This window comes from Hypomesus nipponensis, chromosome 23 (genome assembly GCF_054491055.1).
Source record: "Hypomesus nipponensis isolate SF chromosome 23, ASM5449105v1, whole genome shotgun sequence".
Lineage (NCBI taxonomy): Eukaryota > Metazoa > Chordata > Actinopteri > Osmeriformes > Osmeridae > Hypomesus > Hypomesus nipponensis.
In genome coordinates, this window is record NC_140383.1 from 5710824 (window position 1) to 6262558 (window position 551735).

The window sequence follows — 551735 nt, forward strand, 5'->3', positions numbered from 1 at the left end:
CATAACGGGATTATGCGTAGGGCACCCAAATGGCTAGCGGCGGCACTGGGCTTAGCCCCCCCAAAAGTGGGAACCTAGATCTGCCCCTGGCCACGCATGTACACAAATAAATTACTTTACACAATGTAATTAGGCCTATGTGTGTTTATGTCATTTACGGATCCTTACCTCGAATTACTATCAAGTTTTATCAAAAACGTGCCTAATTCCTTTGCTTGCCCCTCGTCTATTAGCCTAATTATACCGGGAAGTTATTCCTTAATTCTCATCGTGAGAAATACAAGCCAAGGTGTCGCGTGAGAACGTGAGAAATTCTCTGTTGAAATGCATGAGTTTCACGGCGAATGAGTGAGACTTTAGTGTATTGTTCAATGTGTTATGAAACTAGAGCATTATGGTACAGGCTACTCGACATGTGTTCCATGTGAACTGCCTCAGTCTTAAAACAAATGCATGCAGTCTAAACATCAAAAATGTGTATCTTGTCTTTAGGTTGAGGTGGCCATCTAACTATTTGTCAAGTTAATTAATATTGCAAGCACTAAAATGAATAGACATTTATATCCTCCATCTTTTTGGAAATAAACGATTTAATCATCTGTGTCAGACAGGAAAAAGAAAAATTGTTGCCATGGAGATGACGCTTCTCCCCTTGCCGCGCGACAAGGCATTCTGGGTTGCGAAAAGCCTCGCTTGCTACTGTCATGGCGGCGCAGGTAGATGATAGCGTTAGCATCCATTAATTTCTTGGATTCTGTAACCTTTAACAGGAAAAGGATAAGAAACTCAGACATTTTGGTACATTTCTGGTTCCAAACAGGTTACTCAGGTGGACCTAATGTAAATTTTATGAAATAAGGTTTGAGATCCTCCAAAATTAGCTAGCTAGCTAAAGCTGGCCACGACGAGACTGAGACGTACCCGCACACATTTTCCAAAGAAGCTAACTCGAACGGTGAGATGCGTGTTCTGCTGTTTTTCTGAAAGCTAGTTAGCTACCGAGCGAATTTACAGTAGTGGTATGCCCAGGCTTTGTTAGCGTGCCATTACAGAGCAGGATGGTTACATGGATACATTGGATCATCCGTATTTGTCGTTCTGCAGTTGGTTTGCAAACATAGCAATGCTAACCAGACCAGACTGCTAAAACGACTGTCTTAAAAAATATCTAAGCTAGCTAGTTCGTAAGGCATCTTATATTAGCTTAGCCCGTAGCCCGCTATGTCAGCTAGCTAATTAGCTAGCTTAGCATTAACGCCAGCCTTAACAAAACCAGCACTGAGGTTCTCATGAATAGCGTTCATGAGAACGCGTTAGCTACCTACAGTGACTACAAAATAATTTAGCCTGTAAATTAATGGCCCGGTACGCTGATTAGTAATGTATTGAGTGTATTAATAGTCATGGATTGTAACCTGGACTGTAGTGGGATCACGTTATCCTACTAGCAAGCTATTATTCTATGGTGTAGCTAACTGCTGCGAACTATTTTGTAGCCAACTCACTAGCCTGAACCAAAATACTCGCCTTACTATAAAATAGTTATAGGGTCTATTGGTGCTAACATTGGCAATCTGAAAATGACAAACCTTGTTGTAAAGTGGCCTTTGGAAGCTAGCTACAATTAGATCAAAATGTATTTTGCGTATTTTCTACGTTTTGAATTAAGCCTACTTGACACAGACTTGGTGTTTAAAAAAGGTGTGATTTAAAGCCCATTATTAACCATGCAGTTCAAAAATTGACACTAACTTGGCTATATTCTTTGTACATGATTATTTTCTTTTTAAAAATTATATTTATTTTCCAGATTAACATCAGAGTGCTACTAGAGTTGTTGACAGTCACATTTCAAGCAACAAGAGCTGTTTCAGGGTGTGTAATCGGCCAGCTTTTGGCACCAAAGCAATGGAGTGTGCAGTAGACACCCAACCAGGTGAGTGACAAAAAGACCATTGAAAATCTGGAAGTCTGTTACCAGTCACCTCCTCTCCTAGTAGCTGCCATTTTCCGTGATTTGCAACAGTGGACTTACAATGAAGACGCTCATGCTCATCATGTGTTCCAACATGATATAACACAAGCTGATGTTTCAGTTCTCATTTAGTTTGCTCTCTGAAGGTTGTCTCAGCTGTGCACAGGGCCAGAGCCTCTGTTTGACGAGGTTTCTTAGAAATGTTGTTAATTGTTTCCGACACTCGGTGTTTAATTCCTGTGTGTAGGAGAGGAGGATCTACAGGAGAGAGACCATTCCACAGGAGAGAAAGTTGCCAACGAGGGCGGTGAGACGCCCCACAAGAAGAACAAGAAGCACAAAAAACACAAGAGCAAGAAGAAGAAGAAGAAGCGAAAGGGAGAACGAGAGAGCAGCTCTGAGTCTGCCCCCGAGTCGGACCCAGAGCCTCCACGGGCGATGAAAACAAGAGCCAGGTCAGAACACTCCCTGATAGAAACTGCACCTCATCAGGACACAGCAACGTCCAGTATCCGGCCAGCAATCAACTCACATATATATTTATAGGGACTGTAAATAGGGACGACATACACATGTTTAAAATAATATATATTTTCATTAAATAATTGTTGCTCTAAAACTGTTACGAATGACCAAAGGTTATGGTATTGCTAATTCATTTTTTGTTTGTCCATCCCAGAAGTTCTCTGATCTCTAGAACAATTTAACTTATTCTGTCTGTTTGTAGTGCGAGGATTGCACGACCAGCCATCTCTGCTTCAGGGGAGCCAGTTGATGCTAAGGAGGAAGGAACAAGGGACTTGATCACAGGTAGATGATTGTAGACACTTGTTGGATCATCAATTGGGTGTTTGATGTGTACTCCGATAATGGTGAAAACAGACCACATTCCTTTAAACTTTAGACATTCCAGTGGTTCAGTGTTTGCACAAACTCCTTTCCTTTTGTTTTAAGTGAGTGTACTTCAGATGTTTGTCCTCGTATATAAAACCTCCTTAAGCCTTTTATCACTGTCCTTGTAGATCCACAGGAAGTAGAGGGAGATGGCAAAACCAAAAAGCATAAAAAACATGCAGCCAAGAAGAGGAAAAAGAAGAAGAAGAAGGAAGAGAAGCAAGAGAGGAAGTCCCACTCTCCATCTGATAGCACCTCCGCTTCAGGGTCCGAGTCCGAGGGAGAAGGGAAGCCAGCAGTGTCTGAAGACAAGGCTCCCCCTGCAGCCAAGCTGTCCCCCATTCTGATCAAGACCAGGCGAGAGGACAGGCTACCCTCAGTGAACCTGACTCGGGGCCACACAGAAGAGGCTCCGGCTGTGAAGGGTGAGCCTTCGGATGAGGAGCCGCCAGAGGCCGGAGAGAAGGGGTCAGTAGAGGACTTGCCACCTTCTACAGATCAGGACAACCACCAAGCTGCCAAGGGAGAAGAGCAGCCAGGAAACGGCAGCTTCACCCACACTCAGGAGCTGCCTGATATCATCCCCAAGTTGGAAGGCTCACAGAGGGACGAAGCCAACCTGAAGGAGGCTAGTGCAAGCCAAAGGGCAAAGGTCAAGGACTGTAACCCTTCCAGATCACTGTCACGCTCCCCCATGCGCCCCGGGGCTGATATAAAAAGGTCTAGGTCCAGTGCCAGTGACTCACCGAGCCCCAAGCGATCCTCTGATCACCCTGCCTCTGACCGGGCCCGGTCCCGCTCCAGTCCCAGGAGGAGTCCTAAGACCAAACGGTCCTCGTCTCCCAAGGCAGGGCGTCGCTCTCCATCCCCTAAAAGGAAGCAGTCCAGATCCCCCAAGAGGTCCAGACGTAAATCTCAGTCTCTCTCCCCGAAGAGGGGCCGAAGCTCGCTGTCCCCCTCTCCCCGGAGGAGGCCATCCAGATCGCCCAGACGAGGTCGTAGGTCACCATCTCCGTCTCCAAGGAGATCTCGACGCTCTACCTCCAGGCCTCGCGCCGGCCGTGCCCGAAGGTCCAGAACCAGGTCTCCCCGACGGGTCAGCCGGCGCTCTCGAACCCGCTCGCCACCACGGCTCCGCCGTTCCACCTCCAGATCCAGGAGGTCTCGGCGCTCCAGGTCTCGGTCAGTGAAACGGGGACGCCGTTCCCCAACCCCATCACCCCCTCGCAGAAAAAGATCCCCGCCCATCAGAACTCGAAGGTCTCGGTCTCGGTCAGTCCGGAGGAGCAGGAGAACCCGCTCGCGCTCGGTCGTCATCCTGAGGAAGGGCCGGCGCTCTAGGACCCGAAGTCCCAAGAAACGAACCAAGTCCAGGTCCCCAGTTCGCAAACGGCGTTCCCCATCTCCCAGGCGGATCCGGGGCAAGTCCAGGTCACCGAGGACGAGAAAGAGATCCAAGTCCCGATCCACATCAGCACCACGCTATAGGTCCAAATCTCAATCACCTGCAGCTGGTGGCAGACGGTCCAAATCACCTGTGAGGAGCGGGCGATCAAAGTCCAAGTCCCTCAGCCGAGACAAATCCAAATCCAGGTCTGTGTCCAGCGACAGGCAATCAGAAAGTGTGTCTCCAGCTCATTCTCGATCTAGGACTCCTGCCAAGGACCACGAGTCCCCCGCACAGCCCGAGAGAGCTTCCACAGAAGAGCAAGTGGTCGAGAAGAGCCTCGTAGGGGCAGCAGATCAGGAGCTAGTGGGTCCAGCTGATCAGGAGCAAATGGTTGCAGCCGATCAGGAACCAGTGGTTGCAGCCGATCAGGAGCCAGTGGTTGCAGCAGATCCGGAGCCAGTGGGTGCAGCCGGACCATGGAAGCCCTTGCCTCTGGCCCCTGTCCCTGATTCAGCAGCCAAGTCTTCCTGCGAGACTGAGCTCACTGGCCAGAACAACAACCATAGCGCCTCAGCTGACACAGCCTCAGATAAAGGGCCAGCACAGCCGGCAGGGGAGAGCAGCCCAGCCAGCTCGTCTGAGGAGAGAGAGGATGCTGCCGCTGCTGTCTCCAGGTCTGGCTCTCCTGAACCCGGTGTGGAGCAGTCAGACAGCTCTGACCAGGAGACCAAGTCTTCTGGCAAGAAGACAGCCGCGGCGTCATCGAAACGTCAGACCTCCACTTCAGCGTCTCCCGCTAGGAAGAAGCTGTCCGTGTCCCGCTCACCTGCCCGCAGGAAGTTGTCACGCTCCACTTCATCTCCCAGGCGCTCCCCGTCTAAATCTGGAAAAGAGGAATCTAAAAGAAGAAATAAGTCCCGGTATGTTTCTACTTCTCTTCTAGGCTGTTTTGTTCTGAGACACTTTGTTGGATGTTTGTTTAGGTTGTTTCAACCTGGTGACTCACTGCATGTTTGAAAAGGATCTAAAAATAAATGTTTGTTGTTGTCGCTTTCGATGTTCGCAGGTCCAAGTCCCCTGTGAGAAAGAGAAGTTCCAGGTCTCCTGTGGAAAGAAAGAAGAGGCGCTCCAAGTCCAGGAGTCCAGCCCGGCGTCGCAGGTCTCGCTCGAGGTCAGCCGCACGCCGCAGGAAATCTCGCTCCAAGTCCAGACCCAGGACCAAGCGGTCCAGGTCCCGCACCCCACCTCGCAAAAGGAGGTCCAGGTCTCGTTCCCCAGGCCGCAGGAAGAGGTCCCGGTCCACAGACCGAAACAAGCGTTCAAAGTCCCGCTCTCCCGACCGCAGGCGGCGGTCTAGGTCTCGGGGGCGCCGCAGACCCGTGTTCCGGAGCCGCTCGTTCGACCGACGGGACCGCTGGAAACGAGAGCCCAGCCACTCCCCCATCCTCATCCTCCGCAAGCAGCGCCGCTCCACTTCGCGAGCGCGACGCAGCGCCAGCAAGACCCCCCCGCGTCTCACAGAGCTTGGTGAGACACCTGTCTTACACCCTCACACAGACTGTCTCACCCCCTTACACCCTCACACAGACTGTCTCACTGTCTCACTATTTTAACCCTCTTCAATACCCCTCCACAGCTACACACTGTCCACATCCACTCAACATATGTGCATCCACTTAATTTGTCTTCACTGACCGATTCTTCTTCTTCTGTCCATCCCGCTGTCTGTTTCAATCCCCTTCTGCACTCTCCCTCCAGACAAAGACCAGCTTCTGGAGATCGCCAAGGCCAATGCTGCCGCCATGTGTGCCAAGGCAGGGGTGCCCATCCCAGAGAGCCTGAGGCCCAAAGCCATCCTCCAACTGCCCCTTCCCACTCCATCTCCTACCCCCTTGTCGCTGCCCCTACCCTTGCCTCTCAACTTGCCCATGGGCATGCCCAACATGCCCAACATGCCCAACATGTCCAACATGTCCATGGGAATGCCTGGCATGCCCAACATGCCCAACATGTCCAACATGACCATGAGTGCTGCCATGGCCAGCATGACGGCAGCCACTATGACCGCGGCCCTCACCAACATGGGCGCGTTGGCTTCCATGCCCTCCATGCCCCCTCTGCCCACCATAACCAACAAGCCCCCTCCCTGCCTGGCACCGCCCACCCCCACTCTCAACCTGGGCCACATAGAGGAGGTGAAGAGGAAGGTCACACAGCAGGCCAACATCCACACCATCAAGGAACTCACCGAGGTCAGGGAACTTTTCGCATCCTAGACCTCTTTGGGTTAGGGTCTAATATTTACACGTAGATCGTACTCTCTTGGTGTGGTTGTTAGATGTCTCACCTCGGTGTGGTGCGTGTGTGTGTTTGCAGAAGTGTAAGTTGATCGCGGAGAGCAAGGAGGAGATGGCCATAGCAAAGCCCCATGTCTCAGATGACGAGTCATAGTGATGTCACCACCAAGATTTTCTCAAAGGTAAGAACCCCACACCTGTATGCACCATTAAGACTATTTACTAAACATGCAAGACTAGCCAAACAAGGCAAAGCTGTGACCAAACTTTTGAAATCTGTTAGTGTGTAGTTGTGTTTTATTAAAATATTTTAACATACCACGTTGACCATAACCTGTTGGTTGGGGGACTGTTTTTTTGACACTTTTTTTCTTTTCTTTCATGTGTTTTTTTCAGAAGCACGCTTCCTGTTTGATCGGAAATGTAGAAAGGACTGGGTCCCTGAGCTGGCTGTTGTGGCTACAAGCACCAAAGCCTCTGTGTGTGTGTGTGTGTGTGTGTGTGTGTGTGTGTGTGTGTGTGTGTGGGCACGCGCATGTTAGTATGTGTTGTTAAAGTTCACAAGAGACGGCTCCTCCTGGACAGTAATCACCTCCACCACCATTCTAACCCCACCAGTACTGTGTCTGTTGACCTTGTGTTACCTACCACTGAGGAGCCTAGAGTGGAGCTGTGTGTGCGTGTTTGAGAGAGAGAGAGGGAGAGACTGTGTATGTGTGTTTATAGCCAGTCCACTCATTCAGATTTTACAGTATTGCTACTCATACAAACAATACTGGGAGAAAATGACGGAAGAGAAATTAAAAGAAGAATCGGATGCTTTTCAAAGTTTTGTTTTGATGTTTTTTCTTTCTGCTATTTTACTTTTTATTCTAGTTATTTTGAATTGTGTTAATTGATGAATATTTCATGTCTCCTTTTGTGATATTTTACCCTGTGGTAGAGTGCTAGTGTTAGACTATTCCTGGTTACCTGATGGCAGATAGATTTACTGGAAACCTGTTTTCTGCCAGGACACCAGCTCATCAACACTTTAACAATTAATTTAGAAGGTTCTGTCACTTCTAGGGATCCTAAATGGTGTTTTCCTGTTTAAAAAAAAGGATGTGATTTTGGACAGTTTTAATGAAGATGCATTTTAGGGTTTCTTTGGTCAATAGGTAATACTTTGCTTGCTTTGTACATAATGTGTTGATGATTATTAAAGGAAACCACAAAATTACCAGTGGTCTTGTGATTCTTTTATATACCAGGCACTGAAGACTATTTTGATATGCTCAAAGTGGTGCTTAGATACATCTGTCATCCTGATCCACCCTGACCAGAGGTTAAGTGAGGGGAAAAAGGAAGAGCTGGATGCGTGGGATGAGTATCTAGCCAGGGTCTCTTAGTGCAGAGCTGGCCATTCCACATGAGCAGAGTCTCCCGTCCCAGTCATCGACCTCATCTTGCCCAGCTGCTGTTATTAGGCCTAGGGCAGACCCAGGCTTCTGCAAACTAGCACCTCCCCTGGGTCCTAGAGAATGCCTGGTGCTGGTCCTCCTCTGACATCCCTAACTACTGTAAAGGACAGGTACCCAAGTAGTCAAGAAACCTAGTAGTGAAGTGAAGACTTACTGAAATTGTCATTATTGAAGGTGCACTGGTCTGTGGGATGAACTAGCATACTTCGGGCTGGGTTTAGCAGATAGTGAGTCACGCATCAGATGAAACAAAATGTGTGAGGAGCACAGGAGGTGATGATGGACTGATGATGTAAGCTACTCTTCTATTCCAGAGACAATCTGAAGCTCCGATGTGTTTGAATGGCAGCACGCCTTACTGTCATACGGGGGATGCACTTTAGCATTACAAATCAATGCTGCAGGATCGATGATGGAATGCTTTCCAAACGCTCGATGGGTTTCTTTGGGACAGTACGGGCAGAGGGAAAAAAAGGGGTCACACACCCATTTTCCCCATACACACCCACATCAATTAGTAAATCAACCCTAGTTTGACTGTCGCATATCGGAGAACGGCGGTCAGAGAAGGAAGACAGAGGAGGACCAGAGGAGGACATGCCAGACTTTACTGATGAGGATCTGGACCAATACCTCCAGAATCAGGCAGGAGCTCTATTTGACACATTTTCTTTGTATTTACATGTTTGAGTTTGCATTTATGTATGTTTGTGGCGGCAAATGGAAAAGATGGGTTTATAATGGACGGGGTTACTATATACATTAAAATAAAACGTTTGTCTTCTGTGTGTGTGTATGTGTGTGTGTGTGAGTAGGTGGACCTGCGGCACCGCACAGTGAGTAAAAGGGTGGAGGAGGTTCTGAGTGTTGTCAAAGAACTTACTAGAGAGATTAGCGGAAGAGATGGACGCTTCCAGTCTATTGTCCAGGCTGGAGTCCACAATGAGAGCATCAAGGTACACGGTTACTTTGAGTGTATTGGAGTGCTACTCTCTTATGCTACTCTCTGTTTGATACCTTAATGCTCACATAATCACTTCCAGTGTATGTTTCTGTGTCTTTGTGTGTGTTATGTAGGACCAGCCAGCCATGTTGTCCAAATGGGCTGCTCTGATGAGAGGAAGATCTACATTCAACCCTGCCATCCAAGTAAGACAAGCTGTTTCGGTGTCTTTGTTCATGTTGATAGCATGCAGAAGAAAAATGCACTTTCACATACAGCATACTGAATATTTGTGTGTGTGCGTACAGGTCTTGACCCCTACCCTGATGTTGGTCAGTGTACCAGTCAGAGGGCTGCTTGGTTACCATGAGCATTTAACTCACCAGTGGAGGTACTACTCTCTGAGTGGATCACGTCTCCCCTCACCTGTACGTGAACCGGAGAAGCTCCACCAATGGCTGGAGTTGGAAAGCTTCACAAACTCTGCCCAGGACTGGCAGGACACAAGGGTGTGTGTAGAGGGCGACATTGTCCCGGCTAAGGTAGTCAGCCTCTTCAGAGAGATGCTAGACAACGCCATGAAGAGCTGTGGTCTGACTGGTAGGTCTGTCTGAGTAGTGTGTGTGTTAATGGTGGTCTGCATCTCCAGAGACACCAAAAAATTGAACCCCCCTCCTGCGCGTGCTTGTGTTCCCAGGTAAGGTCACCGTCTTGGAGTCAGTGGGCACGGTGGTACGTGTTGCCATAGAAACGGCAGAAGGCATCATGGAAGCAGAGCTTGTTCCCACAGTGGAGCTCGTCAATTATTGGCCGAAGAAAGCTCGTTGGCCCCGCCTACTGCAGCGGTGGCCTGTTGCAGAGAGAGCTCGCTGCATCAAGGTCGGCCTCTCGCTCGCTTCCTGGAACCTCATGTCGTGCACACATGAAACTGACCATTGAGTTGGTGTATGTTAAAACAAAGTTCACTTACAGGTTTTTAGTTGTTTGTTTGTTGTTCTCTCTGCAGTCGTTTGGGTTCAACTTAATGGCCACTTCTAATTACCACTGGCTGCTGTCCTTCTCACGAGCAGAGCAGGCAATGTTAGGGGCCATTGACGAGGATGGCGGTTGCCGTAGAAAATGTTACAGAGTCGTTCGGCAGCTGAAGGAGGATGTCTGGTGTCCCGGAAACAAGCCTGTCATCACAGCTTTCCACCTGCAGGTACTGATCAAAACATTTGTTCCTGCCCTAAGCCTTCCAAACTTAGTGAGTCTTCAACAAGTCCCTCTAACAGACTTGCTTCTTCACTAAATAGGCCACTGCCTTCTCCCAGAATAATATTTTTGCTTTATTCCTTCCACTCCATGTGCCTTACCTTTTCACCTCACACTCCTCAAAAAAACTATTATCCCTGTCTCTAGCCTCTCTCAGATCTCTAACCCTTCACCTTCTCTATCGACCATCTTGTTGTCTCTCAAATCTCTTTTCTATCTTTGCTCTGATGTTTCACATGTTCTTCCCCCTTTCCTCTCTCTCTCTCACCCCACCCCAATCCCCCATCTTCGGTCTGATCCCTCTGCTTCTTTACACTTCACCCCTCTGCTTCTTCTGGCTGAACCCTTCCCCTCCACTTTCTCACACTCCAACTCTTTCTTTCACCCCTGTGACTGACATCCCTCTCTTCCTTTTACCCCCACAGACGCTGTTGTTCTGGTGTTGTGAGAAGTTTCCCTGTGTGCGGGACTGGAGATCTATGAAGGAGTGTGTGTTGCGGATGGCTACAAAGTTGCACAAGTGTGTGAGCCAGCGTTACCTGAGGCACTACTTTGTCCGCTCCTACAACCTTCTCAAGTACAGCAACACCACCGAGCTGGATAACACTGCACAGAGGATCAACGCCTTCCTAGTAAACCCCAGTCTGTATGTCCACTAAACCCTGTGTGTCTGTGTGCCTGTGTGTGTGTGTGTGTGCGTGTGTGTGTGTGTGTGTGTGCACGTGTGTGTGTGTGTGTGTGTGTGTGTGTGTGTGTGTGTGTGTGTGTGTGTGTGCATGGGTGCACAGGTCTTTGTGTAAAGCAGGGAAGTGGCCAACTCTGTCTTGTTACCATAGTCTTGCCTTTGAAATCACAAAGATCACATTCAACAGCTTCATACACATAACTGACTTACATCAGGGTGAACAAATTAACTGTTTAGTTTTTTTATTCTTCTATGACAATGACATGGTTATGTATGTATTGATTTTGTTTGCTACTGGTTGTAATGTATTTCAATGTAATAGATTGTATTTTTTGTGCTTCACTGATATTGTTCTGCCCAGGGACTGTATATACAGTAGCTAACTCTACTGGTGTAATAATACCGTCTGTGGACCCTGACAAATAAAGTAATAAACAGCCTTAGTGTGAGTGTGTGTGTGTGTGTGTGTGTGCGCGCGCATGTGTGTGATAAAGAGAGAGAGAGAGAGAGAGAGAGAGAGAGAGAGAGAGCGTTAGAGCGTTAGAGAGGGATGAGGTGACTGGTAAAGAGAAGGATGGAAAGATAGAAGGCACGTTTAAGGAGACAGAGGACTCCTGAGAGGAGAGCGGATGGAGGGATTGTGGGGAGGAATATAAACGGCTCTGTACTGCAGCAGCCTGCTGACGTGAGGAGTGTTCCCAAACACAGTTACTGACTGCAGACAGCATTACCATACTCGCACACACACACACACACACACACATTCTCACACACACACAGTCAATGCCCCTGGGATTGAGCACAGCACAGTACTGCTTCAGGGCTCAGAGGAAACGAACCTTAGCCTTACGTTTGGAGTCCTGAGGATGAGACGTGAGGTCATTTTGTGACGAGGGTGTGTGGGGGTGTTTTTGTGTGTGGGGGTGTCTTTTATGTGTGTGTATGTGTGTGTGTTTGCCCGCTCAGGTCTGTTCCCTGCTCTCCGCTCTGACTGTGCCTCCAAATGAAGGTGCGTGTCATTGGCTGCGGGCTCCAACACTGTCCAATAGCATCTGGAGAGCAAGAGAGAGAGAGAGAGAGAGAGAGAGAGAGAGAGAGAGAGAGAGAGAGGGGGAGGAAAGAGAGAAAGAGATTGATTATTGTAACGTCCTGGGCCTTTTAATTCGTTACCGATTCTTACATCCAACCGTTTTTGCACTGATTGACGCTTTTATTCCGGAGAGTTCGCCGAAATATCCCGGGCACGTCGTTACTGCACGAGGCTCTGCGGTTAACTGGATGTAGTCTTGGGATTTCGCATTTCGTACACCGTGGTATTGTACATTTGTCATTTGAGATTTTACTGCAGAAACCAAAGCCGATACCGATGCCTTAGTCAGCGATGGTGATGTAGCTTAGGATTTCTTCTTTAGCCAGGACGCTGCTCGTGGTATAAAGAGACATTAGGTTACTATAGGTTTTATTCTGTGAAAATTATTCTTGTCAATTTTTGTTTCTTAAAAAAAATGTTTTAATATAACTGTTGATAATTAATTATAGCCAATGCATATCTGGAAAATATCCCGACAGTGTTGCTTGATATTGTTTTGGTCAGAATTCCTTGACGACTCTGGACTAGAATAATAATTAGCACCTGTTCTGGAATGTCACTGTATCTGGACAGTGACGAATTGTTACATCGACTCTATTACACTGCTTTCAGACCTGTGTGATAATTTTTTTATGGATAGGCTATGCGTTAGTTGGGGCCCCCAGGCGTATTTGAGAGACAGTGTCATGGCATGGCCATATTGTAATGGGCAGCAGCTGTAGCAGAAAGAAGGCCTACCCGTGCTTGCAGGTCACACATAACCTACCGCCTGTTCAGGTAGTAATTAGCTAAGCGTGCGTGCGTGCCGTGCTATGTCGTACCTCGTTGTCCCATGTACGGTTAAATGAAAGGCTGACATCTGCCGAGGTGACAACCAACCATAAAAACTGTGTTGTAGGATTAGCTGGAGACATGGAGCTTAAGTCAGTAATCAATGTTGTGCTGTCCTTTGAGACAGTGAGATATTGAATAGGCTGAACTATTGAGTTCATAGTAAAAAATTAATTGATAATGTTTGCCGAGTATAATATTGCACAAGTACCATCATGTACAATGTAAAAAATTAAATGATAGTATGCTTGTTTAAGACTGTCTTTATCCCTCCATTTCTTCTTCTCTCCCAGGATGAATATTGTGACTGTTGTGGAGGTGACCAGGAGAAGTGTGACAGCACACTGAGGCGAACCATCACGAGCAGACACACACACACTTTGATAGGCGCACACTCATGACTCACTTCTGACAAGCGACACACTCTGACAAAACACATTGACTCATACAATCTTACTAACACTCCTCACACACACACACACACACACACGCATAACAACAGGGTTCTGTGGTTCTAGGCTGTAGTATGGACAAAGCTGAGCAGATCTGAATGAGCGCTGGTCTCTCCTGGGTTCTAAAGGGTTAACCAGACCCCCCGTCCTGTGGTCAGCAAAGGACCATGTCGATCTCCAGGCACAGAAACCTCCTCCAACTCCCAGGGAAGCTTCCGGATCCAGCCGTGCCCTCCCCTGCCAGGCTGTGGCCTCTGCTCCTGTTGGTGTGTCTGCTACTGTGTCCAGGCGTCTTCAGTCAGAACGTACCAGTGATCACCACAGCCCAGGGTCAACTCCGGGGAGTCCTCAAACCGCTGGCGTCCGATCTCCTTGGACCAGTAGTACAGTACCTGGGGATCCCCTACGCCCGCCCCCCTACAGGGGATCGGCGTTTCCAGTCCCCGGAGCCCCCTCTGCCTTGGACCGGGGTGCGCAACGCCTCCCAGTTTGCCTCTGTGTGCCCCCAGTCTCTGGATGAGCGCAGCCTGCTGAGCGACATGATGCCCGCCTGGTTCACCGCCAACCTGGACATCGCCACCACCTACCTCACCCACCAGAGCGAAGACTGCCTCTACCTCAACATTTACGCCCCCACAGAGGAAGGTACGCACCGTGTCAACAACACACCCCCATGCACAAGAGTGGTTGCATCCTTGTTTAGAAATAAGTTGAAGATCAGCTGGCATAGCTGTTGCAGTGTTGATGTTTCGAAAGTGCAGACGCACAGGGGATCAGACAGGTGCCAGGGTCAGGGTTTAGGTTCAAACGAGGCATCCATTTGTCTTCCAGACATCCACGAGGAAGGGGGTCTGCGTCCAGTGATGGTGTACGTCCATGGAGGCTCCTACACAGAAGGAACTGGAAACATGATGGACGGTGGTGTCCTGGCCAGCTACGGAAACGTCATTGTTATCACCATTAACTATAGACTTGGAGTACTGGGTGAGATGTTGTTGTGGCTGTCATCATCGTCATCATCATCATCATCATCATCATCAACAACCACTAGATGCTTAGAGTACTGGGTGAGCCATCATCATCAACAACAACTACATGCTCAAAGTGTTGAGTGTACCTTAATTATTATCATAATCATCATTACTATCAAAGCTCTGTTCCCGTAGATATTGTCATTATGTATGGGTGTGTCCTGTTGTAATATGTTGTAAGGTAAATGGAGTGTGCTGTGTTGTTTTCATGGTCATTTGTAGGACTGTAATATGTTGTGTTTCCTCTCCAGGCTTCCTAAACGCAGTGACTATGGATATCATTTGTTATTTTAATACTGTTTGGTGTGTAGTGATATACTGTGTATTTTTCCCAGGCTTCCTAAGTACGGGTGACCAGGCAGCCAAGGGAAACTATGGTCTGCTGGACCAGATCCAGGCCCTGCGCTGGGTCAAAGAGAACATCCTGGCCTTCAGTGGAGACCCAGACAGAGTCACCGTGTTTGGCTCTGGGGCTGGAGCCTCCTGTGTGAGCCTTCTCACCTTGTCACACTACTCAGAGGGTGAGAAAGCCCTCCCTCTAACTCCTAACTTTACTTCTGTCATTTAAAAAATAAATAAAGGAACAAGGACAGACACCTTGTACTTTTTTCCACATCTCACGTGGCCATGGCTTCTGGTGTGATGCGTGAGTGATGCGTGAGCTCTTGTGTCTTATGTGACTTATGTTGACTTATGCTGTGTGTTCTTCTAGACTTATTCCACAGGGCTATCATCCAGAGTGGCAGTGCCCTAGCCAGCTGGGCGGTCAATTACCAGCCAGGGAAGTATGCGCGTGCCCTGGGGGAGAAGGTGGGCTGCCATCTGGATGACAGCATGCAGCTGGTTGCCTGCCTGCAGGAGAGGGGCTACCGTGAGCTGGTGGAGCAGAGCGTTACGCCAGCCAAGTACCACACCGCTTTTGGCCCCGTCATTGACGGCGACGTCATCCCCGACGACCCCCAGATCCTGATGGAGCAGGGCGAGTTCCTCAACTATGACGTCATGCTGGGCGTCAACCAGGGAGAGGGGCTGAAGTTTGTGGAGGGCATTGTGGACAGCGAGGACGGCGTGTCCGCGGAGGACTTTGACCTGGCCGTGTCCGACTTCGTGGACAGTCTGTACGGTTACCCGGAGGGCCGCGACACGCTGAGGGAGAGCATCCGCTTCATGTACACCGACTGGGCCGACCGGGACAACGCGGAGACGCGCAGGAAGACCCTGGTGGCGCTGTTCACCGACCACCAGTGGGTGGCACCGGCGGTGGCCACAGCAGACCTCCACGCCCAGTATGGCTCGCCCACTTACTTCTACTCTTTCTACCACCACTGTCAGAGTGAGACCACGCCTCCCTGGGCTGACTCCGCCCACGGCGATGAGGTGGCCTACGTATTTGGTGTCCCCATGGTGGAACCGACCGACCTGTTCAACTGCAACTTTTCAAAGAACGACGTAATGCTCAGCGCTGTGGTCATGACCTACTGGACCAATTTTGCCAAGACCGGGTAAGTACCGATACCCTTTAAAGTTGATTTACTTCAGCACCATTACTTCCATAACTGCGCCTTTTACTCAACCAAGACTGGAGGAGTAGAAAGATACAAACTTAGATATGTAGTATTTTTTCCTCTTCAGTCTCTGCCTCCTCTCCTGTGATTATACATGTCAGGAGATATAATGCTCACCATCATCAAGATCCCCCTTACTCCTGTCTATGGGCTTCTCATGGATGTATTCAGTTTATCTGATGTTGTTGGGCCGGTGGATGTGGCTGTTGTTGTGTTCCAGGGACCCCAACCAGCCAGTACCTCAGGACACCAAATTTATCCACACCAAACCCAACCGCTTTGAGGAGGTGGCCTGGGCCAAGTACACCCCCAAGGAGCAGCTGTATCTGCACATCGGCCTCAAACCCCGGGTCAGGGACCACTATCGCGCCACCAAGATCTCCTTCTGGCTGCAGTTGGTGCCCCACCTCCACAACATCAACGAGCTGCTGCAGTCCGTCTCCTCCTTCACCCACAGCCCCAACCCCCAGGAGGACACTCCCTACTCCTACACCAGGCGGCTGTCCAAAGGTTCCAGCTTTCCATCTTCCTCAATTGCCTTGCATTTCCCCATCTTCTTTTGAGACGTATTTTTCTTCCCGTGATACTTGTTTTGGGGTAGCTCTGTATAAACCTGTGCTGTAACAGGTTTTGTAAAGTTGGATGTTTGCCTCCACAGGTTGGCCCCCCAGCACACGGCAGGCGTCCCCCCCCAGCACCCCCCAGGCCCCAGCGCCAGCCCTCCATGCTGGAGAGCAGGCCTCCAAGAGCCCGGTGGAGGACTACTCCACAGAGCTGAGCGTCACCATTGCAGTGGGAGCCTCCCTGCTGTTCCTCAACATCCTGGCCTTCGCCGCGCTGCTCTACAAGAAGGACAAGCGCCGCCTGGAGCACCGCAGGCCACGCCTCCCACCCCGGAACGACGTCATCACCGCCACCGATGTGGCTGCCAGCCAGCTGCAGGCCGAGGGTCTTCTGTCTCTGCAGGTCAAACAGTTGGAGTGTGAGGCAGGCGTCCACACGCTGGACGAACGCAACGCTCACAACAACACGCACCACACGCTGGACACGCTCGATGCTCTGGATGGTATGGACACCCAGGACATCTACAGCACGCTGGACACAGTGCGCCTCACCTGCCCGCCAGACTACGCCCTGACCCTGCGACGCTCACCTGACGACGTGCCCCTCATGACCCACATCACCCCCGGCTCTCATCCTGGGACCCCCATGACCCCCATGACCCCTGGTTCAGTGGTAGGCCTCAGGCTGGGTCCTCCCCAGGGCTACAGCCCCTACAGCAATGCTCACCTGCCCCACACACACATCGCCGCACACACACACTCCACTACCCGTGTATAACCGCAGAACTACGGCGGGGGAGAGCAAAACAGAACAAATGTACCTCTAATACCCACCTGGATTCTTAAGGCTCAGTCTGACCCAGACCACACAGTGTTGCATGTATAGAACACTACGGAGGACAGGGGGTTCTATGCATCATATGACTAACCATTCCAACAGTTCACCCAATATGGCTGCTGATCCATGTACCACAGGCAACACTGCTTCTGACTAGAACGTCTGGTCGACCTTTTCTATAGCCACCAAGGATGACTGGACTGTTTCTCTGGCTGTGAACACAGCTCCGGAAAACACAGATAGTGTCTAAAATATTCTGGCACCATCCGGAGCGACTGCATGCTCTGGGACTTCCAGTACTCAAGTGGGACCATCAGAGTGAACTTGAGTGACCTGAACTTTAAAAACCTGCGAAATGTGAATGTAGCATTTAATTTAAGAATTTACCTTCAGAGGATCAAGTGCTTGAAAAAAGAGAGACAGAAAGACAAAAGGAAGATAAACGGAGGGACAGTGACTGAATGAGAGATAGAAAGACAAAAAATTGAATTATGAGGGCTCCTTGATGGTTCATTATTATCACTTTTACCAGCCAGCTATACTTTCAAATATGTAAATAAATGGTAGCAACATAGATACAAAAGATTTACATCATTCACAGCTCCTGCATCAGCATTAGTTACTTAACTACATTATGCTTTCATTTGAGGTATTGTATTTGTATAGATATAAAATAGAAACTCATAACAGGTTACATTAGGGTAGCGTTCAGCTTAGCTAAGCGTTTCTCGACGTTATGCAACAGAATGAAACCTCATGGTTAATTGAATACTTTTTAAGGTGGTGGGCGGGCAGTCCCATTTACCAGATGCTTTTATCTAAAGCAACTTACGGTAGAAAGAGTGCCAACATTGGTCCTAGGGGGCTTTAAACCCACAACCTTGAAGTCATGGCACCATGCTCAATAAACCAAACCACATGAGACCTAATCGCACATGTCAGACTGTCAGAGCTGGTTTCTCTCTTCGCTGTGAAGAGAGGGAGATGTGAGAACTATCGTAGCCCACCAGCCCCTCCCCCCCCCCCCATTACAACTGCCGTCTTTCAACTGCTGTAGATCCTGAGCAGCACTGTTGCACATCACCTCAGTCTGTCTCGGCTTTCAGTCACCCTGAACCCACCCATATGTTTGACTACTCAAGAAACACACCCTCCCCTGCTACTGAACCTTGTGTTTGTGCTTGAGGTGATCTGCCATCTACTCATTCGTTTCGCTACATGACTGTCGAAAAGGCACGGATGTGAAGGAGGGGTGGTTAGAGATGGAGGAGAGGTGATGGAGAATGTGTTTCCAGAGTATTGAAACAAGGCCCTGAGGTTATATTCCTGGCATTGTGTCTTGTTGTAACTTGGCAATAAGAATTCTTCTTTCCTCCTGTCAGTTAAAGCTGGAGTGTAGATAATATATTAGACTCATTAGTAGAAACATATCTAACATGTGTTGTTCATCCTATGTAATCTCATGTGTTCATGTTTTACAGTCGGAGAACTGGAACTGTGGATTGTAGCAGTGAATCTTTTAAATGATGCAGAGTGATGATCCATAATGTCCGTACTGTATACTTTTTTCCATTTATTTTGGACTCAGCCAATGGCTGGATTGTGTTAGAGCATATTAAACATTTCTGCTGCATTTTTAAGAATAAAATATCAGTATTTTACAGTTTAAACAAGTTCTTGTTTATATAACTATGCTGTTGTCAAGCAGGAAGGTCAAATGACGGTGTCCGAATAGGGAGACCCAAGAAAATAAGGTGACTTAGATCCTGTATGTCTTTTCTTTGTCTCTGTACTTCAGAATTACAGATTGAACATGGTTCTATTGGTCAAAGAAATATGCCAGTTGGAACTCATTACACACTTTGCATGACAGAACAACGGTGTCAGGGACAAAGGGAGAAGAGAAGGAAGCATTCCGAGTACACGTCAACAGGGCCCTTGTGTCACGAACCAGCCCCTGCTGATACTGGGTGTGAAACCCTGTGTGACGGATGTGTAAATGGAGCAGCTTGTTCAAACAGAGCGCACCAGGACTTAGTGTTGATTGGCTGATCAGGTCACTGTTAATCTCTCCTATATGGCTGAGTGAATCATGTTGTCAGCGGTGGTCATTTCTCATCCTGCAGCTCCCTCTCATCTCTCTCTCTCTCTCTCTTTCTCTTTCTCTGCTTGGCTCTTTGTAGCAGAGTAATGGCCGCCTCGTTATCTGATGCCCTTCAGCTGCTCTTGGAGGATCTCAGCAGCTGAGTTGGAGGTCAAGCAGCAGCAAGCTGCTCTCTGTTGAGAGAAAAACAACATCAAACTGAATCAAAGATAACAAGCTAGTTAGTCTCTCTTCTCTTTTCTCTTCTATCCACCCCCCCCCCCCCCTTTCCTTTCTGCTCCTCTCTTGACTCTACTCTGCTCTGGTCTGCTCTGTCTGGTCTGCTCTACTTCCGTAATCCTAGCTTGGTTTATCTCCCTTGTTATTCTGGCATAGCTGCATTTCTGTGTGATGTTTGTGACCCAGTATGTTTTGTTTTTTTTACATTCTGTTGTTAGGGAGTTTCTGAGTCAAAATGGCCTTCAGGGGGCAGTATGGTACCCTGGACAGGAGAGGAGATGTAGCTGTTAAAATCTTATTTCTATGTTTCTGTTAAAAGGTTTTTTGTTATCAGTTGATAATCAGTACGTTCTGACAGTATCTTATCTCACTGCACATGAGAGGAGACTGCAGGGGCCCTATAGCAGGGCAAAGGAGACTGTGTACTGTTCTCAGGCTGCAGGGACAGATGTGTCACTTCTGGCTGGACCGTGTGTGTACTCTTCACACGAGCCATATCTGTCTGAAGTTCAGTGTGTGTGTGTGTGTGTGTGTGTGTGTGTGGGTGTGTGTGTGTTTGTGTGTGTGTGTGTATCTGTGTGTGTCTGTTATGGTTGGCGTCTACTTTGGTTCAGGCAGGAAGGAAGTTTGGCTTTCCAGAGTTTACTCTCCTCACAGCAAACATGCTCTGTCTGAATATAAACACACACTCATGAATGTGCTCACACACAATGGTTAATAGTGTTATGTGACAATTGTCTTACATTGTGAAAAAAAAACGATCTACACTAAGGTAATTAGCATGTAAGCAGTGACAGATAACTGAGCGAAGTACAGTACAGTGTCATGGAAATGACGGCGTTTGACAGAAACAGAGAATAACGTGCTGTCCTGTATGTGTCCACACATTGCGATACACGACTGTAAGGTACCAGGTGTGTGTGTGTGTGTTACATAAAGTTGCCCAGGTGGGTAAGCAGGTTGTGTGATGATGTAACGCGAAGGCTCCAGGAAGGCAGCTGGGGGGAGATGAGGATGTCCAGGGACAGCGTCACTCTGGCTTTACTGATGTCAGAGGTCACCTCCGCTAGATTCCTCTTGCTGGGGTCAAACCCATAATCCTCAGCTCTTAGAAGTTCCACAGTGTCTAAGGAGAGATGGGGAAAGAAGGAGAGAGTCCTTCTAACATGCCTCAGAACAAAGGAGTGTTTTGCTCTGTCAAGCAGTCAATAAACACTCACACAGGCAGTACGCAAACACACACTCATCCTTACACACACGCAGGACTGCACACACACACACACACCTAGGATGAGAGAAGAGAATTCTGTACTGAAGGAGAGACCAACCCAGGCAGCTACATGGAATGGATGTACACCAGATGGAATATCCATGGGTCTGACTAGACTGTGCCTCGCTGACTATCTGGAAGATCCACTGTCCATCTGAGAGATACCACAAGGAGAGGTGCTTAGTCGGCTGGCAATGTCAAACTGTTACAGGGAGCCAAAGAAAGAATTTTCTGCAAACATTACTCAACAAATACAGCACCACAGAGACAGGGAACACATATGTGCAAACTTGAAACCACTTACAGGACACTCTGCCTTAAGTCATATAAGATTGGTCCCAAGAAATAGTGCAAAAATGTTTCACCCTCGCATAGTTTTCTTTGTGTGATTTCAGGGTAGATACAGAACATGTCTCACAGGGTAGGCTGGCTTTTAGCTTAGGTAGCTCTTGACATATTCACTACTGCTGCCTTCTACAACCCCATAAATCCTCAGCCAGTATTTTAGGGGGACTGGGTGTGTGTCTGTCACTGTGTTCATCTGCCAGTATGTGTGTGAGTGCATTCGCAAACTGTCTGTAACACAGTATGTGAGTGTTATGTAATGCAATATAACATATTCATCGAGCAGACTCATTCATCCAAAGTGACATGCAGGGGAAATGAACCTGTAACCTCAATAGCTGCAGTCAAATGCTTTAACACTGAGTGATGCTATTAGAGTAGATAGCACTAATAGTCTATTGAGCTTTGTCATTTGTCCTGCACATTTGTTATTCCACTTTGGCAATGAAATGAAGTATAAACTCAAAATTGTATTTTCTGTTTGTGTGTTTTTCTAATACTTGGCAGGGAGCAAACCATTTGTATTTGATGCAGTTTCTGGACCTCCTCCTTGATTGATTAGCCGTCCAAGGTCAAGGACGGTCAAGGTTTAAAGGAGAGATGTGACACCAGTGAAGAGTAGTGAGGTCGGAAACCCAGCTGAGCAAGAATCGTGTTACACTCACACACACACTTCTTCTCAAGGTCTCACCATCTTTGTGTGTGTGTGTTGGGGTGGGGGGGGGGGGGGCTGGATTTCAGAGTGGCTACAATTTCTCAGAAGCAGTAATTAAAAGTTAATTCAATTACTGTAGATCTACTGTAATTGAAGAAAGTAAATATTTGGAAGTGGAGGCCAGACTTCGGCATGAGGGTACCTGAGAATGTGCTTGGAGAGCTCTCCACAATCAATCTCCTCTGCCCATAGTGTCAGGACTGGGACTGTAAGCCTCACCAGAATAAAGCAGGCATCAAGGGAACATTAGAGGGAGGGTTTCTACTTGCCCAAGCAGGCTAAAGGTGGCTACCACTGGCCAAAAATTTGGAATCCATTAACTTACGTTTATTAGCTGGATTTGGACCTCCGCTGTTTTGAAAGTGCTTCCTTGTGTGAATGATTAGTTCTTGGTGGTCGACAGGTCAGTCCAGGGAATCGTGATCTTTTCATCATGTCAACTGTTGGTGCGTGCACACATGTATGTGTGTACGTGTGTCTGTAATACGTCAGCCCAAGGGGATGCTAGGAGTACCCGGGGATTAGGTTTAATAAAAGTTAAGCAGGGCTTCTGCACCATATTAATACCAGCAGGCTCACTCTCCAACACTCCAACACTGGCCTCATTCATACAGCACTGCCACTGGCCAAAGAGCTGTTCTTTCCTCACCTTTCTCTCCCCTCCTCTCTCCCTATTTCTCTCTTTCCCCTTGTTTCACTTTCTCTGCCTTGCCTTTTCCTCACTTTCTGTTTCCTGTCATTTCTGTTTCAGAGTGTACGATTCAGAACGTCTTTCAAGGCTCATTAGGGTTGCTGATGCGACAGAGCAGACTCTTTATCAATACTGCTTGAAATCCTACTCTCAGCATTCTCCTCCCTTCTTTCATTTGGGAGTGTGAAAAAAGGAACATCTAACCTTTTTTTCTGTACGAGTGAGGTAAAAGGGGGGAGGACATGAGGAAGTGAGGGTAAACTCTGCAAAGGGGTTTGTGGATAATCCAGGGGTATTTCCGGTCTTTGGTAGTAGTTTACCCTGCATAGATTGCAAAGCAGTCGTGTGTGTATGTGTTTGATTTTTTTTATGACAGTTTCTGGGTTTACTCTGCCTTTCATTTAGCGCTTAGCTGTTTTTCTCCCATTGTAAAAACTCTGAACGTAACTGGTTACACATGTCAATACTACACTAGTTTCTATCAAAGGAAAATAGGAAAGGGAGGGAAAGAAACCGAGGGAGAAAAGAGAGAAAGAGAGCCTACCCTCCCACAATCTTTCCTCATACTGTCCTCTCTGGCGATCTGTTTCTTCTCACCTTTCGCTTCCTGACTAAGATGAGGAGGAGGAGTGCTCTTTAAACAAGGATCAAACATATCAGAGAGACATCTCAGTCCAGGCTTTCGGAATCAAAGGCAAACAACAAACAGTCAGTAGATCACGCAGTAACAACATCCAGGACACAGTTGAATGATTATTATTGTTGTTGCTACTTCCTTTCCATGGTGTGTGGTTGTGTATGAAATAACATGTATGTGTTCATTGAGAATAAAGGTCCATAGCACTATGATGCTAAATCATCATGACCAGCTGAGTAAAGATTACAGAACATACACTTGTTTGCCCAAAGGATTGTAATGCACACACGCGCGCATGCAGCACACACACGTACGCACACACACACACACGCACAGCTCTCGCTTTGTCTCTCTCGCTCTGGTCCAGTGGTATGCATGCTAAAGTAATTCGAACGTTCCCTTGTTTGGAGATGGTGCATCCCCTAATTTAGCAGCAGGAGTGTTCTTCTCTCCCCCAGTCACTCCTCGTTAGGCCCGCATGCTCTGTTTTGCTAATAAGTTGTTAGTATGTCTCTGTGTTGAAGGTATGTTCATGTGTTGTTAGGATGTTTATGGGATTCCTGTAGCTTCTGCTGCTTCTGGTCTGCTCTCTGAAGCTGTGACCTTCAGGTTTCTCCTAGGAGGGCCTGTGCTCAACCCTCTCCTGCTCATTTACTAGACGTTCAGAATTCAAGACAGAGGATTTGACCAAGTAGGTTTACACATAAAAGGAATTTGCTATGATAGGTTGGTGCTTAACAATAAATATAATAATAAGAAAGATAGAACAAGTACTGCAGCAAAATAAATTAACAGAAAATAGAAACATTTACATTAAGGTAACAAAAGGAACTAATTGTCAATCATAATTTACTTTACTTTATGTTCATTGGTCTCCATTCTCTAGCCCATGTCACCAATTATCCCTCATCCCCTGTAACAATGCACTTCAAAGGGGACTGGATGTTTGATATGGGGTTCCAGGTTGTTCTCATATCTCAGGAGCTGACAGCTTCGATTTGTCTTGAGCAAAACTATATATGTTGAAGTGTCAGCACTGTTATCATAGTTAGAAACAGAGGCACTTCCTATTCAGCTTCGAGCTCCCTTTCTTTTATGGTGGTCAATAGTTCCAGCTGGAGGATTCCCATAGCTGACTGGAGAGAAGGATCTGAAATGTCACATCTGGAGACAAGGCTGGATGAGCCTCACTTGCTCACTCTGTAATGACTACTATTATAACAGTAACCTTCTTGTGCATTAACTGCTATTAGCATTATTGAGGAGTGGGCTGGACTGGACTGGACTGGACTGGACTGGAGTGGACTGGACTGGAGCAGGGTGGAGTAGAGTGGAATGGAGTGGAATGGACAGGAGAGGAGAGCAGAGGAGAGAGTAACATCTCCCTTTGTGCTTGAACTGTCATTGGTACCAGCAGACCCACTTTACGACCATGAATAATGCACTTCTGAGTTAGCAGGATGCATCTGACTATAATTTAACAGATGGACCCGGTCCCAGCATTCTAGTCTGTCATCTGTTACACTGTGCACTTGTTCAGTTTTCCTTGTTTACTAAAAGGAGAAAATGTCTCAATTTGCCTCTGCTCACCCTTTTTTATTTAACATTTCTGAAAAGATGTGGCAAAATGAGAAAACACTACAAGGAGCCTGACAGAGAACCAGGACATAGGAGCTGTATCGTAACCTTGTCAATTCTGTCACAATAATTACAGTGCATTTTGTTGTTTTGACCCTCTGTTCTAACAGTTGCGCTGTCTGTTTGCTGGTTTTAGCTTCAAGTGTATTCTTACACAACCACAGGATTTTTTTTATTGCCAAGATTTTGAATCTCTTTCATCATCCCAAAAAGGAAATTCTCTCTCCTGCAATAAGTCTAATTGGATCAAGACTTTAGCACAGCCAGTCCACAACAATATGTGCTTGGTCTCTTACCAGAACTATCATTGAGTGTAGATTTAAATGTGGCTCTGACCAGCTAAAAATAAAACAGTTATTAAAAGATTGTTTCTACTACTTAGTTGGCTCGTTAACTCACACCTCCAAGTTAATGACTTACGTGATTGGAAGCCAAACAATATAACTGAGATTTAATTGACTGTAATGTGTTTTAATAACAGAAGCTTTGACTCAGAGATACGTTTAACTTCTACAAGCGCAGACTGACCATGGAGGTCAGTAACGTTTAAGAGAACTTTCCAGCGTTAGCCTTTGTTCTGAACTCCTCCACAGGGTTCTCTGTGTGTGAAGGACAAACAAAGGGACTCCGAGACTGATTAAAACATCTCTCAGCCTGACAAAAGGAAGGCATTACCCCCAGGGCAGACCTCTGGCTCTGACCCCCACTGACCATGACCCCCCACCCCGAGAGCATTACCCCCAGAGCCCCATGCCTCCCACCCACAGCCCAGGGCATATGCTCTTCCAGACCCACAAGGGTCCTGAGGCATAGATCAAGTCAATATAGACTCCACCAACACTCTACCCTGGGCATCAGAGCCCCCACAACCCCCCTCCCCCCCAACCTACAGCCTGGTGGGCCAGGCTCCAGGGTAAACACTCTCACAGTTACTCTCTCCCTTCTAAAACCCCATTAGACTAACAGAGAGTCAATAAACGACTGTGCAAATGATGCCTGTCCGACTGGTGATGCGGACTGCATGGATTGACTGTGAGTGTTGGCCGTGAGGACTCAGGACCACACCTTCTGAGTGGCAGTGATCTAACAGGGCAGTGCTTCTGGCCTAACCCAATATGACCTAGTCGCTGGTCCCTGGGTAGGTCTGGCCTGGGCCACTGGCCCGCTGTCAAACATCCAGTGCTGCATGTTACCAGCCAGACAGCATTGACTGGACAGCAGACACAGACAGGACATTCCAACATTATGATGGTGATCTCATAGAGTAATAGAGATGGCGTGGGTTTGGACCTAATGCTTTCTGCAGCCTCAGTGAGTAGAACTTACAGGAACAGTTACTGCTGATGTCTCCAACAGAGAGCAGGAGAGAAAGTGAACGGAAGGAAGGGCGAGAGAAAGGACAGGGAGAGAGGACAGAAGAGAAGATGATATAAGGGGGATGAGAAAGGGCAAGAAAGAGAAATAACGAGGGAGAGAACAAGAGAGAAGGGGAAAGTGCCAAAGAGAAAATTGTTTCACAAACCAACTGACCAATTGACAGCCAGAGAGGGACAAGAGAAAGTGAGACTCCCCTACACAGCCAGGTCCTGGAGGAGGGCAGTCTGGTTGGCAGAACAACAGCTGAAGAGAGTCCAGACTATTTCTGTTGTCAGCCTTCCTCTTTTGGCATGTTCCCATTCTAGGTGTAATAATGTAGAGGTCAAAGACCTCCCTAAGCTCGGCTGAAATGCTCTCTCATCCAACCCTAATCATATTCCAGAGAAAAGACAAACAATTGAATGTCATTGGCTGGACCATCGAAGCTTCGTTCTGAACGGAGAGAGAGCGAAGAGAAGGCTAAATAGATGTAGAGATAGTACGCAGACCATGTTTCATGGCGAAGCATGTGCGTATGTGTTAAGTTTTACAGTTTTACTGTATCTGCAGAAAGCCCCTCCTCGGACCCCTGCACGGAGCGTCATTCTCCAGTCTCCTTCAGTCCCCCTCCTCCGGAGCGCTAAGACGCGTCCCCAAATAGTCTGTTACCCACTCATCTCTTTTACTGCCTCGCAGCGAAGCAAGAAGTGCCGTGTGTTGGAAATTGTTTAATTTTTTATTAGAATGAATGGCCTAAAGCCGGTTGAATCATTTGGACAATATTATTTTTTTTGTCCTTCTCCACAGGCTTCGAAAACTCTCTGAGGCGTCCGAGCATTTATAATATCTCAACTGTATTGACAATGTTTTGTGGAGTTCATCGGACATTTTATATTAACAAAGTCGAGTAATTCAATGCTTTGGTCTCTCCAACAAATTTTACAAAAATCCTGGATTTAATGCGCTGCTGTAAGAATATCACAAAGCCTGTGAATGAAATGCACAGTCCAGACTTTTTATCGAGGCATTACGAGGTAAATCAACAATTTATTATTCTCTTTGTAATTTTCAATGGCTCAGCATGGGATTGATCTGTGAACTACTAAAGAGCCGCAAACTGTTCTCACACAACGTTATGTTATTATTCGCTTAGCCTACTTTACTCTTGATCAATTATTTGAAATTTGTACCTAAAAACTTTAGGAAAAGAGTTTCATATGGCTTCGATATAGCTTTGGCATATCCCGCGGATCTCTTGAAATGTTGTACTTTCTCCTAAGAGTTCCGTTGCATGAACACCTGTTAGAATTCTGCAGTTTCTCTGTCTGAAAGGCGGCCAGCAGTCACCCCCGGGGTTCTGAAGAAATAAGAACTACTGACAGCTATTTGAATCATATTGTATCACATATCTTTCTTTCTCTCTCTTTCATTGTCTTTCTTTCTTTCTTTCTTTCTTTCTTTCTTTCTTTCTTTCTTTCTTTCTTTCTTTCTTTCTCTCTCTCTCTCTCTCTCTCTCTCTCTCTCTCTCATTATTTTTCTCTCTCTCTGTGATGTACTACAGTTGATGTGCCACAACATGCAGTGTGAGCTTGCCGTGTATCTGTGTTTGTGCAGTGAGGAGCCCAGTGTGTGTTATATTATCCTTGGAAACGATGGGACGGTGTGCGAGTATGCTCCTGGCTGTGCTGGGTCTGCTGCTGGTGTTGGTGACAACGGTGCCTGCAGGACAGCCTTGCCCCAGACCCTGCTCCTGCCACCCGCCCTCAGAGCTCCACTGTACCTTTCGCTCTCTGCTCTCCATCCCCCCAGGCTTGCCCAAACACTCCCGCCACATCAACCTGGGGTGAGGAGACACCCACACACACGCATTACAGTAACACTGTAAACACATGCTCGTACATGTAGTCTAATTGTGGTCCTGCTCCTTAATAGGTTTAATAGCATCAGCAGGATTGGGATACATTCCTTCTCTGGGCTGAAGAGGCTGGAGCTGCTAATGCTCCATGGAAACGACATTCAGGAGATTCCAGACGCAATGTTCCGAGACCTGGGGACCCTGCAGGTACAGGAACTCCATGACTTCTAACCTGCAGTTAGAACATCACACCTGGAGAAGCAGCACCGCGTACAGAATGTTTTGAGAGATTGTACATTTGAGTGTTAAAGTTCGGTATATCAGGTGAAAGTCTCAGCATCTGGTAAGGTGAAGTATGAGACCTCTTGGACCCTTCTGAACTCATTCCACTTTGTCCTCAGGTCCTAAAGTTGAGCTACAACAAGTTAAGTCAGATCACCGCCCAATCCTTCTCCGGGCTTTCCTCTGTGCTCCGCCTTCACCTGGACCACAACCGTCTGCGGTTCCTCCACCCGCGAGCCCTGCTGCAGCTCCCAGCCCTCCGCTTGCTTCGCCTGCAGGGTAACCAGTTGCACCAGCTCCACCCCCAGGCCTTCTGCACCCTCTCTCTGATGCACACCTACTGCCTCTCCACCCTCAGGTAGGAACAGAACCACAAACAAGAAGGAATAGTTAGGAAGGAGTAAGTATCATTGTAATGATAGATTTTCCTTTAATCTCCTCCATCCTCAGACATCTGGACATATCCAACAATAGCCTGAGTGGTCTCCCCCAGGACAGCCTGGCCACAGCACCCCTGCTGGAGACTCTGGGACTGCAGGCCAACCCTTGGAGCTGTGACTGTAGCGTGGCTTGGCTACAACCCTGGAGCCTCAAACACCCAGGTGACTGACTAAGCACTGTTCATTCACAACATTTTATTATTTTTGATGAAAATGAACCCTGTTCTGAAATCTTATGTGAGTTTTGATTTATCCTTCCCCATCTCATTCTCTAAAACTTTTCTCTTGCCTCCAGGTGTGCTGAAATGCCCAGGAGGACCACAGTGTCCGGTCTGTGACTCACCCAATCACCTGAAAGGGCGTGGCCTCATCCAGCAGACTGACCTGACCTGCACTCCACCTGTAATCTCCTCCCTACTTAGAGACCTTCCCCGTGAGGAAGACCACAGTGAGATCCAGCCAATTGAAGCCTGGAGAGAACAACTAGGCCACACCTCCCTGACCTTGTCTGACCAACAAGGAAACACTGTCGACCTCAGCTGCAACGTGACTGATTCTGCAGAAACTCCTGACGTCACTCCTGCTGACCTTTCCTCTATGCCCCTCTCCATGTCTCTCTCCCTTTCCATGGACTGCCCTGTGGAGAGGGGAACCTATGAAAGGGTGTGGAGGCTGCTGGCCTACTACAGTGAGACAGCTGTCAGGCTGGATAGAGAGATCATGCTGAGCAAACCCCCCAGGTTAGCCTACCGCTACAGACAGGCTGCAGAGAGGGAGGGTTACTACCACACTGGGGTCAGGGCCTCTGTCACAGCCACCCCCGCCTGGCTGATGCAGCCGGCCCTCAGCCTGCAGCTCGATAGAGCCCAGTCTGGGAGTCGCACGGTCAAACTCGTCCTCAGCACCAGCGTGTCAGCGCAACCCGACCCTGTCCCGTCTGCCTCTGTTTCATCACACAAAGCTCACCCCTGGGTCCTCATCTCCACCAACCACACGCCCACAGCCCTGGCTGCAGTGGCAGGCAGCGGGGTGGAGCTCGCCTGCCCAGTTCTCGGCTCGGCAGAACCCAAACTTCAGTGGGTGTTCCCAGATGGATCCCATCTCTCCCCCACTTCCTATAGCTCAGATGGTAGGGTCGAGGTGTTAAGCACCGGTTTGATCTTTCACAGAGTAAAACTTTCAGATGCCGGACTGTACCATTGTGTAGCCCGGGTAGGGAAGGAGGTGGATGTTCTTCCTGTACGCATGGCAGTGGAGGAATCCTCTGCCCCTGCCCCAGGAGAACAGGGAGCTCCTGCTGTGATAGGATTGACTGGGGAGTCTGTTAGTCTGCCGTGTAAGACTTCTGGATCGCCGGCAGCAGAAGTGAGTTGGGTCCTGCCTGACGGTCGAGTGGTGAAATGGGCCGGGGTTTCGGAAGGGTCCCTCTCTTCACAGGTATTTGTTTTGAGAGATGGGAGCCTGTCCCTCCCCCTCCCTGGCCGAAGCAATGTAGGTCAATATCGTTGTGTGGCAGTCAACCAGCATGGTGTTGACGCCCTCTCCACCCACCTGTCTCTAACCCAAAGCCAGGCCACACCACTGCGGGCATTTCCCAGGATGTCTCAGCTGGCAGCTAGGGTGTCAACCAGGACCTCAGCTCCTTTAGAGGGGGAAGGGTCTGGATATGGGGACAAGGAAGAGATGGAAAAGGAGGAGAGAACCCCCTCCATCAATAGGGAACGTCCCAGACCGGCTATGCCCCCTCAGACCAGATGGCACCCCGGTCCCCCACACAGGCGTGTTCCAGGTGGAGTTCACGGGCGGAGAACAGGTCCCCCCGTGGAGCAGAGGAGGAACAGGCTGGAAGGCAGGCGGAGGGTGAACATGGCCAAACATAAGATTGACCCACAGAGATGGGCTGATATTCTGGCCAAGATACGTCTCAGAACTGCCCCAAATGCCACCCTGCCAACCGTGGGACCTGATGCCACCAGGGAACCTACTGCACAGCCAATTAGTAGCCAGTCAGGAACAGGAAGGAAGGGAGAGTCACAAACGGGCTCCGCTGATACCACGGAGGGTTCCTCAATAGATGATTCCATTCTGCAGGAGGAAGGCTTACAGGCTGTTCATGCCCACAGAGACACAAATAAAAAGTCTGGCACACACAAAGAGACAGATACACAGATAGAAACAGGAAAAGAAATGACCACCTCTACAGTGACCACCAAGCCCATGTCCAGTTCTAATGACATTAGTCGATTGAATGGAGAACAGTATGTCCATACAGGTAGAACCAGACCACAGAATCCAAGGCAAGGAACATTCATCAATTCCGTTCCCACACGGCCCAGAAGGCCTTGGGATACCCGTAGAAGGCTGGGTCCAAGGAGACGCATCAACAGGCCTGGCGCACGAGCTAACCCTGACCTTGCAACCCCTGACCTCACCACCGCTGGGCCACAGGGTGGAGCCACAACAGAATCAACCACCGCTAGACCCTCTGTTCTGCTGCCTACCTTTACATACACAAAGACCCCTGCCCCCTCTCCGGTCCCCATCTCCCCCACAATCCATCCCCCTGCTCCTACCCCTTCACCCCAGACACACACAGACAGGCTGACTCACTCAGTAAACTCTGCAGATAAAATCCCAGTCATTCCTGAGAATACACACACACACACACAGGCACACTCTCCCACACATACACACATGGGTAAACAAAGTGAGCGGACAAAGGATGTTTCCCAACCCTATGTGTATTCCCCCTCTCTGACAGTCAAGCCCTTTCACAGTGAGCCCACAGCAGTGCAGGGCCCCACTTTCCTCACGCCAGACCATGAGGAGGTTACAGCCTCTGAAGAACAAACACCAGAATCATCCACAGAACCCAGAACAGAACCTACCACCAAGCCTGCTATAGAACATACAACTGAAGTGAACACAGAACACATCACAGAATCCATTTTAGAACTGACCTCAGATCAGCCAATAGAACCCAGAACACAACTCATCACAGCAACTACCACAGAACCCACCACAGAACCGACTACCTTACTAACTACAGAAACAGTTTATACTGTTACTGCTAGCACTCCTTCTACAATTAACTATGCTCCTTCCACTGGAATGACTACTACACTTTCACTTACCTCTACATTTTTGACCACCACTACAGAACTGAAACCAATACCAATCCCCAGAGAAAAGCCCAGTCCTGGATTATCAGACTCCAGAAATAAACCCAGTCCTGGATTACCAGACTATAGAGAGAATATCAGTCCTGGATTATCAGACTCTAGAGTGAAGCCCAGTCCTGGATTATCAGACTCTAGAGAGAAACCCAGTCCTGGACTACCAGACTCTAGAGAGAAACCCAGTCCTGGATTATCAGACTCTAGAGAGAAACCCAGTCCTGGACTACCAGACTCTAGAGAGAAGCCCAGTCCTGGACTACCAGACTCTAGAGAGAAGCCCAGTCCTGGATTATCAGACTCTAGAGAGAAGCCCAGTCCTGGACTACCAGACTCTAGAGAGAAACCCAGTCCTGGATTATCAGACTCCAGAGAGAAACCCAGTCCTGGACTACCAGACTATAGAGAGAAGCCCAGTCCTGGATTATCAGACTCCAGAGAGAAACCCAGTCCTGGACTACCAGACTATAGAGAGAAGCCTAGTCCTGGATTATCAGACTCTAGAGAGAAGCCCAGTCCCGGACTACCAGACTCTAGAGAGAAACCCAGTCCTGGACTATCAGACTCCAGAGAGAAACCCAGTCCTGGACTACCAGACTATAGAGAGAAGCTCAGTCCTGGGCAACCAGACTATAGAGAGAAGCTCAGTCCTGGGCAACCAGACTATAGAGAGAAGCCCAGTCCTGGATTATCAGACCCCAGAGAGAAGCCCAGTCCTGGACAACCAGACTTTAGAGAGAAGCCCAGTCCTGGATTATCAGACCCCAGAGAGAAGCCCAGTCCTGGACAACCAGACTTTAGAGAGAAGCCCAGTCCTGGATTATCAGACCCCAGAGAGAAACCCAGTCATGGTTTATCATACTCTATAGAGAATCTCAGTCCTGGACAACCAGACTCTAGAGAAAAGCCCAGTCTTGGACTACCAGACTCTGGAGAGAAACCCAGTCCTGGATTATCAGACCCCAAAGAGAAACCCAGTCCTGGATTACCAGACTCCCAGGAGAAACCCAGTCCTGGATTATCAGACTCTAGAGAGAATCCCAGTTTTGGACAACCAGACTCTAGAGAGAAGCCCAGTCCTGGATTATCAGACCCCAGAGAGAAGACCAGTCCTGGACAACCAGACTCCCAGGAGAAACCCAGTCCTGGATTATCAGACTCTAGAGAGAATCCCAGTTTTGGACAACCAGACTCTAGAGAGAAACCCAGTCCTGGATTATCAGACCCCAGACAGAAGCCTAGTCCTGGACTATCAGACTCTAGAGAGAAGCCCAGTCCTGGACAACCAGACTCTAGAGAGAAGACCAGTCCTGGATTATCAGACCCCAGAGAGAAACCCAGTCCTGGATTATCAGACTCTAGAGAGAAGCCCAGTCCTGGACTACCAGACTCTAGAGAGAAGGCCAGTCCTGGATTATCAGACTCTAGAGAGAAACCCAGTCCTGGATTATCAGAACACAGAGAGAAACCCAGTCCTGGACTATCAGACCCCAGAGAGAAGTCAAGTCCTGGATTACCAGACTTTAGAGAGAAACCCAGTCCTGGATTATCAGACCCCAGAAAGAAACCCAGTCCTGGATTATCAGACTCTAGAGAGAAACCCAGTCCTGGATTATCAGACTCTAGAGAGAAACCCAGTCCTGGATTATCAGACTCTAGAGAGAAATCCAGTCCTGTATTATCAGACCCCAGAGAGAAGCCCAGTCCTGGATTATCAGACTCTAGAGAGAAACCCAGTCCTGGATTATCAGACTCTAGAGAGAAACCCAGTCCTGGATTATCAGACTCTAGAGAGAAATCCAGTCCTGTATTATCAGACCCCAGAGAGAAACCCAGTCCTGGATTATCAGACTCTAAAGAGAAGCCCAGTCCTGGACAACCAGACTCTCTGCAGCAGCCCAGTTCTATGCTGCCAGACTCTAGAGAGAGGCCTCATTCTGAGTTAACAGACCTCATAGAGAAGCCCAGTTCAGGACTATCAGAACCAGAAGAGAAGCCCAGTCCTGGGCTTCCAAAACCTAGAGGGAAGCCCACTCCTGGACTGCCAGACTCTAGAGAGAAGCCCAGTCCTGGATTATCAGACTCCAGAGAGAGGACCAATCCTGGACTTCCACATTCTAGAGAAAAGACCAGTCCTGGGCCACCAAACCCCGTAGAAAAGCCCATTCCTGGACTACCAAACCCTACACAGAAACCCAGTCCTGGGTTAACAGGGCAGGACAGACAGCCCCCAGTCTGGACGAACCTGGGGGTGAACTCTATTCCTGACTCTCATGGCAATCGACCACTATTTCCTTTCTCCCCATCCCTGCCAGTGTCCCCAGGCTTGCAGCCAGGACCCCAGCCGCCGTTGCTGAGAGCCAGGCCCCGTATTGCTCTACCCCATGTCCGCACCATGTCTGTCCCAGCCGAAAGCACAGCTCTGTTGCCCTGTCCTTCTGCAGGAGAGCCAACCCCTGTAATCACATGGACCAAGGTTTCAACAGGTATACACACACACACACATACACACGCTAGCTATTGCTGGCTCAGAAAAAGTTAATATATTACAGTTAAAATATTTGAATCACAGTATCCATGCACTGTTGATAGCATAGTGTATAATTGCATTGGATTGACTCCAACCTCGCCCTCTGTTTTTCTCTCTCTCAGGAGCAGTGATATCCGTTGGTTCCAGGGGCCAGCGTTTCGAGGTGCTGCCAAATGGAACTTTCATCATCCGGAGCGTGCAGTTGCAGGACAGGGGGACGTACATCTGCAGCGCACAGAATACACTGGGCCGGGACAGGATGCTGTTGACCCTGGAGGTGTGGACCCGCCCCCCACGCATGCAGCTTGCCAATTATCGCGAAATAACAATACACCAAGGAAGTGAAGTGGAGTTGGAGTGTCAGGCTGATGGAGTCCCTGCCCCTCTCCTCTCCTGGGTTCTACCTAACCGCTCTGCATTGACCTTTAACCCCAGCCTTAACCCTAGCCCCTTTCCACGGGTGTACCTGCAGCTTAACGGAACTCTGCGTGTCTCAGCAGTTTTGCCGGGTGACAGGGGAGTGTACCGCTGTGTAGCATCCAATCCAGCAGGAACAGCAAGCACGTCAGTGCGTCTGCACGTGTCATCGTTGCCACCTGTGATCCAGCAGGCCTCAGAAGAGGTGACGAAGCTGCCTGCTGGTCTACCACTCTACGCCCACTGCTCCGCAAGGGGAGCCCCGCCTCCTACATTGCGTTGGCGAATCCCCGACGGTACGCTGGTGCGGCCCTCTCAGTTCCTCCGGGGGAACCTGTTCATCTTTCCCAATGGGACCCTGTTCATACGCAGCCTCATCTTTGAGGACGCTGGCAGCTATGAATGCACGGCCAGCAATGCTGTGGGAGGCGCCAAAAGAACAGTTAGGGTAGAGGTGACTGGAGGGAGAATCACACCTCTAATCCCGGGGAAGTCCTCCCCCCTCTTTCCTCCCTCTCCCAGCAACAAGACCAGAATACCCATTGTCTCTTCCTCATCCCCTCATGCACCCTCAATTTTCAACAACACTAGATTCTCCCCCTCCTTACCCCTTTACCCTGCCTCCCCTCAATCTCCTTCTTCTCCTCTCTCTCCTTCCTCACCCCTCAACAACACCCGAGTTGCTCCCTCTTCGCCTCACTCACCTTCCTCTCCTCAGTCTCCCTCATCGCCCCTTTCCCCTTACTCCCCCCGTTCTCCCTCTCACCCTCGGTCTCCTTCTCCTCCCCTGACCAATTCTAAAGTCCCCCACCCATCCCCCTTCTCCCCCTCTTCCCCCCTCAGTAAAGCAAAGATTATCTCCACCTCACCCCCTAGTGGTAGAGTCACATACGGCAGCTCTGTGATGCTTCACTGCTCCACCTCTGGCAGCCCACAGCCTACTGTCATCTGGAGAACCCCCAGCAGAAAACTAGCAGACATAAACTTCAGGTGAGTGTGTGCCAATGCCGGTGTGTTTGTTTGTTGGAAGATGATTATGTGAGTAATTACTGCTGACTAACTGAGCTGTCTGTTGCCATTTGTGTTCCAGTTTTGACCGGCGAATCCAAGTCTTCGCTAACGGCAGTCTGTCGATCCAGGCGGTGACAGAGAAGGATGGGGGGGACTATTTATGTGTAGCACGCAACAAAGTGGGCGACGACTTCAGGTTGCTCAGAGTCACCGTGGTAACCAAACCAGCCAAGATAGAGTACAAACAGCCGTCCAATCAGAAGGTCTTGTACGGCGAGGCCCTGAAGGTGGACTGTCAAGCGTCAGGTTTGCCAGACCCGGCCGTGAGGTGGAGCCTGCCAGATGGAACCATGGTGAACAGCGTGTTGCAGGGAGCAGACCGAGGTGGACGCACACGCAGGCTGGTGGTGTTTGACAACGGGACCCTGTTCCTGTCTGCGGTGGGGATGAAGGAAGAAGGGGAGTACACCTGCTACGCTGAGAACCAGGGGGGTATGGACCAGATGAGGGTGAGGGTGAGAGTCCTGCCCTCTCCACCGTCCTTTCCAGGTCAAAGCAGCTATGAGGTCATCAATGTGAGACCTGGAGGGTCAGTGACTCTGCGCTGTGGGGTCAAAGGGGAACCTTCCCCCACTGTCACATGGCTGTCCCCTGCCAATCGTGTGATCACACGAGGTTCTTGGCCAGAGCGTATTCTGGTGGTGTCAGATGGGTCTCTGGTGATCCAGGGGGCCAGGGGGGGTGACGGAGGAAACTATACCTGCAGAGCCAGCAACGCAGGTGGGGTGAACAGCAGAGTGGTGGGACTACAGGTGGAGGTCCTTTACCCAACATTCACTGGCCCTGGGAGGGGAGACCCCCAGATACTTATAAATGGACAAGGGGCAAGCCGGGGTGGTACTGGGGTTAGCGGTAGGGTTGGCAGCAGTGCAGGGTATGGTAGAGTACCTGAGAGCAGTGCAGGGTATAGCAGAGTCGGAAGTAGGGTAGTTAGTGGAGGGGTGAGTGGGGAGAGCAGTCAAGCTGGTGATCAAAGTAGTAGAGCTAATGTCAACAGGGGTGCTGGGATGTCAGCCAGACACAAAGCAGTGATTGGCCAGACTGTGCTCCTTCCCTGCCCCACCCAGGAATCCCCCTTCCCCCGCCTGACCTGGCTACTTCCTGGTAACGGGGTCATTCCAGTGCCGTTTTATGGCAGCAGGATGACAGTGCACCGGAATGGCTCACTGGAGCTGCGTGGGGTGAGGATGAGTGATGCCGGCATGCTGGTGTGTGTGGTGAGCATTGAAGGTGGGGAGGAGAAGTTGCAGGTCCACCTGGAGGTCTCAGAAGCTCAAGAGACAGCTCTCCACAGAGTCTCAGGCCTTCCAGAGAGACCTGCACCAAGGGCTCTAGTTACAGAAAAACCTGCACAAAGGGTCCCAGTCTCACCAGTGCGACCTGCATCAGTCTTACCAGAGTCAGCTCGTCCGAGAGGCCCAGTGCCAAATTCAGTGGAGAGGGACCAGCCTGTAGTGGTCAGCAGCAGGACAGCCTCTCTTGTGAGCATCATCAACGGGGAGAACCTCCACCTGCCCTGCCCCCCTGTCCCTGGTTTCTCCCTGGCTCCCCAGGTAACCCTCTCTTGGACCCTGCCCAGTGGGGTGGTCCTGTCTCGGGGGCAGTCAGGTGAGTCGGGCCGGATCTCAGTCCTGGAAGACGGGACACTGACAGTGCTGCAGGCGTCTGTGTACGACCGTGGATCCTACTCTTGCCGATCCACCAATGAGAACGCCACGTCTGTACTGACCGTGCCAGTCATCGTCATCGCCTACCCGCCCCGCATCACCTCTGGACCGTCCCCCCTGACCTACACCCGACCCGGTGTGGCCGTGCAGCTTACCTGCCTCGCCATAGCAACGCCCCGTGCAACTATCACCTGGGAGACGCCTGACCAGTCGCAGCTTCAGGTGACAGGTCAGGCTCGTGTCTATGGTAACCGGTACCTGAGCTCCCAGGGGGCCCTAATCATCCAGAACCCCAGCAGTCGGGACACTGGGTTCTACCGATGTACGGCGCGGAACGTCATAGGCACGGACACCAAGGCCACCTATCTGCATGTCATCTGATACACCAACACAAACACACCATTTTCACACATGCACAACACACACACATGCACCTGTAATCTTTGCTGTCACTTTTCCACATCTTACATAGAGACAGTGTCCTTCATGCCCACAGAAACTGCAAACTAAGTGTAGAAATACTGATCAACAACAGAAAGACTAAAATGTTGAGGTAAAATGTCTTATAAACATATACAATATATATCAAACAGGGGATGGAAAAGGCAGTCAGTGCACAGCTCGTACCATTCTGCCATTATGTCATCATTCCACTCACTGATCCTCAGGCTTCAGTCATCATCACATTGTGTGTCTGGGCTTTGTGGTAAAGTGGATAAGCGTGTAATCATATTTGTTGTGTATGACATGTATGAAATCCTTCCATTGTAATGAGCTCTCCACTTAAACATCTACGTGTCTTGTCTAGCTGTGTTGTTCTGTTTGGTTGTTCAAGCCTTCAGCATATAATCAGTCCCACTATTGTGTTATTGTGACCAGAGGGATTAAATGGGTGTCAAGCTACAAAACGAACTTAGTTCAAATGGTGCTCATGAACCTGTTCATCTCAAGTGACTTCAGGGAACCAAACTAACTGTTAACATAAACCATATAATCCCACGTAAGGAAATAACATAACTGTATATAACGATGCTTCAGCTTAGTAGTGGTGCAATCGGCTTGGTCTCCTCACAACTCAATTCTTTACCATTAACTGAAGATAGACTGACTTCTTGGGTAAATGCACATCAGCTCTTCAACACAAGGGTAAAGTGTCCCAGTGCATGTGTGGTTACATCTTAGTTCCAGATCTCTAGTTTTCTCTCTGTGGGACCAACCCAGATGTCCACCCATGCAGAATGTATATTTCTCATATGTATAATATAAACCTCATTCTAGCCAAGTCTTTTGAAGCATGATATTTGTATTAATTACAGCTTTTGATGTGCTTGTGATTTGAATGCTCGTCCAAGTCTTTTTTGTAACCAAATGAAAGCTGGTACAGATCATGTTTTCATGAATATTCCTTTTATGTTTTCATCTCTCTTAAATTATTTGTCTTGTAAAGACCCAGATGTAAAGTGGTGTTATTTTGTGCCTGTGGCTGTTCTCTTAGTAGTCGTCTATAAATGTTGGTTTATTTTCAGTAGCTTCATTTTATAAATAAAGGACAAAAGGAATTCAGTCAAGTCACTGTGGTTTGTTGACAGTTAAAATACCAAAGTCAAATACTAACCGATACTTATGTGAGTCAAAAGTGCGTGTGTGAGAGAGCTGATGACATCACAACATGTCCTTCCGTTTAGAAGAGATGTCTGGCTGCCCACTTCACTCTGTCTATCTGAAGATTTCCTGGAAACAAGCCCCTTCAATAAACGCCCGAGCAACATTCTCACATTATTGCCCAGCATATGTGCTGTAAAATATCAAGGAGAGGAGAAGCGTGAGCTCTTGGTAGGGAGGTCGAGAATACTGATGAGACATCCTGCTCACACGTGACCAGACTAGACCCGGGGGAATAAGATAAGTGCGTCATTTGTTTTGGCGTGGGCTCACACTGTATGGTCCTCAGACATGGCTGAGTATCCATGGTAATCCAGATGGTGACAAGATCATGGACCCAACAAACTCCTTGGTCCACCCTGCTGATCTGATCTCAGGATACCAACAGATGACACAGAATTTGACAGCGCATCAATATGTCAGTCAGTCAAAACACCTTCCGCAGTCAAAACACCCCTTACAGTAATGAGATTTCTGAGGATCCATCGTTCGCACACGCCCTGTCTCTCCTCCCCATCTCTCTCCTCTCAGAGCCAGCAGGTTGTTGGGAGAGCATGCCAGATAAAGATTATGGACAGCTGGAGTTGGATGCCGTCATCCAAACAGTGCACTCCAGCATCCCGGTTTCTGCTCAGGATCACTGACTAAGTTCCTGAAAAACTCCACTATTGGAGAGGAGAATGTAATCCAGGTCATATCACACACTTCAACCCTCCCCGTCCCCACCACCACCACCACCAGGGAAAACACTTTTGGACATCAAGTAATTAAGACGCTGGTTATGAAGAACACATGATTTAAGACCGCGATATCTCTTTAAGTAGTGCAGTGGTGTAGAAAGGGACTGTTACTCAGCAGTGTTGGGTGGATCCCCCTCAGGGGGAAGGCTGAGTCATATGTGCTCTGCCCTAGTTTCCACTAAGCTCACTGGAAACCAAATCAATACAGACCCACAGGAAATCTCAAACATGCTGCAATGACACTTTTAAACTTGCAAATCAACATACTGTACTTTAGAAGATCAAAGCTCTGTGGGACTGATGGCCTGAGGCATCCAGTTAGTACAAGTCTTCTGTCATCAGGAGGATGCATGTCAGACAGGCTGTGATTAGACAAGACCGCTACCCATGCTAACTGTCTAAACACACATGCACACACGCAGTACACAAGCATGGACATGCTTTGACATACAGTATAAACATACGCACGCACACACGCACACAGCAGGCATCCTCAGAGATTTCTTATAAATGTAAGTGTGAGTAAATGACTCTGCGGGGGGAGGGGAGAATTCTGGGTAAACGTGGACATAAATTGTGAACCACATTTAAGACGTCAGGTCTGACAGAAGGGCCCAAATGGAAACATATGCACCCGATTTTTCCCTTTCTATTTCTCTATTTCTGTGTCTCAGTACTAAAGACTACAGCAGCACAGGGAATGCCATAACTCAAGTCATTATTCAATGACATGAAACAAGGTTTTCTGCTGTGTGCATTTATTATGACATTGTTTACAATATAGAGATAAACTCGCTGGAATTCATTAGCGTATGTTGTTGACTTGATCAATATGTCTGTCCATCTGAATATCATGAGAGCATGAGAGGTTAGAAGGAGACAAAGGAGCCATCTGTTTCGTGTCAGTGACAGTGCAGGCAGAGATAGATCAGTGCTATTCAAAGACAGATAGCAACAAAAAGAGAGAGTGGAAAACCTTACTGAGAGAAGATAGGTCCTGATTGTGTTTGACCACTCATGTAGGAGCACTGAGAGCATGTCTGATTGTGTGCTTGTGTGTGAGTGTGTGTATGTCATAGACAATGACAAAGAGAGAGAGAGAGAGAGAGAGAGAGAGAGAGAGAGAGAGAGAGAGAGAGAGAGAGAGAGAGAGAGAGATTGTCTTGGTTATACGTGTATTTGATGGAGGCAGGCATTTCAGGACACTCTCTGGCCCCTGATTGGTGTGTGTGCGTCAGTGTGTGGCACAGATAGAGCTGCTATATATGAGTTGATGAGTCAGACTGGATGGTCTGGATCAGTGGTGGGTTGGTAAGGGGGAGACAATAGAAGTGGGCGGAGGGTTGGAGAGATATAGGGGCCAAATCTGGACATGGTCTGGGCTTTGTTTCGGAACTGGGGGGTGTGGAATGGGCATCTGGGGGATCGGTTGGGTGGGGTCCTATGGCCTAACGTACTGCTTGTGTCCCAGTTCTGGTAGCTATTACTGAGCTGTCCTCCTCTCCCGCTGGAAACATCTGGAAGGAGCAGAATCCCCCTCCTGGACCCGCCAGGCCTCAGAGAAATTCACTGTCCTGTTCGTCAGAAAGACCCAGACATGTGGGGGAGGGGTCCGTTATTCTGCTCAGGTAGAAGTTCATTCCGTCCACCGTGAGTTAGCACGAGTCGGGGGAGGGGGGGGGGGGCTGGTACTCTTGTGCAATGTTTCACTGTTACCTCCACAGTGCTGAGGCCATGTTTTCTTCCAATCCCAACTTAATATATCTAATGTTACTAAACCTTCTCTCCCTGGTGAGGACATTCAACCTCAACAATAATATTGAGACGCCAAACCGCGGAGAAATGATTCAAGAAAAAGACGCTACTGTCCTTTGGAGGGTCAGAAGTGTAGGAGATTCAAGGAGCCTTTAACTACACACACACGCACACACACGCACAGTGGGAATATCAAAATCACTGTGTAGACAGTCATGATGGCCAAGTGGCTTTCGAACCAAAGATCTTATTCTCAATCCTTGCTTTTTATTGTAGGGATGTCTATGGAAGGGAAATGTACTGTAAATCTGGCACACTACAACACCACATAGATGGAGTACTGCTACAAATGAAAGGGAGTTGTATATCCTCAACAACAACAAAAAAGTCATTTGGGGACTGTTAAATGTGAAACTTTGCCATAGCAGTAAAGAAAAGTATGCCACACTTCTCCATAGTCACATTCCTGTGTGTTCTCCCATTATCACCCAGAAACAGGTGTGCTCCCTGCCCTAAATCACCGAAGGGAGAAACGGAGGGAGGGCGAGAGGAGTGACGAGCTGAAGGGGGAGGTTGGTGTCAATCGCCACTCTGTGGGGGTGACCTACATCTGCCTCTGGGTTTCATAACTGTATGACCTCATCACCTCTCTTTTCTAAACTGTTCCTTCATCCCTCTTTTCCTGCTCTCTCATCACTGCTCCCTCACGTTTCTCCCTCTCCATCCCTCCATTTATTTCCGTTACATCCATTCCTATCTCTCCTGAGACTGTTTGACTGAGTCTCTTGTCATTCGTGCTCCTGTTTCTCATTGGACATACCTGCATTTTGACCTGACCTTCTCCTCCTCTCAACATCTCTCCTCCCCTCTGGCTTTCAAACAGACCTCTCCCTTCAGTAACTCTCTTTGACCTCTCTTACACTCACCCCCCACTTTCATGCCTTAGACCCAAAACTCGGTTAACTCAGGTTGATACGACAGCTGTGTAACTGATATCTTAATAGTGATTAATAGTGACTAATCTTAATAGGGCCACAGTTGTTCACCCTTACAGCTACCATATAGGATGCATCCCCAGACCAGCTAGCAGACAGACATTAGTTGGATCTAGGTCAGGGTTATAGTCTTGCCCAATTATGGGTCTGGTGGGGTGCAAGAACAGCCTAGGTGTTATTTTTGTCTGAGGTCTGTGGTCCTCTGGAAACTTCCGAAAGGCAACTTGTTCATTGATAACTTCCAGGATGTTTCTTACCTGATACAGCGGCTTTTAGACCATGACATCACCCTGGCTCAGCTTTGATGTCGAGAGTTATGGTGTGTGTGTGTGTGTTTGTGTGTGTGTGTGTGTGTGGAGGAGGAGGGGGTGGACGTTGAGAGGGGTATAAAGCATATTTTAGCCTAACAAACGAAATATATTTGTCCTTCACACAATCAAATAAAATTGCTTCACACAGGAGCAATTAATAGAGCCTTTTGAATTCAGAGAGGACTCTCGAGTGAAGACCTGGGTCTGCAACACAGGACCTCAGATCCTTTGTCATTGACAGAAGAGTCTCACATAGGCCCACTAACTCTTCACTGGTCAGTACACTGTCCGTACCAGCAGTAGAGACCTCTGTGTAAAACTCAGACATGGTCCAAGCTGCAACAAGTCTCAAAACAACCCAGGGGTTTATAGACCATGGCTGACATGTATGTAAACAACACATAATTGCAGCTGGAAAGAAATTAAGGCAAGTCATTGCATGGTTTAAACATGTGTGTGTGCAACCCTTGAAGATCTTTTTAAGTAAAACTGTGGGTCCTAGATGTGGTGACTTAATGATCTTTAATCTAGACACATTACAGCCAACTCTGATGTGTTTCCGGAGGCCTTCAGAGGGGTGTGCGTTTGTATGTGTGAGGGAGTAAGGGACTAGGATTCCATGCACCATGTGAGTAGGTGCGAGCTCCAGCCAGGCTAACATTAGCCTAGTTATCTGCCCCTCATCACACCCCACCTCTGTAAACACTTCCTGTGCCAGAGGGTGTGAGTACTTATAATGGGCTTACTGCCAGCAGGGGGGCATGAGGGGTGGGGGGGTGGGGGTGGGGGGAGGAGGGGGTCCAAAGAGAAAGAAGTGTGTATTTGTGTGTGTATGTCTGTGTGTGTGTGTCTGTCTGTGACACTGTCAGTGCCACATGCCCTGCCTGGAGCCATATCCCCTGTAAGGAGCATGGTAATGTTGACCAGATGGATCGCTCGTCAAACACACAAACAACTCTTTTCGACAACCACCACAGTTCACAGCAAAACGCGATTGTGTCCTCTCAAAAATGCTTCATGACATACTCCAACCACAAAATACTACAAAATCCACAAATCATTCTCTTCTTCATAACTGAATTGACAACTCGCTGTAAAAGTACTGTAAATCTGTGTAAGCTGTGTGTGTGTGAGCAAGTGAAAGCTCTCCAGCAGAGACAATGATATTCCCCTTGAGCTTTCTCAAAAGGGAACAATTCAACCAGTGTAACCCCTGCAAACGCACAGACACACACAAAAACACATTCTCTTTAAAAGCTTTACTGCCAACAAACCCCTCCACAACGACCAAAAAATAACTCTACTCATGAACATCTTAGAGTACAGTGGGGTACTGTTAGCTGAGTTAACGTTCAGTGCTAATCACACATCACTGAAAGAGCCAACCTGTTCACATGCCTGACTTTACAGTGGTTACACATTATAATGCTATCTAAGGTCTGACAAAAACAGGATTCAGTTGCTCACCACACTGGTTTAATTGTGGTTTGTAATGAGTTTAAAACAAGAAAGTTGTGGTTCATAATGATGTTTATAAATTGTGGTTTTAAAATGGGCCTGGCTACTGGCTGACCACAACTGTGGTTTCTGAAAGTAAAGTGCCCCCACCCTCTCTGTCTTTCTCTCTCTCTTTCACTTTAATTCTATCCTTTGTCTTTCGTGCAATACAGTGCCCATGCATACAAAGACTATGTGCTATGCATGTGTGTGTGTGTGTGTGTGTGTGTGTGTGTGTGTGTGTGTGTGTGTGTGTGTAGGAAAAGGGGGAGGTGACTGTGTCCACATGGCAACAGCTCTCAATGGAAATCACAACCATGAACTACTTATAGGTTCCATTATCCCAAATACACCGTACTGATTACAAGCAAACCATACCGAACGACCAACAAAGGCCATACGTACCATACATAAAGGCCAAGCATGGACAGTATATGGTCAATTGAGATATCTCGTACTAAAACTAAATGGTTTCCAATGAAATGACCTCAATCACGTTACTGAAAGCTCTGACCATAAAAGTAGCAAGGTAGTCAAAAAGTCTGATAGGATGCATCCAGCCTATCTGTACTTCTCAGTCACTTGTTGATGATCAATCACAGTCCCCACTCTGCTGCCACAGTGACTCCCAGAGTCAGACCTGACAGAAACCATCATGGAGATAGGATTCTACCTAAGCTTCCCTTTCCCTCTAAAGCTCTTCTGCATATCCAGCATATATGGAAGCAATGTTGCTTCTCTGGGTTGTCATGCCAGGTTTATGTATGGAACAGACCGGGAAAACAAGTCCATAAAGATGCTTTATGGCTTAAAGAGCCAGTGACCTTTACCATAGCTTTTTTGAGCACCACAAACAGATGAATCAGTATTTCAGTCATTGGTGCAGTCAAAGCCAGAGACTCTGAGGAGGAGGTACATTTTCAGACACACTGATCTGGGATCCACCATAACAGAAGAAAAAGACAAAACTGACCTGAGACCTACTAACCTGCTAACATAACAGATTTTGAAACCATTTTGCCTAAAATTGTTGTAAAAGGTATAATTATAGACAGTGATCTACGGAGGATCAAGAGGATCAGCTTCCCCCAGTACTGAAGGCTTAGCATGCATCTGAAGGTTGACTGTATACCGTCTGTCTGAGTCTCTTCCAGAATGTTCCTGCAAGGAGGATGGCTCCATACAGATCAGACAAGCTGTCCATTGTCCAACAAAACACACTGACTACACTACCTTCATGAACCATGAGACACACATTTGACCCAAGAAACACTTAATACCAGGTGAGTGTTGGAGACAATAAATGCCCAGTACTCATATTTGTGTTGATAACTGTCTTCTCATCATGGAGTGCATGGCTGCCCTGCCCCCTGCTGGTGACTAAGCCACAGCACAGTCATCAATACTCCAGCCCTGACACAGCAGAAAGCAGAAAGGCTGCACACTGTAACATTCCAGAGATGCCAAGCTTTCATTATTAAAGGTCGAACTGGATGTACAAGTAAAAACAATGAGGTGGATAATGCTGTGCTTAAGCCACCATGTCCATATGTGAAAGGGAAGGAGCGGAGGGAACACCGAAGAGAACAGCAAAAAGTACATTTTAAAAATGACAGTGCAGACACAATTTGTTTTTTCCTTTATCAAATGGTCCTGTCACAAATTACATTTTAGGTGTGGTTGATATCAAGACTTCTCACCCCAAAAATCTTATTGTACAAAAAACCCCACTAGAAAAAGGTTCAACTTGAAACCCTTTTTCTGGGTATATATGCAACTTCTCTAGTTAAAACACAACAACAATTAAATAGTTTCATCTTTCACTTCACAGCTGAGGAATGTTGAACTGTTCCCTGCAACAGAGGCACACCCTGGCTTGGCGGAGACAGAAATGTATGTATGCGTGTGTGTGTTATGTCAGTGAAAGTGAATGTGTTAGGTCAACCTTGTGTAGAGTTCTCTGTACAGCCACAAAAGGGAAAGGATCCACAGCAGGGCTGAAGCCAAGGTCTCCACAGGATCTTCTCCCAGGACAGCTGGCTAGGGGCTGGGTCAGATGTATGTGTGTGTGCCGGTGGAGGAGAGTGTGTGATGGTTCTGCTGTGATGCTCCACTGCTTTGGCGGTTTGTTCCAAGACCTCAGCGTAGCGAGGCTCGCTGGCTGGAGTCAAGGGACGTGTCTCTGAGGGATCGGTGTGGAGGTCAAACAAGAGAGGGGGGTCATGGTGGGTCACTTGATCTCCGTGACAGAGACACACCTTGGTGTTATAGCAGCCACCGGCACCAGAGGGGGAGAAGTTGGGGGTGAAGAAATGTGCCTTGAAGATGGAGTCACCTGCAGGCACACAGGAGACGTGCGCATGTTTTAACCAAGGCCATAATCATAATATATATATTGGGGGGGACACATCCCCCCCAATATTCAAATCTGGTCAAAATGTCCCCCCCCCCCCCCCAATGTATTGAAATAAAAATATAAATGTGCTACGCTACAACAGGCAACCACGCACGCTGTCCGAAACTATAATTACAAAAATATTTTGTCCCCCCCAATGTTGACTCCATGGCTACGGCCTTGGTTTTAACACCAACAACAGGACTACAACAATCTACCTGTGTATGGTGTGTGCGTCAGTACTCACTTCCAGGCGGGTGCCAGCGCACAGCGTTGAGGTAGACCCCACAGTAATGGAACATGAACTCGTGTTCTGAACGCCTCGTCCTCCCCTCCAGCAAAGGCATCAGATCATAACCGTCCAGCAGCCTGGGAAAGACAACTCATGTCAACAAACAAACAAAAACGTGTTCGATGCCATTTCCTTGTTTGTTTTGTCATCTGGAGGACAGTGGGACCACTCGGCCACATGTGCCTACCTGTCTGAGGGCGTTGCCTCGGCAAGATTGATCAGGGTGGGATACAGATCCATGAGGCTGGTGGGCTCGTCTACTGCCTTCCCCGCCGGCAGCCTGCCAGGCCAGCGAAATATGCCTGGTACTCGGATGCCACCTTCCCAGCCCGCCATTGCCTTACCCCCTGGGAAGGGGAGTTGCTGTAATGGCTTATTAGAGTATTTTAATTTAGAACACGTGTGTGTGTGTGTGTGTGTGTGTATGCATGTGTGAGGCGTTTACCTTTGTATATTCCGTTCCAGCCTCCATGTTCATCCTCTATGTGTCCTCCATGGTCGGAGGTGAAGTACATAAGAGTGTTGCTGGCCAGCCCCAAACTATCCACCATCTCAGTTACCTGACCTGGGAATCCGATATGTTAAGTGTAATGTAATTGCTGAATAAAAGAAAAAATAGAGATGATCTATTATATTACTTCTGCATTTCACTATTATGTCACTGAATCCTCTATTCTCTCACCAATGATCCAGTCCATCTCCTCAACATTGTCTCCATAGCTACCGTGGCGGCTGTGTCCTTTGAAGGCAGGAGTAGAGAACATGGGGGTGTGCACATGGGCTAGTGACAGGAACAACAGGAAGGGGCGGTCTGCGTTTCTGGGGTCAAAACGTCACACAACAGGAAGTGACATGACAATCTGCATAGAATGCGCAAATTAAATGGTGCTTGTAGTTTTAGACTAAATGTTTTGACTGATTGTAGATGTGGCATGTTTAGAGAAGGCATCTTACCTCTCTATGAATCCCTGGGCCTCTCCCAGCAGCTTCTGGGGCAGGGTGTCCAAGTTCATGGGCTGCTCCACCACTTCCTGGTTTCTCATGATGATGCAGTTCCAAGTGGGCAGGAGTTTAAAGGGCACGAACCACACCATGAACGCCATCATACTGAGAGAGCTTAAGGCTAGGATCACCCACATACTGACATCCAGCAGGCCACTGGCGTGCACACACACCTGGAATGGGACACGGAGGGGTAAGACACACAAACAAACACACGCACACACACTTTCTCTCTCTCTCCCTGCCACCCACCAGAGTGAGAAGGGCCAGCCCCCCCAGCAGTGACAGCTGCCAGAGTGTGTCCTGCAGGTCAGCCAGGACGTCATGCCCGGCACCAGGTAGACAGTCGTTAAATAGTGTGAAGGGCAAACCATAGAAGAAGTCAAAGCCATGGTTGTTGGGGTGGTGGCAGTTGTCCCCTCTATACTTGCAGTTTACTCCCAGGTGCCACTTACCTACACACACAGATACATGTTGTTGTTTTTTTAACAAAACAAACCAAAAAAACACTTCCTTATCCTTAACTGCTAACAACCCATCAACAAAAAAAATGTCCTTACTAAAACAAAACAACCTATTAACATGATCCCTTTTCACAAACATGTCCATCTCCAGAGTTTCTTACCCACGAGGCCAGTGGTGTATCCTTGCTCCTGCAGTCTCTTGGCAAAGGTGGTTTCAGTAGGCGGCAGCCCCCCCGAACCCGCCAAGAACAGCAACACCTGTACACGACCTGTGCTGCCCAGGCCTGGTACACACGTACAACAACAACAACAACAGCAGCAGCACAGAGTAACAGCAAGGTAACAACAGTCAGGTAACAGTAGGTTACAACAACAGAGAATAGAGTGTATGTGTGTGTGTGTTACCTGAGCGTAGAGCATAGCGTCCAGTCATGAAGGCAGCCCTGCTAGGGGTGCAGAGAGGAGCAGCAGAAATGTGCTGAGTCAGCTTCACCCCCTCCTCTGCCAAACGATCTATGTGAGGGGTCCTGGGAAGCAGAGGGAGAGACGCAGAAACAGAAAGAGGGGAGAGAGAGAAAGAAAGAGAGATTGCCCAAGTTCTACTCGTTTTTGATGGAGACTGGGTTTCTGGACTATCCCTGGTGTGTGACACCTGAAGTATAGGATTATTGTAAAGGGGGTACAAGAGAGCAGTACAAAGTGAGTAGTAAAGAGTAGTTAAGTCAGGAATACAAAGAGACACACAGGAGAAGAGAAGGAGAAACTAAGAGGAGAGGAATGATAAGGAGGAGAAGATATTCAAGTAGAACGTCTTTAGTTGGTTCTGTCAGTGACAGCAAGGATCCAAATTTCCAGGTATACCTGATAGTGTCATTGCCATAGCAACCCACATCCCCAATCCCCAGATCATCGACCATCATCAGGACGAAGTTGGGTTTTCTGACAACATCTGCCTGAGTGAAATCGCTAAATGTGACAAGGAGCAGTAGCAGGGACATCTGTGGGCGGATCCTGTGGAAGGATAACGGTTAGGAAGAAGAGTGGTTAAAGTACAATCCACACTGGTGATCATTCATAAACTAGCAGTGAGAGTTATGTTACAACAGACTTAGAATACGGTATTTTCTTAGTATTTCTACCTCGGAAGGCCTTTGAGCTCCATTACGTCCTGATGTCGTCCAGATCTCTGGCTTAGTAAAGTAGTCGGGTTGTATAACTCCCTCGAAACTCAATTCATGGCAGTCAGGACCTGACGAAGAATTGCTTCACAAATATTTCACATTGCACATTTCGCTGCACTGGTCAACTAATTTACAGACAGTAAATTAAACATTAGCCTTGTTGATGTGAGTGTCCAGAGTTCAAGCAAGACGTCTTCCTGAATCGAGGTTGACTAAGTAAATTGGAGCGAACTAGTTAAGTATCGGATTGCATCATTATGTGCAAGTTAACATATCCCAAGTTTAATAGGGAAGACCCTCTAAATGTTCACTTTTTCACAACGTGGTTTCAGTCTGTAAATGTCCACATCTTATCATAACGTACCTCCTTCTGCCACAATGACGAGAATCAAAGTTGATAAATGCCACACTGCTTGGGCACTGACGTCGGCCTTTTTTTTTTTTACCGTAATGGTGGTAATGCTAGTCAAAGGGAGGAATCTGGTAAAGCTGAGTTACCCAATCTGAAAAGGGGGTTAGTTATGGTTTAGTCTACAGTGTAGGCTGAATAAAGAAGACCACATGGGAAAGATTATATGCATTTGACCCCGTTTATTTCATCCTGTAAGTGTGAGTCATGCAAGCATGACAGTAGAGTCATTGTTTGTCATTTGAGCTTCAATCAAATATTCCCATGAATTTTATCAGCGTGAGATTGCAGGTGTGGCTGATAGTTGAGATTTGGAAAATTTCCCATCGATACCTGTTGATTTAGTCATTTATCCCTCTGGCTCTAAATGTGTCATCATCAATTACTACGAATCACTCCAAGTGGGTTTTCCGCACATTATTTTGTGTTTGTGAATGCATGTGTGTGTTAAAGTGTGTTTGTGTCAGAGAGAGTGAGAGAGGGTGTGAATGTATGCAATTAATGTGTGCGAATCCCAGCACTAATCAAATCTGGATTAACCTGACAGCTCAGGTTTCTGTTTCTGTGCATAACACAGTTTGACGAAGACATCAAGCTATAGCAACACTAGAACTCAGATCAGACACACAGGTTCCCCCCTCTCATATCTTCTTTATTCACCTTTTCAATGTTATTTACACAATTCAAAAAGAAATTAAACAGATGAAACAATAAGTGCCAAGAGATATAAATCACACACACATAAATTCAAAATGCACAATAACAATTTTTTGTCAATTACTCTTCTTTGTCTGCCACCACCCCCTGCTACTGGACTAGAGAAAGATAAAGTGAACAGACCTCCCTGGTATCATGCTCATAGCCACGGAAAATAAATGATAAAGAAGAGCTGATCTGCTTTGACACCTACGACCTACAGGTCATTTCCAGTGGCCTTGTTGAATCACTTCCTGCCACCTCTCAATTCACATCCTTCTCCCTGAACTGAGCTTATGTGCGTTGCCTTCATGGATCAAAAAGCGAGAGCTGGTGAAGGCCCAATAGCCCTACTACACCTTCCAGGGAGAGGACATGTACATAACACATCCCTAGCAAACAATCTTGGTGTACCATATAAACTTGTTTATTTGTAATCTCTATGGTGATGCAGCATTGCGGTCACATAAATGTATGAGGTGACACATTTGACAATTCTAGGCACACATTGTCAGAACTGTTTTCTGACCCGTGTGACAGTCAGACAGACATGGTAAAGCATAAGTACACTAGCCTGCATGGGCAGACTGTGTCCAGGATAAGGCACTAGAGGAGGAACAGCATTACAATGTGACACAGACTAGATCACCACTACTACAGGTTCAGTACATTCTATATTTCCAGACAAACACCCCGGTGAAGATACCTAAGCCCCGCCCACACCCAACACAAACACAGCTAAACTGACATCATCAGTCTGCTAAACAGAGATTCGAACGAATGCAAACTTTAAGTTTTTAAGTTAGAAGTGACGTGTGCATCACTGTCTCATCATTTCATGTAGGCTGACATCGAAACTTTGCACTATTCCCTTTGAATTAAGAGCATAGCAGGTGAGAGGGGTATTTAAAACTGAAGGTCCAAATAATCTTAAGTAATTATTTTGTTTTGATCTCTCAGGCTAATCATTGTATGTAAATCAGACACTAAAGGAAAAGTTCACTAGACAAGTGTGATTGTAGTTATCACAGGTACCTTGATTACGCTACAAAACAGAAGAAAAGAACCTTGCGGAATTAGTGGAAAAAAAAATGTTTTGGTAACAGTTCAGCTCTGTTTAGGGGACAGACAATGTAACCCAACACTTAACAGAATCAGACTGATCTCAGACAGATATCCTATTGATACCTCTCTCTCACACACACACACACCTACAGCTTGTTAGGAGTGGGGGTGGTCAGCCCCCCTCCTCCAGCCTCACTAACTCACAGTATTCTAACTATCCAGATTCAGGCTGAGGTGGAGCTTCAGCCTGGTTCAGCGGAGGAACTCCCGTTGGTCCTGCTGGTCTGGACCGCCACAGGGTCTAGGAGGAGCTCAGGAGGTTGCTGAGGACTGTGAACAGGGAACAACATGTACTGTTATGGGTTGGCAATCCCATGTATGCATGCACATCAATTTACATGAGTAAATGGTTCTAAGAGTAAATTAGCTACATGGCTGGGCTTGACCTTAGTGTGTGTGTGGGTGCGTGTGTGTGTGTGGGGGGGTGTATGTGTGTGTATGTGTGTGTGGGTGTGTGTGGGTGTGTGTGTATGATTGTGTGTGCTAGCAGGGTGTGGTTCGTTCCCTACCCTGGGGATCAGACTGTGCTTCAGCCTCCTGCTTCCTGGCACTTTCTGGGTCTGCTGCTGAAGACAAAGGACATTTAACACAAAAGCACTTGGTAGGCACACTGTGGGTACCATGCTCGTGTAAAGCCACAACTCACCACCTCTGTTCTTGAAACAGAGCTTCTTCTTCTGATAGGCAAAGTATCCACTGATCGCGCCCACCAGAGCTACACCGACTGCACTCAGAATACCCGCCACCGCCGAACCAGAGCTAGCCTCTGTGGAAAAAACACATAGGTTGAACATTAACATCAAATCAAATGTTATTGTATAGCCCTTTTTACAAGCAATGTCACAGAGGGCTTCACATACGCCCATAGATCTGCCCCTCAACCAACCTCAGCCATCAAGGGGTAAGGGGTAATAGCAGTGCATGAAATCTCAAGTACATAGCCTGAATATGTTTGGTTTTTTATTATCTGCAACAGTGTAGCGTACAGGTGTTGAAAATCTAGCATCTTGTGACATGTTTATTCATGTTTCTCTTGTCTCCTTGCACATGCTGCATTCAGCACATACTGCCCATAACCTTTCAGTTAGAGACTGACATCTAGTCAGCACAGTTTTGTCAGTGTAATGTCTCTGTTACTGCAAACATACCAGGAAAGAGACCAGAGGAACTCCAGGAACTGGGACATAATATCAATAATAATATAGACCTAAATCTCACTAATGTACTTTATATAAAGACCTCAAACAAAGTTAAACAACTATGTGTGTTGTGATGTGTGTGTACAATGCTGTGCTCTGCACTGCTAAGATGAATTGTTTGCTAATTACAGCCCTCAGGTTATCCTAGTGGCAGATCACTCATCATGCAGTGATTATGAAACGCTATAGACTAGAGAGCGCTGAGAGACCAAGAGAGAGGAGGGGGTAGCAAGGTGCTTAGGCAATACTCCACACCCACCGATACCCACACCCACACACTCTCAGATGCATGTATAAACAAACACACAGAACATATACATACTCATGGCACACACATTACATATATGACTCAGAGTACATTGTGTCCCTACAGGTAGAGATGATTCATACACACACACACACACACAACACATACATGTGAAAAACTGGAATTTGAGGTAGAGAGGGCTGACATGAAGAGACAGGTAAGACATTGAGCCCCTATCTGAGGCCTGCATGTGATCATGGAAACATTGACAGCAGAGGAAGTATATAGAGCCCCTATAGAAGCACTCTGGGGCAAAGGTAGGCAGTTAACGGCTTCTTTAAGTATGACAAAATAAACACATAAACATAAAGACAGTGAAGAGCTCACCTTGAGCCTCGGCTGATCCATCTGGGGCACAAACCACACACAGACACACATTGTTAGTCACAGGAACAATTTATGTTGACAACTTGTGCGTGTGAGATGTAATTTAGATGCAAATGTATAATGACAAAAACATTCATTGATAATGAAACATACCTGAAGCGGCTCCTGCTGTGTGGGCTGGAAAAGGAGAGAGAGGACAGGGAGGGGGAAAGAAAAGGGAAGAGAATTCAGACGAGAAAAAGAAATAGAGAGAGACGGAAGAGGACGGAGATTGAAAACAGATATAGAGTGAGAGAGAAACAGAGAGGGGGGGGATTAAGAGAGAACGAAGGGGAGGGGGGAAAGAAGTTGGATAGAATGAGAGAGAAAAAGCGACGGAAGAAAGAAAGAGAGGAAAGATAGTGAGATAGAATGAGAGAGAGAAAGAGAGAGAGAAAGAAAGAAAGAAAGAAAGATAGTGGGGGTGAGAGGGTTGGGACAGAGACACAGTAGGAGTTATTCAACCTAGTATTCTATTGATGCCCTGGGGCTCATTGCTATAGAGTTTCTGTCCTGACTGGTATGCCTGAGAAACTTTCTACCGCTTTTGCATGCAAACATCACCCACCCTCCCTACTCCCACTTTCTTTGATCCACATGCAAACACAGCCCATGATAACGACTGTCTGACTCACTTTGCTCATGTTTCAACATGAAAAACTGACAGATTTTATGCCATTGCTGACGAATGCTAATCAGTATTGTATAATCTCCTCGTTAGGATTGTTCTGAATAGTCTTTAAAGATAATTCCAGTTTTCTTTCTTTGGGATCCAGGTCAGACATACTGTACATAGCCTGAGGAAATTGACGTGTCATACTCTGACTGGAGTTTCTGGCCTAGATTACCTCTATTTTACTTTTGAAACCAGTGAAGGTATAACTGGTGATATGGTAAATGCTGGCATTGATACTGGATTAAGCCTTATTCTACAACTGGTATTAGATGACAATGACCCTGCCCCACCTTGAAGGCAGCATGGAAACATGCCTACTCAACTGGGGAAAAAGTGCCCCATTGCCTTGTATGTAAATAGAACATGTATGTCTACAAGATCCAAACAGCTAGTGTTTGGCTGCATTTTGGACTCAGGGATTCCTGTATGATTGTGCCTAGTAGCAAATTAATTTAGTAAAAGACAATGTGTTTTCCAAAGATGCTGCATTTAAATAATGTGTTTGAATCCAACTGGAATCTATTGTTTAACTACTCTAGTATTGTATACAGGTTCTGTAACTGCCAATGGTCTACAGACCTAGATGTATATTACTAACAGTGGTTGATACTGACCCACAGAACCACCGCTGCGGCTTCGGCCTGGTTTCACATCTTCTTCCTCGGCCCCAAGAGCATCTGCCAGATTCAGATCTCCATCACCTGAACACAAATCGACCAAGCATATTTACATTAGTGCATGTGGTTGGATTTGTATTAGTGCCTTTCCTATAGCACAATATGCTTCCCATTCTGAGTAACCTTAATCACTCCTACGACCATCTCACCTGCTTCAGCTTCGGGATCAGCAGGAACTACAGATGGAGGAACAACAGAAAGAGACAGATCAAACACAATGAAGTGTTTGATTAAGGAGGCAGCTTGTTGTTCTATCCTGGCCCACAAGCCAATCACAGACTTTGTCGGGTAGGAAGTTGCGGGGACATTCTAGCAGAAGTCTATCATCTGATGTTCTTTGCTATAATGAGAGCATGTTCGTTGTCAGTCGGCACCTTGAGGCCCCTTTTCCAAGCAACTGTATCCTGAACGGGGGACTGAGACACTCCCTCTTAGCAACTATGTTACTAAGGAATGAGGTCATTGCTAGTAATGGCATGAATTAAGAATTGGTCTTCATGATGAAAAAAACATGAGAAAAGACTCCTGCTAGGCATAAATGAACTGAATCCATAGAGAGGAGTACTTGATTGAAGATGATTGCTAAAACTAAAAAGTGGATATTCTTTCTCTCATGAAGATTCCTCTGGACTGGTTGGTCCCTCTGACAGAGGTAGCCCATTTTATTATGAAACTTTAAAACAGTGCTGCACATAATGCAGGTCTGTGTGACTGAGTTTGAACACTATGTCAGGAAAAAAAAACCTGTTGGGGCACTTTTCCACTGTGTACCGAATCAATCATTCCCTACACACACACACACACACACACACACACACACACACACACACACACACACACACACACACACACACACACACACACACACACACACACACACACACACACACACACACACACACACACACACACACACACACACACACACTGAGGATTGTGAGTATTGACATGCATGTTAGACCCATTGGGGTGGTGAGGGGGAGGGGAAAGGTTGTGTGGAAGTTGCACACAGGTTATTTGATGGTTGTTGACAAAGAGGCCTACAGTACCTGCGGCAGGCTCCTCTGGGGCTGGTTCCCCTTCTAATAAAAACAAATTTAAAAAACCTTCGTAAGATCCTGCTCAGGTATTATCCATTCATGTTAATAGTATAATATTTGCAAGTATGTTTATATCATTCAAACACAAACCATGTTAAAAACATGTGTATGTGGAAGAGTGTCTCTCTCACCTGTCTTTTCCCCCTCTGCAGGGACAATCTCTTCTTCCCCCACAGTTTCTACAGAATCCCCCTCCGTTTCACCATCCTCTGGCTCTGCTGTAGCATCTGGTTCTGCCGCCTCTGGCTCTCCAGCCTCCGGTTCTACAGCCTCGGTCTCCTCTGGCCCTGCAGGTTCCTCTTCTGGTGCGGCTTCTGGTTCTACAGCCTCTGTCTCCTCTGCCTCTGCAGGTTCCGCTTCTGGTGTGGCTTCTGGTTCCGCAGGCTCCGTCTCCTCTGCAGGTTCCTCTTCTGGTGCAGCTTCTGGTCCTGCAGGCTCCGTCTCCTCTGCCTCTGCAGGTTCCTCTTCTGGCGCAGCTTCTGGTTCTACAGCCTCTGTCTCCTCAGCAGCTGCAGGTACCTCCTCCGATGCAGGCTCAGGTTCTGTAGCTTCTAGGTCCCCAGCAGGTTCTTCAGGTGTTTCTGGGGTACAGTTTTTTGTTGTTGTTGTAAATGAATCATTTTCTCGTATCACATGAGTATCTATTCCCAAAGAGCCCATACTGCTCTGACTGGTTTAAAGCTTCAGTTGAGATTAGATCACATGATATATCAATATTCAGTCATGCCCTTATTAACCTGGGACCCTGGGCTTTGCCACTAAGGTGGAAACTCAGCTCTAATGCAATAGTCGAAGTCATAAGTGTGTGTAAGTGTGTGCGTGTGTTCCACATAGAGCTGCAAAATTCCTCTGTTGTATGCCAGAAACAGAAACAGTAACCATGCTCACACTCCTCTCTCTTAACAATTCTTCTAATGGGCCACTGAGTCTGAGTGAAATGAGTGCACACACACACACACTACGAGACAAGCAGCGACACTGCCAAAACATTAGATGTACAACATTTTCTTATGCCAATAAATCTATTCTAGTGTTAATACATCCCCCCTAACTTCTCTTCCCCTTAGTCACTTCATTTTTAATCTATAGACAAGGATATAAAAATTATGAGAAATTAACAGTAGGTTGAAAAAAGGCCTTGGGATTTATGAGATAACTAATTACACATTATTACTACCCAATATAACAATAAAGTCCCAGGCAAATGGGGAAGATTCCTAATCCAAGACTCGAAAAGGAGGATGGAGACTATGCTTGGTCTGTTCTCGTCTGGGTCTGTTCCAATGTCCAATAGGCTGGTTTGGCCTGAGCGTGTGGGTGTGTGTGGGTGTGTGGGTGTGTGGGTGGGTGGGTGGGAGGGTGGGAGGGAGGGAGGGAGGGAGGGAGGGAGGGAGGGAGGGAGGGAGGGAGGGAGGGAGGGAGGGAGGGAGGGAGGGAGGGAGGGAGGGAGGGAGGGAGGGAGGTTTTTTTTGTTGCGTGTGTGTTTTGTGCCACAGTATATCCCCTATGCTTCACGTGTGTGTTAGAAGAAGGAAGTGGCAAACAGAGGGAACAGAATGTTCTTGTGAGTGGCAGAGTTGGGGGTGGGGCAAGCAGATCTATAGGAGACCTGGACGAGAGGGAAGAGAGAGGGTCGGTAGATAACTGGCAGAATCCCTTACACAACTGCTAAAATTCCATGAACTGCACAAGCTTACTGTAGAAATATTGTATGTAGTCACATAACCCATGTAGGGATGGTTACTGTCTATTTATATACTGTATATACATAAATGGGCCTTGCCCTGTAACAGTAGGCCCCTAAAATAATGTGAACTGCCTGTCAGTTGATATAGCAGGTAGTTGAGGAACACCTTGTTCCCTCAGGTACTACCATTGTTTGGAAGGCTGGAGTGAAAACTGTATTTCCTCTCTCTGTGGAGCTATTTAGCCCCAATCATACAATCTATACACAGGCTTGGTAGCACACCTCCCAATAGACTGTCCGAACTGTTGTGCTGCGTGTGTGTGTGTGTGTGCGAATGGTGACTTCACCAAGCAATACACTTTCATGTGTCTTCACTGTTGAGTGTTACACACAACGCACAAAGCACATGGCACACATCCCATAGCTCTTTGGTCTTTACCACTAAACACAGACACACACTCACATCTGTTTACACACACACACACACAGACACACAATAAATTGAGCTTTTCCCACCCTCATATACACATAGCCTTAGGAAAATCAAGGCGCTGAAACTGGTTCTATGTGGTGGGTGTTGTCAGCAGCTGGGCTGGATTGGGTTACAGAGACCTGCCCTCCAGTTCTGCTAAAAAGACACACACAAACGGAGAGAGAGAGAGGAGAGAGAGAGACCCAAACTCACCCATTTTGAATACTAAATATACTTTGTAAACTGTTATACCCCACAGAAACGCACCCACTGCTTTATTTCAACAACAAAAAAGTGGGTTTTCATTTGAAACACCTTTCTGACCCATACGACCAGGCTGGGTGAGACTAGACAAGAGACAGCTTTGTTTCAAGGGAAATAAAGTGCATGGTTTAATTAGGATTACATAGCATACAGAATAGTTTTTTGGGGGCAGGGTCTACATAATAGTAGTCTATGTATTGTCACATAGACGGCATAATACAGGCCTACTGGTGAGAGAAAGACTTTAGATATAGATGGGCTGTAGACTACAGGCCCACGCCCATGTAGGTCAGTAAAACCATTAGAGGACACACCTATACCAAAATGGGAGTTGGCACAAATTGAACAGTAAGTACATTTCAGAGGAAGAAAATCCTAGTGGATGTTAATTAAAAAACGGTTGAAAACATAAGCAGCTCCACATGGCACGAAACAGACAAAGAAACCCAGCAATAAATGCATTAAAGCTTACCTTGCGACTGAGCACCGATGAGCAGGCTCCCTAACAGCAGAATCCACAGGTATGACATCATGAGAACACAGTGTTCTGGTTCTGTTCGGCTGAGATTACCTTTTCTCTGATCACTGATAATAATTTTTTGAGCAGCAACGGGGATCTACAGCGGGTTGTTAAGATGAGCTATATTATCATGTTTGCAGATGCTCGGTGATGCTCCCTTGGTTGCGTCTCGCCGACTGCCTTTGTTTGAGGCAACTTTAAGGGGCGTGCCTGACGTGCTTGAGTCCATTCACTTGACTGACAGGTAGGTAACCCAATCATATGTTTGCCACTTTTATTGGTGTCCGCCTCCGGTGTTGAGAAAGTTAAAAGTTTACATATCTGTTCTGAAGTGGTGCGTGCATGCATGCAATAATGTACAAGGAAAGGACACCATGACCAAATGTTTATAACACGGAGGTAAGAGCGGTGAAAGTACGACATGTACATGACACTGTATTCCACTATCATGGAATTACAAATACATTGTGTTGACCTGCATATTAATTAACATACAGACTCATAAATAGAATGGAAGCTCATTCACAAATAGGTGCTGTCTGTGTACGTCCACTGTGCACAAGCGTGACAGTCTGGACCAACGAGTATTTTATTCTTCTGTGTCAACATGAGCTGCAGCCGGTCACTTTCTGCCGCGCGTTTTTATGGTCAATCCCATTTTTCAAGCGATAAGGGATTCCGGATTTCCGGTATTTGCCAACAGGTGGCAGCATGGCGTCAACTGTGGACATTTACAGCCGCCTAGTGGTGGGAAATAAACTTTCAACTCCACGGTTGCTATCGAACTTTAGAGGGTCACGCAAACTACGTTGTTCGATATTAGGTAATGGCTCAAACAGCAATACATATATTTTTTTAAGGTTATAGTAAATACACATGGATCATTTTATTAGTGTCTTGGCATAATTATTACAAATGTATTAAACAGTACAGTCCCATAACTGTTCACACATCTTCGTAAAAACGTAGTTGTTGAGTATGATGGCACGTGACACCTGTCACTCCCTCAGAGCCGGTCAGGTAGCCTAGTAGTAACCCTAAGCCTTGGTCACAATAGAACATCAAGGGTCAGATTTGTCTTTTAGGCTGTTTCCAGGTGGATAAGCTTAACCTTGATCAACACAGGCCCTTACTGCAACTTGGAGCTAGAAAACGTGACATTGGCAAATTACACCCAGTGTCTTTCCTGTGTAACCTTCCTGTTTGGTCAACTATTTGACTGTCCGTGGCCTATGGGCATTTGCCTTGACTTTGCAGAAAAGCAGGGACACATGGGTGATAAAGTTCAATCCACAAAAACATTGAGTCCGTGAACTAGGCCACTCAAATGACGAGCAAAGGCCAAAACACCCATTCTAAAACCTTAGAAAAACTCACCAGCAAATGCAACAGGATTTACAAAAACTGTCCGAACACATTCAGAGATGCCCTTTCTCAAATGATCTGACAGAATGAAAGAGTTTCTAATATGATGGACCTAATGCGTCTTCAAAAAATGCCATTCATGTCAGACAACAGTACTTTAAAACATAGCACCTGACCAAGTACATTTGTAAAATATAACTGAAAACCTTATGAGTGTTGTTACAGTCTGAGTTGCAACTGTGGTTACAAGCAGGAAGATCTAGGCAGCAATTGGCATGATAAGACAGCAAATAATATTAACAATAATTCTTAGTTGGACAATTCCATTTACAAAAACAGTTCATTTACGAAATAAAATCCCCCCCTTTCCAAAGAATATCAGCTCACCCAATCTCAACTAAAGTGTGGTCTGGTGCATCCCTGTAGGAGGGGCTGTTTGGGTGGGTAATGGTGGTATAGTTGGTTTAAAGACTGGGTTGAATCAGCAAGAGTTTAGTAGTTGCTTGAATGACGGGTCTGAATGGACATTGTGGGCAGACTCGATTGATCAAAAACTCGGTCACAACTTGGTCACATCTTGTTGAAACACTCCTTGGCATTGGTCCACACCTGTATGCCCTAATAAAAGAGAGTTTGGGTACAGTAAAACCTCTAGAAAAAGAGGATGACGAGCACAGAATTCAGGATCGTATTATGTAGGTGTGTATTATGCAGTGTACTATGTAGGAGGACCGGGTGTGTCATCATCACATTAAATGTGGCCTACCTTCTTGCACATGCTGATCTGCATGATGGCGTAGCTAATGAGCGCCTCTTTCAGGTCACTGTCCTTCTGCTGCTTGAACTGCTCAATGTCCACCCACGCCGCCTTCACAAAGTCACTACGGGGCAGACACAGCATTTTCACATCCTCATCGCAATTGGCCAAGCCAGGAGAGGGAGATATGGATAAAGAGATAGGAGGAGAGGAGTGGGGGGGGAAGGAGGCCTTACTCGCACTCTGCATTCTTTTCTTTAACAGTCTCCTCCCCCTCGTCTATCTGCTGTTCCAGAAGTTGCAGTCTGGCCTCCCTCTGCTCCGCTGTCTCTTGACCAAACAGCTTACTGGTTATCCCCTTCAGGGAGAACGTACGCACGGTCTGCGCTTACCGAGGACAGATGCAAGGACAGCATTATCCAACATGAAACATGGATGTCATTAGTGTATTGGGGTTTGCAAGGTTTCGTTATACATTTTTGGCAAATGTATAATGACAGTGATCCTTTCTTTATTGAACTGGTGGTTAAATAAGGAAAATGTGTGTGTGTATGTGTTGAGGATCAGGGGCTTCAGGGCTTACACCAGTGACAAGCTCCTCTTTCTGCTGCTTCTTGCTGGTGAGATCCAGGGCTGCCATCTCCAACTCGTACTGATTCAGTTCGTGTTTTCTGCACACTGCCCTACACAGATACAGAATGTTCTTAAAACAGACCCCCGAACAAATAATGAGTTTGCATAGGCAAAATCACAGCATATTGTCTGGTCTGAAGTTGATGGGAGATAATACCAAGCTACGTAGACAAATGCAAAGTAGCTCACTCAGAAACAACAGAGTAACTGACACCAAGATTACAATCTAGCGGCCTACTTTAGTGCTTCTGTGTAGAAGAGATACTCCTTCAACTGGTCAGCATAGTGCTCCTCTTCCTCCAGAATGTCATCCACGGATGCAGCAAACCTACACCACACAGGTAACACAACAAATCAACAACACACCTAAAAGACTTGGGATAATCAGTGGTAGAGCTCTTTCATATACAGTACAGCAGCTCAAGGGGGGTGGGGGAGTACTGGTGACAGCTGACTGAACACTAGCATCTCTTGTTTCATGCTAACAATACATAACTGGTGTGTGGGTAAGTGACTGGTGTGTGGGTAATGTGACTGGTGTGTGGGTAAGTGACTGGTGTGTGGGTAAGTGACTGGTGTGTGGGTAAGTGACTGGTGTGTGGGTAATGTGACTGGTGTGTGGGTAATGTGACTGGTGTGTGGGTAAGTGACTGGTGTGTGGGTAAGTGACTGGTGTGTGGGTAAGTGACTGGTGTGTGGGTAATGTGATCTGTATAGCATGTCCACTGTGGGCTGCAGCTGGTGGCTGCTAGAGGAGTCCTGTCCCCAGCTGCTGAATATCCGACATGGGACCTGCTGTCTGTATGGACCCTAACCCGCTGAGACCGACCAAACTCTAACCCCCAGTGTTGAGCTCGACCATCTGGAAGCAATTCAACACTGGGCGAAGGGGAGTCCTGTTACCTTGGATACTACTCCAGGGAAACGGGCCAATCCACTCAAGTCACTCAAACTGCTCTCGTTGGCAGGTCAGGCTGTCAGTCGTAGTAGTCTGGCAGCTTGTCTACGTGTGTCAGCTTGAGTGTGTTACTTACGCGTCCATGTGGTGGCCAGCACTCTGTAGCCCATCTCCCATCTCCTTCTCTATGGCGCTCCACTCACTGTGGAAAAAAAATACACTCACATTTACAGCCAGACTGCCACCTCATAATCTATATCACATAACACCTAGGTGTATAAATAATAGACATTTCAGACTGTATACTTAGTACAGCTACGCAAACCTGTCCCAATTCCAGCTTTCTTCCTACCTAAAAACTCTTCCATAGTTTCCATGGACCTTGTAGACCCCATACAGTCGGTCTGCCACCCTCTGAAAGCGGACAAGCTAAGGTGAATTACTGCTATCTAACGGAGTTGTAGTGTAGAGTGGGTTCAAACAACTGTATATTCAGGTATGGGTGGGCTCTAAAAGAGCGCTTAGGTGTACTAACCGCTCGCACTCGGAGCAGCTGAGAAACCACGGCCTGGAGTTCATCGCTGTAGTGCTTCAACTCTGTGAATCTCCTGCAGGACACAAGACAACTTTGTTTTCATATAGTCCTCCCGCTAAGTTACTTTCACGTCACACGACAGTACTCTGAAGAGAAACGGTAGAATGTTACTATGTGATACGAATAACACAGCAGAACAGTGGAGCAAAAATGAAGTACTAGGACAATCATAAACATCAAGTCTATATCAACCATAGCCCAAAACAAATACAGCCTCTTTTTCCAATACATCAATCACAAAGGTTGTAGTGACCACAAGGGTTTGGGCCAATGTTAACCTACTTGTCTGGGTTCTTAACTCTGAACATGGCACTTAGAGCTTTCAGCCTGGAGTCAGCCTGTAACAAAGACAGACAGATAAGTCAGGTAAATGTCATCCTTACAACAGTTCAATTGTTTCAGAAGGTTAGAACATTTTCAGATGTGCACACCTTAGCTTGAAACCCTGTCTCAAACACCATGTCCCTCCATCCTTTCTCCTGTTGACATTCAAAAACATCTCAGTCATGAGAGGAACATCCCAAACACAAGAATACCATCAAGGAAGTGACATCACCGAGGAGGAAGGCTTACTTCTGTGAGGAAGAGAAAGAAGATTTTGTCGTTTGAGAGGCCAGCATGTGAGGCCACACGCAACAGGAAGTTCTCAAGACCAACTCTCCGTCGTTCTACAAAGTCAGGGTCCAGGTTATCAGCTGACAGCTTGTGCCACACAAACTCTGCCTGCACCAAACAGGAAATGGAAAGCGATGCATCAGCATGTGGCTGGATGTGACAGTACATGGGAGCTATGTATAAGGGTTTTCTTATGTTTTCTCTATTCTCAGGATAAAATATAAAGATGTATTTTAGATAACAACATTCTTCATCTTAAGGTGAATTGCATTCCATTCTAGAGTGTTCCTTCCACTACACTCATCTACTCACTACAACGGATGTAGTGGCAAATTTCCTACACAGTGTCTGTAAAACTGTGGAAATAAGCCATTGCATCCACTCACCCTCTTCTCTGGTAACGGTGGGACAACGATGAAGGGATAAGCCACCAGAAGATAATTCCTCAGGAGTTCAAACTCGCTGTATCTCCTCCACACAGAGTCAGGTGCAGGGCTTGTGCCTTCAGTCACAGTATCCACTGGCCTTTCACACAGGGTGGAGAAACAGATTTGTTATTGTTAATGTTTAACAGATATTAACTAGGTCTATGAGACCTAAAAATGTGTTAGTCTAATATGTTTGGCACCGAGCCTAGCACCAGGAGCAGTTGTTGTTTCTTTTTAGACCCGTTCTTCTGCTTTTTTACTGTACGATAAGTCTATGACATACTTAGGGAAGTCCTGGCAAGGAATGGCATACTATGTTTCAGAGAAGTGTACCTTGTTTCAATGAGGTAAACTGTGTACGTCTCCTGAATGTTGACAGCGTTCTTCCCAGTTCTTTTGTCTGCCTCTGCAACCGATATCTCCATCTTCCTGAGAAGAGCGGTCCCTTTCTCGACCATCTGCAAGTAGACAACACAAACTGCTCACTGCTGATGCATGTATACTTTCGGGTGCAGTAGCAAACATGCAAAATATGTGCTAGCTAGCGTATCGAGCTGCATGATGTAGCTTGAAGTAGGTTGACTGTTAGCAATCTAGATAGCTAGTTCTAGTACACCACTAGTAAGCGTCGTTGTCGGCAGTAACTTATGCTGACTTAGCTAGAGTCCAACCACTCACTATGATTGCAGTTAGTTGTGAAAGTGACTTTGGGATGGAAGAATAAACAACCGAATTTAACAAATCCAAAATAATGTTTTTGTACAGTGTTTACTAAGCTAGCCAGGGCGCTGGGTAGCTGAGGCTACATTTCTCCACAACCAGCTGTTGATTGTTTGAAGTCACTCTCGCGAAAGTCCGTGGACAAGCTGGGCCTGGCCAACTAAACTAAAAGAATAGTTATGAAAAATACAATGTCCAGGAATAATATCGTAGCCAATACTTGAATTTCAAACTTCGATCGGAATCCTGTACCGTATTTCTTATGTTGTTTTCTAATTCAGAAGAGGTGATGTCGATGTTCCCGATCACCGCTATATCCTCGGTTCCAGAATCAGCCATCATTTTGCCGAGTGCTGACTGTCAGCTGCTGGCCACGGAGCCTCTGCTGTAGGTCGCATGCGCGCAAACTCAAGTTTGCAAACTCACCTGAATGTCATGCGACTGACGGAAATAATAAATGCTTTAAAACCATTTAACAATTGTGTTTCTGTTACTAGCAATTGTCAGGTTTTTTTCCAAAGTTGTTCAACATGAAAATAAATAAAAAATATATAGCCTACTTTTGAATCGGGCTAACTAAGCAACCTGTTGATAATCAAAGTGCATATCAGATTGGGTTGTAACTTGTCAGATTATACTGTATGTTGCTGACTGTCTGCCATATTCAAAATAATATTTCCCTTGGTGGAAACATATTCAATAATAGCCCACATATTTCCAAATAAATGCACCAAAAAGAGCACTACCATGTTTTGATAGTTTATTGCTTAGAAAATGTTTGCAAAATGTGCATGTTATCATTGTATGAGATGAATTATTAGCGAGGCAATCAACATCCTATGTCCTATCAATAGCGGCGGACAGTTCTGGGGCGGGTCTCTCAACACAGCTGGATGAAAAACATCTGGATCCGCCTACACGGAACTTCAGCCAGCAGCCCCCGAGCCCGAGCCAGTTGTTCCAGTAAATACGACTTCAATAAACGAGCGTCTATTTTACCCGTATGCCTGACTAACGGTGCAGCGCGACACGGTCGTTTAGATCGACTTATTTTATGTCAAGATTATGGGGTACTGGCGTTATTCGGCAGTGTATGTTGTTTTTCTATCACTTTGTAAGTACTCTCCTTCTCTCTTCGTATGCGCTGTTAAGTGGTGCTCACTGTCTATTGTTTCTAAAAGTTTGTAATGTTGTCAAGGGGGAGGGGGTTTATGCATTCGACACGAGAGATACGTAGGGTATTTATGCTTGGATCAAACCTTTTTGTTTGTTACGTGGAGAAACTTGAGATATATGCTTGATGATTTTAGTAGTGTGATATGAAAGACTGCCACTCCTGTTAAAGAAATGTCTACTTTCTCGTTATCCATCTAATTCTTTCAGTGCCGTTTATACAACTTGACATAAAGAGTTGGTTCAATAACAGCATTGTATATCCAACATAAATAGATCAGGATGTAATAGCCACTGACGACCATAAAAAGTAAAATCACCGTTTTGATATGTAAAAGATGCAACAATAGACTGCCATATCAAAATGTGATTGCCATCTGCAATAGAAATCTTCAACAGGAAATCAATTTTGAGACTCAATTATCCTTGCTGCCTAACTGGGCATCCCAGGGGAATAGGACGAGATTAAAAAAAGAGATACTGTAGGTGGAGAAATACCGAGTTCATTTAAATGCTCTTCTGACATGCTGCATTTTAGGAAGAGTAAGAGTAGCTGTTTGTTTAGATTACATAAAACTCGATCTTGGGAACATAAAGTCACCACAAAATCCCAAATGAGTTAGCATGGATTAGTAACAAAACAGTGCATTATTCTCAAAAGTCCCCAGAGTTTTCCTGTTCTTTTTTTAAGGTCCAGGATCTTAAACTCTGTGCTATTTAGACTGAATTCAGAATTATGGAGAGAAAAAAAAGTTAAAAAGAGGGGAAGACAGAAGTTAAAAAATAAAGAGCAAAGACAAATAAAGGAAAAAGGAGAGTGAATATAAAAAAAGGCTTATCAGAAGAGAGGATATAATGAGCTATTTAGAAGAAAGTGATGGAAGAAAGGTTGTCTTTATATCTTCTGACTTTTCGTCACCAAGTCTTACAATGTGATGATTCAATATGACCAACACCCCCCAACTCCTCTCCTACAATGACAATACTGTTATGATGATTTAAAAGGGAATAGGAGCCCCCCCCCCCCCCCCCTCTTTTCTCTTGGCGCTCTGCCAGTGTGCGATGTGACCGTGTCCGATGTGCCAGGCTGCTAGTTTGCCTCTTTGCTGCCTGGAGATGCCTCCACATCGGCTGGGCCAGGATGATGCTATTCAGAGAAAGGAACAATTTCTAGACAAAGACACTGGACTTTTATTGTTGGCCATGAGATTATAGTTCTAGCAACCATAACTAAAACCTACAACCCACCCATCCTCCAACCCAGCACCCCACAATCCGGTTCTCCTCTTGCCAAAATAGGGGCCTGCTTATACAACTCTTGGCATTGTTTTATTTCCTCTTGTCTGCTATGTAATGTAAAACATTTTTTTTCTTGTATCGTATGTTTATGGGAGAGTTTGTTCTTGTCCATGTGCTACCTGTGTTTCTGTGTGTGGATACTTTATGTGCACATGCGTGTGTGTGCATGAGTATGCATTGCCATATGTGAGTATGTTTGAGTGTAGCGTGTAAACTGATAGGGAGGGGAGAGGGAGAGAGGCTAGCTAAAGTTGTAAAGTAAATAAAAGCTGCCTTCATCCCCAGACCTCTTTGCCTCCAGTCAGCATGCAGCATTTGGATTTCCCATGAGCACCAAGGGGGCGGAGTTTCATACTTGGCTTCAACTCACCCTTCTGGCTTCAATTTATTCCTGGAGCAGTCACTGCTGATTTTAATTACTTGGAAGTTTGCGGAGGGGGCTTTTTTGCTTACCCAAGCCTTTTTAGTTTTCTTCCCTTCTTTGTCTTTGTGTGCGTGTGTATTTGGATTGTTGGCATCCGCCAACATCTGGAGGTCCCATGTGAAATATGTGTACAGCTTCTTTTAATGTTTGCCTAGTTTAGTTAGCTCATCCCTATCATCTGGCTCTGATCAGGGCCTGATATTGTTGTGATGTGGCAGTGCAGGGCTGTGCAAGATGCCTGGGAAGAAAGGAAAACACCCGCTCAAACAAACACGCACACGCGCATTTTTATCTGTTCCTTTTAACCACATCTGCTATTATTTTCTTTCAGTCAAACTCTTGATTGAAAAAGTGATATACACACATTAGCACATGTAATACATTCAAAAATTGGTCGCGTATTTAGATCAAATATACAAATTTCCCTACTTAACTGAATTATAATGGTTTTTTTTAAACAACAATAACTAATGTAGCTTCTTATGTAAGACCAGATGTAAGAGTTCTCCCTTTTCTATAATAGCAGTCTTGTTAGTTTGACCTGTTTCCTTAGATGTTATTCTGTTGTAAAAAAAAATCTTCCGTGATGTTACTTATTCATATGTGTATGTATGTTTGTATGTGCCAGGTGTCTCAATCCTCCCTTTCACACACATCAACACCAACCTGTGTAAGTGGTGTGAGTACTCCAGCCCTGAGTGTAAGGACAATGTGTGTAACAGCAACTGTAACCTCTCCTCCTTCTGTAACCTCAGTGAAGAGATCTGTGTGGCTATATGGTAAGTCCAGTCTAACTTCTTCGTCTTGGTGCAATGTCTGTAAAATTAGACTTACAGATAATTGGGAAAGACACCATCATAATCTTTCTGCTTGGTGTTTATGTGTGGCTATGTGAACCCCAGGAGGAAGACCAACGCAAGTTTGAGTGTGCAGACTTTGTGCCATCATCCCCAGCAACCACTAGAAAGCATGGATGTGACTCTGCTGGCCAACTCTTCATCCAGGCAGTGTGTGATGATGCCTCAGCCTTCTGACGATGGAGTTCTCTTCTTTTGTGGCTGTGTGGGAGACCATGAGTGCAACGACAAGCTTATATTTGACAAAGGCTCCGACGGTAACAACTAACACTGCTTTTATTCCAGATACAATATATACTATACATATACATACATAATAGATTAAATATACCGTCAGATTGATCCTGGCCTATGTAAGCCCTCTCTTTATGAGACCTCTGTTGTGGAATGACTGTGATTAGTCTCCAAATGATTAGTGATTAATATAAATGTGTTTATTGTGCCACCTCAGGTTTCTCTAAACTGAAGAGTAAAGATGTGATCCCTGTGGTGGTGATCAGCCTGGTGCCCCCCTTGCTGGTCGCTTTCATTGCCACCGTGGCCTTCTACCTCTACCGCACACGTCAGTCAGGCAAGCCTGGCAAGCAATCAAAAGACTGGGGACACAGGTGCAACCCTGGTCCTTACCAGGCTCTGGAGCTTCCTGAAGGTCTGTCACCGGGCCAGGAGGGTGTTAGAGGGAGGGATGCCTGTCTGGGTAAGCTCTCCACCATGAGAGATGAGGTCACCTCTCACATGTTGCCGGTGCACGGCAATAGCCTGAACCACAATACAGAATTACTGCCCCTCCAGCTGGAGGCGCTGGTGGGCAAAGGCCGCTTCGCTGAGGTTTGGCGAGCAAGGCTTCTCCACCGCACCGGTGCAGGCAACCGGTACGAGACTGTGGCTGTCAAAGTGTTCCCGTCAGAGGAGTACGTCTCGTGGCGAAACGAACGCTCCATCTTCTCTGACGTCCACCTGGAACATGAGAATGTGGTGCAGTTCTTGACTTCAGAGGAGCGTGGGCCTCTGGGATCCGCCCATCGGCAGTATTGGCTAGTTATGGCCTATCACGGCTTAGGAAACCTTCAGGACTTCCTGTCTGGCGAGGTGCTTAGTTGGGCAGAGCTGTGTGCCATGGCTAGCTCTGTGGCGCGGGGACTAGCACACCTGCACAGTGACACCACTCCCCATGGCGTGCCTAAGGTGCCAGTGGCTCACCGTGACCTGAAGAGCAGCAACATCGTGGTGAAAAGCAGGAGCGAGTGTGCCCTATGTGACTTTGGCCTGGCACTACGGCTCGACCTCTCTCTCACAGTGGACGACTTTGCCAACAGTGGACAGGTACTGGGAGATGAGGAACCATAGAAACACAGAAGCTGGTAAATATAAACAGTGATAGAAAATGACGTTTGTGTGTGATCCCGGTCAGGTCGGCACGGCTCGTTACATGGCCCCAGAAGTGTTAGAGTCCAGGGTGAACCTGGAGGACTTGGAGGCATTTAAACAGATAGATGTCTACTCCATGGCCCTGGTCCTCTGGGAGATGTCCTCTCGCTGCCTAGCTATTGGAGGTGAGTTGACACATTTTAGAGTGTCAGATGGTTACCATAAATGTGACCTGATGTTTGTTGTACTTTTGCTATAATCATGCAGAAGTGAAAAGCTATGAGCCTGCATTCGGGTCCAAGGTGTGTGACCAGCCATGTGTGGACAGCATGAGAGACCTGGTTCTCAGGGACAGAGGCCGACCTGATATTCCCTCCAGCTGGACACAACACCAGGTCTGCAGATGTATTGTGATCCAGTTTAGAAAATATATTTATTGGTAAACATTTATCAACGTACATGACTGACGTTAACATACATAATAAAATAATTCTGGATCTTCAGAACATTAAGTCACCATAAGTCCCAAATGAGTTAGCATGGATTAGCAACCGAACAGTGCATTATTCTCAATAATCCGATTTATTTTTTAAGATCCAAGACACTTCACATGAATAAAATGTATAGTGACTAAAAATATATATTTCCCGCGGAATGTACAGGGGATGGACCTGCTGTGCGCCACGATCACGGAGTGTTGGGACCACGACCCAGAGGCCCGGTTGACTGCCCACTGTGTGGTTGAACGTTTTAACACCCTGGACCTGGAAGAGGTCGAACAGGTGGAAGCAGAACCAGACAACAGCTGCCAGCAGGAACCTCCAGCCCCTGACCCAACCCCTCCCTCAGCCCCCTGCTCCACACATACCCCTACCACCACCTCTACCCCTACCGCCACCCCTACCGCCACCCCTGGCCCTGACACAGACTCTGGTATTATTGAACACTGTCCTCTCCAGACAAACTCAGAGGGAAGTACAGACCCCGAAATGCCTTCACAAATCTGAAGCCAGATCAAAGCATCTAAACTAACATACAGACAGGTTCTTGTATGATAAACACTGATAGTGGATTTGCTGGAAAGGAGCAGGTCTCCAATCTATTTCTCTAAATAATGGATTCTTAAGTAATTGTTGCTAAATTCTGAAAGATGTGGCTATGTACTGGAACACACACTGTGACTCTCTAACCCAGACTGTGTACCATGAGAACTTGAGAATCAGACCAATCCAATCATCTGCTGACTGTCTGTCTGACAAGGGATGCCTTTCTTTACAACAAATCAGACTGATTTAGGATGTCAGACAAAATAAGATGAAGTCATTAGGATCAACTGATCTCCCTTTAGAACTTAATCAAGCAATGTTAAGTTTCTAATGTCCCTAATGTCAAGCCATCTTATTACTCTCAAAAAGAGGAGCAATTCCTCAAATGGGAATAACTAGACCAAATTAAACCAAACTGGAGCACCAATATCCCGTCTGTTTCACTGATTTTATGTCACATGATGATAAAGTGCCGTAGATAATCCTAAGTGATTCTAAACTGGTGCCATAAATGTAGTATAAATCAGCTTTATATATAAGGTCTGATAGTATATGTATCTTTACTGCAATTTTGTCAACTTTGTGTATCCCTTTGTGTTCTTAGATGGTACATTAGTAAGCTCAACATTCAAAAACACTTATCTGTCAGAAGAGAACAGTCAGAAGAGAACAGGAAAAAAACAAAGACACTCAAGTCTCAGATATGGTTTATTTTGATGCACCAGTATTTCTTTCTTATTTTTTTGTCTTAAAAAGCAGCCCTTTTTTTTTTGGGAAAATGAACATACTTGAGATATAAAACAAATACATATGTAGTGTATCAATTAAACTTGTTTTCCTGGACTATGAGCAAAATAAGAAATGATGTATTTCTGCATAGAAACATCTTTGGTCTCTGTACATTAATGAAATGTTTGCTTTGTTAGTTCTGATTTACCATGTATTTTAATCACATACCAATCAAATATTTCAAAATTATTTGTTATTAATCTGTAGCATCATGATCAATGGATGACTAAAATGAACTTTTGATTTGTTAGCGCCCTCTACAGGCTGTATAAACCAATGACAATTTAGTGCAGTATGCTTGTGTACTACATTATATTTTAGAAGGATCTTTTGACAGTACACCATGATAATCCATCCAAAACTTACAAAATAATTAAACCCTTGAATGTTTCCAGAAATAAACAAAAAACATCACCACAGGGAAGGATAATCAACCATCTTTCATATCATTAAGGCCAATTGTACTTATTTAGTGCAAACACTATAGAAAATAATTTGTAGATAATTGGGATATCTTTAGCTGCACTTAGATAATAAATACCTTAGTCTTTACATGTTACAATATCTAACAGATCTCTGTGTACTTAAAGGGACATTATACCCTAAAATTGTCAAAAGCTGTCACTTGCAGTGCATGTCAGAGACTAAAAGATCTAAAATAAAATAACCATATGGAATAAGAACACACAATGTCTACATGGGTTAATATCAGGTCCTGTTACAGATCAATACTAAATAAATACAGACAGTAAAACATCAAACACCAAGTATTAAAGTTAAAGTTACACTGTGTACAAACGTAGTGCCCAAACTTACACTATGGTGAGCAAACACCAGGTTATGCTGATGGTTTTTGTCGTTGCCTTCAGTGAGCCTGTACACGCAACTGACCCCCCCCTGAGAGTACACCAGAGACACTAGTATGTACTCAGCTTTAGATACTTCAAAGCCAACGTTACCATGGAATAATGCCCCTGTAACAGCATGAACACACTAACAAGGAAAGGGGTATCAATGGCAAATAAAAATACATTATTTGATCCCAGTTTACACTCTCACCAGATGTAAATCATTGTAGTTACTCTGGTACGTACACACACACACACTCACCGGAAGTACTACTGTTGTCAAGCTTATTTGATCATATTCTCTGGCTGACTGCATGTGACTTGAAGGCTTCAAACTTCACAGTCCATTTTTACATATTAGCACAGAGCTGTATTAGCCAACATGAACAACAAAAACAAATTAAATAACTATACATTAACATTTTAGCATCATCAGAAAGATTCTTTTCTTCAATAATATATTAATTTGTACTATAAACACATTTTTCTCAACTCAAATCCCTTAAAAAAACATCTCAGTATTACAGGGTTTACCATCAACATCAAGCACCGTCTGTTAGATTGTAATGTTGCTGTTAGGGTTGTTTTTGTATCCCCTGTCCACCAAAGAGCCCTAAGGGCTGTTATAGTCTGCACGGGTTGGCTAGGCTACATGTTCACACAGTGATCTGTAAGGAAGGTGAATACTGCATCATGATGCATACTGCATGGAGCACAGGGACGGTCTAGACTACACCATATTAAAACACACAAATTTTAATTTCTTAAAACCGGGGTAGGAAGGGAGGAGTCTCCTTTATCATTATCATCATCATCTTCATCAGGGTCTTCTGTTTAGGGAGTATGGCTTCTGATTTAAATGTCCAGACGGGCACATTGTTGGTTCATTAAATAAACATCAATGGCTTGTATTTCTCTGATAGAGGCAAGGATGGGAAACCTTCTGTTCCATCTCTCTGGGAAGGCCAGTTTCAGCCATGGCAAGTTTAGATTAGTTGCTTCATCCTCTCAAGTCCCTACACCTCTGTGCAATTGCAAAAATCTGAGGCTTGGGTGAATCTCATGAATCTCCACATTAAAATGGTGCCTTCACACACATTCAAAGCCACCAACACAAGATAAAGTCAAAAATAATTTACAAAGATGTTTGTACTAGTTTGCAATTGAACAGGAGTGCAGAATTTTCCAACTTAGTTTTAACACTTTAGAAAGAATGCTACAGTATGTTAATGTCCAAAATAAGGACATATATGGTCTGGGGTTTGGATTATTACTGATCCGCTACACTGCACTCTGATGACAAAGTATTACAAATTTCCCTGACTTGTACAAGTGATGCGATTCTCAAGAAATGGGGACCAAAGTAAGTCAAAAGATAAAAGGAAACAAAAGTTTCAAAAGTGTACGTGACCACCTGATCCTGTTGCACTCCTCTTGTTCCATGTCCTCCACCTGCAGTTAGTTGCCTGATGTTGAGAGGCCAGTAGCCAGGGTGGTGATATTCCCCCAAGCACAGAACAGTTGTGGGGGCCAACTGAGGTAGTCGTGAGCCTTTTGTGGAACCTTCCTGAACTAATCCTCTTCTTGAAAACTACCAGGATGCACAGCATGTTCCCCACACATGCAGCTGGCATTTAAGTTCCACTCATACTCTGTTGGGTCAGTTCCACACACAGAGGATGAAGCCAGCCAGGAGAGGGACCAGGTTCAACAATAGCAGCCAGAGAGTCACCACCAGGCTGGAAGAACTGGAGCAAGGGTCTGGAAGAAAGGATGACACCATTTTACTACACAGCTCACCATCATCTGCAGTTCATTCAGTCTGTATGCGTGTAGGTGTGTATGAGATAGACTGCAGCATGGATGACAAAGAGGAGGGGTGGACTGACCAATAGGAAGTGTCCTGGTGGTGGTATTGAGAGGCGGGAACTGGTGTGGGAGTAAACAATTAGGGCAGAAATCTGAGCAGGCCGGACAGATTAGCTCGCCGTTGTAGACCCAATCGTTGATGAGCACGCTAACACTGAGCACCTGACCTTTACGGACACACTGGAAGGGCATGTCTTGAACCCACAAAATCAGCCCCAGGCTTGAACACGACATCTGAAACACAAAACAGACACACGTGTTGTTAGACGTCCAGGTTTACATGGTCGGCAGATGGGGTTAGGAGATGCAAAGTCTTTGTTAAGGTTGGACCTTGTAACAACCGCTGCCCCAGTCAGGATGGGTCATGGTGCGAGTGCACTGCTCCATGATGAAGGCTCTTCTCTGGTACACACACACAGAATCAGGCCCGTATTGCTCCGCACCGTAGTTCCTCCACCAGTCTAAAAACAAACAAACAAGGCAGGAGCAGCTCAACAACAGGAAAAAGGGCAAAGCAGTAAGTTTATAGATAACCACAGAAAAAAAAAAAAAAAGAAAAAAAACAGAATAAGAGCCACAAAAAAAAATCCCCAGGTAGACAGACAGACAAGGGTTACAAGAGACAGGTGGACCAGATGGTTACTGACCGGGTTGGTTCTCCTGGATGCGGCAGTGGGAGTTGCGCTGGTATTCCCCACTGAGGTGCCACCTGAACTCCTGGCTGAAGGGACAGTAGTCAGCGATCTCCACAGCACCTCCGTAAGAGGACTGTTCCCCAGCTGGGACATCTGGGATCTGGTCAAAGTACTAACCAGACAGACCAGAGGCAGCAACGGATAAGAAAGAATACAGAAAATATGGATAAGTAAAACAAAATTACATATACACATACATACACATATATATATATATATATATATATTTATTTTTTACCTTTCACAACACTTTGGTTAACAGTAGTATGTGTCTTTGTGCACTGTGTGGTTTTACCTGGTAGTCCATGGGAAGATCCTGGGAGTATTTCTGGAGGTTGCAGACAGCCACAGCCAGCTGGTCCTGTCGACAGGTGAGCTTGAGGGGCGTGGCTCGCACCGTGTCACAGTAGGGCGTCACAGGATGTCGACTGGCGTACACACAGAAAAAAACAGTTTAAACTTGTTTCAGACGCAAACTTATCAAAGACAGTATGCGTGCTCCCATGTGTGTTTGAGGAGGTAGTCAACTTGCCTCTGGCGCTGTTTATCCATCCAGAACTTGCAGCTCTTCATGACGAAATCACAGCCCAGCCCCCTGCCCCAGTCCAGCCTCTCAGCCATGCTGTAGTTGGCTCTGTACCAGCTTAGCACGCACACACAATAAAACACATGAGCAACAGTAAAAAAGCATTTAGCATTCCAGCATTTTCTCTTCTAGGGAGACAGCAGACCTACCCAGTGTCCTCCATGATGGCCAAGGTAATTCTAGAGAAGACCCGGTTCTGAGTGTGAGATCCAGTCATTGCTTCGTTCTAGTGAAAACACGGGCAGTTGAAAACAGCAGCATTCGCAACAATCCATCCCTCAGACTAATACATTCTTCCAGTACATCTCCACTCAGTCCTCCTCACTCACAATGGCGGAGAGGTCTCACCTCCAGCAATCTCTTTTCCCAGTGATTGAGTTCTGTCCCCATACCCCCCTGGTTCTCAAGCTCCATTCCTTCTAGAATGGGACACCCAAAATGGCTCCGTGCCTCCTCCTTAGAACAACACTCAGAATCAGGATACACACAAAGTACACATCGTACACAACAAACCGAAACACTGTGTACATAAAACGTACAACAACAAAAATCGAATGTTACAAACACACACTTACCACAACGCGTGGGGTCACCAACACATGCACTTCATGACGAACCATCTCCCCATTTCGGATGTCCCAAAGACGAGTCACCCTCCGTATGACTGCATTGCTCCACTGGTATAACCCCAATCTAACACACAGTGGAGGGAAAAAGTTTTACAATTCTCTCTAGGGGAACAAAAATAATTCCTGAAAAATGGAATGTCCTGGGAGCAGCAACGGCGACTGACATTTCCCATTAAATCCTGCGAGGCTGTGAGACTAACCGACACACACACAGTCCAACATATCAACACATCATCCACCATTGTCATTCATTAAATGGTCCATTTAGCTACAGCATATTTAGTCATTTTTAAGAGGGTTGATATCTGACACAAATGCAGTGTGACAAAACGAGTTACCTACAAATTTGGTGAAAAACTGTGCAACTGAAACGACAAACAAGCAGTCAATAAGTCATGATCAAATTTCTCACGTCTCGTTGAAGGCTGGCAGTCCACTGGCAAACCTTGGGGTCAAGGGTTTCCCATTGTCATCATGATAGAAGGCAAACAGTCCCGCTGAAAAGCCCTGTGGAATCGACAAGGGGCACATCCACCAGTGAACCGCAGCACACAGCATTCTCAATTACATTTAACTTCCCATTTAGCCCCAGTTGACCCATGGTGTAGACTGAATTAATTAAACTAGTTTCGATATGTAACGTGGGTACTGTTCAAATACCTTAATTTAGAAAGAGTACTTACCAGGGCATGTATGATCTCATGTTTAACGGTGGACAACATGCCCTCAAACTCCTGAGGCTGGGGGGAGATCATGTTAGGACACAGGTTGGCGTACCCAGCAATTGGCCTGAGAAACACAGAGAGAGAGAGATACAGGGACATTTAGATTTTCACTTAATCATTAGGGTCACAAATCCAGATCCAGTAACCAAATGTTATTCACTAATAAAAATAAAAAGGACATTTACTTTTGTACGTTTATGTTGACATAAAACCTTAAATAAAATATGGATATTGTAAGAAATTGGGCTAAAGGTTGGAGGTGTGTGCCACTTATGGCACTCCCAATCCCAGGCCTGATGGCTCTTACCTGTCCAGCTCAGCCTCCAGCTGACAGTAGGCAGCGTAGGCTACAATGTTCTCCTGACCACATCTCTCAGTGGTCACCCCGCTCACATAAAGGACAAAGTCAGACCCCGTCACTCCAGGTCCGTCTGCTGGGCCTGTGGGACCACAGGACTTGCCTGTTGCACTGCACACCTTGCATTGCTGGGATTTACAGACTAGTATTAGACAACACGGGAGTACAACGGCACTTAGGAATGCTTGGCTGGACTTGATGCAAGTTTCCTCCAGGATCACAATGACTCTTATTGAGAGACTTGTTGCTCTTGTTGGTTAGTTGTAACGGGCACTTATATATGCACTGATGTGGGAAAGCAAATTGCAGTGCATCATATCTGGAACTCACTTGTAAATGATCCTCAGGTACGATGACAGGTCCGCACTTTGTGACCTCAGCACACGACCCCTGGCAGTAGCGATGAGGGTCATCTCTCTTCCGCAGATACTGATTGGTTGCACATTGTCTGTACAGGAACATGAAGACAGACATCACTACCCACAATCAGCTAAACAGTGTTGGTGGTAGGCTTAATTTATTGATTATCATCTTGAGAAGAGCAAAATATGAATCTTTAACCTCTCAATCATGTATTATTTTTATGCTTGTATAATGCATTTTATACTTATTGTTAATGTATGAAGGACTGACAGAAGAAGTGAATGACTACCTGCTCAATAACACTGGACCCACTTGCCGGCGCACTTGAAAAGCTCTCTGGAGGTAATCAATAGCTTGAGGAAAAAGTTTATCCTAAAAGTGACAAGAAAACCAGTTTGACATCTGCCAAGTTAACTGTAGGCTAATGCAGAAAACGAATAAACCATTTGTAGTGTGTTATATGGGTGCAACTGATGTCCTTCTGCCATAGTTCAGCCACAGTACGCACACAAAACATACCTTCACAAGGCTTCTTTTATCTGCATCTAAACTGAGAGACACATACATACATAATAAGAGGTTTAGATAAGGAGCATGAATACGCACATTTAACTGAGCTGATAAGATTTATTATGTTAACATATCATTACTAAGACAAAACAGTTGTCATTATCTAACTGACACTTACTTGTCTACGCTGAAATCATAAATTATTTGAATTTTCAACTGTGGATCAGACGAGCTTCTCTTAGTCAACCTCTCAGATCTCAGATGCACTTTATGGACAACCTGCAAGAGGATACCGTGTTACACCTTAGAATAAGTAGCTAGCTAGCTGTAATGGACGAGAAGGTTGAACGGTTAGTTTATTAAATCTTGTCGCACGAGCGTGGGTCATGGCGTCAACATAAGCACTTTGCAAGACAGTCTGTCGACCTCAGAGCACCTAGAAGATAAAGCTAGCAGCACTTGTATCTAACTAAACAATACCTCGTCTAGGTTGTGAGAGTGTGAAACTGAGAGAACCTTGTGAGCGCATGTTAGGTAGCTTGACAGCTATTGTTAAAATTAACAAATATTTTAACTGGAGAAACAGTTAAGCGTTTTAAATACAGACGAGACCAATGATGTAACCTAGTTAGCTACATACAACTTGTCTGCATTAATTATCTAACTACGGTAGCTTAATTAGCCGCTGATCCAGTGATTCGGAAAAGTCGGCAGCTGGCTAGTTGGATTTAAAAGGTAGCTAGTGCTAGCTAGGCTAGCTGGATAGAGAGCCACGGTAATGAAAACACTTGAAACTTACCTCAGCCGGAGATGGGACTTGATGCTTGCATGTGCTGTGACTATGCACAAACAGGAACAACAGAGACAATATGCCGATTCGACTGAGTGGCCCAAAAAGAATCCAAAAGTAGCTCAACCTCGTCCCCATCGTATGTCAGCCACAGTTGCTGAGCGCGCGACGCTGCCACCAATCGTGATTCGACACTTGGTTCTTTCATTGCTAGCTAACTAGCTACATGCTTAATAAATTGGGGAATGAGTCAGCCTTCTGTGCATCATTTACTGATTGCAAATATTGATGACAATGTGAATTTTGATCATTGCGTCAACTGCACAAATCAAAGCTACTTGACAGCCTAGCTACCTATGACCAGAGTCTGATCAGACTGAAGCTAAAGCCAGGCAACTGGAACTCCAGGATGTCGACCCAGAGTTGCCAGATTTTTAGTAACCCCCGTGTTGCTGCCTCCCTTCTACTTACGGTGTTGAAAATACCTATATATCAGAAACCTCTTTTCAGTCACTGATTGCAACAGTCAATGTTTTTTGGGGGGGCAACATGTTCACTTTATTGTATGCCAGACAAGCAAGGCAATCGTATTATAGTTTAAGACTCAGAGGCAGTTTAGGGAAAGGAATAATATTGCTGAAATCGTCAGTTTTAGATGAGCTACTTGAAAAACATCGGAGAGGCAGAAGAGCAGGAGTCACTGATCCACCGCCTGTATAATGAAATCCAATATAATAATGTAAGACAACTGTATTTAGATAAAATGCCAATTGGAGGTTTTATTTTCTAGCAAAGAGTGGGCACTGTACAAGAGTTTGTGACAGTATTTTAATAGCAATGTTTACCTGAGCCAAAACATTGATCCACTCTGGTGCTGAGTAGAAAAACAGCATGCCTGTGTCCTTCCTCAGGACCATAACATTCTCATTTTCAAACTCCAACATCTCATGTTCACTACTCACAACGTATATCTGTGGGTAAATTAGTAAAGTAAACACAATTTTCTAATGATGGTTCCTGTTGGGAAATGTATTGTGACATATTACTCTCATACTTACAAGTGAGATCTTTTTATATTCACGTTTGGGTAGTTGTTTAGGCAATGAACAATTACAATGGCCTTCAGGACCACTTTCACCCCTCACTCCTCTGATTCCTGGAATTGCATACACTAAAGGAAGACAGAAACAACCAATCGCCTATATTGCCTCGATTATCATGATTATTTTACATAAAAATAAATGTTTCAGCAACAAACAGCGACATAATACAGCACAATAAGCATTATGGTCCAAGAAAGCACCTAACCTTGTCCTGGTGCACCTGGTGACCCAGTGGTGCCTGGCAGTCCCATCGTCCCCATGAATCCTTGAGGCCCTGGTGGACCGCGATAACCCTTTGTTCCCTGAGAACACGTTTGAAATCGTATAAGTAAAAGTTTCGATAGTTTGGTGGATGTACTGTTTTGTTACACTTTTACAAAGAGCAGCTAAGTGGTCTATAGAACAGAGGTCCAAGTAGCAAAGCATCAGTCTATCATAAACCAAAGGTCAAAAACCTAATCTGATGAAAATGGTTTTCCTGCGAGAAAATTCAACATTTCTTTTAGAGCTGCATGGCATGGTGGCCAAGTGGCAAGGCATCGGTCTCGTAAACCGAAGATCATGGGTTCAACCCCCATCCGTGCCTTTCTTTCGTAGTTGTCAATTGCTGAAAACACGTGTTGGTTTTGTGAGTGGCTCTGCATTGTTTGTCGAAAAGGGTTTTCCTGGGAGTAATATAAACATGTCTGATGGAAAAGTCAACATTTCTGAGAGAGCTGTAGGGCATGGTGGCCAAGTGGCAAGGCGTTGGTCTCGTAAACCAAAGATCATGGGTTCAACCCCCATCCGTGCCTTTAATTCTAAGTTGTCAATTACTGAAATAACTGGTTGGTTTTGTGAGTAGCTTTGTCATTTGTTGAAAAGGGTTTCCAGCAAAAAAAAACTAAATTCCTATTAGAGCTGCAGGGCATGGTGGCCAAGTGGCAAGGCGTCAGTCTCGCAAACCGAAGATCATGGGTTCAACCTGTAGTCGAAAAAATAGTCTAAGTTTTTAACCAATATCAAAAAGTAAAACCGCACGGAAACGGCAGCAAAGTTTGATGCAAAGTGTTTATTTGAATCTAACACAAAGGATTGATTCCAACAAACGCGAGTAGACCCCGGAGTCTGACTCCAACTTTTCTCTGGACATTTGCTTATATATTTTTCCTCCATTATTTTATGCTATTTTATCATTGGTACATTATATGTGGTCACAGATTCATGTATGCATTTTCATACTCGGTTGGTCCATTTTCACAGAATTTGCATAGTATGGACTTTCCCTAACTTTCTCCCATCCAGTGCCCACGTGGGGCTTTGCAGCCCAGCTGCACGGTCATAAAGAGTTTAAGGACATAAATATGTCCCCTGATGTCTGGCGCTTGTATCTGGGCCTTGTAGTCTTTCATGGGAGAGGCCTACACACACTTCTCTCTGTTGCTCTCAAACTCTATCTATCTGGTCTTCCACATTTGGCCTCTATGTCTTCTATGTTTTAGTGGTAATACTAATCAGTCAACAGCTTTGCATCTGGTTTTCAATAATATAGCATGTAAAAGTAAAAAGGTGATTAAGAGGTTCATTCTCAATCTTATAATCTATAATCATTTCAACTTCATAATTACAGCAGTGTGATGTTTTTTCCACTACAAACCCCCATCCGTGCCTTTCTTTCGTAGTTGTCAATTGCTGAAAACACATGTTGGTTTTGTGAGTGGCTCTGCATTGTTTGTCGAAAAGGGTTTTCCTGGGAGTAATATAAACATGTCTGATGGAGCTGCGGGGCATGGTGGCCAAGTGGCAAGGCGTCGGTCTCGTAAACCGAAGATCATGGGTTCAATCCCCATCCGTGCCTTAAATTCTTAGTTGTCAATTACTGAAACAACCGATTGGTTTTGTGAATACCTCTTCCTCATTTGTCGAAAAGGGTTTTCCTGGGAGAAAAGTCAACATTTCTGATAGAGCTGCAGGGCATGGTGGCCAAGTGGCAAGGCGTAGGTCTCGTAAACCGAAGATCATGGGTTCAACCCCCATCCGTGCCTTCCTTTCGTAGTTGTCAATTGCTGAACCCAGGTTTTGTGAGTAGCTCAGTCATCTGTTGAAAAGGGTTTTCCAGCAAGAACACTCCAAGTTTCTGACAGCTGCAAGGCAAGGTTTTTTACATCTTAGTTGTCAGTTACTGAAACAACCGACTGGTTTAGTGAGTAGTTGTGTCATTTGTTGAAAATGGTTTCCTGCAAGAAAAATCTAAATTCCTATTAGAGCTGCAGGGCATGGTGGCCAAGTGGGAAGGTGTCGGTCTCGTAAACTGAAGATCATGGGTTCAATCCCCATCCGTGCCTTTAATTCTTAGTTGTCAATTACTGAAACAACCGATTGGTTTTGTGAATACCTCTTCCTCATTTGTCGAAAAGGGTTTTCCTGGGAGAAAAGTCAACATTTCTGATAGAGCTGCAGGGCATGGTGGCCAAGAGGCAAGGCGTCGGTCTCGTAAACAGAAGATCATGGGTTCAACCCCCATCCGTGCCTTCCTTTCGTAGTTGTCAATTGCTGAACCCAGGTTTTGTGAGTAGCTCAGTCGTCTGTTGAAAAGGGTTTTCCAGCAAGAACACTCCAAGTTTCTGACAGCTGCAAGGCATGGTGGCCAAGTGGCAAGGCGTCGGTCTCGTAAACCGAAGATCATGGGTTCAATCCCCATCCGTGCCTTAAATTCTTAGTTGTCAATTACTGAAACAACCGATTGGTTTTGTGAATACCTCTTCCTCATTTGTCGAAAAGGGTTTTCCTGGGAGAAAAGTCAACATTTCTGATAGAGCTGCAGGGCATGGTGGCCAAGTGGCAAGGCGTCGGTCTCGTAAACCGAAGATCATGGGTTCAACCCCCATCCGTGCCTTCCTTTTGCAGTTGTCAATTGCTGAACCCAGGTTTTGTGAGTAGCTCAGTCATCTGTTGAAAAGGGTTTTCCAGCAAGAACACTCCAAGTTTCTGACAGCTGCAAGGCATGGTGGCCAAGTGGCAAGGTGTCGGTCTCGTAAACCGAAGATCATGGGTTCAATCCCCATCCGTGCCTTTAATTCTTAGTTGTCAATTACTGAAACAACCGATTGGTTTTGTGAATACCTCTTCCTCATTTGTCGAAAAGGGTTTTCCTGGGAGAAAAGTCAACATTTCTGATAGAGCTGCAGGGCATGGTGGCCAAGAGGCAAGGCGTCGGTCTCGTAAACCGAAGATCATGGGTTCAACCCCCATCCGTGCCTTCCTTTCGTAGTTGTCAATTGCTGAACCCAGGTTTTGTGAGAAGCTGAGTCATCTGTTGAAAAGGGTTTTTTCCAGCAAGAACACTCCAAGTTTCTGACAGCTGCAAGGGCATGGTGGCCAAGTGGCAAGGCGTCGGTCTCGTAAACCGAAGATCATGGGTTCAACCCCCATCCGTGCCTTTACATCTTAGTTGTCAGTTACTGAAACAACCGACTGGTTTAGTGAGTAGTTGTGTCATTTGTTGAAAATGGTTTCCTGCAAGAAAAATCTAAATTCCTATTAGAGCTGCAGGGCATGGTGGCCAAGTGGGAAGGTGTCGGTCTCGTAAACTGAAGATCATGGGTTCAATCCCCATCCGTGCCTTTAATTCTTAGTTGTCAATTACTGAAACAACCGATTGGTTTTGTGAATACCTCTTCCTCATTTGTCGAAAAGGGTTTTCCTGGGAGAAAAGTCAACATTTCTGATAGAGCTGCAGGGCATGGTGGCCAAGAGGCAAGGCGTCGGTCTCGTAAACAGAAGATCATGGGTTCAACCCCCATCCGTGCCTTCCTTTCGTAGTTGTCAATTGCTGAACCCAGGTTTTGTGAGTAGCTCAGTCGTCTGTTGAAAAGGGTTTTCCAGCAAGAACACTCCAAGTTTCTGACAGCTGCAAGGCATGGTGGCCAAGTGGCAAGGCGTCGGTCTCGTAAACCGAAGATCATGGGTTCAATCCCCATCCGTGCCTTAAATTCTTAGTTGTCAATTACTGAAACAACCGATTGGTTTTGTGAATACCTCTTCCTCATTTGTCGAAAAGGGTTTTCCTGGGAGAAAAGTCAACATTTCTGATAGAGCTGCAGGGCATGGTGGCCAAGTGGCAAGGCGTCGGTCTCGTAAACCGAAGATCATGGGTTCAACCCCCATCCGTGCCTTCCTTTTGCAGTTGTCAATTGCTGAACCCAGGTTTTGTGAGTAGCTCAGTCATCTGTTGAAAAGGGTTTTCCAGCAAGAACACTCCAAGTTTCTGACAGCTGCAAGGCATGGTGGCCAAGTGGCAAGGTGTCGGTCTCGTAAACCGAAGATCATGGGTTCAATCCCCATCCGTGCCTTTAATTCTTAGTTGTCAATTACTGAAACAACCGATTGGTTTTGTGAATACCTCTTCCTCATTTGTCGAAAAGGGTTTTCCTGGGAGAAAAGTCAACATTTCTGATAGAGCTGCAGGGCATGGTGGCCAAGAGGCAAGGCGTAGGTCTCGTAAACCGAAGATCATGGGTTCAACCCCCATCCGTGCCTTCCTTTCGTAGTTGTCAATTGCTGAACCCAGGTTTTGTGAGTAGCTGAGTCATCTGTTGAAAAGGGTTTTTTCCAGCAAGAACACTCCAAGTTTCTGACAGCTGCAAGGGCATGGTGGCCAAGTGGCAAGGCGTCGGTCTCGTAAACCGAAGATCATGGGTTCAACCCCCATCCGTGCCTTTACATCTTAGTTGTCAGTTACTGAAACAACCGACTGGTTTAGTGAGTAGTTGTGTCATTTGTTGAAAATGGTTTCCTGCAAGAAAAATCTAAATTCCTATTAGAGCTGCAGGGCATGGTGGCCAAGTGGCAAGGTGTCGGTCTCGTAAACTGAAGATCATGGGTTCAATCCCCATCCGTGCCTTTAATTCTTAGTTGTCAATTACTGAAACAACCGATTGGTTTTGTGAATACCTCTTCCTCATTTGTCGAAAAGGGTTTTCCTGGGAGAAAAGTCAACATTTCTGATAGAGCTGCAGGGCATGGTGGCCAAGAGGCAAGGCGTCGGTCTCGTAAACAGAAGATCATGGGTTCAACCCCCATCCGTGCCTTCCTTTCGTAGTTGTCAATTGCTGAACCCAGGTTTTGTGAGCAGCTCAGTCATCTGTTGAAAAGGGTTTTCCAGCAAGAACACTCCAAGTTTCTGACAGCTGCAAGGCATGGTGGCCAAGTGGCAAGGTGTCGGTCTCGTAAACCGAAGATCATGGGTTCAATCCCCATCCGTGCCTTTAATTCTTAGTTGTCAATTACTGAAACAACCGATTGGTTTTGTGAATACCTCTTCCTCATTTGTCGAAAAGGGTTTTCCTGGGAGAAAAGTCAACATTTCTGATAGAGCTGCAGGGCATGGTGGCCAAGAGGCAAGGCGTCGGTCTCGTAAACCGAAGATCATGGGTTCAACCCCCATCCGTGCCTTCCTTTCGTAGTTGTCAATTGCTGAACCCAGGTTTTGTGAGAAGCTGAGTCATCTGTTGAAAAGGGTTTTTTCCAGCAAGAACACTCCAAGTTTCTGACAGCTGCAAGGGCATGGTGGCCAAGTGGCAAGGCGTCGGTCTCGTAAACCAAAGATCATGGGTTCAACCCCCATCCGTGCCTTTACATCTTAGTTGTCAGTTACTGAAACAACCGACTGGTTTAGTGAGTAGTTGTGTCATTTGTTGAAAATGGTTTCCTGCAAGAAAAATCTAAATTCCTATTAGAGCTGCAGGGCATGGTGGCCAAGTGGGAAGGTGTCGGTCTCGTAAACTGAAGATCATGGGTTCAATCCCCATCCGTGCCTTTAATTCTTAGTTGTCAATTACTGAAACAACCGATTGGTTTTGTGAATACCTCTTCCTCATTTGTCGAAAAGGGTTTTCCTGGGAGAAAAGTCAACATTTCTGATAGAGCTGCAGGGCATGGTGGCCAAGAGGCAAGGCGTCGGTCTCGTAAACAGAAGATCATGGGTTCAACCCCCATCCGTGCCTTCCTTTCGTAGTTGTCAATTGCTGAACCCAGGTTTTGTGAGTAGCTCAGTCGTCTGTTGAAAAGGGTTTTCCAGCAAGAACACTCCAAGTTTCTGACAGCTGCAAGGCATGGTGGCCAAGTGGCAAGGCGTCGGTCTCGTAAACCGAAGATCATGGGTTCAATCCCCATCCGTGCCTTAAATTCTTAGTTGTCAATTACTGAAATAACCGATTGGTTTTGTGAATACCTCTTCCTCATTTGTCGAAAAGGGTTTTCCTGGGAGAAAAGTCAACATTTCTGATAGAGCTGCAGGGCATGGTGGCCAAGTGGCAAGGCGTCGGTCTCGTAAACCGAAGATCATGGGTTCAACCCCCATCCGTGCCTTCCTTTTGCAGTTGTCAATTGCTGAACCCAGGTTTTGTGAGTAGCTCAGTCATCTGTTGAAAAGGGTTTTCCAGCAAGAACACTCCAAGTTTCTGACAGCTGCAAGGCATGGTGGCCAAGTGGCAAGGTGTCGGTCTCGTAAACCGAAGATCATGGGTTCAATCCCCATCCGTGCCTTTAATTCTTAGTTGTCAATTACTGAAACAACCGATTGGTTTTGTGAATACCTCTTCCTCATTTGTCGAAAAGGGTTTTCCTGGGAGAAAAGTCAACATTTCTGATAGAGCTGCAGGGCATGGTGGCCAAGAGGCAAGGCGTAGGTCTCGTAAACCGAAGATCATGGGTTCAACCCCCATCCGTGCCTTCCTTTCGTAGTTGTCAATTTCTGAACCCAGGTTTTGTGAGTAGCTGAGTCATCTGTTGAAAAGGGTTTTTTCCAGCAAGAACACTCCAAGTTTCTGACAGCTGCAAGGGCATGGTGGCCAAGTGGCAAGGCGTCGGTCTCGTAAACCGAAGATCATGGGTTCAACCCCCATCCGTGCCTTTACATCTTAGTTGTCAGTTACTGAAACAACCGACTGGTTTAGTGAGTAGTTGTGTCATTTGTTGAAAATGGTTTCCTGCAAGAAAAATCTAAATTCCTATTAGAGCTGCAGGGCATGGTGGCCAAGTGGGAAGGTGTCGGTCTCGTAAACTGAAGATCATGGGTTCAATCCCCATCCGTGCCTTTAATTCTTAGTTGTCAATTACTGAAACAACCGATTGGTTTTGTGAATACCTCTTCCTCATTTGTCGAAAAGGGTTTTCCTGGGAGAAAAGTCAACATTTCTGATAGAGCTGCAGGGCATGGTGGCCAAGAGGCAAGGCGTCGGTCTCGTAAACAGAAGATCATGGGTTCAACCCCCATCCGTGCCTTCCTTTCGTAGTTGTCAATTGCTGAACCCAGGTTTTGTGAGTAGCTCAGTCGTCTGTTGAAAAGGGTTTTCCAGCAAGAACACTCCAAGTTTCTGACAGCTGCAAGGCATGGTGGCCAAGTGGCAAGGCGTCGGTCTCGTAAACCGAAGATCATGGGTTCAATCCCCATCCGTGCCTTAAATTCTTAGTTGTCAATTACTGAAACAACCGATTGGTTTTGTGAATACCTCTTCCTCATTTGTCGAAAAGGGTTTTCCTGGGAGAAAAGTCAACATTTCTGATAGAGCTGCAGGGCATGGTGGCCAAGTGGCAAGGCGTCGGTCTCGTAAACCGAAGATCATGGGTTCAACCCCCATCCGTGCCTTCCTTTTGCAGTTGTCAATTGCTGAACCCAGGTTTTGTGAGTAGCTCAGTCATCTGTTGAAAAGGGTTTTCCAGCAAGAACACTCCAAGTTTCTGACAGCTGCAAGGCATGGTGGCCAAGTGGCAAGGTGTCGGTCTCGTAAACCGAAGATCATGGGTTCAATCCCCATCCGTGCCTTTAATTCTTAGTTGTCAATTACTGAAACAACCGATTGGTTTTGTGAATACCTCTTCCTCATTTGTCGAAAAGGGTTTTCCTGGGAGAAAAGTCAACATTTCTGATAGAGCTGCAGGGCATGGTGGCCAAGAGGCAAGGCGTAGGTCTCGTAAACCGAAGATCATGGGTTCAACCCCCATCCGTGCCTTCCTTTCGTAGTTGTCAATTGCTGAACCCAGGTTTTGTGAGTAGCTGAGTCATCTGTTGAAAAGGGTTTTTTCCAGCAAGAACACTCCAAGTTTCTGACAGCTGCAAGGGCATGGTGGCCAAGTGGCAAGGCGTCGGTCTCGTAAACCGAAGATCATGGGTTCAACCCCCATCCGTGCCTTTACATCTTAGTTGTCAGTTACTGAAACAACCGACTGGTTTAGTGAGTAGTTGTGTCATTTGTTGAAAATGGTTTCCTGCAAGAAAAATCTAAATTCCTATTAGAGCTGCAGGGCATGGTGGCCAAGTGGCAAGGTGTCGGTCTCGTAAACTGAAGATCATGGGTTCAATCCCCATCCGTGCCTTTAATTCTTAGTTGTCAATTACTGAAACAACCGATTGGTTTTGTGAATACCTCTTCCTCATTTGTCGAAAAGGGTTTTCCTGGGAGAAAAGTCAACATTTCTGATAGAGCTGCAGGGCATGGTGGCCAAGAGGCAAGGCGTCGGTCTCGTAAACAGAAGATCATGGGTTCAACCCCCATCCGTGCCTTCCTTTCGTAGTTGTCAATTGCTGACCCCAGGTTTTGTGAGCAGCTCAGTCATCTGTTGAAAAGGGTTTTCCAGCAAGAACACTCCAAGTTTCTGACAGCTGCAAGGCATGGTGGCCAAGTGGCAAGGTGTCGGTCTCGTAAACCGAAGATCATGGGTTCAATCCCCATCCGTGCCTTTAATTCTTAGTTGTCAATTACTGAAACAACCGATTGGTTTTGTGAATACCTCTTCCTCATTTGTCGAAAAGGGTTTTCCTGGGAGAAAAGTCAACATTTCTGATAGAGCTGCAGGGCATGGTGGCCAAGAGGCAAGGCGTCGGTCTCGTAAACCGAAGATCATGGGTTCAACCCCCATCCGTGCCTTCCTTTCGTAGTTGTCAATTGCTGACCCCAGGTTTTGTGAGCAGCTCAGTCATCTGTTGAAAAGGGTTTTCCAGCAAGAACACTCCAAGTTTCTGACAGCTGCAAGGCATGGTGGCCAAGTGGCAAGGTGTCGGTCTCGTAAACCGAAGATCATGGGTTCAATCCCCATCCGTGCCTTTAATTCTTAGTTGTCAATTACTGAAACAACCGATTGGTTTTGTGAATACCTCTTCCTCATTTGTCGAAAAGGGTTTTCCTGGGAGAAAAGTCAACATTTCTGATAGAGCTGCAGGGCATGGTGGCCAAGAGGCAAGGCGTCGGTCTCGTAAACCGAAGATCATGGGTTCAACCCCCATCCGTGCCTTCCTTTCGTAGTTGTCAATTGCTGAACCCAGGTTTTGTGAGAAGCTGAGTCATCTGTTGAAAAGGGTTTTTTCCAGCAAGAACACTCCAAGTTTCTGACAGCTGCAAGGGCATGGTGGCCAAGTGGCAAGGCGTCGGTCTCGTAAACCAAAGATCATGGGTTCAACCCCCATCCGTGCCTTTACATCTTAGTTGTCAGTTACTGAAACAACCGACTGGTTTAGTGAGTAGTTGTGTCATTTGTTGAAAATGGTTTCCTGCAAGAAAAATCTAAATTCCTATTAGAGCTGCAGGGCATGGTGGCCAAGTGGGAAGGTGTCGGTCTCGTAAACTGAAGATCATGGGTTCAATCCCCATCCGTGCCTTTAATTCTTAGTTGTCAATTACTGAAACAACCGATTGGTTTTGTGAATACCTCTTCCTCATTTGTCGAAAAGGGTTTTCCTGGGAGAAAAGTCAACATTTCTGATAGAGCTGCAGGGCATGGTGGCCAAGAGGCAAGGCGTCGGTCTCGTAAACAGAAGATCATGGGTTCAACCCCCATCCGTGCCTTCCTTTCGTAGTTGTCAATTGCTGAACCCAGGTTTTGTGAGTAGCTCAGTCGTCTGTTGAAAAGGGTTTTCCAGCAAGAACACTCCAAGTTTCTGACAGCTGCAAGGCATGGTGGCCAAGTGGCAAGGCGTCGGTCTCGTAAACCGAAGATCATGGGTTCAATCCCCATCCGTGCCTTAAATTCTTAGTTGTCAATTACTGAAATAACCGATTGGTTTTGTGAATACCTCTTCCTCATTTGTCGAAAAGGGTTTTCCTGGGAGAAAAGTCAACATTTCTGATAGAGCTGCAGGGCATGGTGGCCAAGTGGCAAGGCGTCGGTCTCGTAAACCGAAGATCATGGGTTCAACCCCCATCCGTGCCTTCCTTTTGCAGTTGTCAATTGCTGAACCCAGGTTTTGTGAGTAGCTCAGTCATCTGTTGAAAAGGGTTTTCCAGCAAGAACACTCCAAGTTTCTGACAGCTGCAAGGCATGGTGGCCAAGTGGCAAGGTGTCGGTCTCGTAAACCGAAGATCATGGGTTCAATCCCCATCCGTGCCTTTAATTCTTAGTTGTCAATTACTGAAACAACCGATTGGTTTTGTGAATACCTCTTCCTCATTTGTCGAAAAGGGTTTTCCTGGGAGAAAAGTCAACATTTCTGATAGAGCTGCAGGGCATGGTGGCCAAGAGGCAAGGCGTCGGTCTCGTAAACCGAAGATCATGGGTTCAACCCCCATCCGTGCCTTCCTTTCGTAGTTGTCAATTGCTGAACCCAGGTTTTGTGAGAAGCTGAGTCATCTGTTGAAAAGGGTTTTTTCCAGCAAGAACACTCCAAGTTTCTGACAGCTGCAAGGGCATGGTGGCCAAGTGGCAAGGCGTCGGTCTCGTAAACCGAAGATCATGGGTTCAACCCCCATCCGTGCCTTTACATCTTAGTTGTCAGTTACTGAAACAACCGACTGGTTTAGTGAGTAGTTGTGTCATTTGTTGAAAATGGTTTCCTGCAAGAAAAATCTAAATTCCTATTAGAGCTGCAGGGCATGGTGGCCAAGTGGGAAGGTGTCGGTCTCGTAAACTGAAGATCATGGGTTCAATCCCCATCCGTGCCTTTAATTCTTAGTTGTCAATTACTGAAACAACCGATTGGTTTTGTGAATACCTCTTCCTCATTTGTCGAAAAGGGTTTTCCTGGGAGAAAAGTCAACATTTCTGATAGAGCTGCAGGGCATGGTGGCCAAGAGGCAAGGCGTCGGTCTCGTAAACAGAAGATCATGGGTTCAACCCCCATCCGTGCCTTCCTTTCGTAGTTGTCAATTGCTGACCCCAGGTTTTGTGAGCAGCTCAGTCATCTGTTGAAAAGGGTTTTCCAGCAAGAACACTCCAAGTTTCTGACAGCTGCAAGGCATGGTGGCCAAGTGGCAAGGTGTCGGTCTCGTAAACCGAAGATCATGGGTTCAATCCCCATCCGTGCCTTTAATTCTTAGTTGTCAATTACTGAAACAACCGATTGGTTTTGTGAATACCTCTTCCTCATTTGTCGAAAAGGGTTTTCCTGGGAGAAAAGTCAACATTTCTGATAGAGCTGCAGGGCATGGTGGCCAAGAGGCAAGGCGTCGGTCTCGTAAACCGAAGATCATGGGTTCAACCCCCATCCGTGCCTTCCTTTCGTAGTTGTCAATTGCTGACCCCAGGTTTTGTGAGCAGCTCAGTCATCTGTTGAAAAGGGTTTTCCAGCAAGAACACTCCAAGTTTCTGACAGCTGCAAGGCATGGTGGCCAAGTGGCAAGGTGTCGGTCTCGTAAACCGAAGATCATGGGTTCAATCCCCATCCGTGCCTTTAATTCTTAGTTGTCAATTACTGAAACAACCGATTGGTTTTGTGAATACCTCTTCCTCATTTGTCGAAAAGGGTTTTCCTGGGAGAAAAGTCAACATTTCTGATAGAGCTGCAGGGCATGGTGGCCAAGAGGCAAGGCGTCGGTCTCGTAAACCGAAGATCATGGGTTCAACCCCCATCCGTGCCTTCCTTTCGTAGTTGTCAATTGCTGAACCCAGGTTTTGTGAGAAGCTGAGTCATCTGTTGAAAAGGGTTTTTTCCAGCAAGAACACTCCAAGTTTCTGACAGCTGCAAGGGCATGGTGGCCAAGTGGCAAGGCGTCGGTCTCGTAAACCAAAGATCATGGGTTCAACCCCCATCCGTGCCTTTACATCTTAGTTGTCAGTTACTGAAACAACCGACTGGTTTAGTGAGTAGTTGTGTCATTTGTTGAAAATGGTTTCCTGCAAGAAAAATCTAAATTCCTATTAGAGCTGCAGGGCATGGTGGCCAAGTGGGAAGGTGTCGGTCTCGTAAACTGAAGATCATGGGTTCAATCCCCATCCGTGCCTTTAATTCTTAGTTGTCAATTACTGAAACAACCGATTGGTTTTGTGAATACCTCTTCCTCATTTGTCGAAAAGGGTTTTCCTGGGAGAAAAGTCAACATTTCTGATAGAGCTGCAGGGCATGGTGGCCAAGAGGCAAGGCGTCGGTCTCGTAAACAGAAGATCATGGGTTCAACCCCCATCCGTGCCTTCCTTTCGTAGTTGTCAATTGCTGAACCCAGGTTTTGTGAGTAGCTCAGTCGTCTGTTGAAAAGGGTTTTCCAGCAAGAACACTCCAAGTTTCTGACAGCTGCAAGGCATGGTGGCCAAGTGGCAAGGCGTCGGTCTCGTAAACCGAAGATCATGGGTTCAATCCCCATCCGTGCCTTAAATTCTTAGTTGTCAATTACTGAAATAACCGATTGGTTTTGTGAATACCTCTTCCTCATTTGTCGAAAAGGGTTTTCCTGGGAGAAAAGTCAACATTTCTGATAGAGCTGCAGGGCATGGTGGCCAAGTGGCAAGGCGTCGGTCTCGTAAACCGAAGATCATGGGTTCAACCCCCATCCGTGCCTTCCTTTTGCAGTTGTCAATTGCTGAACCCAGGTTTTGTGAGTAGCTCAGTCATCTGTTGAAAAGGGTTTTCCAGCAAGAACACTCCAAGTTTCTGACAGCTGCAAGGCATGGTGGCCAAGTGGCAAGGTGTCGGTCTCGTAAACCGAAGATCATGGGTTCAATCCCCATCCGTGCCTTTAATTCTTAGTTGTCAATTACTGAAACAACCGATTGGTTTTGTGAATACCTCTTCCTCATTTGTCGAAAAGGGTTTTCCTGGGAGAAAAGTCAACATTTCTGATAGAGCTGCAGGGCATGGTGGCCAAGAGGCAAGGCGTCGGTCTCGTAAACCGAAGATCATGGGTTCAACCCCCATCCGTGCCTTCCTTTCGTAGTTGTCAATTGCTGAACCCAGGTTTTGTGAGAAGCTGAGTCATCTGTTGAAAAGGGTTTTTTCCAGCAAGAACACTCCAAGTTTCTGACAGCTGCAAGGGCATGGTGGCCAAGTGGCAAGGCGTCGGTCTCGTAAACCGAAGATCATGGGTTCAACCCCCATCCGTGCCTTTACATCTTAGTTGTCAGTTACTGAAACAACCGACTGGTTTAGTGAGTAGTTGTGTCATTTGTTGAAAATGGTTTCCTGCAAGAAAAATCTAAATTCCTATTAGAGCTGCAGGGCATGGTGGCCAAGTGGGAAGGTGTCGGTCTCGTAAACTGAAGATCATGGGTTCAATCCCCATCCGTGCCTTTAATTCTTAGTTGTCAATTACTGAAACAACCGATTGGTTTTGTGAATACCTCTTCCTCATTTGTCGAAAAGGGTTTTCCTGGGAGAAAAGTCAACATTTCTGATAGAGCTGCAGGGCATGGTGGCCAAGAGGCAAGGCGTCGGTCTCGTAAACAGAAGATCATGGGTTCAACCCCCATCCGTGCCTTCCTTTCGTAGTTGTCAATTGCTGAACCCAGGTTTTGTGAGTAGCTCAGTCGTCTGTTGAAAAGGGTTTTCCAGCAAGAACACTCCAAGTTTCTGACAGCTGCAAGGCATGGTGGCCAAGTGGCAAGGCGTCGGTCTCGTAAACCGAAGATCATGGGTTCAATCCCCATCCGTGCCTTAAATTCTTAGTTGTCAATTACTGAAACAACCGATTGGTTTTGTGAATACCTCTTCCTCATTTGTCGAAAAGGGTTTTCCTGGGAGAAAAGTCAACATTTCTGATAGAGCTGCAGGGCATGGTGGCCAAGTGGCAAGGCGTCGGTCTCGTAAACCGAAGATCATGGGTTCAACCCCCATCCGTGCCTTCCTTTTGCAGTTGTCAATTGCTGAACCCAGGTTTTGTGAGTAGCTCAGTCATCTGTTGAAAAGGGTTTTCCAGCAAGAACACTCCAAGTTTCTGACAGCTGCAAGGCATGGTGGCCAAGTGGCAAGGTGTCGGTCTCGTAAACCGAAGATCATGGGTTCAATCCCCATCCGTGCCTTTAATTCTTAGTTGTCAATTACTGAAACAACCGATTGGTTTTGTGAATACCTCTTCCTCATTTGTCGAAAAGGGTTTTCCTGGGAGAAAAGTCAACATTTCTGATAGAGCTGCAGGGCATGGTGGCCAAGAGGCAAGGCGTAGGTCTCGTAAACCGAAGATCATGGGTTCAACCCCCATCCGTGCCTTCCTTTCGTAGTTGTCAATTGCTGAACCCAGGTTTTGTGAGTAGCTGAGTCATCTGTTGAAAAGGGTTTTTTCCAGCAAGAACACTCCAAGTTTCTGACAGCTGCAAGGGCATGGTGGCCAAGTGGCAAGGCGTCGGTCTCGTAAACCGAAGATCATGGGTTCAACCCCCATCCGTGCCTTTACATCTTAGTTGTCAGTTACTGAAACAACCGACTGGTTTAGTGAGTAGTTGTGTCATTTGTTGAAAATGGTTTCCTGCAAGAAAAATCTAAATTCCTATTAGAGCTGCAGGGCATGGTGGCCAAGTGGCAAGGTGTCGGTCTCGTAAACTGAAGATCATGGGTTCAATCCCCATCCGTGCCTTTAATTCTTAGTTGTCAATTACTGAAACAACCGATTGGTTTTGTGAATACCTCTTCCTCATTTGTCGAAAAGGGTTTTCCTGGGAGAAAAGTCAACATTTCTGATAGAGCTGCAGGGCATGGTGGCCAAGAGGCAAGGCGTCGGTCTCGTAAACAGAAGATCATGGGTTCAACCCCCATCCGTGCCTTCCTTTCGTAGTTGTCAATTGCTGAACCCAGGTTTTGTGAGCAGCTGAGTCATCTGTTGAAAAGGGTTTTCCAGCAAGAACACTCCAAGTTTCTGACAACTGCAAGGCATGGTGGCCAAGTGGCAAGGCGTCGGTCTCGTAAACCGAAGATCATGGGTTCAACCCCCATCCGTGCCTTCCTTTCGTAGTTGTCAATTGCTGAACCCAGGTTTTGTGAGAAGCTGAGTCATCTGTTGAAAAGGGTTTTTTCCAGCAAGAACACTCCAAGTTTCTGACAGCTGCAAGGGCATGGTGGCCAAGTGGCAAGGCGTCGGTCTCGTAAACCGAAGATCATGGGTTCAACCCCCATCCGTGCCTTTACATCTTAGTTGTCAGTTACTGAAACAACCGACTGGTTTAGTGAGTAGTTGTGTCATTTGTTGAAAATGGTTTCCTGCAAGAAAAATCTAAATTCCTATTAGAGCTGCAGGGCATGGTGGCCAAGTGGGAAGGTGTCGGTCTCGTAAACTGAAGATCATGGGTTCAATCCCCATCCGTGCCTTTAATTCTTAGTTGTCAATTACTGAAACAACCGATTGGTTTTGTGAATACCTCTTCCTCATTTGTCGAAAAGGGTTTTCCTGGGAGAAAAGTCAACATTTCTGATAGAGCTGCAGGGCATGGTGGCCAAGAGGCAAGGCGTCGGTCTCGTAAACAGAAGATCATGGGTTCAACCCCCATCCGTGCCTTCCTTTCGTAGTTGTCAATTGCTGAACCCAGGTTTTGTGAGTAGCTCAGTCGTCTGTTGAAAAGGGTTTTCCAGCAAGAACACTCCAAGTTTCTGACAGCTGCAAGGCATGGTGGCCAAGTGGCAAGGCGTCGGTCTCGTAAACCGAAGATCATGGGTTCAATCCCCATCCGTGCCTTAAATTCTTAGTTGTCAATTACTGAAACAACCGATTGGTTTTGTGAATACCTCTTCCTCATTTGTCGAAAAGGGTTTTCCTGGGAGAAAAGTCAACATTTCTGATAGAGCTGCAGGGCATGGTGGCCAAGTGGCAAGGCGTCGGTCTCGTAAACCGAAGATCATGGGTTCAACCCCCATCCGTGCCTTCCTTTTGCAGTTGTCAATTGCTGAACCCAGGTTTTGTGAGTAGCTCAGTCATCTGTTGAAAAGGGTTTTCCAGCAAGAACACTCCAAGTTTCTGACAGCTGCAAGGCATGGTGGCCAAGTGGCAAGGTGTCGGTCTCGTAAACCGAAGATCATGGGTTCAATCCCCATCCGTGCCTTTAATTCTTAGTTGTCAATTACTGAAACAACCGATTGGTTTTGTGAATACCTCTTCCTCATTTGTCGAAAAGGGTTTTCCTGGGAGAAAAGTCAACATTTCTGATAGAGCTGCAGGGCATGGTGGCCAAGAGGCAAGGCGTAGGTCTCGTAAACCGAAGATCATGGGTTCAACCCCCATCCGTGCCTTCCTTTCGTAGTTGTCAATTGCTGAACCCAGGTTTTGTGAGTAGCTGAGTCATCTGTTGAAAAGGGTTTTTTCCAGCAAGAACACTCCAAGTTTCTGACAGCTGCAAGGGCATGGTGGCCAAGTGGCAAGGCGTCGGTCTCGTAAACCGAAGATCATGGGTTCAACCCCCATCCGTGCCTTTACATCTTAGTTGTCAGTTACTGAAACAACCGACTGGTTTAGTGAGTAGTTGTGTCATTTGTTGAAAATGGTTTCCTGCAAGAAAAATCTAAATTCCTATTAGAGCTGCAGGGCATGGTGGCCAAGTGGCAAGGTGTCGGTCTCGTAAACTGAAGATCATGGGTTCAATCCCCATCCGTGCCTTTAATTCTTAGTTGTCAATTACTGAAACAACCGATTGGTTTTGTGAATACCTCTTCCTCATTTGTCGAAAAGGGTTTTCCTGGGAGAAAAGTCAACATTTCTGATAGAGCTGCAGGGCATGGTGGCCAAGAGGCAAGGCGTCGGTCTCGTAAACAGAAGATCATGGGTTCAACCCCCATCCGTGCCTTCCTTTCGTAGTTGTCAATTGCTGAACCCAGGTTTTGTGAGCAGCTGAGTCATCTGTTGAAAAGGGTTTTCCAGCAAGAACACTCCAAGTTTCTGACAACTGCAAGGCATGGTGGCCAAGTGGCAAGGCGTCGGTCTCGTAAACCGAAGATCATGGGTTCAACCCCCATCCGTGCCTTCCTTTCGTAGTTGTCAATTGCTGAACCCAGGTTTTGTGAGTAGCTGAGTCATCTGTTGAAAAAGGTTTTCCAGCAAGAACACTCCAAGTTTCTGACAGCTGCAAGGCATGGTGGCCAAGTGGCAAGGCGTCGGTCTCGTAAACCGAAGATCATGGGTTCAACCGCCATCCGTGCCTTCCTTTCGTAGTTGTCAATTGCTGAACCCAGGTTTTGTGAGTAGCTGAGTCATCTGTTGAAAAGGGTTTTCCAGCAAGAACACTCCAAGTTTCTGACAGCTGCAAGGCATGGTGGCCAAGTGGCAAGGCGTCGGTCTCGTAAACCGAAGATCATGGGTTCAACCCCCATCCGTGCCTTCCTTTCGTAGTTGTCAATTGCTGAACCCAGGTTTTGTGAGTAGCTGAGTCATCTGTTGAAAAGGGTTTTCCAGCAAGAACACTCCAAGTTTCTGACAGCTGCAAGGCATGGTGGCCAAGTGGCAAGGCGTCGGTCTCGTAAACCGAAGATCATGGGTTCAACCCCCATCCGTGCCTTCCTTTCGTAGTTGTCAATTGCTGAACCCAGGTTTTGTGAGTAGCTGAGTCATCTGTTGAAAAGGGTTTTTTCCAGCAAGAACACTCCAAGTTTCTGACAGCTGCAAGGGCATGGTGGCCAAGTGGCAAGGCGTCGGTCTCGTAAACCGAAGATCATGGGTTCAACCCCCATCCGTGCCTTTACATCTTAGTTGTCAGTTACTGAAACAACCGACTGGTTTAGTGAGTAGTTGTGTCATTTGTTGAAAATGGTTTCCTGCAAGAAAAATCTAAATTCCTATTAGAGCTGCAGGGCATGGTGGCCAAGTGGCAAGGTGTCGGTCTCGTAAACTGAAGATCATGGGTTCAATCCCCATCCGTGCCTTTAATTCTTAGTTGTCAATTACTGAAACAACCGATTGGTTTTGTGAATACCTCTTCCTCATTTGTCGAAAAGGGTTTTCCTGGGAGAAAAGTCAACATTTCTGATAGAGCTGCAGGGCATGGTGGCCAAGAGGCAAGGCGTCGGTCTCGTAAACAGAAGATCATGGGTTCAACCCCCATCCGTGCCTTCCTTTCGTAGTTGTCAATTGCTGAACCCAGGTTTTGTGAGCAGCTGAGTCATCTGTTGAAAAGGGTTTTCCAGCAAGAACACTCCAAGTTTCTGACAACTGCAAGGCATGGTGGCCAAGTGGCAAGGCGTCGGTCTCGTAAACCGAAGATCATGGGTTCAACCCCCATCCGTGCCTTCCTTTCGTAGTTGTCAATTGCTGAACCCAGGTTTTGTGAGTAGCTGAGTCATCTGTTGAAAAAGGTTTTCCAGCAAGAACACTCCAAGTTTCTGACAGCTGCAAGGCATGGTGGCCAAGTGGCAAGGCGTCGGTCTCGTAAACCGAAGATCATGGGTTCAACCGCCATCCGTGCCTTCCTTTCGTAGTTGTCAATTGCTGAACCCAGGTTTTGTGAGTAGCTGAGTCATCTGTTGAAAAGGGTTTTCCAGCAAGAACACTCCAAGTTTCTGACAGCTGCAAGGCATGGTGGCCAAGTGGCAAGGCGTCGGTCTCGTAAACCGAAGATCATGGGTTCAACCCCCATCCGTGCCTTTAAATCTTAGTTGTCAGTTAATGAAACAACCGACTGGTTTAGTGAGTAGTTGTGTCATTTGTTGAAAATGGTTTCCTGCAAGAAAAATCTAAATTCCTATTAGAGCTGCAGGGCATGGTGGCCAAGTGGCAAGGTGTCGGTCTCGTAAACCGAAGATCATGGGTTCAATCCCCATCCGTGCCTTTAATTCTTAGTTGTCAATTACTGAAACAACCGATTGGTTTTGTGAATACCTCTTCCTCATTTGTCGAAAAGGGTTTTCCTGGGAGAAAAGTCAACATTTCTGATAGAGCTGCAGGGCATGGTGGCCAAGTGGCAAGGCGTCGGTCTCGTAAACAGAAGATCATGGGTTCAACCCCCATCCGTGCCTTCCTTTCGTAGTTGTCAATTGCTGAACCCAGGTTTTGTGAGTAGCTGAGTCATCTGTTGAAAAGGGTTTTCCAGCAAGAACACTCCAAGTTTCTGACAGCTGCAAGGCATGGTGGCCAAGTGGCAAGGCGTCGGTCTCGTAAACCGAAGATCATGGGTTCAACCCCCATCCGTGCCTTCCTTTCGTAGTTGTCAATTGCTGAACCCAGGTTTTGTGAGTAGCTGAGTCATCTGTTGAAAAGGGTTTTCCAGCAAGAACACTCCAAGTTTCTGACAGCTGCAAGGCATGGTGGCCAAGTGGCAAGGCGTCGGTCTCGTAAACCGAAGATCATGGGTTCAACCCCCATCCGTGCCTTCCTTTCGTAGTTGTCAATTGCTGAACCCAGGTTTTGTGAGTAGCTGAGTCATCTGTTGAAAAGGGTTTTCCAGCAAGAACACTCCAAGTTTCTGACAGCTGCAAGGCATGGTGGCCAAGTGGCAAGGCGTCGGTCTCGTAAACCGAAGATCATGGGTTCAACCCCCATCCGTGCCTTTAAATCTTAGTTGTCAGTTACTGAAACAACCGACTGGTTTAGTGAGTAGTTGTGTCATTTGTTGAAAATGGTTTCCTGCAAGAAAAATCTAAATTCCTATTAGAGCTGCAGGGCATGGTGGCCAAGTGGCAAGGTGTCGGTCTCGTAAACCGAAGATCATGGGTTCAATCCCCATCCGTGCCTTTAATTCTTAGTTGTCAATTACTGAAACAACCCATTGGTTTTGTGAATACCTCTTCCTCATTTGTCGAAAAGGGTTTTCCTGGGAGAAAAGTCAACATTTCTGATAGAGCTGCAGGGCATGGTGGCCAAGTGGCAAGGCGTCGGTCTCGTAAACCGAAGATCATGGGTTCAACCCCCATCCGTGCCTTCCTTTCGTAGTTGTCAATTGCTGAACCCAGGTTTTGTGAGTAGCTGAGTCATCTGTTGAAAAGGGTTTTCCAGCAAGAACACTCCAAGTTTCTGACAGCTGCAAGGCATGGTGGCCAAGTGGCAAGGCGTCGGTCTCGTAAACCGAAGATCATGGGTTCAACTCCCATCCGTGCCTTTAAATCTTAGTTGTCAATTACTGAAACAACCGACTGGTTTAGTGAGTAGTTGTGTCATTTGTTGAAAATGGTTTCCTGCAAGAAAAATCTAAATTCCTATTAGAGCTGCAGGGCATGGTGGCCAAGTGGCAAGGTGTCGGTCTCGTAAACCGAAGATCATGGGTTCAATCCCCATCCGTGCCTTTAATTCTTAGTTGTCAATTACTGAAACAACCGATTGGTTTTGTGAATACCTCTTCCTCATTTGTCGAAAAGGGTTTTCCTGGGAGAAAAGTCAACATTTCTGATAGAGCTGCAGGGCATGGTGGCCAAGTGGCAAGGCGTCGGTCTCGTAAACCGAAGATCATGGGTTCAACCCCCATCCGTGCCTTCCTTTCGTAGTTGTCAATTGCTGAACCCAGGTTTTGTGAGTAGCTGAGTCATCTGTTGAAAAGGGTTTTCCAGCAAGAACACTCCAAGTTTCTGACAGCTGCAAGGCATGGTGGCCAAGTGGCAAGGCGTCGGTCTCGTAAACCGAAGATCATGGGTTCAACCCCCATCCGTGCCTTTAAATCTTAGTTGTCAGTTACTGAAACAACCGACTGGTTTAGTGAGTAGTTGTGTCATTTGTTGAAAATGGTTTCCTGCAAGAAAAATCTAAATTCCTATTAGAGCTGCAGGGCATGGTGGCCAAGTGGCAAGGTGTCGGTCTCGTAAACCGAAGATCATGGGTTCAATCCCCATCCGTGCCTTTAATTCTTAGTTGTCAATTACTGAAACAACCCATTGGTTTTGTGAATACCTCTTCCTCATTTGTCGAAAAGGGTTTTCCTGGGAGAAAAGTCAACATTTCTGATAGAGCTGCAGGGCATGGTGGCCAAGTGGCAAGGCGTCGGTCTCGTAAACAGAAGATCATGGGTTCAACCCCCATCCGTGCCTTCCTTTCGTAGTTGTCAATTGCTGAACCCAGGGTTTGTGAGTAGCTGAGTCATCTGTTGAAAAGAGTTTTCCAGCAAGAACACTCCAAGTTTCTGACAGCTGCAAGGCATGGTGGCCAAGTGGCAAGGCGTCAGTCTCGTAAACCGAAGATTATGGGTTCAACCCCCATCCGTGCCTTTACATCTTAGTTGTCAATTAGTGAAACAACCGACTGGTTTTGTGAGTAGCTGTGTCATTTGTTGAAAATGGTTTCCTGCAAGAAAAATCTAAATTCCTATTAGAGCTGCAGGGCATGGTGGCCAAGTGGCAAGGTGTCGGTCTCGTTAACCGAAGATCATGGGTTCAATCCCCATCCGTGCCTTTAATTCTTAGTTGTCAATTACTGAAACAACCGATTGGTTTTGTGAATACCTCTTCCTCATTTGTCGAAAAGGGTTTTCCTGGGAGAAAAGTCAACATTTCTGATAGAGCTGCAGGGCATGGTGGCCAAGAGGCAAGGCGTCGGTCTCGTAAACAGAAGATCATGGGTTCAACCCCCATCCGTGCCTTCCTTTCGTAGTTGTCAATTGCTGAACCCAGGTTTTGTGAGTAGCTCAGTCGTCTGTTGAAAAGGGTTTTCCAGCAAGAACACTCCAAGTTTCTGACAGCTGCAAGGCATGGTGGCCAAGTGGCAAGGCGTCGGTCTCGTAAACAGAAGATCATGGGTTCAATCCCCATCCGTGCCTTAAATTCTTAGTTGTCAATTACTGAAACAACCGATTGGTTTTGTGAATACCTCTTCCTCATTTGTCGAAAAGGGTTTTCCTGGGAGAAAAGTCAACATTTCTGATAGAGCTGCAGGACATGGTGGCCAAGTGGCAAGGCGTCGGTCTCGTAAACCGAAGATCATGGGTTCAACCCCCATCCGTGCCTTCCTTTTGCAGTTGTCAATTGCTGAACCCAGGTTTTGTGAGTAGCTGAGTCATCTGTTGAAAAGGGTTTTCCAGCAAGAACACTCCAAGTTTCTGACAGCTGCAAGGCATGGTGGCCAAGTGGCAAGGTGTCGGTCTCGTAAACCGAAGATCATGGGTTCAATCCCCATCCGTGCCTTTAAATCTTAGTTGTCAGTTACTGAAACAACCGACTGGTTTTGTGAGTAGTTGTGTCATTTGTTGAAAATGGTTTCCTGCAAGAAAAATCTAAATTCCTATTAGAGCTGCAGGGCATGGTGGCCAAGTGGCAAGGTGTCGGTCTCGTAAACCGAAGATCATGGGTTCAATCCCCATCCGTGCCTTTAATACTTAGTTGTCAATTACTGAAACAACCGTTTGGTTTTGTGAAAACCTCTTCTTCATTTGTCGAAAAGGGTTTTCCTGGGAGAAAAGTCAACATTTCTGATAGAGCTGCAGGGCATGGTGGTCAAGTGGCAAGGCGTCGGTCTCGTAAACCGAAGATCATGGGTTCAACCCCCATCCGTGCCTTCCTTTCGTAGTTTTCAATTGCTGAACCCAGGTTTTGTGAGTAGCTGAGTCATCTGTTGAAAAGAGTTTTCCAGCAAGAACACTCCAAGTTTCTGACAGCTGCAAGGCATGGTGGCCAAGTGGCAAGGCGTCGGTCTCGTAAACCGAAGATCATGGGCTCAACCCCCATCCGTGCCTTTAAATCTTAGTTGTCAGTTACTGAAACAACCGACTGGTTTTGTGAGTAGTTGTGTCATTTGTTGAAAATGGTTTCCTGCAAGAAAAATCTAAATTCCTATTAGAGCTGCAGGGCATGGTGGCCAAGTGGCAAGGTGTCGGTCTCGTAAACCGAAGATCATGGGTTCAATCCCCATCCGTGCCTTTAATTCTTAGTTGTCAATTACTGAAACAACCGTTTGGTTTTGTGAAAACCTCTTCTTCATTTGTCGAAAAGGGTTTTCCTGGTAGAAAAGTCAACATTTCTGATAGAGCTGCAGGGCATGGTGGCCAAGTGGCAAGGCGTCGGTCTCGTAAACCGAAGATCATGGGTTCAACCCCCATCCGTGCCTTCCTTTCGTAGTTGTCAATTGCTGAACCCAGGTTTTGTGAGTAGCTGAGTCATCTGTTGAAAAGAGTTTTCCAGCAAGAACACTCCAAGTTTCTGACAGCTGCAAGGCATGGTGGCCAAGTGGCAAGGCGTCGGTCTCGTAAACCGAAGATCATGGGTTCAACCCCCATCCGTGCCTTTAAATCTTAGTTGTCAGTTACTGAAACAACCGACTGGTTTAGTGAGTAGTTGTGTCATTTGTTGAAAATGGTTTCCTGCAAGAAAAATCTAAATTCCTATTAGAGCTGCAGGGCATGGTGGCCAAGTGGCAAGGTGTCGGTCTCGTAAACCGAAGATCATGGGTTCAATCCCCATCCGTGCCTTTAATTCTTAGTTGTCAATTACTGAAACAACCCATTGGTTTTGTGAATACCTCTTCCTCATTTGTCGAAAAGGGTTTTCCTGGGAGAAAAGTCAACATTTCTGATAGAGCTGCAGGGCATGGTGGCCAAGTGGCAAGGCGTCGGTCTCGTAAACCGAAGATCATGGGTTCAACCCCCATCCGTGCCTTCCTTTCGTAGTTGTCAATTGCTGAACCCAGGTTTTGTGAGTAGCTGAGTCATCTGTTGAAAAGGGTTTTCCAGCAAGAACACTCCAAGTTTCTGACAGCTGCAAGGCATGGTGGCCAAGTGGCAAGGCGTCGGTCTCGTAAACCGAAGATCATGGGTTCAACTCCCATCCGTGCCTTTAAATCTTAGTTGTCAATTACTGAAACAACCGACTGGTTTAGTGAGTAGTTGTGTCATTTGTTGAAAATGGTTTCCTGCAAGAAAAATCTAAATTCCTATTAGAGCTGGAGGGCATGGTGGCCAAGTGGCAAGGTGTCGGTCTCGTAAACCGAAGATCATGGGTTCAATCCCCATCCGTGCCTTTAATTCTTAGTTGTCAATTACTGAAACAACCGATTGGTTTTGTGAATACCTCTTCCTCATTTGTCGAAAAGGGTTTTCCTGGGAGAAAAGTCAACATTTCTGATAGAGCTGCAGGGCATGGTGGCCAAGTGGCAAGGCGTCGGTCTCGTAAACCGAAGATCATGGGTTCAACCCCCATCCGTGCCTTCCTTTCGTAGTTGTCAATTGCTGAACCCAGGTTTTGTGAGTAGCTGAGTCATCTGTTGAAAAGGGTTTTCCAGCAAGAACACTCCAAGTTTCTGACAGCTGCAAGGCATGGTGGCCAAGTGGCAAGGCGTCGGTCTCGTAAACCGAAGATCATGGGTTCAACCCCCATCCGTGCCTTTAAATCTTAGTTGTCAGTTACTGAAACAACCGACTGGTTTAGTGAGTAGTTGTGTCATTTGTTGAAAATGGTTTCCTGCAAGAAAAATCTAAATTCCTATTAGAGCTGCAGGGCATGGTGGCCAAGTGGCAAGGTGTCGGTCTCGTAAACCGAAGATCATGGGTTCAATCCCCATCCGTGCCTTTAATTCTTAGTTGTCAATTACTGAAACAACCCATTGGTTTTGTGAATACCTCTTCCTCATTTGTCGAAAAGGGTTTTCCTGGGAGAAAAGTCAACATTTCTGATAGAGCTGCAGGGCATGGTGGCCAAGTGGCAAGGCGTCGGTCTCGTAAACCGAAGATCATGGGTTCAACCCCCATCCGTGCCTTCCTTTCGTAGTTGTCAATTGCTGAACCCAGGTTTTGTGAGTAGCTGAGTCATCTGTTGAAAAGGGTTTTCCAGCAAGAACACTCCAAGTTTCTGACAGCTGCAAGGCATGGTGGCCAAGTGGCAAGGCGTCGGTCTCGTAAACCGAAGATCATGGGTTCAACTCCCATCCGTGCCTTTAAATCTTAGTTGTCAATTACTGAAACAACCGACTGGTTTAGTGAGTAGTTGTGTCATTTGTTGAAAATGGTTTCCTGCAAGAAAAATCTAAATTCCTATTAGAGCTGCAGGGCATGGTGGCCAAGTGGCAAGGTGTCGGTCTCGTAAACCGAAGATCATGGGTTCAATCCCCATCCGTGCCTTTAATTCTTAGTTGTCAATTACTGAAACAACCGATTGGTTTTGTGAATACCTCTTCCTCATTTGTCGAAAAGGGTTTTCCTGGGAGAAAAGTCAACATTTCTGATAGAGCTGCAGGGCATGGTGGCCAAGTGGCAAGGCGTCGGTCTCGTAAACCGAAGATCATGGGTTCAACCCCCATCCGTGCCTTCCTTTCGTAGTTGTCAATTGCTGAACCCAGGTTTTGTGAGTAGCTGAGTCATCTGTTGAAAAGGGTTTTCCAGCAAGAACACTCCAAGTTTCTGACAGCTGCAAGGCATGGTGGCCAAGTGGCAAGGCGTCGGTCTCGTAAACCGAAGATCATGGGTTCAACCCCCATCCGTGCCTTTAAATCTTAGTTGTCAGTTACTGAAACAACCGACTGGTTTAGTGAGTAGTTGTGTCATTTGTTGAAAATGGTTTCCTGCAAGAAAAATCTAAATTCCTATTAGAGCTGCAGGGCATGGTGGCCAAGTGGCAAGGTGTCGGTCTCGTAAACCGAAGATCATGGGTTCAATCCCCATCCGTGCCTTTAATTCTTAGTTGTCAATTACTGAAACAACCCATTGGTTTTGTGAATACCTCTTCCTCATTTGTCGAAAAGGGTTTTCCTGGGAGAAAAGTCAACATTTCTGATAGAGCTGCAGGGCATGGTGGCCAAGTGGCAAGGCGTCGGTCTCGTAAACAGAAGATCATGGGTTCAACCCCCATCCGTGCCTTCCTTTCGTAGTTGTCAATTGCTGAACCCAGGGTTTGTGAGTAGCTGAGTCATCTGTTGAAAAGAGTTTTCCAGCAAGAACACTCCAAGTTTCTGACAGCTGCAAGGCATGGTGGCCAAGTGGCAAGGCGTCAGTCTCGTAAACCGAAGATTATGGGTTCAACCCCCATCCGTGCCTTTACATCTTAGTTGTCAATTAGTGAAACAACCGACTGGTTTTGTGAGTAGCTGTGTCATTTGTTGAAAATGGTTTCCTGCAAGAAAAATCTAAATTCCTATTAGAGCTGCAGGGCATGGTGGCCAAGTGGCAAGGTGTCGGTCTCGTTAACCGAAGATCATGGGTTCAATCCCCATCCGTGCCTTTAATTCTTAGTTGTCAATTACTGAAACAACCGATTGGTTTTGTGAATACCTCTTCCTCATTTGTCGAAAAGGGTTTTCCTGGGAGAAAAGTCAACATTTCTGATAGAGCTGCAGGGCATGGTGGCCAAGAGGCAAGGCGTCGGTCTCGTAAACAGAAGATCATGGGTTCAACCCCCATCCGTGCCTTCCTTTCGTAGTTGTCAATTGCTGAACCCAGGTTTTGTGAGTAGCTCAGTCGTCTGTTGAAAAGGGTTTTCCAGCAAGAACACTCCAAGTTTCTGACAGCTGCAAGGCATGGTGGCCAAGTGGCAAGGCGTCGGTCTCGTAAACAGAAGATCATGGGTTCAATCCCCATCCGTGCCTTAAATTCTTAGTTGTCAATTACTGAAACAACCGATTGGTTTTGTGAATACCTCTTCCTCATTTGTCGAAAAGGGTTTTCCTGGGAGAAAAGTCAACATTTCTGATAGAGCTGCAGGACATGGTGGCCAAGTGGCAAGGCGTCGGTCTCGTAAACCGAAGATCATGGGTTCAACCCCCATCCGTGCCTTCCTTTTGCAGTTGTCAATTGCTGAACCCAGGTTTTGTGAGTAGCTGAGTCATCTGTTGAAAAGGGTTTTCCAGCAAGAACACTCCAAGTTTCTGACAGCTGCAAGGCATGGTGGCCAAGTGGCAAGGTGTCGGTCTCGTAAACCGAAGATCATGGGTTCAATCCCCATCCGTGCCTTTAAATCTTAGTTGTCAGTTACTGAAACAACCGACTGGTTTTGTGAGTAGTTGTGTCATTTGTTGAAAATGGTTTCCTGCAAGAAAAATCTAAATTCCTATTAGAGCTGCAGGGCATGGTGGCCAAGTGGCAAGGTGTCGGTCTCGTAAACCGAAGATCATGGGTTCAATCCCCATCCGTGCCTTTAATACTTAGTTGTCAATTACTGAAACAACCGTTTGGTTTTGTGAAAACCTCTTCTTCATTTGTCGAAAAGGGTTTTCCTGGGAGAAAAGTCAACATTTCTGATAGAGCTGCAGGGCATGGTGGTCAAGTGGCAAGGCGTCGGTCTCGTAAACCGAAGATCATGGGTTCAACCCCCATCCGTGCCTTCCTTTCGTAGTTTTCAATTGCTGAACCCAGGTTTTGTGAGTAGCTGAGTCATCTGTTGAAAAGAGTTTTCCAGCAAGAACACTCCAAGTTTCTGACAGCTGCAAGGCATGGTGGCCAAGTGGCAAGGCGTCGGTCTCGTAAACCGAAGATCATGGGCTCAACCCCCATCCGTGCCTTTAAATCTTAGTTGTCAGTTACTGAAACAACCGACTGGTTTTGTGAGTAGTTGTGTCATTTGTTGAAAATGGTTTCCTGCAAGAAAAATCTAAATTCCTATTAGAGCTGCAGGGCATGGTGGCCAAGTGGCAAGGTGTCGGTCTCGTAAACCGAAGATCATGGGTTCAATCCCCATCCGTGCCTTTAATTCTTAGTTGTCAATTACTGAAACAACCGTTTGGTTTTGTGAAAACCTCTTCTTCATTTGTCGAAAAGGGTTTTCCTGGTAGAAAAGTCAACATTTCTGATAGAGCTGCAGGGCATGGTGGCCAAGTGGCAAGGCGTCGGTCTCGTAAACCGAAGATCATGGGTTCAACCCCCATCCGTGCCTTCCTTTCGTAGTTGTCAATTGCTGAACCCAGGTTTTGTGAGTAGCTGAGTCATCTGTTGAAAAGAGTTTTCCAGCAAGAACACTCCAAGTTTCTGACAGCTGCAAGGCATGGTGGCCAAGTGGCAAGGCGTCGGTCTCGTAAACCGAAGATCATGGGTTCAACCCCCATCCGTGCCTTTAAATCTTAGTTGTCAGTTACTGAAACAACCGACTGGTTTAGTGAGTAGTTGTGTCATTTGTTGAAAATGGTTTCCTGCAAGAAAAATCTAAATTCCTATTAGAGCTGCAGGGCATGGTGGCCAAGTGGCAAGGTGTCGGTCTCGTAAACCGAAGATCATGGGTTCAATCCCCATCCGTGCCTTTAATTCTTAGTTGTCAATTACTGAAACAACCCATTGGTTTTGTGAATACCTCTTCCTCATTTGTCGAAAAGGGTTTTCCTGGGAGAAAAGTCAACATTTCTGATAGAGCTGCAGGGCATGGTGGCCAAGTGGCAAGGCGTCGGTCTCGTAAACCGAAGATCATGGGTTCAACCCCCATCCGTGCCTTCCTTTCGTAGTTGTCAATTGCTGAACCCAGGTTTTGTGAGTAGCTGAGTCATCTGTTGAAAAGGGTTTTCCAGCAAGAACACTCCAAGTTTCTGACAGCTGCAAGGCATGGTGGCCAAGTGGCAAGGCGTCGGTCTCGTAAACCGAAGATCATGGGTTCAACTCCCATCCGTGCCTTTAAATCTTAGTTGTCAATTACTGAAACAACCGACTGGTTTAGTGAGTAGTTGTGTCATTTGTTGAAAATGGTTTCCTGCAAGAAAAATCTAAATTCCTATTAGAGCTGGAGGGCATGGTGGCCAAGTGGCAAGGTGTCGGTCTCGTAAACCGAAGATCATGGGTTCAATCCCCATCCGTGCCTTTAATTCTTAGTTGTCAATTACTGAAACAACCGATTGGTTTTGTGAATACCTCTTCCTCATTTGTCGAAAAGGGTTTTCCTGGGAGAAAAGTCAACATTTCTGATAGAGCTGCAGGGCATGGTGGCCAAGTGGCAAGGCGTCGGTCTCGTAAACCGAAGATCATGGGTTCAACCCCCATCCGTGCCTTCCTTTCGTAGTTGTCAATTGCTGAACCCAGGTTTTGTGAGTAGCTGAGTCATCTGTTGAAAAGGGTTTTCCAGCAAGAACACTCCAAGTTTCTGACAGCTGCAAGGCATGGTGGCCAAGTGGCAAGGCGTCGGTCTCGTAAACCGAAGATCATGGGTTCAACCCCCATCCGTGCCTTTAAATCTTAGTTGTCAGTTACTGAAACAACCGACTGGTTTAGTGAGTAGTTGTGTCATTTGTTGAAAATGGTTTCCTGCAAGAAAAATCTAAATTCCTATTAGAGCTGCAGGGCATGGTGGCCAAGTGGCAAGTTGTCGGTCTCGTAAACCGAAGATCATGGGTTCAATCCCCATCCGTGCCTTTAATTCTTAGTTGTCAATTACTGAAACAACCCATTGGTTTTGTGAATACCTCTTCCTCATTTGTCGAAAAGGGTTTTCCTGGGAGAAAAGTCAACATTTCTGATAGAGCTGCAGGGCATGGTGGCCAAGTGGCAAGGCGTCGGTCTCGTAAACAGAAGATCATGGGTTCAACCCCCATCCGTGCCTTCCTTTCGTAGTTGTCAATTGCTGAACCCAGGGTTTGTGAGTAGCTGAGTCATCTGTTGAAAAGAGTTTTCCAGCAAGAACACTCCAAGTTTCTGACAGCTGCAAGGCATGGTGGCCAAGTGGCAAGGCGTCAGTCTCGTAAACCGAAGATTATGGGTTCAACCCCCATCCGTGCCTTTACATCTTAGTTGTCAATTAGTGAAACAACCGACTGGTTTTGTGAGTAGCTGTGTCATTTGTTGAAAATGGTTTCCTGCAAGAAAAATCTAAATTCCTATTAGAGCTGCAGGGCATGGTGGCCAAGTGGCAAGGTGTCGGTCTCGTTAACCGAAGATCATGGGTTCAATCCCCATCCGTGCCTTTAATTCTTAGTTGTCAATTACTGAAACAACCGATTGGTTTTGTGAATACCTCTTCCTCATTTGTCGAAAAGGGTTTTCCTGGGAGAAAAGTCAACATTTCTGATAGAGCTGCAGGGCATGGTGGCCAAGAGGCAAGGCGTCGGTCTCGTAAACAGAAGATCATGGGTTCAACCCCCATCCGTGCCTTCCTTTCGTAGTTGTCAATTGCTGAACCCAGGTTTTGTGAGTAGCTCAGTCGTCTGTTGAAAAGGGTTTTCCAGCAAGAACACTCCAAGTTTCTGACAGCTGCAAGGCATGGTGGCCAAGTGGCAAGGCGTCGGTCTCGTAAACAGAAGATCATGGGTTCAATCCCCATCCGTGCCTTAAATTCTTAGTTGTCAATTACTGAAACAACCGATTGGTTTTGTGAATACCTCTTCCTCATTTGTCGAAAAGGGTTTTCCTGGGAGAAAAGTCAACATTTCTGATAGAGCTGCAGGACATGGTGGCCAAGTGGCAAGGCGTCGGTCTCGTAAACCGAAGATCATGGGTTCAACCCCCATCCGTGCCTTCCTTTTGCAGTTGTCAATTGCTGAACCCAGGTTTTGTGAGTAGCTGAGTCATCTGTTGAAAAGGGTTTTCCAGCAAGAACACTCCAAGTTTCTGACAGCTGCAAGGCATGGTGGCCAAGTGGCAAGGTGTCGGTCTCGTAAACCGAAGATCATGGGTTCAATCCCCATCCGTGCCTTTAAATCTTAGTTGTCAGTTACTGAAACAACCGACTGGTTTTGTGAGTAGTTGTGTCATTTGTTGAAAATGGTTTCCTGCAAGAAAAATCTAAATTCCTATTAGAGCTGCAGGGCATGGTGGCCAAGTGGCAAGGTGTCGGTCTCGTAAACCGAAGATCATGGGTTCAATCCCCATCCGTGCCTTTAATACTTAGTTGTCAATTACTGAAACAACCGTTTGGTTTTGTGAAAACCTCTTCTTCATTTGTCGAAAAGGGTTTTCCTGGGAGAAAAGTCAACATTTCTGATAGAGCTGCAGGGCATGGTGGTCAAGTGGCAAGGCGTCGGTCTCGTAAACCGAAGATCATGGGTTCAACCCCCATCCGTGCCTTCCTTTCGTAGTTTTCAATTGCTGAACCCAGGTTTTGTGAGTAGCTGAGTCATCTGTTGAAAAGAGTTTTCCAGCAAGAACACTCCAAGTTTCTGACAGCTGCAAGGCATGGTGGCCAAGTGGCAAGGCGTCGGTCTCGTAAACCGAAGATCATGGGCTCAACCCCCATCCGTGCCTTTAAATCTTAGTTGTCAGTTACTGAAACAACCGACTGGTTTTGTGAGTAGTTGTGTCATTTGTTGAAAATGGTTTCCTGCAAGAAAAATCTAAATTCCTATTAGAGCTGCAGGGCATGGTGGCCAAGTGGCAAGGTGTCGGTCTCGTAAACCGAAGATCATGGGTTCAATCCCCATCCGTGCCTTTAATTCTTAGTTGTCAATTACTGAAACAACCGTTTGGTTTTGTGAAAACCTCTTCTTCATTTGTCGAAAAGGGTTTTCCTGGTAGAAAAGTCAACATTTCTGATAGAGCTGCAGGGCATGGTGGCCAAGTGGCAAGGCGTCGGTCTCGTAAACCGAAGATCATGGGTTCAACCCCCATCCGTGCCTTCCTTTCGTAGTTGTCAATTGCTGAACCCAGGTTTTGTGAGTAGCTGAGTCATCTGTTGAAAAGAGTTTTCCAGCAAGAACACTCCAAGTTTCTGACAGCTGCAAGGCATGGTGGCCAAGTGGCAAGGCGTCGGTCTCGTAAACCGAAGATCATGGGTTCAACCCCCATCCGTGCCTTTAAATCTTAGTTGTCAGTTACTGAAACAACCGACTGGTTTAGTGAGTAGTTGTGTCATTTGTTGAAAATGGTTTCCTGCAAGAAAAATCTAAATTCCTATTAGAGCTGCAGGGCATGGTGGCCAAGTGGCAAGGTGTCGGTCTCGTAAACCGAAGATCATGGGTTCAATCCCCATCCGTGCCTTTAATTCTTAGTTGTCAATTACTGAAACAACCCATTGGTTTTGTGAATACCTCTTCCTCATTTGTCGAAAAGGGTTTTCCTGGGAGAAAAGTCAACATTTCTGATAGAGCTGCAGGGCATGGTGGCCAAGTGGCAAGGCGTCGGTCTCGTAAACCGAAGATCATGGGTTCAACCCCCATCCGTGCCTTCCTTTCGTAGTTGTCAATTGCTGAACCCAGGTTTTGTGAGTAGCTGAGTCATCTGTTGAAAAGGGTTTTCCAGCAAGAACACTCCAAGTTTCTGACAGCTGCAAGGCATGGTGGCCAAGTGGCAAGGCGTCGGTCTCGTAAACCGAAGATCATGGGTTCAACTCCCATCCGTGCCTTTAAATCTTAGTTGTCAATTACTGAAACAACCGACTGGTTTAGTGAGTAGTTGTGTCATTTGTTGAAAATGGTTTCCTGCAAGAAAAATCTAAATTCCTATTAGAGCTGGAGGGCATGGTGGCCAAGTGGCAAGGTGTCGGTCTCGTAAACCGAAGATCATGGGTTCAATCCCCATCCGTGCCTTTAATTCTTAGTTGTCAATTACTGAAACAACCGATTGGTTTTGTGAATACCTCTTCCTCATTTGTCGAAAAGGGTTTTCCTGGGAGAAAAGTCAACATTTCTGATAGAGCTGCAGGGCATGGTGGCCAAGTGGCAAGGCGTCGGTCTCGTAAACCGAAGATCATGGGTTCAACCCCCATCCGTGCCTTCCTTTCGTAGTTGTCAATTGCTGAACCCAGGTTTTGTGAGTAGCTGAGTCATCTGTTGAAAAGGGTTTTCCAGCAAGAACACTCCAAGTTTCTGACAGCTGCAAGGCATGGTGGCCAAGTGGCAAGGCGTCGGTCTCGTAAACCGAAGATCATGGGTTCAACCCCCATCCGTGCCTTTAAATCTTAGTTGTCAGTTACTGAAACAACCGACTGGTTTAGTGAGTAGTTGTGTCATTTGTTGAAAATGGTTTCCTGCAAGAAAAATCTAAATTCCTATTAGAGCTGCAGGGCATGGTGGCCAAGTGGCAAGGTGTCGGTCTCGTAAACCGAAGATCATGGGTTCAATCCCCATCCGTGCCTTTAATTCTTAGTTGTCAATTACTGAAACAACCCATTGGTTTTGTGAATACCTCTTCCTCATTTGTCGAAAAGGGTTTTCCTGGGAGAAAAGTCAACATTTCTGATAGAGCTGCAGGGCATGGTGGCCAAGTGGCAAGGCGTCGGTCTCGTAAACAGAAGATCATGGGTTCAACCCCCATCCGTGCCTTCCTTTCGTAGTTGTCAATTGCTGAACCCAGGGTTTGTGAGTAGCTGAGTCATCTGTTGAAAAGAGTTTTCCAGCAAGAACACTCCAAGTTTCTGACAGCTGCAAGGCATGGTGGCCAAGTGGCAAGGCGTCAGTCTCGTAAACCGAAGATTATGGGTTCAACCCCCATCCGTGCCTTTACATCTTAGTTGTCAATTAGTGAAACAACCGACTGGTTTTGTGAGTAGCTGTGTCATTTGTTGAAAATGGTTTCCTGCAAGAAAAATCTAAATTCCTATTAGAGCTGCAGGGCATGGTGGCCAAGTGGCAAGGTGTCGGTCTCGTTAACCGAAGATCATGGGTTCAATCCCCATCCGTGCCTTTAATTCTTAGTTGTCAATTACTGAAACAACCGATTGGTTTTGTGAATACCTCTTCCTCATTTGTCGAAAAGGGTTTTCCTGGGAGAAAAGTCAACATTTCTGATAGAGCTGCAGGGCATGGTGGCCAAGAGGCAAGGCGTCGGTCTCGTAAACAGAAGATCATGGGTTCAACCCCCATCCGTGCCTTCCTTTCGTAGTTGTCAATTGCTGAACCCAGGTTTTGTGAGTAGCTCAGTCGTCTGTTGAAAAGGGTTTTCCAGCAAGAACACTCCAAGTTTCTGACAGCTGCAAGGCATGGTGGCCAAGTGGCAAGGCGTCGGTCTCGTAAACAGAAGATCATGGGTTCAATCCCCATCCGTGCCTTAAATTCTTAGTTGTCAATTACTGAAACAACCGATTGGTTTTGTGAATACCTCTTCCTCATTTGTCGAAAAGGGTTTTCCTGGGAGAAAAGTCAACATTTCTGATAGAGCTGCAGGACATGGTGGCCAAGTGGCAAGGCGTCGGTCTCGTAAACCGAAGATCATGGGTTCATCCCCCATCCGTGCCTTCCTTTTGCAGTTGTCAATTGCTGAACCCAGGTTTTGTGAGTAGCTGAGTCATCTGTTGAAAAGGGTTTTCCAGCAAGAACACTCCAAGTTTCTGACAGCTGCAAGGCATGGTGGCCAAGTGGCAAGGTGTCGGTCTCGTAAACCGAAGATCATGGGTTCAATCCCCATCCGTGCCTTTAAATCTTAGTTGTCAGTTACTGAAACAACCGACTGGTTTTGTGAGTAGTTGTGTCATTTGTTGAAAATGGTTTCCTGCAAGAAAAATCTAAATTCCTATTAGAGCTGCAGGGCATGGTGGCCAAGTGGCAAGGTGTCGGTCTCGTAAACCGAAGATCATGGGTTCAATCCCCATCCGTGCCTTTAATACTTAGTTGTCAATTACTGAAACAACCGTTTGGTTTTGTGAAAACCTCTTCTTCATTTGTCGAAAAGGGTTTTCCTGGGAGAAAAGTCAACATTTCTGATAGAGCTGCAGGGCATGGTGGTCAAGTGGCAAGGCGTCGGTCTCGTAAACCGAAGATCATGGGTTCAACCCCCATCCGTGCCTTCCTTTCGTAGTTGTCAATTGCTGAACCCAGGTTTTGTGAGTAGCTGAGTCATCTGTTGAAAAGAGTTTTCCAGCAAGAACACTCCAAGTTTCTGACAGCTGCAAGGCATGGTGGCCAAGTGGCAAGGCGTCGGTCTCGTAAACCGAAGATCATGGGCTCAACCCCCATCCGTGCCTTTAAATCTTAGTTGTCAGTTACTGAAACAACCGACTGGTTTTGTGAGTAGTTGTGTCATTTGTTGAAAATGGTTTCCTGCAAGAAAAATCTAAATTCCTATTAGAGCTGCAGGGCATGGTGGCCAAGTGGCAAGGTGTCGGTCTCGTAAACCGAAGATCATGGGTTCAATCCCCATCCGTGCCTTTAATTCTTTGTTGTCAATTACTGAAACAACCGTTTGGTTTTGTGAAAACCTCTTCTTCATTTGTCGAAAAGGGTTTTCCTGGTAGAAAAGTCAACATTTCTGATAGAGCTGCAGGGCATGGTGGCCAAGTGGCAAGGCGTCGGTCTCGTAAACCGAAGATCATGGGTTCAACCCCCATCCGTGCCTTCCTTTCGTAGTTGTCAATTGCTGAACCCAGGTTTTGTGAGTAGCTGAGTCATCTTTTGAAAAGGGTTTTCCAGCAAGAACACTCCAAGTTTCTGACAGCTGCAAGGCATGGTGGCCAAGTGGCAAGGCGTCGGTCTCGTAAACCGAAGATCATGGGTTCAACCCCCATCCGTGCCTTTAAATCTTAGTTGTCAGTTACTGAAACAACCGACTGGTTTTGTGAGTAGTTGTGTCATTTGTTGAAAATGGTTTCCTGCAAGAAAAATCTAAATTCCTATTAGAGCTGCAGGGCATGGTGGCTAGGTGGCAAGGTGTCGGTCTCGTAAACCGAAGATCATGGGTTAACCCCCATCCGTGCCTTCCTTTCGTAGTTGTCAATTTCTGAACCCAGGTTTTGTGAGTAGCTGAGTCATCTGTTGAAAAGGGGTTTCCTGCAAGAACACTTCAAGTTTCAGATAGCTGCATGGCATGGTAGCCAAGTGGCAAGGCGTCAGTTCTGTAAACAGAAGATCATGGGTTCAACCCCCGTCCGTGCATTTGTAGTTGTCAATTGTCAAAACCTTTAGTTGGTTTTGTGATTAGCCCTGCCTCGTCTGTCGAAAAGGGTTTTCCTGTGAGGAAACTCCAAATTTGTATCCTAAAATTATCCATTGTTATGGGTGTCCATGCGAGAAACATCTCAATTTCACAATATACTGCAGGGCATGGTGGCCAAGTTTCAAGGTGTTGGTCTTGAAAACCGAAGATCATGTGTTCAGTTGCCGTTGTGTCATAGTTACTAGTGTTAATATAATTGCATAAACACATTTTTGGATGATGCCAGGTAATGGCGGGCTCATAAACTGAAAATAATGGTTTCAATACCCATCTGTGCCTGAGCTTCACAAGTTTCTATTGCAATATCCACAAGTTTAATTATGTGTTATGTTAACAATTCTGCCCTCCCTCTGTAAAACAGAGGAGGGCAAATTTTTCATGTTGAATTTAGAGATGTATATATATATTTTTAAATATACAGAATACATTCATACACTTGACGCTTAGTTTACCATAATCCCTCTCTGTCCAGGAGCTCCCCTTTGTCCATCCGGTCCCCGCAAGCCTTTTATTATTTTCAGCCCTGGATCCCCCTTTAATGCATATGAATAGAAATAAACATTACAGGAAACATTACAGAAGTTGGGCAAAACTTTCCCTTAAATCTATCGTTTCAGCCAATTACCTTCAGCCCAGGGATACCACCGCGTCCAGGGTATCCCTATGAACACACATTGGGTATGTTGATGGAACAAGGAATTACTTAATGTCATCATCATCAAAAATAAGTTGGAAAACAAAGAAATTGCTCACATTCTCTCCAGAAAATCCTTGGACTCCTTTCAATCCATTTTCACCCTTTTGGCATCACAATTGAAAAATTAAGAACGGTTTTCGTCAATATTACAGATCATTTGGATGGATACAGGTAAAGCTTACTTTGGATCCACTGCGTCCGGGATGACCCTGAAACCCAAGTATTCACTGTTAAAGAAGAATACATCTGAGATCAACCTGTTTTTTGTTATATATGTAGTTGACATTTGTAGTCATGTAGTAATTCACCCCATGTACTCCTGGTGTTCCCATCTCACCAAACAAGCCTCGCCAGCCTCTGTCCCCCTTTTCTCCCTGGAAAAATTAAGATTATCAAAGTACAATGTTCATTTCATCAATGCACATGGAGAATAATATTCAGGTAGGTCATATTATGTTGACCTCATGGTCCTTGGACCAACCTGTTCGCCTAAGGGACCCATTATTCCTGACATCCCTGGTTTCCCCTCTTGACCAATGGAACCTGGCTGTCCCTGGGGTACAGAACCATATGACATACACAACTTGAAGCTGATGCCTCGTTTACATACAGATACTTTTTGACAAGTCATATGAATCACTCGGTGACAATGAGTACATATTTGTAGTTCCATCTAAACAGAATATAAGTCCTTTACTTCAATCTCATATACTTTTTCTTACCTTACGTCCTTTGGGTCCTCTGCATCCCTTTAAATACAACCAGTAATAAACTGTAATATATGGCTTTCATAACTATAAAACTGATAATAAAACCTCCCGTAAAATAAATGCATACCTTTTCACCTTTTTTCCCTATAATGTGTTCAGTTATGTCAACCTGAAATATGTATACATGAAGTTAAACACATTTCTAAATAAAATTAGGGACAACATGTACTTTTATGTATGTTTTTGTTAACAATTGGAATTAGCACATTAACGCTTTACCATGAGCATAGATTTTTGCGTTGATGGAGGAAAAGGAGGAGGTGGAGGAGGAGGTAAGAAAGTCCTGCATGGAACTGACCAGATAGGTCTCATACCTGAAAGGCATGTTTGAGTTACTGTGTGGTTCATCATGTCCTGACTGACGCTCCAGTCATTGATTAAAGTAATTTTAAATATGAAATATGATGTGAAATATGTGAATACTATAATATTATATTAGAAAAACATACCCGATGTCACAGTGATTTTGTGTGCATTTATGACAATCCAACCCAGGATATGAATTATAATGACACATTTGTTTGACATGTCGTCTCCAAATCTGTGGAGAAGAAGAAAAATATATAAACTTTGTAGCTTTTCGGGCACAGCTGTATTTAGAACTTCATTCCATTCAATGATGCATTTGTGTTACTCATTCGCAACAAGCGTTTGCAAGCAGGACATTTAAAATAGCCAAAACAGATTAATAGTGTGTATCTTTTCAGAGAGGAATAATTTTCTATAACTCTGTTTGAAACTTAATTGAAAATGTAAATTGTGTGGAAGTAAAACAGACTTTATTAGAATAATCTGGTGTAGCCTATATTTGAGATTTTTTGACACAATTTGAAAAAGTTATTAAGATTTGCGAGGATTAAACTATTTTCATAGATTAGTGATTTTCTATAATTTAGTTTGAAACGTAATTGAAAAAGAAAAGGCTGTGAACATATACCAGATATTGTTAGAATACTCTGGTGTCCGTTTGAGGTTTTATATTCATAAAAATATTGTAAATGTCATAATCTTTTGACATTGTATGGGTAGTTTAAACACGGTCCCTGATGCGGCCCTGCAAAGTAGCGTTTCTCGAATGTAAGACGAATGTTGAATCTCGAATATGAAACTTTACCTCGCTATAGCATATGTATTTAACATCGTCACCTATATAGGCAAACAACAAATTCAACTATACATTTTGATCTCATCGTTGTTCGTCAGCATCCCCACTCTATTGACTCGTAAAGTCTGGTTGATTTAACAATTAATTTGATTAATCGCGGTTATATTGGCTTTTAAACGTTTCCCAATCAGACACGCGTTGTATTGTTATTTGCATGCAGTGAACATAGCATTGCTAGACACGTGAATGACTGCTTGTAGTAGTTTTGTCAGAAGAAGGCAAATCAACAGCAAAGCAATTTAGCTACGGGTAAAGTGAAGACTTGGTGAAAGACGTCAAGTAGGATAGATAGCCTACTTCAGTAATGTATTATTATTCATATTCAATTGGAAACATTCTCACGGCAGATCTTACCTATTGCGGTCTCCTGCGTGCTGTGGATTTTTTTCTGGTGATCTTTCAGGAGACAAGTGGGTCGCAAAATGCAAGCTTGCACACAGATTCCACTTACTGTAATAAGGATTTGACTGCAGCTTTGGCACTCGCTAACTAATTAAATAATTTGGCCTTGCACAGTGTATTTAGAGAGCTTGGCTGTTGTGCTAGATGAATAAAATGCTGTATCATGAATAGCACAAGGTACAAAAAGAATTTTGTTTCACACGATCAAAAGAATATTTTAAAATATCTATCCTAATTTAACTCCATAGATACCCACATACCATGACCACTGTTTGCTATGTATTTTGCTATGGAGTTGTGTTAATAATATACCTATCTGAATAGTTATTAATTTAGTACGTGTATTGTGTACATTTAATAGCGACTGCATATTATGTTAATATCATTAATTAATTCCAATGATGTGCTTTAAATTTCCACACTACCATTCTATATGAGATTATATGAAATAGATTTTGATAAATTGTTAACCCTGCCAAACCCCGTTAATTAATATCAGTTTTCATATAATTGTTTGCATGAGTTGTAGGCTAAATATTAGCTGGAGGTAAATAAAAAGGCAACGTTTTGTTGTGCTGAAATCATGCTTTATTAAATAAGTAATGCATACAACTCAAGGAGGATGAATACACTGGTAATTCTACATAATAGATCAATTAAATCAAAGTGCAGGGTATAACATTAATGCATTTGCTTCTTTTTCACAGGAGGTGGTGTCACTGTGGTACATTCACTTGATGGTTACCCTGACTACTGACAAGGTGAAATTCTAAAACTAAAACACACTCAAACACACAAAATATTACCTAGCAATCCTCCAAGAGATGGCACTGCTTCTGCAAAGAAGAACTTGAATTGACTTTTATTTTAATGGCCAGGAGATGTTAAATTTGAAAAAAACAATTCAACTATCCGTTGCCAGAAACAGTGCACATAAAATTATATAGAGCTCAAAGTGCAGGCCGCTCGCACAGTGAGCATGTCATTAAAATGGTGGTATGACATAGTCAGTCAGATCACAAGACCAGTTTATGCTGCTTCCATGAGGGTAATATGCAAACAGCACTCAGGGTCTTATGGTCATGTTACAATTCATAGGAGTATTGTAATATTGCACGCACAGATGTACGGTGCATAATAACATTGTCTCTCTGATTTTGTAAACTTCAACAGGGAGCCTCTCTACCTGTTGAGGCAATCTTAAGACTTCAACTTATTGTTGAGGCACAGAGTTTAGTTTCAGGTTTTTCAGGGTATTCGTTTCATGTGAAACTTTCTCCTGTTAAACATTTAGTTCCATTTGTTTCAGTTAATATTGTCATAAATAACAATTCATACATTTTCCATAACCGTTAAATTCGGCTATATACATTATGTACATGTCACAGAAAAGTGGTTCAAAAATCCTAAGTCATAATTATCCAATATGGCACATTTTATAACAACTTTAGACTTTAGTCTAGTTTGGCATAAATTAATGTCAAGTTTGGTATAAAAATAGTTGATATTTACAAGAACAGAAATCCAGGTCTTTATCAAGTAAAGATGATTTTTTGCTAATTCAATAAATAAAAAGGTACTGGATGAGGGAAATAGGGATATAAATTTATATTAGTTGTTTCTTTTTTCTTTTTTACATGGATCGAATGTGAACATTAACAGTTGCAGTGTCAGATCCAAGCTCATTGGACAGTTTGAGGGTGTACGCTCCAGCATCATCCTCTTTCACGCCAGTGATCATGAGTGTGGTGAGGTCCCCAGTAGTCTCGATGAGGAACCTATTGCTCTCCTCCTCACAGGGAAGGGTCTTGCCAGAATGAACCCACTCAATGGCCGTTGGGTCGCCAGAGAAGGCACAGGCCACAGTCAGGAACTTGCCTGCTTCAACACTGATATCCTCTGGAAGGGCCTCGATCTTTGGTGGAGTAGCTGTTAGGAAACCAAAGAATATAATGTATTTTCAAAGACACGCAAAAACATTGAGCTGAACAATAAGGATAACACACTTGTATCTAGTCAGACTTGTAACAGAGGTAGCAGTTGAATCTCACCTGTAGACCCCTGTGAGATGGCTCTCACTGAGGAGGCCTCTATATTTGAGTGACTGGACATTTCCATTACACTGCTGGAGCTCATTTTTACGATTGACTCAGCTGCCATGGTGGACATGCTAGCAAAGGACATGCTCTCAAGTGTAACCTCAGCAGAACTGGAGCTGCTGGAGAAGGCAGTCTGCATGGATGCCATGTGAACTGAAGAGGCTGAGAAAGCAGTATGCAAGCTGGTAGCAGCAGCACTTTGTTCCATAACAAGCATTTGTGCTGGTTCTTCAACAAGAGCTGTGAGAATATCAAATAAAAGTCACATGACGAACTTGGGACAACATTCTGTGTATGCTTTTATACATACACACATATTAGTTTAAACATATGTTCAAAGCAGCTATTAGTAACAACACATAATTTACTGTGAGACTGCAGAAAGCTTTGCATTCATGTAAGCCTGTTGTGTATTAGATGGAAAAATCAACTAAAGCTTACCAATGATGTTTAAAGATGCTGTAGCAGAGCATTGTCCATATTGATTCTTGGCTTTTATTGTGTATTTGCCACTGTCTGCAACTGTGGTCTCAGATATCTCCAGTACGTACACATTTTTAGAGCGGCTTATTTGCATGTTTGGTGCCATAGATATCTGTAAAGAGAGAGAAGACTTCTCTTAGTTTTGAATTTCCACAATGGGTACTGTAGCTTATTCTTTACATAAATGTTTGTGTGCTTACTATGATGTTGTCCTTAAGCCACTCCACTTCAGGGGCAGGTTCTCCGGCAATCTCACATGTGAATTTTACACTTTGCCCCTCATTGATGTTCTGGGATCTGGGTTGCACCAGGAATGAGGGGGCATCTGAGATGGTGGCACTAACGGTGGTGTCAAACTGGCATTTGACCAGGCCGTGCTCTGTCTTAGCCTCACATGTAATGACCCCTTCTTCCTGTTGACTGACCTCCTTGATAGCCAAAGTGTGGTCATTTCCAGACACACCATATCTGTACTGGTCTGAGTTTGCCAGTTCAACTCCATTCAGGATCCATCTGATGTCTGACGCTGCAGGGATATTAGCTCTTAGTGTGAGAGACTGGCCCACTGTCATTGACATCTGGGTGTGGGAAGCCTTTACTTCGGTGTAAGACTGGATTTCCTCATATACAATTTCCTTTTCCATAATTTCCTCACAGATTTCTGTTTTTGCGTGATAGGTGGAGCTGGATATTTCTTGAGATTTCTCTGCAAGTGCTGTGATTTTAGCAGAGGCTAAAATTGAAACAAATGCATGGTTAAGATATAAGGTCCTGTGTACAGTGTTAGAGTAAATTATTATATGATACATTTATAATAGAAGGATAAAGGAACTTTATATAAAAAGATGATTGACTTAAAATATAAGAGATTTATTATACATAAATGAAAAACATTTGAACAAATGATTTATAGTAAAACACTCTTACCTTGAACAGTGACGGTGCAGGATGTGGATACAGATCCAACACTGTTGGTGACCGTGCAATTATAAACACCACTGTCAGAGACCTCAGATTCATATATCTCAAGATATGCTGACCCTTGCTCCTCAAAGATTTCATATTTCCCACCCTCTGAGAGAGTCTACAAATAAGGAAGGAACAAAGGACATTTAGTTAGATCATTTGTTATCAGCAAATATGCTGGCCATGCAATTATACTATTGTATAGTGAATTTAAATGTGGACTTTAAAGCTACCTTTCCGTCCTTCATCCAAGAAAATGTTGGTTTTGGATGTCCTGCTACTTTCACTGTCAGCTTGATGATAGAGTCAGAAGCTGCTGTGATGTCATGCAGGTCCACTGAAATGGAAGGCTTGGTTTTCTGCACCCCCATCTGGGTGGGTGACTTCACTGTGGGTGGCGACTTGACTCTTGGGGGCGAACTGATTGGAGACGAACTGATTGGAGACTTGATTCTTCTGGGGGACTTGACCCCTTGAGGAGATTTAACTCTGGGTTCTGGAGAGGTCACTCTGGGAGGAGAGGCCACCACCTTCTCTTTAGACTCTCTGCGACGAATGGTGAGGGTGAAGTGGGCCACCTCTCTGCCCTCTGAGTTCTCAAACACTACCAAGTAGTTGCCTTCATCTGAAAGCTCCACTGAACTGATCTCGAAAGTAGACTCAAGATTAACATTTTGTGCTGAGGTTACATGGTGGCGCTGTGTGGAGGTCACAACCTGTCCTTCATGCAGCCAGGTAACGCTGGGCATTGGTTCTCCATTAGCCTCAGTCACAAATCTAGCAGTCTCACCTTCAGACACAGTCAGGGACTGGGGTCTCGAAACGATAGTAGGTGAAAATTTCTTAATTTCAATTTTCTTCTCCACAGTTGCTTTCTTCTCCACAGTTACTTTCTTCTCCTCAGTTTTCATTTGTAAAGCCTCCACTTTCTCATGTTTCTCAGTGGAGGATGTTGTTTTGGAGGACACGTGGTAAACTTCTGTCTTGGTCATCTCCGGGACATATGCGGATGGGGGCTCCTCATCTTGTCGACGTGAGGCATAGGTAGAGAACCCTCCTCCAGCCACATCCAGAGTTGCATAGTCAGAAGCTTCGCCCTTTGCGTTGGTGCACACAACACGGTAAGTACCACTATCCTCTGTCTGGCAGTCCATTATCTGAAGAGACAGGACTCCGCTCAAATTAGAAATTTGGTACTTCTTGCTGTCGTGGATCTGTATTCCATTATGGTACCACTTGATATCAGCCACAGGTTTTGATTGGACATTTAGAGTAAATTTGGTGTTCTGGCCAAATGGCACACGGTGAGAACGCATTCTGACTGTTACACGTGGCACATGATCAAGGCTGAAAGGCTGCTGAGTGACAACCTCGAATTTACTCTCTGTTGACTTTCTCTCAGATCTCAGAACTGCCTTTCTCGCCTCATATCTGGACATGAAATCAACTTTAGATAAGGTGACATCATGTGAGGCAGTGGAACCTGGAGATTTATGACGGGGCTTTTCAGGGGTTGGGGATCTCTTTCTCTCAGGTTTAGCCTCTGCAGCTGTGGTCTTTTTGACTGCCGGGCGTGCCATGGGAACATATGAAGAAGTAAATGAGACAGGAAGATGCTCAGATGTCTCCATTGAAGAACCTTCAGTCACAGTTGACACGTGAACAGTTGTTTTCTCTTTTCTTGTAACTCTTGTTTTTTCCTCAAACTCCATCTGTTTCAACTGACTTTTATAAGAGGTGATTCTCTGTGTTGTTTTGACAGGTCTCAGCATCTCCTGGTCTTCTCTCTCATCATACACTTTTTGCTTCTGTCTTGGAGGTCTGTGTGTGGCCTTGTCATGGCGCTGGCGAAGGTCGAGGAAACTTGGCCCCGCCTCATACTTGGATGGAACACGATAGGAGTCGTACCTCTGAACCTCTTCACCTTCCTCTTCTTCAGTATATGTTGCGCGCCTTGGAGATGTATGGCGAAGTGAAGACAGCTCAAAGCGCACAGGGCTAAGGCTGGGTGGGGAGGCAGAGAAGCCAAGCTCCAGTTCTTCCTCCAGACGGAGTCTCTGCTCCTCTGTTTGCTTCATGGAGAGATACTCATCAACAGGCAGGAGGAGCTCCTCATCTGAGAGATCCCCAAGAGACCTCCTCCTTATTCTTTGGTAGGCCTCCAGGTCAGGGGAAGGAGTGCGGTGCCTTGCAGGCCTCACTGTCTCCAGGTCATCCTGTGTCACTGCTGGAAGGCGCCATCTAGGTTTGTACTGGGTTTTAATCCTTGGCAGAGGCACCTCATAGAATTGTTCCCACCTGGACAGACGGATACGTTTCATCCTCTTCTGTTTGATCTTGTCCATAGGCTCAGGGAACTCATACTGGTCCCGGAGCTTCTTGTACCATTTCATATCAGAGAAGGGAACAAAGTGTTTGATTTCCATATCCTCCTCGAGCGCTGTGGGCCCGACAACACGAGGCGGGGGAACGTCGTATGGCATGCGCAGCCTCTTCTCATCCGCCCTCTTCTTCCTTTCCTCTTTTTCTTTTTGTACTTCAGCCTCCGTCTTCTCACCCTTCTTTGTTGTCACAGCAGGTTTAAACATTGTGGCTGCCTCTCTTATAGCTTGCTGTGCCAGTGGGGGAAGAGGCATGACCTCGGTACCAGAAAGGATCTGTGATAGCCTTACTTTTTTGTCCATTTGTTCTTTTTCAGCTTGTTTCTTTTTGTCCCTCTCACTCACATACTCTTTCTTAACATGGGTGGACCGCTCTACCTTGAGGGTGGCTTGGCAACTGGCAGATCCAGCAGAGTTGGTTGCTGTGACTCTATATACGCCTGAATCTTCAAGTAGAGTGTCTTTCACATGAAGGACAAAGTAGTCCAGGCCTTCATGAACAATTTCAATTGATGGACCAAATGCCAATGGCATGCCATCCTTCTCCCACTTCAGTGTCGGTAGTCCTGACACTCTGATCTCAAATCGGCAATTCTGGCCTTCTCTGCACTCGACATTAGCAAGCAGGCGTTTGAACATGGGCCTCAAGGTATTGTCTGCTGGTGCGGGACGGGGAGTCAAAGTGAGACGAGCCTTACAGCTGTCATCGCCATACCTGTTACGAGCCACAACGCTGTACTCTGCCTCGTCATCAGGCTCCAGGTTGTGAATCACTAACTGATAAAGACCCTTGTCGGTGAGGAAAGTGTACTTTTTGTCATCATCACCAGGAATGAGCTTCTGGCCAGATTTGAGCCACATTACACGTGGCTCAGGGTGCACAGTGATGGTGACACCGAAGCGGATATCTTCTCCAATGTAAGCTGTGCGGTTAAACAGAGGCAGGGTGAACTCAGGTGGTTTCTGGAGCAGTCTTGCTGTGTCCACTCTGCGTTTCACCTTCTTCACCACACGTGTTGTGAAGTGGTCACGATATGACCTAACTCCATTGACAAAGAGCTCAGCGTAGCCACTGTCCTCACCATACTCGTTGACAATCTTGCATCTGTAGGTGCCATCATCAGCTCTGGTGACGCCATTTATAGTTATAGTTGCCAGCCCATCTTCATATTCAATTTCGTACTTGGCACCTGCCTCTAGCTGTCTAACACCACAGTACCATGTGACTTCTGTGGTGCTGTCATAGTTCTCAATGTTGCAAATAAACTTGATATTTTCTTTCTCATCCACAACAACATGACCAATCTGCCCAGCCACTGGGCCATGTTCAAATGGTGCGATCTTCACTTTGGCAACAGAGACACCTCTTTGGGGTCTGATAGCTCCACCGCAGGCAATGCGAGCACCTGAGACAACAGTGCTCCATTCTTTCTTTACCATGGCCTGGTAATATCTCTTGTGCCTAGTGGAGGGAATGATTCTTCCGCTAAGTTGTTCAGGCTGCATTGTCAGCCAAGGATGGCCTAAAGCTTCAGCAGCTGTCATACGATGTTTACGTTCCTTTGTGAGAAGGCGGTCGGTGAAATCTAATGATTCAACACTGACCTGTTTAAAGGCTTCATCTTCGTAATTGTACTCGGCATTTGAAATGCTGTCAATCATTTGCTGGTTAGTTTCAGCAGTAAAGGGGTTGAGACCACTAAGAAGGATGTATGCAAGGACACCAACTGACCACATGTCAGTGACGGTGCTGACCATATCAGCCTGGTGGATTTCAGGAGCTGCATACTCGGCCGTTGTGTACTGCACCTTGATCTGTTCTCCTGGTGTCAAGCGTCTGGCCTGTCCCAATTCAATGATCTTAATGTTAGTGCTTGTTCTTGTAGTGTACACTATGTTCTCTGGTTTGATGTCAAAGTGACCATAACTTGCACTGTGCAAGAACTCGAGAGCTTCACATATTTGTCTGATGTAGTTGACAATTTCACGCTCCGTAAGCTCAAAGTCGGCTGTTCCAAGGCGTTCGAATATGTCAACACCTGAGATGAAGTCATAGATCATGACTAATTCTTCAGGGCTATCAAATGATTCATGAAGGCACAGGAAACTCTTGTGCTTTGCCACATTCAGTGTAGCAATTTCTTTTTTGATAATTGCTTGATCTGCTCCCTTCACCTTAACATATTTGGCCATGTATGTCTTCTGAGAGCTAGTCTCAACACAGCGGTGAACGATACCAAACTGTCCTCTTCCCAGCTCCTCAGCAATCATGTATTTTTCATGCACATCCTTAGCATTTGAATGAGGAGCTTTGCGACTTGAAACATATCCAGAATCATCAACCTCCTTGTCATAGCTGAGGACTCTTGATTTGTCTTCCTTTGTCATAATCGGGCCGCTTGGCTCTGATGGGGAACTCTGGCCAAACTTATTCTCGGCAATGACTCTGAACTGATAGCTAGTTCCTCCAAACAGGTTGACAACAGTGTAGTGAGTATCGCGGGCCTGGGCAACACGTTCCCATCTGTCAGCTGTTGTAGGGCACTTCTCTATGATGTAGCTAGTTACTCTACTGCCACCATCACTTGCTGGGTCAACCCAACTCAGAGACACTGAGTCTCTTGAGACATCACTGGCTTTGAGACCACGTGGAGGATCTGGCACATCTGCAACATCCAGTTCAACTGTCTGTTGGTCAATGCCAAATCTGTTTTTGGCACAAACAATGTAGAACCCAGCATCCTTCCTATCCACACCGTTCGGGAACACCAGTGATGTGAATGATCTAGTGACAATAACTTGATAGTATCCATTGTTGTCAATGAGGTCTTGTCCCTTCTGCCATGTGATGACCGGATCTGGTTTGCCACTGAAAGGAATCTTGATGTTTACCAACTCTCCACGCAGGGCAGGGATGGCCTCCTTATCCTTCAGGTTTTTGGGCAGGTTAATCTTGGCAGGAACTAGAAAAAAATGTTTCATTTATTTAGTGTCAAGAGAAAGTAGTATTATGACCAAATAGAAATGCTGCTTACAAAATTAGTGTCCTGTATTATTGTAAGCCTAAATACGTAAAGATGTTTTAATGCCACATTAAATTGTTTGCTCACCTTCAACATCAAGAGAGACAGTGGATGAGATAGATCCTCCCTGGTTTGTTGCTCTGATCTGGTATACAGTGGAGTCATCTTCTTCAGTATCAGCAATCACCAGCTGGTGATAGCCTCCCTTGAATTCTTGTATTTTGAGTTTCTTTCCATCAGACTGGATCTCTTTACCACGTTTGAACCATTTGATCACAGGCTTAGGTTGTCCTATAATCTTACAAACAAAGGTAGCATTGCTCTTATATTTGACACTCATGCTTCTCAGCTCCTCTTTGAAGGCGGGAGCACGGACGTCAACAGCTGTCTTTGGAATGATGGGTGCAGACTCTTCACTCCAGTCACTCTCACCGCCGAGATTCTCACACTTAATGCGGAAGATGTACTCTGAGCCCTCCACAAGGCGTTTGACGGAGAAGACGGTTTGGTGGATTTCATCAGTGGTAACAGGAGTCCATTCACCCTTCTTCTCCTTTTTCTCAATGTAATAACTCTTGATTTTAGAGCCACCATCAGAGAGAGGAGGTTTCCAAGCGAGAACACATGAGACTTTGGTCACTCCGGAGACAACCGGCAGGAGTGGTGGACTAGGTTTAGCTGTGGAGAAGAGCAATTCAGTTAGAAATCACATCCTTTTCTTTTAGTTGTGTTTCTAAATGTTATTTTGGTGTAACGGTCAACATACCCAGCTGGCTCTTGATGAGGATAGGAGCAGATAGTTCTAATGGCTCACTATTTCCATAACGATTCTGAGCATAGACGCGGAAGAAGTAGCCAGCGCTATCAACCAGGTTGGGTACACGGCAGTTGGTGGCAGTGATAGATGATGACACCAGTTCCCACTGTGCCTCTTCCTTGTCCTCACGCTTCTCAACAAGGTAGTTGGTGATCATTGATCCACCGTCATCCTTTGGTGGCTTCCAGCTGATGATTACTGAGTTCTTCAGCAGAGCATCAAGCACAATAGGACCTTCAGGCATTGACGGTTTATCTGAAATGTGCAGAAGAATAAGGTCAGTTCTTACACTGGACTGGACCAAGATCTTTTCTTATACGTATTGCATAAACATTGTCTATGAATGCTTGTTGAAGTGTTTTTTAAATCCTCAAATAAACATACCTTGGATTTCAACATTGATTGCAGTGTCAGTTCTGCCAAAGTGGTTGTGCAGTCTGACTCTGTATTTTCCTCCATGTACCCTCCGTTCAACATTCTTGATCACCAGGTGAGTGTAGTGCTCTGTGTTCTCAATGCTTATGTTCTCAGATGGTTCTACAGTAGAAGCTCCATGGAGCCACATGATCTTTGGCTCAGGGCGTCCGATGTAGACAACATGCAGGCGCAAAGTAGTGCCACGACCTGCATGGTATGTGTTCTTCAATGGGAAGTCAGGGTGGAACTGAGGAGCGGCCTCCAACACCAGAGTACCAGTGGTCTCCGCCTCACCTGCGTCATTGACAGCCTTGCATGTGTATTCACCCTCATCCTCTTGCTGGTCTGTCATTATACTCAGGGAGTGGTTGCGACCATCAGAGCTCATCTCATATTTACGAGACTCTATGATCTCCTTACCGGCCTTGTACCATTTGATCTCAGGAACGGGCCTACCAATAATCTGGCATTTCATAACTCCTGGTTGTCCAAGTTTTGTTGTTACTTCATCCATTTCTTTCCTAAGGCTTGGTTGAGTTCCAACTGTTGACAGAGAGTGGTACATAAGTGTTAGTGGAATTCAATACAATGCAAATGATCCCTTCATTCAATATAATTAATATTCAGCAATACATTAACAGTTACACAAATTGCTGTGCACATTATCACGTTTTACGTACCACTGAGTTTAGTTTTGATGCATGTAGCTGTTCTGCGTGGTCGGCTGATTCCGGTTTCATTTTCAGCAAACACTCTGAACTCATACTCAGTGGCCTCGGCAAGACCAGCCATTGTGAACTCTTTCTCCTTCAGACGCTGTTTGTTGCACTTCTTCCATGTGCTCTCTGTAGACTTCCTGTACTCCACCCAGTAACCCAGGATCTCTTTTCCACCATCACATTCTGGCACCTTCCAGCGGATGGCAATGTTGTTGTTTGCAACACTGACTGTGTCGATCTCACCGGGTTGACTTGGTTTGTCTAGAACAACACGCAGAGGAAAGTGTAAAGACACTGTAGCGCAATGTCTATTTGAACACAAAAATGATCACACTTAAAGTTTGCACGCGGTAACTCACCAAATGGATCTTTGCATGTGACTGAGTCTGATGCAGGTCCGGCTTCACTTTGTCCAATGAGATTGACAGCAATGACGCGGAACTGGTACTCAGCGTCAGGGGTAAGACGAGGCACGGTGAACATGGTCGAGACCACTTTGGTCTCGTGACGAACCCAGGTCTCAGAGGACACTTCTTTGTACTCAACAATGTACCCAGTGATGCCAGAACCACCATCATCCTTTGGCCTGGACCAGGAGAGAGCAACTGAGCTCTTTGTGACATCCATGATCTCTGGTGGAGTGCTTGGGGATTCAGGAGGACCTGTTTATAGTAGAAAATAGCACAGTTAGCATTAAGGTAGCCTTTATTCCTTGCTACACATTCTTACTCCCCATTGTTTAGAAGGTGGGCTATACATTTGACAGTGTGTATTGCCAATACTGAATAAAGAACTGATAAATGCTGTGAAAGATATACTCACACAATGGAGTCTTTGGTATGATTGGTTCGTCTGACTTCAAAGATTCGCTGATGCCATATTGGTTCTCTGCTGTCACCTTGAAGTGATACTTAACACCTTCCTGCAGTCCCTTGACCAACAGCTGTGTGTCGACCACCCTGGTATCCACGGTGTACCATGCCGCTCTGGAAGACTCACGTCTCTCAACAATGTATCCTAAGAGTTCTGTTCCACCGTTGTCTTTGGGGGTTGTCCAGCTAACTCTGACAGAGTTGGCTTGAATGTCATCAAATTTGAGCGGGCCTTCAGGAGCGCTTGGGCGTCCGATGACGTTCACCTTGATGTGAGCAACCTTCTTCCCAACCCTGTTCTCCAACTTAAGGTCATAGACACCTGAGTCGCTCCTCTCTGCATCCTTGATCACAAGCTCAGTGACGTCTTCAGATGAAACAAACATGGCCTTCTCAGCAACATCCGAGCCATCCTTGGTCCACTTGCATGTAGGAGCTGGTTTACCCTTGACAGGCACAGAGAGTCTGACAACTCCTCCTTGCCTGACCACATATACAGCCTTGTATTTAAGCTCCAGGTCATAATCAGGAGATTCTGCAAAATAAAAAAAGGGTGAGAAGAGCAACTTTCCCAAATTACATAAAGAAAATAAATGTCTAAAGCCAAGCTGTATTTTCTGCATATGTTCTCACCAAGCATCTCTGTGATTTTGATGGTTCCTGGTACTTCAGCGGGCTCTCCAGATCCGCCTGCATTGCAGGCCAATACACGGAACTTGAATTCTTCTCCTTGGGGCATTTTTGTCAGTGTATATTCACAGATCAGAGAAGGAGTTGTATTGCATTTAATCCAGCTCAGCTGGCCGACCTTCTGCATCTCAATCAGGTAGCCTGAAACCTTGGCATCTCCCTCATCATCAGGTGGACTCCAGGCCAGAGACACAGAGGACTTTGTGGTATCTGTTATTCTGGGGTTCTGGGGTGAGCCAGGTGGATCTGTGATAGTAAAACATTATTAATTTATTTGATTATATTATTAGTAGTTTAGTTAATTGTTTGTTTTTAGAAGCTGTAAAATTGTTCATTCTTTGTATCTTCTTACCAATGGGGTCAGTTGCCACTGCTGGTTTTGAGACAAGGCTGGGTTTGCCAACTCCTCTGGCATTTATGGCTGTGACTCTGTGTTCATACTCCAGGCCTTCGATCAGATCTGTAGATCTGTATCGGGTCATTGTTACTGGGTTCTTGTTGGCACGCACCCATCTGTCAGACCTGACCTCCTTGCGTTCAATGATATATCCGGACACTTCTGATCCACCATCTTCTTCTGGTGGGAGCCATGCTACGGTCATGCCATCCCGAGACACATCAAACACTGTTGGTCTGCCAGGAGGTCCAGGAATGTCTGGAGATAAGAAAGTAAAACATTTTGTCACTCTCCAGTTTGAATAACACAATATAAATAAAATAAATAAAATGAGTTGATATCACGGTTCTTACTCGTTGAACTCTTGCATACAGCAATCTCGGATTGCAAGAATGATCCAGTGCCAAAGCGATTGATTGCGGCTGCACGGAACACATATTCATCGCCCTCTGTGAGTTTTTCGAACTTATACTGGGCCCGGCTAACAGAATCACAGACTGGCACCCATCCAGGACGATGAGCATCACGCTGCTCAACAGCGTAGCCACTGATTGGAGCGCCTCCATCTCTCTCCGGAGGATCCCAACTGCATGTCACTGACGTTGCATCAATCTCATCAAACCTGATTGGTCCCTTAGGTTCATCAGGTTTGTCTAGAAAATAGAAGCACAATGAAGAACATTGCAGCATTACGTTATAGTTTTATAAAGTTATTCTATAACGCTCCTTCCCTCTCCACCTGCTATGCAAATGTATTTCATTATTGCTATTATGTAAAGGTACTTACCAAGAATAATGACTTTGATAGTTTCTGTGATGACTCCAGTGATGTTCTTTACTTCCAGATTATATTTGCCAGTGTCATCAATGGTTGTATTAAGCACAGTTAACTTAGAGAACTTTCCTGTGCTTTGAATCTTAACACGGTCAGTGACTTTCAACTTTTTGTCTGCAAAGTACCATGAGCAAACGGGTGGGGGTCTTCCAATGATTGGCAAGTCCAGCTCAAGTGGTTTTCCAGCAGGAACATTAACAACCTTCTGAGGAATGCTCGAGAAATCAACCTTGGGTAGAACTGTGAAAGAGAAAACATGTTATGTAGACACGTGGCTTTAAAATGCATTCATATTCTTTATCAGGATTTGTTTGTATTCATTTGTATGCATATGTTTGTATTGAAACTATACCCCGTTGTTCTTGGACTGTAACAGCTGTTACAATCTCCTTCGGCTCACTAGCTCCCCTGCTGTTAACAGCTCTGATTCTGAACAGATACTGTTCATTCTCATTTAGAGAGGTAATAGTGTACTCCAAGTCAGTTATCTTCATGGTTGCCACCTTCATCCATTTGTCAGTGCCAAATTTGCAGGCTTCGATGACATAGGCTGTGAGTCTGCTGCCACCATCATGCTCTGGTTTCTCCCATCCAAGTGTTACTGAGGACTTGGTGACATCCACCATCTCTAATTTGCTTGGAGGCAGGGGTACTTCACATGCCAACACAACATCAGGTGTTTCACATGGCTCTCCCACTCCATAAAGATTCTCTGGTAAGACTCTAAAGTAATACATCAGTCCCTCCATGAGTCCAGTGATCTTATAGGATGTCTTGCTGCACTTGGATGTCACTGTTTTGTAGGCTCTCATTGATGCTTCACGCCTCTCAATGATGTAGTTGTTCACTGGGGCCCCACCATCCACAGTTGGGGGATCCCATGCAATGAGGGCAGACTCATTTGTGAGCTCCTTGATCTGAATTGGTCCTGTTGGACCAGGAGTATCTGAATAGGAGAGCAGATTTACAGTTAATAATCTGTCCACTACTGATCCCTATGTACAAAAATATAAGACGTTTAATGCACAGAATATATAAAGCATGACAAGTCTCACCATAAATTTTGACAACAATAGTAGCAGATGTCTTGCCGGACTGATTCTCTGCATCAATGGTGTATTTGCCAGCATCATAGCGATGCACTTTGTCAATAATGAGAGTTGTAGAGGAATTTGTGACTTCAATGAAACCACGGTTATGGAGGTCAACATCTGGCTTGCTCCAGGTGATGGAAGGAATAGGTCTTCCAGTTACATTGACAACTAATTTGAGGATGCCTCCTGCTCTCAGGCAGATGGTCTTTTTGAGATCATCATGCATCTCCAAGTCAGGTGTTTCTATAAGACAAAACATACAGTTAACCATCCCACATCAACACTGTTTGATTCTTTAAATTTACATGAATTTTAATCTTAACAAGTAAACTCACCAATTTTCTCAGTTGCCTCTGTCTCTGCACAGGGTTCACTGAAGTCTCCAGTTCCATTGACATTGACTCCAGCAACTCTGAAACAGTATTTCTTTCCAGTTGTGAGACCAGTAGCAACATGTTCTGTTCCTCGCAGAGTCTTCTCATGGACCTTGGTCCATTCCTCAGCTCCCTCTTCCTGCTTCTCCAAAAGATAGCCTAGGACATCGGCGCCTCCGTCCTCAACTGGTCGGGACCAAGCTAAGCTGATGCTGTCCTTGGTGGTGTCTGTGATGCGGGGGATTGATGGAGGAGCAGGGGTACCTGATGGATGCAAGCACAAAGTAAATACTTTGTATTGCAAAAATTCAATACTCATTCTGCTCAAGGGAACAAGGACTACAGTTAAGACTCATTTCAGCAACAATGCTCTGTACATTAGAAATGGAAACTTACATGTGGGCACCCTGCAGACAACATAGAGAGACAACTCGCTAGGTTCACTCTCGCCAGCCTTGTTTATGGCTGTCACACGGAACTGGTAGGTGTTTCCCTCTACGAGGCCTGAGACCTTCAGGCATGTGTCCAGAAACGCTGAATCTCTGTTCACTTTGATCCACCTGGCACTCTTTTTCTCATGCTTCTCGACGAGGTAATGGGTGATCTCACTACCACCATCGTTCTCTGATTTCAGCCACTCAATGGTAACAAAGTCCTTCCCAACAGCTAGAATCTCGGGTACTCCCGGTGGAGATGGCACAGCTACAATATGACAAAATACATTTTAGTCAACTATTTTAGCAGCAGTAAACTAAAATTAGGTGGCTCTTGATGCCTCAAATGTTCAAGTAGATTAACAATTAGACTTACTGAATGTGTTTCTGGCAATGACAAGCTCAGACTGGAGAAGAACACCACTGCCATACTTGTTGACTCCTCTCACACGGAAGAGGTACTCTGTGTTCTTAAACAGTCTGGTGATGTCACAGGTCAATGCCTTGCACTCAGCATCCATAACCACCCAATTGAGCCTGTTGGTGTCGCGTCTCTCAACAATGTAGTGGGACACGGCATCTCCACCATCCTCAAGAGGAGGCTTCCAGGACAGCGTACATGACTCTTGTGTAATTTTGCTGATGGCAATCGCACCCTCGCAAACTCCAGGTGTATCTAGAAGCAGGACGGACCAGGTTAATCATGATAATTCAAGTTGTATGTCATGTATCTTTTTATGTTAACTCTTTATGTTTTTTGTGTGCTTTTTTAAAACTCCATTTTGATACTTACCAAGTACTTTCACATTAACCTCTGCTGTCTTGACCCCACTGGCATTCTTGACAGTGAGAATGTACTTTCCAGTGTCATCTCTATCACAGAACTTGATGATGGCCATTGCTCTAGTGCTTGTGTACTGCAGAGAGTACTTCTCACACAGCTCCAGATCCTTATCTCCCTTGGCCCATGCGGCTTTGGGATTAGGTCTGCCACCAACAGCAGCATCCAAAACTAGGTCTGACCCAGCTCTGACAGTAACAGTGTCTGCCAGAAGTTTGCTGTCCAAGTCTGCTTTTGGTGGAGCTGTGAGTGAAAAAAAAAGGCATTTAGGAAAATTATTATTGACTTCATTTGGCATTTATCCCCCCCCCCAAATGTTTGGGATCACAAATTGAGTTGTATCTAACCATATTCAGATTTGCATGTCACAGGGCCGGTGGACGCTGACGGAATGCTGAAAACTTGACCAGCATTCTTAGCGATGACACGGAATTCATAGACTTCTCCCTCTCCCAGGGCTGTGATGGTGAAGTTATTTTCTGTCACGTTGGTGTAGTTACACTTCAGCCAGCGGCCTTCTCCAGTGATGGAGTACGGCTTACGCTCAACAATGTAACCAACAATAGGACAACCACCATCATTCAGAGGGGTAGACCATTTGATGGACACTGTAGATCCTGACACATTTGTAACTTCTGGTTTACCAGGAGGGTCTGGGGACAATAGAAATATTATTTAGAAATAGAACAGACGTTCTTTCAGATACATTTATTTTCTGCACTGTTTGCACTGGGTGTTCAAATCACAAATGACTTTTGAGCTATAATAATAACTGAATACATAATTTGAGACAATAATGACGTAATCCTAAACGTAAATGCAATTTATGTATATCTGATTGGACTCACCAACTGGGTTCTGAGCCACTGTTCTCTTCGATGCCTCACTGGCTTTGCTCAGGCCAGCACTATTCATTGCATAGATTCTGAACTGGTACTCCAAGCCCTCCACCAGCCCCTCTACTTTGTAGTAGCACTCGAAGCATGGGATCTTGTTCTCCCTCACCCACAGGATAATATTGCTCTCCTTCTTCTCTATCCAGTAGCCTGTCACTTTGCTGCCACCATCTTGGTAGGGCTCCTCCCACTTGATGCTCATGCTGTTAGATGTCACACCAAACACCTCAGGTCTGGTTGGTGGACCAGGAGGTACTGTAAAGAAAAAGCAATAACTTGTTTTAGGTCAAAACCATTTTTTAATCATAACTATTTATACAGTATAGAAGATAATAAAGTTACACTCACCAAATGGATGCTCAGCAACAATCGTCTCAGACTCGGTAGACTTGCTCACACCAAATCTGTTTTCAGCGCAGATACGGAAAGTGTACTGCATGTATTTGGTCAAGTGTGAGACAAGCAGCGATGTGCGTTTCACACTGGAATTGATCAGCTGCCAGGCAGTGGAGCCAGATTCACGCTTTTCAACAATGTAGTTTGTGATATCGGTTCCACCGTCATCCTCTGGCTCTTCCCAGTTCAGCACACAGGACACAGAAGTGATGTTTGTGATCTCAATGGGCCCGGTGGGGGGACTGGGTCTTCCAATGACATTAACATTCACAGTGAAAGTCTTTGTACCGGCTACATTCTCTAGGGTGAGGAAGTATTTACCACCATCACCCCTCATGGCTTCTTTGACTGATATTGTTGTCCTGTCCTTTGTTGTAGTGATGGATACCCTGTCTGAATTCTTCAGCCTCATCTCCTCAAGCTTCCAGATGACCTTAGGAGCTGGTCTGCCACTGATGGGAACATCAATGGTGAAGGTGCCACTGTTCTTACATGTGATCAGCTGGTTAGTGATTTCACTGAGATCGGCGGTAGGCTCAATTCGTGGCTCTTTGATAAGAACAGAAGCCATGGCTTCTTTTGGCTCACTAAATCCTGCTTCATTCTTTGCTTTCACACGGAAATCATATTCTGCACCCATACCTAAATTCTCAATCACCATGCTCAGATTCTTGGTTTTGTTACAGACCATCCAGTTGTCTGTGCCCTTAGCTTTGGCCTCAACAACATAGCACTGGATACGACTACCACCATCATGCTCAGGCTTCAACCAAGCCAGGGTTGCAGAACTATCAGTGGTGTCCAGAATGTCCAGTCTCTTCGGTGATGCAGGTTCTGCAGTGGCAACAATTGGATCTGGCTTTTCATAAGCCTCACCAATACCATTCTGGTTTTCTGCCGCCACTCTGAAAAAGTATGGGACGCCCTCTAGCAGATCACTTATTCTGAGTATCAGCTGAGTGCACTTGCCTCCAGACTGTTGCCAGGTACGGCGGCTTGCCTCACGTCTCTCAACAATGTAATGATGAATGCGGGCTCCGCCATCGTTAGTGGGAGGTTCCCAGGCCAGTGTGAGAGCTCCTCTGGAGACTTCCTTGAAGATCAGAGATACTGGAGGTCCAGGGGTGTCCATCACCTTCACAGTGAATGTAATATCCTTAGTGCCACCACTGTTTTCAAGGGTTATGGTGTATTTACCAGAGTCATATCTAGTGCAGTTCTCAATCGTCAAAGTACTGGTGTTCTCTGTTGTAATGATTTCTGTCATGACTCCCAGCTCTCCATCCTCCTTAACCCATTGTGCTGTGGGAGTTGGTTTTCCCCTGAAGGCTACTTGGAGACAGACAGTCTCTCCATTCTTCACAATGTGTGTCTGTTTGAAGCTGGCATCAATATCAACAATAGGTGCTGTTTGTCTGTCCACTGCCTGTGCTGGTTCAGGGATTTCTTGTTCCTCTCCTCTACCAATATAGTTGACAGCAGCAACACGGAACTTGTATTCTGCGCCAGTCTCCAAACCGCTTGTGACATACATAGTTTCAACGCAGAGCTCTTCATTTACTCTGTGCCATTCCTCCTCGTCTCCTTTGCACATTTCAATAATGTAGCCCAGAATTTCCATGCCACCGTCATCCGCAGGCCTTGTCCATTCCAGACTGATGGACGTATTTGTAGAATCGCTTACATTTACTATAGATGGAGCGCATGGAATATCCCTGGGCTCGCTGGCTTTAATGGCCATGGATATGTTGCTAGGAGCTCCAATACCAGCGTCATTTACTGCCATCACTCGGAACTCGTACTCCATATCTTCAGTCAAATGGACTACTTTGTGACCAGTCTCAACGATAGGCTTTTTGGTCTTGACCTTTGACCAGCGAACTGTCTTCTTCTCACGTTTCTCCACAATATAGCTTTGGATTGGATTTCCTCCATCTGAGGTGGGTGGTGTCCATGCCAGTGTGATACTTTCACCTGTGACTTCAGTTGAGTCAGGAGTGCCAGGGGCATCTGGAACAGCTATAGGTAACACAATTACAAATTTGTCAGCCAACACTATGAGGTACAAAATAACTTGAATATTGTTGCTTTAAAGTCAGAATAATATTTTAGTTCAAACTTACTGTATTGCATCTGGGCTATGATGGGGCTGGACTCTATAGGTCTGCCTACTCCAACGTTGTTGACTGCAGAAACCCTGAACTGGTACTCATTAGTCTTGATCAGCTTGGATGCATTGTACGTGCTGCTCTCACAACGATCTGTGACAAGCGCCCATGAAATCTTTGAAGTCTCGCGCTTCTCGACGATGTAATGAGTAATGTCAGAGCAGCCATCATTCTCAGGTGGGTTCCAGGAGAGTGTTACTTTTCCTTCAGAGATATTGGAGAATGTGATGGGTCCCACTGGCTCTCCAGGTGTATCTAAATCACGGGGAGAACAGAATAGAAGATTTAATGTAAGGAAGCTACCCTGTGTGAAATAAGACAATAACACATCATAGTCCAGTTTGTGTGCTTAGAAAAATTTTACAAAAACGTACCAAGGACTTGGACATTAATGTCCTCTTTCTTCTCCCCGGAGCTGTTGGTGGCTTCCACAGTGTACACACCACGGTGACTGCGGTCAGCGTCACGTACAAACAGTGTGCTTGATCCAGCGATTGTAATGATGTCCATCATCTTTTTGGTAATCTCAACACCATCTCTGTACCACACAATCTTGGGAGATGGGCGTCCAGTAATGCTAACCTTAAGTCTGATGTTATCTCCTGCCTTGACAGTGAGACCCTCAAAGTACTCAGGTCCAAACTCAAGTTGTGGTGCAACTGAAAAAGCAACAAGGGATACATGTAAGGCAATAGTGGTAGAAGTTGTTTAATTGAAAAATATTTTTTTATAGAGTAAACCATGCAAATAACTTTGCATAGTTTAAAACCAAAATACTGTATTAACTTACCACTTTCATCTCTGACGACAATGTAGCCAGATGACTGAGAAGGTGGACTCACAGTGCCGATTGCATTTCTTGCAATCACTCTGAATTCATAGCGTTCGTTACATGCTAAACCAGCCACTGTGAAGTTGCATTCGTGAACATTTGTGAAGTTGCTCTTCAGCCAGCGTCCCTTTCCTTGACGTTTCTCAACATTGTAGGAAGTGATTTTGCTTCCGCCATCATGCTTGGGTGCATCCCATTTGAGTGACACTGAATTACTAGTAACATCAGTGTAGTCAGGCTGGCCAGGGGCATCTGAAACAGAAACAGAAGCAGTCTTCATATACTGACAAATACACATACATAATGATAAAATGAATATGCATATGTTACACTATTTTTTGTCTAAATTAGGACTTACCAACAGGAGAGACAGCCATGGTGTAGTTGCTTTCATCACTAAAACGACTGAGTCCAGAATCATTCTTTGCATAGACTCTGAACTGATACTCGAGACCCTCAATAAGGCCAAGGATCCTGTAGTCCCTTTCAGTAATCAGAACTGTGTTGACCTTCTGCCACATAATGCTGTTCCTCTCCTTCTTGTCAACGTTGTAGCCTTGGATGGGTGTGCCACCATCATAGATGGGGGTCTCCCACTGAATAGTCATGCCATCATTGGTCACATTGTATACCACTGGTTTTCCAGGTGGGCCCGGTGGTCTGAACTGATGTTTGGCAATGACAGTCTGAGATATGAGTGGTTCACTGACTCCAAACCTGTTCTCAGCACGCACTCTGAACTGATATTGTGTTCCTTTGATCAGATTGGGTATGTTGAAGGACGTATCAGTCACACTGGAGCAAGCCATCTTCCATACTGTCTGAGCGGTGTCGAGTTTTTCCACACTGTAGCATGTAATTTCTCCACCGCCATCATCATTTGGCTCCTCCCAGGAGATCCTGATGCTCTCTGCTCTAACCTCATCCAGGTTAATAGGTCCAATAGGTTTGGATGGTGGTCCAAGAGTGATGACATGAATGTGGAAGGACTTCCTGTTAATCTTGTTATCCAGGGTTAATGTGTATTTACCTTCATTGTCTTTCTTCACATTCTTGATCATGAGAATAGCTTTATTTTCTGTCTTCTTGAAACGCACCTGCTCACTCTCCTTTAGAGGCAGATTATCCTTTAGCCAGTAAATACCTGGTTTGGGTTTGCCCTTATATGGCAATTCAATATGGACGTTGTGACCCAAGCGAACGTTAACACGACTACCTGGATAGTCATCAAGACAGGCCTCTGGTGTAATGATAAAGTCTTTGACCTGGATCGATTTAATTTCCACAAAGTCACTCTGACCTTTCTCATTTTTGGAACACACTCTGAAGTCCATATGTGCAAACTCTTTCAGTTTCTTGACCTCATATTCACATTGTTTGCTGGTGCCAGCTGCTGCCCATTCCTCTTCGTCCTTGAGTTTCTTCTCAATGACATAGTCACTGATGATGCTACCACCATCGTAGTCAGGCTTCACCCACTGTAGTGTGACCGATGACTTTGAAGAGTCCTTCATGGACAGCTCTTTGATTGGACCAGGAGATTCTGTCGCTTTCACTGGTTCAGCTGTAGCGCAAGAATCGCCCACACCGTTTTCATTCTCGGCTAACACACGGAAGAAGAAGGATGTCTTCTCTGACAGATCTTCAATGGTGTATGTTGTATCTGTGCATTTGTTAGTCACACTGGAGTAAGATCTTTTTGATGAGTCTCTCTTCTCTACAATGTAGTTGGTAATTTCTGCACCACCATCAAGTAGAGGGGCTTCCCAACAAAGACTGACTTTGCCACGAGTAACTTCCTTCAACACTAGGTTCCTGCAGGCAGATGGTGAGTCTTGAACCTTCACAGACAAGGTCAGTGTTTTGGGCTCTCCTACGCCATTCTCAATCTTTACTGTATATTTTCCAGTGTCATTCCTGGTAACTTCAGACATAGTTAGTACTGATGTTGTGTCAGTGTTGTGAATTATATATTTGGGATTACTGTCAAGGCACTCTTCTCCCTTTGACCATGAAGCCGTAGGTGCAGGTCTGCCTTTAAGAGGAACAATGATTTCCACATCTTTTCCTGCTTTAACAATGTAATGAGTTCTCATGGCAACATCTGGATCAACTTGAGCCTCCTCTGTAAAGAACAAGATAAGGATGTCAGATTTCAAATAAGCATAAGAGACATGAAACACATGTTTATAATGAAGTTCTCAGAAGTGCATTAACTGACCCAGGATATCCTTAGCTTGCACAGGCTCAGTCATCTCAAGGGGTTCTCCACGGCCTGCAGAGTTGATTGCTGATACGCGGAAGAAATAGTTGACATCAGGTTTGAGGTCGTGGGCTACATACTCTGCAGTCCTCACTTCTCCTTTGGCACTGATGACTGTCCATTCCTCTTCACCCTCCACCAGTTTCTCAACTACATAGCTGATGATTTCACTGCCTCCGTCCCACTCTGGTTTTGACCACCCAAGGGTGATGGACGTCTTGGTAGAGTCAACCACTTTGAGCTTGCAAGGCTCATCTGGTGGATCTAATGTACAAAATGCATTTAGATACAGGTAGGTCTGCATAAATCTCTTGTTGTAGTTCAACATATTGATCTAGGAAATGCTGCTTACCAACTGGATCAGCTGCCTTGTAGTAATCAGACACATCGGAGAAGGGGCCCTCTCCAGCCTTGTTAATGGCACACACTCTGTACTGATACTCATTCCCTTCTGTCAGGTGGAACACCTTCTGAGTAATGTCGGTGATTGGATCTTTGAAGACCTTAATCCAGCGAAGACTTTTCTTGTCACGTCTCTCCAGGTAGTAACCTGTCACTGGACTTCCACCATCCACACCTGGTTTGTTCCACACGACTACCATAGATGACTTTGTGGTAGTATTCACCTCAGGAGTGGCAGGCTGTCCAGGTGTTACTGTGAAAAAAACATTGAGAGAACATTGCACAATAAATAATACATTCCTTTGAAGACGTTTTATAAACTGTAGGAACACAAATTTCATCAGGTTATGTAAATGATCCCAACGAAAATTATGTTTCCAATGTAAATACACATTACTTTTAGTTCCACTTACCAAAGGCATTCTTGGCAAAGACTGTCTCAGACTCGAGAGGCTCTCCAATTCCAAACTTGTTGACCCCCATCACACGGAACACATATTCACTCCCTCTCACTAGCTTCTGGACAGTGGCACAACATTCAGTCATCTCATCGGAGACAGTGGACCACACCACTCTGCTGGTCTCACGTCTTTCCACAACATAATGGGTGACTTTAGCACCACCCTCATCTATGACTGGCGCCCAACTGAAAATAATCTTGTCTGCCGTAACTGTGTTAAACTGAATGACTCCTGGAGGTGGTCCTGGTTTGTCTGTTGATAAGAAGAAATTTCACATCAAAACAAAATCTCAAATAAAAGATTCTCAGTCCATTTAGAACAAATATAAGTAGAAACTGTAAACAATTATAATTGAGTTTAATTTATCATATGTAGAAATACCTAGAATTTGTATCCTGATGGAGGCTGATGCTGAGCCTAGAAGATTCCTGATCCTGATTTCATATGTGCCAGTGTTAAAGCGAGTGGCATCCTTGATAAGAATACTAGATGTGTCTGTTGTATTCTCAATAGACAGCTCAGAGCTTGACACCAGTTCCTTTCCATCCTTGCACCATTCAATTGCAGGCAAAGGTTTTGCAAGAAGTCCAACTCTGATCTTCACAGAGGCTCCAGCTTTGTATTGCACAACATCTAAATATTCTGGTGGGAGGTCAATTGCTGGGGCACCTGAACAATAAAAAAGTAGCTTATTAACAAAAAATATTATTTGGACAGAGCAGAGTAATATATAACGACAGCACACCTGAAAAACAATCAACTAGCTCTTACCACTTGAATCAATACAGGTTACTGGGCCAGCAACAAGAGATGGATTACTGATGGATCCAACTGCATTCTTTGCAAACACTCTGAACTCGTAGGCTTCATCTTGTGTAAGTCCTGATGCAATGAAGCCCATTTCAATTATGTTGGTAAAGTTGGCCTTTGTCCATCTGCCATTGGGGGCATCTCTCCTTTCTACGCTGTAACCTGTAATCTTGCTTCCGCCATCATAGGGAGGTCTCTGCCAGGCCAGGCTGACAGAGTTCTTAGTGACTTCAGAGATATGAACATTTGCAGGGGGCTCTGGGAAAAAAATATGTTCATTAGGCATGGCACATGTTACAGAGAGGTCATACAAAATTAAGTAACAAAAGATTATTTGTGATCTTCAAAATATTTACCACAAGCATCAATTGCAAGCACTTCCTCAGATGTCTTGCTCATCTTTCCAATACCAGCTGCATTTTCTGCTGCAACCTTAAACTCATAGATGAGACCAGGGCAAATATTTGTAACTCTCCACTGTGTGCCAGCTATCGCAGTTTTGTTAACCTTCTGCCACAAAATGCTGCTTCTCTCTTTCATCTGTAAGTGGTAACCAATGACAGCGTTTCCTCCATCCATAACAGGCTCATTCCAGTTGATGGTGAGACTCTCTCTGGACACCATGGTCAACCATGGGGTGGAAGGAGGTCCAGGGATGGCTGTAAAAGACAAAACAAAAGTTAGAAAGACTGTAGCTTAGAGGCAAACATTAAACTATCAGATGGCAATTGCATAGTAAAAAACAAAAAGTCACTTACTGTATGGAAGCTTGATTGTGATTGGTGGGGTGTCAATGTGGTCGCTGATACCTAAACGGTTCTCAGCCTTAATCCTGAACTGATACTCTTCTCCTTTAGTGAGCTTGGTGACTTTAATTAGGTTTCTTGCCACTGAAGATGACACTTCTGTCCATGCAGGAGTGCTTGTTTCACGTCGAAGTACAATGTAATTGGTGACGGGGCTGCCACCACTGTAAACAGGAGGAGCCCATTTGAGACAGACTGTCGTCTCCCCTATTTCTCCAACCTCAACTGGGCCAACTGGAGGTCCAGGTCTGTCTAGTACAACAATGTTAGTAAATATCTTGGTGGTGCCACTTGTGTTGGAGGCAGTGATGTCATATTTGCCTGCATCACTTGCAGTGCTTTCATTGAGAGTGATGATGAGGCTTTCGGCAGTCACATCCGCGATGAGCCTCTTGCTTGCTTTAATAACAACATTGTTCTTTGATAGAACGACTTTGGGCATAGGTTTGCCAGTGAGAGGGAGCTCGAAAGTCAAGTTTGATCCAGCCCTTACATATACTGTATTCCTGGGATAGTTCTTCAGATCAAATTCTGGGGCCTCTGTTGAAGGACATTTTTGTTATCAGTAGTTATAAGATACTGGTAAGATTTATTAGTATATATAAAAATGGGATACAGAATTATGTCTTATACAAATAAAAAACTTACCCAGTTGATCTTTTACGACAACAGGGACAATCATCTCTTTGGGTTCACTGAGTCCAGCATGATTCTCAGCGCGAACTCTGAAGAAGTATTCACCATGTTCCCGCAGACTTTTGATTGTGTGGGTATTTGTCTTCACCACGGCACACTTCACCCACTTCGTCTGTCCTTTTTCCAGAGCATCAATGAGGTAGCTTGTTACTCTGCTTCCACCATCATGCTCTGGTTTGGACCATGCAATTGTGATGCTATCCTTGGTCACCTCCGTGGCCCCAAGTCTAGTAGGTGCACTTGGCTTTTCTGTAAATGATAACAACACAGGTTAACAAAATCATGTCACCCAGGAGTTCAAGGCAGATTTCAAGGCAGTGTTCAAGTTTTTTTACATTCAAACATTATGTACATAATCAGTTAATAGTAACACAAGAACAAACAAATCAGAAAATGAACACAAACCTGTAACCTTTGTTCCATCTCTGGTCTCAGCAGGGACACCCACTCCAAATTCATTTTCTCCAATGACTCTGAAGTAATACATTGCTCCCTCTTGAAGATCTTCAACTTTGTAGGTCAGTTGGTGGCAATTGCTGGTCACAGATACCCATGCCTTCTTGCTGGCCTCACGTTTCTCCACATGATATGCTTTCACAGCATCACCACCATCATTTGCTGGAGCCTCCCATGCAACTGTCACAGAGTCTATTGTAACCTCCTTGATTTTGACATTAAGCGGTGGTCCTGGAGAATCAAGAACCTTAACAACCATTGGTAGTGTCGCTGTCCCCAAGCCATTCTCCAGTGTGACTGTGTATTCTCCAGAGTCATTTCTTGTGGCGTTCTCAAATGTTAATGAAGTAGAGGTGTCACTTGTTTCGACGGTTGCTCTTGCCTTTAGATCTACTTCCTCCTTAGCCCAAGTTGCAGAGGGGACAGGTGTACCTCGGAATGGTGCAGTCAGTGTGAATGAGTTGCCATGCTTGACAATCAATGTCTTGCGCATCTCTAAGTCAACATCAAAAACTGGCTCCTCTGTCTTATCCTTTGCCAGCTTAGGCTCAGAGATTTTACTGAGTCTGCTCTGGCCAATCTTGTTAATTGCCCTAACAGCAAACTCATAAACGTTATCAGTTGTAAGTCCAGAGATAGTGAACTCTGTGTTTTTGATAAGTGGAATGGCCACAGTCCAGTTATCCTCCTCCACGACTGGTGCCTCCTCAATTTCCTCCTCTTCTTCCTCCTCGTCTTCATATTCTTCCTCATCACTTTCCTCTTCCTCTTTAGGTCTTTCCACATACTCTCTATACTCAACACTATATCCAAGAATATGAGCCCCACCATCAAATGTTGGTGGTTTCCATACAACACTGATGGAGTTATTTGTTGAATGCACAATCTTTGGTTTTGTTGGTGGTGAAGGCACAATCAGTGCATCCATAGCAAGGAATGGGGCGGATGTATCACTAGGAGGACTCAAACCAGCAGCATTTTCAGCATAGACACGGAACTCATATTCACAGCCCTTGCGAAGTTTAGTTGCTTTAGTAGTACACTCAACAACAGGCTCTCTGTTTACACGAACCCAGCGCATTCCTGATTTGTCCCGGCGCTCAATCACATATCCTGTGATCTCACTGCCTCCATCACCAGCAGGCTTTACCCAGGTGAGTGTCATCTTGTCTCTGGTTACAGCTGTAACCTCAACATTGGTTGGAGCTAATGGGATGGTGAATGGATCCACCATTTTGACAACATCACTGTCCAAGGCCTCGCCAAGTCCAAACTTGTTCACAGCCAGAACCCTGAAGATGTACTCATTCCCTTTAAGAAGTTTTGTGACTTTGTATATTGTCTTTTTCAGGTCTCCGTGCACCAGCGTCCAAGCAAGGCGGCTTGTCTCACGCTTTTGAACAACGTAGTGTGTAATTTCAGCACCGCCTTTCTCTTGAGGTGGACCCCATGCCAAAGTACATTCTTCTGCTGTGAGGTTGCTGATCTCTAGAGGTCCAGCTGAAGGACCTGGTTTGTCAAGAATCACACAGTTCACAGGCATGTTAACTGTTCCAGCAATGTTCTGCAGTGTTAGGGTGTACTGTCCAGAATCAGTTCTCACAGTATCCTTTACAATTACTGAAGTGCTGGTTTCTGTTGAAACAATTTGAATCCTGGCCCTCAGCTCAATCTCTTTGCCATCCTTTGTCCAGGAGATAACTGGGGCTGGGCGTCCAGCAATATCTGCATTGATCTTCAGGACTTCTCCAGATTTTACAACGACAGCAGCTCTGAACTTGACATCCATCATTATGCGTGGAGGATCCACGTCTGCTTTGACAGTGATAGGGCCTGTGCAGTCAGATGGTTCACTGAACAATCCTGCAGCATTCTTTGCAATGATGCGGAAGTCATACTGGCTGTCCTCTGTTAGACCTGTCACATCAAAGTAGGTTTCTGGAACATTGGTAAAGTTGCACCTCATCCATCGACCCTCGGGTAGATCCCTGCGTTCAATAGTATAGCCAGTCACCTTAGCTCCACCATCATACTCAGGCTTTTCCCAAGAGAGGGAGACAGATGTTCTTGTAACACTGGTGACTGTTGGCAGACCTGGAGGGTCACATGGGTCTCTTGCAGCAACAGCCTCACAGGCCTTGCTGCATTTTCCAATTCCAGCAATGTTTTCAGCATAAACACGATATTCATACATCATTCCTTCTTCAATGCTACTAACTTTATACTCTGTGTCTTTGATCATAACTCTGTTCATCTTATTCCAAAGGATACTGCTTCTCTCCTTACGCTCAAGGTGATAACCAATAACTGTGCTACCACCATCATTGACTGGCTCATTCCATGTGACCAACATAAAGGATTTGGTTGCATGTTTCACCAGAGGGGTAGAAGGAGGTCCTGGTTGCTTGAAGTTATACTGAGCTGTGATTCCAGGGGAGTCCAAATATGTACTCTTTCCATAACGATTAACAGCGTATACACGGAACTGATACTCTGCACCATGTGTTAGTCGACTGGCCTTGATTGCGGTTCTAGCAATTTGTGATGAGACCAACTGCCAAACTGTTGAGTTTGTATCCCTCTTCTCAACAATGTAGTTGTTGATTGAACAGCCACCATCATACTCTGGTGGGGACCATGAAATAGTTATGCTATCAGCAGTCACAGCGTCCACCTTAATAGCAGTGGGTGGACCAGACTTGTCAAGTACAATGATTCCGAGATCCACAGTTATCGTACCACCTGTGTTGGCAAGAGTGATTTCGTATTTTCCAACATGTTCTTTAGCGGCCTCCTTAATAACAAGTTTGGTTGAGACCTTTGAATTTAGAATGGTCACTGAGGTTGTTTGCTTCAGAGGAAGACCATCTTTCTTCCATGAAATAACAGGCTTGGGACGGCCTCTCATTGGAATTTCAACCGTGAGATCATCTCCAGCTTTCACACTGTAGGTGTTGAACAGCATACTGACTGAGGGCTCTATATCCTGGTCCTTTGCAACTACAGGTAATCCTAGTTCCTTTGGCTCACTCTTTCCCTTCTCATTAATTGCAACAACCCTAAAGGAATATGTTTCTCCAGATGTTAGGTTTGGGATTGTAGCTTCCAGTACTTTGACTGTGCAAGCTGTACCCCACTTATCACCACCTTTAGCTTTCATCTCCACATTATAACACATGATTTTGCTTCCGCCATCATGAGCAGGCTTCTCCCATGAAAGTGACACACTGGTTTTGGTCATATCAGTGAGCATGACTTTGCCTGGGGGTAGAGGTACCTCAGAAACCTTAATTGGATTTTTCGTCTCAGACATCAACCCAATGCCATACTCATTGACAGCACTCACACGGAAGTAGAATATGCATCCTTCTGGCAGCTCATCAATTTTAAAGGAGTTCTGTAGGCAGTTGCTTGTCACAGTGGTGTAAGCCTTCCTGGTCGATTCTCTTTTTTCTACAATGTAATTGGTTATCTTTGATCCCCCATCTGTAAGTGGTGGATCCCAGAAGAGTGTGACTGAATCCTTCTTGATTTCTTTGACTTCAAAGTTCTGTGGGGCACTTGGTGAGTCTAACACTCTGACATTTATAAGGGCAGATTTTGTTCCACTGCTGTTTTCTATGGTCAGTGAGTACTTGCCACTGTCAAAGCGGTTGACATTGTCTATGACAAGCATTGTGTATGAACTGGTGGCTTCAATCTGGGCCCGTTCTGTCAAAACACCCTCAACCTTCTCCCACTTAACTGCAGGTTCAGGTTTTCCTCTGATTGTGACAAAAAGCCGCAGTGTTCCACTTGCACGTACAGAGACGACCTTCCTGAGGTCCGCATCCAGCTCAATTTCTGGTGCCTCCACCTTCTGTTCTGCAACCACAGTGCCATGGACATCTGCATGTTCTCCTACTCCCTCTGAGTTGATGGCACAGACACGGAAGTTGTATTCTGAACCTGCCTTCAGATCTCCCACGGTGTGATGTGTCACCTGAAGGCCAGCGGGAGGAGTACATGTGGTCCATTCCTCAGCTGTGGCCTCTTTCATTTCAACAATGTATCCCTTAATATATGCCCCACCATCAGTGGCAGGCTTACCCCAGGCCAGGGACACCGTTGATTCTGTGTGGTCTGTCACCTTAGGATGGTGTGGTGGTCCAGGTGGTGTTGTTACATCACATGCTCTGTAGAACAGTGAAAGGTCACTCAAGTCTCCCACTCCAGCCTCATTTTCTGCAGTAACACGGTATTCATAAAAGTGACCTTCCATAAGTCCTGTGACTTTGAAAAACAAGTCAGTCAACTTCTGTCTGTTGCATTTGGTCCATCTCACACTATCTTTGTCACGCTTTTCAAGATGATAGCAGTCAATTTCTGCCCCACCATTTTGCTCAGGTGCTGCCCATGACAAAATCATATAGTCTTTTGTTATTTCAATAGCTTCAGGTGCTGTGGGTGCACTTGGTGGTTTATATGGATTACGAGCAGTAATTGGCTCAGTCTCCAGAGCCTCTCCTATGCCATATTTGTTGACAGCTCTGATCCTGAAGAGGTATTCATTACCAGAGAGCATGTTAGTCACTTTGTAATTCAGAGCTTGAATGTTTGGTGCAATAACAGTCCAGGAGAGTTTGCTGGTCTCTCTCTTTTCTAAAATGTAATGAGAGATATCAGCACCACCATCCAATTGAGGCTCTGTCCAGGATAGGAAACACCTCTCAGCAGTGACTCCAGTGACTTTGATAGGTCCAGTGGGTGGGCCTGGTTTATCCAAAACCTTTACAGTGATGGGTATTGTCTTTGTGCCACCAATATTGGTGAGAGTGAGGTCATAGTGACCACTGTCTAACCTTGTGACATCTTTAATTGTCATTGATGCAGTTTTATTTGTGGTTTTCACTTCAATGCGGAGAGCCTTTTCCATTTCTTTACCTTCCTTCAACCACAAGACATCAGGAAGAGGTTTGCCATGAATGTCAGCATCAAGAAGTAAGTTTTCTCCTGCATTGACAATAATGGCTTCTTTGTATTTAGGATCCATGGATACACTTGGTGGTTCAACTTCATCTGTAGCTGTGATTGGTCCAGTGCTATCAGACGGTTCACTGAACATGCCTGCGGCATTTCTGGCAATAACTCTGAATTCATATTGTTCATTTTCTGTCAGGCCAGTGATAGTGAATTCGGTCTCAATGACATTTGTGAAGTTGGCTCTCAACCAGCGTCCCTCAACTGAAGCCAGATCTCTCTTCTCCACAACATATCCAGTCACTTTACTGCCTCCATCATATTGGGGCTTTGTCCAATGTATCACAATATGGTTCTTGGAGATAACTCTTGCCTCAGGAGTACCAGGTGGATCACATGGATCGCGTGCAACAATTGAGTCTGATATTTTGCTGCATCTACCAACACCAACAATATTTTCAGCTGAGACACGGAATTCATAACCAATGCCCTCCTCAAGATTACATATTTTGAATAAAGTATCAGTAATTAGAATCTTGTTCAATTTAGTCCACAGGATGCTGCTTCTTTCTTTGCTTTCCAGATGATAACCAATGACTGAGCTACCACCATCATTAACTGGCTCATTCCATTCAATGATCATTTGTTCCTTAGTTGCAGACTTGGCAAATGGTGTTCCAGGTGGGCCAGGAGGTTTGTATGGATACTGCACAACAATTGACTTAGAGTCCAAAGATGAGCCCTTGCCATATCTGTTCTCAGCAGATACTCTGAATTGGTACTCAGCACCAGTCTTCAGCTTAGTGATTCTGAGTGCAGTTCTAGCGAGCTGTGCAGTCACAACTTGCCAGATGTTGCCAGTTGTATCACGTTTTTCCACAATGTAGTTTTTAACTTGACATCCACCTGTATACTCTGGGGGGTCCCATGCGAGAGACACAAAAGTGTTGCTCACTTCACAAATTTTAAATGGTCCTGTGGGTGGACCAGGTTTGTCAAGGATGATGATGCCTACTTCTTCAGTTGTTGATCCAGCACTGTTAGTGGCTGTGACTGTATATTTTCCAAAGTCGTCCTTACATGCTTCTGTAAATTGAATGGTAGTGGTTGTCAGTGTGTTCAACACATTCACTCGACTTGTCACTTTCAAAGATTGGCCATCTTTGGCCCAAGTGACCTTTGGTTTTGGCCTACCAAATACGGGGATCTCAACCTTCAGATCTTTACCAGCTTTGACGCTGTATGTGTTAAACATGGGCTTCAAGCTTGGTTCAATAGTCAGGTCACTAGCGATTACTGGTGCAGCAAGTGGCTTGGGCTCACTCTTTCCCTTCTCGTTGTGAGCAATGATACGGAAGAGGTACTCCTGCCCTGAGGTCAGACCTTTGACAGTTCCATCACATGTCTTTGTGTTTGTGACAACACCCCACTTATCCGTTCCCTTGGGCAGCATCTCAATTAAATACCCAGCAATCCTGCTTCCCCCATCATGCTCTGGTTTCTCCCATGCTAGAGTTGCACTCTCTTTGGTGACATCTGTCAGGAAAACCTTTCCAACAGGAAGAGGCACCTCAGAGGCTTTGGATGCTGTTTTTGTTTCAATAGACTGTCCAACTCCATATTCATTCTCAGCCATAACTCTGAAGTAATACATGGCTCCCTCAGCAAGGTTTTCAACTTTGAATGATGTTTTAGAGCACTTGGTTGATACATTTGCATAAGCTTTCCTTGTGGATTCCCGTTTATCAATGACATAATTCTTGATTTTGGAACCTCCATCAATTAGTGGTGCATCCCAGACAAGAGTAACAGAGTCTTTCTTGATTTCTGTAACAACAAGGTTCAGAGGTGCTCCTGGAGTATCCAGCACTTTAACTGTGACAAATTCGGACGCCGAACCACTGCTGTTTTCCAGAGTAAGAGTGTATTTTCCAGAATCATTTCTGTCACAGGGATCAATAGACAGCTGTGTGTAGTTGACCGCTTTCTCAATTACTGCTTTCTCTGACAGCTCAGCCTCATCTTTTGTCCACGTAATTTCTGGAGTAGGTCTTCCCTTGAATGGCACATTGATACTCACAGATCCTCCAGCTCTTATAACTATTCCCTTCCTAAGCTCTGAGTCCAGTTGAATTTCTGGAGTTTCCACTTTCTCTTCAGGTTTGGCTGTTCCTGGTATAGCAGCTGGTTCACCAACTCCAAGTTTATTTAGAGCACAAACCTGGATTTTATATTCTTGTCCCTCAGTGAGTTTGGTGACTTCATATTTGTGTACCCGCAGGCCAGTAGGAGGGGTTACCATGGTCCATTCTTCTTCCTCAGCCTTACATACCTCTACAATGTAGCCCTGAATTGCAGTGCCACCATCGCTAAGTGGCTTTCCCCATGACAGTGTGATTGATGTCTTGGTTGTATCAATCACATGAGCATGTGTGGGTGGTCCAGGTTTATACTTGGGATCACAAGCCTTGTAATATGACGTTTGTAAGCTTGGCTCACCCACTCCAGCTGCATTCTCAGCAGCAACTCTGAACTCGTACTCATGATCAACTGTCAAGCCTGTTACTCTGAAGGACAGATCAGTGACCTTTTGCCTGTTGCATTTGGTCCATTTTACTCCAGCCCGGTCTTTTTTCTCAATTGCATAACTAATGATGTCACTTCCACCATCGGTGTCTGGTGCAGACCAGGTTAGAGTCATTGAATCATGAGCAATATTGGACACTTCCTGGACATGTGGTGCCCCAGGAGGAACAAATTGATTTTTCATTATCACAGAGGCCGACAGTAGAGGTTCACTCACACCGTAGCTGTTGACAGCCATGACACGGAAGATGTATTCATTTCCCTCCAGTAGTTTTGTTACTTTGAAAATTGTGGTGTCACATTTGTTAGACACAACAGTCCAAGCCAAACGGCTAGTCTCTCGCCTCTCAATGAAGTAGTGTGAAATGTTGCTGCCTCCATCGTGTACTGGGGCCTGCCATGACAGAGTGCATCTATCACAATGAACTCCAGTGACATGAAGAGGCCCTTCACATGGCGCTGGTTTGTCTAGAACCTTCACCTGGAATGGAACTGTCTGTGTGCCAGCAACATTTGTTAGCAGAAGATTGTAAAGTCCGCCATCAACTCTGATGGAGTCCTTTACAATGATAATTGCTCTTGTCTCAGTATTTTTTATCTCACACCTCAATGTATTTTCAATTTCCTTATCATCCTTGAACCACTGGATGGTGGGAATTGGCTTTCCATGTACATCAGCATCAAGTTTGAATGTGTCCCCAGCATTGATGATGATCGTTTTTGTGAACTGTGGATCGATAGAGAACTTTGGTGCTTCTACTTCATCACTTGCTATGATTGGTCCACTGTTATAAGATGGCTTGCTTATAGTGCCAACAGCATTCTTAGCAATGACACGGAAGTCATACTGAGCCATCTCAGTGAGTCCAGTGACAGTGAATTGTGTCTCAATTACATTGGTGAAATTAGCCTTCATCCAGCGCCCTTCTGGCAGGTCCCGTTTCTCCACAATATATCCAGTCACCTTGCTGCCTCCATCATACTCTGGCTTAGTCCATTCAATGACAATGGTGTCTTTACTTATGTGGATGGCTTCAGGGGTACCAGGAGGATCACATGGGTCACGGGCAAAACAGCCCTCTGAGATCTTACTGTATCGGCCAGTACCAACAATATTCTCAGCAGAAACTCTGAATTCATACTCAATACCCTCTTCCAAAGGACTGGTCTTGAAACTTGTATCTTGGATGAGTGTTTTATTTATCTTAACCCAAAGGATGCTGTTTCTCTCTTTTCTTTCAAGGTGATAGCCGAGAACAGCACTGCCTCCGTCTACAATGGGTTCGTTCCATTCCACAATCATGTGATCCTTGGAAAGAGATGAGATAAAGGGTGTACCTGGTGGGCCAGGTTCTTTGTATGGGTATTGTGCAACTACAGGGGATGAGTCCAGAGCATAACTTTTTCCATAGCGATTCTGAGCAATTATTCTAAATTGATATTCAGCTCCAGTCTTAAGCCTTGGCACCTTCAACGAAGTTCTTGCAACCGAGAGGGACACATTCTCCCATGTTGTGGAGGTTGTATCTCTCTTTTGTACAATGTAATTTGAAATCTGGCAGCCACCAGTATGCTTTGGTGGAGCCCAAGAAATAGTCACACTTTGTACTGTAACTTCATCAAACTTAACAGGTCCAGTAGGTGGGCCAGGCTTATCAAGAGCAATTATTTCAACGGTTGCATCCTTATGTCCAACATCATTAGCGACATTAATACCATACATCCCACCATCATCACCTGTTGCCTCTTTAATGTTCAGAGTAGTGTGAGTGAGTGTGTTGGCAATGTTCACTCTTGAAGTTAGTTTTAGAGATTCCCCATCCTTTGTCCATGTGATTTTTGGCTTGGGACGTCCTGATATGGGTACTTCAACTTTGAGGTCTTTGCCAACACGAACACTGTAGTTGCTGAACACAGGTCTTACATCTGGTTCAATGACAAGGTCCTTGGCTTGTACAGCATATGCAAGGGTATTGGGGTCGCTCTTTCCCTTTTCATTGATAGCTGTCACTCTGAACATATATTCCTCACCCGGGTTCAGATTACTGACACTAGCATCCATAGTTTTGAAAGTGTTGATGCCAGACCATTTGTCTTGGCCCTTGACTTGCATTTCTAACAGGTAATGAATAACTTTGCTTCCACCATCATGCTCAGGCTTCTCCCATGCCAAGGAGACACTGGTCTTGGTTTGGTCAACAACAGTGAACTTTCTTGGAGTCTGAGGCACCTCTGAGACTTTGAGAGGATCAACTGTTGCTGCTGGGAGACCAACACCATGTTCATTTTCAGCAAGAACACGGAAATAATAATTGCAACCCTCCTGAAGATTATCAACCTTAAATGACAGTTTGTGGCAATTTGTCACCACAGCTGAGAACGTTTTACGTGTGCTCTCTCTCTTCTCAACTATGTAGTTTTTGATCTTGGCTCCTCCATCTAACAACGGGGCTTCCCATGCAAGTGTCACTGACTCTTTTGTGATTTCTTTCACTTTGAAGTTGGCTGGGGCACTAGGTGAGTCCAGTACTCTGACAGTAATCACAGCAGATATTGTTCCACTTGCATTCTCAAGAGTCACTGTGTATTTTCCAGTATCAAATCGGCTAACTTTGTCAATTACAAGAGATGTATAGCTACTTGTCACTTCCACCTGAGCACTCTCCTTGACTGCAGCTTCATCTTTCTCCCACTTGATGGCAGGAGTGGGTCGTCCTTTAATTGGAATAAACAGTCTGAGGGAACCTCCGGCTTTGATGCTCACAATCTTCCTGAGTTCAGGGTCAATGTCAAGATCCGGTTCCTCTGCCTTCTCCTGAACAACAATCTCTCCCAAGACATCTGCATGCTCTCCAACACCAAGCTTGTTAATGGCACATATTCTGAACTTGTATGCATTATTTTCCTTCAGATTTACAACCTCAAAGCGTGTTTGTTTTACACCAGTCGGTGGAGTACACATAGTCCATTCCTCAGCTGGTGCTTCAGAAGTTGTTGTGGCTGCTGGCTCGGCTGCTGGCTCAACTACTGGTGCTGGCTCAGCTGCGGCTGCTGGTTCTGCTGCGGCTGCTGGTTCGGCTGCGGCTGCTGGTTCGGCTGCGGCTGCTGGTTCTGCTGCTGGCTCGGCTGCTGGCTCGGCTGCTGGCTCTGCGGGAGTCACTATGGGTGCTGCTGCTTTAGTAAGACAGGCCTCCACAATATATCCTTGAATTTCACAGCCTCCATCATAGATTGGTTTGCCCCATGACAGGGACACAGTTGTTTTGGTTGTGTCAGTTACTTTAGGATTGTGTGGTGGACCAGGTTTAAAGATAGGATCTAAAGCTTTGTAGAAGACAGATGGGGAGCTTGGCACTCCCACTCCAGCAACATTCTCAGCTACTACTCTAAATTCATAGTTGTGGTTTTCAAGAAGTCCAGTAACCTTGAAGGTTAAGTCAGTCACTGTCTTTCTGTTGCATCTAGTCCATCTCACTCCCTCTTTGTCATGTTTCTCAATAATGTATCCAATAACTGGACTGCCACCATCACTGGCGGGTGCTTCCCAGCTGATTACCATTGATTCTTTCTTGACATTAGAAATTTCCACTCCCTTTGGCGAATCAGGTGGCACAAATGGAGTTTTGATTGTCACGGGACTAGACTCAAGTGGTGCACCCACTCCAAACTTGTTGACAGGCACAACTTTGAAAATATACTCATTTCCCTCTAGAAGTTTTGTAATTTTCAGAATAGTTGTTTGAACTTTAGAATCAACAACCGTCCAAACCAATCGACTTGTTTCCCTTCTCTCTACAATGTAATGAGAGATTTGACTGCCTCCATCTTGTAGTGGTGGTTTCCAAGAGATTGTGCACTGTTCGTTAGTGACGCTAGTGATAGACATGGGACCTTGTGGTGCCCCAGGTTTATCCAGAACAACCACATTGACATTCACTGACTTCTCACCTCCAGGGTTCCTCAGCAGCAGAGTGTACTCGCCTCCATCAGTGAGTTTAGCTTCTTTGACAGAAATACAAGCTATGGTGTTTGTATTCTTAATCTCTCTGTGTATGGTGTTTCCAAGTTCCTGGTCTCCCCTCATCCATTGGATTGAGGGTAGGGGCTTGCCATGAACATCAGCATCAATCTTGAAGTTGTCCCCAGCATTAACAACCAAAGTTTGAGTGTACTCTGGGTCAATACTTATACGTGGGGGGTCAATTTCATCTTTAGCAGTGATGGGTCCAGTGCTGTATGAAGGAAGACTGAATACACCTGCAGCATTCCTAGCGATGACACGGAACTCATATTTCTGGTCTTCGACGAGGCCAGTTGCAGCATACTCTGTCTCGATAACATTTGTGAAATTGGCCTTCATCCAGCGGCCCTCTGGCAGGTCCTTCTTCTCCACTACATAACCAGTGACTTTGGCTCCACCGTCATACTCTGGTTTTGTCCATACAATGGTCACAGAGTCCTTTGTTATCTTAGAGGCTTCGGGGGTACCGGGGGGGTCGCAGGGGTCTCTAGCAACATTACCCTCGGAGATCTTGCTGACTCTTCCTATTCCCACAATGTTTTCAGCATAAACTCTGTATTCATATTCAAGTCCAGACTCCAGGCCAGTGGTTTTATACGTTTGATCAACAATCAGAGACTTATTCAGCTTCACCCAAAGAATACTGTTTCTCTCTTTCCGTTCAAGATGATAGCCCAGGATGGTGCTTCCACCGTCCATCACAGGCTCATTCCACACCACGACCATGCTGTCTTTAGTGGCAGATTGTATATTTGGTGTTCCAGGAGGACCGGGTAGTTTGAATGGATACTGAGCAATAACAGATTCTGAGACCAAAACTGGACTCTTTCCATATCTGTTCTCTGCTGTGATTCTGAATTGATATTCTGAGCCTGTCTTCAGTCTTCCAACTTTGATTGTTGTTCTGGCCAAATTTGGAGATACAATCAACCAGTTCTGTGAAGATGTTTCTCTCTTTTCTACAATGTAATTGTTGATAGTGCAGCCTCCGTCATACTCTGGTGGTTTCCAGGAGATGGTTACACTGTCAGAAGTGACTTTTTCCACTTTGACAGGGCCGCTTGGCGGGCCTGGTTTGTCAAGAACAACTATTCCAATGCTTGCTGTTGTTTCTCCGGTGGTGTTTAACAGAGTAATGTGGTACTTACCAACATCCTCTCTGCTGGCCTCTTTGATAGTGAGAGTGAGGAGTTTGTCTGTGGCTTCAAAGTTAACTCTAGTGGTTCTCTTAAGAGGCAGACTGTCCTTAACCCATGAAACCACTGCTTTGGGACGAGCGACATATGGAATTTCAACTGTCAAATCTTCTCCTGAGAGCACACTAAATGTGGAGAACATTAGTTTTGCTACTGGAGCAATGACAAGATCTTTAGCAATCACTGGCACACCAATCTGGCGTGGATCACTTGTTCCCTTCTCATTTCTTGCAGCTACGCGGAACATGTATTCTTCACCTAGTGTCAGTCCAGGCACAACTGCCTCTGTTTCTTTCACAATCAAAGCCTGGGTCCATTTCTCATCCCCCTTGCTCTGCATCTCTACAACATAACAACCCACTCTGCTGCCTCCATCATGTTCTGGCCTCTCCCAGGATAGTGTAGCGCTGGTCTTTGTTACATCCTTCAGAGTGATTTTGCCTGGTGGCTGTGGCTTTTCAGACACTTTAACAGATTCTCCTGTCTCAATTGGTAAACCAATTCCATATTCATTCTCAGCTAAAACTCGGAAGTAATAGTTACATCCCTCCTGCAGGGGTTCTATTGTCCAGACTGTCTTATGACAGTTAGCATTTACTGTGGCATATGCTTTTCTTGTTGATTCACGTTTTTCTACAATGTAGTTCTTAATCTTAGTTCCACCATCATTTGCTGGAGGATCCCAGATGAGCGTGACAGACTCCTTGGTGACTGCGTTAATCTTGAGATTTTGTGGTGCTCCTGGTGTATCTAAGACACTGACAGCCACTGTGGCTGTATGTTCTCCAGAGCTATTTTCAACTGTGAGTAGGTACTTGCCACTGTCAAATCGGTTGACATTTTCAATCACTAGTGATGTGTAAGATGTTGTACTCTCAATTGTTGCCCTCTCAATCGGGTCACCATTTTCTTTTGTCCATTTCACCTCTGGTGCTGGTCTTCCTCTTATTGGCACAAAGAGTCTGAGTGTGTTGCAGGCTCTGATATTGACAACCTTGCGGAGGTCTGCATCCAGATCAACTTCTGGAGGAAGCAGCCTGTCTTCAGCTTTAGGTGAGCCTGGGACAGATGCTTCTTCACCAATTCCTTCACTGTTTGTAGCAGAGACATTGATCAAGTATTCCTGGTCCTCTTTCAAGTTTGTAATGGTAAATGATGTGGCAAGGATTCCTTCTGCGGGGGTGACAATTGTCCATTCCTCCTCACCAGGGAGGCAGGTCTCCACAATGTATCCAGTGATGTCAGAACCACCGTCATATACTGGCTTGTTCCATGCAAGTGTGATGGAGGACTTTGTTGTATCCAAGATCCTTGGATTACCTGGAGGTCCAGGCTGGTAGAGGGTGTCAGTAGCCTTATAGAATGGACTGGAAGCACTTGGTGCACTGAATCCTGCTGCATTTTCAGCAATAATTCGGTATTCATATTCATGCCCACGTACAAGGCCTGTTACTTTGCATTGTAAATCTGTCACTTTTTTCTTGTTGCATTTCACCCAGCGGAGGCCAATCTTGTCTTTCCTCTCCACATTATAGTTGGTGACTTCACTACCACCATTGTTCTTGGGTGCCCCCCAACAAACAATCATTGAATCTTTAGTGATGACCCTCACCTCAGGAGTCTCTGGAGGATCTGATGGCACATATGGGTTGTCTGCAATTGTTGGATCGGACTCCAGTGGCTCTCCAATGCCGTATTTGTTGACTGCCATAACTCTGAATATGTATTCATTTCCTTTGAGTAATTTGGTGACCTTATATTGGTTGCCCACTAGGCCTGATACCACATTAGTCCAAACCAGTCTGCTTGATTCACGCTTTTCAATCACAAAATGCTCAATCTGGGCACCACCATCATCTGCTGGTGGGGTCCAAGACAGGATGCAGTTGTCAGCGGTCACATCAGACACTCCAAGGGGTCCCCCTGGTGGGCCTGGTCTGTCAAGAACCTTGACATTAAAGACATGCTTGGCAAATCCACCAACATTGGTGGCAGTCAAAATAAATTCACCTCCATCTGCTCGTATAGAGTCTTTGTTAACCAGAGTGGTAGTTAAATCAGTCATCTTGACATTCAGTTTCAATGTGTTTTCAACTTCCTTTCCGTTCTTGGTCCAGACCATGGATGGAATTGGCTGGCCTGCAATATCTGCATCAAGCTTGAAATTTTCACCTGCTTTCAGTAGAACTACGTCTTTGAACTTGGCATCAACCATAATTCGTGGTTCTACAATGTCATCTTTGCAAGTAATGGGGTCTGAGGGGTCAGATGGATTACTAACAGCACCAGCAGAATTTCGGGCAAGCACCCGGAATTCATATGATTCATCTTGAGTTAACCCACTGAGAGTAAATGAGGTCTCAATAATGTTGGTGAAGTTAGCCCTTGTCCAGCGACCAGCTGGCAAGTCTCTCTTCTCCACCGTGTAGCCAGTGATCTTAAACCCACCATCGTATTCAGGCTTTGCCCACTGAATTGTTACAACATTTTTGCTGACATAAATAGGCTCTGGCTGACCCGGTGGATCTACTGGATCCAGTGCCAACATTGCTTCTGAGGCCTTACTTGGCTTACCGATTCCAGCCATGTTCTCAGCAGCTACACGGAATTCATAAGCAATTCCATCTTCAAGACCAGCTGACTTGAAAATGTTTCCTTTGACCATGGCTTTACTGATCTTATGCCAGACGATGCTACTTCTCTCTTTCCTCTCAACGTGGTAACCAATAACCTCGTTTCCACCATCAGAGACTGGCTCATTCCAGCCAATTGTCATTGTGTCTTTTGTAAACGCCACAACTTTAGGAGTGCCAGGGGGCCCAGGGGCCTTGAATGGATATGCAGCCACCACTGCCCCAGAGGTGATAGGTGGCCCAGTGCCGTATCTGTTCTTAGCTTTGACCCTGAATTGGTATTCTGCTCCTGTTTTAAGACGAGTAGCTTTGAACATGGTCCGAATCACTGTTGAAGACAACTCTACCCATGATTGCCCAGTAGTATCCCTCAACTCAACAACATAATTGTTGATTGGGACTCCACCGTCATTCTCTGGGGTATCCCATGAAATTACTGCATAGGTTCGAGAGATCTCATCAATTTTGATTGGTCCCTTTGGAGGTCCAGGAATATCATGGACTTTTACAATAATATTATCTGTGACTGAGCCAAGTATGTTTTTCCCTGTCATGGAATAACGTCCACTGTCAGCCCTTGTGCATTCCATTATGGACAGAAGAGTGGTTGCTGGAGTGTTTTCCACGCTGATTCTTTGGGTCAGCTTGAAGGTAGCGTCATCTTTCTTCCATGAGACAGTAGGTGCTGGACGTCCCATTACAGGAATCTCAACCTTTATGTCAGATCCTGCCTTGGCAATAACAATCTTCTGGCATACACCACGCAGATCAAACTCTGGCAATGAAGTTTGCTCCTTGATAACAACAGGTTTGCTTTCACGAGGAAGACTTCGGCCAGAATGGTTGACTGCCATTACACGGAAGATATATTCCTCATTTTCATTAAGATTCTTAGAAATGAAGTCCATTGTCTTGACTGTTGTTACATGGGACCACTGATCTCCTCCCTTCTTTTGAGCTTCAAGAACATATCCAGTTACTCTGCTACCACCATCATGTGTTGGCTTCGTCCATGCAAGACTGACAGAGTTCTTAGTGATATCTGTAGCATAGATGATTTCTGGGGGAGTTGGTGCCTGGGATGCACGGATTGGATCTGGAGTCTCAACGGAATCTCCAATACCATACTCATTCTCTGCAAACACTCTGAAATAGTATTCACACCCCTCTCCCAGGTCCGGCACTTTAACCGAGCAAGTTGTACAATTTCTTATTATGGCTGCGTATGCTTTACGTGTTGCCTCTCTCTTCTCAATTACATAGTTTGTAACCTTGGAGCCGCCATCAAGAAGTGGCATCTCCCACTGGAGGGTGATGCTCTCTTTGTCAATTGCTTTGGGCTTCAGGTTGATTGGAGGTCCAGGAGTGTCTAACACTCTCACATTCACGTGAGCAGTTTTCTGGCCTGCAGCATTCTCGAGGGTCAAGTCATACTTTCCTGCATCTATTCTTGAGCAGTCAGGAATCACAAGGAGAGTGTATGACTCGGTAGTATCAATGATAGCACGGGTGATCGGTGCTTCTTCCTTGCTCCATGTCACCTGAGGAGTTGGGCGTCCCTTAATAGGCACAAAGAGACGTATGGATCCACCTGCCCTGACAACAAGGGTTCTTCTTAGCTCAACGTCAAGTTCAAAGTCTGGAATCTCCTCATGGTCCACAAGCTCAATGAGTTCCTCAGTCTGGGCAGGTTCACCTACTCCCACTACATTCATTGCACTGATTCTAAAGTGATATTTTCCTCCAGCTTCCAGGTTGGGAACAACAAACTCTGTGATTGTCAAAGGGGCTCCAGCATTATCCTTTGCCCACTCTTCTTCCCCATCCTTTTTATGTTCAATCAGGTATCCTGTTACTGGAAGTCCACCATCTTCAAGGGGTTTTCCCCAGTTCAGTGTAGCAGTAGTCTTTGTTGTATCTGTTACTCTTGGGTTGACTGGGGGTCCAGGCACATCTAGAAAATATGTGTATAATGCAACAGATTTGTTTAGATGTTTAGTATACAGCATTATGTCGTTTAAGTACATGTTGACCCACATTTTTGGGGGGAATTACAATTGGAGATATGAACAATTGCTATATGTGTAATTAACATTTAATCATTCATTTTATAGATAGACAATAGATGGAATTTTTACTCACAGGCAACCACTTTGGTTGTAACTGATTGCGATGGTTCACTTGGTTCTCCAAAGCCAGCTTTGTTCTCTGCTGTCACCCGGAATTCATACTCCACACCTTCTGTGAGACCCTTCACTTCATATTGAAGCTCAGAAATTGATTTCTTAGATGCCCTGAACCATCTCATGGCCTTCTTCTCTTTCCTCTCAACACAGTAGCCTGTGATGTCACTTCCTCCATCCTCCACTGGACGTTTCCATGTGACGGTGACAGAGTGTCCACCAACATTCTCAACCTCTGGCTTGGATGGAGGGCCTGGGGGACCTACAATCAAAATCCCAATATTCACTGTATGTTAACTAAACAACATAATTTGACTATATAATAAAATATTATGCTATTATATATATAAAGATATTACATTTATTTTACTTACCAAATCCATCCACCATTTTGACTGCCACAGAGTGGGATGCTTCACCTGCACCGTAGTGGTTCACCGCAGAAACACGGAAAATATATTCATTTCCCTGGATCAGCTTGTTTGCCACATGGTGGCAGTCAATCACCTTCTCTTGAAGGATAGTCCAAAGGAGACGGCTGGTCTCCCTCTTCTCAATAGTGTAGTATTTAATGGGAGATCCACCATCTTCATTAGGTGGTGTCCATGATAGAGTGACCTTTTCAGATGAAACTCCAGTCGATTCAATAGGACCAGGACAACCTGGAACATCCAGCACCTTTACTTTAACATTCTCCTCCTTAATGCCAAATGGATTACTGGCTGAAATTGTGTATTCTCCAGAATCATTCCTGCTGGCGTATTTGACGGAGAGAGTAGATGATGATGCCGTGGTCTCAATCTGGCAGATGTCTGAGGGCTTGAAGAACTTGCCACCCTTGGACCACGCTGATGTTGGTTGGGGTTTGCCTACAATGCTGGTTGCAGTGATGACAATGGTTTCACCTGCCCTGACGGTCAGGCCCTCCTTCACATGCGAATCGATAGTAATAATTGGTGCCTCTGTTGAAAACCAAAATTATTAATTACTTTATTCAAATGTAATCAAATATGATTTCAAATGAGTACAATTATAATACAATCTATTACCCGAACAACAGTTTTATATACAACAGATCATTATAACTGATTTAATATAAATGTTACCGTATTCATCTTTGCACACAAGAGTGTCTGTTTGTTCAGATGGAGGGCTCAAGGCTCCAGCTGCATTCTTTGCCCTGATTCTGAACTCAAACTTGCAGCCTTCTTGTAGCTCTTTCACCGTGTATGCACAGTCCACAATATTGACGTTATTAGCCTTCATCCAGATCTTTGATGGCAAATCGCGTTTCTCAACAATATAGCCAGTCAGTCTGTGTCCACCATCATACTCGGGCTCAGTCCATTGGAGCGTTACTGTGCTCCTTGTGATGCTGACAACATCAGGTTTACCTGGAGCATCTGCAAGATAGGATTTCAAGTTATGTAGTATGGCAACCTGTCACATTTATGTCTCATATTTGTACGGTGTTTTTTTTTTTTTTTTTTTAAACCCTTGCTATATTGAGAGAAAAGTTTACCAATTGGATCCAGGGCAACGTGAGGCTCAGTCGCTGGGCTTGGTCTCCCAACTCCAGCCAGATTGATTGCCATGACTCTGAATTCATACTCCAAACCTTCAGTCAAGCCTGTGACCTTATAATCCCTCATCATAATAGCACTCTTGCTGGCTCTCTTCCACAGCATACTGTTTCTCTCCTTGAACTCAACATGGTATCCTGCAATTACAAACAATAGACATATTAATAGGATGGTTGTAAACCCTACCTGATATGATTAAAAAATCAAAACAAATACAAAATCTCACAAAGAGATTATCATCAACATACATTGTTTAGCTTCATAAACAAACATGTTGCAACTATGTTCAATTGTAATGTACCAGTAATTGGAGATCCTCCAGTCTTCCTTGGGTCAGACCACATCAGGGTTGCAGAGTCATGTCGCATGCTCATCATCTTAGGTGGTGGAGGTGCATCAGGCACATCTATGGAAAAGCAATTACATCACTGTTACACATTTCCAAATTGCATAACCAGCCACATTTAAAAGCCACACTACTCTCCAAAACAGACTTACTGAAAGGATGCTTGGCAACAATGGGGTCCGATTTGAGTCCTTCACCAAACCCATATTTGTTTTCTGCACACACTCTGAAGATGTACTCTGTGCCTTCGTGGAGTCCAGTCACCCTCATGGTGTTGGTCTCCACTGAAGAAGATACGGTGACCCACATGTTGGTGACAGAGTCCCTCTTTTCTAAAATGTAGTTGGTGATCTCTGATCCACCATCATCCTTAGGTGTACCCCATTTCAAGGTAGCCCCATCAGCAGTGATATCTTTAAATTTGATTGGTTGTATAGGTATTCCTGGCTTGCCAACCACCCTAACAAAGATGGTAGATTCTCTTGATCCAGCACTGTTTCTCAGAGTAATAGTGTATTTAGAGGCATCACTCCTCTGGCAGTCACGGATCAACAGCATTGTGTTTACTGCTGAGGACTCGGCACATACTCTGCCTGTGTCGGTCAGATCTACGTCTTCACCCTTCTTCCAGGATACTTTAGGAGCTGGTTTGCCAATTACGGGAATCTTCAGACGGACTGTACTTCCTTCCTTGGCAATGTAGCATAGATTTGGCAGGCCCTTCAAGTCACATGCAGGTAGAACTACAGAACAGAGACAAGGGGGTACGTGTTATATACAAGATGAAAGCTATTTTTTCAAACCTTTTATTTTTGGGTATGAATTATATATAAATAACTTACTGATGATGTCTTTAGCAAGCACATCAAGCTCTTTCTCTGAACCATCTCCAGATTCATTTACTGCTTTTACTCTGTATTTGTACTCTTTCCCTTCTACAAGGTCCTTGGCACTGTATTGCATGTTTTTAGACCTCATCAGCTCCTTCCAATTGTCATCTCCATTCAACACTTCCAGCACATAGCTGATGATACGGCTGCCGCCATCAGTTAAAGGTTTCTTCCAGCCAATTGTGCAAGAGTCCTTTGTGACCAACAAGGTCTTAAAGTCCATAACTGGCCCTGGTTGTTCTGAAAGAGGATATATTTATTATATGATGAATTCTAACTTCATGTACATCCTTGCCAACATAGACACGGTCAGAAGTATTATAGAAGTTGCAAGTAATAATGTAAATAATTACACCTATGTAGATTTACTCACCAGAAGCTCTAACTGAATCTGCAGTTTCACATGCCTCTCCAGTACCAAGTTCATTTACTCCTGATACCCTGAAGCAATAAGATCTTCCAGGTTCCAAATCAGAAATTTTGAAGGATGTCTTGGTGCAGTTTGAGGAAACTATGGACCATGCTTTTCTTTCTGCATCACGTTTCTCCACAATGTAACTAGTTACTTCACTTCCTCCATTAATCAGGGGAGCATCCCAAAGGATGGATGCACTGTCCTTGGTGGTGTCTTTAATCATCAGGTTGACTGGTGGTCCAGGGGTATCTTAAGGGTTCAAAACCAGTTTGTTTAGTGATATTAAGCAAATACAATTGTCCCTTGCTACACAATAAAAAATAGCAATATTCTTTATGAATGTAATCTATACTTACCAATAACTTTGACAGTAATTGTGTACATCTTCATTCCACTGCTGCTTTCTAAACTCAGAATGTATTTGCCTGCATCATATCTATTAACGCTCTCGACAGAGACAAGGGTGTCGTGCTCTGTGGACTTGATAATGATGCCTTGTCTGTCCTTAATGTTGGTGTTCATCTTGGCCCAGATCACCCTTGGGACTGGTCGGCCCTTTATAGTGGCTCTGAGTTTCATGCTGTCTCCGGCGCGTAGCTCCAACACCTCCTTCAACTCTGCACTAAGCTCTGCCTCAGGTGCAACTGCAAGCAAAATACAGATCTTTTAGAAACTACACAGGGTGAAAATGCAGGTCTGATGTGAAAATTACAAATGTTTTTATGCACATTAAGATTAGATAGGAAGAATGTAATAGTTCACATACCGAAAATATCCTTAGCAATGTGCTTGTCTGGAACTTCGCATGTCTCACTGAAGCCAGCTTTGTTCACGGCAGACACACGCAATTGATATTCTGATTTATCAATGAGGGACTGAACCACATAGTTTGTGTCCTGCAGATTCTTTGGCACGTTGCATCTTATCCAGTCTGTGGCATCAGTCCTCTTGCACTCCACCAGGTAGCCCAGGATGGGACTGCCGCCATCATTGGCTGGCTTTGTCCAGGTCAGACTGATTGTGCTTTGAGTGGTGTCTTTGACCACGGGGGAAACTGGTGGGCCAGGAGGATCTAGGACAACAGAATTTATGTCAGAAAATCAGGATCTGATATTTTTGTAAATAGTTAACTAGTACATAGTTTGGAAACCTTATGGATATTGCTCATAGGCATCTTAAGAGATATTGTTTTTTTTAATAGACTTACGGATAGGGTCATGGGCTGAAGTACCACTGGATGGTTCACTGGGTTTCCCAAGGCCAGCGATGTTGAGGGCAATGACACGGAACTCATACTCTACTCCCTCTATGAGACCACCAACCTCCAGGGATCTCTCTAGCATAGCCTTCCTGTTAATTTTTGTCCAATTAACATCTTTAATTTCTTTCTTCTCCACCATGTATCCCAGGATGGTGGACTGTCCATCGTTATCAGGTTCCTTCCAGCTTACAGTCATGTGATCTTTAGTGACATTGGTTATGACTGGAGCTTCACATGGACCGGGCACAGCTGGAAAAAAAGGCATTCATTTTGTGAGGTAAACTCATTTGTACGATGTTGTACGCACTGCATAGAAATACACACACTGTAAACATAAATTAAAGCGTTCTTACTGAATGGATTCTTAGTAGTCACAGGTTTGGTCAAGATAGGCTCGCCAACTCCGAATGTGTTCTCTGCACGAATGCGGAACTGATACTCGTGGGCTTCAATGAGCCTCTCTACAGTAATTTCCAGAACTTCACCCATGATCTTGGAGGAAACCTGAGCCCAGTTGGCTCTGCTTGTCTCACGCTTGTCAACAATGTAGTTTGTTATGGCAGAACCACCATTATTCAGAGGGGCCACCCATGTAACTTTGAGACCAGTTGCAAACACATCACTGAATGTGGCCGATGCTGGTGGACCAGGAACATCTAAAGAAGACAATACATTTAAGTTCATCATATTGCATGAAATTGCCAAGAATGTTAGCTTAGTTGTTAAAAATGAAGATCATACTTTGTCTTTGATCTTACCCAAAACTTTGATCTCTATATCTCCAGTCTTAGATCCACTAGCATTTTCAGCCAGAATAGTATATATTCCGGTTTGTTCTTTAGTGACTTCAGTGAGTTCCATCTGGAAGAGATGTCTCTTCTGGGTTATCTTCCTTTTTTCAGAAGATTTCAGGGAATCATCATTCTTTTTCCAGGTCACTTTGGGCATGGGCTTTCCAAACACCTCAGCCGCAAGTGTAACATTAGCGCCAGCCCTTAAAGTCAGTGGTTTTTGCATGTTCACTGCAAGTTCTATCCTTGGTGGCACTGGAATGATCAGAATCAAAATTGTGATTTAAGACTTTGAAAGTACACTCCTGTGACCAAATTCAGTAATTATACTTTTTCCGAAGCTTTCTTACCGTTCTCTGCAGAGACCAGGACAGGGTCTGTGGGGTCTGATGCTTTGCTCATGTTGACCGCTGTCTTTGCAGTAACTCTGAACTGATACTGCATGTCCTCCTCCAGTCCAGTTACAGTGTACTCTTCTCTGGGGACATTCTGACTGCTGGTGTTACAGCGAACCCACTTGTCACCAGGTAGCTTTAAGGCCTCAACATAATATCCAAGGATCTTGCTACCGCCGTCGTTCTTCGGTCTGGTCCAGACCAAAGTCACAGTGTTTTTGGTGACATCAAGAATGTCTGGTTTGCCTGGTGTATCTGATGAGAAATTAAACACATGCATATTGTAATAAACATCAGTAGAACAACATGAAAAGTAGTAAAGTATTATGAGTATACCTACCAACTGGTGTTCTTGCTGTGACAAAGTCAGTCTTCTTGCTAGGCTTGCCTTGTCCGGCACGATTTATAGCGGATACTCGGAAAGTGTACTCCAAGCCCTCAATAAGGCCAGCACAGGGATACTCAGTTGTTCTAACGACTGTGTCATTAGCTTTGACCCACAGGAGACTGTTCCTCTCCTTCCGCTCAATGTAGAAGCCAGTGATGGGACTGCCTCCATCCGACTCTGGTCTGTCCCAGGCAACAAACATGCAATCCTTGTTTGTTTTGTTGATGCGGCAATTTAGGGGCTCTCCTGGAACCTCTGTTGACAAGAAATTTGGATTGAAAGTTTTATCACTTTGATTAGGTAATTCTGTTTCTGCCTTGTATACTTTAATGTGTTGTGGATATTCAACCACAACGTCTTATTTTTTTTATAACTTAAAGACGAGGTAAATGCTAAGGCATAAAATGGCAACTTCGGAACATTCAGGTGGACGGCTTGCATGTTTACGTTTCTGTGATTGTATTGTACCAGAGCAATCGTGAGTAATATGCACACCAGGTAAAAATGCAAAATAATGTAGTTTCACCATGTCTGTAAACCTACCGAAGGGGAATTTGGCAACCATCCTGTCCGATGTGATAGGGTCAGAGATTCCAAAGCGGTTCTCGGCACGGGCACGGAATAAGTACTCCTTTCCAGGAATGAGCTTGCCCAGCCTGCAGCTGGTTTTTCCACAAGAGGAAACAGCATTGACCCAGTCACCGCGACTCAAATCACACTTCTCAACTACATAGTTGGTGATGTTGCTGCCACCGTCCTCCAAAGGTTTGTTCCAAGAAAGTGAGCAGGCATCAGAATCAATGTCGCTGATCTCAAATGGTGGCTCAGGTGGGCCAGGGATATCTGAAACAAACATTATTATCATAATCACCTCTTTTACAATAAAAGTTTGGATATTTTTTTAAAGTTCAATTATACAAACCTCTGATGATGATTTTCAGGACCTGGTCAACTTTGGCCGAGGTGTTCTCAGCAACAAGGCTGTATTCACCACTGTCAGTTCTGGATACATCTTTGATGATGAGCACACAGAGATTCTTAGATTTATGCACGGCGAGACGACTAGATGAAATAACAGGATTGCCTCCCTTCATCCATTTGCAGACTGGTGCAGGTTTGCCAGATACTAGAGCTTCCACTCTGAGTTTAGCGCCTGCTCTTGCACTTACAACATCAGGCATGATAATCTTGGGTTCAACTGAAAACAAAAAAATATTATTACTATCACAAATTTCCAGACTCCAGACATATAGTGTAGGACAGATTTTTTTAAGGCAATTATAACTTACGAATCTGCTCCTTGACCTCAATTGCGTCGCGGGTTTCGGTAGGTAAACTGCATCCCATGGCGTTTCTCGCTGCCACTCTGAATCTATATTTTTTGCCCTCTTTTAGTCCACTAATTGAAATGCTAAGGCCTTTAACAACAGTGTATGGTGTCCATACATCTTCTGGCTCCTCCTCCTCCTCCTCTTCTTCAAAACGAGGTGCCGGAGCAGGAGGAGCAGGCTGCTCTCCTCCCTCTCCCTCAACCTCTACTGGCTGTGGTGGCTCCTTGGGGGGAATCACCTCCAGATAGTCAATCACATAACCATCTATCTTGGCACCTCCATCCCTCATCGGTGTCACCCATCCCACAACAGCGCTGTTCTTAGTAATTTCAAGAACATCAATCTTCTGAGGGGGGTCAGGTTTACCTGAGAAGAAATAGATACAATTTTGATAAAGATTCAATATATCAAAAGAATGTAAAACCAGTGGATTCTGAAGGTCAAATGTAAATATACTTACTGACTGGATCTGAGGCCAGATATGAAGTTGGTGAGACTCTGGCTACTCCAGGTCCATATTCATTTACTGCTGTGACCCTGAAGTAATACTCTGTGCCAGAGACCAAATTGCTGATCTTCAAGGTCGTCGCTTCCACATTGCTATTGACTGTTGCCCATGTCTTGCGGTCCATTTCACGCTTTTCAACAATGTAGTGAGTGACCTCACTGCCACCGTTTACTTCAGGTGGAGACCAGGAAAGTTTGCAAGACACCATTGTGATGTCTGTGGCTTCAATACCTATTACAGGCCCTGGGGTGTCTGTTGAAAAGGATCAGGCATACATTTGTCATCTCTATGAACATGCTTGAACAGTAAAAAAGGAAAACTGCTTAAACAGTATGGTTAGCAGTCATTGTATTGCAGTGAGGTTCGACTTACCTAGCACTTTCACATTTACAAACACTGCCTTCTCTCCTGCAGTACTCCGTAGTGTCAGAGAGTATTTGCCTGAATCATCACGGGTACTGTCTGGGATCACTAGGAAGGTCATGGTATCAATGATATCCACATGTCCCTTCCTGACAACATTGTCAATGCCCATCCTCCTCCAAGTCACTTTGGGTGGAGGTCTGCCTCTGATGGTGGCGCACAGCCTAATGGGGCATCCAGCCCTGACAGTCAGTCCGTCCTTCAGACTGGCATCCATGTCGATCTCAGGGGCCTCTGTTAGCGAGAATAGGAAGAGTTGTTAAAGGTCAGCAAATATTTGGATTCATGTGATTTTGTGATGACTATGTAGCAGCATTATATAGAAATGTAGCATAATGGTTTGGCAACACATAATTGGATGAATTCATGCATTTTAGAATGTAACTCTCACCGAGAATATCCCTAGGTACTACAGCTCCCTCTAGATCTGCAGGAAGGCTTAGGCCAACCTGGTTTTGTGCAGAGACACGGAACTCATACTCCAGTTTTTCATCAAGACTGGTGACAGTGAATTCGGTCACAATCAGCTGGGCTGCAACGTTGCACCTCCTCCAGCCTTCATCTCCTTTGGCTCCCTTGACTCTTATCTCAACCACATATCCGATAAGTGGAACTCCACCATCAGACACAGGCTTGGTCCAGCTCAGACTGATGGAGGAGCTGGTGCTGTCAACAACCTTCAGATTGCTTGGAGGGCTTGGAGGTTCTGTAACATAAAGCAACTGAGTATAAGCATTCAACTAATGTCAACTATTGAAATTAAATATGCAAAATAAAATGTACCGTGTTTTTATAATGTGTTGAATTGGTCATATCCTTACCAACAGTATCCTTGGCAGTAATGGCTCTGGAGGGTTTGCTTGGGTCTCCAACACCGATCTCATTTTCAGCCGTAACTCTATACTGATACTCGTGGTTGAACAACAGATTGGTGACTGTCATCCTTGTTCCAGGTATAAGGTCTTTGCTGACAGGGGTCCATCGAATGGCGTGCTCCTCCTTCTTTTCCAGAAGGTAGCCAATGATTGGCTTTCCTCCATCATTTTCAGGTGCAGCCCACTCAACGGTCATCTGGTCCCTGGATATCTTGGTGACTTCCGGTGCTTCAGGAATCCCAGGCCTACTGAACTGGGTTTTGGCCACAATCGATTCACTTTCCACAGCAGGACCTGCCCCCATCTTATTTTCTGCTCTGACTCTGAATATGTACTCATTTCCTTCAGTAAGACGAGTGACTTTAGCTGAATTAGTGATTATAGCATTAGAATGAACAGACCAAACCATTCTCTTTGTTTCACACTTTTCTAAGATGTAGTTATAGATCTCACAGCCACCATCATCTTCTGGGACATCCCAGGCCAAGTGGCATCTATCTATACTGACCCCAGACACTTTCAAGTCTTTAATAGGACCAGGTCTGTCTAGCACGTTGACTTTGGCATGAGCACTGCAAGTGCCAGCAGCGTTGGTAGCAGTGATCACATATGTTCCACTATCAGGACGCTTAGAGTTGGTTAACAGGAATTTGGAGAATTCCACACCAGATTCAATCTGAAGCCTTGTGCTTTTGCTGATATCTCCAATGTCTCCATCTCTAGTCCACTTGACATCAGGCTGTGGTTTTCCTTTAACTGTGGCTTCTATAGGGATGGAGTCACCAGCCTTAACAACTAGGGTGCCAATCAGTTTAATTTTTATCTCTGGCTCAACTAGCTGTTCTTTAACTAGAATTTCAGCTGTTGTCACCCAGTTGCTTTCACCTCCCTCATTCTTGGTTTGCACTCTGAACTGGTAAACTTCGTTTTCAATGCATCTATCTGCCATGAAGTAAGTCTCCTTAATGGCACCCTTATGAAGTCTCTCCCAATCATCTGCCTCCTTTGGCTTCTTCTCAACATGGTAACCAATGTTGCGGCTACCACCATCATAGTCTGGCTTCTTCCATTTGAGGAAGACAAATGTCTTGCCAATTTCACTGATGTGCAAGTTCTCTGGATCACCTGGTTTCTCAATGGGATCTACAGCCACTACGGCTGTCTTTGTCTCTATGGGAGGTCCAGTACCAATCTTGTTCTCTGCACTCACACGGAAGAAGTATTCACATCCCTCTGTAAGAGGTGCTTTCATGAGACGCTTGGTGCAGTCATTTGAGACCAAAGTCCAACCTCTTTGGCTAGCCTGCCGAGACTCAATGGTGTACTGTGTAATCTCAGTGCCTCCATTATCCTCTGGGTTCTCCCATGACACCATGCCAGAGTCTTTTGTCACATAAGAGACCTTAATATTTTGGCAAGGTCCTGGTGTGTCAAGCACATTCACAATGATTGTGGCCTGGGCTTGGCCGCTGCTGTTCTTAGCCAGGATAGCATACTTTCCGTAGTCCTCTCTGACTGCTTCTGAGATCACAAGCTCAACCAGAGGGAAGTTGTTGTTCATCTCTGTGCGCTTGTCCCTGCCCAGAGCCCTGGCATCCTTGGTCCATGTGATCTCAGGGTCGGGTCTACCCTTAACTCTGGTAGTCAAATTAATACTCTGGCCTGCTCTTACTGTCAGTAGGTCACGGCAAGCGACATCAACAACGACCACTGGAGGCACCAAAATGTCCTTTGCAATGACAGACTCCTGCAGATCTCTAGGCTCACTGTCTCCTATTATGTTAGAGGCTCTGATGCGGAACCTGTATTCCATACCTTCAATCAGACCAGGGGCTCTGTAGGCACCGCCCAGTATGAGGAAATCCTTGTTCATTCTATCCCACTGAGCACTAGTTGATTTCTGACACTCAACAATGTAACCCAGGATGGGACTTCCTCCATCTCTGGTAGGCTTTGTCCACACCAAGTCAACATAGGACTTGCTCCAGTCCTTCACCTTGGGGTTGACTGGTGGTCCTGGCTTTGTGATTGGACGAGTGAGCTTCACTGGGTCTGACACAGGAGAGGCCACACTGACCCCAGCAACGTTCTCAGCAAAGATTCTGAACTCGTAGCTGTTGCCTTCAAACAAACCAGATGCTCTGTATCTGAGATCCAGCACGGGCGTTTTGTTTACACGAATCCACTTCCCTGTCATTTCCCTACGCTCAATGACATAGCCACTGACAGGGCTGCCACCATCAACTTCAGGCAGAGTCCATTCCACTGTCACAGCATTTTCTGTGATGTCTGAGCATGTTGGCTGGCCTGGAGGACCAGGAGGGTCAAACATATGTTTGGCAATAGTGGGAGGACTCTCAAGTTCTGCACCAATACCAATTTTGTTTTCTGCACGGACGCGCACAACATATTCACGCCCTTTTTCCAATCTGGGAATCTTGGATTTGGTGCTTGTACTTCCAGAGCTTACAACTGACCATGGCTCCCATGGCTTCTTGATATCCTTCTTCTCAACAATGTAGTTCGATAGTGGTGTGCCACCATCATCTTTAGGTGGCCTCCAGTTAATGGCCATATGGTCTGGAGTAACCTCTGTGATGTTTACAGGACCAACAGGGGCACCTGGGACGTCCAGCACAGTGACATGAAGAGCAACAGTCTTGCTTCCTGCTGGGTTGGTCACAGTGAGAATATATTCTCCAGTGTCACCTCTTATGCACTCAGGAATACTGAGGCTTGTTGAGGTATCCACTGTGTCAATCTTAAACCTGCCCTCTGATACAATTTCGTTTCCATCACTCAGCCACTTAGCAGTGGGAGTTGGAATTCCTTTCATTATTGCTGGCAGAATGACTTTGCTTCCAGCCTTGACAATGAGGCCCTCAATAAGCTTCACATCAACTTCAATTGTTGGTGCCACTGAAAATAAAACAAGGAATCTAATGTTAGGATTTGAGAATTGCATGTATATTCTATAGACAAATTGTTGTTGAGGAATCTGTCTTACATAGTTTCTCCTGACAGGTGACAGGGACAGTAGTGTCTGGACGGCTCACACCAATGGCATTCTGGGACTTCACACGGAACCTGTATGTCTTGCCCTCCACCAGTCCAGTTACATGACAGTGAATGTTGCTGACAGTCTTGAAGTTAACCCAGTCAGTTGTTCCTTCCTCTTGGTGCTCAACAATGAACCCAGTTACCTCACTTCCTCCTGTGCGATCTGGCCACTCCCATGCAAGCCACACTTCAGTCTTATCAGCATCAGTGTGATGCAGATTTTTTGGTGGGCCAGGTGGATCTTAAAGCAAAAGAAAATACATGCAATTACAGCAACAGCTACTGCATTTAGGTTAAGGGCTACCACTGTGCCTTTAATATATGAAACTTTCAAATTAATAAGAGAGGCTTACATAAAGGATCGACGGCCTTGATAGGAAGTTTGGTCTCAATGTAAGCACTTCTGCCAAACTGGTTCTCTGCTGCAACACGGAACATGTACTGAACACCCTCCATCAGATAGAGAGCCATCAGGCTCAACTTCTTTGATGAGGCACAGACCGGCACCCATTTCTCAGCTGCAACATCCTTTTTCTCCACCAGGTAGTGGGAGATGACAGCACCTCCATCGTCCTCAGGAGCCTTCCAGGACAGGTAGGCTGACTCGCTGGTTATCTCAGAGATAGTTAGATCCCTTGGAGGGCCAGGTTTATCTGTATCACAGAGGATTTGGTTAATGAAATATGTTCATTTGTTTGCTGAAATGAATTACATATCTGTTCATGTTTCAACTTGAATTGAGCCTTTTACAGAAAAATGTGACCAACCTAAAACGAGCACGACGCAAGTTGCTGTCTTGGATCCAGCTGCATTTTCAACAGTTATGGTGTAGTTTCCAGAGTCAGGACGCACACACTTGGGTATAAACATCTTACTGCCTGAGGCAGTAACTGCAATAGTGGCATGTGCTGGTGCCTCTCCATCATTCTTCTTCCATGAGACAGTAGGGGGCGGCATGCCCTTGATAACAGCACTGAGAGTGATGTCTGTTCCAAGCATGGCAAGGTGGTCACGGGACATGTTGGCGTCAAGAAGCAGCTCTGGAGCCTCTGTTGTAATATAATACCACATTATATAGTCTTTGTTAACATGATATCGAATGTTTACATTATAAAATGGCTTTGTTTGCATTGAAGGAAATCAAGCTATAAAATGTGTCAACAAATTACCCAATCTGTCGTGCACTTTCACTGGTTGACGAACAAAGGCAGGCTCTGAGTTTCCTGCAGCATTGACAGTGAAGATTCTGAAATTGTATTCTTGACCGTCAGCCAGGCCTGTCACTACATAGTTGATGTCCGGGCAGGTCTCGGGAGTCTCGTTGGCCTTGGCCCATTCTTTTTCACCAACCTTCTGGTACTCCACAAGATAACCAAAGATTTTGCCTTTGCCGTCATGACGAGGCAACTGCCATTTCAGACTGACAGTGTCCTTGGTCTTGTCTATTGCCTCTGGCAGAACAGGTGGGCTAGGAGGAACTGTAATGAGAGGCAATTCAACAATTAACTTCATGCTAAATAGTGAAAACTGTCCTCTATAGTTATGGATAATGACAACTATTGTTATATTGTTATACTATAATGACAACATTATCCTTTTTTTCCATTACTAAACACTTACCAATTGGATCTTTGGCAAGGATGGGCTTTGACGGTACACTTGGGTCACCGGTGCCAATCTCATTCTCTGCCATAACTCTAAACTCATATTCACAGCCTTCAATCAGATCCAGCACCCTGAACTGAGTGGCTGGATAGAGAGGATCTCTGGTAGCACGGGACCACCTCTTAGCAGAGGGTTCCTTCTTCTCCAAGATGTAGTTGGTGATGGGTTTGCCACCATCACGAGGCCTGCTCCACAGCACTAAAGCATTATCCTTGTAGACTTCTCTGACATTGGGCTGCTCCGGAGCCTCAGGTACTCCTATAGTAAGTAAAGTTAACATCTCAAATTAGAATTGGTTGGGAGAAAAGTTACAATCATAAGGTGATCAATTACGTACTGAAGAGATCTTTGGCTCTCATCTCCTCTGAATCCAGTGGATCGCTGATGCCGTACATGTTCTCAGCACAAATTCTCATGATGTACTCTTTGCCCTCCACTAGCTTTGGCACTTTGCAAGTGGTCTTGCTGGAGGCGGATGTTACAGTCATCCACATGTCTCTGTTGACGTCTCTCTTTTCTATGATGTAGTTGGAGATTTCAGTTCCGCCACTATCCAGAGGAGGTTTCCAGGAGATCACCATGTATTCTCTGTGAACTTCGTCAAAGATCACTGGACCCACTGGAGGTGTTGGGCGATCTTGAAATGAATGTATAGTAGAATGTTAATTGAGAATTTAAATAATAATTTAGAATAGATGGTTGATATAATTGATTGGATATCTGATTCCATGTTCAAGAATAATACTTACCGACAACAGTCACATTGCAAACGCCTTTTCTTGAGCCAGTGCTGTTCTCAACAAGTACACAGTATCTGCCACTGTGCTCTCTCTTAGCCTTCATGAGGCCCAAACACATGGTGTTCAAGGTGTTCTTGAACATGATGTGTTTGTCTGCCTTGAGCTCTTCATCATCTCTGAACCAGATGATAGATGGAGATGGCTTTCCTGTGTAGCGTCCCTGGAGGGCAAAACTCTCGCCAACACGAACAACGATCTTATCACGGAAGTCCAGCTCAATGGTTGGGGGCTCTGAAAAGTGAAATACAGAATCAGTGTAAGATCGTTTTTTTTTTTTTTTTTACAATCGAACAAGGTTCAGGTTTATACAGAAAATATGATAATACTCCTACCTAATTCATCCCTGCAGGTGATGGGTTTGGTGCAGAAGGATGGCTTGCTGGGACCGATCTCATTCACAGCCAGGACCCTAAACTCATAAGTGTCACCCTCCCTCAGTCCATCATATGTGTATCTTCTCTCCATCAGCTTCTCCTTGGTCAGCCTGGTGTACTTGTCCTTGCCGATCATGCGTGCCTCCAGGATGTACATGGTCACCTCAGCGCCGCCATCAAACTTGGGAGGTTTCCAGGTGACACTGATGTAGTCCTTGTGGACAGATGTGACCTCTATTTCCTCTGGGCGTTCCGGGACAGCTGGGGAACACAACCAGGCAATGTTATTTGAATGGTTAAAAGTTTAAATAAACAGGTGACAAGTATTGGTGAAGACAGTGATCTAGAGGAATTAATTGGTACTTACTGATAGGATCCTTGATTACGATTTCGCACGTCGTCTCAACAAATGGACCAAGTCCAATTGCATTTTCAGCTGCAACCCTGAAGAAATAGGTCTTTCCGACCATGAGATTGTGGGCTACAGCAGTGTGCCTGGTGACTGTGTAGGAGAGAGCTGTCCACGCCTTGCGTTCAGCCTCGCGTTTCTCTATGATGTAATTGGTGATGGCGGAGCCACCATCATCCTCAGGGAAGAACCAGTTCAACTTGCAAGAGTCACTGGTAAGATTCTCAGCAGTGAACGGAACACCCACGGGTCCAGGAACGTCTATGGAGGATCATCATCGGATACAGTATATTAAAAGATGACATTGGATGATGAAGATGGATTAGAAAAATATAACAAATATATTTCAATTTTGAAATGCTCACCAAGGACATCAACAATGATGGCTTTCTTCTTTTCACCTCCGTCATTCTTAGCCGTCAGAGTGTAAACTCCCTGGTGTCTCCTTGTACATGGCTTGATGACCAGAGAGGAGCTGATGCCAGTGGTCTCAATGACAGCATCTGGTGGCAGAGCACCATCATCTCTGTTCCATGTGATTGTGGGTGCAGGCTGTCCTGACACATAGGCTATGATGCGAATCACCCCGCCAGCATGAACAACCATCCTCTCCTTTACTGAGGCATCCAGGTCAACCTCAGGAGCAACTGCAGGTAAGACAACCAGGATCGTGTTAAACAAAGAATTGTTTCTATGGATTTTGTTATGATTGTTTGAATGTACTGTTTTGGTTTTGAGAGTTGTCTTACTTGTCCTGTCCTTGACCTCAATAACTTCTGGAACTTCACCGGGTTCACTCAGACCTGCAGCATTGAAAGCTACCACTCTGAACTTGTATTGTCCATTTGTCTTTAGTCCAGAAACAACAAACTTGGTGCCTCTGACTTCCTTCTCTTTGGCCTAAAATAATAACATGCAACAGAGTGTAAGTTTTCAAGTTCAAGAAACAGAGGATTCCATGACGTTGAACAAAGCAAAATGTCACTCACTTTAACCCATGCTTCTGTTCCCTCCTCTTTGTACTCAATGTAGTATCCCATGATTTTGGATCCACCGTCCTTCAGAGGTGGAATCCAAACCAGATCCACGGTAGACTTGGTCCAGTCTGTCACCTTGGGTGTTGGAGGTCCAGGGGGAGCTATATTGCAAGACACAAAATATATACAGCGTATAAAATGATCAAATTGCAAATTATTAATTACAAATACATTTGACTGTAAACTTAGAAATGTGACAGGGAAAAACACAGCTATGTGCCTTACAGTAAATGACAACACAAATGATTGCAATTTGTTTGAAAGTAAATTCTTACAGATGGGGTCTCTAGCAAATATGGGATCCGTTGGTGGACTGGCAAGCCCACATCCGGCTGCATTGATGGCTGACACACGGAATAGGTATTGGGAGCCCTCTATAAGGCCGGTCACGTGGTGGGAGATGCCAAGTGGCATGGGGCGGATGGGGTCACGTGTCACTCTGTTCCAGCGCTTAGAGGTTGTCTCCTTACGCTCCAGCCAATATCCAGTAATGGGACTACCACCGTCCACTTCAGGCTCTTCCCAGTTGAGTGTCATAGAGTCCATAGTGACACTGGAGAGGGTAGGCTTCTCACATTGGCCTGGAACAGCTGTAGGCAGGGTACATACATGAGTCATTAACCTCAACACAACTTTTATATCCTTAGATGATTCCTCAAATTGTATTAGAACATGGCGACTATGAGCTGCACTTACTGTATAGATTCCTGGCTATCTCTGGTTCACTGTCCAGAGGATCTCCAACTCCGTATTTGTTCTGAGCCATGATGCGGAACACATACTCGTGTCCCTCCATTAGACCTTCCACCGTAAACACACGTTCTTTGGGCTCATTGGTAACTGAAATCCAGGTCTTTCTGTTGGCCACGCGTCGTTCAATGACATAATTTGTCACCTTGGAGCCACCGTCATCCTTTGGTGGAAGCCATGACAGGGTAATCTTTTCAGCACCAATCTCCTCGAACTTGATGGGAGCAGAGGGAGGTCCAGGTCGTCCTGAAATAAGGAAACAATCAATAAGTTATACAATTGAGACTGGAACCAAAGGCATAGTCATGTGATCATGGTAATAATTGAGACATTTACCTAAGACATTGAGCCTCATCTCCTTGGAGGCCTTTCCTAGACTGTTGCTGGCAGTGATGGTGTACAGACCAGTGTCTGAGCGTTTGCCCTGCTGGATCAGCAGAGTGCAGCTGTCGTCACACACAATCTTGTTGATGTGCTCATCATACTGCACCTCCACTTTGTCATCAGCCTTGTGGGGAGGAGCCTTGAACCAGGTGAGAGTGGGGAACGGACCACCGCGGATCTTAGCCACAATGGCAATGTCCGCTCCCTGTTCAACCTCCATGAACTCACTCAGTTCAATAGAAGGTGCACCTGTGTGAGAAAACAGTTCAGTTTAGGGAATGTCGTCAACTTACCCTAAATTGACCTAACCTTGAATGTGGCTGGTTTTTTGATGTGATCTTACGTGTTTGGTCTTGGATTAGGACTGGCCCAGCAGTAGAGGAAGGTCTGCTAGAACCGGCTTCGTTTACAGCCTTGACACGGAACTCATACTCATCGCCTTCATTCAGGTCATCCATCTTGAAAGTGGTGGAGTCAATGTCACGCCTGTTGCATTGTCTCCAGGATTCCTTTTGGGCTCCACTGGCATCCCAGCAAAGACGTTCAACAGTGTAGTGAGTGACAGGAGCACCACCATCATTCTTGGGTGCCTTCCATGTAAGGGTAGCTGTGCCCTTGGCAACATCGTTAATCTTAACACGAGTTGGAGGTTCTGGGGGATCTGAAAAAAAAAGAAAATGTTTTACAGGTTTAAATAACAGACCATGATCTTAGGCAACATGGTATGAAATTGACATATCTGATTTATCACTTACGTATAGGGTCTGTGGCTTTGGTTCTTTGGATGGTGTCAATGTAAGGTCCCATTCCAAAGCGGTTTTCAGCCCTGACACGGAACAAGTACTCTTGTCCCTCAATAAGGTCTGGCACCACAAAGGATTGGCTGCCACATGCAGGGTTAACCTTTGTCCATGCCTTTCCTGACACAGTCTTCTTCTCAATGAAGTAGCTCTTTATCCTTTGACCACCATCACTATCTGGAGCTTTCCATGTTAGTCTACATGTGCCTCTTGTGACATCAGTGATCTTCAGATCTTTAGGTTGACCTGGCAAGTCTGTGAAAAAGAGTAGTACAACAAATTACAGAATGCACTTTAAATATATGTCTTTGCTAACTTGTGCTTTATTTAGTTTATACTTACCAAGGACATTGACCCTGACTTTCATGATCTTATGTCCAGCTACGCTTTCTGCATTGATGATATAGCGTCCAGCATGGTTGAGTTTGCTCTCAGGAATGGTTATGACTGAGGTTGTATCAGTAGACTGGATCTAAATTCAGACATTCACAACATAATTCAGTTATTCCACCAGATTTTTGGCCATTAAAAAATGATGTATCTTAGATATGTGAATGCTCCTTACATCTGAATCTATAGGAAGGGTGTGGAGTTCATTCTTCTTCTCTGTCTCTGCTGTTCCATCAAACGTCCATGTCACTTTAGGAGTAGGACGTCCTGTGATGACTGTGGGTATCTTAATCATAGAGCCAGCCCTACAGGACAGCAGGTCATGGGCGCTGACCTCAAGAGAGATGGTTGGCTCCACTGTGAACACACAAGAATGCCATTAATCACACTGTCCAACTGGCATTTTCTTCAGACTTTTTTCAGTCTAACAAGACATATCTTCATAAATTGATAGTTGATATAATAATAATAATAATGTTTTTTTTTTTTATTACACATCAAGTTGTCTGTTGTTCTTTGTTGTTTTTAAAGTTTAGTCATAGTCTCAATTGACTGATGTCTTACATAGGATATCTTCAACGATGATATCATTGGTACGTGAACTGGGATCAGACTCTCCAGCTGCATTGACAGCAATGATTCTGAACTTGCACTTCTTCTTCTCTTTGAGGTCTGGAACAGTGAACTCAGTGCTAGGATGCAGCTTGTCGGCGGCGTTAACTCTTCTCCAATCAGGAGCACCTTCCTCGTGGACCTCGATTATGTAGCCCTTGATAGGACTTCCTCCATTCCTCTCTGGTGGGTTCCAAGTCAGTGTGACACTGGTCTTGGTTTTGTCCTTTACTTCTGGGCAAGATGGTGGGCTTGGAGGGTCTAAAGTAGAACATTCACACTTGTGTCAATCGGAAGTAATAGAGTTGTGAAAATTTGCTCTCGCTTTCTTTGCAAGGAGTACTTACTGTGTGGATCAACTGCAAAGGCACACCCAGATGATTCGCTAGGTGGTCCAAGTCCTGCAGCATTGCAGGCCATCACCCTAAACTGGTATTCAGCCCCTTCATTCAGGCGGAGCACATTATACTCCAGACCCTTTACTGCAGGCTTGGTGACAGGAGCTCTGTTGACACGACCCCAGTACACAGCTCCTCTCTCTCTCTTTTCTAGCCAGTAGCCTGTGATGGTGGATCCACCGTTGTCTAGGGGGGGTTCCCACGTCACCAGCATGGAGGTGGAGGTGTGTCCGATAATTTTGGGGTTGCGAGGTGGACCAGGAAGACCAAATGGATCCTTAAGGACGACTTTTTCAGAATCACAACCGTCACTAATTCCAAACTTGTTCTCGGCTTTGATTCTGAACTGGTATGATCCGTAAGTGTCCAGTTTGTAGACCTTGAGGATAGAAAGTCATTGTAAAATGTGTATTTTAAATACTAAATACTAGATTTATTTTATGATGACGAAAAACAACTGACAAAACTGTATTGTTATTTGAACCAAAAATTATAAAAAGCCTTGAAATTAAAGAGAAAAAAACTATATGAAAGACTGAACATTTAACTAACCCCATATCTTCTGTCAATAACGTTGCAAGTGATCTGTTCAAAGTCAGACTTTTTCTTGCTTGCATCCCTCCTCTCAATGATGTAGTTTGTGATATCACTGCCTCCATTGTCTTCAGGGGCATCCCAAGTGAGATAGCATGATTCGGACTTGATATCAGAAACCACAATAGTATGTGGTGGAAGAGGACGATCTGTAAAAGCATACAAAAAAAACGTGTTACCATAAAAAATAAAAATAAACGTCAGCCTTTCAAGTAAATGTTATATTTTAACATTTAATATGCATGATTGTTAGACCACCCACCTAGGATCTCCACTCTGATAGTGTGATGGGCGGTGCCATGACAGTTTGTGGCAGTCAACTTGTAGTTTCCTTTGTCTTGTCTGATAGTCTCAGGGATGCTGATCTTGGTTGTGGCTTTAGCTCTGTTCACCTCTTCTGACTCCATCAGTAGAGTCTCGGTGGGCTTCTCAATGACCACCCCATCCTTGGACCACTGAAACACTGGCATGGGAAGGCCACTAACCTCAGCAGGGATATCAATGGCCACTCCCTTCTTGACAATGATGGCATCTCTCTTGATGTATTTCAGGATTGTAATTGTTGGGGCGACTGAAATAAAAAGAGTTTAGATCAACATCCTGCAATGTTAATTTAAAAGGCATTACCGGTATTATGAATCTGAGCTTATAAGGATATTCAAAAGAATGTCCCTCAAACCTACAAACCTGTACAGTAGCTTTAGTGCAACCCATAAGGATGTTATTTACCTTCATCATCCTGCATGTTAGCGCTGATTGGCTTTGAAGGGTCCCCTTCTCCAACCTCGTTCATAGCCTTCACACGGAACTGATACATGTTGTTCTCAGTGAGGTTTTCAATGGTTGCAGTTGTGTCTGTGATGATCTGCCGGTTGGCCACGTCAAATTCAGTTCCATCATGTCTCATCTTCTCAATGTAGTAACCCCTAATAGGACTCCCTCCGTCAGTACGGGGAGGTTCCCAAGAGAGAGTGATGGTGGTCTTGGTCCTCTCTGTGTAATGCAGCTTCTCTGGGGCAGACGGTGTGCCTGAAATTATATATTAGAATGACATGATATATTAGAATGATATATTATTACTATTATTTTGAATACATTTAAATTTCAAATCAGACTTCCTGATGATTTAAATCCCTTTTTCATTTGTATTTTCATACTTTACTCCCTTCATACCTTTGGGATCCACAGCAAGGATAGGTCCAATGTCACATGGGGCTCCAAGACCATACTTGTTCCTTGCTATAACACGGAGCATATACTCCTCTCCATCAAGCAGACCCTGAATGTCACACTTGCATGCAGCAACTTCAATAGGTTGTCTGAAGAGTTGCATCTTAGCATCCTTCTTCTCAACCACATAGCCGATGACATCACTGCCACCATTGTCTGCAGGGTCAGCCCAGCTTATGCCAATGTTCTTCTTAGTAACCACTGTAGTCTTCAGGTCAACCACAGGCCCGGGAACATCTAGTCAAAAAGTAATTTATTTTGATTTATGTTATTTTCTTAGAATATAAGCAGAATAACAAATATTCCTCTTATTTCATCCTGAACATTGTGTGTAGACTCACCCATGACATCAACTTTAGTGACAGCTGCCTTGGTTCCACTGCTGTTGGTTCCAGTGACTTGGTACATTCCATGGTCAGTTCTCAAAGCATGCTTGATAAAGAGAACGCTGTTCTTTCCCTGTGTCTCAATGACAACTCTTTCCTTGTCAGTTTCTGATTCGTTCTTGGTCCATTTCACCTCTGGTTGAGGTCTGCCAATCACGATGGCTGGAAGACGCAGGTTGTCTCCGGCGCGAATTATGACTCCATTCTTTACCGAGTCATCAAAGTCCACAATGGGAGGTTCTGAAGGAAGAAATACATTATAAGTACATTACTATGTCTGTTGTGTTATACTTAAAAGATATATTCAAAAGTTATACTTTTGTTGTGATATATGTAGATATTAAATAAAGGGGAGTGTGAATTGATACCTTGAGGTTCTTTTACTGTTACAGGCTCAGTTACTCCTGGCACTCCAGGTCCGAAATCGTTAACAGCAATGATACGGACTATATAGTCAGCACCTTCAGTGAGACCGGTCACAGTATACTTGAGCTCCTTGCATCTAAACTCTGTGCTACGTGTCCATTCCTTCTCTCCAGCTAGAAGTTTCTCAACATGGTACCCAAGGATGTCTCCTCCTCCATTGTACAATGGAGGTTTCCAAGCCACATCAATGGAAGTTGCACCAGTGTCAACAATCCAAGGAGTGGGTGGACCAGGCGGCACTGTAGAACAGTGAACAGGGACATGATACATCTTAGTGCTCCTCATAAGGCTACAGTATGTTCTCAAGGTAATCATTGGGATGTGGATTTAGACTTACAGATGGGATCCATGGCAATCTGAGGGTCTGTTGGGACACTGAAGGGCCCAGGGCCAGCCATATTTTCAGCACAAACTCTGAAAATGTAAGTCAAGCCCTCCATAAGACCCAGAACCTTGACCTCCAGAGAGTTGAACAGGCTACGATTGACCCTTGTCCAGTGCTTGCTGTTGATCTCCTTCCTCTCGATCCAGTAGCCCAGGATGGGACTGCCATTGTCTTTGGGTTCATGCCAGGAGATGTGGATACTGTTAGCGTTGACCTCTCCAATCCTAGGTGTGTTTGGTGCATCAGGTGGATCTGAGGAAAAGAGTAGAGGAAGACACATTTGACATTGTTAGATTAGTAGAAATACTAATAGTGTTAAAAAGAAAACAACCAGCTTTTTAAATTGAATACATAATTACCGAATTGATTCTTGGCAACAAGTGGCTCAGAGACACATGAAGGTCCACAGCCAGATTTGTTTTCAGCGGTGATGCGGAAGATGTACTCCTTTCCTTCAATCAGTTTGGTCACAGGGTAAGTGCAACCCCTAAGGGTTGAGGTTACTGTTATCCAGCCGATCTCATCATTCTTGTTGTCTTTCTTCTCCAGAATGTAGTTCAAGATCTCGCTGCCACCATCATCCAGAGGAGGTTCCCAATTGCAGATTACAGAGGTGTTTCTGATGTCCTCGAATGTGAAGTTCACTGGAGGTCCAGGTTTATCTAGACATCAAACAGATGCCAGTGTCAAAGCAGGCACATACACAAACAGCTTGATAGTGGCAGTGTTTAAAATAGGTGTCTTACCAAGAACATTGACCTCACAAGAGGCAGTTGCAACTCCATGAGAGTTCTCCACCCTGATGGTAAAGCATCCATGATCCACTCTCACAGATTCACGCACCATGATAGCGGTTTGGCCCTTCTTGGTCTGGTCAAAAGAGACACGCTGCAGGATTGGAGTTACAAACACCTCCTCAGGTTCAGGCACCTTTGACTTGGTCTTCTTAACCACTAGTGGTTGCTTTTTCTTGACAGGCTCCTTCGTGACATCCTCATTATTTCTCAGCCAGGTCACCGTGGGATAAGGAGAACCAGAGATAAAGGCATCCAGGCGGATTTCCTCTCCTTTTCGGATGCACAGGCCAGACTGCAGGCGTGCGTGGAGGGTAACCTTGGGAGCGTCTGAAACACGTTAAGTTAGATGTTATTAATATAATTTTTTTCAGAACGTTTTAATGTATCACAAAAGGGCCTTCAGAATGGTTGATAAAGCCTAATCCTTACCAACAGCATCACAAGCCTTGATCAGTGGAGTGCTGCGAGATGGTTCACTAACGCCAGCAGCATTCTCAGCCCTGACACGGAACTGGTACTCCATTCCTTCAGTTAGGTCAGGTACAACATAGGAGAAACCAGGCACCAAGGAGGGGTTGACCCTCTGGAATCGTTCTCCCTCTTTTTCAATTTTCTCCAGAATGTAGCCAGTGATAACACATCCGCCATCATATTCTGGTGCTTTCCATGTCACAGTGATGGATTTTGAGGTTGGGTTAAGAGCCTGAACCTCAATCGGTGGATCTGGCTTCTCTGTAAATTAGTAAGGAAAATTGACAATTATAGCAAATTTACATAACAGCAAGTAAGAAGGTAAGGACAGGGGAACACATTTGCAATCATGTTCTGAATATGTGATATTGAAACAGCCAAAATTAAAATCTTTCATTTTGATTATACAGAGGAGTGTACAAATGTACAAATCGTACGTTTTATTTCTTCAGTGATGACAGGGTTGCGAAGATCTAGGAACACTCCCGGTCCAACTTTGTTGACAGCCTTCACCCTGAAGTGATACTCGCAGTTGAGGAAGAGATCCTTAACCTGTCGTGTCAGGATATTCTCTCCTGACATCACAGGCATGTAGGTCTTCTTAGAAGCCTCTCTGCGCTCCAGTACATAGCTGAGAATGGGGCTCCCTCCATCATCCTCTGGAGCCTCCCATGACATTTTGCAGGAGGTACTGGTTATGTCACTGGCACTAATGTCCTTGCATTGGCCAGGAAGACCTGAGGAAATTACATTGTAAAACAGTCAAATTCATTATCTACTATAGCATATAACTTGCAGGTTGAATACCAGTAAAGGGATCTTACCAATAACTTTAACATTGATGATTCCAGTTGCTGTTCCAAGAGAGTTCTCCAAAGTGATGCTGTATGCACCGGCATCACCACGAACACACTTCAGCAGCTCCAAGTGAACACTGTTCAGCTCACAGGTCATGGTGAGTCTATCATCAGCCTTACACTCCACTGTGTCCTTCTGCCACACCATCTTTGGTTTGGGAATGGCTCTATATGGGATGTTGAGGTGGAGTTTCTCACCCTCAACAACAACAATGTCTTGGGCCTGTACATCCATCGTAGGTGTACCTGAGAATGAAGACAGTAATTGCAATTTTTCCATATTTTCAAAATTGCAATTGTTTTTTTCACTCATATTGACCGAAGTACACTTACAGTCAGGGTCCTTGGCAAACACCTTTTCAGAGATTGCTGAGGGGTCACTGACACCAATGGAGTTGATGGCACGCACCCTGAGGACGTACTGTTTCTCTGGAATAATGCCCTCCTCTACCTTGTACTTAAGCTCCTTAATTGGACGAGAGTTGACCCTCATCCACTTTTCTGTGCCAGCTTCAGAAATTTCAACATGGTATCCAGTAATGTGGCTGCCTCCGTTCTTTGCTGGGACCTTCCAGGTGATGGAAATATGCTCCCTGCTAGCGTCGGGAATAACCAGATCAAGAGGAGGAGATGGTGGACCTTTGAGAAAAACAAAGTACAACATATATATTTAGTTTGGCTTTTATTTGAATAACGAACAAAGTAAAAGGCTATGACCACTAACTTACTTGTTGGATCTTCAATTGTGAGGATCTCAGTAGGTTCACTGGGATGTCCAACACCAGCCTCATTCTCAGCACGGACTTGGAACTGAACCTCGGTTCCTTCATCCACGTCAGTTACCTTGTACTTGCATTCAGCGCCTGGGGTCTTGCCAGACTTCATCCAGCGGGTTGCAAGCTTCTCTTTCTTCTCAATGACATACCTATAAAATGCATGATATATGCGTTAAAATGTGAATAATAGAAGTACGATTCAGAAAAGGCAGTCCTAAAGTCGTCTTCCATACTTTGTAATGGGTCTTCCGCCATTGCTTTTTGGAGCCTCCCATTTCAGTTCAACGTGTCTCTTAGAGACTTCCAACACAGTCAAGGCATATGGTGGCCCAGGAGTGGCTAGAAGAAAAAGACACAAGTTGAACATAAAAGTACACCATTTCCCATGGTAACATACTGTATGTCATATCCCAATACAATTTTAACTTACTGAAGGTGTCTTTAGCCAGTACGGCGTCTTCTAGTTCACAGTAATCACTTTGTCCAACAGCATTCTCAGCGGCCACACGGAATACATACAGGGAGCCCTCGTTTAGAGGAGTCACAGTGTACTTGACCTCCTTTACAGTGGTGTCTACTGCCTGCCAGGTTTTGCGTCTGACATCCCTCTTCTCAACTAAGTAGTTGGTTATTGGTGAACCACCATCGTTGTCTGGAACAGCCCACTTCAAGTCAGCATTGATCTTAGTAATGTTGGTCACCTCAAGCCAGCGAGGAGCTGATGGAGGGTCTGGAACAGCAGATCAAACAGTCATTATATGTCAGATGTATAATACACTCTGAATACATGGAACATTGAGGACAATTCTACTGAATACCCCTTCAATACATGTTGTCACTTACAGAGTCTCTCCTTGCAGACCACAGGATCGCTTGGATCACTGGGCTCACTCTCTCCAGCCACATTGACAGCCTTGACTCTGAAGGAGTACTCCTGCTTCTCCATAAGCCCCTTCAGGAAGTGTTCTGTCGTTGGGATATCGTCTGCTACACGAACCCACTCTTCAGTTCCTGTCTTCTGAAGTTCAATAATGTAGGACTCAATCTTGGCCCCACCATCATGCTCGGGCCTAGTCCATTGTAGGAAAGCTGAGGTCTTGGCAATGTCTTTGATGTATGGTTTACCAGGGGCCCATGGAGGATCTAGAACACAACACAGGTTTTATAAGAACATGTTTTCTTGACTTTCACCCACAATATATATTTAAATAATACTTGAATGCTACAAATCATACCAATTGGATCCTTAACCAAGATTGGATCAGTTTCAGTGCTTGGCTTTCCTGGTCCGGCGAGATTTTCTGCCAATACACGGAATCTGTACTTCTTCTTGGTAGGCAGTCCCTTCACCCTGAAATGAGAGTAGAAACAAACTTAGTCAGACTGTAAAAAAAGGTATGTGCTAGTAACCATTTCCCTTCACCAGACCTACCTGAAGGTGGTGTCCTTAATAGGCAACTTGTTGCATCTGATCCATTTGTCGTGTTCTTGGTCAAACTTCTCCACCCAGTAGCCAGTGATGGGACTACCGCCATCCTCATCAGGCTCATACCAAGTAAGAGTCAAAGAGTCCTTGGCAATGTCAGAGTGCTGTACTCTTGTTGGAGCACCAGGAGGATCTAAAACAACAGCATATCATCGATGAAGTACAACTACTGAGGACTACATTGTATTATGCATGTATTCTATAGAGAAATTGAATCTTTACAACAAAAAATATGTACCAAAGGAGTATTTGGCAATAATTGGCACATGCTCGGTAGGGGCTCCAATGCCATACTGGTTTTCTGCCTGAACTCTAAAGACGTATTCTTTCAGAGGAGTGAGCTTCAGGGCATGGAAGGTTGTTTGCTTCACAGTAGAAGACAATTTCTGCCACTCTTCTTTGTCAATAGGACGTTTCTCCACAATGTAGTTAGTGACCACTGAACCGCCGTCATCTCTGGGAGGGTTCCAGGCTAGGAAGCAGGACTCATTGGTGATGTCAGAGATGTCAAAGGCCGCTGGAGGACCTGGCTTGTCTGTTGGGTAAGACAAAAAAATAATAATATATTAATATGTTCAAAGTTGTGTATTCTTAGCACAGTACGTAGTTTTAATGTACACAAGACATCATAGTACCAAGAATGTTGACATCAATAGTTGCGGTTGCACGACCACTGCTGTTGACAGCTTCAATGATGTACGTGGAAGTGTCTTCTCTTATTGTTTTGGCAATAGATAGTGTGGAATGACCAGGCTTGGTGTCAATGGCAACATGATCATCTCCCTTCAAGACCAGGTCAGCTTTGGTCCATTTCACTTTGGGTTCTGGCTTTCCAAGCACATCAGCCGGGAGCTCAATCTTTGTTCCAGCCCTGGCAGTCAGTCCAGCAATCAGTTTCACATCCAGCTGAATCTCTGGAGGTTCTGTTTGGATAAAATGTTTAATTAGAGAGCTATTTCATAAATGATCAAGTCCTTTGCACTGGGACATTATGAAATAATGTTGTACCTTTTGGATCCACAGCCAGGATTTCATCTGTAGCCCTGCATGGATTGCTGGCTCCCAGTCTGTTGACTGCTCTAACACGATAGGCATACCACTGTCCTTCAGTCAAACCAGTCACCTGGAACCTGAAGAAGACACAATTTTTTTTTTTTTTTCGAACAATCTGTGTAGTCTATCATCAGTAATAAGGTCTGATATAGTATGAATAGAGACACAGTAATGTAGAGGTTAGCTTACTTCAGCTCAGGCAGGGGTTCACCACATGGCTCCCATTTGTCTGTGCCTCGTTGACACTTATCAACAACGTAGCCTTTGATGTTTGCACCACCATCATACTTAGGTGGCTCCCAGAACAGGAAGATACCTTTGGCTGACTTGTCTCTCCATTTCAGATTCTCAGGTGGGTCTGGCACAGCTGTTAACCAGAATGTTTTATGTTGTTTTAAATGATCCATTAAGATACAGTTGGAAGAAGAACATGTGGTATTGAGTAATACTTACTGGCCGGAGAGGACACATTGACTGGCTCATCAATGTAGGCAGGCTCTCCTGGGCCACATTTGTTGCAAGCAGTAACACTGAAAAGATACTCCTTGCCTTCAATGACGTCTGAGACAGTGTGCTCCAGATCCATGACATTGGTGGCAACCTAAAAAAGTCACCACAAGATGAAATTCAATAGATGATTTTGTCAGCAACAATGGAAGCTATGATTGTTCAAAATGGCTAAGATGGTGTATAACATTAATCGCATTATAATATTACATACCTTGACCCAGGTCTTGCGAGATACCTCACGTTTTTCAATTTGGTATCCAGAGACTGGGCTTCCCCCGTCATGTTCTGGTGCCTCCCACATCAAATGCACATGATGTCTGGTAACCTCTGATACTTTGAAGTCTTTAGGTGCACTTGGAGATGCTAAAAATAGCAATATATCATAACACAGTGTTCAAAAAAGAAATACTTTAAAGGTTTGTTTCTATTGTGCTTCAGTTATTGAAGGTAAATTCCTATATTTGTTGCAGTTCTTACCAATGACATTAACTTCAATCTCTCCTGAGACAGAGGACACATCATTTTCCAGTTGCAGGGTGTATGTTCCCTTGTCTGGACGCACACTTGGGGTGATGACAAGCTCTGTGAAGCCACTCTTCGTAACCATGGATACACGGTCACCAGTGGTCAACTCCTTGTCTCCAAAACTCCACTTAGCTTTGGGTGTTGGGTATCCAGAAATAGGGACACGAATTGTGAGAGCTTGAGGAACAATGACCTCTAGACCATTCTTTAATGCACCGAGGTCCATTGAAGGTGAAACTAAAGTGAAAAGAAAGATGTACATGTTACCACACTGTTCTAGATATTCTACAATATATAGCCTGTATGTTGATTCAGAAGATACGTGTACTTAGGACTAATATGGGATAGTGTACCATGTATATCGTCAGCCAAGACAGGTCCAATCTTATCAGCTGGATCAGACATTCCAGCTGCATTCTCAGCCATAACTCTGTAGTGGTACTTTTGACTCTGCTTCAGACCAGTCACCTGCACCATAGACATTGGTTATGAATAATTTCAAAATTTAGGATTAGTACTACATATAAATGTACTGTATATAGAAAGTAGAGAGTGTCAGTGGTACCTTATAGTACAGGTCCTGGCAGAGCCTAGCGTTGCATCTCAGCCACTTGTCTGTTCCATCCTCACACTTCTCGATGATGTAGCCTGTGATCATGCTGCCTCCATTGCTCATGGGAGTCTCCCAGGTCAGTTGAACAGAGTTCTTTGTCGGATCACTAAAGTTGAAGTTGAGGGGTGGACTGGGTTTCTCTGTAAATAGAGAGTATTTTAAAATGGTCACTGCTATGCAATTGCTTTTGTATTAAATTAAAAGAAAACCTTCATGTAACTCACCAATGGGGTCCATGATCTTCACTGGATCTGTGGCAGCACTTGGTTTGCCAATTCCTGCTTTGTTTTCAGCTTTGACTCGGAAGATATATTCCTTATTCTCAACCACATCACTTAGAGTGGCAGAGCGGTCCTCGGGCTTGCAGACCATAGCAGCCTCCCATTTCACAGACGTCCTATCACGGAGCTCAATGATGTAGGAGGTAACCTCAGATCCACCATCGGAAAGTGGAGGTTTCCAGGTAACGGTGGCACCAAACCTGTTCACAATTCCAACCATAACGTTCTCAGGAGCTTCAGGCACATCTGTGAGAGAAACAAAATACATCACATCCCCTTATAATCAAAATATCATATTCACTGTATTATTTGGCCAGATTCTTTTACTTTTGTATTGTGTTGTAAAATATGTTACGGCTGTTGTCCAGTGCTTACCAAACTTGTTCTTAGCTTGGACAGCTGTGTCTGTCTTAACTGTCTGGCCACTGCCCACTCTGTTGCGAGCACAGACACGGAACAGGTACATGGAATCCCTCTGGAGTGAGCTGACGCAGTATTCTGGAGTGTCAGCGCGATCAGTGGACATGGTCCATGTCTTGCGCTTGATATCACGCCTCTCTACCACGTAGGCAATGATCTTGCTGCCACCATCACTCTCTGGTTCATCCCAGGCCAAGCTCACCTCACCATCGGCAGTGTCAACCACCTTCAGGTTCTTCACAGGTCCAGGGACATCTGCCAGCCACACATGTTTGATTAAGTACTGTTCTTTGGAATGATTTATCCAAGTTAAAATGTATAACTTAATTCATATTTGTACAGTTTTATCAGAAGATCTTCATGTTTCCTTAAGAGCAGGTTCTGACATTCAGACTTAGAAACCTTTATTTGACTTACCAATGACATCTAGGTTGATGAACGCCTCTCCCTGTCCGTGTTTGTTCTTGATGACAATCTTATACCTTCCCTGATCATTTTTATTGGGGCTCTTTAGTCTATATTCAGTCTTGTCTGTAGAGGTGTCAATGTTCTGCACTGGTAAGCTGACATCCTTGTAGAACCACTCAGCCTCTGCACGAGGATAGGCATCATAGGGAATTGTCATGACAAAGGGTTTCCCAGCATCAGTTACCAGGTTCTGGTCAGTGGTCTTGATCTTTGGCACAGCTGGAATTGAGAAAAAGGAATCAGATCAAATATCAATACTGTAAAAACTCAAAGCGCATGCAGAGAAAATAATGTGGATGTTTGTGTGTAATGAGCTGTGACAGCTGATGTAAAGGCACTACAATGATAGCATGTTCATCATGTTCATCATGTTCTGACATACCTGCCAGCTCCAACTTGGCTCTGGCATCCTTTTCCTTTGCAACTATTCTGTACTCTCCCTGGTCACGGGGCCTAATCTCACACACTTGCAGTCTGTGGACCTTTCCTTCACTTATCATCTGGTACTTGTCACCCTGGACAATGATCATGTTGTTCCTCATCCATTTCACTTCAACTCTGTCTTTGTTGAGCTCCACCTCAAACAGAATGTCTGAACCCGGAGGCTCAAACACATCCGCTGGGGGTCTGATGATCTCCACAGGGGTTTCTGCCAAGAGGCATAATACATGTTAGACACACAGTATAGAACATCTGGATGAAGATTTTAAACCAATCATTCTGTTAGGTAGGCACAGAACTTGCCTTCAACAAAGAGTTTGGCCCGGGATCGCCTGTCATCAACTCCACAGGCATATTCGCACTCATCATCTGGTCTGCACTCCTTGATGCGCAATTTGCAGATCTTTCCATCTTTCTCAAACTTGTATCTGTTGAACACATGAGCATGAAAACTCTGACAACTTTCTAAAACAAAATCCACTTGATTCAAAATTCAATTACAAATCACAAGCAAAATATTGTTCACAAACAGCTAGTTGGGCAGGAGGTTATTTATGAAGTACCTGGGACCCTCTCTGATCTCGCGTCCGTTCCTGTACCATCTGACTGTAGCCTTCTCTTTAGACAGTTTGCAAGTGAACTCTGCCTCCTCAAACTCAGTGATGGTCTGGTCTTTCAGTTGTGTGGAAAAGTCTGTGGGTGCCTCACTGATGATAAGCTCAGCGGTGCATTTGTCATCACCGACAACTGCGGTGTATTCACCCTCATCGGCCAGAATACAGTCTTTGATGGTCAGTGTGTGCTTGTCTTTGTCTACCCTGTACAGGATGCGCTTGCTGAGAGTAACCTCCTGGCCGGCCTTCATCCATTTAACCGTGACATCAGGTCGGTTCACCTTGCATGTAAAGACAATGGTCTTTTTCTCTTGAGTATCAATGTCTTCAAGAGGCTCCAAAAACTTGAGTTTCTCCTCTGTATTTTCAAAAGACAACAAATTAATTAGACATTCAAGTAAAAGCAGGACGTTGTCCATTCACATCAATGAAATGATGGCACTCACCTTTCACAGTAGCATTGGCTGAGACCTTTGCATGTTCACCGCGCTGGTTGGTTAGTGTAATGGTGTAGGTACATTCATCTGTCCTTTGGGCATCCTTAATCCTCAGAGAAAATACATTGTCTTTCTGGATCATGATGTACTTGCTGCTCTCAAACATAGTCTCTTCCTTCTTCAGCCACTTTGCTTTGGCTCCCTCAGTGTTCACCTCACAGTTAAAGACAATCTCTTGTCCTTCCTTCACTTGCGTATCTTTGATGGGTGTAATTATCCTGAGTTTCTCTGTTTTAAGAAAGAAGTGTCCACATTATACTCCTTCATACGTGTCTCTTTTGTACAGAGGGTTGAGGAAAGCAACACAGATGTTGTATAATACTTACCAATGACATACAACTCAGCTGAAGCTTTGGTGGAGCCAATGAAAGCAACATAGCTTCCTTCATCCTTTGGTTCACATTGTTTTACGATGAGTGCTCTCCTCTTTCCATCACAGACAATGTCAAATTTGTCCCCAGCCGTTATCTCCTTATCATTCTTAAACCATTTGACATCATAGGTGTCTTTGGAGACCGAGCAGACAAACTCAGCCTTTTCTCCTTCAACCACCTCCTGACTCTGAGGCCTGGCAATGAACTCGGCAGCAAGTTCTGGAGGAAACAAACATACTGTCACACTCAAACGTGGTTTTTGGACTTTCTGAATTATATTATACATTACACGTCATTTCAAGTTGGAATGACATTTCACACTGTCATAGGGTGTTAAAAGTAGAGTTTTTGTCCTTGCCATTCAGCTTCAGAGTAGCAGATGTCTTGGCGTTAGAGAGTCTGCAGTTGTACTCTCCAGCATCGTCCATTTTGAGATCCTGGATGATAAGAATTCTCTTCTTTCCATCTGCAATGTGTTCATATCTTCCTCCCTCAGGCAGCTCCTTGTCACCCTTGTACCAGGTGACTTCAGCACTGGGCTTTGATACTTCACAGATCATTTTCACGCTGTCTGTCTCTGTTCCTTCCACATTAGATAGGTTCTTTGAGAACCTAGCCTCCTCCTCTGCAAGGGTAATAAATTGTAGTCATCAATCCATGGAACTACAATATGTCACTTGTAGAATGTTAAAATAATAACACTTACCAATGACAGTCAGCATGCCAGAGGATTTTGAGGTTTTTGCATCACATTCATATTCAGCTTCATCATCAAAAACTGTCTTTGTGATGATGAGAATGCGCTGGAGACCCTTGGAAATAATTTCATACTTCTTTCCTTTTCTGATCTCATTACCATCCTTGAACCAGCGCACCTTTTTCGGCAGAACAAAACTATGTTATTACATCTGAATGCCACATAGTCAAGGCACATGGCCACAACTCATGGCGTTAGCATTTTTTGGTGGTTGATCACACAATTCTCACCTTTGCAGACTCACGAGACACCTCACACTCAAATCTTGCAGAGTCCTTCTCTTTGACTTCAACGTCATGAAGTGGTTTGGAGAACTCAACATAAGGAGCTGTAAGCATATGACCGTATTGTTCCCTGAAATCATTTTGGAAATCCATCAGAAAACCACATTTTATTAGCGATTAAAGTGTTACTTACGCTCAACATTCAGGAAAGCAGACGTTTTGAATTCCTTTGCGTCACAGGTATATGTCTTAGAATCATCAAGTGTACACTCTTGAATTATAAGTTTTCTCTTGCGGCCATCAGCAACCATTTCATATTTCTTAGTTTTGCGGATCTCCTGTCCATCTCTGAACCATTTAACTTCAGCCTTTTCTCTGGAAACTTCACATTCCAGGATAGCAGTGGCCTCCTCTTCCACAGTCTGGTCCTCCAAAGGTTTGGTGAACTCAACTGGTGGCTCTGTTTAGAAAAGTATCAAATAATTAGAAGTAAAAAATGAATCAAACTACATTACTGTTCTTATTCAACTGAGAAGATCAACATACCAGGTAGGGACTGGACAAAAATGTTAATTAAAATGCCCTTTCCATTTCAGTGAGGCCCCTAAACGTGTAATTCTCAATACACATAAATGAAGCAAGACTTACCATTAACAGTAAGTTTGGCCGTAGCGTTGAAGTCCTTAGCAGTGAGTTTGACCTCGCCAGCTTCTGTTAGTTTGACATCTCTAAGAGTCAGAGTGTGAGCTTTACCCTCAGCACGGGTTACAACCTATAAAAGAAAAACACATTGAATCAAACTAATCTATACACATATAGATATATGCATGCTTTACACATGTTATACCCATTATACACTATACATGTCTCTCAGAGCTGCACTTGACAGTAAAAATAGCTTTGAGAAATGCAGGCATGATAGGACAGCCTACTGTTATCACAAACAGATAGAGGTTCCTATGTGTCCAGGCCCTTATATGTACAATATAAAAACATGTTAAACTATTTCAACAGTGTATTTATTTTACATAAAAACTGTAAGAATGTCCATTTTAGTAATACTATCACAAGGTTTGTGTGACCAATTTGCTTACTAATAAAACCAGCCTTTTTGTAACCAGATTTTGTCTTATGTACTCACCCTGTCGCTTTCTACCATCTTTGTGCTTCCAAGGAACCATTCTACAACAATGCCCTCATATGACAGCTCACAGTCAAAGGTTGCAGTCTCTCCAGCTGTTACAGTGACATCCTTCAGCGAACGCAGCAGACCAATTGATCGAGCTTTGGATCCAGGAGAAGCCATTGTTAGGTCACCCAGTTGTGAAATGTAATTTTTCCACAAAAATCTTCTCTTTGTTAACCTACTTAAGTTGCATGTTGAGTGTATTCTCGTGTGTTTGATTTGCAGCAAACTCTGGACAGAGGAATGAAGTAGCTCTGCAAAACTCTAATCACCCACTCTAGATAGATAAGGTATGTGGCTTCTAAAATAGCCACAACACCCGATTGGCCATTAGCTGACCACTGCCCAAGCCTTACTTATTATTGGTCAGCTAGAAAGGTGATGGGCACATGATGTCAAAATCCTAATCATGTTAGCATTGCACATAATGAAAGATAAACCATTTAAATATTATAACATGTTGTACTGTAAGTCCATATCAAAACAAATGCCCAGCAACATTTTTCACAAGGTTTTTCCTCTGAACTCACCCTTCACTCTAAGCTGGGCATTGGATTTGGCATTTGCAGCCTGGAAGTCAACTCCTCCAACTTGATCCATGCGAACATTGTACAGTATCAGCATGTGCTTTGTGCCTTCCTCTTTTATTTCACAGTCCTGGACAAGGTTGAACAAAAAGCCATTAGAGATCTTTATGTATGTCTCTTGTCTCTCTTCAAGTATAAATGAACGAATTTAACTCCCAATGATCACGCTCATCCTGTGATGGATAATACTCTTACAGGAGACTGGTGAAGAGCTTCTCCTTTGAGCTTCCAGTGACCATGCACATCCTCCTCAGAGATTTCTGTCTCAAAGCGAGCAGTCTCAGTCTCTGTCACTTCCACACTGTACAGGGGACGGACTATCTTGATGTCACGCTCTGCAGAAGAGAAGCGCATATTTGTTTGCATTAAGTTTGCACACTGAATTTTCGAGAATTATACGTCCCAAAGTTATCATTGTTTTACCACACCTTCAATATCCAGCCTGGCTATGGTTTTGTCGGAACCACAGTCACAGGTATATTCTCCAATGTTGCCTTTTTCTGCCTTCTTGACAGTCAGAATACGCCTTTTTCCATCAGCTTTAATAAGAACATTCTTGGATGGAATAATATCTTGTCCATCTTTAAACCATTTCACCTGAGCAGAGGCCTTGCTCAGTTCACAGGCCATCATTACTTCATCCTTCTCGACTGCAGTGTAGTCTTGCAACTTGGTGACAAAGTATGGCTCTCCCTCTGCGCAAAACAAATAAAACATTTTATCAAAAAAATTATTGCAGCTAGTACAGGAAGCTTTTGGTCAGTGCATACTAATACATCTTTTAACACATTTACATACCAAGAACAGTCAGCATGGCCTTGGAGCTCTTTCCCAATGCCTCCACTTTGATCATAGATGTGTCATCAATGGACACTTCCTTGAAGGCCAGGGTGTGGAACTTGCCATTCTCTGACATGTGCACCACCTTGCTGGGATGCAAACGCACATCGTTCTTGTACCAAGTGACCTGGATCTTGTCATGTGAAAGTTCAATACTGAACTCGGCTGTCTCACGCTCCTTCACTGTGACATCCTTAATGGGCTTGACAAACTCAAGGCGAATACCTATAAGGAAATTATAAGTTAGTTTAGCCTATTATAACTGGCACTGTGGATACAGTTAAACACTGTAGATTGCAAATGTATTAAATACATGTTAATTACCCTGGATAACTAGTTTGCCAGTTGTTCTCTTGTCCTCAGCCTCAAACATGTACTTGGCTTCATCATCAAATGCAGCGGATTTGACCACCAAAGTGTGAATATTTCCCAGTTGTGTCATCTCAAACTTGTCATCGGACTTCAACTCCTGAGATCCCTTAAGCCAACGGAAGCTCTTGGCTTTTCTTGACACTTCACACTCGAACCTTGCCTCATCCTTCTCATAGACTTGCACATCAGTCAAAGGTGTGATGAAGGTCAGTGGAAGTTCTGAAATCATAAAAATCACAAGATAAACAATTTAATAAAAACTTCTCTTGCAGGAATATCAGATGAGAACATAATGCATTCAAGAAACAACAATCATACCTTTCACTTTCAGATTAGCTGCGCATTTAGCATTGGCAGCCTGGTATCCCACTTCACCTGACTGGTTGACTTTGCAGTTGTACAAAGTCAATGTGTGCTTGCCACCTTCTTCAACAATTTCCACATCCTGTGAATAATTTTGTAAGATCAGTAAAGAAATGATACATCCCAAAAAATTATATTCACAGATTGTCTTTGCACTCTGAATATATATGATATGTTATATGAATATGTAAATGAAACATACAGGGGAAGGATTTAGCACATCTCCCTTCAACTTCCACTGGCCATGGACATCATCTTCAGAAATCTCAACCTCAAAACGAGCCGTTTCGCCATCAAAGAGTTCAACTCCATACATGGGTCGAACCACCTTGATATCACGAGCTACAATAGAATATACAGAACAAGGTGTTCAAAAAAACAAAAAAGCCTGATTTGATTTAAAAGTGCATTTACAATATTTAATCTATCATGTTTACCTTCAATATTGATGTTTGCCATGGTCTTGTCAGTTCCACAGTCACATACATATTGCCCTCTATCTTTTTCCTCCACTTTCTTAATGGACAGGACTCTGCGTTTCCCTTCAGACTTCAGGGTCACCATCTTGGAGGCTTTGATCTCCGTCTCTTTGTGGAACCACCTCACAGGGACGTCTTTGCTGAGTTCACAGTCCAGAGTGACCTCGTCTTTCTCCACAGCGGTATAGTCTTGCAACTTCACTATGAAGACTGCGTCACCCTCTGAGAAGAGTGTTAAATCGCAATTAAAAAGCTTAATTGCAGTTTGTACCACAATCTCATATGATGCATTACATCAATCTGGTGTACTACATGCAACAGTGCATACATTAAACAGCTGGTAAAAAATACGAAAAAAAGAGAGAAGAAAGACACAGTTGTGGTTACCTATCACCGTCAGGTTTGCAGTTGATGATATTCCTTTAGCCTCTGCCTTAATTTGGCATGTATCATCTAGTGTCAACTCCCTCATTTCTAATACATGTTTCTTTCCTTCAACATGGGTGATCAGGGTTCTGCTTGGATGGAGTTTTATTTCGTTTCTGTACCACGTCACTGTTACATTTTCATGAGTTAGCTCAAACTCAAATTGAACCATTTTACCTTCCTTCACAATTTGGTCCTTTAGTTGTGAGATGAATTTGAGCCTCATACCTACAATGCATTAGGTAAGTGCATAACAGGTTTGCTGTTATCAGCGAGTAAGGCTAGTGATCCATCAATAATCCAGACATAGAAGATTATTAACCACAAAAATAAATTATCATAAAATAATTGGATTAACCAATACTTACCCTCAACTGTAAGTTGGGCTGTTGACTTTTTACCCAAAACTTCAATAGTATATTGTGCCTCATCATCAAAGTCACAGTTGTTAATGACCAACATGTGTTTCTTTCCATCATCAATAATGTCATATTTAGAGCTTGCTGTTACAATGTCAGAGCCCCTTAACCACATGACTTTGGGCACATCTTTTGTGATGGTACACTCAAATTTAGCCTGTTTCTTTTCAGGTACAGACACATCCTTCAAGGGGACTGTGAAGTCCATTTCCATTTCTGGGAGGCACGGATAATGATTAAACATGATATAAACATACCTGCACAATTTCAACTTTCCTTTTCTGTTTTCTGAGGAGAAATATTAAAAGTACAGGTACTATTGTCTTCCTTTTTACAACGGCTTACCTTTAACTGTCAGCACAGCACTGGTGATAGCATTCAGAGCTTGGTAAGACACTTCACCAGACTGGTCAAGTTGGATGTGTTTCAGAGTGAGGAAACGTTTCTTGCCCTCAGCTTTGATGTCACATGTCTTAAGAAAAAGTTAATACATTTAAATTAGATTATTTATTTTATTTTTTGATTTATTTTATTTTTAATGTATTGTAAGTATAAGGTACAGAGCTGATGACAATTTCTCATTTCAAACTCGGTCTTACCGGTGATCTTGTAAGAACTTCTCCCTTCAGTTTCCATTCTCCAGCTACATCTTCCTCAGATATTTCAGTCTCAAATGAGGCCTGTTCCTTCTCAACCACCTCCACACTGGAAAGGGGCTTCAAGATCTCGGCTTCCCGCTCTTTATTTAGAAAAAACAAATTGTAATCATATACTTCATTTTTGTACCTTCGTACTGACAACATTATAAAAAGAGTTGGTTCAACAAACCTCCAAGTGTTAGTTTAGCTGCATATCTGCGTCCTTCAACTTCCATGGCATATTCTCCTACATCTTCAGGTTGTGCATTCTTGATTGTAAGAGTTATTTCTTTTCCTTCCTTCGTCACCTCAGTCTTGCTCGTTGGATCATTAGGAATTTCATTGTCTCCCTTGAACCACTTCCAATTGGGTGTTTCTTTGAAGAGTTCACACTTGAATGTGGCTGTGGCCTTAGGTTTCACATGCTGGTCTCTCAGTGGTTTCACTAACCAGTCTCTGATGATTTCTGTAGGAATGAACAAATAAATGTAGCATTGTATCAATCATACAACCATTTAAGTTACTCGACTGACACATTTAAAATGTATTTTAAAGAAGATAATTGTATAATTTGATACATACCTATTACTTTGACAGTAGTTTCAGTCTTAATGTCCTCACATTCACATGTATAGACACCAGCATCTTCTTCCCCTGAGTTCTGGAGTGTAATGGCATGTTGCATTCCAATGACATTGATGGCCAACTTCCCTGCAATTTTCTTCAAGGGCTGACCGTTCCTCTTCCATACAACATCTCTCTCTTTGTTCAGCTCACAGGTCAGGTACATAGACTGTCCCTTGATGACTGAAGTCTCTTCTTCCAAAGTCTTAATGAACTTCACAGGCAGCTCTAAGGAAATATAATAAAAAAAACTATAAGGACATTACTGTTACAAACAATTGAATACACACAATTGCCTATGCAGCAACTAAGTCATCACTGTGTGGTTTAAATTGATGAAATGTGTTCATTTGTCATAACAATACATTAAAAAATGAAATATTGAAACTCATAAAATACCTTCAACAATGAGTTTGGCTGTGCATGTCACTTCTTTGCCTGCATTCTTGGCAACACATGTGTATTCGCCAGTGTCAGAAAGTTGGACATCAATGATATTCAGTTTGCGATCTTTGCCATCAGAGGTGAATTTGTGCTTTGGGCTCTCTCTTAGGTTGCTTCCATCTTTCATCCATGTAGTTATTGCAGTTGAGGGTGAAACCTCACACTCGAACGAAGCAGCAGAGCCAATAGATTCAGCTTCCTTCAACACTATGTCCTGGAGTTTTTTAATGAACTTAAGGGGAACAGCTTTGAGCTTGAATCCTCCAAAGGGTTCCTCTGGTGGTTTGTCTCCACCAGGTCTCATTCCTCTACCCCTGCCACCATCACCAGGGGATGGTGTTTGCCTCGCTGTAATGAAAAAAAGTTAAATACATTAAGCTATATGTTAATTACTTGTTTCTCACCAATACTTCACCTCTGGCAAGTCTGGAAATGTAGTTTTTGAGTATGTTCTTTTCTGTTTTTTTAGACAGTATTTTGTCTACTTGGAGGACTCACCTTGACTCAAGGTCACTGCTTAAAGAGCAAATTCTTACACCAGACAATTTAGATATACAGACATGAAGTTTGGTGCAAGAGTGATATAAGATTTTAAAGATTAAGCATTATGTTACAAGAGTTAAGCTTGTATATTCTCACCCCCAAGACCTCGGCCTCTGCCTTTTGGTGGCTCCTCCTTTGGTTTCCCATCTGGACAGAGAACAACAGTGTGACAACAGAGCCTATTGTGGTAAACACAATTACATACAAAACAGACTCACAATAGATAAAAATGGACAACCAAATATAGTATGGACAAACAACGCAAGATAATGAAAATGAAGAAATTCTTACACAATGTAATACTGTATACAACATGACAGGCACATGAAACATCACATGATGGAAAATGAAGAAAAATGTGGTATAAACTAGTACCAAATGCATTTAGAATTAGTACAGATGATTTGATGACCTGAATGAAGAACAAGATGAATTAGACACACACACACACACACGGAACATAGAATAAATGAGAACAGATGTTAAGATGGAAAACACAGAAACTTTAAGATGGATGGATGGATGTAGATGGATAGATGGAAAGATGAATGAATAAATTGGTGGAGGTTGATGAAGATTAAATGATGTGAGTCATCCTCTGAGTCGTCACTTGGAAAGTTCAGCAGTCGCCACCTCACCTCGTCTGTCACCTGGCATCCCGGGGGTCTCAACTGCCCCATCTTCCAATGATTCATCTTCCCAGTCCTCTGTGGAACCATAACTGTCACGCGGGACAAGCTCCCATCCCCACGCTTCATCCTCCTCTTCTTCCACCTCTGGCTCATCCTCATACACCTCCTCCTCCAGTTGAGTAGCAATTTTTCTCAACTGCACCGCTTGAGGTGAAAGCTCTTTCATCATAGGAATCTTTCCTGGTGCTTCTTGGGTCTGTTGCGGTGGTGATGTTTTAGTTGCCACTTTTTTTAGGGAAATGACTTCAACTGAATCTTTAGGGGAATCTTTTTTAGGTAAATATTTGCTTCTTTCTGAACTGGGCTTCCTTTCCATAGATATGGATTCAAGTGCTTTTGGCTTCAGTTTATCAACTCTTGGTGAAGGAGTCTTCTTAAGCTCTACACCTCTCTTGATGGCCTCTACGTGCTTTGGAACTACTTCTTTCTTTTTAATCTCTCCTTCTTTTGACAGGCTATCTATGTTCTTTAACTGAATTGGCATATCTTCCTTGAGACTTTCTTCCTTCTTGGGAGGGTCCACGTTCCCTGAAGGGCTTGGTTTTTGTACCACGCCTGGCTCTTTGTTTTTGGTTCTCTCAAGTTCCTTATCTGGAGACTTTCTCTCAGCAGTATCTCTTGGTTCTCGACTTTGTACTTTACTTTCTGGCTTCTTCTGTATTTCCTCAGGGGACTTTATAACTTTTATCTCAGCTTTAGGAGACTTTGCAAATGGCTTCAATTCAACATTTTCCTTCTCTTTTTCTGGACTAGAAGTCATTTTAGCCTTTGAAAGGGGTTTGTTAGAATCTTTAGGTTGATGAGCTACAGGTTCTATCACCAGTTCCTCTCTATTGGGTCCTTCATCTCTTTTTGAAACTCCAGAGGGACTGTCTTTCTTAACAACTGATTTCTGTATGTCTTTGGGTGTAGCAGTTTTTTCAAATGGTTTTAATTTCACAGTTTCTTGTTCCTTCTTATCTGGTGTCTGCTTTGCTACTTTTTTAAGAGCTAAACCTGTTTGTTCCTGGGGTTCTTCTTTACGGAACTTGGGTGTTTTCTTGGAAATTGTCTTCACATCTACCTTCTCATCTTCAGGTAGATTTTTCAAATGTTCAGCTGATTCCTGAGCGGAATCCGTAGGTTTCTTTTGGTTACTATTGTCAACTGGACTGCCTATCTGCATGTGATCTTCTCTATCATGGTCAAAACGTGGAGCTTTGGTATGAGCCTCAAAAAGCAGTTTTCCATCAGATGTCCGAGATGTGACTTCCTTTGCCTTCTCTTCTGAAGGAATCTTGGGCACGTTTTTGAGTTTGATGATATCTTTGTCTTCCTCCTTATCTCTTGAAGGTATTTTCATCTTCTTCAAAGTTGGCACAACTGGTTTCTCATCCTCCTGAACATGAATTCTACCCTTTTTGGGTGTTGTAGTGTATTTTTCTAAGACAGCAAAAATGTTGCATAACATAAAATGTATAAAGCACATACAACACAGAACTCACTCAGAACACTGAACAACTTGAAGACTTTTGTTCTGCATAACAACCAAACCAAAATACTAGACAAGGATAGGAAGGTTTGACATAAAAACAGATAAAGGTAAAATGGCAGGTAAAATGTCCTCCACATAAAATACAATTAGACATTACATTTACATAAATATTATACATAGAAAGTTAAGATATATAATCTAAAAATGTCAAGATATTGTTTGTATAAGAATGGATGTTTACCTTTGCTTGGTCCAGGCGCTGTAACAGGGCCTTTGTCTGTGGGAGATTTGTGACAAAGATGTAAGTCAGTTTAGACTGAATACATACAAGACATCTTAAGGGATATGGGAAATTGCCCATTCATTGAAGCATAAATATCTACCCACTATGGAATTGAGTAGATATTTTTTGTTAGAGAAGAGAGCGTGACATGCAACACATCAAGAACATTTGTACATATTTCATGTACACAGGGCATATTTTAAGTGAGTTAAAGAGCATGCTTCTCCAAAGTCTCACAAGTGCCATCCTGCTTCTGGTTAAGTATGTAGTTAATGTTATTCATGGATTGCTTGATGATACATTTTCGTTAGTCATATGATGACAGTAGATGCCATCATCTTCTTAAATGAAAGAAAGACCCAATAAACTGGACTTTTTTTTCTATAAGCGCAAGCATACAGAAGTAGTGTAGCCATCAGCTCCTTCAACAGTATCTGACACTATTGGAAAAGCGGTTAGTCAAGCAATCACTTCATGATATCAGAACAAAGATACAGTATACCTCCAACAAGATTGTTCAGATAAGACAAGCTACTTAAAATACACATGAAGCAAAAATATTTTCTATCCAGTAGCACAACATGTCGACTGAAACTCATTGTCTTGAATGTGAAGCACACATTAATAAGAGAGATATTGAAGAAGAGACATTTAAAAACAAAAATGACTAAAAGACAAAGCAAGAGACTACCTTCAGGTGGTGAAAACTTCTCTGCTAGGGGAGCTCCCAAGGAAATTGAAGTTGGCGGGGAGATAGTCTTCTCCACAGGTAACCCTTTAGCTACAGAAGCATGTCAAGAAATGACCATTTTGGCCAATATTTGAACCAACATACAATATGAAAGAGTTATAAAAGAGTACAAAAAAGACAAGGACATACATGACAAAATGGAAGACAGTGTACCTTCAGAGGGAGGTACTCTCTCTGCATGAGGAGCAGACGAAGCCTTTGGAGCTGATGGGGAAGGCTTTGTTTCCACTGTGGGCACTTAGGAAATAGGTATGCCATTGTCACAATCACATATATATCCGTTGGGCTAAGAGTAATATCAAGATTGACAAAACAATAATACATAAACACAAACAGTAAACACAAACACAAAAGAATATGAGTGGTGGGTACACCACATAAGATGGAAGAGGATTGTGTACTCTGTACCCTGAAGAGGAGTGGCATCCTCAGCTATAGGAACAGGGGCCATGTCATGGGAAACCTTATAGTCTGGTTTACAATAAACTACATTTTTACAGATTCTAGACACACTACACTGACAACATGCAACCTGTCAAGATGTGAAGGAAGAATATCCAACCAATCACGGTTGTTAATCATGGTCAAGACATGAGATACCTAAAGAAGGTTACATAAAGAAGAAGAGTTGTCAATCTTATGATGATTGCGTGAATATGATTTCTCAGATTCAAATGGATACCTTTACGAGTTGTTTGCTGTTGATCCTTCTGTGAATGGCCTTCCTCTGCTGTTTTTCTGATGTTCTCGCTTGGTGTCTCCTGGGGTGTTTGAGAAGTCCTGTACTGAATAGCTTCCTCCTTCATGACAGAATCAGCTTTCTGATCAGGAATGGCTACATCCTCAGTGGGAACTTTCTTCATCAGTGAAGTAAGATCCTCCTTAGGGATGACTCTTTTCTCAGGTGTGGATTGTTTAGATAAAGAGACTTCCTGAGGCAAAGTGAGTATCTCAGAAGAAGACAGAGAACCTTTTTTCTCTGAAAGAGCCTCTTTCTGAGATGGAGAAACAACTATTTGAGATGGAATAACTCTCTCCTTTTTAACTACAGCTATTTCATAGGTAGCTTCTTCCTTCAAGTGTATTTGTCTCTGAATTGATCTCCCTTCATCTTCTGGACACATAGATTTCTTGAGCGGTATGTTTTTGTCTTCTGGAGACATAGGTTTTGGGGATTTACTACCTTGATTCTTGGTTAAAGCAGGTTTCTCATATGGAATTCCTTTCTCAGGTAAAACAACTGATTTCACAGCTTCCATTTTTGGAGAAATGTTTTTTGGGTGAGGAACTGCCTCATCTGTTCCCCTTTCTGAGCCATTTTCAGTTGTCCAGTCATCCTTGTACTTCGTGTAAACATCTTCTGGCTTTGACTGAATAATATCCCCTCTTCTCTCATCTGTACTCGCTTCTTCTTGTCGGTCACCGGTTTCTTCTGTCAATAAAATCCTCTCCATAAACTTCAGCGATGTTTCTTGAGTCACCTCTACCATGGTTGTGGCAGTTACCTCTGTCCTCAATGGAACTGGGGCAACTTAAAGATATAATAAAAGATTCAAGAAAAGCACCATGAAGCGGTGGCAAAGATGACAGAACAACACCAAAACAAAGACAGTTAATTAAGCTGAAGGGGATGTGGGTTGTTTTTAGGTCTACAATGTTCTAATGTTCTAGCTCAAAATATATTTATTGTAATTCTTATACTGATATAATGTGTTGAACTGTTACTTTTGCAGTGCAAGTAACGTAATTATCTCTGTGGGTGATTATTGTTAACAAATCTGGCTAAACATAAGCTATAACTATCTAGATAATATGAATGTTGACTATTATCAGTCATATCAGTGTCTTTCATGAAAAGTCTTCTAGCATACCTTTGTTGAGGGTAACGTCTTCCTCCATTTTAGGTTTATCTATTGCTGTTTTCTCAGGATACACATCCTTTGGCATTACTGGTTAGATGCATATGAAATAATCAAACACAACACAGACATAGGGATATGACTACATACAACAAAGAAACAACCAAAGATTGTATATACAAAAGTTTCAAAAGTTTGAAATTTGCGTTTGAAGAAGTTAATTGAGTAAAAGATTGACACAAAAGAATGTCACTTTCAAACGGCTAACTTTTCAAACTGTCATCTCTTCAGAATTTACCTTGCTGCTGTACAGTTTGCCTTTTTGCCTCTGACTGGCCAGCTGTTTGTTGGGGTTTTCTAGTTTCGTCTGTCATGGGTGCCTCTGACTTAACATCCATAATAACTTCAAAGAATATGTGAAGTATTATTATTAAAACCATTGGTCAATAAGTTAAACCATTAAGTGCATAGCACACTCTATCGAGTGATTATCTTTTTTCCACTTTGATTAGACAAACATGAGTATAACTGATTCATATGACATACATGATGATCCACAATAACATAACAGAAAACATTCAGGAAGAAATAGTACAAAAAATGACAGTTGACACACAAGGCATTAACATTTATCCACACAAGATAGAAGATTAAATTGCAGCATTAGGATAAATAAGACAGCTGCAACAAGAGGAGTTTACTTTCTGTTTTCTATTCAAGTACCTTTTTTCAGTGTGGTATCTGTTGTTTGATGAACTTGGGCTTCATGTGGTTGAGTAACAGGTTCTTTTAAGCCTTGGACTTTTAAAATGTAAAAAAAGGGGATGTTCACCTATACAATCTTTACAGTTTGAGTTTCACTCAGTTACCTGACATATGTTAAAATGTTCTACTCTACAGCATTGCTGTGGTCTATAACTCAAGCAAAAATAAGCTCTTGATAGATGATATATCAAAAGGGAAATTGAAGTTAACATTAAAATTGTATTCCTATGTTATAGAGTCAGTGTAGAGCAATAGTCTTCAGAAACTGTAGGATACCTTTCTGTGAAATGACATCCTTTGAAGGTTGGGCTAGTTTTCTGACCGGTTCTGATTTAGGGTACTCTTCATATACCAAAAAAAGAATTGTTTGGGTTTAAAAACCAAACTATAAGAATCCCTAAGTAGGTACTCACATACTACACATCATTTGACAGTACAGCATATGACAAACATTCACATATATTGACACACATGTAGGTATTGGACATAGTTAAAGAGAAGAGTGATAGAAGAAAACATGGAACTGTACCTTTAGCTTGAAGAGTCTCAGGTGACTTTTTGGGTGTGGGTGCTGTCATTAGTTCTGGTTCAAACAGAGTTGAAGGTGACATTTTTGGTCCTGGTGCAATCTTTGAGTCAGATGGAATTTTTGGCTCTGTTTTTGGACCAGGAGCCACTTTTGGCTCAGGAGGCATATAAGTTGCAGGGCTAGGCACATCTTTCAGGTAATACAGAAACATAACTATCAATCAGTACCAAGACATCAAAAAGAAGTAAGACTAAGAAAATCAAGAACACACTGAAAGAACATACAACAATCATAACAAACACCCAGGCATTACAGTTACAGTGAATCACCACAAACCATTGAACAGATACACACTGATTTGTAGAAATCAAGTATATATGAAACCATTAAGCAATACCACAATATATTCACACAAAAACATACACACATAAAACACACAAAACGCAAAAGGTTTGATGGGCAAATAAAAACCTAATGAGATGCAAAGCCTTTGCATCAATCTAAATGGAAAATGTTTGAACAAAATGTTCAAACTAATAGATTCTCTATAAAACAAAGTAGTAGAAAATGAAGACTTTCCATAAAACAATAGACTTAAACAAACATATGTTATCACAAGCACAATTACCTTTAGGGGTGGCATGATCTTTTTGCTGTACTACTGGGGTGATCTTTTGTTCTTCTGGCTTCCTTGCTTCAGACACTTTTAAAACATTGTGATTCAATTTTTAAAAATCATCTCCAAATATACTGTAGGTTGTAAAGATGTTTAACGCTTGACAACATTCTTGCACAAATACCACATCAAGAAAGAATACATCACAAACACATTTAAATTAGACTCACAAAAACATATAAAAAAACCACAGAAAAACTTTTTAAGAATCACATTAAAGAATGACCATGAAGGGTCAACATTTTGAGAATACCTTTGCTAGGAGCTGGTGAGACCTTCGTCGCTGGTTTCTCTTCTTGTTTCTTGTAAGCTTCAGGAACTTTAAAGATATGTATTTTGTTAGATCGCTTTTACAAAGTTGTAAAATTAGCGGTTACTATCAACCAAATGCATCAGCAACTGTTAATACAAGAATCCAAAACATGAAGATGAAACAAACAGTAGCTACACAATAGCAGAGAAAGAGTAGCTGCAACAGTACAATACGGAGCAAGAATTGCTGTATTCAACCATTCCAAGCAAGCCACCAAACAAGAAGTTATGGCATGAAGATGTTGGTAGGACAGATACAGATGGTAATTATTTGACATGACAACATAATGTTAAGAAATCCAGACATAAACGCTGGTGTCGAGTATGTTTCGACTGAATGAGCATCATTGGCATGATGATCATCTTGCTTGTTAATTTATAGCAGTAAGCTTTTGCTTGCATTATTTTGGTTTGTTATACCTTTGATAGGTATTTCTTCACTCATTCCCACAGTTTGTTTATGAACACTTTCATCAACGGGTGTTCTTTCTGCTGATGAAAGACAAGAGTAATCTTACAAACTCATGACTTATATGACATTATATGACAAAGATTGTTCAGCATTATTTAACTAACAACAATACAACACGTCAACATGTTATCATTTATGACTTGGTTGGTAACTTGAACAAACAGGTGAGAGAACATGTACAGGTACTTGGGAACTCACATTCAAGGGACATTAAGACAACAAACATAGCATTCTGACACACATGGAACATACAAAAGGGAGTGTACACACACATGAACAATTACAGTAAACAAACTGACAGTAAGATGCCCAATTGCCATAGGCAGACAAATTGTTTTGCTTCACACAATAAAGTTTTCACTGATGTTCTCATTATACCTGAGATTGTTGAGTACTGAAGAGTTACTTTCTCTTCTTGCATGGTCCAACTTTCAAATGCTATTAAGAGTAACAACCGGTGGTAGAAATAAGAGCACAAATCTCATTTTGATAACGGTAGTTACTCTCTATGACGACAGTTCACACATTACATGATATTTGCAAGAAGTATCAGCCATTATAATATGGATGATGAATGGAAAAGTAGATGAATAAATTATGATGGTTCATTAGATTTTTAGTAATGAGTTAAAGTGCCCAAGATTGATGATAATGGTATTTATTAGGGCAGTAATGATTGTTAAAGATGAACACAAAGTAGAGATGCAATGCTTTGCATTTCTGATTTCAGCCGACAGATTTAAAGTGTTTCAGTGTGAACTATTTTATAATATTATTAGTATGTTAAGATGGTACCAATCATGAAGTTGATGTACCTCTCACTTCTGTCTTCTTGTAAGAGTATTCAGACGACTCATCTTTTGATTAAAAATCAAGACATATTTATTTAATCAATTATCTCCAATTGAGGTGACATTTTATGTAAATATTATCTTATTTAGTTATTTGATTCTTACCTTGGTAAGAAACTAACGATGGAACATCTGGAACTTGTATGGATGAATCTGGGACATCTAAGGATTTTATTATAAATAAGGTTTTAGTACCAGAATGGACCCTAAGTATGTATTGTGTTGCTATTTTATAAGTTGGATGTGTCTATAACTGAAAATCTCTCAGGCCTTATAAGTAAAACTCTCTGCCCTACATGAAACCATGAAGGATCATACATCATCTGTCTTGAGTCAAAATAAAATAAAGACATAATCAATAAGGTATGTGTAAGTTCCTACTGGTTCTGATAAAGAGGCATTTGCAGTTTTGCTAATCTTGAAAAACAAATTTCTTATTATTTAGATTTGACAATGACATGATACTCACCATAAGGTACCCTTCCTAACCCAATCTCTGTAAGAGGAGGAGGTCACACATTATAACCCAAGCATAAGTACTGATGTATGGGGGGAAAAGCTAGTAAATGTACAGACCTTTGCCTGAAAGGTAAAGCTCAGCTGTGCTTTTAGCCTCCCCCATGGGTTCCAACCGCGCAATCACCGAGTAAACGCCTAAAGGATTAGTAATGAAGATTGCTGAGTTTATATCAATGTAACTGACATGGAGGTGGGAATAAATGAGCCTATTTTGAGTAACGCTACACACCTTCATCCTCAGAGGTTACATTTCGGATTATCATAAAGTGTCGTCGCCCTTCACTTCTGAAGTTATATTTTGGGCACTCTTTAAGCTCCCAGGTGTCTTTATACCATGTAACAATAGCATTGTCGAAGGACACTTCACATTCAAAGGTGGCGGACTGGCGCTCATTCACCTCAATGTTCCGGATGCGTTTGGTGAATTGAATTTGGTCAGCTAAAGGCAAATAATGGGGATCAGAGTATATATACGTTTGTCATTACAAAGATCCTAAAATATTTATATTTAGATAGTTTGGTTCTAAAACCTGTTTTCAAATAAATATCTGCATCATTTCAACAGTATAGGGATTTAACTTTGTTTGTAATAAAAAATTAAGGCATTGCAATATGAGAACAAAACGTAAAGTTTAAAATAACACTTTGACATAAACTTGACATTAACAGTACATGTAAGCTATGAGAAGAAAAGAGGTTAGTAAGTGACACCCTGAGATCTATTTGCTCAAGTGAGGTGTCAGTATGACCCCTTACCTGGGTGGGAGACATCTTCATATGACAAGAAAAGCAAGGGAAGACTTGATCCTTTACTATTCAGTACATGTATGGACATGGAAACAAGACATTAATAAATCCTACCTGTCACTGTCAGCTTGGCACTGGAGATGTGTGGGCCACAAACCACACGGTAGTTGCCCTGGTCCTTGGACTGACACTTCTTGATCTTCAAAATGTGGCGGTCACCAACAATGCTGATTTCATATTTGTCATCGTTATCAAGCTTCTGTGTTGCCTTGTACCAGGACAAGGAAATCTCAGGGTAGTTGATCTTGACCTCACACTCAAACACCGCTGTCTTGTTTTCAGGAGTACTCTGGTCTTTGATGTCTTTCACTAGAGTGACAGGCTACACAAACAAACAATGTTTAACACCATGGGACAATTCTATATTCCGATAGTTGACATTAAACAATTGGAAGTGTCACTGATTACATAAATTGTTAAGAACATTCAGTACCTCTGCCTGCATTTTTGATTGCAGACCACTCATAAATCTGGCCAAATCATCATCAGTTTTTCCCCCATGTTCTGACTCCTGGTGTGGAAAAACAACACTTGGTAATATTTGGTGCAGATGTATCAGGTTTGCATGTTAAAGTAGAGTCTATACTTCATTTTGTTTCTCACCTGTGTTCCACTTTCTGCAGCTTTCTCCCTCTTCAGCTGCTCAATGGCCTGAAGGAGGCCACGGTAGTCAGTGATTCCATACATTTGGGCATATTTCTCATACTCCTTAGGATCCACATTTCTGAGCAACTCTACTATGTCAATATCCTGGTCCTTCTTGGGACTTTTCTGTTTAGATGGAGTCCTTTGAGGAAACAGACATGCTGATGTTAAACAAGTTTGGATTTAAACATAATGCGATTGAAAGCATTATTTGCAATCACACCTACTTTTTTAGTTTGGCTCGGAAGTCTCCATCAAGTCCAGATTCCTTCTTTTCATCAACAGTCAAGTCAGTGCTGCTTTCTATTTCCCCCTCCTTGTTAGATGCAACACATCTGTACTGTCCAGAGTCAGATTTGGTCACTTCTCTGATCTCCAGTTTGGCCTCCTGGCCCTTCTGCTCAATAGTGATGCGACCTCCATGTGTGATCTGCCTCCACTTGCCCTTCATCCATTTCACATTCGGAATGGGATCACCTCCGACTTTGGCAATGAATGTTGCAGTGCCCTCTAGAAAAGGGATGAAAGATAACACATTTATGACATTGAAACATTAATAATTTATGCGTGCAGATATCTCATTATAAATCTGACACACTTACTTTCACAAACATGGGCAGTCTTTGGCTCCTCAATGAAAAACAGATTGTCCAGTCTTTTTGCTGGGGCACTTGGCGCAGGGGCAGTTTGCGCTGGTACACTGGGCGCTGCATCTGCTATGAAAAAAACAACCTGGATGCTCAGCAAATAGAATGTAATTGTCATTCACATAGGTAGTAACTTTATTGTTCCCAACGAGAAATTACAGAATATATACTGTAAATGAATAATAAATATAATAACACATGGCAAGTTAGTTTATAATGTACTATGAATAAAACATTCAGTTATCTGATTGAAAATAACTATGAAACTTTATAAGAACTTTGGGAAATAAAATTATTACTATAATCAGCAATACATGTATTACCTCTCAATGTCACTTTGGACTTGCAGAATTCACTTCCAGCCTGATTGGAAGCCTTGCATAGGTAGTCCCCTGCATCGCTTTTCGACACTTGGCTGACTTCCAAACATGCAGTGCTGTCAGCAAAGGTGATCTTAGTGTTGCCAGTGGATTTCAGTTCTCTCCTGTCCTTCATCCACTGAATCTTAATGGGAGGCGATCCAAAAACGTGGCATCTAAGAGTCAGCTTCTCTCCCTCATTCACAGTCACTGGTTTCAGAGGGATGTCGAAAACTGGAGGCTTCTTTTGCTCTGTGAAGATCAGAGGGTCGCAAATTGGAAAGATTTAGGGACTTCATTTAGGGAACATTAACGTAACGTAATGCAATAAATATCTAACCTAATTATAATGTCAAGTGTGCTTTAAAATGAAACAAACCTGTTATGGTGAGAGCCACTTGGTAGGACGCAGAGCCAGCTTCATTGGTGGCTTTGCAGGAGTACATGCCACTGTCTGAAATCTGAGAGTTCTTGATACACAACACGGGTGCATTACTCTTGAAGGTAATATCATACTTATCGGAGCTGTGAATTTCACTGTTGTTTTTGCACCAAGTGATGGTCATGGGTTGAGATCCAGATAAGAGGCTCTCAATATTCACCACCTGGCCTTCTGAGTTTTCCATGGTGTCAAAAGGCTTTTTGGTGAAGTTGGGAGGAATTTTACGCTCTGGTGACAAAATAGACAGGGCGCAATATTATTATAGGTATTATCACTGAAGTTTAAATGTTAGTCTGAGTTTAACATAGTCGCTAAAAGCACCTGTACAAAGACAAATAGAAAATTATTCATTAGTAATAAGAATATATATCAGTAAAATCCCTGTTGTTGCCTTTCATAAATATAAACAGAATCAGGGCCATTATGAGTAATAAGGGTATGTTAGTGATTTACCTATTGCCACCTGAGCATGGCATATATCAGTTCCTGCTCCATTGGAAATTTCGCAAGAGTATCTTCCAGCAGCCTCATATCTGTCACTGTTGAGGACTTCCAGGATGCAGGAAGTGTCAGTGGTTCTGACATTATACTGATAAGAAGCCCAGATTATTTTGCCATCCTTTAGCCAATTTATATAAATCCTAGGAGTTCCAGTGAATGTGCACTCAAGTTTCAAAGGTTGTGCCAGTTCAATTCTCATATCCTTCAGCTTCTTCACAAAGTGCACAGGTTCTGAGTGGAGTAACATTGACAAAGGTTACAAAATTGTTGATGTGTTCACATGCTTATGAATAAGACTCACATAGGTATAATAGCATTTATGTAAACTGCAGTTTTGGTTTGTTCTTGGTGGCTTAAAAAATTTAACCACAAATTGATTATCCGTCAATATCTAAACAAACCTTGGACCGTCAGTGTAGCTGAACAAGACGCAGTTCCAACATTATTTGTAGTTATGCAAGTGTATTCCCCAGAGTGTCTGAGTTCACTGCGGGTTATCTTTAGGACAGCAGTGTTATCATCATAAGAAAGTATATATTTCCCATCATTTGTCAAAGATCCGCCATCTTTAAGCCAGGAAACCTCAAGAGGAGAGGATCCTAAAACCCGACACTCAAATCTAGCTGGCTGTCCTACAGCCTTTTGGAGGCTAACAAGTTTCTTGGGAAAGGTGGGTGGCGTTTTGATATCTAGAATAGAGCAATTAGACAGACATTTTTGAATCTGTTTACATGAGTAACGTCACAGTTTCAGAAAAAAAGAAAAGCGAGCATCACCTTTCACAACCAGTCTGCATCTACTGGAGGAAGTTCCAATGCGGTTCTCGGCCTTGCAGGTGTATTCCCCATCCTCAAACTTGGTTGCTTTACTTATTTTCAAAGTGGCTATGCCATTGGAGTAATCCATTTTACAATTACTAGTTTCTCGCTGTTTTCCATCAGACTTGAACCACGACACTGTAATGTCAGGGGTTCCTCCAATATGGCATCTTAAGCAGACCGCATCACCCATATTTATCTCCTTTGATTCCAAAGTTTCAATAAAGTATGGTCGTTCTGAAGAAACATACAATTCAATGAGTAATAAAACAAATATTCTTGATGAACTGAAGTATGATGGTGAATTTATATTAGAAAGAAGCATTTGTTATATTTACCTAATATGGACACTTGCGCGTGACACGTGTCACTTCCAACTCCATTAGAAACTTCACAAGAGTATCTCCCAGATGCCTGAAGCCTATCACTGTTCAGTACCTCCAGGATACAGGAGGTGTCTGTGGTCATCACATTATACTTATAAGAGGCCCAGATCGGCTTGCCATCTTTCATCCAGGTCACAAATATTCTTTGGCTTCCAGTAAATGTGCACTCAAGTTTCAAAGGTTTTCCCTTTTCAGAGGAAATGTCCTTTAGCTTCTTCACAAAGTGGACGGGTTCTGAGAGAAGCAATGTTGACATTAGTTGCAGTGCTTATAATAACGTGGATGAATTAAGACTACTTGAATGTACTGTCATAACGAACCTTTTACAAACAAGTGCACCGGACAGCTCTCCTTCCCAGCATCATTAATGATCTGACATGTATACTCTCCAGAGTGGGATTTATCGATTTTGAACAACTCCAGAGTGGCTTTATTGTCCCGTAAAGCAATCATAAAGTCCCTTCCAGGCACAATTTCTCTTGTGCCCCTAAACCATTTGACTTTCAAAGGGGAGCTTCCTTTAACAATTGCTGAGAAAGTAACATTTGAGCTCAGCAGAGCATCCTTTTGCGCTGGTTTTTCCACAAAAGATGGAGGCTCTGAACAGAAAAGAAATGTAGCAGGGTAAGTATGTGGTTTCTAAAATAAGTCACCATATTCTTCTTGCTGAAAAATATATAATTACACTGTGTGCTTGACAACTATTGATACTGACCTTTTACTACCATTGAAGCGCTTGTTTCACCGGTTCCTGCTGTGTTAACAGCCTTACATGTGTACTTTCCAGAGTCGGACAACTTAAGAGATGGCACTCTCATTTTGCAAGAGTTGTCACTGCATGTAATATCATAATTTGGCCCACTCTTGATCTCTCGGCCGTCGTGGTACCAAGAGGTAGTGAAAGGAGGAGAGCCTGAGACTTTGCATTCCATTTCACCAGGTTTACCCACAATAGTGTGAGTGTCCCTGAGTTTCCTGATGAATGTGGGTGGGATCATCTTATCTGTTTCGAAGAATAATTGATTAGATTGATTGTTGAGCTACTTATTAGATAATGTAGTGAAATGTGAATATGATGGTAAATATCCAATGTCAGAAAAAGCAGATATGGCACCAACCTAGGACAGTGAGATTGGTTTTGCAAGACATACTGCCAGCTTCATTTTGGACCTCAAATGAGTATTCTCCTGTGTCACCTTTCCCTGCTGACAAAACCTTCAGGCTGGAGACCATCTTTGAGAAGGTGATTTTATACTTGCTGCCAGAGGAGAGCTCAACACCATCCTTAAACCATTTGGTTTTCAGTTCAGGTGTCCCTGACACAGTGACCTCTAGAGTTGCTGTCTCCCCTGCCTTGGCATTTAAAGACTCAAGGCTCTCCACAATTGTGGCAGGCTCTGGAAATTTAAATAGCATATTTAGATTATGAACATTTACCAATTCTGATTACTGGCAAGAATCAAATAAAAGTTTTACAAACCGAGGACAATCACGTTGGAAACACACTCCACAACTCCAGCATCATTTTTGAGTTGGCAAGTATATTTTCCAGGAGTGGTTGAGTCTGCTTTTAACACCTTCAAGGTAACTATATTGTTTTCAAAAGTTATTTTCCGGTTATCTCCATCTCTGAGAATGTGGTCCTTGTCCTGAACCCAGGACACAGTTATTGGCTGAGCGCCTTTGACAGAGGCAGTTAGAGTCATTTCCTGACCACATTTAACTGACTGGTTGGTGAGTTTCTTCACAAACACTGGTGGTTCTGAGAGGAAAAAAAGATAGTGGTGAGGAGCTGGGATCATCTTGTTATACAGTGATCCCATATTCACACAATTCAAAATGTACTAACCTCTGAGAGTAATGGAAGTTTGACAGGTTTCACTCCCTACATTGTTTGTTGCCCTGCACTCGTATTGGCCTCCATCTGAGCCATCCAATCCAAGGACAAGCAGACTGGCAGAGCTACCCTCATTCACCATCTTATACTTTCTGCTTTCCTTAACAACCCTTTTGTCCTTGAACCAGATAATCTCAAAAGGTGCTGTGCCATACAGCTCACAGGAGAAGCTGACATCTTTGCCCTTAATTCCCTCCACAGGCTTCGGCACTTTAAGGAAGGATGGTGGATCTAGAAACAATATAACCAATTTTGTTAACATTTTGTTGTATCGTTTCATAGCAGTCCGTTCGCATACTTTCAAGCAAGTGGCAAGTCCAAAGAACAAAGATCTTCCAAGGGACATGCTATACAGTCCATGCTAGAAATACCGAAAGTGCAAAAGCTTAATTAATAGTGCAACCAGGCACATATAGGACAATCTCTTATTCTTACAATAAGAAATAACTAAACAACCAAACATGTCAGAAATGTTATCAATAAAAGGAGAACTCATTCCTGTGATGTTCATGCTACAGAAAGTAATTTTGTATCTGTAATATTTTTACTGCAAACAAGTCAATCAGTGGAAGTAAGAATTCTTCTTTGAGGTTCATGCTGCAAACGATTTAAAGAATCAATTCAGAACTATGAATTATGAAACGAAAATGCCGAAAAACAGGGAGGTCCATGCTTAAGTAAATTCACAAAGGACATCCAAATTTAAGTCGAGGAAAGTTGAAGTGCATAAAAACATTTCACCATCCAGTAGCTAACCTTGGACAGCGAGAATGGTGCTGCAGCTTATGCTTCCAGCATCATTTTGGGCCTCGCAGGTGTAGACGCCCTTGTCATCAAATCTTGCAGTAAGCATCTGAAGGATGGCCGTTGTGTCGGCAAACGATGTTCTATAGTTGTCACCGTCTATTATCTTTTTGTCATTTTTGTACCAGCACATTTTCAGAGAGCGTCCACTGGTAACTTTGCACTCAAGACGAACTGGGTCACACTGCTTCACGAAAGTGTGGAGCGGTAGTTTCAGGACAAATTCAGGGGATTCTGCAAAGTCAAAAAGTGATAAGTTATTTAAACTAAAATGCTGAAAAGATTAAGCAATACGAATATGGTTATGCAGATGAGGCAAATGAATGTTGAATGGATTTTTTTCTGTTTAAGATAACAGACAATGCTGAAAAAAGAAACAGTGAGCATACTGTAAAACATGCATATGAAGAAGCAATGAAAATTAAGAAAAAAGATGGACTTGATTTAGTGACAGAGGCATAAAAAAAGAGTGTAGTCCAACCTTTCACCAGTAAAGTGGCTGCACACTTCACTGTGCCAGCATCATTCCTAACTTGACAAAAGTAAACTCCACTTTGCAAAGGTCCAACTGAGTAAAGATCTAAGAAGGAAGTGTGGCTCTCCACTCCAATCAAACATGATGGTCCAGTCATAAGCTCCACGTCATTCTTGAACCATTTCACAGTGAAAGGAGGTGTTCCCTCATATACACTCTTGAAGTGTATAGTGGACTTTGGAACAACAGCCTGAGACTTGGGTTCACATACAAATCTTGGAGGCACTAGAAATCCATTTAAAGAAAGATCTAATAAGATACACGTCTAGAGCTGGGAACCTAAACCTATGCACACCTGATTAAATGTCTAATAACATTAAACTCTTCAGTTCTAATATTAAGGATAAGTATATAAATACATTATAAGCTGTTGCTGTGGTGACCTGCTAAGGTGCAAGTATGCACGCAAAACATTTTTCACAGTGTATGTTCAAGATATTCAAAGATTATATTAAACAAATCAATACTATTAATTTCATCCCAACCTTTTGCTTTTAGAGCACCACTGCATTCACAACTTCCCGCTTTGTTTGTTATGTTGCATGAATATTCTCCAGTATCGTCCTCATTAAAATCATTGATCTCCAGTGATACTGTATTGTCAATGTGTGCTAACTTATACTTGGCTTCACTGGAGATTACATGTCCATCTTTACTCCACTGTACTTCCATTGGCAAAGAACCAAAGAACTTGCATTCCAAATTAACCACAGAGTACAATATCTCTTGAACATCCATCAATTTCTTGGTGAACTTCGGAGGAATTACTTGTTCTGTTACAATAATAATAAGCGCAGGTCATTTTAGGTTTTCAATTCTGCCATAATTTCTAAGACAAAAGGCAATTGAATATTGTTTACTGACCTACAACATTCAGTTTTATTAAGCAACTGCATTTGCCAACTGAGTTTTCTGCCTCAAACAGATAGTTTCCTCCATCTTCTTGCAGCGTTGACAGAATTTTACAACTGCTGAGATTTTTCTCAAAATGTAATTTGTTTTTCCTGCTAGGAAGGATTTCTCTGCCATCTTTACTCCACTTGACTTTGATATGAGGAGTTCCACCTACTCTACATTCCACACTGACTGGATCACCTTGAGTTACAGTGACTACTTCTGGTTTCTCTATTATCCTGGGAGGCTCTACATTACAAGGAGGGCGATATGAAGACTGTTAACAGACATGAAGATTGTTAACCTAAAAAACAATCTGAATGACAATGTAAGGTAATCAAAGACAAACCTTGCACCATGAGGGTTGCAAAGCACTTGTCTTGTCCAGCTTCATTATTGACAAGGCAGGTGTACTGCCCACTGTGACAGGCTTCACAGACCGGAATTGTTAGGGTTGCCACATTATCCCGTAAAGTACTTTCAATTGTTGGATCATCCAAGATCCATTTATCATTGAGTTGCCATTGTACAGACAGAGGGGGTGATCCTTTCACCACACACTGAAATGTGGCCACATTTCCCAAAATTGAGGAAACATTTTCAATTTTCCTTACAAATGATGGTGGGGCTAATGAAGAAAAGCATGTCATTAGAATTACACCTTTTTATAGGCAAGACATTGCTAGTGGTAGTTTGAAATTACAAGACAAACCTCTCATAGAAACTGTCGTGAAGCCTGAACAACTGCCCACCTCGTTGGCGACTATTAACTGATAATCCCCCATGTCTGACACATCACAGTCTTGGATTTTAAGAGTGACAGTAAAATCGCACTGTTTGATGATGTGTCTTTGACTGGGTCTAATCAGCTTGTTATCCTTGTGCCAGGTCACCTCAAATGGTGCAGTTCCTGCCACTTGGCAGTCCAATTCTGCCACAGAGCCTTTTACAACCTCTTGAGGTGTTAGATCCTCTACAAAGGATGGTGGCTCTGAAACAAGAAGGCATGTTTTCATGAACTAGCCAAGTAGTGTCCACTTGTTTGTGAAAATGCTATAAGTCTTCCTTAGCAAACAGTTAGACCCACCTTTCACTGATAGTTCCATACTGCAACTTTCACTGCCTGCTTCATTGCAGGCTTCACAATAGTATACCCCACTGTCTTGGAAGCCAGTGTCACAAATCTCCAAGCTTGCCATGGAGTTGGAAAATGTCATTCCATGTTTTCTACTTTGATTTATCTCAATCCCATCTCTGAACCAGTGTATGGATATAGCTGGTGTGCCAATCACCTTGCATTCAAATAGTTTCTTGTCCCCATGTTTAACCACTGATACTTTCTCAGGTATTTCAAGGAAAGTGGGGGGTTCTGAAAGAATGTATTAATATGTAAGTTTGTTAACAGCCTGGCACCACATTAACACAAAGTGTGAGTAAAGATATATATCAAAGATACCTTTGACAACGAGTGTTGCTTGACACACAGCTGATCCTACAGTGTTATTAATTTCACAGACATAGTCTCCAGAGTCTGAGCGCTGTGCAGAGAAGAGTTCCAGTGAACTTGAGGAATTATCCTTACTCACAGAGGAGGTAGACCCTGACAATATCTCTTTTTTGTCCTTAAACCATTTTATGGTCAACGGTGGAGTGCCAGACACAAGGACATTAAACTGGACCTTGGAGCCAAGCAAAGCATCCATTGATGCAGGCTTTTCTATGACACATGGTGGTTCTGTAGAGGAAAGGTAAATACTTTCTTTAGTATTCAAACTCTATATGCAAAGTAGGCCACTTAATTTAAGAAATGTGAAATGTAGGCCAACCTTTTACAGTTAAGGTAGCAGAGCACTGGTCAGTCCCAGCTTTGTTTTTAGCAATGCAGGTATAGCAACCAGTGTCCAAACTATCAAGACGACAGATTTCCAAAAGTGCTAAGTTATCAAAGAATGTGAATTTGTGCTTCTCATCACTCGTGATCTCATTTCCATCTTTGTACCAGGAAACAGTTAGAGGCAGAGAGCCAGACACAAGACATTCCAAATGGTCAAAGGATCCTTTGATATTCTCGGTTTCCTTCAGCCTTCTTGTAAAAGAAGGTTTGATTATCTGATCTACAATGGACAAGGAGTAAATAGTACAGTGAGCGTGGATCTTGCTTCAGAACTATAAAAGTGTGCTTCCAAACATTTAAGAAAGAAAATCCTTTCATGAACTGACCGATAACAGTTACTGTAGCCTCACAAGAGCTTTGTCCAACGTCATTTGAAACCTCAAAAATGTAGTCACCGCTATCGTTTTTTGCTGTAGCAAGAATAATCAGTGTGGAAATTGTCTCAGTGCATTGCACTTTATATCTTTGGCCTGAAGTCAGCTCCCTTCCATCCTTCAGCCATTTGGTACTGAGGACTTTACTTCCTGAAAACCTGCATTCAAGAGTAGCCGGATCTCCTGTGGTAACGCTGACAGACTTGACTTGCTCTATGATTTTTGCTGGTTCTGTGGTACAACAACAAATAATCAAATAATAAATAATGTCCTGTTCTGTGTTAATGAAACAAGTACAGCACCGTAACAGACAAACAAACATTAAATGGATTAGCGTATTAGATGGAGATTGCCAAAGTTCAACCAACCTCTGACTGTAAGCATTGCAATGCATTTCTGACTTCCAGCATCGTTCTGTGCCTGACAGATATATTTTCCTCCATGTGTTATCTGGGTGTTTTTCAAACTCAGCACAGCAGAAGTGGTTTCATAGGACATCCTAATATGTTCATCATCTGTAAGCTCATGATCATCTTTGATCCAAGACACAGTCATGGGCAGTGATCCAGACAGCATACACTGCATAAAGATCTCAGAACCCACTATGGAACTGATGTTTTCTATTCTCTGAACAAACGATGGAGGTTCTATTGAAGGAAACCCATACATAAAATCAGACAAAAATGCATTATACAGTTAGAATAGCTGTACAATTATCTTTCAAATAGGACAATGCCTTTAAACTAACCTTTTAATGTTATTTGGTAATAACATGAAGACTCTCCGACGTCATTAACTATCGTGCACTGGTACTTTCCAACATCTCCAGGCTCACATTTCAGAATCTGGAGAGTGACTTTCTCATTATGCACATGTATCTTATGCCTTTTGTCGTTTCTGATTAGTTTGGTGTCACGATAGCAATGTATTTCAAATGGCAGAGAGCCAGACACTGTGCCTTCTAAGACTAGGTCAGATCCTTTTACAACTTCTGTGGTCTCAAAAGCCCTCACAAACATCGGAGGCTCTACAATAAAGAGATAATAATGTTGTTATACACAATTTTGTTAAATGTTTAGATCCACTAAATAGTTTGCAATGCTGTGCTTTTACAAACCTTTGACTGTCACTGTGCTGCTGCAGCGATTACTACCAGCATCACTTGATGCCACACAAACATAATCTCCACTATCATCAACAGTGGAGTTGACTATCTCCAATGTGGCTACTGAGTCAATGAAGGATATTTGGTACTTTTGATTGGGATATATCTCATTCTCATTTTTCAGCCATTTTATACTGATCACAGGGCTGCCCTGTACTTTGCTGGACAACTGAACAGTCTGCCCATTTTTCACAAGCTTTGAAGTCTCAAGCTCCATAGAAAATGTGGGTGGTTCTGTAAATTGACAATTATATTAGACATAACACAATACATTATGAACAGTATTAACAGTTCCAGTTGATTAATAAAAGAAAATGCACCTTTAACGAACAGTACTGCGGTGCATGATACTTTCCCAGCATCGTTGGTTACGTGACAACTGTAGATTGCAGAGTCAGATGCTTTCACAGAGTGAAGCTCCAAGAAGCTTGAAGAGGCATCTTTCTTGATAAAACATGAGCCTCCAGATGATACCCCTTTGTCTTCTTTGAACCATTTAACAGTAAAAGGAGCTGTTCCAGAGAAAGCTGCTTTCAAGATGACAGTAGATCCAGGTATGACATCTTGAGAATCAGGTTTAATTGTGAAGCTTGGCGGTTCTAAATTCATTTGAAAAAGAAAGACATTGTGATGGGTTTACATGGCTTTTTATAAGAGTAAGTTATAAGAATAAGGGCTCAAAACCAAAGCTTAAATTTGGCTTTAACTTAAAAAGTCTTCATTGATGGCAGAGGCAAAGAGAGGAGTCATTCTAACCTCTGACGCACAAAATTCCACTGCTCTCTTCAAATCCGGCAGCGTTTGTTGCCCTGCACATGTACACTCCACCATCACTCTTTTCCAAAGTGGTAATGCTCAATGTTGAAGCATTGTCCTTGATTTGAATCTCATTTCTGTCTCCACACATTATTTCTTTATCATCTTTGTACCAGGCCATTGCAATGGGCTGTGATCCAGATACTTTGCATTCAAATGTTATTTTGTTTCCTACATTTCCATCAACCTTTTTAAGATGTTTTGTGAAGGATGGTTGAGTAGTACGATCTGTCAAAAGATCACAATCTATATTCAATATTCTTGTTTTATAAAGGGTCAATATAGGGTTTAAGATAAAAAGAGAGGTTTTAAACAAACCTATAACAGTAATAGAACAAGAGCACTGGTCTTTTCCAACCCGATTGGACACTTCCATCTTGTATTCAGAAGTGTCTCCCTTTTCTGCTGAAATAATCTTTAAAACAGCAACATGATCCTTAAAAGTCATCTTATATTTTCGACCTCCTGAAATCTCCTTTTCGTCTTTAAACCACTTCACTTTGAGGTCTGGACTTCCTGCAACAGTGCATTCCAAGAGTGCAGAATCCCCAGCTGTCACATTGATAGATACGGCTTTCTCTAGGATTCTGGCAGGTTCTAAAACACAAATTGATTACAATGTTTTAGACTTCAAACATCAATTTGCTGCTATTCATTGATAATGTTCTTGAAAGATTTGCTATGTCAAACCTTGAATTGCTAATGACGCTTCACATTTTTGTTGACCAGCCTCATTCTCTGCTAGGCAAATATACTTGCCACCGTGACAAATGTCAACAGCTGAGATTAAAACAGCAGCAATATTATTCTGAAATGTAATTTTGACATTACAGTCATCCTCTCTCAGCAATTCTGCATCCTTCATCCATTTAACTGTGATGGGCGCCGAGCCTTTAATGGTACCCCACAGTTTCACAGCATTGCCCAGCACTGCTGTAGCACTCTCAATTTTCTTTGAGAATACAGGTGGTTCTATAATACAATTGTGAAAAACAAATGATTATGAAAACAATCAAAGTTATAATTAAAGAGGAATACTATTCAATCATATGTGTGCGTTTTAGATGCACAAACCTTTCTGTTTGGCAACTGACTTTGACGATACTGATCCAACAGCATTGGATACAACACACTGATATTCCCCAATGTCTGCACTTTCAAATGAGTAGATCTCTAAACAGGCCATGGATTCCTGAGAAACTATTTTGTATTTCTTATCTGTGGCGAGTCGTTTCTTATTCTTAAACCAATCCACTTCAAAAGGACCAGTGCCGGCTATCTCACATTTAAATGTGCCAATACTTCCCCTCACAGCCTCAACAATTTGCAGTTCTGTTTTGAAAGAGGGTGATTCTGAGAAGAAATGTACAGAATGATTAGATAATGTATTCTAAAAGCACAGTTAAAGTCTGGAATTAGGTTAAAAAGCTGAGTCCACAAACCTTTAACAGTTATCTTAGTGCTGCAGCTCTCACAGCCTGCTTCATTCAACACTTCACATGTGTAGTTTCCACTGTCTAGTAAAGCCACATCAATTATCTCCAGAGATGCAAGACCTTCCTTAAAAGTGATTTTATATTTCTTATTTGTAGACAGCTCTTTGTCATTTAAGAACCAGGTAACGTGAAGTTCCGGTGATCCCTTGACTGTGCACTGCAGCCTGGCAGAAGAGCCTTTCTTCCAGACCATGGTTGGTTCCAGCCTCTTAACAAAGATTGGTGGCTCTGGAGAGTGTAGGCAATGCACAATCCCAAAATAATTTCATAATGTCATTGTCATAAAAAAGAAATCAATGTTGAAGAAGAGAAGTAGGAACAAGCAAAAGCGTTTTGTGAAGAGGCAGCCAAAGACAGCATATATCAATAAGAAGAATACAATGGAGAGGATACGATCTAACCACATGCCAAAGATGTTAATTTTCAAGCCTGTAGATTTGTTGTGCTTCAAATACTACAGGGGGTGAAGATTAACTGTCTGGTCTTACCTTGCACAATTACAGAAGAAGAGCAAGTTGTGCTTCCAGCATCATTTTCAGCTGTGCAGTCATATTTTCCTGAATCTTTCAACTTTGTCTTTGGAATATCAAGAGAGACTATTTTATCCTCAAACGAGAGTTTACAATCTGTTGACTGGTGAATTTTTTTGCCATCCCTTGTCCAGGTGATGGTCACTCCAGTGTCCTCGTCCACTTGGCACTCAAGATGCAGTGGGGTTCCCACAGCTGTGGCAACTGCCTCAAAGGGTTTGACAAAGCTGGGCTTTTTAATGACCTTTATCTCTGTAGTGCACATTGCTGTCCCAACATTGTTGGAAGCTTTACAGAGATAGATGCCCTGGTCAGACAGTTCAAGTTTTACTACCTCAAGAATGTACTTATTCTTGTCGGAAGAGGTTCTGTAGCTTGCTCCTGAAGAAACAACTTTGTTGTCTTTGTGCCAAAGAACATTTAGAGGAGACGAGCCTGTTATCACACACTGAATCGTAGCTTTCTTTCCAGCATACAAGGTCATTGGATCAGGCTTAGTTATAAAGGTGGGCGGATGGGCACGTTCTACAGAGTTTCAGAATAAGAAAGAGAAGTTAGTAGTGAGAACCTAAAACCCATCAAGCATTAACTTTCAAAACCTGACTGGGAAACTAAAAGAAATCAAGATATGTATATATAACTGTTGTGCTTAGATTGTGTTTAAATGACCATATTGTTAGCTTTGCAATGAAAAATAAAAGATCCTTTGACACTCTTTTTGAGACCCATTCCCCGACTTTAAGTTAGTTAAACAGCTTGTCCACTTACCTGTTACTGTCAGAGAAGCGGAGCAGCTATCACTGCCGTGCTGGTTGGAGGCCTTGCAGGTGTATTCACCACTGTCTGGTTTTGTTGGGTTCTCAAGCTCCAGAGAAGATTTCTGTTGGAGACTGATGATCCTGTACATCTCGTTCTGTTTAATCTCAGCATCAGCTTTGAACCACTTGAAGGTCACATTGGGTGCGTCCTCAGTCTCACATTCAAATTTGGCTTTGCTGCCAATATTGATCTCCACAGGCAGAATTTTGTACCTAAAGACAGGTCGCACTGAGATGTGCAGAAAAAGGACATGAAAGAAACAAAAGTCACCACACTGCATATTATAGACAGTTGATAGTAGTTTACAGGTGAATGAGGAACCTAGGGTGGATGATTGCAAACAGTAGTTATCCAGGAGTGACTGTGGAGGAAAATGGTGTTAAGTTTTGATCAAGCCATGTAAATGAAGAAAGACCGTGATGAAGACAAAAGCATGCAAAGAGTAGAGACAGTCTTCACTCGGTGGAATGGTCCAGATGTAAGAGGTGATTTTTAAGATGTGAAGTGAAAACAGGTTTTCTTGGAACGACGTTGCGGGGTGGATATGGGGGTGATGTCAAAAGACACCATACGGTTAAGGATGATTTTTAGAGAGAAGTGAACACATGCTAAAATATTCACTGAAAATACAAAACGTGTATGTTGCATTAGTTATTACTTTAATTGTGAAATCAAAATATCCCCTTCATCCAACCTCTTGAGACTACTGTGAGTCGTCCAGATGTGGTGGTCTTGCCGGCTTCATTCTCAGCCTCACAGACATATTCTCCTTGATGTTTCTCCTTGATAACTTTGTTGATTTCTAACGTGTATGTGTCATGGTCTTTGGAACACTTGAACTCTTTGCCAGATTTCACCAATTGTCCATTGAAAAGCCAGTTCACATGTTGGACATACTTTATGGTCACACTGAAAGTAACCTTACTGTTCTCCTCTATGACAGTGTCCTCCAGGGAATTCAAAATTATAGGGTAATCATTGGTCAAAGTGTCTGAAGACTCACTAATTATGATTGCCTCTGATATATATTCCTCCCTAGTTTCTTTTTCTATGGACATATCTACGAATTGTTCCACAGGTACAGGGCCCAGGGGTACTCTTTTAGTTATATCGGTAGAACCCACATCTCTATCCTTGCTTTTTAATGTTACAGCTCTCGCTCCCAGCTTAATACTTTGCCTGGATTCAAGAACCTCAAAGTGTTCCTGGACTGTTATACTTTCAAAAGATCCTTTTACTTCCGTTTGGACAGCAGCTGTTTGAGACTTTGGAGGTGCAAAATCCACAGCACTCTCTGCAATTCTCACTGTCTCCACCACAGAAGACAACATTTCTTTAGAGCGTGTACTGCTGACCTGAACTCTTTGAGGCTTGTCCATATGTTGAATTCCAGGCTGTTCAGAAGACAGGCTTTGCTGCTCTCGATAAATTATAGCATGGAAAGCTGCCTTGAGTTCAGTCCTCAGATCAGCAGTCTGAGGGTATTCACCTTCAAAAGCCAGGGTGATTTCAATAGGAGTGCCTGTTGTCGTAATAAGGTATGTGAATTTAGTAAAATTGGGTTCTTTCTGGACATTCACCTCCTGTATCCCAACAGCCTCTAAACTCTCCACAATGTCCGCAAGTAACAGTGGCTGGTCACGAGCCACAGCAGACTGAAGTGCATCTTTTAACTGATGTCTGATGTTCAGACTGAGTGGTTTTGGCATTGGGATCACAAAGGTCATCTCCTTTGGGAGCTCCTGGCTCTCCTGGGATTCATGAACAAACATTACACCTTTAGGTTGAGTCCTCACACTCACTACAGATTCCTCAGACCTCTCTATTTCACTTGATTGTTCACCAAAGATGATTTGTTTCTCCTCCGATACTATTGATTTCCTTACTGATTGCCCTTCATGAATTAGGACTGCAAAGTCTTGCGCTGCTGAATCTAAAACAGTACAGTTTTCAGTTGAAATTGCCTGCTCCTCAATAAACACAGGTTTTTTAGGGATCTTCGGTTCTATTTTCAGTTCAGGTTTGAATTTGTCATTGGCTTTCAGCGTGTTGGTGTGTCCCTCTTCTAAACTTTGATTGTCCCGCACAGTTACTGCATGCATGACATCCCAGCGTTCCTCCTTCTGGACTAGTGCACGCTGCTGTTTCATATCACTGGTGAATGGTGTTTCTTTAGGTAGTTGCATGGGCTTGTAAGAGACCTGAAGAATGTTCTGAGGTTTGGGCTCTGCTTTAAGCTCTGACTGAAGGCCTGTCACTGAAATGTCAAGATCTTTGTGATAATCAGCAGTAAGTGCTCTTCTATCTTCAGATGTCGCTGCATGTTTTCTGTCTGTTTCCTGTTTCTGTGCTGCCATCTGCTGGTCTGGCTTTTCTATGATGAGTACACCCTCTTTGGGTAATGCAGTGATTGGCCAAACAGATTGAAGATGCAATGCAGCAGGAACTTCTTTTGTAGGTTGAATGGAGAATGTGTCACGTTTTGATAAGAACTCTGTTGTATCTTCACAAATTACAGTTTTCTGTTCGTCCTGAGACACTGTGTGTAAAAGAGTCGGGCTTTTCCTTGCAATTACATTCTCTGGCAAAGGCCTTTCACAAGTGAATCGCCCTTCAGATTGAAATGTGCCTTGATCCGCAATCATCTGTAGATGCATGAGCCTATCCCCTTCTTTTTGAGAGTTCAAAGACATGGCACTCTCCAAACCAGGAACCATGCTCAAGTGTTCCGCTTGGAGTTGGTGTCTTTCCTCAGCATGCATTGCTGATAGAATGAGAGAATCCTTATGTGCCAAAGCTCTCTCTGGTGCAGGCCTATGCATTTCAAATCTCTGCTCTTTAGACAACTCTGTTTTAGTCTCACTCACTGGTGCCAACGTTGGCTGAGAATGTTCTATTTCAATCAAGGACTGAACAGTTGGATCCCTAGCAGATAGTGGTTCAGAGTGGCTCTCTGTTATAGGAAGTTGCCCTGACGATTGAGCAGAGTATAAAATCTTTACACCTTCAGTAACTCTGAAGCCTCTCTCCCCCTCAGGCCTTGTTGTCAAGCCTGTTTTTTCTTTGAGTATTGGTAAACTAGTTTCTACCTGATGACTAGTGACAACTTGTCTAGGCTCTGTAGAAGGCTTGATCCTTTCTGGTATTCTATCACCTAAGGCCTCTGTTCTCACTGTGGTTAGAGGAAGGACCTCCTCAGCAATGGCTGACCTTAACTTTGAGGATTTCTCTTTTGCCAACTCCAGTTCTATGACCTCTGGGCTTTGGATTCGGTCAGAGTGCTGCTCGATTATATGGTGACTTTCCTGGACAGAAGATGTAAATGTAGCCATGTGCAATTGTTTCATAGGAACAGCTGCAACTTGGAGTGGATGTGTGGGAGCTACAGACACTCTTTCTTCTATTTCATGAGACTGCAGCACAGCAGCTTGGTGGGTGACCTGCTCTCTATGAAGAGAAGCAGCAGAGATGTCCACCTCTCCAAGGGTGCCCACTTGCTCACTTGAAACAACCTGTCTGTCCTCAGTACCAATGGTATACACCATCTGATGCCCTGCCTGAAGACTTGCCCCGGCATCTCCTGGAAGGTTGACCATGTACAAGCGGGATTCTGTAGCATGTTCAGTCATGGATACTTTATAACCTTTTTGTTTCTGAACTACCATGTGTTGTTCCTGTCGAGTTACAGAGACAGGCTCTTTGAATACAACTAACTCAGCACTACAAGAGGCTTCCCCAAATGGGTTGGAAGCCTTGCATGTATAGACCCCACTGTCCTCCTGTGTAACGCTCTTCATGTTGATGAAGCCAGACCCATCTGGATTATTAACCGTGTTACAATTCTTAGTGGGTTGAATATGGAAACTGCCTCTGAGCCATTGCACCTCAGGGAGAGGGTCTCCTGTGACAACATACTTGAAAAGAGCTTTGCCGCCCTCTATACACTGGAAAGGTACAATAGTAGTTGTGAATTCTGGAGATTTGCCGACAATTTTGAAGATTTCTTCAACCTTCTTCTTTGTTTTTTGGGGATCCCTCAATTCAACATGCAGGAACGAAGTGCAGCTTGACTGCCCAAATCTGTTGCTTACAGTACAGGTGTATTCTCCTGCATACTCTTTCTGCACCTTGTTTATGACCAAACTGTATTCATCTACCTCTTGGACAAATGTGTAAATAGAGGAACTAGTAATGACATGGCCATTGTGAAACCACTGAACATTAGGCCTTGGGAAGCCAGAAACTGTGACAGTGAATCTGGCCATCTCCCCAACAGTGACAGCTGCTGGTGACAGTTGGGTAATGAAAACTGGCTTTTCTTTTTTCTTTTCTAAAGTACTAGAGAAACGATTAGATTCTGGCATGAGTTCAAGTGTTTTGCTTTTGTCTGGTAACTGTAGGCTAGTGTAGTAAGAAGATGCCTGTTTTTCCTCTTCAGTTGAGACAGTCAAGCTAGAAAAAGCTGAGTTGAACAAGTACATTACTCAGTCATTTATATATTTAATTGAAGGTCATCTAGATTTGAATATTCAAAAAAAGACATACATTGCGAGCACATTTTTTCCCCAAACATTGTCACATAAGACACAAAAAAAAGTATCATGCTTTTAAAAAGATTTTTAAAAACTATCTGCAGAAGGTAGTGCAAAAACCTTTGGATACATGTATATACTTGTAATTAATTTAAATATTGAAGAATATATATTGACGAGAAGGAAATGTTACCTATAACTCCATCCTGAGTTCCATAGTCCTCCTCTGTGGTTGTTACTGTGAAGAGACAAACATATAAATTAGAGATGATACCCTCCATCCATGGTGCAAAGCTGTTAGATCCAGGTGACACATTGTGCATCCATATTGTAATTTTCGCTCTCAAGTGACACTGGCATGCTTGGGTTTTGACATATACGAATATAGTTCTCTTAATTTGGAAAGTTATTTGGAACGTGCTCAGTGATATGAGTACACTCATCTTCGACATCCGTCATTGTGCTTGAAAACCTGGTCTAACCTAATTATTATTTAATCGAATTTTGATTGTCACCAAGTTTCTTTGTCTGTGTGGTAAAAGACAGTGTGGGTGGGAGAAGAGAGAGGAGAATCGACATGATTGGCCGAGATATCAGAAAGGACTAAAGCATGCAGATGCCAACCTGTCATCACTGGGCTGCACTCAGCATCTCCAGCTGAGTTGACAAGTTTGCAAGTATAAGTGCGCCCTTGCCAAGGACCAACATTCTTAACATTTAAACAGCACAGGGGCCCATCATGTTTCAGAGAGTAAAAGACAGACTCTTCAACAATCAACTGATTGTGTAGCCAAATGACAAATGGAGTCGGGATTCCCTTCATTATGCAAAACAGAGAGATTGTGTCTCTGTGTTTGACAAGCAGTTGAGGGGGCAGTTTGATGAGGAACTCTGGGATGGTGACGCCACCTCTCCCACGCTCTTCATGAGGCACAACATCAGGGAAACAAAGATGGTTGATGAGGCTGTAAGCCCTCTTGGAGGTGGGTGGTGGAGATCCCAGTGTCTCCATGGACTCTTGGTTGTCTTCTTGGTCAGAGGTCTTTCTAGAGGACTCTCTGTCTGGCTGCGAGGCTTTATAGACAGAATCGGTAGGGATGGGAGTTTCTGCTTTGACATTTGCTTCTTTTGCTGAGTGAGAACAAAGTTAGGGAGATTTATTAGGGATTAAGTTCATCAGTGAAAGGGTATCTAGGCTTCAAATAGGCGGAAGGGGTTAGTGAAATGGAAAGATGGATATTACGGGCAAGCTTGCAATGGGAGAATAACTAGTTTTAACAAAGATGGTTATTCCATTACATTTCACTTGGTTAACAATCTATAGGATATATTAAAGGTTTAAAAGCAGCAGGAAGCAGATGGTGTGGGGTGGACAAGAGAGTGGTGATATTCAAAAAGAGAGATTAACCACCTTCCACAGTGAGCTGAGCAGAAGTGCTGTTCTTGCCATGTTTATTGAGAGTGGTACAGCGGTAAGTCCCCTGGTCACCCAGCTCTACCCCCTGTATGATTAGGGACTGAAGCCCTCTGCTATGGGAGCATGTCACCCTCTCTGTGTCTGGCAGCCTCCGTCCGTTATGGTCCCACACTATTCCTGTAAACGGCTGGCCATCAAAAGAGCAGTTGAATTGGGCCATCTCACCACTTTTAACCCTCACGTCGGTCATTTTTAAGAGCAAGGTGGGGCTTGAGGAAATGCTCATGTCAGATTCTTCATTAGTGGTGACTTCCACCTTCCTCACAGATGAGGATGTCATTCTCACGGTGGATGTCTCAGAGACAGACTGAAAGGTCTGTACACTGTGTACGCTCGTATCCACTGATTGGTAGCCCTCTGAGTGTACCTCCTTTTTGTGACTTATCTCCCCAATTTTCGACACAGTTTGCCTATCTATAGTTTTCATATTTTCATCTGGGCAATAAAAAGAGTAGAATTAGGTCAAGAATCAATAGTGACTTCTTCAGGTTATTGTTGAAGGGAATGCAGTGCGAAGTTGGTGCAGCGTTTTGGATGGGTGGCATTTCAAGATGAGAAGTGACAATAGCTGGTTTCTTGTCCAGTCATGCAAGCTTGTCTTGAGCAAAATACTACAGTTTACTCTGTGTTCCAACAACAAAGAATGCAAAAAAAAATATTCCTGAAGGGGATTGGTTAGGTAATATTACCTTTAAAGTAAGAGACAAAATATAGCATGCCACAAACAGCAAAGCGGTTGTAAGATTACCCCGTGATAACTGTTAGGATTTACATACACATGTTGGTAGTACTATCGGTTGCTTTAAATATATTATACAGCATGCTCAGAGAAAGCTTAAATTAAGAATATCCTGGTGACCATAGTATTCTAATAAATTCAAAGACAATGTTTGTTGAGGGCCAAATTGGTGACTTATTGTACAAACAACATCTCTGACTATAGAATGCTGGGCACAAGCATGAAACCTTGCCACTTCTCCATGATGCACTAGCCTATTCAACGTGCTTTTAACTGACTAAAAGAAGACAACTGACAATATCTGCTGTTGGATATGCTGCAAGTTAGGAGTGCCACTGAGATTTGAAAACAATGTATTTGGCTTTAAAGAAAAAAATGGTAGCATATAGCATTGCATTCAATACAGGATACAAATGTATGTTTTCTAAATCGAGTTAATTCTGTTAACAGTGTAAAATCAACTGCATGGGAAATCTCAGTTTTCCTAAACTAGCATGCATGGTATATATACCTACCACTGTAATTCCGAATACAAAGAATTAAATAAATTGGAAATATGTCTAATTATTTTTATTATGTTAATTAAACTCACCATCAAGTGTTAAAGTTGCAGAGCAAGACACCATTCCTGATGAGTTTCTAGCAACACAAGTGTATTCCCCTTCTTTGTCAGGGACAACTCTGGCTATCTCCAGCTGGCAGTTGTCATCAAACTGAGACATCTTAAAGATGTCAGACTGTTTGAGCTCCTTATCCTTGCAGTACCAAGTGATTCTCAAATCTACAGAGAGAAATAACATTTTATTTGGTTTGTGTATTACATTACAGTTCAGAGAAAGCTGTTATTTTTAAGATAATAAAGCATAGATACCTTCACCAGAGACACAACACTGGAACTTGGCTGACTCTCCCTCTCTGAGTAAGAGATCTTTAAGGGGAGAGATGATCATAGGTGCAGACCGAGGAGATCCAGAATCGGGGGAGACTAATTCAGAAACTGAAATACAAAAAGGTTCAACGGAATTATTGATCAGATATGTAAACTTCTTATTTAAACAATTAAATTGTATACACAGTGTCTCAACCTACCTTCCACATTAAGGACACCTGAGCTTGTGGCCATGCCAAAGTCATTCTTCGCCTCACAGTTGTAGACAGCTGCATCTTCAGGGAATACCTCAATCAGTAGCAGTGTGTGCTCATTTCCTTCACGCAGGAACTTGCACTTGAACCCAGCGGAGAGAGCCTGGGAGTTCTTGTACCAAGACACTTGAGGCTGTGGGATGCCAAACACTTCTACAGAGAAGCGAGCAGGTTTCCCAGCCTCCACAGACAGGGGCTGCATGTGGCGAATGATCTTTGGTGGATCAGGGACTAAATGAAATAAACAGTTACAGAAGAGCTGTTGTGAGAAATTGATGACTGATTTTGAGTTTATGCTTTCAATTTAAATGAAATTCAATGAATGGAATTGTGCAAACTTACCATTGACATGTAGAGTCACAACTGTCCTGTTTTTTCCAGCAATGAACGTGTACTCCCCTGCATCACTTCTATAGGTTTCTGAGATAGTCAAACGGTGAATCTTCCGGATGATAACATAGTTAAACCGGTCCTCAACTGAAAAGATGATCTCAACACCGTTTCGGAGCCAACGGCCTTCAATTTCATCCTCATTGACTTCAAATTCAAACATCGTTCTTTGTTTTTCAACCACCTAGAAAAATATTTTTTTAACATTAGTATTCTACATACACATACTGACATACAAGACAACGCGTTGCATTTGTAAACCTTCAGGTGATACTAACTGTGATTTCTTTCTCGGCTGGCTCTGAGATCCTGACATCCCGTCCTTCTACAGTCAGGTGACCCTTTGACACACTTGCACCAGCGACCACAGAATACTCCCCAGCATCAGTCATGCGGACAGTCTGGATCATCAAGCGGTGCAGAAACTTCTCAGTGGAGACTTTGTATCTGCAATGATGACCAATGGAAGGGATATTGACAAATTGTTATTAGTAGCATTTTTCTATATTCTATAAAAATACTTTATTAAAACCGATGACACTGACCTTTCAGACATTTCAAGCTCCTGTCCATCTTTCATCCACATCACTTGGATGTTGGGCTCAGAAATTTCACATTCAAATATGGCCTTCTTCTTCTCTGTTATCTTGATATCTTTGATGTGCTTGGTGAATTCAATCACGCGAGCTTCAGGTGCAAAGACAAGAGTACAGGAATACATTTAATACTACTGCCAAATACTTAGTACCAAGTTTTGCCAAGCCTTTTATCAAGCTTTATCAACAGTACTTACCATCAATGTAAAGGTTTGCGGATGAAGATGCTGAGCCAGCCACAAATTTATAATCTCCACTATCCCCAAAATGAGTATTCCGGATTGTGAGGGAGTGCGTCAGCTGCTTTGAGCGACTCTGGCATCTGTCTGTTGACCGAATCTCAATACCATTCTTGAGCCACTTGTAGGTGATGCTCTCATAATTGACATTCACTTCAAATGTGATGGTGTCTTTCTCCTTTGCGTTTATGTCTTGCATCATGGATGTGATTAAGATTGCTGTCAAAAACACATGTCATTGTTAGATTTTCATCGTACACGGTTTCTTTAAATAAACATAATTTGTTTTAAAAAACTTACGATTAACGGTCAGTGTCGCAGAGACCCTGTCATTTCCACAGACAAAGGTATACTCTGCAGAGTCTTGTCTGCTGGTATTCATGATCTTGAGTTGGTGAAGTTTTCCCTGGACCACAATCCTGAACTTTTCACTCATTTCAATTTGCACTCCGTTTTTCAGCCAAGTGGATGGGACATTGAAATGTGAAACTTCACACTCAAAAGTGGCATCATGTGTCTCTGGGACATCAATGCTCTTCAAAGGTTTGGTGACACGCAAGGCTGGAAACGTAAAACATAAATGTAATATGTTGCAAATAGTTCATTTACAAATCTTTAAAACGATTGATTTCAAAGTTAAAACTTACATTCAACATAGAGAGATGCGACACACTGCACATGGCCAACCATAGCAGTGTACTCTCCAGCTTTGTGAGTGTCCACATGTTTGATGATCAACTTGTGAGTTTTTCTATCGCACAGCATGTTGACTTGCTCACTTGGTTTCAGCTCCACATTGTTGAACATCCATTTTACAGGGATGTTATCGTGGGACAGACCCAGCTCAAAAGTGGCAGTGGCATCCAACAAGGAAGTCACATCTTTTGGCTTCTTCAAAATCTTAATTGCTGGAGAAAATAAATATTGATATCCATGAAGTTTGTAAAACATTTTCAACACGCAATATTACAAGATCTACAAATCAAATAAAATGTATTTGTATAGCCCTTTTTACACACAAGCATGTCACAGAGGGCTTTACATACGCCCATAGAACTGCCCCTCAACCAACCTAAACCCTCAAGGAAGATATGGAAAAACTCCCAGAAAAACTCCCAACAGGAGAAAAAATGGAAGAAACCTTGAGAGGAGCAATTCAGAGGGGGATCCCCTCCGCCAGAGACGGCTACAGTTGTACTTACTCTCAATGTTTAACCTGGCATTAGCGGACAGCTTTCCAAGTTTGAATCCATAAACAGACTCATCTTGAGTGGTGCAGTTCTTAATCTTCAAGGTGTGGACCATGCCATCAACAGAGATTTCATATCTATCACTGGGACGAATATCAACGCCATTCTTGATCCACTGTGAGCCCTTCACATTCTCATGGGTCAGCTCCAGACTGAACACTGCCTCCTGTGTCTCAGTGACAGTCTGGTTCTTCAGGGTCTTCTTGATTTTCACAGCTGTAGCATTAAATATAGGAATGTATTAAGAGCAAATACTGTAGCACGAGGGAAGGTGGTGCTTTTAATGGTCTTAATTAAAATCTTTAAGCTTAGTAAGCCACTTTGCAAAAGCCTATACAACTAAATCATGATTACAAGTAATAAGAGTTTCTGTATAAATATGTCATAGCAAAGTATTTGTAAACTCTTTTTTCAAGAACAGATCAATGTCTCCATTCACAAGATGGTACTTACCCTCTACTCTCAGGTTGGCAATTGTCTTTGAATTTGCAACCTGGTAGGTATATTCCCCAACGTCAGTGGCTTTGGTTATAACAATAACAAGACGCCTGACAGCACCAAGTTTTTCACTCCTGACATTTTCACTGAAGTCCACAGGCTGTCCATCCTTCAGCCACTTTCCTTCAGCGCTTGGGTTGGCGACCTCACACTCCAGCTCAGCAGTCTGAGAGTCAGCCACAATCAAATCACGCAGGGGTCTGTTGATGGCGCCACCTAGGTATCAAAAAGTAACAAGTGATATCAACTTGGTGCCCTATATCCAATTGTTTTGTTACAATGTTTTTTGGTGGTATTGGTATAGTGAAATATGCTTGTTTAGCATACCTGACACAATAAGCTTTGCACTGGATGTCTTTTCACCAGCTGCAAAACCGTATTCTCCCTCCTCATCCTTCATGGCATTAATGACAGTCAAGGCATACCGCTTGCCCTTTGCCTCCATCTTGTATTTTGCACCAGCTTTAAGGGGCTGCTTCTTGAAGGTCCAGACAGCATCAATGCCAGGATGAGAAACTTCAACCTCAAATGTGACATTCTGAGTCTCGGTGCACACTCTATCCTCCATGTGCTTCACGATTTGAATTTCTGTTGGAACAAGTTATATTAGAACAAAAACTAAAATTTTATTTCCTATGTTTTTATTAAAAAATGCATCACTTGTTCAACATTCTTACTTTGGACAGTTAATTTGCAGCTTGTGTCAGCTCTGCCAACAACCAGCTTGTAGTTTCCTTCATCTGAGGCAAAGGACCTGTTAAACACCAGGCGCTGTTTGGTTCCCTTTGCAACCATCTGGATCCTCTCGCTGGGCATAATGAGCTTGTCATTTTGATACCACTTCACAGAGCTGACATCTGCAGCAGAGATCTTAGCCTCCATAACAGCCTTGGTTCCCTCAACTGATGTGATGTCCTTGAGTGGTGCCAAAATGCCAATAACTGTAACACAAAAAAATCAACAATTTGGTTAACTTGGAAAGAGTAACTGTGAAACTGAAAGTTTATGTAAAATATGAACTCACCTTGAATTGTCAGTTTTCCGTTAGTGGAGATTTCTTGGGCAGGCACCACAAAGGAGTACATTCCGTTGTCATCCTTCTTGGTATCCTCAATCAGTAGTTTGTGCGTGAGTTTGTCAATTACAATGTGAATACGATCTGAGGCAGTAATAAGATTACCATTCTTCATCCAAGACCCCTCAACATTTTCTTGAGAGAATTTGACTTCCAGCTGAGCAATGTCACCCTCACAAACCGTCACATCAGACAGGGGTTGCATCAGAGTCACAGGACGCACTAAAAGGGACACGTGATAAGATTCAGATTTCCATGATCAAATCAGCAATGTATGTTCAAAATTCAGTGACCTCAAATACATTGTATTTATAGAAAATAAACAGACACTGTCTTATTAATTGTAAAACTCACATTTCATCTTCAGGGAAGCACTTGTCTTAAATTCACCAACAACAAATGTGTATTTGCCTTGATCTTCTTTCTTCACGTCTTTCACAGATAGTGAATGTCTTCCGCGACGGGAGGAGATAACATATTTGCTGCTGGGAGTGATCTCCTTTTTCTCAAAGTACCAGGTACCTTCAGCATCCTCACGTGACACAACACACTCAAACTCTCCAGAGTAGGTCTCAGGCACCTCTGTGTTGTCCAATGTCTTCACTAATTCCAGTGCAGAACCTATAAGTGTACAAAGAATGAAAGAAGATTAGAACAATTTAATTGGTGGCCTAATATAAAACAAATCAAACTTCTTGAAATGCATACATTCATTCATTTCAACCCACATTTATAAATGCATCTTAAAGGATTTTAATGTTGCAGGAAAATGTTTATATGCTGTATTTAAATGCCAAAAAATACATTTGTGAATGTGGCTAATTGTGTCATAATTGTTACGTGTTTCTTCTGTCTACTTATTTGATTAAAAAGTAAGAGGCATAAAGGAAAACGTGTGCCTGGGAAATTCATTAAAAAGCAAAGCTTTCAATCTTTATCAAAGGCAATGTTACAGATGTGGTTTGGAAATTAGACTAAATACTTATTGCTACACTGACATACCTTCCACATGAAGTCTGGCCGTGGTTCTGATGTTGGGGTCCTCAACAACGACACAACTGTATTCTGAATCATCTTTCATGCTGATGATTAGCACAGACAGGAAGTGGACCTTTCTGTCTGAGTGCATCCTGTATTTGTCTCCAGAGAAAATCTCCACATTGTTTTTCAGCCATTTGACTTTGACAAAAGGCTCATTGGTTTCACATTCAAAGGTAGCCATGGTGTCCTTCTCCTTAGCATCGGTATCCTCCAGCTCTTGAGTGAAGCTAATGACTGGCTTTCCTGCAGAGTAAATAATGAAGCAGGGATGCAGTGATTTACAGTATTTCAAACTACTTAGCACACATTGTTTGTTATGAAATACTGTGCGATGACTATGGTTGACAGGATTCAATTTATTGATCAAATCAAAACAGGAATACTATCCATAAGCACAATCAGACAATAATTATTAAATAATATGTTTCTCATATAATTACCTTGCACTAACAGGAAGGCATGGCCTGAAGTTTCCCCTGCAATGTTGACGGCTTTAACCATGACACTGGCAGAATCTTCAGCCGTGACATTGCGTATCACTAATTCACATACATGTTCTTCAGGCCAGTACCAATTGACGCGATCTGTTTTCTCAAGCAAAACACCATTCTTAAACCATTGGCATTCAGGCTCCGGTTTACCAATCACCCTGACTCTGAAACGAACCTCATCCATCAGGGAAACTGTCTGGCTTACAATACGCTCAATTATCTTAGGAGCTTCCATGCTGGGAGAGAGCTTGAATTTTTCTGGTTTGATTGAGGGAGCAGTGACCTTGCGTTCTTCCTCCTTCTTCTTTTCAGCCTCAGACTTCTTTTTCATATGATGAAGAAGTTCCTCCTTCCTCTTCCTAAGCATGCCCTCATAAGACTCATCCTTCCTGCGAGACTTGAGCTCCACAGCAGTGATGGCCTCATAGTAACCCTCCTCTGTTCTGCGCTTGAATTTATTTTTTAACTCATCTGTCTCCTCTGTGGATTTTTCATGGATCACTCTCTCTGTCTTCTTCAGCTTCACAACCTCTTTGGGCCGAGTGTCTTCATCGGGTTTTTCAACCTTCACAACTTCAAAAGAAACTTTTCCAGCTTCTGGTGCAATGCCAACTTCTCCAACCTTAGCCTCAGGGGCACGACGAAGGACAGATCTGAAGTCCTCTTTCTGTGTAATTTCCAGCTTAACTGTATGCTCAGCTGTACCGATGGGGTTCTCTGCCAACACTCTCACTTCCCCTGAATCGTATGACTTGATATCTACAATCTCTAGGTAGTAAATACCGTCATAGTGAAGTCTCATTCTCTTGCTCTTGCGAATTAGCTGACCGTTAAGGTACCAGTTAACCTTTGGTGTAGGATAACCAGTCACTCTGCAACGGAATTTTGCAGCTTCACCTTCCAGTACTCTGGCAGGCTCAGGAACAAGAACAATCTCTGGCTTTGTCTTCTCTGATCCTTCATCTGCACCAACTCCAGAAGGACCTCCTTCATGAGCCATACGCTCCATCTCATCAATTCTTTGTATTCCCTTCCTACCCTCAGGCAGTTGAGTTTCCTCCACAAGGCTCTTCTCATCCTTGACAATCAAGGTAGCTGAGGTCTGGTCAACTCCAAACTTGTTAGTTGCTCTGCAAGTGATGACACCACTGTCTCTGGCATAAGCAGCTTCAAAGTCAAGACTGCAGTAGCCAAATTCATTAACCATGCGCAACCTGTTTGCAGCTGCCAGGGGTTTGCCATCATGCAACCATTCAACCATCATGGTGGGGTCTCCAATAGGGGTAAGTCTGCATTCAAAATGGACGGGACCGAAACGCTTAAGTCTGACAGAAGTCAGCTTCTTCTTAAACTGTGGCTTCTGTTGTTTCTCTTTGTCATAAAGGTCACCCTCCTCCCACTGATCTTGACCATAACGGAGATGCAAGGGTTCCAACTCTGGAGGAGCAATATCCTTGGCTTTGTAGGTTCCCTTGGGAATAATAAGCTTCCTTTCAGGTTCAGGTTCAACAAAGTCCACCTCAATATTGACTCTGCAGCGAGTGGTATCTCTTCCAGCTTTGTTGATGGCGGTGGCTGTGTACCAGGCACTATCAGAGCTGACTGGAGCAGGGATCTGGAATTTGGCCTCTCCTTTGGTGCCTTCAATCCTAAAATAACATTTGTATCAATTAATCTGATCAAACGAGCATTAAGTTAATGTATGAGTTTAAATCAAGATTAGAATCAAACATACTTGATATTTGGGTGTTTATGTGGGGAGATGATGTCACTGTTTTTCAGCCAAACAATGTCAGGCAGGGGGTTTCCGATGGCTTTCACCGCCAACTCAACCAGAGTGCCTTGTCTTACACTGATGTTCTTCAGTTTGTCAATAAACTGAGGTCGGACTAAGTTTTCTTTAGCTGTAAATGACGAAGAAAAGAAAGTCTGCAGTCAAGCATGAGTCAGCAATATCTCACTTTATACTATCAGTCAATTATACATTACATTTACTATTATAGTTAACCCATATATCTAATTAAAACTAAGTATGTAAATGAGATGACATTGTATTACCATCAACGGTTAAAGTCATGGAAACAGAGGTTCTTCCAGCTCTGTTCTGTGCAACAACATTCCACTCTCCAGAGTCAAGGGGCATTGCTGGAACCACAATCAACGACTGAGTACCATCCTCCTTAACAACTATCTTGTGGGTGTAGTCATTGACCACTCGTTGTCCTGAAATGAAAAAAAACAATAGAGGGGTATAAAGTTGTCATATTTCATAAAAAGTCCTATAGCAACATGTCAAATCCAGACTCTAAAGTCACTTACCATTGTGGAACCAATATGTGTCAGGCATTGGTCTACCAACAACTTTCAGGTCAAATCTTGCAGTTTGCCCCTCAGCACACTTGAATGAGGAAGGTTTCAGGACAAAGACAGGCTTATACAGCCTTTCCAACTGACTCTCATCTGTTTCATCAAGCCTGCGAGCAGGAGAGCGACCAGGAGAGCGACTAGGAGAGCGGCTTGCAGATCGTGGGGATGTAGATCTGAAAATATATAAAGTTAGTGATGCTTTTCAGTCTTAAGTCTCTGATGATAGAAGGTACATTGACCAGTACAAATTGTTTGAAATCTAACCTAATTCTCTGCATTGCTGGCTGGGGTGTATATCTCTGAGGTCCCCCTACTGCAGACGACACTACGAAAAGCTTCCCAGAGCTCACAGAATTGCCCTTCATGTTGCTGGCAAATGCTGTGTAAACACCCTCATCTTCAGGCAGTACCACAGGGAGACGGAGACTGGCTCGGCCATCCTGGAGAACCTCCATCTGGTAACGGCCGCCATGATGGATACGCTTTCCATCTTTGTACCATGCAATCTTTCAAACAAGAAAGCAGAGAAATAGGATTGATTAATGTCTAAAATAGATATATTTTTTATTTTTATTTTGTATAAGTACTATGCTTATGATAAGTTTAGATATACTTAGCACCTTAGGAAGTGGATTTCCTGTCATTTTGCAATGGTAAGTGACCCCCATTCCTTCCATGATCCTGTAGTGTTTGACTGGAGTAGCAAAGGCTGGCTGTACAGCCTCTTCTTCTGCAGCAGTCACCATCTCCTCTCCATCCTCCATAACTAGTTCCTGGTAGGTGATCCTCATGAGGGTCAACTGAATCTCATAGATAATCCTCTCTTCAATGTTTGTTATTTGGAATTCCTATGGAAAACATAATATTTTAAAAAACACAAATGTTAGCTTTTGCTAATCATCAAGACTTTGGCTTTTTTTTAAATAATGACAAATAGACTGTTTTAATCTGATTACCTGCTCTGAGACAAATGTTTGCATCATCTGGGTCTGCATGCCCCTCTGCTCCATCCCATATTCGCTCACAACAACGGGGGGCACATCTCCCACTTTGGGCTCCTGTACCATTGTAGTCACTTCAGTCTTGTATGTCACTTCCTGTTTCTTCATGTAGGCTTCATATTCCTCTGTAAACAAACATTTTGTATGATCATCAATTTACTGATCCCCTTTTAGATAGAAGTTGCTGCATTCTACTTTTTTCAAATTTGACTAACCTTCCTCAAGCAGACTGGCTGAGGCTGAGGCTTCTCCAAGCTGGTTCTTGACAAAGATGGCGTACTCTCCGGCATCATCAGCAAATGTCATAGAGATCTCCAGCCTGCACTCTCCAGTCTCCTTTTTGTAGGCAACTTTATATCTAATCAATTGATACAGAGTACATGGTGAATAACAAAATCCCCACATTCTCATAGGTAGAAAACTCTGTTTTCACAGAGCAAAAAAAAAAGTGAAAATGTGTACCAAGTACCTGTATCCAGTTGTAAGAGGTACCCCACTCTTCTTCCAGACAATGTTAGGCTTTGGACTACCTCCAATCTGGCACTCAAAGACAACACATCCTCCTTCCTCCAACTTTTGTACAGTAAGTTTCTTGATGAAGAAGGGAGCAACAGCAGCTGCAGTTTCCACAGACTCTGCAACGCCGCTCACCTCCGACATGGTCTCCTCCTTTGCTTCAACTGTCATCCTGAAAGATGAACAAGTTTGCCATAAAAGTTAAAACACTGTGGAAATGAATGAATCCAAAACAGTTCAAATTAAGAGAATAATTTCTTCTCACTGTTTCTCGTGAACAATTGTCTGTTCAGTGACAGCAGCCAATTCAATTTCTTCTGACACTGTAATGGAAAAAGAACCAATTAATTGTATTTTTATGCTTTGCATACAACATTGGTTTGATTTTGTTGTTGTATAAAATCTATGTTCACTTACCTTGAACAAGTAGGTAGCAGGATGTGCTGATTGTTCCAGCCTCGCTGGTGGCAGTGCAGGTAAAGCGACCGCTGTCCTCAGCAAAAGCCTCACGGATTACCAGACGAGCAAATCCACCCTCATAGGTTATCTGGAAGTCAATGGAGCTCTCGATTCTGTAGTCCTCTCTAAACCACATGATGACAGGGGCAGGGTGACCGCTGATGTGGCACTCCAGAGTCACAGATTCACCCTCTGTCACAGTCAAGTCCATCAAAGCCTGAAAAAAAATCCAGCAAAAAAAAAAGAAACAAGTTTTAATCTTAACTAAAGTAACTGTAAAAAGGTAAGAATAATTAAATACTTACAGCCAAAAGAGTAGGTGGGACCACACTTTCCTCCAGGGTTGAAGGCACAGCGGCTGCCTCCACAACCTATGGAAGTACAAGATCTATTTGTTAGTTTGTTGGTACTGAAAGAAAAGTGTCTCCAACTTCTCTTGCTGTGGACTCAAATGAAAACATGAACATGCACAAAAGAGGGGAGGCTGGGAGAAAATGACCTAAAGGAACAGAGAGAGAGAGATTGTGAGTAGCTAGAGAGGAAACACCATTAGAGAATGAACAGGGGGAAAGAATCTGACGTTACAAACCTGTGTTTCCCAATCCTCATATATTTGCTCCATGCCCCCTATATATGCTGTCCCTGTCTGTAATTGAGTGTCGAAATATGTCTGATATCTGTCAGTAATATCTTTAAATGGAGGAGGGGTAGCCTCAGGCATCATTCTTGTCTCCACAGTCTTATGAGATGGAGGCTTGACTGGCTTGATGATCTTTTGTGCAGAGGTAGAGGATAGCTCTTTCTGCAGTGTGGCAATAGCAGAACCTGTTCTTGAAACCTGACCAACCATGGGAGAATATCATTATGATCACAACCAGAACAGTACAAAATTGGGTTTGTTTAATCAAATTAAAAAAAAATGTTGCCACAGGAAAGGGGATCTATGTTAGTTGTATTAATCTAATATGAATTAATTTAAAGACTACGTTCAACTAAGTTCTAAGGATCAAGACAGGATTTTATGTTTTTAGTATACAGTACCTATTCATTAATGAAGGTATAAGTTGATTCATAACTTAGGTGTTATACTGTGTAAATATTTATTAGAAGCACTGTTACTTCTGAAAGATATACATTTGCATTTACATCTCAGGCAAGCAGTTTTATTTATCACTATAGTTGTAGTTAAGTTATCTTTTATAAAAATTGAATTACACATTTTGACACACCATATACTATATACTAAAAGTATATAGTTAGGATTTAGGATTGATTTCCCATACTTATTACAAACAGCTGGTTATGCTACACTGCTTGCCTGGAGTGGTTTGAGCTTACCTCATAACTATAGTCAGGTTTAGGAACAGTGACTTTTGAAACTGTAAAATGTGGAATTGGGGATGGGGCAAGGGCAGTATCCACATGGGTGGTAGTTTCTGTACTTCTTTGCATCTAAAGTAACCAACAGAACAAATGATCACATATCTAAAAACTACGTATTAAAATAAGTATTAGGAATACAAAGACGGAAACACTGTTATTATTTATTTTATATACTTATATATATATATATATATATTATATACTTCCAAAGCCCTCTAACCTGGGAGACCTGCAGGCTTTGCTCAGGGGTATAGGTGTGGATAGCAGTTGGCATTTGGGTTGTCACTGTCCGGGTTGTTACATGTTGCTCTGTGGCCAGCATTTGCTGCTGTTTCAAATCTGTTTCTATAGTTTCCTCTTCAGCATGACCACCCTCTGCATGCACAGGCTTCCGAACACGTGCTTGGTCGACAGCAGCCAGTACTGTAGCCACCGCCTCAGCCTTTTTCCCCCCCTCACCCTGGAGACAACAAGCAGCGGGTGTCAGACAGCACATAGATCTCAAACCATCCATGGCAGTTGAAACTTGACCAACAAGATATTGAGTACATGAAAGCAGAAAACCAAATGTCACAGGAACATCACACTGTGTTGTGTTAGTACCTTGTTTAGTACCTTGTCGTGTGGACAATGTCACACAGTAGCACTGTGGCGAATGAAAAGTATGAGTCACAGGACTGTGTCCTTAGGTGCTCGACTTTATCTTCGTTAGCTTCTATCTATCTATCATGTTGTTGAAAAATATTTTAAAGTGACAAGATGGATGATGAGGCAAAGAAAATCAGTTAATGCCCATGCTTATTGGTGGACTGGACCAATGCTGCTACCCCCTGGGCCCTGTGGTTACAGAAATGATCCACTGCTCCATAACTGCGGCCAAGCAGTTATCACCCTGGTTGTGTTGACCCAGATGTATGTTAGTAAGATTAAAAGCTTCATCACTCACAATTACAACACAAATTAACAGACATCACCATGATGGTGATACACAGAAATCTGCTGAATCATAATGTGTTGCTCATTCAAACATTATGTCATTTGTCACAACACTGGTCAAGGACAGTATAACGGCCTCACAGTCCACCACTAGGGGGCTCTGGTTCTACAAAGTTGATGTGGTCCCCAGTGGGACTTGACTCACCTCTTTGACAGATACGGCAGTCACCTGCTGCTGCTGCTGCTGCTGCTGAACTTCATATGAGCCCTCCCAGTGCTGCTCCATGTGAACAGAGGAGGAAGAGGTCTGGACGCGGGTGGCTCCAGCAGTCATGGTGTAGCTGGACTCTCCCACGAAGCCTCCCTGCTTCCAGGGGGGCGGGACATCTGCTCCCAGGGCCATCTGCTTACGTGTGGTCAATGGTGACTTCACAGGTCTGATGGGGGAGACAGACAGTCTGGAGGTGGGGGAGGCAGACCTGGAAATGGAGAACAGATTGAATCAGAGACAAACATTTACAGAATATGGATGAATCCTTGCCTGGTAAAACACTATTCACAATTTGTACCTGACAGGGGTTGGAGTAGGTGCCTTCACATGTCTCACAGGTGATGGAGACTGGTGACGAGCACCTGCAACCTTGGACACCAGAGATGGTGGAGTTGGTGACTTTGAAGTTGGTTTTGGTGGCACACGAGGGGGGGTTTTGTGTGCCAACTGCTGGGTCATAACACCCCCCTCGACCTGCATCGACATCATGGAGGAGGACGCAAAATGAGACTCCGTTCTCTGCAATGAAATTGACAAGCGTAAGAGAGGAATACGATAGAGAGAGACAAGAGAGAGAGACAGAGAAAGTTCCTTGATGTTTGTCACTGTACCTTCTCAACTCTAGTCTGGCGAGTCTGAGAGATCTGAGAAGTAGACACAACTGTTTTGGTCTTCTTAGCAGGCACTGCTACCTCTTCACCTGGGGAACAGACAATTCAATTATACATTTGTTAGTATCAAGTTAGCAAAGTCTTTGCCTGGGGTTAATTTTCTGATTCATACTCAAGACTGTACTCTCTCAACCTCTCACTTTTAAAAATCTTACCCTGAACTAGTAGTTCACAAGTGGAGGTAGCCCGTCCACTGCTGTTTGAAGCATTTACGGAGTAGGTTCCAGAATCCTCTGGGAAAGCTTCAGCAATTAACAAACTGTAAAGGTCTCCTTCTTGAACAATCTGAAAGTCAGCGGAGCTTTGTATCTCAGCTCCTTCTCTGTAGAACTTAATCACAGGTGTAGGGATTCCTGCCACACGAACATCCAATCTGACTTGGCTTCCTTGTCTCACGGTCATACTCTGAAGTCTCTGAATGAAATTGGGTGGCGCAGTCTCCGCTGTAGAAAGAGGAGACAGTGTGTGGTTGTTTCCTTAAACCAATTCCTGCATCCATCTTGCAGTTATAAGAAAGGTTAGTATTTACCTGTAACAAGGAGTTCAGCGGTGCTAGTGGCTTGTCCAGCTCCATTGGTAGCTCTCACAGAAAATCTTCCACTGTGTGCGGCTGTCACAGCAGGGATCGTCAGAACAGCGCGGCCATCGCTGAACGAGATCTGAACGCCGGGCAGAGCCGCAGCAGTAAGAACCTGGCCATCACGGAACCAGCTCACCTCAGGAACTGGAGAACCTACAGATAGATATGGGAATTCATTATATATATCTATTATCTGGTAGGTGTTAAGGACTACTGCATCCAAGCAAAAGTATTGGTTTCAAATGCTTAACTGTTAATGGACAACGTTTTAATAGAACTATCAAAGTATTTGGGCTGGACAGTGTCACAAACATTTTATTTGTATGCTATGAAACAAAATAGTTTTCCTTACCACTAACTTGAGCCTTAAACGTTGCAGCACTACCCTCAAGTGCCACAACGCTTTGTAACGGCTGTGTAAATGTTGGCGCCTGTGTCGACATTTTGATAGACACCCTGGAATGAGAGATACATGCAGAAACAGAATTACCCCCTTTTCAAAACACTTCAGAAAGTTAATCATACATTATTTTTAAATTCGAAAGGTATGGCTTTGATTATGTCCAGCACTGAAGTTCCATAACTCTCTGGGAGCAAGAGCGTATTTATAGTCTCTGAGAGAGTCAAAGAAACTAAGTCATCAGTTTTGGCTGTCCCTGCGCCCCTGCACCTGGCCGAAAGCAGCATGTCGGTCCTGACTGCCTGTGGCTCAACAGGCACCAGGGACTCTTTGCGGGGTTGGGTGTCAAGCCAAACACTAGGACACTACAACCAGCAGTCAGTGACAAGCCTCAGACAACTTAAACATCAGCAATCCTCACATTCTCTGATGGTGGAATACATTAATAATGCGTGGCGCCACTCTAAACCATATTTGCGTGCCTTTGTATCTTAAACGCAGCTGTAGTGCACAAAATGATAGCCACTAAATCTAAATAACGATGGACAGATGGCAAAATTGACTAACACACATTTCACCTCGATTTAACACCTTGAAGGAAATGTAAGTTACACAAATCTACTGTACATTTGCATAGCAGAAGGGTCATAACAGCATTACAAATGTATTCAATCCCATTCCAAGATTGCAAACAGTGATCACAAGCGGGTTTAATAATAATTGAAATATAATTTTCTTTAAATATCACAGATATCACAAATCCTGTGACATTCAGTACAGATACAGAACCCTGAATGCCGCTAAAGTCCAAGATTGGAACTAAAAATAGCTGTTGGCTTCAAATTTCATCTTCAAGTACTCTCTCTCTGTCCACAACAGGCTTTTTACTGTTATTAAAATGCACATTCTACTTTCATACATTTACGTATGTTTTATTGGATTGATTATAATGACAGAAAACATTAAAGAATAATTCTACAACTGTCAAATTTTATTTAGGCTATTATACCATTGGACCATGTCATGGTTTCTTAGAAACACCCATGCCCCTTTGAAAGCACACAAAGAACTTCAGAAATAGTCTGCAATTCATATTTGAGACTAAAACAGATTGAGTATTATTCAATCATTCGTATCCTACCTTTCATTTTACCTAAATGTTACCAAAAATATATTTATATTTCATAAAATAATCAAATATACTCATGGCATTCAGCCCTCCAGATTGAAACTCTGTATTAAAGCATTTTCAATACCAGCTCTGATAGTGATGAAAGGAAAGGAAACACAAACAATGTTGTCTTGTTTTATACAGTTGTAAAGGGGAGCTGTCCTCAACAACCAAGGAAACCCATCTGTCACTGTCCTTTGCCATTTGCTACCTGCCATGACCAGCCAGTAACCCCTGATTCTATATACCACAGTCAAACCAGATTCAATCACACATATTTATAGAACTCCATAATCAAAGCTTATTCATAACCAATGACAGGAGACTACATCTTAACTAGATGTAAAATGGCAGTATCTGTACAGTGATACCAAAGGCCTACGTGACTAGCAGTGTCAGCCTAGGCCTAGTTATAGGCCTGTCACTGTGCAGCTCTTCCACCAGACTGCTCCTGTCTATCAAATCCCAAACCACAACTTTCACATGAAAAGGGAAATATCAGAGCATGCTTCAAACAAACATGACTACATATCCCAAACTCCCACATGTAGCTGGTCAAGCATCATAAATAAAAAATAATAATCTGAGCAGTAGATTAGAATGACACCAATTGACCTACACGTCAAGGTATACAATTAGACTGATCTGCTCATTTGAACTATCAAAAACAACACACATGATTGCTGGGCAGTCAACACTGAAAAAAAAAAAAAAAACATCATATAAGACCTTCATAAAAACTGTGTAGGGAACTGATTTAACTTCCGATGTTTAAAAACTGGAATCTGAGGGACAGATATGGCAGTGGCCAAAAATACCTTGTCCCCCTTGCTTGATTGACAGCCACCATGTGGCACATAGCTGGAGGTGCAACTGATAGCCCTGCTGCTGATTCCCTTAAAAAGACATAGAGACCCAGCTGGGACACCACGCTAATGCTATCATGGGCTATTCTTGGATTTTCTGAAATCATTCCACAAACTTCATACGTTTATTAACCTTGAAAAGCTCAGAAAACAGCAGCTCAAAAGCAACAATAATTGAACTAAATGTCAAAATGGAAGTAACACAGTATGATATTTTTATATTGAACTATGAGACAAGCTTTTTACTAAATCCTCACTGGCAAGAAAATGTATCTTTTACCAGTAAATAAGCTAAACAAGAAATAAGTAAACAAATGTTAGAGGTATGTGTGGATACAGGGTGTAAACTACTCACTTGTATCCACAAGGGTGCCTTGAACAGATGGGACTGTGCCCAGGTGACTAATGCAACAATCTCCTTATCCAGAATGTTTCCAAAATATCCAAGGTGAGAACGGTTGAGCCTCGAAATATCCCCTAAAAACAAAACTACACAGTGTAGCGTGTAGTTTTGCTTTTTCCTTGCAATCCCTACACCTGAGGCAAGGCTGGGAATGCTCCAACTGCTCAGAAGTGACAATATGGTTCTTTAACTTTATATACTTGGGGACAAATCAGCATCATCACTGCTCTGTCACTCCCCATTGGTCACTCTCTTGGGGGCATCATGGGAGAAGAGTCCATTTATGCAACTTCCCACCTGTCACTCAACTCCCTCCCGCTAGTCTGTGGTTGATTTCTCTGTTATGGTCAGGCGATTTGTCTGTTTTCATTGACGTTCATTAAGTATTAGAGAATTGTCCACTCACTATTTGTACTCTTAGTAATATTTGTTTTTTCTTACATTACTGGTTAGATACCCTGAGTCATTAAATAGCTGGTGACCATAAGGAGTAAGTGGCTGTCCCTGTCACTCAAACTGAAAACCCCCGTTACAAGACAGCAGAAAACACTGTACAGACACCATGGCCACCATGCTTGTTTCTCTCTACATTATGTTCATAAAACACAATGAGACCGACCCATCCTTACAGTCAAAATATCTGTATCAATATGTATACACTATTACAGTAAGACCAAAGAATCTTAAATATTTTTTGTGGAATCATATTTGAATGAAATCTGAAGGTTTCGTAATCAGGTTTGGTAACAACATTCTGCTTAAGTAACTCAGTAATTCATTCTGAAAATGGCCCATACTATTTCACATGCCTTTCCCTAAAAGGGAAATTGATCAAACCATTGATTAAATATTCTCCTTTTTGGATATAGCAGTTTGATTTGATGGAATGATGGACCACTTTAGTTTTCAACTGCATTAATAAACATAATTATATATTTATATATGTATAAATATATATATATATATATATATATATATATATATATATATATATATATATATATATATATATAAAAAGTAGTTAGCTATAGTTATGAATAGTTATGAACCATCAAAGTATTCATTTCAATTTGCTGAATGGGGAACTGTCTTTCAAATGTCTAAGAGGAAATGATTATACAAATAGCAACCTTTCAAACCTGAAAAGGTTGTTTGCTCTGTGAGTGTCTGGGCTTAGTTTAGGCTGTATTAAAGAGATCTCCGGATCAGAGGCAGACAAAGCCTGCTACAATAGACCACCTAATGACAAAAGTGTGTCCTGATGCTCCATATCACCAGGTACCTAAAGTAACAAATTGCTGAAGGCCGCACTGCGACCAGCCCTGTCTTACACAACTGAATCATTCGTAAGGTTAGGTTCTTGTCACAGGAAGCTAATGTAACAAAACTGTGTTTCTATTACTTTATATCTGCTTTGAACTTCCAAGTTATCAATTAATTGATACATTTGTCAGTCATAGTTAATTGTGCCTAATTATCTTTTTTCTTTAGCAAATGTATACTACAGCATGCTATTAACATTGTCATTGTCACACTTAGTTTTTTTTTTTTTTTAGTTTCTTCAGTTTTTGTAACCCTGGGTAATTTTCTTATTGACTAAGGTTTGGCTTGTTTTACAAAACATTTTTGCAGGAACTTGATCCACAACACGCATTGTTGGAAGTATTTAATCTCAATTAAGTAAATCCTCCTCCTTCAATAGTTTGAAAACATTCAGAAGCTGTTGTTAGCAAACTGCCTGATCAGATTGGGGGACATTTGCAATGAAGGGCCCGGGTTGAAGTGTGAGTCGGCACTGTGTGATGGTTCCATTTGCAAAGTGCAGGCATGGGTTTTCAAGACCAGGCCCCTCCCAGACTGACCCCCAGTCTTTGGTACACTGACAGGTTATTTCTGCTAGCCAGTCCTGGGGATGGGAATTTGATTTATACAGCCAAGCCATTTCTGTCTCGCAGGCCAGGGTTTTGCAATGGCTTCAGGTCTCAGCCTGGTGGGCTCATATTTCACACTGGGACAGCTGCAGAGCCCTAAATCCAAGTTTGGGAGCTCTAACTCCTCTCGCCAGTGTGATACATAAGGGGCAAGTCTCTCTGACTAGAGGTGCTGGGACACAGGGTTAACAGGAGAGGAGAAGTCTAGTACAGACACTAAGTGGCCCCGAATAATGTTTATGAAAGTCCATTATTTGCAGGAATTATTGGGCTTAAAATTCCAGGGCATTACATTTGTCCCTTGATCTTACTCCCACAGCTGTACTAGATTATAGTTCATCATTAGTTATTCTGCTTGAGTAGAACTCTTTGGCAGCTAACTATGTCTGATTTTCAGAGTAGCTTATTTGCTGGGATAGAACTCTGCAGCAGCTGTGACAAGGTCTATCATACCATCACCACAGATAAAGTGTGTGAGTTTGTGTGTGTGTTCGGGGTATTAACACTGTATTAACACTTACACAGTGGCACATTAGCCTCTTCAGTGGATTCAGTTTGATGATTGTTTATAAAACCAGAAAGTAGCATTTTGACTACTGCTTTTAAGTCATTGTGTTTGCATAAAGGTGTGTAATACTATTCATAAACATAGGTGTCTACATAAAGTCAAAGAATCTTTGCCAGTAATTACTTGTTTAGACAGGAGCTTTTTCAGGTCGCTGGACACCATGATATCTTCCTGTGGTCCTCGAGGAACACTGTGTGCAATGGCGCCATCTTCTGTACCATTCGACGTAAATCTTTAAACTATATTCCGATTCCATGGTGCTGAAATGTATTTAATTAACGTTGGCAAGGTCTTGAGAAACGCAAGAAGCTTTATAATCCAGAAGAATGTTGATTGCAAGGAAGAAGCAAACAAAATGCAAACTTTTCGAACAATAGAACCGGCGCGTGCCTGTGACGACCAAGCTAGTAGCCTATTAGTACTACTACTAGCAGAAGGCTAACGTAAACTCGCTGTCCCTAGCAGGACCAGTTTGGACAATTACAACTTTCTAGCACTATAGCAGAGAATGTCTAATATAGGACTATATTCAGGTACTAGTTTAGTGGAAATGAATGCATGGAAATGGGTGAAAGTCACTAGGTGTGTTCGACTTCATGCAGCGCCGGCGTCGCCTGCAGCCGCCTGCAGCCCGGCTGACTTGAAGCAGCCAATGGCATTCTCAGCTTCAAGACTGTCGGCGCCGCCGGCGCTGCATGAAGTCGAACGCACCTATTGACAATCTGAACACGTGACATACTGCATTTTCAGTGCAGGTAATTTTATCTGTTGAACTCAATTAAGTTAGATGAAATTCTGAAACCTTCCCAAATTGTAAAAAAAAAAAAAAAAAAAAAGACCCAACCATAGACTAGGTGCATTCGACTTGCAGCACCGGCGTCGTCTGCAGCCGCCTGCAGCCCGGCTGACTTGAAGCCATAGTCATCGTGACGTCACCCATTGGTTTGTGAAAGCCCGTTTTGAAGCCTCGATTATTGACCTCCTGGTCGCCATCTTTGGTTTTTGGAACCAGAAGTTATCAAATTTGAACGAGAAGGCGGAGTTGGGAGGGCGCGAAGGGCGGGAGAAGCCGAAGACGCGATGCACGCCCACCTCGGGCTTTCGCCTCTATGCCGCTGGCTAGTAGACTTGTCAATCAATCCACTCCCCCAAATATACCGATCTTTAAGGCCTACTATCTACATAATTATCTAATTATTTTCAGATGGACAGCCAGGAAACTAATAAGAAGAAGGGAATCTAGTTAATGACACCATAATGAATTGTAAACACTTTGTTTTGACTTAGTATTTCATGAGATAATTTGGCGATTTTTGAATGGGAGTCAATTGGAGCCAGAGTTTTTTGGAGCCTGCCCCTGGCGTCGACCCTCGGCGGTATTGCACTTTAAGCCACTTCTGCATTGGCATTCTGCATTTTTCATCCCCGGAGGCTGCCCCCTGGACCCACCCAACGCTTAAATGTTTTGAATGATTCATGAATTAATAAGGTAGGGCCTAGTGCAAGTTCAGCGTCAAATCATGTGATTTTCACATCTCTCTTACCCAGTTTGAGTCTCTTCCAAACTTTCTCGACGATTGTTATGAATAGCAAGAAATAAGTCAGACAAATCATTAAAAACACAGACATTTTGTGGTGCTGATATCATGCTTTATTAAATCAATAATGAATAAAACTCAAGGAGGTTGCGTAAATAGATATAGCTAAAATTCTAATTTCAATCAAACCAAAGTGCAGGGCAAACAATAATTTTTCTTCACTTAACACAGTGGATGGTGTCACTGCGGTACGCTTGCTTGATGTTTGCCCATGCAACTGACGGTGAAATTCTAAAGCTATCACACAAACACACTGCAGTCCTCCAAGAGATGGCTCTACCTCTGCAAACAAGTGCAGAATGGACTTTCTTTCCTAATGGCCAGGTGATGTTACTTCTGAAAGTGTATTCAAACAGTCATTAGCCAGAAATAGAGCACAAAAAAAAAACATTTTAGCTCACTGAGTGCAGGCCGCTCGCACTGTGAGCATGTCATTAAAATGGTGGTATGACATAGTCAGTCAGATCACAAGACCAGTTTATGCTGCTTCCATGAGGGTAATATGCAAACAGCACTCAGGGTCTTAGGATCATGTTACAATTCATAGGAGTACTGTAATATCACTGCACATAGAAACATACAGTGTATAATATTGTCTCTCTGATTTTGTAAACTTCAACAGGGAGCCTCTCTACCTGTTGAGGCAATCTTAAGACTTCAACTTATTGTTGAGGCACAGAGTTTAGTTTCAGGTTTAACAGGGTATTCGTTTCATGTGAAACTTTCTCCTTTTAAACATCAGTTTCATTTGTTTCAGTTAATATTGTCATAAATAACAATTCATACATTTCCCATAACCGTTAAATTCGGCTATATACATTATGTACATGTCACAGAAAAATGGATCAAAAATCCTAAGTCATAATTATCCAATATGGCACATTTTATAACAACTTTAGACTTTAGTCTAGTTTGGCATAAATTAATGTCAAGTTTGGTATAAAAATAGTTCATATTTACAAGAACAGGAATCCAGGTCTTTATCTAGTAAGATTATTTTGTTCAATTAATAAATAAAAAGGCATTGAAGGAGGGAAAGGGGAGGATAGAAATTAAATTGGCTGTTTTTACATTGATCGAATGCTAATGTTAACTGTTGCTGTGTCAGATCCAAGCTCATTTGACAGTTTAAGGGTGTATGCCCCAGCATCGTCCTGTCTTACACCAGTGATGATGAGTGTGGTGAGGTCATCCATTGTCTCAATATGGAACCTGCCACTCTCTTGCTCGCCTGGCAGGGTTCTTCCTGAGCGGGACCACTCTATGTGAGGTGTTGGGTCTCCAGAGAAGGCGCAGGCAACAGTCAGGACCTTTCCTGCCTCAATGCTTATGTCTTCTGGGAGAGCCTCAATTCTTGGTGCAGAACCTACATAAAACATTACATGTTTAGACAAACCATGAAATACACAAAATTGACAGCACAGCATATGGACTGACGACATGTATTCAGTGTAGCCTTAAAAAAACCCTTACCTTGACTGCTGTGGCGAATGGCTGTCATTGAGGATCCCTCAACATGGCTGGACATCTCGGTCAGGCTGCTGGAGCTCATAGCGTATGTCTCTGAGGTTAAGGAGGACATACTGGACATTGACATTGTTTCAAACTTGACCTCAGCTAAGCTGGAGCTACTGAAGGAGGTCTCCTGCATAGAGGAAGACATTTGGACAGCCTGGGAGGAGAAGCTCTCATGTTCCATCATGCTTTGCTCCATCATAACCATTTTGGACTCTCCGTGGATTTCTTTCTTCATCATCTGTTCTGATTTCATAAGGGAGGCCATCGCTGTTGCCTCCTTTTGACTTGTCATTTGTAGTTCTTGTGTTTTCATTGATCCTGAAATAAATAGGAAAGCAACATTTTGACCATGAGACAAAACCTTTAACGTATATGATTTGTTTTAATCTATGAAAAACAAAATTCTCCTTACCTCTGATGGCCATTTGCTGCTCCACATAAGATGTTATTTTGGTGCGGATGGACTGAAACACTTGGCCAACAAAAGAGAAGGAAGACTTGGAGACCCCTCCTTCAGTGGTGACTTCACAGGTGTATTCACCCTGGTCACTATCAGAGAGGTCATTGATGTAGAGATAGCAGGTTCCATCAGCAGAACTACAGAACTCATAGTGGCTGCTCTGTGTCAGTTTCTTTCCATTCATATACCAGACGACTTCTAGCACACTGCTTTCAGCAACACAATATATTTTCACTTTGCTCTCATAAGCCTCTGCAGTGACTTGTTTTACGATCTTGGGTGCCTTTGAAGGAGTTGGAGATTTGACAGTTGGTGGAGACCTCACTCTTTTTGGAGAAAGGATTGGTGGAGGGGATTTCATTCTGGGAGGTGAGGTGATTGGCTCTGGGGACTTGACAGGTGGGGGAGATTTCACCCTGGGAGGTGAAGCAATTGGCTCTGGGGACTTGACAGTAGGCGGGGACTTTACCCTGAGAGGTGAAGTGATTGGCTCTGGGGACTTGACAGTGGGGGGGGATTTCACTCGTTGAGGCGAGGTGATCGGTTCAGGAGACTTGATTGGGGGAGGGGACTTCATCCTCTGTGGAGAGGTGATTGGCTCCGGGGACTTAACTGTGAGAGGAGATTTCATTCTTTGAGGAGAGGTGATTGGCTCAGGAGATTTTACCCGTGGGGGTGAAGTTATTGGTTCAGGTGACTTGACACTCCTTGGAGATTTGATTCCTTCTGGCTCTGGGGATTTGATCCTTGGCTCAGGAGATTTCACTGATGGTACAGGTGATTTCACTGATGGTTCAGGTGATTTCACTGATGGTACAGGTGATTTCACTGATGGTTCAGGTGATTTCACTGATGGTACAGGTGATTTCACTGATGGTACAGGTGATTTTACTGATGGTACAGGTGATTTCACTGACGGTTCAGGTGATTTCACTGACGGTTCAGGTGATTTCACTGACGGTTCAGGTGATTTCACTGACGGTACAGGTGATTTCACTGACGGTTCAGGTGATTTCACTGACGGTTCAGGTGATTTTACTGACGGTTCAGGTGATTTTACTGACGGTTCGGGGGATTTTACTGATGGTTCAGGGGATTTAATGGATGGCTCTGGGGACTTCACAGTAACCTCCTCTTTAGGAGCAGGCCTGTGAATGGTAACAGTGAATCGAGCTTCCTGTCTGCCTTCAGAGTTCTCGACCAACAGAATGTAGTTGCCCTCATCAGAAAACTGAACAGAGGAAATCTCAAAGGTGGACTTGTATTGAGTTGTGGTCACTAGGTGACGGGAAGAGGAGACAATAGTTTGCCCCTCGTGCATCCATGTCACACTTGGTGCTGGTTCACCATCAATGTCACAAGTGAACCTAGCAGACTCTCCCTCTGCGACAGTAACAGACTGCGGTTTAGTGAGTATTCTTGCAGGCAGAGTAGCCTTCACTTTGCGAACAGCCACCTCATCGGCAGCAGTGGACTTCAGAGTCTTGGCTTTGGCCTCAGCTGTTTTTCTCTCAGAAAACCTCTCAGACGATGCTGATGAATAAGATGATGACAAGTATTCTGTTGAAGCGTATTTGATAGAGGAGGCATATCTTTCAGCTGATGAGTATCTGTCAGACGTAGCCGAGTATCTGTCATGTGAAACAACCTCACGTGTCTCAGTCAGCTTAGATTTGGTTTCTTGCACCTCCAAGTGCGTTTTCGAGGAGGAAGCTACCTTGAAAGATGATGTGTGATAATGATCTGTCTTAGTGATATCAGGGACAAATGGTTTGGGAACCTCTTCATCTTTACGTCGCGATGAGTAAGTTGTGAATTCCCCTCCGGACACATCCAGGGTGCCATAGTCTGAAGCCTCACCCTTAGCATTAGCACACACAACACGATATGTGCCACTATCCTCAGCCTGACATTCAAAGATTTGGATGGACAGCACTCCACTCATGTTGGTGAACTGGTATTTGCTGCTTTCCAGAATCTGTTGTCCATTGTGGAACCATGTAATTTCAGCTTGAGGTTTAGCTTGGACATTCAGAGTAAACTTGGTGTCCTGACCACATGGCACACGGTGAGAACGCATCCTAACAGTTATGCGAGGGGTATGGTCCAGACTGAAAGGTGTCTGGCTCACAACTTGATACTTCTTCTCTGACTTCAGGGCAGCTTTTCTGGACTCATATCTAGACATAATGTCAAATCTGGCTGACCTCTCAAACCTGGAAGATGACCGAGAGGATCTCTCATCAGAGACAGGACTGGGAGAGCGTGGGCGTGTCCTTTCAGGAGTTGGGGACCTTCTTTCCACAACTTCACCCTCAAACTCCACTGGAGGACGTGCACGGGGAGGTCTTATTAGTTCAGACACAGGACGCATCAGCTCAATGTATGTGGGAGAGAGGGATCTCCTCCTTCTCATGTAGTGGGAGAGAGAGCGGACTTCTGTTGTCTTGGCTCCCTCAACTACTTTTATTTCTCTCTCTTTTCTGGAAACATGCTCCACATGTCGTGGTGATGGGCGTCGCAAGGAAGATAACTCAAAGCGAACAGGGCTGCCGCTAGGTGGGGAGGCAGAGTATCCAAGCTCCAGCTCATCATCCAGTGTCATCTTCTCCTCCTCAGCTCTTTTCAGGGACATGTAGTCATCAATGGGCATTAGAAGCGCCTCATCGCTCATGTCACCCAGAGAACGTCTTCTTGATCTGAATGAAGCCTCAGACTCAGGGGAAGGTGAGCGCCTGGCTGGTCTGACAGTTTCCAAGTCATCCTGTGTGAGCTTTGGAATACGCCATCTTGGCCTGTACTGGTCAGTAATTCTAGGTAGGGGCATTACATAGAACTGCTCCCATCTGGAGAGACGGATGCGTTTTTGTCTCTTCTGGACAATCTTGTCCATTTTCTCAGGCATCTCATACTGGTCTCTGAGTTTCCTGTACCACTTCATATCAGAGAGAGGCACAAAGTGTTTGATCAACATATCCTCATCCAAAGCTGTAGCATCATGGACACGAGGTTCAGGGATCTCATAGGGCATTCGGATTGTCCTCTCCTCCACAGTTGTCTTTTTGACCTGTGTTTCTTTCGCAATGTCAAACTCACCCTGGATATGTTTGGTGCTCACTGCAGGCTTGTAGATATCTGCAGCATGTTTCAAGGCCTCTTGGGCCGCAGGATTGAGTCCTAGGTGTTCTTCGGTAGTTGCGATGTGCTGGGCCATCTTCATTGTCTTTTCAATCTGTTTCTGCACATACCTCTGTTTCTCCTCTTCACTCTTATATTCTCTCCTTGTGTATGTGAGGCGCTCCACCTTTAGTGTGGCTTGGCAGCTCGCAGATCCAGCAGCATTTGTTGCAGTAACCTTGTAGACTCCAGAGTCTTCAATAAGAGTTTCTCTGATGTGCAGAACATGATAGTCTACATCCTCTTGAACAACTGCAATCTGTGGTCCAAACTGCAGAGGCTGACCATCCTTCTCCCACTTGAGAGTGGGTGCTGGTATAGCTGAAACTCTGAGGTCAAAGCGGACACTGTTTCCTTCACCACACTCCACGTTAGCCAACAGACGTTTGAACATAGGCCTCATGGTCTCCTCCGTCACTGGGTGATGAGTTACTGTGAGACGAGCTGTGCAGCTGTCCTCACCAAACTTGTTGTTAGCCATGACAGTGTACTCTGCGTCATCCTCAAGATCCAGGTTGTGGATCATCAGCTGATAGAGACCCTTGTCGCTAGTGAAGGTGTACTTCCTGTCATTGTCACCTGGTTTGATTCTCTGGCCTGCCTTCAGCCATGTGACATGGGGTTCTGGATGCACAGTGATGGTGACACCAAAACGCACATCCTCACCAATGTAAGCTGCACGGTTGTAGAGAGGCAGAGTGAACTCAGGAGGTCTCTGCAACAGTTTTGTCTTGTCAAGCTTGCCCCTCAGTTTCTTGACAGTGCGTCCCAAGAAGTATTCGCGGTATGACCTGACAGTTTCAACAAAGAGTTCTCCACAGGCACTAGCCTCACTGTCCTCATTAACAACTTTGCACCTGTAGACACCATCATCAGATGCTTCGATGTCCTTCACATAAATGCTGGCAAATCCATTGCTGTAAGAAATTTCATATTTGGTACTTGGATGCAGTTGTCGTGAACCAAAGTACCAGCTCACCTGTGTGGTCTTGTCATAGTTATCAATGCTGCAAGTGAATCGGACATGTCCGCCTTCCTCAGCAGTTCCATGCATGACTGAGCCTGCACGAACACCCTGGGTGGGGTATGCAATCTTCACCCTGGCAAAAGACACTCCTCTCTGGCTTCTGAAAGCCCCACCGTAGGCTACACGTGCAGCTGATACAATGGTGTTCCACTCCTTCTTTACCACTGTCTGGTAATACCTTCTGTGTCTCAGTGTTTTAATGATCTTTGTGCTAACGTTTTCCAGCTTCATCTTCAACCAGGGATGCTCCAAAGCTTCAGAAGCTGTCATACGCACCTTTCTATCCTTGATCAGAAGCCTGTCTACAAAGTCCATTGCTTCCTGACTGGTGTCCTTGAAAGCCTCTGCGTCGAAAATATACTCAACATTTGAGATATTTTCAATCATTTTGGTAGTGGACTCTGCAGCAAATGGATTGAGGCCACTGAGGAGTACATAGGCCAGTACGCCAACTGACCACATGTCGGTTCGTGAGCTCACCAGATCGTGGCGGTGGACTTCAGGAGCGCAGTACTCTGGAGAAGTGAACTGGATTCTGATGTTGTCTCCTGGGGTCAGTAGTCTTGCTTGGCCCATTTCAATAATCTTAACATTTGTGCTTCTTCTTGTGGAGTAGACAATGTTTTCAGGTCTGATATCAAAATGGCCATAGTGCTGACTGTGCAGGAACTTGATGCCTTGACACACTTGCCTCAAGTACCTAACAATCTCCTGTTCTGTAAGCTCAAAGTTGGCTGTGCCAAGACGTTCAAAGATATCAACTCCTGAGATGAACTCGTAGATCAAGACCATCTCATCCAAGCTCTCAAAGTACTCATGTAGATACATCAGGTTCTTGTGTCTACTTAGGTTAAGGGTCTCAATTTCCCTGTATACCAGCTCCTGATCTGTGCCCTTTACTTTGATTAACTTGGCCATGTATGTCTTTTTGGTACTGATTTCAACACAGCGGTGGACAATACCAAACTGCCCTCGAGCCAGCTCTTCAGAGATTGTGTACATGGATGCCAAGGTCTTGATCTTATGTTGTGGAGCCTCCCCCTTAGTGATTTCTCTTTCTTCATCAACTTCCTCATCATAGTTTCTGATAACAGACTTATCTTCCTTTGTGGTAACTGCCTCAGTTGGTGCAGTCGGCCCACTGACCCCAAACTGGTTCTCTGCAATCACACGGAACTGGTACTTTGTCTTGCCAAAGACATTAATCATGGTATACTGAGTCTCAGTGGTTTGGGCTGCACGGATCCAGCGGTCAGCTGTAGTGGGGCATTTCTCCACAATGTAGTTGATGATAGGGCTACCACCGTCATTGGCTGGAGTGTCCCAGGTTAAAGTGATTGAATCACGGGAGATGTCACTGATTTTGATACCCTTGGGAGGGTCTGGCACATCTGCCACATCAACCTCAATAGTTTGCTTGTCAGTGCCAAATCTGTTCTTTGCCGTTATAATGTAATAACCAGTATCCTTTCTTTGGACTCCCTTCTGGAAAACAAGTGAAGTGAAGGATCGGGTGGTGATGACTTGATAGTAGGGAGAGTTGGAGAGGATTTCTTGCCCCTTCTGCCAGATGATTGCTGGTTCAGGTTTGCCAGTGATAGGGATCTTTACAGTAATCACATCACCACGGACTGCATGGACTGCACCCATGCCCTGGAGATATTCGGGCAAGTGAATCTTTGCAGGAACTGTTGAAACATAAAAGGGATATACATATAAATGAGATTGGGCAACCAATACAAAAATGCCAAGTCAAATGCCAATGAACACACTGTAAAGTGAAAAAGCATACCCTCCACATCCAAGTTAACAGTTGTAGAGATGGATCCTTCTTGGTTTGTTGCTCTAATTTGATACACTGTTGCATCGTCTTCATCAGCAGCAGTTATGACAAGTTGGTAATAGCCTCCCTTGAATTCTTGTGCTTTGATCTTCTGTCCATCAGGCTGAATTTCTTTGCCACGCCTGTACCATTTGATCAGAGGTTTTGGATGTCCAACAACCTTGCATACAAATGTAGCATTGGCCTTGTACTTCACGGTCATGTCTCTAAGCTCGTCTCTGAACACAGGGGGTCGTGGAGCGTGCTCTGATTTGGGAATGATGGCTTCGGATATTTCACTCCAATCACTCTCACCACCAATATTCTCACACTTGACACGGAACTCATACTCAAAGCCCTCAATTAGGCCAGTGACCTTGTAGGTGGTCTCGTGGATCTCTTCAGTGCAGACTGAAATCCATTTGTTTTGCTTCTTCTCACGTTTGTCCAGGAAGTAGTTCTTAATCTTGGCACCTCCATCACTACTTGGTGGTTTCCAAGACACAACGCAGGAATCCTTTGTGACACCAGTAACAACGGGCTGCTGTGGGATTCCGGGTTTTTCTGAAAATACAGACAGTAGTGTTAATGAAATGCACTTTTCGTCCCTTTCCTGATTATTTTAGTGAACTTGTTCTTTTCCTGTAACTGTACATGTCATCCTACTCACCAAATGGACTCTTAATGATGAGAACGGATGGAATCTCCAGAGAAGCACTGACACCATATTGGTTCTGAGCTGAAACACGGAAGTAATATCCAGCACTCTCAGTCAGGTTGGGAACGCGGCAAGTTGTTCCTGAGACAGAGGATGACACAAGGTGCCACTCCTCGCCCTCCTTTGCTTCACGTTTCTCTACAATGTAGTTGGTGATCATTGAGCCACCATCATCCTTTGGAGGCTTCCAGCTGATGATTATAGAGCTCTTCAACAGTGCATCCACAACAATGGGCCCCTCTGGGATAGTAGGTTTATCTGTAAATAAAGTAAAATAAAATAAAAAGGGGAATTAATTTAAGATATAAAAAACTTTAATATTCTTGCAAGGATTGTAGGAAAATTATTTACCTTGAATTTCAACACGAAGGAAGGTGTCAACAGTGCCGAATTTGTTGCTCATTTGCACCTTGTACCGGCCAGCATTGGTCTTGCGTTGAACATTCCGAACAACCAGATGAGAGTAGCTCTCTGTATTCTCAATGATGACATTCTCAGATGGATTTAAAGGCTTCTTGTCATAGAACCACATAATCTGTGGAATAGGACGGCCGATGTAGACTACATGGAGACGGAGGCTGGTTCCACAGCCAGCATAGTACTTATCTTTCAGAGGGAAGCCGGGGTGGAACTGAGGAGCGGCATGTAGGAAAAGCTTTCCGCTGGTCTCAACCTCCCCGGCCTCATTTACAGCTCTGCAAGTGTACAGACCCTCATCTTCCTGTTCATCTGTGGCCACGGTCAAAGAATGGTTGCGACCATCAGAACTCATCTTGTATTTGCGGCTCTGGATCAGCTCCTTGCCATACCGGTACCATTTGATCTCTGGCAGAGGTCTGCCAATGATCTGGCACACCAAAGTTCCAGATTCACCTAGTTTTGTAGTTACGTCTTTAATTTCCTCCTTCAGACATGGAGCCTCTCCAACTATAAAAACACAATCATATTATGAGCATGATTATTAGAGATTTGGAGATATACATTTGTTTATGTTATATGTTATAATTTGAACAAAATGTGTTAACATACCGCTCAGTTTTGTCTTAATGCCCATGGCAGTTCTGCGGGGCCTGCTCAATCCAGTCTCATTCTCAGCAATAATACGGAACTCGTACTCTGTAGCCTCCATAAGACCACCCATGGTAAACTGTCTGTCCTTGGAACGTTCTTTGTTGCATTTCTTCCAGGCACTTTCCCCTGCCTCTCTGAACTCTATCCAGTAGCCCAGGATCTCCTTTCCACCATCACACTCTGGACGCAACCAGTGGATAGTGATGCAGTCCTTGGCAACTGAGATTATGTCAATCTCGCCAGGTTGACTTGGTTTGTCTGTGAAACAATAGGCGTAATTATTATAGACACTGCAATGTAATTTTGTCATCTTTTATTACATACATTCTGTATAATTTTAGTTATGCTGAGTTTTAGTAAAGGTCATGATAACTCACCGAATGGATCTTTGCAGACAACTGAATCGGATTCGGGTCCAGCCTCACTCTTACCAACGTCATTCTGAGCGACTACCCTGAACTTGTATTCAGCATCAGGGATGAGTCCAGTTACAGTGTACATGGTGGTGGTGATGTGTGTCTTGTTGTGACGCACCCACTTCTCAGTGGACACTTCTCTTCTCTCAACAAAGTAGCCTGTGACACGGGTGCCACCATCATCCTTGGGCCTGGACCAGGACAGAGAGATTGTGCTCTTGGTGACATCCATAATTTCTGGTGGGTTGCTTGGTGGTTCTGGAGGACCTGTACATATAAACACACATAGTTAGAGGAGGAATTGTTCAACACAAGAACTATGTATTTGTTTGTGTGAACCATGACCAATACTCACATAGAGGGGTCTTTGGTATGACAGACTCATCAGATTTTAGGGATCTGCTGACGCCAAACTGGTTCTCTGCTGATATCTTGAAGTGGTACTCAACATTCTCCTTTAGTCCTTTGACCACCAGAGATGTCTCAAGGACCCTGGAGTCCACAGTGCACCAAGCTGCCTTAGGAACCTCGCGTCTCTCAACAATGTATCCCAAGACATCTGAGCCACCATCGTCTGAGGGAGGTCTCCAACTAACTCTGACAGAACGAGCCTGGATATCATCAAACTCTAGAGGACCTTCTGGGACATCAGGGCGTCCAATTACCTTCACCTTGATGTAGACAACCTTCTTGCCGCATTTGTTTTCCAGAATTAGGTCATAGGTGCCGGTATCCTCTTTGTACGCCTCCTTGATCACCAGCTCAGTGATGTCATCAGTGGAGACAATCATGGCTCTGTGAGAAATATCTCGGCCTTCCTTGGTCCACTTACAGGTAGGAACTGGTTTACCCTTGATTGGCACAGACAGTCTGATAACTCCACCCTGTCGGACCACATAGCCTTCCTCATACTTGCTATCCAGCTCATAGTCAGGATAGTCTGAAAGAAAATATTAAAAGTTAGAAACCACAATTATCAATACATTGAATAATACAATCCTACACATGTATTCATTGTTATGTTTTGACTAGATATTTCCTTACCAAGCATCTCTGTAACCTTAACCACCCCTGGTATTTCAGCTGGTTCTCCTGATCCTCCAGCATTGCAGGCCATGACACGGAATTTATACTCTGCTCCCTGGGGCATATGTGTCAGTGTGTATTCACAGATCTTTGTAGGTGTTGTGTTACACTTAGTCCATTCCACCTGGTCCACTTTCTGCATCTCAATCAGGTAGCCAGTGACAATGGATCCACCCTCATCTTCAGGTGGACTCCAGGCCAGAGACACTGAGGTCCTGGTGCTGTCTGTCACTCGAGGATGCATAGGTGCAGTTGGGGGCTCTGCTCACACAGGAAAAAAGTATTTAATTAGAAATAGGGCGGAATAGAAAGTGACAGTGGTCTGTACATTCAATTCTAAAACGTGTAAAATGAAAATCTTTCTCATTTGCTTACCAACGGGATCCATGGCGATAGCAGGTTTGGAGCCCAAGCTTGGTTTTCCTTCACCCCTGGAGTTAATGGCTGTGACTCTGTATTCATACTCCAAGCCTTCGATCAGACCTGTAGATCTGTATCGGGTCATTGTTACTGGGTTCTTGTTGATGCGCATCCATCTGTCAGACCTGACCTCCTTTCGCTCAATGATGTATCCGGCCAGAGTGGAGCCACCATTATCCTCTGGTGGCTGCCATGTTACGGTCATGCCTTCATGAGTTACATCAACAATGTCTGGTGTGCTGGGTGGTCCGGGTATGGCTGTAAAGAGAAGGAAGAGGGAAAAAAAGGGGTAGAGAAAAAAAAGATAGAAATGTTAAACAATTATATCCAAATAAAATGCAATACTCAAATTATTCTGGGATAGTTTTATGCTGAATGTCAACGTACTCTTCAAACTCTTGCACTCTACAACTTCTGACTGCATGAATCCACCAATGCCGAAGCGGTTTGTAGCAGCAACACGGAACACGTATTCAGTTCCTTCTGACAGTCTTGTGAATTTGAAAGTGGGCCTCGTTACAGACTCGGACACAGACAACCAGCCAGGACGGTGTGCATCACGCTGCTCAACCACATAGCCGCTAACGTTAGCACCGCCATCCTTCTCTGGTGGTTCCCAGCTAACAGTCACAGAGCTGCCATCAACCTCTTCAATTTTCATCGGTCCTATGGGTATTCCAGGTTTGTCTAGAGAGAGAAATTTGAATGGTTGAAAATGTTATATTGTAATACAGTATTATAAAGTATCTTCAAACTTTTTACACAAACACAAGCAAAGAAACAAAAACACTTACCAAGGATAATGATTTTGATAACCTCTCTGGCAATTCCTGTTGCATTCTTAACTTCCAGAGTGTAATCACCAGTGTCATCAATTGTGGTCTCACGGACAATTAGTTTTGTGTATTTTGCTGTGCTTTCAATCTTGACACGGTCAAGACTGTCCTTCATCTTAACACCAGCAAAGAACCATGAGCAGACAGGCAAAGGTTTACCCTTAATGGGCAGGTTGAGGTCAATTGGTTTGCCTGCTGGGACATTGACAATCTTCTGTGGAATTCCAGCCAGATCAATCTTGGGTGCCACTGTGTGGGGGGGGGGGGGTAAAAAACGTTTTTATACTTTGTGGAAACATTCATGCTTTACAAAAACATAGTTATTATGGGCATTTAGGCAGGAATTCATATTTAGTTTATTGTACTTGTAATCATAATTCTGACATGGCATACCTTTCTGTTCCTGAACAGTGATAGGACTCATGATCTCTCTAGCCTCGCTGACTCCCCTGCTGTTGGTGGCTCTGATTCTGAATAGATACTGCTCATTCTCTGTCAGGGAAGTGACAGTATGCTGGGACACTGATGACTTCACAGTTGACACAGCACTCCATCTGTCTGATCCAACCTTGCAGGCCTCAATGACGTAGCCTGTCACTCGGCTGCCACCATCAGAAAGAGGCTTCTCCCACTTCAGAATGACTGAGGTCTTTGTCACATCCACAATTTCCATATCTTGAGGAATTGATGGAACTTCACAGAGCAGGACAGACTCAGGAATCTCACAACCTTCTCCGATACCATAGATGTTCTCTGGTAATACTCGGAAGAAGTAGTGAACTCCCTCTTCCAGACCAGTGATTCTGTACAATGTTTTCCTACATTCCGTTGTAACTGTCTTGTACGATTTCATTGAAGCTTCTCGTTTCTCAATGATGTAGTTGTTGATAGGAGCTCCGCCATCAACACTAGGTACATCCCATGTAATTACCACAGATTCCTTAGTATAATCTTTCACTTTAACGGCCCCAGGTGGTCCAGGAGTGTCTGAAAAACACACACCATGTTAACTGACCCTAATTCCATATTAAATTATACAATTATTTTATCACATAATTACAGTGTATTGTATTTAGCCTCCACACAATTTACCATAAATCTTGACGAGAACAGTTGCTGTCCTCTTGCCAGATGGGTTCTCTGCCTCAACAATGTATTTTCCAGCATCATAACGATGGACCTTCTCAACTACCAGAGATGTGTAGCTGTCAGTGGTGTCAATGAAGCCTCTGCTCTGAAGGTCCACTCCCTTCTTCCTCCAGGTGATGATTGGCGTGGGTCTCCCAGTCACTGTCATAAACAGCCTCAGAGTGCCACCAGCCCGCAGACACACAGTCTTCTTCAGGTCATCACCAAGTTCAAGATCTGGGATTTCTGTTGGACAAAGGTTCATCGTCATTATGATGTGCCTATCAAGATATAAACCTGCTACTGAGTATCTGGAACTGTCTATGGTCAATGGCTTAACAATAAGCAATGTTTCCTCACTGTCACAGTACTGTCCCAAAGTGCAAAATGAATCGTCCCAAACTGAACTTGACCTGTCCCATAATGTTAGGTGTGTATCTACATATTCAAGTACAATGTTGTGTACAACCTTTTTTATTTGTTAAGTTCTAAATCCAAATTTTCGTGAAATTCCTGACGAGTGTCACTGTCAAAAGCTAGCCGGTCGATATGGGTTCCCATTTGGTTATTTATATCGGTTATATATTTGGTCATTTTATATCAATACAGTTAACCATGCAAACTTACCAACTTTCTCCACAGGCTCGGTTTCCACACTTGCTTCACTGAATTCACCAGTGCCCTTGTCGTTAACAGCTGCCACACGGAAGCAGTACTTCTTGTTGCTGGCCAGACCAGTGGCAACATAGTTGTTAGTCTTCAGAACCTTTTGGTGAGCTCTATACCACTGCTCTGTTCCCTCCTCCAGAATCTCAACTACATAACCAGTCACATCAGAACCACCATCATACATAGGCCTGGTCCAGGCAAGGCTGATGCTATGTTTAGTGCTGTCTGTCACCCGTGGTATGGAAGGTGGAGCAGGAGTGTCTAGAAAAAAAGAGCAAATTCACATTTTTGTTTAAAAAAATTGTTAGGTTTCGTCTTTATGAATGATCCATGAATATCCTAATATGATGCTTACAGGTTGGATCTTTGCAAAGAACATATTGGGAGGCTTCGCTGGGCTGACTGTTTCCAGCAGCATTCACGGCTGTGACACGGAACTGGTAGTCGCTGCCCTCCAGCAATCCGGAGATCTTTAGACGTGTGTCATAAATGGTGAAGGTCTTGTTCACTCTGGTCCACCTGAGACTGCTCGTCTCACGTTTGTCAACAAGGTAGTTCTTGATCTCACTCCCACCATCACTCTCTGGCTTCATCCATTCAATAATGACATGTTCCTTTCCAACAGCCGTGATCTCTGGTGCTCCAGGAGGTGAAGTGATAGCTGAAATATATTTTATGATATGCAGTGGTCAATAAAGTATACACATTTTAAGCACATGTAAGTAGACACATGATAGTATTTGGACAGGAACAACCCTTACTGTATGCGTTTCTTGCAATAACAGGGTCAGACTCCAGAGGTACTCCAGGTCCATACTTGTTGACTCCTCTGACACGGAAGACGTACTCATTATTCTTGATGAGTTTACTGCTGACACATGCCAAGGTTTTACATTCTGTTTCCATAATGACCCAGTTGAGGCGGCTGGTCTCGCGTCTCTCTACAATGTAGTGAGAGACTAAGTCTCCACCATCCTCTAACGGAATCTTCCAGGATACACTACACTTCTCCTCTGTGACTCTGCTGATGATAACCTTGTCAGCAGGAGGCCCAGGCGTATCTGGAATAGAAAGCAGACACATAGTTATTAGTAATTGGTTTGATTCTTCTGCAAACAGGACAAACAATAATTAATTATTATGTGTGGAATTATTATGGAAGCATGTGTTGGGAGGTCAGGTATTTTCTGACATGGAAATTGAAAGAAAAAATTGTATATTTTATATTATGTGTGAAGAAAGCCTGAGCGTATTTTGTAAGTGTGTACTTTCATGTACTTTGTTTTGCTTACCGAGTACTTTAACATTGACTGCTGCTGTCTTGGTGCCGCTGGCATTTTTCACAGTGAGGATGTACCTGCCAGTGTCATTCCTGTCACAGTTTTTGATGATGGCCATGGCTCTGGAGCTGGTATAGGTCAGAGAATATTTCTCTCCCAGTTCTAGAATCTTTTCACCCTTGGACCAGAACACTTTAGGCTCTGGTTTACCTCCCACTGCCCCATCCAAAACCAGGTCTGACCCAGCACGAATAGTGACTGTCTCTCCAACCAGCGTTCTGTCAAGTTCAGCTTTTGGAGGGGCTGTAACACAAAATTAAGAGAATGTCAGAGTGTTTTATTTTCATAATTCTTCATGTTGAAATGCATTGAATAGTGAAGTATTGTTGTGACTTACTGTACTCATCCTTGCAGGTAATGGGTCCTGTGGACTCTGATGGAGCACTGTGTACACCAGCTCCATTTCTGGCAATTACACGGAACTCATACACTTCATCTTCTCCCAGATTAGCCACGGTGAAATTTGTGTCTGTGATTGTGGTGTAGTTGCATTTCAACCAGCGTGTGTCATCATATTCATCTGTGCTGTAAGGCTTGCGCTCAACAACGTAGCCAACAATCTTGCTGCCACCATCATTTTCAGGTACAGACCAGGCGATTGTGACTGAGGATCTAGTGATATCTGTCACCTCAGGTTTGCCAGGAGGATCTGAACATGATAGACAAAAGGACAAGACAGTTAAGGGACGACATGGACCAGTGGAGGTAAAAAGTATTAAACCATTACACTTAACCCATTAAAGTCTCTGACAGGTGTTGTACTCACCCACAGGATTCAGTGCCACCACTGGCCTGGAGGCTTCACTGGCTTTGCTCAGACCAGCAATATTCATTGCGTAAACTCTGAACTGGTACTCCAAGCCCTCAATAAGACTGGATACTTTGTATTGGGTGTCAACACATGGGATCTTGTTCTCCCTCACCCAGAGGATGGTGTTTCTCTCTTTTTTCTCTATCCAGTAGCCTGTTATTCCACTGCCTCCATCATGGTATGGCAGGTCCCACTTGATGCCAATGGCAGAAGCAGAGACAAACAGCACATCTGGGCGTGTTGGAGGACTTGGGGGAACTATTAAGACAAACAATGGAAACAATTGTTAATGTTGTGTTCTTAACATTTTCATCATCTGTAAATTGATTTAACACATAATACAACTTACCAAATGGATGTTCAATAATCACAGGTGTAGTCTCAATGGACTTGCTCACGCCAAACTTGTTCTCAGCACACACACGGAAGGTGTACTCCATGTATTTGGTCAGACGGGTGACTTTTATTGTGGTGCGCTTGACACTGGAGTTCACAACCTGCCAGGATGTCGATCCAGACTCGCGCTTCTCAACAATGTAGTTAGTTATTTCAGTGCCGCCATCATCTGAGGGGTCTGCCCATGACAGTGTGCAGGACTCAGATGAGACAGAGGATATTTCCACAGGGCCAGTTGGTGCACTGGGTCTACCAAACACCACAACTGTCACAGTGAAGGTTTTCACTCCAGCCGCATTCTCCAGAATTAGGTAATACTTTCCACTATCTCCTCTCTTGCTGTCTTTTACAACCAGGGTCGTCTTTTCATGGTTGGACTTGATAGACACCCTGTCAGTCTCCTTCAATTTCATCTCTTCCAGTTTCCATGTTACCTTTGGAGCTGGTCTGCCACTTATAGGAATATCAATGATGAACTTGTCACTGGTCTTGCATGTGATGAGTTGGTTGTTGATGCTGCTGAGGTCAGCAGTAGGCTCAATGCGGGGCTCCTTGATGACAACAGAACCAAAGGCATCTCTTGCCTCACTGATGCCAGCATCGTTCTTGGCTTTGACACGGAAATTGTACTCTGTGTTTTCAATCAAGCCTTCCAGAACCATTTTCAGAGACTTTGTCTCACCACCCATTAACCAGCGGTCAGACCCCTTGGCCCTAAGCTCCACAATGTAGCCTCTGACTCGGCTGCCACCATCATGTTCAGGCTTTAGCCAGGCCAGAGAAGCTGTGGAGTTGCTTGTGTCGATGACATCCAGCCTCTTGGGTGGAGCAGGTTCCTCCGTGGCAATGACAGGCTCAGTCATCTCCAGTGGCTCACCCTGACCATACTGGTTAACTGCAATAACTCTGAAGACATAAGGAAGACCTATCTCCATGTTGGTTGCTCTAATTATTTGACGTGTGCACTTGGTGCTAACTTCTTGCCAGCTGAGACGGCTGGCCTCACGCATATCCACAATGTAGTGATGAATGCGAGCTCCACCGTCATTGCTGGGAGCGTCCCACATGAGGGTCAGTGCTCCTCTGGTCACGTCCTTGAAGGAGATTTTACCTGGTGGTCCAGGAGTATCCAAAACCTTCACAGTGAAGGTAATAGACTTCCGCCCACTGTTGTTTTCTAGAGTCAAGGTGTATTTTCCAGCCTCGTATCTGGTGCAGCCTTCAATAGTCAAGGTGCTAAATGAGTCAGTAGTGTTGATATCTGCCATTACTGGCACCTCACCATCAGCCTTGGTCCAGGTAGCCAGAGGAATAGGTTTGCCACGGAAAGGAATATGGAGAGTAACAGTGCCTCCATTCCTTACAATGTGGTTCTGTTTGAAGCTTGCATCAATGTCAATTTCTGGAGACGTCAGTCTGTCCACAGCTTGCACTGGATTGGGAATTGTACAGGCTTCTCCCTGTCCTGTTCCATTCACTGCACAAACACGGAACTTGTACATCTCACCAGCAACCAGACCTTTAGCTGTGTAGACGTTATTGATGCATAACTCTGTGTTGACTTTGTGCCATTCCTCCAGACTAGCCTTGCACATCTCAATATTGTAACCAATAACCTCCATGCCACCATCAAACACAGGTTTGATCCAATCCAGGGTGACAGAGGACTTGGTGGAGTCAGTAACTTTGACCACAGAGGGGGCACTTGGTGTGCTGGTTGGCTCTCTGCACTTGAAAAGCCTGGATGTGCTGCTGGCAGGTCCTATTCCAGCTCCATTCTCAGCCATCACACGGAACTCATACTCATATCCCTCGGTCAGGTGGGTGACTCTGTGTCGTAGCTCAGTGATGGGTCTCTTGGAGGAAACCTTCACCCACATCAGACTCTTCTTCTCACGTCGCTCCAGGATGTAGTGTTTGATCTCGTTACCTCCATCTGACCTGGGCCTAGTCCAGCACATTGTGATGCTATTTCCTGTAATATGTGTGGCGTCTGGTGTACCTGGGGCTTCTGGCACAGCTGAGGAACAAAAACAAAAATGCATGTTTAATATCTTCCATTTATTGTTCAATAAATTAAATATACTGATAACTGCAGAGAGCATTTTGAAATGGTAAAATATCAAAGCTATGTAAACAATTTGTCTTCAGAACTTACTGAATTGCATCTGTGCAACGACTGGTTCAGAGTCCAGAGGTCTGCCATCACCAAACTTGTTGACGGCAGAGACACGGAACTGATACTCATTGCCCTTGATCAGTTTAGTGACGTTGAAGGAGCAGGCTTCACACTTGCTGGTCACCATTGCCCAGGAGATCCTGGAGGTCTCTCTCTTCTCTACTATGTAGTGAGTGATGGCAGAGCAGCCATCGTTCTCTGGAGGGTTCCACCAAACTGTACACTTCTCTGCAGTGATGCCTGTGAAACGGATGGGACCCTCAGGAGGCCCAGGGGTGTCTAAAAAAAACAGAAAATGTGTATGGTTAACATAACTATCTTAGTGAATAAATATACTTCAAGTTCTATAATTGGTATGGATGCAACTCTTGAATATTTTACTGTGTGACCAACCTTGTACTCTGATATTAACTTCTGCTCTCTTAGTTCCTGAGCTGTTCCTGGCCTCCACTGCGTAGATGCCACGGTAACTACGGTCTACGTCGCGGGCAAAGAGTGAGCTGCTTCCGATGGTTGTTGTAATGTCAATCATCATCTTCTTATCAATCTCTGTACCGTCCTTGTACCATGTGACCTGAGGTACGGGGCGCCCGGTGATGCTGCACTTTAGTTTGATGTTCTCACCAGCCTTGAGGGTAACGGCCTGGTTAGCATCAAACTCAATGTCAGGAGTAACTATAAATAGAAAAATATACAGAGTCAGAAATGCATATCACAATTACATAAAATAACATAACATTTTCATGGCAGAGTAATACTCTATAGTAATAATAAGTATTTTTTTCTCCATTGGTTTCTCACCACTCTCGTCCTTGGTCATGATGTAGCCTGAGGACTGGGAAGGTGGACTGACAGTTCCAACAGCATTCCTGGCAATCACCCTAAACTCATAGCGGTCACCAGCAGAGAGTCCAGTGACGGTGAACTGTAATTCACAGATGTCAGTGAAGTTGCACCTCAGCCAACGGCCTCTGCCCTGGCGTCTCTCCACGCTGTAACCCACAATCTTACTGCCTCCATCTCTCTTGGGTAAGCCCCACTTGAGAGTCACAGAGTCTCTTGTGCAATCAATACAGTTGGGAGTGCCAGGGGGGTCTGTAGAGGGAAGGAAACGTCAACTTTCCAATGCAGTGAATGTATTTTATAGTAAGTATGTTCATAATTAAATATTTACACATTGTAAATATTGGTGTACTCACCAACTGGAGAGATGGCAAGCGCATGCTTGCTCTGCTCACTGACAGGACTCAGGCCAGCATTATTCTCAGCATATACTCTAAATGAGTACTCCAAACCCTCAATCAAACCAATGATTCTGTAGTCTCTTGCAGAAATGATGCTGGAATTCACTTTGGTCCACAACAAGCTATTTCTGTCCTTCTTCTCCACGTGATAGCCAGAGATTGGTGAGCCACCATCAAAACCAGGTGCTTCCCACTGAATGGTCATGCCATCACTGGTGACATTGTATGCCACAGGCTTTCCTGGGGAACCTGGGGGCTTGTACTGGTGCTGGGCTATAACTTCTGTTGAATTCAATGCCTCGCTTACTCCGTATTTGTTCTCAGCACGCACTCTGAACTGGTACTCTGTTCCTTTGACAAGGTTGGGGATTTTGAATGTGGTCCTTACAACACTGGAGCAGACCATCTTCCAGTTAGCTTGGGAAGTCTCTCTTTTCTCCACGCTGTAGCAGGTAATCTCTCCACCTCCGTCATCCTGTGGTTCATCCCATGATATGATAATGCCCTGTGCTTTGATCTCATCAAATCGAATAGGTCCAACAGGTACAGAGGGTGGTGCAAGAATGAGCACTTTAATATCAAAGAAGTTCTTGATCTGTCTATTGTCCAGCACCAGTGTGTACATGCCAGCATTTTCCTTCTTGGAGCTTCTGATTGTCATTGCAGTTTTGTTATCAGTTGTGCGGAAGCGAATCTTCTCACTTTCCTTCAATGGTACATTGTCCTTCATCCAGCTAATGACAGGTTTGGGCTTGCCCTTGAATGGAAGCTCAATGTGGATATTTTGGCCAAGGCGAACACTGAGATCCCCATTTGGATAATCAATCATGTTGGCCTCAGGTGGGATAATAAAGTCCTTCACTGTGATAGGTCCAATCAAGGAGAAGTCGCTGTTTCCTTTCTCATTTTTGGCGAATACTCTGAAGTCCATCACAGTATTCTCCTTAAGGTTTGAAACTTCATATGTGCAACGCTTGCTTGTTCCACCCAGGGTCCATGTGGTCTCTTCCTTTAGCTTCTTCTCAATGATATAGTCTGAGATGTGGCTGCCACCATCATGATCAGGCTTAGTCCACTTCAGCATCACAGATGTCTTGGTAGAGTCTGTCATGACCAACTCCTTTACTGGACCGGGGGTCTCGGTTGCTCTGACAGGCTCTGTAGTCTCACATGTGTCACCAACTCCATACTCATTCTCAGCAGACACACGGAAGAAGTAAGCAATCTCCTCAGACAGACCATCAATTTTGTATGTTGTATTGGTGCACTCTGTTGTCACAACAGTGTATGCCTTCATGGTGGAATCTTTCTTCTCAACAATGTATTTGGTAACAGGGGAACCACCATCTATCAGAGGAGCTTCCCAGCTGAGAGTGAGTTTGTTTCTGGTGACATTCTTGATAATCAGCTTTTGGCAGGTGGATGGTGTGTCAAGCACCTTCACAGACACAGTGATGATCTTGGGTTCACCAACACCATTCTCAATTTCCAGGAGATATTTGCCGCAGTCATCGCGTGTAATCTTTGGAATGATGAGAAGGGTTGAATACTCTGTGTTGTTGATAGTGAACCTGGCATCACTGGCAAGGTTCTTGTCTCCCTTCCTCCAGGTGACGTTAGGAGCAGGTCTTCCCTTCAGAGGGATCCTAATCTCCACATCTCTTCCTGCTTTAGCTGTGTACTGGGTGGTCATGGAAACATCCAAGTCAAGGTCTGCTTCCTCTGTTGGAGAGAATGTTCCAATATTTGTTAAATATACAGAAAGATGGATGTTTCACCAATGTTTTGATTTAAAATGTCCATGTACTGTAAGTGTAAATCTACAAATACAAACCGAGAATATCTTTGGGTTGTACAGGCTGGTACGTCTGAATGTTTTCTCCTGCCCCAACACAATTGACAGCAGAGACACGGAAGAAGTAGTAGGTTCCTGGTTTCAGATGTGACGCAACATACTCTGTTGTCCGTACTTCACCGTTAGAGCTGATCACAACCCATTCCCTGTCCTCTGTGTTCATCTGCTCTACGATATAGCTGGTGATCTCACTGCCTCCGTCATACACAGGCTTCACCCAGCCCAGGGTGATGGAGGTTTTAGTGGAGTCAACCACTCTTAGTTTAGTTGGCTCACTTGGTGGATCTGCAATGAAGAAGAGGATAATGAATTAAGGAAATGTTATGTGATCAACACCAATTAGAACAAATGTGAATGACTGCTACTATACAATACGACTATTTAGAGTTTACATACCAATGGGATCATAGGCCTTGTAGAGTTCAGAACACAGTGAGTATTTTCCAGCTCCAGCCTTGTTTATGGCACAGACACGATATTGATATTCATTTCCTTCTGTAAGATTGGTGACTTTTTGCCTGGTGTCACGGATGGTGCCTTTGACCACCTTAAACCACTGCAGGCTCTTCTTTTCACGCTTCTCCAGGTAGTAGCCATCAAGGTCACTTCCTCCATCAAGAGCAGGCCTCTCCCAGATTACTGTCATTGTGGATTTGGTAATCATACTGACCGTGGGCTTGGATGGCTCGCTGGGAGGAACTGTGGAGAAGCATATTCAGCAGTGAATTTATTGATATATTATAACAGGCAACCATTTTTCAGGGTTGTATATTTCTGTTGTTTTCCTTACCAAATGCATTCTTGGCAACCACTGGCTCAGACTCCAGTGGATCACCAACTCCATATTTGTTGATGCCTCTGACTCTGAAGATGTACTCGTTGCCTTGGATCAATCTCTGGACATTGACAATACATTCTTCCAATTTCTCAGATATGATGGACCACATAATCCTACTGGTCTCACGCTTCTCTACAATGTAGTGAGTAACCAAGGCTCCACCCTCGTCATCAGGTGGGGCCCACATGATGGTGACATTATCAGCTGTGATCTTCTTAAACTGAATCTCTCCAGCAGGAGGTCCAGGCTTATCTGATAATGTCAAAACAAATTGAGATCTCTGTCTTAGTTTAATCAGAATAAATCCAAATGTATTGTCTCATGATACTGTATGTGCACATTAATATACAAATAATATGTAGATTTAGACACAGAAACATCCGTTTTAGTGTATAAAAATTAAAAAGTAAGACATACCAAGAATTTGCAATCTGACAGAGGCAAAGGCTGAGCCCAGAGAGTTCTTGACCTTGATCTCATATGCTCCTGTGTTGTGACGGGTGGTGTCCCTGATGATGATACTTGTAGAGTCAGCAGTGTGCTTGATTGTCTGCTGAGCCCCTGACTTAAGCTCCTTTCCATCCTTAAACCACTCAATGGTAGGTGCCGGCTTAGCTATGATACCAAATGTAAGTTCAACAATAGATCCAGCCTTGTGTTTCACTACTTCCAGATACTCCTGGGGAATTTCAATCTCGGGTGCACCTGCGAGAAATCAACAACATAATTAATTCAAATGTAGTTACATTAGCAACAGAATGCAATACAATGCAATACAATACAATACAACCTACCGAATGTGTCCACACAAGTAACTGGACCTGCAACGATGGATGGGTTGCTGACTGATCCAACAGCGTTCTTTGCCATTACTCTAAACTCATAAGATTCATCTTGAGTTAAGCCTGTCACAGTGTAATGTTTGTTTGTGATGTTGGTCAGATGAGCCTTTGTCCATCTTCCTTTTGGATCGTCTCTCTTCTCAATGAAGTAGCCTGTGATCTTGCTGCCACCATCAGAAGGCTTCTGCCATGCCAGGGTGATGGTATTCTTGGTGATATCAGTAATGCGGACATTGTTTGGAGGCTCTAAAAAACATAAAAAACAAACACATTTAAGTAATTGGGAAGGTGTGTCAAATAAGGATTAGAAAAAAATATGTAAATAAACCATGGTTAACAAAGTTTCAACACTCACCGCAGGCATCAATGGCCAGTACTGCGTCCGATATCTTGCTAATGGCACTCAATCCAGCTGCATTTTCAGCAGCTATTTTGAATTCATAGATGAGACCCGGGTTGATGTTTATCACTTTGTAGTGACAGGCACGGATAACAGTCTTGTTGACTTTCTGCCACATAATGCTGTTTCTGTCCTTCATCTGCAGGTGGTAGCCAAAGACGTGGCTGCCTCCATTAGAGGCAGGCTCCTTCCAGGTCACTGTGATACTCTCCTTGGTAACCGCTGTCACCACTGGTGCAGATGGAGCCTCGGGGACGGCTTAAAAAATCACAGGAAAGGCCATTAAAAACATAATTCACTCAAGCATGGTTAGCTGCAGTCTTAAAATGTGCTTGATAACATAGGAAACTTACTGTAAGGTAGGCTCACAGTGACAGTTGGAGAGTCAATGTGCTCGCTAATTCCATAGCGATTTTCAGCCTTTATTCTGAACTGGTACTCCTTTCCGGTAGTGAGCTTCATGATCTTCATGGTACATCTTGCTACAGCAGAGGAGACCTCGGTCCAATTTGCTGTGGTTGTCTGTCGTTTGAGGATGATGTAGTTGGTGATGGGGCTGCCGCCGTCGTATGAGGGAGGTAGCCACTTCAGGCTCACGCTGTCTTCTGTTACATCATACATCTCAACTGGTCCAACTGGGACACTGGGTCTATCCAGGACCACAATGTTGACAAAAGATTTGGTGGTACCACTGGCATTAGAGGCAGTAATGTCATATCTTCCAGAGTCTCCAGCAATACTGTCACGGAGTGTGATTTTAATACTATCAGGGGTGATCTCAGAGTTGAACCTCATTGTGGACTTCAGAACCACATTGTCCTTAGACAGAGACACCTTGGGAAGAGGTTTGCCAGTCATGGGGACGTCAACCTTCAAGTTGGATCCAGCTCTAACGTAAACAGTATTATGAGGGATGTTCTTCATGATTAATTCAGGTGATTCTGTGGAAAAAAAACAAGAAATTGCAATTAGAGCATGGTTTATAAATGTTTAGTACATTTATAGTCATTTGTACAAATAAAAACATTTGAAATTGTACTTAAACTTACCAAACTGATCTTTAACCATCACAGGCAGAGTCATGTCCTTAGATTCACTGAAACCAGCATGGTTTTCAGCACGGACTCTGAAAAAGTATTCAGCATTCTCCCTCAGGCCAGAGACAACAAGGTGGGTAGTCTTGGTCACGCCACATGTCACCCATTTTGTCTCCCCCTTTTCCAGAGCCTCCACCTGGTAACTGGTGATTCTGCTGCCACCATCTTGCTCTGGCTTGCCCCACAATAGTGACACACTGTCCTTAGTGACATCAGTGACACCCATACTAGGTGGTGGACTTGGTTTTTCTGAAAAAAAGGATGAAAGGTTGAACATAATAAATATTGTGACTTTAATCTCAATTAATTTTGCATCTGAATAATCCAATAGACATTTCAGTCAATTGATCATTAAATCCATTTAGGATAACTTTACTATACCTGTAATCTTGGTTCCCTCTTTAGTCTCAGCAGGTACACCAATTCCATATTCATTTTCACCAATGATTCTGAAGTAGTAGACGCCTCCCTCCACAAGATCTGACAGCTTGTAAGTCAGTCGGTGGCATGTATCTGTGATTCTGGTCCATCCCTTTTTGCTTGCCTCACGCAGGTCGACAAGGTAGTTCTTGACAGCTCCACCACCCTCATTCTCGGGGGTGTCCCAGGTGACTGTTGCAGACGTCTTGGTAACCTCCTTAATCTCAACACGAGATGGTGGGCCAGGGGAGTCCAGTACCCTAACATTCAGTGTCAGCGTGGCTGTTCCAGCGGTGTTCTGCAATGTCACTGTGTATTTTCCAGAGTCATCACGAGTTGCTTTTTCCACTGTAATAGATGTGAATGTATCTGTAGTATCGATGCTTGCCCTCACTCTTAGGTCCACATCTACCTTGTTCCACATGACATTAGGAACCGGCTTCCCCTTGAATGGTACCTTCATGGTGAATGAACTGCCATCCTTGACCATAAGTGTCTTCCGCATCTCATTGCTGATGTCGAATACTGGCTCGTCCTCTCTTTCTTTTGCTACCTGAGGATCTGTGGGAGGGCTGGGTTCACTGACGCCAATCTTGTTTATGGATTTAACAACAAACACATACTCAGCTCCAGGTGTAAGCTTCACAACTGTGAATTCCGTGTTCTTTGTGTTCTGAACACCAACATTCCAGTCCTCTTCCATGGTATTCCTGTATTCAACACGGTAACCTTTCACAGCAGCACCACCATCAAACAGGGGCTTGTTCCATGTCAGAGTGACAGTAGACTTGGTTGAGTCGATCACCTTGGGTTTAGCTGGTGGGGATGGCAGGAACAGTGGGTCCTCTGCTTTGGTCAGTGGGCACGGTATGCTTGGGGCACTTAGTCCTGCTGCGTTTTCAGCATAGACTCTGTACTCATATTCACTCCCCTCACGCAGGTTGGATGCTTTGACCCTAAGGTCATAAACAGGCTTTTTGTTCACACGCACCCAGCGAAGTCCAGTCTTCTCTCGTTTTTCAATCACATAGCCATAGATGCTGCTTCCTCCATCAGAGACGGGCCTCTCCCAGCAGATGGTCATCGCTTCGCCTGTCACACTGGTCACCTGGACATCTGTTGGTGCAACAGGGACGGTGAAGGGATCCCTAGCTGTAACGGGATCACTCTCCAGGGCCTCACCATCACCATACTTATTTATTCCCCTCACTCTGAAAATGTACTCATTTCCTCTCAGCAGTTTAGTGACCTTGCATGTGGTGGCCTTCATGTCAGCATATACTAGAGTCCAGGCCAGGCGACTAGTTTCACGTTTCTCAACAATGTAGTGCATGATTTCAGCCCCACCGTTTTCTTGGGGTGGTCCCCAGGTAATGGTACATTTTTCAGCTGTGAGGCCGGACACTGCCAAAGGACCAGATGAAGGCCCAGGACGGTCCAAAACTTTGCAATTCACAGCTATGGACCTGGTTCCAGCAACATTCTGTAGAGTCAAAACGTACTGGCCAGAGTCTCTTCTGATGCTATCTCTGACAAGTAATGTGGTGTGGGTGTTTGTGGATGTAATTTCCACTCTTGCTTTGGCATCAATCTCTTTTCCATCCTTTGTCCATGACACAACAGGATGTGGACGGCCAGTGAGATCTGCGTCAATACTCAAAATTTCTCCAGCTTTGACGACCACCAATTGTCTATATTTGTCGTCAAGGATGACAGTGGGGGGATCCACATCATCTTTGACAGTGACTGCCCCTGTGCCCTCTGATGGTACACTAAAGAGCTCAGCTGCATTCTTGGCAATGACATGGAAGTCATATTGTACATCCTCCGTCAAGCCAGTAACATCAAAGTATGTCTCTTGGAGATTAGCAAAATTGCACTTCAGCCAACGACCATCAGGAAGCTCTTTGCGCTCAACAATGTAACCTGTAATTTTCGCTCCACCATCAAACTCTGGCCTTTCCCATGAAAGCGATACTGATGTTCTGGTAATGTCAGTTACTGTGAGGTTGCATGGAGGATTACATGGGTCTCTTGCCGCTACAGGCTCCGATGGTTTTGTGCTGGGTCCGATTCCGGCAATATTCTCAGCATATACACGGTACTGATAAAACAGGCCTTCCTCAATGCCTGTCGCTTTGAACTGATTTTCCGCAATGAGACCTCGGTTGATCTTGGTCCACAGAATGCTGCTTTGGTCTTTGCACTCGAGGTGATAACCAATTATGGGACTTCCACCATCACTGGCTGGTTTATTCCACTCAACCAGCATGCCAGACTTTGTGGCATGGGAAACATGAATGTTCACTGGAGGGCCAGGTGGCTCAAATGGATACTGGGCCACTATAGGTGCAGAATCAATGGCATGGCTCTTACCAAAGCGATTCTCTGCTGCAATACGGAACTGATATTCAGTGCCCTGTGTCAAGCGGCAGACCTTAATTGATGTTCTGGCAACTGTAGCGGAGACAATCTGCCATGTTGTGGAGGTTGTGTCTCTCTTCTCCACAACATAGTTATTAATTTGACATCCACCATCGTAGGTTGGAGGCTCCCATGAAAGTAAAATAAAGTCAGCGCTAACTTCGTCTACCTTTATTCCACTTGGTGGGCCAGGTTTGTCCAAGATTATAACAGCTATTCTGGCAGATTTTTTGCCAATTGAGTTGGTTAAAGTGATCTCATATTTTCCTAAATCTTCCCGGGTTGCATCTTTGATAGTAATCTTGGATGACGTTTTAGATGTCAAAACATTCACCCTGGTGGTCTGCTTCAAAGAATGACCATCTTTTTTCCATGAAACTTCAGGATCAGGTCTGGCTCTAAATGGAACCTCAATCTTTAGGTCATCTCCTGCCTTAACACTGTATGTGTTGAATAACAGGTTAATCACTGGTTCGATTGTAATGTCCTTCACCACAACAGGTGTTGCTAGGGGTTTGGGATCACTCCTTCCCTTGTCATTTACAGCAATGACCCTAAATGAGTATTCGTCTCCTGAGGTGAGGCCTTCGACAGTTGTCTCCAGTGCTTTAATCTCAGTGCACACAGTCCATTTATCTTCACCTTTAAGTTGCATCTCTACGATGTAGCATTGGATCTTGCTGCCACCATCATGGTCAGGTTTATCCCATGAAAGAGTCACAGTGTGGCGAGTTACATCTACTAGATTAATTTTGCCAGGAGGCAAAGGGGCCTGAGAAACCTTAATAGGCTCTGTTGTTTCAACAGGCAGTCCTACACCCAGCTCATTGACGGCCAGAACACGGAAGAAGTAGACACCACCCTCTACAAGGTCATCAATCTTATATGAATTTCTTACGCAGTTGTTAGAAACACTTGTAAATGCCAATCTAGCAGTTTCCCTCTTTTCCACAATGTAATGTGTGATCTTGGCTCCACCATCAATGAGTGGGGGTTCCCAGGAGAGGGCAACAGAGTCTCTCTTCACATCCTTGACCACAAAGTTGGTAGGTGCACTCGGTGAATCCAACACTCTGACATTAATGAACGCTGACTTTGAACCTTTAATGTTTTCCAGGGTCAACACATACTTGCCTGTGTGGGATCTGTTGACATTATCAATGACAAGCATTGTGTAAGAGCTGGTCACCTCTATTTGGGCTCGCTCACTGAGAGATCCCTCAGCCTTTGACCATTTGACCTCAGGCTCAGGTTTTCCTTTGATTGGGACAAACAGACGGAGGGTTGCACTGGCACGAACTGAAACCATTTTCCTTAGGTCAGCATCCAATTCAATCTCAGGGGGATCAAGTTTTTCAGCTGCAACCACAGTTCCTGGCAAGTCCACATGCTCTCCAACTCCCTCAATGTTAACAGCACAGATGCGGAAATTATATTCAGCATTTTCCTTTAGTTTTTTCACTGTGAAATGTGTGGCTTGAACACCAGTGTGTGGTGTGCTCACAAGCCATTCATCTTCTTCCGATGCCTCTTTAACCTCCACTACGTATCCGGTGATGGCTGCTCCACCATCATAGATGGGCCTAGACCATGAGAGCGAAACACTGGTGCTAGAGGTGTCTGTCACTTTGGGGTTGTTTGGAGGACCAGGCGGATATGTGGCATCACAGGCAGTGATGTACTCTGTTGTTTTACTAGGTACCCCCACACCACCTGCATTCTCAGCTGATACTCTAAACTCATAAGAGTGGCCTTCTGTGAGTCCGGTGACTCTGAACCGAAGGTCATTTAGTCTCTTCTTGTTGCATTTAGTCCATCTAACTCCCTGTTTGTCACGTTTCTCCAAGACATAGCCATCAATCTCTGAACCACCATTATCCTCTGGGCGTTCCCAAACAAGCACAATTGAGTCACGTGTTATATAGCTTGGCTCTGGTGTGGAGGGAGCACTGGGTGCCTTGAAAGGATTGCGTGCGATTACAGGGTCAGATTCCAGAGGCTCTCCAATGCCATACTTATTCACTGCAGTGACTCTGAAAATGTATTCATTGCCAGGCAGGAGTTTGGTTACTTTGTAGCTGACAGCTTGGATTTGGGGTTCAACTACTGTCCATGAAAGTCGACTGGTTTCTCTCTTCTCAATGATGTAATGAGAAACACTTGCACCACCATCATGTAAGGGGTGACTCCAATGTAGATAGCATTTCTCTGCAGTGACACCAGTTACCTTCAGGGGGCCATCGGGAGGACCAGGCCTATCCAGTACTTTAACAGTAACTGGTATCAACTTTTTTCCACCAACATTGGTGAGGCTCAAGACAAAGTGTCCACCATCTACCCTGATGCAGTCCTTAACTGTCAGCACTGTACGTGTGAGGCTTGTTTTGACTTCCATTCTTGGGGTAGCATTGTCTATCTCTTTTCCATCCTTCAGCCACATTATATCAGGCAGAGGTTTTCCAGAGTAATCAGCATCAATAATGAATGTCTCACTCGCATGAACAACAGTTACATCCTTGAATTTAGGATCCATTGTTGCATCTGGGGCTTCAATCTCATCTTTAGCATTTATCTCTCCGGTGCTCTCAGAAGGCGCGCTGAAAATACCAGCTGCATTCCTAGCAATGACTCTGAACTCATACACCGCGTCCTCGGTCATGCCAGAGTAAGTGTACTGTGTTTCAATTATGTTTGTGAAGCTAGCCTTCATCCAACGGTTGTCAGGATGCTTTTTCCTCTCAACAATATAGCCTGTAATGGCGCTTCCACCGTCATACTGGGGCCTTGTCCACTGCAAGGTGACATAGTTCCTGGTGATGACAATAGCCTCAGGGGCGCCAGGTGGGTCACAGGGATCTCTAGCCACACAGCATTGTGAAACCTTGCTAGATGGACTCAAGCCAGCAATATTTTCAGCATATACTCTAAATTCATATTCAATGCCCTCCTCAAGTTCAGATGTTTTGAATCGAGCATCAGGGATAAGAAGTGTGTTCAACTTTGTCCAGAGGAGACTATTTTTCTCTTTGCGTTCAAGGTGGTAGCCCAAGACAGGACTACCTCCGTTGTTGGCTGGTGGTTTCCACTCCACAACCATGTAGTCTTTTGTAGCTGATGAGACAAATGGAGTACCAGGTGCAGCCGGCTCACTGAAAGGATACTGAGCAACGACAGTAGCAGAATCCAAGCATGGACTCTTTCCATATCTGTTCTCTGCAGACACTCTGAACTGATATTCAACACCAGTCTTCAGTCTACAAACTTTTATGGTTGTTCTTGCCACAGTGGCAGACACTATCTGCCATGCTGTGGTTGTGGTGTCACGCTTCTCAACAACGTAATTGTTGATCTGACAACCTCCGGTGTACTCAGGTGGTTCCCAGGACAATGTTACAAAGTTAGAGCTAACTTCATCAATATTCACAGGCCCTTTGGGTGGACCTGGTTTATCAAGGATAACAATAGAAATTTCCGCTGTGGCTGTACCAGCACTGCTGGTTGCTGTGATGGAGTACTTGCCGGAATCCTCTTTGTTAGACTCTTTGATACGAAGAGATGTTGCTGATGCTGTGCTTAAGACATTCAGTCTGGTTGTCTCTTTAATTGCTTGTCCATCCTTAGCCCATGCTATCTTCGGTGCAGGGCGACCTATTACGGGTATTTCTATCTTCAAATCTTCCCCACATTGCACACTGTATGTGTTGGCGGCCATTTTGAACTGGGGCTCAATAGTAACATCTTTGGCTGTGACATGGGCTGCTAGTGGCCTGGGATCACTCTTTCCCTTGTCGTTGAAGGCAGACACTCTAAAGAGGTATTCCTGCCCTGAACTGAGGCCTGTGACGGTTCCTTCACAAGTCTTTGTGGTTGTCGCTACCACCCATTCTTCTGATCCTTTGGGCTGCATCTCAATGTAGTATCCTATGATTCGGCTGCCACCATCATGGTCTGGTTTCTCCCATAAGAAGGAAGCAGTGGTCTTGGTTACATCAGTTAGAGTGATCTTTCCCACAGGCAGAGGTGCCTCTGATGTCTTGACTGCATCCAGTGTTTCAGCTGGCAGACCAACTCCAAACTCATTCTCAGCCATGACTCTAAAGTAGTATATAGCTCCCTCAGTGAGACCTCCCACACGGAAACTGGTCTTTGTGCACTTGTTATTGACATTGGAGTAGGCTTTCCTGGTTGATTCACGCTTATCCACAATATAGTTCTTAATCCTTGCTCCACCATCAATCAGTGGGGCCTCCCAAGTGAGAATTACAGATTCCCTCTTTATTTCTTTTACTGTAAAGTTCAGTGGCGCTCCTGGTGTGTCAAGTACTCTAACAGAGACAAAAGCGGATTTTGAACCAGCGCTGTTTTCCAGGGCCAGAGTGTATTTTCCTGCATCATTTCTGTCACAGATATCAATTGACAATTGTGTGTAATCTGCACCCCTCTCTATTTGAGTTTTACTAGGTAGGTCGCCCTCATCCTTAGACCAATTAATTTCTGGCACAGGGCGTCCTCTGAATGGAATATTTATTCTCATCGATCCTCCTGCACGTACAACGACTCCTTTCCTCAACTCTGAATCCAGCTCAATCTCTGGGGGAACAATTGTATCAGCTGGTTTTACTGTTCCTTGAACCTCTGCCGGCTCACCCACACCTAACTTATTCATGGCACATACTCGTATCTTATACTCCTGATGTTCAATAAGTTTGGTAATTTCAAATTTAGTTGCATTCAATCCAGTTGGTGGGGTGCATATAGTCCATTCCTCCTCATCAGCTTTGCATATCTCCACAGCATAACCCTGAATATCACAGCCACCATCATAGATGGGCCTGCCCCAGGCAAGTGATATGGAGTTCTTTGTAGTGTCAACTGCATGGGCGTTAGTGGGGGGGCCGGGTTCAAATGTTGGATCGCAGGCCTTTGTATAAGGAGTGGCTGGACTTGGTTGGCCAACTCCTGCAGCATTTTCTGCTGAGAGTCTGAATTCATACTCATGATCCTCTGTCAGACCAGTTACTCTGAAACGGAGATCTGTAACTCTGCGTTTGTTGCATTTAGTCCATCTGACCCCTGCTCTGTCTCTCTTCTCTACAATGTAGCCAGCAATTTCGCTTCCTCCATCCGCCTCTGGACGGGTCCAGCATACAGTCATGGAATCTCGAGCAACATTGGTGATCTCCAGCTCTTGAGGAGCACCAGGAGGAACAAATTGATTTCTCATTATGACTGGGGCTGACTCCAAAGGTTCACCATCACCAAATTTGTTGACTGCCATGACACGGAAGATGTATTCATTTCCTTTAAGAAGCTTGGTGACTTTAAACATTGTTGCTCCACAATCACCAGAAACCAAAGTCCAAGCCAAACGACTGGTCTCTCTCTTTTGAATGATATAATGGGAAATACTAGCACCACCATCGTGTCTGGGTGGAAGCCAAGAAAGAGAACATTTCTCACATGTGACATTGCCAATGGTGAGGGGTCCTTCAGAGGGTCCTGGTCTGTCCAGCACTTTCACGTTGAATGATACTGATTTTGTACCTGCGACATTTGTCAGAAGCAATGTGTATTGGCCACCATCTACTCTAATAGCATCCTTAACAACAACCACTGCCTTGAAATCAGTGTTCTTGATCTCCAATCTTGCAGAGTTTTCAACTTCAGCATCACTCTTGAACCACTGAGCAGTGGGTATGGGCTTTCCTTCGACACTTGCCTCAAGTGTAAATGTTTCCCCAGCATTGACAACAATGACTTGGTTGTACATGGAATCAACTTCACATTTTGGTGTCTCAACCTCATCCTTTGCTGTGATGGAACCAGTGCTCTCAGAGGGCTTACTGATAGCTCCAGCTCCATTCCTAGCAATGACTCTGAAATCATACATACAGTCTTCAGTCAAGCCAAGAACTGTAAATTCTGTCTCAAGGATATTTGTGAAACTAGCCTTCATCCACCTTCCTTCAGGCAGATCGCGTTTCTCAACAACATATCCAGTGATCAGACTGCCACCATCATACTGTGGCCTCGTCCATCTCAGTTTGACGGAGTGCCTGGTTACAATGATAGCTTCTGGTGTGCCCGGAGGATCACAGGGGTCACGTGCCACCCACCCCTCAGAGAGTTTGCTACATTTGCCAATACCAACAATATTTTCTGCAGCCACTCTGTACTCATACTCAATTCCCTCCTCCAAAGGTGTAGATTTGTATCTTGTATCTTGAATCAGAGATTTATTGATCTTTGTCCAAAGGATGCTGTTCTTTTCTTTTCTCTCAAGGTGGTAGCCGAGAATAACACTGCCTCCGTCAGACAGGGGTTTGTGCCATTCCACAACCATGTAATCCTTAGTGTAGGAGGATATGAAGGGTGTACCTGGTGGACCTGGCTCTTTGAAGGGATACTGGGCAAGGACCGGCTCTGAGTCAATGGCATAGCTCTTGCCATATCTGTTTTCAGCACAGATCCTGAATTGGTATTCAGCACCAGTTTTCAAATTTGAAACTTTCAATGTAGTTCTGGCTACAGTGGCAGAAACGACAACCCAGTTTGTAGTGGTTGTATCCCTCTTCTCAACAACATAATTTGAAATTGGACAGCCACCTGTGTATGTTGGAGGTTCCCAGACAAGTGTGATGCTTTCCGCACTGACTTCTTCCAACTTGATTGGGCCGGTAGGTGGCCCAGGTTTATCAAGGGTGATAACTTCAATGGTTGCATCTTTCTGTCCAAGAGCATTAGCCACATTAATTCCATACATACCACCATCCTCTCGTGTTGCCTCTTTAATGGAGATTGTTGTGTGGTGTGCACTGTCGATGACATTAACTCTTGTGGTTTGTTTCAAGGCAGCACCATCTTTTGTCCATGTAATAACGGGTTTAGGGTGACCAGCAATAGGCACTTCAATCTTCAGGTCATACCCAACCTGTACACTATAGTTGCTTATTTTAGGTCTAATAGCAGGTTCAATAGCAAGGTCCTTAGCCACCACTGGATTGGCCAAAAGTCTTGGGTCACTCTTGCCATTGGAATTGACAGCACTGACCCTAAATGTGTACTCCTCCCCTTGAGCCAGATTAGTGACAACAGTTTCAAGTGATTTTACCTGAGTACAAACAGTCCATGTCTCACTGCCCTTGGCCTGCATTTCAACCTCGTAAAAGCTGATTCTGCTGCCTCCATCGTGATTGGGTTTCTCCCAGCATAGGGCGACACTGTTGCGTGTGACATCAACAACACTGACTTTACCAGGGGGTTGAGGCACTTCTGATATTTTCAATGGCTCAGGGGTCTCTGCAGGCAACCCAAGGCCCCATTCGTTCTCTGCCAGGACTCGGAAGAAATAGATACCACCCTCTGGAAGTGGTTCAATCCTGCATGACATCCTGTTACAAGTGGTGACAGGGGAATACACTTTCCTTGTGCTCTCTCGTTTTTCTACAATGTAGTGCTTGATCTTTGAGCCACCATCCAGTGTTGGGGGTTCCCAGGTTAGAGTTACAGAGCTTTTAGTGATCTCCTTCACAGTGAAGTTGGCAGGTGCACTAGGTGAATCCAAAACTCTGACACTAATAAAGACAGACTTTACTCCACTGCCATTCTCTGCAGTAAGAGTGTACTTGCCGCTATCAAACCTATCAACATTTTCAATCATGAGTGAGGCATAGCTGCTTGTATTGTCAATCTGGGCTGTTTCCTTTATGTCCCCATCAGTCTTGCCCCACTTGAGTTCAGGCGCTGGGCGTCCCTTTACTGGAACAAAAAGTCTGAGAGTGCTTGCAGCTCTGATGTTGATCATCTTTCGATATTCAGCGTCAAGATCTAGATCTGGTGCATCCAGTTTTTCCTCCAGAAGGAATTTTCCTGGGATATCTGCCTGCTCCCCAACACCAACTTTGTTGATTGCACATACTCTGAACTGGTACTCATGCTTCTCCAGAAGTCCGGTTACTTTAAATGAGGTCTCCTTGATGCCTGGTGTGGGAGTACACATTACCCAGTCATCAGCTGCTCCATTGCAGGCCTCAACGATGTATCCTTGAACCTCACAACCACCATCATAAATAGGTTTGCCCCAGGACAGACAAACAGATGTCCTGTATTTGTCTGTTACCTTGGGATTATTTGGAGGCCCTGGTTTAAAGACGGGATCCAGAGCTTTATAGTATATTGTTGGTGCACTCGGTGTTCCAATTCCAGCAGCATTTTCAGCAGAAACTTTGTATTCATAACTGTGATTTTCAAGGAGACCAGTTACTCTGAAGCGCAACTCACACACTGTGCGCTTGTTGCATCTTGTCCATCTAACACCTTCCTTGTCTCGTTTTTCAACAACAAATCCACTGATGGGATTGCCACCATCCTCTGTGGGCCTTTCCCAGGTTATTACCATTGAATCTTTAGTTATGGTAGAGACGTCAACCTCAGTTGGAGGGCCTGGTGCTACAAATTGATTTCTGGAAATCACTGCCTCAGACTCGAGAGGTTCACCAATTCCATATTTGTTCACAGGAATGACTCTAAAGATGTATTCATTACCAGGAACAAGTTTGGTGATCTTCAAATTTAGGGTTTGTACTTTGAGTTCAACTACAGTCCAGACCAATCTGCTTGTCTCTCTCCTCTCAACAATGTAATGAGAAACATCACTGCCTCCATCTTGTTGGGGTGGTTTCCAGGAAATGCAGCACTTTTCACTTGTGACACCGTAGATAGAGATAGGGCCCTCAGGGGGACCAGGTCTGTCTAGAACTTTGACATTGATGTTGACAGATTTCTCTCCACCAACATTTCTCAGTAAAAGTACATACTGACCTCCATCAACACGGATTGCTTCTTTAACACTCAAATGAGCTGTAAATTCAGTATTCTTTATCTCAAGACGTGCTGCATTTGTTATTTCCTCGCCACCCTTCATCCAGTGGACTGAAGGAACTGGTTTGCCATAAATATTTGCATTGAGCTGGAAGGCTTCTCCTGCATTGACAACAACTGTCTGTGAAAATTTAGCATCAATGTCTATTTTGGGAGGATCCACCTCATCCTTTGCAGTTATGGCTCCTGTGCTCTCAGAGGGTTTGCTAGAGACCCCAGCAGCATTTCTGGCAATGACACGGAACTCATACTCTTGCTCCTCAACTAAACCAGTAACAACAAATTTAGTTTCCATAACATTGGCGAAACTGGCTTTCATCCAGCGACCCTCAGGAAGCTCTTTCTTTTCAACAAGATATCCAGTCACTTTGCTTCCACCATCAGATTCAGGTTTTGTCCATTTGAGAGTGACTTGATTTCTTGTGACAATGACAGCCTCAGGTCTTCCTGGACTGTCACATGGATCTCTTGCCACTTGAATCTCTGACAGCTTGCTGGGTTTTCCAATTCCAACAATATTCTCAGCATAAACTCTAAACTCATATTCAATTCCCTCTTCAAGACCAACAGCTTTGAATCGTGTCTCTGGGATCAGTTGCTTATTTTGTTTCATCCAAAGGATACTGTTCCTTTCTTTGCTCTCAAGGTGATATCCCAAGATCTTGCTTCCACCATCACTACCAGGCTTAGTCCATTCAATGACCATGCTCTCTTTAGTAGAAGCCACTACAATTGGGGTGCCGGGGGTGCTTGGAAGGTCAAATGGATACTGAGCAATAATAGTCTCTGAGACAAGCAGAGAACTCTTTCCATATCTGTTCTCAGCAGCAATCCTGAACTGATATTCACATCCAGTCTTAAGGCGGGCAGCCTTGATGGTGGTTCTTGCAACTGTTGCTGACACAATCTGCCAGTTTGTGGTGGATGTGTCTCTCTTTTCTACAACATAGTTATTAATTGTACATCCACCTTCATACTCTGGTGGCTGCCAGGTTAGAATAACACTGTCAGCTGTGACCTCATCTAACTTAATGGGGCCTGTTGGTGGCCCAGGCTTATCAAGAACAACTACTCCAATGTCTGTTGTTGCCTCGCCAGCTGTGTTTGAGAGTTTGATGGTATAATTTCCCACATCTTCTCTGCTGGCCTCCTTGATAACTAAATAGAGGTGACTATCAGTGGTTTCTGCATTTACTCTAGTTGTTTCTTTGAGTGCAACACCTTCTTTGAGCCATGCCACAGTTGCTTTTGGACGAGCCGAATAAGGCACATCAATCTTAAGGTCATCACCTGCCAACACACTATAAGTGGAGAACAACAGCTTGAATGTGGGAACAATAATAAGGTCTTTGGCTACTACAGGCATGCTGAGCAGACGAGGATCACTAACTCCCTTCTCATTAGTTGCAGAGACACGGAACAAGTATTCTTCACCCTGTGTCAGTCCAGCAACAGTGGCAGCGGTGACTTTAACAACCATGCACTGTGTCCATTTCTCACTTCCTTTGCCCTGCATCTCAACAATGTATCCTGAAATTCTGCTTCCTCCATCATGGTCTGGTTTTTCCCAAGACAGAGTAACACTGTGGCTTGTGACATCACCGAGAGAAACTTTGCCTGGTGGAAGTGGCTTCTCTGACACTTTGATTGACTCAATTGTCTCTGCTGGGAGGCCTACACCATATTCATTCTCAGCCAGAATTCTGAAGAAGTAGTTCTTTCCCTCTTCCAGATCACCAATTTTCCAGCTGGATTTGTGGCAGCTAGCGCAAACTGTAGAGTATGCTTTCCTGGCAGACTCGCGTTTCTCCACAATGTAATTACGGATTCTGGAGCCTCCATCAATTAGCGGTGCATCCCACAAAAGAGACACAGAGTCTCTGGTAATCTCTTTGATGATGAGGTTCTGTGGTGCTCCAGGTGTATCCAGAACTCGGACATTCACGTATGCTGTTTTGCTGCCTGAGCTGTTTTCAACTGTCAACAAATACTTTCCACCATCAAATCTGTCCACATTCTCAATGACAACACAGGTAAATGATGAGGTGGTATCAATGGTTGCCTTTGTCAGAGGCTCTCCATTATCTCTGGACCACTTCACATCAGGTGCTGGTCGTCCCTTGAGAGGCACAAACAACCTCAATGTGCTGCAGGCCCTGATGCAGACCACTTTGCGGAGTTCAGCACCAAGATCAATCTCAGGTGCAACTAGCCTGTCTTCTGATTTGGGTGATCCAGGCACTGTTGCTGGCTCTCCAATACCCTCACAATTAACAGCTGCAATGTTTATTTTGTATTCTTGATTCTCTTTCAAGTTAGTGATTGTAAATGAGGTCCCTGTAAGGCCCTTCTTAGGAGTGACAATGGTCCACTCATCCTCTTCTGGGAGGCAGGTCTCCACAACATATCCGGTTATGTCAGAGCCACCATCATATACGGGCTTGTTCCATGCAAGTGTAATGGAGGATTTTGTTGTATCCAATACTCTTGGATTTCCAGGGGGTCCAGGCTGGAAGATTGTGTCGATAGCTTTGTAGAATGGACTTGAGGCACTTGGCGCACCAAGTCCTGCAGACGTTTCTGCAATAACTCTAAATTCATACTCATGTCCTGGTGTGAGGCCAGACACTTTGAATCTCAGGTCAGTCACAGTTCTCTTGTTGCATTTTACCCAGCGCAGACCTGTTTTGTCTCTTCTCTCAATTACATAATTGGAGATATTGCTTCCACCATTGTTCTCTGGGTGTCCCCAACAGACAACCATAGAGTCCTTGGTGATTGTTGTCACTTCTGGAGTTTGTGGCGCATCAGCTGGAACATATGGATTTGTGGAGACAACTGGTTCAGACTCAAGAGGCTCTCCAACTCCATATTTATTGACAGCCATCACTCTGAAGATGTACTCATTACCCTTAAGCAGCTTTAAGACCTTGAATCTGTTAACTTGTAAGTCTGATGCAACGTTGGTCCATGCCAGCCTGCTAGTCTCACGTTTTTCAATAATGTAGTGCTCAATCTTACCACCACCATCATGAGAAGGAGGCAGCCATGAAAGGATGCACTTTTCTGAAGTGACATCTGTAACAGCAAGAGGGCCATCGGGGGGTCCAGGTCTGTCGAGAACTTTAACGTTGAACACAAACTTTGCAAATCCACCTGGATTACTGGCAGTTAATGTGAAAGCTCCTCCATCTCTTCTTAGAGAATCCTTGTTGACCAGGGTTGTAGCAAAGTCGGATGATTTAATCTCTAACTTTCCAGTGTCTTCAAGTTCCTTGCCCTCTTTGGTCCATACCAACAATGGCAGTGGTCTTCCTGTGACACTGGCATCAAGTTTAAAGACATCTCCTGCTTTGACTACTACTCCACTGCTGAAGGAAGAATCAACTTCAATCTTTGGCTCTTCAATATCATCTCTGCATATGACAGGCTCTGAAGGTATAGATGGGTTACTGACAGCTCCTGCTGAATTTCGTGCAAAAATGCGGAATTCATAGGAAGAATCCTCTGTGAGACCACTGACAGTGAATATTGTCTCAAGGATATTGCTGAAATTGGCCTTGAGCCAACGTCCATCGGGTAGTTCTCTTCTCTCCACTGTGTACCCAGTGATGGAGAATCCACCATCCCCTTCGGGCTTTGTCCATTGAACAGTCACCTCATGTCTTGTTACATTTAATGCCACTGGTTGGCCTGGTGGGTCAACAGGATCCAAAGCAAATGTTGTTTCAGATGATTTGCTGGCTTTGCTCATGCCAGCTATGTTTTCAGCGATAACGCGGTATTCATATGCGATTCCATCCACTAGCCCAGTGGATTTGAAAATGTTTCCTACTACAAGAGCTTTGTTAACCTTCTGCCACAGGATACTATTCTTCTCTTTTCGTTCAATGTGATATCCCAAAATTGGGCTGCCTCCATCAGAAGATGGCTCATTCCAGCTGAGGGTCATGGCATCCTTGGTGAATGCAGTGATTTGAGGAATACCTGGTTGTCCTGGTACATCGAATGGATATGCTGCCACCACTGCCTCTGAGGTTATACAGGGGCCGGTGCCATACCTGTTCTGGGCCTTGACACGGAACTGGTACTGAATTCCAGTTGTGAGGCGAGCTGCCTTGAATGTTGTACGGATGACTGTAGCTGCCAACTCCATCCAAGATGTGCCAGTTGTCTCCCGCATCTCAACAATGTAATTGTTAATGGGTACGCCTCCATCGTTTTCAGGGCCCTCCCAGGATATCAGAATGTAGTCACAAGAAACTTCCTCAATCTTGACTGGCCCAGTGGGGGGGCCTGGAATATCATGCACTTGGATGGTAATGGTCTCTGTCACTGTTCCAATGATATTCTTCCCAGTCATAGAGTACTGACCTCCATCCTTCCTCTTGATTTCACCAATGTTGATGATAGTTGAGGTTGATGTTGTTTCAGTGTTTATTCTCTGTGTCTGTTTGAGGTCATGGTCCTGATCTGCCTTCTTCCATGTAACCGCAGGCCTTGGGCGACCAAGAACAGGAATCTCCACTTTAACATTATCACCAGCCTTGGCAATGACTATCTGTTGGTAGACTCCACGCAGGTCAAATGAAGGTGCAGCAGTTTGTTCTTTGATAATAGCAGGTCTACTCTCACGTGGGTCACTTCTGCCAGAGCTATTCACTGCCATGATGCGGAATACGTACTCAGCGTTTTCAGTCAGCTCTGTTACTACATAGTCAAGAGCCTTGATAGTTGTCACATGCACCCACTGATCTGTATCCTTTTTCTGTGCTTCAATAACGTATCCTGTTATCCTGCTGCCACCGTCATGGTTTGGCTTTGTCCATGCAAGGCTGGCCGTGTCCTGGCCTACATCTGTGACATAAAGATTTTCAGGGGCAGTCGGGGCTTGGGAAGCTCTGATTGGCTCTGGGGTTTCTGCAGGCTCACCAACTCCAAGTTCATTCTCAGCAGAGATGCGGAAGTAATATTCAGCACCTTCTACCAGGTCTGGAATTTTGTAGGAGCATTTCTGCCAAGTTGTGGTGAGTGCTGTGTAAGCCTTCTTTGTGGCATCTCTCTTCTCAATGATGTAGTTAAGGATCTTAGATCCACCATCTATAATGGGGATTTCCCACTGAAGTGTGATGCTACTTTTAGTAATCTCTCTTGGTTTCAGGTTTACTGGAGGTCCTGGAGAATCCAGTACTCGTACATTAACAAATCCAGTCTTCTTCCCAGCAACATTCTCCAACGTCAAGTTATATTTTCCAGCATCATATCTGGTACAATCAGGAATTACCACAAGAGTATATGACTCTGTGGTATCAATATGAGCACGGCCCTTGAGAGGAGTGTCGTCCTTTGACCAGGTCACCTCAGGAGTTGGACGGCCCTTAATTGGTACAAATATGCGAATGGACCCACGGCATCTGACAACAAGGGTTCTTCTCAGCTCAGCATCAAGCTCAAAGTCTGGAATTGTCTCACGGTCTATCAGTTCAACGACTTCCTCTACCTCAGCTGGCTCCCCAACTCCTTCTGAGTTCACTGCTCTGACTCTGAAGTGGTATTTGCCACCCTTCTGAAGGTTTGGTATCACATATTCTGTGATTCTCAACAGAGAGGTTGTATCTGTTTCCCAGTCATCATGTCCAGCTTTCTTGTGCTCAACAATGTATCCATCCACAGCCAGGCCTCCATCATAGTGAGGTTTACCCCAGTTAAAGGTGGCTGTTGTCCTAGTTGTATCAGAAATTCTGGGATTGGAGGGAGGTCCAGGTGGATCTAAAATCACAGAGCACAGTATTTAGAAATCCATGATCACAAATGTGATGTAATAATCACTTGCCAACATGTTATAAAATAAACAAATACTTGTTATGTAAAAATGATATAATAGAATAGACTGCTTTTTACTTACAGACAATGTCCTTGGTCATTACATGCTGAGATGGCTCACTGGGCACTCCAAAGCCAGCTTTGTTCTCTGCTGTCACTCTGAACTCATACTCAACTCCCTCAGTTAGGCCTTGGACCTTGTAGCGGAGATCAGAGACGGTCTTCTTACAAGCTCTCACCCATCTCATACCCTTTCTCTCTTTCCTTTCTACACTGTAACCTCTAATGTCACTTCCGCCATCCACTACTGGTCTCTTCCATGAAATTGTAACAGCATTCCTGCTCACATTGTCGACTTCTGGTGTTGAGGGTGGGCCTGGTGGGCCTAGAGGAACAGACAAGCACATCTCAGTAAGAAACATTGATTATATATATTTGTGTGAATAATGTTAAATGATGGTGGCAAGTAACATGTCAGGCTTTAACTTGAAGTCGAGAGTTATAACAAAAACCTTTTAGGCAACATATTCCAACTTACCAAAGCTATCAACCATTTTGACTGGGCCGGACAGAGAACTATCACCAGTGCCATACTGATTCACAGCTGACACACGGAAGATGTACTCATTGCCCTTAATCAGCTTGCTTGCAACATATCTGCAGTCCATTATGTTTTCAGCCAGTTTTGTCCAAAGTAGACGACTTGTCTCTCTCTTCTCAAGACTGTAAGACTTGATGGTGCAACCGCCATCCTCCTCTGGTGGCAACCAGGTCAATGTACACTTCTCAGAAGAAACGCTGCTGGCTTCAATGGGGCCTGGAGGTCCAGGAATATCCAAAACCTTGACCTTAATATGTTCCTCCTTAATACCGAAGGGGTTGCTGGCTGTGATGGTGTACTCTCCAGTGTTCTTCCTGCTGGCATACTTAATAGCCAGTGTGGAAGATGTAGGAGTACTGGTGATCTGGACTATATCTGAATTCTTAAACTCTCTTCCAGCCTTAGACCACACAGTGGTGGGTGGAGGTTTTCCGAGGATGCTGGCAGCACATACCACGATGGTGCCACCGGCTCTGACAGACACGCCTTCCTTCATCTCAGCGTCAATGGTGATAGTTGGTGGCTCTGTGAGTTGTGAATACAGAAAATAATTGAGTTCCCATGTCCTTAAGATTTAATTTAATCAATCCATGCAGAATGTGTGCTGTTGAAATGTAATTACATGTTCTTCTTGTAGCAATGTTTTTATTTTACAACCATTATAAGAAGGGATCTAATTCAGCTCTGTTAATCACCAAGCCCTTGCGTTTTATATATAGGCCAAACTTCAAACAATTGGTTCATGGGCAATAATTCTATGTATGTAAGGTAAAATACTTTTTCAATTTACCATATTCGTCCTTGCACACCAAGGTGTCAGTCTGCTCAGAGGGAGCACTGATAGCACCAGCTGCATTCTTTGCTCTTATTCTGAATTCCAAGCTTGAGCCCTCTATGAGATCTGTTGCAGTGAAAGCACAGCCCTGAATGTTGACATGGTTGGCCTTCATCCAGGCCTTCTCTCCCGCCTCCAGTTTCTCCACAATGTAACCAGTCAGCTTATGTCCTCCATCATACTTGGGGGGAGTCCACATTAGTGTTACACTGCTTCTCGTCACGTTAATCACATCAGGTTTGCCAGGAGGATCTACAAGTGGAAATCAGATTGGTGATAGATAATATATCAAGACACTTGTGACAATATATTGTTATTGATGTGATCAGTAAATTGGGACTTACCAATAGGATCCAGAGCAACCACGGGTTCAGTGGTCCTGCTTGCCTTTCCTAGCCCAGCCATATTCATGGCCATCACTCTAAATTCATACTCTAGTCCCTCAATCAAGCCAGTCACTCTGCAATCCTTCACCCTCAGTGGGGTCTTCGAGGCTCTCTTCCACATCAAACTGTTCCTTTCCTTGAATTCAACATGATATCCTGCAGATGACACAGAGCAATTTAAGTGTGTCTTACAGTACTATGGTAAATACTGCTAGGAGATACACAACAACAATAACATGTTTTCTACTGTATGTGTTTACCAGTAATAGGGGAGCCTCCAGTGTCTTTCGGATCCTCCCAGGTCAGAATGGCTGACTCGTGACGAATGCTTACAATCTCAGGAGGAGCTGGAGCTTCAGGGACATCTAGTATAAAGGGAAGTTATTCAAATGAGTGATCAGTATCTGTATATTTTATCATCATTAATACATTTTTATCATAGTTTATGAGGGGTAATTTGTTTCTAAATATATCTAAAAGCTTACTGAATGGATGCTGAGCGATCACTGGGTCAGATCTGAGACACTCTCCAATCCCATATTTGTTCTCTGCAAATATTCTGAAGATGTACTCAATGCCATCATGAAGTCTGGTCACTCTCATGGCGTTTTTCTGGATAGCTGAGGCAACAGTAGCCCACTTGCTATCTGTGGTCCTCCTCTTTTCCACGATGTAGTTGGATACCTCCGAACCGCCATCATCCTTTGGTGGACCCCACTCCAGATTGATGCCATCAGCAGTGATCTCATCAAATTTGACTGGTCCTGTTGGTATTCCTGGTTTTCCCACCACCTTGAGTTTAATCTTACAATCTTTGACTCCTCCACTGTTCCTCGCATTGATGGTGTACTGTTCAGCATCTCCTTTCTGGCAATCACGGATGAGCAGTGTGGTTACGCCACCAGATGTCTCCACAGACATCCTGCCACTATCACCTAAGGTGAGGTCACCCTTCTTCCACAGGACGGAGGGAGTTGGCTTGCCAATGACAGGGATATGGATACGGATGGTGCTCCCCTCCTTTGCCACATAGCACAGGTCAGGCAAGCCGCTCAAGTCACAGTCCGGCAGAACTAAAAATAGGGTAGTGCAGGTTAATCAATGCTATCCTCAATGCTATTAAAGCAAATATATATGTCCAATGTTTAAATTGATACAAAGCATACTTCAACATTCCTATTTCGTACTAGACAGGAGACAATTCAATTATGATGAAAAAATGAAATATCCCTGTCTTATAGCACTCACCTATCTGGTCTTTAGCCAGCACCACAATGTCGGTGGGTGGGCCCTCTCCAGATTCATTGACTGCCTTGACTCTATAGGTGTACTCCTTCCCTTCCTCCAAATCAGTCACACTATGTGTGGGGGTCTTGGACTTAATGAGCTGCTTCCACTTGTCTTCTCCCTCATTCACCTCCAATACGTAGGCAGTGACATGACTTCCTCCGTCACTGACAGGTCTCTTCCAACCCAGGGTGCAGGAGTCTTTAGTGATGAGGTGTGGCTTGAAGTCCATCACTGGCCCAGGTTGTTCTGTAGCACGGATATCATATACAATTATTATTGATCAATGATGTCCACTTAAACGGTATGTCATCAAGCAGGTCTTTGATATACCACACAAACTTATACTGCAAAAAAAACTCTTACCTGAGGCCCTGACCATGCCTGCAGTCTCACAACCCTCTCCAATGCCATAAGCATTCTCAGCCAGAACTCTGAAACAGTAGGCTTGACCTGCCTCAAGATTGGTGATCCTGAAGGAGGACTTGGGGCTTTCTGCAGCAACACAAGTCCATGCCTTCCTCTCTGCTAAACGTTTCTCAACAACATAGCTCTTTACTGGGCTTCCTCCGTCAATCTGAGGGGCATCCCAGGTGATGCAGGCATGACTCCTGGAGGTCTCCTTTACAATCAGATTAAGGGGTGGTCCAGGTGAATCTGTAAAATAGACATTAGGTGAGATTCTGGATTATAGTAGCTTGATCTAGCTGTGGGTTAATCTCATAAATTCTGAAGCCACCAGAAAATCATACCTAGAACCTTCACAACAATAGTGTAAGACTTGGATCCACTGCTGTTCTCCAGTGCCAGAACATATTTTCCAGCATCATATCTGTTTATATCTTCAATGTACAGGAAAGTATCCCATTCAGAGGTCTTGATCATATGTCCCTGTCTTTCCTTCAGGTTGGCATCCACCTTGGACCAGGTGACCTTGGGAGCAGGACGTCCCCTCAGAGGAACGTAAAGTCTCATGGTGACACCAGCACGGAGGACCAGTGCTTTGCGAAGATCTGCATCAAGCTCTGCCTCAGGAGCAACTAAGAAGTACAATACAAAATTGAAATCTCTCAACATGATGGATGACAAGGAGCACTTCTCAGGCCATTTTCTGGCCTTGCAGAGAAAAACAATGTACAATATTAGTGAATTATATTCAAATGATATGTTTAGCATTCATAACATACTTAAGATATCCTTAGGCGTGTGGTTGCCGGGGACGTCACTGGGCTCACTGTAACCAATCTTGTTCACGGCTGTAACACGGAACTGGTACTCATAACTATCCATGAGACCCGTAACCAGTAACTTGGTTTCCTTGAGTTTCTGGGGAACATTACACTTGTTCCAGTCTTCAGCCTCAACTCTCTTACACTCCACCAGGTAGCCAATGATTTCACAGCCCCCATCATAGGCGGGCTTTGTCCAGCTCAGGCTGATAGAGCTGTGGGTTGAGTCAACCACCTTGGGGAAGGCAGGGGGTCCAGGAGGGTCTGCATAGTTTCAGGACAAGAGTAACATTAAAATGTTGAATTATCTGAGGTAGATGATTAACTCTATTGACTTTACGTTTCTGAATGAGAGCCAAAGTCATTATTCACTGGATTTTACTTACATACAGGATCCACTGCAAGGGCAGCGTTGGATGCATCACTGGGTTTTCCCAGACCGGCTTTGTTTATGGCAATGACTCTGAATTCGTACTCTGAACCCTCTGTCAGACCACCAGCTTTGATAGTCCTGTCAATCGCTGGTTTGCGGTTAACCTTAGCCCAGGCAAGTTCAGTAGACTCACGCTTCTCCAGCATGTAACCCAATATAGTAGCACGACCATCATCAGCAGGAGCCTTCCAACTCACAGTCATGTGGTCCCTAGTGATATTGGTGATGACTGGAGGATCGCAAGGTCCAGGAACATCTACATTTAAACACACATACAGGAAGGTTGTTTTATTTTTAATGACTTATTTAATTGTTATAACATTATTATATTGTATAATATATACAATATTATATAATTATAACATTGTTTTAACTTTACGAATACGGATCAGTTGGAACCTACCATATGGGTTCTTGGACATGACAGGGTCAGTCATGATTGGGTCTCCAATGCCATACTGGTTCTCAGCACTCACACGGAACTGATACTCATGACCTTCTATAAGTTTCTCTACGGTGCAGTCTGTGAGCTGGCCGTGGATGTTGGAGGTTACCAGGGCCCAGTTTGCCCTGCTAGTCTCTCGTTTCTCAACAATATAGTTGGTGATCTCCGACCCACCATCTGCCACTGGGGGTTCCCACCTCAGTTTGACACGGTCAGCAAACACCTTGCCGATCTTAATTGAGGCAGGAGGGCCTGGTTTGTCTGAGGAAAATACATTGATTTGTTGTTACTAATTATAATAAATAACACAATAGTCAGAAATAGCAAGATTTTTTGTTCATTTAAATATAATCTTTCATCTAAATATGGCATATGTTTACTAGTTTTACCTACCGAGAACTTTTAGCTTAATGCTTGCAAACTTGGATCCGTTAATATTTTCAGCATGGATAGTGTAGTCTCCAGACTCTTTTCGGCTGACACAGAAAAGCTCCAGGAGATGCACATGTCTCTTCTGGGTCCTCTTCATGCCCTCTACTATGGCCAGGGGGGCACCATCCCTATGCCAGCTGACCTTGGGCAGAGGCTTACCAAACACCTCAGCATCCATACAGACGTTGGCTCCAGCTTTCACCACAATTAAGTTCTTCATGTTGATGCCAGTATCAACTCTAGGTGGAACTGAACAAACAAAAACAATAACATGATGTCACACTGTCCCTTCACCACAAACATTGTAGTTTCATATTTGAATGTCAAAGTAAAAGGAGCATTCACAGTTCTAGAGAAAAAATATATATAATAAAGCCCAAGATCATTTGGGAGTTTGTATGCCTTACCATTTTCAGCAAACACAGGGATGAGGTCTGAGAGTTCAGAGGGTGAACTGATGTTGATGGCAGTCCTGGCAAATATTCTAAACTGGTACTGCATTCCTTCCTCCAGCCCTGTCACCACATAGTCCTCCTTCTGGACATTCTGGCAGTTGGCATTGCAGCGAGTCCATGTTTCCCCTGGGATTTTCATGAACTCAACGTAGTAGCCAATCAGCTTGCTGCCTCCATCATGTCTGGGACGACTCCAGACCAATGAGACTGAGTTATTGGTAACATCCATGGCCTCGGGCTTGCCAGGTGGATCTAAACGATAGCAAAATATGGTTCTCAGTCCCCGTCTGATAACTGCAACTTGTAGCATTTTTCATTAGTATTATTTTTTTTTTTTACTAGTGTGGACTTACCAATTGCAGTTCTTGCGGTGATAAACTCTGACTGTTTGCAAGGTTTGCCCTGGCCAGCTTGGTTCAGAGCTGACACTCTGAAGGTGTACTCCAGACCCTCGATCAAGCCGAAGCAGGTGTACTCCAAAGAACGGATTAATGACTCGTTAGCCTTCACCCACAACAGGCTGTTCCTTTCCTTGCGCTCGATGCAGTAGCCGGTCAAGGGGCTGCCACCATCACTCGATGGCTTCTCCCAGTTCAAGATCACAAAGTCTTTGTTGATCTTTTTGATGTTGAGGTTCCTTGGCTCACTTGGAGGGTCTGGAATAGGAAAATGTAGTCAAATTAGCACCATAATCTAAATGTAACGTGCATGCGCTTCCAGTTTTATGTCTTTGTGACATAATTTATTATAATATATTTTATTTCATAAGACTCACCAAAGGAATATCTGGCGATCCACTTCTCTGAGTAGATAGGCTCAGAGATGCCAAACCTGTTCTCAGCACGGACTCTGAAGCCGTACTCCTTTCCAGGGGTGAGCTTGGTCACCCTGAAACTGGTCTTAGTGCAGGAAGCAGAAACAGTCAACCAGTCTCCTCTGGATACATCACACTTCTCTATAATGTAGTTGGTAATGTTGGTGCCACCATCCTCTGCAGGGGCGTTCCACAGGAGGGTGCAGGCATCGATGTCGCACTCACTAATCTCAATAGGACCCTCAGGTGGCCCAGGAATGTCTGGTAGAGGGAATAGTACAACACAGGTCCTTAATAGGTATCATTTTAACAGTGATGAAGGATAAGTACAATTCAGTAATTCTCTGTTATCTGGAAATGTGCTTATTTGATCAGAACACCCTTAATTGTGATATGAGTGACAGCTTTTTGTTTAAACATACCCATGACGACCACTCTAAGGATCTGGTTGATCCTGGCTGTGCTGTTTTCAGCAGACAGACTGTAGTAACCACTGTCCCGCCTGGTTATATTCTTGATTGTCAGCATACAAGTGGTTGTGGTTTTTTGCACAGATAGGCGGTCAGATGTCAGCACATCCTCACTTCCTTGTTTCCATTTGCAGAATGGTGGGGGCTTTCCAGACACAATGGCTTCGATCACCATTTTTGTTCCTGCACGTGCTGTGACTATATCTGGCATGATGATCTTCGGGGGCACTAAAAACAATAAGAAAAAAAGTTTTAATTCAATCGACAGTTATGACATTTCTTATTTTCATTGTTATTCAGTGAACATTTTTTTAAGGAAACAAGTTACTTACTCAGCTGTTCCTTGATCTCAAAGATTCCCTCAGCTTCTCTGGCAAGACTGACCCCAACTGAGTTTCTGGCTGCGACCCTGAATTTGTATTTGGTGCTTTCCTTCAGTCCAACCACCACAATTGTCATATCTTTGACCACAGAGTATGGTGTCCATTTATCTTCAGGCTGGCCGTCCTCTTGGTAATCTACAACGTATCCATTAATCTTGGCTCCTCCATCTCTTAGAGGCTTCAGCCAGCCCAGAGTGGCACTGTTCTTGGTAATTTCCAACACATCCATCTTCTTGGGTGGGTCAGGCTCACCTGTAACAATCATAGGTGTGTGAAGCAAGAGAAAAAACAAAGAAAACTCAATGAAACTACAGGCTATTACTATGTGTTTAGTATTATTTGTTTGAGGGACAGAAGGTGACAACACCTCCTACATTTGAGGGAATACAAGATATGCTATAACACTTACTGATAGGATCAACTGCCAGATAAGACTTGGGAGAGTCTTGTGGAACGCCAATGCCATACTTATTCACAGCCATAACTCGGAAGTAGTATTCAATGCCTGGTGTGAGATTGGTGATTTTGAAACTTGTTTTCCTCAGGTCATTGATGATATTCGTCCATGTCTTCCTGTCAACTTCACGTTTCTCAACCATGTAATTCAGAATGGGGCTGCCACCATCATTATCAGGGGGTAACCAAGCCAGTTGACAAGATGTCTTGGTGACATCAGTACCCTCCAGGTCTCCAACAGGACCAGGGGTATCTGTGTATTAGATTAGGTTTTGTCAATAAAGAATCCAACTAACGGCAAAAGAAAAGGAACACCTCCTCCATAGCTGAACAAATAAAATGTGCATTATTCCCTGTATATTTTATTACACTGTAAGGAGTAAAACAAGTATTTCATTCACATAATTTATTGAAAAGCCTATTGCTTTTAGGAAACCAATTGATCAGTTACTTACCAAGTACTTTCACACGGACAAATACGGCCTTCTCCCCAGCAGAGTTAGACAGAGTCAGAGAGTATCTGCCAGAGTCCTCCCGTGTGCTCTCAGGGATGACAAGGAAGGACATGGTATCAATCTGGTCCACATGACCTCTTCTCACGACGTTGTCGACCCCAATCTTTTTCCAGGTCACCTTGGGGGAAGGTCTGCCTCTGATTGTGGCAAACAGTCTGATTGGACACCCTGCCCTAACAGAGAAGCCCTTCCTCAGACTGGCATCAAGGTCAATTTCAGGGGCCTCTGCAGGTAAGAAACAGGAGGCGCAGGAATCAGATTAGTTTAAAATGATATACAATCATTCAAACCTAACAATGGAGATTCTGTAAGATCAAATACAATCAACTGAAACAGTGTCTTACCCAGAACCTCCTTGGGAGAAGCAGCTTCTTTTAGCGTAGCAGGACGGCCCATACCGACCTGGTTTTGAGCGGAAACTCTGAACTCGTATTCCTGCTTTTCATCCAGACTCTGAATGGAAAACTCGGTAAGCACCAGCTGCCCACCAGTATTGCACTTCTTCCATCCTTCATCTGGCTTTTCAGGGTCAATTTCACTCTTGATTCTCATCTCAACCATGTAGCCAATGATGGGAGCTCCACCGTCGTACATAGGCTTGACCCAGCCCAAGGTAAGGGATGTCCTGGTGCTGTCCGCAACCTTCAGACTGCCAGGAGGACCAGGGGGTTCTGGATTGAAAAAAGGGGAAACGTTTTTGTAAGTACTATATGTATACCTATGAATAATGAATACAACATATACAGTGTTTCGAAAAACATACCAATTGGATCTTTGGCTGCCACTGGTCTGCATGGTTTGCTTGGATCTCCCAGTCCAACCTCATTTTCTGCTTTGACACGGAACTGGTACTCATGATTAGGGATCAATTTGGTCACTTTCAAGCGTCTCTCAGAGATGGGACTCTTGGTAACTGGGACCCATTTAACTGCTCTCTTCTCCTTCCTCTCCAGGATGTAGCCTGTGATGGACTTGCCACCGTCACTCTCAGGAGGAGCCCAAACCACAGTCATCTCCTCCTTGCCAATCTTGGTGACCTCAGGTGCCTCGGGGGGACCAGGCCTGTTGAACTGAGTCCTGGCAGTGACGTTTTTGCTCTCAATAGCTGGACCGGTTCCCATCTTGTTCTCTGCTCTCACTCTGAAGATGTACTCGTTTCCTTCCACCAGGCGAGTGACATTGCAGTAGTTGGTGACGACTGAGGCAGAGTAGGTGGACCAGACCATTCTCCTGGTCTCACATTTCTCCAGAATGTAGCTGTCGACCTCACATCCGCCATCATCCTCTGGGGGATCCCAGACCACTCTGCACTTGTCTACAGAGATACCTGAAATCTTCAGATCCCTCACGGCTCCGGGGATGTCAAGAACATTGACAGAAGCATATGCGGTGAATGATCCTGCAGAGTTGGTAGCAGTGGCCACATACTTCCCAGTATCTGAGCGCTTCGCTTTGATCATAAGGAACTTAGAGTAGTCTGCGCCAGTTTCTACGGTGATCCTGGGGTTGTCTCCTGTGGACCTGTCTTTCGCCCATTTCACTTCAGGCTGAGGCTTTCCTCTCAGGCCTGCTTCAAACCTGATGGAATCACCTGCCTTCACCACAAGAGTGCCAACCATCTTCATGTCAAGCACGGGTTTCTGAATATCCTCCTTTACGAGAACGTCTCCAGTCTTTACCCAGGCACTCTCTCCACCCTCATTGCAAGTCTGCACTCTGAATTGATAAATCTGTTTTTCTGTGCATTTGTCAGCCATGAAAAATGTGCTAGTGAGAAGATCGGGGTTCAATTCTTCCCATTGTTCAGCATCTTTAGTCTTAAATTCCAGGTTGTATGAAATGTTGGGACTACCTCCATCATAGTCGGGTTTTCTCCATTTCAGGAAAACATGGTTCTTTCCGATGTCAGTAATGTGGAAGTTCTCTGGCTCGCCAGGCTTCTCAATGGGGTCAATAGCGAGGATTGGTACTTTTGTCTCAGTGGTTGGTCCAAGGCCACATTTGTTCACAGCACAAACACGGAACAAATACTCGTGACCCTCCATAAGTTTGGCTTTAACCATGCGGTTTGAGCAATCTGAGGAGATCATGGACCACAACCTCAGGCTGGGTTCACGACATTCAACAATGTAATTGGTGATCTCTGAGCCTCCATTGTCCTCAGGGTTATCCCAGTTTACCATGCAAGATGATTTGGTCACATATGTTAACTTTAGGTTCTGACAGTGTCCAGGCCTGTCCAGAACATTCACAGTGATTATAGCTTCGGCCTCACCACTATAGTTGTTGGCCCTCAGAATGTATTTGCCGTGGTCTCCCCTAGTTGCCTCTTTGATTCTTAGTTGAACAACAGGTAAATTGAGAATAACGGTTGTGCGCTTCTCCGTCTCCAGCACAGTCTCGCCCTTCTTCCAGGTGATCTCAGGGTCAGGTCTGGCTTTCACATAGCCAATAATGTTAATGTTGTGTCCGACACGGACAGTCAGACGGTCACGGCATGTAGCATCCATTTCAATCTCTGGAGGGATGAGAATATCCTGTGCAACAACGGATTGGGGGATGTCTCTTGACTCTCCATCTCCTATCATGTTGCAGGCCCTGACACGGAATCTATATTCTAAGCCCTCTTCCAGACCTTTCACTGTGTAGGCACACAGTTTAATGTTATTATCCTTGTTTACTTTCTCCCACTCAGGTGCACCAGCTTTCTGTATTTCAACAATGTAGCCCAGGATAGGACTGCCCCCGTCTTTGTTTGGCTTAATCCAAACCAGGTCTGCATTTGACTTGCTGTAGTCTTTGATTCTAGGGTTAACTGGAGGTCCAGGGACTGTGATTGGACGACATGGTTTGCATGGGTCTGAGGTAGGAGACGGTCCACTGTAACCAGTAATGTTTTCAGCGAAAACTCTGAACTCATATTCATTTCCCTCAAAGAGCCCCAGTACTCTGTATCTAAGATCCTTGCATGGAGTCTTGTTGACACGGATCCATTTTCCACCCTTGTGTCGACGCTCGATGATGTATCCACTGATGGGACTACCACCATCAAATAGTGGCATGGTCCAACCCACAGTCACAGCATCCTCTGCTATGTCTGATGTGTTTGGTTTGCCTGGATGTGACGGTGCCTCAAATGAGTGTTGTGCAACAGTTGGTGCACTCTCTAGAGGTGCACCAATCCCTATCTTGTTTTCTGCACGGATACGCACCACATACTCAACCCCCTTCTGCAGACGGGTTATCTTAAGCTGGGTGGCTGTGCTGCCAGAGCTCACACCTCCCCATGTCTCCTTCTTAGACTCTCTCTTCTCAACTATGTAATTTATGACAGGACTTCCACCATCATCCTTAGGTGGACGCCAGTCTATCACCATGGAATCAGGGGTTACCTCCAGGATGTTAACTGGTCCAATGGGAGCAGCAGGCACATCCAAAACAGTCACATTCGGAGCCATGGTCTTGGTACCAGCTGGGTTGGACACAGTCAGGAGATAGATGCCAGTGTGGTTTCTAGTGCATTCATTGACACTCAGGACAGTGGAGAAGTTGTCAGTGTCAACTTTGATGTTGCCTTCTGTGGTGATCTCGGTTCCATCAATTGACCATTTGGCAGTGGGCACCGGAATACCTCTCATTATGGCTGGGAGTCTGATAGTGGTTCCTGCCTTCACAATAATGCCCTCAATAAGCTTTGCATCCATCTCAACAATAGGAGCCACTGAAAAAAATAGATATACACATTTTAGACACACAAGACAGTTATATGACATTATAAAGTCCTGTTATATGACTGTAAAAGCATATAACAGGACTAATTCATGAAAAATGACATGTGCTTTGAACAGTATGTCTTACCCAGTTTCTCCTGGCAGAGGACGGGTAGAGTGGTGTCAGGCCTGCTCAAGCCGACGGCATTCTCTGCTCTAACACGGAACCTGTAGGTCTTTCCTTCCTCTAAACCAGTCACATGACTCTCAGGGATGCTGACATTCTTGAAGACAATCCAGTCTCTCTCTCCTTCCTCTTGGTACTCAACCAGGAATCCTGAGATGTCGCTTCCACCATTGCGATCTGGCCAGTTCCAAACCAACCACACCTCTGTCTTGTCCACATCAACATGATGCAAGTCCTTTGGTGGTCCAGGTGGGACTGAGAAGACACAAACACAACATTGTTCAAGTTGGTTATGAAAATACAGAAGGGATATTACACTGGACATTTACCGTACAAGCCATTTTGGCCTGTATGCTCCGATACTCACAGAGAGGGTTCATGGCCTTGACAGCTTTGGTGGTTTCAATGTATTCACTCCTGCCAAACTGATTCTCAGCGGCCACACGGAAGAAATAGGAGGTGCCCTCCATCAGATGTTTGGCCATCATGCTGCGCTTCTTGGAGGAGGAGCACACAGGCACCCACTGTGGGGCTGCAGCATCCTTCTTCTCCACCACAAAGTTGGTGATTCGAGCTCCACCATTGTCTTCCGGATCCTTCCAGGAGATGTAGGCAGAGTCGCTCCTCACCTCAGAGATCCTCAGGTGCTGGATAGGGCCAGGTTTGTCTAAAGGAGTGCAAATACATTTTTGTATTACATAATATAATTGTCATGCTTGTTGAAATTGTAGGTCCAGATCTCCCTGGAATCTCTTTCTCATCAAGTCAGTCGGAGGCTTACCGAGGACAAGCACGGTGCAGGTGGCAGTCTTGGAGCCAGCTGCGTTTTCAACAGTTAGGGTGTAGTCACCACAGTCATCACGGTTGCAGTAACGCATCTGAAGCTTGGTTCCTGTCTGGTTGACCTCAATTTCAGCCCTGGTAGGCACATCTGCCTCGTTCTTCTTCCAGGTGACCTTGGGGAAGGGGATACCCTTGATGCCAGCAATCAAGCTGATGTGGGTTCCTGCCATGGCTTTGATCTCACGGGCCATACCAGCTTCAAGCAGGAGCTCCGGGGGTTCTGCAAATGATGAGAATTTTCACACATATACTCCACAAGTGAATACCAAATACTATTATTACAGATACCATAAAAGAACCTATGTAATGATATAAAAAAAAAAAAACTAAATTACTTACCAAGCCTGTCCAGTGCTCTGACTGGCTCCTTGACGTATGCTGCTTCAGACTCTCCGGCTGCATTCACAGCCGTCACTCTGAAGCGGTACAGGGACCCATCTTCCAGGTTGATCACCTTGAACTTGGTCTCCTGGCAGGAATCTGGAGTTTGGTTAACTTTTTGCCAATCCTCATCTCCAGCTTTCTGGAACTCCACCAAGTAACCGAAGATCTTTCCCCTGCCGCAGTCCTTAGGAGGTTTCCAGGACAGAGTGACAGACTCCTTGGTATTGTCTATGGCCTCAAGGTGCTCTGGTGGGCTTGGAATCACTGTGGAGTGATGAAATAATAGACTGTTTAGAATTGTCCAAACAGGAAAATTCCATGTGAAATTAAGGTGTCTACAATGTCACTTACCAATTGGATCTTTAGCGAAGATAGGTTTAGTTGAAGGGCTAGGATCGCCAACTCCAACAACGTTTTCTGCCATGACACGGAACTCATATTCACATCCCGGGAGGAGGTCTGGCACCCAGTACTCTGGTGTGGGGAATATACGGTCCTTGCCAGCACGTATCCACCTATTGGACATTGTCTCCTTCCTCTCAACGACATAGTTGGTGATGGGCTTGCCACCATCAACTGCAGGGGGGATCCAGGTCAGCAAGACAGTGTCCTTGAAAATCTCCTTCACTACAGGCTGTGTAGGAGCATCCGGAACCTCTGAGATGGGGAAAATTTAAAGAAAACAAATGGGTATTTTGGTGGTTATAATAAAAAACTAAAATCAAATATCTCCCCATGTCCAGGAAATCTGCTAACTTACTGAAGACATCCTTAGCCTTCGTCTCAGCAGACAGCAGTGGGTTGCTGATGCCGTAAATGTTTTGAGCACAGATCCTGATGATGTAATCTCGTCCCTCAATCAGCTTGGGAACCTTACAAGAGGTCCTGGTACATGATGATGTAACAGGCATCCACAGCTCTCTGTTGGTGTCTCTCTTCTCCACAATGTAGGTGGAGATAGGACAGCCGCCGTCATCCAGAGGAGGGTTCCAGGAAATCACCATGTAGTTCCTGTACACCTCGTCAAACACTACCGGGCCCTCCGGAGGCTGGGGCCGATCTGAGGAACCAAGGAAGGACTAATCAACCACCCATATCTCAAATGTGATGTTCATTCTCGAGTAATCAAGATGAAGGAAAGTAGAGACCCAAATAGGCATATAAAATACCTGAACCCTGCCAGCTTTAGTGACTTACCAACAACTGTGACGTTGCAGAATCCCTTGCGTGTTCCAGTGATGTTCTCCACAGCTACAGTGTACTTGCCACTGTGTTCACGCTTTGCCTTGCTGATGGTCAGGCTCAAGGTCCTTGTGGTGTTGGTGAGGGAGACGTCATCCTCAGCCTTTAGCTCCTCATCGTTCTTGGTCCAGGTGATGGTGGGTGCTGGCTTGCCTGTGTAACGACCCTGAAGAGTGCAAGCATCTCCAACACGCACTATAGTTTTGTCTCTGAAGTCAAGGTCCAGAGTTGGAGGTTCTGGTGAGGGACAAAGACATGGTCAATTGTTGTTGTGGATTTTCAATTTCCAAAATATTTTACATTTACAATTGTAAGGATGCTTCAGTATAGTATAAGGGTAACACAGTTGTCCATTGCAACTTACCAATTTCGTCCTTGCAAGTGATGGGCTTGGTGCAGAAGGAGGGCTTGCCCTGACCAATCTGGTTCACTGCGCTAACGCGGAACTCATAGGTGGAGGCTTCCTTCAACCCCACGTGGGTGAACTTTCTGTCCATCAGTGGGTCCTCTGAAATGCGTGAAAAGTTGTCCTTTCCGATCAGACGAGCCTCCAGCACATAGCTGGTGACCTCAGAACCACCGTCGTACTTGGGCGGTCTCCAGGCAACGCTGATGGAGTCCTTGTTGATAGATGTGACTTCCAGATCCTCGGGACGCTCAGGGATGGCTGGTGAACAAACACAACATTGACACCGTTGAACAAATGATCCATATCAAATTTCACAGGATATACACCTATTGTATAATGGTTGAGGAACTCACAGATGGGATCTTTTATGAGGACCATTTTGTCTGTTTCGATGAAAGGACCCATTCCAATGATATTCTCAGCAGCAATTCTGAAGAAGTAGCCTTTTTGATCCAGCAGACCCTGGACCACAGCATTGTGGCGGGTGACAGTGTAGGAGACAGAGGTATAGCCCATACGGTCTGACTCTCTCTTCTCAATGATGTAGTTGGTGATGGCAGAGCCACCGTCGTCCGCGGGGGAAGACCACGTCAGCTTGCAAGAGTCATTGGTGAGATTTTCTCCACAGAAGGGCAGACCCACTGGGCCAGGGACATCTAGGAGACAAATAGTAACATGAGTTAAGTATAATTCAGCCAATTATTTATTTATTATTTTCAACATACTTTAATTTTGTCTCATGGTATTAAACATAAATCTAAAATGATAGTTAAACTCTTCTTTCACACCTAACATTATCCTCATATGATACATCAAACATGAACTGTTTACATACTACACTATTTAAAAAAAAATAATAATAATAATTAAAAAAAAAAAATATATATATATATATATATACTGTGTCCACTTACCCAAAACTTCCACAATAACAGCCTTTTTTCTTTCGCCTCCTTCATTCTTTGCAGTCAGTGTGTAGATGCCCTGGTGGTGTCTCCTGCAGTTCTTAATGACCAACGCAGAGCTGATGGATGTGGTCTCCACAGCAGCCTCTTTAGGCAGATCCGTGTCATCACGGTTCCAAGAGATCTCTGGAACCGGCTTGCCAGACACATAGGCAATGATACGAATCGTTCCACCAGCATGGACCACAATCTTCTCCTTTACTGTGGCGTCCAGGTCTACCTCTGGGGGAACTAAATTAAAAGGAGATGGTAAGGAGGTTAGACTGTATATCTATACTATAGGTGACTAATGGAACATGTAATACTGTAAAGGTGTTTGTGTGATCTACACTTCTAAAATGTAGCAAAATGGACGATTACCGTTTTTTTTTTTCTTAACTGTCACTTACTTGTTCTGTCTTTGACCTCAATGACTTCAGAAACATCTCCAGGATCACCAACTCCTGCAGCATTCACTGCTCTCACTCGGAACCGGTACAGCCCCAGCTCCTTCAGCCCACTCACCACAAACTTGGTTCCTCTGATCTCCTTATCTTTGGCCTAGAGTAGGAAAGACAGTCGGTCAGTTCAATGCGCTTTTCAGTATTTCTGTGGACTACTTCCTGAGATTTGCATGAGTAATCAGATTACTGAAGAGAGAGATAGTTTAATAGGGTGTGTTTACCTTTTCCCACTCTTCTACTTCCACTTCTTTCTCCTCTCCATCATCCAACATTGCCTTAATCTCTTTTTCTTTCTCTCCCTCTTTCTTTTCTTCTTTGAACTCAACAAAGTAACCAGTGATCTTAGATCCACCATCGATCAGAGGTGGAATCCATTCCAGATCTACAGTGGACTTGGTCCAGTCTGTCACTTTGGGCGTGGGAGGACCAGGGGGAGCTATAACCAGAATCAAAATGACAGAATGTCATGTCAGAGGGCCAAAAATAATGTTGTACACAATGACGGGAGAAAAATAGTTTTTGTTAAGATATATATCCTATGCTATTCTCCCATTCATCAATCCATAAATGCCTAGATAATGCATCATGTACCAAGACAGCACACTGTATAAAGTAGCCTATATACACTGCATTTGACCTACCAATGGGGTCTCTGCAGAGGATGGGGTCAGAGGGCACACTGGGCACGCCACATCCTGCTGCATTGATGGCAATGACTCTGAACTGGTAGAGTGATCCTTCCAGAAGACCAGTCACTTCGTAGTTCACACCGAGAGGCGAGCTCCTGATTGGGTCACGGTTCACTCGGCTCCAGCGCTTGCCTGTGGTCTCTTTCTTTTCCAGCCAGAAGCCTATCACCGACGATCCCCCGTCATACTCTGGCTCCTCCCAGTTGACGATCATGGACTCCAGGCATACGTCTGTGACTGTGGGTTTCTCACACTGGCCAGGGACAGCTGCACAGAGGGGAAGATTGGCAAATAAATAACTTGGTTTGATAAATTAATTTATGTAAGACAAGTTGTACACTCTGTGAACACATTTAACTTACTGAAAAGATTCCTGGCTTTCTCAGGCTCGCTCATCAGTGGAGGTCCAACTCCAAATTTGTTCTGAGCCATAATGCGGAACTCATATTCGTGTCCCTCTGTTAGCCTCTGGACGATGTAGGCACACTCTTTAGGGTCGTTGGAGACATGAACCCATGACTTCCTGCTCTCCTCACGCTTCTCAACAACATAGTTTGTCACTTTGGATCCGCCGTCATCCCTGGGTGGGTTCCATGACAACCCAATCCTCTCTGCAAACACCTCAGTGAACTTGATAGGTCCAACAGGTGGTCCAGGCCGCCCTGCAAAAAACAAACAAAATACAGACAATAGTTATAATGTAATCTTCATCAAAATAAATATATTAATATGTCATAAACTTACACTGTTTAGTCACCAGACACAGTAATATCATTTTAATATCATAAACATGAGCTTAATTCTGAAGGCACCATACTTACCAAGTACAGTGAGTTTAATATCCTTGCTGGCTGTGCCCAGGCTGTTGCTGGCAGTGATGGTGTAGAGGGAACTGTCATCTCTCCTTGACTGCTGTATCAGCAGTGTACACTTGTCGTTAGACACCAGCTTGTTGACGTGCTGATCATAGTGAACAGCAGCCTTCACATCTGGCTTATCCAGGGCGGCCTTCTGCCAGGTTAGAGTTGGGAAGGGACAGCCCTGGATTTTGGCTACAAGGCTAACATCACAACCCTCCTCTCCGTCCAGGGCCTCTCTTAACTCGATGGATGGAGCGCCTAGAAAAAGGGAGAACGAAAAAGGTGAAATGCCTGACACTGAAATGTATGAGCTTCCAATGTCAGATTCAAAAACTGTCACTTACATGTCTGGTCCTTGATGGCGAGTGGTCCAGCTGTGGCAGAGGGCCTGCTAAGGCCTGCCTCGTTCACAGCCTTGACTCTGAACTCATACTCGCCACCTTCCTTCAGGTCCTCTACAATGAAGGTCAGTTCCTCCACATTACGTTTGTTGCATTGTTTCCATGTTTCCTTCTCCTTGCCACTGGTGTCCCAGCTCAGACGCTCAATGATGTAATGTTTGACAGGAGCACCTCCATTGTTCTTGGGAGGAACCCAGGTCAGTGTCACAGTGTTCTTGGTCACAAGGTTGACCTTGACATGGGTTGGAGGGTCAGGGGGGTCTGAAATGAAAGACACATGGTTTCTTGTTACTGATAAGCACTTAAGGCCAGATGTTGTTTGAAACAAGGCTGAGTGTTTATCTGAATGATTCACATCTGTGCTACTTACAGATGGGGTCTCTGGCCCTGGCAGGCTCAGTGGTCACAGTGTAGGGTCCGAAGCCCAGGCGGTTCTCAGCCCGCACGCGGAACAGGTAATCCTGTCCCTCCAGCAAGTCTGGCACCACAAAGGCCTGGCTGGCACACGCAGGGTTAACCGTGGTCCAGGCTTTGCTCGTCAAGGTCTTCTTCTCAATGAAGTAGCTCTTTATTCTCTCCCCACCATCGTTATCTGGCAGCTTCCAGATCAGCCTCATGGTTGCCCTGGCAATGTCTGTCACCCTCAGCGCCTTAGGAGGTCCAGGTACGTCTATACACAGGATGAAGAGACGTTTACATTTCTGTAACTGACTGACTGAAAAGAAGTGAAGAATCCTAATACAATAAATCGTAGAAGGACGTACCAAGGACGTTGACAAAGACATTGACGTGTTTCTGTCCGGCTTTGTTTTTGGCTGTAATGGTGAACCTGCCAGAGTGGTTCCTCTTGCTCTCTGGGACAGTGATGACCGAGGTGGTGTCAGTAGACTCAACCTGAAAGACAGGGAAGAAACTCATTTGTTGTGGAAATTAAACTATTAGAATAAGATCCATTTTGGATATGCTACAGTGGCTTAAGATGTTTATCCCTGATCTCACCTCTGAGTCCACAGGGAGTGTGTGGAGGCGGTTCTTCTTGTGGGTCTTGGCTGGTCCATTAAACTCCCATGTCACCTTAGGAACAGGTCGTCCCTTGATGACAGCTGGTATTTTGAAGGGAGCACCAGCCCGGATACATAGCAGGTCATGAGCGCTCACTTCCACAAAGATCTTAGGCTCCACTGAAAAAAAAGAAAAAAAAAGTCAGAATAAAACAATACCACAGTTCCATCTGGTCAGATATCCTCCTTACAGAAGATAAAAATGTAAATGAACATGGTTCTATGTCATTCTTAGTGGGCTGATGGTGTGTTAATTTCCTAATCACTATTGCCAACATTTCCAAAACAGTTTTAAAGTAAGCCAGTGTGGCTTACCGTGAACCTCCTCCACCAGGATCTCAGTGGTCTTGGGGCTTGGATCTGACTCTCCGATGTCATTGACAGCAATGATTCTGAAGCGGTAGAGTTTCAGCTCCTTCAGGCCTGGCACAGTGAATTCTGTGGTGGGGTGTGGGTTTTCTGGGTCAGTGAGTCTGGACCACTCTGATGTCCCCTCATCTTGAGCTTCAATAATGTAGCCCTTGATAGGGTTGCCTCCGTCCTTCTCAGGTGGAGTCCAGGACAGGGTCACACTGTGCTTATTCTTGTCTGCCACCACTGGAGCAGCCGGCATACCAGGAGGAGCTGGGGGACACAATATATTACATTTACATTTAGTCATTTAGCTCTTATCCGCTCTTATCCAGAGCGACTTACAGTAAGTACATTCCCCCTGAGGCAAGTAGGGTGAAGTGCCTTTCCCAAGGACACAACGTAATTTTGCACAGCCGGGAATCGAACCAGCAACCTTCTGATTACTAGCACGATTCCCTAACCGCTCAGCCACCTGACTCCCTAATATATGCCTGGTAAATACAAACAAAATCCCTTAAAGGCACAATATAAGTCCTGTTCTTCGATCAGAGGATTTTCAGTAGGCCTTTTATAGAGATGTCCCCACTTACTTATAGGATCTACCGCGAAGGCCGAGTTCGAGGGTCCACTTGGGGGTCCAACACCGGAAGAGTTGCAGGCCATGACACGGAACTCATACTCCAGGCCCTCATTTAGACGGGTCACCTGGAACTCCCAGCCCTTCAGGCCTCTCTTGGTCACAGGTGACTTATTGACACGAGCCCAGTAAGAGGAGCCCTTTTCCCTCTTCTCCAGCCAGTAGCCACTGATAAGAGAGCCTCCGTTGTCCAGAGGCGGTTCCCAGGTCACCACCATAGAGGTCTTGGAGTACTCTGCAATGGTGGGCTTTTCTGGGGGACCTGGCAGACCGAAGGGATCCTTGATCAGGACTTCCTCTGATTCACAGGCATCACTCTTCCCATAACGGTTCTCTGCTCTGACGCGGAACTGGTAGGAATTGCCTGTTATAAGGTTCCACACCTGTATGAAGAACATGATGACAGTTAATATTTATTGAAGATCCAGAGATTCGGGTCACATTTATAGACAAGTGAATCCAGAATTAGAGACAATTATGAAAGATAACAAACCCCAAATCTTTTCTCTATGATGCTGTTTGTGACCTCCACCCAGTCAGAGCTCTCTTCTGGGTTCTCTGTGTTGATGTCCTTCTTCTCCACAATGTAGTTTGTCAGCTCACTGCCACCATTGTCCAATGGCGCCTCCCAGTGGAGGTAACAAGACTCAGCCCTGATGTTGGAGACTTCTAAGTTCCTCGGTGGCAGAGGGCGATCTGCAAACAACAGAGAACAAACATCATTAGCCTCCTGATAACCATACAGCTGTGGCCTAAGCAAGGGTCGTTTTAACAATAAATATTTTAAAAATGAAAACTTGAGTTACTCAACTCAAGTTTCACTAAATGCCAAAATAACAAATATAGTACTCACCAAGCACCATGACGGTGATGGTATGACTAGCATTTCCCAAGCGATTGGAAGCTGTTATGGTATAGGTGCCCTTGTCCTTCCTGGCAGCAACAGGAATGCTGAGTTTGGTGTCAACCTTCATCCTGTTCACTTCCTTTGTCTCCATCAGAAGTGTCTCAGTGGGCTCCGCAATGAGGACCTCATCCTTGAACCATTCCACCTTGGGCGGAGGGAGACCAGTGGCCTCAGCTGGGATCTCAATAGGCTCTCCCTTCTTAACTGTGATGTTGTCACCCTTGAAGACCTTCAACATTGTCACAACGGGGGCCACTAAAATGAGAAGAGAAACTCGGTGAGAAATCACAGTGCATGAAATTTAAGACTTAAACATGTCTTTGCCAGGTCCAAGACTTCATCAAATCCATCAAGATGTAAAGGAGCTTGGAAACATGTGGCTGTCAATTACCAATTTCACTGCTATATGACCTGTTTCCCAATAAACATATTTGAAACAAGATGTAAAGGGGTTTGACTTGACTGATACTTCTTGTGATACTCCTGTTTGTCCAAAGAGGACAGTCAAAAACAGATCAAGGTGTGTAGAGGACATACCTTCATCATCCTGAATCACAACCGTCATTGTGATGGAGGGCTCACTCTCTCCGATCAGGTTGACAGCCTTGGCTCGGAACTCATACAAAAGCAGCTCTTCGAGACCGTCTACTTCCATGGTGAGAGCAGTGCACATCTCTTTGTTACAAAGCTCGAATGCCGCAGCATCCTGCCTCTTCTTCTCAACCCAGTAGCCAATGATTGGACTGCCACCGTCATTACGGGGAGGTCTCCAGGCCAGACTGAGGGAGGACTTGGTTCTCTCGGTGTAGTGGAACCTCTCAGGGGCGGTTGGTGGACCTGTGGAAACAGGGTAACACCATTGCATCCACCTGTCCAGTCTTCCCATACAATAACATGTAAAGATAATCGGGTCTGTAATAAATGGGCTGACATTGGCCTTACCTTGAGGATCAATTGCTTTAATTGGGCCCAGGTCCACAGGTGGTCCACAGCCAAACTTGTTCTTAGCAACAACACGGAACATGTAATCCTGTCCCTCAACAATGCCCACGATCTCACACTTAGATGAGCCGGTTTCAATTGGCTGCCTCCATGTGTGCATCTTTGCGTCCTTCCTCTCAATAATGAAACCAGTCACATCACTGCCACCATCGTCATCAGGGTCGGACCAATTCAATATCATCAATTTACGAGTCACAACAACTGGCTTCAGGTCCAGTACAGGCCCAGGCACATCTACGAAGAGAGGGGACAATGTTTTAGAACATGAAAGATTAATTAACGTTTAATAAGAAATGGAGGTACGTTTCCCAAGATACTCACCCATCACATCAACCCTGGTCCAGGCAGACTTTGTTCCACTGGGATTGGAGGCAATGATCTGGTATTTGCCGACGTCCTTCCTCTGGACGTTCTTGATGCGGAGAATGCTCTCCTTTCCAACGTTCTCCACCTCAACGCGCTCTTTCTCTGGAGCTCCGTCATCTTTGGTCCATTTGATGTCTGGAGGAGGTCTGCCAGTCACATGGGCAGGCACACACAGTGTCTCTCCAGCTCTGATCACAACACCATTCTTCACTGTAAGGTCTAACTCCACCACTGGGATTTCTGCAAGACAAAACAATGTGTCAACCATCTGTCTTTGTTAAGACTGCATCCATATTCAGAACTGGACATCCAATCTGTTTTATCTGAGGTCGGCTGAGCCGATTAGCCTACCTTGAGGGTCCCTGACGAAGACAGCCTCTGTCACCCCAGGTGTGCCCTCTCCAGCAGCATTACAGGCAATCACCCTGACAATGTACTTGGCGCCCTCTCGGACCCCAAAGACTGTAAAGGTTCGGTTCTTCCAGGGCCTCTCAGTGGAGCGGGACCAGTCCTTGGTCCCAGCCATCGTCTTGTCAACGTGGTAGCCCAGGATCTCCCCTCCACCATTGTAAGTAGGAGGATCCCATTCCACATCAATAGAAGACTCTGTGGTGTCAACCACTCTGGGGAAGGGTGGCCCAGGAGGCACTGTTGGGAAAAACAGAATTAGGATTCACACATTGGAATGCTACCAGAATCTCTTTCAAGTTTCAGCCCAACTGACATTCAAAGACTATATTGAGGTGTATGGGGTTAGGTTTGAATGCTAGAAGTTTGTCTGACTTACAGATTGGCTCCTGTGCCGTCTTGGGTTCCGAGGGGACGCTGAACTTCCCGGGGCCAGCCTGGTTCTCAGCAGCAACTCTAAAGATGTAGGTGAGACCCTCCAGCAGACCTTCCACGTTGAGCTCCATGTCGTCTACGATGTTGCGGTTCACCCTGGTCCAGTGGCTGCTGTTGATTTCCCTCCTTTCCACCCAGTAGCCCAGGATGGGGCTGCCGTTGTCTTTAGGTGCGGTCCAGGTCACCAGCATGGAGGTAGCAGTGATGTCCTCTATTTCAGGCTTCTCAGGAGCCTCGGGGGGATCTGAGGTAGATATTGTTCATTCACAATATTAAGCAGATGATTTCAAAAAATGACAAACCACAAACACATTCTGGAATTGTATTCATTATGACTAGTAGAACGCATATCGAAATCACATTACCGAATGGATTCTTTGCGATGAGTGGAGCAGAGACGCAGGGTGGTCCGGCACCAAACTTGTTCTCGGCTGTGACGCGGAAGATGTACTCCTTCTTTTCAATCAGCTTTGTCACAAGGTACTTACACCCCCTAAGTGTTGAGGTCACAGTAACCCAGCCAATCTCCATCTTGGAGTTGTCTTTTTTCTCCAGGGTGTAGTTTAAGATCTCACTACCACCATCATCAAGAGGGGGATTCCACTTGCAGATAACTGTGTTCTTTCTCACTTCCTCAAACCTGAAGTTGACAGCAGGTCCAGGTGTATCTAATAATGGATGGATGGCATTTTTTTACGATTGACAACTCTTTATAACAATAATAATTTAAAGTAAAGAAATTGTAAATGTGTATACCCCAATAACACACAGCAGTATACAATAGTGGGTATCTCACCTAGTACGTTGACTTCACAGGTGGCGGAGGCCACACCATGATCATTCTCCACCTTGATGGTGTAGACACCATGGTCACCTCTTATTGTCTCCCTGACGATAGCACATGACTCTCCCCTTTTACGGTCATCAATGGTCAAACGCTCATTGAGGGTGGGGTAATCTGGCTCCTCGATTTCAAGAGCAGGCTGCTCTTCTTTTTTCTCCTCTTTTTTCTCCTCCTTCTTATCCTCCGCCTTCTCCTCTGCCTTCTCCTCTGCCTTCTCCTCTGCCTTCTCCTCTGCCTTCTCCTCTTTTTTCTCTTCTTTCTTCTCCTCTTTACCCTCCTCTTTCTTTGCCTCCTTTTCCTTGTCCTCCTTTTCTTTCTTTTCTTTCTCTGTATCTACCTTCTTGACAATGGGTTTCTCTAGTCTCTTCCTGAGGGCTTCAGGTCTGATGATTTTATCGTTCCACAGCCAGGTGACGGAGGGGGCGGGGGAGCCAGAGATACAGGCATCCAGGCGGATCTCACAACCTCTCTTGATATTCAGGCCAGACTGCAGATTACCACTCAGGAACACCTTGGGTGGTTCTGGGAGGATAAAACAACCACATCTTAGGATATAATGCATGCGTGCCATAGCACTTCAAGGTACAATAACTTTATAATGTTACCTATTGCAGCTTTCAATTTCTAAATGGTGCTTTGTTTTGATTGAGGTAGATATATTTCAGATGTGTTGTAAATTGTACCATCTGTATATTTGTTGGTAAAATGTATTCTTACCAACGGCGTCAGAGGCCTTCACCATGGGAGTGCTACGAGATGGGTCACTGACTCCAGCTGCGTTCTCTGCTATCACACGGAACTGGTACTGCTTTCCATCACGCAGACCCCTGACTGTGTACGACAGCACTGGGACCAGGAAGTCATTACACCTCTCAAATTTATCTTCTCCCTTCATCATCTTCTCCAGGATGTAACCCATGATCTTACAGCCACCGTCATACATTGGAGGCTTCCAGGTCAAAGTGATGGTCTTGGCAGTGGGGTTGTGTGTTTCAACGTCAACAGGTGGGTCAGGGCGTTCTGAGAAATCACAAAAAATGCGATCACAAAAAAATACTAAAAACTTGCACAATTAGAGAATGATAACAAAGAGAGTATCAAAGCGATAGATCGAGCAATAGGGACAAAGAAATATCTACTTTACTCACGTTTCTGATCCTCTGCGATAACAGGGTTTTTGAGCTCAATATACTCTCCTCCACCAATCTTGTTGACAGCTTTCACCCGGAAGTAGTACTCTCCGTTGGGGATGAGGTCTTTCACGGGCCAGCTGACCTTGTTTTCTCCGGACATCATGTTGACATAGGTCCTCCTGCCAGCTTCCCTACGCTGTAGCACATAGTGGAGGATGGGGCTTCCTCCATCATAGTCTGGAGGGTCCCAGGACACCTTGCAGGAGTTCTTAGTGATGTCAGTGGCAATAATCTCTTTGCATGGAGCAGGAAGACCTGTGAAACAGAAGTTCATTTATTTAAAGTTTAGCATTGCGGTGAGGAAAGAGTTATTATAAGACATATATACGATGGACCTGATGTAACTTTGTCAGTCACTTACCAATGACTTTAACATTCATGGTCCCACTGCAGGCTCCAAGATTGTTCTCCAAGGTGACCTTGTACTGGCCAGCATCAGCGTGCAGACAGCTATCAATCTCCATGTGGCAGGATGTGTACTCTGACCTGAACGTCAGTCTCTCATCAGCCTTCATCTCCTTGCCATCTTTGTGCCAAGTGATCTTGGGCTGGGGCACAGCTCTGAAGGGAACTGGCAGATGCATCTTCTCACCTTCCACAACCACCAGATCCAGGGTCTGGAACTCCAGAGTTGGGTTGCCTGAGAGGATAAAACACCCACGTCAGTATGCCACGTGTCAATTACATGACAAGATTCATATTAACATGAACGTAACAGATGATCATGAAATATTTCAGGTTTACTCACAGTCAGAGTCCTTGGCAAAGACATTCTCCGATATGTCAGAGGGCTCACTGATGCCAACAGAGTTGATGGCCCGGACCCTTATGACGTACTGTTTCTCTGGAACGATACCCTCTTCTACCCTGAACTTCATTTCTTTGACGGGTCTAGAGTTGACCCTCATCCACTTTTCGGTGCCAGCCTCGCACATCTCAATATGATAGCCAGAGATAGAGGCTCCGCCTGTCCTTTCAGGGGCCTTCCAGGCAATGGAAATGTAGTCTCGGCTGGCTCCAGTCACATGAAGCTCAATGGGAGGAGAGGGAGGACCTGAGGTTTGAAAAGAGTGATACCGTTAATATCGACAAACGTGGCCAAGTGGGCTGCTTCACTGTGAATAGAATGGAATTTCAATGGTAGTTTTATAAACTTCATTCATAAAAAAGCAATTTCTCAAAAACACACCTGTAGGATCTTCCACTGTAAGGATCTCAGTAGGTTCACTGGGATGTCCAGCACCAGCCTCATTCTCAGCCCGGATTTGGAATTGAACCTCAGTTCCCTCAATGACGTCAGTTACCCTGTACTTGCAGTCAGGTCCGGAGGTCTTGCCACACTTCACCCAGCGGGTTCCCAGCTTCTCTTTCTTCTCAATGGAATACCTGATGGAGACATTATGCATCCCAAGCTTGTGTAAAGCAATGTTTTTATTTGTGGCAATTATTGCTTGTCTCCTTATCATTTGAATCCATCATACCTCAGTATGGGTCTTCCACCGTCATTCTGTGGAGCCTCCCACTGAAGATCAACGTGTCTCTTAGACACACTCAGCACTGCCACATTATAGGGTGGCCCAGGAGTAGCTAGGGGAGAAGAATCGGAGCCATGCCTTTAAAACAGCTGCATCTCCTGAATGCATATCTCTAAAGGCATTATCCTAAGTATGGTGCCATGTAGAGATTATGAACTTACTGAAAGTGTCCTTAGCCAAAATGGAGTCCTCCATTTCACAGAATCCACTTTGTCCAACAGCATTCTCAGCGGCCACACGGAATACATACAGGGAGCCCTCGTTTAGAGGAGTCACAGTGTACTTGGTCTCCTTTACAGTGGTGTCTACTGCCTGCCAGCCTTTACGTCTGACATCCCTCTTTTCAATGACGTAGTTGGTGACAGGAGACCCTCCATCTCTTTCTGGGGCAGTCCACTTCAGCTCAGCGCTATTCCTGGTGATTGTTATCACCTCCAACCAGCGAGGAGGAGTTGGTGGGTCTAGAAGGGTTATAAACAGGGTCATGTCAAGTCAACTAAAACAGGCATTGGGACCGCACTGGACAGAATAATCTGATATGATATGATAATCGTGGATGCTGTGCGAGACTCAGTGTTTTATAAACTACCAAAGTGACAGAGTAAAAGTAGGTGACTTACTGAGCCTCTCTTTGCAAAGTACGGGGTCACTAGGCTCGCTAGGTTCACTTTCTCCAGCCGCATTGACAGCCCTGACCCGGAAGGAGTACTCCTGCTTCTCCATCAGGCTTTTCAGGAAGTGCTCCAGAATATTGATGTCTTCAGCAACACGGATCCAGTCCACCGTTCCACTCTTCAGCATTTCAATAATGTAGGACTCAATCTTAGCCCCTCCGTCATGCTCGGGCTTGGTCCACATCAAAAAGGCAGAGGTTTTGGCCACATCCTTGACCGTTGGCTTACCAGGAGCCCATGGAGGGTCTGGAAGACAGCAGAAGGTGGAAATAATTTAACATGTCATAATGTTATGTTTGTATTTATTGTTACATGCAAGTAAATATTAGTCTAATGAAGATGTTTGGATGTTTTACCAATTGGATCTTTGACTAGGATCAGATCTGTTTCCTTGCTAGGCTTTCCAGGTCCGGCCAGATTCTCAGCCAAGACTCTGAACTTGTACTTCTTCCTTGTAGGCAAGCCTTTCACTCTGCAAAGTACGGGGGAAAAATATAAACAAAATGTCAAGATTGATCTGCTTCTACAGCCCAATCGAACTTTAAAATGTACAAGTGTAGCTCGAAAAATATTGGCATTATTTCACAAACTACCATATATGTGCTCTTGTCAAACCTACCTGTAGGTAGTGTCCCTAATGGGAAGTTTGTTGCATCTCATCCATCTGTCAGTGTCAGGTTCTAACCTCTCCACCCAGTAGCCAGTGATGGGACTACCACCGTCCTCCTCTGGCTCATACCAGGTGAGAGTCAGGGAGTCCTTGGCAATGTCTGAGGGCTCGAGCTTAGTGGGGGCCCCAGGAGTGTCTGGAACAATATAGGTCACACACAGGTTAACACCAACAAAAAAAATTCATAAACAAACTTATGATTTCTTATCATTGATGATTTATGTCATTTTATTTCTTATGTTCGGCAGAATACCTACCAAAGGCATATCTAGCGATGATTGGAGCATGTTCAGCTGCTGCACCGATTCCAAACTGATTCTCTGCAAACACCCTGAAAACATACTCCTTAAAGGCCACCAGGTTGATGGCCTTGTAGGTGGTCTGTTTGACAGTGGAAGAAAGCTTGTGCCAGATCTGGCTGTCAGCAGCTCGCCTCTCCACAATGTAGTTGGTGACCTTTGAGCCCCCGTCATCTCTGGGAGGGTTCCATGCAAGGAAGCAGGACTCATTGGTGATCTCAGAGATGTCAAAGGCAGCTGGAGGACCTGGCTTATCTGTTGAATGATGAACAACATTCGCTGATGACATATTTGCATTCTGCATTGGTGAAAAGATCACATAGAACATATGATTTTGATAGTGAAGTCGTTTTTAAAGTATCCTTTACCAAGAATATTGACTTCCACAGTTGCAGCTGCACGGCCACTGCTGTTGACCGCTTCAATGATGTAGGTGGCTGTGTCCTCTCTCACTGTCTTTGCAATAGTCACCATAGAGTGACCAGGCTTGTCAACAATAGACACTCTGTCATCTGTCTTCAGGGCCAGGTCAGCCTTGGTCCATTTCACTTTAGGTACTGGCTTTCCAAGCACATCAGCTGGAAGCTCAATTTTAGCTCCAGCTTTCACAGTCAGTCCAGCAAGTAGCTTCACATCGAGCAGAATCTCTGGAGCCTCTGTAAAGCACAGTGAACCACAGTCAGATAGCTGTACAGATAGCTCTACACATTGGTCCATTTAAAAATAATGGTTTTTCAGTAGTCAGCCTACCTTTGGGGTCAACAGCCAGGATTTCATCTGTGGCCTTGCAGGGTCTGCTGGCTCCTAGTCTGTTCAAAGCTCTAACACGATAGGAATACCACTGTCCCTCAGTCAGACCAGTTACCTCCAACCTAGAGGATCAGTGGAAATAGAAAACATATGTTTTAACACTTGGAGTAAAAAACAAACAAAAAAACATACAAATTCTTCCATTGTTATAAAATAAAGTTTACTTGTGTGACTTAAAAACGTCTAAAAGTCTGTACGTACTTGAGTTCTGGTACAAGATCGCCACAGGGCTCCCACTTGTCTGTGCCACGCTGGCATCTGTCTACGTTGTAGCCTCTGATACCCGTTCCACCATCATATTTAGGGGGCTCCCAGGTCAGGAAGATGCCATGAGCAGACTTGTCCCTCCATCTCAGGTTCTCAGGGGGGTCCGGCACAGCTAGTAATAAACAAGGAAAAGATGTATGAGCAAGATGCACACAAATCAACAAAAGCTGTCCGGAACTGATTAATAGTGTTGATATAATGGACAGGGTGTGTACTTTAAAGTGCTACGGTACATGAATACTTACTGGCGGGAGAGGAGACATTGACTGGCTCGTCAATGTAAGCAGGCTCTCCTGGGCCACATTTATTGCAGGCAGTAACCCTGAAAAGATACTCCTTCCCCTCAACGACATCAGTCACAGTGAACTCCTGGTCCTGAACGCCAGTGATAACCTGGGAGACACGTAAAAGGACTTTATTGAAAGTCAGTGTGTTACAGGATTCAAGTCTGTTTAAATACATATCTTTATATAGAACTCTGAAGACCCTTTTTTCCCCTCCATACCTTCACCCAGGTTTTGCGGGACACATCACGCTTTTCTATCTGGTAGCCAGTCAGAGGGCTTCCTCCGTCATGCTCTGGTGCCTCCCACATCAGGTGCACGTGTTGCCTGGTAACTTCTGCAACTTTAAAGTCCTTGGGCGCACTTGGAGATGCTGAGTGGATAAATACATTAGTTTATGAGGGAACAGAGGCATTGCTGTTGGTCGAGGGGGAATTATTTGGGCACGCATCACTTACCGATAACAGTGACCTCGATATCTCCTGAAACGGAAGACACGTCGTTCTCCAGGTGCAGGGTGTATGTGCCCTTGTCTGGGCGCACACTGGGGGTGACTAGCAGTTCTGTGAAGGTACTCTTTGTAACCATGGATACACGATCCCCGGCAGTCATCTGCTTATCTCCAAAGGTCCACTTAGCAGTGGGTATGGGATATCCAGAGATAGGGACACGGATAGTGAGAGGGTGAGGAACGATGACCTCCAGGCCATCCTTGAAGGCACCGAGATCAAAAGTGGGGGCAACTGGAATGAAGATGGGAAATAATTAGGTAAACACTTACCAATATTATGTGACTGGATTCATATAAAACCATTCATAAATCAATAGTAAAGTATGTAGTGGATCTCACAGTGGGGATCATCAGCCAGTAGAGGTCCAACAATGTTAGAGGAATCCGACATTCCAGCTGCGTTCTCAGCAAATACTCTGTAGTTATACTTCAGACCATACTTCAGACCAGAGATCTATGCATAGAAAGAATATAATGGATTTTAATGACACAATATGTAGGTTAAACAGATCTCTAAGGCAAAAACGGGAGATCTACTGAATCCCTACCTTATAGCAAAGGTCCTGGCAGAGCCGAGCGTTGCATCTGAGCCACTTGTTTGTTCCATCCTCACACCTCTCAATGATATAGCCTGTGATCATGCTGCCTCCATTTTTCAGGGGAGTCTCCCAGGTCAGCTGGACTGAGTTCTTGTTCTGTTCTGAATGGACCAGGTTCATAGGGGGGCTGGGCCTCTCTGTACACAAACACCAAAACACAAATTGATTGTCATATATTGCATTTTGGTTATATTCAAAGTAACAAATAGATCTACAGTACAAAACACATTGAGATTTAGAATTGGAGACATACCGATGGGGTCCATGATTTTGACTGGGTTGGTGGCAGCGCTTGGCTTGCCAATTCCAGCTTTGTTCTCAGCTTTGACCCTGAAGATGTATTCTTTGTTCTCAATGACATCATTAAGGATGGCGCTGCGGTCCTCGGGTTTGGTGACCAGCGCGGCAGACCAGTTCACAGACGTTCTATCACGAAGCTCGATGATGTAAGAGGTGATCTCTGATCCTCCATTAGACCGAGGAGGTTCCCAGGACACAGTTGCTCCAAATTTGCTAACATTTCCTACCTTTACATTCTGAGGTGCATCAGGAACGTCTATAATACAAGAAAAGGTAATGACCTCTCTGGTTAATTGATGTTTTGAATGTTAAGCAGCTTACATTACATTATTATTTCATATTTTACTCACCAAACTTATTCTTCGGTTGTACAGGTTTGTCTGTCTCTACATTGGGTCCACTGCCAACTCTGTTGCGAGCGCAGACACGGAACAGATACATGGAGTCCTTCTGGAGCCCAGTTACACAGTACTCTGGGGCTTCAGAGCGGTCTGTGGCCAGTGTCCAGGTCTTGCGCTTTACATCACGCCTTTCCACCACGTAAGCAATGATCTTGCTGCCACCATCGCTCTCCGGCTCATCCCAGGCCAGGCTGACCTCACCGTCTGCAGTGTCAACCACTTGCAGGTTTTTGACAGGGCCAGGGATGTCTGAGGAACACAATAGAGGAAGTTACTACACATAAAGCTGATGCAACTTTTACGAGACCCACATTTTGACACCCTCCCAGTTAGGGTGTTTCATAATCACCTGAGAGGTGTGTTCACTAAGAACTTACCAATGACACTGAGGTTGATGAACGCTTCTCCCTCTCCATGTTTGTTCTTGATGACCACCTTGTAGCGTCCCTCATCAGATTTCTTGGGGTCCTTCAGTCTGTACTCAGTTTTGTCTGTGGCTGTGTGAATGTTGTCCTTGGGCATGCTTAGAGTGTTGTACTGCCAGTCTGCCTCAGCTTTGGGATAGGCACTGTAAGGAACAGCCATCACAATGGGCTTTCCAGCGTCTGTCACAAAGCTCTGGTCGGTGGTCTTAATCTTTGGAACGGCTGTGGGATAACAGCACAACAGACATGAGGAACATGATTAAAAACGTATAATCTGTTAGGATTTACTTGAATGTCGTTATTGTGTAGAAAACAGTTAAATGTTCCTCAACCCAGTACTTCAACACTTCAAGCCATTTCAGCAGGAAACATGGCAGTTAATCATATCATAGTAAATGTGAAGGGTTCAACATCATACCTGCCAGTTCCAGCTTGGCTTTGGCATCCTTGTCCTTGACGATGATTCTGTACTCTCCCTGGTCACGGGGTCTAATCTCACACACCTGCAGTCTGTGGACTTTTCCTTCACTCATCATCTGGTACTTGTCTCCCTGGACAATAGTCATGTTGTTCCTCAACCATTTGACCTCAACTTTGTCTTTGTTCAACTCAACTTCATAAACAACATCTGAACCTGGAGGCTCAAACACATCCTTGGGTGGTCTAACAATCTCAACGGTCGTCTCTGGAATAAAGAATATCAAATTTAGCAAGAACTGGATTTGTGCAAAGAAATTCCCACAAAACGTCAAGAATGTCATGGATTAAACAGGCTTGCCTTCAACGAAAAGCCTGGCCCTGGATCGTTTCTCATCAACTCCACAAGCATATTCACACTCATCATCTGGTCTGCACTCCTTGATTTGCAGTTTGCAGATCTTTCCCTCCTTACTGAACTTATATCTAGGTAGAAAATTTGAGATTTCAGTACATCCTCTCGGATTGAGTTAAAACTTTGGATCCAATTGATGTAACCTTTAATTCTTTACTTACCTCGGTCCTTCTCTAATTTCACGTCCATTTCTGTACCATTTGACATCTGCTTTCTCCTTGGTGATCTTGCAGGTGAACTCAGCATCCTCAAACTCTGTGATGGTCTGGTCTTTGAGTTGTGTGGAAAAGTCTGTGGGTGCCTCACTGATGATAAGCTCAGCGGTGCATTTGTCATCACCGGCAACTGCGGTGTATTCACCCTCATCGGCCAGAGTACAGTCCTTGATGGTCAGGGTGTGCTTGTCTTTGTCTACCCTGTACAGGATACGCTTGCTCATGGTAATCTCCTGGCCAGCCTTCATCCACTTGACAGTGACATTTGGTCTGTTCACCTTGCAGGAGAAGGTAATTGTTTTCTTCTCTTGTGTGTCAACATCTTCCAGAGGAGCAATAATTTTCAGACTCTCCTCTGTGGACAAACAGTAGATATGTTTCACAAAGGGATTAGTCATGAATTGACATAAAGACCATTTCCTAAATTAATTTACTTATTCATCCATGAACAAAAAAAACTGTCAATGTAATTACAAATAGATTATGCTTACCTTTGACAGTGAGTTTTGCAGAACTCTTAGCATGTTCATTACGCTGGTTTGTTAGTGTGATAGTGTAGTTAGCTTCATCTGTCTTCTGACCATCCTTGATCCTCAGAGAAAAGACATTGTCTTTCTGCACCATGACAAACTTGCTGCTCTCAAACATAGTCTCGTCATTTTTCAACCACTTGGCTTTGGCACCTTCTGTGTTCACTTCACAATTCAAGACAACCTCTTGTCCTTCTTTTGCTTCTGTGTCTTTGAGGGGTGTAATGATCCTAAGTTTCTCTGTAAGAATGCATGTCAAAGAAAAGTTACAAGTTAGTATATCCTTTTCAAGGTTACACTAAAACAAACAAGATAGAAAATGTTTTATAAAAACTCAAAAGGACAATAGTATGAATCACAAACCGAGAACAAACAGGTCAGCTGTAGCTCTGGTGGTGCCAATCATCACAGCGTAGCCTCCCTCATCCTTCGGTTCACAGTTCTTCACAACCAGAGTTCTTCTCTTTCCATCAGAGATCATCTGGTACTTATCACCAGCTTCTAGCTGCGTGTTATCCTTCAGCCATTTGACTTCAAAGGTGTCCTTTGAGACCGAGCAGACAAACTCAGCCTTTTCTCCCTCAACCACCTCCTGATTCTGAGGTTTGGCAATGAACTCGGCAGCGAGTTCTAAAGGAGTTGAAACAAGAAGCATGGATTTAGTTCAAGTTTTGGTGTCTACTCTCACTTGCCTCTTAGCAGGAGCACATACATTTAGGTGTTATGCTATTTAATAGTGTTTCATAGGTTTTGCAATGCTTTTAGCAAATTGAAGTACAGCAGTACATGTCCTGAATTATAACTGTCTTACCATTGATTTTCAGTGTAGCTGACGTTTTAGCGTTGCTAAGTCTGCAGTTGTACTCTCCAGCATCATCCATTTTGAGGTCCTGGATGATAAGAATTCTCTTCTTTCCATCCACAATCTGGTCATATCTTCCTCCCTCAGGCAGCTCCTTGTCACCCTTGTACCAGGTGACTTCAGCACTGGGCTTTGATACTTCACAGATCATTTTCACGCTGTCTGTCTCTGTTCCTTCCACGTTAGACAGGTTCTTTGAGAACCTAGCCTCCTCCTCTGCAAGGAGAATAGGTTATAGTCAATGGAGGGTTCCGAGGTAGCAATATGAGTATTTTACCAATGACTGTCAGCTAGTCTTACCGACAACTGTCAGCATGCCAGAGGATTTGGAGGTCTTTGCATCGCATTCATACTCAGCTTCATCATCAAAGACTGACTTGTTGATGATGAGGATATGTTGGCGACCTGTTGCAATTATTTCATACTTTTTCCCTTTTCTGATTTCACTGCCATCCTTAAACCAGCGAACCTGTTTCAAAACAAAAGGCCAGACAAAAATTCCACAAATGTACATACCGTAAATTGATGTTGTATTACCTCTGTGTACTCTAAATCATGTGCACATATCAATTTACCTTGGCATTTTCACGTGAAACTTCACATTCAAATCTTGCAGATTCCTTCTCTTTGACCTCAACATCGTGGAGCGGCTTACTGAACTCAACATTTGGAGCTGTGAAGACAATGTCACAGTTTTGATACATCATCCATGTTGCTTTTATTTAATCAGTGCTTAAAATATTATATAGTATATTTATACTTTAGCTTATTGTACTCACGTTCAACATTCAGGAAAGCAGATGTTTTGAATTCCCCTGCGTCACAGGAATATGTCTTAGAATCATCAAGTGTGCAGCCTTGAATGATCAGTTTTCTCTTGCGGCCATCAGCAAGCATTTCATGTTTCTTAGTTTTGCGGATCTCCTGTCCATCTCTGAACCATTTAACTTCAGCCTTTTCTCTGGAAACTTCACATTCCAGGGTAGCAGTGGCCTCCTCTTCCACAGTCTGGTCCTCCAGAGGTTTGGTGAACTCAACTGGTGGCTCTGTTTAACAACACAGGTATCAATGACTCGTACACAACTAAAACGCCCAAAGGTGTTTAGTCGCAAGGCATGCTGTAATCACAAGGAAGCATGAGTAACATCATTGCGTTTAACATATCTGTATCTTTCCATCATGATTGTCAGTTAATTAAGCTGAAACCTTAAAACTATTTGACACAACATTTAATAATAGTAATCAATTAGCAGTTATTAGAAAGCCATCATTTGAACCATTGACTTGAGCACTTAGTTTCACAGTTTTGTATAAACAGCAGCAGTACAGCACCCAGAACCTACCGTTTACAATCAGTTTGCCATGTGTCTGGAAATCTTTAGCAGTGAGTTGTACCTCACCAGCCTCTGTCATCTTCACATCTCTGAGAGTCAGAGTGTGAGTTCTGCCCTCAGACCTGAAGACCACCTGTGCAGATCAAGCAGATTGATAAATCAGGAAGCCATGACAGCAAGAGTGGTGTCAGGGCTATATACTCCATCTAATGAACACAGGCAGCTGGTGACAAGAGACCAATTTAACTCCCTGCCACCCGACTCCTCTCTCCTCAAAGAGTAGGAGGTGTAGCCGTCCACAAGATGTTTTCTTTAAATTGTTAAAAACTCTACGAGGCCTTCATGTGACTAATGCTATTTAAACTGAAATAAACATTGACATGTATACCCATTGGGACCAGTCGTTGATCCTGTGGATGGATACTGTTGCTAAAAAGCTAGAAGGCTACAAGATTACATAACCAATGGGTACATACTGTATGTTATTGGACAGGCAGTGTTTTTAGCTTTTGTTGAGTATGTTTTGTCCATCTATATAAATTGCCACTTGTAGAAAGAACACATCAGTGTCCTATACATTTAATCTCCTATTGTATTAAATCATTTTTAATAATATTAAAATGATCAAAAACCTTCCCAGGTAATGGAACTGATGCTAACACGATTACTTATCATGGATTTGTATTTAATAATAATTAAACTGGAAATTATGTCACAGTATTCCTTATGCAAGACCATGTAGCTGCAGGTAATAAAACACCTTGCGCAACACCATAAACCAAGCACTTACTCTGACAGCCATTTCAGATGACTAGGAAATAAATAATCAAACTTTATGGAGGGCCTAGCATCATTATTACGATTTCAACGGGAAAAATGTATTACATACAACATGTTCTTATGTCAAATTAAAACTGTCAAATAGCAATAGCCCCTCTTGCCACCTGCCATAGGACTCACACACTTGAAGCAGTTAAAAATAACCAGAAGAACGCTTGCAGGGCAGAAAAGCCTTCAGCGTTATCTCAAAACCCAGATCAAATGCTCTACTGGAATTCTGATCTCTACAGGCCCTTATATGAAGAAAACGTGTACTGGAGTTGTCTAATACATCTAAAAAGTGTCAATATGCACAACATTCACAATAGAAATATTAATAAGCAATGACAGTCTGGCCATAATGCATTAGAATCAAACAAAAATCCCAGTGTAAATAAATTATTAATAAAATATAGAACTATGTTAAAGTTTGTATTTCAGGTACGGGTATATGCCATGAAATCCAGGAAGTAAAATATTTGATCAGTTTTGTTGACAGTTGCATTATAATTCATTTGAATAATATTGGGAAGATGGCATGAAGCACTTGTCATAAGAGAGCATCAGTGTTGTGATGTAAATAACCAAGGTAGTGTTTTAAACTTACTCTGTCACTTGGTTCCAACTTTGTACCCCCTAGGAACCATTCCACGGCAATGCCTTCATATGACAGTTCACAGTCGAATGTTGCAGTCTCCCCAGCAGTAACAGTAACATCCTTGAGAGGCCTCAATAGGCCGATCACCCGTGCTTTAGATTGAGGAGAAGACATGATTAGTCACCCCCAAATCCCAATGGAAGGTAAATCCTCAATGGCTAATCCTCATTTTTGGCTGAGCTGACGGCAGGCCACTGAAGCCTATGAGCCCTCAGGACAACTGTGGACTAGAGCTCTGGGACTTGCTGTTGGGGGGGCTAACTCATTTGCATACCAAGTTTCCTTGAGATGTATATGGTCTGCAGAAAACCTTTGGGGGGAGGTATGTTGTAGCTCCGCCAATCACTAGCCGTTCACTCTAGATAAGGTATGTGGCTTCTAAAATAGCCACAACACCTGATTGGCCATGAGCCCACCCCTGCCAAACCAACCAGGCTGAGCAATATGTCCCTGTCAATCAACACCATGGAATTCCAGGAAAAGGAGAATGTCAAACTGCATGTTACCCAACAAAAAAAAATGCTTGTATCATTGCAGCTGGTTGCATGTCGTAACAGCAGCGATGGTTTTGTTTCACATACAGTTGTTGGAACACAGAAAGTGTGACTGGATTAACAAGATTCAACGATTTTGACACATGTCTTTAGATATCCCTGACAATTTTTTTTATGGGCTGTTAAATGAGGCAACTGTCGCAATTAACTAGCTGATTTATTAATCAGCCAACAGTTCATATATCAAAACAGACATTAACAAATGTACTGCTCATAACCCCTCATAAATGTACTGTGGTTTATCTACACTGATAATTTACAGCATCCATAAAATATGTTACGTGTGACTGTGTGTTACATTTAATCTCACCTTTAACTCTGAGCTGAGCACTGGATTTAGCATTGGCTGCCTGAAAATCAACTTCTCCTGCCTGATCCTTACGAACGTTGTACAGGATCAGAATGTGCTTTGTTCCCTCCTCCTTTTTCTCACAGTCCTGGAGAAAGATGCACACAATTGAACTTTGCTTTGTGTTTCTTTTGATGTTTTAAATATATTTATTTGGCACTGTAATAATCTTACAGGAGACTGGTGAAGAGTTTCTCCTTTGAGCTTCCAGTGACCATGCACATCCTCCTCAGAGATCTCTGTCTCAAAGCGAGCAGTCTCAGTCTCTGTCACTTCCACACTGTACAGGGGACGGACTATCTTGATGTCACGCTCTGCAGAGAAAAAAACATCTACAGTTAGCGTAAATCTAAGAATTTACATTATTATTCTAAAAGTGTGTGTGTCAAGTTATTTTACCCTCAATGTTCAGCCTGGCAGTAGTTTTGTCAGTTCCACAGTCACATGAGTATTCTCCAATGTTGCCTTTCTCTGCCTTCTTAACGGTAAGACAACGCCCCTTTCCATCAGCTTTGATTAACACATTTTTGGAAGGAACAATCTCCTGTCCATCTTTGAACCATCTCACTTGAGCGGAAGCCTTGCTCAGTTCACAAACCAGTGTCACTTCATCCTTCTCTACTGCAGTGTAGTCTTGCAACTTGGTTGTGAAATAGGCCTCTCCCTCTGTTAAAGAACATACATACATACATCATAATGACCTTTGTGTAATTTCATAATCAAAGAATTCCAGCCATTGTATTTCTTGGGATCCACAGTAGTAAACTGTTCACCAACCTAGAACAGTCAGCATGGCCTCTGATGTCTTTCCCATGGCCTCCACTTTTATCAGAGATGTATCATCAATGGACACTTCCTTGAAGGCCAGGGTGTGGAACTTGCCATCATCTGACATGTGCACCACTTTGCTGGGATGCAAACGCACATCGTTCTTGTACCAAGTGACCTGGATCTTGTCATGTGAAAGTTCAATACTGAACTCGGCTGTCTCACGCTCCTTCACTGTGACATCCTTAATGGGTTTGACAAACTCAAGGCGAATACCTAGAAAAAAAGGTTTCACATGTAATACAATCTTCACTGGCATAGTCAACCTTTAAAAAGGTTTATATAGCTTGTTTAAATATACAGTATATGTATTTATACAATACATATCAATTGTGGGATACCTTGGATAATTAGTTTTCCAGTTGTTCTCTTGTCCTCTGCCTCAAACACATACTTGGCTTCATCATCATAGGCAGAAGATTTCACCACCATCGTGAACCTTTTTCCATCTTTTGTAATCTCATACTTGTCATCAGACTGTAGTTCCTGAGATCCCTTGAGCCAACGGAAGGTCTTGGGTTCCCTTGACACCTCACACTCAAACCTTGCCTCGTCCTTCTCATACACGTTAACGTCGCTCAGCGGGATAACAAAGGTAATTGGAAGCTCTGTAATTTACAAGCGAATACATTTGCATAACACCTTGCCCAAAAATAGAATGCTGTAGATGTTTTTACTAAATACGGGAGAAACTCACCTTTAACTTTTAGGTTAGCAGAACACTTAGCATTAGCCCCCTGGTATCCCACTTCACCTGTCTGGGATACCTTGCAGTTGTACAAAGTCAAAGTGTGCTTTGCACCATCCTCAATAATTTCGACATCCTGTAAAAAGTTATACAAAACGATCAAGGTTAACTATGTTGTTAACCATGCCCTCTATTTACAAATTGTTAAATGGTTGACATTTTTGGAACCGAAACGTACAGGAGAGGTAGTAAGGGGTTCTCCATTTAACTTCCACTGGCCGTGGATATCATCTTCAGAAATCTCCACTTCAAAACGAGCCGTCTCACCGTCAAAGAGCTCAACACCATACATGGGGCGAACCACCTTAATATCGCGAGCTAAAATTTGCATAGACAATATTTTAAAATAGACAGGGTCAGACAGATAGAATTCACCCAAAGTATATGTTGATATTGGCAGCTTTTAAATGAAGAACTCAAAGCTAACAATGAATTTATCAAGGATAAACTTCTTCAGTGATTAAAGCTAATCAATTCGTAATTGGTTGTTATGGTATCATGTTCAAGTTTATAATCTACGATTCTGAATTTAAGTAGCAAGCAATGTGAAGTTTCCAGCTCAGACCCACTTACTAGAGCTAAATACATACTCTTGGGAATGTAGCTGGCTAGTAATCTGTTGTGTGCATATGTTGGAGTAGTGTGCATGCACATTAATACTTGTTGACTGTACCTTCAATATTGACATTGGCCATGGTCTTGTCAGTTCCACAGTCACATACATATTGCCCTTTATCTTTGTCCTCCACTTTCTTAATGGACAGGACTCTGCGTTTCCCTTCAGCCTTTAAGGTCACCATCTTGGAGGCTTTGATCTCCGTCTCTTTGTGGTACCACATCACAGGGACGTCTTTGCTGAGTTCACAGTCCAGAGTGACCTCGTCTTTCTCCACAGCGGTATAGTCCTGCAACTTCACTATGAAGTATGCATCACCCTCTGAAAAATATTACATTGGTTTTATTGACTAGATGTAAGTACACTTACACACAATACGGGACCTAAACTACTGTATGGATGCTCCCTATGTGGCAATGTACAGAAGAACAATGCATACAAATATGCTGTTCAAACCCAATATAGAATAATGTTGTAGAACATTAAAAAAAAAGAAATTGTAGTTGTTACCTATCACCGTCAAGTTTGCCATTGAGGGAAATCCTTTAGCCTCTGCCTTAATCTGGCATGTATCATCTAGTGTCAACTCCCTCATTATTAATATATGTTTCTTTCCATCAACTTGGGTGACAATGGTTCTGCTTGGATGCAGTTTTATTTCATTTCGGTACCATGTCACTGGTACATTCTCATGAGAAAGCTCAACATCAAACTGAGCAGTTTGACCTTCCTTCACAGTTTGGTCCTTTAGTGGTGAGACAAATTTAAGCCTCATACCTATATATTAGTAGGGCATGTAGACTTCCAGTTAGGAAATTGAAAAAACAACCAACCATGGCATCCCACGTCGGAGAGATAATCAAGCAGTTCATTACTTGTAATGATCAAATAATTTTGAAAGCCACAAACTTACCCTCGACAGTGAGCTTAGCTGTTGAACTTTTGCCCAAAACTTCAATAGTATATTGTGCCTCATCGTCAAATTCACAGTTGTTAATGACCAACATATGTTTTTTCCCATCATTAATTATCTCATATTTTTGATCTTGTGAAATGATGTCAGAACCCCTTAGCCACATGACCTTTGGCACATCCCTTGTGATGGCACACTGAAATTTAGCCTGTTTCTTTTCAGGCACAGACACGTCCTCCAAGGGGACTGTGAAGTCCATTTCGATTTCTGGGAGGTACGAATAATTATTAAATATCTATAGACATTTTTTTCTTGATTTGAGGATGATACCAAACATTAATATCCTTAGCAGTTTCCAAACAAAAATGTATGTGATATAGTTTGTATTGTATGTAGATCACTGCAGCAAAGAAGCTCAGAACATAGCAATGTGGTAATCTCTTCTTAAATTGCTTACCTTTTACTGTGAGCATAGCGCTGGTGATGGCATTCAGAGCCTGATAAGATACTTCACCGGACTGATCAACTTCCACATTTTTCAGAGTGAGGAAACGTTTCATGCCCTCAGCTTTAATGTCACAAGTCTGAAAAATTATAGATTTGTTTTTAAACCAGAGTGATACTTCTGTCCATGTCAATAACATTCTGCACTTATATTCCTTTTTTAATTATTATTAACAAGACAAAATTGTGCATCTGACTTTGAGATTATATGCAGGAACATAAAAAGGTTAAATTGCATTTTAAATGTCTTACTGGTGATCTGGTCAGGATTTGCCCTTTAAGTTTCCATTCTCCGGCTACATCCTCTTCAGATATCTCAGTTTCAAAGGACGCGGTTTCTTTCTCAACCACCTCAACGCTGGAGAGAGGCTTCAAGATCTCAGCCTCACGTTCTGGAAAAGTTGGTTTATTACTCATAGTCCGAAATATGTATTTCAATATTTTTGTGTCAGAAATAATTACCAGGTTTTGCTATTCTGGAAATGTGTGCAAGTGCAACATACCTCCAAGTGTTAGTTTAGCAGCATATCTACGTCCTTCAACTTCCATGGCATATTCTCCTACATCATCAGGCTGTGCGTTCTTGATGGTAAGAGTCACTTCTTTTCCGTCTTTCTTGACCTCTGTTTTGTCAGTGGGATCATTGGAAATCTCTTGATCCCCTTTGAACCACTTCCAGTTGGGTGTGTCTTTGAAGAGTTCACACTTGAATGTGGCTGTGGCCTTAGGTTTCACATGCTGGTCTCTCAGTGGTTTCACCAACCAGTCTCTGATGATTTCTGTACACAAAATCATTATATTATGCAACACAAATTAAGTGGTGTGTTTATAAAGCATGTGAATACCTATTTAGGTTTACGTATATATATTAGACCTCCACTTACCAATTACTTTGACTTCTGTTTCTGTCTTGATGTCCTCGCACTCACATGTGTAGTTACCAGCATCTTCTTCCCCTGAGTCCTGGAGTGTAATTGCATGTTGCATTCCAATGACATTGATGGCCAACTTCCCTGCGATTTTCTTGAGGGGCTGACCGTTCTTCTTCCATACAACATCTCTCTCTTTGTTCAACTCACAGGTCAGGTATAAAGGCTGTCCCTTAAGGACAGAAGTCTCTTCTTCCAAGGTCTTAATGAACTTCACAGGCAGCTCTACCCAAGGGCAAATACAATAAGGATGTCATCAGATTAACAAAGGCAAAAGTATGATATTTTCTTATGGATATTCATACATATATACCAAATGTCACTTAAGTAATTTAATGCTTACCCTCAACAATGAGTTTGGCTGTACATGTAATTTCTTTGCCGGCATTCTTGGCGATACAAGTATATTCGCCAGTGTCAGAGAGTTGGACATCAATGATGTTCAGTTTGCGATCTTTGCCATCAGAGGTGAATTTGTGCTTTGGGCTCTCTCTTAGGTTGCTTCCATCTTTCATCCATGTTGTTATTGCAGTTGAGGGTGAAACCTCACACTCAAACACAGCTGCTGAGCCAATAGATTCAGCTTCCTTCAACACTATGTCCTGGAGTTTTTTAATGAACTTAAGGGGAACAGCTTTGAGCTTGAATCCTCCAAAGGGTTCCTCTGGTGGTTTGTCTCCACCAGGTCTCATTCCTCTTCCCCTGCCTCCTTCACCAGGGGATGGAGTCTGCTTGGCTAAAGTTCAGATAAAATAGCATACACTTACTCCACTCGGTTAGTTTTTTAGATGTAATGTATTGTGGACAAATCTTTACAGCACAAATATGGCACAATGTCTTCTGTTACAGATATTGCAACAAACTTATATTACCGGAAATATTTTTAATAAAATATAAAAAATACCTCAGTATTAGTGTGGTGAATGAATTTAGGACTTTATTTTATTTGAAAGCATGTTTTAAATTAAAACCATGCTTTCATTAAAATGTTCATTTGAAAGTTTGAACCATTCCTTAGAAATTGGAACACATTGTTTCACGTTTAGAGTTTCCAAGAAATTGCATGTCTGTCATAGAGATATGCAAAGAGAAAAACCTATAATAAAACTTGAAAATCTCTCTCCTTCAACATATTTTCAAAGACTGTGAAAAAAGACAAGTTCCACCAGCATCTTAACAAGATGCCAGTCTTACCTTTTAGGCCTCTACCTCTACCCCTCCCTGCTGCTTCTTCAGCGGGTTTTCCATCTGAATGAAACATTGTGAATTAGTATCTGGTATGTTCATATGACAGAGTTCTGCGAGTTGAAAGATAAAAAATATTAAGGAAGGTGTTCAGAACATGACATGACATGGAGAACATATACAAAACAGACTAGTGAAGAATTACAGCATGGAGTAAAATGTTGCACTTTTTATGGTTTGACAAACAGAAAACAAAGACGTCAAAATGAGAGACGACAATAAGATGACAAACAAAAGATGACAATCAACAAAAAGACAACAAACGTTACTAACACAAAACTGAATGAAAGGGACATTAAAGACAAATTCTGGTAACATGAACACTCCAAACATGAAGACGTTAAGATGAAAATGAATGGAGATTATTCAGGGATGGAGGTTTTGGACGCATCAATGGTCAATCTCTGCAGCCATCCTCTCACCTCTTCTGGTCATACCCGGGGTCTCTACTGCGCCCTCCTCATACTCCTCTCCTTCCCAGTCTTCAGAACCATAACTGTCACTTGGAACAAGCTCCCATCCCCACGCTTCATCCTCCTCTTCTTCCTCCACCTCAGGCTCTTCCTCATCCACCTCCTCCTCCAGTTGAGTAGATATTTTTCTCAACTGCACTGCTTGAGGTGAAAGCTCTTTCATCATCGGAATTTTAGCTTTACCAGTCTTCTCTGGTTCTACTAGTGCAGTCGTCTCCTCTTGTGGTGATGGTTTCTTTGGGACCTTTTTAAGAGCGACTGCTTCAAATGAGTCTTTTGGTGAAACCTGTTTAGGTATTCTTTTGCTGATATCTCCACTTGGCCTCTTTTCTGCCGGAATCGACTCAACTGCTTTAGTCTTTGGTTTCTCAACCTTGGGTGAGGGAGTCTTTTTCAACTCCAGGCCTTTTTTGAGGTGCTCCACAGGCTTTAAGGCTTTACCTTCTTTTTCCTCTGAAGCAATGCTGGGAGGTCCAGCCTTTTTCAGTTGCATGGGTTTTCCCTCTTCAGGACTTTTGTCTACCTTCTTGACAGGCAAGGGCTTTGTAGGGCTTGGTTTCTCATCAGGGGTTGTTTCAACCTTTTTCACCTTCTTAGGTTCCTTGTCTTGTGCTTCCTGAGAGTCATATTTCTTAACACTTGACTCTGTTGGAGTTTCATCTTTTGGGGTTCTACTGAGCACCTTGCCAGGTGTTGTTGGCTTCTGCTCTTCTGGCTTTGATGGGGTTTTCTCATCCTTGTCATCACATTTAGAGGTCTTTGAAAACGGCTTCAATTTAATGCTCTCCATATCGTCTTCAGGGGTGGGAATTCTGTTCCCTTTTAGCTGCAATTTGTCAGAACTCAAATCTTTTTCTGGACTTTTTCTGGCTTTATCCACAGGCTTTTTTGCCATTGACTGTTCCTCTTTATCTGTTGGAACAATCTTAACTTTCTCATGATCGCCAGGTTCTTTAGTCTCCCTTTCTCTTGGGGTCTTATCCCACTGAGTATCAGTAAATTCCTTGTCCTTTTTGTCCTTTACCATTTCAGCAACTCCAGGCTTTGTAGGTGTTTTGAATGGTTTTAATTTCACAGTTTCTTCTTCTTTCTCATCTGAAGGCAATTTTGACACTTTCTTTAGAGCTTGGCTAGGTTGTGGAACAGCCTCTTCCTTCCTATCTTTAGGGGTTTTCTTTAGAACCATTTTATCTTCTACTTTCTCATCTTCGTGTGTGCCCTTCTGAGGAGTGTATGTGTCGTGTTTAGAATCTTTCAATTCAACCGTTTTGTCCTTACTAGGTACCACATCAGGTTTCTTGATGGTTTTCTCTTTCCGAGTGGGTTGTTCAATTTCATAATGTGTAGCTGTTAACATCTCAGCTTCTTCATACACTCTTTCTTCTATGTCATAAACAGTTGTCATGGTCAGTTTCTGAGGAGGCTTGGTTTCTTGTGGTAAATCTTCAGAGGGGAAACCAGGTACTTTCTTCAGTGACACAGTTTCCTGTTCTTCCTCCATCTCTCTTGACATTCTGGATGTTTTCTTCAGCGTTGGAATCTTAAATACTTCTTCCTCAACAGGAATTTTACCTTTTTGTCGGAAAACTGATGTTGCAGGCAAGTAAGGTTTCACATTACTCATAACATGTAAAAAGATTGTGCAATGTAAACCTTTCTATCTATACCTATTTAATATGACAATTTAAAATTAAATCAAAGAACAAGACAAACAAATAACAAAACAATCCAGAACATAGACAAACACAATTTACATGAAGTACATTGGGTAAATAAGGATTGAAGGAAAATATTAGTATTCATCCTACCTTTCTTGGCTCCTCCAGGTGCTGTAACAGGTCCCTTGGTTTCATCTATTACAGAAATTAAAGTATAAAATTTAGTAGAAGCACTCACATACTCTCACAGATTGGAATAGGAGATCCAGACACATACTTCACTATTACAAACCTCTCTATCCCACACCACATCCATAGAGAAAAGTTTAAATGTACTGATTGAGCATCACTTTGCCAAGATATAAAAATCGATAAAAAAGATTTTGAAAAGCCCAATAATTGTTAACTGTATTTTTATCACTATGATATGAAGATCAAATTATGTACCCAACATGTAATAAGCTACAGTTTTCTATAACATTGTTATTTTTCAATGGTTTTGAACTGGTATTAATAAATATTCTTAAGAATAGACGAAGCTCAAGAGGAGATATACTCTCTATGATTTTCTACGGATGTTTAAGTAAGGCTCAGAAAATACCACAGCATGCTAATGCAGTGAAGAAGGTCAAAGATCACACCTACCTGATTCAAACAATATAACATGCATAAAGAATACAGTATCATGTGGATTACTGACAAGAAGAGATTGGTTAAGAGAAACAAAACAGTTTACAGGTGAAACGACTGGTTTTACTCCAGTCTGATGTCTGGTTTTATCTACCTTTATGGAGTGATTTTTCCCTTTATAATTGTTAAATTGTCTTGATATTCATGCCTGTTTGTGTTGGTTTTATCTACCTTTATGGAGTGATTTTTCCCTTTATAATTGTTAAATTGTCTTGATATTCATGCCTGTTTGTGTTTCCTGAAACAGTGGCTTTCTCACATCACTTATTAAACTTTCAATGCAATGGTTACCATAAACAAAGACAATTAAGCAAACAAATGAAGCAAAGAGTTTGAACAAAGCAAAACGTGTTTGATATGTAATTAGAATTTTCACAAGAGGTTAGGTTGTCCTTTTATATTCAGATTTTTGACAGAAAACATAGACAACACAATACCTGTTTTAGTATCTCCTTGTGAATCGATCATTTCCTCTTCAGACCTAGATTGCTCTTGTTCAGCATGCTTCCTAATGTCTTCTTGAACTTTCAAGACTGGCTTGCTCACTTTAAGTGCAAAGATGAAATAGAACTTAATGATAAATGCATGATGATGCTTAACAAATATGTCTAATGGCAGATAACATAAAAGTTATATATGATGGATGAATTGATGAATGGCCCTTTTAAAAGACGTTAGTAATTAATTGTTCAGAATACTCTGAATTTTGCCAACCGAATACCTTTCTTTGTTTCTTCCAACTCTTGCACTTGGATGTCTGTCCTGTGCTCTTCTGTATCATATTGTTCAGTATATGGTGCTTCAAGATCAAAGAGCAAGATTAGGATTTACTTAAGAAACACTTTTAGACTAATTTACAAGACAAGACAATGAACATATGACACACACAATGAATGGTACAAAACAATACCTTCAAGTGGACTAGCTGTCTTTGCCTTTGGCTGTATGGGCTGTGAAGGTGACTCCTGCTCCTTTATAGGTACTTGAAACACAATTACACCATAGTGAAAATCAAACAACACCACAGATTGGGACAACCCCCGAGCAATGTAAACAATACACCAACAGAAAACATATAAACATATATAATGTGGACAGACAAAACAGACAAGCGCAAGATTTGGATGACTGATGTTTGAAGATCTTGTCCTTCATCTACCTTTTTGGGGGATAATATCTTCTTTAATTGCAAGAGATTGCTCCTCAGCAGTTGTTTTCTTTTCCGGTTTAGACACTTTCAAGAATATCACATGTTATAAATTTATAAGAAGAAATATTCTGAACTTTGAAATTAGAATATTGTGTGAAGAACTTGTGAAGTGAACGTGATAAACACACAATAGTAAGAAAGATAATTAGAAATACACAATGGTTTTGGATGGCTCCCATGTGCAAGACGTGACATTGTGAACAACCTGTAACTAACATAGAATGAAGCAGACATAATGGGCAATGAGGATACTTCTGGTTGAGAAAGAGTGATGTTTTATCCAAACAATGCGTGAGGTGAAATGGAGGCACTCTTAAAATAAAAATTTGAAGAAATATGCAAGATTGTTTTTATACCTCTGGAAGATGGCTTTAGGGAGTGCTGTTCCATGTCTTTCTTTTCATCTGTAAGTTTTGAAGGCTGTGTTTTGGTTGATCGAATGTGTTTCGGTTGAAGACTCACTTTTTCTTGTCTATTTTCACCATCATCTTTCTGTAGAGGCATATCCATGGAGTCTTCTTCAGGGGTATTTTGAGATGTTTCAGTGACAAGTAAAGATTTCCTGATAGTGGGCTCTACAAGTTTGTTCTGCATTTTGAGAATGTCTGATTCAGAATCCATCTTTTTCTCTTCAACTGTATCAATTATCTTTTGGGATTTAAATGATTTATGTGCTAAAATTGTTGGGGTTTCCACTTTCTTTTGAGAAATGTTATCTATTGTTAAGGTTTCGCCGATTTCTTCAGACGTTGAACAGACTTTTTTAATGCCTGACAATTGGTCTACATCTTTGTTTATGAATAATTCTGCATATTGGATCACTCTTCCAGGATCAACTGAATCCTCTCTTGTTAAAAGTTCTTGTTGCTGTTCATTTTTGGAAGGATTCCCCCTGCTACGTTTGTATTTGACTTCAACCTTTGAGGACTGAATACCCTTCACTGTCTGAATCGTGTCTTCAGTTTTAGCTAATGCCTGTCCCCTCTCTACAGGAAAAATTACTTTAATTTTAGAAACGTCTTCTGGAAATGTAGATTCTGCACTTTCCTCAAATGTTTCAAAGCTTTTGGGAACATGTGATCCTTTATCTAGATGTTTGTCGGTTACGGATTCTTTATACAGGACATCTATTTGTGGCAATGTTGACTTCTGTCTTTCAACACTCTCCTGTTCTAGTTTTCCATGTAATGTTTTCTCATGATAGGAAATTGCCTTCTCAGCATCTTTCTTTGATTGACTATCTTTAACTGTATCAATTATCTCTTCAGATGTGGATATTTCGAGTCTTTTCATTTTGGGAGATTCTACTTTCTTTGACACAATTCTTTCTGACGCACAAGTTTCATCTTGACTAGCTGTCTTTTCCCTGACAATTTCATCAGATATCTTTAATTGTTTCGGAGACTGTGATTCACCTTTCTTTCCTTTAGAAGGATGCACTTTGCTAGGTTTGTCTTTAACTGCAACCGTTGAGGACTGAATACCCTTCACTGTCTGAATCATGTCTTCAGTTTTAGCCAATGCCTGTCCCCTCTCTACAGGAGAAATTGCTTTAATTTTACAATCTTCTTCTGTAAATGGTAACTCTGCACTGTTTTCAGATGTTGTATATGTTTTAGAAACATCAGCTACTTTATTTAGGTATTTGTCTGTTACTGGTTCTTGATACATGACATCTATTTCAGGCAATGTTTTCTTTCTTGTAACACTTTCCTGTTCTTGTTTTCTGTGTAATGTTTTCTCAATTGCCTTCTCAGCATCTTTCTTTGATTGACTATCTTTAACTGTATCAATTATCTCTTCAGATGTGGATCTTTCAAGTCTTTTCATTTTGGGAGATTCTACTTTCTTTGACACAATTCTTTCTGTTGCACAAGTTTCATCTTGACTAGCTGTCTTTTCCCTGACAATTTCATCAGATATCTTTAATTGTTTCGGAGACTGTGATTCACCTTTCTTTCCTTTAGAAGGATGGACTTTGCTAGGTTTGTCTTTAATTGCAACCGTTGTGGACTGAATACCCTTCACTGTCTGAATCGTGTCTTCAGTTTTAGCAAATGCCTGTCCTCTCTCTACAGGAGAAATTACTTTAATTTTAGAAACGTCTTCTGGAAATGTAGATTCTGCACTTTCCTCAAATGTTTCAAATCTTTTGGCAACATATGATACTTTATCTCGATGTTTGTCGGTTACTGATTCTTCATACAGGACATCTATTTGTGGCAATGTTGACTTCTGTCTTTCAACACTCTCCTGTTGTAGTTTTCCATGTAATGTCTTCTCATGATAGGAAATTGCCTTCTCAGCATCTTTCTTTGATTGACTATCTTTCCCTTTATCAATTATCTCTTCAGATGTGGATATTTCAGGTCTTTTCATTTTGGGAGATTCTACTTTCTTTGACACAATTCCCTCTGACACACAAGTTTCATCTTGACTTGCTGTCTTTTCCTTGACCATTTCATCAGATATTTTTAATTCTTTAGAAGACTCTGATTCATCTTTCTTTCCTTTGGAAGGACGTACTCTGCTAGGTTTGTCTTTAACTGCAACCGTTGTGGACTGAATACCCTTCACTGTCTGAATCATGTCTTCAGTTTTAGCCAATGCCTGTCCCCTCTCAACAAGAGAAATTACTTCAAAATTAGAAACTTCCTCTGTAATTAGAGATTCTGCACTTTTATCAGATGTTTCATATATTTTGGTAATGTGTGATACTTTATCTAGATCTTTGTCTGTTACTGATTCTTCATACAGGACATTTATTTGTGGATATGTTGACTCCTTTCTTGCAATACTTTCCTCTTGTTTCACTTCTAATGTTTTGTCATGATAAGGAATTGCCTTATGAGTATCTTTCTTTGATTGACTATCTGTAACTTTATAATTGAGCTCTTCTGGTGTGGATATTTCCAGTCCTTTCCTTATGGAAGATTTTACTTTCTTTGACGCAATTCCCTTGGACTCACAAGTTTCATCTTTTCTTGCTGTGTCTTCCCTGACCATTTCATCAGATACTTTTAATTCTTTAGAAGACTCTGATTCATCTTTCTTTCCTTTGGAAGGACGTACTCTGCTAGGTTTGTCTTTAACTGCAACCTTTGTGAACTGAATGCCCTTCACTGTCTGAATCATGTCTTCAGTTTTAGCTAATGCCTGTTCAGTCTCTACAGGTGAAATCACTCGAATTACAGACAATTCTTCAGTCAATGGGAATGCTGATTGTTTTGGTTCAAGTTCCAGAACTTCATTAGATTTTGTCAATTGTTTACTCTTTTCTCTTTGTGATTGCTTGTTTGTTTTTCCTTTTTGAATAGCTTCTTTGTTTGCATGTGTTTCTTCAGTTTTCAATGACTGCTGTCCTTTAGCTTTATGTGTTTGCACTTTCTTTGAAACAAAGCCCTCTGATGACTGAGAGACTTCTTTTGTTGCAGCTTTTAGGTTTGACATGTCTAGTCTCTGTGATTCGTCTATAAGATCTGCTTCCATTGTCTCTTGTTTCCCCGTAGTTATGATTACTTTTCCCTTTTCCTCTATTTTCATTTTTGCATGTTGAGAAATATCTTTCTCAAGTGTTGTCTTTGCCAGTTGGGACATAGTTGGGTAGTATGTGTCAAGCAATCCCTCTACACTTTCAAGTGCATGTTCTTTCACAATGTCCTCTTGTTGAAAGACTTTATCAGAAGGAATGATTTGCTCTGTAATATATGAAATCTCTTGAATCTTCTGAGTGTCAGAAGACACTGTTTCCTCAATGGTGTGAAGACGAGCAGCGACTTCAAGATTTAAGATGGTTTCAAGAGTTTGCATCATACAACGATGCCAAGAATTATGACGAAACAAAGACAAACATGGATTTTTGACAAGACATAAGAAAGTAGTTTGTGAGTAAATAATTCACTTGTTGTGAATTATAGTAACAGTATGATGTTTGATTTAGCAATGTATAAATATAATGGTTATATTGATTTTTTAAAGAAATGTGCAGTGATACCTCTGTCTTTTGGACTTCTTTCTCTGTGTAGCTTGTCTTCTGTTTCAGTGGATGGAAGGACAGGAGTTATCTTTGGAGTCTTCAAAACATCTGGTTCTTTAAAGAATAATTGACATATAATCTAAGACTGATTTTAGTTTTACTAAGAGCTCTGACATACAACAGTGACATATACACATTGAAAATACAAACACAAGTTGACAAACTCCTAAAAGCACTATAACAATATATACTCAAATGCTTGTGTAGTAACATTTGTGGACGAAGTGTTATGCCTGGACCACTGATATGTATGCGTTATTGTACATATACACCCAACTGGCACACAGCAGTTGGGTGCTGTGTGCAAGAAAAGTTAAGAAAGAGCATGTTTGTTTGAGTTTGTTTCAAGCATACCTTTGCCAAGAGTTTCCTCAATCTCTTTTTTAGGTTTAGCCTCAGCAAACCTCTGCTGCACCTTTGGTTGTGCGTCAGGTAGTTTCTCTTCCATTTTTTTATGTGTCTTCTCCAATGACTTGTCACTTTTTTGTGCCGTTTTTGTCTTTTCTGATGACTTTTCGTGTATCTGATCTGTCACTTTCTGAACGGCTTTATCGGGTACTTTCTCAGCAATCTTCTCAGGTGTCTTTTCAGTCACCGTTTTCAGGACCATCTCACGTATTTCCTCTGTTTCCCTCTGAAGCAGTTTTTCAGGTATTTTCTCGGGAACCTTTTCAGGTAACCTATCAGGTACCTTCTCGGCTCCTTTCTCAGGCAACCTATCAGGCACCTTCTCGGCTACTTTTTCAGGCAACCTACCAGGCACCTTCTCGGCTACCTTTTCAGGGAGCCTTTCAAGCACCCTGTCAGCTACCTTTTCAGGTAGACTTACAGGCACTCTCTCAGCTACCTTTTCAGGCAACCTTACATCAATTTTCTGGGATATTTCCTCAAACACCCTCGCAGGTGCTGTTTCAGGCATCCTCTCAGTGTTGGTCTGAGGCACCTTCTCTGCAGGTATATGTTTGGAATCATGCTCCATCACTTTAAGTAAGTATAAGAGACACTATAAGACATAATGAGACGTAATACGGAATGCCACAAGTGCTTTCAGACAGCTCCTATCATGGCAATTAAGCCCCTACTGCAGATAAGATGGTAACTTCCAGAACAGAAGGAATTGAATAGAGAGCAAAGTATCATGTCTCTGTGCTAACAATATTAAACTATTTTCTGACTTAGTAGTTAAACTGCAAGATGAAAACACTATCACTCATCCCCAATACTCTACTGTACCTTTTTGTGTAGATGCCTCTTTAGGAGTAACCATTCCAGATTCAGTTTTCCTTGCAGCTTTTGTTGGCTCCAGTGTTATTTTCTCTACTTAAAAGATCATTTGAGTTTGTTAAAAGATTTAAAGGTAAGGTATATAAAGATGTTCAAGTGAGTTCAAGTAAGACCAAGACATCATACAAATCACACTCTATCGAGTGCCAAGAGAGTACGACAACAACAAACACATTCAAGACACCACATCAAAGAGAGTGACCTGTGCCACAAAGAACAATACTTTGACAAACATATCAAACGTGAACACAGACAACAACCAGTTATTTTGAAAGTTTCAAAGGGAATCTTGGAAGTGATTTTAACCTGAGTCTAAAGAGTACCAATGACATTTTATACAAAACATGGCTTTAAAGAAAACATTTGTACCTTTAGCTGCTGTAAGTTTCTTCTGTGGTGCTAAATCTTCTTCATGCATTTCGGGGTGGATGGTATCTGAAGGGAGTGCAGGTTGCCCCTGCTTTATTGGTGCTTCTGGCACTTTAAAAGAACATGCATGTTATCAGTGTATGTGTTGTATCATAGGGACAAAAACAGACAGAATAAACACAAAGAAAAAAATTACGAATCTAAACCCCCCCCCCCCACGCCATCCAGTAACAAGACAGTTTTAGAGACATGTTTACAACAATAATGTATTCATTTATGGATACGCTGATTTGGTAACGAAAAGCTTTTAGAGCAAGAATCCCACTCACAGACAAACATGAGTAAAAAGTTAAGCAAACTTAGGTTAGCATATATTGCGATGGGTATGCTAAAAAAGGTATAGGATGATCAAGAAAGTTAAAGATGGTACTAAAGCAAGGATGAGACGTGACTGATCAAGTGTTCTGCACTGAACACAACAAGCACATTTAGTGACACAAGTGTTAATGACACAAGTGTAAGAGACGCAAGACTCTCAAGACTTTGGATAATCAAGTGTGGTAAAAAGCACTGCACAAAGATTTTAAAAGCCTGAAGAAGCCTCTCTTATGAGAGTCTGTTGTACTGTACCTTTCTGAGAGATAGCCTCCTTTTTTTTTCTTTCTTCTGGTTCTGGTTTGGAGATTTCTGGTTTAGGCTTGGACTTTGCTGGCTCTGCTGGTTTTGAATCTACTACTTCAGGTTTTAAGACTTCTGGTACTGGCTTTCTAACTGCCAGCTCAGGTGTCTTGACTTTAGGTTCTGGTTTCTTGATTTCAGGCTCTGGTTTTGAGACTTTGGATTCTGGTTTTGAGACTTCTTGCACTGGCTTGCTAACTGGGATCTCGGGTTTCTTGATTTCTGGTTCTGGTTTCTTGGTGGCTGGTTCTGGTTTCTTGATTGCTGATTCTGGTTTTGAGATGACTGGTTCTGGTTTCTTGATAACTGATTCTGGTTTCTTGATTGCTGGTTCTGAGATGACTGGTTCTGGTTTTTTGATGGTTGGTTCTGGTTTTAAGATGACTGGCTCTCGTTTCTTAATTGCTGGTTCTGGTTTTGAGACAGATGGTTCTGGCTTTGTAAATGCTGGTTCAATTGTGGCTGGTTCTGGTTTTGTGAACGCTGATTCTGCTTTTGGAGTCTCAGGTTTTTTGAACCCCTCAGGGACTTAAAGTAACATGCAAGTTGGTTTAATATTTGGCAAACTAAGAAAATACCATATTGAAAGTACATAAAATAACGCACATTAAAGATTCGCTTCCACAATAGAAGCTAAGCTGAACATAAATCAACACATGGTGGACAATCACACAGACACAAAGAGAGGTCAAGTGAAAGCAAATTGAAGTAGTAAACACTGTACACAAAGCACAGACTAGAAAGAAAGTACCTTTGGCTGAGGGAGACCCTGGTTTCTTTACAGGAGCAGGCTTGGGTTCAGGCTCAGTTTTGATCCCTGGTTTATGCATGGGTTCAGGTTCAGCCTTAATTCCAGGTGCCATTTTAGCCTCTGGTTTGGGCTCAGGTTGAGGTACATCTTCAGATAATAAAGACATTGAAGTTAGCAATGACAATAGCTGGAAAGCATTTGGGCCATTAAGAAAGTACAACCTCTTACATGGGCAGGATTGAGACAACAATAAAAGTAAAAACAAAACAACACAAAGACAATTGAAGCAGCAAAATCAAACAACAACTTAAACAGACATGCACAGAAATATTATTTAGATGTCCCTGGGACATTGCCATGTTTAAAAGAGTGTAATGGTCATATAGACAGTGTATTAAGATCTTGTAATCCTCAAGACAGAACGATAAATTGTTTTAAGAAACAACACAAAAACATTTAAGAAATCACCAGGATTTCAGTATGATGTGGAAAACAATATACCTTTCTTTACTGGGACCTTTTCTAGTTTGTCTCCTGGGGCAGGTGGAACGGCACCAGGTTTTGGAACCAGTTTCTTAGCTTGCTCTGATTCTTTATAAGGTTTTGAAAGTGAATTTAGAAATCACATATACCAAGACACAAAGATGAGACCTTTTGTAAAGTTGACACTCATGAAGTACATACAGGAATACATAAAAGACCTACCATAAAAGAATAACAAGATCAAATCAGGGTTAATACAAAACAATCACACAAAGTTAGGACCCAAGCTGACCAAACACTTTAAAGACAACCAGTACACAACACACACAATAAGGTTATTTGATGGGCACATTGCTGTACAACTGTACCTTTAGGAGAGGGGTGTTCCTTTTTCTCAGGAGCCAATACCGTAGAGATCTTCTCCTCTACTGTTTTTTTGGCTTAAAATAGTTAAAATATAAGTAAAGTATGTGAATTGATGGATTCAGAAAGGGCAAATAGACACAAATAAGAACAATACTCAAGATAACAATGAGACAGAAGAAGGCTTATAATTCATCTTCATAATTTCAACAAGACAAAACACAATAATTATCAGTTCAGATACCTGTGCTTGGTTTTGGTGCATCCTGTATAGATGGCTTAGTATGTTTGTCCTCTGGTTTCTTGGGTGCTTCAGGATCTTGAAAGACACTTATTGTGTTAACCTCATATAGCCATAGAAAAGTTTAGACTACAACCAACACAATTTGTAAGCAGGTGTTAAACACATGTCATTAAGAGACAGGAAGATCAAAAAGCCACTACGACATGTAAGAGCCAAGAATAAAGGTGCATGTGTGACAGACAAATCAAAGTTATATACCCACATGGAAAGAATTTGGACATTACAATTACAGCAAATCATACAAGTTAGACTTGTATGACACGGGGAAAGAGTTTAGTAAATTACAGATAAGCAAGATTATGGTTTCACACAATATATGCTATGCTATAAGGCAGAACAGGCAAAGACGTTTGATACCTTTGGGTGGGACTTGCTCCCTCTTCCCTATTGTGGTTTTCTGGACAGATTCGTCCACAGGGACTCTAGGGACTATAGAGAGAAAATCTTTATTAGACACAAGGCTTGGTTAGGGACAATACTGTTGTTATGGAGAGAAGTAACAATCAGAAATCAAACAAAGAAAACAAATACTATTAGAAAAAATGAAGGGAAAATATAAAGCATATATGTCATAATGGCACTCACAAATAACAAACTCAGAGTTTACACTCAAGATCAAGTCAATAAGTACATTTTCAAAGAATAGTGTCAATGCAGGTGGTAACAAATCTGGACATTCAAGGTTACAATGACAAGAAACATGAAATACTTAATTAAAGATATTTTCCTGTTTTAATTTTTCTTCATTGAATCAAAAGGAAACACATTAGACTATTAATTGTTAATGATAAGAGGTTGAAGATTTTAGAGTGTGACAAAACACAAAACAATGTGAACACACAAAACTGCAACACAGGTGGAAATGGTGTTAAACTGTGTAGTGGGTTATGCTGCTGGTGGTGACACATATGAATATGATGTTTCAGCACAAAATGGCCATTAGTAAATAATATTGTGAAGATGATCAAAGAAAAAATTGTGTTGGAAACACTTGATGGATTAATAGACTGAAAAACGCAATGCAGTATACCTCTTTTTTCCATCTTTTCTTCATAATAGTATTCAGAGGATTCTTAAAACAGACACAAAGGTATTCAATTCTACTGGGGCATCAATGAGTTGTTTAGACAGAATGGAGTATGTCCATTTCTTATTTATGATACAAAGAATTGTCAAAACTTACGTTTTAGACAAAGATTTAAACAATTAATTTAGACGACATGTACAAACACATACAGACATAAACAACAATATTTAGACGTAAACAAACATAAAGCTTGTTAATTTGTTGTAGAATGTTATTTGGATAGTCCCTTGTACATTATTTATAGATGCTGTTTGTAGATGCAGTATCCTATAAAGAGAAGAGGCCAATGCGGCCTTACTGTAATTTAATGTGTTCTTATTCCCTTGAGTGTCTACATATAGATGTTGCTATATATAGCATGTACAGATTGACTTTCCAAATAAAATCTATCTTAATTGTCAAAAACCTGCTACAGTATAACCATGATGTGAATCCGCAAATGGCTGTTGGACATTAGTGAGTTTTGTAATGTGGGTTACCAGGAGGTGATGGTGATGGAAAGCAATCATAAAAGAGAGAAAATATCACAAAAGCCTACCTCTCATCTCCACCTCCTCTTCATAATGATAATATTCAGAGGATTCTTTAAAAAGACATTAAAGCATTGAGTGTTCTTGAAGGAGGGCTACATAGTATTGTTCATTGAATTCAATGCCTAGCTTTTGCCCCACTCTTACCTTCATATGTAACAGAGGAAGGCACTTCAGGGCCTTGTACTGATGAATCTGGGACATCTAAAGAATGTTGAATTTATGTATTTATATCGGGGATATAAGTATCTACACATTAGTAGGTTGTGTGAATGTCAGTTTACTACAAATGTGTCTGCTAATTGGGTTTAGGAAATTGAGTCTTTAATCATATACTAAATGATGTACTTACCGTAAGGTACCCTTCCTAATTCAATTTCTGTGAAAAGGGAAGGCTGAGTATTAAGCACTGAATAAGGCAAAGTTGCACACAGCTAGAAAACTTGCCAGTTTGATGTTAACTGTACAGACCTTTGCCTGAAAGGTAAAGCTCAGCTGTGCTTTTAGCTTCCCCTCTGGGCTCCAATCTCACAATCACAGAGTAAACTCCTAAAGGATTAGTAATGAAGATTGTTTAATGTCCATTCATTTTGTTTTGATCTGCGGGATGATTAAGTTCGGAACAGTTTTGCTTGACGCAATGCTACACACCTTCATCCTCAGAGGTTACATTGCAGATGATCATAAAGTGTCGTCGCCCTTCACTTCTGAAGTTATATTTTGGGCACTCTTTAAGCTCCCAAGTCTCTTTATACCACGTAACGATAGCATTGTCGAAGGACACCTCACATTCAAAGGTGGCAGACTGACGTTCATTCACTTCAACGTTGTGAATACGTTTGGTGAAATGAATTTGTTCAGCTAAAACAAATAACAAGCGAATGATAAGCGTCATGTTCCTGACAATATAAATGTTGGATAAAAGTTGAATAATAATTATATATAATGTATGATACATTAAACGAGTTTATTATATGTACTAGATTAGTTAAAATGTGTTTGTCAATTCATGATGAATTCAAAGGATGGATGAAAGAAAAAGAAAAAAAGAGTTTGAGGTTAAAACCTCACTTTCAAAGTCATGAACATTATGGTTATAAGAAAAATGAAAAAGATATAGAGGACAAAAAAGATCTGTTTAAAGGAAATGGTTTTGTGATGAAGTTCAAAGAGGTTAGTAATGACCAGTTCTATCTTATTTAATATATACAAACCTTCCACCCATAGATCTGTTGTTGACTCTAGGTTGTCATATTTGCAGGTATAACGTCCTTGGTCCTCTGGTCTCACGTCTTTGATGCACAGTCTCTGAATTTTATCTTTCACTTCAAACGAGAACCTGCCCTTTGGTTCTAAACGCTTCCCATTCTTAAACCATTGTGTTTTAACATTGGGGATAGAGAACTGGCAAGTCAGTGTGCATGTTTGTCCTTCCTTACCCGCAACTTCCTGAAGGTGCTTTTCAACCTCAGCTTCTGAAAGATATAAAGAATAAATGTGAATGCCTTTTAACAACAATCCATGTTATCCATCTATACTTCTGATACATATTATTTGTCCAATGTATCAACAAATAAGTCCATAGATACCCACCCATCACTGTCAGCTTGGCACTGGAGATGTGTGGGCCACAAACCACACGGTAGTTGCCCTGGTCCTTGGACTGACACTTCTTGATCTTCAGAATGTGGCGGTCACCAACAATGCTAATGTCATATTGGTCATTACTGTCAAGCTTCTGTGTTGCCTTGTACCAGGACAAGGAAATCTCAGGATAGTTGATCTTGACCTCACACTCAAACACTGCTTCCTTATTTGTGACCACGGTCTGATCTGCTATGTCCTTTATCACAGTGACAGGCTATAGGCAAAGAAAAAGTTGGCTTTAACATGAAATTCAATTACAAGGTATTTTGGTGCAGGGTTCCAAAACAGTGCCATAAGAACATATCAGTGTGGTCTGATCGTTATACAATAGTTGCTATTAGGCCTACCTCAGTACGCTCCATTCTTTTCTGTAAATCAGCCACTAGTTTGGCCATGTCTTCATCAGAATCTCTATCTCCTCGATCTGCTTCCTAAATTACACATAATCACAGACCTCTTAACCTGACGTACATGTATATATGTATGTGTACATACAACACAACATTTACTCCACAGCAGTTGTCCACAATTTGTTATTTGATGTTTTCTGTTCATACAGTCGTACAGTTATTTGTCATTGGTTTGATATGCTATAAAGCCATCTTTAACAGATTTACCGGTCTCCCACTTTCTTCAGCTTTCTCCCTCTTCAGTTGCTCAATGGCCTGAAGGAGGCCACGGTAGTCAGTGATGCCATACATGCGGGCATATTTCTCGTACTCTTTAGGGTCGACATTTCTGAGCAACTCTACGATGTCTATGTCTTTACTCTCCTGTGGACTCTTCTGTTTGGAAGGAGTCCTAAAGAAAACATTTTAACAGGAGAATATCACTTGTGGTTTTCATTTGCAATTTAAAATAAATCTATGACTTCCTAACATAAATAACATTCACTTACTTCTTCAGTTTTGCTCTGAAATCTCCTTCCATGCCAGCAGAGTCTTTCCTTTCGTCAACATTCAAGTCAGTGTTGCATTCTATTTCTCCGTGTTTGTTGGTGGCAACACATCTGTACTGCCCAGAGTCAGATTTGGTCACTTCTCTTATTTCAAACTTGGCCTCCTGGCCCTTTTGCTCAATAGTGATGCGACCTCCATGAGTGATCTGCCTCCACTTGCCCTTCATCCATTTCACATTTGGAATGGGATCACCTCCGACTTTGGCAATAAACGTTGCAGTGCCCTCTAGAAAAGACCGCAACAAATTATGGAGTTACCACTACATAATTAAAGATGGACTTAAAGTTGGCCTCCATTTTTTCCCCACTTACTCTCAGAAACATGGGCAGTTCTTGGCTCCTCGATGAAGAACAGATTGTCCAGTTTCTTAGTAGGTGTGGTAGCTGCAGGGGTTGTCTCAGAAGGTGGAGATGTTCCTCCAGCTCTCTCTGCAAAAACACAAACAGTAAGTCTATAGACATAAAAAAAGGACAAAAAGAAAGAATGGCCTCTTATGAACATATTACCTTTCACTGTCACTTTAGACTTGCAGAATTCACTGCCAGCATCATTGGTAGCCTTGCAGAGATAGTCCCCTGCATCAGTTCTAGATGTTTGATTGATATCCAAACAGGCAGTGCCATCAGTGAATGTGATTTTAGTGTTAGTGGAGGACTGCAGTTCCTTCCTGTCCCTCATCCACTGAATCTTAATGGGAGGAGATCCACGAACATGGCATCTAAGGCACAACTTCTCTCCCTCATTCACAGTCACTGGCTTTAGAGGGACATCAAATACTGGAGGTTTCTTGTGCTCTGAATGAGGAGAGATGACACATGGAGAATACATAAAGTATAGCTTTCATCAGATGAAGGAGCCCCATTTAAGGCATTATGTAAGTAGAAATGTGTTTGTGGCAACTATATCATTTTAGTGCAACAGTTATATGGCAAGAGATACTCAGTCTCGATACTCACCTATTACGTGAACGTAGAACAATTCACACAAATTCACATAAATTATTTCAGCAACCTACCAGAAATGGCAACTGAGGCTGGACAGGAGGCAGTTCCAGCTTCATTGGTAGCTTTGCAGCTGTATCTGCCATTGTCAGAGACCTGGGAGTTCTTGATACACAGCACAGCCACATTGCTCTTGAAGGAAATGTCGTATTTATCAGAGCTGTGGATTTCACTGTTATCTTTATACCAGGTGATAGTCATGGGCTGAGATCCAGATAAACGACCCTCTATCTTAACCACTTTGCCCTCTGTTTCTTCAATGATTTCTGCCGGCAATTTGGTGAAGGTGGGAGGGATTTTACGCTCTGAAAATGTAAAGGTACAATTTTAGTAAATAGAAGGATATGTTAAAAAGTACATCACAAAATAAACTAAAGTAGGCATATTGCTGTCTTAAATAAAAGAGACGGCCATGATGGAAAAAATGCTGGCCACATGCCTAGTACCTTTCACAGAAATGTCTGCGGAACAAGAGTCCTTCCCAATATCATTAGAGGCCTGGCAAAAGTAGCGTCCAGTGTCAGATTTATCAGCTTTCAGAATAGTAAGATGGGGGGTATTATTCTCGCAGGACATCTTATAATTTCCCCCAGATCGAATATCTTTATGATCCTTTGACCAAGTGACTTTAATTGGCATAGACCCCGTCATGTGGCATTCCAGCTCAACACTGCCCCCTACTAATACATCCTGGGGTGAGAGCTTTCTGTCAAACACAGGGGGGTATCTTGGTTCTAAAAGGTCAACAAAAGAAGCAGGACAACACAACAGAAATTCAAGTTAAAACATGAACTAGCTCATTCATATAGCGCATTCTCTACAAGCAAAATGTCACTTATTGAAAACCCAGACAGACCTTGAAGAGTGAGTTTGGCTCTACAGGATGCTGTTCCAACACTGTTGGTAGCAACACAAGTGTACTCTCCAGAGTGCCTCATCTCTCCCTTGTGGATTTGCAGGGCAGCTGTGTTATCATCGTAAGACATGGAGAATTCATTTTGGTTTCTCAGAGGTTCACCGTCTTTGAGCCAAGAGACTTCGATGGGAGAAGACCCAGCCACACGGCATTCAAACCTGACTGCCTGACCCTCAGTCTGCTGAAGACTCGTGATTTTCTTTGGGAAGGAAGGTGGTGTTTTGGCCTCTGGAATAAGATGGTTTAACATTTCAATATAGTTTAGGTAGTGCGCTGCAAAACATTTGTCATATTATGGGTCATGGCATAAGCTCAGTGATAAGAATCCTACATAAAAGAGGAGCATCACCTTGAACATTGAGTCTGCAGCTTGAAGAGGCAGAGCCTATGGTGTTCTCTGCCTTGCAGGTGTATTCGCCAATATCCGACTTAGTTGCTTTGCTTAGCTTCAAACAGGCAGTGCCTTTGGAATATTCAATTTTGCAGGTTGCAGTGGATCTCACTTTTCCATCAGCTTTAAACCAAGACACTTTGATTTCAGGTGTTCCTCCAACCTGGCATTTCAAACAGACTGCATCACCTGCAGTCACTTCCATGGGCTCCAACTTTTCAATAAAATAGGGTGGTTCTGAAGTGACAGACATGTACGTATGAGTCAGTCAAGGTTTGTTGAAAGTTACAGCATATGACAGCCCAGTGATTTTACCACATATTTGAACGTAAACTAACCCAGAATTGACACTTGTGCATGGCAGGTATCATTTCCAGCATCATTGGATACTTCACAAGAGTATCGGCCTCCTGCCTCTTTGTCATCCGTGTTCAAACATTCCAGGATACAGGAGCTCTCTGTAGTGGTGATGTTGAACTTATAAGATGCAAATATCTGTTGACCATCCTTAGACCAGTTAACTGAAATCTTTGGGCTTCCAGTATAAGTGCATTCAAGAACCAGAGGTTTCCCTTTCTCAACAGAGAGGTCCTTCAGCTTTTTAACGAAGCGTGCCGATTCTAAGCAAAACAATACAGCAATTAGTTAGATCACACTCTGGTTGGTTAATGGGAATAGGAAATGGGAAACATCTACTGTTTTCTACAACACTGTCTATTGACGAACCTTTAACAGACAAGTGAACCGGACAGCTCTCCTTTCCAGCATCATTGATGATCTGACATGTATACTCTCCAGCGTGGGATTTGTCGATTTTGAACAACTCCAGAGTGGCTTTATTGTCCCGTAAAGCAATCATAAAGTCCCTTCCAGACACCTTTTCTTTGGTGCCCCTAAACCATTTGAGTTTCAGGGGGGCACTTCCTTTAACAATGGCTGAGAAAGTAACATTTGTTCCGGGCATTGCTTCCATTGGTTGAGGTTGCACCACAAAAGAGGGAGGCTCTAAACATAAAAATACATTTCTTAAAGGTCGCACACTATCAACAGTTCACCAGGTAAAGGTCATGATAAAGCCCAGGTGAGAACATGCAGACTGCATTCTTACTGACCTTTCACAATGAAAGACGCAGAGGTCTCATTTGCTCCTGCTTTGTTCACAGCTTTGCACTTATACACTCCAGAGTCGGACAACTTAAGAGTGGGCACTTTGAGTGTGCAATTGTTGTCAGTGAATGCAATCTCATAGTTTGGTCCACTCCTGACTTCCTCCCCGTCATGGTACCAGGTAATGGTGAAAGGTTGAGAACCTGACACTTTGCATTCCATCTCACCAGGTTTCCCAACAATTGTATTAGAATCCTTCAGTTTCCGTGTGAATGTGGGAGGTATGGTCTTATCTGTTTGAAAGAATATGATTAGTAACCAGAGAATCAGACAAAAAAACACTGATGTTAAACCATACCACATATATAGAGAAGCTACCAACCTAGAACAGTGAGGTTGATTTTGCTCAGGTCTCTGCCAACCTCGTTTTCAACTTCAAACGTGTATTCTCCTGTGTCAATTCTCTCCGCTGACAGAACCTGCAGGCTGGAGATCATCTTGGAGAAGGAGATTTTGTACTTCTTGCCAGATGAGAGCTCAACACCGTTCTTGAACCATTTTGGTTTTAGCTCTGGGGTCCCACATACTGTGACCTCTAGGGCAGCAATATCACCTGCGGTGACACTAAGAGACTCTGGTCTGTCCACTACCTTTGCAGGCTCTGAAAATACAGAGATGAGCACGGTCTTACAACCTGAGCGACTGACAAACTAAAGACTGCAAAGAAAAATTTGAATGTTACAAACCTAGGACAGTCAAGTTAGCAAAACATTCCACAATGCCAGCATCATTTTTGAGTTGGCAGGTGTATTTCCCAGCTGTGGTAGAGTCTGCTTGGAAAACTGTAAGAGTGGCCTGGTTATTCTCAAAGGTTATTTTCCGGTTGTCACCATCTCTGAGTATGTGATCCTTGTCTTGAACCCAAGACACAGTCATTGGCTGAGAGCCTTTGACTGTGGCCACCAGAGTCAATTCCTTGCCAGATATGACTGTCATGTTAGATAACTTCTTCACAAATGCAGGTGGCTCTGAAGAAAGGACAAACATTTACAGAGGTAAAGGAAATATAAATGGAACAAAGTCAATAATGCTGGTAATCAGATCATTAAGGAAATTGTCCAAGGATCTCCAATCTCACTGACCTCTGAGTCTAACTGTAGTTCGGCAGGTTTCACTTCCTACACTGTTTGCTGCCTTGCACTCGTATTCACCAGCATCTGAGTCCTCTAATCCAATGACATGAAGAGTAGCAGAGCTATCCTCATTCACCATCTTGTACTTTCTGCTCTCTTTTAGAGGCTTTTTGTCCTTGTACCAGTTAATCTCAAAGGGTGCAGTGCCATTAATTTCACATGACATACTGACATCCTTGCCCTTCATTCCTTCAATAGGTTGTGGGACTTTGAGGAAAGATGGGGGATCTAAAAAAAGATGTGAGAATCACTTAGGGGTTGCACTGTTGGTTACATTCAGCAAACTATTTCCTTTTGAGGAAAAACACACTTTTTGAGATACTCAGGTCCAAAACAACATGGTAAATTTTAAGATGCAGGAAGTTGTTCCATGGCTGACCTTTGACAGTAAGAGTGGTGCTGCAACTAACACTTCCAGCATCATTCTGAGCTTCGCAGGTGTAGACTCCATTATCATCAAATCGTGTTGTAAGGAGCTGAAGGACCGCCATTGACTCGACAAATGATGTTCTGTAGTTACCACCATCTGTTATCTTATTGTCGTTTTTGAACCAGGTCATTTGGAGGGGTGGGGAACCAGTGACCTTGCACTCGAGTCGGAGGGGGTCGGACTGCTTCATGAACTTAGTGGGTGGGAGTTTCAGGACAAACTCAGGGGGTTCTGCAAGGTCAAAATATAAGCATGTTAACTGATTGCACATGAGCAGTTAGTGAATGATTACAGGGTAGTGATGAGCTGTATAAATGGATGATCTGTTAGAAATGGAAGGCAAGACGTGGGTTAGAAAGCAATTGGAAGACACATCAGCAATTCTTGACAAGGGAGCAATGTAAATATCGATGCCGTCAAAATGAAGAAGCTGTGTTTTTTTTTCCAAACCTTTCACTGTTAAATCAGCACTACATCTTGCCGAGCCAGCATCATTGCTAATTTGACAAGAGTAAACTCCACTTTGTAAAACTCCCACTGAGTAAAGATCTAGGAAGCATGACAAGCCTTCCAGTCCAGTAAAACATGACGGTCCAGTCATGAGTTCAGTGTCATCCTTGAACCATTTCACTATGAAGGGAGGTGTTCCTTTAAATGTGCTCTTAAAGCGTACGTTGGTGTTCGGGAGAGCAGCCTGAGATTCAGGCGACAGCACAAAGCTGGGAGGCTCTGAAGAAAACAACAGGGTTACCAGGTTAATGAGCTGTCATCTGGAACCGCTAGAGAAATATTAAGAGACCAATGGCATGGGAGTTCTCCTAACCTTTGACCCTTAAAGCTCCACTGCATTCACAACTCCCTGCTTTGTTAGTTAGTTTGCAAGAGTAGGTGCCTGCATCAGCTCTGTCTAGCTGCTCCATCTCCAGAGACACTGAATTGTCCTCCTGAAGAAGCTTGTGTCGTCCACCACTAGAAATTCGGTTCCCATCTTTCTGCCATTCCACAGATATAGGAAGTGATCCTGATATTTTGCATTCAACTTGAACAAACGAACCCAGTATTTCCTGCATGTCCTTCAAAGGCTTGATGAAGCTTGGGGGGATCACTTGTTCTGTTTAACAAAACAACATTATAAATAATCATAATTATATTCATTCATCTCCACTGCACCACCAAAACTATTGTGATTGGTCAATATTTGTACTAACCTAGTACAACCAGTTTGACTTTGCAGTGGCAGGTGTCAATGTGGTTAGCCACCTCAAAGACATAATCCCCTCCATTTTCCATCTGTGCAGATTGAATTTTAAGGCAACTGACATTGTTCTCAAAGCTAAGCTTCTGTTGTGGTTTGGATTGAAGTTCTTTGCCATCTTTCATCCATTTAACCCTGAGCTCGGGGGAGCCGGTCACTTTACACTCTAAACTGACTGGATCACCGATGGTCACCTTTATCATCTCTGGCTTCTCTGTTATCTGTGGGGGCTCTAAAAAGCACGAATGAGATACGTTATCTAACAGGATATTCTATTACAATTCACACAATCCTACATCCTTTAACAATCCTAATTATTCTACATCCTATAAAGACAAACCTTGCACAGTCAGGCTTGCAAAGCACTTGTCTTGTCCAGCTTCATTTAGGACCTGGCAGGTATATTTCCCACTGTGACAGGCTTCGCAAACAGGAATCTTTAAAGTTGCCACATTATTTTCAAACATCCTTTCAATCTTGGGATCTTCCAAGATCCAATTGGCATCCTTTTGCCATTGCACAGACAAGGTTGGTGAGCCAGCCACAACACACTGGAATTGAGCTAGTTGGCCCAACACAGTGGCAACACTCTGGATCTTCTCCACAAATGATGGTGGTTCTATCATCAAATCAATCAGACAATTAATTCAGTTATCAACTATCACAGCAAACAAAATAGTCTGTGATGGTTAATTATGTTCTTTTTGTAAGCAGGTTCAAAACACAAACCTTTAATGTTCAGTGTAGTCTTACAAGAACAGCTTCCCACCTCATTAGCAACAGTGCACTGGTATTCACCTACATCTATTACATCACATCTTTGCACCTCAAGTCTCAGTATGTCATCAACTTGTGAACAACTGTACTTTGTGCTGGATTTGATTTCCTTCAGATCCTTGTGCCATGTAATTTTTAATGGAGCGGTCCCAATGATTTGGCACTCAAAAAATGCATTTGAGCCCTTCACAACATCCGAAGGTACTAACATTTTTACAAAGGATGGTGGCTCTGAGATGGAAAGAGCAGAGAATTAATTAAATTATATTCAGGAAATCCATGTTTTCAAAAGTGTTTTAAAACACCAATTGAATTCAGAACATATACGGATCACACTAACCTTTGACTCTCAATTCCATATTACAGCTTTCACTACCAGCCTCATTGCGTGCCTCACAGTAGTACATTCCACTGTCTTTCATATCGGCATTGCATATGTCTAGAGTTACCAAGGAGTTGACATAAGACATCTTGTATTTGTCACTAGGGTTGATTTCATTCCCATCTCTAAACCAGTAGATGTCTATCTCTGGTGTTCCAGTCACCTGGCACTCAAACATCTTACTCTGCCCTGGCCTCACCACAGACAGTCTATCTGGAGTGCGAGTGAATTTTGGAGGCTCTATAGAATAAAGGAAAGGAATAATAATGAATGACAGCTGTCAAATTTGTATGAACAGTACCAAGATAAAGCCAAAGAATAATAAATACCTTTGACAAAGAGAGTTGCCTGGCAAACAGCAGAGCCAACATCATTCTTAATTTCACAGAGATAGTCTCCAGAGTCTGATGTTTTGGCAAAGAACAGTTCCAGTGAACTTGAGGTGTGGTCTTTAATTACAGAACAGTCAGAGCTTGACATAATCTCTTTTTTATTCTTAAACCATTGTATGGTCATGGGTGGAGTACCAGACACAAGGACATTAAACTGGACCTTTGATCCAGGTACAACGTCCGTTGATTCAGGTTTTTCAAGTACAGATGGTGGTTCTGTTGATGAAAGGGAAGAAATCTATATGATTGAACTTCCACTATCCTGCAGACTGTGTAATGATGAACTTGATTTCCTCAGTAGAACTACATTATACTCAATGTGTATTTCTAAATAGAAAATATCGAAAGTACCTTTCACAATCAAGGCACCAGAACACTGGTCACTTCCTGCTTTGTTTTTAGCAATGCAGGTATAACTGCCACTGTCCTCACTATCGAGACGAGTAATTTCGAGAAAAGCGTTATTTTCAAAGAAGGTACATTTGTGTTTGTCATCAATCTTGATCTCTTTCTCATCTTTGAACCAATGTACAGTTATGGGCAAAGACCCTGACACAAGGCATTCCAAGTGGGCAAATGATCCTTTGATGCTTTCTGTTTTCTTCAGTTTTCTTGTGAACGAGGGCTTAAGTATTTGATCTAGCATGAATAAAAATAACAATCAATATATTGTTAAAGACAACATGGTGAAACATAATAACATTTTAAAGATTTTTGATAAACTGACCGAGAACTGTGACTGTAGCCTCACAAGAACTATGTCCAACGTCATTTGAAACATCAAATATGTAGTCCCCACTATCACTTTTCTCTGTGGCTAGAATCTTCAGAATGGAGCTTGTATCTGTGTTTTGGACTTTGTATCTTTGACCTGATGTTAGCTCTTTACCATCCTTCAGCCATTTGGCTTTGATGACTTTGGTTCCAGAGAACCTGCATTCTAGAGTAGCTGGATCTCCCAATGTAACACTGATGGACTTGGCTTCCTCAGTGATTGTAGCTGGTTCTGTGATCAACAAAACATTCAAAAATGTTGATATCTGATCAAGTTCAGGCATATAACAACTACAATTGGATTATATTGCCTCTATCATGACAACCAACCTTTGACTGTCAAGACAGCTGAGCATTTCTGACAACCAGCTAGATTCTGTGCCTGACATGTATATTTTCCACCATATTTGGCCTGTACGTTTGAGATGTGCAGCAGTGCAGTCCTGTCTTTATAGGATATCAGCATGTGTTCAGCCTCTCTGACCTCGTGGTCATCCTTATGCCATGACACCGTCATTGGTTCAGATCCCTTCAGTACACACTGAAGAGAAATCTCACTGCCTACTTGAGAAATTGTGTTCTCTACCTTTTGCACAAATGACGGAGGTTCTAGAAGAGAAGCACAAAACTGTGTGAATAATTTTAAATAAAGATCCAACAGTACAATACATTTAACTTAAGTTTAAATACCAACCTTTTAGGGTTACATCATAATCACAAGACGTTTTCCCAACTTCATTTTCCACAGTGCATTGATACGTTCCAGTATCCAAAGCATCAACTGTAACTATCTGGAGGGCAACTATGTCACCTGTTACACTGATCTTGTGCCTTTTATCATTTCTGATTAACTTGGAACTTTTGTAAAAAGATACACTGAAAGGAGCAGAGCCCGACACCTGTCCTTCCATCATCACATCTGACCCTTTGATCACATCTTTGTGTTCAAAAGTCCTCAAAAACACAGGAGGTTCTACAAGAAAAAATTATGTCAACATGAAAGTTCACCAAGCTAAGTACATGTGCACGATAAGAAGAAAGAAAACTTTCAGGAAAACACAAGGAGCTGAAAGATATAACAAACCTTTGACTGTCACTGTGCTGCTGCAGCGGTCACTACCAGCATCACTTGACGCCACACAAACATAATCTCCACTATCATCAACAGTGCAGTTGACTATCTCCAATGAGGCAACTAAGTTCTTCATACTCGTTTTATATTTCTCATTAGAACTGATCTCAATTTCGTTCTTAAACCACTTAAAAGTGATTTCAGGGCTGCCAGTAGCTTTGCACTCCACCATTAAAGCACTGCCACTGGTTACAAGTTTTGAAGACTCAAGCTTCATGACAAACATTGGTGGCTCTAAAGGAAAGAATTGAACAATGGTTATAAGACAACACATGAAACAAACACTGCTGCTGTACAAAAAACAACACTACATATGAAAAGATAGGGCACCTTTGACAAACAGGACTGCGGTGCATGACACCTTTCCAGCATCATTCATTACTTGGCAAGTGTATGTAGCAGAGTCAGTAGGTTTTACTGAGTGAAGCTCCAAGATGCTTGACAAGGCGTCTTTCTTGATAAAACATGAGCCTCCAGATGATACCTCTTTGTCCTCTCTGAACCATTTAACAGTAAAAGGAGCTGTTCCAGAGAAAGCTGCCTTCAAGATTACAGCAGATCCTGGTATGACATCTTGAGAATTAGGTTTCAATGTGAAGACCGGAGGCTCTAGAAGTTGGTAAGAATAAAAGATTTGTATGAGCATGTTATCACTTGTAAAGAAAGTAAATTGAGGAGGGATAGAGCTCTAAAAGGCAGAAATGTTGGAACCTTTGACGTATAAAGTTCCACTGCTGTCTTTAAAACCAGCAGCATTTGTTGCCAGGCATTTGTACACTCCAGCATCATCTTTCTCCAGCTGAATGACTTTCAGTACAGCTGAACTGTCTTTAAACTCAGGTTGATATTTTTGTCCGCTCTTAATTTCCTTGTCATCTTTAAACCAAGATATGGTCATGGGCTGAGACCCAGAGACCTTACAGTCCATTGAGACATTGTTACCAATGCTTCCATCAACTCTTTTGAGAGACTTAGTGAAAGACGGAGGCATGATCCGATCTGTTGTTGAGGGGAAAGTGTTGTTACATTAGTCGCAAGTTATTCAGTTTCGCGGAGACAACAACAACAAAAACAGAAGTGATAAATATCGAACCTAGAACAGTGATAGAACAAGAGCACTCGTCTTTTCCAACTCGATTGGACACTTCCATTTTGTATTCAGAACTGTCTCCTTTGTCTGCTGCAAGAATCTTTAAAACAGCAACATTGTCCTTAAGAGTCATCTTATATTTTCGACCCCCTGTGACTTCCTTTCCATCTTTGAACCATTTGACTTTGAGGTCTGGACTTCCTGCAATAGTGCACTCCAAGGTTGCTGAATCCCCCACTGTCACACTAATGGGCTCAGCTTTCTCTAAGATTCTAGCTGGTTCTGAGATATAGAAAGAAGAAATAGAGATTCAGGATTGAGGAGACAAATAAATCAGAATGAATAATTCTGTATATCTACACAAACTTCCATAATAATTATCTAACCTTGAACGGTTAAAGTAGCTTCACATTTCTGTAGTCCTGCTTCATTCTCTGCTTGGCAGGTATATTTGCCACTATGACTTATTACAACAGTTGCTATTGATAAACTAGCAACGTTGTTCTCAAAAAAGATTTTTAAATTAGGATCATCATCTCTCAGTATTTCAGAGTCCTTCATCCATTTGACTGTGATGGGGGTCGAGCCTTTTATGGTGCCCTGCAGTTTTACAGCAGTGCCCAAAATTGCTGTAGTACTGTCAATCCTCTTTGAGAATGTTGGAGGTTCTGATTAAAACATAACAACAAAACAATTAAAGTTGTCTGTAAATTCTTTGCTGAAACTGTTAAGATTCTTCCTGTGCTATAACCAAAATACTAACCTTTCAGTTTTGCTAGGGCCTTGGAGGATATTTTACCAACATCATTAGATACAACACATTGGTAATCCCCAACATCTGCACTTTCAAAGGAGCAGATTTCCAAACGGGCCATAGATTCCTGAGAGACTACCCTGTACTTTTTATCTGTGGCTATTTGCTTCTTGTTTTTGAACCAGGTGATTTCAAAAGGAGCTGTTCCAACAACTTCACATTCCATTAGGGCTGCAGTCCCCTTCACTGCCTCAACCATTTGTAGTTCTTTACGGATGGAAGGGGGCTCTGAGAATAACAGTGTAAATTAGATTGCATACTTGTCCGTCACTGGAGATTCACACAATAAACTGTTAAAGCAAAATGTAAGAGTGGCAAACCTTTAACAGATATTTGCGTGCTGCAGCTTTCACTACCCGAGTCATTAAACACCTCAAAGGTGTAGTTTCCACTGTCTGACACAAGAAGATTCATTATTTCTAAAATAGCAAGACCATTCTTGAAAGAGATTTTATATTTCTCTCCATCGCTGAGTTCCTTGTCATTTAAAAACCAGCTTGAGTGAAGTTCAGGGGATCCTTTGACTGTGCACTGTAATCGTGCAGCAATGCCCTGCTTCCATGTAATCTTAGACTCCATTTTCTTCACAAAAGTAGGAGGCTCTGAAAATAGTATTTCATAATAAGATAGTAGTATTTTCAAAATAACCATCAGAGGAGACAAGACTACAAGAAGAAAGGACAAGAAGATTACTGCTGCACACAGAATATGCATATGCCATATTTTTCATTCATTCACTATATAACACATTACACTGGCTACTCAGGTCCTTGGTCCCTGAAATACAGTAAACAGTTAAGAGTTCCATGATGCAAGAGGAATGGTGTTATGCAAGGAAACCATGATCAAAGATCTTACCTTGCACTGTCAACACAGCAGAGCAATCTGAAGTCCCAGCATCATTTGAAGCTGTGCAGACATATATCCCTGAATCTTTCAGTTTTGCCTTAGAAATTTCAAGAACGATGACCTTTTCTTCAAAAGAAAGTTTACTTTCCATTGTCTGATGTATTTTTTTGCCATCCTTTGTCCAGGTGATGGTCACTCCAGTGTCCTCATCCACTTGGCACTCAAGACGTAATAGATTGTCAACAGCTGCAGACACTGACTCAAAGGTCTTTATAAAGCTGGGCTTCTTGATAACAATCAGCTCTGTGCTGCATGTAGCAGTGCCAACACTGTTTGATGCTTTACACAGGTAAACACCCTGGTCTTCTAACTGAAGACTTTTGATTTGAAGAGAATGTTTGTTCTTGTCACTTGTTACATTATAGTTTGCTCCAGAAGTGATGGCAATGTTGTCTTTGTGCCAGACAATATCCATAGGTGTGGAGCCAGTGACTGTACATTGGAAAGCAGCTTGCTTGCCCACATATAAAGTCATTGGATCAGGTTTTTTAATAAATACTGGTGGGTACATTTCTATAGAAAGTAGGCAAAACATAAGAAAGATGTGATAGTAAAAGAATGCCTGATACAGAAGATGTGCAGCATATATTCAATTTGACGCAGTACATGCTATTCTAACCTAAATAGTCTTTCAACTCATAAGAACACAGGTTATATTCATAAAACAGTACTGTTCATTAAACTGTAACTTACCCGTTACAGTTAGAGAGGAGGAACAGCTGTCACTGCCATGCTGGTTGGACGCCTTGCAGGTGTATTCACTACTATCTGCTTTGGTTGGGTTCAAGATCTCCAGTGAAGACGAATGATGCCGACTAAGGATCCTGTACTTCTCACTCTGCTTGATCTCAGTGCCAGACTTGAACCACTTGAAGCTCACGTTGGGTGCATCTTCAGTTTCACATTCAAACTTGGCACTGTTGCCAACATTGATATCCATGGGCAGGATTTTGTACCTGAAAACAGGTGGCACTGGGGAAAGAAAAAAAATGTCAGTGAACAAGCAGAGAGTAATGTAAAATGTGGGTGAATGATTCAATGGATCAGGAACAGTGAGAGTGAAATTCAGCACAATTGTGGGAAACATTCCAGGAGTGACTGTGAAGAAATGGTGTGAATGTTAGACGAAGGAGAAAATAATGAAAGAATGAGCCCATGACAAGTGGCCCCAGAAAGCATGCAAAGATGCACAACATGGACCAAAGAGTGAAATGTGACATTTCTTTTGTGACAACATTTTTCATGGACATGCAAGTGACTGGTGGACACACCCTGGAATGTTGATGATACATGTGGATATGATATAGGGATGATACTGAGAAAGGTGACGTTTATTTAGTTGTTTTTTGAAGTGAAAATGTGAGGAAAAAAAATATTTTTACAATATGTGACCAGAAAAACCTTTTTTAGGGGGTGGGGGTCAATATGAGAAGTGAATTATTAGTTCGGTTCCATAAGGTGAATATTCATATTTTAGATTGAAGTTAGTTAATTGTGTGAAGTAATGGATAATGACAGTATAGTACTCCCAATATCCAACCTCTTGAGACTACTGTGAGTCTTCCAGATGTGGTGGTCTTGCCGGCTTCATTCTCAGCCTCACAGACATATTCTCCTTGATGTTTCTCTTTGATAACTTTGTTGATTACCAACGTGTATGTGTCATGGTCTTTGGAACACTTGAACTCTTTGCCAGATTTTACCAATTGTCCATTGAAAAGCCAGTTCACCTTTTTAACACACTTTATGGTCACACTGAAAGTAACCTTACTGCTCTCCTCTGTGCAAATATCCTCAAGTGTAGTTTCAATAATTGGATAGCCTTCAATATGTTGTTGTCTGGAGACAGTGACTTCCTCTGAGTAAAACTCCTCCCTGTGTTCTCTCTGGATGTGCATTTCTACATATTGTTCAGTTGGAATGGATGTGACAGGCAGATCAGTGGTAATGTCAGCAGCACCTACATCTCTCTCCCGGCCTTTTACCATCACAGAACTGGCCTCCCTTTTGGCCACCTGAACTGACTGCTGAAACTCAGAGCGGGATTCAGTGGACATCTTCCCCACTTGAGCACTCTCAGATTGTTTGATTTGCACTGCCTTTGACTCCTGTAATATTATTTGTTGCTCGGCTGTTTGGATTTCAACTGCGGATTTCGACTCAGTCTTGAGTGCGGCAGACTGAGACTTGGGAGTTGCAAAATCGACCGTACTCTCTGCAACTCTGACCGTCTCCACCACAGATGACATCATCTCTTTGGAGCGAGCGCTACTGACCTGAACTCTCTGGGGCCTATCAATTTGCATGGTGCCTGGCTGCTCGGAAGTAAGAACATGCTGCTCATGATAAACAATGGAGTGGAAAGCTGCCTTGAGTTCAGTCCTCAGATCAGCAGTCTGAGGGTATTCCCCTTCAAAAGCCAGAGTGATCTCCATGGGAGCACCTGGTGTTGTAATGAGGTATGTGAACATGGCACGTTTGGGTTCTTTCTGAACTTTTACTTCTTGTACTTCAACAGCCTCTAAACTCTGCACAACGTCTGCCAGTAACAGTGGCTGGTCACGAGCCACAGCAGACTGCAGGGCATCTTTCAACTGACGTCTGATGTTCAAACTTGATGCTTTGGGAATCTGAATAACAAATGTCATCTCCTTTGGAAGGGGTCTACTCTCTCCAGACTCGGACACCATTAGAGACAGTTTGGGCTGGTTTGTCACACGGACACTGGTTGACTCTGATTTGGTTATTTCTTGAGAAAGTTCACCTGTCATGATACGTTTCTCATCCATTACTATTGACTGTCTAACTGACTGGCCTTCCTGAATTTGGACTGCAAAGTCCTGCTCTGCAGCCTCCAGAGGGGCACTACTCTCAGTTGAGATCTCCTTTTCCTCCACCTGCACTGGTTCTGTTGGCACTTTAGGCTCTACACCAGTTTGACATGTAAATTTGTCCACAGCCTTTAGACTCTCAGTATGTCCCTCCTGTAATGCTTGATTAGCTGCCACACTAGTGACATGCATGACATTCCAGCGTTCCTCCTTCTGGACTAGTGCACGCTGCTGTTTCATATCACTGGTAAATGGTGTTTCTTTAGGTAGTTGCATGGGCTTGGAAGAGACCTGAAGAATGTTCTGAGGTTTGGGCTCTGCTTTAAGCTCTGACTGAAGGCCTGTCACTGAAACGTCAAGATCTTTGTGATAATCAGCAGTAAGTGCTCTTCTATCTTCAGATGTCGCTGCATGTTTTCTGGCCTTTTCCTGTTTCTGTGCTGCCATCTGCTGGTCTGGCTTTTCTATGACGATTACACCCTCTTTGGGTAATGTAGACACTGGCTCGACTGACTGGAGATGTAACGGGGTGTGGGGCTCTTTATGAGGCTGAATAGACATTGTGTCTTCCTTTGCTGAAAACTCAGATGTATCCTCACAAATGACAGAAATCTGTTCATCTTGGGTCACTGTGTGTAAAAATGTAGGGCTTTTCCTAGCACCAGCTTGCTCAGCTGCGGGTCTCTCACTAGTAAACCTCTCCTCTGTTGGAAGTGCATCCTGGTCGGTGATCACCTGCAGATGTAACACCTGCTCACCCTCCACCTGTGATGGAATTGAGATTGCACTGTCCAGACTTTGCAGCTGCTCTGTGTGCTCAGCACGTAGTGCCTGCTTTTCCTCTGCTGTAAGAGCAGATTTAACAACAACATCCTTGCAAAGACGCGCAGTCTCTTTATCTGGCCGCTGCATGGAAAATCGATCTTCTTTAGATAGTGTATGTTTAGTCTCACTAACTGAGGCAATTACAGGTTTGGATAATTCTTTGGTCATTGCAGACTGTATAGCGGAGTCAGAGGAGGAAAGATTAGTGGTGTGACCTTCAGGAATTAAACGTTTTTCGGATGATGTGGCAGAATACAGTATCTTAATCCCTTCTTTGACTTTGTAACTTGTTTCTTCCTGTGGCTTTGGGATGTCTTGTGACTCCTCTTTGGAGATTGATAGCTGGGATTCAACCTGATAACCACTGACTAAATGCTTGGGCTCAGACATTGGCTGCACCTGAGCTGGCTTCCTGTCACTCAAGGGTTCAGTGCTAACCGTAGACAAAGTGGTCACCTCCTCTGCTATGGCAGACATTACCTTTGACTTTCTCTCCCTGGCAGACTGGAGCTCTACAACCTCAGGACTTTTAATACGATCGCAGTGCTGCTCTGTCAGATCTTGTCTCTCTTGAACTGCAGATGAAAAAGCTGCCATTTTAATTTGTTTTGTGGGAACAGCTGCAACTTGGAGTGGATGTGTGGGAGCTACAGACACTCTTTCTTCTACTTCATGAGACTGCAGCACAGCAGCTTGGTGGGTGACCTGCTCTCTATGAAGAGAAGCAGCAGAGATGTCCACCTCTCCAAATGTGCCCACCTGCTCACTTGAAACAACTTGTCTGTCCTCAGTACCAATGGTATACACCATCTGATGCCCTGCCTGAAGACTTGCCCCGGCATCTCCTGGAAGGTTGACCATGTACAAGCGGGATTCTGTAGCTTGTTCAGTCATGGATACTTTATAACCTTTTTGTTTCTGAACTACCATATGTTGTTCATGTCGAGTTACAGAGACAGGCTCTTTGAATACAACTAACTCAGCACTACAAGAGGCTTCCCCAAATGGGTTGGAAGCCTTGCATGTATAGACCCCACTGTCCTCCTGTTTAACACTCTTCATGTTGATGAAGCCTGACCCATCACGGTTGTTCACCATGATGCAATATTTGCTAGGCTGAATACGAAAAGCACCTCTTAACCAATGCACATCTGGAATTGGATCCCCTGTGACATTGTACTTAAACAAAGCCTCACCTCCTTCAGTGCACCTCACAGGTTGAATCTGAACAGTGAATGCAGGAGGCTGTCCTGTTACTTTGAACATCTTTTCAATCCATTTCTCTGCTGTGCTAATATCACTCTTTTTCACCTCTAGGTAAGTGGTACAAGTAGTCTGTCCAAATCTATTACTGGCTGTACAAGAGTACTCCCCTTCATACTCGGTTTTTACCTCAGTAATTATTAAAGTGTACTCCTCTTTTTCTTGAATCATTTTGTAGACTGATGAATTAGTTATGACACGGCCATTGTGAAACCACTGAACATTAGGCCTTGGGAAGCCAGAGACTGTGACAGTAAATTTAGCCGTCTCTCCATCAGTGACAGCTGCTGCTGAGAGTTGGGTGATGAAAACTGGCTTTTCTGTTTTCTTTTCTAAAGTACTAGAGAAACGTTTAGATTCTGGTTTGAGTTCAAGTGTTTTAGTTTTTTCAGGTAACTGGACGCCAGTGTGGTAAGTCTCTTGTTCCTCTTCCATGGTGGTGACAGTCAAGCTAGAACGTTCTGTGTACAAAAAATAATTCAGTTTATAAGAATGTCAGTAACAAAATTATCGGAGTTGATCAGAGCTGTTGTTATTCTCAAAATCCGCTGTAAGAAAGTAATATTAAACATGTAAATGCATGTGCATTATAAAATATACAAAGTATGCATAAGTTTAATTTACATTTTTATTCAGTTATATAAACACTGTTTGAGACAAACTGAAGTGAAATCTGTACATATAAATCATGAATTGCTTTCTCATTCCAATATTGGCATTTTCTTATCTGCTTTGTGAATATGGAGTGTTGACAATTGTGTGCAATAATCAAACTACTCCAATCATTTTTTATGCAACTTCCTCCTAACAGTGACACATATATTTACAACACATCATTTATATATAGCATTTTCAAAAAGGTAATTTCGCAGATTAATTTTAGATTTATATTCTAATTTTAAGTTAAATTCACCATACTCTTATCTGGGTTACCTTATTCAAAATACAGAACAAAATAAATAAACTATGTCAAACTCTTTAACAAAGACAAGCATGATAAGCTAATTACTGAGTAATACTGAATTATTTTAAAGACATTTTCATGCTAAAACATTCCAACAAATATAATTTAGTGTGACTCTCCCATTACATTTATTAACTAAACACCTCTACCTAGCCACTATAGCAGTATCAATTTGAAAGATAGACCAAAATCCTAAACTAATGTGAATGTCCTTTATGGTACAATGAGATGAGAGAAGGACTGAGACTAAAGTTTGCATATACAGTGAACTGATATTAAAGCATCTGTAAACAGTTTTAAGAAATATGAAGATGGCTGTGTCAGATCAATTAATCTAGTAGTGTTATAGACTACACCCCCATCTGTTGGTCAGATTAAGGCTAGATTAAGGCTATTAATATAATGTAATTTATGTTAAGGCTGCGATCAGTTTCAAATGGATCAGGCCACATTATTTTTACGGTACACCCTATGTAGAATTCATATTAATACAATCTGTTGTGGACGTTGTTATACAGTGCTTTTTATAGTCAGTGCATTCTACAGTGCAAATGGTATAACATTTAAACTTCTCTGTAAAGCACACATTTAATAGAAACCAGACTGCAGTCATTTACCAAACGAGAAACCCATTTCTACAATGACCCTTCCGTGTGTGAAGAATTAACAACATACAATAAATAAACCAGTAAATATGTCTGCATGAAATATCACACAATGTTCACATTTATCAAGAATATTAGCACAAATAGTACAGATCTTCTAAAAAGTTACTTTCCTAGTTTTGGGGGGGCTAAACATCCATGCTTCCATGATCTTTTCCCCATTAGAACACTTTCAATAAAGCAGTTGTTTCAGTACACCCAGCAAGATTCTGGATAAGGCACTTGTATTCCCCAGCATCACTCTGGTTCACGTTAGTTATAATCAGATTGAAATGTCCAGATGCCTTTTCTTGAATCATGTACCTTGTGTCTTTCACTGGGTCACCATCTTTGTACCATTCAGCTGTTGGGTGGGGTTTCCCACTAACCAAACACTGGAGAATCACAGGGGTCCCTAATGCTGCTGTCACATTAGTCAGGGGGATTATGCATTTTGGAGGTGTTTCAGTAATTTGAAATTGAAAACTACAAATGTCTGATGATTTGCCTTTAAATTCAATCTTATCGTCTTTAGCGGGTTCTGCAAACACATCAAAGTTTATGCTGACATACTTTTCTCCTTGCTCACTCATCTCATTGTCTGTCATGGCAACAAGCCTTACTGCCTTCTGAGACTCATCAGCCTCTTGTTCAAACTCAAACTCCAGTTCTATCTCTGAAGCCTGCTCACCATCGAACAATGAATTCCCGACAACAAGGTCAAACTTCTGCGGCTGAACTTTGGCACTGCCTAAAGACACTGCAGTCAACTCCCTGCCTCTGGCCTTCCCTGAGAAGGCTTTAGGGTTCAACACCAGCAGAGAAGCCCTGCAGAGAGTCTCCCCAACTATGTTGATGGCTCTGCAGGTGTACACCCCACTGTCGTGAGTGGTGACTTTCCGGATCTTCAGGAAATGATTATCCCCATCAGATGAGTGGAAGTATTTCTTATCATCGTGAGGTATTTTTTTATTACCTCTGAACCATGAGACTATGGGAGATGGAATCCCCATCAAAGAGCACTCGAACATGACAGTTGTACTCTCAGGAGTCTCCATGTCACAGATGGGGTTTATGAAGCGCGGGGGCATTTCAGTCACCTCAAAAGCTATTTTCAAATCATCGCTCTCCTGCGTGACAAAGTCAACGCCGCTCTCCTCATACATACTGGGAAGAACGTCCAGAGATATAATCATGCTTTTATTGTCAGCTGCGTATTCAGGGATGGTGATTATTTTCACCTGCCTTTCAAATTCTTTCACTTCGTTTTCATCAAGCTCCACCTCTAGCAGGATCTCTTGTGGGGATGGAGACCTGGAAGAATCATCCTCCTCCACATCAAACTCTATCACATGCTGGTGGGTGACGGCTGGGGGTGCCGGCATATACCTGGCCTCCTGAGAAATAACTACAACTAGTGCAACGCTTCTAGCCTCTCCAACATAGTTTATAGCTTCACAGATATACTCTCCTTGATCAGCCTTGGTTACACTGAGAATTTCAAGTGTGATGTTGTCTCCATCTCTTTCAATTTTAATCCTTTCATCTGCGACAAGCTGATTTTTATTCCGGAACCATTTAACCTCAGGAGAGGGCAACCCAAACACCTCTGCAAAAAAGAATAAGGAGTCGTTTTCAAATACTTTCTTTTTGATGAGAGGTTTCAGAAAAGCAGGGGGGATTCCTTGCACCTTCTCTTGAAGGGTTCCTATGCCGAGAGAGCCATGGCCTTCTGTCAAGAAGCTACCCTCATCCAAAGTAAACGCAGGCGGGGTCGTCTCTATTCCCTCATCATCTGGAGACCCGAGGAATTTAGCCGGTGAGAAGAACATCTCACTGGAGTCTAAGGAATCGATGGAGGGCCTTTTAGGTTCAACAGGATAGAAGGGATACTCTGCGGGGGTCGTATAGCCACCAGGACTGTCCATGTTGGGTGTGTGGAAAGATTCTGGTGATTTGTGAATCTGTGAAATCTCAGTGGATGACGCTGGGGTATAGAACCGCTCAGCCTCTGTTATTTCATCACTGAACGTGCTACCCATCTCAATGGACATCTCAGACTCTGGCGACAGAGGTCTGCCCCACTCGGCTGGGGGGTTGTAATAGTCGTAAACAGCACTGAAAGTCACCTCCTCCACTTCCAGTAAGCTCACACCGGCAGCACCCTGACTGGCTGTTGCTGTCACCTCTACACCCTGTCTGGCTGTTGCTAAGACCTTGGCATCCCGATTGGCTGCTGCTACAACCGAATCCTGACTGGTTACTTTAGTCGCTCCAGCATCCTGACTGGCTGCAGCTGCCACAGCATCCTGACTGGCTGCTTCAATCACTCCAGCATCCTGAATGGCTGCTTCAATCACTCCAGCATTCTGAATGGCTGCTTCAATCACTGCAACATCCTGAATGGCTGCTTCAATCACTCCAGAATCCTGAATGGTTGCTTCCATCACTCCAACATCCTGCCTGGCTGTTACACTTGCCTCTTGGGGAACTTGCTCTGTGACAGAATCAGTAAGAGCAAACTTCGGAGGACCATCTACTGTCCGGTTGACACAAACTGGCTTTGACTCCAAAGGCACCTCATCACCCTTAGAATGTGATTCTATGTCCTCTGTGGCTTCTGTGATTTCACTCTGCAGCCCACACACACTTACTCCAACACCACTCTGTGAAGGTGCTGAAGTGGATTTGTCACCAATTATCTCTGTCACATCACATGTTACAGTAGAAGACATGGTTTCTAAATCCTGATTGTCTTGAGCTTTTAATGAATCTGAAATTCTCTTTGGTTTAACAACTTCATTGGATGAAGACTTAGCCATTGGTACTCTCTCAAAAGGAATAAAGCTGCTGGTTCTGTCAAATGTCCTTACGGTCTTGTCTTTAATACTTTGATCCACTGAAACAGTTTCCACACTTTCAGATGAGTGACTAGATTGACCAGGCCGTACTGGCTCTGGTCTAACCAACTGTGGGGATTGCTTTCCCTCGCCCACCTCTGAGAGAGACACAAATTGTTTCATATCACCATGGGTCAAAGGACTCCCACCTTCATATTTGTCTGAAAACACACTCCTTTCAGTATCTTTCTCCAGTGTACATATAGTCTGAAAGGGTTCTTGAGGAACCTTGGGGGAAACTGGCTTTGCTTTTGTCTGAATCCGTGTGTCACCGCTCTCTACAGAAATAGTTACTTTATTGGGTAAGAGTGTAATGTCCTCCACAAAATCTTTAGCCACTAGCTCTTCATATTGATCAGGATCTATTGCTACCTCAGGAATTTCCTCCTCAGGGAAATATGACTCAGTCTTTCTCGACTCCTCAGGAGAGGCGGTGACTGATGAAGATGAAGCTTCAAACGCCTGCTTGATCTGAGATACTTTTACTACTGCAGCTGATGCTTGAAGGCCACAACCAGTTATAATTGGGGCTTCTTTTGAAAAGCTTGGCTTTGGTCTTGATACTTTGGACTCATTCTCTGGGGAAATAGTGGGACCAGCAGCCTTAGGGATGTTCTGTGAGGCTGTGGGATCAGTGAGATCACCACTATGACTGAGAAGAGGCTGCTTCAAATCAACAGGTTTGCTGGGTGGTGTGACATGTACACCCTCAACTGCCATTTCATCTGTTAACTTAGTCACAGGCACCTCAGCCTGGCAGGACACTTCCAAAATGCTCTCAACTTCACCCATCTGGTTAGTAGCAGTACATGTATACGTTCCAGCATCAGCATAAGAGAAGTTGTCAATGTATAATCTGTAACCTTTGTCATGCTCCTCGAATCTGTACTTGCCAGGGATCTGGTTCAAGCATGAATCATTATGATACCAAGTGATCTGTGGGGAAGGTTCTCCTCGCAAAGAGCATTCTAGCACAGCTGAATGGCCTTCTGGGAAGCTGATATTCTTCATCTCACTGGCCATCTGAGGAACCTCACCTACTGTATCATAAGAGAAGGTAAATTTGTGTTTCACAGCCTGAGAGCTCCCATCATCAGTAGAAGTCTCTAAAGCTTGGTCAATAGGCTCAAATTGTTCTCCGGTGTCAGCCAATGCCTCTGGGATGGGTGTGGGAGCAGTGATTGTGATCTCCACCGGTGAGGAGTACAAGGATGAGTCTGAGGTTTGAGGCTTGTGCACTACTGCTCGCGGGACCTGCAAGGTGGACTTGCCTCCCATATTAACATCCATGAAGGATTCTAGCTCCTCATCAATCATCCTCTCCATGTGTTTCTCAGTCATATCCTCTGTGACTATCACTTCCTGTGAGGCCACTGGCAATTGTCTCAGCTGATCCCCATCAATTATCGCCAGTGTGGCAGAGCACAGTGATTTTCCAAATGTGTTTGTTATGATGCAGTCAAATTTCCCTTCCTGTTCTTTAGTTGGATAGTATATGGTCAGCTTGGACTCATTGGATTTAGTTAGAATATCATAATCTGGGTTATGAGCTATTGGTTGGTTATCTTTAAACCAGGTGACTGTTGGATGTGGGTCCCCCTGGAAATAACATATGAATTCAGACATCTCACCTATTTTGACTCTCAGAGAGGACATTTCTCTAACAATAACAGGTGCAGACCCTCCCAGAGACTTTTCAGTTTCTTTTACCCTGACATCTTTCTGTACAGTTCGTTCATGTACCCCCTCAGCTGCCCTCACACCCATCACATCCTCAGGAACTCTCCCATCAGGTCCGCCAATGGCCCCTCTCTCTGTGATCTCGGATTGCTGCCATTTGCTACTGCTTTGATCTGCTGACACAGAACATTCCTCCAAAGTCCTGTTCCTTTCAGTAAGGTCCTGGAAGGCACGATGACTTGGTGACCGTTTTCTGACAGGTGAGGACTCACGGGGAGATGGAAGATCATAAGAGGAGTCTTCATGGGGTAAACTAACACCATAAGGTCCACTGGTAGGTGAACGTTTCCTCACATGTGAAGATTCACTGGACGATTCATGAGCACTCTCTTTCTGAGGTGAGGGCAGTTCATAGGAGGGAACTTTCTGGTTTCTAGAGGTTAGACCGGTAGGTGAATGATGAATGGGTGAATGAAGTGTGGGTGAAGGTTTTCTTCCAGGTGAAGACTTTCCATCCTTGAACTGAGGAGGGGGAAGGGCAAAGGAGGGATTGTTTGACATGCTGACATCAGCGGGTTTGCATTGCTGTTGTTCTTGTAGTTGTTGTAATTGTTCAGAATTTTCAGCCACAGCCCAATTCGACTCTAGTTCCACTACCTCCTCTTGCTCAGTGAGAACATCCTGTTGCCACTTTAAGATACGCTGAGCCATAGCTTCCTCCTCACTCACAAAGTACTCACTGTCAGTCTGTAGCCTGGTTTCTCGTCCCTCTGTGGGTATATGCTGATGAGGGTCCCACTCGAGGCTCTCAGAAGGTACATCCTGAGTCAAGAACTTTTCCTTTGCCGTCTTCTCTGGGGACGTTTTTCTTTGTCTCACTGACTCAGGCTGTGCAGTAGATTCTGTGGCAACCCCTTCTGCACCACTCTTTGAATCAATCCTTTTCTGTCCATGATAGCATGAATATTCTTCCTCCACCCACTCAGATTCAGGATTAACCACCTGTTCAGTCAGGACGTCTTGTTGCCATTTCATGATTCGTTGAGTCAGGGCCTCCTCCTCACTTGCAAACTGCTCACCCTCTGTCTTGAGCTCACAAATATTCTCCCGGGACAAATGAAGCTCATGTTCCTCCCGAGTTCTCCTGTCACCAACATGTTTCTCTTTGGCCTTTAATCGGGGTGATTTATGGAATGACGGAGCTTCTGTTTCTTGTGTAGTTTTCTTATCTACCTCTTTGATATAAGTATGACCCTCAGGTTGCATGAACTGTGAATCCTTTGACTCGGGCAAATCCACTTCCGGCTGAAACTCCTCTTCTTGCTCCATCTGCATTCCCTTCTGCCATTTTCTAATGCGCAGCGCCAGGAGTTTATCCTCAACCTCCATCCGTTCTTCATCCAAAGTCTTCTCAAAGGGAGGCTCTGCTGAACAATCGTGTTCTAATTGTTCATCCAATTGATCACCTCTCACTTCTTCCTTTTGTGCAATTGCCTCACCAAGGAATCTTTCCTTTACTGTCCTCTTTGGCTTGGATCTTGGAGATGCACCTAATGATGATTCCAGTTCTGCGGTGATGCTTACACTTTCAGTAGATGCCATTTCAGAGGACACGCCCATCTTAGTTTTCAGATCTCCATGTTGCCGATTGAGGTTTTCTAACTCCTCGTCTCTCTTTTTAAACTCGGCCTCATTCTGGTTTTCCCTGTAAGCCACGGTACCTTCTTCCCCAAGTGTTTCAGGGAACCTTTCACCTTTTTCTTTCTCTGTCACCTCACCTTTTAATATCTGAATGGCCCTGGCTCTAGACTGAGGTTCAAATGAATGCCTCCCATGACGAGGCCTTGAAAGTTCTCCTCTTTGTCCAGCCAATCCAGACATTCTGTCCAAACGACCTTGAAATTCTGCTCTATCGTTCCTTCTATCTCCCTGTTCAAAGGCTCTGATACGCTGCAGGTCAGTTAAGGTAGACTTGACCTTCTGTCTATCAGCATAGTCAGTATAGCTGGATGCAGATTCGCTGGCCACAGACTCCAGATCAAATTCAGAAGATGACATGGTGGAGATAGAGAGCCTCTTCTTTTTTTTTACAGCTTTTTGTAGCATGCTGAGCTTGGCCTTGACCTCGCCATGCAGACTCTCTGTGTCACTAAACCTCTCACTATATCTGTCACTGCACCTGTCACTAAATTTGTCACTGAACCTGGCCCCAGTGCGCCTGTCACAGTATATGTCACTGAGTCGGTCATTAAATCTCTCTGGCCTCTCAAACATGGGAGGAGGAGACCGGGCACGCTCAGAAGCTGTTTCCAGAGTTTGACGCTCTGGCGCTTTGGAGGGTGAGGCTGTCCTGAAGTAGACAGTTCTTACCAGGGAATCTTTAGATTTGGATCTACCTTGATGGACTTTAGACATCTTATCAAATGGAGAACCAACACATCTTAGATCTACCCTAAATTTTCTCTCTTTTCTTTGCTCTACCATTGTGTCAATACTCTCGTGAGTTTGAGCTGATCTTCGCACAAAACTCAAATAATTAGCAGACTGTTCCTCCCTCAGTGAAACCAAAAGGGATGCTGTGGATTCAGCGGACCCCTCCGAGTTAATTGCCATTACTTTGTAACTGCCAGAGTCTTTATCATTTATACCATCAATGATCAAACTTGTTGTGTGCATGTGCATTCTACTGTCAGTGCATATTCTACGACGGCGCTCTTTCTGGATCTGCCTATTGTTATGAAACCACAAGATTGTTGGGGGTGGGCATGCTACCAGTTTGCATTTGAAAGCTGCTGGGTCCCCCTCAAGAACAGACTGGAACTTGAGTTTCTTGGTAAAAGAAGGTTTGATGTTTTCAGTCCAGGAGCTGATGGAGGACGTTCGACTGGAGCAGCGGTTGGCAGAGACCAGACCGTGATCCAGGCAGTCCTCAGTGTCGGAGAAGGCTCCCCTCAGTTGTCTCTTGTTGTCCATATATTGAGATTTCTCATTAAAAAATAACTCTGAAAGAGAGAGGAGATAGCTTTTTTAAAATAAAATGCCCTTTTGTTTAAAACAAAATAAAATATTTGAAATGAATATTAATGGTAATATTAAATACATGCAGCAAGTCACAAAGCCATAAAAAACAATTTCACTCACCATATTTGTTCGAATAAACGCAAGACTTGATTCTTTTTTAAAGATTCTGACACGACAAATGCTGGATGTTTTGTTCCTTCTTCTGTGGACACTTCTTCAAAACATAAATTTCTTAAAGACCATAAATGTGGTATCCAAAATAAACTGATCTGCTTTTGATTTAACCTTTTGGTTTTGGTTGACTTACTGTATATGTATGCTAAAATATTTCTTACCTGACTTGCAGACAGATGAATAAACGCCCTTTCTAATCCTTGTATTTGGGGTAAATGATGCAAACATTGATGAGAAACATGGCTCTCCAATGATACAAATACGTCAATGTGGTAAAAGAGGCTCTAGAATTGTATGAGAAGGCGTTTATTCGAACTAATATAGTTTACATGTATAATCATGTTATTTTGAAAGCAAACAACATTAATCACATACCACTATCTGCAAGCCAGTCTAAGAACTATTTGCAGGAGGAAGGACTTCCAGATGCAAGAAATTTAAAAAGCAATTAAAAGATGTGGCTATTTCCATATCTTTTAAAGATCAATTTCCTGTTGGCTGGAAACTTTAAAAGATATACATCCTGCACCTCTCTTGGAGACAGTCCAGTGATAACCTTCATGCGGACAAATACAATTGATAGATGCAAACCCCATTTTCCCAAAACATCTGAGAACAAGCATTTTTTATCTGTGCTTATTGTAAGCACCTCAATATATTGGACATTATAGTCAATAACTGAAAATGACGAAGATGACACATTTCTATCAGATATTATCAGTTTACATGCGGTGTCGACATTCTGAAACCATTTAACAAACAATATGCTGGGATACATTCATCTGAGGGGAGGGAGAACATGGCATTTAAATAAGTATGAAGCTATCTTACCTTTGACTTCTTCCTCAATCTTGGCTTCAATCGCTTCCCTTGATACTGATAAGGAGAAAAAAAACATTTACTGTCAGTTGTCAGGTACAATGTTCATGACATATTGTTTAGCCTTTTGATGGTATATTACAACAAACAAATACTAACTTCCCTCCCATCAACTAGTATTTATATTGTACAAGACATAATGACTACACAGACCTAGAACAAAAACTTAGGTTACACAATGATGTTTCAACTGTGATGACACATATGACAAAAATGACATTAAAAGCAGTGATGCATTATAAACACAACAAAGGGGTTGACAAGGAGCAGGAGAGTGGAGACAGTATACAGCATGCAGAAAGTCCAGAAAGTTGCCTGTGGGGGGAACAACCAGGATGTACAGAGAGTGGGTTCAGAAACTGATGGACAAGTAACACGAAAAATAAAGTGAAAGGGGAGAAAGTCCCCTGCAGCAGTTTAAGAGACATCAGATTAATAGTGCTCCTTTTCTCTGAAGTTGTGGTTAGTTCAAGAAAAAGGCTGTACATATGTTGGTGTCATGTAAGACTTGGGTTGAGGAAAGAGAAAGTATTTGTGAATATTAATAGATTATTTACAGAGTGATTTTCCACCACAAACTATTTTCAGCTGAATATCAAGTTACCTTCGTTTACTTCAAGGGTAGCTGTGCACACAGCTGCTCCAGCACTATTGGTTGCTTTGCAAGTGTATTGTCCGGCATGCTCAGAGAAAGTGTCAACTATAATTAGGGTGGCAGTGTTTGTCAATTCATCAAAATGAAAGACAGTGTTTGTTGTGGGTCTGATTGGCTTCTGGTTGTGAAACCAGCTTATCTCTGTCTTAGGCACGCCAGATACACAAGCATGAAACCTAGCCACTTCCCCATGTGGCACAGAACAGCTCTCTATTGGATGAATGAAAGTAGGTTTTTGACCAATAGGGGGTTTCTTAAGACTGGTCAGGCTTGTTGAGACATGCTGCTGAGATGCAGATGTGCTATCCACAGTGTGTCTTTTCCCTGAAAGGAAGCATGTTCATTGGCTTTTTAGCATTGTATGTCCTTGTGTTCACATTGTAAAAACAAGAAAATAAACCTGGAAATTATACACCTAATACCTTATAATTGATTACTATTTTTTCTTCCCATGAAAACACATTAAATAGTTCCATCAAAAACAGAAAGTACATAAAACTCACCATCAAGTTTCAAAGTTGCGGAGCAAGACACCATTCCTGCGGAGTTTCTGGCAACACAACTGTATTGCCCCTCATCCTCTGGATAGACCTTGGCTATCTCTAGTTGGCAGGTGTCACCAAACTGAGACATCCTGAAGAAGTCAGACTGTTTGACCTCCTTCTCACCACAGAACCAGCTGATCTTCACATCTGGAAATGGTGCCATTTTAGTACATGTTCAAACCAATTACTTTGTGAGTTTGTAAACACATCATCATCATTGTGTTTTTGACATAATATGTTAATCCAAGGTCATGTACCTTCTCCAGAGACACAGCATTGGAACCTGGCGGACTCTCCTTCCTTGGTAGAGGCATTGCTGATAGGTGACACCACCACAGGAGGGGTCATGGGTGCTCCAGTGTCAGGGGAAACCACCTCTGAAACTATACACAAACAATACATGTTTTGGATCTTGACATTTCTGCAAGGATTCCTATATTTCACATGAGCAAAACTGACGCAGTTTACCTTCCACGTTAAGAGCAGCTGAGCTTGTGACCATGCCAGCATCATTCTTCACCTCACAGTTGTAGACAGCTGCATCTTCTGGGAACACCTCAATCAGTAGCAGTGTGTGCTCATTTCCTTCACGCAGGAACTTGCACTTGAACCCAGCGGAGAGAGCTTGGGAGTTCTTGTACCAAGACACTTGAGGCTGTGGGATGCCAGTCACCTCTACAGAAAAGCGAGCAGGTTTGCCTGACCCCACAGACAGTGGCTGCATGTGTCGGATGATCTTTGGTGGCTCAGGGACTAAATTAAACAAAGGAAGGTTTGATTACAATGAGAATGAACTTAAGGTAGACAATTCACCTACTGAATAGTTTTTTATTGAATATTTGAGCTCTACTTACTGTTTACATGGAGGGTGACTACACTCCTGTTCTTCCCAGCGATGAAGGTGTACTCCCCTGCATCCGTTCGGAAGGTTTCAGTGATGGTCATGCGGTGGACCTTTCTGATGGAAACGTAACTGAACCTCTCTTCAACTTCAAACTTGATCTCAACACCGTTCCTAAGCCAACGGCCTTCTACATCATCCTCATTGACTTCAAACTCAAACGTTGTTCGTTGTTTCTCAACAACCTGCAAAAGGAAGTCATATTTTAATAAGTCAAAATTGGAATGTCTTGAGGTATTCAGAAACGTTTTTAAATAATTGCTTACAGTGATTTCTTTCTCGGCTGGCTCTGAGATCCTGACATCCCGTCCCTCTACAGTCAGGTGACCCTTTGACACACTTGAACCAGCGACCACAGAATACTCCCCAGCATCAGTCATGCGGACAGTCTGGATCATCAAGCGGTGCAGAAACTTCTCAGTGGAGACTTTATATCTGCAATATTAGAAGTCACAGAAGACATTAAGAATTTGTGTACTGCTGAACAAAATGTCTTTCTTATATGATTTCATGGAGAATATATTAGATGAACTGTATGCACCTCTCAGATACTTCCAGCTCCTGTCCGTCTTTCATCCACATCACTTGGATGTTGGGCTCAGAAACTTCACATTCAAAGATGGCCTTCTTCTTCTCTGTTATCTTGATATCTTTAATATGCTTGGTGAATTCAATCACGCGAGCTGGAATACAAATGCAAAGGTGTTTTGCGATTATGTAATCCACAGGATAATCTAGATACTGGGGGAAAAAAAAATATTAAAAACATTATTTACCTTCAACATAAAGGTTTGCGGATGTAGCTGCAGAGCCAGCAACAAATTTATACTCTCCAGTATCGCCAAAATGAACATTCCGGACTGTGAGGGAGTGCGTAAGCTGTTTTGAACGGGTCTGGCACTTGTCTGTTGACCGAATCTCAATACCATTCTTGAGCCACTTGTAAGTGATGTCCTCATAATTTACATTTACTTCAAAGGTGATGGTGTCTCTCTCTTGGGCATTGAGGTCTTTCAGCATGGAGGTGATCAAAATAGCTATGGACAAAGAACTAAGTTATTGTACATGTACCGGTACACTAAATGATTTGAAATGTATTGAATAAAGACAAATGTTTTGCTCACCACTAACGGTCAGTGTCGCAGAGACCCTGTCATTTCCACAGACAAAGGTATACTCTGCAGAGTCTTGTCTGCTGGTATTCATGATCTTGAGTTGGTGAAGTTTTCCCTGGACCACAATCCTGAATTTATCACTCATTTCAATCTCAACTCCGTTTTTCAGCCAGGTGGATGGGACATTGAAATGTGAAACTTCACACTCAAAAGTGGCCACATGGGTCTCTGGGACTTCAACACTCTTCAGTGGTTTGGTGACACGCAGAGCTGAAAAAAGCACAATAAATCAATTTCTCAACATGGTAATGGAGTAAAGATTACCCACACATATGATGTTGTATGGTCTAGTTATTTGCTGAATTAAGTCTTGTAAATGTGTAATTCAAACTGAATAATATAAATAAGAATCATATTTTGTCTTTCATACGTACCCTCAACATGGAGATGTGCGCTGCACTGGAGATGGCCAAACACTGCAGTGTATTCTCCAGCGTTGTGAGTGCTCACATTCTGGATGAGCAGCTTGTGAGCCTTCCTCTCAGACAATATCTTGCACTTTTCACTTGATTTCAGCTCCACGTTGTTGAACATCCATTTCACGGGAATGTTATCGTGGGACAGACTCAGTTCAAAAGAGGCTGTGTCATCTAGCAGTGAAGTCACATCCTTGGGCTTCTTCACAATCTTAATGGCTGAGTAGTTAGGAGAGCAATGGGTCAGAGAATGCATGAAAATACATGTGGTGGCTTGTGGAAACCCTACATATGGTGAAAATTTGACTTTTGGGTATTATACATATTTGAAAACTACAAATTATCCTGAATACAAATCGGTTTAAATCACTCAGATATCTTTATCACAACTGAAGTTACACCATTTAAAAGTTGACCTGTGTCAAAACGTGATAAGGGAGAAAACTGCATTCAAAGATTCCATTCTAATTCTGTTTCGGAATGTGGAAAGGAAATCATTTTGTTTGTAATCACGTTGAGAATGTAAATGTCAGTTTAAGTATAGGCTACATTAATAACTTCTCAGCAAGTTATTTTTAACAGCCTGACTTAATTGATCCGTTGTTTCGGGCTGCTGCAGCACTCTAAAGAGCAGGCAAACTGAGCATTTGATTTGACATGGCTTGGAATTCTTGCTAGCTGACATGTCCAAAAACCGTTGAAATTAACAGTTTTTCATAAGTAATCATATACTTTTAGTACATTACAATGAAGTTTAGGGTGTTAACTATACAAAACATAAAAAAATCTCAATTTTGACAGAAAACGATTTTCGATCTTTTATGGCTCATAGCCAACAATGAGCGGCCGCGACATTCGACGGTTTTCCGCAGGCAGCCACACATATTTCTTCCATGATTGAATCATCATACAATAATAGCATTTGTGTACTTACTTTCAACATTCAATCTGGCACTAGCAGACAGCTTTCCAAGTTTGAATCCATAAACCGACTCATCGTGAGTTGTGCAGTTCTTGATTTTTAAGGTGTGGACCATGCCTTCAGCAGTAACCTCATATTTGTCACTGGTGCGGAGTTCAACGCCATTCTTGATCCACTGTGAGCCCTTCACATTCTCATGGGTCAGCTCCAGACTGAACACTGCCTCCTGTGTCTCAGTGACAGTCTGGTTCTTCAGGGTCTTCTTGATTTTCACAGCTATTAAATAAATTGACATTAGCTTACAAAAATCTATTTAAATTAATAACCTCAAACCAAGTTCAGATCCAGCCTCAGAAGGTGGTACATACCTTCAACTCTGAGGTTGGCGGTTGTCTTTGAATTGGCAACCTGGTAGGTGTATTCACCGATATCCTGGGGTCTGGTTATGACAATAACAAGACGCCTGACAGCACCAAGTGTTTCACTCCTGATATTGTCGCCAAAGTCCACAGGCTGTCCATCCTTCAGCCACTTGCCCTCGGTGCTCGCATTGGCCACCTCACACTCCAGCTCAGCTGTCTGTGATTCGGCTACTGTCACATCCTGAAGTGGCCTGTTAATTGCTCCACCTAGTCAAAGGATAAGAGCATAATTTAAATCATATGGAGATATTAAAGTAAACAATACATGTAAGGGCGTGAAACAATTGTGTGTTTCACAAAAGTGACACATACCTGACACGGTAAGCTTTGCGCTGGATGTCTTTTCACCAGCTGCGAAAGTATATTCTCCCTCCTCATCCTTCATGACATTAATGACAGTCAAGGCATACCGCTTGCCCTTTGCCTCCATCTTGTATTTTGCACCAGCTTTGAGGGGCTGCTTCTTGAAGGTCCAGACAGCATCAATGCCAGGATGAGAAACTTCAACCTCAAAGGTGACATTCTGAGTCTCGGTGCACACTCTATCCTCCATGTGCTTCACAATTTGAATTTCTGTTGGAACAAGTTATATTAGAACACAAACTAAAATGTTATTTCCTTTGCCAGTGAATTAGTTAAAGAAGGTTTCGGTAAACATTGGCAACTGATCACTTCTTACTTTGGACAGTGAATTTGCAGCTTGTGTCAGCTCTGCCAACAACCAGCTTGTAGTTTCCTTCATCTGAGGCAAAGGACCTGTTAAACACCAGGCGCTGTTTGGTTCCCTTTGCAACCATCTGGATCCTCTCACTGGGCATAATGAGCTTGTCATTTTGGTACCACTTCACAGAGCTGACATCTGCAGCGGAGATCTTAGCCTCCATAACAGCCTTGGTTCCCTCAACTGATGTGACATCACTGAGTGGTACCAAAATATCAATGGCTGGGAGATACAGAGAGTGGGTATAAAGTTAAACAACATATCATTTACAGTAAGACAATTTAATAATATTACAGTGATATTGTGAAATATACAATGTTGTTTACTTTGAACAGTCAGTTTTCCTGAGGTGGAGATATCCTGGGCAGGGACAACGAAGGAGTAGACTCCAGTGTCCTCTCTGCTTACATTCTCAACCAGAAGCTTGTGGACCAGTTTGTCAATGACAATATGGATGCGATCTGAGGCAGAAATGGCTTGACCATTCTTCATCCATGTCCCCTCAACGTTTTCTTGAGAGAACCTCACTTCTAACTGAGCAATGTCACCCTCACAGATGGTAAGGTCAGTAAGTGGCTGCATCAGTGTCACAGGACGCACTAAAAGAGACAAATATGAGAAGGGGACATAAAAGTTATTTTAATGTCCTTGTTTCAGTGCCCCCCCACCCCCCTCCTCATTCACTAAAGACTATGATTTAGGTTGAACAGGAACAAGGGAATTTAACAAATAGGCAGATCATCAAAGAAGGTACTCACATTTCATCTTCAGGGAAGCACTTGTCTTAAATTCACCAACAACAAATGTGTATTTGCCCTGATCTTCTTTCTTCACGTCTTTCACAGATAGTGAATGTCTTCCACGACGGGAGGAGATAACATATTTGCTGCTGGGAGTGATCTCCTTTTTCTCAAAGTACCAGGTACCTTCAGCATCTTCTCTTGACAGCTCACATTCAAACTCCCCAGAGTAGGTCTCTGGTACCTCAATGTTATCCAATGTTTTCACCATGTCCAAAGCAGCCCCTGTGTATTGAAATAGTTGGTTATCATTCAAAAAATGACAGGTGCCTATTAAATCAAATATGTTTTTCAAATACTACAGTTTAATAAATCTTGAAACCTTCAACATAGAGTCTGGCCGTGGTTCTGATGCTGGGATCCTCAACAACAGCACAACTGTATTCTGAATCATCCTTCACTTCAATGATGAGCACAGAAAGGAAGTGGACCTTTCTGTCTGAGTGCATCCTGTATTTATCTCCAGAGAAAATCTCCACGTTGTTTTTCAGCCATTTGACTTTGACAAACGGCTCATTGGTTTCACATTCAAATGTAACCATGGTGTCCTTCTCTTTGGCACTGACATCTTCCAATTCTTGAGTAAAGTTAACAACTTGCTTGCCTGAAATTAAATGCAGATGTATTCAACTAAAATATCATGTTTAATAAAGATGCTTTTATCTTGACTTTATGACCCTGGGCATTCAATACATGAAATATTTAGAAATCCTTCAAATACCTTGCACCAAAAGGAATGCGTGGCTTGAAGTTTCCCCTGCAATGTTGACGGCTTTGACCATGATGCTAGCAGAATCGTCAGCGGAAACATTGCGTATCACCAATTCACATACATGATCCTCAGGCCAGTACCAGTAGATGCGATCAGTTTTCTCAAGCAAAATACCATTCTTGAACCACTGGCACTCGGGTTCTGGTTTACCAACCACCCTGGTTCTGAAACGAACCTCCTCCATCAGGGAAACTGTCTGGCTTGCAATGCGCTCCAAGATCTTAGGAGCTTCCATGCTGGGAGAGAGCTGAATCCTCTCTGGTTTGATTATGGGGATGGTGAGTTTTGCCTCTTCCTCCATCTTCTTTTTCTCAGCCTCAGACTTCTCTTTCATATGATGAAGAAGTTCCTCCTTCCTCTTCCTAAGCATGTCCTCGTAAGACTCATCCTTCCTTCGAGACTTGAGCTCCACAGCAGTGATGGCCTCATAGTAACCCTCCTCTGTTCTGCGCTTGAATTTGCTTTTCAACTCATCTGTCTCCTCTGTGGATTTTTCATGGATCACTCTCTCTGTCTTCCTCAGTTTTACAACCTCCTTGGACTGTGTGCTATCACTGGGTCTGTCGACCTTCACAACGTCAAAGGAAACTCTGCCTTGTTCAGAGCTGGGGACCTCTGGAGCTTTATGTTCTGGGACACGACGAAGGACAGATCTGAAGTCCTCTTTCTGTGTAATTTCCAGCTTAACGGTGTGTTCAGCTGTACCAATGGGGTTCTCTGCTACCACTCTCACTTCTCCTGAATCGTATGACTTGATATCTACAATCTCTAGGTAGTAAATGCCATCATAGCGTAGTCTCATTCTCTTGCTCTTGCGTATGAGCTGACCATTGAGGTACCAGTTAACCTTTGGCATTGGATAACCTGTCACTCTGCAGCGGAATCTTGCAATGTCACCTTCCTGCACTCTGGCAGGCTCAGGAAGAAGAACAATGTCTGGCTTTGTCTTCTCTGATCCTTCATCTAAACTAACTCCAGAAGGACCTCCTTCATGAGCCATACGTTCCATGTCCTCGATTCTTTGTCCTCCCTTCCTACCCTCAGGTAGCTGACTTTCCTCAACAAGGCCTTTCTCATCCTTGACAATCAGGGTAGCTGAGGTCTGGTCAACTCCAAACTTGTTAGTTGCTCTGCAAGTGATGACACCACTGTCTCTGGCATAAGCAGCTTCATAATCAAGACTGCAGTAGCCAAATTCATTAACCATGCGCAACCTGTTTGCAGCTGCCAGGGGTTTGCCATCATGCAACCATTCAACCACCATTGTGGGGTCTCCAATAGGGGTAAGTCTGCATTCAAAATGGACAGGACCGAAACGCTTGAGCCTGACCGAAGTCAGCTTCTTCTTAAAGTGGGGCTTCTGTTGTTTTTCTTTGTCATAAAGGTCACCCTCCTCCCACTGATCTTGACCATAACGGAGATGCAAAGGTTCCAACTCTGGAGCGGCAATATCCTTGGCCTTGTAGGTTCCCTTGGGAATAATAAGCCTTCTCTCTGGTTGGGGTTCAGCAAAGTCCACCTCAACATTGACCCTGCAGCGAGTGGTATCTCTTCCAGCTTTGTTGATGGCTGTGGCTGTGTACCAGGCACTATCAGAACCTGATGTTGAAGGGATATGAACTTTAGCTTCTCCTTTTGACCCTTCAATCCTGAAACAGACATTTGTGTCAATCCTTCTGATAAATAATAAACCACAACATCAATGATAGGAACATATTTCTGGAAATAGATTAAATACATACTTGATATGTGGGTGCTTCTGTGGGGAAATTATGTCACTGTTTTTCAGCCAAACAATGTCAGGCAGGGGGTTTCCGATGGCTTTGACAGCCAACTCAACCAGAGTGCCTTGTCTTACACTGATGTTCTTCAGCTTCTCAATAAACTGGGGTCGGACCAAGTTTTCTTTCGCTGTGAATGGCAAAGTCAGTGGAATAAATAAAAACATTTAAAGCAAACCAAGCTTGTTATATTGTGTGCACATGTAGAGGAATAAGAAGTTGGGATGTAAATGTTCAGGTTTTTGTGCTCATCTGCTAACTCATTTAACTGTCTTAAATCAGGCGACTGAAGTATTACTTTACAGTAACCCACTGTCTAAAAGAACACCTTAAATTCTAAATGTACTATTATTTTTTTATACACACAATACCTTCAACAGTAAGAGTCATGGAAACAGTGGTCTTTCCAGCTCTGTTCTGTGCAACAACTGTCCACTCTCCAGAGTCATGGGGCATTGCTGGAACCACAATCAACGACTGAGTTCCATCCTCCTTCACAACAATCTTGTGGGTGTAGTCATTGACCACTTGTTGTCCTGAAAACAAAAGGTTTGATAAATTATTAGAATATGAAGAATATATCTTGCAAACAGCAAATGTTATTGGTTAAATAAATTCATTTACCATTGTGGAACCAATATGTGTCAGGCATTGGTCTACCAACAACTTTCAGGTCAAATCTTGCAGTTTGCCCCTCAGCACACTTGAATGAGGAAGGCTTCAGGACAAAGACAGGCTTGTACAGCCTTTCCAACTGACTCTCATCTGTTTCATCAAGCCTGCGAGCAGGAGAGCGACTCGGAGAGCGACCAGGAGATCGGCTCAAAGACCTTGGGGATGTGGACCTAAGAGAAGAAATAATGAAGATCAGTGGCGGTTCTAAATGATTCGTTGTGTGAAATTTAAACATTTTACATTTGGTCATACCTAATTCTCTGCACTGCTGGCTGGGGTGTATATCTCTGAGGCCCCCCTACTGAAGAGGACTCCACATACAGTTTCCCAGAGCTCACAGAATTGCCCTTCATGTTGCTGGCAAATGCTGTGTAAACACCCTCATCTTCAGGCAGTACCACAGGGAGACGTAGACTGGCTCGGCCATCCTGGAGAACCTCCATCTGGTAACGGCCGCCATGATGGATACGCTTTCCATCTTTGTACCATGCAATCTGTTTAGGGAAAAAGCAGACAGGCATGATGAGGTTCAACATACACTATATCCAAGTCAGTGTTATTGAGTTCATATGGATACATAAAACAAATCAGAGATGTTTCAAAACTCCTGCCTCCACTTTATGCCTGGGAACAAAGTACCTTGGGCAATGGCTTTCCTGCCATTTTGCAGTGGAAAGTGACTCCCATTCCTTCCATAATCCTGTAGCTTTTGACGGGAGTGTCAAAGGATGACTGTACAGCCTCCTGTTCTGACACATTCATAACCATTTGCTCGCCATCCTCAATCACAATTTCCTGGTATGTAATCTTCAGGATACGGATTTCAATCTCATGGATTATCCTCTCCTCAAAAGAAGATATTTGTAATTCCTGAAAAACACATTTACAAAATATAACTATAAGAACAGTGTGGTATTTTGATAGCCACCACCAACAAGCCAACATAACTGACTGCACATCACAGTGACACAGTGTTACTTTTGATCTGAATACCTGCTCGGAGACATATGTTCGCATCATCTGGGTCTGCATGCCCCTCTGCTCCATCCCATATTCGCTCACAACAACGGGGGGCACATCTCCCACTTTGGGCTCCTGTACCATTGTAGTCACTTCAGTCTTGTATGTCACTTCCTGTTTCTTCATGTAGGTTTCATATTCCTCTGTAAACAAACATTTTGTATGATCATCAATTTACTGATCCCCTTTTAGATAGAAGTTGCTGCATTCTACTTTTTTCAAATTTTACTAACCTTCCTCAAGCAGACTGGCTGAGGCTGAGGCTTCTCCAAGCTGGTTCTTGACAAAGATGGCGTACTCTCCCGCATCATCAGCAAATGTCATAGAGATCTCCAGCCTGCACTCTCCAGTCTCCTTTTTGTAGGCAACTTTATATCTAATCAATTGATACAAAGTACATGGTGAATGACAAAATCCCCACATTCTCATAGGTAGAAAACTCAGTTTTCACAGCAAAAAAAAAAGTGAAAATGTGTACCAAGTACCTGTATCCAGTTGTAAGAGGTACCCCACTCTTCTTCCAGAAAATGTGGGGCTTTGGACTACCTCCAATCTGGCACTCAAAGACAACACATCCTCCTTCCTCCAACTTTTGTACAGTAGGTTTCTTGATGAAGAAGGGAGCAACAGCAGCTGCAGTTTCCACAGACTCTGCAACGCCACTCACCTCCGACATGGTCTCCTCCTTTGTTTCAACCATAAAGCTAAAGAGATATTTGAGATATTAAGGGACACATAAATCACTTCATGTTTTTCTATCAATATCATAGCAAAATTCCAGATAAAAAAATTCAGTTATTATATCTTTCAACTCACTGTTTATCTTGTGTAGTTCCAAATTCAGTGACTGTTGTCTCTTCTCTGCTCTCAATTTCTTCTGACACTATAAAAGAGACAATTATTGGTTTAGGACTGATGCCTTTTTCATGAAGATGTCAACAAACTATAAAACAAGGCTCTAGATCCATATTCACAGTTAGTGTTCACCTTGAACAAGTAGGTAGCAGGATGTGCTGATTGTTCCAGCCTCGCTGGTGGCAGTGCAGGTAAAGCGACCGCTGTCCTCAGCAAAGGCCTCACGGATTACCAGACGAGCAAATCCACCCTCATAGGTTATCTGGAAGTCAATGGAGCTCTCGATTCTGTAGTCCTCTCTAAACCACATGATGACAGGGGCAGGGTGACCGCTGATCTGGCACTCCAGGGTCACAGATTCACCCTCTGTCACTGTCAAGTTCTTCAAAGCCTGAAAATTAAACCAGAATTCACTTACTGGTGTTTCGAAAGATGGAAAAAGGATTTCATCTGTAAACACAGACAGCACAGTTATGAGAGTCTGTAAGCCACCACACTGTACTCACAGCAACAAGAGTAGGTGGTACAACTGGCTCCGGAGCAGGTGACGTGATCATGGTGGCCTCAACAGCCTGTAGAAAAACAACGTAGATGAAGACAAAAATCACAAACAGATTCATATATATTCTAATCGCGAATTGATATAAGACGGGGATGGTGAAAGCAAGTTGCATTCTAGAAGGAAAAAGATCATCAGTTCAACAGGCCGAGAGGACAGAAATGGCAAGAGATGAAAGATAGAATATAGATGGGTTTTCTTTATGAGGCAAGTGGTGTCTGGAAGGAAAAGAAGATGGTGGAGTTACGGTGAAGAGCCAGTTTTAACCAACAGCACGCCGTGAAACTCCGCACACTGTTATTGTTGTGACGAGATTGCGACAGACCACAAACCTGCTGTTCCCAATCCTCATGCTTTTGTTCAATGCCTTCTGCAAATGCAGGCCCTATCTGCTTCTGTAACTGAGTGTCGAAATGTGCCTCGTATCTTTCAGGGGTGTCTTTGAACGGAGACGGGGTTGGCGCTGGTGTCATTCTCGTCTCCACAGTCTTACGAGACGGAGATGGAGCCTTGACTGGCTTGATGATCTTTTGTGCAGAGGTAGAGGATAGCTCTTTCTGCAGTGTGGCAATAGCAGAACCTGTTCTTGAAACCTGACCAACCATGGGAGAATATCATTATGATCACAAACCAGTGCAAAGTATCATTAAAAAAACACTGTTTTCTTTTGAAATATCAAGGATGTCTCCGGGATAAGTGACAAGATGGCTGTACATGGTGATTGTTACGGAAGAAGAAGAAGAATTAGTCTATTAAGAATAACGTTGAATTATACTGACAGCAAAAGACGCTGAGATTTTCCAAAGACAGGGTTGATGGATTGGTCTGACATGACGAGGAATGCATCATCGTCACGAATATGTTACCAAAGTGCAGACTGTATGTTAAGATGGTTACATTTACATTTAGTCATTTAGCAGACGCTCTTATCCAGAGCGACTTACAGTAAGTACAGGGACATTCCCCCGAGGCAAGTAGGGTGAAGTGCCTTGCCCAAGGACACAACGTCATTTGGCATGGCCGGAAATCGAACCAGCAACCTTCTGATTACCAGCCCGATTCCCTGCTCAGCCACCTGACTCCCTGGTTGTGTGTTAAGATTGCATAACGAATGATGGGGGAACAGTTACAAATAACCATCTACCTATTTGTCTATTCTTACCTCAGCGCTATGGTCAGGTTTAGGAACAGTAACTTTTGAAACTGTGAAATGTGGAATTGGTGATGGTGCAAGGGCAGTATCCATATGAGTTGTAATAGTTGTTTCTGCACTTCTTTGCATCTAAAGTAATCAACAAAGTTTAGATTGGATGAGAACAACAGATTCAAACAATAGAAAAAGTTCTCAACATTCGGTCAAAGATTGCAAACCTGAGAGACATGAATGCTCTGTTCTCCAGAGGTTTGTAAGGCAGTGGGCATTACATCAGCTTGGCTTTTTGTGGTCACATATTGCTCTGTGGCCAGCATTTGCTGCTGTTTCAAATCTGTTTCTATAGTTTCCTCTTCAGCATGACCACCCTCTGCATGCACAGGCTTCCGAACACGTGCTTGGTCGACAGCAGCCAGTACTGTAGCCACCGCCTCAGCCTTTTTCCCCCCCTCACCCTGGAGACAACAAGCAGCGGATGTCAGACAGCACATAGATCTCAAACCATCCATGGCAGTGTACTGATACTGCACTCAGCAAGGCAAGATTCACAACCTGTGTGGTGACTGAAACACTGCAAGACAGCAAGTAAAGAATAACAGATCTTTGGTGATCAAACCACAATCAACAAACCATAAAGAAAGGTTAATTGTGCCCGGGTGCACTGGTTTATAATGGGAACATGCAGCTGATGATATAATAGTCCCCACATAGAACCATTCTTGACGGTAAAAAGTCAGAGGTAAAAAGTTGGGATTTGTGAGGGAATTTCAGTCTGATGAAGGTGCAGGGGAAGAGTGGGTTGAGAGATGGATCATGGTCATTCTGGAGTTAACATATAGATCTGCCCTCTGCAGCTACCTGCTCCTCAGTCATCACACACACGACTGTAGAGACCTCCACATCTGTGTGTTGCACCACCATGTCAGGTGTGTCTCTGACATCTTGTTCACAAGGCAAGCCTGCTTCGATCTATATGACAGGACCAGGGTCAAGAGTATGTATGGTTAGCTAGGAGACGTAGACACCAAGTGAACATGAAGGAAAGACAAACCGTAGGCAACTAAGAAGTGAAAGATGGTGGCTGAGTCAGACAGAATGGTCAACTGGATGGATACAGACATAATCCTGATGAAGATACATTGATCTTAATCTGTATCTGGGAAGTATAATTGTTACTCTGAAATAACGCCGGTTATTCTTCTACGATGGTCTGCGATGATGAACAAGGGGGGGCGTGTGGGGTCATTGGATAACAGATGGAGGTTAAGAGGTGACATTGTTTCTTCTCTACCTGCTCCCCTGTGGGTAGTAAGAGGACAGGAGCGCTGGCTGTCGAGGTGTGTGTAGCAGTCGAGACATGTTTCTCTGTACTGGCCGGCTCTTCTGGGCCAGGTGGCTGTGTGCGGCCACGCGCCTGGTCCACGGCTGCAACCACTGTTGCTACCGCCATGCTCTTATCATCCTGGACATGCACCTCCTAGCATACATTAGTGAGATTATGGTTCCGGAGGTCACTTAGCTCATTGACTGAACAGTGATCGTATTAACGGTAAACTATCCCACGAGGCATGTTAGAATCAACAACCCATCCACATTTTGGATGGATCTCTAATTCAAGCAAACTTTTCTCAACAATGCAGGTACTTCCTGTTCACTCATCATGCACAGTACACAGACCGACCACTAGATGTCTCTGTCCCCCACGGGTGATCATTGTAGTCAACGTGTGACTTTTCTTACCTCTCTAACTTGGCCAGACACCTGCTGCTGAACTCCATATGAGCCCTCCCAGTGCTGCTCCATGTGAACAGAGGAGGAAGAGGTCTGGACGCGGGTGGCTCCAGCAGTCATGGTGTAGCTGGACTCTCCCACGAAGCCTCCCTGCTTCCAGGGGGGCGGGACATCTGCTCCCAGGGCCATCTGCTTACGTGTGGTCAATGGTGACTTCACAGGTCTGATGGGGGAGACAAATAGTCTGGAGGATGGGGATACGGACCTGGGGAAACACACACAGATGTTTAGTTTCATGTGAAGACTTGGTCTATAAAAGGACTACAGAATCTATGCCATAACTGGTCATTTATGATTATGATGTGTTACCTGACAGGGGTGGGAGTGGGTCCCTTCACGTGTCTGACAGGTGATGGAGACTGGTGACGACCTCCTGCGACCTTGGCCACCTGGGATGATTGAGGTGGGGACTTTGAAGTTGGTTTTGGTGGCACCCGAGGGGGGGTCTTGTGTGCCAACTGCTGGGTCATAACACCCCCCTCGACCTGCATCGACATCATGGAGGAGGACGCAAAACGAGTCTCCATTTTCTTTGGAAAAAGTAGGAAAAACAGAATTAACGTTTTGTGTCATGTGAGGGTTTTGTGCCAAAGTAGATGGAGTATTCCCTTACCTTCTCAACCCTGGTCTGGCGAGTCTGAGAGACCTGGGTGGATGACACAACTGTTTTTGTCTTCTTGGCAGGTACGGCTTCTTCACCTGGGCAGGTAAAATACATCCGCTTAGCATCAAATGATCAGACTCCTTTTATGCACTTAGAACTGAATAGCTTAGGATCTGAAGAAGAGGAACTGCATGGAACATGTCTTCTGTGTGCACAGGATTATAGAATCACGATCACAAAGCTACAGGACCATCAGGGAACATTTGTTTGTAGTCAAAGCACTTTTTACTGCACAATAATACTTTAATTACATTTGAAATTCAACGATTGATTCAGAATTTAATCTATCCAATCCTGGTAGACATCGCCTTTACAAAACAGACAACAACGGTAGCTGCCCAAATACAAATACTCACCAGCATATAGTCTCCAAGCACATGTAAAACAACAATGTTTTCACTCAAGTGAACTAAAACACCTATCTATCTGCCTCTGTCAATTCAGAATTGGCATACACATTGACAGTAGGGTATGCATGGCCACATACACTCACTTCAAGGCCTGATTTAGGCTAAACACACACAAACACAGGCTTGTCAACCCCTTACCTTGGACTAGTAGTTCAGCAGTGGAGGTAGCCCGTCCACTGCTGTTTGAAGCATTTACGGAGTAGGTTCCAGAATCCTCTGGGAAAGCTTCAGCAATTAACAAACTGTAAAGGTCTCCTTCTTGAACAATCTGAAAGTCAGCGGAGCTTTGTATCTCAGCTCCTTCTCTGTAGAACTTAATCACAGGTGTAGGGATTCCTGTCACACGAACATCCAATCTCACTTGGCTTCCTTGTCTCACGGTCATACTCTGAAGTCTCTGAATAAAGTTGGGTGGCGCAGTCTCCGCTGTGTGAAGGAGATCACATTTAGAATCACATTTAGAAGACAATTCTTAGATATGAATACCACAATGTTCCAAGATAATTCCCAGTGTCTAAAGGGCTGCTGGAGAAAACTGTGTAAATCAAAAAATCTTTTAAAATAATTTGTATGGTTTTGTCTTCAGTTAATACTGATCTCTTACCTGTAACAAGGAGTTCAGCGGTGCTAGTGGCTTGTCCAGCTCCATTGGTAGCTCTCACAGAAAATCTTCCACTGTGTGCGGCTGTCACAGCAGGGATCGTCAGAACAGCGCGGCCATCGCTGAACGAGATCTGAACGCCGGGCAGAGCCGCAGCAGTAAGAACCTGGCCATCACGGAACCAGCTCACCTCAGGAACTGGAGAACCTACAGATAGGGTCAGCAGCATCATCAGCACAGCATACTAGTACAGCTAACATGATGGCAGCAAAACAGTGGTCTGTTCTACACCAAAAGGTTTTTGTTCACTTGAGTGAAATCTCTGTTCATATTAATCAATATGAGTGCATGTTCTTCTACAGGCTAAGTATGGATTGTAGCTTAATCTATCTAACTTTAGATGTAATTATAGGTGTGCATTTGATTTAGTTTGGCTCACAAGGTAATGGGAGATTGCACTTTTGAGATGTTTGTATTTGTTTAATTACACCAATAAATAGATACAGCAAGATCACATTTTACAGAGTTAGGAAAGAGTTAGATTAAGTGCAAAGGCCGAATGCAGGGATACTGGATATTTACATACAATAAGTGTGCAATGCAGGACATGTGAGTTTTCCTTACCACTAACTTGAGCCTCAAACGTTGCGGCACTACCCTCAAGTGCCACAACGCTTTGTAACGGCTGTGTAAATGTTGGCGCCTGTGTCGACATTTTGGTAGACACCCTAGAGACACAACAGAACACAAAATCACCACACTGACCAACACACATATACATCACCAATCACAAACAAATATTAATTTACCTGAATCCATTGTCATGAGTTCATTAATCATCATGCTATTCTATGGCTATGCACGAGCATCCTACTATGGCATACATTCTTAAATCATTCACCAAGCAACACAAGCACAAGATCCCTATGAAAACATAAATTTCATCGTTTCAACAGTCCATAGAGAGCATCCTCTATGGAGCTCACCACTTTATTTATAGCCAGTGGGGGATCTAATCAGAGCTTTGCTTGTAGCAGCTCCTGGTTTACAGCAACCTGTTACTTGAGCTATGGGAGGCTCCATGCGGTCTGGGTGTTAGGCCAAGCACAGGGTCTCAGCCCCAACTGACAGCTCACAGACAGGCCAGAGACAACTGGACGTCCACCTATGAGGTCTGCCTGGCTGTAGTATCAGCCAGGATTCACACTCACTCACACCCACCCACCAGTTGTCCCTGTGGCAGTAACACCTTACAAACCCGCTTACTCATGATCTAATTCAATTGTGATTTATTATCACTTAATATATTATTACTTGATAATAAATGGTAATAATAATGATACAGTCTTGTAAATTAGCTGTCAACCCACTTTAATATTTAGGACCGGCTGCCATACTGTATTATGCAACCAACAGCATTATCTCTGACCCTAGTAAGAAGCAATATGTATGCTCTTCTAATACATTCATTTATAATCATTTTAAAAAGTCAAACGTATATTAAATGACTAATCAGTCATCCAATTTTCTAATATCCAGATTACTATGATGTTATAACATCAATAAACACATGCGTAAGCTCCATGGATCAGCCTTTGTTCAAGACCCTAGCCACAGTAGGCCCTCTTCCTCTCTGGTCAACCAGTCATCAATATCAACAACAACCAGCTGCATCAACCCGCTTGATCATCATCATCACATACTACACAACATTACTGGTAGAAAATGTGATTGGTCCCTCCTTGAGCACATTAAATGGATCTGATGCATTGATAGAGTGGATAGACAAAACAGCAATCATTTGAATACATGATATATCCATAACATAACCATAACATAACCAAAATCACCTCCTCTTCTCAACCAACTTTAACTGTTTAACAGCTTTGGAGAACTTGACCTCAGTGGAAAAAAAAACAGTTTGTCTTCCTTCCACACAGTAACAACTACTACTGTAACTGTGACCAAGACTGATGCGGACACATTGACAGATGACAATGAATATTCAACTTGCAGATAGTATAAATCATAACACTCGATGAAACATATCCATAACCGTAAACTTCCGATAAAACTGTTTGCTATGTAACTCAAATGGCAGCTTCTAAAAATACTCTGCCCCCCCCAACTTGACTGACAGCCACCATGTGGCACATAGCTGAAGGTGCAACTGATAGCCCTGCTGCTGATTCCCTTAAAAAGACATGGCGACCCAGCTGGGACACCACTCTAATGCTATCACAGGCTATTCTTGGATGGTCTGCTCCATGCCACCATATAATAACCTTGAAAATGGAAAACATTGGGTCTCAATTAACTTTTTCTTAAAAAAGCCTTAAGTTAGATGTTTCTTTATAGAATTATTGTGATAATGGTTCCCAGTTAGGTATGAAACACTAGGTGTCTTATATAAGGACTGTGATCCAGATCTAATCAAATAAATATTTTGATTAAGGATGATTTCCATAAAAGAACACAGCATAGGTAAAGGGTCACAGTGTTATAAAGTAGAGTCACTTACTTGTATCCACAAGGGTGCCTAAGATTGATGGGACTAAGCCCAGAAGTTTGATGTCTTCAGTAACAATTCCTTATCCTGAAATGTTGACAGAAATCCAAAGTGAGAACAGTTGAGCCTCAAAGTAACTCAAAAAAACAAAACTACACTCTGAATGTGTAGTTTTGCTTTTCCGAAACAATCCCTACACCCGAGGCAAGGCTGGGAATGCTCCAACTGCTCAGAAGTGACAATATGGTCGTGTTACTTTTTATACCCCTGGACCCCAGCATCACCAGGTCATCTGCCCCCCCCCCATTGGTCTACCACCCCAGAGGCATTCTGGGAGTTCGGAGCCATTTTATGCAAGCTCACACCTGCCACTCACTTTACATTGTCCAGACACATGGGAGCTGCTGCAGTGTGATGTAAACAGCAAACAGTTTCACCTGAAATTCTTACTGGAGAATAACTATGGTCTTGTAACCATTTGAGTTATTGCCACTGTTTAAGAATGTGTCTTGGACACTGGATGAGCCAGTCGTTTCAAGACAGACCAAGAAGGATAAGGCTGCTGCTGTCACTCAAGCCTGTGTCTACCCCCCATCGCCTCAGCAGCCAGTCTGGGACAGATGATGTCAATGGAGGAATGGTGGAGAAGATGTGTTGTTATGTATGTTTTTATACAGCTCTGGAAAGAACTGAGAGACCACTGTGGTGTCTAATTTTGTGCATTTTCCAACATGTATTCCTCTACTGTAGGCCCAGCACCTGCTCTCACATTGACTTTTGCATTTATTGATTTGTAATAATAAAAACTATCAAGAACATTTAACTTCAGAAGTATTCATTTATTTGCACATCATAAGTACAATTTTCACAAAGACAAAACGTGAAAATAAGCAAACAAAAGCAAATAGGCAGTGCAATGTGCTTGGATCTTAGCTAATTGTCCTTTGCTGTTGGAGACAAGAGCATTGTCTGTGCTATGTAATACGAACTCTGCTGCTTCGGCCCACATATATAAGGTATTCACTTAGCAGACACTTCTATCCAAAGCAATTTAGCCCCAGCTTCAGTTTGCTGCTGGTAGATCTCCATCTTCAAGTGTTGATTCTGCCTCAATAGCTCCAGGACTGTCTTTAGCTGTTTTAAGCGTAGGAGAGAAGCTTATAATTAGTACCAGACAGCATGTTAAGATATGGTTGTTAGCTCCTATTTCTGTGGGCAGTTAAAACTTAATGTGTAGTTCTCATATACACAAGTTCACTGTGACTAGGGACCAAAGATGTAAAATGTAAATGTTATTTTCAACTGCTTTGCAATGCTGTAAGGGAATAGCTATAAATATAAACACCGACATGCATCACTGAGGCTATTTAAAATCCCTCCATCAACGACACTCCCCGCCTTCTGCCATGTCCTCCAGTCCTTTCTTGATTAACATTTTCCTTCAGGATGCAGCTAGATTTAGCCTAATTCTAGGCATATTTAATCATTAGGAATGTTGGATGCTATCACACAGAATCTCTCTGTGTCAATCTGTTTATTGTCACTTCTCTGGTCATGGCCCTTCAGACTACCCCTGGAGGAAGCCATTTTATCATCGCAGAGGGGGGTCTCTTTGGAAGAACCATTGACTCATTCTAGAGGGGGGGTTTAGATTGGACCACCCATTTACGTAGCCCAGCGGGGGGTTAGGTTAGCAACAGAGTGTAAGATGATATTGCAGACAGCCCCTCCTTAACCTCCCCATTGCCCAACACATCACAGCTACCTAATCATCACCAGACTGATGTGAGCTCATTCGCATTCAAATGGCCTTGAAAGAAAACACAAACACCTAAGTCAGTAAACAGTTCATTAAATGATAACTCAGTGAAATGCATTGTTTTTGGGTCTTATACTGCTTGTATTAAGAAGGTCTCAAAAGGCTGTACAATGAAAGCAAGCAAGAAAACCATACATTCTGAGACTCAGCAATGTAACTTTATTTGACATCATGATTCAATAAGAAGACCTGACCAGTATTATAATGCAAGCCTATGTATCTCAGAGTTAAAACAACTTTCAGGAGGGGAACTATAACAAGCAGTGCACTGAGTTACAAGACTTCATGACTGTATCCTGCAGCTCCCTATAACCTTGACTCTTGGTTGACAGCTGATCACGTTGTCTTGTATGCAATGCACTTTCCATCCATCACATATTGCATGAAGCATAGTTGATGGGGATATAATTATGTATAATAAAGTTCCATATACTAAAATACCAACTGTGTTTAAAAGATATTGTCTATAATTTAATAATAAATAAGTAATGTGAGGGTTAATACATATGTACTATGACATCATCAGAGATTACATTTATCTAGACTATGGTTTTAACTGGGGACACTTCCTATTAAAAAGGCGTGTTCAGGAAATAAACATCAACAATTGACTGTGATCAAGTACTGAAATGTTTATCATATAAAGCGATTTATTGTCCAATAGGCTTTGGGCATTTATTTGGGCGTTATTTCATGAAGCACTTTAATAGAAAGTGTTTCTCTCTCAGTGCTATATTCACAACCATGGCCTGTGTTTTTAACCTACCATTGACCCAGGACTTTATATTTACCAAACAGGAAATTAGCAGCCTCACAGCCTCACAGCCCCACAGCCTCACAGCCTCACAGCCTCACAGGTGGTGTTAATCAGGAAAGTGTCCTCATTCCGATGCATGGGTGATCTCGCAGGTGAGGTTGTCAAAGTGACTCAGTGTTCAGTGTCCCAACACTGCTGTCCATCAGAGTGAGTCAGAGTGGAAAGAGGTGGAGTTGAGTGTGGTTGGGTGGAGATAAGTGTTCTGGCAGGGGTGGGTGGTGTTACCCCCTCACAGCACCAACAGGTAGAGCAGCCACAGGAGGATGCACAGCGTGCCGAAACAGGTCTGCCAGTCCAGCTGGAGGGAGGTGAAGAGGTCGGGGCAACTGTTACCTGTCACCTGCAGAGCGGCAGTAGAAGACACTGAGCCGCTGGAGCTTGAGGCCTGGATCTCATACACCCCAGCGTCCCCCTCCTTCACCCTCTCAATGAACAGGGCGTGCTTGCCCTCCTTGTGGGACAGCTGTATGTGGTCGCCACTGGCCAGGCTCTCGCCGTTCTTCAACCTGAGGCAAGAGGGTCATCCATCACATCACACTATCACAGGAGATACAGTTTACTCTAAATCAGCGCCACTGCATCAGAGGCTGGGGTTAAGCAACATCAAAACAACTTCTGGGTACTGGACTATTCAATACTCTTATCGATTATGGGACAAAACGTGTTAACATGATGATAAGTAAAAAAATAACTCAAAATGTTTAGTTAGTCACACCAAAAACAGCAAGTTATTAAGTAAAATGGCACAGAATACATGTTATGAAAAGGAGAGGTTTCGGAACACTGCATGCATTTTGTAAATGTGTCTTATCATCTGTCTACGACTCCTCTCCTCCCCACCTGACAGATCCATTTGGTCTAGATCTACAGAACTGTCCCAAGTCATCCACTGTCAGATGACTTACAGAACAAACAATAATCATTAAGAATTATTCATAATGGTGCAAATCGGTTCTAAATCTTACACTGGTAAATTCCACTTATGAAGCTATTGTAAAGATTGTGTTGGAAGCCGATCGATTTTTGGGGCTACAGACTAATGTGCTTATGGCAGTAGTTTACTATGGGCTACCCACCATGTGAGTGTAGGCTCAGGGTATCCAGTGACCTCCACCTCCAGAGTCACAGGCGACCCCTCCACTACGGTGGCACTAGCCAGGGGTCTGGTGAGGTAGGGCCCCTGTGCTGCCAGGCTGCCCATGGCTCTGCTGGCGGAGGGCAGTCTGATCTCCTCTCTGATGGCCATGGGCCGGCACACGTCTGGGTCCTGCTCTGTGGTTAGTGAAGAAGGGGGGGCATGCGTGTAACAAGGCCGGGCTGAGGCCGCGGCTCCGCAGGGCACGCAGGGGTCATGCACACACTCCTGGATCTCAGTGACACTTTCATGCAGCGAGTAGATGGTCTGGTGAAACTGGCTGGATGTGCCCAAGGGTAGGCTGGCTGGGTCTGGAGGGAGGCTGACACTGGGCAGGCCACATTTGGGTTGGAGACCCTGGTTGTGACTGGAGCTCCCTGTGGGGATACTACTGGAGTTGGCAGTGCCCTGGGGTAGGCTGGGTCCTGGGCTGGGATGACTGGTCTTGGTCTTGAGGATGCTGGAAAGAGTGGTGGAGACCAAGCTGGGAGCAGGGACAGTCAGTGGGCTCTGGACGAAGGATGAAGACTCAGCTCTGAACCTGCTTCCCAGGCCTGCTGTGGGGGAGGGATTGCTCTCTGCCAGACCGGCCTGGGCCTGGCAACTGGGTTCAGGCTGGGTCTGGCTCTGCTGGCTGTACTGGTTACACTGGTTGATGTGGATGCTATGGGAGGAGCTTACACAGCAGCCGTCATCCAGGTCATTCTCTAACTGGACAATATTGGACTCTGGGGTTTCTGATAGAGGGGGCAGGGAAATGTCGTCAGGTGACGTGCATTCATACTCGTCATTAGACAGTGACTCTTCTGTGAGAGCTTCTGCCTCTGCCGGTCCTCCAGCTGCATCCTGGGATTGAGGGGGTTAAAGAAATGACAGCAAGAAAGAATAGATAGTAAAGAGAGGAGGAGAGGGACGAATGTGAGATGCCATCATGGATTGATTGTATATTGATCTGGGCATTGCTATGTTAAATCTTAATACTGACCTGAGGATCAGAGGATGAGTGGTAACCAGTAAAGTTATGGGTTAGCTCCTGAGCGTTCTTCAGCCCTAGTCCCTGTCTCTCCTTCTTCTGGAACTCTTTCTGGATGTCGGAGAAGCTGTGGCCAGAGGAAGGGGCCAGGGGAGGGGAAGTGGCCCTAACTTGAGCACCAAGCCCTGACTGGTGTAGAGGGTGGGCCTTCCTGTCCCTCTCCGTCAGTGTGTGTGGAGAACAAGACAGGTTGAAGGTGTGAGTGCAGGAGAAGGAGGAGTGGCGCTCCTCTTTCCTCTCCACCTTGGACCTGCTGGTGAAGGTTTCCACTCGGCTGGTCTGTGAGTACTCCTCCTGGGTGAACGAGCTGCTCTCTGACACCACAGTCTGTCTCTCTGGGACTGTGTGTCTGGCGCCTTCTGTCTGCTTGTCTGGGAGGTCCTGGCTTTCTGTCTTCTTCAGAGGAGGATTCTTACTGGTCAGTATCTTGATTGGGATCTCTTTTCCATCAGCCCCTGTGGTGAGTTCCGGAGTGTGTCCAGTTTCTTTCTGCTCCGACTGTTCCAAATGTAGGAGATTAGAAATGGATATTATCCAGGGGATATTATTTAAAAGATTCATGGTTTCGATCATTGAGAAGTTTACTTTCAAACACAGTACATAATGTTGAGATCTTACCACATCCAGACAGTCAAGGAGTTGGTTTTCGGTCTTCTCTGCTAGCTGGTTGGAGGTTCTGTCCTGCAGTTCTGTCACATCCTGCTTGTCCTCTGACAGCTGCTTTACAGCTTCCGTCTGCCAACACAACACAGGTCACACTGTAACCAGGGTGCGAATTACAGGGGGGTTCGGGGGAGGGGTCTGACCCCCCTAATTAACCCCCCAAAAGAGGTAAAAACAACAGGTCGGGGGCGGGGGGGGGGGTCGATACACGCCCTGGAGAAGAAGTTGACCCCCTCGATTGTAATTGTATAATTCGCACTCTGACTGTAACTGGTGTGTGTGTCTAATGGGGGACGCTCCAACCTGTAGTTTGGCCTCCAGGTCCATCAGTCCATTACACAGCTCTTTGATAGACTCCACTATCTCATTGTGTTTGGTGACAGTTTTCTCAATGTACCTCTTGCCCTCCTCAGCACCTACAACAAACACAAGAGACATGTACTGACTAGGTCTCAGGCAGACTTCAGCTGTTATATACTCAAGCACAACTTGGTCTCATTTTGGCCAAATCTTGATCTGTTCTGGTTTCTAGCGGTCTGTTCTGTTTTGATCTCGACAGTCTAGTGCCTCACCATGCAGCTTGATAGCCAGTTCGGTGATCTGGCTGATCCTCTCCTCTTGCTGAGGGACAGTTGGCCAGACGAACTTCTCAAACTGTTTGTAGAGGGTGGCCACAGCCTCCCTAGTTTGGCACTGGGATGAGTATTTTCCCACCCGCACAATGGTTGCACTGGCTTCATCACACCAGAACTGGTACTGCAGCAAATAGAGTAAGAATAGTGATAATGAACCGTTCGCAGTGGCAACACAGCATCCTGTGTATGTGTGTGTGTGTTAGTGTGTGTGTGTGAGTGTGAGTGGCTGTGCATGTCCATGTGTACCGACCTCTTCCATGGCTTGCTGCAGCTTCACACTCATCTCCAGGTTCTGTCTGTACTCCTCCACACTGCGATCAAAGTCTCCCAGCTGCCTCTGGAGCTCGTTGACGGCATCCTCCACCTCCCTGGGGCTGCTGCCCACTAGGTGGCGCTCTGAGCTGGACGACACCTTTGCCGTGAACACCTGAATACGACGCTTCAACACCTTCATGTGAAACAAGAGAGATACACCTAAGCTAGGAGGAAACATTCAGCTCTAGTGTTGGGGTAGTGTATGAAATAGTTGAGTGAGTTTTGAGGGAGTTTTAGAGGAGGTCTTATTAGGAAGCTAATTTTGGGGTTAGAGTGCACGACATGAATCTCACCTGTAGCTTCTCAACATAAACGTCAATTTGCTGAATTTGGTTCTTCACTGCTTTCAGGTTCCTGGACTTTTCATTTTTCTTCATGTAGTTGAATTTCAGGTTGTTTAACTTCTTCTTCAGGTCTTTAAATGATTCTCTTAACTAAAAGGATGTTAAAATAATGGTAAACATTAAGACAACTCAGAGGACTGGTTCAGTCGGTGTAATTGTGAAGCATCTGCACTCTGGTTAATCCCAGGACTCTAGAAATAGCCCACTCCACACCCCAGTGGCCTGAGATTAGACTATGGAGGTTGTATAAGAACCACCTCCCCCTTCTTGCAAACATCTTACTTCTGAATGAAATGAAACATACAAAAGTGGTATACATACATTTTGCTTGGACTAAATACTTTCCCTATCTATAACTTGTGCAGCAGCACAGATATATGTGTAGCTGGGGTAGCAGAAGGCTGGGTCTATGTTCCCCCTGGCTTGGTGCTGAAGGGATTATATCAGTGAGCTTAATGGCTGATGCTGGAGACGTGATTTATACTGCAGGGCCATTTCTGTCCCGCCTGGCAGGCCTCAGCAATGGTGTCTGATGTCCAAATGGCTGGCTCATGTGTCAGCCAAGGACAGCTGCATCTCAAAGCTCCTGGTCTGAGGTCTGGAGCAGGGAGCCTGTGGCCCTGGATAGAGAGCCTAGGGCCCGGGGCAGGACCCCTTGGGTCAGTAATGTCACATGGTACATGGTAAGATCTGTTTATGTTCCTGACTCAGGTAGAGAGAGAGAGAGAGAGAGAGAGAGAGAGAGAGAGAGAGAGAGAGAGAGAGAGAGAAAGGGGAGCAAAAGAGAGATAGAGAGAAGGGGGACAGAGAGTGACAGCGGACAGAGAGTGAAAAGCCAAAGCTTTATAACGCTTCAGATTTCAGACCCTCGACAGTTTGTCTCAGAGGAAGGAACAAGCCACAGATTGATGGTTGTTTTTCAGGCCTGAACATTTCCACCACTTCCAGAAGTTCTCTCCAGAAGCTCACACCAAACAAAAACTCTTGGTCCATTCTTTGTAAACATAATTAGCTCAAAACATCTCACAGCAGGTGGAGAAGGCTGTGATTGGTTTGTCAAAGAGAGCACGACCGTTTATATAGTGATGACAGGTGACTGTGTCACCATGATTAATACACTATGCAATCTGTGATGAACCTCAGAGTCCAATAGTCTACATGTTTACAGTTGTTGTGTCCGCCCTTACTAAATTAAACCATTTTTTGGAGTAGTATTCAATTGAAAGGAATAGAAACAGCTCACTCCTGACTGAAGACAGACCTAAAAGATGGATCCTGCAGGCAACATCCACCACCAGGAACCCCACACTGTACTGGGGAGCTGCTGGTTTTCTCACTCGCTGATGAGCGGCAGCAACTGGCCTGCCCCGGCTCACAGCATTCCAGCCTGTTTACTCATACATATTTATGAAAGGGTGGCGGTCACTGATACAATATTCCAAATTTGTTGGGAGCTGTGACACAGCAAAGTGGGGAAAATGTCTCCTAAGAAAAGTATTGTTTAGCATCTTACTACAAACAAACCTTCATATTCAAGTATGCAATGTAGTAGATTATAGTTGTATAGTCTGATTATGGTGCATTAGCATTTAATCTTCATAAAGTAGATTTTTATGACTATAGGTTTATTCATAAACTTTGCACTAGGTCTAATATATGAGTATATTTACTTCTGGACTGTCCAATATGTTTTAATAGAGATGAGAGATTAGTGGTGTAGTGTCCTTCTTAATGGAAACAATGTCAACCCGAATCAGCTTTATAAGAGCAGATGAAATACAGTCATGTACATTCCTGGTTGTGTCCAAGACGACGTTTGTACCGTGACATGTTTAGGGGAACTCCCTCCCTCAAAGAGGCAGTGGGAAAAAGCAGTGGGAGATAGTGATTCCCTCTAGTGGCCATATGGAAGTACAACACTCCCCACCCCAAGCTTCTCAGATAATGTCATTCCTTGACAGCATCCTCTTCCTAACACGTCTTCTAGGATAAAAAAAAGTGTATCTTATATGCCATCCTTAGTCCAATATATGATTAACTATTAGGAAATACAATTCTGACCTAGGTCAATGGAAAGTGTGACAAGTCAAGAGTGAACTGTGGATGAACTACACTGAACTGTCACCATCCAGTAGAAGGCAGTGCAGATCACGACAGATCAGTAGTAATATTGAGTATTCTGATCTAAAATTCTGCAGAAATTTCCCATGCATTAATAAAGAGTGCCTAGTGCAGAATCAGAGTTGAGTTCAGTTAATTATTTGTATGAAAGTTTATTATTTGTATCAAATGTATTTGTATCGACTTTGCTCAACAACTCTACGAAAGGAACACTGCGTGTATTGTTTTTAAGGTGGACCTGCTAATTCCTGTCCTCCGGCGGATAGCTAACATGTTTGGAATGTGGGTCTTCCTTAAAACAGCTGATAAATCTGCCCCCTCTGGAGTGACATTAGCCACATGGCAGATAGGGAAGGAGAGAAGGATGGTGGAAGTGGGGGGAGGAAGGGAGGAAGAGAATGTTACTATCAATAGATTTTCTCTGGAGACAAAGCTCAGTGTCCCTAAGTTTAATATAGTCCAGAGACAGCCATGGTATGCTGAGGGGTGAGGTGGGAGTTGGACAGTGAGATCTCCTGCTTCCTTCTCCTATCTCTTCTTACTAGCCTAAACTACACTGATAGGAAACAGAACAGGAAAGAAGGACACTTTAGAGACTATTGAGAACCCCGCCTAGGAGATTTAAACTCTGGAAGTCCCCTGTCCTTACCCCCAGCTTTCGCACTGGCACAGTTGATTCCACTACTAATGCGATAATTGAGGAGCTGGTTAGTTGAAACAGGTGTCCCTTTGTGATCTGTAATAGCCTTATCCTACTGTTATTGTAACAGAACTGCTTTTCATTCATCTTTAATTAGAGACCATAATGTTGGGATGGTAGTCGAACTGCTAGTTGCTGGTGTCACACAACAGAAGGAGAACTTATATAGCGAGTCACAACAGCCAGAGTCCAAAGACCTCACCTCTGTGATCTCCTCCTTGAAGACGCAGTAGTGGACATTGCTGGTGAGACTCTCCTCGCAGCGGTGGGCCTGGGCAACCCAGGAGGCACAGCCTCTCTCCAGACGCTCCAGACGTTCCGCCAGGCGACGCACACAGAACCCCGTGGCCTGCTGTGGAACCCCGGAGGAAGTCATGTGACTGCGACGCACGCTACAGTTTCATCGACAGCCTTGTCGGAGTCACGGTGTTGAAACAGGCAGAAACATGGTGTCTGAGAGGCAGGCAGGCAGACGGGCAGACAGGGGCTAACTTACCGACTGCTGTACGGAGGTGGTGATGTCCGTTCCCAGGGAGAGGGCCAGCTTGTGGAGGTGTCGGACGTGGCTCTGCCTCTCCTGGTGCTGGCTCAGCTGTGTCCGGGCCTGACTCGTCTCACTGAAGGCTCGCACCGGCTCACACGACAGCAACTTCTCCAGCTAGACCGCATACACAAACCATTACCCTTCCTGTCGTTAAACGTCTATTACGCTAGCTCGGTCACAAGTTTGGCATGGGCCAGGAGAATGTCTTGCTTCCATCCTTTATCTGTTAAAAAACACATTCGGACAAGCTCCCTGGAGGAAGACATGAATCAAAGAGAGGCTTTGTAGGATGTGGATAAACACCAGGCCGGGGCTAGATAACATCTGTGGTCTGATACCTCATTGTGGAGCTGGTGGAACTTGAAGGCCATGTTGAGGAGCGCCTCATATTCTCTGATCTTCTCTTTGATTCTGTGGTGCAGCTGGAGAAGCTCTGTGACTCTCTCACTTTTCTCCCTGACAGGAACTCCCTTGAGGGCCAGCAGCTCCGACGTCTTCACCATGTACTCTACCTCAGCATTCAGTTGCTATGGCGGCAAAGTAGAGTGTGGAACAGATATTTTTGGTTGCTACCACAACAGATATCTTGGACTGTATAAGGAGTCCACCACAAGGGATCAGTCCTATTAATATGCTGCTTTGTCAAGTGGGAGGATGGAGTCACTTTGGCCACAAGATGGAGTCAATCTCTGCTTACCATGAACTGAGGCTTGGCCAGGTTGAAGTTCTCCAGTAGTTTGGAGACTGTCTGTAGGTCTAAGCCCAGGTCTATCTTGGTGGTTGGAACCAGAACCTCTTCCACTGACCTCAGGTCATTAAGCGTCTGGAATAAATGACCGTGATAAAAATGAACACATTTTGTTATATTCCTAACACAAACATTTGGTCATTTAGCAGATGCTCTTATCCAATGCGAGTTACAGTAAGTACAGTACATTCTCCCGAGACAAGTAGGGTGAAGTGCCTTGCCCAAGGACACAACGTCATTTGGCATGGCCGGGAATCGAACTAACAACCTTCTGATTAATAGCCCGACTCCCTAACTGCTAAGCCATCTGACCCCCACAAAGCAAACTGACACAGAGAAGTTTAGATGCGACCCAACTCCAGAGCACCTTTTTCAACTGTTCTTTAAACCTCTTCCACTGCTTCTTGACAGACTTGATGTGACTGACATGCAGCTGCCAAGAGGTCCACAGGTCTGACAGGTCCCCTTTCCTCTTGGTCAGGTCCTCCATGGTCTTCTCCACCACCACAATGGCAGCTCGTACGTTCAGGTTCAGCTTCTCACTCACCTAAAACCGGGCAAAAGCAGAAAAGCAAAGAAAGAAACTATCACTTTGTATTTGAAATCTCTCTTACCGAGCTGGATGAGCTGTATTTGGATTTTCTTTTACTAACCATGTTGGAAGAGTTGATAAAGTTGTTGCCCTGGTCCTGCATGGTGAGGAACCTCTGTAGCATGCTCTGCCAGCGGGCATCAGCCTGCTCTTTCACCCCCACACCACCTCCACCTCCTCCACTCTCTTCATTCTCTTCTTCTTCTGGCTTCCTGTTGTAGGATTCTCTCAGGCCTTGCATCTGCTCCTCCACCTGCACACAAAAACAACAATGAGGTGACTTCCCCATAAAGAAAAAAAAGCTTTGACAAAACTTTTGTTATCACACAAACTGACCTCCTCGGCAATCCTGAGGAAGCCCACGTATGGTCGTATGCTCTCGATGCGCTGGCTAATGTTCCTTGTGACGGTCTTCAGCTCCTCCTCCAGCAGACTGGCTTTGTTGGAGAGCTCGGTTGCCTCGGGACACTCGAGGTCCCTCAGCTCCAGCAGGAGCTCAGACATGGCCTCTGCATCAGCCGCCGTCTCCTGAGGGAGAGCACATCACTGAGCAGGGCAGGAAGTGGAGCTGGATGAGCCACTCGTCCTTCAGTCCATGCCAATAGATAGTTACCCGTGTCTGCTCCGAGAGCTCCAGGTGTTTGTTGAGGAGGTCCTCAGACTGAGACAGCTGCTCTCCAGGTTCGGTGTTGCTTGATAGAACATGGCTGCAGCCCTTTATCCACACAGAGATCTGAACAGGACACAAAAACACCATGTTACCGACACGCGAAGCACTGTAACTGGTCCTCAGCCAACGAACGACACATTCAAACAAATACACACACATTCTTTCTTGTCAACAGTACCTTGTCTATCAGGTCCTCACACGAGGACACTAACTGCTGCCTTTTATCAGCGAGGGCTCTGTGGGCATGGCACTCCCGACTCAAACTCTCGATTCGTTCGCGGACGTATCCCAGCATCCTCTGCATCCCTGCCATCTGGTCACTATGAAAAAGAAGCATGGAGGATTAAAACGAGGTCTGGTCATCAATGGTACACATTCCACCTCTGGAATGAACCATCTTTGAGATATATTATAAACAAAAAACATTTTATGCGGCGAGTTATAACTTTGAACGAAAGCAAATTCAAATGACCACCACAACCCAAACTGACCTAACTAACTAAGGCTCAAACAACACACTGACCTGTGTAGGTGGCTCTTTAGCAGCATGAGCTGTCCTCTCTGGATTGGCTCCATGGAAGAATCCTTGATGGTCCTCAGCAGCTCCTCATGTTTCTTCGCCAGCTCTGGTAAACTCATCGTCTGGGTCTTCAGATTCTTGACCTGACTCTCAATGCCTCCAAGGACCTCAAACGCCTGAGGAGGCATGTGGAGGTAAGTGTGCTGAATCGGCAAGGTCAGATAGTATGTGTGTATCTATCAAACAAATGCTAAGATTAATAAAATACATTGTGCTGTGTGCTTTTTCTGAAGTAAAGTTAAACTTCAACTAAAAACAGGCAGAATGACAACTCTCACCACCAGAGGGCAGTGCTGACTGGCATCCAGCTGAGCTCTACCTTATTGGCGCTGTCAAAGAAGGCGTTGCTTTCCTGTAGCTGTGCCTGACGGCCCATCATCAGGCTCCAGAGCTTGTCTTGGAGGCTCTTCAGAGTCCTGCTCCTCTCACACACCTGCCCTGCCTCAGGACATTCCTCAGGGTGCAGCTGCAACTCCTCTGTCTGCAGCTCTGAGGCCTGAGCCAGCAACCTCTCCACCAGGAGGCTCCACTCCTGCATCGCAGAGGAAAGATGGACAGAGATACCATAGGGAGTAATGTGTGAGGCAGCAGGACGAGGCAGTAAATCACATATTTTTTATCACCGAACTGAAGTTGCAAGTGATGCCACCACACTTCTATAGTCATCTAAGATGACATCCAAAACATTGAAGGATGGTGATAAATTGTGCTGGGACAGTTAACAGACACATATCTGAACATCGTATATGATGTTATCTTGCACAGACGACAGGAGACGTTCTGCTCCATCAAAGGAATTCTTCATGAGGAGCCATCATGACACATGATGACATACAATATCTGAGCCATGGTACCTTGGCTTTGGCCTCAAAGTCTCTGTACTCCTGAAGCAGCCCTTGGCTCTCGGACAGACTGGAGCCCAGTGCATCTCTCTCCAGGTACACTTCTGCCTGGCTTCTGAACCACTCTGTCACCTGGGGCCAGGAAACATCAACATCAAGATTCATGCAAACCCATGATGATGATTTAGAAACATAATAGATTTGAACAGATCTTGGGACAAAAAGGACACGGCACATGATGTGAGGTGATTGTCTGAGATGCTTTTAACGTCAGCGTTACACAGCATCTAGAGGCACGCACAGAAATAGAAGGCAACTCCAGAACCGGTGGATAGAGTATCAAACACTTGGCATGGCTAAAGAGCAAAGCCATAGGCATATGTATTTTATTTCAACACATGATGCCATATGATCAGCTAGATAGAAGAAATGTTTGACATTCATCTAAGAGGACCTCCTCAGGACATCTTTATCATGAGGCCTGTACACATGAGCCATTTCAGAATATTCCAGCCCATAGCTCAGCTTGAAAAGCCTTGTTTTTCAGTCATGTGTAGCCATAGTAATAGACCTGAATGCATTCCTTTCATGATTTACATTTGTGTTGTTACAACATCAAGCCTAGCAAAACCAGATCCCATTTCATAAGAGTAGCACTTCCTGTTCCAACGGCTCACTTCCTGTTCCTGTCGTTCCCACTGGAAGAGGCGCAGGATGAGCTGCAGGTGGAGCTGCTGCTGGTTCATGCTGAGGTCCACCTGCCTGCGCCTGTCCTGCAGGATCTCCACCAAGCTCTCCACCCTGCTGCAGCTGCTGCTCCACCCCTGCAGCCCTGCAGCACCGCAGCCTCGCAGCTCCTCCAACTGCTGCAGCTCCCGCAGACACGACATCAGCTCCTCACGTTTGGTCATAACCAGCAGGGACCTCTCCAACAAACCTGTCGTAGACACGAAGAAGGGGTTTAGGTTGAAGGTTTAGGTTGGTTGAGGGGCAGTTCTATGGGTGTATTTGAAGCTCTCCGTAACATTGCTTGTAAAAAAGGCTATACGAATATATTTAGATTTGATTTGAAGGGGTTGTGTCTGATAAATATGTTTTACAACTTTGGTGTGGTTGCAACATATTTATCTCATTACCAGATAGATTTTGTGTCATCCAAAGCATATCCTCTGAGTGTTACATTTGTAAGGTTAAAACGTATAGGGTGCAGTCTTTCCCACACCATGAAGTCATATTTATGAACGCTGATACAGGGAAGGGGAAGGGTTTGTTGATTCAATGTTTGACATCATTACACATGAAGCTCCCCATGTCCCTGAGCAACACAACCTCCGATGAAGGAAAGCTTTTGTTGAACTGACGTATCCCTCTCCACCCACTCCTATGATGGGACACTCATCCTGTCCACACACACGCTGTAATGTGGAACTCAAAGCCCTGGGGACATTAAATCCACAATCCAGCTTAAACTGACAGCCACAGTGACTTTGTTTTGATAATAAAAAAGGTCATAAAGAGAAAGAGGGAGGATGAGTAACTGCTCCATCCTGACTGATGTTTGTAAGTGCAGTGATTAGGCCTCACAGCTAACTTTTTTTCCCCACTGTCCCAGTGCTGACCCAAACTAAACTTTGTCAAATTTAAAAAAATGTAAATTCTTGTGTTTTGCGGACTGAGTCTCTGGAGGCGGAAGGCCAGAGGTGACCAGACTGAGCACAGTCAGCCATGAATCACGTGACAGACATCTGGAGCTGGTACTATGCCGTCACTACTCCTCACTATCCCAGGATGCCTTGGGGCTCTGAGAGGTCCTCTGAGAGGTCCTACTCACCTCTCTTCATGACTCTGTGTGTCTGCAGCAGTTCCCTCAGACTCTCTGTGTCCTCCAGCTCCTGACCTCGGCTCTGGAACTCCTCCGCCTCGTCGATCCTGATGGCAAACTGGGAGACAGGTTGCCTGCTTAGCCTTTGTGTTTTACTGACAAAGTGGGATTTGAAATGGTTGTTGGTTGTTCTTTGAGTTACTAGCGAACACTTTGTGGAAGGGATCGAAAGAAAGAAATATAGGCAGGCATCATCAATGGATCACAGAGAAATAGACATCAGCTTTAGATCTCAGGCAGACCAGCATCAGCCATGGATACAATTTAGAGAACCATTGTTTATCTGTTAGCATACAGAGCATGTATTTACTGTTCTGTCATGTTTATTGTTAAATGGAATGAAAATGTTTTTCCAGCTTGAATACACTATTGCTAACGATACGGAAGAATCATGCTGTGTTCCCTTTGAATGGTTTTGTGTTGTTTTGAATTGGTTTACAGGGGAAACAGATGTAGCTTTCAAAACAGGAAGATATTGTAACACTGTGCCTTGCTGCTTTCATGAAATCAAAACTTCCCAAAACCAATACTGCCATGACAAATCACTTTCCGTGTGGGAATGTATCAATTTTTTAAATACTGTACAGTAGCCTGATAAACCTGTTTGGTGGGATTGTGTCAGGATGGTGTTACCTGTACATTGAAGTAAAACAGGGTACTAAAACAGACAGTGAAGCAGACCAGTCCAGACGACGGTGAACGTCTCACCTCCAGCGCGCGGTCAAAAAACTCGGAGGACAACTGCAGCAGTGTCTTGCGCCTCTCCAGCAGGGAGATGAGGCTGCTCCATGCCTGGCTCAGCGTGTCAGCCATGGCCTCATACACCTCCCCCTCATCCCTCCTCTTCTCCTCCGCGGTTTTGTCTGCTTCCTCCAGCAGAGCCCACACTCCTCCCTCGTATTTCTAACAGGACAGACACACACACAATGTGTTTCTTACGGGACAGACACACAAACACACAATGTGTTTCTTACGGGACAGACACACACACACACAATGTGTTTCTTACGGGACAGACACACACAAACGTTTCTGACAGGATAAGCACACTTAAGTTCTGAGAGAAAGACACACTCTTCAGGTTTTATGGGAACAGACACACTCTTAGTTTGGCATAGCTACTTTCCTTCTATTTCTGACCGACACAAGCATCACCTCACTCTGGTTCTATCTCTGACAGAAGCCATGAGTCCAGTTTCCTTCACTCTCTGTCAAGAGGGAAGTGTTGATTTACAAAACATCATTACTCATCCTGACATGGTTATTTCATTTGAGCGGGGGCTTTTTACTGCATTGCTTTAGACAACGTTCAGCCATGCCCAAGTTTACTTACGCAGGCTTTTATATGTGCCACAATCTGTTTAGGATTCGTCAGTAGTAGAACTCTGTAATTAGAGTGTTCTAGGGCCTAAATCTGACTTTCTTAAGATGGTTACAGATTCCACGCCTATTGGTTGGATAATCTAATCCTTATTTTAATTGTGTTTAAGAGGAAAAAGAACCGCACAACCATCACTCACACCAATAGAGTGCTGTCTCGCCTTGGCGTAAACTCAAGGGATAACAGGCTGGACGTTATATGTTCTGTACTGTATGTGCTCATCACCAGCCGGAAACAATCTGACTACAGGAGAGCCATTCAAGGAACTGTACTTGGCAACAGGGTGAACAGTTGGATCTGAAATAGCTATTGTACTGCCGGGGCTAAAATGGGCCCTGGAAAGACTGTCTGTTCAGTGGAAATGATATAAATCAAGGTGATAGCTGCTGCTGACAAAGCTCAGATGAAAAGCCATGGAACAGCAGTCAACATCTTAACTCAGAGCACAGCAGTCCTAATGATGTCCTAGTGACAGGTTATGTTCTACCTCGGGGTGAGGAATGTCAAGATTATTCATTGAAACATTAGTGCTTTGACAGTGAGTGGTAGTCATGGAGTGGTATGAGTCATGAGTGGTATGAATGGTAGTCATGGATGTCTAGTCAGTCAGTCAGTCAGTCAGCATGGGGGTCCGTTGCACAGCCGGTACCTTGAGTTTGGTCAGGAGCTGGTCGTGCTCCTCCATGAGTTTCTTGGTTTCTTCTTGGTTGCTGCCCATCTCCAGCAGGTCTGGCTGGGCCTCGGTTAACTGAAGCTGCAGTAGCGGCCCACTCTACACAAACAAGCGCACACACATATGCCAAGGCCATGTTTATGTACAGACTTGGAGCTAAGCAGGCTGTAACAGTATACCTGTGAACAGCCACATGGCTGTTTGGATTTCACGGTGTGTAAACAGAGCATGTATCTAGGTACCGTAGGATTCCTGTTCCGTGTTGGTCTGCTGGCTGTGTGGAAGACACCTTGGGGACAATGTCACGCTCTCTAACTGGGGAAGCACATACATGAAGCATACTCTGACTTCCTGCTTGCTGTGTACATGCCTGTGTGTGTATGTAGCTGATTCACCAGGCACATTGTGCCCTTTAATGACAGCATACCTCAGATTACTGCACTGACACTCACTTTACAGGGCCTTGGAATGCACCGCCCCCTGACCACCACACAGCCTAAACTGGTCAACATACTTGCATCCCCGCCATTCCTCTACCACTGTTCCGTAATCCCCTTTCCCCCTAAACAACCCACCTGCTGAGTGGAAATCAATAACCCAGAACCTCAGCAAACACCTTTTCATGTGTATTTGTACTTCCTCAATGTATCAATATCATTAAAATGCCTAAATAAATAAAAAATAACGCCCTCGTGTGTCACCGTCCTACAGTTTGAGTGGTGCATTGTCCCAAAGAATATAGCTATTATGATGGAATGTGAGAACTGATCTCGCGCTGTGAGAGATAAGCCTGTATTTGTGAGGGACGTGGGAGTTATGTCCAAGAGAGCCTGCTGGACAAACACAGGGCAGCATTGACATCTCAGCAGCACAGCTGAACAGCAGAGTACTGCAGCTCCCCATATCTGTGACATCATGGACACACCGGTCTGTCTCTCTCTCTCTCCCGACAGAGCAAAGCACTTTGGGAGCAATCGATCTGATACAGAGAGGTCACAGCTAAACAAAAACAGACGGATCGATATCACCTAATGCAAACATGCTGTGGTGGTTTATTGTTGTTGTGGAGACTGTTGTCGCTATGGTGATTTGTGTCAAGCCGCCTGTTTAATCTTGAATGGAAAAAGACACGCTCTGAACTATCTCTGTGGAAAACATGATTCAAAAATTGTCCAATAAGCTAAAATGGACATTTGGACCGTTGTGGAGCCCCAGAATTAACAACAATGCATGTACAAACTCACAGACCAAGTTATGTTACCTCAAACTACTGTGAAAGTTAGAACAAGCATTGTACCTTGAGGAGAGTGATGATGATCTGGGAATCCCCAGCCTGGACTGCAATGGTGCTGATAGTGGTCGAGCAAGGCTGACCTCCACTGTCACCTTCGCTGGACATGGTCTACTCTGTCAGTTCCACACCTCATACAGTTTAACACAGAGTTATAACTGCTCCTCTCTTCCTTAATGCCTCCGAAGCACTCTCCCCTCACTGCCTCAGCTCTCTCTCTCTTCGTTTCCCGCTCTCCCTTTGTTGTCCCTCTTTTTCTTCTGTTCCTGGGTACTCAGTCTTTTACTTGTGCTCCAAACCGTCCAGTATTCCTCTAAAGATGTCCCAGAGCGAACCGCAGCTCTCTGGTCCAACAGGTTGAGTATATAATCCCGACAGCACCTGTGTTTGTATGTGTGTGTGTGTGTGTGTGTGGAGGTGTCCTCTCTCCTCTCTCCAGCCCTCACACTTGCCTGGGCTCTGGAGGACACAGAGCAGCAGTCGACATGGCAGAACACAGCGGTAAAAATAGACCCGTCCACCAGGATTATCACACGCTGCTCCCGCTGTCGGCAAAGAGAGACATCTGACACACCCCGAGTTTGGTGGCTCTCTCTGGTCTCTCTTAGTGCCCTCCCTCGATCCCTCCCATCATCCCACTGCCTGCCCTCCACCCTCTCGCTCTTTCCCAGTTTGTTCTTTTGTCTTCCAGTCTGGTCTCTGTTTGAGTCACTCCGTTCCTCTTGTTTTCCTACCTCCCACTCTTGTCACAAACTCAACCAGCCACAGAGCCATCCAAGGGTTCCCTTTGGTCCCAGAGAATGGTTGAGAAAACCAAGTTGTTTCCCCTTCAAAGGGATGAATAGATTTCTATCTGTCTGGAAGACTCCAAGCAGTCAGAGATAAACCTCTCTTTATCTCTCCCTCCCTCTCTTCGCGCTGAAGTTTCACACCGTCAGCTCAGCAGTGTCCCCAGGCCCAGCGTATGAAGACGTTTGTTCTTCCGCCATCCCCTCTCTTCTCCTCCACAGTCAAGCACCCGTCACCATGGTATGCTGTTCTTCTGTTTAGATACTAAGTGTAGATCAGACTGGCTCTCTGGCCGGCCGGCTGGCTGGCGGCCGTCTGGCCAAATGGTTGGCGGACCGGTTGACTGCTAGCAAGCTGGCTGTTAACAGTCAATATACTGAGCCTGGAAAATCTACTTATCCTGCAAGCAATACTCCAACAGTTGAGTCATCCATAAATACATTTTGAGCAACTAAAACTCAGCATGTGTAGCTATTCATTTGTGCAGCATGTGATTCCACAGATCAGTTGTGGTTATCCTTGGTGGTGGTTGTGGTTGTTCTAATCTATCAAGGAAAGGGCTCCAGAGCCTGGAGCGCTGAGGGGTGGATGTCAGTGCTGATTCCCTGAGCGCAGCACAATGGAAGGAAGAGATAGGGAATGTTCTGATGCATCAGAACTCAGGGAAACGCTCACAGACCTCTTCTTCCTGCCGCCTCTACCACACACTGCGTGATGCTTCAGGAAGATTATGCTATAATACACAAGCCAGAAAATCATCAGATGATGTCACTGAACACAGAGTGGGGTATGTCTATGGGTATAAGGAATGGAAAGTAGAGTTGGTAAGACCAGAGCAGTGTGCCTTGAGTGTGTCTTGGTTTTCAGTCTCAGCATACCGGTTCACCTAGGTCACTTCCTGCATACGCTGGTATAGAGTGGATATCCCCCAATTCTACTCAGCACAGCTTTAGACCTCACAGTGCTGCAGTGTTGCACATTTGGTATCTACTCTTTCTAGTCAAAAGTTTGATATTACACAAATGACCCCTGTGGATGCCTGTAATGTGTTGTATAAGTGAATTACTTTACATAAAGGATGTGTTGCTTGCTTGAATTCAGTGTTGAAGACTGTGTTATGGTGGAATTTCTTAAAGGTCAGTCCAAGGTTGAAGCAATGTGGGCTCTCTATGCTGATGTAGAGGGAGGGGAAGAACTGAGGGGGAACGGCTTTGTCAAGGGTTGAAAAGAACCACTGTTCACACTGTTGAATGTCTTTACGTTTGTGTCTGCCAAACCTCATCACCAAAAACATGAAAACCGAGTTGGCCTCTGGACATAGTGACAGTCATGACACACTGCCTGCTCTCTAATCATACAGTACCATGACGACAAGGCATGTAAATACCTCCTCTCTCTACCCCCCACCCCCACCCCCAGTCCTGGTCTGAGGAGGGTCGAGACAGCTGCAGGTTGACTGAACAGCTGAGAGAGTAGAAAGCTCTGTGAAGTATAGCAAACATGCCTCTGGGAGATTCCCTGGGAGGCCCTTACAACACTGGGCCATCTGCTGGGCTCTCTTGATAAAGAGACAGGCTAAGGCACCCTGACGACATCCGACTCATCCAGACTTGAGCTGATCTCACATGTAACGTGTTCTGGGTTGCCCTGGTGGCTGGCAGGGTAGGGCGCGTACCATATGAACTGCTGCATTACAGCTGAAGCCGTAATGCAGTGGCCAGTGTATTTTGGCTGGTTTTGTTTTGGGGTCATGTACAGTTCTCTCTTTCCCCTACATTACCGGTCTCTCTGTCCAATAAAGTGGGGAAAAAGGCCAAAAATACATCTTCAAAACCGAGAGTTTTCACCTCTTGATCTGCAGTCAAATGCACTACCACTGAGCTTCATCCACTCCAAGGTACTCTATGCAGTAAGCAAGACTATTCATTTATTTGAGAATTGCTGGTTGTTCAGGAACTACAAAAGGCGTGCAACATTGTCACTGTTTGCTCTCTGGATAAACCAGCAACTGTCTTTCTGCGTGCCCCCAGCCAATCACAGAAAGCTATATTTATCTCTTACACTTACGACCAATCAAACAAGGCTATATTTAGCTTCTCCATCAGTCTGCTGTCACCCAAACATCAACAGCAGCTATGGTGTGTAACTTGCGTTCAGTCAGCATACAATGTAAACAGAATATTTGTAAATCGGAGCTGCTAAATGAACTTTGAAATCTATAAACACAACATCGGAAAAGTTTCTATTCTTGCAAAACATTTGTCTCCAATTATAATAACGCACATTATATCCAGTCAACTTCGAATGAGTGTTTAGTTACATGCACAGGGCAGACAACTGTTTTGTGCATATGACCTTTAAAAAAAACAAAATCAATGTTAAAGTAACGTGTACCTTCCCAGAAAGCACTGACAGTGTTCTAGTCTGGTCATCCAGAGAAGCTGCCAATAATGATCCCAGTCACACTGGTTATCTAACTGGCCAATTCCACCAGACAGAGTGCTGAATGTCCTCTCGTGGAGCGAACAAGCCTAAAAGGGTCACCTCAATGACGATAAATATTGTGTGTGGACATCAAAATCTCCTCAAATGAGCTATCGGATTACTCTGTAAAGATGTGAAGTTCATTGTCAGCACATTGATGATGGGTGTATATACTATGTATATTAATTACACTTTGCACATTCAGTAAAAATCTCCATACCAAAGACAATCCACTGGGAAGGAAGCCCTGTTATAGATAGGGCTATAGCTTCGTGGAAGATCACCTGACTGCAGATTTAGAGGTTGCAGGTTCAAATCCCATCCTAATACATTGCTTAAATGAAAAGTTTCTGAAAACTAAGCACATTATTATAATGTTAATCAGATACACATAACCTTGATTACATAGCGTATGCCTGTTAAAGGACAATGGGAGGTTGGTGCCCCCTAGTGGTTGAATAATGCTTCTGCGTATTGCAAACCATGCTGAAAACAAACAGCTTCCATTACTGCTCTATTAAGCAATGACACACAACCACTTCAAAGACACCAAGACGATGTTCAAAAGTTTGCTTGTTTATTTCGTATGACACAGTTGTCAATGACTTTCTGTACACGTTCAGATTAGCAAACCTAATATGGCAGAAGCATGATAAAACTCCACTGGTATGTAGAATACCAACATACAAAACAAAATAAATATAGAATTAATATTTCAATAGCATGCCTTGAGCCTCAAAAGCCATATGCATCTTAAACGCGGATACTAAGAATGACAATTATGAAATGAGTTTGTAATGAAAAACAGCGTACTTCCGTTTCACATGTGAATATCTGGAACCAGGTCGAAATCCACTAGTGCCCTCCTGGCTTGAACACAGTTCTGTCTGTACATTGGACCTGTAAAAGCAGTCTAGGAAGGTAGGAACAGTTGGTTGACTGGACACACATCTGGCACACACCCAGTCCCTCAAGAAACAGTCAGCTAGACAATCTGGGCCAAGCGCAAGAAAAAAATGGTTCATATCGGCACGTGTTTCTTTGTTAACTTTTTTTTTTGTCAACCTTTTTTCCAGACACTTCTGATGTTGGAAATAAAAACAAAGCAACTCAGGATAAATATAAAATACAAAAAAAAAAGTCTTATAGTCAACCCAAGACTCTACAAGAGCATGTATATATACCGAAGAAAGATGGCCGACGTCTGCTGTACATTCTGGAGGTTTAGTTAGTAGCACCATCGATGCTTGGTTCACCTGTCAAGACAGAGACAGGGTCGAACCTCTGAAGCAAAGCACTCCAATCCTCCTCCTGGAGAGCTTCCGTCTGGTGGGGTTTTGCATTGAAAACCTACAGGATGGTAGCTCCCCAAAAAGACGGTTGTAAAGCTGCTCTGAAGTCTCTTCTTGATACCTTGTTCTCTCTCCTACCCATCCTCAGTAGGCTAGAGGGGACCATCTGAAAGAAGGTACTCTGGGTCATCTCATCCCACTTCCATCTCGGGAGTGGGAGAGAGGAGAGGGTAGAAGGAAACAAGGAGAGGCTGAGATGGAACCACGGTAAAGCTTTAAGGGAAGAGGTGCTGCCAGTCCAGCCTGACTGCGGGTGAGGTTGGCTGGAGGTTCTATCTTTAACTGTAAGGTTATCTGGCTTGGCAAGGCAGAAGAACACTGAGGCGGAAAGAATGTAGCAGCAAACACACTGATAGGCACACAGGAGCACGTAAGGGGGGGGCGGTTGAATTTGTGTGTGTGGCAGGATCTGAGTCATCAGGGGTTTTCCCAGCATGACCAGAAGCAATTAAATGTATGATTACTAACTGTCCTGGGATGATTATAGGAGGTGCTCTACTCGCTGTCTTAGGAAGGATCTTATAGGTGCTCTACTAGCTGTCCTGGGGAGAGGGTGTGGGTGCTCTACTAGCTATCCAGCAGAGGATGTTATAGGTGCTCTACTAGCTGTCTTGGGAAGGATGTTATAGGTGCTTTACTAGCTGTCCTGGAGGGATTTTATAGGTGCTCTTCCAGTTGCCTTGTAGATGTTATACCGTTGTTGCTTCACTTTCTGTTCCGGGAGAATATTGTAGGTGATCTTCTAGTTGTCCTGGAGGATCATATAACTGCTCCATTAGCTGTCCTGGGGAAGTATTTCCAGGTCCTCTTCCTGCAACGGCTCACTCTCCTGCAGCTCCTCCTCCTCATGGTCTAGCTCCTCCCCCTCATGGTCTAGCTCCTCCCCCTCACGGTCTAGCTCCTCCCCATGCTGCAGCTGCAGCCTCCTCTCCTCCACCAGCTTCATCTTGTCACGGACGGTGTCTGCGGATGAGGCCATGTCTCCAGGACTGCCAAAGTACTGCTCACTCCTACAGCACAACAGGGACAACACTACGCGATCAGCACCTCATCAACTTAGTCTGAGTGACTGCATGACTGGGCGTGCATGTGTATGTGAGTGTCCAGTCATACCCGTCTGGGAAGATGACCGGTACAGTCAGTCTGTCCAGTAGACCTTTCCCCACGGACTCCACCTCCTCATAGACCTCCAGCTCTACCTCCACCTGGGGCTCTGTCTCCACCTGCTCCTCGCTGTCCTCCCTCAGGACCTGTTACACACACACACACACACACACAGATTACCAACCCACGATCACAACACGCTGAAACAGGAACATAACACCCCTTTACTAGACCCCCCACGCTTTTTTTTTGCTGTGCGTGCGCGTGAGTTTGGGCGGTGCGTGCCTTTTCTGCGGCTGTGTAGAAGTTGGCAGCCATCTCCAGGCGGAGCAGCCTCTCCTCGGAGGTGACGGTGAACTGCTTCCACACCCGGTTGAGGCGTGGCAGCGTGTCTCCGGAGGAGCGCGTGGTGCAGCGCAGGGACTGGCACAGCACCACCGTGGCCTGGAGGAGCTGCCGGCCGTAGTCGTACGTACTCTGGAAACACACAAACGTGCTCACACACACACAAAACAGACACACAAACAGAGGGAGAAAAAAAGATTGTTGAGAGAAAGTGAGAGTGAAATGGAAAACTGGGTATCGAGGTCAAACCCTTCTGACCCCTGACCCACCTGAGCCACGTCCACAAACTTCTTGTGCTTCTCCAGCAGGACCCTGGTGTCCTGGGCGTCCTCCCCCAGCCTGATGTGGGTCTTCAGGAGGGCGTCCAGCAGCTCCCCGAGCCACTCCACCGCCTGGAGGATGAGGAGACAGGCTTCACGCAACAACCGAGACCAAACAGAACACAACAGCGTAGGGAGACAGAGAAAGAGCGAGGGGGGGGGGGGGGGGGACAGTACTGACCTGAGCGGCGTCCTCCTCACACTTGAACAGCTGGACCATCTGAAGCATCTTCAGTCTCCTGACATCGACCATGTCCTCACACCTGAAGAGCAAGAGTCACACGGGTGAAACTGACACAGAGGACGTTTGAGAATTCCCAACACATCCATCCATCCCTTCCTGGAGACACTGGCTGCGATCTCCCGACTCCCACCTCTGCTTGCGCAGCTGCATGTCCTCCACGACACTCTGGATGTGGTCGATGTTCTCCTTGTTCTCCACGGGGACGTCCTCCTTGCCGTACGACCAGGAAGTCTGGGTAGACATCTGCTCCATCAGCGCCTGGCCCTTCTCTCTCAGCACCTGCAGGGCGCCCTCTGGGGGAGGGGGAAAATGAAGCGTCCTCAGCATGGAGCAGTGAGGGGATGGGTATGTGGGTGTGACTGGGATGATGTCACGGCTGTGTGCGTGTCTGTCTGTCTGTGTGTGTGTGCAGCACAGCTCACCGACGCTCTTCAGCTTCTCCTCCAGGTGTTTGAGCGTCTGCTGGATGGCCGCACCGTCCGCCGGCGCCACGTCTGCACAGAGCATGCCCAGCAGGCCGTCCAGCTGCTGGGACAGCTATCGGGGGAGGACAGGAGAGAGGAAACAAACATCAGTACACCGACAACAACAACACCGAACCCTCCTAAATAACAGAAACCCCTATTCGGAAGTCCAATCCCAAACGCTCCGTTGACACAAACACGCAACGAGACGACAGACGGAGGGTAACACATGGAGGTGGCCGTACGTCCTGCGCGGTGCCGTGGAAGTCGTGGGCCGACTGCAGGACGTTCTGCCGGGCCTCCAGCTGGCTGGCCTGCCTGTAGCACACGTCGCTGAGCTGCTGCTGCAGGCCCTTCAGCTCCGCCAGGTCCTCCTCGTCACCCGCGCTCAGCAGGGCGGCAATCTGCTGGTTTAGCTCCACGTACACGGCGAACCACTCCTGCGACACACGGGGGGGGGGGGGGGGGGGGGGTGAGACAGCCTGTTAACCGCCCAGCAATCCTCAGATCTGCACCAGAAGTGGCATTCTTTCTTTTGGTCCACCACTGTTATCAGACTCACATTCGTTGACCTCATTACCAAGCTCTGCAGAGCTCTGTACTCTACAGCAGACACGACACAGAGGTAAAAAGACAAGGGAAACCTGTTTCTATATTAGTGTCGGTGTGTGTGTGTCTATAATATTATTGTGTGTGTGTGTGTGTGTGTGGGCGCCCGTCCTTACGCTGTGCTGGCTCTCGATCTCCTCGTGTTTCTGCTGGAGAGCCTGAGAGGCTCTGATGGAGTCTCCTATGGCCCAGTGAGTCCTCAGCTGCTCCAGGCCGGGGCCCTCCAGCCAGTTCACCACCTGCACAGACACACACAGACACACACAGACACACACGCATGCACGCACAGACACAAATGTGTACACACATTCACAGACACACAGACACACAGACAATGAATACAGTGGCCCACTAACACCAATCAGTGACCTGGTGGGGAGATGGGAGGATGGTGGTCTGCCAGCAGTATACTTCCTGGGGATACAGGGCCTGATTGGACAGGATACTGGTTTGAAAATACTGTCATTGGAACACATTCTTGGAATGTGGAGCAAGTCCTCTTTGTACTTTATGTTTGGTAAACATTGTTAAATGTGTGTGTGTGAGAAGTGACCCACTGTCAGGTCCTCAGGCTGACAGACCCTCTGACACGATAAGAGCTCCAACCAGCCAGCGACATGAGAAGGCTGACTGGGTCACCCACCCCGTCCAAACCAGAGCTGAGGCTGCCTGGCTACCCCACTGGCTGGAGCAGCATCCACACCGGCACAGAGGGGAGCAGTAACCCTGGACTGGGCTGAGAGGACTGACAAGGTGAGGAAAAGTCTCTGTGTTGATCAACAGAGACGCTTCCTCAGCATTGTCCTCCTTCAGCTGGCCCTCCCCCTCCCCCACCCTCCCAACACATAGCCTACAACCCCCATTGCTTGCAGCTTTCAAGCTAACAATCACCCCTTTCCTCGCAGCGAGCTAGCCCCCCCCCCCCTCCCACCCTATAGATGAGAACTAGGCCAACCACACACACCCCGCCAAGACAACTTAATCCTTCAGGCTGCCGTTCAACATCTCCGTTGTCATGGCAACTTGCTCCTTAGCACCCCCCCTACATCTCAGTAATCATGAGAGCTCTAGACTATCTGTCCTAATCTGAACTCCTCAACTCTGTCAGATCCCCTTCTCAGTCTCAATCTCCCTCCATCTACACAGCTGGCAGCGCTCTCCCATCTTCAGTGTGAATGAGAAAGTTGTGTGCCCTCTGCTGTGTCTGTTCTGTTTTCAATGTGTTTGTGGCTGTGTTTGGACATGTATGGCCTTGGCGTTTGCTTGTGCGACAACAGAACTGTACATAGCAGTGTTCTATTTGTGTGGGTTAGTGGTGAGGTGTGTGTGTGTGTGTATGTATAAACATGACCTTGGTGTGTGTGCCTGTGTGTATGCATGGAACAGTACCTACTGTATTTACTGAAGTGTGTGCACATACCTTCATGACCATGGTGTGTGTGTGTAAGGTACTGTATATATTGAAAGTGTTAATATACTGTGTGTGCGTGTGTGTAGGGTACTGTACTTATTGAAAGTGTTAATATACTGTGTGTGTGTGTGTGTATACCTGCATGACCTTGGTCTGGATCTCCTCTAGCTGGTTGCGTTTGCTGCGCTGGCGGCAGACCTCCTGGTAGCGAGTATACTGCTCCCTCAGGGAGTCGAGCAGCTTCATGACCTGGGGCTGGGCCAGCAGCTCCTCATCCATGGGAGACCAGGCCGGGCCTCCTCCTCCTCCTCCGCCTCCTCCTCCGCCCTCCGACCCGTTGAAGCGGCGCTGCTGCAGCTCCGACAGCAGCTCATGACCTGGGAGGAGGAAATGATCATAATGAGGAAATGATTCAATAGGGTCTCTGTCCTTTGATAAAGGACAGGGACCAGAGTGGAAGTGTGCACTTCTCTCTGTGTGGCAGAAAAGGTTCCTCATAGTATGAAATGAATCCCAAACACAATCCTGAGTTATCCGAGTCGGGCTGTGGTTTTAACTTTATCCTCCTTGTACCTGCTACATCTCTTCAGGCTCTTTACACAACAAAAGACGGTTTTACAAAACCTTCATGTTTGCTTCCTGAGAGCAGATAACAAACACCCTTCCTCTCCCTCCCTCCCTCCCCCTCTCACTCTCTCTGTTTTTTTAAAGAGTGAAAGAGACAAACACTAACGTAGCTAGAAAACAAAGCCTTGTGAGTATTCATTATGCAAGGCGCAGAGTCCACGAGAGGAGAGGGTGAAAGGAAAGGAGGGAGAGGAGAGCAAGGCAGAGAGAGAGAGAGACTCCTACAGTGGGTTACTTTTTACCAGAGACTGAGAGAGAGCCAGCAGCCTCTGACACAAAGGTCCTTTTATTGCCCCTGCTGCTCTGGCCTGTCTAACCAGAGACTGGCTAAATATTTTCCCTGTCGTAAAACAGCTGTAGTGACAATCTCCTTTAATCTTGACTAGGCTGAAGTAAACAATGATGTTGTCCAACCAATCCACCTATGGTTAACCCGTTTGTCTCTAACTGCTAACCCGCCAGTAAGGATATTGCTAGCTTGTAAAGCCGCACAGACCTTTCTCACTGAAGAGGTTAGCAGCTGAAAACAGGGCCTTACTGCAGGTACTGCTAATCACAGAGTTTGATATTATACCACTGTGCATCTTGGGTAAAACAATCAAACTGCTCAGAACTGTGTAGGAAAAAGCATCTGCATTTGGAAGGATATATTAAGCATGAAGGATATATTACCAGTCTGCAGAACTGTTTCAGGATCAAATGATGGTAGGAAGTTACAATCTGGAGGTCTGTGGGAACAAATGTTCAGTTAATCACATATAAAGCACGTTAACGACCAAAATCTTGATACACAACTTTTCTTATGATAAAAATGTATGGATGATGTAGAGAAGGTTCAAACGTATGTCTCACCTGTCTTTGTCAACCTGGCAGGCTTTCTCACTCTCGTTGATGACAGAAAGTTCATCCAGAAGTGAGGTGGACTCCTTGGTAAACTTCTCAAACACCTGAGACAGAAACACATGCTAGTGAGTCATTGAGAAAGTGATGTGAGGGAGACCGAGGTCAGCCTGCCATGTACGTTCATTATTAATGTCCTGGTCAGGGGGGGGGGGGATCTCACCAGTCTCTTGTTGACCCAGTCCACATGGTCGTACACCAGACTGCCTCCAAACTCATCAGTCAACTGACACGGCTCAATGTAGCGTGTTAGCTTATTGGCCGACACCAGGATCACCTGGAACATAGAGGGGGAAGAGTTCAAAGGGGTTATCCTGAGCGGCTAGTCCCCTCTGCAAGCTGTTCATTTTCCACCCTCATCCTTCCTGAGGCCTTGCACAGCCTAGTTGGAGTTCTGTTCATTCTGCACCATGGGGTATGGAGCCAACAGCTGCACACACACACACACACCCTAGAACAGCTGCCACTTGGGTTCTAGGGTCGTGCACGCACACACACACACACACCACATTCCGCAAACATCCTAAGAGACAGACAGGGGAGGGACCAGGGACGAGGAGGAAAAGAGTGTCAGCTGAAAGAGACATCCCCTCTCATCAATGCCAGGTCTTTTCCCTAAAGCCGTGAAGATTTCTGCCTTCCTAGTGTTCAAATCTAGTTGTGTAATATACGTGTGCATATGTGTGTGTGATCATTTATTGACCATCCGTACAACATTCTGGGCCCAGATTAAAGAGAGAGCTGTTGTGAGATTGCCAGCATAAAGCGATCAAATGAGAGATTAAACCAAAACAAGTGAATCTTTTCTGTCCCCAAATCCAACCGTCAGCAGAGTGACCTAATCTGGAAATCTTGTCTTTAATCAATGTCAAGCTCACATAATGACATACTCTTATAGCTCAGCATAAAACACACTGATCCTGAACACACCCGACTATCTGCAACACATCACTGGCTGACAGCAGAGCTGTTGAACGCCTGCCAAGTGTTCTCTGAACGCTGCAAGGTTAGCTGTAGGACGCCAGCAAGCCTCAAACTAAACCAGCAGCTTTGCTGGAGAGTATGGGCAGCAGGGTCACAGGAGGAGGCCAAGAAAAGCAGGTACTCAAAGAGTATCAAAACACAGCCCTTCAGTCGATCTGCAAACTGCAAGAAGCTACTCTCGAGTATTGAGCTGCGGCCCCAGTGTCAGAACCACAGAGCCATTGTTGACCATCCCTGCGGTGATTCTGCTCTCTCTCTACTAGAAGAGTTTCTTTGTCCTCTACGAGATCAGGCCATCACTGGGAGTGTGTGTGTGTGTGTGTGCGTGTCCTCCGACTGGAGACAAGAGGTGACTGGTAGCCAGGCAGGCAGAGAGGCTATACCTATCTGGCAGGCGTTCATGTCCATATGCTGCAGCAGTCATGCCCGGGCAGCCTGGAGGGTGAGCTGGTGCTGCTGCAGCCGAGCTCAGGCATCAGTACAGAGATACTGAAGATGCCTTCGGAAGGGTCTGATGACTAGCAGCTCCTCACAGGCATGAAACTAGGTCAAACACAATGAGCCAGTATCTCTCCTAATCTCGTTCATCGCCAGTCGATATTTAGCCTCTCTCCTCTGCTCTCATCCCGTCTCCTACTCCCCTCCTCTCCTCTGTTCTCATTTCCTACGCCTCTGCCCAGATTACTTCTCTTGTCTCTGCCTTCTCCTCTCCTACACCTTTGCTATCTCCTCTCCTACTCTGCTCTCCTCTACCTGGCTCTCTCTCCTTTCTCCCCTCCTACTCCATTGGTCTGCACTCCTCTGCCTTCTCCAACTCACGCTCCTCATCCTTCCTTTCTCCAACTCATTAAGTTCCTCCTCCTCTTCTTCAGTGGAGCCATCTGTTTCAGTGCTGGAGATCAGGGGAGGCTGGAGGGGACTCTTGGCCCAAATCAACACTCATTCTGTTGAACTGCAACTAGTATAGACCTCTCCTGAACTACATAGGACTCCCTCAAGCATGCGTAAACACACACCGTTGTGGATGACGCTGTTGAAGGAGACTGTCCTTACAGTGACATGAACTGCTGACTGCTGTTGCCAAGTAACGTGACCATATTAGTCCATGCCAAAAGACAACATGTTGCAGACACAAGGTCAGAAACAGGGTCAGAAACAACTCTGCACTTTTCATTCCAATCCTCATTCTCTGTCCTGCTTCACCTATCTCATCCTTCTCTCACTATCTCTGCTCCTCTTCTTTTTCCCTCTCTCCACTCCCTCTTTCATTTGAAGAGAAGGCTGAAAGAAACCTGAGAAAATCCTCCAGCAGGACCCCACAGGCCATATGGAGCAGCACCTATGAATATTTAATAACTACTCTAAATCTATCCCAAAGACAATACCATCCATCAGCCCCTCGTGATACAGCCTATACCACCACACACAAGGACTAGGGGTATACTAATACCACGCTGGCCTGGGGCCAACTTCAGGGTATGCCTTGGTTGCAGGTGACAGACAGCTTCATTAACTGTCAGATCAATACGAGCAGCTCCTCTGGGCTATACACACTGGCAGGCAATGGCTGATGAATAGGCTGCTGATAGTGCTATGACCTTCGACATTGAGACACAAACACAAACACACACACAAACACGAACACACACACACAGGTACTCACCTCGAAGCCCAGTCTGTCCTTCTCCTTCCAGAAACAGAAGTGGGTGACCTTCTTGTCCCAGAATTCATCCGGCTTCACCACACATACCAGCGACACCTCAGCTGGGATCACGTTCTGCAACAAGGCAACATGGAGCTGTTGTTTACAAGGGACCACTATGCTTTCAAACTTCCGCACACCTTACAAGGACAGGAATGACCCATCTCCCCTTGTCAAACACACCCCTCTAATGATCGCTCTGAATATTCATGGATAATGATTCATTAGTGAGGGGTGGAACAGATGCTTGAACACCAGCAGCCCCATGGGACCAATCCACCTGCAGCACATTAACAGCTCTCTGCCAATCAGAACGCGAGGGCTGACCACACGGCACATAGGTGGTTTTGTGGCTGCGTCTCTCTCAGTCTATCGACTGTCTGGCCACGGCCACTGCACAGAATAACAGGTCGTACGACATCTCACGGGCAGCCATCAACATGACACAGCATCATGTCTGATGAGGCTCATTTACTTGCGGAGGAACCACCCGGTAGAAGAAGACAAACGCTTCGGGGAAAAGGGTAGCAGATTGGTAGTGTTAGTGATTCTGGTCATACCTGCAGCATGAGCACAACTGTCTTGACAATATTCCACTGTGACTTGCGCCCATCCACAATGACCGTGAAGCCTCTGGCCTTGCATTTGTCACTAAAGAGACGGAGAGGAGGGGGGAGAGGGAGGAAGAGACGGACACAGGCGGGCATAGGAGATGATTAGACTGAGAAGCTGGCAAAGTAACTGCTTCTAATGTATCTTGCAACGGTTAAGGTGGGTGTTGGAAGTCATTGACGGAGGCCGACCGCAGGCTTATAATGGTAATAGTCTACTTTGAAGGTCTGCGGGCGTATTGTGTGAGTGAGTTTGTGTGTGTGTGTGTGTTAACCTGGGGATGCTGAGAAGATAGTCCAGTGTAGAGCTGAGCTCCTCCATGCTGGTCTGTTCTGTACATAGTGGGATGGTGAGAATCAGCCCACTCCTCCTGTCCTTGCCCCCTGCACACAAGCACACGCAACATAACCTTCAACAAACAGGAAGACACGCACGCGATAATTAAACAGTTGTGTTCAGTGTCAAGAAGTTGTGTTGAGTAAATGTGCTGAGAAAAGGTCAGCAGAGAATAACGAAAAGGGTGTGAGTGTGGGGCTGACTGGAGAGGAAAATACCAGTCAGCTTGGCCCGGCAGAGAGAGAGAGTCATCAGAAACTTGGCATGCTAGGCTCTTCACTGGCCAAAATCACAGAAACCTTTAGTTGCTGAGGTCTATGGATAGTCAAACTCAATAGTGCCAGGATGGCTAGCATTTATGATGACTCTAATTCTTGTATATCTTTCATTGGCAGCTGACTACGCATGAGAGTGCCATCTTTATATGATTTGGACTGGCAGGCTAAAAGCTTCAGCCACGGCTCAGCTTTAACCCCAGCCCCAGCTCTACTGCCCCAGGCCCCTTTCTCCTATCCCAACCCAGCCAAGCTTCCCCTAGTTAACAGACAGAGAAACTAGGGCCAGATCTAGTAAACAACAGTAATGATGGCCTCTCTCAGTTGCTCTCGCTCTCTTAGTTTCTCTCTCTCTACCCTCTTGTAAAACACACCCACAAAAACAGCTCTGAGGAGGAGCACTAAAGAAGAATGCGGGTAAAGAAGAAAATGTCTACTTCAAAACCAAGTATTGGAGTAACTTTATTGAAGGGTTATCTTTACTGAAAGTTCAGAGTACACTAAACAAGGGTTCTGAGCTCTTCCCCTCTTATAGTGGGCTATACTCTTGTGTGGCTAATCTGTAGCCTACAACTCTGCTTTTGGATTGAAGCAGCAGTCATTAGTAACCAGTTAATACTCATGTGACACTGTAAAGCCCTTGCAGTATTAGGTCTTACCTGACAGAAAGGCCAGTCTCTTCTTCAGAATGGGCAGGATGTTTGTGGCCTCCATGGTGGCTCCTTCCACCCTGCAAACTGAAACAATCATTACATTATAAGGGCTCAAATTAAGCCAAACAGTCTCTTCAACACACAATAAACAAATGGTCATTGTCAATTAAACACCATGGCGTTTTACCTTTTTGTAGACGCAAAAGATCTGCACACTTAACCAATCGACTGCCTAGAATGGGTATGCACAGTGATGAGTGTAGCCTATGTTTAGCCAAACTGAAACTTGGGGATCCTCATAACCCACTGAACACCCATCCTGATTGAAGGCTAAGGTGTTCCTTGGGGCAAAATATGGTGTAACTTGCCAGGAGTGGGAGGAACCATTTCAAAACCATTAGCTGATTACATTGCTGCAGCCATAAATCCCAAGTCCCAACTCTAATGTCCATAATGTCCACTCCCGTGATTCCTGGGTTCTAAAACAATCTGATACACATTTTCATTGACATGTTGTCCCGGAATCTCACGGTTTGGTAAGAAGGCATTCTGGACAACACACAATTACACACATTTTGGCTTCCTCTATGTCCTTCATCAAGAGCCAAACTGGACCACTTTACTGAGTGGATCCGTTTGAATCATCCGATTGCATATGACACGAGACAAAAGCCTACAGAGGAGCACCCAAATCGGGCCCGGAAAAAGCAGCGTGCCGATGTCTTTTAAATGACCCGTATTGAACAACCTCATATGTTATACTTCATATCCCATCACAAATATGAACAGTGAATCCTAAAGTCACACATTATTAACGTCCCCCATGTAAATGGAGAGGTACGGTGTGGCAGAGTAGCCTACCATGAGGTTTTCTGTAAAACTGGCAACAGCCAGTAGAGAGGGAGGGGGAGACTCGCTATACTGTTGCAGCAAGCAGACACAATGACCTATATTTGTGTTATTAAATGACATCTCTCCGTTATTTCATTAGGATAGTATACTCGAGTAAATACTATATATGAAAGCTACCTCAGACAGAAGAGAACAATTTCTGTGTCATTATCCGATCGGGAAAGATGTAGAACTGGAGTTGAAACGCAGCTGTCCTCGCGGCAATCCCGATTGTTTATCAGTCTGAACGAGTTTCACCGATTTCCTGTAGAAAGCAGTCCATCACATCTGTACCATCAGCTATGCGAAACGGGAAATCACGTATCTGTTATCATAGCAAGTTTCCAAAGGAGCATGTCGCTTTTGAATCAACCAGCTTGCTTCAGTAGAAGGCTACTTAGTAGTATCAAAATGGTTTGATTCTGGGGGCTGGACCACAGTAACAGAGGCCACTCCCGGTTGCCAGGTTGGGTGGCTGCAGTAGCCTATGGTTTCTCGAATGCCAGGCACTCAAATGAATAAAAGCCTATTATACAGTGATGTAGCCTAAGCTTTAATGGGATACCTGTGTGTTTCGGAGATACAGTAATGCTTTGAATGTATGTGACTAATGTTGTGACATTAAAAGGGAATACGCAATCTTTATTGAGTGATTAATAGTACACATAAATGCTGCATTTGTGTCATGCAGTCATAGCGCATACTATATAGAAAGGTGTTAGGTAGGCCTTTTAATATGATGAGTGTAAAGTTCAACTTTATAACGCTTTTTAGTGGCTCCTAGTGATCAAGGTTCTAAGACAGATCAAATTAATCACGTATACTAAATATTATTATTATTACTTGTAGTATTACATTGAGTTTTATTGTAATATTTTCTGTGCTCTTTTATCAGCAACAATAAGTAAAATAGTACTGTCTGTAGGCTAGTTGTAGCATTCTTCATTCGTTTGGCGTCGTTGCTATGGAGACAGAAACAATTCTATCCTGCTATGAAAACTGGAGCATGGATGACTAGCGTAGCTATCTAGTTGGTTAGCTAGATACAGCAAAACCACTGAATGGATTCGACTTTCATGAATATTAAAGTGTGTGTTATTATAGCGTTTTTCAATTGAATGAGGTAAGTATGTGGTTTGTAAGATTACATAAGGATGGGTCAAACCTTTAGATAGATAGAGCTAACTACAGTAGAGGTACTAAGATAAGGTAAACTAGTACTGGTACAAGTTGATCCCACTGCGAGCTACTGTACTGTAGAACTATACTGTAGGGTACATTTGCTGTAGCCTGAGCTACTGTAGTACAGCCTGGCATCCTTCTCGTTTCTAGGTAGCTACTACTAACAACTTAGATTCTACCTGGATAAATACTTCAACGAAAGTGACGTGACGTGTTAAATGTTAGGCTTTATTCAGTCTATTCCATTCTCACCTGACATTGTTTTGGGTTCTTCTCTCGTCTGACTCTTTCCTGTCCCCTGTCGACTGCATTTCTGTCTGGCTCTATTACACTGTGTCCCTACTAGACATGATAGCTAATGTTCCAGGGAACACCCTGGATTCGGGTACTCACTGGACAACCACTTGTGGTAAAAATGCTCAGGTAATGTGTCAATGATACAGTTCTAAAGTTGAGTCATCAGCAGTTTTCTTTGTGCATGTTGCATTATTTGTTATGATATCTAGATACAGTATAATACCTAGTTAATTGGTACACAGTGAGGATAACACAGTTAACCAGGGTTAAAATAGGGCCATAAATTGCTGTGCATCTGTGTCTGTTCCAAAGGTGGGTCCAGTGCTCCAGCGGTCAGGACAGCTCCAGAGGAAGGCACCCTCCCATAGAAGCTGTTTCCTGGGGGTGGAGACTTTGGAAGAGCTCACATGGGAGAACTGGGATCTGGGTGGGGAGTTCACCAAAACCCTTTTCCTGAAGAACGTCCACAGCAAATTGCAGAAGCTACGCTTTAGGTGAGTCTAGTGGTGGAAGGCAACAATTATGAGGCAGAGTGCACAGTTCTACTGAACAAACCCTTTATAATGTCAATGTCAGTACATTTATATTTAGTCATTTAGCAGACGCTCTTATCCAGAGCGACTTACAGTAAGTACAGGGACATTCCCCCGAGGCAAGTAGGGTGAAGTGCCTTGCCCAAGGTCACAACGTCATTTGGCACCTCATTTGGCACGTCACGTCAATTGACCACCATTAAAACACAAAGCTTAAATGAATGTACTTGTTTTCCTCAGGCCTCCGGTGTCCAAGTTCTTTACCACCCTGTTCCCTCAGCTAATCGTCCTCAGTCCAGGAATGTCCTACTCCCTGCCTGTCACATTCCACCCGCTCGACAGGGTACGCATCTTCTCCCCCTGGGCAGAGTGGGGGAATGCATGGGGAGCGCGTTGTGTCACTAAGATCCCCATAGTGAAATCTACCATCCACAATGAAATCCATGGAACTATTTATCAACTAAATCATTCATTTCTGCTCATTCTTGATCTTGTCCTCTCATTGGTGGCAGTGTGAGTACCAGGACAGTATTGAGTTCCAGAGTAAGAATGGGTTATTCCAGGTGTGTCTGCGTGCCACTATCCCCAGCCACACCCTGGAGATACCTGAGTCTGTCCTGTTGCCACCCTGCGCTGTGCACCACTCCTCTCAGTCAACCTTCCTGTTCCGCAATGCCAGGTAACACACAACCCCACCAGTGACTGCTTGGGCTGTCTTAAGATAGGAAACGAATCATGTTAAAAATATGGGTTCTTGTGTATGAGTACATTTTATGTGTACCTTACTGTGCCCCTCTCTACCATGGTCCCTGGTTTGTGTGTGTGTGTCCCTGTCAGTAAGCTGCAGACAGGATTCCAGTGGGAGGTGACCACTCCATTCCAGCTGTCCCCAGACAAAGGAGTACTGGGGCCTGGACAGGAGTGCCGTGTTACTGTGGTCTTCCGACCACAGGAGGCGCTGGTGTACCAGAGAGAGGCCAGCTGTGCGTTCGGGGATGACGGGGAGACCACCTGCACTGTGCTCCTACAGGGCATATGTGAGTGGCAGCTTTGTGGTGTCCTTCTGTCCATTATTCATTGTATAAGGAACAGGAACATGTACAAAAATATAATCACGCCACATGCCACCCATGCTCTGACATCCTCTGCCTATCTAGTGGACAGCAGAGATATACATGGACTGGTGAACATCTGTTAAAGCATTGCCTTGACGGTTTTTTGTGCTTGTGTTTTCATCAGCTAAATACCCATTCCTGGAGATCAGTGCCCCTGGCCAGGAGGAGGGCTGTAAAGTGCTGGACTTTGGCAGTGTGGCCGTCAAAGCCTCTGTGGAGAAGCACTTTGAGATCGTCAACAAGTCTTCTGTGAGCCAACACAGTCTCTTGCCTGTGATATATATAGATATCTTTCTTGACCTATTTCTCACTTTGATCATTGTGTCTGTGTCTTCCCTCCTCCCCTCCCAGATGAGGACGTCCTTCAGTCTGTCCAGGATCAAGCAGCCTCCTCTCTGTCAGCCAGTGTTCCAGTGTTTGGTGGAGAAGGGCGAGGTGGCTGCGCGCTCTGCCGTCAGAGTACCTGTGTCCTTCTGCCCCGTGGCTGTGGACAGCAGCAGTGTGGACTACCTCTCCCTCACCTGCCCAGGGGGTCTCAACAAGACCCTCCTCAAACTCACTGGCAGCTGCATAGGTAGGCACCTTATATCACTCCTGCATAGGATAGGCACCCCCTCCCCTGATTCACCTTGTCTTCTTGCTCCCCTGCAGGCCCACAGGTGTCTCTGTCCTCATCTGTACTGGACTTTGGCTGCGTGGAGGAAGGGGAGGAGTCTCTGCGGTCAGTGGACCTGGTGAACACCTCCTCCGTTGAAGCACACTATCAGTTCGACCTGGACAGGGAGGGCCACAGCGTGTTCTCTCTCCAGCCAGCAGGGGGTGCCCTGCCCCCCTACAAGCGTGTGAGCCTGAAGCTGCTGTACCGCCCGAGCCACCCCATCGCCCACCACAGGAGGGTGGCCTGCCTGCTGCTGCACAGGGTCAGCGTTCGCCCTCTCGCCCTCGTTCTCTGGGTCACCCTCTCCACATTCTGCTTCAGCCATGATAAGAACTGTTCCGATATCGTCTGTGCTAGTTCTGAGGATGGCCATTGATGCTGTCATCCTGTGGATCTCTCTCTTGGGACAGGAACCTCTGTTTCTGGACCTGATTGGCACCTGCCACTCTGAGCAACTCAAGCCTGCCATCTTCAAACCCAAACACCTGGTTGTGTACCAGCATCACCTGGCTCGTGGGCTCACCCAGTACCCCCCAGACATGCTCAGTGCCATGCTGGCAGAAGGCAAGCTCCAAGTGGACCAACAAGGAGCGCTTGTCCTACCTGAGGTACATGTGTGGGGCGGGGTAACTTGATTCTGCCCAATGCCTAAACCCTAAAGTCCTATGCCAGGAATAACTTAACCCATTGCTTCTTCTGCAGGACCTAGCCATGGAGCCTGCTGGTCCGGAGACAGGCAGTGTGGCAGTGCCAGCCAGGGCTTTGACAGAGAAAAGTCCCATGGAGGAGTACTGCCAAAGCTGCTCAGGGGGTAAACGTCATGAAGGAGGACGTGGGGAGGGGCCCGGAAGCCATGTGACCTTAGAGCCTCCTAAACTGATGTTCCACCCAGGCTCCACCTCCCTGCCCGTTGCCATCACCAACCACACCAAGGGCAAGCTCAGGTACCACACCCTGCCAGGGTGCCCCACGGGCAAGACTCAGTCACAACCACACCAAGCTCAGGTACCACACCCTGCCAGGGTGCCCCACGGGCAAGGCCCAGTCACAACCACACCGAGGTCAAAAAAGGAATGAAGTTGTGTTCTGTTCTGTTTTCCAGCGTGTTGTGGACCCCTGCTGTAGACTCACCCTTCTCTGTTACGCCGTCATCATGTGACCTGGGACCCTTGAAGTCGACGTCTTTCAGGGTCACCTACACACCCAAGCAACACAACACCTTCCATGGTGGCCAGCTGGAGTGCTTTTCTCTGTACAAGGTAAGATTTGTAGAGTCATTCCAACGGGCCTGTTTCTAATGGTCAGACAGTGGGAAGTTCAAGGCCTTGGGATTAGTCCTCTACCACAAAACCGATCCGGATTGAAACATCTCTGTGTTGGTTAAAGGCAGAGTCTACTTTCTTCCCAGGTGTTGAGTGACCATCGCCATGTGGAGGACAGCACCATCTGCCCCTCCTGGTGTCTGACTGTCAGGGTCATAGGTCACTCCTTCCAGCCTGGCAGAGAGCACTTTGTTCCCCGGCTCTCCCTGCAGCCCCCCCAAATGGTCAGGAAAAGCATAACACACACGTCTGAAACCCACCATCACTCTCCACAACTGCCTGGGTACATATTGCAGTGTGTTTCTCTGTGTGTGTTGCTACCCTCCTATTCTAGGTGTTCCCCGGCCTGAGCATGGAATTCTACCGCACTGTCCTGCTCCAGAACACCGGTGCCCTTCCCCTGATCTACACCCTGGACCCGGAGCAGAGCCCGTCTGTGTGTGTGTTTCCCTCCTGCGGACTGGTCCACCCTGGACAGCACCACATCCTGGCACTCAGGGCCACCCCTTCTGAGGACAACCCCCCAGAGCTGCCCCTAACCCTGCAGCTGAATGCAGACCCCAAACACAGTCAGGTACACACACATCCACGCACACACACACTTTTGTTATTCATGGTACAACTGACCCATTTATGCATTCATGTAAATGTGTGTGTGTGTGTGTGTGTAGGAGCTGAGTGTGGTGAGCCTGGTGGAGAAGCCGCGTGTGTGTTTGGAGGGAGACGGGAGTCTGTTCTTCAAGCCCACCGCAGTGGACTCCTGTTCCCAGCGCCTCTACCGGATCAGGAACTTCAGCAGGCTGCCTCTGCAGTTCAAGTGGATGATCTCCGGATCGGACCGGCAGGTCATCTCTGTCAACCCAGACTCAGGGGTCCTGCAGCCCAACGAGAGCTCGGTGAGACACGGAGACAGGTCGTGGTTGATCTGCTAACTGTTTGGATGAGTTCACTGTAGCCTGGCTCTTGTAGGTGCAGATGTGGTCCTTCACTCCCATGGAGGAGATGGGGTACAACCTCAAACCCAGCCTCACCTTCTGGCCAGCCCAGATGCCTGATTGCAGGAAGTGCCGCCTCCCTCTTAAGATTGTAGGGACGGCCTCCGAGGGCTCGATTCAGGTGAGGCTCTTTTATGGCTTTGGTGCGTGTGGGTGCGTGTGTATGTTCTCATTTGTATTTTTTTTCTGCCCAGGTTGAAAATCGAGTGCTGGAACTGGGGGAGGTGTTGGTGGGGGGCTACAGGTCCTTTGAGATTTCCCTGGTCAACAACGGAACCTGTGCTGTCAGCTTCTCTCTGAGTGTAAAACAGAACCAGCTGGACCCTGGTCCAGCCCACAACACTTCTCCTGAACACAACGGTACCACCACAGCTAGAAGGCTGCATGTTTCACATCAGCTGTTACTTCACTGTCAGTAAACTAGATGTCAGACCTAATGTCAATACTCTCCAATACTACAGCATATCCACATACCAGATAGATGGGTTTTATTTACAGGTCCTCAGTTTTTTCCTTGACCTTTGGTGTATAATTTTCCAGCCCTGGAGCTGGACTCAGAGAAGGGAACCATAGCAGCCCGGTCCAGACTGCTGGTGCGGGCCACAGTGAGGCCTTCCAGGCGGGCCCAGTACTCCTGGACTATCAGCTACCAGATCCTCAGCTCCAAAGGTGAAGCTTGACCCCATCACCTGTGTCTGTCTGTGTTACATTCTCCCCTCGGTCCAAACCCTCTTTATCCCCCCTCTCTCCCCCCTCACCCCCCCTTCACCCCCCTCACCCCAGGGCGTGTGCTAGCGGAGCCCCAGGCGGTGTGTGAGGTTCGAGGGGAGGCTGTGTTCCCCATCCTGGAGGTGAGTGACATGCGCAGCAGCGGCAGTGCGGAGCGGCTCAGCAAGCTGCAGCTGTGGCGCCTCTTCTCCCTGGACGCCCTCAACGCCCACCTGAGCCGAGACCCCGCGCCCTCCGAGCTCACCTATCGCCTGCCCACCAGACACAGGTCAGCACTCAGGACCAGCGACCCTCCACCCATGTAACTGTATGGGGGTCAGATGGCTGAGCGGTTGGGGAATCGGGCTATTAATCAGAAGGTTGACGGTTTGATTCCCGGCCGTGCAAAATGACGTTGTGTCCTTGGGCAAGGCACTTCACCCTACTTGCCTCGGGGGAATGTCCCTGTACTTACTGTAAGTCGCTGTGGATAAGAGAGTCTGCTAAATGACTAAATGTAAAATGTAACTACACGCGTCGGGCGGTATCGCCATCAGGTTTCTTAAAGAAAAACAGGGGCTTCAATAAATGTGACAAATGTATGACGAAGTTGTTCTGAACTTGCAGCCTGCAACGCTGTCCATCCGTCTTCACGACGGCCATGTTGGATTTTAACTTTGGCGCAGCACCGCTGGGCTCTGACCCCTCCTGCATGCTGCTCATGTTTGAAAACACAGGCAGTATCCCTGTAGACTGGTGAGACCTACCGCCTAACTCATACTCCTGGAAACCCCACCTGGATGGAATATTATTAAGACACTCTCTTCTTCTCCCCCCGCAGGTCATTCCTGTTCCCAGAGGACCAGCAGATAGAGCTGGAGTACTGGGCTGACACTGTGGAGTTCAGCCCTTCAGAGCTCCACCAAATGAAGGTCCAGGACAACAGGCTGTTCAGTGTCAGCCCTCGCAATGGCAGACTGCTGCCTGGCCAGCAGAAGGCAGTGCAGTTCAGCTACCGGTCAGTTTGGGCGTTTAAGCGAGTGACCGTTAGATGCCAACGTGCAGAAGATGCTGTGGAAGACATATTTGATCTGTTCTCAGGCATGACTTTGCTGGGACCGACCGCCTTCCTGTTCTCTTCAAGCTGTCCCACGGCAGGGAGATCCTGGTGAGCCCTCAGCCCACATTAGGAACAACCGTTGATCATGTCAAGTGGACACGGTTCACAGCTGTTGTTTTCTTTGTGTGCGTCGGCTGTAGTTGAACTTCCTGGGAGTGACGGTGGAGAGAGACAGACACTATCTCCACTTCACCTCCAGCAAACACGTCTTCTCCCCTGTGGCCATCGGAAGCTTTAGCCCCCCCATACAGGTCAGACACCCAAGGATGGATGGATGGATGGATGGGCCTACCCATGTATTTTGACCCGTGCCTTTGGGGATGTCCATTCTCTCACCCTGGTCCCTGGGTCTTCCCCCCCAGGTGTACGAGCTGTATAACGGAGGGGCCGTCTCTGCCAGGTACCAGCTGGACACAAAGCCCCTGGAGAAGCTGACTGCTGAGAACTTTGACCACCTGGTCCTGCAGTGTCTCAACCCCCAGGGAGAGGTGCTGCCTGGGAGCTCCGCCCAGATAGAGTGGGTCTTCTCCCCTCTGGAGGCCAAGGCATACAGCGTGAGTTCTAAGTAACCTCCCCCCAGCCCACATCCAGCCACTCCTCACCCTCCTACCCTCCTCTACCTTGCTGGTCGAGCTGAAGCAGAAGTGATTCGGTTTTTAGATGTAATGTATAGTCTGTGTACAGTATCAGTAATGTGACATAGAGAATCAGGTGTGGACAGTCCATGCAGGTGCAGTTCATCCAGCTTAACCAGGCAGCATCTTCTCTCTGTGTGTGTGTGTGTGTATTCAGGTGGATATTCCTATCCATGTCCTGAATGGAGACTCTGTGCTGATGACTTTTGAAGGTTGTGGGGTTGATAAACAACTCCTGGGAGACTCGGTTCCTCTACAACTCCACGAAACCTACCCGTCAGTGCCAAGTACTCAGAGAGTGCCCTTACCTGGCCAGGTGGGCGACACATAGCCTTCTGGGAAATGTCGTGTTTGGATTTTGATGTTGTCTCATGGATCTGTTTTTTCATGACGATTCACCAAGTGGTTGGTGTGTGTGTGTATGGGTACACGTGCACATGAGAGTGTGTGTGTTGATGTGTGGGTGTGTGTGTCTGCACACAGGTGGTGTTCCTGTCAGAGGAGCGGGTGTCTCTAGGGGATGTCCCGGTGTGTACTAGATCCACCCGGATCCTCTTCCTCACCAACGTCTCCCGCACTGACACGGTCTATTACAGCTGGAACCTGGCCGACCAGCAGGTACAGCTCTCTGGGCCTTTGGCTGTCTCTTCCCTGGGGGTTAGATGGCTGAGCGGTTAGGGAATCGGGCTATTAATTAGAAGGTTGCCGGTTCGATTGCCAGTCGTGCAAATGACGTTGTGTCCTTGGGCAAGGCACTTCACCCTACTTGCCTCGGGGGATTGCCCCTGTACTTACTGTAAGTCGCTCTGGATGAGAGCGTCTGCTAAATGACTAAATGTAAATGTTTGTTGAGGTGTGTTTCTCCAGGTGACTGACTGTGTGGACGTGTGTGTAGGAGGTGCAGATCCAGCCAGACTGTGGCACTCTGGCTCCAGAGGAGAGCGTGCTGTGCATCCTTACACTGCAGACCTCCTGCAGCCCCAAATTCTACCAGATAGACCTCAACTGTGAGGTCGGCACACCCACACACACACACACAAAACGTTTGTGTGGGTATCCTTGCGAGGACTGAAAATTCTGTTTAATTCAATATCCTGTTTTTCCTAACCTTAACCTAAAAAACCTATCCTGAACCCTAAACTTTACCCTAACTGTTAACCCTAAAACTATCCCTAACCCCTGCCCCACTCTTACGAATTAGAACCCTAACCTGAAACCCATGAAAACCCTAGATATAGCACTTGAACTTATGAGGACCAAGCAAATGTCCCCCACAAGTTCAAACTAAACTTGTCGTCCTCATCCTCACCAGGTTACTCTGGAGGAAGAAGTGCTCCGGTACCAGCATGCTTTGCAGCAGTGGGAGGAGGAGACAGAGAGGCAGAAGAATGAGTTTACCCTCACAGATAAGGATCTGCAACATCAATCCCAGAGACACACACACAGCAACCTTCAGGTCAGACACTTATTCACAATTATATGATGATCATTCCATGAATCCTTATTTCTTCCACTACTAACACCAATGACTTGTCATGGCGCAGGAAGGTGAACAAGCTCCCCTTAGATCTGGCCCGGCAGTCAGGAAATACAAGGTAAGGTCAAACATGTAGACAAAGTAGATATTGTTGCATTCAGTTTCACATAAGGTCACATGACATTAGCACGCTCAGTTTCTCCTTCCTCTGTCTTCCTCTCCATCTCCCTCTCCAGACCCTGCCCCCTATCCGTGCCAGCACCAGCAGTTACCTCGTAGGAGGGCCCTGTGCCAGGCCCACCCGGGCGGAGAGGCGGGCCCAGAGAGAGGCTGCAAGCGCGTGGAGGCGGCCGGAGCCCCCCCAGGCGGCCCTGCTTCATCTGGGGGTGACGGCCCGCTCTCACTCCCTGCTGGAGTTCCAGACCTTCTTCCCCTCACTGCTCCACACTCATTATGTGTACAGGTACATTGGAACATGTCATCAGCTCTGTTTAAGTTCCTTAGCTTAGAAAGTACAATCAGAGTTAAACATTCAGTCAGTCTTAACTACCTTTCTACTAATTAGACATGAGTGGAAAAAGATGTTGGAAAACCCTGAAATACTTGATGGGTGCGCTTGATTTAGTTCACCAGAAGCAATTGTACAGACTGTCTCATGCTCCTAGTCAAGTGTAACCCTGGATACAGTTGGGTGAACTTTGACTTTCGGTCCCCTCCAGGTCGTTCCAGCCCAGCGCCCATCTCGCAGTGCCAAGTCCCAGTAGCGCCCCCTCTGTAGACCTGCCCCCAGTCATCCACGGTCCAGAGAGAGAGATCCTCACCTTTATCCTCCCCGCCATTCTGAGGTAATCAGACCCGCACCTCCACCCTAACTAAAGCCATCACCCAGCTTACCACTTCTTTTAGGGGACGTTTCTTGACTTCTAGGGATGCAATGCATGGCACGTCTGTTTTTCTGGGTACCTGACCTTTACTGGCTAACCCTCCCCCACCTCGTTCTCTATCTCTCTCTTCATCTCTCCAGGAGTTTACAAGACGACCCGTCCTTCCACCAGTCTCTGGTCAACATCGTGTCTGAACCTGTCCCCTACTTTATCCAGATCAAAAAGAGCTCCAACCCCACAGCCTCTCCCTCCACGACCTCCACCCTGGACCCCACTGCTGCTGGGGGCACCGCCCCCCCAAACCCTCCCTCCAGCCCTCCCTCCAGCCCTCCCTCCAGCCCTCCCTCCAGCCCTCCTCCTCCTCCTCCTCCTCCTCAGCGGTTGGAAGGGGGGGCAGAGCAGCTCCAGGAGCTTCCAGATCCCCCTCCACACCACCAGCTGGATGTCCAAAAGGCCCTACGCAGGTTAGCTGGGACTCAAACCTTCTTGGTTTTACTGGTGTTACATGTTTCCAGAAAGATGATAGCACGTCGGTCAAGCTTTTGTTCATTGTGCTCCATCTCCCTGCCGTCCAGGTTTCCCCAGTTCAGTGACCTTGTGGAGGAGGTTCTGTTGAACACCATCCAGAACCTGATGACTGAGGCCTTCCGGGGTGAGCTGGTGCTCACCGCATGCCCTCGCATCATTGCCCTGCCACCGGTCTCTGCCAGGTCAGCACTCAGCACCAGTAATGTCTTAGGCGCCCCGGATTTTAAAACATGTGAACTTGGTAGCAGATGCCTTATGGCTGAATGCTAGTCATTAGCTTTCTTCACATATGGATTGTTGTTGTTTTCTAGGAGAAACGGCTGTGGATTTAGGAGGGTTTTTTCCCAAGGCGTGGCTGATGCTGAGCAGAACAGGGAACCCAAAAAAACCCAGGCCATCAGTCCTGTGGACCATCCGCCCCCCTCCTTGAGCCTGCTGAACAACCTGTTACCTCCCCCCACCCCGCAGTCCCCCCACACAGACTGATCTGCTACACCACGGAAACACACTGCATCACCAGTCCGGATGACATTTTCACATGAATCATTTGATATGTAGTAAAATAGACATGTTTCTAAGAATTCAGTCAATTCATCCTTTCTCTTTAAACTGACAGATTCACTTCTAAGCATAGCCTACTGTATGTTTGTACAGCTTACAGCTGTTACTGGGCTAAAATCAATAAAGGATGTTCATGGGATTCAATTCATAACTACTGTTTACAGTGCTCTTTTAGGATGTCATAATAGATGAAGACAAACTCAGATGACAACGGAAGGTTTTATGTTTTTTTGTAAAAGTTTATTAAAAAGGAATTTAGTCCACAGTAGTTAAGACTTTAGCGCCTACAATATAAAAAAAAATTAAAGTGTACACCCCAAAAAGCATTCAAACAAAATGCCTGGATAAAAGGGATAAATAAAACTAGTTTTTTTTTAACATAAAAAAACAACAACTCTGAATAGCATGAATGAATGCATCGCACTGTCGGGCCATCGTAACTAAATACAGTGTTTCTGTGTGTTTCCCTAAAGGAGAAGCAACAGATGAAAATGATAAGGACAAATTAGGTCATAGAATCAACACCAGCTAACATGGGGTGGTGAGCCTGGGGCCATGTCTGTATTTAGCCTCACAGACAGGTCAATTTGGCTGCAGCACTTACAGGGGGAGGGAGCCAGGAAACCGCAGGGTGTTGTGGGAATATAATGCAAATACTTGCATGGCAGACAGTGCTTGGTTTTAAAAGGGAAGTTTACTAGAATAGTCCCATCCGAGCTGGCAAGAGTTTTTACAGTCTCACCTGACTGTGGAGTAACATCTCCGCTCAGAGGAGGAACTCACCTCACCCTCAGAGTGAGGACAGCTTACTGGAAGGCACTGGGGCATGCTAACCTGCACTTTCACTGCAATGTCTCCAGGGGTGTTCATAAAAACATGACATAAAATCAGCGATCTGAACAGTCAAATAAACAAACTCATGGAATGCTTGTGAGGACCAGGGAGAGGGATATGGGGGGTGGGGGGCTGACACTGTGGTGGGTGTGGGGACCCCAGGCCCAGGCCGTTTTGTGAGGAGGCAGGAAGGTGTGGAGGTGATGAAAAAGCAGCAGGATAAGGGTCCTAAAGAAAGGATGTGTTTGAATTCATTCAACTAGCTTCCTTCCCTGGTCTCCTCGCCTCCTCCCTCAGCAGAGACATGGTGGCCTAAAGCAGCACTGTGGAGACTTATTAAACGTCTTATACACCAGCACTGTTACTGATTTCAAAGGAGACATGGACAGGAGGCTAGCTGAGACTATGGAGGGTAAGCCATAGTTGGAGCACTAATAAGTGTATGCACAGGATGTGGCAGGGTAGGGGGGGCTGACAAGTGGTAAGTCATATCCCCAGGAGGAGTCTTCTCCCCTGGCCATGTCGCCTCTCCTCTCCCCTCTACTCTGTGGGGCTCTGGGCATCTGCTAGCAGCTCTGGTCTCAGACACTCGATGGGGCACTGGATGTTCTGGCGGAGAGAATAGGAACGGAATCAGACGGTGTTTTCACTCTGGTAAAAGAGAGACGTACAAGTCACTGGTCCAGCCAACCCACCAGTTTGCGCAGGGCGTTCTCCCTGTAGCGGTTGAAGGCGTCGGAGTGGACGGGCTGGAGGAGGTCTACGTCCACCTCCGTCTGGCCTCCTGGCCTCCGGCAGTTCTCACAGCGCCAGCCCTGAGAGGGGGAGGAGACATGAGTACAAACACACACCCAGCACACTCACACACAGTACAAACAGACACAGCCCACACACACACACACACACAGGTTCCTGGCCCACCTGTTGGCCTCCATAGCAGGTGCAGGTACAGATGGCTCCCAGGTATTCCTTCTGCCACTGGTTGCCCACCTGGTACATCTTCCCATTGTCGTAACAAGTTGATTCATCTACAGCACCAGACAGGAGAACATGGGGTTATACACCTCAAATCATTAACATGTACCGTAATGACTGATGAGATAGGTGAGACACTTACAGTAAGATAAGACGGATAGATATAGCATGTGTGTGCGCGCGCGTGCTTTGTTAGACTCACGTGGTTCACACTTGAACTCTCCCTTGCCATTGCCCAGGCAGGTGCAGCTCATCATGTGACCGTTCTCAGCATGGCGGTCCCACTTCTCCCCGATGCGGTAGTTGTTTCCGTTGTCATGGCACCATTCTGTCCGGGAGGGGTGGAAGGAGGTGAATTGTGGAGAGGGGCGATGGCCAGGGTAAGGTAGAGTTGGGAGAATACTAGTCAGAAGGCATCAGATGTACTGGCAGGTCAATTCACAATGTCGCTGAAACACCATCTACACTTCTGCTATCTGGACATTCTGTGTTGTTGCATCCTCTTGAAGAGACCACAGTTATCCCACTCCTTGGGACTGAAGGCTCTGATTGGACCAAATTCATCACGTACTCATACACACACACAAGTCATGTGAGGCTGTTGACTTATGACCTCAGCAGTCATTCATGATGGCAGTCTCAGAGTTCTGTATCATCTGGTTACAGACTGACAATACAAACCTGAGACTCAAGCTAAGCTGGCAGCGAGCCAAACCCCTCTACTGCCATGTGACCCTTTCTCACATATGGCGCAGAGAATGGGAGCTAGCATGGGCAGACCTAAGCTCTATCTAACTCTAATAGAGGTATCCATCAAAAAGGTATCAACGATTACCATGGATTTTATATAATTGGACCTGAAAAATTGGTCTAATAGCAGTCAAGTTAACACAAGGTCAGCCCATGCTAGGATTGATTACATGTAGTGTTGCAAAGCATGCTGGGATGGGTTTAGTCACTCACTGGATGAATCACACCTGAAATGGCCGCTGCCCAGCCCCAGACACCTGCACCAGAGTTTAAAGCCTGTCTCAGACATGCGCTCCCACTCAGAGCCCACCTCGTGGTAGGTGGCAGTGAAGGTGTCGTAGCACACGTCCCTGTTGGAGAGCACATCACCGGGAACTGACCCGACAAAGGGAGGAAAAGAAAGAGATCAATTATTATCTGCACATTAACATGAGTTACTTCATGTAAGCCCTGAGACCGAACATTCAACTGCAGTTCAGAGAGAACGAGGCAACAATGGTCAACTGGAGAGCAACTGGGCGATCAGTTTACAAAACCGCCTCTTGTAATGCAGGATGCTTCAATGTGTTTTTTTTACCAGCGTTGCCGACGGTGACCACCTCCTCCAGGATCTTCTCCTTGTGCGAGCCCCTGGCGGCCTCCACGATCACGTTGTAGGACGCTCCGGAGGTCAGGCCCACCAGGGTGGCGCTGGTGGACGTGCCGGGAAGATGCATCTGAGGGTGGGGGGGAAACGGCCAGTAAGGATTATGTGTGTCTGAGTGGGTGTGTGTTTGTGTTGAACTATTCTTTTATGGATAAGAAATCCCATAAAAAAAATAACCGTGCAAAAATGTAACTTTTTATTTCAAATGTCTTGGTCCTCACAAGTTCAATTGTTATTTTTAAGTGGGTTAGTATTAGAATTAGTGTTAGGGTTACAATTACATTATGGGTTGGGGTAAGGAGTTTCAGCTAGTTTTCAGATTAAGGCATGCACCAACCTGGAAGCTCTTCTCCTCCAGGTGGGTGATGGGATTACATGACACCAAGTACTCAGTGCTGTGTGGAACAGGTTGCCAGGCGATGGTGGTGTGGGTCTGTGCCTCCTGCGTCATGCCAGTCTCGTTGTCAGGGAAACCGAACGGCAGGCCGGGCAGGGGTCCCTCACTGACGCGGACCAGGGGCACTCTCTGACCGTCCGGGCCTGGCACAGGCACGTAGATCAAGGGCTCACGGAGGTGGGGGCGCTGGGAGTCTCTGCCCCCATTGGGGCCCAGATTCTGGTACTCTGTGTAGATGTGTTGGCCCTGCTGGCCCAGACCGTCCTGACCGCCTGTACCGACCAGCTGCACGTGGTTGTTGTCGCGGAAGTTGCTACCGGAGCAGGAAGCAGGTGCAAGGGAGCAGGTGTTATAAAAAATAATTTAATCATGCATTTGTGCTCAATATGCAGGTCCGAGTGGAGTCTTACTTCTTGTCGTTGAAGGCGTCCTCGGGTACATCCAGGATTTCAGAGGTGGGTTTGTTTGGCATGGGCAGCTGTGGCATCAGCAGCTGAGATTCAGGCTCTGCCAGAGAAAGGCGGGCGTCAGGGGCAAGGCAGCCGGTTAGGGAGCAGCTGCATTAGCAGCACTGAGTCAGCAGAGGGCAGCAGAGTCCTGATCAAGCCAAATACAGTTCTCCAACTATGTTGACGAGAACTCTCGCCTCCTCAACCCCTCAGCTGGTTAGGTCTTACAAAAAGCACAGAAGCTGAGCTGACCTTACAACTGGGTATTAATGGATAGCCCGCATAAGCCATGGTTACAACAGACAAGGGACTCAACACCACACAGTTCCACTGAGATTGACCTACAAACGGTCCTTTCCAAACAGGGGGTTATTGTCAATAGCAAGTATGGGCTGTTGACTGTGCTTACGAGTTCTAGCCTTGCCCACTAGAGATGTGCTCCTCAGGGCATTCTGCAGGGCCACGATCTTGATGATGTACTCAGTTCCTGGTTTCAGACCTATGAAAAGAGAACAACAGATGACACGGACACACAGAGTATTCTACAGGGGCTGTGAAGCGCCCAATCAAGTGGCTGGCATACCCGTGATGGTGGCGTAGCTGCGAGAGGAGTGGGGGCGGGGGATGAGCTCCCGGGGAACGCCCCCAGCCTCCTCGTAGGTGACGTAGTAGCCGCTGACCCCGGGGCTCCTGGACGGCTCCCAGGTGAACGACACGCTGCTGGGCGTCAGCGAGGTGAAGCGGATGTTGGTGGGAGGAACCACCACCGGCTTGGCTGGAGGGACACACACCCACAGACAAGGGGAGTCTGAGTTAGTGACAGCTTACAGGCAGAGGACTGGATTAGAGAGCAAGGGTATATACGGGTGGCAAAGGGAGCTTGGCCGTGGTAGACTCAGGTGGTACCTGTGGTGGCAGTGAGGGTGAAGGGGGAACTGCGCCCGTTGCCATTCAGAGTGTAGATGTTGATCTTGTAGGTAGTGCCAGGCTGCAAACCTGTAGGATACACACAGATGTTACATAGATACCTAGGATAGCATGGGAACAGCCTGCTGTGTGTGTGTGAGGAGAGAGAGAGTCATACCTGTGAAGCTGTAAGATCGTGAATCTGGGGCGATGGTCCTATGGATGGGGGTCATGCTGCCGGTGGTGGGCGTGGCCTCAACCAGGAAGCCAGAAATGGTCTCAGTCTTGGAGCGCCAGGTTAGAGTGATGGAGGAGTCCTTCACGTCTGAGATACGCACACGACGAGGAGGGCTGATGGCTGACATGTGCAGGTGAAGATGGGAGGGAGAGAGATGGATGCAGACGGTGAAAATATTCCCACAGCATCACTACTGACTGGCTGACTTAGCCATCGTTCAGTCAACAATGGAAAGGTGAACTTGGCCCAATAGCGGATCTGGCTCCAGTGGGAGAGAGAGTTGGAATGGGAACTCACTGTCCAGTGTGGTGACTTCCCCTTGGACAGGTCGGCTGGTCAGAGAGTTCTTCAAAGCATAGACCTGCACCTCATAGGTAGTTGCAACCTAGAGAGAAAGAACAAAAAGATGGAGAGAGCGAGAGCAAGGTCGATTAATAGAGAGGAACCAAATAGCCTGAGCTAGCCATATAAGCACCTTATTCGCTGAAGTTTTGGTGATCTCTCCTCTGCACTGTCCTCAGCTGCAGGTCCAGTCTTTGATCTTCCCCCTCACTGTAAATGACTAGGCTGGAAGACAGCGCGTGGCTTCAAGTCGACTACTGGTTTCAAACCACTACAGAGAACACCCAGGGCTGCGCTTCAATCCAGACCCCCAGTCTCTCCAGTCCACCCTTACTCACTCATCGTCTTTTGTTGTTGTGCATAGTCTGAGAAGACTGGGCACATGTAAACCATACCCTCACTTACGACAGCCTACAGTGAGCAGCTTTGGCATGACCAAGTCTAACATATGTGTAGAGAAGTGGACAAGGCCAAGTCAGAGGACGTTTGGTTTTGGAATGAAGCACAGCCCTGGTTAGAAACCACAATAGAGAGGGGACTGCTCGGTGGAAGGCCCAGCCACAGCAGAAACCAAGGCTATGGCTGGACAGCTGCAGTGAAAGCAGGGCTCTCATTAGGGGCGGCCTGGGTCATAAAGCACCGGCCTGGAAACAGACAGCCCTGTTGCAACAGCTGCTGGAAAGGCTTTCGCATCCAAAATACTTTTCCTTTTAGCAAATGGTAAAAGTCTATGGTTCAGCCTCAGGACTTAAACAGGCCATAGTCATTTGTAAAACAAAATCTGACATCAACTATGAATGACATTAAGGCTATTCTAAAAACACTGGTTCACCTTCACTCTCTCTCACTCAGACACACACACACACACGTCAGTGTTTACCATGAGTCCGGGGATGTAGACCTGGGCAGTGTCGGGTGCCACATTGATCTCCTTGGTGGGCCCGGTCTTGCTCTTGGGGTTGACGACCACACGGTATCCCGTCAGCCTGGCGGTGGGCGTGGTCCAGGTGATACTGAAGGAGGTGGGGCCAACCTGGGAGAACTGCAGGTTTGTGGGAGCAGGGATCGCTGCAGAGGAAGGGAACACAAGGTTGGAGGAGGTGGGCTGCATCCTCAGTATGATGGGTCTGTAGTATGGTGAAAGGTTCCAGAAATAGAGGCAGTATGTAGAGAGGATAGAAACCTATCTGGACAAACCAGCTGAAAACTTCCATCTACCTGTGGCCTGTGTCCCCACCAAGGCGGGGCTGGCTGTGCGGTCATGAAGGGCGATGACCTTCACCGTGTATTCGCTTCCGGGGCGCAGGCCGTGGATCTCTGCTGACTCGGCATCTCCGCGGGGAGCGGGGCGCAGCTCTCTCTCGCCCTCCTCGGAGCTTGAGTAGAGGACACGGTAGGAGGTCACCGCGCCGTCAGGGCTGTCCCACACGATGCGCATGGAGGTGGAGTCAACATCGGAGAAGGTCAGGTCCTTGGGACGGTCCACCACTGGAAACAGGAGGGGGGAGGGGGAAGGTGGGAGGGGGGGGTCTCTGTTTAATTTCCCTCCAGCTTCTAGCAGTTGAAAGCATGGGTCTACATGGATTCCATGTTCAGTTCCAAGATGAACTACTCACTGGTGACTACGGTCTCAACCAGGGGTGGGCTCTCTCCGTCCTGTCCCAGAGCGTACACACTCAGGATGTACTCCACCGTTGGCATCAGCCCTGAGAACGTCATCTCTGTCTGGTCTGGAGAAAAGAGTAGCACCAATGAACTACAACTGTAAACTACAAGTACCAGCCCGACGCTAACAGGTTTGTCAAGTTTCTCACGCCGCAGGTTATATAACCAGTAAAGATGAATAATTGTTGACCGAAGAGTTGCCCTTACCTGGGGCGACCACCTCAGTGAAGGAGGGGCCCTGTCCGTTGCGGGGGACGCCGGTCACCCTGTAGCCCTGGATGGGCCCCTGGGCTGGGCTCCAGCGCACTGTGATGGAGCTATCCTTCACATCGGTCACCTCCATCTCAGACGGAGATTCAATGTCTGCAGAGACAAACAAGTGGGACAGATAGCAGAGAGACCATGATGACCAGTAATGAAGTCACAGTGTGTATAGTTACAGTGGGTGTGTTTTAAAGTGTGTCTGTGTGTACAGTACCTGTCTTGTGTGTGACGTAGATGGGGGTGCTGGAGGCGGGACTGTCTCCTCTGCCGGTGACAGCGTACACAGTGACGGTATACTCAGTCCCAGGACGGAGGTTCTGTATGGTCGCGGTGGACTGGGAGCCAGGGATTGTGAACTCCTTTGTGGGGCTGTTGCCTCCTGGGGGGGCGGATGACAACATGAATACTGTGTGTCTGGGAGTACTTTCACATACGCGATGCAGTGGGTTCTCGATAATAGATAACAGGCTCGGCACGCGAGATCTCTCCAAGTTTATCTTCAGGTGGGAACTGAGAGTTGTGTTCAAGGTAAGGGCTCACCAGACTCTCCATGGGTGATCCTGTAATACCGGACGGTGACAGAGGGGGCGTCCCAGCGGATGGTGATGGAGGTGGGGGACGAGGAGACCACCTCCAGGTCTGTAGGGGCATCGGAAACTGGGGAGAACACACACACAGATGGAAAAAGCTTTGGATCACGGTTGCCAATCAACAAAAACACATGTTAACAACAGCACAAACACGAGAGGATAGTAAGAAAGGAGTTTGGGAAAACCACAAGGGTGAGAGAAAGTAAGTCAATTCTTACTGGTTTTCTGCTCTCCGGTGAGGGGCTTGCTCTCCAGGCGTGCGCTGACAGCATAGATGCTGACCTGGTACTCTGTCTCGGGGGTCAGGCCGGTCAGGGTGAAGTGGTTCCTGGAAGGGGGCAGCCTCTCGTCCTTGGCCCGGCCACCGCTGGACATCTGATAGCGCAGGCGGTAGCCCGTGATGGCGCCCTCTGGAGGGTGCCAGTGCACAGTGAAGGAGGTGGTCAGGATCTCGGAGAAGCGCAGGCCAGAGGGAGAGTCCAGAGCTGGTGGAGTAGAGGGAGACATCAGGTCATACCTCGACACTGTGCGCCGACAGATGAAATACGGCAACAATAAATGACATGCTGCGCTTATGACGTTTGTACGACAGTTTGCGCAACCTACCGGTTTTCTGATTTCCCACGAGCGGGGAGCTCTCGCGCTGCTCGTACACACACACCACGCTCACCAGGTACTCTGTGTTGGGTATCAGGTCTACGGGGGTAACACACAACAGAGATCAGAGGACAGGACAGCCGTCCAGAAGGATAGGTTTGCGTGTGTGTGTGAGAGAAAGAGAGAGAGAGAAATCTCTTACTCCTCAGGACCACGCTGTTGGCATTGCCTCCCACACTGCTCTCAGTGGTGTCATCGTCCTCGTCGATGGGGTGGTACCTGACCAGGTAGGCATCGATATGGGCGGGGTTAGGGACAGCGGGCTTGGACCAGCTAATCTGCAGGGTGTTTGGACCCACCTCTCCAAACTGCAGGTCTGTTGGGGCTGGGACAGCTGTGAGAGGGGAGAGAGAGAGGCAGAGGATAAGGAGAAAGAGGATTTGGGAAGGAATAGAAGGATGGACACTATATCAGTATATCCTGAGAGGGAAAACCAAGACCGTGTGAGCTCAGGAGATTTAAAAAAGGTAAAAAGGAACAGCCCGCGCACCGTCTCGTGGGACCATAGTTTTATGATACCTTGAAATTGCTGGGAACAAACACGGTTTGGAAAGGGAGATCAAACAAACCACAGCTTGTGATGCTAAGATGAAGAAACAGATGAGCTGGGGCCCACGAACACACCCCTAACCACGACCATCTGGCCCAGACGCATCACTCACTCACACACACACACAGGCTCATGTGGTTCGCTTATTCACCAGTCTGCTGAGTGAGGGTGGTGGGCTCGCTCTCGCCACTCTCTGTCAAGGTGATGACGCTGATGTCATAGCCGATGCCGGGCTCTAGGCCGTAGATGGTGTAGTAGCCCGACGTGGGCTCCACTCTGTCCTCGAACATGGGCACACTATCGCCCGCCGCCACCACTGTGATCCTGTAGCCGGTGACGGCGGTGTAGTTGAGCGGGCTCCAGCGCAGGCCGATGGTGGTGTCGGTGACGTCCACGAAGCTGAGGTCTGTTAGCTGAGGCACGTCTAGTCGGGTTAGAGAAGCAGGGAGAGGAGGAGGAGGAGAGGAGATGTCGTCAAATGTGATACTCTTACGTATCACATCTTGAACATCGAGACGGTTAGTTGGCGCAGCGACCATTCCAAAAGACACTGAGTGACAGAGAGAGTCGGCAGTAGCATGATTGCCATGACACTGACAGAGGACAGCTCCACTATCATCACAGGCTTTTGATCATCACTGTTCACATCAGCCGTGCTCCATGAGGAGAGCAAACGACAGGAGGACTGGGGGGGTTCAGCTTTCAGCTTCACCTCCACAGGTTAAGGTTAAAAATTACTGGAAGGGAAGCTGATTTCAGACCAGCACCTACAGACCCCTTTACCCTGGAAACTACTTAAACCCAAACTCCACCCACCCTACCCCCCTTCGTCCGGTCTGACTGTGGTGTCACAGTGATGTCGTAGGGGTGAGAGGTTACTGGCGCCGGCCCCTGGCCACGCCTACCTTGGGTGATGGTGGTGGAGACTGGCACACTCTCCATGCTGTCTTTGACGGTGAACACGCTGACGTTGTACTCCACGCCCGGACTCAGGTTCTCAAGGGTACACGAGTTCTGGTCCGCCTTCACAAACTCCTCCAGTGAGTTCCCGCGCTGCCCATTGGTTGGGTTGCATGTCACTCTGTAGCCAGTGATGTCTGGTTGGTTGATTGGATGGCCACATTAGAGAGGGAGAGAGAATGTGAGGACAGTGGAGCGGCAGTTGGAAGAAAGATCTCAAACTAGAGGATGACAGATGAGGATTGAGGTTACGTGTTCGCTCAGAGAGCAGAACAGCGATCAGGGGTGTGTACCTGGCGTTGACGCTCCGTTCCATTGGACGTGGAGCTCTCCTGTGTCCGGGTGGGACTCCAGGTTCAGGTCAGTGGGTGGTGACAAAGCTGGAGGGCAGGCAAGATGATTGGTTTAAATCATTATTGTATTTTCCTCCAATGCGGTTTCTTTATGTATTGAAAGGTGTCGTGTCTAATGCATGTAAATCATCCTGCTTCGCTTTTCCCTGCGTCTGACACTTACATGTGACGACTCGGCGTGTCACAGGGTTGCCCTGCTCCTCGCCGTTGAACATTGGCTGGACGCTGTAGGTGTACTCCACGCCGGGCGTCAGGCCAGAGATGTAAATACTTCCCGAGCTGGAGGTCACGTCCCTGGGCGCCTCTCCACCCTGACTGGGCCTCACTGTCAACTGGGGTTGAGACACACACACACACACACACACACACACACACACACACAGAGGGCAGAGTTGAGAGGTTAAGTCTTGCCAAACAGAACATTTGCCATAGAAAAATCTCAACTGTTGTGTGACATACCTGAACAATTTAGAGACGGGAACTAGAGGCTGCATTCACTGTTCTGGGTCAGGCTAGACCTTAAGGTGTTACTCTAAATCTAGCTTAATCTCTAAATAGACATACCCTGGAATGGTCTACGGGAGATGAGTCTCTAAACCGAACTCTGGACTGATCAGATATCAAGTTTATAGTTTGCACTTCCTGTGTGTGTGTGTGTGTGAGTGTTCCGAAGACTTGTACCTTGTATCCAATGCGTGGTACGGGGCTCCAGGTGATGATGATGGAGCTGTCCGTCACGTCCGTGTTGAACCGAGGGGCGTTGCCCATGGGTGGGGCTAGGGTGGAGGGTTGGAGACAGAGAGGGTCAAAGGTCAGGATTGGTATCTTAACAAAGAAAAGCCCAGGAGTCTCCAAGGGCTTAAGAGAAGACGTGATAAATCACCAGCAGACATTTATGGCCATGTTTATGTTGAGAAAGTGCTGGAAGAGCAGCATTGGGTCATGTCTCTGCTTTAGGCACCAAGACCTGTCTGGGATGGGATTGTCCAACAATAAGAGACGTGATGAGAAGGACCAGTGAATGACAGCAAATAGATACAAATATATATATATATATATATAACTGTTTTATATCATAAAAATAAACCTATTGAAACATCTTGCGAGCTTTCAAGACCCACCTCTCGCTCCCATTGACACTCACCGGTGGAGAAGGTGGCGAAGGCGCCCTCGCTGAGGCTGTTGTCCTGCTCGGTGTGCAGGGTGGCGGTGTACAGGCTGTCGGGGCGCAGGTTGAGCAGGGTGTACTGGGTCAGCCTGAAGGGCAGGCGGAGCTGCTTGGGGTTGGAGCCCTCCACAGTCAGGAAGAGACGGTAACCCGTCACCCTGGCCCTGGGAGCGGACCACACCATCACAGCACTGTCTTCGGTCACGTTACTGAAGTGGACGTTGCCAGGGGAGTCCGGCTCTGGAGAGACATGAGAAACACACTGGTTAGCGACTGTGCTACAGTGTGGGTGTGTGTGTATCCATCCACATCCAAGATGACATCATAGTGCTAATCATGATCTGGCTAATTAGGTTCCAACACCCTAGTTGTTTATTATTAGTATAGCTGGATTGAGTTTTGCTCTGTGTACTCACTGGTAGCCTGCTCCCCCACCAGTGGCGGGCTGGCCTGCGAACCCTTCAGGGTGTAGATGGCGAACCGGTAGACCGTCCCAGGCTGCAGGTGGTTCACCTCAGCGTAGCCGTTGTGAGTGGTAGGCAGGTCCATCTCTCTCTGGGGTTTCCCATCCTCACCCACAGGGGCCACAGTGACGCGGTAGCCGGACACCTCAGCAGCGGGTTCAGTCCAGGTCAAAGTGATCTTGTCATCGGTCACCTCGAAGAACTGCAGGTCTGTTGGGGAATTCACCTCCTCTGAGGATAGAAGAACCAGGGAAGATGTCAAACACGTTTTGAAATCACTGGCTTATGGAAAGCTGTGTTTTTTAACCATATGTGTGTTCGAGACAACCCCCACCCCCCCTCTTATTTTCCCAAGGTTCCTCCCAGCTGCTTTCTGAAACCCAGTTTCATATGGCTGACACCAATTTAAAAAAAAAAATGTTTAGTTAGACAGGGAGAACCCTCATAACATAGACTGGCAAACCACCCTGCCATGGAGAATAACACACGAGAAAGGACCGAGAGTGTGTTTTCCCTCTGCTATGCTGTTTGAGCAGCTTTCAAACAGATAACAGTGATCACACAGGCAGAGGGAGGAGCGATGGCAGAACCATCTGAGCAAACTGAGACATCAAACCCAGGAGACGGCACCCTGGATCAAATGGACAACCTAAGGTCATAGAGTCATCACATTCCTGGGCAGCATGAGAGAGACAGAGCAGGGCCAGAGCAACACAACATCCTCCTAGCCTCCACCACAGGAAGGGAAGGGGTGAGGGAGACACAAAGACAGGGTGAGAGCGAAAAAAGAAGAGGGGAGGGTAGGGGGGGAAGATAAAAGACGACAGAACAGAGTGAAAGAGAGTGAAAGAGAGTGAGAGAGTGAGTGAGAGAGCAGGGGTCCCTCTCGTCTGTCCAAAGAAGCTACACGCAAATCTATCATCATCCTGTTTGGCCATACACACACACACACACACTGATGAAACACCCATATGCCTTTAGCTTCCAGCATCTGCTCAGTTGGCCCTGACTCTGGCCTGAAAGACAAACCTAGCATAACTCTTTCCAGTCTACACATAATAGGAGCATTTTAGCTGTGAACTCATCAGATTACTTTCCATTGCAGAACTGAGTCCAGATTGTGGATTTCTAGCTCCATTCAGGCAAACGAAATGGAAGGATTTAGACATGACATGTCTGTAGACTTAGATATGAGACTCTTTATATGACTGGGCTGTAGTTACCTGGAAGTGGGTCTCCAGCTGTGTTGACCTGTACGAAGATAGGCTCGCTCTCGAGACTGTCCTCTACAGCAAAGATGCTGATGTTGTAGAGCAGCCCTGGTCGAAGGTCACTCAGGGTCACAGAGGTTGCGGTGTCGGGCAAGGTCAGCTCTGTACTACTGCCCTCTACTGATGGGGTGTATACCACACGATAGCCTAGGGACACACACACACACACACAGGTTAAGCCACTTACTTTAGCTTAAGTTCATTGGCCTTGGTTAAGTTCATTGGCCTAGGTACTCATCAGTGATGGTAGACAGAGGTTAGGCCGTATGTGTTGGTCTGGGATTGGGAGGGGAGTCTGGGTTTGGGAGGGGAGTGCTTACCAGTGATGGGGGCCAGGGGCTTGTCCCAGCTGATTATGATGGAGCTCTCTCCCACATCCTCCACCTCGTGGTCAGAGGGGGCATCAGGAGCTGGGAGAGAGGGAAGACGTGGAGGTACTGTGTGTACTGTGTGTTTACAAGTGTGTGTGTGTGTGTGTGTGGATGTTTTGTGTGTGTGTGTGTGTGTGTGTACTCACCAGTGGTCTGCGAGGTCGTGAGGATGAGGTTGGGCTCTCCGGCAGGTGTGACCTCGTAAACGTTGACAGTGTACTTCCTCCCTGGCAGCAGCTCGTTGATGTTGACAGACGTTGCCGTGTGGGGCAGATCTGGAAGCACACACACACACACACATCTCCTTGAGCATGTCGGACAACAACAACGCAGGATGACATCCGACGGGAGGGGAGGGACATGGTGTGCAGGTGCGGGTGTTTACGTACCAAGGACAGTGGGCTGGCCGCCCTCCTCGCTGAGCTCATACTCCACCCTGAAGCCAGACACTGTGTCGGATGCCGACACCCAGGAAATGACAAAGCTGCTGGAGGTGATCTCTGTCACAGACTCAGAGGTGTCCACCATCGGAGGGAGCTGGGTGGTCTCTCCTTCTGATGTTGCCACTGGGTGTAAGGGAGGAGAGTTCGATTCAAATACACATCCCAATGAGGTTTAGCAGAGCTCACATTTCAGAACCAAAAAGCCGAGCCAAGCGGTCCAGTTAGGAGTAAAAGCCCTTGCACACTGAGTGCGAAATTTTCGTATGTGTGTTTTCAGATTCGTCAGCCGTGGCTCTGTAATATAAAAAAAACTCTAAAAATGCTGGCTATAGATGCAAAAAAATGCAGAAAATCGACCCGATCCAAACTTTTTTTTATGGACAAAAGTTTCGGAGACAGTGTGTAAGCACAATTGTCATAACATGAGGTTGTATTTAGTTTTTAACATGCAAACATTTCGTACACAAATTTCAGACTCAGTGTGCAAAGGCCTTAAGGCTCCAGTCTGCATACTCACAGGAGCCGTAGTTGGTGGTGAAGTCGAAGCGTGTGACCTCACGGCGCCCGAAACGCAGCACGCTTATCAGCTGACCCTCGTAGGTGATGCCAGGCCTCAGGCCAGAGATGGTGTGGGAGTTGAGATGCCCGGGGATGTTCACCTCACGCCACGGACTACTGGTGCCCTTTTGTCGCCATTTGAGGACGTACTGGGTGATGTGGGCGGACTGAGGGGCATTCCATTGGATGGGGTGGGAGTTGGGCTGGTTGCCAGACTCTGTGATGATCACCTGGACAGGGCGGTTACCACCTGGAAGACAGTTCAGGGTTGTGACAAGATATTCATTTGTGAAAAGCATTGTACAAGAAGTCTTGACATTGTATTTTTATGGACAAGGATCTTCCTCCTATAAAAGGGCCTTCTGAACACAAAGGGGAAACTACCTAATGAGTAGAGCACGGTTGTTTTATAAAGTTATTCAAATGTGACATATTACAAAATGTCAGCAGAACCTACTCAATGTCGATTATTTATTCATCCAGGTTTATGTTTTCATGATTATCTTCAATGTCACAGACACAGTTCAACAGAACATAAGTGAGAGCCTTGCAGTTTTGGTGGACAGGGTCTGAGTAGGAAAACTAACACATCCATGTTAGATTCCTAGCTGAGCTTCAACACGCAACGAGAAAAGCCCCACAGTCTCTAACTCCCTGCTAGTCAACTCTGACAGCAGACTACACACAGCAGCAGCCAAATACAGAACACTCTATAATAGAGTAATCCGACGATTTTAAGAGGCAAACAATGTCGTATTACAAAAGGGACCAGGACAAAATCCCTGCTATTGAAACTGTAGCTCGGTTAACCCGAAACACCCTTTTCAAAATCTGGTCCCAATTTTTCTCAATTACAGTTGCAGATCTCCCAGACTGGGAGGGGGCTTACACTGAGTTTAGTCCCTAGAAAGTGTGCTCTACTCTCCTCTACCTTCCTCCTCCTCCACCATACGCGGATTTCCCTGTAAACTCCAACTTTCCTTAGTCTCCCTCAGCCTAATCCAGCTCTGATACTCAGCACCCCCCCCCTCTCCCAGCCTGGCCTTTTCTCCCCCCCAGTTAGTTCACAGCTGGATGCTATTAAGGCAGGTTATTGCACTGGGACAGGGGTGCCCTGCACTTAAACATAATGTGAAGTTCACTCCTAACCTGCAAACAAAGCAAGCCTGGAAGCCTGCAGTGGTTCACCCATTCTTTCAATCTTTTTCTAACTTTGATAACTCACAGGTTTATCTGAGAACACAGGTACATCTGTGTATAGCACAGACAGCTGTCATCTTAATAAAGGAAGCTGGTGAAATCAAATGGCCCCAGATATAATTCATTTCAAATGAGGTCAGCAATCGAAGGAGAAAAAAAAAAGTCCCACCTCCGTCAAAGTTAGCAGTACTTTGACGATAACACAAGTTTATAAAACAGGTCATTGAAAGTGCCACAGAAACAAGTAGATAAACATGCTTGCTTGCAAGCTGGTCTAAGCATTAGACATGGAGTCTGGGAGGTTCTTCCAATGCCCAGGTAGGAGTGGATTCTAACATTGCAGCAGAACGTCAGTCGTCACCTCTCAAAGCAGCACCACAGGCTGGCTGCAGGAACGCCACACGCATTATTAAGTCTCAACCATTCTGGATGAAGCTCTGGAGGCTGGCTGAGAACAAAGGCCTGGGAAGGAGGTGAGGAGGAAATACTCCCCCCACCGCCACCCAGCCCTTCCTGCTACACTTCAAAGCCGGGTTGAGAACCCAGCTCAAACAGATGGAAGCCTGACCGGAGGAGCAGCTTTAACAGCTCTGAGTCGTGGCAGCTTCATCTGATTGGTATAGTCCATCAAAAACATACACAAGCCGTAGTTGGCCCGAGATAGCACAGACGAACATGGGGTTTGTTTGTTGAGCAGACAGCTGAGAATGGCAGTTACACTTTGACAGCACCAAAAACCAGCTCCTAAATCATTGCTTTTCAAACCATGAATGGAACACATATCATTTAGATAGAATTACTAGACAGGAAGTAAACCCGTCAGGATAGTAATCAGGCCACTCGTTATGGGCTAACTGAAGATGGGCATGTCCTCACCTGGGTAAGACTGCTGAGGCTCACAACTCAGCTCTCCGATCCCGTTGCCGTAGCAATAGCACTTGTAGAGGATGCCATGGATAAGCTTGTCCCAGGATTGGCCGATCTGGTAGAAGGTTCTAGTCTCCGGCTCCTGGCACTGATCTAGGTTCAAGGAAAAAAAATCACAACATTACAGGATCTATAATGCCAGCCAGTGTTGTATAGTGATTAATCCAATTTAGCTCTTCGTTTTGGAGCCTACCAATGGCGTCGCACTTCCAACGCCCACGACCCTGTCCAAAGCAGGTGCAGTTCATCAGGTATCCCTCCTCGTGGAGCTTGGTGAAGGTCTGGTTCACCTCGTAGGTCAAGCTGTCTACAATACACTGGTCTAGGAGGGAGGGCCACAATCAGCACAGTGTACAACCCTAAACAGACACACATTGCGTACAACCGCACTGCTAACAGAACTTGGAGAGTTAACAAAGACTGAAACTGTATCAAAATAAAACACTGTAATCCTGATTCTGCACTGACACACACAACAATCACAAGTACAATGCAGAGAAGCATTGTGAGCCATTCAGTGACCTCCTGCTATGTCAGATGTGTGGTCTAGACAGGTGTGGCCCTTCACCTTTGAGCTGAGAGTAGGCCAGGCAGCTCCATTCTCCTCGACCATTCCCGACACAGGTGCATCGCATCATGTGACCAAGGATGTCATGGCGTTTGTCCCACTGGTCGCCCACGCGGTACATCACCCCTTCGCTGGTCGTGCACACCTCTTCATGTGCTGGAATAATGGAACATGGGTGCCACATGTAAACAAGCATTTCCTTTGATTATCATTTATACAACCCAACTGCTAAACTACTGAGAAATTCAGTATTGTGAAGCAGTCAACATTTGACGAGATTCCTTTTCACTGCTCACGGTTCAGAGACACAAACACATGTGCTCGTGTGTTTGAGTGTGTGTGTGTGTATTCCTGTTACTACATCTGAGCAACATATGTTTACATTATTGTCATGGCCCACTGAGCATTGGTGGATTAATTAAAAAGTAGATGAGAGGTTTACGTGTTACTTACATGTGTGTGTGTGTGTGTGTGTGTGTGTGCATGCGCTTGCAGGCATGAATCTGACAGGATAGGCCTGTAAAGAAGGGGAGTATCCATGCCTGTGGAGGAGTTGAGGAGGCTGACTGCAGCTGTTCTGGAGCTCAGCCATACCTTACTCTGCCAGGCAGACATTGGCCAGCAGCCACCCTATGTTTGCAGCTTTCTCTGGCTCTGGACATGGTCCTGGGTCTGGGTCAGTGTTAAGGCAGGATCTGGAGGACTGAGTCTAAGCCAAGCGGGGTTAAGAGCCCACCGTCTGGGCAATACGTCCAGGTTCTGGCCTATAGGGTCAGAATCAAGGTATAGGTCCAGGACTTAAATCTGGGTCTGGGGGTCTAGTATCTGGGTCTGTCCATCTGAGACCAGTTCTATTAGATCTGGCTGCTGGCCCAGGCCAGTCCAGCTGTGAGACCAGTCATCACCATTACCTCTTTATGACCAATCAGAGGCCTTTCCCATGGTAATTTACTCATTCACCAAATCACTGTTAAACACTGTACTTAGGCCATGTAACTGGTCAGTATTGTGAACAGCTGTGCTTTCCCTGTGACCTCTGCCAGACAGACTTAGTGTTGACAAATGGAGAGACAAAAAGAGAAGGTGCCATGATAATCTGATTAGCCGAGGAGAAGGAGGGAAAAGGGGAGATCATCTCACACCCTTCTCTCCTTTCAGTCCTTACAATTTAAATTATTCCTCCCTAAGCAGCTAATGAAAAACAAAAGGATCCCCTGGAGATGCTATTCTCATTGTCACTCGGGTGTTAAAACGACACACACCCACCACCCTGATCCTCATGCATACAGGCTTTGATAAGAAGTGTGAGGTCCTATCTCGAGCCCCCAGAAGTTATCAGTGGTGCCAAGCTGACCCACCATTGCAGCATTGAAGTCTCAGCTCGTTAGAATCATGAAAGCACTTGGTTTTAAAGTGCAGGTTATTTGTCGGTATATTATTTCAGGGCTAACTGTCCAGCAATTAAACCTGTAATATATTTCTACATTTCGGCCTCTCAGGGTTTTCTCTTCCTACTCACCAGCCATGGGGCAGAAGCCAAAACGCTGCTCCCCATCATAGTTGTAGGTGGTTCCACACCACATCATGCCATCGCGGCGTCCATCGGCGGTACAGTCTGTGTAGTTGTGACCGTTATACAGGAAGGGGAACTGGCACAGCGCACCATTGGAGTTCCCACCTCTGGTTGTCACCATGACTGTGAATACATGCAGAGAGGCCACAGAGGTTTTTACACCGGACCAACCTTTCAACTCTCTCTTATTAAACAACAATACCCTGTAGCAACAGTGTTTCAAAAGCTGATGAGCTAAGCTGAAGGCCAGGTTGGCAGTGATCCTCTACTTAACATGATGTTTAGTCAGTTAACTTGATGCAGCTGGTCCTTGCCAAAACAATGGACATTGATCACAGTACAGAATATTATACATGAAATCCTATAAGGATAGAATACAAGAGCAACTAGTCATGTACTAGTTCCACTGATTATGATTAACATGAGCGCATAGAAAATCAAATTTCTTTCACATAAGCCTGGAGGTCTCAGAGGAGAGGGAGTGCACTTCATGGAGCCACCCCGGAACACTGAGCCACCCCGGAACACTGAGCCACCCCGGAACACTGAGCCACCCCGGAACACTGAGCCACCCCGGAACACTGAGCCACCCCGGAACACTGAGCCACCCACCGTTCTTCTCTGTACAGAAGGAGTACTTCTCGTCAGCGTCGTAGTTGGAGGAGGTGGAGCACCACAGCTGCCCATCAGGCCCGTCGGGCGCGCAGGAGTAGTGGGTCTTTCCCTTGTGCACGAAGGGGAACACGCAGGGCTGGCCGTCAGAGTTCCCTCCGTACACTGGGGATGGGCCCTCTGAAAACAGCCGCACACACACACACGTGTAAGACCTCATTCAGAATTGTCAGGAAAAAACGACAACACAGTCAAACATATAGGGACACTTGGTTGTGGCAGTTTTTGGCCCCAACAGGTGAGACAGTATAGAAGTGTCCAGAAGCATTCCTCACCCCACTCTTCACAGCTGACCCCGTTGCCCAGGCAAGTACACAGCATCTGCTTGCTGCCTTGGCTCCTGATCCAGCGCATGCCCAGGGAGTAGGCTGCCCCTGTGTCCGTCGGACAGGCTCCCTCCTGGGCCAGCTCTGGGAGACCCTCTGGCCGGAACACCGCTGGTTGGATGTTGGTGATCACACGTGAGCCGGTGCCTAGAACATTCACCGTGGCACAAACTTGGTTCACACAACAAAACTCGCAAAGGCACCGGTCTGATTTGACTTTGGGTTAACGTCCCCCCAAAAATCCCTCAACAGATTCCAAAGATAGAACCTGTCAGCAGAGACTTGTAATTAGATTAAAGAGGAACCACCAGCCCTCTCTCAATGTGTCATCCTTTTCAGACTGGCGATGCTGATAGTAATGTGTGTGTGTGTGTGTGTGTGTGTGTGGTGTGTGTGTTTGCCTCACCCAGACCCGTGGTGTGGAGCGAGGCATGTCTCTCACACTTCCACTCCCCTCGTCCGTTCCCAGTACAAAGACACTGTAGCATATGCCCCCGGTCATCAGTTTTGGTCCAGCTGTCTCCAATACGGTAGGACGCCAACATGTCCTGGTCATTACAGCGGTCTGGGCAGGGGCACAGAAAAAGGGGGGGGAACACTCAAATTCACAAGCTAAAAGCTGTTTGACACATGCCGGTTTCATGGACCTAGCTATGATTTCCTGGATCTAAAAATGATTTCCTGGAGTCTGCCCGTTACTCTGGAGATTTTTGTTCTGAAGTCCAAAGTGAGGAACATGAGATATTCTTCCCCTGTGTGTTAAGAGAAGACCTGAATAATTTAATCTAGATTCAAACCTAGATTAGATCTACCCCTGGTCTAAAAGGGATCTGCAGTGGTTGAAAGTGGTGATTTAATCTGGAAGCTTTCAGTCTCAAATGTCTCATAATAAGCTTTCATTAAGGAAGTGCATAATGACTCCAGATTGGAATGACTGGTCTGTTTTTCCACCACAGACCAGTTAAATCCTTAACAGACACCAGCGACAGTTTTCCTTTGGTTTGGGCTGCATAACCACTGTGAGACGGTCCTAGTGCCAGTCGAGTTATGCTGCTGCCCTCTCTGGGGAGTGACAACACTGGGAGGCAGCTGGAGCTTGGAGGCAGCGTAGAAGAAGAATGCAGAGAGAAAATAACTCATCTAAATGGAAAATTACTAGGTCTACAGTATGGCTAATCACAGTGACCACACTCTCACAACAGCTGTGAAACAGGTTTTGTCTACAAGGCTGCCAGACAGAATGGGGTCAGAGAGGGTGAGTCCTGCCCTGAGGTCAGGGGTGAAAGGTCACAGGTGGTTCGTACTTCTGGAGGTGCAGGTGATGCGCCCACTGCCTTCGCCTAAGCAGGTGCAGTCCACCATCATCCAGCCCTGGTACGGCTTCTCCCATGTCTCTCCAACAACATAGGAGGTCCCCGCCGTGTTGTCATAGCAACGCTCCGCTAAAGAAAAGGGGGAAGAAAAGAGGAAGAGGAGATAGAAGAGGAAAGCGGTTGATTTTAATGAGCCCAGTTCAGGAACGAGTAACAACTTCCGGCGACATCGTTTCCAGACGAGTGATAAACTCACCGACAGGTTTGCAGGTCCACTCCCCCTTGCCGTTTCCCAGACAGACACACTCCAGCATATAGTTGCCTGTCTCATGAGGCCTCCTCCAGGTGTCTCCTATCTTATAAGACTGGCCTCCCTCATGACAGCGGTCTGACAGGCAGACAGATACAGGCATTAACACACACACAATCACCCATTGCTCAACCAGACCACAAGCTAGCCACAGCTGCATGACAGAGGTTTGTAAAAAGTTGTGGTTGTTTGCGGGTGGCCCACTCACTAGCAATGGTGCAGCTGATCTTCCCTCTGCCAGAGCCGATGCACGTACAGTCCCAGATCATCCCATCCTTGGGTCTCTCGTAGGTCTCACCCACCATGTATGACTGGCCATTGATCTTGTCATAGCAGGTTTCCACAGCTGTGGTTTCATATAGGGAATAAAGAAACACAGTTTACACACACACACAGATGCAAAGAAACACTCATAGACATACTTTTATAATAAAACATTTCAAACTAAAAAGCTGGAGGACAACTGGAGGAGGTTTTAGTAAGTCGATGTGAGATGTATTCTTGATTAATTGTTATCTCTTTACACAATGATAACATTTGTAAGAAGTGGTGAGGACACATATTACTTGCATTGACCATGTATAGGACAATACAGAGACGAAAATACAAGCTCACCTTCGGGTTTCGATTTACACTTGATTCCTGCCACACCGTGACAAGTGCAGATCAACATATTGCCCAGATAGGACCGCTCCCACTGGTCATTAAGCTCATAGAACTGCCCGTTCTCTATGCATCCGTCTGGGGAGGGAGAGCAGACTAGATGTGACATTGCATCACGCAGAAATATGTTCTGTGACTATATATTTCACAGTCCATAGTATGCCAAAATATATTTAGAAACTATGTTGAAACAAAATTGCTTCGATATTATTCGATATTCTGCTATTTTTGTTGACACGGAAAAACCTTTGAAATCATAAGGTGTTATTTCTGTCATTGTAAAGGAAAGGGGTGACTCACCTTGAGACACTGACGATGCAGAAGGTATATTGGCAACCTGCCGCCTGGTTTTCCCTGTCCCCTTCGGCATACAGTTCACTGCGCTGCCGATACAAAGCACCACCAGCACCCGCGTAAAGGGGATACTGAACATTTTTAAATATTACAAGTAAACAAATTAGGACACAAAATCCACTGTGGGTTGACGTTCCCTTGAAATTCTGAAAGTGCACACGTCTGCGGCTTCCCGTTTTCCCCCTTTTCCAAACTTCTCCCAAGCAGCCAAGTCACAAGCCCCCGACTGCCTCCCAGCCGCTATGAGAGTAGATCTCAAAGCGCAGGAGCGGTTTTATTTGGGCATGCATTCCGCAGGAGGAGGGCTCAACAAGCGCGACCCACGCTCAACATTATTCAAGATATCCAAAAAGAGACAAAGGAAAACTAGTGTAGGTCTAACTAGGCTTCAGATCTGCTCAATTTGATTGATCGTCATTCCAATTAATTGGTCATATATATATTTTCGAAAGTTTGTTTGCAACATAAAACAAACCGGTTATATATAAACTATGTTTCAAATGGGAAAGTGTATTTGCTGGAAGCACATAAAGCCAATAAAAAACGAAGTCATCGAAGTCATCTCCTTTTTATTGCCTAATTGCAGTTAATATTGATAGAGGCATTAAGTGATTGAGAGCTTCAATCCACAAGCTTTATAGTTTCTAATAAACTATGCTTCATCATGAGATTCAAAACTACATAATTGAAGGTGGTATAAATATCATTTCTTGACCTCTGAGTTTGCACTGCCTAAGACACCTGGAGACACTTGTTTTTTTAAGGTTAGAAGCTCTGGGCTTGATAAAGGAGAATTGAGGGTTGGATTCCTACTGCTTACACACACACACACACACACACACACTCACACATGCACGCACGCACACACGCACACACAAGGCGCTTCGGCTGGCGTCAGGACTCACATATGCTCCCAATTAGGCCAACTCAGAGTAGAAACTTTATCTGTCTGTCCTGAGATAAAACTAATGGGACTTAGTAGTCCTCCCTGAAGAACAGCTCCTCGACCTCCACTCCTCTACAGATCAGGTAGCGATGGGCCTTTCAGTCTCCTCCACATGAAGTCCCACTGACACACATACTATTTATGGGCATTTCATAGGGTTCATTGACCAGGGGTGGTTTTCATGAAGCAGTGCAACCTTGCAAAAAGGATATGCACAGAGCTCAGCTCTACTGGAACAACTAGACTGAGATAGAAGCTTCTAGAAAAACAGACTTTGTAGCTCTGACCTGTCTTCATGGATGATCTACACCTGCCTCCTCCAGTCAGAAAAGTACAACCTATTTTTATTCTATAAACCTTATTGGGTCTTTTTCCTACCTTTCCTAACACTCCAGATGTTTCTGTACGATAGAGAAACTGCTGACAGATAGTTCCCTCTCCATGATATGTTACAGAGGAGAGACTTCAACTGTTGACCTTTGGGTGATTTCTCTGTGGCAATGCTAACATGCTGTACCTATGGTAAATGCAAATGTATACAACCGTGAATTATATGTTATGGAATAACGAAATGTCAGATGACTCACACGTGCATTCAACATATCCTGCAGACATCCAGTGGTCAGAGTGAGACAAGAGTTTCTGTGGCTGGGATTTTTTTTACTCATGAGGTCCCCCATTGCCCCACCCCTCCCCCTCTGCCCTAAGTGTTTATGTGCTAATCTGCATTATGTGCAAATCTCTTCCTGTGTTCTGTTGTGGTTAGGTCCAGGAGTCGACACTCCAAGCACTGGGGAATTAAGTCAACCTTTCCCTCTCAATCATTACATAATAGACCTCCACTGTCAGTTATCACGTCAGTTATTTACTGAATGTAATGTATACCTCAGGTTTACATAGGAACCCTGGGGAACCCCAAGTTTGAACCCACACAAGGTTGTGGACAAAGCATTTTGTGTGGTTTGTTTTTGGTTGGAGTTTGCCAACATTCTAGAGGCTTCCAGAATTGCCTAAACCAACAAGGTTCTTCCATTAAAAGTGAATCAGAGGACTCTGTGGGCAATGACACACTGATCAGCTCCAGACTTGAGCATTGCTGGCAGACCTGAGAGCTGAGGACCAGTGGTGGGAGCTGAGTCAGGGGGTACATGGTTCAACAACACGGAGCTTACTGGAAGTGAGCTGTGGAAGAGGCTACGGGCTGTGAGGGTGTTACTGTACCGCAGGTTGTCTTGAGGCTGTGATGTCAGAGAGCCTGGGGAATGGAGAGTTGCTGGTTTATTCTACTGGGATGGGTCTTCTGCAAAAAAAATCCTGGTCTAAGGTGCAATGTTGGTTTGTGTGGGAGGTTTATTAACTATCATCCTTTGTCTTTTTCTTACTGGCAAGATCATACCCACAGTCTGGAGACTGCCGTTTGACAATTGTGTGGTTGGACGAAGAAGTCTGAGTCATTTCTGAGCAATCTCTCCATCTTTCTCCAGACCATGACCTCGTTCCTCATTTCCCTTGAGGAGAGGAAAGTAGAAAGAGAGAGGGGGTGAGGACAAGGCAAAAAGGAAGGGAAAAACTGAGAGGTTACGGAGAGAAAAGTTTAGAGAAGGAAGGGGTGAGGATCCGAGAGAAGAGCAGGCTTGGCGCAGTAGGACGAGGAAGCGGACGAGGACAGAAGAGAGCGAGGCAGAGTCGTCGAGGGGCCGCAGCTGGATGACCCCGCCCACCCGGTTTCCCCGGTTACCCCAGACTGCTGTGAAGTGAACTCCTGCAACCTGAAACTATATCTCCATATCAGCCCTGGGTTTGAGTCTGGGAGCATTCCCAGAGATCCACACTGTATGTTGTAACACCAGATGGGGGAAGTTGCCAGAAACCTTCTGTGTGTTTCAGTAGGCTCCTGAACAGGCGAAAATGCTGACTCGGCATGACTATGTGTGCAATACTCGTCCAAAATGAGAGAACGGCGGTGATCTCAAGGTGGTTTAGATTGATTTTGCCTGTGTTGCCGGCGCGTTGACAAACTTCACGTTATCAGTCATCCTTAGTGTGCTGGAGTCCAATTTGTCATCCTCTCTGGTAACTCGTCTGTCTCTACAGCCACACCATCTCTACTTCTCCAGTCCAGACAGAGGGGCTCTTTTGAACAGCTAAACACACCACGGAATCTGCAAAGAAAGGCAAGCAAAGCCATAAAGACAAACAATAAAGTTTACATTTTCGAGGCTGTGTGATGTAGTTTTGTGTCTCGATTCTAATCTCTATGTAGTCTGATTTTAATTTCCCACTCAATAGATACAGAGAGGTTGAATAATAACAATGTTTGAGCCAGTGGCCTGGAGACTAAACAGCTGCTTTCTGAAAGCAAACTGCGGGCGGAGTACACATTTCTGATTTCACCTCCGACTGAACGGTTATTGGGTACCCTTATTTGTTCAGTCAGGATGTTCAGATCCATTTGATTCCTCCCTCGATCCCCCTGTAAACAAACAGACAGTTGATGTCAACACTGCAACATGTGGTTTATCTCCACTGATGGACCATAATGCACTGGGGCATCACTCTCCTGGGACCTGGGCTGGAAGGAAGGAAGGAAGGAAGGCAGTTGGGGGGGGTGTATGAAGTGAGTGTTAGTGGAGTGTACAGGGTGGGGGTCACACAGATAACAGAGGTACCCAGGGAATTCTCACTGTGAGTTAACTTAGATAAGGACTGGGTATGTTAACTATCATTCCTTACAGCCCATCTGAACTTCTGAGGCATACTGTAGGACACACACAGACACAGTTTGAGCACAAACCTTTCAATTTTCAACACATTTTCTCAATTTTGAAGACTGATGCCCTGATGAATGCAGTTAGCAACTGAAAAGGCTACTCTCTGTCCAAGCATTATAGCTGTCTCCAGGATAGAGGCAGGGGACTGTGAAGATTCATGGAGACATGACAGTGGCCATTGTGGAGATGGTCAAAAAAGGGACATGGACCCAACAATGATGAAGACAGCCTTTCTGTCCCTCATTTGACCTGCAGCCGGTTTACGGCCTCATTTAAATAAAAGTGTCATGCAACAAGGATTGATGTTACCAGTGAGATTTCTTCACTACCTACTGCAGAGCAAAACACAACTAAAAAAGCAACATGTCCTTTCCGCTGTCTTTTAATGAAAATGAACGGTGAAGCGCCCTTCTGGGATTTAAGGTTTTCCAATGACTTAAAAAGGCCCAAATTCTCAGAAGCCGGTAATCAAAGTCTCGTTTTTATACAACGCAGTAATTCATTTTAGGGATTGGGGGGGGATGGTGTCCATGGCTACACCATAACACAGGGGGAGAATTCCAGAGTGGTGACTGCTGTGGAGCAGACAGCGGCTCTCCTCTCTGGGATGAGTCACACAGTGAGGAGCCGAGCACAACTGCAGCTTTGGTGAGCCGCTGAGCCGACCTCCTCAGTCGAGGTTGGAGATGGAGTAGCTGGGGGACCCGGGGACGGAGAAACTCCTCACCTCCCTGATTGGAGAACATAGGACCTTCGCTCTGTTGGACTAAATATTTACAAGATGTATGTATGCTCATGCATGAAGAGATCTGCAATGAAGGAGGGTTTTTATGGCACCTCCACAGGCAGTACCGCAAAACCCCTGCCAAACTGATAGGGAGACCCCTAATCCCTGGTGATAAAAGGCAACTGGGAGATTGTATCTCTGGAGATCATATCTACACACATACACACACACGCCAACACACACACATGCACAGTAGAGGCATATGTCATCTTTGGCAGTTGTCTTAGACTGGGATGATGGGTTTCCTTATCACTGCAGTATTTATGGAGCAATCTCCTGATCTTCAGCCCTGCAGACAGGAGTGGAATGATTACACCCATTGGCTTGTGTTTTCCATTCACTTCCTGTCTGTGTCTGATGTTGTCTCTAGGGCAGAGAGGTCTGATAAACTCAAACCAGGAACCTCAGACAGTTTAAGCCTTTTTGGACAATTAGAACCAGCTACTGCAAGACACGTAGGTGAATAAAACAGTGTTTCAACTTTTACCATTATACCTGGATGAAATCTTTGAGTTCCCATGTTAACATTTTAGCTTGCAAATTCCAGACCCCTCAGCACCAAAGCGTAGACTTGAACCACCTCTGCAACATGAGTTAATGACATGAGTCCACTCTGCACTTACATCTTCTGTTTCTCTTGCTCTCTCAAGACAACATGTTTTTGTTCTTTTAGTGCTTTCTCAGAGGAACTAACAAATACTGCTGTTGTGTTGTCCAAGGTTTGGGTTTTGTTAGTCCCCATTAAAAAGAGGTAAATTGCCAATTCAAGCAGGTTGGCTGTGAATTCTCAACAGAAACCCACAAATTGGCATAAAACGATGTGACAAAATCTAAAATATTCACATCATTCACAGTTCTCCACCCACACACACCCACCAATTGATCCAGCCACATAAACACACAAGCATTTCCACATCCAAGTGAAAGCTCATGCAAACACTCACAAACACACACACACAAACACACACTGCCACAGACTGTTTCACAATACCGACATTTCACATAACATGCACATGATGCATTATACAAGCAGACGAACGTGACCTTGTGAGTTCTGGTATAGGGAGAGAGAATGAAAAAGTGTGTATGGGCATTTTCCAGATGGTTCCATACAACTGGACTAAAGGACAGGCCAAAGAGCTGCAGGTAAAGTCATCATCATCATCTGTGTTGTGACACGGCCATCTTGGAACTCCATGGAGACTTGGTTACGTAACAACCACCACAGAGCTGGCACGATTGTGTAACTACCCAGGAGAGGCCATTCAACTGTGGGTATTCTACTCTGTTGAGGTCTGCCATGGACAGCTGGATGTTCATCTGGCTACAAAATCATGTGTCAGAGCCACACAATCTCTGGGGTTCTACAGTCAACCGATGAGCCATGTTCAGGTTAGCAGTAATGATGATCTCAATCAGCCCTCACAATGCACAGTTCTGTGCGTATATGTATGCATTTTTGTGTATATGTGTGTAAGTGTGTGTGTGTACATACCGAATGTGTATGTGTGTCATCCTCCACAGCTGTGCGCTTCTGACAGTCTTTGCAACTAACCAAGTAAAGTCATCCCAGCAGACAGAGCCTTGATCAGTCAGCTGCTGCAGGGTCTTTAGACACTGGCTCTTCTGTCTCAGAGGAGATGAGATCCGAGCAGGGCAGGACAGGACAGGAACAGGTCTGAGGGCACACACGCTACACTACATGAAAGAGCCGTGGTGATTGATCTGACACGACCCACCGGGCTGCTGGGTGCATGCCTCCTGGTACATCCCTCCTGGCCTCGTAAAGGGGAGATGTCAGAGTATGGGTGGTGACTATACCTCTACCCTCCTCTCCTCTCTTCTCTCCCTCTTTCCCCTCTTTCCCCTCCTCCCTCTCTCCTTCCTTCCCTCCACCTATTCGTCCACCAAATAGTGTGTAACTTAAGCTGTAAACCCAGGATATTGAAAGCCCTGTGGTTTTCGAAAGGAAATGTGATCAGACATGCTGAGGTGTGTTTGTTTTGCTTCTCTGTACCCCTCCGAGGAGCATTCCTGCTCTCCATCAGAGAGACACCCCATGGTAACGCTTGTGTAGAAACACATCAGATTTAAGCTGCACACAAACATTCAGAAATTGAACAAAAAATATGGTACAAATAAGTTGGTCTACGGATTTAAACTCAACACGTACATCCAAACTGTTTGCTCATCACGGCCTTATACCAACACCTATTAGAATAACAATTTTCCTAGTAACAGATCTGAGTTCAGTGTATACAGTACACTATATGATTTCTGCCATAAGGCCCAAGGGTACAGTTGCCTGAGGAACAATCTGGGAGTAGCTCATCCCCTTCCACAACTGCAACCTTGCAGACAGCCGTGAAACACTAAAGCAGCCCGGGATCAATTTCAAAGTGATTAAGTTGGATGTGACAGTCTTCATGGGTGGATGACAGCGGCTGCACTGGTTCCCACAGCTTATCAGGCCTGGGAATGCAGGGCTATGGTGCCAGCAGGGTGCCAGGACGGAGGGGCGCAGCATATACACACCACTGACATCTATTCATTAAAGCACATTACTTCAAGTCTAACTTTCTCAAACACATTACTCTCTGTCACCTTCTCTCTTTCAATTTCCTTCTAGCTCTCTGTCTCTCTGTCTCTGTCTCTCTCTCTCTCTCTCTCTCTCTCTCTCTCTCTCTCTCTCTCTCTCTCTCTCTCTCTCTCTCTCTCTCTCTCTCTCTCTCTCTCTCTCTCTCTCTCTCTCTCTCCCCTCCCCTCTCCTCTCCTCTCCTCTCTTCTCACCCCCCTCCTCTTGAGTGTCCTGGTTTGATCTGGGAAATGTAATTCAGATCCGTCGTCTGCTGTCTGAAGTCACTCCCTCTCTCTCACAACACATAAACTGCAGCATAGAGACCTACAGGGCCAAGAGGCAGCTATCCAGTCCAGACAAGCCCACACAATACACCCTACTGGAGGATAAGAGGAGGGAGGGACTTCTGAAGACAGGTCCTCAGGGGAGAGAGAACTTTTCTGTCATACTCAAAATATAACATCATCAAATATCAAAATTTCAAGAGGCAGCATTTTGGCAATCCAGATTTTTAAAAAAAACCCTCCATTTGGGTTTCTAGGCAGCAAAGAACAGACCTGGTCAGTGTCAAAGGCAAAACCAGGCCCTGATTTGTCCCTCTGACTCTGACTCTCTCCCTTTCTCACTTTCTTTCTTTCTTTCTTTTTTCTTTTTTCTCTCTGGGACTTTCTCCCTGGCCCCTTCATCTTCAAAATAAACATTTTGGGATGGTTTGCTTCCTTCACCAGGACAGCATTGGTGACACATATTAGTCCGTAGACCACCAACTGTACTTGACTCTCCATCCAGGGGTCATCCCAGCTGTCCTGCTGCCCCAGGCTCTGGGCCATTCTCTGAGCCAGTTTCAGTCTGACACAAAAGTTGTTGATGACCAGATAGTAGAGGTGCCAGACAAAATGTCCCTCTGTGGATTTGTTTATTTACTGTGTGTCTTTCCCATGCTCCAAATAAACCACTGAAAAGGAAAGAGGACATCGAAGTATTTCCGAATGTTTCCATTCCTGGGTTTTCTCCAACAAAAACAACCTTTCTCTATCAGAACCACTTGACATCATGTCACCTTCTCATCATGACAGAAGAATATATATTAAGGATGTTAGTGGATTAGAACACAGAAGACCCAGCAATGTTGCCATTGAGAAGACACCTCCACCTAGTATGTAATTCTCTCCCTGCTCTGTTCATCCTACCCAGTCTGCCATCCCCCGGGATGAACAATGAGGTGCTAAGATAGTTTAGGGAAACTCCTTAATGCACGGTCAGCTGTGAGGCTATTGTTGGAGAGTAACTACAACAGGAAACTGTCACACACAAATACAGACACACACATGCACACACACGCACACACACATAAAGTATTACCCGACCCCCCCCGGGACCACAACAAGAACCGCTACAGCCCCTAATGAACATGATTACTCTGCCCCCAAATCACACTCCACTCAGGAGTTGAGTCATCACTTGAGATAACACAGACAAACGTGCAAAGAACATGGAGCGCTCGTGGAGGAGGACTCTGTTCTTCTTTCTTTCACAGAAACCTTTCCTCTCGTGGTTTCGCTGGTGGGGGAGCAAGGAGAGTAGTATAAGACCGTGGCTGAGGTCCAATCGTCCACTAACCCTTGTATCCTCTCTCCTTGTCTGAGGGGCCAGACTCTAAGCGGCCCGAATGCACTGAAATCAGGACAAATGGAGAGAGGAGTCCAGGACAGACTATTGAGATCCAGCCGCTGCGTGTCCGTCAATCAGTGTGATGATGAGCAGGGAGCAGAGGTCACTCGCAGTGACATAAGAGGTCGCCAGCTCTCCCGCATAGTGATTTTACCTGTCAGCACTGCAGCAATGAGACTCCCACGTGGTCTGGCTCCCTCAATGCAGGCATTGTCAGCAGTCATAACATTTGTGTTTAATGTTGTGGAAGCCATATCAAATGGAACCTCATCACTGGGCTCTGGGCCGTTATGGTGTTCATATACTGTACACATCAAGTCTGTTTTAGTTCTAAGCTGGGGTTGAGTGTGTGTCCGTGTGTGTCCTTGTGTGCATTCGAGTTTAGATATATTTGTGTGTGTGTGTGAACATCCATGAACAATCATCACATGATATTACCCCATTTGTAATTTTGCGTTCTACAAGTAAAATCACAAACATAATTCTAATTTCTAGAACTTGCTAGACCCGACTGAAAGCCTCTTTTCTTCTAGACTGTTGTTCTTAGTTTTTGGCCCTGCCCACCCTTTAGAACCTTCCCTCTGGAGACTATCAAAGGAAGTCTGACAGACTCTCCTATCTCCCCATCAGCCTCTACAACCCAGATATGAAGGACCATGAAGGACAAATCCTAGCTGCTAAACCAAAGTCCTCTCTCATTGCCACTTCATATTGAGCTCTGACAGTAACTACAGTATGCAATTTCCCATTATTATTTAACAAAACATTGTTTCATAGCACGGTATTAACAGTCTTATTTTGTGTCTTTTCTGGTTAGAAAAGTAAATATCTCTGATATGTGTTCCACGTACATTATATAGTCTCTTGAGCATTCATGCAAGGCTGAGAATGTTTGGGCCTTGACAATTGGTTGTGGTTGGTTCATGATTAGCTTATATGAATCATACACAGTAATAACAAACTCCACATCCCCTCTATGTTATCCTAGCCCCCTCAGTTCCCAGGACTGGCTCACTGTCTGAACAGACCATGTCTTAGGTCAATATATACTGTGCCTCACCCAGACAAATGTGGCTCCTGCGACTCCCTAGGAGCACCATGAGACCAAGAGACCATTCTCGTGATTTGAGAATTTGTTTGGATTTTTCCTCAAACCCCCTCTTCTACATAGAGAACGTGAAGAACGTTGGGACTGTCTGCAGGAGGGTTCCAGAGGTTTGGTGCTGTGGAGCACGACTTTCCATCCTCCCTTGTAGGCGTTGGGCTGAGAGATAACAGGGGGAGAGGAGTTTAGCATCCGTCTCCATCGCCCCCTCATTCCACACACACACACACACACACACAAGCAAACACACAAGCAAACACACAAGCACACACACACACACCATATATGGAGACAGAGCCAGCCTTTGCTGGGAGAGGGCTGGAGGTGAGGCCGGGGTGAGGCCGGGGGTGAGGCCGGGGTCGACCCGTTGAGGCCCCCTGTGACGCACACTGTCCTTTATCCTCTGTTCTTGCTCTCTCGGGAGGGGGACGCAAAAAAAACACTTCTGTTTATCTCTTACTGTATATAATCTGCATAGTCTTTCCTGGGCCAAACTTTGCCTTACTTACCCTTTGCGTACAGACATGAACTTTTCATGATGACTTCTGACGTTACCGTTGTCATTGGAATAGATCATGATTGAAGCCTATTGCAGACGATCTGTTTCCTCTGAACATAGCAGGACAGTTGTGTTTTTAAAACAGGGTCTACCTGTGTGAATATGTGAGAGAAACAAGCCAAATAGCTGTCATGCCCATGAAACAAGCTTAGGAGGCAGCAAACTCACAGCTAGCACTCAGACCACGGAGACCAATAGAGATACCTGATAGAGAGACCAAAAACAGCATGCAGCTTGTCTCTCACACCCAGATTATCTTAGTCTTCTCTACGCAAAATCCTCTAGAGTCTAGGTCTGGTCTTGCTGGGAGGATAAATATGACAAAACACAATATACATCCAAAGTCTCCTCCTCTCCACTCCTCCCCTCCCCTTTTCTCTCCTCATCTTTCCCCGGGTTTAGGCGTGGTCTCAGCCCTCAAACTTTTCCTCTTCTTCATCCACCGCTCCTTTCATACAACCACTAACACTCATCCTCTCCACCCCTCTTTCCCAACATCACTGTCATCCCCCAGACCACACTGGGGCATGCCCCTGCTCCATGTGTCTCCACCTCAAGCCAGTATGAAAGAAGGTTCCAGATTGCTGTGTCAGATGTTACCCACAGCTGCCTATACCCCCCACACACACAAATTCTGTTCACACACAATTAAAGAGTGTGTGTGCCTCAAAAGGTGCAGGCCAGGCTGATGTCATTCCCATAAATATTGTTGTAGTATACTGGTGCCAGCAGGCCACAAGGAAAGGAAAAGCCAATTTCCTTGATGAATAATGAAATCAGATCACGGAGTCTTGATTGCTGTCTGTGGAGGATAATAAACGAGCATATAGAACGGTGGGCCCAGGAGCAGAGTGATGAATGAAATATGAACTGAGTCACAAGATCTCCTCCTCCACAGAGGATGACACAGAGGGGGGGGGGGGGGGGGGCAGAGAGAGTCAGGCAGAGAGACAGAGTGTGTGTGTGTGAGAGAGAAAGAGACAGAGAGAGACGGAGGGAGGGAGAGAAGGTGGAAGGGAGTGAAGGTGGAAGAAAGGGAGGGTGGAAGGGAGGGTGGAAGGGAGGGAGGGAGCCACCTCCGTTCACACACCTCCAGATGTGGGAGTATGTGTGGCAGCTGTTGCTGGGTGATGTCAGAGCCATGGTAGTGTGGACTACCAGAGTGGATTAATGGACGGTTAGTCACGCGGAGGCAGGAACACGTCCTGATGCCCTGCAGAAACCCCCGCCACAACAGATGTCAACCTCTGGACCACAGCCGCCTTCAGGCGCCTTCCCTGTCGCCACCCATACCTTTGAGTTGTGATAAAGTAAACACTTTTGAATGGAGTACTTCATACATGTAAAATGACAATTGTATGAAGGAATTGCTTAATGTATAAAATGAGTAACAAATTGAGCAGATGGGACAAATGCAACGCCAATTGTTAGACTGTGTGGCAGATACATATTTGGAAAACTGGTGCGTTTTCCACCGCCGTCCCACGTGAGGTACAGATTCTTCCAGAATTAGTCCTCCGTTCACAAGCCATGTGACAGGTGAGGTCATGGGAGTCTGGGCTGGTTCAGAGGTGGAGCTCACAGGTTCAGAAGCCCGGGGTTCTATTTCTGGGATGGTCCGTGTGTCTGACGCCTCCTCCCCAAACCCCACTGGCTCTGGACTTAACTGGACACACACACTCACACACACACTGTCGAACCTTGTTCCATCAGCACGTTTCTTGTTGGGATGGTGGTGTACAGTGTATATATATATCCCAGCCCCAGCATGTGGTACTGTGGCTGTAGAGATCGACCCAGCCCTGAATCTCCCCTGCTAGAGATGTTTACACTCAGAACCCTGAGTCGAAGCCTGTCGGTGTGTTTCAGGTCCCTCATCTACTACACATGGAAGCAGTTTACACTAATAATACCCTGGATTATGAGCCATGTGTATCTGTGTATCCAGGAAAACACCAGCAGTCGGAGCAGATGGTGCGTGGTGTGTACAACTGTACACACGTGCCGGCTAGTTTGGCTGGTATATTGAGAGCCCACACACAGGTGAGCGTCTCCAGCCTTCACCAGGTGATACACGGGGGAGTGAGTCACTGTCTGCCTCTCCCCTGAAGAGCCCTCCGAAACAAAGATAACAGTCTGCGTACCCCCCTCTCTCTTTCAGAGCCCACCCTCTGTCATGGCTTTGTCTCCGGCTGTGTCTAGCCAACTGTGAAAACACAAACGCGCAGACGTGCAGGAACGTGCTTAGTGCTCACACACACACACACACAAACACACACAGGAGAAGAGAAACGAAGGGAAAAGAAGGGGAAAAGAGAAGAGAGATGGGGGTCTCTAGAAACAGCTCCACACCAGGGGCCTTCCCTGCTATGAACGCTTGGAGATGAGGGAGTTTAGCCAGCCAGGGAGTCTGGGGGATGTTTAGTTCTGATGTTCTGTAGCGAGAAACTCTTTAATCACCCTACAGCGATAGACTAGGGAGAAGAAATTCAAGGCATGTCTCACTACTTCAAGATTTCCCAACGAGGCCAGCAATCAAACAGTCACACACAGAGCGCATGCACACACACACACACACACACACAGAGAGCAAGCACACACACACACTCCAGATGTCTCATTTGTGTGACAGCGTGCAATGCCTGTGTGTACCGATACACATTTACATCTGGAGCTTTTCAAATATGTTAATTGCTATTTCAGGTCTATAGGGGTGTGTTTACACCATAAGTTGTACTGTTTCTAAGCAAGATAGACATGCCTCTAATCTACGAACCCAACAGCTGAAAGCAAAGCAAGGAATCTAATGGTAGTTAGCTCGGAATCTAGCCAAATTTCTTTAATGGTATGACAGACTGTCATCCACCGGCTAACTTATCTCGACCATTCCCCATCTCTGAATCCTGGTGAGGAACCACAACCCCAATTTCATTCCCTCCATGCCTTGTGTTGTGTTGCAACCATAAACACACTGATCCATCCATCCCTGGAGTGGATCTCACTGTGAGACTTGAGGAGAAGATTCTGTCAAACTCCATATGGATGCTAGTAATGAAACCCACCTTGAACAGTGACCGAGTTATATCAGAGGTCAATGCTCCTCTCCTGCAGCCAACTGTTGTGAGAAGGAATAGGAGGAGAAGAGGATAGGTTTTTCTGGTAGCTTCCTTGTCCTATTCTCCTCAGACAGGTCTGTGATCTGAAAGAAAACGGCATAGACGGAGACCACAGAACCTTCTAGATCTTCCTCTCTTGTCTTTACAACAATCTGTTCACACTAAATACCAAACGGATGAGGCTGTCTGATGTCATGGTATCATGCATCCCTCCTCAGTGACACTTTAATCACCCCACAGACATGGAGAGCAGATGATGGAGTACCTCTCCCCCCAGAGGGGTGGCGCTCAGAGCCCAAGAGGACCGACCCATGACCCATCTGGGAATTACGCCAGTCTCAGGGTCGATGCTTGACCACGGTGCTAAAGACATGCCTAAGGCTCCGGGAGCTGAGTGGATTGTAAGAGTCTCCGCACACACACACCCTGACCAGGAACAGATCAACTCCCCCCCCCCCCCCCCGGGACGCAGTCCGGACACATGATGTACACCCTCAACCAGCACGTACACCCCCCTCCCGTGCACCGGGGAGGCAATTAGGACGTGCGATATGTACCTGTCTCCACCAGAAATTACCATTGGACTGTCTCTCGCTCGCTCTAAATACAAAATCCCCGATTTCCGGGGATTATAAAGCATTTGCGGGCGTTAGCGAGCCGCTATTGAAACGCGAGAGACTCACGGAACTTGGGATGACTTGGGATGTCTGCCAACCACACATGCATAGTCACGTGAAGCAGGAGGATAAGTTGCTGGTTGTAGAAAGGACAAGGGGAGGGAGGAGAAGGTACTAGAAGAAAATCATAGAGCACTGGGAGTGAGGTTACAACATTGAGATAATGGAAAGTCTGTATGCATGACATAGAGGTCAAGAATGGGGTGAGATGAGAGAAAGCGAGGAGAGTATTTAGCCTGAAGCCACAGAGAGGACAGGGAGGGAGACATGGAGGGAATATAAGGAACCAGAGGGTAGAGAGAGGCCTACAGACAGGAGTGGCAAGTCTGCCAGACACATCAACACACCCCATAAGACCCCTCTGTATGATGAGAAAACCATCCTCAATACACACATAGTCCCCATTGCCTGTGTGCGTGCGTGCATGTGAGTGCGAGCGTGTGCGTATGAGGGCTGCAATATCTGGAAAATGCGCAGACATTTGCTGAGTAAATGGCTCACAGGATCCGTTACGGTTTAAATCGACAGTATAGTCCGTTCTAAACCTGGCAACTGTAATTCGACTGTAGTTCTGTGCCTGTGGGGTGGTGAGTGTTTGAGTATCCAGACCCTGAAGACATGCAGCTGTGGATAACACGCCTCATATTCTCTGGTGAAATATTTGACCAGAGGGAGTCAAGCAGTTGGAATGGTTAGGCCATGTGACCCCAGACCGCTGTCCTTTTCGCAGCCTTCATCCTGTTCCCCGGCCAAAAGCTGGTAGGCATGGCCAGAGTTCTCTGATTGGTCCAAAAACGGCTGAGTGGAGGTTTTGAGACCCATACCGGAAGACCTATTCTAGTTTAATGCTATTTCTCTCCATTTCTGCCCCTGACTTCCCTAAGGGGTCTCTCCTCTCACTAAGTCTCTGGTCTGGTGTCTTCATCAACTGCCTACCTCAGACTAGACCGGCCTGGCCAGGCTTGGATACTCCATGCTGCGAGCAGAATGTGAGGGCTGGGATGGAACATAAACCATTCCTGTTTTGACTGGATTTCCTGTGTGTCTTTGTGAAGGCAGTATTGCGCATCTGTGTAGCTAAAAGGGCACAATTGACGGCGCATTCAGTTGAGACTGTAGCGTTTGTGCATCTCGGCTTCTCTTATCATGACTTGTATTACGCCCAAGTCTTGTACGTGTCTTGTGCCCTGACCCCAGCCCAGTCTCAACCCCAGACCCTGTCTCAACCCCAGCCTGGGCCCCAGTCCAGGATAGAGCAGAAAGGTCCAGTCAGACTGATCAGCCCAGTGAAACTGAAACAATCTAAAAGCCAGGGCTGTCTGAAGAGGTGCTGGGGAGCTGCTAGGGTTTCATGGAAAGGAGCTGACGTCATCAGGTCACACAATCACACACTTGGGCCTGATCCCTCGCTCAGTCATGAACCCTTCCAGTACTCCTGCAAATACAATGTCATCCAAGTACACACACACACACACACACACACATGTATACCACCCCCTTCACACACACACACACACACACATACACACACACACACACATATATATACACACAGTGGGGTAATGAGAACAAGGTGCAGCAAGCAGCTTTCCACAATGCATGGAAGCCCTGCCAGGGAGCTGGTCCCCCCGATGAAACTCCCCCTCTCCCCTGGCCTCGCCTCTTTTGGTTCCACATCTGTTTCCAACCCCCTGAATTGGGCCAGGGAGAGAACTATATGTAGGTCACCCTGAGCAGCACAGACCCACTAGCAGTGTTAGAATAAGATATTACTGTTACTGATGTTACTACCTGTAACACACAGTTAAACTCACTATTTAATAAAGTAATTTGATCATAAAAAGGAGAGAAGGAATGTTGTGCATGACTGTTCATAACCCTCATAGCCCTACTCATCTTAACATCCTTGCAACTCTACAGGTTTCCAGGATTGTTAAGTTTTTTCCTCTCTGGAGTTGCAGTATTTACTCCCCCCTGCTGGACATTTAGTAAATGTCTCTACGAGACAATTATTACAAGAACAGTAGCAAGAGGAGCGTTATGGTAAATTGTAATGTCATATTTTATTGGAATATATTTCATCCTAATTAATGTGTTACATCTGCAATTCAAACATATTGTTTGATAAATAAAAGTTTTTAGTAAAAAAATACAAAGTTTATTGTGGATGTGCTACAGAACTCCACTAAGGTAAAAAAAAAAAGCACTTTAACCAAACACTTTTTTGTGAAGCAATGAGACGTACACTCACTCTCATTCACATGCACAATAACTCTCTTCCTTTGCTCTATCTCTCTCTCTCCCCATTCACACCTCTCTCTTTGGGTACTTCTGCTTGGCCAGTGTTATGAAGTCTTCGGCACTATCAAGAGACACCAGTCTATCCTGAGGAGGAAAAAAAAGAACACAAAGAGTCAAGAAAATGACAAGAACCTATCATTAAGTTCCCTCTGCTGTGTCCTCCAGCCCTAATCTAAGAGATTCATCTAGCAACACACCGATCCTTAGACAAGACGTATCTAAGTGTCCTATATATAAAATATAATGTCTATCCTATTTTTCCATCCCTGCTACTGTTCATAAAATAATCCAAGGACTCTTTTTGGTGAACACAAGCATTCCTTTATGCACCTATTAAACTATTAAACCCCCGGTGCGTCAGAAGTGTGTGTACGTGTGCGTGTGTACCATGACAAAGAGGTATCTGTCCTGGGGGGACACCCCCTGTGGGAACAGGCTGGTGTCCTCCGTAAGGGTGTGGAGCAGCTCTCTGGCCTGGACCAGGCTCCTTGAACTCATGCTGCTCGCTTTATTCACACACAGCAACGACTCCACCTCCCGCTGGTAGCCTGGACTCACAGAGACACAGAGACGGTGTACAGGGAGTCAGCTGGCTGAGCGGTTAGGGAATCAGCCTATTACTCAGAGGGTTTCCGGTTCAAATCCCGGCTGTGCCAAATGACGTTCTGTCCTTGGGCGAAGCACTTCACCCTACTTGCCTTGGGTCCCTGTACTTAATGTAAGTCGCTCTAGATAAGAGCTTGTATGACTGGCTGTAAGTGGCTTTGCAGTAGAGGAAGTGAGACAGCTCTCTCACCAAGCTGCTGCAGGATCTTCCTCCACCTGGTGCTGACCTCTCGTCGGGCACACCTCAGAGTGTGGATGTCGTAGTTTAGCTTCTCCCACTCCTTACACACATACAAACACACATAGTTAGAGACAACTAATGAACCACAGATGAGGGTGATGCACTAAAAGGAGGCCAGGTCTGGTGATAGGGTCCTGGGTAAAGAGATGAAACCTTGACCTACATCTCGACCATGGCAGAGCTCTGCACAATACTGTCCCTGTCCCAGGCTGAGATTCCCTCGATGGCTGAGTCCCTCAGCAGAAACTCTGGGCAGGATCCTGGCTCAGCCTCCTACTGACGTGTGCAGTCATGCGCTGGTGCTTGGTAATTGAGGGTGTGTTTGCTGTGAATGTGCCATGGGATTTGAGATTTAATGTCTGTCATTTTGTGCTTGGGAATGTTATGTGCTGTTGTCATACAGATAGTATGGCTTTCTGCACTCATGGAGCTTCATTGTGCCTCTGCCGACAATTAAGTATGATTTAATCCTCTATAATTTCACATGCAGCTATGATTTACGATTTCAGTAATTTTATGTAATATTTATATTTACATGGGTTTTACCTTTGTAGATAAATATATATCGAGTTGTGTAGTTATGGTTGAATGAATGAATGAATGAATGAAGTCTATGGCTCTCATAACAGCTGTCAGGTGACCAAACACTATTAGGTTACCTTAGATTGGCCTAAACCAAAGAAAGTTAATAAAGAAACGTGTGGTCTATGTGTATGTGTGTTATTGAGTGTATACGTGCATCGTAATTTATGTTTATGAGAATGGGATTATGTTAATGTAAACCTAATCACTAGCCAGTCTGAACTGGTGTTTTCAGGAGATTCTGACAGTTTGTTGACTGCGACATGTGAAGGGAAATGTATTTCTGTCATTATTTGAGATTGATAACTTATTGTGTAAGCGTTCAAACGGCCAGAAATAGATTACAACAATTATATTTTGGTGTTTGAGAAGATAAATTCAGTCAATGTGAGGGTTTCTTTGGTTGCAATGACACCCACCAAGCAGTCCTGTATACATCCTGCATCAACTCACCTCAGTATCCTTATCTGTCTGGTTCCTCATGGAGAGGAACACCTGCAGCTCCCTGTCTGAAGCAACCGGTCCAGTGGACATCTGGGGGCTCTTCCAGGGGTTCCAGTCCTGCTGTTCCCCAGAGACACAATCCGGGCTTGGCTCACTCCCGTGGGACTCACTGGCCCTGCCACCCTGCACCCTGGAAACACACAGTTGCTTTTAGTTTTGAATCTGATTTGCTATTTTATTACGTTGTACGTTTTATTATTTTGATTAACTCAATTACTGAGTTCACTGTAGCAGCGCAAGTATTGGCCCACAACCATATCCTATAATATAATGGCTGGATTCGGAGGAACAGCAACTAAAACTCCAGTTAGTATGGTATTTAAACTCGACGATAATTGCAGTAGAACGTGGCCTAGAACTTGGTGGAGTAGGCTACTTACCGTAAAATAGCGTTCTTCTCGTCTCCGTCATGTTGAAAATACTGCCTACAGCAACAGACAGTGTACAACGCTCCCATTGAGCCCAACCTGAAAACAAAATAAACTACCTGGCTGTATCATCCCAGAGTAAGATCCGACAGTGGTTGCAGTTTTACGAAGATTGCATTCATTCCTTCCATCAAACTAAGACTAAGATTGTCAACTGCCCGCCTCAGTCACTACTTTTGTCAACTTGCGACTTATCTGTCCGAATAAGGCTGCGGTGTTGAATTAGGAAACACGTGAGCCAGTTAGACAGAAGATACATGGACAGTGAATGAATGACACCATTTATTCATGCGGGCAGCATGCAGCGCCTGGCCTTCTCGACCCGCTAATTGTGCCCTAAGGTTCGTGTGTAATTGGAGACCGTTTATAGACCTACACCATCGGTGGAACGGGGCTGAGAGAGGGCGTGTCCGTGTTGGACTACGACCCCGCACTGTGTCTGTGCGAAGATGAGGGACTGAGTCGACTGTTTATTGCTCTGCCAGCAATTAGAAAGGGATGTGTGGGTCAGGTGATGTTTTTCCCGTTTAATTGTATCTGACCCCAGTCTAAAGCAAGCAGTCACTGTTGAGATACTTAAAGAGAAGACATAATAATGTTGAACTCCAGGAAACTTCTCATCGCTCTGTTCGTACAGTTGATGCCATATGGCACCTCAGACACGTGAGTTTACCTGTAAACCTACCTCCTAGAAGGTATAACGTTTGTAGAGTATGTATTTATTAACAGGTACAATTATGGATCAAGTGAATGTCCACAGACAGTCTTTGCTCCCAATCAAACCTGTTCCTTGCAGGCCAACTTTGTTGACATTAGCCGGGCCATTCTGAGGATAAATCTATTAGTTTGTCGCTTGAGGATTCTTCGGAAATTAGTCAAGAGCCAATCTCGTAATATGTTGCAAAATGAAAAAAATATGCAAAAAGATAACATGCCAAAGAGGACATTATTTTATGATTGTGCACTTTGACCCTTGCTCTTTGCTCTTTTTTTTTATTTTTTTTTTTACAATTAACCTGGTTGGCTGTATATATATATTTGACAATATGATTTAGTCTTACCTTTGCTGGTCTTTAATAATATGTTTATACATATATATCTACTCTATTTGATAGAGTTGTTGAGCACCAAGATACTCCATGGAATTACAATTACACCAAGTACCATCCCATATCAGAGGTAAGAAATTTCAAAACATTAACTGTACAAGTTATTAATGGTTATACTGGCACAGGAATGCTGAGAATGTTTTTGCAACTCAGCCCATAAAGTCCCACTTGAGTCATAAAAATAGTTATTTGATGATTCGTGATGATACTTCATCATGTACAACTGTACAGTTGGATCCAGTCAGTTGTCTTTGTGTTCCTCAGATCTCCTCTTGGATGGACCAGATGGTGAAGGACAACCCAGATCTCGTCTCCTCCTCCGTCTATGGACAAACCTTCGAGGGAAGGAACATCACACTCCTCAAGGTGATTTTGAGAAGGAACAACCCCAAACCATTGTACAAAGTTTGAACTCCTTTGGGAAGCAGTTACGGTGGGGTCACAGTTTTTTGGGGGGTCACACATTCTGACGGCTGTCAGAAATGGTAACCTCTGGGGATACTGGCTCTGTGGTGGCTCCAAATCAGGAAATTTGGTTCCATATTAGTGTGAAGGAATGACATAACTACCCCGAACCATAGTTTGAAGATTTAACTCCTTTGGGAAGCAGTTACGGTGGGGTCACAAAACATTTTAGGAGGGGGGGGTCACACATTCTGACATCCGTCAGAAATGGTGACCTCTTTGGTACTGGCTCTGTGATGACTCCAAATCAGAAAATATGGTTCCAGATTAGTGTGAAGGGATGATAAACAATCGTTTGAAAAATTAACTCCTTTGAGAAGCAGTTACGGTGTGGTCACATAGCATTTCGATTTATTTCTTGGGTCAAATATTCTGAAGGCTGTGAGAAATGGCTCTGTGATGGCTCCAAATCATAAAATATGACTTCAGATTAGTGTGAAGGGATGATATAACTACCCAAATCCATCGTTTCAAGATAAAACTCCTTGGGGAAGCAGTTACGGTGGGGTCACAGATTAAAAAAAAAATATTCTGTGGGTCACACATTCTGACGACCATAGGAAATGGAGACCTCTGTGGTAATGGCTCTATAATGACTCTAAATCTGAAAAAATTGCTCTAGATTAGTGTGAATTGATGAAATAACTATCCCAAACAAACTTTCGAAGTTTTAGTAGCTTTCGGAAGCAGTAACGGTGGGAAAATATATTCTTACAAGATCGATTTTTTCTGTGGGTCACACATTCTGACGGCTGTCAAAAATGGTGACCTATGTGGTAATGGCTCTATAATGACTATAAATTGAAAAAACATCGCTCCAGATTAGTGTGAGTTGATGAATTAACTACCCCCAACCATCTTTCGAAGTTTTTGTAGCTTTGGAAAGCAGTAACGGTGGGAAAACATATTCTTACAAAATCGGTTTTTTTCTGTGGGTCACACATTCTGACGGCCGTCAGAAATGGTGACCTATGTGGTAATGGCTCTATAATGACTATAAATCGGAAAACATTGCTCCAGATTAGTGTGAATTGATGAAATAACCACCACAAACCATCTTTCGAAGTTTTATTAGCTTTGGGAAGCAGTAACGGTGGGAAAATATATTCTTACAAAATCGGTTTTTTTCTGTGGGTCACACATTCTGACGGCCGTCAGAAATGGTGACCTACGTGGTAATGGCTCTATGATGACTCTAAATGGGAAAAAAACGTTCAAGAGTAGTATGAATTGATGAAATAACTACCCCAAACCATCTTTCGAAGTTTTATTAGCTTTGGGAAGCAGTAACGGTGGGAACATATATTCTTACAAAATCGTTTTTTTTTCTGTGGGTCACACATTCTGACGGCCGTCAGAAATGGTGACCTATGTGGTAATGGCTCTATGATGACTCTAAATGGGAAAACATTGCTCCAGATTAGTGTGAATTGATGAAATAACTACCCCAAACCATCTTTCGAAGTTTTATTAGCTTTGGGAAGCAGTAAAGGTGGGAAAACATATAAAATCGTTTTTTTTCCTGTGGGTCACACATTCTGCAGCCGTCAGAAATGGTGACCTATGTGGTATAGGCTCTATGATGACTCTAAATGGGGGAAAAAAACGTTCAAGAAAAGTATGATTTGATGAAATAACTACCCACAACCATCTTTCAAAGTTTTAGTAGCTTTGGGAAGCAGTAATGGTGGGAACATATAATCTTACAAGATCGTTTTTTTTATGTGGGTCACACATTCTGACGGCTGTCAGAAATGGTGACCTATGTGGTAATGGCTCTATAATTACTCTAAATAGGAAAACATTGCTCCAGATTAGTTTGAATTGATGAAATAATTACCCCAAATCATCTTTCGAAGTTTTATTAGCTTTGGGAAGCAGTAAAGGTGGGAAAACATATTAAATCGTTTTTTTTCTGTGGGTCACACATTCTGACGGCCGTCAGAAATGGTGACCTATGTGGTAATGGCTCTATGATGACTCTAAATGGGAAAAAAACGTTCAAGAATAGTGTGAATTGATGAAATAACTACCCACAACCATCTTTCGAAGTTTTATTAGCTTTGGGAAGCAGTAACGGTGGGAACATATATTCTTACAAAATCGTTTTTTTTCCTGTGGGTCACACATTCTGACGGCCGTCAGAAATGGTGACCTATGTGGTAATGGCTCTATGATGACTCCAAATGGGAAAAAAACGTTCAAGAGTAGTATGAATTGATGAAATAACTACCCCAAACCATCTTTCGAAGTTTTATTAGCTTTGGGAAGCAGTAACGGTGGGAACATATATTCTTACAAAATCGTTTTTTTTTATGTGGGTCACACATTCTGACGGCCGTCAGAAATGGTGACCTATGTGGTAATGGCTCTATAATTACTCCAAATCGGAAAACATTGCTCCAGATTAGTTTGAGTTGATGAAATAATTACCCCAAATCATCTTTCGAAGTTTTATTAGCTTTGGGAAGCAGTAAAGGTGGGAAAACATATTAAATCGTTTTTTTTCTGTGGGTCACACATTCTGACGGCCGTCAGAAATGGTGACCTATGTGGTAATGGCTCTATGATGACTCTAAATGGGAAAAAAAACGTTCAAGAATATTATGAATTGATGAAATAACTACCCAAAACCATCTTTCGAAGTTGTATTAGCTTTGGGAAGCAGTAACGGTGGGAACATATAATCTTACAACATCGTTTTTTTTATGTGGGTCACACATTCTGACGGCCGTCAGAAATGGTGACCTATGTGGTAAAGGCTCTATAATGACTATAAATCGGAAAACATTGCTCCAGATTAGTGTGAATTGATGAAATAATTACCCCAAATCATCTTTCGAAGTTTTATTAGCTTTGGGAAGCTGTAACGGTGGGAAAATATATTCTTACAAAATCGGTTTTTTTCTGTGGGTCACACATTCTGACGGCCGTCAGAAATGGTGACCTATGTGGTAATGGCTCTATGATGACTCTAAATGGGAAAAAAACGTTCAAGATTAGTTTGAGTTGATGAAATAATTACCCCAAATCATCTTTCGAAGTTGTATTAGCTTTGGGAAGCAGTAAAGGTGGGAAAACATATTAAATCGTTTTTTTTCCTGTGGGTCACACATTCTGACGGCCGTCAGAAATGGTGACCTATGTGGTAATGGCTCTATAATTACTCCAAATCGGAAAACATTGCTCAAGATTAGTTTGAGTTGATGAAATAATTACCCCAAATCATCTTTCGAAGTTTTATTAGCTTTGGGAAGCAGTAAAGGTGGGAAAACATATTAAATCGTTTTTTTTCTGTGGGTCACACATTCTGACGGCCGTCAGAAATGGTGACCTATGTGGTAATGGCTCTATAATTACTCCAAATCGGAAAACATTGCTCCAGATTAGTTTGAGTTGATGAAATAATTACCCCAAATCATCTTTCGAAGTTGTATTAGCTTTGGGAAGCAGTAAAGGTGGGAAAACATATTAAATCGTTTTTTTTCCTGTGGGTCACACATTCTGACAGCCGTCAGAAATGGTGACCTATGTGGTAATGGCTCTATAATTACTCCAAATCGGAAAACATTGCTCCAGATTAGTTTGAGTTGATGAAATAATTACCCCAAATCATCTTTCGAAGTTTTATTAGCTTTGGGAAGCAGTAACGGTGGGAAAACATATTAAATCGTTTTTTTTCTGTGGGTCACACATTCTGACGGCCGTCAGAAATGGTGACCTATGTGGTAATGGCTCTATAATTACTCCAAATCGGAAAACATTGCTCCAGATTAGTGTGAATTGATGAAATAACCACCCCAAACCATCTTTCGAAGTTTTATTAGCTTTGGGAAGCAGTAACGGTGGGAACATATATTCTTACAAAATCGGTTTTTTTCTGTGGGTCACACATTCTGACGGCCGTCAGAAATGGTGACCTATGTGGTAATGGCTCTATAATGACTATAAATCGGAAAACATTGCTCCAGATTAGTGTGAATTGATGAAATAACCACCCCAAACCATCTTTCGAAGTTTTATTAGCTTTGGGAAGCAGTAACGGTGGGAAAATATATTCTTACAAAATCGGTTTTTTTCTGTGGGTCACACATTCTGACGGCCGTCAGAAATGGTGACCTACGTGGTAATAGCTCTATGATGACTCTAAATGGGAAAAAAACGTTCAAGAGTAGTATGAATTGATGAAATAACTACCCCAAACCATCTTTCGAAGTTTTATTAGCTTTGGGAAGCAGTAACGGTGGGAACATATATTCTTACAAAATCGTTTTTTTTTCTGTGGGTCACACATTCTGACGGCCGTCAGAATGGGTGACCTATGTGGTAATGGCTCTATAATTACTCCAAATCGGAAAACATTGCTCCAGATTAGTTTGAGTTGATGAAATAATTACCCCAAATCATCTTTCGAAGTTGTATTAGCTTTGGGAAGCAGTAAAGGTGGGAAAACATATTAAATCGTTTTTTTTCTGTGGGTCACACATTCTGACGGCCGTCAGAAATGGTGACCTATGTGGTAATGGCTCTATAATTACTCCAAATCGGAAAACATTGCTCCAGATTAGTTTGAGTTGATGAAATAATTACCCCAAATCATCTTTCGAAGTTTTATTAGCTTTGGGAAGCAGTAAAGGTGGGAAAACATATTAAATCGTTTTTTTTCTGTGGGTCACACATTCTGACGGCCGTCAGAAATGGTGACCTATGTGGTAATGGCTCTATGATGACTCTAAATGGGGAAAAAAACGTTCAAGAATATTATGAATTGATGAAATAACTACCCACAACCATCTTTCGAAGTTTTAGTAGCTTTGGGAAGCAGTAACGGTGGGAACATATAATCTTACAAGATCGTTTTTTTTATGTGGGTCACACATTCTGACGGCCGTCAGAAATGGTGACCTATGTGGTAATGGCTCTATAATGACTATAAATCGGAAAACTTTGCTCCAGATTAGTGTGAATTGATGAAATAACTACCCCAAACCATCTTTCGAAGTTTTATTAGCTTTGGGAAGCAGTAACGGTGGGAAAATATATTCTTACAAAATCGTTTTTTTTCTGTGGGTCACACATTCTGACGGCCGTCAGAAATGGTGACCTATGTGGTAATGGCTCTATAATTACTCCAAATCGGAAAACATTGCTCCAGATTAGTTTGAGTTGATGAAATAATTACCCCAAATCATCTTTCGAAGTTGTATTAGCTTTGGGAAGCAGTAAAGGTGGGAAAACATATTAAATCGTTTTTTTTCCTGTGGGTCACACATTCTGACGGCCGTCAGAAATGGTGACCTATGTGGTAATGGCTCTATAATTACTCCAAATCGGAAAACATTGCTCAAGATTAGTTTGAGTTGATGAAATAATTACCCCAAATCATCTTTCGAAGTTTTATTAGCTTTGGGAAGCAGTAAAGGTGGGAAAACATATTAAATCGTTTTTTTTCTGTGGGTCACACATTCTGACGGCCGTCAGAAATGGTGACCTATGTGGTAATGGCTCTATAATGACTATAAATCGGAAAACATTGCTCCAGATTAGTGTGAATTGATGAAATAACCACCCCAAACCATCTTTCGAAGTTTTATTAGCTTTGGGAAGCAGTAACGGTGGGAAAACATATTAAATCGTTTTTTTTCTGTGGGTCACACATTCTGACGGCCGTCAGAAATGGTGACCTATGTGGTAATGGCTCTATAATGACTATAAATCGGAAAACATTGCTCCAGATTAGTGTGAATTGATGAAATAACCACCCCAAACCATCTTTCGAAGTTTTATTAGCTTTGGGAAGCAGTAACGGTGGGAAAATATATTCTTACAAAATCGGTTTTTTTCTGTGGGTCACACATTCTGACGGCCGTCAGAAATGGTGACCTACGTGGTAATGGCTCTATGATGACTCTAAATGGGAAAAAAAACGTTCAAGAGTAGTATGAATTGATGAAATAACTACCCCAAACCATCTTTCAAAGTTTTATTAGCTTTGGGAAGCAGTAACGGTGGGAACATATATTCTTACAAAATCGTTTTTTTTTCTGTGGGTCACACATTCTGACGGCCGTCAGAAATGGTGACCTATGTGGTAATGGCTCTATGATGACTCTAAATGGGAAAAAAACGTTCAAGAATAGTGTGAATTGATGAAATAATTACCCCAAATCATCTTTCGAAGTTGTATTAGCTTTGGGAAGCAGTAAAGGTGGGAAAACATATTAAATCGTTTTTTTTCTGTGGGTCACACATTCTGACGGCCGTCAGAAATGGTGACCTATGTGGTAATGGCTCTATGATGACTCTAAATGGAAAAAAAAACGTTCAAGAATATTATGAATTGATGAAATAACTACCCCAAACCATCTTTCGAAGTTTTATTAGCTTTGGGAAGCAGTAACGGTGGGAACATATATTCTTACAAAATCGTTTCTTTTTTCTGTGGGTCACACATTCTGACGGCCGTCAGAAATGGTGACCTATGTGGTAATGGCTCTATAATTACTCCAAATCGGAAAACATTGCTCCAGATTAGTTTGAGTTGATGAAATAATTACCCCAAATCATCTTTCGAAGTTTTATTAGCTTTGGGAAGCAGTAAAGGTGGGAAAACATATAAAATCGTTTTTTTTCTGTGGGTCACACATTCTGACGGCCGTCAGAAATGGTGACCTATGTGGTAATGGCTCTATGATGACTCTAAATGGGAAAAAAACGTTCAAGAGTAGTATGAATTGATGAAATAACTACCCCAAACCATCTTTCGAAGTTTTATTAGCTTTGGGAAGCAGTAACGGTGGGAACATATATTCTTACAAAATCGTTTTTTTTTCTGTGGGTCACACATTCTGACGGCCGTCAGAAATGGTGACCTATGTGGTAATGGCTCTATAATTACTCCAAATCGAAAAACATTGCTCCAGATTAGTTTGAGTTGATGAAATAATTACCCCAAATCATCTTTCGAAGTTTTATTAGCTTTGGGAAGCAGTAAAGGTGGGAAAACATATAAAATCGTTTTTTTTCTGTGGGTCACACATTCTGACGGCCGTCAGAAATGGTGACCTATGTGGTAATGGCTCTATGATGACTCTAAATGGGAAAAAAAACGTTCAAGAATATTATGAATTGATGAAATAACTACCCACAACCATCTTTCGAAGTTTTAGTAGCTTTGGGAAGCAGTAACGGTGGGAACATATAATCTTACAAGATCGTTTTTTTTATGTGGGTCACACATTCTGACGGCCGTCAGAAATGGTGACCTATGTGGTAATGGCTCTATAATGACTATAAATCGGAAAACATTGCTCCAGATTAGTGTGAATTGATGAAATAACTACCCCAAACCATCTTTCGAAGTTGTATTAGCTTTGGGAAGCAGTAACGGTGGGAAAATATATTCTTACAAAATCGTTTTTTTTCTGTGGGTCACACATTCTGACGGCCGTCAGAAATGGTGACCTATGTGGTAATGGCTCTATAATTACTCCAAATCGGAAAACATTGCTCCAGATTAGTTTGAGTTGATGAAATAATTACCCCAAATCATCTTTCGAAGTTGTATTAGCTTTGGGAAGCAGTAAAGGTGGGAAAACATATTAAATCGTTTTTTTTCCTGTGGGTCACACATTCTGACGGCCGTCAGAAATGGTGACCTATGTGGTAATGGCTCTATAATTACTCCAAATCGGAAAACATTGCTCCAGATTAGTTTGAGTTGATGAAATAATTACCCCAAATCATCTTTCGAAGTTGTATTAGCTTTGGGAAGCAGTAAAGGTGGGAAAACATATTAAATCGTTTTTTTTCCTGTGGGTCACACATTCTGACAGCCGTCAGAAATGGTGACCTATGTGGTAATGGCTCTATAATTACTCCAAATCGGAAAACATTGCTCCAGATTAGTTTGAGTTGATGAAATAATTACCCCAAATCATCTTTCGAAGTTTTATTAGCTTTGGGAAGCAGTAAAGGTGGGAAAACATATTAAATCGTTTTTTTTCTGTGGGTCACACATTCTGACGGCCGTCAGAAATGGTGACCTATGTGGTAATGGCTCTATAATTACTCCAAATCGGAAAACATTGCTCCAGATTAGTGTGAATTGATGAAATAACCACCCCAAACCATCTTTCGAAGTTTTATTAGCTTTGGGAAGCAGTAACGGTGGGAACATATATTCTTACAAAATCGGTTTTTTTCTGTGGGTCACACATTCTGACGGCCGTCAGAAATGGTGACCTATGTGGTAATGGCTCTATAATGACTATAAATCGGAAAACATTGCTCCAGATTAGTGTGATTTGATGAAATAACTACCCCAAACCATCTTTCGAAGTTGTATTAGCTTTGGGAAGCAGTAACGGTGGGAAAATATATTCTTACAAAATCGTTTTTTTTCTGTGGGTCACACATTCTGACGGCCGTCAGAAATGGTGACCTATGTGGTAATGGCTCTATAATTACTCCAAATCGGAAAACATTGCTCCAGATTAGTTTGAGTTGATGAAATAATTACCCCAAATCATCTTTCGAAGTTGTATTAGCTTTGGGAAGCAGTAAAGGTGGGAAAACATATTAAATCGTTTTTTTTCCTGTGGGTCACACATTCTGACGGCCGTCAGAAATGGTGACCTATGTGGTAATGGCTCTATAATTACTCCAAATCGGAAAACATTGCTCCAGATTAGTTTGAGTTGATGAAATAATTACCCCAAATCATCTTTCGAAGTTTTATTAGCTTTGGGAAGCAGTAAAGGTGGGAAAACATATTAAATCGTTTTTTTTCTGTGGGTCACACATTCTGACGGCCGTCAGAAATGGTGACCTATGTGGTAATGGCTCTATAATGACTATAAATCGGAAAACATTGCTCCAGATTAGTGTGAATTGATGAAATAACCACCCCAAACCATCTTTCGAAGTTTTATTAGCTTTGGGAAGCAGTAACGGTGGGAAAACATATTAAATCGTTTTTTTTCTGTGGGTCACACATTCTGACGGCCGTCAGAAATGGTGACCTATGTGGTAATGGCTCTATAATGACTATAAATCGGAAAACATTGCTCCAGATTAGTGTGAATTGATGAAATAACCACCCCAAACCATCTTTCGAAGTTTTATTAGCTTTGGGAAGCAGTAACGGTGGGAAAATATATTCTTACAAAATCGGTTTTTTTCTGTGGGTCACACATTCTGACGGCCGTCAGAAATGGTGACCTACGTGGTAATGGCTCTATGATGACTCTAAATGGGAAAAAAAACGTTCAAGAGTAGTATAAATTGATGAAATAACTACCCCAAACCATCTTTCAAAGTTTTATTAGCTTTGGGAAGCAGTAACGGTGGGAACATATATTCTTACAAAATCGTTTTTTTTTCTGTGGGTCACACATTCTGACGGCCGTCAGAAATGGTGACCTATGTGGTAATGGCTCTATGATGACTCTAAATGGGAAAAAAACGTTCAAGAATAGTGTGAATTGATGAAATAATTACCCCAAATCATCTTTCGAAGTTGTATTAGCTTTGGGAAGCAGTAAAGGTGGGAAAACATATTAAATCGTTTTTTTTCTGTGGGTCACACATTCTGACGGCCGTCAGAAATGGTGACCTATGTGGTAATGGCTCTATGATGACTCTAAATGGAAAAAAAAACGTTCAAGAGTATTATGAATTGATGAAATAACTACCCCAAACCATCTTTCGAAGTTTTATTAGCTTTGGGAAGCAGTAACGGTGGGAACATATATTCTTACAAAATCGTTTCTTTTTTCTGTGGGTCACACATTCTGACGGCCGTCAGAAATGGTGACCTATGTGGTAATGGCTCTATAATTACTCCAAATCGGAAAACATTGCTCCAGATTAGTTTGAGTTGATGAAATAATTACCCCAAATCATCTTTCGAAGTTTTATTAGCTTTGGGAAGCAGTAAAGGTGGGAAAACATATAAAATCGTTTTTTTTCTGTGGGTCACACATTCTGACGGCCGTCAGAAATGGTGACCTATGTGGTAATGGCTCTATGATGACTCTAAATGGGAAAAAAACGTTCAAGAGTAGTATGAATTGATGAAATAACTACCCCAAACCATCTTTCGAAGTTTTATTAGCTTTGGGAAGCAGTAACGGTGGGAACATATATTCTTACAAAATCGTTTTTTTTTCTGTGGGTCACACATTCTGACGGCCGTCAGAAATGGTGACCTATGTGGTAATGGCTCTATAATTACTCCAAATCGAAAAACATTGCTCCAGATTAGTTTGAGTTGATGAAATAATTACCCCAAATCATCTTTCGAAGTTTTATTAGCTTTGGGAAGCAGTAAAGGTGGGAAAACATATAAAATCGTTTTTTTTCTGTGGGTCACACATTCTGACGGCCGTCAGAAATGGTGACCTATGTGGTAATGGCTCTATGATGACTCTAAATGGGAAAAAAAACGTTCAAGAATATTATGAATTGATGAAATAACTACCCACAACCATCTTTCGAAGTTTTAGTAGCTTTGGGAAGCAGTAACGGTGGGAACATATAATCTTACAAGATCGTTTTTTTTATGTGGGTCACACATTCTGACGGCCGTCAGAAATGGTGACCTATGTGGTAATGGCTCTATAATGACTATAAATCGGAAAACATTGCTCCAGATTAGTGTGAATTGATGAAATAACTACCCCAAACCATCTTTCGAAGTTGTATTAGCTTTGGGAAGCAGTAACGGTGGGAAAATATATTCTTACAAAATCGTTTTTTTTCTGTGGGTCACACATTCTGACGGCCGTCAGAAATGGTGACCTATGTGGTAATGGCTCTATAATTACTCCAAATCGGAAAACATTGCTCCAGATTAGTTTGAGTTGATGAAATAATTACCCCAAATCATCTTTCGAAGTTGTATTAGCTTTGGGAAGCAGTAAAGGTGGGAAAACATATTAAATCGTTTTTTTTCCTGTGGGTCACACATTCTGACGGCCGTCAGAAATGGTGACCTATGTGGTAATGGCTCTATAATTACTCCAAATCGGAAAACATTGCTCCAGATTAGTTTGAGTTGATGAAATAATTACCCCAAATCATCTTTCGAAGTTGTATTAGCTTTGGGAAGCAGTAAAGGTGGGAAAACATATTAAATCGTTTTTTTTCCTGTGGGTCACACATTCTGACAGCCGTCAGAAATGGTGACCTATGTGGTAATGGCTCTATAATTACTCCAAATCGGAAAACATTGCTCCAGATTAGTTTGAGTTGATGAAATAATTACCCCAAATCATCTTTCGAAGTTTTATTAGCTTTGGGAAGCAGTAAAGGTGGGAAAACATATTAAATCGTTTTTTTTCTGTGGGTCACACATTCTGACGGCCGTCAGAAATGGTGACCTATGTGGTAATGGCTCTATAATTACTCCAAATCGGAAAACATTGCTCCAGATTAGTGTGAATTGATGAAATAACCACCCCAAACCATCTTTCGAAGTTTTATTAGCTTTGGGAAGCAGTAACGGTGGGAACATATATTCTTACAAAATCGGTTTTTTTCTGTGGGTCACACATTCTGACGGCCGTCAGAAATGGTGACCTATGTGGTAATGGCTCTATAATGACTATAAATCGGAAAACATTGCTCCAGATTAGTGTGATTTGATGAAATAACTACCCCAAACCATCTTTCGAAGTTGTATTAGCTTTGGGAAGCAGTAACGGTGGGAAAATATATTCTTACAAAATCGTTTTTTTTCTGTGGGTCACACATTCTGACGGCCGTCAGAAATGGTGACCTATGTGGTAATGGCTCTATAATTACTCCAAATCGGAAAACATTGCTCCAGATTAGTTTGAGTTGATGAAATAATTACCCCAAATCATCTTTCGAAGTTGTATTAGCTTTGGGAAGCAGTAAAGGTGGGAAAACATATTAAATCGTTTTTTTTCCTGTGGGTCACACATTCTGACGGCCGTCAGAAATGGTGACCTATGTGGTAATGGCTCTATAATTACTCCAAATCGGAAAACATTGCTCCAGATTAGTTTGAGTTGATGAAATAATTACCCCAAATCATCTTTCGAAGTTGTATTAGCTTTGGGAAGCAGTAAAGGTGGGAAAACATATTAAATCGTTTTTTTTCCTGTGGGTCACACATTCTGACAGCCGTCAGAAATGGTGACCTATGTGGTAATGGCTCTATAATTACTCCAAATCGGAAAACATTGCTCCAGATTAGTTTGAGTTGATGAAATAATTACCCCAAATCATCTTTCGAAGTTTTATTAGCTTTGGGAAGCAGTAAAGGTGGGAAAACATATTAAATCGTTTTTTTTCTGTGGGTCACACATTCTGACGGCCGTCAGAAATGGTGACCTATGTGGTAATGGCTCTATAATTACTCCAAATCGGAAAACATTGCTCCAGATTAGTGTGAATTGATGAAATAACCACCCCAAACCATCTTTCGAAGTTTTATTAGCTTTGGGAAGCAGTAACGGTGGGAACATATATTCTTACAAAATCGTTTTTTTTCTGTGGGTCACACATTCTGACGGCCGTCAGAAATGGTGACCTATGTGGTAATGGCTCTATGATGACTCTAAATGGGAAAACAATTCTCCAGATTAGTGTGAATTGATGAAATAACTACCCCAAACCATCTTTCGAAGTTGTATTAGCTTTGGGAAGCAGTAAAGGTGGGAAAACATATAAAATCGTTTTTTTTCCTGTGGGTCAGACATTCTGACGGCCGTCAGAAATGGTGACCTATGTGGTATAGGCTCTATGATGACTCTAAATGGGGAAAAAAAACGTTCAAGAAAAGTATGAATTGATGAAATAACTACCCACAACCATCTTTCAAAGTTTTAGTAGCTTTGGGAAGCAGTAACGGTGGGAACATATAATCTTACAAGATCGGTTTTTTTATGTGGGTCACACATTCTGACGGCTGTCAGAAATGGTGACCTATGTGGTAATGGCTCTATAATGACTATAAATCGGAAAACATTGCTCCAGATTAGTTTGAATTGATGAAATAATTACCCCAAATCTTCTTTCGAAGTTTTATTAGCTTTGGGAAGCTGTAACGGTGGGAAAATATATTCTTACAAAATCGTTTTTTTTCTGTGGGTCACACATTCTGACGGCCGTCAGAAATGGTGACCTATGTGGTAATGGCTCTATGATGACTCTAAATGGGAAAAAAACGTTCAAGAGTAGTATGAATTGATGAAATAACTACCCCAAACCATCTTTCGAAGTTTTATTAGCTTTGGGAAGCAGTAACGGTGGGAACATATAATCTTACAAAATCGTTTTTTTTTTCTGTGGGTCACACATTCTGACGGCCGTCAGAAATGGTGACCTATGTGGTAATGGCTCTATAATTACTCCAAATCGGAAAACATTGCTCCAGATTAGTTTGAGTTGATGAAATAATTACCCCAAATCATCTTTCGAAGTTGTATTAGCTTTGGGAAGCAGTAAAGGTGGGAAAACATATTAAATCGTTTTTTTTCTGTGGGTCACACATTCTGACGGCCGTCAGAAATGGTGACCTATGTGGTAATGGCTCTATAATTACTCCAAATCGGAAAACATTGCTCCAGATTAGTTTGAGTTGATGAAATAATTACCCCAAATCATCTTTCGAAGTTTTATTAGCTTTGGGAAGCAGTAAAGGTGGGAAAACATATAAAATCGTTTTTTTTCTGTGGGTCACACATTCTGACGGCCGTCAGAAATGGTGACCTATGTGGTAATGGCTCTATGATGACTCTAAATGGGAAAAAAAACGTTCAAGAATATTATGAATTGATGAAATAACTACCCACAACCATCTTTCGAAGTTTTAGTAGCTTTGGGAAGCAGTAACGGTGGGAACATATAATCTTACAAGATCGTTTTTTTTATGTGGGTCACACATTCTGACGGCCGTCAGAAATGGTGACCTATGTGGTAATGGCTCTATAATGACTATAAATCGGAAAACATTGCTCCAGATTAGTGTGAATTGATGAAATAACTACCCCAAACCATCTTTCGAAGTTTTATTAGCTTTGGGAAGCAGTAACGGTGGGAAAATATATTCTTACAAAATCGTTTTTTTTCTGTGGGTCACACATTCTGACGGCCGTCAGAAATGGTGACCTATGTGGTAATGGCTCTATAATTACTCCAAATCGGAAAACATTGCTCCAGATTAGTTTGAGTTGATGAAATAATTACCCCAAATCATCTTTCGAAGTTGTATTAGCTTTGGGAAGCAGTAAAGGTGGGAAAACATATTAAATCGTTTTTTTTTCCTGTGGGTCACACATTCTGACAGATGTCAGAAATGGTGACCTATGTGGTAATGGCTCTATAATTACTCCAAATCGGAAAACATTGCTCCAGATTAGTTTGAGTTGATGAAATAATTACCCCAAATCATCTTTCGAAGTTTTATTAGCTTTGGGAAGCAGTAACGGTGGGAACATATAATTTTACAAAATCGTTTTTTTTTTCTGTGGGTCACACATTCTGACGGCCGTCAGAAATGGTGACCTATGTGGTAATGGCTCTATAATTACTATAAATCGGAAAACATTGCTCCAGATTAGTTTGAATTGATGAAATAATTACCCCAAATCTTCTTTCGAAGTTTTATTAGCTTTGGGAAGCTGTAACGGTGGGAAAATATATTCTTACAAAATCGTTTTTTTTCTGTGGGTCACACATTCTGACGGCCGTCAGAAATGGTGACCTATGTGGTAATGGCTCTATGATGACTCTAAATGGGAAAAAAACGTTCAAGAATAGTGTGAATTGATGAAATAATTACCCCAAATCATCTTTCGAAGTTGTATTAGCTTTGGGAAGCAGTAAAGGTGGGAAAACATATTAAATCGTTTTTTTTTCTGTGGGTCACACATTCTGACGGCCGTCAGAAATGGTGACCTATATGGTAATGGCTCTATGATGACTCTAAATGGGAAAAAAAACCTTCAAGAATATTATGAATTGATGAAATAACTACCCACAACCATCTTTCGAAGTTTTAGTAGCTTTGGGAAGCAGTAACGGTGGGAACATATAATCTTACAAGATCGTTTTTTTTATGTGGGTCACACATTCTGACGGCCGTCAGAAATGGTGACCTATGTGGTAATGGCTCTATAATGACTATAAATCGGAAAACATTGCTCCAGATTAGTGTGAATTGATGAAATAACTACCCCAAACCATCTTTCGAAGTTTTATTAGCTTTGGGAAGCAGTAACGGTGGGAAAATATATTCTTACAAAATCGTTTTTTTTCTGTGGGTCACACATTCTGACGGCCGTCAGAAATGGTGACCTATGTGGTAATGGCTCTATAATTACTCCAAATCGGAAAACATTGCTCCAGATTAGTTTGAGTTGATGAAATAATTACCCCAAATCATCTTTCGAAGTTGTATTAGCTTTGGGAAGCAGTAAAGGTGGGAAAACATATTAAATCGTTTTTTTTCTGTGGGTCACACATTCTGACGGCCGTCAGAAATGGTGACCTATGTGGTAATGGCTCTATAATTACTCTAAATCGGAAAACATTGCTCCAGATTAGTTTGAGTTGATGAAATAATTACCCCAAATCATCTTTCAAAGTTGTATTAGCTTTGGGAAGCAGTAAAGGTGGGAAAACATATTAAATCGTTTTTTTTCCTGTGGGTCACACATTCTGACAGCCGTCAGAAATGGTGACCTATGTGGTAATGGCTCTATAATTACTCCAAATCGGAAAACATTGCTCCAGATTAGTTTGAGTTGATGAAATAATTACCCCAAATCATCTTTCGAAGTTTTATTAGCTTTGGGAAGCAGTAAAGGTGGGAAAACATATTAAATCGTTTTTTTTCTGTGGGTCACACATTCTGACGGCCGTCAGAAATGGTGACCTATGTGGTAATGGCTCTATAATTACTCCAAATCGGAAAACATTGCTCCAGATTAGTGTGAATTGATGAAATAACCACCCCAAACCATCTTTCGAAGTTTTATTAGCTTTGGGAAGCAGTAACGGTGGGAACATATATTCTTACAAAATCGGTTTTTTTTCTGTGGGTCACACATTCTGACGGCCGTCAGAAATGGTGACCTATGTGGTAATGGCTCTATAATGACTATAAATCGGAAAACATTGCTCCAGATTAGTGTGAATTGATGAAATAACCACCCCAAACCATCTTTCGAAGTTTTATTAGCTTTGGGAAGCAGTAACGGTGGGAACATATATTCTTACAAAATCGTTTTTTTTTCTGTGGGTCACACATTCTGACGGCCGTCAGAAATGGTGACCTATGTGGTAATGGCTCTATAATTACTCCAAATCGGAAAACATTGCTCCAGATTAGTTTGAGTTGATGAAATAATTACCCCAAATCATCTTTCGAAGTTTTATTAGCTTTGGGAAGCAGTAAAGGTGGGAAAACATATAAAATCGTTTTTTTTCTGTGGGTCACACATTCTGACGGCCGTCAGAAATGGTGACCCATGTGGTAATGGCTCTATGATGACTCTAAATGGGAAAAAAAACGTTCAAGAATATTATGAATTGATGAAATAACTACCCACAACCATCTTTCTAAGTTTTAGTAGCTTTGGGAAGCAGTAACGGTGGGAACATATATTCTTACAAAATCGTTTTTTTTTCTGTGGGTCACACATTCTGACGGCCGTCAGAAATGGTGACCTATGTGGTAATGGCTCTATAATTACTCCAAATCGGAAAACATTGCTCCAGATTAGTTTGAGTTGATGAAATAATTACCCCAAATCATCTTTCGAAGTTGTATTAGCTTTGGGAAGCAGTAAAGGTGGGAAAACATATTAAATCGTTTTTTTTCCTGTGGGTCACACATTCTGACAGCCGTCAGAAATGGTGACCTATGTGGTAATGGCTCTATAATTACTCCAAATCGGAAAACATTGCTCCAGATTAGTTTGAGTTGATGAAATAATTACCCCAAATCATCTTTCGAAGTTTTATTAGCTTTGGGAAGCAGTAACGGTGGGAACATATATTCTTACAAAATCGTTTTTTTTTCTGTGGGTCACACATTCTGACGGCCGTCAGAAATGGTGACCTATGTGGTAATGGCTCTATAATTACTCCAAATCGGAAAACATTGCTCCAGATTAGTTTGAGTTGATGAAATAATTACCCCAAATCATCTTTCGAAGTTTTATTAGCTTTGGGAAGCAGTAAAGGTGGGAAAACATATAAAATCGTTTTTTTTCTGTGGGTCACACATTCTGACGGCCGTCAGAAATGGTGACCCATGTGGTAATGGCTCTATGATGACTCTAAATGGGAAAAAAAACGTTCAAGAATATTATGAATTGATGAAATAACTACCCACAACCATCTTTCTAAGTTTTAGTAGCTTTGGGAAGCAGTAACGGTGGGAACATATATTCTTACAAAATCGTTTTTTTTTCTGTGGGTCACACATTCTGACGGCCGTCAGAAATGGTGACCTATGTGGTAATGGCTCTATAATTACTCCAAATCGGAAAACATTGCTCCAGATTAGTTTGAGTTGATGAAATAATTACCCCAAATCATCTTTCGAAGTTGTATTAGCTTTGGGAAGCAGTAAAGGTGGGAAAACATATTAAATCGTTTTTTTTCCTGTGGGTCACACATTCTGACAGCCGTCAGAAATGGTGACCTATGTGGTAATGGCTCTATAATTACTCCAAATCGGAAAACATTGCTCCAGATTAGTTTGAGTTGATGAAATAATTACCCCAAATCATCTTTCGAAGTTTTATTAGCTTTGGGAAGCAGTAAAGGTGGGAAAACATATTAAATCGTTTTTTTTCTGTGGGTCACACATTCTGACGGCCGTCAGAAATGGTGACCTATGTGGTAATGGCTCTATAATTACTCCAAATCGGAAAACATTGCTCCAGATTAGTGTGAATTGATGAAATAACCACCCCAAACCATCTTTCGAAGTTTTATTAGCTTTGGGAAGCAGTAACGGTGGGAACATATATTCTTACAAAATCGGTTTTTTTTCTGTGGGTCACACATTCTGACGGCCGTCAGAAATGGTGACCTATGTGGTAATGGCTCTATAATGACTATAAATCGGAAAACATTGCTCCAGATTAGTGTGAATTGATGAAATAACCACCCCAAACCATCTTTCGAAGTTTTATTAGCTTTGGGAAGCAGTAACGGTGGGAACATATATTCTTACAAAATCGTTTTTTTTTCTGTGGGTCACACATTCTGACGGCCGTCAGAAATGGTGACCTATGTGGTAATGGCTCTATAATTACTCCAAATCGGCAAACATTGCTCCAGATTAGTTTGAGTTGATGAAATAATTACCCCAAATCATCTTTCGAAGTTTTATTAGCTTTGGGAAGCAGTAAAGGTGGGAAAACATATAAAATCGTTTTTTTTCTGTGGGTCACACATTCTGACGGCCGTCAGAAATGGTGACCCATGTGGTAATGGCTCTATGATGACTCTAAATGGGAAAAAAAACGTTCAAGAATATTATGAATTGATGAAATAACTACCCACAACCATCTTTCTAAGTTTTAGTAGCTTTGGGAAGCAGTAACGGTGGGAACATATATTCTTACAAAATCGTTTTTTTTTCTGTGGGTCACACATTCTGACGGCCGTCAGAAATGGTGACCTATGTGGTAATGGCTCTATAATTACTCCAAATCGGAAAACATTGCTCCAGATTAGTTTGAGTTGATGAAATAATTACCCCAAATCATCTTTCGAAGTTTTATTAGCTTTGGGAAGCAGTAAAGGTGGGAAAACATATTAAATCGTTTTTTTTCCTGTGGGTCACACATTCTGACGGCCGTCAGAAATGGTGACCTATGTGGTAATGGCTCTATAATTACTCCAAATCGGAAAACATTGCTCCAGATTAGTTTGAGTTGATGAAATAATTACCCCAAATCATCTTTCGAAGTTGTATTAGCTTTGGGAAGCAGTAAAGGTGGGAAAACATATTAAATCGTTTTTTTTCCTGTGGGTCACACATTCTGACAGCCGTCAGAAATGGTGACCTATGTGGTAATGGCTCTATAATTACTCCAAATCAGAAAACATTGCTCCAGATTAGTTTGAGTTGATGAAATAATTACCCCAAATCATCTTTCGAAGTTTTATTAGCTTTGGGAAGCAGTAAAGGTGGGAAAACATATTAAATCGTTTTTTTTCTGTGGGTCACACATTCTGACGGCCGTCAGAAATGGTGACCTATGTGGTAATGGCTCTATAATTACTCCAAATCGGAAAACATTGCTCCAGATTAGTGTGAATTGATGAAATAACCACCCCAAACCATCTTTCGAAGTTTTATTAGCTTTGGGAAGCAGTAACGGTGGGAACATATATTCTTACAAAATCGGTTTTTTTCTGTGGGTCACACATTCTGACGGCCGTCAGAAATGGTGACCTATGTGGTAATGGCTCTATAATGACTATAAATCGGAAAACATTGCTCCAGATTAGTGTGAATTGATGAAATAACCACCCCAAACCATCTTTCGAAGTTTTATTAGCTTTGGGAAGCAGTAACGGTGGGAAAATATATTCTTACAAAATCGGTTTTTTTCTGTGGGTCACACATTCTGACGGCCGTCAGAAATGGTGACCTACGTGGTAATAGCTCTATGATGACTCTAAATGGGAAAAAAACGTTCAAGAGTAGTATGAATTGATGAAATAACTACCCCAAACCATCTTTCGAAGTTTTATTAGCTTTGGGAAGCAGTAACGGTGGGAACATATATTCTTACAAAATCGTTTTTTTTTTCTGTGGGTCACACATTCTGACGGCCGTCAGAAATGGTGACCTATGTGGTAATGGCTCTATGATGACTCTAAATGGGAAAACAATTCTCCAGATTAGTGTGAATTGATGAAATAACTACCCCAAACCATCTTTCGAAGTTTTTTTAGCTTTGGGAAGCAGTAAAGGTGGGAAAACATATAAAATCGTTTTTTTTCCTGTGGGTCACACATTCTGACGGCCGTCAGAAATGGTGACCTATATGGTAATGGCTCTATGATGACTCTAAATGGGAAAAAAAACGTTCAAGAATATTATGAATTGATGAAATAACTACCCACAACCATCTTTCTAAGTTTTAGTAGCTTTGGGAAGCAGTAACGGTGGGAACATATATTCTTACAAAATCGTTTTTTTTTCTGTGGGTCACACATTCTGACGGCCGTCAGAAATGGTGACCTATGTGGTAATGGCTCTATAATTACTCCAAATCGGAAAACATTGCTCCAGATTAGTTTGAGTTGATGAAATAATTACCCCAAATCATCTTTCGAAGTTTTATTAGCTTTGGGAAGCAGTAAAGGTGGGAAAACATATAAAATCGTTTTTTTTCTGTGGGTCACACATTCTGACGGCCGTCAGAAATGGTGACCCATGTGGTAATGGCTCTATGATGACTCTAAATGGGAAAAAAAACGTTCAAGAATATTATGAATTGATGAAATAACTACCCACAACCATCTTTCTAAGTTTTAGTAGCTTTGGGAAGCAGTAACGGTGGGAACATATATTCTTACAAAATCGTTTTTTTTTCTGTGGGTCACACATTCTGACGGCCGTCAGAAATGGTGACCTATGTGGTAATGGCTCTATAATTACTCCAAATCGGAAAACATTGCTCCAGATTAGTTTGAGTTGATGAAATAATTACCCCAAATCATCTTTCGAAGTTTTATTAGCTTTGGGAAGCAGTAAAGGTGGGAAAACATATTAAATCGTTTTTTTTCCTGTGGGTCACACATTCTGACGGCCGTCAGAAATGGTGACCTATGTGGTAATGGCTCTATAATTACTCCAAATCGGAAAACATTGCTCCAGATTAGTTTGAGTTGATGAAATAATTACCCCAAATCATCTTTCGAAGTTGTATTAGCTTTGGGAAGCAGTAAAGGTGGGAAAACATATTAAATCGTTTTTTTTCCTGTGGGTCACACATTCTGACAGCCGTCAGAAATGGTGACCTATGTGGTAATGGCTCTATAATTACTCCAAATCAGAAAACATTGCTCCAGATTAGTTTGAGTTGATGAAATAATTACCCCAAATCATCTTTCGAAGTTTTATTAGCTTTGGGAAGCAGTAAAGGTGGGAAAACATATTAAATCGTTTTTTTTCTGTGGGTCACACATTCTGACGGCCGTCAGAAATGGTGACCTATGTGGTAATGGCTCTATAATTACTCCAAATCGGAAAACATTGCTCCAGATTAGTGTGAATTGATGAAATAACCACCCCAAACCATCTTTCGAAGTTTTATTAGCTTTGGGAAGCAGTAACGGTGGGAACATATATTCTTACAAAATCGTTTTTTTTCTGTGGGTCACACATTCTGACGGCCGTCAGAAATGGTGACCTATGTGGTAATGGCTCTATAATGACTATAAATCGGAAAACATTGCTCCAGATTAGTGTGAATTGATGAAATAACCACCCCAAACCATCTTTCGAAGTTTTATTAGCTTTGGGAAGCAGTAACGGTGGGAAAATATATTCTTACAAAATCGGTTTTTTTCTGTGGGTCACACATTCTGACGGCCGTCAGAAATGGTGACCTACGTGGTAATAGCTCTATGATGACTCTAAATGGGAAAAAAACGTTCAAGAGTAGTATGAATTGATGAAATAACTACCCCAAACCATCTTTCGAAGTTTTATTAGCTTTGGGAAGCAGTAACGGTGGGAACATATATTCTTACAAAATCGTTTTTTTTTTCTGTGGGTCACACATTCTGACGGCCGTCAGAAATGGTGACCTATGTGGTAATGGCTCTATGATGACTCTAAATGGGAAAACAATTCTCCAGATTAGTGTGAATTGATGAAATAACTACCCCAAACCATCTTTCGAAGTTTTTTTAGCTTTGGGAAGCAGTAAAGGTGGGAAAACATATAAAATCGTTTTTTTTCCTGTGGGTCACACATTCTGACGGCCGTCAGAAATGGTGACCTATATGGTAATGGCTCTATGATGACTCTAAATGGGAAAAAAAACGTTCAAGAATATTATGAATTGATGAAATAACTACCCACAACCATCTTTCGAAGTTTTAGTAGCTTTGGGAAGCAGTAACGGTGGGAACATATAATCTTACAAGATCGTTTTTTTTATGTGGGTCACACATTCTGACGGCCGTCAGAAATGGTGACCTATGTGGTAATGGCTCTATAATGACTATAAATCGGAAAACATTGCTCCAGATTAGTGTGAATTGATGAAATAACTACCCCAAACCATCTTTCGAAGTTTTATTAGCTTTGGGAAGCAGTAACGGTGGGAAAATATATTCTTACAAAATCGTTTTTTTTCTGTGGGTCACACATTCTGACGGCCGTCAGAAATGGTGACCTATGTGGTAATGGCTCTATAATTACTCCAAATCGGAAAACATTGCTCCAGATTAGTTTGAGTTGATGAAATAATTACCCCAAATCATCTTTCGAAGTTGTATTAGCTTTGGGAAGCAGTAAAGGTGGGAAAACATATTAAATCGTTTTTTTTCCTGTGGGTCACACATTCTGACGGCCGTCAGAAATGGTGACCTATGTGGTAATGGCTCTATAATTACTCCAAATCGGAAAACATTGCTCCAGATTAGTTTGAGTTGATGAAATAATTACCCCAAATCATCTTTCAAAGTTGTATTAGCTTTGGGAAGCAGTAAAGGTGGGAAAACATATTAAATCGTTTTTTTTCCTGTGGGTCACACATTCTGACAGCCGTCAGAAATGGTGACCTATGTGGTAATGGCTCTATAATTACTCCAAATCGGAAAACATTGCTCCAGATTAGTTTGAGTTGATGAAATAATTACCCCAAATCATCTTTCGAAGTTTTATTAGCTTTGGGAAGCAGTAAAGGTGGGAAAACATATTAAATCGTTTTTTTTCTGTGGGTCACACATTCTGACGGCCGTCAGAAATGGTGACCTATGTGGTAATGGCTCTATAATTACTCCAAATCGGAAAACATTGCTCCAGATTAGTGTGAATTGATGAAATAACCACCCCAAACCATCTTTCGAAGTTTTATTAGCTTTGGGAAGCAGTAACGGTGGGAACATATATTCTTACAAAATCGGTTTTTTTCTGTGGGTCACACATTCTGACGGCCGTCAGAAATGGTGACCTATGTGGTAATGGCTCTATAATGACTATAAATCGGAAAACATTGCTCCAGATTAGTGTGAATTGATGAAATAACCACCCCAAACCATCTTTCGAAGTTTTATTAGCTTTGGGAAGCAGTAACGGTGGGAAAATATATTCTTACAAAATCGGTTTTTTTCTGTGGGTCACACATTCTGACGGCCGTCAGAAATGGTGACCTACGTGGTAATAGCTCTATGATGACTCTAAATGGGAAAAAAACGTTCAAGAGTAGTATGAATTGATGAAATAACTACCCCAAACCATCTTTCGAAGTTTTATTAGCTTTGGGAATCAGTAACGGTGGGAACATATATTCTTACAAAATCGTTTTTTTTTCTGTGGGTCACACATTCTGACGGCCGTCAGAAATGGTGACCTATGTGGTAATGGCTCTATGATGACTCTAAATGGAAAACAATTCTCCAGATTAGTGTGAATTGATGAAATAACTACCCCAAACCATCTTTCGAAGTTTTATTAGCTTTGGGAAGCAGTAAAGGTGGGAAAACATATAAAATCGTTTTTTTTCCTGTGGGTCACACATTCTGACGGCCGTCAGAAATGGTGACCTATGTGGTATAGGCTCTATGATGACTCTAAATGGGGAAAAAAAACGTTCAAGAATATTATGAATTGATGAAATAACTACCCACAACCATCTTTCGAAGTTTTAGTAGCTTTGGGAAGCAGTAACGGTGGGAACATATAATCTTACAAGATCGTTTTTTTTATGTGGGTCACACATTCTGACGGCCGTCAGAAATGGTGACCTATGTGGTAATGGCTCTATAATTACTCCAAATCGGAAAACATTGCTCCAGATTAGTTTGAGTTGATGAAATAATTACCCCAAATCATCTTTCGAAGTTGTATTAGCTTTGGGAAGCAGTAAAGGTGGGAAAACATATTAAATCGTTTTTTTTCCTGTGGGTCACACATTCTGACGGCCGTCAGAAATGGTGACCTATGTGGTAATGGCTCTATAATTACTCCAAATCGGAAAACATTGCTCCAGATTAGTTTGAGTTGATGAAATAATTACCCCAAATCATCTTTCAAAGTTGTATTAGCTTTGGGAAGCAGTAAAGGTGGGAAAACATATTAAATCGTTTTTTTTCCTGTGGGTCACACATTCTGACAGCCGTCAGAAATGGTGACCTATGTGGTAATGGCTCTATAATTACTCCAAATCGGAAAACATTGCTCCAGATTAGTTTGAGTTGATGAAATAATTACCCCAAATCATCTTTCGAAGTTTTATTAGCTTTGGGAAGCAGTAAAGGTGGGAAAACATATTAAATCGTTTTTTTTCTGTGGGTCACACATTCTGACGGCCGTCAGAAATGGTGACCTATGTGGTAATGGCTCTATAATTACTCCAAATCGGAAAACATTGCTCCAGATTAGTGTGAATTGATGAAATAACCACCCCAAACCATCTTTCGAAGTTTTATTAGCTTTGGGAAGCAGTAACGGTGGGAACATATATTCTTACAAAATCGGTTTTTTTCTGTGGGTCACACATTCTGACGGCCGTCAGAAATGGTGACCTATGTGGTAATGGCTCTATAATGACTATAAATCGGAAAACATTGCTCCAGATTAGTGTGAATTGATGAAATAACCACCCCAAACCATCTTTCGAAGTTTTATTAGCTTTGGGAAGCAGTAACGGTGGGAAAATATATTCTTACAAAATCGGTTTTTTTCTGTGGGTCACACATTCTGACGGCCGTCAGAAATGGTGACCTACGTGGTAATAGCTCTATGATGACTCTAAATGGGAAAAAAACGTTCAAGAGTAGTATGAATTGATGAAATAACTACCCCAAACCATCTTTCGAAGTTTTATTAGCTTTGGGAATCAGTAACGGTGGGAACATATATTCTTACAAAATCGTTTTTTTTTCTGTGGGTCACACATTCTGACGGCCGTCAGAAATGGTGACCTATGTGGTAATGGCTCTATGATGACTCTAAATGGGAAAACAATTCTCCAGATTAGTGTGAATTGATGAAATAACTACCCCAAACCATCTTTCGAAGTTTTATTAGCTTTGGGAAGCAGTAAAGGTGGGAAAACATATAAAATCGTTTTTTTTCCTGTGGGTCACACATTCTGACGGCCGTCAGAAATGGTGACCTATGTGGTATAGGCTCTATGATGACTCTAAATGGGGAAAAAAAACGTTCAAGAATATTATGAATTGATGAAATAACTACCCACAACCATCTTTCGAAGTTTTAGTAGCTTTGGGAAGCAGTAACGGTGGGAACATATAATCTTACAAGATCGTTTTTTTTATGTGGGTCACACATTCTGACGGCCGTCAGAAATGGTGACCTATGTGGTAATGGCTCTATAATTACTCCACATCGGAAAACATTGCTCCAGATTAGTTTGAGTTGATGAAATAATTACCCCAAATCATCTTTCGAAGTTGTATTAGCTTTGGGAAGCAGTAAAGGTGGGAAAACATATTAAATCGTTTTTTTTCCTGTGGGTCACACATTCTGACGGCCGTCAGAAATGGTGACCTATGTGGTAATGGCTCTATAATTACTCCAAATCGGAAAACATTGCTCCAGATTAGTTTGAGTTGATGAAATAATCACCCCAAATCATCTTTCAAAGTTGTATTAGCTTTGGGAAGCAGTAAAGGTGGGAAAACATATTAAATCGTTTTTTTTCCTGTGGGTCACACATTCTGACGGCCGTCAGAAATGGTGACCTATGTGGTAATGGCTCTATAATTACTCCAAATCGGAAAACATTGCTCCAGATTAGTTTGAGTTGATGAAATAATTACCCCAAATCATCTTTCAAAGTTTTATTAGCTTTGGGAAGCAGTAAAGGTGGGAAAACATATTAAATCGTTTTTTTTCTGTGGGTCACACATTCTGACGAACGTCAGAAATGGTGACCTATGTGGTAATGGCTCTATAATTACTCCAAATCGGAAAACATTGCTCCAGATTAGTTTGAGTTGATGAAATAATTACCCCAAATCATCTTTCGAAGTTGTATTAGCTTTGGGAAGCAGTAAAGGAGGGAAAACATATTAAATCTTTTTTTTTCTGTGGGTCACACATTCTGACGGCCGTCAGAAATGGTGACCTATGTGGTAATGGCTCTATAATGACTATAAATCGGAAAACATTGCTCCAGATTAGTGTGAATTGATGAAATAACCACCCCAAACCATCTTTCGAAGTTTTATTAGCTTTGGGAAGCAGTAACGGTGGGAACATATATTCTTACAAAATCGTTTTTTTTTCTGTGGGTCACACATTCTGACGGCCGTCAGAAATGGTGACCTATGTGGTAATGGCTCTATGATGACTCTAAATGGGAAAACAATTCTCCAGATTAGTGTGAATTGATGAAATAACTACCCCAAACCATCTTTCGAAGTTTTATTAGCTTTGGGAAGCAGTAAAGGTGGGAAAACATATAAAATCGTTTTTTTTTCTGTGGGTCACACATTCTGACGGCTGTCAGAAATGGTGACCTATGTGGTAATGGCTCTATAATTACTATAAATCGGAAAACATTGCTCCAGATTAGTTTGAATTGATGAAATAATTACCCCAAATCTTCTTTCGAAGTTTTATTAGCTTTGGGAAGCTGTAACGGTGGGAAAATATATTCTTACAAAATCGTTTTTTTTCTGTGGGTCACACATTCTGACGGCCGTCAGAAATGGTGACCTATGTGGTAATGGCTCTATGATGACTCTAAATGGGAAAAAAACGTTCAAGAGTAGTATGAATTGATGAAATAACTACCCCAAACCATCTTTCGAAGTTTTATTAGCTTTGGGAAGCAGTAACGGTGGGAACATATAATCTTACAAAATCGTTTTTTTTTTCTGTGGGTCACACATTCTGACGGCCGTCAGAAATGGTGACCTATGTGGTAATGGCTCTATGATGACTCTAAATGGGAAAAAAACGTTCAAGAGTAGTATGAATTGATGAAATAACTACCCCAAACCATCTTTCGAAGTTTTATTAGCTTTGGGAAGCAGTAACGGTGGGAACATATAATCTTACAAAATCGTTTTTTTTTTCTGTGGGTCACACATTCTGACGGCCGTCAGAAATGGTGACCTATGTGGTAATGGCTCTATAATTACTCCAAATCGGAAAACATTGCTCCAGATTAGTTTGAGTTGATGAAATAATTACCCCAAATCATCTTTCGAAGTTGTATTAGCTTTGGGAAGCAGTAAAGGTGGGAAAACATATTAAATCTTTTTTTTTCTGTGGGTCACACATTCTGACGGCCGTCAGAAATGGTGACCTATGTGGTAATGGCTCTATAATGACTATAAATCGGAAAACATTGCTCCAGATTAGTGTGAATTGATGAAATAACCACCCCAAACCATCTTTCGAAGTTTTATTAGCTTTGGGAAGCAGTAACGGTGGGAAAATATATTCTTACAAAATCGGTTTTTTTCTGTGGGTCACACATTCTGACGGCCGTCAGAAATGGTGACCTACGTGGTAATAGCTCTATGATGACTCTAAATGGGAAAAAAACGTTCAAGAGTAGTATGAATTGATGAAATAACTACCCCAAACCATCTTTCGAAGTTTTATTAGCTTTGGGAAGCAGTAACGGTGGGAACATATATTCTTACAAAATCGTTTTTTTTTCTGTGGGTCACACATTCTGACGGCCGTCAGAAATGGTGACCTATGTGGTAATGGCTCTATGATGACTCTAAATGGGAAAACAATTCTCCAGATTAGTGTGAATTGATGAAATAACTACCCCAAACCATCTTTCGAAGTTTTATTAGCTTTGGGAAGCAGTAAAGGTGGGAAAACATATTAAATCGTTTTTTTTCCTGTGGGTCACACATTCTGACGGCCGTCAGAAATGGTGACCTATGTGGTATAGGCTCTATGATGACTCTAAATGGGGAAAAAAAACGTTCAAGAAAAGTATGAATTGATGAAATAACTACCCACAACCATCTTTCAAAGTTTTAGTAGCTTTGGGAAGCAGTAACGGTGGGAACATATAATCTTACAAGATCGTTTTTTTTATGTGGGTCACACATTCTGACGGCTGTCAGAAATGGTGACCTATGTGGTAATGGCTCTATAATTACTATAAATCGGAAAACATTGCTCCAGATTAGTTTGAATTGATGAAATAATTACCCCAAATCTTCTTTCGAAGTTTTATTAGCTTTGGGAAGCTGTAACGGTGGGAAAATATATTCTTACAAAATCGTTTTTTTCTGTGGGTCACACATTCTGACGGCCGTCAGAAATGGTGACCTATGTGGTAATGGCTCTATGATGACTCTAAATGGGAAAAAAACGTTCAAGAGTAGTATGAATTGATGAAATAACTACCCCAAACCATCTTTCGAAGTTTTATTAGCTTTGGGAAGCAGTAACGGTGGGAACATATAATCTTACAAAATCGTTTTTTTTTTCTGTGGGTCACACATTCTGACGGCCGTCAGAAATGGTGACCTATGTGGTAATGGCTCTATGATGACTCTAAATGGGAAAAAAACGTTCAAGAGTAGTATGAATTGATGAAATAACTACCCCAAACCATCTTTCGAAGTTTTATTAGCTTTGGGAAGCAGTAACGGTGGGAACATATAATCTTACAAAATCGTTTTTTTTTTCTGTGGGTCACACATTCTGACGGCCGTCAGAAATGGTGACCTATGTGGTAATGGCTCTATAATTACTCCAAATCGGAAAACATTGCTCCAGATTAGTTTGAGTTGATGAAATAATTACCCCAAATCATCTTTCGAAGTTGTATTAGCTTTGGGAAGCAGTAAAGGTGGGAAAACATATTAAATCTTTTTTTTTCTGTGGGTCACACATTCTGACGGCCGTCAGAAATGGTGACCTATGTGGTAATGGCTCTATAATTACTCCAAATCGGAAAACATTGCTCCAGATTAGTTTGAGTTGATGAAATAATTACCCCAAATCATCTTTCGAAGTTGTATTAGCTTTGGGAAGCAGTAAAGGTGGGAAAACATATAAAATCGTTTTTTTTCCTGTGGGTCACACATTCTGACGGCCGTCAGAAATGGTGACCTATGTGGTAATGGCTCTATAATTACTCCAAATCGGAAAACATTGCTCCAGATTAGTGTGAATTGATGAAATAACCACCCCAAACCATCTTTCGAAGTTTTATTAGCTTTGGGAAGCAGTAACGGTGGGAACATATATTCTTACAAAATCGGTTTTTTTCTGTGGGTCACACATTCTGACGGCCGTCAGAAATGGTGACCTATGTGGTAATGGCTCTATAATGACTATAAATCGGAAAACATTGCTCCAGATTAGTGTGAATTGATGAAATAACCACCCCAAACCATCTTTCGAAGTTTTATTAGCTTTGGGAAGCAGTAACGGTGGGAAAATATATTCTTACAAAATCGGTTTTTTTCTGTGGGTCACACATTCTGACGGCCGTCAGAAATGGTGACCTACGTGGTAATAGCTCTATGATGACTCTAAATGGGAAAAAAACGTTCAAGAGTAGTATGAATTGATGAAATAACTACCCCAAACCATCTTTCGAAGTTTTATTAGCTTTGGGAAGCAGTAACGGTGGGAACATATATTCTTACAAAATCGTTTTTTTTTCTGTGGGTCACACATTCTGACGGCCGTCAGAAATGGTGACCTATGTGGTAATGGCTCTATGATGACTCTAAATGGGAAAACAATTCTCCAGATTAGTGTGAATTGATGAAATAACTACCCCAAACCATCTTTCGAAGTTTTATTAGCTTTGGGAAGCAGTAAAGGTGGGAAAACATATAAAATCGTTTTTTTTCCTGTGGGTCACACATTCTGACGGCCGTCAGAAATGGTGACCTATGTGGTATAGGCTCTATGATGACTCTAAATGGGGAAAAAAAACGTTCAAGAAAAGTATGAATTGATGAAATAACTACCCACAACCATCTTTCAAAGTTTTAGTAGCTTTGGGAAGCAGTAACGGTGGGAACATATAATCTTACAAGATCGGTTTTTTTATGTGGGTCACACATTCTGACGGCTGTCAGAAATGGTGACCTATGTGGTAATGGCTCTATAATTACTATAAATCGGAAAACATTGCTCCAGATTAGTTTGAATTGATGAAATAATTACCCCAAATCATCTTTCGAAGTTTTATTAGCTTTGGGAAGCTGTAACGGTGGGAAAATATATTCTTACAAAATCGTTTTTTTCTGTGGGTCACACATTCTGACGGCCGTCAGAAATGGTGACCTATGTGGTAATGGCTCTATGATGACTCTAAATGGGAAAAAAACGTTCAAGAGTAGTATGAATTGATGAAATAACTACCCCAAACCATCTTTCGAAGTTTTATTAGCTTTGGGAAGCAGTAACGGTGGGAACATATAATCTTACAAAATCGTTTTTTTTTTCTGTGGGTCACACATTCTGACGGCCGTCAGAAATGGTGACCTATGTGGTAATGGCTCTATGATGACTCTAAATGGGAAAAAAACGTTCAAGAGTAGTATGAATTGATGAAATAACTACCCCAAACCATCTTTCGAAGTTTTATTAGCTTTGGGAAGCAGTAACGGTGGGAACATATAATCTTACAAAATCGTTTTTTTTTCCTGTGGGTCACACATTCTGACGGCCGTCAGAAATGGTGACCTATGTGGTAATGGCTCTATAATTACTCCAAATCGGAAAACATTGCTCCAGATTAGTTTGAGTTGATGAAATAACTACCCCAAACCATCTTTCGAAGTTTTATTAGCTTTGGGAAGCAGTAAAGGTGGGAAAACATATTAAATCGTTTTTTTTCTGTGGGTCACACATTCTGACGGCCGTCAGAAATGGTGACCTATGTGGTATAGGCTCTATGATGACTCTAAATGGGGAAAAAAAACGTTCAAGAAAAGTATGAATTGATGAAATAACTACCCACAACCATCTTTCAAAGTTTTAGTAGCTTTGGGAAGCAGTAACGGTGGGAACATATAATCTTACAAGATCGGTTTTTTTATGTGGGTCACACATTCTGACGGCTGTCAGAAATGGTGACCTATGTGGTAATGGCTCTATAATTACTATAAATCGGAAAACATTGCTCCAGATTAGTTTGAATTGATGAAATAATTACCCCAAATCTTCTTTCGAAGTTTTATTAGCTTTGGGAAGCTGTAACGGTGGGAAAATATATTCTTACAAAATCGTTTTTTTCTGTGGGTCACACATTCTGACGGCCGTCAGAAATGGTGACCTATGTGGTAATGGCTCTATGATGACTCTAAATGGGAAAAAAACGTTCAAGAGTAGTATGAATTGATGAAATAACTACCCCAAACCATCTTTCGAAGTTTTATTAGCTTTGGGAAGCAGTAACGGTGGGAACATATAATCTTACAAAATCGTTTTTTTTTTCTGTGGGTCACACATTCTGACGGCCGTCAGAAATGGTGACCTATGTGGTAATGGCTCTATAATTACTCCAAATCGGAAAACATTGCTCCAGATTAGTTTGAGTTGATGAAATAATTACCCCAAATCATCTTTCGAAGTTGTATTAGCTTTGGGAAGCAGTAAAGGTGGGAAAACATATTAAATCTTTTTTTTTCTGTGGGTCACACATTCTGACGGCCGTCAGAAATGGTGACCTATGTGGTAATGGCTCTATAATTACTCCAAATCGGAAAACATTGCTCCAGATTAGTTTGAGTTGATGAAATAATTACCCCAAATCATCTTTCGAAGTTGTATTAGCTTTGGGAAGCAGTAAAGGTGGGAAAACATATAAAATCGTTTTTTTTCCTGTGGGTCACACATTCTGACGGCCGTCAGAAATGGTGACCTATGTGGTAATGGCTCTATAATTACTCCAAATCGGAAAACATTGCTCCAGATTAGTGTGAATTGATGAAATAACCACCCCAAACCATCTTTCGAAGTTTTATTAGCTTTGGGAAGCAGTAACGGTGGGAACATATATTCTTACAAAATCGGTTTTTTTCTGTGGGTCACACATTCTGACGGCCGTCAGAAATGGTGACCTATGTGGTAATGGCTCTATAATGACTATAAATCGGAAAACATTGCTCCAGATTAGTGTGAATTGATGAAATAACCACCCCAAACCATCTTTCGAAGTTTTATTAGCTTTGGGAAGCAGTAACGGTGGGAAAATATATTCTTACAAAATCGGTTTTTTTCTGTGGGTCACACATTCTGACGGCCATCAGAAATGGTGACCTACGTGGTAATGGCTCTATGATGACTCTAAATGGGAAAAAAACGTTCAAGAGTAGTATGAATTGATGAAATAACTACCCCAAACCATCTTTCGAAGTTTTATTAGCTTTGGGAAGCAGTAACGGTGGGAACATATATTCTTACAAAATCGTTTTTTTTTCTGTGGGTCACACATTCTGACGGCCGTCAGAAATGGTGACCTATGTGGTAATGGCTCTATAATTACTCCAAATCGGAAAACATTGCTCCAGATTAGTTTGAGTTGATGAAATAATTACCCCAAATCATCTTTCGAAGTTGTATTAGCTTTGGGAAGCAGTAAAGGTGGGAAAACATATTAAATCTTTTTTTTTCTGTGGGTCACACATTCTGACGGCCGTCAGAAATGGTGACCTATGTGGTAATGGCTCTATAATGACTATAAATCGGAAAACATTGCTCCAGATTAGTGTGAATTGATGAAATAACCACCCCATACCATCTTTCGAAGTTTTATTAGCTTTGGGAAGCAGTAACGGTGGGAAAATATATTCTTACAAAATCGGTTTTTTTCTGTGGGTCACACATTCTGACGGCCGTCAGAAATGGTGACCTACGTGGTAATAGCTCTATGATGACTCTAAATGGGAAAAAAACGTTCAAGAGTAGTATGAATTGATGAAATAACTACCCCAAACCATCTTTCGAAGTTTTATTAGCTTTGGGAAGCAGTAACGGTGGGAACATATATTCTTACAAAATCGTTTTTTTTTCTGTTGGTCACACATTCTGACGGCCGTCAGAAATGGTGACCTATGTGGTAATGGCTCTATGATGACTCTAAATGGGAAAACAATTCTCCAGATTAGTGTGAATTGATGAAATAACTACCCCAAACCATCTTTCGAAGTTTTATTAGCTTTGGGAAGCAGTAAAGGTGGGAAAACATATAAAATCGTTTTTTTTCCTGTGGGTCACACATTCTGACGGCCGTCAGAAATGGTGACCTATGTGGTATAGGCTCTATGATGACTCTAAATGGGGAAAAAAAACGTTCAAGAAAAGTATGAATTGATGAAATAACTACCCACAACCATCTTTCAAAGTTTTAGTAGCTTTGGGAAGCAGTAACGGTGGGAACATATAATCTTACAAGATCGGTTTTTTTATGTGGGTCACACATTCTGACGGCTGTCAGAAATGGTGACCTATGTGGTAATGGCTCTATAATTACTATAAATCGGAAAACATTGCTCCAGATTAGTTTGAATTGATGAAATAATTACCCCAAATCTTCTTTCGAAGTTTTATTAGCTTTGGGAAGCTGTAACGGTGGGAAAATATATTCTTACAAAATCGTTTTTTTTCTGTGGGTCACACATTCTGACGGCCGTCAGAAATGGTGACCTATGTGGTAATGGCTCTATGATGACTCTAAATGGGAAAAAAACGTTCAAGAGTAGTATGAATTGATGAAATAACTACCCCAAACCATCTTTCGAAGTTTTATTAGCTTTGGGAAGCAGTAACGGTGGGAACATATAATCTTACAAAATCGTTTTTTTTTTCTGTGGGTCACACATTCTGACGGCCGTCAGAAATGGTGACCTATGTGGTAATGGCTCTATGATGACTCTAAATGGGAAAAAAACGTTCAAGAGTAGTATGAATTGATGAAATAACTACCCCAAACCATCTTTCGAAGTTTTATTAGCTTTGGGAAGCAGTAACGGTGGGAACATATAATCTTACAAAATCGTTTTTTTTTTTCTGTGGGTCACACATTCTGACGGCCGTCAGAAATGGTGACCTATGTGGTAATGGCTCTATAATTACTCCAAATCGGAAAACATTGCTCCAGATTAGTTTGAGTTGATGAAATAATTACCCCAAATCATCTTTCGAAGTTGTATTAGCTTTGGGAAGCAGTAAAGGTGGGAAAACATATTAAATCTTTTTTTTTCTGTGGGTCACACATTCTGACGGCCGTCAGAAATGGTGACCTATGTGGTAATGGCTCTATAATTACTCCAAATCGGAAAACATTGCTCCAGATTAGTTTGAGTTGATGAAATAATTACCCCAAATCATCTTTCGAAGTTGTATTAGCTTTGGGAAGCAGTAAAGGTGGGAAAACATATTAAATCTTTTTTTTTCTGTGGGTCACACATTCTGACGGCCGTCAGAAATGGTGACCTATGTGGTAATGGCTCTATAATGACTATAAATCGGAAAACATTGCTCCAGATTAGTGTGAATTGATGAAATAACCACCCCAAACCATCTTTCGAAGTTTTATTAGCTTTGGGAAGCAGTAACGGTGGGAAAATATATTCTTACAAAATCGGTTTTTTTCTGTGGGTCACACATTCTGACGGCCGTCAGAAATGGTGACCTACGTGGTAATAGCTCTATGATGACTCTAAATGGGAAAAAAACGTTCAAGAGTAGTATGAATTGATGAAATAACTACCCCAAACCATCTTTCGAAGTTTTATTAGCTTTGGGAAGCAGTAACGGTGGGAACATATATTCTTACAAAATCGTTTTTTTTTCTGTGGGTCACACATTCTGACGGCCGTCAGAAATGGTGACCTATGTGGTAATGGCTCTATGATGACTCTAAATGGGAAAACAATTCTCCAGATTAGTGTGAATTGATGAAATAACTACCCCAAACCATCTTTCGAAGTTTTATTAGCTTTGGGAAGCAGTAAAGGTGGGAAAACATATAAAATCGTTTTTTTTCCTGTGGGTCACACATTCTGACGGCCGTCAGAAATGGTGACCTATGTGGTATAGGCTCTATGATGACTCTAAATGGGGAAAAAAAACGTTCAAGAAAAGTATGAATTGATGAAATAACTACCCACAACCATCTTTCAAAGTTTTAGTAGCTTTGGGAAGCAGTAACGGTGGGAACATATAATCTTACAAGATCGGTTTTTTTATGTGGGTCACACATTCTGACGGCTGTCAGAAATGGTGACCTATGTGGTAATGGCTCTATAATTACTATAAATCGGAAAACATTGCTCCAGATTAGTTTGAATTGATGAAATAATTACCCCAAATCTTCTTTCGAAGTTTTATTAGCTTTGGGAAGCTGTAACGGTGGGAAAATATATTCTTACAAAATCGTTTTTTTTCTGTGGGTCACACATTCTGACGGCCGTCAGAAATGGTGACCTATGTGGTAATGGCTCTATGATGACTCTAAATGGGAAAAAAACGTTCAAGAGTAGTATGAATTGATGAAATAACTACCCCAAACCATCTTTCGAAGTTTTATTAGCTTTGGGAAGCAGTAACGGTGGGAACATATAATCTTACAAAATCGTTTTTTTTTTCTGTGGGTCACACATTCTGACGGCCGTCAGAAATGGTGACCTATGTGGTAATGGCTCTATGATGACTCTAAATGGGAAAAAAACGTTCAAGAGTAGTATGAATTGATGAAATAACTACCCCAAACCATCTTTCGAAGTTTTATTAGCTTTGGGAAGCAGTAACGGTGGGAACATATAATCTTACAAAATCGTTTTTTTTTTCTGTGGGTCACACATTCTGACGGCCGTCAGAAATGGTGACCTATGTGGTAATGGCTCTATAATTACTCCAAATCGGAAAACATTGCTCCAGATTAGTTTGAGTTGATGAAATAATTACCCCAAATCATCTTTCGAAGTTGTATTAGCTTTGGGAAGCAGTAAAGGTGGGAAAACATATTAAATCTTTTTTTTTCTGTGGGTCACACATTCTGACGGCCGTCAGAAATGGTGACCTATGTGGTAATGGCTCTATAATTACTCCAAATCGGAAAACATTGCTCCAGATTAGTTTGAGTTGATGAAATAATTACCCCAAATCATCTTTCGAAGTTGTATTAGCTTTGGGAAGCAGTAAAGGTGGGAAAACATATAAAATCGTTTTTTTTCCTGTGGGTCACACATTCTGACGGCCGTCAGAAATGGTGACCTATGTGGTAATGGCTCTATAATTACTCCAAATCGGAAAACATTGCTCCAGATTAGTGTGAATTGATGAAATAACCACCCCAAACCATCTTTCGAAGTTTTATTAGCTTTGGGAAGCAGTAACGGTGGGAACATATATTCTTACAAAATCGGTTTTTTTCTGTGGGTCACACATTCTGACGGCCGTCAGAAATGGTGACCTATGTGGTAATGGCTCTATAATGACTATAAATCGGAAAACATTGCTCCAGATTAGTGTGAATTGATGAAATAACCACCCCAAACCATCTTTCGAAGTTTTATTAGCTTTGGGAAGCAGTAACGGTGGGAAAATATATTCTTACAAAATCGGTTTTTTTCTGTGGGTCACACATTCTGACGGCCATCAGAAATGGTGACCTACGTGGTAATGGCTCTATGATGACTCTAAATGGGAAAAAAACGTTCAAGAGTAGTATGAATTGATGAAATAACTACCCCAAACCATCTTTCGAAGTTTTATTAGCTTTGGGAAGCAGTAACGGTGGGAACATATATTCTTACAAAATCGTTTTTTTTTCTGTGGGTCACATATTCTGACGGCCGTCAGAAATGGTGACCTATGTGGTAATGGCTCTATAATTACTCCAAATCGGAAAACATTGCTCCAGATTAGTTTGAGTTGATGAAATAATTACCCCAAATCATCTTTCGAAGTTGTATTAGCTTTGGGAAGCAGTAAAGGTGGGAAAACATATTAAATCTTTTTTTTTCTGTGGGTCACACATTCTGACGGCCGTCAGAAATGGTGACCTATGTGGTAATGGCTCTATAATGACTATAAATCGGAAAACATTGCTCCAGATTAGTGTGAATTGATGAAATAACCACCCAATACCATCTTTCGAAGTTTTATTAGCTTTGGGAAGCAGTAACGGTGGGAAAATATATTCTTACAAAATCGTTTTTTTTCTGTGGGTCACACATTCTGACGGCCGTCAGAAATGGTGACCTACGTGGTAATAGCTCTATGATGACTCTAAATGGGAAAAAAACGTTCAAGAGTAGTATGAATTGATGAAATAACTACCCCAAACCATCTTTCGAAGTTTTATTAGCTTTGGGAAGCAGTAACGGTGGGAACATATATTCTTACAAAATCGTTTTTTTTTCTGTTGGTCACACATTCTGACGGCCGTCAGAAATGGTGACCTATGTGGTAATGGCTCTATGATGACTCTAAATGGGAAAACAATTCTCCAGATTAGTGTGAATTGATGAAATAACTACCCCAAACCATCTTTCGAAGTTTTATTAGCTTTGGGAAGCAGTAAAGGTGGGAAAACATATAAAATCGTTTTTTTTCCTGTGGGTCACACATTCTGACGGCCGTCAGAAATGGTGACCTATGTGGTATAGGCTCTATGATGACTCTAAATGGGGAAAAAAAACGTTCAAGAAAAGTATGAATTGATGAAATAACTACCCACAACCATCTTTCAAAGTTTTAGTAGCTTTGGGAAGCAGTAACGGTGGGAACATATAATCTTACAAGATCGGTTTTTTTATGTGGGTCACACATTCTGACGGCTGTCAGAAATGGTGACCTATGTGGTAATGGCTCTATAATTACTATAAATCGGAAAACATTGCTCCAGATTAGTTTGAATTGATGAAATAATTACCCCAAATCTTCTTTCGAAGTTTTATTAGCTTTGGGAAGCTGTAACGGTGGGAAAATATATTCTTACAAAATCGTTTTTTTTCTGTGGGTCACACATTCTGACGGCCGTCAGAAATGGTGACCTATGTGGTAATGGCTCTATGATGACTCTAAATGGGAAAAAAACGTTCAAGAGTAGTATGAATTGATGAAATAACTACCCCAAACCATCTTTCGAAGTTTTATTAGCTTTGGGAAGCAGTAACGGTGGGAACATATAATCTTACAAAATCGTTTTTTTTTTCTGTGGGTCACACATTCTGACGGCCGTCAGAAATGGTGACCTATGTGGTAATGGCTCTATGATGACTCTAAATGGGAAAAAAACGTTCAAGAGTAGTATGAATTGATGAAATAACTACCCCAAACCATCTTTCGAAGTTTTATTAGCTTTGGGAAGCAGTAACGGTGGGAACATATAATCTTACAAAATCGTTTTTTTTTTTCTGTGGGTCACACATTCTGACGGCCGTCAGAAATGGTGACCTATGTGGTAATGGCTCTATAATTACTCCAAATCGGAAAACATTGCTCCAGATTAGTTTGAGTTGATGAAATAATTACCCCAAATCATCTTTCGAAGTTGTATTAGCTTTGGGAAGCAGTAAAGGTGGGAAAACATATTAAATCTTTTTTTTTCTGTGGGTCACACATTCTGACGGCCGTCAGAAATGGTGACCTATGTGGTAATGGCTCTATAATTACTCCAAATCGGAAAACATTGCTCCAGATTAGTTTGAGTTGATGAAATAATTACCCCAAATCATCTTTCGAAGTTGTATTAGCTTTGGGAAGCAGTAAAGGTGGGAAAACATATTAAATCTTTTTTTTTCTGTGGGTCACACATTCTGACGGCCGTCAGAAATGGTGACCTATGTGGTAATGGCTCTATAATGACTATAAATCGGAAAACATTGCTCCAGATTAGTGTGAATTGATGAAATAACCACCCCAAACCATCTTTCGAAGTTTTATTAGCTTTGGGAAGCAGTAACGGTGGGAAAATATATTCTTACAAAATCGGTTTTTTTCTGTGGGTCACACATTCTGACGGCCGTCAGAAATGGTGACCTACGTGGTAATAGCTCTATGATGACTCTAAATGGGAAAAAAACGTTCAAGAGTAGTATGAATTGATGAAATAACTACCCCAAACCATCTTTCGAAGTTTTATTAGCTTTGGGAAGCAGTAACGGTGGGAACATATATTCTTACAAAATCGTTTTTTTTTCTGTGGGTCACACATTCTGACGGCCGTCAGAAATGGTGACCTATGTGGTAATGGCTCTATGATGACTCTAAATGGGAAAACAATTCTCCAGATTAGTGTGAATTGATGAAATAACTACCCCAAACCATCTTTCGAAGTTTTATTAGCTTTGGGAAGCAGTAAAGGTGGGAAAACATATAAAATTGTTTTTTTTCCTGTGGGTCACACATTCTGACGGCCGTCAGAAATGGTGACCTATGTGGTATAGGCTCTATGATGACTCTAAATGGGGAAAAAAAACGTTCAAGAAAAGTATGAATTGATGAAATAACTACCCACAACCATCTTTCAAAGTTTTAGTAGCTTTGGGAAGCAGTAACGGTGGGAACATATAATCTTACAAGATCGGTTTTTTTATGTGGGTCACACATTCTGACGGCTGTCAGAAATGGTGACCTATGTGGTAATGGCTCTATAATTACTATAAATCGGAAAACATTGCTCCAGATTAGTTTGAATTGATGAAATAATTACCCCAAATCTTCTTTCGAAGTTTTATTAGCTTTGGGAAGCTGTAACGGTGGGAAAATATATTCTTACAAAATCGTTTTTTTTCTGTGGGTCACACATTCTGACGGCCGTCAGAAATGGTGACCTATGTGGTAATGGCTCTATGATGACTCTAAATGGGAAAAAAACGTTCAAGAGTAGTATGAATTGATGAAATAACTACCCCAAACCATCTTTCGAAGTTTTATTAGCTTTGGGAAGCAGTAACGGTGGGAACATATAATCTTACAAAATCGTTTTTTTTTTCTGTGGGTCACACATTCTGACGGCCGTCAGAAATGGTGACCTATGTGGTAATGGCTCTATGATGACTCTAAATGGGAAAAAAACGTTCAAGAGTAGTATGAATTGATGAAATAACTACCCCAAACCATCTTTCGAAGTTTTATTAGCTTTGGGAAGCAGTAACGGTGGGAACATATAATCTTACAAAATCGTTTTTTTTTCTGTGGGTCACACATTCTGACGGCCGTCAGAAATGGTGACCTATGTGGTAATGGCTCTATAATTACTCCAAATCGGAAAACATTGCTCCAGATTAGTTTGAGTTGATGAAATAATTACCCCAAATCATCTTTCGAAGTTGTATTAGCTTTGGGAAGCAGTAAAGGTGGGAAAACATATTAAATCTTTTTTTTTCTGTGGGTCACACATTCTGACGGCCGTCAGAAATGGTGACCTATGTGGTAATGGCTCTATAATTACTCCAAATCGGAAAACATTGCTCCAGATTAGTTTGAGTTGATGAAATAATTACCCCAAATCATCTTTCGAAGTTGTATTAGCTTTGGGAAGCAGTAAAGGTGGGAAAACATATTAAATCGTTTTTTTTCCTGTGGGTCACACATTCTGACGGCCGTCAGAAATGGTGACCTATGTGGTAATGGCTCTATAATTACTCCAAATCGGAAAACATTGCTCCAGATTAGTGTGAATTGATGAAATAACCACCCCAAACCATCTTTCGAAGTTTTATTAGCTTTGGGAAGCAGTAACGGTGGGAAAATATATTCTTACAAAATCGGTTTTTTTCTGTGGGTCACACATTCTGACGGCCGTCAGAAATGGTGACCTACGTGGTAATGGCTCTATGATGACTCTAAATGGGAAAAAAACGTTCAAGAGTAGTATGAATTGATGAAATAACTACCCCAAACCATCTTTCGAAGTTTTATTAGCTTTGGGAAGCAGTAACGGTGGGAACATATATTCTTACAAAATCGTTTTTTTTTCTGTGGGTCACACATTCTGACGGCCGTCAGAAATGGTGACCTATGTGGTAATGGCTCTATAATTACTCCAAATCGGAAAACATTGCTCCAGATTAGTTTGAGTTGATGAAATAATTACCCCAAATCATCTTTCGAAGTTGTATTAGCTTTGGGAAGCAGTAAAGGTGGGAAAACATATTAAATCTTTTTTTTTCTGTGGGTCACACATTCTGACGGCCGTCAGAAATGGTGACCTATGTGGTAATGGCTCTATAATGACTATAAATCGGAAAACATTGCTCCAGATTAGTGTGAATTGATGAAATAACCACCCCATACCATCTTTCGAAGTTTTATTAGCTTTGGGAAGCAGTAACGGTGGGAAAATATATTCTTACAAAATCGGTTTTTTTCTGTGGGTCACACATTCTGACGGCCGTCAGAAATGGTGACCTACGTGGTAATAGCTCTATGATGACTCTAAATGGGAAAAAAACGTTCAAGAGTAGTATGAATTGATGAAATAACTACCCCAAACCATCTTTCGAAGTTTTATTAGCTTTGGGAAGCAGTAACGGTGGGAACATATATTCTTACAAAATCGTTTTTTTTTCTGTGGGTCACACATTCTGACGGCCGTCAGAAATGGTGACCTATGTGGTAATGGCTCTATGATGACTCTAAATGGGAAAACAATTCTCCAGATTAGTGTGAATTGATGAAATAACTACCCCAAACCATCTTTCGAAGTTTTATTAGCTTTGGGAAGCAGTAAAGGTGGGAAAACATATAAAATCGTTTTTTTTCCTGTGGGTCACACATTCTGACGGCCGTCAGAAATGGTGACCTATGTGGTATAGGCTCTATGATGACTCTAAATGGGGAAAAAAAACGTTCAAGAAAAGTATGAATTGATGAAATAACTACCCACAACCATCTTTCAAAGTTTTAGTAGCTTTGGGAAGCAGTAACGGTGGGAACATATAATCTTACAAGATCGGTTTTTTTATGTGGGTCACACATTCTGACGGCTGTCAGAAATGGTGACCTATGTGGTAATGGCTCTATAATTACTATAAATCGGAAAACATTGCTCCAGATTAGTTTGAATTGATGAAATAATTACCCCAAATCTTCTTTCGAAGTTTTATTAGCTTTGGGAAGCTGTAACGGTGGGAAAATATATTCTTACAAAATCGTTTTTTTTCTGTGGGTCACACATTCTGACGGCCGTCAGAAATGGTGACCTATGTGGTAATGGCTCTATGATGACTCTAAATGGGAAAAAAACGTTCAAGAGTAGTATGAATTGATGAAATAACTACCCCAAACCATCTTTCGAAGTTTTATTAGCTTTGGGAAGCAGTAACGGTGGGAACATATAATCTTACAAAATCGTTTTTTTTTTCTGTGGGTCACACATTCTGACGGCCGTCAGAAATGGTGACCTATGTGGTAATGGCTCTATAATTACTCCAAATCGGAAAACATTGCTCCAGATTAGTTTGAGTTGATGAAATAATTACCCCAAATCATCTTTCGAAGTTGTATTAGCTTTGGGAAGCAGTAAAGGTGGGAAAACATATTAAATCTTTTTTTTTCTGTGGGTCACACATTCTGACGGCCGTCAGAAATGGTGACCTATGTGGTAATGGCTCTATAATTACTCCAAATCGGAAAACATTGCTCCAGATTAGTTTGAGTTGATGAAATAATTACCCCAAATCATCTTTCGAAGTTGTATTAGCTTTGGGAAGCAGTAAAGGTGGGAAAACATATAAAATCGTTTTTTTTCCTGTGGGTCACACATTCTGACGGCCGTCAGAAATGGTGACCTATGTGGTAATGGCTCTATAATTACTCCAAATCGGAAAACATTGCTCCAGATTAGTGTGAATTGATGAAATAACCACCCCAAACCATCTTTCGAAGTTTTATTAGCTTTGGGAAGCAGTAACGGTGGGAACACATATTCTTACAAAATCGTTTTTTTTCTGTGGGTCACACATTCTGACGGCCGTCAGAAATGGTGACCTATGTGGTAATGGCTCTATAATTACTCCAAATCGGAAAACATTGCTCCAGATTAGTTTGAGTTGATGAAATAATTACCCCAAATCATCTTTCGAAGTTTTATTAGCTTTGGGAAGCAGTAAAGATGGGAAAACATATTAAATCGTTTTTTTTCTGTGGGTCACACATTCTGACAGCCGTCAGAAATGGTGACCTATGTGGTAATGGCTCTATGATGACTCTAAATGGGAAAACATTGCTCCAGATTAGTGTGAATTGATGAAATAACTACCCCAAACCATCTTTCGAAGTTTTATTAGCTTTGGGAATTAGTAAAGGTGGGAAAACATATTAAATCGTTTTTTTTCTGTGGGTCACACATTCTGACGGCCGTCAGAAATGGTGACCTATGTGGTAATGGCTCTATGATGACTCTAAATGGGAAAAAAAACGTTCAAGAATATTATGAATTGATGAAATAACTACCCACAACCATCTTTCGAAGTTTTAGTAGCTTTGGGAAGCAGTAAAGGTGGGAAAACATATAAAATCGTTTTTTTTCCTGTGGGTCACACATTCTGACGGCCGTCAGAAATGGTGACCTATGTGGTAATGGCTCTATAATTACTCCAAATCGGAAAACATTGCTCCAGATTAGTGTGAATTGATGAAATAACCACCCCAAACCATCTTTCGAAGTTTTATTAGCTTTGGGAAGCAGTAACGGTGGGAACATATATTCTTACAAAATCGGTTTTTTTCTGTGGGTCACACATTCTGACGGCCGTCAGAAATGGTGACCTACGTGGTAATGGCTCTATGATGACTCTAAATGGGAAAAAAACGTTCAAGAGTAGTATGAATTGATGAAATAACTACCCCAAACCATCTTTCGAAGTTTTATTAGCTTTGGGAAGCAGTAACGGTGGGAACATATATTCTTACAAAATCGTTTTTTTTTCTGTGGGTCACACATTCTGACGGCCGTCAGAAATGGTGACCTATGTGGTAATGGCTCTATAATTACTCCAAATCGGAAAACATTGCTCCAGATTAGTTTGAGTTGATGAAATAATTACCCCAAATCATCTTTCGAAGTTGTATTAGCTTTGGGAAGCAGTAAAGGTGGGAAAACATATAAAATCGTTTTTTTTCCTGTGGGTCACACATTCTGACGGCCGTCAGAAATGGTGACCTATGTGGTAATGGCTCTATAATTACTCCAAATCGGAAAACATTGCTCCAGATTAGTTTGAGTTGATGAAATAATTACCCCAAATCATCTTTCGAAGTTTTATTAGCTTTGGGAAGCAGTAAAGGTGGGAAAACATATTAAATCGTTTTTTTTCTGTGGGTCACACATTCTGACGGCCGTCAGAAATGGTGACCTATGTGGTAATGGCTCTATGATGACTCTAAATGGGAAAACATTGCTCCAGATTAGTGTGAATTGATGAAATAACTACCCCAAACCATCTTTCGAAGTTTTATTAGCTTTGGGAATTAGTAAAGGTGGGAAAACATATTTCATCGTTTTTTTTCTGTGGGTCACACATTCTGACGGCCGTCAGAAATGGTGACCTATGTGGTAATGGCTCTATGATGACTCTAAATGGGAAAAAAAACGTTCAAGAATATTATGAATTGATGAAATAACTACCCACAACCATCTTTCGAAGTTTTATTAGCTTTGGGAAGCAGTAACGGTGGGAACATATAATCTTACAAGATCGTTTTTTTTATGTGGGTCACACATTCTGACGGCCGTCAGAAATGGTGACCTATGTGGTAATGGCTCTATAATGTCTATAAATCGGAAAACATTGCTCCAGATTAGTGTGAATTGATGAAATAACTACCCCAAACCATCTTTCGAAGTTTTATTAGCTTTGGGAAGCAGTAACGGTGGGAAAATATATTCTTACAAAATCGTTTTTTTCTGTGGGTCACACATTCTGACGGCCGTCAGAAATGGTGACCTATGTGGTAATGGCTCTATAATTACTCCAAATCGGAAAACATTGCTCCAGATTAGTTTGAATTGATGAAATAATTACCCCAAATCTTCTTTCGAAGTTTTATTAGCTTTGGGAAGCAGTAAAGGTGGGAAAACATATTAAATCGTTTTTTTTCTGTGGGTCACACATTCTGACGGCCGTCAGAAATGGTGACCTATGTGGTAATGGCTCTATGATGACTCTAAATGGGAAAAAAACGTTCAAGAATAGTGTGAATTGATGAAATAACTACCCACAACCATCTTTCGAAGTTTTATTAGCTTTGGGAAGCAGTAACGGTGGGAACATATATTCTTACAAATCGTTTTTTTTTTTCTGTGGGTCACACATTCTGACGGCCGTCAGAAATGGTGACCTATGTGGTAATGGCTCTATAATGTCTATAAATCGGAAAACATTGCTCCAGATTAGTGTGAATTGATGAAATAACTACCCCAAACCATCTTTCGAAGTTTTATTAGCTTTGGGAAGCAGTAACGGTGGGAAAATATATTCTTACAAAATCGTTTTTTTCCTGTGGGTCACACATTCTGACGGCCGTCAGAAATGGTGACCTATGTGGTATAGGCTCTATGATGACTCTAAATGGGGAAAAAAAACGTTCAAGAAAAGTATGAATTGATGAAATAACTACCCACAACCATCTTTCAAAGTTTTAGTAGCTTTGGGAAGCAGTAACGGTGGGAAAATATATTCTTACAAAATCGTTTTTTTTCTGTGGGTCACACATTCTGACGGCCGTCAGAAATGGTGACCTACGTGGTAATGGCTCTATGATGACTCTAAATGGGAAAAAAAACGTTCAAGAGTAGTATGAATTGATGAAATAACTACCCCAAACCATCTTTCAAAGTTTTATTAGCTTTGGGAAGCAGTAACGGTGGGAACATATATTCTTACAAAATCGTTTTTTTTTCTGTGGGTCAAACATTCTGACGGCCGTCAGAAATGGTGACCTATGTGGTAATGGCTCTATGATGACTCTAAATGGGAAAAAAACGTTCAAGAATAGTGTGAATTGATGAAATAATTACCCCAAATCATCTTTCGAAGTTGTATTAGCTTTGGGAAGCAGTAAAGGTGGGAAAACAAATTCTTACAAAATCGTTTTTTTCTGTGGGTCACACAATCTGACGGCCGTCAGAAATGGTGACCTATGTGGTAATGGCTCTATGATGACTCTAAATGGGAAAAAAACGTTCAAGAGTAGTATGAATTGATGAAATAACTACCCCAAACCATCTTTCGAAGTTTTATTAGCTTTGGGAAGCAGTAACGGTGGGAACATATATTCTTACAAAATCGTTTTTTTTTCTGTGGGTCACACATTCTGACGGCCGTCAGAAATGGTGACCTATGTGGTAATGGCTCTATGATGACTCTAAATGGGAAAAAAACGTTCAAGAATAGTGTGAATTGATGAAATAATTACCCCAAATCATCTTTCGAAGTTGTATTAGCTTTGGGAAGCAGTAAAGGTGGGAAAACATATTAAATCGTTTTTTTTCTGTGGGTCACACATTCTAACGGCCGTCAGAAATGGTGACCTATGTGGTAATTGCTCTATGATGACTCTAAATGGGAAAAGAAACGTTCAAGAATATTATGAATTGATGAAATAACTACCCACAACCATCTTTCGAAGTTTTAGTAGCTTTGGGAAGCAGTCACGGTGGGAACATATAATCTTACAAGATCGTTTTTTTTATGTGGGTCACACATTCTGACGGCCGTCAGAAATGGTGACCTATGTGGTAATGGCTCTATAATGTCTATAAATCGGAAAACATTGCTCCAGATTAGTGTGAATTGATGAAATAACTACCCCAAACCATCTTTCGAAGTTTTATTAGCTTTGGGAAGCAGTAACGGTGGGAAAATATATTCTTACAAAATCGTTTTTTTTCTGTGGGTCACACATTCTGACGGCCGTCAGAAATGGTGACCTATGTTGTAATGGCTCTATAATTACTCCAATCGGAAAACATTGCTCCAGATTAGTTTGAGTTGATGAAATAATTACCCCAAATCATCTTTCGAAGTTTTATTAGCTTTGGGAAGCAGTAAAGGTGGGAAAACATATAAAATCGGTTTTTTTCTGTGGGTCACACATTCTGACGGCCGTCAGAAATGGTGACCTACGTGGTAATGGCTCTATGATGACTCTAAATGGGAAAAAAACGTTCAAGAGTAGTATGAATTGATGAAATAACTACCCCAAACCATCTTTCAAAGTTTTATTAGCTTTGGGAAGCAGTAACGGTGGGAACATATATTCTTACAAAATCGTTTTTTTTTCTGTGGGTCACACATTCTGACGGCCGTCAGAAATGGTGACCTATGTGGTAATGGCTCTATGATGACTCTAAATGGGAAAAAAACGTTCAAGAATAGTGTGAATTGATGAAATAATTACCCCAAATCATCTTTCGAAGTTGTATTAGCTTTGGGAAGCAGTAAAAGTGGGAAAACATATTAAATCGTTTTTTTTCTGTGGGTCACACATTCTGACGGCCGTCAGAAATGGTGACCTATGTGGTAATGGCTCTATGATGACTCTAAATGGGAAAAAAAACGTTCAAGAATATTATGAATTGATGAAATAACTACCCACAACCATCTTTCGAAGTTTTAGTAGCTTTGGGAAGCAGTAACGGTGGGAACATATAATCTTACAAGATCGTTTTTTTTATGTGGGTCACACATTCTGACGGCCGTCAGAAATGGTGACCTATGTTGTAATGGCTCTATAATTACTCCAAATCGGAAAATATTGCTCCAGATTAGTTTGAGTTGATGAAATAATTACCCCAAATCATCTTTCGAAGTTTTATTAGCTTTGGGAAGCAGTAAAGGTGGGAAAACATATAAAGTCGTTTTTTTTCCTGTGGGTCACACATTCTGACGGCCGTCAGAAATGGTGACCTATGTGGTAATGGCTCTATAATTACTCCAAATCGGAAAACATTGCTCCAGATTAGTTTGAGTTGATGATATAATTACCCCAAATCATCTTTCGAAGTTTTATTAGCTTTGGGAAGCAGTAACGGTGGGAACATACATTCTTACAAATCGTTTTTTTTTTCTGTGGGTCACACATTCTGACGGCCGTCAGAAATGGTGACCTATGTGGTAATGGCTCTATGATGACTCTAAATGGGAAAACATTGCTCCAGATTAGTGTGAATTGATGAAATAACTACCCCAAACCATCTTTCGAAGTTTTATTAGCTTTGGGAAGCAGTAACGGTGGGAAAATATATTCTTACAAAATCGTTTTTTTTTCTGTGGGTCACACATTCTGACGGCCGTCAGAAATGGTGACCTATGTGGTAATGGCTCTATGATGACTCTAAATGGGAAAACATTGCTCCAGATTAGTGTGAATTGATGAAATAACTACCCCAAACCATCTTTCGAAGTTTTATTAGCTTTGGGAAGCAGTAAAGGTGGGAAAACATATTAAATCGTTTTTTTCTGTGGGTCACACATTCTGACGGCCGTCAGAAATGGTGATCTATGTGGTAATGGCTCTATGATGACTCTAAATGGGGAAAAAAAACGTTCAAGAAAAGTATGAATTGATGAAATAACTACCCCAAACCATCTTTCGAAGTTTTATTAGCTTTGGGAAGCAGTAACGGTGGGAAAATATATTCTTACAAAATCGTTTTTTTTCTGTGGGTCACACATTCTGACAGCCGTCAGAAATGGTGACCTATGTGGTAATGGCTCTATAATTACTCCAAATCGGAAAACATTGCTCCAGATTAGTTTGAGTTGATGAAATAATTACCCCAAATCATCTTTCGAAGTTTTATTAGCTTTGGGAAGCAGTAAAGGTGGGAAAACATATTAAATCGTTTTTTTTCTGTGGGTCACACATTCTGACGGCCGTCAGAAATGGTGACCTATGTGGTAATGGCTCTATGATGACTCTAAATGGGAAAAAAAACGTTCAAGAATATTATGAATTGATGAAATAACTACCCACAACCATCTTTCGAAGTTTTAGTAGCTTTGGGAAGCAGTAACGGTGGGAACATATAATCTTACAAGATCATTTTTTTTATGTGGGTCACACATTCTGACGGCCGTCAGAAATGGTGACCTATGTGGTAATGGCTCTATAATTACTCCAAATCGGAAAACATTGCTCCAGATTAGTTTGAGTTGATGAAATAATTACCCCAAATCATCTTTCGAAGTTGTATTAGCTTTGGGAAGCAGTAAAGGTGGGAAAACATATAAAATCGTTTTTTTTCCTGTGGGTCACACATTCTGACGGCCGTCAGAAATGATGACCTATGTGGTTATGGCTCTATGATGACTCTAAATGGGAAAACATTGCTCCAGATTAGTGTGAATTGATGAAATAACTACCCCAAACCATCTTTCGAAGTTTTATTAGCTTTGGGAAGCAGTAACGGTGGGAAAATATATTCTTACAAAACCGTTTTTTTTTCTGTGGGTCACACATTCTGACGGCCGTCAGAAATGGTGACCTATGTGGTAATGGCTCTATGATGACTCTAAATGGGAAAACATTGCTCCAGATTAGTGTGAATTGATGAAATAACTACCCCAAACCATCTTTCGAAGTTTTATTAGCTTTGGGAAGCAGTAAAGGTGGGAAAACATATTAAATCGTTTTTTTTCTGTGGGTCACACATTCTGACGGCCGTCAGAAATGGTGATCTATGTGGTTATGGCTCTATGATGACTCTAAATGGGGAAAAAAAACGTTCAAGAAAAGTATGAATTGATGAAATAACTACCCCAAACCATCTTTCGAAGTTTTATTAGCTTTGGGAAGCAGTAACGGTGGGAAAATATATTCTTACAAAATCGTTTTTTTTCTGTGGGTCACACATTCTGACAGCCGTCAGAAATGGTGACCTATGTGGTAATGGCTCTATAATTACTCCAAATCGGAAAACATTGCTCCAGATTAGTTTGAGTTGATGATATAATTACCCCAAATCATCTTTCGAAGTTTTATTAGCTTTGGGAAGCAGTAACGGTGGGAACATACATTCTTACAAATCGTTTTTTTTTTTCTGTGGGTCACACATTCTGACGGCCGTCAGAAATGGTGACCTATGTGGTAATGGCTCTATGATGACTCTAAATGGGAAAACATTGCTCCAGATTAGTGTGAATTGATGAAATAACTACCCCAAACCATCTTTCGAAGTTGTATTAGCTTTGGGAAGCAGTAAAGGTGGGAAAACATATAAAATCGTTTTTTTTCCTGTGGGTCACACATTCTGACGGCCGTCAGAAATGGTGACCTATGTGGTATAGGCTCTATGATGACTCTAAATGGGGAAAAAAAACGTTCAAGAAAAGTATGAATTGATGAAATAACTACCCACAACCATCTTTCAAAGTTTTAGTAGCTTTGGGAAGCAGTAATGGTGGGAACATATAATCTTACAAGATCGTTTTTTTTATGTGGGTCACACATTCTGACGGCTGTCAGAAATGGTGACCTATGTGGTAATGGCTCTATAATTACTCTAAATAGGAAAACATTGCTCCAGATTAGTTTGAATTGATGAAATAATTACCCCAAATCTTCTTTCGAAGTTTTATTAGCTTTGGGAAGCAGTAAAGGTGGGAAAACATATTAAATCGTTTTTTTTCTGTGGGTCACACATTCTGACGGCTGTCAGAAATGGTGACCTATGTGGTAATGGCTCTAAGATGACTCTAAATGGGAAAAAAACGTTCAAGAATAGTGTGAATTGATTAAATAACTACCCACAACCATCTTTCGAAGTTTTATTAGCTTTGGGAAGCAGTAACGGTGGGAACATATATTCTTACAAATCGTTTTTTTTTTTCTGTGGGTCACACATTCTGACGGCCGTCAGAAATGGTGACCTATGTGGTAATGGCTCTATAATGTCTATAAATCGGAAAACATTGCTCCAGATTAGTGTGAATTGATGAAATAACTACCCCAAACCATCTTTCGAAGTTTTATTAGCTTTGGGAAGCAGTAACGGTGGGAAAATATATTCTTACAAAATCGTTTTTTTTCTGTGGGTCACACATTCTGACGGCCGTCAGAAATGGTGACCTATGTGGTATAGGCTCTATGATGACTCTAAATGGGGAAAAAAAACGTTCAAGAAAAGTATGAATTGATGAAATAACTACCCACAACCATCTTTCAAAGTTTTAGTAGCTTTGGGAAGCAGTAACGGTGGGAACATATAATCTTACAAAATCGTTTTTTTCCTGTGGGTCACACATTCTGACGGCCGTCAGAAATGGTGACCTATGTGGTAATGGCTCTATGATTACTCTAAATGGGAAAAAAACGTTCAAGAGTAGTATGAATTGATGAAATAACTACCCCAAACCATCTTTCGAAGTTTTATTAGCTTTGGGAAGCAGTAACGGTGGGAACATATATTCTTACAAAATCGATTTTTTTCTGTGGGTCACACATTCTGACGGCCGTCAGAAATGGTGACCTATGTGGTAATGGCTCTATAATGACTATAAATCGGAAAACATTGCTCCAGATTAGTGTGAATTGATGAAATAACCACCCCAAACCATCTTTCGAAGTTTTATTAGCTTTGGGAAGCAGTAACGGTGGGAAAATATATTCTTACAAAATCGTTTTTTTTCTGTGGGTCAC

At 43.9% G+C, this 551735-nt stretch overlaps 23 protein-coding genes, 1 long non-coding RNA gene and 180 other non-coding genes across 211 annotated transcripts; 186 read left to right on the forward strand and 18 right to left on the reverse strand.

Annotated features, from left to right (window-relative positions):
* The first annotated feature begins 670 nt into the window (after positions 1-670).
* Positions 671-7778, forward strand: sona (SON DNA and RNA binding protein a). Its single transcript, XM_084689737.1, has 9 exons — positions 671-955; positions 1811-1936; positions 2223-2430; positions 2703-2785; positions 2998-5179; positions 5326-5786; positions 6018-6511; positions 6636-6738; positions 6953-7778. The coding sequence occupies exons 2-8, from the start codon at positions 1909-1911 to the stop codon at positions 6708-6710; spliced, it is 3531 nt and encodes a 1176-aa protein (XP_084545863.1). The 5' UTR covers positions 671-955; positions 1811-1908; the 3' UTR covers positions 6711-6738; positions 6953-7778.
* An 838-nt stretch (positions 7779-8616) lies between these two features.
* Positions 8617-10875, forward strand: mab21l3 (mab-21-like 3). Its single transcript, XM_084689909.1, has 7 exons — positions 8617-8664; positions 8835-8975; positions 9097-9168; positions 9271-9562; positions 9660-9841; positions 9969-10163; positions 10642-10875. The coding sequence occupies exons 1-7, from the start codon at positions 8617-8619 to the stop codon at positions 10873-10875; spliced, it is 1164 nt and encodes a 387-aa protein (XP_084546035.1).
* A 2566-nt stretch (positions 10876-13441) lies between these two features.
* On the forward strand, positions 13442-17211 carry nlgn4xb (neuroligin 4 X-linked b). The gene is made up of 6 exons (XM_084688422.1): positions 13442-13919; positions 14106-14258; positions 14641-14826; positions 15018-15807; positions 16091-16380; positions 16529-17211. The coding sequence occupies exons 1-6, from the start codon at positions 13442-13444 to the stop codon at positions 17209-17211; spliced, it is 2580 nt and encodes an 859-aa protein (XP_084544548.1).
* A 10705-nt stretch (positions 17212-27916) lies between these two features.
* Positions 27917-39229, forward strand: LOC146233787 (matrix-remodeling-associated protein 5-like). The gene is made up of 10 exons (XM_084688465.1): positions 27917-28089; positions 28179-28308; positions 28503-28741; positions 28834-28985; positions 29119-31272; positions 31585-31599; positions 31984-34485; positions 34652-35438; positions 35790-35936; positions 36037-39229. Exons 1-10 carry the CDS (start codon positions 27917-27919, stop codon positions 38063-38065), a joined length of 8328 nt encoding a protein of 2775 aa, XP_084544591.1. The 3' UTR covers positions 38066-39229.
* A 7037-nt stretch (positions 39230-46266) lies between these two features.
* arsh (arylsulfatase H) lies at positions 46267-50426 on the reverse strand. 2 transcript variants are annotated; one of them, XM_084689913.1, is made up of 12 exons: positions 50343-50426; positions 49937-50060; positions 49659-49808; positions 49203-49324; positions 48959-49081; positions 48586-48788; positions 48286-48506; positions 48014-48150; positions 47777-47896; positions 47519-47678; positions 47287-47408; positions 46267-46979 (listed from the first exon to the last, which is right to left on the reverse strand). In XM_084689913.1, the coding sequence occupies exons 2-12, from the start codon at positions 49957-49959 to the stop codon at positions 46585-46587; spliced, it is 1776 nt and encodes a 591-aa protein (XP_084546039.1). In that variant the 5' UTR covers positions 49960-50060; positions 50343-50426; the 3' UTR covers positions 46267-46584. The 2 variants fall into 2 exon arrangements, with proteins under 2 accessions (XP_084546039.1, XP_084546040.1); XM_084689914.1 differs by having other exon boundaries at positions 49937-50046; positions 50343-50397.
* Positions 50427-51488: 1062 nt separating this feature from the next.
* LOC146233789 (uncharacterized) lies at positions 51489-59648 on the reverse strand. 2 transcript variants are annotated; one of them, XM_084688323.1, is made up of 10 exons: positions 59429-59648; positions 56665-57114; positions 56483-56515; positions 55583-55609; positions 55371-55457; positions 54195-54218; positions 54042-54062; positions 52855-52974; positions 52718-52771; positions 51489-52478 (listed from the first exon to the last, which is right to left on the reverse strand). In XM_084688323.1, exons 1-10 carry the CDS (start codon positions 59487-59489, stop codon positions 52450-52452), a joined length of 906 nt encoding a protein of 301 aa, XP_084544449.1. In that variant the 5' UTR covers positions 59490-59648; the 3' UTR covers positions 51489-52449. The 2 variants fall into 2 exon arrangements, with proteins under 2 accessions (XP_084544449.1, XP_084544448.1); XM_084688322.1 differs by having other exon boundaries at positions 52718-52774.
* Positions 59649-59783: 135 nt separating this feature from the next.
* Positions 59784-65870, reverse strand: snx4 (sorting nexin 4). The gene is made up of 14 exons (XM_084688320.1): positions 65740-65870; positions 65101-65225; positions 64726-64864; positions 64298-64447; positions 64156-64203; positions 64007-64062; positions 63665-63737; positions 63482-63543; positions 63266-63331; positions 62470-62559; positions 62182-62281; positions 61835-61980; positions 61608-61722; positions 59784-61459 (listed from the first exon to the last, which is right to left on the reverse strand). Exons 1-14 carry the CDS (start codon positions 65827-65829, stop codon positions 61412-61414), a joined length of 1308 nt encoding a protein of 435 aa, XP_084544446.1. The 5' UTR covers positions 65830-65870; the 3' UTR covers positions 59784-61411.
* A 561-nt stretch (positions 65871-66431) lies between these two features.
* On the forward strand, positions 66432-72081 carry tgfbr2l (transforming growth factor beta receptor-like). Its single transcript, XM_084688319.1, has 7 exons — positions 66432-66601; positions 69012-69162; positions 69286-69497; positions 69692-70563; positions 70652-70793; positions 70876-71003; positions 71271-72081. Exons 1-7 carry the CDS (start codon positions 66553-66555, stop codon positions 71613-71615), a joined length of 1899 nt encoding a protein of 632 aa, XP_084544445.1. The 5' UTR covers positions 66432-66552; the 3' UTR covers positions 71616-72081.
* Positions 72082-72344: 263 nt separating this feature from the next.
* On the reverse strand, positions 72345-80190 carry lmln (leishmanolysin-like (metallopeptidase M8 family)). The gene is made up of 17 exons (XM_084688318.1): positions 79826-80190; positions 79205-79305; positions 79036-79066; positions 78806-78888; positions 78484-78601; positions 78103-78281; positions 77754-77859; positions 77483-77577; positions 77017-77134; positions 76790-76897; positions 76591-76667; positions 76388-76498; positions 76151-76283; positions 75808-75967; positions 75491-75621; positions 75181-75394; positions 72345-75052 (listed from the first exon to the last, which is right to left on the reverse strand). The coding sequence occupies exons 1-17, from the start codon at positions 79952-79954 to the stop codon at positions 74952-74954; spliced, it is 1995 nt and encodes a 664-aa protein (XP_084544444.1). The 5' UTR covers positions 79955-80190; the 3' UTR covers positions 72345-74951.
* A 148-nt stretch (positions 80191-80338) lies between these two features.
* Positions 80339-119851, reverse strand: LOC146233793 (uncharacterized). The gene is made up of 15 exons (XM_084688321.1): positions 119666-119851; positions 118596-118687; positions 118366-118460; positions 118214-118255; positions 118099-118125; positions 117858-117929; positions 117685-117750; positions 117559-117585; positions 117433-117477; positions 117305-117340; positions 117132-117212; positions 81125-81221; positions 80875-80987; positions 80662-80787; positions 80339-80528 (listed from the first exon to the last, which is right to left on the reverse strand). The coding sequence occupies exons 2-15, from the start codon at positions 118672-118674 to the stop codon at positions 80514-80516; spliced, it is 921 nt and encodes a 306-aa protein (XP_084544447.1). The 5' UTR covers positions 118675-118687; positions 119666-119851; the 3' UTR covers positions 80339-80513.
* On the forward strand, positions 81434-81505 carry trnat-cgu (transfer RNA threonine (anticodon CGU)). Its single transcript has one exon. It is a non-coding gene; the product is annotated as a tRNA-Thr (tRNA).
* trnat-cgu (transfer RNA threonine (anticodon CGU)) lies at positions 81642-81713 on the forward strand. Its single transcript has one exon. It is a non-coding gene; the product is annotated as a tRNA-Thr (tRNA).
* Positions 82685-82756, forward strand: trnat-cgu (transfer RNA threonine (anticodon CGU)). Its single transcript has one exon. It is a non-coding gene; the product is annotated as a tRNA-Thr (tRNA).
* Positions 82872-82943, forward strand: trnat-cgu (transfer RNA threonine (anticodon CGU)). The gene has a single exon. It is a non-coding gene; the product is annotated as a tRNA-Thr (tRNA).
* On the forward strand, positions 83172-83243 carry trnat-cgu (transfer RNA threonine (anticodon CGU)). Its single transcript has one exon. It is a non-coding gene; the product is annotated as a tRNA-Thr (tRNA).
* trnat-cgu (transfer RNA threonine (anticodon CGU)) lies at positions 83359-83430 on the forward strand. The gene has a single exon. It is a non-coding gene; the product is annotated as a tRNA-Thr (tRNA).
* Positions 83536-83607, forward strand: trnat-cgu (transfer RNA threonine (anticodon CGU)). Its single transcript has one exon. It is a non-coding gene; the product is annotated as a tRNA-Thr (tRNA).
* On the forward strand, positions 83723-83794 carry trnat-cgu (transfer RNA threonine (anticodon CGU)). Its single transcript has one exon. It is a non-coding gene; the product is annotated as a tRNA-Thr (tRNA).
* On the forward strand, positions 83900-83971 carry trnat-cgu (transfer RNA threonine (anticodon CGU)). The gene has a single exon. It is a non-coding gene; the product is annotated as a tRNA-Thr (tRNA).
* trnat-cgu (transfer RNA threonine (anticodon CGU)) lies at positions 84087-84158 on the forward strand. Its single transcript has one exon. It is a non-coding gene; the product is annotated as a tRNA-Thr (tRNA).
* On the forward strand, positions 84267-84338 carry trnat-cgu (transfer RNA threonine (anticodon CGU)). The gene has a single exon. It is a non-coding gene; the product is annotated as a tRNA-Thr (tRNA).
* Positions 84451-84522, forward strand: trnat-cgu (transfer RNA threonine (anticodon CGU)). Its single transcript has one exon. It is a non-coding gene; the product is annotated as a tRNA-Thr (tRNA).
* trnat-cgu (transfer RNA threonine (anticodon CGU)) lies at positions 84638-84709 on the forward strand. The gene has a single exon. It is a non-coding gene; the product is annotated as a tRNA-Thr (tRNA).
* trnat-cgu (transfer RNA threonine (anticodon CGU)) lies at positions 84815-84886 on the forward strand. Its single transcript has one exon. It is a non-coding gene; the product is annotated as a tRNA-Thr (tRNA).
* trnat-cgu (transfer RNA threonine (anticodon CGU)) lies at positions 85002-85073 on the forward strand. The gene has a single exon. It is a non-coding gene; the product is annotated as a tRNA-Thr (tRNA).
* On the forward strand, positions 85179-85250 carry trnat-cgu (transfer RNA threonine (anticodon CGU)). Its single transcript has one exon. It is a non-coding gene; the product is annotated as a tRNA-Thr (tRNA).
* trnat-cgu (transfer RNA threonine (anticodon CGU)) lies at positions 85546-85617 on the forward strand. Its single transcript has one exon. It is a non-coding gene; the product is annotated as a tRNA-Thr (tRNA).
* Positions 85730-85801, forward strand: trnat-cgu (transfer RNA threonine (anticodon CGU)). Its single transcript has one exon. It is a non-coding gene; the product is annotated as a tRNA-Thr (tRNA).
* trnat-cgu (transfer RNA threonine (anticodon CGU)) lies at positions 85917-85988 on the forward strand. The gene has a single exon. It is a non-coding gene; the product is annotated as a tRNA-Thr (tRNA).
* Positions 86094-86165, forward strand: trnat-cgu (transfer RNA threonine (anticodon CGU)). Its single transcript has one exon. It is a non-coding gene; the product is annotated as a tRNA-Thr (tRNA).
* On the forward strand, positions 86281-86352 carry trnat-cgu (transfer RNA threonine (anticodon CGU)). Its single transcript has one exon. It is a non-coding gene; the product is annotated as a tRNA-Thr (tRNA).
* trnat-cgu (transfer RNA threonine (anticodon CGU)) lies at positions 86461-86532 on the forward strand. The gene has a single exon. It is a non-coding gene; the product is annotated as a tRNA-Thr (tRNA).
* Positions 86645-86716, forward strand: trnat-cgu (transfer RNA threonine (anticodon CGU)). The gene has a single exon. It is a non-coding gene; the product is annotated as a tRNA-Thr (tRNA).
* trnat-cgu (transfer RNA threonine (anticodon CGU)) lies at positions 86832-86903 on the forward strand. The gene has a single exon. It is a non-coding gene; the product is annotated as a tRNA-Thr (tRNA).
* On the forward strand, positions 87009-87080 carry trnat-cgu (transfer RNA threonine (anticodon CGU)). The gene has a single exon. It is a non-coding gene; the product is annotated as a tRNA-Thr (tRNA).
* trnat-cgu (transfer RNA threonine (anticodon CGU)) lies at positions 87196-87267 on the forward strand. Its single transcript has one exon. It is a non-coding gene; the product is annotated as a tRNA-Thr (tRNA).
* On the forward strand, positions 87373-87444 carry trnat-cgu (transfer RNA threonine (anticodon CGU)). The gene has a single exon. It is a non-coding gene; the product is annotated as a tRNA-Thr (tRNA).
* On the forward strand, positions 87740-87811 carry trnat-cgu (transfer RNA threonine (anticodon CGU)). The gene has a single exon. It is a non-coding gene; the product is annotated as a tRNA-Thr (tRNA).
* Positions 87924-87995, forward strand: trnat-cgu (transfer RNA threonine (anticodon CGU)). Its single transcript has one exon. It is a non-coding gene; the product is annotated as a tRNA-Thr (tRNA).
* Positions 88111-88182, forward strand: trnat-cgu (transfer RNA threonine (anticodon CGU)). Its single transcript has one exon. It is a non-coding gene; the product is annotated as a tRNA-Thr (tRNA).
* trnat-cgu (transfer RNA threonine (anticodon CGU)) lies at positions 88288-88359 on the forward strand. The gene has a single exon. It is a non-coding gene; the product is annotated as a tRNA-Thr (tRNA).
* On the forward strand, positions 88475-88546 carry trnat-cgu (transfer RNA threonine (anticodon CGU)). The gene has a single exon. It is a non-coding gene; the product is annotated as a tRNA-Thr (tRNA).
* Positions 88652-88723, forward strand: trnat-cgu (transfer RNA threonine (anticodon CGU)). Its single transcript has one exon. It is a non-coding gene; the product is annotated as a tRNA-Thr (tRNA).
* Positions 89019-89090, forward strand: trnat-cgu (transfer RNA threonine (anticodon CGU)). Its single transcript has one exon. It is a non-coding gene; the product is annotated as a tRNA-Thr (tRNA).
* trnat-cgu (transfer RNA threonine (anticodon CGU)) lies at positions 89203-89274 on the forward strand. Its single transcript has one exon. It is a non-coding gene; the product is annotated as a tRNA-Thr (tRNA).
* On the forward strand, positions 89390-89461 carry trnat-cgu (transfer RNA threonine (anticodon CGU)). The gene has a single exon. It is a non-coding gene; the product is annotated as a tRNA-Thr (tRNA).
* trnat-cgu (transfer RNA threonine (anticodon CGU)) lies at positions 89567-89638 on the forward strand. The gene has a single exon. It is a non-coding gene; the product is annotated as a tRNA-Thr (tRNA).
* Positions 89754-89825, forward strand: trnat-cgu (transfer RNA threonine (anticodon CGU)). Its single transcript has one exon. It is a non-coding gene; the product is annotated as a tRNA-Thr (tRNA).
* On the forward strand, positions 89931-90002 carry trnat-cgu (transfer RNA threonine (anticodon CGU)). The gene has a single exon. It is a non-coding gene; the product is annotated as a tRNA-Thr (tRNA).
* trnat-cgu (transfer RNA threonine (anticodon CGU)) lies at positions 90118-90189 on the forward strand. The gene has a single exon. It is a non-coding gene; the product is annotated as a tRNA-Thr (tRNA).
* trnat-cgu (transfer RNA threonine (anticodon CGU)) lies at positions 90298-90369 on the forward strand. The gene has a single exon. It is a non-coding gene; the product is annotated as a tRNA-Thr (tRNA).
* trnat-cgu (transfer RNA threonine (anticodon CGU)) lies at positions 90482-90553 on the forward strand. The gene has a single exon. It is a non-coding gene; the product is annotated as a tRNA-Thr (tRNA).
* Positions 90669-90740, forward strand: trnat-cgu (transfer RNA threonine (anticodon CGU)). The gene has a single exon. It is a non-coding gene; the product is annotated as a tRNA-Thr (tRNA).
* trnat-cgu (transfer RNA threonine (anticodon CGU)) lies at positions 90846-90917 on the forward strand. Its single transcript has one exon. It is a non-coding gene; the product is annotated as a tRNA-Thr (tRNA).
* trnat-cgu (transfer RNA threonine (anticodon CGU)) lies at positions 91033-91104 on the forward strand. Its single transcript has one exon. It is a non-coding gene; the product is annotated as a tRNA-Thr (tRNA).
* On the forward strand, positions 91210-91281 carry trnat-cgu (transfer RNA threonine (anticodon CGU)). Its single transcript has one exon. It is a non-coding gene; the product is annotated as a tRNA-Thr (tRNA).
* Positions 91397-91468, forward strand: trnat-cgu (transfer RNA threonine (anticodon CGU)). Its single transcript has one exon. It is a non-coding gene; the product is annotated as a tRNA-Thr (tRNA).
* Positions 91577-91648, forward strand: trnat-cgu (transfer RNA threonine (anticodon CGU)). Its single transcript has one exon. It is a non-coding gene; the product is annotated as a tRNA-Thr (tRNA).
* Positions 91761-91832, forward strand: trnat-cgu (transfer RNA threonine (anticodon CGU)). Its single transcript has one exon. It is a non-coding gene; the product is annotated as a tRNA-Thr (tRNA).
* trnat-cgu (transfer RNA threonine (anticodon CGU)) lies at positions 91948-92019 on the forward strand. Its single transcript has one exon. It is a non-coding gene; the product is annotated as a tRNA-Thr (tRNA).
* trnat-cgu (transfer RNA threonine (anticodon CGU)) lies at positions 92125-92196 on the forward strand. The gene has a single exon. It is a non-coding gene; the product is annotated as a tRNA-Thr (tRNA).
* Positions 92312-92383, forward strand: trnat-cgu (transfer RNA threonine (anticodon CGU)). Its single transcript has one exon. It is a non-coding gene; the product is annotated as a tRNA-Thr (tRNA).
* trnat-cgu (transfer RNA threonine (anticodon CGU)) lies at positions 92489-92560 on the forward strand. The gene has a single exon. It is a non-coding gene; the product is annotated as a tRNA-Thr (tRNA).
* Positions 92676-92747, forward strand: trnat-cgu (transfer RNA threonine (anticodon CGU)). The gene has a single exon. It is a non-coding gene; the product is annotated as a tRNA-Thr (tRNA).
* On the forward strand, positions 92856-92927 carry trnat-cgu (transfer RNA threonine (anticodon CGU)). The gene has a single exon. It is a non-coding gene; the product is annotated as a tRNA-Thr (tRNA).
* trnat-cgu (transfer RNA threonine (anticodon CGU)) lies at positions 93040-93111 on the forward strand. The gene has a single exon. It is a non-coding gene; the product is annotated as a tRNA-Thr (tRNA).
* Positions 93227-93298, forward strand: trnat-cgu (transfer RNA threonine (anticodon CGU)). The gene has a single exon. It is a non-coding gene; the product is annotated as a tRNA-Thr (tRNA).
* trnat-cgu (transfer RNA threonine (anticodon CGU)) lies at positions 93404-93475 on the forward strand. Its single transcript has one exon. It is a non-coding gene; the product is annotated as a tRNA-Thr (tRNA).
* trnat-cgu (transfer RNA threonine (anticodon CGU)) lies at positions 93591-93662 on the forward strand. The gene has a single exon. It is a non-coding gene; the product is annotated as a tRNA-Thr (tRNA).
* Positions 93768-93839, forward strand: trnat-cgu (transfer RNA threonine (anticodon CGU)). The gene has a single exon. It is a non-coding gene; the product is annotated as a tRNA-Thr (tRNA).
* On the forward strand, positions 93955-94026 carry trnat-cgu (transfer RNA threonine (anticodon CGU)). The gene has a single exon. It is a non-coding gene; the product is annotated as a tRNA-Thr (tRNA).
* Positions 94135-94206, forward strand: trnat-cgu (transfer RNA threonine (anticodon CGU)). The gene has a single exon. It is a non-coding gene; the product is annotated as a tRNA-Thr (tRNA).
* Positions 94319-94390, forward strand: trnat-cgu (transfer RNA threonine (anticodon CGU)). The gene has a single exon. It is a non-coding gene; the product is annotated as a tRNA-Thr (tRNA).
* trnat-cgu (transfer RNA threonine (anticodon CGU)) lies at positions 94506-94577 on the forward strand. The gene has a single exon. It is a non-coding gene; the product is annotated as a tRNA-Thr (tRNA).
* trnat-cgu (transfer RNA threonine (anticodon CGU)) lies at positions 94683-94754 on the forward strand. The gene has a single exon. It is a non-coding gene; the product is annotated as a tRNA-Thr (tRNA).
* Positions 94870-94941, forward strand: trnat-cgu (transfer RNA threonine (anticodon CGU)). The gene has a single exon. It is a non-coding gene; the product is annotated as a tRNA-Thr (tRNA).
* On the forward strand, positions 95047-95118 carry trnat-cgu (transfer RNA threonine (anticodon CGU)). The gene has a single exon. It is a non-coding gene; the product is annotated as a tRNA-Thr (tRNA).
* On the forward strand, positions 95414-95485 carry trnat-cgu (transfer RNA threonine (anticodon CGU)). The gene has a single exon. It is a non-coding gene; the product is annotated as a tRNA-Thr (tRNA).
* Positions 95598-95669, forward strand: trnat-cgu (transfer RNA threonine (anticodon CGU)). The gene has a single exon. It is a non-coding gene; the product is annotated as a tRNA-Thr (tRNA).
* Positions 95785-95856, forward strand: trnat-cgu (transfer RNA threonine (anticodon CGU)). The gene has a single exon. It is a non-coding gene; the product is annotated as a tRNA-Thr (tRNA).
* Positions 95962-96033, forward strand: trnat-cgu (transfer RNA threonine (anticodon CGU)). Its single transcript has one exon. It is a non-coding gene; the product is annotated as a tRNA-Thr (tRNA).
* Positions 96142-96213, forward strand: trnat-cgu (transfer RNA threonine (anticodon CGU)). The gene has a single exon. It is a non-coding gene; the product is annotated as a tRNA-Thr (tRNA).
* Positions 96326-96397, forward strand: trnat-cgu (transfer RNA threonine (anticodon CGU)). The gene has a single exon. It is a non-coding gene; the product is annotated as a tRNA-Thr (tRNA).
* Positions 96513-96584, forward strand: trnat-cgu (transfer RNA threonine (anticodon CGU)). The gene has a single exon. It is a non-coding gene; the product is annotated as a tRNA-Thr (tRNA).
* On the forward strand, positions 96690-96761 carry trnat-cgu (transfer RNA threonine (anticodon CGU)). Its single transcript has one exon. It is a non-coding gene; the product is annotated as a tRNA-Thr (tRNA).
* On the forward strand, positions 96877-96948 carry trnat-cgu (transfer RNA threonine (anticodon CGU)). The gene has a single exon. It is a non-coding gene; the product is annotated as a tRNA-Thr (tRNA).
* trnat-cgu (transfer RNA threonine (anticodon CGU)) lies at positions 97054-97125 on the forward strand. The gene has a single exon. It is a non-coding gene; the product is annotated as a tRNA-Thr (tRNA).
* Positions 97421-97492, forward strand: trnat-cgu (transfer RNA threonine (anticodon CGU)). The gene has a single exon. It is a non-coding gene; the product is annotated as a tRNA-Thr (tRNA).
* On the forward strand, positions 97605-97676 carry trnat-cgu (transfer RNA threonine (anticodon CGU)). The gene has a single exon. It is a non-coding gene; the product is annotated as a tRNA-Thr (tRNA).
* trnat-cgu (transfer RNA threonine (anticodon CGU)) lies at positions 97792-97863 on the forward strand. The gene has a single exon. It is a non-coding gene; the product is annotated as a tRNA-Thr (tRNA).
* Positions 97969-98040, forward strand: trnat-cgu (transfer RNA threonine (anticodon CGU)). The gene has a single exon. It is a non-coding gene; the product is annotated as a tRNA-Thr (tRNA).
* Positions 98146-98217, forward strand: trnat-cgu (transfer RNA threonine (anticodon CGU)). The gene has a single exon. It is a non-coding gene; the product is annotated as a tRNA-Thr (tRNA).
* trnat-cgu (transfer RNA threonine (anticodon CGU)) lies at positions 98323-98394 on the forward strand. The gene has a single exon. It is a non-coding gene; the product is annotated as a tRNA-Thr (tRNA).
* On the forward strand, positions 98500-98571 carry trnat-cgu (transfer RNA threonine (anticodon CGU)). Its single transcript has one exon. It is a non-coding gene; the product is annotated as a tRNA-Thr (tRNA).
* On the forward strand, positions 98680-98751 carry trnat-cgu (transfer RNA threonine (anticodon CGU)). The gene has a single exon. It is a non-coding gene; the product is annotated as a tRNA-Thr (tRNA).
* trnat-cgu (transfer RNA threonine (anticodon CGU)) lies at positions 98864-98935 on the forward strand. The gene has a single exon. It is a non-coding gene; the product is annotated as a tRNA-Thr (tRNA).
* Positions 99051-99122, forward strand: trnat-cgu (transfer RNA threonine (anticodon CGU)). Its single transcript has one exon. It is a non-coding gene; the product is annotated as a tRNA-Thr (tRNA).
* Positions 99228-99299, forward strand: trnat-cgu (transfer RNA threonine (anticodon CGU)). Its single transcript has one exon. It is a non-coding gene; the product is annotated as a tRNA-Thr (tRNA).
* On the forward strand, positions 99405-99476 carry trnat-cgu (transfer RNA threonine (anticodon CGU)). The gene has a single exon. It is a non-coding gene; the product is annotated as a tRNA-Thr (tRNA).
* On the forward strand, positions 99582-99653 carry trnat-cgu (transfer RNA threonine (anticodon CGU)). Its single transcript has one exon. It is a non-coding gene; the product is annotated as a tRNA-Thr (tRNA).
* On the forward strand, positions 99766-99837 carry trnat-cgu (transfer RNA threonine (anticodon CGU)). Its single transcript has one exon. It is a non-coding gene; the product is annotated as a tRNA-Thr (tRNA).
* trnat-cgu (transfer RNA threonine (anticodon CGU)) lies at positions 99953-100024 on the forward strand. Its single transcript has one exon. It is a non-coding gene; the product is annotated as a tRNA-Thr (tRNA).
* Positions 100130-100201, forward strand: trnat-cgu (transfer RNA threonine (anticodon CGU)). The gene has a single exon. It is a non-coding gene; the product is annotated as a tRNA-Thr (tRNA).
* trnat-cgu (transfer RNA threonine (anticodon CGU)) lies at positions 100307-100378 on the forward strand. Its single transcript has one exon. It is a non-coding gene; the product is annotated as a tRNA-Thr (tRNA).
* Positions 100484-100555, forward strand: trnat-cgu (transfer RNA threonine (anticodon CGU)). The gene has a single exon. It is a non-coding gene; the product is annotated as a tRNA-Thr (tRNA).
* On the forward strand, positions 100668-100739 carry trnat-cgu (transfer RNA threonine (anticodon CGU)). The gene has a single exon. It is a non-coding gene; the product is annotated as a tRNA-Thr (tRNA).
* trnat-cgu (transfer RNA threonine (anticodon CGU)) lies at positions 100855-100926 on the forward strand. The gene has a single exon. It is a non-coding gene; the product is annotated as a tRNA-Thr (tRNA).
* On the forward strand, positions 101032-101103 carry trnat-cgu (transfer RNA threonine (anticodon CGU)). Its single transcript has one exon. It is a non-coding gene; the product is annotated as a tRNA-Thr (tRNA).
* trnat-cgu (transfer RNA threonine (anticodon CGU)) lies at positions 101216-101287 on the forward strand. The gene has a single exon. It is a non-coding gene; the product is annotated as a tRNA-Thr (tRNA).
* Positions 101403-101474, forward strand: trnat-cgu (transfer RNA threonine (anticodon CGU)). Its single transcript has one exon. It is a non-coding gene; the product is annotated as a tRNA-Thr (tRNA).
* Positions 101580-101651, forward strand: trnat-cgu (transfer RNA threonine (anticodon CGU)). The gene has a single exon. It is a non-coding gene; the product is annotated as a tRNA-Thr (tRNA).
* Positions 101764-101835, forward strand: trnat-cgu (transfer RNA threonine (anticodon CGU)). The gene has a single exon. It is a non-coding gene; the product is annotated as a tRNA-Thr (tRNA).
* Positions 101951-102022, forward strand: trnat-cgu (transfer RNA threonine (anticodon CGU)). The gene has a single exon. It is a non-coding gene; the product is annotated as a tRNA-Thr (tRNA).
* Positions 102128-102199, forward strand: trnat-cgu (transfer RNA threonine (anticodon CGU)). Its single transcript has one exon. It is a non-coding gene; the product is annotated as a tRNA-Thr (tRNA).
* Positions 102312-102383, forward strand: trnat-cgu (transfer RNA threonine (anticodon CGU)). The gene has a single exon. It is a non-coding gene; the product is annotated as a tRNA-Thr (tRNA).
* Positions 102499-102570, forward strand: trnat-cgu (transfer RNA threonine (anticodon CGU)). The gene has a single exon. It is a non-coding gene; the product is annotated as a tRNA-Thr (tRNA).
* Positions 102676-102747, forward strand: trnat-cgu (transfer RNA threonine (anticodon CGU)). Its single transcript has one exon. It is a non-coding gene; the product is annotated as a tRNA-Thr (tRNA).
* On the forward strand, positions 102862-102934 carry trnat-cgu (transfer RNA threonine (anticodon CGU)). The gene has a single exon. It is a non-coding gene; the product is annotated as a tRNA-Thr (tRNA).
* On the forward strand, positions 103040-103111 carry trnat-cgu (transfer RNA threonine (anticodon CGU)). The gene has a single exon. It is a non-coding gene; the product is annotated as a tRNA-Thr (tRNA).
* On the forward strand, positions 103224-103295 carry trnat-cgu (transfer RNA threonine (anticodon CGU)). Its single transcript has one exon. It is a non-coding gene; the product is annotated as a tRNA-Thr (tRNA).
* trnat-cgu (transfer RNA threonine (anticodon CGU)) lies at positions 103411-103482 on the forward strand. The gene has a single exon. It is a non-coding gene; the product is annotated as a tRNA-Thr (tRNA).
* trnat-cgu (transfer RNA threonine (anticodon CGU)) lies at positions 103588-103659 on the forward strand. The gene has a single exon. It is a non-coding gene; the product is annotated as a tRNA-Thr (tRNA).
* Positions 103772-103843, forward strand: trnat-cgu (transfer RNA threonine (anticodon CGU)). Its single transcript has one exon. It is a non-coding gene; the product is annotated as a tRNA-Thr (tRNA).
* Positions 103959-104030, forward strand: trnat-cgu (transfer RNA threonine (anticodon CGU)). The gene has a single exon. It is a non-coding gene; the product is annotated as a tRNA-Thr (tRNA).
* On the forward strand, positions 104136-104207 carry trnat-cgu (transfer RNA threonine (anticodon CGU)). The gene has a single exon. It is a non-coding gene; the product is annotated as a tRNA-Thr (tRNA).
* trnat-cgu (transfer RNA threonine (anticodon CGU)) lies at positions 104320-104391 on the forward strand. The gene has a single exon. It is a non-coding gene; the product is annotated as a tRNA-Thr (tRNA).
* On the forward strand, positions 104507-104578 carry trnat-cgu (transfer RNA threonine (anticodon CGU)). The gene has a single exon. It is a non-coding gene; the product is annotated as a tRNA-Thr (tRNA).
* On the forward strand, positions 104684-104755 carry trnat-cgu (transfer RNA threonine (anticodon CGU)). The gene has a single exon. It is a non-coding gene; the product is annotated as a tRNA-Thr (tRNA).
* trnat-cgu (transfer RNA threonine (anticodon CGU)) lies at positions 104868-104939 on the forward strand. The gene has a single exon. It is a non-coding gene; the product is annotated as a tRNA-Thr (tRNA).
* Positions 105055-105126, forward strand: trnat-cgu (transfer RNA threonine (anticodon CGU)). The gene has a single exon. It is a non-coding gene; the product is annotated as a tRNA-Thr (tRNA).
* On the forward strand, positions 105232-105303 carry trnat-cgu (transfer RNA threonine (anticodon CGU)). The gene has a single exon. It is a non-coding gene; the product is annotated as a tRNA-Thr (tRNA).
* Positions 105416-105487, forward strand: trnat-cgu (transfer RNA threonine (anticodon CGU)). Its single transcript has one exon. It is a non-coding gene; the product is annotated as a tRNA-Thr (tRNA).
* Positions 105603-105674, forward strand: trnat-cgu (transfer RNA threonine (anticodon CGU)). The gene has a single exon. It is a non-coding gene; the product is annotated as a tRNA-Thr (tRNA).
* trnat-cgu (transfer RNA threonine (anticodon CGU)) lies at positions 105780-105851 on the forward strand. Its single transcript has one exon. It is a non-coding gene; the product is annotated as a tRNA-Thr (tRNA).
* trnat-cgu (transfer RNA threonine (anticodon CGU)) lies at positions 105964-106035 on the forward strand. Its single transcript has one exon. It is a non-coding gene; the product is annotated as a tRNA-Thr (tRNA).
* On the forward strand, positions 106151-106222 carry trnat-cgu (transfer RNA threonine (anticodon CGU)). The gene has a single exon. It is a non-coding gene; the product is annotated as a tRNA-Thr (tRNA).
* Positions 106328-106399, forward strand: trnat-cgu (transfer RNA threonine (anticodon CGU)). Its single transcript has one exon. It is a non-coding gene; the product is annotated as a tRNA-Thr (tRNA).
* Positions 106512-106583, forward strand: trnat-cgu (transfer RNA threonine (anticodon CGU)). The gene has a single exon. It is a non-coding gene; the product is annotated as a tRNA-Thr (tRNA).
* trnat-cgu (transfer RNA threonine (anticodon CGU)) lies at positions 106699-106770 on the forward strand. The gene has a single exon. It is a non-coding gene; the product is annotated as a tRNA-Thr (tRNA).
* Positions 106876-106947, forward strand: trnat-cgu (transfer RNA threonine (anticodon CGU)). The gene has a single exon. It is a non-coding gene; the product is annotated as a tRNA-Thr (tRNA).
* trnat-cgu (transfer RNA threonine (anticodon CGU)) lies at positions 107060-107131 on the forward strand. Its single transcript has one exon. It is a non-coding gene; the product is annotated as a tRNA-Thr (tRNA).
* On the forward strand, positions 107247-107318 carry trnat-cgu (transfer RNA threonine (anticodon CGU)). The gene has a single exon. It is a non-coding gene; the product is annotated as a tRNA-Thr (tRNA).
* Positions 107424-107495, forward strand: trnat-cgu (transfer RNA threonine (anticodon CGU)). Its single transcript has one exon. It is a non-coding gene; the product is annotated as a tRNA-Thr (tRNA).
* Positions 107610-107682, forward strand: trnat-cgu (transfer RNA threonine (anticodon CGU)). Its single transcript has one exon. It is a non-coding gene; the product is annotated as a tRNA-Thr (tRNA).
* On the forward strand, positions 107788-107859 carry trnat-cgu (transfer RNA threonine (anticodon CGU)). The gene has a single exon. It is a non-coding gene; the product is annotated as a tRNA-Thr (tRNA).
* On the forward strand, positions 107972-108043 carry trnat-cgu (transfer RNA threonine (anticodon CGU)). The gene has a single exon. It is a non-coding gene; the product is annotated as a tRNA-Thr (tRNA).
* Positions 108159-108230, forward strand: trnat-cgu (transfer RNA threonine (anticodon CGU)). The gene has a single exon. It is a non-coding gene; the product is annotated as a tRNA-Thr (tRNA).
* On the forward strand, positions 108336-108407 carry trnat-cgu (transfer RNA threonine (anticodon CGU)). The gene has a single exon. It is a non-coding gene; the product is annotated as a tRNA-Thr (tRNA).
* trnat-cgu (transfer RNA threonine (anticodon CGU)) lies at positions 108520-108591 on the forward strand. Its single transcript has one exon. It is a non-coding gene; the product is annotated as a tRNA-Thr (tRNA).
* trnat-cgu (transfer RNA threonine (anticodon CGU)) lies at positions 108707-108778 on the forward strand. The gene has a single exon. It is a non-coding gene; the product is annotated as a tRNA-Thr (tRNA).
* Positions 108884-108955, forward strand: trnat-cgu (transfer RNA threonine (anticodon CGU)). Its single transcript has one exon. It is a non-coding gene; the product is annotated as a tRNA-Thr (tRNA).
* On the forward strand, positions 109068-109139 carry trnat-cgu (transfer RNA threonine (anticodon CGU)). Its single transcript has one exon. It is a non-coding gene; the product is annotated as a tRNA-Thr (tRNA).
* On the forward strand, positions 109255-109326 carry trnat-cgu (transfer RNA threonine (anticodon CGU)). Its single transcript has one exon. It is a non-coding gene; the product is annotated as a tRNA-Thr (tRNA).
* On the forward strand, positions 109432-109503 carry trnat-cgu (transfer RNA threonine (anticodon CGU)). Its single transcript has one exon. It is a non-coding gene; the product is annotated as a tRNA-Thr (tRNA).
* On the forward strand, positions 109616-109687 carry trnat-cgu (transfer RNA threonine (anticodon CGU)). The gene has a single exon. It is a non-coding gene; the product is annotated as a tRNA-Thr (tRNA).
* trnat-cgu (transfer RNA threonine (anticodon CGU)) lies at positions 109803-109874 on the forward strand. The gene has a single exon. It is a non-coding gene; the product is annotated as a tRNA-Thr (tRNA).
* trnat-cgu (transfer RNA threonine (anticodon CGU)) lies at positions 109980-110051 on the forward strand. Its single transcript has one exon. It is a non-coding gene; the product is annotated as a tRNA-Thr (tRNA).
* On the forward strand, positions 110164-110235 carry trnat-cgu (transfer RNA threonine (anticodon CGU)). Its single transcript has one exon. It is a non-coding gene; the product is annotated as a tRNA-Thr (tRNA).
* On the forward strand, positions 110351-110422 carry trnat-cgu (transfer RNA threonine (anticodon CGU)). Its single transcript has one exon. It is a non-coding gene; the product is annotated as a tRNA-Thr (tRNA).
* Positions 110528-110599, forward strand: trnat-cgu (transfer RNA threonine (anticodon CGU)). Its single transcript has one exon. It is a non-coding gene; the product is annotated as a tRNA-Thr (tRNA).
* trnat-cgu (transfer RNA threonine (anticodon CGU)) lies at positions 110712-110783 on the forward strand. The gene has a single exon. It is a non-coding gene; the product is annotated as a tRNA-Thr (tRNA).
* trnat-cgu (transfer RNA threonine (anticodon CGU)) lies at positions 110899-110970 on the forward strand. Its single transcript has one exon. It is a non-coding gene; the product is annotated as a tRNA-Thr (tRNA).
* trnat-cgu (transfer RNA threonine (anticodon CGU)) lies at positions 111076-111147 on the forward strand. Its single transcript has one exon. It is a non-coding gene; the product is annotated as a tRNA-Thr (tRNA).
* trnat-cgu (transfer RNA threonine (anticodon CGU)) lies at positions 111262-111334 on the forward strand. The gene has a single exon. It is a non-coding gene; the product is annotated as a tRNA-Thr (tRNA).
* Positions 111440-111511, forward strand: trnat-cgu (transfer RNA threonine (anticodon CGU)). The gene has a single exon. It is a non-coding gene; the product is annotated as a tRNA-Thr (tRNA).
* On the forward strand, positions 111624-111695 carry trnat-cgu (transfer RNA threonine (anticodon CGU)). Its single transcript has one exon. It is a non-coding gene; the product is annotated as a tRNA-Thr (tRNA).
* On the forward strand, positions 111811-111882 carry trnat-cgu (transfer RNA threonine (anticodon CGU)). Its single transcript has one exon. It is a non-coding gene; the product is annotated as a tRNA-Thr (tRNA).
* trnat-cgu (transfer RNA threonine (anticodon CGU)) lies at positions 111988-112059 on the forward strand. The gene has a single exon. It is a non-coding gene; the product is annotated as a tRNA-Thr (tRNA).
* Positions 112172-112243, forward strand: trnat-cgu (transfer RNA threonine (anticodon CGU)). Its single transcript has one exon. It is a non-coding gene; the product is annotated as a tRNA-Thr (tRNA).
* On the forward strand, positions 112359-112430 carry trnat-cgu (transfer RNA threonine (anticodon CGU)). Its single transcript has one exon. It is a non-coding gene; the product is annotated as a tRNA-Thr (tRNA).
* On the forward strand, positions 112536-112607 carry trnat-cgu (transfer RNA threonine (anticodon CGU)). Its single transcript has one exon. It is a non-coding gene; the product is annotated as a tRNA-Thr (tRNA).
* Positions 112720-112791, forward strand: trnat-cgu (transfer RNA threonine (anticodon CGU)). The gene has a single exon. It is a non-coding gene; the product is annotated as a tRNA-Thr (tRNA).
* trnat-cgu (transfer RNA threonine (anticodon CGU)) lies at positions 112907-112978 on the forward strand. Its single transcript has one exon. It is a non-coding gene; the product is annotated as a tRNA-Thr (tRNA).
* On the forward strand, positions 113084-113155 carry trnat-cgu (transfer RNA threonine (anticodon CGU)). The gene has a single exon. It is a non-coding gene; the product is annotated as a tRNA-Thr (tRNA).
* On the forward strand, positions 113268-113339 carry trnat-cgu (transfer RNA threonine (anticodon CGU)). Its single transcript has one exon. It is a non-coding gene; the product is annotated as a tRNA-Thr (tRNA).
* On the forward strand, positions 113455-113526 carry trnat-cgu (transfer RNA threonine (anticodon CGU)). Its single transcript has one exon. It is a non-coding gene; the product is annotated as a tRNA-Thr (tRNA).
* On the forward strand, positions 113632-113703 carry trnat-cgu (transfer RNA threonine (anticodon CGU)). The gene has a single exon. It is a non-coding gene; the product is annotated as a tRNA-Thr (tRNA).
* trnat-cgu (transfer RNA threonine (anticodon CGU)) lies at positions 113816-113887 on the forward strand. The gene has a single exon. It is a non-coding gene; the product is annotated as a tRNA-Thr (tRNA).
* On the forward strand, positions 114003-114074 carry trnat-cgu (transfer RNA threonine (anticodon CGU)). Its single transcript has one exon. It is a non-coding gene; the product is annotated as a tRNA-Thr (tRNA).
* trnat-cgu (transfer RNA threonine (anticodon CGU)) lies at positions 114180-114251 on the forward strand. Its single transcript has one exon. It is a non-coding gene; the product is annotated as a tRNA-Thr (tRNA).
* On the forward strand, positions 114364-114435 carry trnat-cgu (transfer RNA threonine (anticodon CGU)). The gene has a single exon. It is a non-coding gene; the product is annotated as a tRNA-Thr (tRNA).
* On the forward strand, positions 114551-114622 carry trnat-cgu (transfer RNA threonine (anticodon CGU)). The gene has a single exon. It is a non-coding gene; the product is annotated as a tRNA-Thr (tRNA).
* trnat-cgu (transfer RNA threonine (anticodon CGU)) lies at positions 114728-114799 on the forward strand. Its single transcript has one exon. It is a non-coding gene; the product is annotated as a tRNA-Thr (tRNA).
* On the forward strand, positions 115092-115163 carry trnat-cgu (transfer RNA threonine (anticodon CGU)). Its single transcript has one exon. It is a non-coding gene; the product is annotated as a tRNA-Thr (tRNA).
* On the forward strand, positions 115276-115347 carry trnat-cgu (transfer RNA threonine (anticodon CGU)). Its single transcript has one exon. It is a non-coding gene; the product is annotated as a tRNA-Thr (tRNA).
* On the forward strand, positions 115463-115534 carry trnat-cgu (transfer RNA threonine (anticodon CGU)). The gene has a single exon. It is a non-coding gene; the product is annotated as a tRNA-Thr (tRNA).
* Positions 115640-115711, forward strand: trnat-cgu (transfer RNA threonine (anticodon CGU)). Its single transcript has one exon. It is a non-coding gene; the product is annotated as a tRNA-Thr (tRNA).
* On the forward strand, positions 115824-115895 carry trnat-cgu (transfer RNA threonine (anticodon CGU)). Its single transcript has one exon. It is a non-coding gene; the product is annotated as a tRNA-Thr (tRNA).
* Positions 116011-116082, forward strand: trnat-cgu (transfer RNA threonine (anticodon CGU)). The gene has a single exon. It is a non-coding gene; the product is annotated as a tRNA-Thr (tRNA).
* On the forward strand, positions 116188-116259 carry trnat-cgu (transfer RNA threonine (anticodon CGU)). Its single transcript has one exon. It is a non-coding gene; the product is annotated as a tRNA-Thr (tRNA).
* A 427-nt stretch (positions 119852-120278) lies between the features above and the next one.
* Positions 120279-254589, reverse strand: ttn.1 (titin, tandem duplicate 1). Its single transcript, XM_084688433.1, has 203 exons — positions 254370-254589; positions 251930-252033; positions 251527-251730; positions 251153-251440; positions 250938-251026; positions 250625-250845; positions 250261-250534; positions 249340-249579; positions 249075-249188; positions 248326-248574; positions 248042-248107; positions 247695-247953; positions 247543-247600; positions 247231-247449; positions 246977-247119; positions 246717-246886; positions 246381-246608; positions 246025-246266; positions 245713-245933; positions 245452-245616; positions 245129-245297; positions 243343-245042; positions 242864-243145; positions 242216-242482; positions 241811-242083; positions 241464-241727; positions 241114-241374; positions 240742-241002; positions 240241-240504; positions 239686-239946; positions 239339-239599; positions 238997-239257; positions 238749-238890; positions 238482-238650; positions 238156-238387; positions 237760-238044; positions 237542-237667; positions 237263-237451; positions 234648-234692; positions 229872-230150; positions 221352-221633; positions 220548-220826; positions 220179-220460; positions 219817-220095; positions 219414-219701; positions 219019-219297; positions 218651-218932; positions 218271-218549; positions 217447-217725; positions 216931-217221; positions 216516-216803; positions 216148-216261; positions 215773-216055; positions 215504-215687; positions 215334-215411; positions 214955-215222; positions 214323-214532; positions 214151-214228; positions 214044-214070; positions 213680-213736; positions 213539-213580; positions 213102-213161; positions 212672-212743; positions 212193-212258; positions 211892-211966; positions 207318-207353; positions 205007-205057; positions 204323-204715; positions 203882-204151; positions 203490-203765; positions 203261-203400; positions 203007-203133; positions 201775-202038; positions 201540-201679; positions 201293-201419; positions 200927-201193; positions 200561-200827; positions 200191-200457; positions 199958-200097; positions 199706-199832; positions 199131-199273; positions 198638-198761; positions 198183-198449; positions 197996-198093; positions 197715-197883; positions 197367-197633; positions 196961-197227; positions 196584-196862; positions 196087-196495; positions 195827-195951; positions 195465-195731; positions 195032-195301; positions 194570-194869; positions 194138-194440; positions 193866-194053; positions 193654-193768; positions 193253-193537; positions 192987-193138; positions 192719-192866; positions 192455-192632; positions 192221-192342; positions 191848-192135; positions 191451-191747; positions 191159-191345; positions 190962-191077; positions 190570-190869; positions 190157-190456; positions 189960-190065; positions 189679-189875; positions 189284-189589; positions 188918-189196; positions 188531-188830; positions 188052-188354; positions 187572-187949; positions 187185-187487; positions 186778-187077; positions 186383-186679; positions 185970-186254; positions 185572-185865; positions 185128-185427; positions 184661-184969; positions 184357-184547; positions 183754-184183; positions 183359-183667; positions 182970-183151; positions 182747-182876; positions 182360-182659; positions 181948-182265; positions 181557-181853; positions 181167-181466; positions 180746-181060; positions 180423-180571; positions 180183-180333; positions 179799-180080; positions 179392-179694; positions 178983-179285; positions 178600-178881; positions 178188-178487; positions 177806-178108; positions 177355-177663; positions 176953-177234; positions 176539-176838; positions 176133-176426; positions 173072-176044; positions 172642-172956; positions 172200-172484; positions 171780-172079; positions 171278-171685; positions 170911-171186; positions 170532-170831; positions 169941-170243; positions 169556-169855; positions 169173-169460; positions 168768-169070; positions 168361-168663; positions 167920-168225; positions 167510-167797; positions 167112-167402; positions 166691-166978; positions 166001-166591; positions 165804-165908; positions 165442-165639; positions 165026-165322; positions 164294-164881; positions 163879-164181; positions 146291-163690; positions 145838-146134; positions 145142-145729; positions 144740-145042; positions 144345-144641; positions 143955-144242; positions 143526-143825; positions 143063-143365; positions 142669-142974; positions 140806-142572; positions 140406-140699; positions 139990-140274; positions 139571-139870; positions 137400-139466; positions 137004-137306; positions 136503-136808; positions 136108-136398; positions 135691-135990; positions 135277-135582; positions 134842-135144; positions 134468-134749; positions 133765-134358; positions 133365-133652; positions 132931-133230; positions 132533-132835; positions 132124-132426; positions 131441-132025; positions 130978-131280; positions 130580-130879; positions 129867-130442; positions 129432-129737; positions 128753-129343; positions 123495-128605; positions 123223-123379; positions 122496-123028; positions 122254-122407; positions 121765-122052; positions 120279-121642 (listed from the first exon to the last, which is right to left on the reverse strand). Exons 2-203 carry the CDS (start codon positions 252018-252020, stop codon positions 121347-121349), a joined length of 80580 nt encoding a protein of 26859 aa, XP_084544559.1. The 5' UTR covers positions 252021-252033; positions 254370-254589; the 3' UTR covers positions 120279-121346.
* On the reverse strand, positions 205359-206987 carry LOC146233975 (uncharacterized). Its single transcript, XM_084688437.1, has one exon. It carries the CDS (start codon positions 206942-206944, stop codon positions 205517-205519), a length of 1428 nt encoding a protein of 475 aa, XP_084544563.1. The 5' UTR covers positions 206945-206987; the 3' UTR covers positions 205359-205516.
* Positions 209186-210472, reverse strand: LOC146233976 (uncharacterized). The gene is made up of 3 exons (XR_014741590.1): positions 210268-210472; positions 209982-210059; positions 209186-209641 (listed from the first exon to the last, which is right to left on the reverse strand). It is a non-coding gene; the product is annotated as an uncharacterized LOC146233976 (long non-coding RNA).
* Positions 221666-223525, reverse strand: LOC146233977 (roundabout homolog 3-like). Its single transcript, XM_084689856.1, has 4 exons — positions 223178-223525; positions 222799-223077; positions 221881-222159; positions 221666-221673 (listed from the first exon to the last, which is right to left on the reverse strand). The coding sequence occupies exons 1-4, from the start codon at positions 223476-223478 to the stop codon at positions 221666-221668; spliced, it is 867 nt and encodes a 288-aa protein (XP_084545982.1). The 5' UTR covers positions 223479-223525.
* Positions 230594-234411, reverse strand: LOC146233978 (titin-like). The gene has a single exon (XM_084688439.1). It carries the CDS (start codon positions 234401-234403, stop codon positions 230594-230596), a length of 3810 nt encoding a protein of 1269 aa, XP_084544565.1. The 5' UTR covers positions 234404-234411.
* LOC146233979 (myosin light chain kinase, smooth muscle-like) lies at positions 234939-236628 on the reverse strand. Its single transcript, XM_084688438.1, has 2 exons — positions 235866-236628; positions 234939-235585 (listed from the first exon to the last, which is right to left on the reverse strand). The coding sequence occupies exons 1-2, from the start codon at positions 236356-236358 to the stop codon at positions 234966-234968; spliced, it is 1113 nt and encodes a 370-aa protein (XP_084544564.1). The 5' UTR covers positions 236359-236628; the 3' UTR covers positions 234939-234965.
* Positions 254590-259581: 4992 nt separating the features above from the next.
* Positions 259582-410036, reverse strand: ttn.2 (titin, tandem duplicate 2). Its single transcript, XM_084688466.1, has 236 exons — positions 409829-410036; positions 407932-408035; positions 407311-407514; positions 406845-407132; positions 406246-406331; positions 405942-406162; positions 405582-405837; positions 405133-405318; positions 404700-404810; positions 404060-404365; positions 403851-403970; positions 403021-403281; positions 402636-402701; positions 402262-402520; positions 402091-402157; positions 401760-401978; positions 401508-401650; positions 401248-401417; positions 400894-401124; positions 400507-400748; positions 400204-400424; positions 399951-400115; positions 399541-399709; positions 397748-399447; positions 397349-397630; positions 396985-397251; positions 396553-396825; positions 396185-396448; positions 395818-396078; positions 395452-395712; positions 395096-395359; positions 394120-394380; positions 393695-393955; positions 393347-393607; positions 393112-393253; positions 392837-393005; positions 392524-392755; positions 392138-392422; positions 391927-392052; positions 391628-391816; positions 391074-391448; positions 390422-390466; positions 377385-380668; positions 376829-377345; positions 375982-376260; positions 375238-375801; positions 374700-374981; positions 374329-374607; positions 373952-374233; positions 373569-373847; positions 373187-373474; positions 372806-373084; positions 372428-372709; positions 372038-372316; positions 371674-371952; positions 371297-371575; positions 370921-371208; positions 370507-370785; positions 370136-370417; positions 369748-370026; positions 369359-369637; positions 368972-369250; positions 368587-368874; positions 368214-368492; positions 367713-367994; positions 367283-367561; positions 366887-367168; positions 366523-366801; positions 366146-366433; positions 365760-366038; positions 365372-365653; positions 364992-365270; positions 364583-364870; positions 364173-364460; positions 363741-364031; positions 363232-363519; positions 363037-363153; positions 362665-362950; positions 362384-362567; positions 362114-362197; positions 361713-361980; positions 361334-361594; positions 360771-360980; positions 360591-360668; positions 360472-360498; positions 360267-360323; positions 360128-360172; positions 359533-359574; positions 358860-358931; positions 358443-358517; positions 358204-358275; positions 357854-357943; positions 357353-357499; positions 356554-357129; positions 355924-356034; positions 354625-355251; positions 354229-354324; positions 349935-350006; positions 348485-348529; positions 346153-346206; positions 345302-345694; positions 344914-345183; positions 344533-344808; positions 344282-344421; positions 343983-344109; positions 343526-343792; positions 343123-343389; positions 342670-342933; positions 342175-342314; positions 341946-342072; positions 341590-341856; positions 341198-341464; positions 340820-341086; positions 340595-340734; positions 340382-340508; positions 339467-339609; positions 338050-338173; positions 337486-337752; positions 337282-337379; positions 337007-337175; positions 336656-336922; positions 336208-336474; positions 335806-336084; positions 335261-335669; positions 335046-335170; positions 334686-334952; positions 334220-334489; positions 333792-334091; positions 333395-333697; positions 333091-333278; positions 332882-332996; positions 332490-332774; positions 332253-332404; positions 331993-332140; positions 331682-331859; positions 331421-331542; positions 331039-331326; positions 330629-330925; positions 330321-330507; positions 330058-330173; positions 329648-329947; positions 329189-329488; positions 328974-329079; positions 328682-328878; positions 328241-328546; positions 327854-328132; positions 327448-327747; positions 327017-327319; positions 326252-326821; positions 325821-326123; positions 325400-325699; positions 324964-325260; positions 324568-324852; positions 324187-324480; positions 323782-324081; positions 323191-323499; positions 322831-323033; positions 322291-322720; positions 321662-321970; positions 321285-321466; positions 321050-321179; positions 320656-320955; positions 320229-320546; positions 319846-320142; positions 319387-319686; positions 318977-319291; positions 318557-318771; positions 318282-318432; positions 317842-318123; positions 317281-317583; positions 316883-317185; positions 316474-316755; positions 316037-316336; positions 315628-315933; positions 315232-315540; positions 314831-315112; positions 314417-314716; positions 314011-314304; positions 310916-313873; positions 310497-310823; positions 310093-310377; positions 309591-309890; positions 309131-309433; positions 308751-309026; positions 308290-308589; positions 307868-308170; positions 307467-307766; positions 307021-307308; positions 306586-306888; positions 306136-306438; positions 305708-306013; positions 305273-305560; positions 304887-305177; positions 304482-304769; positions 303719-304306; positions 303494-303598; positions 303192-303389; positions 302803-303099; positions 301950-302537; positions 301494-301796; positions 284246-301357; positions 283817-284113; positions 283121-283708; positions 282723-283025; positions 282320-282613; positions 281943-282230; positions 281478-281777; positions 281084-281386; positions 280667-280972; positions 278788-280554; positions 278390-278683; positions 277982-278263; positions 277568-277867; positions 275363-277429; positions 274969-275271; positions 274540-274851; positions 274155-274445; positions 273624-273923; positions 273218-273523; positions 272821-273123; positions 272158-272439; positions 271459-272052; positions 271024-271314; positions 270617-270916; positions 270185-270487; positions 269768-270070; positions 269079-269663; positions 268685-268990; positions 268266-268565; positions 267588-268163; positions 267189-267494; positions 266489-267082; positions 262988-266384; positions 260445-262840; positions 259988-260350; positions 259582-259880 (listed from the first exon to the last, which is right to left on the reverse strand). Exons 2-236 carry the CDS (start codon positions 408020-408022, stop codon positions 259582-259584), a joined length of 93378 nt encoding a protein of 31125 aa, XP_084544592.1. The 5' UTR covers positions 408023-408035; positions 409829-410036.
* On the reverse strand, positions 346594-348290 carry LOC146233981 (uncharacterized). Its single transcript, XM_084688440.1, has one exon. The coding sequence runs from the start codon at positions 348187-348189 to the stop codon at positions 346594-346596; it is 1596 nt and encodes a 531-aa protein (XP_084544566.1). The 5' UTR covers positions 348190-348290.
* Positions 380822-389604, reverse strand: LOC146233982 (uncharacterized). Its single transcript, XM_084688434.1, has 2 exons — positions 389537-389604; positions 380822-389397 (listed from the first exon to the last, which is right to left on the reverse strand). Exon 2 carries the CDS (start codon positions 389366-389368, stop codon positions 381998-382000), a length of 7371 nt encoding a protein of 2456 aa, XP_084544560.1. The 5' UTR covers positions 389369-389397; positions 389537-389604; the 3' UTR covers positions 380822-381997.
* Positions 410037-410645: 609 nt separating the features above from the next.
* Positions 410646-429141, reverse strand: ccdc141 (coiled-coil domain containing 141). Of its 2 annotated transcripts, XM_084688436.1 has the most exons (26): positions 428608-429141; positions 427287-427409; positions 425965-426159; positions 425206-425314; positions 424052-424311; positions 423387-423506; positions 422852-423064; positions 422476-422648; positions 422131-422272; positions 421896-422015; positions 421619-421810; positions 421344-421535; positions 421058-421237; positions 420640-420765; positions 420281-420469; positions 419895-420056; positions 419601-419750; positions 416527-416667; positions 416169-416366; positions 415856-416039; positions 415587-415699; positions 415239-415355; positions 414573-415118; positions 413529-414433; positions 412793-412958; positions 410646-410950 (listed from the first exon to the last, which is right to left on the reverse strand). In XM_084688436.1, exons 1-26 carry the CDS (start codon positions 428707-428709, stop codon positions 410837-410839), a joined length of 5232 nt encoding a protein of 1743 aa, XP_084544562.1. In that variant the 5' UTR covers positions 428710-429141; the 3' UTR covers positions 410646-410836. The 2 variants fall into 2 exon arrangements, with proteins under 2 accessions (XP_084544562.1, XP_084544561.1); XM_084688435.1 differs by lacking the exon at positions 410646-410950 and having other exon boundaries at positions 411772-412958.
* A 3293-nt stretch (positions 429142-432434) lies between these two features.
* On the reverse strand, positions 432435-446182 carry sestd1 (SEC14 and spectrin domains 1). 4 transcript variants are annotated; one of them, XM_084688079.1, is made up of 18 exons: positions 446138-446182; positions 443819-443896; positions 442823-442931; positions 442497-442587; positions 441898-442011; positions 439414-439527; positions 439203-439297; positions 439023-439078; positions 437871-438100; positions 436429-436551; positions 435949-436143; positions 435662-435776; positions 435370-435532; positions 435177-435258; positions 434945-435067; positions 434616-434807; positions 434340-434476; positions 432435-434236 (listed from the first exon to the last, which is right to left on the reverse strand). In XM_084688079.1, exons 1-18 carry the CDS (start codon positions 446142-446144, stop codon positions 434002-434004), a joined length of 2259 nt encoding a protein of 752 aa, XP_084544205.1. In that variant the 5' UTR covers positions 446145-446182; the 3' UTR covers positions 432435-434001. The 4 variants fall into 4 exon arrangements, with proteins under 4 accessions (XP_084544205.1, XP_084544204.1, XP_084544207.1 ...); XM_084688078.1 differs by having other exon boundaries at positions 437862-438100; positions 446138-446181; XM_084688081.1 differs by lacking the exon at positions 446138-446182 and adding an exon at positions 444842-445140 and having other exon boundaries at positions 437862-438100; positions 443819-443889.
* On the forward strand, positions 445648-456845 carry cfap65 (cilia and flagella associated protein 65). Of its 2 annotated transcripts, XM_084688076.1 has the most exons (34): positions 445649-445826; positions 446232-446308; positions 446495-446676; positions 446956-447058; positions 447228-447394; positions 447553-447752; positions 447955-448079; positions 448182-448404; positions 448482-448750; positions 448899-449096; positions 449191-449432; positions 449591-449747; positions 449897-450034; positions 450145-450384; positions 450482-450706; positions 450780-450926; positions 451000-451165; positions 451346-451474; positions 451589-451802; positions 452141-452269; positions 452355-452531; positions 452615-452681; positions 452774-452884; positions 452996-453187; positions 453426-453584; positions 453752-453886; positions 454164-454280; positions 454581-454724; positions 454813-454863; positions 454982-455208; positions 455465-455590; positions 455770-456093; positions 456205-456339; positions 456469-456845. In XM_084688076.1, exons 2-34 carry the CDS (start codon positions 446234-446236, stop codon positions 456641-456643), a joined length of 5469 nt encoding a protein of 1822 aa, XP_084544202.1. In that variant the 5' UTR covers positions 445649-445826; positions 446232-446233; the 3' UTR covers positions 456644-456845. The 2 variants fall into 2 exon arrangements, with proteins under 2 accessions (XP_084544203.1, XP_084544202.1); XM_084688077.1 differs by lacking the exons at positions 454813-454863; positions 454982-455208; positions 455465-455590; ... (1 more) ...; positions 456205-456339; positions 456469-456845 and having other exon boundaries at positions 445648-445826; positions 454136-454280; positions 454581-454719.
* Positions 456846-456936: 91 nt separating this feature from the next.
* Positions 456937-479709, reverse strand: fn1a (fibronectin 1a). The gene is made up of 46 exons (XM_084688075.1): positions 479422-479709; positions 479074-479199; positions 478667-478804; positions 478405-478536; positions 478140-478277; positions 477242-477400; positions 476785-476982; positions 476450-476629; positions 475784-475960; positions 474265-474420; positions 473890-474018; positions 473646-473789; positions 471529-471819; positions 470958-471134; positions 470715-470843; positions 470518-470607; positions 470150-470344; positions 468879-469157; positions 468439-468702; positions 467976-468070; positions 467458-467626; positions 467235-467321; positions 466887-467078; positions 466133-466405; positions 465574-465765; positions 465381-465470; positions 464993-465259; positions 464725-464841; positions 464399-464563; positions 464128-464283; positions 463872-463985; positions 463474-463743; positions 463136-463323; positions 462211-462298; positions 461854-462033; positions 461676-461765; positions 461353-461544; positions 461179-461268; positions 460731-460827; positions 460261-460633; positions 459855-459993; positions 459491-459652; positions 458730-458855; positions 458474-458580; positions 458248-458367; positions 456937-458161 (listed from the first exon to the last, which is right to left on the reverse strand). Exons 1-46 carry the CDS (start codon positions 479552-479554, stop codon positions 458093-458095), a joined length of 7443 nt encoding a protein of 2480 aa, XP_084544201.1. The 5' UTR covers positions 479555-479709; the 3' UTR covers positions 456937-458092.
* A 16020-nt stretch (positions 479710-495729) lies between these two features.
* Positions 495730-498586, reverse strand: LOC146233987 (melanoregulin). Its single transcript, XM_084689071.1, has 5 exons — positions 498300-498586; positions 497869-498049; positions 496783-496873; positions 496374-496534; positions 495730-496070 (listed from the first exon to the last, which is right to left on the reverse strand). The coding sequence occupies exons 1-5, from the start codon at positions 498374-498376 to the stop codon at positions 495993-495995; spliced, it is 588 nt and encodes a 195-aa protein (XP_084545197.1). The 5' UTR covers positions 498377-498586; the 3' UTR covers positions 495730-495992.
* Positions 498587-551735: the final 53149 nt, after the last annotated feature.

Excerpts from the sequence above, each read along its gene's own strand:
- sona (XM_084689737.1), top strand. The coding sequence starts at position 1,909 with ATGGAGTGTGCAGTAGACACCCAACCAG. Across the intron at positions 5,180-5,325 it reads AAAAGAAGAAATAAGTCCCG|GTCCAAGTCCCCTGTGAGAA; the intron begins GTATGTTTCTAC and ends CGATGTTCGCAG. Across the intron at positions 5,787-6,017 it reads CCCGCGTCTCACAGAGCTTG|ACAAAGACCAGCTTCTGGAG; the intron begins GTGAGACACCTG and ends CTCTCCCTCCAG.
- mab21l3 (XM_084689909.1), top strand. The coding sequence starts at position 8,617 with ATGCCAGACTTTACTGATGAGGATCTGGACCAATACCTCCAGAATCAG. Across the intron at positions 8,976-9,096 it reads TCCACAATGAGAGCATCAAG|GACCAGCCAGCCATGTTGTC; the intron begins GTACACGGTTAC and ends TGTGTTATGTAG. Across the intron at positions 9,169-9,270 it reads CATTCAACCCTGCCATCCAA|GTCTTGACCCCTACCCTGAT; the intron begins GTAAGACAAGCT and ends GTGTGCGTACAG.
- nlgn4xb (XM_084688422.1), top strand. The coding sequence starts at position 13,442 with ATGTCGATCTCCAGGCACAGAAACCTCCTCCAACTCCCAGGGAAGCTT. Across the intron at positions 13,920-14,105 it reads TTACGCCCCCACAGAGGAAG|ACATCCACGAGGAAGGGGGT; the intron begins GTACGCACCGTG and ends TTTGTCTTCCAG. Across the intron at positions 14,259-14,640 it reads CTATAGACTTGGAGTACTGG|GCTTCCTAAGTACGGGTGAC; the intron begins GTGAGATGTTGT and ends TATTTTTCCCAG.
- LOC146233787 (XM_084688465.1), top strand. The coding sequence starts at position 27,917 with ATGCTCCTGGCTGTGCTGGGTCTGCTGCTGGTGTTGGTGACAACGGTG. Across the intron at positions 35,439-35,789 it reads ACACCTCTAATCCCGGGGAA|TAAAGCAAAGATTATCTCCA; the intron begins GTCCTCCCCCCT and ends TTCCCCCCTCAG. Across the intron at positions 35,937-36,036 it reads CTAGCAGACATAAACTTCAG|TTTTGACCGGCGAATCCAAG; the intron begins GTGAGTGTGTGC and ends TTTGTGTTCCAG.
- arsh (XM_084689913.1), bottom strand. The coding sequence starts at position 49,959 with ATGGAGCTCAAAGGCCTTCCGAG. Across the intron at positions 48,507-48,585 it reads GGCTGGCCCTTCTCACTCTG|GTGTGTGTGCACGCCAGTGG; the intron begins GTGGGTGGCAGG and ends GTCCCATTCCAG. Across the intron at positions 47,897-48,013 it reads GGAGATGGACTGGATCATTG|GTCAGGTAACTGAGATGGTG; the intron begins GTGAGAGAATAG and ends TCGGATTCCCAG.
- LOC146233789 (XM_084688322.1), bottom strand. The coding sequence starts at position 59,489 with ATGATGTCATACCTGTGGATTCTGCTGTTAGGGAGCCTGCTCATCGGT. Across the intron at positions 54,219-55,370 it reads CCGCAGCGGTGGTTCTGTGG|CCCACACAGCAGGAGCCGCT; the intron begins GTCAGTATCAAC and ends CTCCTTTTCCAG. Across the intron at positions 54,063-54,194 it reads CACAGCAGGAGCCGCTTCAG|ATGGATCAGCCGAGGCTCAA; the intron begins GTATGTTTCATT and ends TTTGTGCCCCAG.
- snx4 (XM_084688320.1), bottom strand. The coding sequence starts at position 65,829 with ATGATGGCTGATTCTGGAACCGAGGATATAGCGGTGATCGGGAACATC. Across the intron at positions 63,738-64,006 it reads AGAGTTAAGAACCCAGACAA|GAGATTCACAGAGTTGAAGC; the intron begins GTAGGTTAACAT and ends TGTGTCCTGCAG. Across the intron at positions 61,723-61,834 it reads GAAAAGAATGCAGAGTGCGA|TGACTTTGTGAAGGCGGCGT; the intron begins GTAAGGCCTCCT and ends TCTGCCCCGTAG.
- tgfbr2l (XM_084688319.1), top strand. The coding sequence starts at position 66,553 with ATGGGGTACTGGCGTTATTCGGCAGTGTATGTTGTTTTTCTATCACTT. Across the intron at positions 69,163-69,285 it reads GAGATCTGTGTGGCTATATG|GAGGAAGACCAACGCAAGTT; the intron begins GTAAGTCCAGTC and ends TGTGAACCCCAG. Across the intron at positions 71,004-71,270 it reads CCAGCTGGACACAACACCAG|GGGATGGACCTGCTGTGCGC; the intron begins GTCTGCAGATGT and ends CGGAATGTACAG.
- lmln (XM_084688318.1), bottom strand. The coding sequence starts at position 79,954 with ATGGGGACGAGGTTGAGCTACTTTTGGATTCTTTTTGGGCCACTCAGT. Across the intron at positions 78,282-78,483 it reads TACCTGAGGATCATTTACAA|CAATGCAAGGTGTGCAGTGC; the intron begins GTGAGTTCCAGA and ends TGTAAATCCCAG. Across the intron at positions 76,898-77,016 it reads TGGTGACCCCACGCGTTGTG|GAGGAGGCACGGAGCCATTT; the intron begins GTAAGTGTGTGT and ends TGTTGTTCTAAG.
- LOC146233793 (XM_084688321.1), bottom strand. The coding sequence starts at position 118,674 with ATGTCAAACAAATGTGTCATTATAATTCATATCCTGGGTTGGATTGTC. Across the intron at positions 118,126-118,213 it reads TAGGGAAAAAAGGTGAAAAG|GGATGCAGAGGACCCAAAGG; the intron begins GTATGCATTTAT and ends TTGTATTTAAAG. Across the intron at positions 117,478-117,558 it reads CCGGACGCAGTGGATCCAAA|GGTGAAAATGGATTGAAAGG; the intron begins GTAAGCTTTACC and ends TGATGCCAAAAG.
- LOC146233975 (XM_084688437.1), bottom strand. The coding sequence starts at position 206,944 with ATGAAAATACCTTCAAGAGATAAGGAGGAAGACAAAGATATCATCAAA.
- LOC146233977 (XM_084689856.1), bottom strand. The coding sequence starts at position 223,478 with ATGACATGCTTTTCTTCATTAGCCCCACCATCATTTGTAAGGAAAATT. Across the intron at positions 223,078-223,177 it reads TGCAACCCTCATGGTGCAAG|AGCCTCCCAGGATAATAGAG; the intron begins GTTTGTCTTTGA and ends CTTGTAATGTAG. Across the intron at positions 222,160-222,798 it reads AATAAAACTGAATGTTGTAG|TGCCTCCAAGATTTGTATGT; the intron begins GTCAGTAAACAA and ends ATGGATTTCTAG.
- LOC146233978 (XM_084688439.1), bottom strand. The coding sequence starts at position 234,403 with ATGTACTTGTTCAACTCAGCTTTTTCTAGCTTGACTGTCTCAACTGAA.
- LOC146233979 (XM_084688438.1), bottom strand. The coding sequence starts at position 236,358 with ATGAAAACTATAGATAGGCAAACTGTGTCGAAAATTGGGGAGATAAGT. Across the intron at positions 235,586-235,865 it reads TGCTCAGCTCACTGTGGAAG|CAAAAGAAGCAAATGTCAAA; the intron begins GTGGTTAATCTC and ends GTTCTCACTCAG.
- ttn.1 (XM_084688433.1), bottom strand. The coding sequence starts at position 252,020 with ATGTCGACACAGGCGCCAACATTTACACAGCCGTTACAAAGCGTTGTG. Across the intron at positions 187,950-188,051 it reads CAAGGCTTGTGATGCTGTTG|ACGCTCCCAAGGTTACCCTC; the intron begins GTAAGGATTAGG and ends AACGTGTTTCAG. Across the intron at positions 142,573-142,668 it reads GCAAGCTAAGGATATCCTGG|AGGAGGCTCAAGTTGATCCA; the intron begins GTCAGTTAATGC and ends TGTTCTTTACAG.
- LOC146233981 (XM_084688440.1), bottom strand. The coding sequence starts at position 348,189 with ATGTCAAGAGAGATGGAGGAAGAACAGGAAACTGTGTCACTGAAGAAA.
- LOC146233982 (XM_084688434.1), bottom strand. The coding sequence starts at position 389,368 with ATGGACAACAAGAGACAACTGAGGGGAGCCTTCTCCGACACTGAGGAC.
- ttn.2 (XM_084688466.1), bottom strand. The coding sequence starts at position 408,022 with ATGTCGACACAGGCGCCAACATTTACACAGCCGTTACAAAGCGTTGTG. Across the intron at positions 356,035-356,553 it reads GGAGGCTATCTCTCAGAAAG|TGCCAGAAGCACCAATAAAG; the intron begins GTACAGTACAAC and ends GTTCTTTTAAAG. Across the intron at positions 310,824-310,915 it reads GGCAGCCAAAGATCCAATTG|AACCCCCTGGTCCTCCTGGC; the intron begins GTATGTTTTTCG and ends TTTTCAATCCAG.
- ccdc141 (XM_084688436.1), bottom strand. The coding sequence starts at position 428,709 with ATGTCCAGCGAAGGTGACAGTGGAGGTCAGCCTTGCTCGACCACTATC. Across the intron at positions 423,065-423,386 it reads ACTTTGAGGCCAAAGCCAAG|GAGTGGAGCCTCCTGGTGGA; the intron begins GTACCATGGCTC and ends TCTGCGATGCAG. Across the intron at positions 422,649-422,851 it reads TCTTTGACAGCGCCAATAAG|GCGTTTGAGGTCCTTGGAGG; the intron begins GTAGAGCTCAGC and ends ATGCCTCCTCAG.
- sestd1 (XM_084688078.1), bottom strand. Across the intron at positions 442,932-443,818 it reads GAGACTGGCCTTTCTGTCAG|GGGGCAAGGACAGGAGGAGT; the intron begins GTAAGACCTAAT and ends GCTTGTGTGCAG. Across the intron at positions 439,079-439,202 it reads TGCCAGGTTGACAAAGACAG|ACCTCCAGATTGTAACTTCC; the intron begins GTGAGACATACG and ends TTGTTCCCACAG.
- cfap65 (XM_084688076.1), top strand. The coding sequence starts at position 446,234 with ATGATAGCTAATGTTCCAGGGAACACCCTGGATTCGGGTACTCACTGG. Across the intron at positions 453,887-454,163 it reads GGAACCTGGCCGACCAGCAG|GAGGTGCAGATCCAGCCAGA; the intron begins GTACAGCTCTCT and ends ACGTGTGTGTAG. Across the intron at positions 455,209-455,464 it reads CACACTCATTATGTGTACAG|GTCGTTCCAGCCCAGCGCCC; the intron begins GTACATTGGAAC and ends GGTCCCCTCCAG.
- fn1a (XM_084688075.1), bottom strand. The coding sequence starts at position 479,554 with ATGTTCAGTATCCCCTTTACGCGGGTGCTGGTGGTGCTTTGTATCGGC. Across the intron at positions 474,019-474,264 it reads GGCCTACTCTCAGCTCAAAG|ACCAGTGTATTGTAGACAGC; the intron begins GTGAAGGGCCAC and ends CCTCCCTCCTAG. Across the intron at positions 469,158-470,149 it reads AGCTGGAGACCCACTTCCAG|AGGAGGTGAATTCCCCAACA; the intron begins GTAACTACAGCC and ends TTCTATCCTCAG.
- LOC146233987 (XM_084689071.1), bottom strand. The coding sequence starts at position 498,376 with ATGGGAGCGTTGTACACTGTCTGTTGCTGTAGGCAGTATTTTCAACAT. Across the intron at positions 496,535-496,782 it reads GAAGATCCTGCAGCAGCTTG|GCTACCAGCGGGAGGTGGAG; the intron begins GTGAGAGAGCTG and ends CTGTGAGTCCAG. Across the intron at positions 496,071-496,373 it reads ACAGATACCTCTTTGTCATG|GATAGACTGGTGTCTCTTGA; the intron begins GTACACACGCAC and ends TTTCCTCCTCAG.